The sequence below is a fragment of the Narcine bancroftii genome, chromosome 2 (assembly GCF_036971445.1).
Source record: "Narcine bancroftii isolate sNarBan1 chromosome 2, sNarBan1.hap1, whole genome shotgun sequence".
In the NCBI taxonomy this organism is placed as follows: Eukaryota; Metazoa; Chordata; class Chondrichthyes; order Torpediniformes; family Narcinidae; genus Narcine; species Narcine bancroftii.
Genome location: NC_091470.1, coordinates 68,251,112 through 68,827,827, shown reverse-complemented (window position 1 = coordinate 68,827,827; position 576,716 = coordinate 68,251,112). Strand labels below are relative to the sequence as shown.

General features: G+C 41.0%; 5 protein-coding genes, 1 long non-coding RNA gene and 1 other non-coding gene across 28 annotated transcripts; 4 read left to right on the top strand and 3 right to left on the bottom strand.

Moving 5' to 3' along the window:
- Nucleotides 1–141,351: 141,351 nt before the first annotated feature.
- On the bottom strand, nt 141,352–437,801 carry bmp4 (bone morphogenetic protein 4). 6 transcript variants are annotated; one of them, XM_069916995.1, is made up of 8 exons: nt 437,459–437,801; nt 392,156–392,229; nt 319,789–319,905; nt 235,998–236,055; nt 226,235–226,298; nt 143,802–143,921; nt 142,833–143,191; nt 141,352–142,367 (listed from the first exon to the last, which is right to left on the bottom strand). In XM_069916995.1, exons 5-8 carry the CDS (start codon nt 226,294–226,296, stop codon nt 141,529–141,531), a joined length of 1,380 nt encoding a protein of 459 aa, XP_069773096.1. In that variant the 5' UTR covers nt 226,297–226,298; nt 235,998–236,055; nt 319,789–319,905; nt 392,156–392,229; nt 437,459–437,801; the 3' UTR covers nt 141,352–141,528. The 6 variants fall into 6 exon arrangements, with proteins under 6 accessions (XP_069773096.1, XP_069773097.1, XP_069773098.1 ...); XM_069916996.1 differs by lacking the exon at nt 235,998–236,055; XM_069916997.1 differs by lacking the exon at nt 392,156–392,229.
- Nucleotides 387,624–387,726, top strand: LOC138755984 (U6 spliceosomal RNA). Its single transcript, XR_011352678.1, has one exon. It is a non-coding gene; the product is annotated as a U6 spliceosomal RNA (small nuclear RNA).
- LOC138752368 (uncharacterized) lies at nt 410,116–415,097 on the top strand. The gene is made up of 2 exons (XR_011350564.1): nt 410,116–410,204; nt 414,496–415,097. It is a non-coding gene; the product is annotated as an uncharacterized lncRNA (long non-coding RNA).
- A 276-nt stretch (nt 437,802–438,077) lies between the features above and the next one.
- On the top strand, nt 438,078–458,609 carry cdkn3 (cyclin dependent kinase inhibitor 3). Of its 3 annotated transcripts, none has more exons than XM_069916986.1 (8): nt 438,078–438,657; nt 439,689–439,768; nt 449,619–449,674; nt 452,233–452,277; nt 453,638–453,860; nt 454,669–454,700; nt 454,827–454,930; nt 455,232–455,375. In XM_069916986.1, exons 1-8 carry the CDS (start codon nt 438,646–438,648, stop codon nt 455,235–455,237), a joined length of 558 nt encoding a protein of 185 aa, XP_069773087.1. In that variant the 5' UTR covers nt 438,078–438,645; the 3' UTR covers nt 455,238–455,375. The 3 variants fall into 3 exon arrangements, with proteins under 3 accessions (XP_069773087.1, XP_069773086.1, XP_069773085.1); XM_069916984.1 differs by lacking the exon at nt 455,232–455,375 and adding an exon at nt 456,591–458,609 and having other exon boundaries at nt 438,082–438,657; XM_069916985.1 differs by lacking the exons at nt 452,233–452,277; nt 455,232–455,375 and adding an exon at nt 456,591–458,609 and having other exon boundaries at nt 438,079–438,657.
- cnih1 (cornichon family member 1) lies at nt 457,322–501,578 on the bottom strand. 8 transcript variants are annotated; one of them, XM_069916987.1, is made up of 7 exons: nt 501,416–501,568; nt 500,819–500,887; nt 500,583–500,630; nt 479,942–480,054; nt 469,217–469,261; nt 463,225–463,368; nt 457,322–460,144 (listed from the first exon to the last, which is right to left on the bottom strand). In XM_069916987.1, the coding sequence occupies exons 1-7, from the start codon at nt 501,494–501,496 to the stop codon at nt 460,117–460,119; spliced, it is 528 nt and encodes a 175-aa protein (XP_069773088.1). In that variant the 5' UTR covers nt 501,497–501,568; the 3' UTR covers nt 457,322–460,116. The 8 variants fall into 8 exon arrangements, with proteins under 8 accessions (XP_069773088.1, XP_069773092.1, XP_069773089.1 ...); XM_069916990.1 differs by lacking the exons at nt 457,322–460,144; nt 463,225–463,368 and adding exons at nt 466,416–467,322; nt 468,596–468,766 and having other exon boundaries at nt 501,416–501,578; XM_069916991.1 differs by lacking the exon at nt 500,583–500,630 and having other exon boundaries at nt 501,416–501,565.
- Nucleotides 501,579–505,457: 3,879 nt separating this feature from the next.
- Nucleotides 505,458–532,479, bottom strand: gmfb (glia maturation factor, beta). Of its 4 annotated transcripts, none has more exons than XM_069916980.1 (7): nt 532,302–532,466; nt 531,971–532,067; nt 525,878–525,927; nt 525,501–525,550; nt 523,683–523,765; nt 514,161–514,234; nt 505,458–508,693 (listed from the first exon to the last, which is right to left on the bottom strand). In XM_069916980.1, exons 1-7 carry the CDS (start codon nt 532,302–532,304, stop codon nt 508,622–508,624), a joined length of 429 nt encoding a protein of 142 aa, XP_069773081.1. In that variant the 5' UTR covers nt 532,305–532,466; the 3' UTR covers nt 505,458–508,621. The 4 variants fall into 4 exon arrangements, with proteins under 4 accessions (XP_069773081.1, XP_069773083.1, XP_069773084.1 ...); XM_069916982.1 differs by lacking the exon at nt 532,302–532,466 and adding an exon at nt 527,354–527,379 and having other exon boundaries at nt 531,971–532,049; XM_069916983.1 differs by lacking the exons at nt 531,971–532,067; nt 532,302–532,466 and adding exons at nt 527,354–527,379; nt 531,582–531,672.
- A 5,579-nt stretch (nt 532,480–538,058) lies between these two features.
- On the top strand, nt 538,059–558,985 carry cgrrf1 (cell growth regulator with ring finger domain 1). Of its 5 annotated transcripts, XR_011351360.1 has the most exons (7): nt 538,059–538,183; nt 538,272–538,411; nt 550,263–550,440; nt 551,462–551,615; nt 552,934–553,041; nt 554,418–554,619; nt 556,604–558,985. XR_011351360.1 is itself a non-coding variant. In XM_069916979.1 (6 exons), the coding sequence occupies exons 1-6, from the start codon at nt 538,080–538,082 to the stop codon at nt 556,652–556,654; spliced, it is 735 nt and encodes a 244-aa protein (XP_069773080.1). In that variant the 5' UTR covers nt 538,059–538,079; the 3' UTR covers nt 556,655–558,985. The 5 variants fall into 5 exon arrangements, 4 of the variants coding, with proteins under 4 accessions (XP_069773080.1, XP_069773078.1, XP_069773077.1 ...); XM_069916979.1 differs by lacking the exon at nt 554,418–554,619; XM_069916977.1 differs by lacking the exons at nt 554,418–554,619; nt 556,604–558,985 and adding an exon at nt 555,257–556,508 and having other exon boundaries at nt 551,468–551,615.
- The last annotated feature ends 17,731 nt before the right edge of the window (nt 558,986–576,716 follow it).

Sequence of the window (576,716 nt, the reverse complement as noted above, 5' to 3'; positions counted from 1 at the left end):
AGACTAGAGTGTTGTCTTGGGATCACACAGATTGTGCATAGAATTATTTTATAGTGAAAGTCTGTGCAAGATAACTCACCACCTAACATTCTTGGTACTCATCTAGAGTTATAGAATGAGAGATAGACTGCAAAGAATCAGGCCCTACTGCCCATCTAGCAGGAACCATATTCCTTATTGACTTCCTCGTGTTCCGTCACTTGACCTGCATTTCAGAGATGATCATAAATTCCATTAGGGCTGCACTTTAAAACTCCAACCTATCCAGAGAGTGTGAATGCTGCTTCAGAACACTGATGGACTGCTTCTATGAAGTGTTTGACAAGAGAAAGGAACAACATGTGCTGGAGTTACCTGGTGGAAGCCCTCAAAGCCACTGGACACAGAGAAATAGAAAAGGTATTAAGAACAAGTCTTGGCAAAGTGCCAGGAAGCCATGCATATACCTACAAGGTGTGGAACCAAAGCAAACACCATGGCTGCTGGAAATCTAAAATAAAAGGAGTGTCTAAACATATTGTGTATGATCTGTGTAACTTAGCGTGGCCATTGAGTTGTTGAAATGGAAAATGTTGCTTCTCCATTGCAAACCTTTCTCACCACAAGCATTGCAAATAAGATTTTTTTAAAGCACAAAATTCTCTTAAACTCATCATAAATTTAGCAATTGTATAAGAAGTTGAGTCCCACAGCTTGCTTTTTTTAAGCTCGAGCTTGGCTACATCAACTCTATATCCATTGATTACCTGGGAGCTAACATAAATCTTGAAAGCTGCAATTCAAAGCTTCAACAAAATATGCAACAGTTTATAAAGCGTATCATTTGCTTTGCATGATGCAGAATAATAAATCATTAATATGCACACACATACATAATTATTTTGGGTTTTGATCTGGAGTTTAGTTGCAGATTTGGAAGAATATGTCCATAATGCTGTGATATCCATAATATGACAGACAGTTCCTCCTTCAGTAATGAATTTTGTGGCCATATAAATAAACAATATAAAATCTGACAACCAAAAAATGTTGTTCTCAAATAATATTTGTGAATTTAATTTGATCTCCTAAAATCATGAGGTGGTTAAATAAGTAAGAGAACAATGAAAAGAATATTTAATAGTTATTTTAAATAACTATTTATGTAGTGTCCAAGAATAGAAAACACAGTACAGGCCCTTGCACGATCATCAATTCAACATTTAAGTAAAATCCTAATGTTTGGATACATTAAATAATCATCAAATGACTTGTGATCAATTAAAAATTGTGGGTTGAATGTCTAAAATATTTGACATCTCTTATTGCTGTTATAGCATTTATACTTTATGAAAAATATAAATTTTCCTCCTTTAGTGAAATTAATTCTGGAAAAATCAAGGTGCATTCATTTTTAAAAGCAAAAGCAATGTTACTGCCATCACAATACAGTCATGTGTCTAAAAATATTGTAAGCTCCAACTACAAATTCTATTGTCAACAAATATCCATGGCATGGTTAAGTAGAACCTGATTTATAAACTGTGGTGTGGAAATTTCAAAGAGGCTCGATAATTTATCTGAAATATGAACACCATAAATTACATATTGTGCAAAGCTATGATATTGGAAAGTGGGGCTGGCGAAGGAACAAATTGAAGGAGAGTAGAATGGAAAATAGTAACAAATGCAGGTGGAAATGGCCACAAGTGGAATGGATGAGAATAAGAATGTGTCCATTGAGAATATAAGGTTATACGGTATATGAAAAGCATTAAGTTCAGCAAGATTACAAAAAAGAAATGGGTGTTAAAAACAAAAATATCAAAGATCAAGCACTTGGGAAGAGTGATAAGGAAAGTAAGTAAAAGGGGGAGGTTTAAACTAGATTGCAGATCATATCACAGAACAACATCAGAGAAGAATAAAATATCTTATATAAGGGAATTTTACATGTATTATTTGCATAATTTTTGTATTCATTATTATTTTTGGACAGTACGAGTTATGATTTAATTGTTTAATTGTTATAATTATAGAAGTTGATGTCGTGAATGAAATAAGTTATGTAATAATTATGGATATGCTTCTAATTTACAATTGATATGTGATATGTATGTGATATAATTTGATTTATCATTAGTATACCTTGTTTAAAGGTTTTTGTTAAAACCTTTAAAAATATTTTTAAAAGAAAAAAAAAGGCAAATTCTAATAGGAAGACTGACCAATCAGTAAGTACTAAGTAGTAGAAGGTGGGGAAATCCATGGTCAAGTGGCAGTGAGTGGAAGGAGCCACCATGCTGAGAAGCATTTCGGGAGATGAGAAAGGTCAATCTGATTATATATGGAATACAGATAGAGAAACTCAGAGAGTGTGATGTGGAATTGAGTAAAAAAGTGAATAATGTCAGAGAAGAGCAGAGGTGGGATATAAATGTACTAGAGAGAAGTTGAAAGAATATGCTACTGCTTCAATTAGCAACATGATGGGACAGATCATGTCAGACCTTGAGAGGTTTCTGGTGAAGTGGAGGGGGCTCTGAGAAACACTAAAGCTTGAACATCAAGGAAACTAAAAAAAAATTTGAATAGATCAAATAATTTAAAATAAAGATAATTTAAAACTGTACTAACAAGAAATTAATGGCATTAAAATAAAATGAAGTGAATTGTTTGGTGGTCCTGTTCCAAGGAAGGTGATTGTTCTGGCCCACTCCAACCTCATCTATCAGGACTTCACAGAAGTTCAGCAATTTGCCACTGCACTGAACACCCTGTCAAGTGGTGAACTAAAATGGAATGGCCAAATTTCAGTCAGCTGGCTTCCATCCATTTGATCTTTTGGGACAGTTTTTTTCAATTTTGGGCAGGCAACTGGCAGAACTGACTTGTGCTCGCCTTTCACTGCTGCAGAGAGGCCTGGGTCATTTTGAGCTGAGGCCTCAATAAATCCTCAGCAGTAAGCTGCCAGCCCTGGGCCGGCATTAGCAGCTGGCTGAGGGGCACTGCAATAAAGTTTAATTCTGTGCATCTGGAACAATTTTTGCTTAGACTTTTCAAAATGCAAGAGGTGTGATTATTTATGCTTTCATTTCCCAACTGTAAACACTGATATGTAATGTTAATATAAATCCCCAAGGACGAGAAATTGGATAGCACCAGCCTGCCCTGCCCATACTCTTCCTGTGAGCCAAAAGTCTGCTTAACAAACACAGAATTAAATCCAAAAATTGTTAACATTCATTCAACAAGCGATTCTTATTCAATGATTCATTGAAACCTCTGCTCCTCAAGACCTACAGAGGGCAATAAAAAACTTACCCCTGAGCGGCCCACTTCCAGCCTTCTTCTGGTGGGTTACCAATGGAGATGGGGAAGGAAGCCACGTTGCCTTTTAAAACAAAATAACAATGACGTTATTGACCTTTGATCAACATGTGTGTAAAAAAAAAGTACTCCACTGAATTCAAATGGCCATCTCTTCAGCAGAGCAAGCTCAAAGGAAAATCAGCATGATCCAGAGAAGAGAACAGGTCCAGATTTTCACTACAATGTGAATTGGGGCAACACATTCCCATATTTTGGTCCTGAAAAGTCTCACTCTAGTAAAACACATTAACTCATTCTTTTGATTTAATCTATGGCAAGGCTCACATTCCACTGATCAGGAATGTTTAAAGGTATGGATGGCAATATTGCAATGTTCTTATGACTACCACGTGGCATGGTTAGTGTGCGGGTGGCACAACACGACTACTGCACCAGCGCCTGGGGTTCGAATCCCATGCTGTCTGTAAGGAGTTTGTACATTCTCCCAATGGGTTTCCTCCCAGTGCTCCGGTTTCCTCCCACCCTTCAAAAACATGCCAGGGGTCTTGGTCAATTAGGTGTTATTGGGCAGCACAGCTCATGGGCTGAAAGGCCCTGCTACCATGCAGCATGTCTAAATTTAAAATTTTTAAAGTCACAATAACACACCTCAAACAAATAAAATTTGGATTGGCAATAATTTGTTGTCTGGGCATTACAAATGGAAATCAAATTCCTGAATGAAATCTATTTACACATCTGGCTTATATCATAGTATTAGCAAGTGAGAAGCACAAGAACTCCAGAAGCTGGAAAGCTGAAGGAACTCAACTGGTTAGGGCAGCATCTGTGGATACAAATTATCAGTTAATGATTTGGGTCAAAATCCCTTTATCGAGACCAAAGTAGGAAAGCATAATATTAAGTTTATCAAGAGGGGAACAAAACAAAATAGAGAGGGTGATGGGTTTAATAGTGCTTTAGGAGAAATATCGCACAAAATGCAGGAGGAATTCAGCAGGTCAGCAGCATTCATGAAAAGCAAAAGGGCAGTCGACACTTTGAGCCGTAAACTCTTCATCAAGACTGGCAAGAAAGAGGGCAGAAGCCCAAATAAAAGAGTGGGGGAGCTGGCAGGTGACAGCTGAATATGTGTATGTGGGGGGGTGGGGGGAAGAAGGTGGGTGAGGAAAGAAATGGGAGTATGTAAGAAGCTGAGAGTGACAGGAGAAAGTGGCAGAGGACTGAAGAAGATGCACTCTGTTAGGAAAGGACAGTACATCATGGAAAGAAGGAAAAGAGGTAGGGTGCGAGATGTAGGAAAGTGTAGTTGATGGGCAGGACGTGAAGGGAAAAGAGAAGGAGGATAGGGGCCAGAGAGATCAGTGAAAACAAGTGGGGGTAGAAACAAGGGCAGGGGGCGTGGTGGGGGGTGGGTAGAGATTACCAGAATTTGGTCGATGAAAGGGTTAGCAATATGAGGAACTATTGCTGGCTCTTGGACTGTACTTGTTGCAGTACAGAAGGATGAGGGGGAAGTAATAAAGGCATTTTGAATGCTGGAAGTCCTGCACAGAGTAAATGTAGTAAGGATATTTCCCATGGTAGGGGTTCTTGGACAAGAGGGCATAACTTCAGGATAAGAGGGAATCAATTTAAAACAGAGATGTAGAGTAATTTCTTTAATCAGAGGGTCATGAGTCTATGGAAATTGTCGCCATAGGTGGCTTGGGAGACAACATCATTGGGTGAATTTAAGACAAAGATCGACATATTTGATTAGTCAGGGCATCAAGGGTTATGGGGAGAGAGCTGGAGAGTGGGGCTGAGTGGGTGGATGGATCAGTCATGATTAGAATGGTGGAGCAGACTCAGTTGGCCAATCTGCTCCTATATCTTGTGATGCTGTCCAGTTGGAGATTATCAATACTAGGCGTTGTTCTTCTAATTTGTTTGTAACTTCAATTTGGCAGATAAGTAGGCTATCAACAGACATGTCAGTATGGAAAGTGGAATTAAAATGACTGATCTCTGCGAGATCTTGGCTGTTGTGGTGGATGGAACAAAGGTGCTCGATGAAGTAATCCTGCGAGGAATATGATGTGTAGTTCCTCGTGTTTGCATTTAGCTTCACCCTGGCCATCCACCTTGCCCTTAAGTTTTCCTGGACTATTTCTGACACACCTTCCCCTTCCTGGACTTCTCCGTCTTCATCTCAGCAGAGAAACTATCCACAGAAATCAATAACTAATTTATTATTTCCCATGGTTCTCTAGATTATACCTTTCTCTCATCCTGTTTCTTGTAAGAAATGATGTCCCTTTCTCCTAATTTCACCAACTCAGCTATGTCTATTCCTAGGATGAAGCCTTTCCCTCCAGGACATCCAACTTGTCTTGTTTTAATAAATGTGGATTCCCCTCAACTGTCATTGATAAATCCTGTTCCTGTATCTCCTCCATTTCTCATACTTCCACCCTCCTTCAGTCTGCCCCACAGGCAGAACAAGGACAGGGACTCTTTGGTCCTCACTCCCCCGCCCCCACCAGCCTCTGCATGCAATACATTATCTTCTGACACCTTTTCCAACATCAGCATGATCCTATCACCTGCTCTGCATCTTCCCCTCTCCACCCTATCCACTTTTGCAAGGTTCAATCTGTCCAAGACTCCTTGATCCAGTCATACCTCCCCACCTGCCGATTCCTCCCCTTCAGTAACTTCCCATTATAATTGCAGAGAGTGCAAACCCTGTCATTACATCTCCCCATTCACCTCCATCTAGGACCACAAACAGACCTTCCAGGTAAGGCAGAGCTTTACCTGCACATCATCCAACTAAATCTATAGCAGAAAATGTATTTGGTGTGGCCTCCCCTTTCTCAGTGAGGCCAAATGCAAGTTGGGTGACTGTTTTGTTAAACATCTATGCTCTGCCTATGCATCTAGCAGAGACTCTGAGTTGCCAACCTTCGCAATCGCCATCACCATTCCCACACAGACATGTCTGTCCTCTGCCTCATTCATTGCCAGGGTGAGTCCAAACAGAAATTTGAGGAACAACAGATCATGTTCCTCCTGGATAGCCTTAAACCCCTTTGCTAATTTTAGGTAATCTCTACCTCTATCCCATCTCTTCTTTACCCTACTACCATTCTTACATTTTTTTCTCTGACCTTCCTACAGAACCAGTGGTAATTCTTTGTGTCTACCACCCCCACCTTCTGCCCAATGCCCTCCGCAGCTTCTTCACCCTCCTTTTTTTTTTGTTCCTGCCAGTCAGTGTGCAAGGCCGGTTTTGTGCCTTTGCTACAGTAAAAACCGGCACCTATGGGAATTGGTAAGTGCCTGATAAGCTTGCTCTGAAGAATTTGATAGGTGGAAAGATTTGCAATGATATGTCGCAGGGTGGACAACTTTGCATTATCACTTGCAATATGAAGAGCCAGAAGAAGGAGACAAAGTGAAAGCTCCTTTCTGCGTGTCCTGACTATGAAAGGCTCATTTGGTGTTTTAGGAACCACTGTTCCATTTAAAGTTGAAACTATGTTGATGAGCATCATGCAATGTGCTTGGAATAGTCGTCAGGATTGTGCGGCAGTCACTGAATGCACGTCTAATGGTAAAGCTAGTAAAAGTGTTGTATTTGTGAGGATGTAACAATGCAGACATATAAAGAATGAGTCCTGTTGGAGGGTGAGTGATGGGGTTATCGGATATGTCATTGAGGATGCTTTCACTGATGTGAACAAGGCAGGCAGATCTTTGGGATCACCACTGACAACTAAAACCATTCAGTTCCTTTCCTTTCCTTTCTCACCATGTTTCTGGAGGCCTTTCCAGCCCCATGGCAATAAAATGTAGGAGCAGAATTCAGCGCATTGAATCAGCCACAGCATTCAAATCACACTGAGATATAGTTCATCTGAAACCCATACTGCTCCCTACTTCCCATAACCTTTTACCCCTGTACTAATCCTTTAAACCACCACTTTAAATATATCTAATGACTTCACCTTCACAATCACGAGTTCCATAGATTCATCATCCTCTATCTGAAGAAATTTCTCCTTTTTAAGGGGGTATGCTTTTATTCTGAGGCTGTGCCCTCTCAACCTGGACTCTAGCACAACTGAAAACATCTTCTACACATCCACTCCATCAATCCCTTTCAATAGTCAGTATATTTCAATGAGATCCCCTTTCAACCTTCTAAATTCCAGCAAGAACAGGCACAGAGCCATCAAACTCTCCTCATAAGTTAACCTCTCATCCCTGGGATCATTCTCGTAAGCCTCCTTTAAACCCACTCCAACATTAGCATGTCCTTCTTTGGATTTGGTGCCAAAAAAAAGACTGCTCACAGTACTCTCAATGTGGTCTGTCCACTGCTTTATACCTCCTCAGCATTACACCCTTGCTTTTATATTCAAGTCCTCTTAAAATGAATGCTAACATTGCATTTGCCTTCCTTATTGCTGACTCACTCTGCAAGTTACCCTTAAGGAAATCCTGCGCTCAGACTGCCAAATCCGTTTGGACTTCCACTTTCTGAATTCTCTCCCCATTTAGACAATAGTCCAGAGTGATATGTGAAAGTATGCAGACGCTCTGACTGCAGTAAAAACACAAAATTGCTAGAGGAACTCAGCAGATCCATGGGATCCAGTTTCAGGGCTGAGCCCTTCTTCAAAGTATCAGCAAAAAAAGGAGGCAGGCACTTCAATAAAAAGGCTGGGGGAGGAGGAAAGAAAGGGCAGGAGGAGGAACACAGGCAAACAGTGATAATTGGGCATGATAGGAGGTGAGAATTGATCGAGGGAGAGAGGGTTTCTGTGAATGTAGGAGACAGATGGAAAAGCAAAGAGAGAAATAGAGACAGAGTCGAAGGATTGGAAGACAATGAATGTCTCAGAGGTAGACAAAAGGCAGGGAACTATAGGCCAGTTAGTTTAACATCTGTGGTCAAGAAATACTTGAAGCTATCATTAAAGAAGAAGGAGTAGTGAGGCATGTGGAGCAAAATGGGTCAACAGGCAGGTGCAGCATGGATTCAAAAAGGCAGGTCTTGTTTGACAAACTTACCAGAGTTCTTTGAGGATATAACGAGCGCAGTCGATCAAGAGGAGCAGATGGACATTGTTTACTTAGATTCCCAGAAGGCGTTCATTAATATGCTGTATAAAAGTCTTATACATAAGATAAAGATGTACAGAGTAGGGAGTGATGTATGGATTAGCATGAATAGATATTTGGTTAACCAATAGAAAGCAGAGAGTTGGGAAACAGGGGTGTTTTCTGGTTGGCATTCAGTGGTGAGTGGAGGTATCAATGCTGGGCCTACAACTGTTCACAATATACAGAGCCCTCCATAATGTTTGGGATGAAGACACTTTTTCCTTTATTTTCCCCTATGCTCCACAGTTTTAAATTTGTAATCAAATAATTCACATGTAAATAAAGTACATTTTCCAGATTTTATTCAAGGCTAATTGTGTACATTTTGGTTTGACCCTGTAGAAATTACAGCACTTTTATACATAGTCCCTTCATTTCAGGGCACCATAATGTTTGGGATATTTGGCTTCACAGGTGTTTGTGAGTACTCAGGTTTGTTTAATTGCTTCATTGGTGCAGGTATCTAATCACATATGGAGTCGGTAGTTGTCATTTTTCAACATGAGGACTAGAGTTGTGCCAATGAAAGTCAAAGAAGCCAAGATGAGGCTACAGAAGAAGAATAAAACAGTAAGAGACATCACCCAAACCTTAGGATTTCAAAAATCAACAGTTTGGAACTTCATTAAGAAGAAAGAGCGCACTGTTGAGCTCAGTAATCACAAAGGCACTGGCATTCCAAGGAAGACCTCCACAGCTGATGGCAGAAGAATTCACGTCATAATGGAGAAAAAAAATCCCCAAATATATGTCAGACAGCAGAAATATTCTTCAGGAGGCAAGCATGGATATGTCAATGCCTACTGTCTGCAGAAAGGTTACACTGCAAGATGCAAACAATGGCAAAGGTTGTAAGCTTTGGATCTTGGGCAGTTCCTTTACGTCTCCATACTTTGGTTAATCTTGGTCTTAGCTGTCCACAAGACCTTTTTCCAAAATTCTGCAGGCTCTTTTAAATAATTATTGGCAAATTGTAATCTGGCCATCCTCTCTGTGGCTAGCTAGTGGTTTGCATCTTGCAATGTAGCCTCTGTATATATTTTCATGAAGCCTTCTGTGGAGAGTAGTCATTGATATATCCACACCTGCCTTCTGAAGAGTGTTTCTGATCTCTTAGAAATACATTTAGGGATTTTTCTTCATTATCACAAGAATTCTTCTGCCATCAGCTGTGGAGGTCTTCCTTGGAATACCAGTCTCTCTGTGATTACTGAGCTCACCAGTGCACTCTTTCTTCTTAATGATGTTCCAAACTGTTGATATTGGTAATCCTAAGGTTTGGGCGATGTCTCTTTTATTCTTGTTTTTCAACCTCTTAATGGCTTCTTTGACTTTCATTGACATAATTCTTGTCCTCATATTTAAAAATGGCAACTATGGACTCCAAAGGCAATCAAAAGCTTATAAACAAGCCTAACTTTCTTTTTTTGTAGCTGCACCAATGAAGCAACTTGACCTACATGAGTACTCACAAAGACTCACATGTGAACTTTGAAGCCAAAAATCCCAAACATTATAGTGCCCTGAAAAGAGGGAACTATGTATAAAAACTGTTGTAATTTCTACATGCTCAAATCAAAATGTCTACAATAACTTTGAATAAAATTGGGAATGTGCACTTTAACCACGTGAATTGTTTGATTACAAATTTAAAACTATGGAGTACAGGCAAATAAAAGAAAAGAAAGTGTCTTTATCTCAAAGATTATGGTGGGCACTCTACATTAATTATCCAGAAGAGGGGACGGGGTGTAGTGTATCTACATTTATTCCTGACAACAAATTGTGTGGAAAAGTAAATTGTGCCCTGGGTGCAGAGAGTCTGAAGGGAGGTTAAATGAATGGGCAAGGGTCTGGCAGATGGAGTACAATGTTGGTTAATGTGAGGTTATCCACTTTGGAAGAAAAAATGGAAGAGCAGATTATTATTTAAATGGCAAGCGATTGCAGCATGCTGCTATGCAGAAGGATCTGGGAGTGCTAGTCCATGAATCGCAAAAGGTTGGTTTGCAGGTGCAGCAGGCTGTCAAGAAGGCAAATGGAATGGTGACCTTCATTGCTAGAGAGATTGAATTTAGGAGCAGGGAGTTTATGCTGCAACTGTATAAGGTACTGGTGAGGCCACATCTGGAGTACTGTAGGCAGTTCTGGCCTACTTACTTGAGGAAGGATGTACTGGCTAAGAAGTGATGCAGAGGAGGTTCACCAGGTTGATTTCAGAGATGAGGGGGTTAGCCTATGAGGAGAAATTGAGTCATCTGGGACTGTATTCACTGGACTTTAGAAGACTAAGAGGGGATCTTATAGAAACATAAGTATGAAAGGCATAGGTAAGATAGAGGTAGGGGAAACTAGAACTAGGGGATAGCCTCACAATTCAGGGAAGTAGATTTAAGACAGAGATGAGGAGGAACTCATCTTTTCCGAGAGGGTGGTGAATCTATGGAATTTGCTGCTCATTGAAACACTGGAGGTTATCTCAGGAAATATACTTAAGTCATGGTAGGATCATTTTTACATAGTAGGGGTATTAAGGGATATGGGGAAAAGGTAGGTAAGTGGAGATGAGCCTATCATCAGATCAACCATGATCTCATTGAATGGAGAAACAGGCTCGACGTGCCGGATAGCCTACCCTTGCTCCTATTTCTTATGTTCGTATGTTCTTGTGTAGAGGCAAGGAGACATAGGGATGGGGGAAAGGGAGGTGCCTAATAGAAATTGGAGAAGTCAATGTTAATGCCATCTGGTTGGAGGGTACCAAGGTAGACTATGAAGCGTTGTTCTTCCAATTTGCAGGTGGTCTCAGTCTGCCAATGCATGAGGCCTTGGACAGACATATTGGCAGGGGAATGTGATGGGTTACCACTGGGAGATCCCTGCTATTGTGGTGGACAGAGTGAAGGTGTTCAACAAAGCAATCTCCCAGTCTGTGCTTTGTCTCTCCGATGTAGGAAACCACAATGGGAGCACCGGATGTAGTAGATGACCCCTGCAGATTCACAAGTGAAGTGTTGCTTCACTTGGAAGAACTGATTGTGGCATGAAATGGTGGTGAGGATGGAGGTGTAGGTGCAAGTGTAGTGTTTCTTGCAATCTCAGGGATAGGTGTCAAGGGCCAATCGATGGGAAGGGATGAGTGGAGAAGGGAGTAACAGAGGAAGTGGTCCCCAAGGAAGGCAGAAAGGAAAGGGGAAGATATGTCTAGTGGTGGGATCTCATGGTAGGTGGCAAAAATGGTGAACATAGAGGCTGATGGGGTGGTAGGTGAGGACAAGGTGAATCCTGTCCGTGTTGCATATGGGGGCCAAGGAGGCCAGGGCAGATGTGCAGGAAATGGAAGATATGTGGGTGAAGTCCAAGTTAATTGTAGTACAGAGGGAACCTCGTTTTTTGATGAAGGAGGACATCTAAGATGACCTCGCATGGAGTACCTCATCCAGGATGCAGCTGCAATGAAATCCTTACAGGGGTCAGGGTGTGAAGAGGTGTAGTCAAAGTAGCTGTGGGAGTTGGTATGTCCCCCTCCATCCCCAAACTCATCCGCCAGGCAGAACTTGTTCTCACCCTCAATAACCTGACTCATCCAACTTTGTCCAAGTCAAAGGGGCACCCATGAGTACCCACATGAACCTCAGCTATACCTCTCTTTCTATTGGCTATGTGGAGCAATCTATACTACAAGCCTGCACAGGCAAGGATCCTCAAATCTTTCTCTGTTTCATTGATGACTACTTTGGTGCTGTCGCATGCACCCTTGATGAGCTCATTGACTTTATCCACTTTGCTGCCAAATTCCATCCTGATCTCAAATTTACATGGCCCATCTCTTGATCTACCTTCTTGGGTAGATTCTCTATTTCTATTTCTTTAATTTTGGTCTCCCATTATGGCCACATTCTTCACTACAAGTCTGATTCAATTCATTTCTTGAATGCCACTATCCATGACAACCACTCTGGATCTCCATTTAAGAGATGCAGACTAGCTTAAATTGGTCCAGACCAATGAGGCAGCTCCAAGCATTTGAGTGATGTTGCCAGCATGAAATTCACATGTTGTTGTATTGAACTGAACAGGCAATGCTTATTGCAGCTTGCAAACCCTGAGATATACATTAATGATCTAGATGATGGGGTGGTGAATTGGATTAGTAAATATGCAGACGATACTAAGATAGGTGGAATAGTGGATAATGAAGAAGGTTTTCAAGGATTGCAGAGGGATTTGGGCTGCTTAGAAAAGTGGGCTGAAAAATGGCAGATGGAATTTAATGCTGATAAGTGTGAGGTGCTTCATTTTGGTAAGAAGAATCAGAATAGGACATTCGTGGTAAATGGGAGAGCATTGAGGAATACAGAAGAGCAGAAAGATTTAGGAGTAACGGTACATCGTTCCCCTGAAGGTAGAAACTCACGTGAATAGGGTGGTGAAGAAGGCTTTTAGTATGCTGGCCTTTATCAATCATTGCATGGAATATAGGAGTTGGGAGGTGATGTTGAGATTGTATAAGACGTTGGTGCGGCCTAATTTGGAGTTCTGTGTGCAGTTCTGGTCGCCTAATTATAGGAAGGATATAAACAGAGTGGAGAGAGTGCAGAGAAGGTTTACCAGAATGTTACCTGGGTTTAAGCATCTAGAGTATAGGGAGAGATTGGACAGATTAGGTCTTTATTCTTTGGAGCGTAGAAGGTTGAGAGGGGATTTAATAGAAGTATTTAAGATTATGAAAGGGATAGACAGAGTGGATGTGGATAGACTATTTCCGTTAAGAGGAGGAAAGATTAAAACAAGAGGACATGAGTTAAGAATTAAGGGGCAGAGGTTTAGAGGTAACATGAGGGGGAACTTCTTTACTCAGAGAGTGGTAGCCGTGTGGAATGAGCTTCCGGGAGAAATAGTGGCGGCGGAGTCAATTATATTATTTAAGAAAAGGTTGGACAGGTATATGGATGAGAAGAAGATGGAGGGTTATGGGCATTGTGCAGGGAGGTGGGACTAGAAAGGAGTGTTTGGTTCGGTGCGGACTAGAAGGGCCTAATGACCTGTTTCCGTGCTGTAATTGTTATGTTATGTTATATATATGATCAAATCTAGACCAAAATTTGAATTAGAATTTTTAACATAATCCTTGATTGCCATTGTTATTCCATCACTTTTATTGATCAGACTCTCTGCTGAGCTAGGATTTCCACCTCCACTGACAAAGCCCCGATGGCATGATCCCTAATTTCAGACTTGACTTCATTCACAAGTGGGTGAAGGAGTGCACTAGGAATTGAAAACACAAAAATCTGTAGACATCGTGGTTGAAGTAAAAAGCGCACAATGCTGGAGAAACTCAGCAGGTCAAACTGTTTCCTTTACCAAAGGTAAAAATACATAACTGATTTTTCAGGCTTGAGCCCTTCATCAAGGTATGAATGGTAGGAATTGCACCAATCTGAAAGGGAGCTGTTACTGTCAGCATCAGGGGACATCCAATGCACAGCTGGGTTATGAAGAATAAACAATTGCTCTCACTGATGATTTTAGTGCAGGTTTTCGGAATTAATTTTTGGCTGGAGTCATCTCTGTTGTGTAATGGCAGGGTCAAATGGTCATCTCCTGGGTTGGTTTCTTGGCTACAGGAATACTTATCTTTATTTGATATGAACACTATCAATAAAAATTCAGGAAGCATTTCTTTCAACCGGGTTGCCCGCTGGGAAACAGCAGATATGAAGCGCAATGATCTCCTAATGGCAAACTGTCTCTTTCTATCCTAGCTCTGTTGAAAATCCAGTGGTGAAGACTTAAAAAGCCCAGGTTGCTGTTTCAAGTTAAGCAGCTCTTTTCACTTATATTTTATTTTGACATCTAAATCTGACAAGATGTCTTGACTGCCACTGTTTAGCTCCAAAGACTGGTTTTAATGATTATGCTAAAGTACTTAAAACCAAGGGCTAGAACCAAATTTGACAGTCTGATGTATGAATGGAAAGCAAGAAGTAAAACACAAAAGTCTACAGACACTGTGATTGAAGTAAAAATGCAAAGTTGGAGAAACTCAGCATGTCCAACAATGTACTTTATATAGCATGGATAAAGATATATAACCAACGTTTTGGGCTTGAGGCCTTCATCAAGGTATGGAAAAATGTCAGCAGGTGCCTGAACATAATAGTAGGGAGGGAGGGCCACAGTCCCAAAGGCAGGAGGTAAGTAAGGGGAAGAGGGATGGCTCTGTGAATGGAGAGGGAAGGGGGTGAAGAGCAGAAGGAAAGAAGACAAAGGGAAAGGGAAGGGAGGGAGAACGGGGAGTAGGCTAGCAGATACCGGAGAAGTCGATGTTAATGCCATCCGATTGGAGAGTGCCCAGACAGAAAATAAAGTGTCATCGCTCCAATTTATGGGATAATACTTGCCAAGCCAGACATGTCGGCAAGGCAAATATGTAAAAGATTAATTTCAATTCCTTGTAGACATTGGAATACTGGCCTGAAATAATTTTATTTTCATACTGACATTTTGAATCACATATTGTAATGGATATAACACCAGAGAAGTTTGCCTCCCCCTTGTCACCCTCCCCCCCAACATTTTGTTCACTCCTCCTCCTCCCCCACCTCCTCCTCCCCCCCCCACCTCCTCCTCCCACCTTTTTCTTCAGGCGGTTGTCTACATTTTGTCCATACCTTGATGAAGGCTCAAGCCCAAAATGTTGGTTACGTCTCTTTAACTTGCTACATAAAGGACAGTATTAGACCTGCTGAGTTTCTCTAGCATTGTGTTTTTACCAATGTATGGATGGTCTCCTTTTGTGAAGATAACGATGGAAGCTTTAGTATACTCTGAAAATTTCTAAAGCAAATGTTCATTGAACATTTGGGAGTAACTAATTTCAATTTTCAGTCGTCATGTCAGTCACCTTCCACATGCCTATAAACATTTTGTGATTCCCAAATAATGAACAAACTATCAGTCTTTGTTGTTAAGCTTTGTCTTTTACTTTCCCCTTTCATCTTGGCTTGGCTGTATTGGATACTTCTGCTGTGCTAATCAGCAAGTTGATAATAATTCTTCCAGAATTTGAATTGGGTGCATGAAGTATTTCACCCCTGCGACAGTTCACAAATCATTTATATTCCCAAAGTTGGATGAGAAGAAATAAAATGGACTTCAGGATCTCCTGCCATTATTCCACTGGAAGCATGATCTGGGGACAGCTGGCATAACAGTTAAGGCATTCTAGGTGTTAAGAAACCTTAGAATCTTGCACGAAGCAATGATGTGGAACCTTCATTGTTGGACTCCAATTGGAGCTCTTTAACGTGTTTTTTTTGCCAGTTCTTGCAATCGATGCCTGTATCATTCCTAGAACCGCATTCTTGTCTGAAATTTTCAAGACTGACCTCAATCATGTGTTGCACATCATTTTAAATCACTGCACATGCCCAGAGCGTAAGCATACAATTTACGGATCATATTACAACTTCTGAGTACACACAGGGCAAACACAGAGTTCTCAATTATATTAAACAACTCAATAGACTTGGTTGCAAATCCATTGCTTTGTCCATAAAATGTTGTGCAATGCCATAGAATTCCCAAGCTGCTTACTTTGTGTGGATGTAGAGAGGGAAAAATTATATCATGCATGGAATGAGCAAAGATTTACTTTTCACACAGAACTCATCACCAATACATATCCCAGAGTTAAATTTCCCACATCATTACATGATGAGCAGGCATCACATCTGGCTTGGAAAATGCAATGGATTTGGTTGCACTCCTCATAAACCAAAGCTTTTAATTTCAAAAGATTCATTGAGATTGAAGTCATCAAGAATTTACTTCTAGTTTCCATGGTGGAAAATGTTGTAACTACTTTAAGATTTTTCATCTAATATATTTCCTCTTTAAAGAATCCTTTGAAAAATGAAGTTTTCATTTTGGCCTATGAAAAGAGGAGTGCTGAAAGAAAAAAAAAGCACTTGTTGTCATGACTACATGTCCCATTTATACAATGATACACATTAGAACACATTGGAAACAGATTTGTGAAAGATCATTTCATGTAGATTGTTCAAGTTACTGACATTATTTCAGTCAGAAGATCTGTAACTGTTTTGTAAAGGGTTTGTTGATACATGAATTCGGTTATTTTGCTGCTCTGTGCCACTGTGTGATTTCTTTCAAAAGACAGATGATAGTTGGCAAGGAACGCTGACCAAACCTGCAATCTCCCCAGACTCTGGCAATTCTCCCTTACTACTGATGCTGAAGGGTAGGGGTGGGTGGAACAGTGAGAAGGATTTTAAGGAAAACAGTTCAATATTAATTATCTTCATAGGCAGGAAAAGTCAGAACAACTTTCTTCTATTTTTCCTTTTTGTGATATTGCAGACAACATAAAACAACTTTTATGGAAATAAATTAAGCAGGAACTCATTTTAATTTGAAGCTTTATCAGAATTATTTATTTTGAAGTCTAAATTTCAATGGAAAACACCTAAATCTTCCTACAGGTTTAACCTGGCTTGGATTCAAAAGGTGGTGTTTTGAAGCTTTGGTTAAAACAGATGCTGGATAAGTACACAAATAATATATACTTGTATGGACTCTGGAGTCACAGTAGATGCAATTCTGGGCACTAACTGTTGATCACCACACCTCAGTGTCTCCAGATTTAAATACCTGGAAGTACAAATAACTCAAATCTCCAGGATCATTGTTTGCTCGCAGTTTCTCATAGAGATGACACAGGATCTCTTCAGTGAGGAGGCCATTTGGGAGAAAGAAGCCTTAGAACAAGTTGTGTGACTGAATATAGTGCCACGTAACTTTTAGAAACTTAATATTTATCAATATTGGGTTTCATCTCTCAAATGTACTCATTGATGGCACAATTGAAGACACCCACCAATGCACCGATGTTTATACAAAACACAACAATGGAGAATTTAAAGGCAATGTTCACCCTTCAGACATATATCGCAGCTGAGTTATATGAGACATTGAATACACACAAAGACCGGCCAAACCACTCGTTAACAACTGCCACTCTTTTGCTTCCCAGGACAAGATAGCGCATGATAATGCTATGCCATCACATTAGCCCAGCGCTTGGTTCAAAGCTTATCCGTTTCCATTCAGCTGCTCTTGGAGTCCACATCACAGTGTCCGATCATCATTGCAACATCACCAATGTCAGAGCAGCTTTCACAGATCATCTGAAAATTGCTAACTAAACAAGCTCTCCAAAGTAACCACATGAAGACACAAGGTACCATTACTTCGCTATGGTCTTTTCTGTCAGGTAAAAGGCCTCAGCACACTCTCAGCTACTACAGTCTGATACAAAGTAATTGTTGCTAACAGCCTCTTAAGGATAAGCTCAGAATGTTGCAGCTACCTCATTCTTTCCGCCATGCAAATGGGCTTCATAAAAAAAGTTATGACAACATTTGTACTTTGCAAGAATAAGCATTTTAGTAAGCAATTATTCTTTGTGCTGCAGTACCATTCTGATTGGCTTTAACTCTTCCTCACTCCCTTTCCACATCCAGAACCTGAGTAAGATCCCCTGACTAACTGTTACCTTTCTCCTTGTATCCTTGATAAGGTTCCTATTTGGTAAAGCAATAATATACCCACACTGTAAGTGAACCTTACCGAATTTCAAGAGTGAATATTGATAGACCATTGGTGAAGCCTTCAAGGAGTTTCCCAAAATGTATCAAAAGCCCACTTCAGATTAAGTCTATCTCAGAATACCAATGAATTGTGAAAATGGAGCACAACTTCAAGTCATGGTCAAACTTCTTACTAACTATTACCTTGTTCTACTTCAGATTGGCATTCTGCAGAGTGATTAGAGGGCTTGTAACATAATAATATGCAGTGTATTTAACGAGTATTAATAACTAAATTCAATTAATACTAATGACCTTAACTGTCCTTGGGCTAATTGTTTCAAGTAAGAAAATTGAACTTCCTTATCAAAGTGATGTTGAGCATTTGAGGTAGACTAATCAGATGCTGCATCTTAGAATTCCAGCTTGGCTTTACAGGTGAATCTTTGGGGAAAAATCTATAAGCACAACAGGCAATTATTTTGTCTTACAGTTTACGGCCCTGAAAAGAAACAATGTTAGAAGCACTAATTTATACTGTGAAGAAGTGCTTTTGTGAGGCGGGTCGTGGCCGGAATTAACAAGTACCTAAGCACAGATCTGAACCCACTTCAATTCGCCTCTCGTCACAGTCACGCCACAGCAGATGCAATAGCGTTGGCTCTCCACTCAGCTCTGGATCACCTCAAAAACAGCTTGACTACAGCTCAGCCTTCAATACCATTATTCTCTCAGAGCTGGTCAAGAAGCTACAAACACTGGAGCTCTGTACCCACCTCTGCAACTGGATCCTTGACTTTGTCATTGGAAGACCACAGACAGTACAAATTGGAAGCAATGTTTCCTCCTCATGATTATCAGCACAGGCGCACCCCAAGGATGCGTGCTTAGCCCACTGTTCTACTCATTATACACCCACGACTGTGTGGCCAGGCACAATTCCAAAGCTATCAACAAGTTTGCCAATCACACAACAGTTGTTGGCTGAATCATGAATGATATTGAGGAAGTGCACAGGAGGGAGATAGGTCAGCTCGTTGAATGTGTAATGACAACAACCTTGCGGTCAACGTCAGTAAAATCAGAGAGATCATTGTGGACTTCAGGAGGAAGTCAGGGGAACAATACCCAGCCCTCATCGAGGGCTCAGTAGTGGAGAGGGTCAAGAACCTCAAATTCCTGGGTGTCAACATCTCTGAAGATCTGTCCTGGAGCCTTCATTTGATGCAGTCACAAAGAAGGCTCGCCAATGGCTATACTTCATGAGATGTTTAAGGAGATTTGGTATGTCACCAAAGACTCTCGTAAACTTCTACAGGTGTACCATGCAGAGCATTCTGGCTGGTTGCATCACTGCCTGGTATGGAGGCACCAATTCTCACGACAAGAAAGTAACTCCAGAGGTTTGTAACTCGGCCTGCGACATCACAGACACCAGTCTTCACTCCATCAAGGACACCTGCACGAGGCATAATCTTAAAAAAACAGCATTTTTCCTCAAAGACTGCCACCACCCAGGCCATGCCCTCTTCACTCTGCTACCATCAGAAAGGAGGTACAGGAGCCTAAAGGCAAGTAGTCAGTGGCACAGGGACAGCTTCTTCTCTGCTGCCATTAGATACCTGAATGACCAAAGAACCAAAGACGCTGCCTTACTTTTTGTGCATTTTTTTTGTGCATTAGTGTTGTAAAATGGTTCAAATATGAAAGTTTGCCCCGCGGCGCTGCTGCAGAACACAAATTTTGTGTTTAAATTCTGGTTAAACCATAAAGGTATAAATGAATATTTATGCCAGTAAAAAATGTGAGTTAATTTCTTATTTGTCACCTTTATTCTGACTACTAATAAGTAATGCAACATTAGCACAGAAAAAAATGTATATTTGTCAGAATAAAGTATCATTTCTGGACCACCAGCTTAAACACAATTCTGACAAATGGGATAAAAGATTTCTCTGATTCATAGCCAGATAAAGATCAAAAGTGAAATGTATTGGGACAATCCCAGTACCATGGCTGGAACCCCTTTCAAACTCACAATTAATTTGAATTAATTAATTTGGCAAGCTTAGTCTGGGCCCAAGAGGAAGCAGAGTGTGAGAAGGAACAAATGTGCAGTGGAAATTCTCTTTAGAGCTGAGGGTTCAGCCTGCTGTTTGCATATTGGTGGCAGGGGATTTCTGCAAAAGTTTACAAATGTTTCATTCCCCAGAACTGTCATCCTTCATCTTAATGAGTGCATATATTTCAATTCACCACTCCCACTCCTATCCCAGAAAAGGAGGAAATCCAGCTTGTTGCATTGCCAATTATTCAAATTCTCTGTAATATCCAAATATAAACACTTTAATTACCAAAGTGAAGGAATCAATTAACGTTCAGGCAGGGATGGCAGAGTCATTGCACAACCTTCTATTATTTCCTGTGTGAAAAAACAACTGTATTTCTTTGTCCAACATCTGTCACATACCAGCTGTGCACTAAAATTATAACTGTTTAAAGAAATAACATTGGATTAGTTTATACAAGTACGTGGAGCTGCAACTGGCTAATAAATGATCGAAAGAAAAAAAAAATCAATACAAACTGAAAAATGAAGATTTTAGGAAGAAAATTTCTGCACTGAAAAATCCCAAGATTTAAAAGCAGAGTGCAAATGGTTCCAAGCTGTGTTTAACAAATAAAAATCATGAATACACATTATGAAGGCAGATTTGATAAATGTCAGAAATCTTACTCGACCTATGATTGGTATTTCAAGTAAGTTGAAACATGGGCAGTTTGATAAAACATTGCTTTAGGAGAATACTTTTCCAAATGGATAGTGGCAATTGATGAGGCAAATTTTCACTTTGCTATAAAAGCATCCAAGAGAAATGAATCTATTTGGGATAGAAAACCATCAAAAATAACTAGAATCTAGAATATTTCTTCTCCATGATTTTAATTCCTTAAAGATCTTGTAAATCATATGTGTCATCATTCTGTCAGACTCAACAGCAAGAATTGAAAAGTAAATGTCTCCCTCTCCTAAAACATTGGAATATTTTGTTATCATTTAGCTGTTTATGGGTTGTTTCCTTCAAAGATCAATAAAGCAATGTAAAATTCTACAGCAGTTAATCCCAATCAACAAGGAAACTCCAAATTAGCAATTTTCTCAATTTCTATATATGAATTAACTGAAAGTGGTATGACTCAAAAGAATGCAAGACTGTTGAATAGTTCACACTTAAGAAATGACATTGTTGAAGGATTGGTACTTCCTTTAGTTCAACCACAATATGGTTAATCAAATACCAATCAATTACAGATTTTTCAGTTGGTTTTATGTCAAGCAAACCACAAGAAGGAAAAACACAAATTACTTCACGCAAAAAAAGCAAAAAAGGACCTGTGACAAAAAGAAAGTATAATTTTATCTGCCAATTAGTCAGTTGTGACTTGATCTTCTAATTCTTCTCGCTGGGTCTTTAATGATAGATATTAAGAGTTACCACTAATTCTTTCTCAACCAATATTTTCTGACTTTTAGATGTATTATGCTCCCAGGAAACAACTTGGAATGTTTTCCACGTGAAAGCCAAGATTAAAATCCAAGTTGTTTGTTGTTGTAAAAGCCATGACAATGCAATGCATCTTATTCTGATCTTGCTTTAATTCCAATGAAGAGAGTCAAAAGTTAACAAAAAACAGCTGACAACGTGTAAACTCAGAGGTGGACATGATAGTAAAGTAATCTTTAATTTCTGGAACAGAGTTCCATTCTCATTGTTGCCCAGTTGGATTAAATCAATTCAGAAATTTCCAGAACAGACTGGCCAAAAGTTGAACATAATACTGGATATCAGTTTTTTTTTCCCAAAAGGTTTGTTTCCTGAAAAAATGGGAATTATGATAGACAACATCAAGCTGAACACAAAGATAATTTCGGATGTTCTGTGTCATGTAGGAAGTTGGAGAAACATTAAATTAACTTTTATTGACATTAGCAAGTTTAATCACATAATGATGCTGACACATTGTGTGTTAGTTCAACTAATATAAAAATGTCTTGCCACTGATTTTCATTTTCACTCACCATCTGATGCCTCTCGTGTCAGTGTCCAAAAATAGTTGGCCAGCATTGATGGATTCCAGTTGCCCTGACACTGCTTTTCCATGGATGCACCAAGATCAGCAGGGAAGAAATTCATGTGCGAATGCAGAAAATGAATTCTCAATAACATGGTTTTGATTGCTTGACGTAGGCTTAAAATATGACAGGAAATCACAAAAAGGTACGTCATCAGAATTTTTAAAGGTGATTTTCGTGATCAGCAACTCAAAATCCATAAAATACTCCCAAAAGTATTCAGGAAGCAAAATCTGCCTTGTCCACTGCAATCAGTAAAAATAAATCCAGAAGAATGTCCTAAATTGGTGTGGCAATGTAATCTTTAGTTTCAGATCAAGATCCATTCCTGGAACAAGATACTGACTAATCCTTTCTAAATCTCTTGAGTTGTTATAAAAGCAAGTTTTCGGGTACAATTATCTAATTCCCTTCCTTAAAGATTATTATCTTGTATTGGATCATTCTTCATAAAATGAACATGTTGCAATCAGCATTAGTGGAAGTAAGGAGCAGAAATGTAGCACATTTTTCTCCTCCTTTCTGAGGACCTTCCCTTCTGATGATAAACTGACCAACATAGTATCCTAATTAAGAACAAAATATTTGGCCTTTTCATTTAAGTAGTAAAAAGCTTTTATCATTGTGATAGTACAGACCTATCACCAATGTATATAGTTACAGTATCTAGAGTATGTAATGACTGTGCTTACAGCGATTGGCTGAGAGCTTAGCCACGCCTACTGTCTGGACCTTAAAGGGTTGTGTCCCTAGCCAGGTCGGATCATTCCGGACTGGTTAGCCACCTGTGGAGAGCTCCTGTCTTTTGCTAATAAAAGCCTTGGTTTGGATCAACAAGTCTTTCGACGAGCTCTACAATCATTCAATCATCTTAGCCAGAAATTGGATCTCACTGCTGTCAGTTTACAGATCCCCTGTCGATCCATGATTTCACAAGAAGATAGAGCACAAAAGCAGACCATTTGGCATACTGAGTCTGAACCAACAATCCAACCCCTCCCACAATCCCAATCCATTTTATTCTCCCCACATTTCCCATCAACTGTGTACTGGATTCTACCGCCCGTCTGCACATCAGCAACAATTTACAGTGGCCAATGAGCTTACCAGTCTGCACATCTTTTGATGTTAGTGGAGGAAACAGGAACACCTGGAGGAAATTCACAAAGTCACGGAGAGCGTGCAAATTCCATGCTGACAGCACCAGAGGTCAGGATTGGAAGGGTTACTGGAGCAGTAAGGCAGCAGGTTGACTAGCAGGCCACTGTGTGCCCCTATTGCAGGCATTCATGCATGGTAATTACCACGTACACTTCAGGAAACCAGGGCCTTATAACTTTTCTGAGCCCTTTTCAGTAGTATAAGCAGAGCCCTCAGTTGTCCTTCAAGGCACCAACTGAGCCTGTGAAGAAAGGAAAATTTCTCCTTGCTAAATTTGTGATCTGGGGCTGATCACCAATTGCCCACCACCCCTCAATTCTCCCCTTTTACTGGTTGAAGACTCTGCAGAAGCCCGTGTCAGTTCGACCTCCCATGGTCTGCAAGCTGCACTGAGAGCTCGCTGATTCGATCCTGCAGCCAGCTGTTCAAATGCCACAGTTCGGCCACAGGCCCCATTAGTCTACCCAGTGCCAGCTGCATTAAATTGTACTAGGATCCAGTTCCTTAGTCCCCATTGTAACAAACATAAAGGAACATGTTTTTCTTTAATGCCATTTTTTATATAAAAATCAAAAACAGATGCTACACTTTGAACTGCTGACTTCAGAACAACAGATGCTATAAAGCAGGCCGTTTGCATCAGGGTTATGTGGAGGTTTTCATTCTTTGAACGCTGCTTGTGGGTTGAGCCTTTCTCCCATTTAATTTTAGTGCACTAACTGATCTGTACAATGTTATTCAGAGCGCTCCGATTTCTGGTTTGTTAAGCCAATGGATGCATTTTGATAACAGTCCAAAAACACTTGCAATGCTATTAAATGTTCTGATTAGCTGTTACCCAGCACAAAGAATCCAAACCTGGAGATGTTGATCAATGTAAAAGCACAATCCTGGACAAATGCAGCTGGTCAAACAGAGTACTTTATATAGCAAAGGTAAAGATAGAAAACCAATGTTTCAGGCTTGGTCCCTTCATTAGGGTAAGAACATTGATAAATGTTCAAGCATCTTATTAATGATAAATACACTGATCTTTCTCTTTTTCCTTTACATATAATATGCAGTCTTAACAAGTGGCCTTCAAGATGTAGGAAAAAAAGACCCATGATCCTCAAATAGCTAACGGATTGGTCTTTCAATGCCAGTAATAATAATTAACATCAGAATAAAATTCAGACTGTTAATTTTTCTTTAACAGGAGACAAATATGCAAAATATTAATTTCATTTCCTTGTAGAGATTGAAATTCTGGCCTGAATTAATTTTAATTTTATACTGGTATTTTGAATCACATATTATTCAGGTGTCATGGATATAACGCTAGAGAAGTTTTCCTCCCCCGGCACCCCCCACCACCATTTTGCTTGCTCCTCCCCCTACCTCCTCCCCTCCCCTACCATTTTCTTCAGGCAACTGCCTACATTTTGATCGTACTTTGATGAAGATCTCAAGCCCAAAACATTGGTTATGTATCTTTGTTATATAAAGGACACTGTTTGACCTGAGTTTCTCCAGCATCGTGTTTTTACTTCAATCACAGTGTCTGCAGACTTTCATGCTTTATTATTGGAAAGAGAACGTGAGCTTCATGTGGAAGAAATCTTATTCTCTTTGGTGTTTCGCTTTTGTACATCATCCACCACAAACTATTAAATATTTTGTATTATTCATGTATCATTGATTAAATCAATTGCCTGACCAGCAACATTGGGTGTAAATTTAAATGGGGTATTCCTCACCTGCCTTTTTTTTGGTGAAAATAACCCAAGAAAGCCAAAGTAGGAAACACTCTGCCTTTTTTTTGGGATTTCAAGGTTCTATTATGATACTTTATATGACGAGTGACCAGGGTCACCTCTGAGAATATTCAGTACCACAAAGTGTAATCTATTTATTCTGAAGTTAGTACATTTCATCATAATTAAAACTAAATACGTTTCTCATGCTTCCCAAATGTGTCAGAAAGCCACAGATTCCATTTTGAACACTTCTATTAAAGAGACTTTGTAAAAATACCGGTTTACTCCCTGTCATTTTAAAACACCTTGTATTCATGTTGATTTAAAGATTTCATTTAATATATTTATTAACATTATTAACTTTTATATGTGTTATTTTTAATGATATTCTGGACATTGTCAATTTGATGGTATGGCATTGGGAGACACCACGCCTAGAGCAAAATTACAGACAAAGCCAACAAATGCTAAATAAAAGTAGTGAAATGAAATATATATGGTACGGTAGGTGAATGATTACCTCACTGAAATGATGATCTTCAGTGCCACCTGGTTCTGAAATCTTCAATAACCAGTCTATATTGAATGATGAGTCCCATGGGACTTCAGTTGGAATTATAGGCTGTGGTAATGACACTGATTTACCCAGTTTACACACTATTAAAGAATACACTCACTCGTTTCCTTCAGCACAAAGGGAGTTGACTTTCTTTATTCTCTTCAGACACAACATTGCATTCCCCAACACCACTCAGCAAACTCCTCTGATCTTCATCACATGGTTGATCCTGACACTCTCACTCTTCCTCTCGCATCCAAGATCCTGTACGTTTACTGCTTAATGAATCTGCGCATGCACGTTTATTATTCCCACGCTTCACTTCGGTTACGTCATCAGCACCACTCCCGACGCAGGTAAGTACACGACCGTGACTCTGTAATACATGGGTAGAATTGTGTGGTGACTAGACTTTTTTCCCCCAATAGATGTGAATTCAAGGACCAAAATGGGAAATTTAAATTCAAGTTATTAAATAAATATGGAATTTCAAGGAAACTCCACTCTCAGCAACAGTAGTCATGAAGCCAGCAGATCATAAAATCCCATCAAATTTATGAGCATCCTTCAGGAAAACTGTCACCTTCACCCGGTCTGGCCTTTATCCAAATCCACTCATGTGGTTGGTATTTAATTGCCTCCTCAGTTCAGGAGAAATTAGGCATAAACAATAATGTTCACCTCCTATGTATAAATTAGGAATGTCTCTTTACCCACCAGCGCACATCAGGCAGCCCAGTCAAAGCACAAGGAAGTGATTAGAAACGTAGAATCATAGAACATTATAGCACAGAAACTGGCTCCTTCTGCCCTTCTAGTCTTTGCAGACCTGACCTGTTACATCATAGACCAGAAGCAATAGAAATTCACCAAGACAATGGCATCTTCAAAACAATAATATTTATTAATAATTATTAATAATATTTAAACTTTTGTTCACGAGTAATTATGAAGCAGTTGAGACACTGAGTCATTGGACTTCTCAAAACTCACAAATTCTTGTCAAGTTTCTTCAGACAAATGATTTGTCACAACTTCCTCCTTTCTTGCGTAGGGGTTACGAAGCTTGTGAGCTCCACAATGCTTTCAAAGACCCAGGCAAGGGCCAGACGAAATAACTATCAAAATGGTCATGATCCAAATACAAGAATGATCTTGCTTTCTTTACCCAGGTATGGGTCAGTCCAAAGTAGCCATTACAATGGCCACAGCAGATCACTGACCTCTTTTGGCAAGGAGAATCAGCAGAAGTGACCGTCTTTCCTGAAGCCACCTTGATTCTGTCTTCAGATGACTCTCTGATAAACTAAAATGCTGCTTTTGAAGTGTCTAAAATCACATGACTTGCTTGATCACTTTTTGGTCTCAATTTCACAAAAGCTTGATTCATAACAGATGGCCTTTTGTTTGAACAGGTATCTCTTTGGGTAAGCATTCATTGTTTCGGGCTTTCAATTGAGAACAATAACACTGGTTTTATGTCTTTGGACAAAGGTGCCTTTGTGTCTGGGCTTTAAAATGTTATTATGAAATCTGTGAGTGCCTGCAACCCTGTTCCAACCCACAAAGTAACTTTACTAAAAAATAACCATACAAAATAAAGGTTAAAGGGCACATTCCCTGGGTGCCACTGTCCTCGTCTCACCCACCCAATATTGGAATCCCTAACCCAGCAATGAATCTTCATCCCAAGGATGCAAGTGCTGCCGGGGTTCACTTGAATGTCCCGGAGCACCACTCTGGCACCTCAGCAGGCCACTTCGGGCTGGCATCTCATCAAGCCACTTAGTGGTCACTCTGGCACCTCACTTAATATGGGATCAATGGGCAAAATGAATGTCTTCCTTATCCATAATCCCCCATGCAGCTGGAAATGCTCTGCCAGTGCCAGTGCCAGGGAAACCCAGTGAGGTTCCAGCTGCATGAGGTGCTGGAGTGGTGCTCTGGTGAGCTCCAGAAGCACTGCACCAGGGCCAGTGGTGGCACTGACGACCTTCTGAACAATCAAAGGTAAGGCTTTATTTCGCCCTGAAGTGGCAGCAACGTTTATGTTTGAATCCTGCAAAGTGCAAAGGGAGAGATTATGTGCATGTGCATGCAATGTTTATCTTCGCCAGGAGACACCTTGTGTTATCTTGGCATGCAGTGGACTCTCACTAAGCAGGGAAATAGAGCAGTGAGAATTCAAGAGTTCACCCTAACCCCCCACCCCATGCATGTCCTGCTCCCCACTGGAGCCAAGCAGAGTTATTCCAGGATGAGAAAGAAAATTCATGTACAGGCTGCCCTTCTTGGCTCCACAGTCAGGCCAGTTTGGCCCAGCCATTGTTGCAGGAGGGGCAGCATTCAGTGACAACCAGTGCGATGGTAGTTAACAGCAATGCATTTGCAGTTCTCTAGACAGCACGCTCTTGTGCCCGGCACTTGAGTGGCTGCTTGTCATATGCTGTATATTCAACACATTGGTTTCTTGAACAAAGCAAATGTGTCTAATCACGTGGCAAGCACAAAGGCTTTAAACAGAGGTGGGGGGGGGGGGTGGGAAGGTAGAGAGAGTGAGAGAGACTGCTTCTCCCCGTTAAAAACCTTTTACCCATTCCACTTCTAACCCTGTAACAATGAACCCAGCTGAGAATGTGCCCAATACACATACAATTGTGCATGAAAATCTCTCAACTGTCTAATTTATGTGTGAGTTTTTAAAAACAGGGGCACAATTTCAGTGCTTGCCAGAGGTGCTGTTTTACCTAGATATGTCATTGGCTTTTGAGAACAAAATTTTAACTTTAATATACAATTTTTTTTCTTTTAAATACTACATTCTAATGTAATATAACACAGACAAATATAACTGTTCTTCAGCAACATTGCAAATCTAACATTTTGAAAGGCAATCAGCAATTACATTATTCTTGCCTTTAATGAGTTATCATTACATTATATTCTTGCAAAATTAAACTCCAGTTTAACAATCATCTATTTTTATTTTTCATTTTACTCAAAAAACACTAAAGGATTATGGTTAGTATAGACAACAACTGGTCCCTGAGCAGAGCAAATGTAAACATCGAAATGCTGCAAAGACAATACAAGGGACAATAATTCATTCTCTATTATAGAATAATTTTTTTGATGTTCATTGACTTTCTTGGATATGTAAGCCACTGGATAGTCAATATCATCACCATCATTCTTTTGTAATAGAACGGCTCCCACAGCTTCATCACTAGCATCAACTGCTAAAGAAAATGGCCTCTCAAAGTCAAGTGATTTAAGCACAGGCTTGTGACGTAAAATGACTTTCAGTTTATCAAAGGCTTCCAGGCAAATGGTTGTCCAAATAAACTTGTTACCTTTTTCAAAAGGGTAGTCAAAGGAAGAGTGATATCAGCAAAATTTTTACAGAAATTTCTATAATACCATTCCTAAAAATCTCTTAACAGCTTTCTTATCTGTGGGGATACGAAACTCAGAAATTGTCTGAAGTTCCGCTTGGACAGGAGCCATTTTCCCTTGACCAACAATATAACAAAGATAAGTCACAGTTGCATGGCAAAATTCATTTTTAGCTAAATTAACAGTAAAGTTAGCAATACTGAGATCACAACCCTGGAGGTCCTGTCCTTCAACCTAGCACCTAACACCCTGAACTCACCTTGCAGGACCTCCTCACCCCTCCTACCCACATCATTGGCCCCTACATGGACCACAACATCTGGCTGCTCACCCTCCCTCCTGAGAATGGCATGAACACAATCTGTGATATCTTTGACTCTGGCACCAGGGTATACTTGATCTCTTCCACAGAACCTCTTAGCTGTACCCTAACTATGGAATCACCTATCACTCCAACTTGCCTCTTCTCATCTCTTCCTTTCTTAGCCAAGGACCAGAGTCCGTGCCAGGGACCTGATCACCGTGGCTGCAGCTGGATGAATTTCTCTGAGATGAAATTGTCAGGGACAAGGCTGGCTACCCTGACAACCCACATTCTGCAAGAGGAGGTCAGGATGGCAAGTGAATTTACTGTTACTTTTTATCACTATCGAGACAAAATGGTTGGATAAAAATAATCCAGAAAATGTGAAACAAATGAAAACTAATCCTGGAATTACAGAAAATACCTTAGAGGATTGTAAAACATTTAAATAAGTTTTCCTTTTTTGAAGTGCATGTTTAATTAAATGGAAATTGGATCTTTAAAAATATTTGTATGGAACTCTTATATAATCTTGGAAGGCATGACAGTTCGCAGAGAACGTTGTTGCGATCATTTGGAATTATCCTAGCAGGGGTAAGGGGGTGTGGATGCTCAATCCCTGGTGTTGGGAGTGGAATGCTAGAGTAGTGATGTTTGAAGGACTGGTGAGATTGGAGAGATGGTAGCTAAAGAGGAAATTAAACACAAGGATGAGAATTATAATATTGAAGTAACGAGACTGTGAGTTAATTTATGCCAGCAAGGATCCAAGTGACATCTGCTCAGGCCTTGTCATGATATGGGATTCTGGAATGGTGGAAAAGTGTACTATTTTGTAATTCTCTTTAAAATCCATAATTTTGTTTGCCTTGCATTTAAATTATCATTTTTATTTTTCTAGAGCATTTCCCATCACCATTGCCTTCCTGCCCTGAGTCCAGTATAGCAGTGGCTAGTATGGTCATCTACATAAAAGGCCAAATCTGTCCAGAACATCACTGAAACCAAATGCAATATTTGAAAGAGTAATATGCTTTAAGCAGGCAATCCTACAGTTAATAAGGTGTCATAATATTATCAGTCAGTAGGGTCAGAGGGGAGAGGCAAGTAGCCACAAACATCCATTGTGCTATGTTTGTCTTCATGAAAGACCAGACTTCTTGGGAAGGGTTTTCACCTCGAGGTCAAATTTCTCTTTAGAGGGTCATTCTCATCTTCAAAAGAAATACATGGATCTGAGAGAGTGGGAATGCAACTCAATGTGGGCCACAACAAACTATGAACTAAAAAAAACACATGGGGGAGAGAGAGGAAGCAAATAGAATAAAGAAGGTTTTAGGGAGGTGCTCTCTGTCGCAATGGTAAGATTCATGCTTTTACCATGAGCACAATGTTAGATAAATTAGACTTTTAAAAAAAGAGGGAAAGCTAATTATCCAATTATTGTTTACTCTGGAGTAGGATTAGGAGGATCAGTGGATGCAAGTACATACGAGATAAGCATAAAGGAAGTAATCAGATCCACACAACACATCATGATCGAGTTATCTGGTGTTATATTCTAAAGGGGCTTCCAGTTCCATTTGTTTTCTGTACAACAGGGAGGCAGATTATCGCAATGTTTATTTGCATTTTACATTAGTAATCCAGGAATACATGATTTGACTTGTGCACCAGGTCCATTTCTGCACACAGATGAAATAACTTAATATGCAGGTAACCCACATTTTCTATTTAACAGTCACATACAATGCACTTTCTATACAAATCTGCACACTTCATGAGTATGGAAAATACTTATCACAAATTTGAATTAATACTTCAACTTTCTTATTTTAACATGCTTTCTTTTTTGTGGTCAAGTGTCAGATAAGATAACCTTTTATTGTCATTGCTCAAGTACAACAAAATTGAGTGCACATCCTCATGGTATACACATACATCAAACAAATAAGATAATAAAAACAGTAACACAATAAAACAATACAAAAATATTCAATGTTTGGGGATGTTCAGTTCACGTATGGCTCGGGGGTAAAAGCTATTTTTAACTCTTGTTTGTTCATGATTTAATGGACCTACTGGAGGGCAGCAGGTCAAACAGATGATGACTAGGGTGGGAAGGGACTTTCAGGATGTTGGCTGCTCTACTGATGCAGTGAGAGCTGAATAAATCCTCCGAAGAGGACAGTGAGCAGCTGTTAATCTACTGGGCCGAATTGATGACCCTCTAAAGGTCTCTTTTGCTGGCTACTGAGCAGTTGGGAAACCACGTTGGAATGTAGTAGGCTGGCGCACTCTCGATGGAGCAGCGATAGAAGGACACCAGCAGTTTGATTTTCCTGAGAATCCTCAAGCCATGGAGTCAGTGCTGTGCCTTTTTAACTACTGCAATGGTACTGGTAGAGATCTTCAGCCAAGTGCATACCTAGAAACCTGAAAGCAGTGACCCTTTCCGCACTGTCGCCATTGATATATAATGGGTCTGGAAATATACGGTTTCTCTTGAAGTCTATTATAAGTTCTTTTATTTTTGAGAAGCTCAAGACGAAATTGTTCTCTGAACACCATGCTGTCAGTCTTTGGACTTCCTCCCTGCAGCCTGTCTCATCTCCTCTTGAAACAAGTCCAATCACAGTCATGTCATCTGCAAACTTGACGATGATGTTGGTAGAATCCATAGAGGTACAATCATGGGTATAGAGGGCATTGAGGATAGGTTTCAATGCACACCCTTGTTTGTGGGGTGTCAGTACTGAGTATAAGGATAGAGGAGAGGAAAGTGCCAATTTTAACAGACTGGAAGTGGTTTGTTAGAAAGTCCTTAATCCAGAGACAAATAGATTGATAAAATCCTAATTAAGCAAGTTTTGTAACCAGTCTGCCCGGGATGACCATGTTTAAGGTATAGTTGTTCATGTGCAGAAAAAATGCACAAATCAGTCTTGTGACAAAAGTCTGGCAGGTTTCCTTTCTCAATATCCCCATTTCCATCACTTCTTCTTCTTCTAATTAAATTAGTGGAATCACTCTACCTGGAAAGGTCCAAGGATGACATGTAGGGACATATAAGGCAATGAATTCACCTTTAATCCTGGGAATCTGATGACCATGAATAACACAATAATACTCAGAAAAAAAATCCCTTAAATGAATCTTGAATCTTAATGGACAACTTGTTAAGACTACAGAAGTTATGACGAATATCCTATTATTATTGTCAATATAAAATGAATCTGGAACCTAAAATAGCAAATCAACAACTAACCCTTGTGCTGTAGATCAGTCTGTTGAAGAACATTGCTGTCTGTCAGTGCCTCAATTTGCTGACCATTTCATGGTGGGGAGAGCTAGGCATTGGAACAGTCCAATTTTGTTCATTCCTAACAGGTCTCTAAATAATTCATGATATTGAACTCTTTAAAACCCGTAAAACAAGATGGATTAAATTTTTAGACAAAACATAACAAGGCTTTACTTCTCCTTGTTATGCATGTTGAGGGTTTTGTCCAAGTTTTTTGTGGTGGACACTTCAAAATACAGTCATTGTGCTTCAGTTGGTGTTAAAGCAGATAAATCTGATGGTGTACCTAACATGCTGCCTTACAGCTCTGACACTACACAAGGGCCAGAGGGAATTTTGTTAATTGAAGACTGCCTAGTGAATGCCAACATCGCAAAGCAGCTAGAAAGACCAGGAATCTCAGTCTCTGCTATCTGTCCATTGCACACCTGGATGCCAGTCAGATGAGAACTGAAAATGACCACAGAAATGAAGTCTTTAACAGAGACTGGGATCTTAATTCTTTCACATCCTCTGGAGTCCTTCTGAACTTCTGTGAGTATGCCGGTAAACCTCAGACCCAGTCTTCAACCAAGCCTATCTTGGCAATGTTGTTAAGTTTGTTGTTACAGTCTCCCTGGTAACAGGTTAAGAGGGGTACAACACATCATATTTATACTTGCAGAATTCATCACTGGTTCAACTTATGTTTGATTAACAGTTCCCTTTTGAATTTGAGGTGCCAGTTTTCAAAGTCCATGTCCAGTAAATCCTTCCAAAATATTTTTTTTAAAGTGTCTGTTCTCTCTGATCTGAGATTTGATGTTATGAAAAATCACACAGGAGAGGGAGTTCTCATTTATATTCTGTTATTATAATCAACTCAACTATGAAGCAATGCTGGCCTTGGAAAGGGTAGAAGGTGAGCAAGAGTGATGCGGAGGTGATAAAGAAAGAGATGTCAAAAATGTACCCCAGAGTTGTTGTCCAAGATCAACTTCAAATCAAACTTATGGGAAATCCAGAATGTTATGTGCAGTTGTCAAAATTACAATGGTCAATTCTGTTTTTGAGATTATGACAGCTTTGCTTGATCACAAAGATTAATAGAATATCTTACCCGATAAAAAATTCACACCATCTACATAATAAGTGCTTCATATTTAAACTTTACTTGACGTTTCATATGATTTTCTTTTTACAACTTTTGAAACCTGAATGCAAAGTCTTGGAGTCAGAAGGTAGTTTGCAACTTGAAGGTTTGCTGTTCATTAATCCAGGTAGATTGGCAAAAATCTCATCTCAATCGGAGAAGTTTGAGAATGCTGGAAGTTATGAATGCCAGGGCCCTGAGGACACAAAAGTGGCAAAGGTGTAAACATTACTCATCATTGCTATGAAACCGACAACCTGCAGGTCTGTCTTTGCCAAGTGAAACACAGAAATCTCGAGATTCCTGTAACGATAACCTCTCTCTCAGCGACTGATGTTCTTGGGAATTGAAACCCTTTTCAATAATCACTTGAATGTTTTAGGGAATTTCCTTTCTGCAAATACCTCTGAAAACTCAAGCCTTGAAGAATGGCAAATATCATTTTGGTGCCAGAAGACTTAATTACTGATGAACAACTCTCCAACCCTAAACAAATTGTGATTGTCAAATTCCTCAGAGTAATTACTTCAAACATTGATCTTTAAAAAGCTCATTACAATCATTTAAGTTTTGCTTCTAGTCTTAACTCCTAGCGTAATCTGGTGTGAATGTCTTTTTTCCCTAACCTCTGCAAAATGTTTATGAAATTCATTCAAAACAAATTACTGTTTTGGTGTCTGTAACAACACTTTGGAGTGGTGGGCTACTGCTTGATAACAGCACTAATGCTGGATGCCCGATATACCATTCAGCAGATGCCAGATTCAACTTTGGATCAAAAAAAAGTGTGCAGCTCCTGAGCAAAGGAAAATGCCTCATTTTACTGCAGACTGAGGCAAGATGCTAACTGATGCTAAATTGAACAAAACCAAGCCCTAAAATCTAGCCTGTAGTGTGGTTGTCTTACTGATGTGAACCTGTTTTCAAGCACAATTGAATCACATGTGTTAACTGAGCACCAAAACTAATTCCGAACTCTGGAAGAGCTGCAAAAGCATTGAAAAAAAATCAGTGGCTAAGCCATAGGGACCAACAACACTCCCAGTTAATGCCTACTCTGTGTCAAATTAACTGATCTAAACTGGGCCTTTGGGATTTGCAATATAATTGCTCGACATTCGTGCGATGGGGAGGGGGCCATTTGTCAGTTCCCAATCATGTTGTTACAGGAATTAGAGTAGGCAGATGTTGGATTGGGACAGATTCATTCTCAGCTGTGATGAGTGTCGTCTTCTACAGACCCCATCCTAAATAGATAATAAAGAAATTTCTGTTCATACACTCAATCAAGTCAGTAATAGTTAATGGCGCAAGAACAATCAGGGTTCAAGTTATAATCAGAGTTCAAGTTGCAGTAATAAGCCTCCCACTCCAGTTGGCAGGTTGGGGGTGGGGCATAGTTAAGACAGGGGAATAAAATCTGGTTAAAAAATCAATTTTGTCAACAAATATTTAGAATGACAATAATTAGGAAATTGCATATGTGGCAAGTTTGGCTTGGAAGGTAAAGACTTTGAGTACAATTCAGAAGTTATGCCATAAAACCATAGAACATTACAGCACAGAAACAGGCCCCTTCATTACTTCTAGTTAGCGCCGATCAAATTTTTTTTGCCTAGTCCCTCTGATCTGCACCCAGTCCATAGCCCTCCATACTTCTCCCATTCACGTACCTGTCTAAATTCTTCTTAAATGTTAAAATTGACCCCGCATTCACTGCTTCAGCTGTCAACTCATTCCACACACCCACCACTCTCTCTGTGAAGAAGATCCCCCTCAGGCTCTGTAGCACAAATAAAAAGTCTCATGACTGGAGGGAGAACAAACGCTTTTATTAGCTTATAACTGAGGGTAGGGACTCACAGTAGTCTTTGGAAGGGTTCTGGGTTTAGGTGGGAAACCAGGATTACATGTGGACAGATGGGGATGGAGCCGTCTGAAGATCCTGGTGGAGCGCTTTAGTACCGGGGAGCCTTGGACTCCTTGGGTCTCCTGGATAACTTGTGAGGGAGGAGAGGCAGGCTGGGTCTCGGGTTCAATAGTGAAGGGGGATGCACTGTCCTCCTGAACCGGATCCCCCGAGGCCCTGACTGGGGGCAGCGAGAATGAGCTCTGTGACTCACAGGGTATTTGAGGCAATGTGGGTGCCAGGTCCCTGATGGAGATCATGTCCTCCCTGCCATCTGGGTACTCCACATAGGCGTACGTGGGATTGGCATGGAGCAGTGTCACCTTTTCCACCAGGGGTTGATCTTGCTTCTCCTCACGTGCTTCCTGAAAAGGACTGGACCAGGAGTGGTGAGCCAGGTTGGGAGTGTAGTTCCCGATGCCAAACATTTTTCGAAATTGAATAGGAGCTCATGAAAAGTATCCCTCAAAAACCAAGGGTCCCTTTGCCTTTAATCCTGAGAGGAACATACAATCTCTGTAGTCTTAAAATTTCACCTTTGAAACCGAAATATATACAACTTTCCATTTTTCAGATAATCATAGTACCTAATGTTACCAGCTGCATAATCGGGTTCATAGGCGAATAAAAATTCTGGAAGTGAAAGCATTTCTCTTCTATTAAAGACAAATATTTAAAAAATTGTGTGAAAATTTAATTTGAAAGCCCAATCATTTTTTCTGTTTTTATTTTATGGAAATTATTACGTTTTTTCTGAACAAATTCCTAATCATAATAATCTGCTCTGTTTAGTTTTGGGAAATGAGCTTCACTTCACATGACCTCACAATGTCCCCAGTTTTATGTTAAATAGACCAGACAAGCATCTTTAGCTACAATTTATAATTGTTTCCAGTTCCTTTGCAAACATTGCTTTTCCATTTTATTTTATGAAGCAAATGATTAAGTCACAAGTCACTTGAGATCCAATGGAAATTCCTTGACAATCCAAATGCTGACAAGATTCCTTTATTGTCATGCAATAAAACAGGTGTAATATGTCATGACATTGACTTTAGTCTGCTGTAAGGCAGACAAAGACTCGCCATCAACTGAAATGGTCCAGCACCTCTTACAGTCAAGAGAAGCAAAAGAGAGACCCCCCCACCCCGCCAACCGGAACCACTGAGTGTCTGTGAATTTGCCTCCTGTGCTCCCATTGCCTCCGCAGCCACACAGACTTCAGCTTGGACTGAACTCTAGATCCAAACCTCCAACGTAATGAGGAAGCTTCAGCACTCTCACTATCCTCTCGCATCCTGGTTCTGATAACTGATTACCCTCCCCCCCCACCCCCGCCTCCAACCAGTCATGAGCCAGTCTCCAGCCATCCGACAGCTTGTGCGAGTCATTCAACTCCCGTCGCCAGCAGTCCGCAGCCTGCATGACTCCTCACACCAAGTAACCAACACCTCACCGCCTGTGTGTTCTTCACCCACAGAGCCCCTCATTGGTCCATTGCCATGGTCACCATCCTATAGAGTAATCTCCTCTGCTTCTTTTTCTCAAAAAGGGGGGTTTTCTCCCCATTTTTGATGCCCTTCACCAGAGTATGGAAACCCATCGAGGCTGCTGAACACCGGTGGCCTTTTTCTCACGAATTCTACAGGGGTCAGAAGTAAGACACTCAGCAGTAGAGAAGGAGGCCCTAGCCATTGTGGAAGCAGTAAGGCACTGGCGACATTATCTGGCGTGTAAACACTTCACCCTCGTCACGGACCAACAGTCTGTGGCTTTTATGTTCGATAACCAGAACAGGGGGAGAATTAAGAATGATAAAATCCTGCGCTGGCGGATAGAATTGACTACATTTAACTACGTCATTCTATACCACCCCAGGAGACTCAACAAGCCCCCGGACAGGCTGCCAGAGACACTTGGGCCATCCTTAACCACACATCCCAGTTGCAGAACTTGCACAATGAGTTGGGCCACCCGGGGTTCGCTAGACTGTTTCATTTCATTAAAACCCAAAACCTCCCATTTTCGGTAGAGGAAGTGAGGTCAGTGAACAAGAGCTGCCCCATCTGTGTGGAATGCAAACCGCAATTTTACCGGCCAGATAAAGCTACCCTGATAAAAGCTACCAAACCTTTTGAGCACCTTAGCCTCAATTTTAAAGGCCCACTCCCATCCAATAATAGAAATGTCTATTTCCTAAACGTAATAGATGAATATTCCCATTTCCCCTTCGCAATCCCGTGTTCTGATGTATCAGCAGCCACTGTTATAAAATGCCTCCAACCCATCTTCAGCATATTTGGGTACCCGAACTACATAGACACAGACAGGGGTGCTGCATTCATGAGCACAGAAGTACAGCAATACCTGCACGAGAGAGGGATTGTTACCAGCCACGCTACAAGTTACAATCCCAGGGGAATGGACAAGTCGAAAAGGAACATGCCACTATCTGGAAAACTGTCTTCTTGACTTTAAAAGCAAAAGACCTGCCTGTTACTGGATAGCAAGAAGTGTTCCCAGAGGCCCTACACTCTATACGTTCTTTGTTGTGTACTGCCACTAACATGACCCCACATGAACGTATCTTTTCTTTCACAAGGAAAGCCATGCTGCCTAAATGGATGATGACACTGGGACTTGTTCTCCTCCAGAAGCACTGCAGACCCCACAAAGCAGACCCACTGGTGGATCAAGTGGAGTTGAGGCACCCGAACCCTCAGTATGCCTTCGTCACATTCCCAGATGGAAGAGAAGACTCGGTGGCCACCAGGGATCTCGCGCCGGCCAGATGTGGAGAAAACACAGATGTCTACAAATCAACAAGGAGAGTAGCAGCAGTCACTAGAACAGTCGTCCATCGAGTCACCCCAGAGGACTCTACCACCCACCCCAGAAATCAGGACCCTGGGTACTCCCACCCCACAAAATATCACCACCCTAGACGATGGCAGGACTTAATCCCATAAAAGAGGATCCCCAGCCCACACGGCCACATGACCAACCAGTACTTCCCACTCCCACACCTCCTCCAAGAAAGGCCGAAAGGCAGTCCGCACTCCCCACCCCTATACCACTACCGATGAGGTCCAGAAGGCAATGGAAGCCACAAAAAATTTTGGACTTATGAACTTACAAACAAGGGAAGGAGGATGGGGTGGGGGGGGGGGGGGAAATAATTTTTTTAAGATGGGGTAAATGTGGTGATATGTAATTACACCACGAGATCATCAGGGGTCATCCTTGTATATCAGGGGTGACCTTGTCCAGAGCTACAGTCTAGCCTTCCAGGTTTGTCTTGCAGTGAGACAAGACCTCTTAGTGTACATATTAGTTTATTAAAATTGTCTTATACTCACACTGCTGTTGTGATTATTGTCAGACCCCATGGTCACAGGATTTTAAAATAAACCATTGTCAACCCCTTTAACAGAGCATTTAAAGCCTGCACAAAGCCATTGATAGTTGGACTGGGTGGTAGAACCCTGCAGGTCTCCCTGGGTCCACACCTATGGCAGCACCAGCAAATTTGTTTCTCCTACTGACCATCTAAGAGCGCAAACCTACCTTACAAATGAGATAATACTCAACTTATACCTTGGATATATTCAATTTACATCTCACAATATGATCTTCTGAACATAGGCAGCCCAAAGAACTAAAATTTACAACAAATTTCTGCGCTGCTTGGAAATTGCCATTTTATTCAGGTGGCAGTTAGCACAATGCTATTACATTACCAGTGATCCGGGCTCGAATCTTGGACTGTCTGTGAGGAGTTTGTACATTCTCCCTGTGTCTATGTGGATTTCCTCCAGATGCTCCAGTTTCTTCCTACGTTCCAAGGATGTACAGAGCTAATAGGTTCACTGATCACATGGGTATAATTGTGCAGTGAAGGCTCATTACTGCTCTGTATCTCTCAACTAAATTCATTTCTCTGTCCCATTCACACTCAACTTAAGCTTCAATAACAGCTCATACTTTTGATTGTTTACATTCTACCAAGTTCATGCATTAACAGGTTTCATTAACTACCCCATTTTTAACTTGCAAAATCATTCCTTTTGTGAATTAATCTCTCCCACCTCTCACTCCATCATTAACTTTCCCTGTCCATTTCTTGCACCTTCATTCAAACTCTCTTAAATCTATTACATTGCTAACTGGAAAAATTCATTTATCAGAGACATCAACTCTCATTTCTATCCCCACAGACACAGCCAAATTTGTTGCGCACTCCCAGCATTTCTGCTTTTATTTCAAACTTGCAGCATCTGTTGTGATTTATTTTTGCATAAGCTAAATGATAGAGCTTTAAGGGAAAGAGTGGAGGGCGGAAAAGAATACAACGCTGGCCTTTGAAGACAACAGAAAAAAATAGTGATACAGTACTTGTTTTAAAAAGTATTAAATCCTTAGCTTGATTAATAGGGTTGTAAAATTTTTAAAGAAAGAAAATTCTGCTAATGTTTCAAAACCTTGCTTATGCTCTAGATTGACTGTTTTCAGTGCAAGGCAATACATTTTAGAATATAATGTGCTAGAGTAACTCAGCAACTTATACAGTATCCACGGAAAGCAAAAGGCAGTCAATGTCTCTGGCCTCATCATTATCATCAGATAATGCTACATATTTCCATTCCAGTCTGACCCACACAAAGTGGAATAATAGAGAAATTAATGACAAGATAAAAAGAGTTTTTTTATTCACCATAAACTCCAAGCAAAGGGATTTGGAAATGACATAAAACTAATACACTTCTTGGCACGTAGGCTCCAAAGAATGGGGCAACTATTGGGTAGATAAGCTTTCCACACTGTTTTAAAGAACTTCCGTGCACATTAAATGATAATAATCCTCTGAAAAACCAGCACCAAATGAACTCTCATATTGGACTTGTGACTTTTCAAAACAAAAAAATCAAGAATATCCTTTTAAAATCTCTCATTTATTCAAATAATTAAGGTCCATACAATTTTTAATGCAAATAATAATACATATGTACAAGTTAAAAGCATTATTTGGCATTCAAGAGAAGGTATCTTGGAAAAAACTCTACAAGTCAAATTTGGTCTTGAATATTACCTTCACAGATTCCATATGTTATATCAGGTTGCTCACTAATCTGATCTGCAGGGTATTCCTATAACTTCTGTATCTTAAGAGCTTCAGCAGCTGTTGCGTTTTCTATCTCAGTTCCAGCAATTTTTGTGATTTTTCCACTACTAACTGCCCTTATTCATCCATTAACAAGATGACTCGAAAGCAATGTATCTCCTGAACAACCTCAAACTTCACCATACAGATATTTCCCCTTGGTCTCTCCACCCCTTCCCCATCATAGAATCATGGAGCATACATGTTGGCCTATAGGGCCTGTACCCATGCAAAAAGGTACCTTCCTGAGGATGTCCCACTTACCTGCATTTGGTTCAAGTTCCTGGGTATCATCATCTCTGAGAATCTATCCTGAGGCCTCATGTCAATGCAATCACGAAGAAGGCTCGCCAGTGGCTGTACTTCATGAGGAATTTGAGGAGATTTGGTATGTCACCAAACACTCTTGCAAATTTCTACAGGTGAGCATTCTGGCTGGTTGCATCACTGTTTGGTATGGAGGTGCCAAAGCACAGGACAGGAAAAGACTACACAGAGATGTGAACTCAGCTAACACCATCACAGGCATCATTCTCCACTCTATCAAGGACACCAAGGCAGTGTCTTTAGAAATCTGTCTCTATCCTCATGGACCCCCACCACCCAGGCCATGTCCTCTTCACCCTGCTACCATTGGCAAGGAGGTACAGAAGCCCGAGGACAAACACCTAGCATCACAAGGAAAGCTTCTTCCCCTCTGCCATCAGATTTCTGAATGGACAATGAATTCAAGACACTACCCCACTTCCTATTATTTTTGCACTCATTTAATTATTTTTATATGTAATTTTATAGCAATGTTTGCACTGTGACGCTGCCACAAAACAACAAATTTCCTGACATGTTCATGACAATAAATTCTGTTTCTATCCTATCCATGAACCTGTCCAAATGTCTTTTAAACTGTATACTTATTGTACACACCTCTACCAGTTCCTCCGCCAGTTAGTGCCATGTACGCTCGATCCTTCCTTCACCACTGAATTTTTTAAGCTTTTCATTAAAAAATTGTTTAATTTTGTTGGGGGATTGGGGAAAAGATATCTTTTGTGAAGTAATCAACCTAAGTCCTCGCGCGTAATTTTCTTGCTCAATTGCTTAAAGTTGGTTAATATTAATTTTTTTTTCTCCACTTGCATAATTAATTTAAGGAGATGGAGTAGAAGTTTTTGAAGGTAAAACAATTTACTGTTTCTGTTCTTTAACTTTCTTGACATGACATAATAAACTCTCTGGAGTATTATATTTGGAGAGGGAGTTACAAGTTTAAACAATGGCAGATACAATCACGAGATAGGAAAGTGACAGATTTCAATTCAACATGTCAATGTTTTAAGATGGGTTTTTGATTTAATATGCTAAAAAAAAATCAAAATTATAACTTTGAAGTTAAATTAGAGCCAAGGATAAAGTGGTTGAATATTATGTTTTATGGAATGCTACATTGTTAATTTGAGCTGCCAATTTAATAGCAAGATACTTTTTTTTCAAACCAGATTATGTTAATCATTAGATTAAACTTTAGTTCAAATAATAATTAAAAGTTTCAAAGATTACAAAAGAGAAGATCTGGTCTTGCAACACGGGCAGAGTGGATTTACCAAAATGATACTATGACAAATTGGTATCATGAAGAAAGATGACACAAACTTAGGATACAAGTTTGAATGGCATCAACCCAGTTGAGGGGTGAGGCCACTGAAATTTTCAAGATAAAGAAGTAGATCTTGTGCCTTTGTGAAAGCATTTATCTTGGATTTCTGTTTATCTGAAAGTCTCAAAATCCATGTTGAGGTCGGCTTAAATTAGCACTGTACCTCAGGAACTTGCACGCGTTCTCTGGGGACAAACCTCACATAGTTGTTTACTCAAATAAAAAGATCCATTGGAACTAGTCTTCACCAAAACATATCTGGTGATTCGTGGGAGTTTCCTGAGAGCAAGTCACCACATTTCTTACATTGCATCAATAGCTACAATTCTGAAGTACTTAATTGAATGTAAAGTCATATATTGATCCTTCTTTCTGAAGATCAAGGAAAGTCACGCCTGGTCCCCAGTGATGGATTATTCACTATGCCTGAATGAAACACAAAAGTCTGTAGAGTTATGTTTGTAGTAAAAAGACACCAAAAATGCTGGAAGAACTCAGCTGGCCTTTTCAGCATCCATAAAAAGCAAAGATTCATTGGAATGACTTCATCACCAACATCGAAGTACTCGAGCTGGCAGAATCCGCAAGCATCGAATCCACGCTGCTGAAGACCCAACTGCGCTGGGTGGGTCACGTCTCCAGAATGGAGGACCATCGCCTTCCCAAGATTGTGTTATATGGTGAGCTCTCCACTGGCCACCAAGACAGAGGTGCACCAAAGAAGAGGTACAAGGACTGCTTTAAGAAATCTCTTGGTGCCTGCCACATTGACCACTGCCAGTGGGCTGATATCGCCTCAAACCGTGCATCTTGGCGCCTCACAGTTCGGCGGGCTGCAAACTCCTTTGAAGAAGACCCCAGAGCCCACCTCACTGACAAAAGACAAAGGAGGAAAAACCCCAACACCCAACCCCAACCAACCAATTTTCCCTTGCAACCACAGCAACCGTGCCTGCCTGTCCCGCATCGGACTTGTCAGTCACCAACGAGCCTGCAGCAGACGTGGACATACCCCTCCATAAATCTTCGTCCGTGAAGCCAAGCCAAAAAGAAAGAGCAAAGATATATCACTGACATTTTGGGACTGAGCCCTTCTTCAAGGCATAAGCCGATCCTTCCCTGTTTCCTTTCACACAAATATGATAAATTCTTACCTCATCCCTTATCTTATCCAATTAACACCTTTTTATTGGTCTGGATTACTCCCCCACCATTATCTGAATTCTGAGACTTTCTGAGCTTTCCTGCTTCTGGTTCATTCTGCTTATTCCTTGAACAAGGTCTCAGGCCTGACACGTCAGTGATATATCTGTGCTTTTTATGGATACTGAAAAGACCGGCTGGTAAACCTATTAGCATTGAAATATATTGCCATTCATTCATCTTCACTAGAGATGTATGGTCTCTCACCCTTCCCTTCGTAAAGCCCATAATAAACTCCTTGCCTTGCTGATATTAAGCAAGAATGTTGTTCTGACATGACACAAATGGCTTCTTGCTCTCCATTCTATATTCGGACTCATTATTGCCTCTTATTCAGCCAACAGTGGTGTCATCAGTGAATTTATAGATTGTGTTGGAACCAAACCTGATCAAGGCAATTGTGAATGTAGAAGAAATAGAGAAGGGGACTAAGCACACAGCCTTGAAGTATCCATGTTGATGGTCAATGAGGAGCTGATGTTGCCAATATGCTCTGATTGGTGAAAGTAGAGTTGCAAAGGACAAACAGAATCCTAGTTCTCCAAGTTTGATTATTCGTTGGGCTGGTAAACCAATTGGCATTGAAACATATTGCCATCTTTCATCTTCACTGGAACTAGAGACATCTTCTTATGAAGATGATGTTTTGTAACATTAAGGACTCCATACGAATGGAGCATGTCAGTGGTGTATGCTTCCTTTGCAATTAGCCATTGCCCAATAATCTTCCCACTTTCAGGAGCCACACTAGAGCTAGAGGGACCCAGGTTGGCTTTAACTTGTGCCACAAAGTCACCATTGACAAAGAGTTATAGTACAATCAAAAGTGAATGAATATAGGAATCATTTTTCATGAACTTGGATACATGGTTAGTTAGCTGCCTTGAGAGCACTGCAATTGCATCAATAAATAATAATAAAAGATATAGATAGTGTCATCCAGCCACAAGTTCACTAATGTATGCATATATGTTCATGTACAAATCACCTTTCTTCTTCTTCTTTTGGCTTGGCTTCGCGGACGAAGATTTATGGAGGGGGTAAATGTCCACGTCAGCTACAGGCTCAATTGTGGCTGACAAGTCCGATGCGGGACAGGCAGACACAGTTGCAGGGGAAAATTGGTTGGTTGGGGTTGGGTGTTGGGTTTTTCCTCCTTTGTCTTTTGTCAGTGAGGTGGGCTCTGGGGTCTTCTTCAAAGGAGGATGCTGCCCGCCGAACTGTGAGGCACCAAGATGCACGGTTTGAGGCGAGATCAGCCCACTGGCGGTGGTCAATGTGGCAGGCACCAAAAGATTTCTTTAGGCAGTCCTTGTACCTCTTCTTTGGTGCACCTCTGTCACGGTGGCCAGTGGAGAGCTCGCCATATAACACGATCTTGGGAAGGCGATGGTCCTCCATTCTGGAGACGTGACCCACCCACCTTTCTTACCTACAGTTATAACTACAGCTACAATACTCTGACTTGTGGAATCAGTGAAGCAAGTCAGAAGTTGTCAAGTGATTGCCAAGTTAATCAACAAAGCAGGTGTACAAAATTGTTTTTTTTTCTTAACAATGATGAGTGAAGGGTTAATCTAAATTCTGTTCTCCAATTTATGTTGGTGACAATAATGTTCTGGTAGTTCTCGATGGAGTCATTCTGCAGCAGTTTGTTTTGTATTGGCATATGTATCCTCTTAGAATAAATTACAGAGCCTTTCGTATAGAACAAATCTGGCCACAAGATCTTGAAACCATTGTGTTATTTTCAAATTGATACCTTGATAAATACATGATGAAAGTGTTTGAAGCCATAATTTACATCCAGGGACCAATATATTATTAAAGGAAATATATAGAGAACTGATTTGGCCAAGGAAGAAAAAAAACCTCTTCCGAGTGGAGTATCCCCTTTCCTCTCCCTTGAACAGCCGTTCTACTTTCTCCAAACATTGGCACTGGTGAAATAAAAACAGAAAATCCTGGAACCACTCAGGGGGTTGGGCAGCATCCTTGAGAAGAGAAAAGAGAGCCAATACTTCAAGTCAAAGCTCTTCATCAGAACTAGCTGCATCAGTGGATTAGGTTTGGGAACCTTATAACCATATAGCCATATAACCATTTACGGACCTTCTTGAAGATTATTAACAATATTGAACACAGAGTTTGAAAACTGAGATTTTAATATCATAGACAAGAAATTAATATGCTGCATTCTAACTAACATGGCAGATGCCATCCACTCAATCCAAAATTATGCTGATGCGTTTTCCTGTTGCCTGGGTTAATGTCTCATGTAAATTTCTTCTCTCTTCATCCATTTCATGCTCATCCCACATTACTCACTTCAATCCCTAAATTAAGCTATTCACTCTACTTCCAAATAAATTCAGAGAAAAAAAATGTCAAAAACAAATGCAAACTGTCATGGTCGTACCATTTCATATTTGCCTAATTAATTACAGGAATGGACTTTATCTGCACAGCATGCTTGGAAATCTCTGCATGACATCTTTGTAAAATAGAATGTTATAATCCTAATAAAACTAGCATTAGAGCAGCAACAGGAATGCACAAAGTAAATCTAAATAAAATAGCAGTGGTATAAAAGGACTTCCAAGCAAGATCATTTCCATTTCCGGACAAAAGAAATTAGTAAGACCATCAAAGTTGCTCTGGCTTTAGGATCCAAAGTCCTTTCATTCATAAAGAATTTTCCACTTTGTTTATTACTTTGTTATTTCAGAAATGTGGGAGAGAAACAGCAGGAATTATAGAGCCGTTAGCATTAACATCTGCCAATTGGAAATCACCAGAGTCTATAATTAAAGATGGATTGATGAACAGTTTGAGATTTTTTCTGTTCCAGATGGAAAGCCAGAATAGATCTGAAAAGCTTTTTTTTTTAAAAAAAACAGGTACCCAAAATAATGTCCAGGAAATTGGGTATAGATAAAAAGATAGAGTAAAATCCTTCATAAGAGACTGAAAGTTGAAATTCACAGAATTAAAGACGTTATTTATCTGGCAAGGAAACTGTGTACCAGATTGGAGAGCAGGGATAACAGAGGGCACACAGATTGGCAGGGTGGAATTAATGGGGTCAAGAATCTTTGTTGGTGTCATCCACCATATTTTTTAATAAGGTTTGGTATTAAGAAACATGAGGAAAAGTACTTGGAATTAAGTGACAGATTCATAATCTCATAATACGACTGAATTGTGGAACAGATGCTAAGTGGTCCTATTCCAGTTCCCAACACACTATTAACAAGGGTGAATGATCAGATCTACAATGTTCTAGTCGTTACATCTCTTCCCTTTAGTTTTCATAGATCATTCAAAAAGTTGATTCTGTTCCTTAGAGAATAATTGCATATAGGAATCGTGCTTCAGCTGTACAAAGTTGTAGCTCAGCACAAATGGAATCCTGGAAGCAGTTAGGGCATCACAAGTAGGAAGGATTTTTATTTGTTGTTGAGGGATTACAACATGGAATTACCAGAATAGTTCCTGGTCTCCAAGGTTAAACTTCAAAGAGAGATTACAGAAATTGAGGTTGTATTCCTGAGAACTCGGAAGATTGAAGTTTATTTCGTGAGATGTTTCAGCATAAAATAACAGAGAGACCACAGTATGAACTTTGATGTTTGCCCACCAACTAGTGGAAAATGACGGGCTGTTGTGTTTGGGAAGTATCAGGTTTGGTGGGTTCACAGGGAGACGAGTCTGGACACAAGTGTTACAATCAAAGGTAAATTTATTGAACACATGGGTGACAAACGGGAAGATTTCAAACGATACTTAATTACTCTACTACTCAATAACTATATAGACATTCATATCGAACCTAGTGGCTGCCTATCTTCTACATGGTACAAGACAAAAACTATAAAGATGCAAGCAGCAACATCAGGTTCAAGGGACTCTGCTTACCCTACCACACTCTCCTGCATGTGTACAAACTCACAAACAGGGACTTCAGCAGACACTCCCGATCCCTGCATTTTGGGGTATGGCTCAGTTACTAACTCACTTCTAACAAGATGGACTTAAACATACACTCCTGGTTCCCTGTACCATCGGGGGTGTGGCTCTCTGTAAGCACTGATCTATTGCAGTACTGTGGCTCAACTCAGTGTAGTGCACACCCTACCCATTTTTCCTCCAGCAATGTCCACCATGGCGACCTGGCGTGGAACGATCTCCGGGACTTGAACCAAGAGGCAAAGAAAAAGAAATATGTATTGATGTTTTATACTGTTCTGTGCTGAGCATCTGGCCAATGAGTCATTTAAATGAGCCAACGGTAAGGTGTGCACTAATGGGTGGCCAGAGTCCAACCTTGATTAGCAGGTGATGGGACTTGCGTAAAAGTTTCAGACAGGGAGGACATGTGATCCTCTGCAATCCACAATGTTCCAGACAAACAGGGAGGCCACATGTTCATCCACAATCCACATATAACATTCCATCCCTCAGAAATCACATCACTCATCCATCACTACAAACACAATGTATAACTGGTTTCTAAAATGTAAAATATAAGTCACATATTATAACTGTAAAAATGTCTAAAAAGATGCAAATCAAAAGGATAGATAAAAATACAAGTGTCTCCCATATGATGGACAAAGGCATTATCAAACTCAATGAAAACACCTCACCAGCTTCCCTTCCCCCACCTTCCCCACCCCCCCCCCCAACCAAACAGGGTCATTGTGTTCCTGATGGAGCAGGGTGCTGTGGGAACTGCTCCCCAGTGTGAAAGGGGAAGGAAGAGAAAGAAAATTGTAGGTTCACTGACTCACATGCCTGTTTTCTCAAGCTTAGCTGGCAAATGTGTGCACCTTTCCCACCAACGCCCGTGAAGAGGCAGTGCAAGGTCATCTATAATGTGCCAAGATCCTTTCTTGGCTAGTGCATCCCATGCCTTGGTTTCACTTTTGGGCACTCCATCTGCAGAGAGCCCAGATGCCCACTGTCATGCTATCCTGTGGTGAGGCAGGGGACAGGTCGGACTTGGCAGGCATGCATCCAGGGTGTACCTATATTCTCTTGGGAGCGCCCTGTTTTCCTGGGAGTTAATCGACTCGGGCTCTACTGAAAGCTTCATTGACTCACGGACTGTGCAAAAATACAAGCTAAAGACGTAACCTTCTAATTACCGTATATTTCTCACATCTCAATCGCATTCTACGTGTGTTCAACAACATTGTATAGTATACCTGTCGTTTGAAGGGGGTGAATTCTATAATTTTCACATATATACTTGATGAACTGTGTGATCCAGTGTTGATGGGTCTGGACTTCTTGTGTCACCTTAAAAGCGTGAACTTAGAGTATTCTGGTCCCCTCCCCGCATAATGGTTCAGAAAAGTGGGCTCCTAAAATCAGAACCCACATGTAGCCTCTCCACGCTGAATATCGACACCCCTCCTCTCTTCCTGATTCTGTCCCCAGACTACAGGTCCATTGCTACTAAGAGCAGGAGGTACAGCACAGCAGACTGAGAGTTTTAAAAGTCTAAGAAACAATGTTTGTTGGATGAAAGTATCATCGAACCTAGCACCAGCCTGTGGAGAGTGCAAGTGGGAGTGGTAAAGGGGGAAAACAACTCCAGGCTAGTAATTGACTAGAGCCAAACTATTAATCAGTATATACTCCTGGACGCATACCCCCCTCCCTCATTTTTCGGACATGGTGAATGGTATTGTGCAGTATCAGGTCTATTTGACCATCGACCTGAAAGCTGCCTATCACCAGCTACCAATCGATTCCAAGGATCGTCCATATACAGGATTTGAGTCTAAAGGTCGTCTCTTATCAATTCTGGAGGGTCCCTTTCGGTATTACTACCTGGGTTTCTATCTTCCAGAGGCAGATGGACAGAATGGTGGATGAGTATGGGTTGAAGGCTAGCTTCCCCTTCCTCGATAATGTCACCATCTGTGGCCACACCTTGGAAGACCATGATGCCAACCTCCAGAGCTTTCTCCACACAGCACAAGCTCTGAACCTCTCTTATAACTCTGACAAATGCGTGTTCAGGACTAAATGTCTGGCTATCCTTGGTTACGTGGTGGAGAATGCCATCAGTGGCCCCGATGCTGATAGGATGTTCCTCCTATTAGAGCTCCCCATCCCCAGGACCACAAAGGCTTTGAGGAAATGCTTGGGATTTTTCTCATTTTACGCCCAGTGGGTCCTTCAATACGCTGATAAGGTTCGCCCTCTCTTAAAAACCATTGCTTTCCCTCTCTCGATTGAAGCCCAAATGGCTAACTACCTCCGGAACCAACTTGTGAAAGCCGCCATGAACGCAGTGGATGAGAATGTACCTTTCCAAGTGGAAAGTGACGCTTTGGATGTAGCCATGGCCGCTAACCTCAACCAGGCAGGCAGCCCAGTTGCATTTTTTTCATGGACATTTACAAGGCCATGAACTCCAGAGCCCATTGGTGGAAAAGGAGGTTCAAGCCATTGTAGAAGCCATGAGGCACTGGCAACACTACTTGGCTTGTAGGAAATTTACACTCCTCACTGACCAGCGCTTGGTCACATTCATGTTCAGTAACATCAAGGAGGGGTAAAATCAAGAATGACAAAATTGCTAGATGGATGATTGAACTCTCCACCTACAATTGTGACATCGCCTATCAGCCAGGAGCCATTAATGACCCTCCAGATGCCTTATCCAGAGGAAGCTGTGTCTCTGCACACACCGGCCATCTGCGGTCTCTACATAATGAGCTCCGCCATCCAGGGGTGACCCACGTGGCTCATTTTGTCATGGTGCACAATCTGCCCTATTCCACAGAACAGATCAGGAAATGACCAGGTCTTGCCAGGTCTGCATGGAGTGCAAGCCACACTTCTATTGCCCTGCAAAGGCGCACCTGATCAAGTTATCCAGGGCCTTCGAATGGCTCAGCATCGATTTTAAAGGACTTCTCCCCCCCCCCACGAATGGGAAAACCTCCTTCCTCTCTGTTATTGACGAGTACTCCCGCTTCTCGATCGCCAATCCATGTCCAGACACATCCACCTCATTAGTTATAAAGGCCTGAGACTCCATTTTCACTCTGTTTGAGTATCCCAGCTATATTCATAATGACCAGGGCTCATCCTTTATGAGGGACAAGCTATGTCAGTACCTGCTGGTGAAGGGCATCACGTCCAGCAGGACTATTAGCTACAATCCCCGGGGGAATGAGCAGGTTAAAAAGGAGAATGTCATGGTCTGGAAGGTTGTCAAACTGGCCCTGAAGTCATAAGGCCTTCCAGACTCGTGCTGGCAGGATGTCATCCCCATAGTGGTCCATTTCATCCTGTCTCTATTATGTATCATGACCAATGCTACTCCTCACGAGCTTCTATTCACTTTTGAAAGAAGGTCGACATCGGGAACTACCTGGCTCACCATTCCTGGTTCAGTCCTTCTTAAGAAGCACGTGAGGAGAAGCAAGACCGTCCCCCTAGTGGAAAGGGTGAAACTACTCCATGCCAATCCCACGTACTTTTTGCACAGTCCGTGGAGTACCTGGACGGCTGGGAGGACACCGTCTCTGTCAGGGACCTGGCACCCACCAGAACAGAGGGTCCATTGCCTCAGGTGCCCGCCTTAGCACCACCAGGTTCTCCAGACTCCCGGACCATTTAAATCTGTAAATTTGTAAATAATTGTATTTTTTTTTTAACACTTGTTTTTGAACCCATGTTCTCTGACTTCATTCACAGACCCTAAATTCTACAGGAAGACGTGAATGGAGTGAACTGGGATTCACTGGTAGGGTGTTGTGCTAATGGCTGGCCCCTCCTCCCAGCTCCATCCCCCCCCGCCCCATATGCTCACATATAACCCTGGTTTCCCACCGAAACCCAGAACCTTCTGAAGACTACTGTGAAACCCTACCCACAGTTATAAGCTAATAAAAGCATTTGTTCTCCCTCCAAACATGAGAACTTCTATTCACACTACACCCTTCCACATGTATTGTGTGTCCTAGAAGTCCAGGAAGTGACTATGAATGCCCTGGGTATGTGCACGGTTTGCTTCCCTGATGGCCTTAGACACCTTGCAATAGCTAGGGCTACCTTGTCATCCACTCTGAAGGCAGCGTTTTGGTTCCTGAACAGCACACACACCTCCATAGTCATCCATGGTTTCTGATTATAGCGAGTAATGATGGTCTGTGGCACAGTGATGTCATCAGAACACTTGATGTAGCTGGTCACTGATGCTGTATACTCCTCCAAGTTGATGCAATTACTATCGGTTGCTGCTTCCTTGAACTTGTGCCAATCAGTGCGTTCAAAGCAGTCTTGAAATGCATGAAAGGCCACCATTAGCTAAGTTTTAACCCGGTTCAGAACTCGTTTGGAGTGTTTGAAGAGTGGTCTGTATGCTGGGATTAGCATTACAGAGATGTGGTCTGAGTATCCGAGGTGGGGGCAGGGCTCTCCCCGATATGCGTCAGAAATGTTCATATACATGTGATCCAACATGTTCGCCCCTCTCATAGAAAAGTCCACATACTGATAGAATTTAGGTAGCCCTGACTTGAGGTTCGTCTGGTTGAAATCCCCAGTGATAATAATCAGTCTGTCAGGGTGTGAAATCTGCAGTTCGTTTATAGCCCTATTCAGATCCTAGATCGCCTCCTTAGTTTTAGCTCTAGGGTGGGGTGGGGGGTGGGGAAAAGATGTACACTCCAACTATGAGGACCATGGTGAACTCCTGCGGTAGATAAAAATGGTGTACATCTGACAGTCACAAATTCCATCAGTGTTGAGCAGTGACTAGAGACTCGTGGAGAATCCTTACACCACTCCGTTTTGATGTAAACACCCAGGTCACTGCCACGGGCTTTACCACACAGAGCAGCATTTCTGTCAGCTCAAAATAAAGTGAGCCCATCCAGCTGAATGGCGGCGTCTGGGACCTTGCCGCTGAGTCACGTTTCAGTGAAGACCAAAGCACAGCAGTTCCTGTACTCCTGCTACCCAGGCCTCCAGAGTCGGATGTCATCCATTTTGTTCACCAAGGAACAGACATTGGCGAACAGTATAGACAGGAGAGCCGGGCAACAGGGGTTCGCCTTCAGCCTAGCACAAACCCCTGCTTACTTACTGTGCTTCCTCCCCCTTGCGTACCACTTCCTTCTCCTGTGTGATCCGAGGCTTTTAGGCCTGATCCCCGCAGCAGCTCGTGGTCGTGTAGCACATCCTGCAGATCTTCCCCGAGGTGAGAAGATACATTTCTAAATAGCTTTAAATACTGTAAGCTGTAGTGTCGGGTAGCCATGACAATAAAAACTAAAATTGTGTAACTATATAACAGTTTAGTCTTATTCGTTCTGGAAGTTTTTCAGACTGCTTTAGAACTCTGCAGAGTAGGCAACGTTGTAGATTATCTCTGCGGGAATTCCAATTAGCTAACCACTCCAAAGCACTTTCACAGAACCTCCCCTTCTAATCTTTTATTCTGGTCCTGTTCCACGTTTGTTGAAATCTAGCAAAATTATAACATTTTGTCAGATCTGAGCAAGTGATGTGGTGGGAGTGAGCAAATCAATCATAACACTTTCTGTTGTGATTGCCAGAGATGTTGGAGTACAGAATCAACACAAGAGATACAAAGCTATTCAATGACAGTAGAATGCAGACCAGCTAATGTAATTAGCAAAGGGGGAGGCATGTGTGCTGGAGTATATGACAGGATGTTAGTCACTCCTCTCCTTGAAAATGTCAAAAAAACATTGGACACACATGGGTTTGATCTTATTGATGTAATATCCATAAACTGTTTCATTCAATGTGTATAAAAAGCAGTTTTAAGTTCAGCTACATTGGACTGGAGTGTCTGTATGTTAAGATAAATAAATAAATAGATAGATAGATAAAAAGATAGCAAGGGATTTGGTGAAGAATTCTTGGTTTTAATACAATTGTGCAATCTTTACATTCATTTGCTGAATTTCAAGAAGCAAAATTCTCAGCTATTTCTTTATTCCCGTAGAAATTTCTTCTGGCTCGCTATTTATTTTCGTAACTGCCTTTTGGTTACAAAAATGTCTTGCTAATTTACTGTTTTAAATTTCTCATCTTCCTCTCTATCAGTTTTGTTCATTTGCTGCTGTCCATGAAACTCTCCAAACCTCGTGGTACTTGTAGTGCGTGTCGAAAGAACCAAAGGGTTTTATGAACTAAAAGACTGGAGCATATCACAAGTAGGTCGACCAGTCCAGAATGACCTGGACTGGCTAGGAGCAATCCTTTAAGACCTGCCAGTAGGTGTGGCTACATTCTCAGCCAATCACAGTCATTCTACACTACCATCTGTACATATGTACATATACACATTGGTGATAGAATCTGTACCATCACAGTACTGCTCTTCATGCAACATTATCAGCTAATTAAACTGTAATTGTATATTCAAACCTCTTAATTAGCCAAGAATGGATTGCTTGATTTTTCTGAGTGGAATGTCAATTTATTGAGAATTCTGAAACATTTCTTTAAATAATTGCTTACTTATGGATTAGAAAACCATTTTTTTTCTAATTCTCCAATTTACCCTTCATATCAATATAATTGTCTATTTCTAAGTTAGTGTTCAGTTTTTCCAGAGCTTCCCTTACAAGCCATTAGTCATTCAAAACTGCAGGAGTTTCTTCTCAGAGGGTAGTGAAGCTCTGGAATTCTCTACCCCAGAGGACTGTGGAGGCATTTAAAAATGAGAGAAAAACATCCAAAGATCTCGGAATTGAGGATATTGTAGAATTTTCAGAGAAGAAGAGTTGAGATCTGGAGCAGATCATTCTTAGTCCCTTGCTGACTGTGTGACTTGGTATGACAATAACATCATCTGGCTTTCACTTCCTGAAGTCAACAATCAGCTCCTTAGTTTTGGTGACATTGAGTGCAAGGTTGTTATTGGTGCATCACTCATCCAAGTTTTCAATCTCCATCCTGTATTCTGACTCATCCCCCTCCTTTATACAACCCACTACCGTGGTATCATTGGAAAATTTGTAGGTGGTGTTACTGTCGTACCGAGCTACACAGTCATAGGTGTAAAGTGAGTAGAGCAAGGGCCTAAGAACACAGCCCTGTGGTGTTCGGAATTGATGGAGATTGTGGAGAAGTTCTTACCAATCTTCACTGATTGTGGTCCGGAGGTGAGGAAATCCAGGATCCAATTACACAGTGGGGTGTTGAGTCCCAGGTCTTGGATCTTGCTACTCAGCTTTGAGGGGATGATGGTGTTAAATGCCAAACTGTAATCAATAAAGAGGATCCTGATGTATACATCTTTGCTGCCAGATATTCCAGGGGTTTGTGTAGAGCCAGTGAGATGGCATCCACTGTAGACCTGTTTCTACAATAGGCAAACTGGAATGGATCCATGTCACCACTCATGACAGGCACTGAAATGCTTCATCATCAGCTTTGCAAAACACTTCATCACTTTTGATATGCGTTACTGGTTGATAGTCATTAAGACAGGATAGTGCACTCTTCTTAGGAGCCAGTATTATTGACAGCTGTTTGAAACAGGTGGGTACCACATCTTGCTGGAATGTGATTAGTACAGATCCTTAATACTTGGCCAGGTACTCCTTCCGAGCCAGATGCTTTCCTTAGATTCACTCCCCTGAAGGCAGCACACATCAACCTCAGATATGGACAGGATGGAATCATCAGGGGATGTGGGGGAGTGAGGGATGGTTCTTCACTGTTACTGTCGTCAAATCGGCCTTAGAAAGCATCGAGTTCCTCCAGGAGAGAAGCTTTGCCGTCTGCTACTTTACCAGATTTGGTTTTGTAACAGGTGATGGCATTTAGGCCCTGCCACAGCTGTCGGGTGCCCCTTGCTTCTATTTTCATCCTGAATCTCCACTTCACTCGGGAGATAGCTTTCTGCCTGTCATACCTGCTTTTTCTCCCATCAATGCTACTTGACCCACTGAGTTCCTCCATAAGTTTGTGTTTGGCATCAGATTCCAGCATCTGCTGTGGGTTATGATATTACTACGGTTTGAAGTAGCAAAATGATCCCATCTGATATGTACAAGGTTCCAAGAGTGAACCTCATATATATCAGATGGGATCCACCTAACAAACGTTGATTTGGACTAGGAAATGTTTAAAAAAAAGAAAATGTCGGAGTTCAGTCGATTTGCGAGATCATCCACATTGACTGGAGTGGAACTTCCAGTGGAAACTCAAATCAGTAAAGTTTCAAAAATGAGAGTGAAACAAAGTTTTAAATAAATAATAAATTAGAATCATGAATTGAACATTTGCTTGCCTGGCATTTAGTTTACATGTTTAAAGTGGGGGTGGGGAATATTTAAAGGAAGCATGTGGAGCAAGTTTTTTTCTACTACAGAGTGGTGGGAGCTTGCAAATAAGCTGCCAGGATAGTGGAGAAGGCACTTCAAATTTTTTATTTCCACTCACATACCACTTTAAGTAATCCCTATGCCATCGGTGCTCTGTGATTAGTAAAGGATTGCTTAAGGTGGTATGTGAGTGGGAAGGGAAGGTAGGGAATCACTGCTCTAGACCCAATTGTTATGAAAATATTTTGCTTGAAAAAAATTGTCTTTGGCCCATTTTCTTTAGAGTTATGAAACCATGTACCTAACGAATCAATTAGGTATGATTAAAACAGTGGTTTTCAAACTTTTCTTTCCACTCACACACTGCCTTAAGTGATCCCTTACTAATCACAGAGCACCTGTGACATTGAGATTACTTAAGATGGAATGTGAGTGGAAAGAAAACCACTAGTTTAGAGGCTTCTAAATAGACCCATGAATTAGCATGGAATAATTTGGGCATCATGTTCAGTGCAAACAATAGCTAATGGGCCTGTCCCTTCGCTGTACGTTTATGTCTTCATCAAACTCGTTCATCATGTTAAGGAGAAATTTTATTCACTCAAATGGTGAAGTTTTTACAGTAAAGGTCTGTGAAGCCTTGGTCATGGCCGCATTCAAAACAGAGGTTAATAAAGTTAGAGATTTTAAAATCATCACTGATCATAGATCAAAACAGGAAAGTTGAGTTTGAAGTAGATCAGCCTTAAGGGAATAGCAGAGCAAGAGGGCTGAATGGTCTGCTTCTACTCCTATTTCTCAAAAATATTTGCCTGTAACCCGCATTCTGCTCAGTACCTCCTCATTGCAGCCTATGATTAGGAGATGGATGCTGTTGAGGGTCTCCTGATGAAGAGTGAAGTGGCCAGGTCTGGCCTCTGTAAGGTGCTCATACCAGGCAACTGAGTGACACAGACAACAGAAACATTGTAATTTTCTGATCTGCACCACTAAATTTTGTCTTGCATATCACTTCCAAGCAGGTGTTATATCCAACCTTTGAATTCAATTAATGTCTGCTGACCTGAAACTAAAGCCAGATATGTTTACATTTAAGAGGGCTCAGGCACTTGGGTAGATGTTGTTTCATGTTTGAACAGTATTTAACTTCAGAATGAAAATAGATCTGCACTTGATCATAGTGGATTCACATTTGAAAAGCATGTTTGACAAGATTATTGGGATATCAGTGCAGCATCATGGCATTGTAGAATAATTTAAAAATCTACAAGCTTGCATATCTTCTTTTCTTTCTTCTTTGGCTTGGCTTCGCGGACGAAGATTTATGGAGGGGGTAAAAAGTCCACGTCAGCTGCAGGCTCGTTTGTGGCTGACCAGTCCGATGCGGGACAGGCAGACACGATTGCAGCGGTTGCAAGGGAAAATTGGTTGGTTGGGGTTGGGTGTTGGGTTTTTCCTCCTTTGCCTTTTGTCAGTGAGGTGGGCTCTGCGGTCTTCTTCAAAGGAGGCTGCTGCCCGCCAAACTGTGAGGCGCCAAGATGCACGGTTTGAGGCGTTATCAGCCCACTGGCGGTGGTCAATGTGGCAGGCACCAAGAGATTTCTTTAGGCAGTCCTTGTACCTTTTCTTTGGTGCACCTCTGTCACGGTGGCCAGTGGAGAGCTCGCCATATAATACGATCTTGGGAAGGCGATGGTCCTCCATTCTGGAGACGTGACCCATCCAGCGCAGCTGGATCTTCAGCAGCGTGGACTCGATGCTGTCGACCTCTGCCATCTCGAGTACCTCGACGTTAGGGGTGTGAGCGCTCCAATGGATGTTGAGGATGGAGCGGAGACAACGCTGGTGGAAGCGTTCTAGGAGCCGTAGGTGGTGCCGGTAGAGGACCCATGATTCGGAGCCGAACCAGTTTACCTATCTCGGCTGCACCATTTCATCAGATGCAAGGATCGACAATGAGATAGACAACAGACTCGCCAAGGCAAATAGCGCCTTTGGAAGACTACACAAAAGAGTCTGGAAAAACAACCAACTGAAAAACCTCACAAAGATAAGCGTATACAGAGCCGTTGTCATACCCACACTCCTGTCAAGCTTGCATATAAATTTGAATAAAATAGCTTGAGCACCTATCACACTCATTCATTCTGGGGTGGGCCCTCTGCATATCCCTGGAAAACTTTGTCCACTGAACAGACGCCAGCTTACGAAGGCAGATCACAATGCCTAGGTGTGGAGACTGATTGCTGGCAAACCATGTGCATTAGAGGAGGATTGCTACAAGTGGCTGAGAAGTCTGAACATTGCATCCAGCTGGAACTCTGACCTGCTTTATGATTGGTCTCGAGGGCAGTTAAACAAGTTCCCAAGTGTTTTCCAATTCTCTCTTCAAAACACAGCATTCCATTAGCCTTTTGATTATTTTCTGTTATCTGGTCATGACATTTTAATGATCCATGTCCATAAATCTCTTTGGACCTCCACTATGTCCAGCTTGTTACCATTCATATACTGTCTGATATATACTGTTTAGGGCCATGGACTTCCTTGCACCAAAATTGATTTTCTACAGTTTTTATCCTGATTTTAACAGAGTCAAATATGATCATATTCACAAAGAATAACATGTTCAATTTGCCAGAACTAATTCCTACCTTTTCCCTGTGGCAGGGCCATCACACATGCAGGAGTTCACAGACCTTGCAGCTGATGAGTGCTGACACAGTAGTAGTGCTTTCCTTGCACGTCTGTGGCAGCAGACAGGCAGATGGCCGGAGATCCACCTGACCATTCAGTCTTCACCAGAGAACAAAGAGCAGATCTTGGGTTCAAGCACAGCTGCAGCGTCTCGGTGTCAGAGGATGTGGTCTTTGGCTCATTGATAACTTGGGAATGCCTAATGAAGTGGATTTCCAGGTGTACAAAGCACAGTCAAGTGGAATCCTCATGCGTTGGAGACCTCTTGAGTTGATCGGGTATTTTCTTGTGTAAATGATCAGATCCTGGAATCAAATGCTTCCATGTGAATCTTAGCAAAGATGTGTAGATCTAAATGACTAGATGAGCCAGAGTACATATCTTCTCTTGAGCTTTATAACATCTCACTAATTCATGAAAATGCATGCCAGCAGAGCCAAGATGTGGTAAAAGAACTCCTGATTCCCCTCCACAAGCTCCGACTTCAGACCCATTCCCTTTCATGCCCTGCATTCTGCCTCATATTCTGATGTCTGGGGGACCTGCTGTGGCAAGGCTGCCAATGGAATAGTTATTGGCAGGGTCTTCAGTGCTTCTACAAAGTAGGGCTTGTTGACCAGGAGCTTCTCAGCAGTGATCTCTTGAAGCCTCTCCTGAAGCTTTGTTAGAACTGAAATCAATACTATTTATTGTCTGTAATAAAACAGAAATGTAAAACTGTATTACACAAAATTGCTTTTAGTCTGCAGACTAAGATTCACCATTGGCATTGCCCAGCACCCCTTACAGTTAGAGAAAGAGTCACCAAGTGTCCATGCATTTGACTCCAGTGCTCCCATAGCCTCTATAGTCAGACAAGGCTCCAGTTTAGTTCAAACCATCAGCAACCCAAACCCAGATCCAAACCTCCAACACAATGAGGAAGTCTTAAGTGCCCAGGGTCTGTCGTGAGCTCTCCTTGCCCTCAGCATCCTTTCTAATCCTGGTTCCGATACCTGGTTCTCACCAGCGTGTAGCCTCATGCAAATCCTTTGACCTCGAGTCGCCAGCAGCCCTCAGCCTGTGTGGGTTCCTCACCTGCAAGTCACCAACAGGTTGGCGCCTGTGTGTTCCCTTCAGCTGCAGAGCCCCTCACTGGTCTGCCACTGTGGTCACGTCCTTAAGGTCGTCCTCTGTTTCTCCTTCTCAACGGGCACATTCTTCCTGTTACTGGTGTCCTCTGCCCCCTGGAGTCTGCAATCCCTCATGGCCACTCCTTTAACAGGCTGTTTAAAGCCTGTATGGAACTGTCAGCAGTAGGACTGGGTCCCCCGGGGGAGTGCAGAATTTCCACTCCACACTCTCTCCGGGTCAATGACAGCATTGCCACTACAGAAACTCTGGCAGTGCTCATTTTTCGATACATCTTTCCACACGTTGCTTAACCCTTAACGCCTTTCCAGCATTTTCTACATTTATTCAGACTTCTAGCAGCAGCAAATTTTCTGGTGTTTATTTTAAATCTCTCAACTCCGTCAATTCAACAGTATGAACTGACTAACCGCACATTAATCTCTATCTGCCGCTGTTATTTCCACTTAACTAATTTGTCAATGTTACTTTGCAAATTTTTGTTCTTTTATAAACTCCTTTCACTCCAAAGGAATCAGCCATGCTTTGAAAACCATAATAATTTAAGATTAAATGCTCCTAAAGAACGTGTGTAATCAGCCAGGAGGATGTTTAATAAATTCCCTCTCAAAAGGCGGTTAGCCGAGTTGAAGCTTGTGTAATTGTGGGCACATTATTGACTCTGGTTAAAATATTTGCTGAGAGACAGGAGTCAGCAGAATAATTGGAGAGTTTTTCAAACTGAGAGGAGATGACCCATGGGGTCTGGTAAGAATCTGTGTTGTGGCTGTAATTTTTCACTGTGTATATAAATGACTTAATCACCTCCCCAATCCCTGCTGATAACAGAAGAATAACATTGTGAACAGTGGCAAATTAATTTCATTGCTAGCAAATGCAAGCAAGCATCATCAATGTTGGACATTAAACAGAATGGAATCAACTACTTTCTAAAAAAGGTGGCGCTTCAAAGGGACACATTTTAAAGAGATTATTTAAAATGTCATGGATAGGTGCAGAAAATAATCAAGAGAGGTAAAGATTCCTGTCCTTTAACTTCAAATGATTGAACACAGGTTCAGCTTTTCAAAGTCCTGATACATCTACAGTGAAATTCCTGATGTCCAGGACCTATGGGGATTGGCAGATGCCGGACAAGTGTATTTTCCAGTTGCTTGAGACTTATTCTTATGACGTCTAACTAATACACCTGCATTAAGAATAAACAGTTTAAAAAATAAAAATACTATACTGTAATTATACTGAACAAACTTAAACCTTAAAGCGTTTTACTTTATTTTCAATTACATTCTTTGAAAACATTTAACCGTTACTGCACTTCCAGGTACTTCCCCCTCCACGGAGCTGCCTGAAAGGCAAACAATAACATTATAGATAATTATCCCCTCCCCCCACCTCCACCACATTCACAGATAAAGCCTCTTACTGGGCCAACTCTTAATAAGCAGGGATAAGGAGGCATTTTTAGAGAGTCTCCCCAACGGTGAGCGGCATCAACCAGCTCTTCATCTTGGGCAATGCCATTGCTATTTCACACAACTTTATTCAAACAGCTGCTATGAGCAAAGCCCGATGAAGGCCCGATGAAGGCCTATCTTCACCAAATATTTATGTGATACCTCAGAGAACATTTACTTTTACAATTTCAAACTTAAGTATTTTACCTATTATTTTATTCTTATTTATTTTTTTAAATTTTAAATAGATTTCCTTAATTTTTTTGCCATTTGCTTGAGGCTGCCTGTTACTTGAATTCTGGATACCGGGGTTTTACTGTATATCTACAAGTATTTCTGATACCACATTTTAGGAAGGATATGTTGATTATTAAGGGAGTGCTGTGCAGATTACCAAACTAATACCTGGTCTTGAAGGGTTAAATCAGGAGAAAAAGAATTGTAAAAGCTATGACTGCATTGCTTGGAATTTAGGAGGTTAAGGAGAGATTTGATTGAAGTTTTCACAATATTAAGTGTAACTGATCGGTAGATAGAGATAAATTATTTCCGCTGGTTAGATAATCTCTGGGGGATAGAATTTTAAAAATTGGAGCCAGACCTTTCAGGAATAAAGTTGGAAACAGTCTACACTCAGGATGGTAGAAATAATGGAACTCACCTCCACAAACAGTTGATCCATGACCGAGTGCAAATTTAGAAATCTAGGATTGTTTGACTTTTGCAATAGGTAAGGATCTAGAGACTCAAGGAGAGGAGTCAAGTCGTACAAAGACTACACTTCAAGGTGCTCACCGTCACTTTCTCCAAGGCAGTTCTGGGTGGGTCTTGCCTGAGTTGTCCACATCCTATAAAATAATAAAAAATATGGAATTATGTTACAGATGACCAAATGTCAGAAATTGCTTTGGCGGTTTCCTCACTTTCCAATTTTTCCAAGTCTTTTTTGATATGATTTAGCTGCTCGTCGGCAACTTTCTCTGAGCCTCTGAGGGATAAACTGTATTAATTATTGTTCCAAAATAAAAAAATCTGCATGAGGATGCAGATTTATGTATCCTCAACCAATTAAAACCAATGTAGAAACTACAAAATATTTACAATGACCATAAAATACTGAAATTTTGATATTGCTTGAGTAAATGTTTCCACCCCATCACTCGAAACAATAAGCGGCGCAATATTTAGTCATGTCATGCTACCCAAAGTGTAAATGTTTCTACTTTATTTTCTCATGTCATGCATCAACTGCAGTTACAAAAATAAACTTGGTAACTCCTCCCAGGATTGTGGCCTCAGCTCCCCCGAATTATCCTCCAGAATGTGTACAGCCTTGGGGGGGGGGGGGGGGGGCGTAAATGGAAGATCAGCAGGGAAAAAAGGAACAAACCTTTCTCAGCTCATTATAGTCGTTTGTGCTAATGCCCTTACTGAACTGCAAGACTAACAGAGATAAATTCCCTTCAACTCATCAACAGTAAGCTACAAGGTTATATAAAATATTAATTTTGGATACAAAATGCTGCCACTTTAATGTGATGATTTAGTAAATTTAGAACAACTAGTGCCAATTTATCTCCATGTGGAGCAAAATGACTTTGGGTGTGGCTGCTATTAGAAGCAGCTGGACGGGTGAAATGGGCAGAAATGCTATGGCTCTTTTTGCCTATAATATGCTCCAGATGCTATGTTCATTTGTACCTCAAATGCTTCATTGCCCTGTAATACTCTTAGTTTTCAAGTACAACAGCCCCAACAACTATATTTATTTTGTACCAGGTTAATCAGCATTCAACACCTCTCCATGTACACATAGCATAGCCATGAGCTACAATGCAGTATTTTGCACCCCTTTTTCAAACCTGTTGCATAAAAGGTCACTCAGCCCTGCTGATTTCCCCCCTCCCAAAAAAATCACCTGGAAATATGAAATACCAGAAAAATTCAGAAGATAAAATAAATTCCAATTTATAGAAAATATTCAAGAATACACATTAAGAGTGTTGTTCTTAGCAATGAACATGACAGAAAAGTGGTACAATCAAAAGCTAGAAGTATTTCACAAGATACCACAAATGAAACAATTGCAACAAGTGGCTGAAGAGGTCAACCAGACAGTAATCCCAGATTATGTCTCAGCACCGTGGATCTGAAAGCTTGTGATATTTGGGTGGCCCAATATTGTTAGCTGCCCTAAAAGAGAGTTAACACAAAAGAAACAACTCCTTCTGTGTGAACAATTTCTGCAGATAGATCCAGTGGAGGGTCTACTTGTAAACAACAAATAACTTACACACAAGACACCCAAAATTCTTGTTCCAATTTCCAAATAACAATACCCACCATCCCTCTCTTATATCCCTCACTGGCACATTCAAAGATGCAATGCAGAAGCATGGGCAACTCTGAACGATCTAAATTGCAATGTCTTAGATTCTTGGAATGTAAATGTCTGGCATTTAAAGTCTTAAGAACAATATTGCAGCTACATTATTGGTCATAATATGTTGCCAAGTCATATCTAATCATCTCCCATATTTTCACATGCATGCGTCATTAAGCACTAAAACATAAGGAATGCAGAAATATCTGCATTTTGTCTGAACCACTAAATGTACGATTACATATTGTCCTCTTTCAAGGTATTTCAAAGTTCCTCTATTGTCATGTACATAATACTCAAAATTTGTTTGCCTGCAAAGCAAAAAGATGCCACTATCAAGTAGTGAAGGAGACATAGAGATCCTTCAGAAACATTGGGTGTCTGTAGCTCCCACCACCTCCTCCAATGCTTCCTGTGCTTCTGTAACCCCTGTAGCCACATGGCCTTCTGTCTGTTCCAGCTGTTAACTAGAGCTCCAGGCATCCAAGTCACCCTCCTCAGTCCCTGGTTCCAAATTGGTCGTTAATACCCAAGGTCCTTCGGAATCCCTGCTTGTCATTGGCACCCTGACCAATTCTGGACCCAATACCTGGAACCCATGAGCTGCCTGGTGAGCATCTTTGGGCCACAAGCTCGTTGCTGGTCTGCTGCCGTGGTCTCCTACCCTGTACTCCATTCAGATCTACAATCTGTTAAGTCAACTGAGGACAAGCATGGAGAAGGAGCTTCTCCATCAATTTTTCACCAGAAGCGAACATTTTTATCTTCAACTTAAAGTACCATTCCGTGAGAAAAAGGAAAGTGTTCAAAATATTATGCAGTTACGTCCATGTATTTAAAAGCAATGATAATATAGATTTCAAAATAACAGGACAAATTCCATTTTGAGGACTTTCCCCTGATTACATTTAAATTCAGTTCTCTAATCATATTTTAATGATTCTCTTGAAAGGGGCACTTTTTCCAAGATTTGATTTACAGAGACAGTAAGAAGAAACAATATAAATAAACCCAATATGTTTTAAAATTTCATGTTATGCACAGGTCCAGATGAGAATAGTGTTTATGGTGGTCCTAGAGATGTCCAATCATTTACTCTATGTATTTCCACTATTAGAAATGGAGTCTAGTACAGCTTATATTTTCTACATCCTCCTGACTTTCCTCAGAAAATCTTACAAAAGAATGAACTTTGTTTACTGGGAAGGTTTCATTTGTTGTAGATGTAATGGTATTGTTACCTTGCCAAAATTAGGTTGGTGAGCTGACACATTACAAGCAATCACAGTGTGAATTGAGTTCTGATCATGATGTGGTACACTCACACTATAGCCTCAATCAGTTCACCTCCTTCATTTGGAAGTAAACAAATGGCAATTTTGCTGTTTTTTTCCATTTTAGAAAAATATGCATCAATCTCATTAGAATTTACATTTTGTTTTTAGAAAATTAAGAATTTATTAATTTAGTTTTTAATCTTCAGAAGTTAGAATGTGGGGAAATGGCATGCAATATTACATAACATAACAATTTACAGCACGGAAACAGGCCATTAGGCCCTTCTAGTCCGCACCGAACCAAACACCCCTTTCTAGTCCCACCTCCCTGCACAATGCCCATAACCCTCCATCTTCTTCTCATCCATATACCTGTCCAACCTTTTCCTAAATAATACAATTGACTCCGCCGCCACTATTTCTCCCGGAAGATCATTCCACACGGCTACCACTCTCTGAGTAAAGAAGTTCCCCCTCATGTTACCTCTGCCCCTTAATTCTTAACTCATGTCCTCTTGTTTTAATCTTTCCTCCTCTTAACGGAAATAGTCTATCCACATCCACTCTGTCTATCCCTTTCATAATCTTAAATACTTCTATCAAATCCCCTCTCAACCTTCTACGCTCCAAAGAATAAAGACCTAATCTGTCCAATCTCTCCCTATACTCTAGATGCTTAAACCCAGGTAACATTCTGGTAAACCTTCTCTGCACTCTCTCCACTCTGTTTATATCCTTCCTAGAATTAGGCGACCAGAACTGCACACAGAACTCCAAATTAGGCCGCACCAACGTCTTATACAATCTCAACATCACCTCCCAACTCCTATATTCCATGCAATGATTGATAAAGGCCAGCATACTAAAAGCCTTCTTCACCACCCTATTCACGTGAGTTTCTACCTTCAGGGAACGATGTACCGTTACTCCTAAATCTTTCTGCTCTTCTGTATTCCTCAATGCTCTCCCATTTACCACGTATGTCCTATTTTGATTCTTCTTACCAAAATGAAGCACCTCACACTTATCAGCATTTAATTCCATCTGCCATTTTTCAGCCCACTTTTCTAAGCAGCCCAAATCCCTCTGCAATCCTTGAAAACCTTCTTCATTATCCACTATTCCACCTATCTTAGTATCATCTGCATATTTACTAATCCAATTAACCACCCCATCATCTAGATCATTAATGTATATAACGAACAATGTTCACTGAGGAAAGTTATGCCATGGTTTTTGTAGCTGTACATTGATGCATTTCATAATTCTCAATACCAAAATGTCCGTTAAAAATATAATACCTCTCTCCAATTAACCAACATACAGCTTGTAAGCAGCAAATTTTTAATCTTACATTAAAAGAGTTTTAGCAAAAGAAAACCAAGCAAAAGCTGTTCAACTAATTCACAGCAGACAAAAATAAACTTAATCGAAATACAAAAAAAGTCCAAGAAAGATTTTGCAATGCTGTAAAAAGGATTAGCAAAACATTACAGTGACCCCTATTGGCCACATTTTTCAACCTTTAGCCAACAGGAGGGACCGTCGAGTCAGCCTATCATCTCTTTTCCTCATGCATAGTTTCAGGGCATCAGGCTCAAACCAGAGACAAGGTGAAAACTAACCTCTTGCATGAGAAATAAACTGCTGAAGGAATTCAGCAGGTTAAGCAACATCTGTGGAGGGGGTGGGAACGGAATTATCACGATCCAAGCCAAGGCCCTGCATCAGCACTGAGAGTACGAGGGAAGGCATAAAGAGGAGGAGTAGGAATGAAACAGGTGTCAGTAAGTGATAGGTGGGCCAAAGAGGAGTGATGTTGGGAGTCAGAAGCAGGTGGATGATCAGAGAAACCACATCTCCCTCCCCTCTCCCACCTGGTTCCATCTCCTCTGACATTTTTCTCTGCCTGCTTCCTTTCATCACCTACTTGCTTCGACTCACTAACCTTCGCTCCCCCCCTCCACCCACCCAGCTTCATCTGGCCATCATCCTTCACCCCTCCTCACCCACCTACAGGTTCCTGTTGACCTAAAGTGTTGCCATTTCCTCTCTCATTCCCCCATAGATGCTGTTGACCTATCAAGTTCCTCCAACAGTTTGTTTCCAGAATCTGCAGTTTTTTACGTATCCAACCTTTCAATTTTTTTAAAATTTGGATCTCAAGAATTTTTTTTACTGTCCTTAATACTGCTTAATACTCAAGTTTTTAAAATTACAATGTCATAGAACCAAACTAATCCAATTCAGGGTAGTAAGGAGCAAGAAAGTCTGGTTGAAGGGATGCTAACCAGATTCCATTATCAGAATGCCAATAAGGAATAAACCTATTACCAAGTAACTATGGTGTCAAGAGGCCTCAGTAAGATACCAAAGTATATGTATCAAGAGGTAGAGAGAAATTTTAAGAAGTACTTTATTACAATAATTAAATATCCACATGGGTCCCTGCCTTTATAGTAATCCATGCTACATCTAGACAGGCAGGGGTCCTCAACTCTTCCTCTGCTACATCAACAACCACATTGGTGCTCTTTATTCATTTTGTGGTCAACTTTCATCCCGACCTCAAATTCATTTGGTCCATCTCTGGCAACCCTCTCCCCTTTCTCGGTTCCTCTGTCTCCATCTGGGGAGACAAACTCTCCATGGATATTTTCTACAAACCGACCAACTCCCACAATAACCTTGACTACACCTCTTCACATCCTATTCCCTGTAAGGATCTTATTCCTTTCTCGTGACTGCTTCCAGAATGAGATCTTCCATTCCAGAACAACTGAGATGTCCTCCTCTTCAAAAAAAAAACGTGGCTTCCCATCTGCTGCAGTCAACTCAGCCTTTACCCACATCTCCTTTATTTCCCGCACTACAGCCATGGCTCCCTATGTCACTAGATACAAGAAGGACAGGATTCCCCTTGTCCTCAACTACCACCCCACCAGAGTCAGAGGGGGGAGGTGAAGGATCATGGAAGGTCAGAGGGGAGTTTGGGGTGGGGGGAGATGAGAGGGTCTGAGGGCTAGAAGGGTTGGAATAAAGAGGGAGCTCAAAGGAGTAGATGGTGGTGAGTAGGGAGAGATATGAGGGGATAGGGAAAGGTGAGGAGTGATGGTGGTGGGAATGAGGCAGTGGGATCCAGTAGTGGAGGTATCCAAGGCAGCAGTGTTGTGCTGAGGTTGAATAGGGGACTGGCAAAGGAGTTGGTGTGGACAATGCAATAAGATTTGTAAAATCAACAATGCAGTTTTGCTAGATCGCCCATTGCTCATTTTTAAATAGACTGGTGAATAAGATGGAGATTTTTTTAAATTGTAAAAGATTAAAAGAAGACATAATTCATCAGACAATTGTATTGCACCCCAACACATCAACTGAAAAATCTTTCACATTGTTGATGATCAAAGTTCATTGAACTCTACTGGAATAATGTTGCCTTGTCACTAAGCTAAGCTTATCACTAAAATTCAGCTTAATTTCGCAAACCTTTTCTATTATTCAGGGAAGTGTAGCTTTGAACCACTGATGAGCATTTGTTTTCGATTGAAACCAAAAAAAGTGGAACACAATCACTCATACTGAACAGAACCAAGTAGTTCTGGAGCTTGGCAAGAATTAGTGTTGTTGCTAATGTGTTGACAGGTAGAGAGTTGAAACAGCATAACCAAAGCCTCAGAGGGATTCTGTTAAATCTATTATGTCTATAAAAATATTGGATGATTTGCAACATGTACATTTGATGTTATTTCTCTTTTGTTGCTGTATGCTAATTATTACACATGTTTAACCAGCCAGCAAACTGTCTACCTTGTAGCATTTGGCTGTGCTTGTTGGACTGGATTCAATAGTCATTAAACCTGCTTCCTCGCCTCCTCCTTGTGGCTAATACAATCCATTTTGTTACAATAAATGGCAGATCAGTGACTAAATTGAAAAAGTAACATTTTATGAATGTTGCATTCCAAACACGTGCAGGAAATAAAGTGCAAGAAGGCCTCATTCGATTTAAGCACCAGAATTACAAACCACTTAACTGATTTAAGAAGTGTGCCATTGCACTTCGAATTCAATTGTAAGATGTAAATGATGATGACGAGGTCAATAATTATGACAGTAGATGTCTGAAAGTCCGGACTGCTCAGAGTTTGGGTCGGTCTGCATTTTCGGATTTTCCGGATTCAAGGGCAGTACTATTAAAATTCAAATTTAAGGAGGAATAAAAAAGAGATGATCCGGTAAAAATTAGATAATTTGTTCATTTTCAAATACAGCAATGCTTAATTTATCAAAATGAGCAGTTTTAAAGTCAAATAAGGTAGTTGCTTGTTGCTGCTGTGTATCTGTGGCGATATGCACAGAAGCCCATTAAATTTAAAGTTTGAAAGTTTTCTAAAAATCTGGATTCTCAGGTGGTCGAGATTTCTGGACTTTTACTGCATTGCATCAGAGTTATTTCAGAGGATGATTACGAATCGGCCACATTTAATTCATATTTGAATGAAGCTTCGAGTGTTTGGATGAATCCAAAGATATGTATTGTTAAGTCCCTTTTTTTCTGGAGGGAATGGCAAGGGAAGGGTATAATTAAATTGGGAGACCTTTATAATGATGACAGTTTAAACTCTTTTAATCAATTAATCCAATAGTATGATATCTCTAGGTCACAATTCTGGAGATATCTTCAACTGCATCATGTGCTACACACAACTTTTGGTTCTACACAGCAATCTCCACAAGTTGCTACAATATTGTCTACTGTACTGGCTACATATAGTAAAGCCTCATTTTATTACTCAACCTTAACACAAATCTCAGGGCATAAACTTCTGTTGGGTCTTAAAAGACCAAGGGAAAATAGACCCGAGTGTGGTTTTTGAGATGGAAGGTGGGACAAAATTTGTAAAAATATCAAAATAATGTCAAGAGACCTGGGTTTAAGATTCTACTCCATTTTTACTGGACTCTAGCAAGGTTATATAGATTAGGGTTGAAAATACCCTTGAATGATGATGCTGTGAGGTAGATAAAGGGGACTTAGTACATGAGCTTTGGTCTTGTCCCAGAATTCAATAATTTTGGATTATGATACATACACATATTGGTGAAGCTTCAGGTATTCAGATTCCTTTTTGCCACAGATTCTTTGTCTTGGGAGACACACTTGGGTTATTTAGGGATAAATACTCTCAAAATTGGATTCAGACAAGCGTAATGGTAGGAAGACAAATTATACTTGGAGGTTGGAATAATTTGAGGGGAAACCATCATTTCAGGAGTGGGGCCTCAAAAATGGCCAAAGTGGCAATGTTTGAAACCACGCTTTACAAACTGTTGAATAAATTAGACATCGATACATAAAAACGGGACTTCCTGGGTGGGGGGGGGGGGGGTTAGGGTTAGGGTTATGGTTAAGAAAATAGAGGTGGATGATGTGGATGATTAATGAACAGCAGATTTTTTTCTGTCATTAGAGTTTGAAATAGACATACAAGGTTAATATATTGATATTTTTTGCTGCCATGTTTGTTTCTATTTTATGGATAATTTATGTATCGTAACATGATTTGTATAACTTTAACACTGTATCAAGGGCTTGGGGAAACTCTTTTTTAAAGAATTCAATAAAATTTAAATCATAAAAAGAATCGACTACATTGGTGAACTTGGAGAGACGCACAGACCTGAGACAAATTTCCTCTTGGACATTAGTAAATTAGATATTATTTTTAATTATCCCTTTTTTTTAAAAAAAAACACTGACTTTTCAATTTAATATTTATTTAAATATGAGCCTCAAATTTTTCAGTTCCCACATGGAGATCTGAATTCATTTCTGAGCCAATGCTGTAGTATTAAAACTCCAGTAGGTGTTGATGGCTTAACTATCCCACTGCTATTGTCAGTCCTGTTCAGCAAAAGAAGAATTCCTTTAGAATGTATTCATTCATTTACAGGATGTGGATGTCAATGGCAATCCCAGCATTTACTGTCCTTCTCGGAATTGATGTAGCAGTTAAGAGTTCACTCCTTTGGCAAGAATGGAATCAGGCAAACACCAGACTCTTGACAGAAATTCATGAACCAATACTTTTTTTTTCCCCCAAACATTCCAATACCTTTGTGGTCACCACTGCCAACAACGGATTTTACTTCATATCATTTAATTACTTGATTTTAAACGTCCCAGTTGTCACAGTGTGATTCAAACTCACAACCCTGTATCAAATGATCCAGAACGCCTGTTGCTAATCAAGTAAAGCTTATTTTCACCAGATTGTGGTGGTGGAGAGGGAGAGTGGAAGAAATTCACTCAGAATTAATTAATACATAAAAAGGCAACATTTTAAACAATTGACAAACTGAATTCAGAGAAATGGAAATTAAAATACACTAATTTTTCAACATTTACAAAAGAAAATAAAATTGGGTTTGCAAGGAGCTAATTTTCAAATCATCATTTTTTTTGTACAATTCAATCCTAAACAGGGTTAATGGAAGGATTTTCACAAAGTTAGAAAATAAAAAAATCTCCTCTTTCTTCTTACTCTGTTATTCTTACATTGACAATGGATCAGTCAACCAGATGGTAAAATCACTGTCCCTTGTAGTGGCCCGCTAACTGGGACGTGACCTGGTACACAAAATGACCGATGAGTGCGGTGACCACGCAGACCCTCAGGGGCCAATGACCTTCATCCCAGGTGACCACCTGCACGGCGGGAAACAACGACCAACGCTGCTGTTGTCAGCAGCAAGGAGAGAATATAAACAGAGTTGCCAGTGCAACAAGTCAGTCTTCGACTCCTTGTGCGTGTGTGTGTCATTCTTTCCACACTCCACAGCAGCACGCAAACTACATCCTATTCATTTTGCAAAAGTTCATATTACTGAAGAAATTAAAAGCCTTTGAAGAAAGGAATACAAATTCCTCATGCATCTGAAATGATAAGGATATTAACCTTTTTGACAATGAGAAACAAAATTCTTACACAAGATGAAAGTCAGTGGATGTTACTTATTTGGACTTTGAGGGCCTTTGACAAGATGCTCAACAAGGCTGCTAAATAAAAGTGTTGCAGGAAACATACTCGAATGGACAGAAGGTTGGCTGATTGACACAAGGCAGTGGGAATGCAGGGGTCCCTTTGGCTGGCTGCTAGTGACATTCTGTGGGCGTCGATGCTGGGTCTGCTACTTTTCATGTTGTACGTAAACGATTTAGCTGATGGAGTTGATGGCTTTGTGGCCAAGTTTGCGGACGATACGAAGACCAATCAAGAGCCAGGTAGTGTTGAGGAAGCAGAGAGACTGCAGAGGGACTTGAACAGGTTGGGAGAATGAGCAAGAAGTGGCAGATAGAATACAGTGTAGGAAAATGCATGGTCATGCAGCGTCCATAGGAGGCAAAGATACATAACCAACGTTTCAGGCCTGATCCCTTCGTCAAGGCAGGAGCCTGACTGAAAAGGTGAAGAGAGGAGGGAAGGCAGCAGGGGAAGGTTTCCCTCTTTAAAAAAAAAAGGCAGCACTGCCACTGGAAAAGACCCAGGGAGATCGGGGAGCAGAGCCATAGTATTTCCCTGCAGAGTCCAACCTCCTAGGCCTGCCACAAATGGCTCCATACAGACTTTAAATGGCCTTTTAAAGGAGCTAGCAGTGACTCTTTTAAAATCCTGCATCCGCAGGGTCTGCACCTAAGATGGCGACACCTGTGTTCGGCAGAGGACTCAAGGGGTTGCACACTCTGGGGGAGGAGATGGCTAGTGACGGTTACCAGTAATTGGAAGAAATACTCCCCATTGAGAAGGAGAAGCAGAGGAGATGACCCCAAGGACAGCAACCAGGGTGGCTGACCAGTGAGGGATTTTGCGGCTGAGGGATATACCCACAGGCAGCAAGGATCCCACACCAGGCTGGGGGCTGCTGGAGACTGGATCATAAGAACCAGGTATCTGAACTGTGATTCGAGAGGATGACAAGGACTACCGAAGGGCCCTGAGTGCTAGCTTCCTCATCATGAGCTTTGGATCTGGGCTCGGGTTACTAATGGTTTGTACTGAACTGGAGTCTGGTGTGACTGCTGGGGAGTTGGAGGCAAATCGTCGGACACTTGCTGACTCTGGGAGGATTCTCTTTTGCTTCTCTTTCTCTAGGGACACTAGGCAATGGCAATGATGAATCTTTGGCAAATTCGTGCAATATTACATTTTTGCTTTGTTACATGACAATAAATAGGATCTGATCTGATGTGATAGAACCAATCAAGCAAGGTGCTTTGTCCTAGAATATTTTGAATTTCTTCCAAACAAGTGGGGAGTTTGGCTTCACAATCCCGCTTTGTAACCTCTATTTTGTGGATGGTGGTTTTCAAGATGATTGTCACCCAGAATGGCCAAATGCAATCACAATAATTAGCATTTGAGCTTCTGATTTCTGGTGACCTGCAAGATATTGATGGTGGAGGACCAGATCATAGCAATGTCATTGAATATCAAGGTTCACTAGAACCTAGAATTGTGAATTAGTCTCTTTTTTTTTTGCAATATCCAAAATTAAGGGGTTTTAAAAATTGGTCACATGACAAAGAAAGCACTTATGAAAAAAGCTGAACAACAATTTGTTTGATCGTGCATTTAATCTATGAAAAAGCAGAAATTCAGAACAAAAGCAGAAAAGAGGTTTGAAACAAAGATGCAATATGATAATTTTTCTTAGTGAAATGAGAAAATTATATATTTTTTCCATCTGATTAGTAATATAGTCTTTTGCTTGTAAAGAGTTAAACCAGTCAGTTGAAGCCTTTGGTAAACGGACATATTGCAATGAGGAATGATTTAATGAAAAACCTCATAGGGTGGATACTGTGCTCAGTGATGTTGGTTTGGCTAAGCAAAACTAGTCTGTGGCAATGGCAGGGTTTTTATTCAAGTCAGGGTTACAGAGCAAGAACACACCCAATCTTCAAACTCCATTTGGAAAAGCAAGTGTTTTGTTGTTTTGCCATTTTTTTTAGACACACAGTGCTCTAACAGGCCAATTCAGCCCTAAGAATCTGTGCTGCCCAACATACACCTTATTATCCTTCACATTTTTGAAGGCTAGGAGGAAACCAGAACTCCCAGGGAAAACCCACGCAGACATGGGGAGAATACACAAACTCTTTACAGACATGATTCAAACCTAGGTCCAGCCCTGATCGCTGGTGCTGAAAAACCATTGCACTAACCGCTACGCTAACCGAGCTACATTTTTAAATGTTGATGGTTGATTCTACTTTGTTGTTTAGAGACCACGGGGAGGGGGTGGCAAGAGAGAGAGAGCGCAGAGGGGAGAGGTAGAGAGAGTGGAGAGGAGAGGTAGAGAGAGACTGGTATGCACAGAGACAAACAGAGGCTGAGAGAGAAAGAGCGGTGGCGAGCGAGAGAGAGGGAGGGAGAAAGAGGTGGTGAGAGGGGGCACTGAGAGAAAAAGAGGGGCAGTCCATGAAACTGGGATTCACTGGTAGGGTGTTGTGCTGATGGCTGGTCCCGCCTTCCAACTCCACTCTCATCTGCTCACATATAACCCTGGTTTCCCATGTAAACCTAGAACCTTTCTGAAGACTACTGTGAGACCCTACCCTCAGTTATAAGCTAATAAAAGCACATGATCTCCATCCAGCTGTGAGAGCTTTTATTCACGCTACAATTTTATTAGCTTATTCCCTAACAATGGAAGTGTTACCCAAGCCAGGGATGCTACCGATCGACTCTCTGTCTCCCGACATGGCTGAGGAGTTCACGTATTGTCTAGATTGCTTCCAGGCCTACCTGAATGTGACCAGAGATGTCTTCCTCACTGATGAACACAGGAGGTCCGCACTCGTTTCAAGGGTAGAAACTAAAGGGTATGCAGTCATCAGGGACTGCACAACATATGACGGTGTCATCGAGGCATTGAAGGCTCGGTACCTGAACTCAAAATGAGGACCTAGCGAGGCATTGACTCGCTCTATGTCCCCAACAGGCAGGAGATACCATTGATGACTATCTGTTGGGTCTGTGGACGCTTGCCAAGAAGTGCAGGTACGAAGCAGCTACGGGCCGCGTTCATGAGGAAGAACAGATCCAGGACACTCTAGTCGTGGGGGGTCTGCTTGAGGTACGAGGTTGCGACTGCTCGAGTCGGAATAAGAAGGACCTGGCTAACCACGTTTAACTGGCCAAATCATTGGAACAGGCCAAGCTCGAGAACAATGACCTCAAAGTCAGCGAGCTCACTCACCCAGGTGAGCCCTTCCAAGGACCGGATGCTCCCACTACCCCTGCCCTAAGGGCTGCTGCTTCCTGAGCCAGGGAGTGACTTTCCTGTGGCAAGAGCCAGCATCCTCGATCTCATTGCCCAGCAAAAGAGTCAGTGTGTTCCAGCTGTGGCAAGAAAGGGCATTTGCTGAAGCCCAAACGGCTTTTAACTATCTCCAGAACCACATTGCAAAAGCACGCGGTGGATGAGAATGTACCTTTCCAAGTGGAAAGCAATGCTTCAGACATAGCCCTTGCCTGCTACTCTCAACCAGGCAGGCAGGCTGGTTGCATTTTTTTCCACGGACATTACAAGGCCACGAGCTCTGGAGCCCATCGATGAAATAGGAGGCTCAAACAATTGTAGAAACTGTGAGACACTGGAGACACTACCTGCCTGGTTGGAAATTTACGCTCCTCACTGACCAGCACTCAGTCACATTCATGTTCAGTAACGTCAAGGGGGGCAAAATCAAAAATGACAAGATGGCTAGGTGGAGGATCGAGCTCTCCACCTACAATTATGACATTGCCTATCGGCCAGGAGCTCTTAATGACCCTCCAGATGCCTTATTCAGAGGAAGTGGTGCCTCTGCACACACCGGCCAACTGCGGTCTCTACATAATGAGCTCTGCCATCCAGGGGTCCCTCGCATGGCTCATTTTGTCAAGGTGTGCAATCTGCCCTATTCCATGGAAGATGTTAGGGAAATGACCAGGTCTTGCCACGTCTGCACAGAGTACAAGCTGCACTTCTACCATCCCACAAAGATGCACCTCATCAAGTCATCCAGGCCCTTCGAACGGCTCAGTGTCGATTTTAAGGGATTTCTCCCCTCCATGAACAGGAACACCTTCCTCTCACTCATTGATGAGTACTCCTGCTTCCCGATCACTGTTCCATGTCCTGACACGTCTACTTCGTCAATCATAAAGGCCCTAGTTTCCATTTTTGCCCAGCAATATTCATAGCAAATAGGGCTCATCCTTTATGAGTGATGAGCTGCGTCACTACCTGCTGACAAGGGGAATCGCATCCAGCGGGACTACTAGCTACAACCCCCGGGGGCAAGTTGTAAAGAAGAATGCCACAGTCTGGAAGGCTGTCAAACTGGCCCTGATGTCAAAAGGCCTTCCAGACTCATGCTGGCAGGAAGTCCTCCCCATGGCGCTCCACTCCATCTGGTCGCTACTATGTTCCACAACCAACACTTCTCTTCATGAGCTCCTATTCAATTTGGCATTGGGAACTACACTCCCAACCTGGCTCACCACTCCTGGAAGCATGGGAGGAGAAGCAAGTCTGACCCTCCAGTGGAAAGGATGCAACTGCTCCATGCCAATCCCCCATATGCTTACGTGGAGTACCCAGATGACAGGGAGGACACCGTCTCCATCAGGGACCTGGCACCCACAGTAACAGAGCGTCCATTGCCTCAACTGCCCTGCGAGTCACGGATCTCATTCTTGCCACCCCCAGTCAGGGCCTCAAGAAATCTGGTTCAGGAGAAAAGTGTATCCCCCTCCACCGTTGAGCCAGAGACCCAGCCCACCTCCCCTCCCTCACAAAGGGAACAGGAAACCCAAAGAGTCCAAGGCCCCCCAGTGCTAAGGCACTCCACCAGGATCTCCAGAACCCCGACCCCTTAAATCTGTAAATTTGTAAATAATTGTATATTTTTCGAATTTTTTTCTTTTCTGAATCCATGTTCTCGGTCTTCATTCACAGACACTAAATTCTACAGGAAGGGGTGAATGCAGTAAACTGAGATTCACTGCTAGTGTGTTATGCTGATGGCTGACCCCCCTCCAAGCTCTGGCCCCTATCTGCTCACATATAACCCTGGTTTCCCACTGTGACAGAGTACTTATAGGTGATTTGGGAGGAATTGTTAGAGCAGTTTGCACACACACATTTTAAAACACAGAATATTTGCAGGACTTTTGCAGAATGCTTTTTGCAAAAGGCAACAAAGTATCGACAGCAGCTTGCCTGGGAACATGTGATCTTTCCAGACAGTGGAGAATTGTTTTGCTCTCAGAGAGGAAGGGTGTGAAGACAGAGAGAGAGGAGAAATAAATAATTTCCAGAAGGACAAAGCTGGCAAACTTTGGAAGGCTGCCTGGACGAAGGTGAAGGCTGGTGGTGTGAAAGGTGACCTGAAAGAAAGAGGATCATCTGGAGAACCCTGAAGGGGACAAGTTTTGTCGGCAAGATTGATTAAGAAGGAATCAGTTGTGGATGTTCTGGAAAAGGAATCTCTCTCTGAAAACCAGCAAGAACCCTCCTGAGTGGTAACCCTTTTGCCTGTTAAGCACCAAACACTGGTGAACTTTGTTAATGCTAACTTCTGTGCACAGAACAAGAATTGCCTGCAACCAGTGAGATTGGACTGTGATTCAAAGAACTTTTCTAATCTTAAATATACATTACACACACCTTACGGGGGGGTGGGGAATTGAGTAGTTAGGTAGGTTAGTTAAGTAGGTTAAGTAATAAGTTAGTCTAATTCTGTTTTCTTGTTCAATTATAATTAAAAACTATTTTTGTTTAGGTAACCCTGTGTTGTGGTGCATATCTATTTCTGCTGGTTTTTGGCGTACACTGGACTTCGTAACACCACCTAAACCCAGAACCCTTCTGAAGGCAACTTTTGAATCCTACCCTTAGTTATAAGCTAATAAAAGCATTTGTTCTTCCTCCAGTCATGAGAACTTTTATTCGCACTACAGACAGAGAGGGGGGCAGAGAGAGAGGGGGGGCAGAGAGAGAGGGGGGGCAGAGAGAGAGAGGGGGGGCAGAGAGAGAGAGGGGGGGCAGGGAGAGAGAGGGGGGGCAGGGAGAGAGAGGGGGGGCAGGGAGAGAGGGGGGGCAGGGAGAGAGAGGGGGGGCAGGGAGAGAGAGGGGGGGCAGGGAGAGAGAGGGGGGGCAGGGAGAGAGAGCGGGCAGAGAGAGCGGGGGGCACAGAGAGAGCGGGGGGCAGAGAGAGGAGGGGGGCAGAGAGAGGAGGGGGGCAGAGAGAGGAGGGGGGCAGAGAGAGGAGGGGGGCAGAGAGAGGAGGGGGGCAGAGAGAGGGGGGCAGAGAGAGGGGGGTAGAGAGAGAGGGGGACAGAGAGAGAGGGGGCAGGGAGAGAGGGGGCAGGGAGAGAGGGGGCAGGGAGAGAGGGGGCAGAGAGAGGAGGGGGGCAGAGAGAGAGGGGCAGAGAGAGAGGGGCAGAGAGAGAGGGGCAGAGAGAGAGGGGCAGAGAGAGAGGGGGGCAGAGAGAGAGGGGGGCAGAGAGAGAGGGGGGCAGAGAGAGAGGGGGGGCAGAGAGAGAGGGGGGCAGAGAGAGAGGGGGCAGAGAGAGGGGGCAGAGAGAGGGGGCAGAGAGAGAGGGGGCAGAGAGAGAGGGGGCAGAGAGAGAGGGGGCAGAGAGAGAGGGGGCAGAGAGAGAGGGGGCAGAGAGAGAGGGGGCAGAGAGAGAGGGGGCAGAGAGAGAGGGGGCAGAGAGAGAGGGGGCAGAGAGAGAGGGGGCAGAGAGAGAGGGGGCAGAGAGAGAGGGGGGGCAGATCCTTTTATGCAATGAAAAAGCCCAACTGTAAAGGTGGAGATTCTCTGCTCTTACATCGGCAGATTTACCTTCTTGAATGCACCATGGTCAACTCCAAGGCACGGACTGTGATCCCTCTCGGAGAAAGGTAACCCACTGCCTCACATGAATGTAATGCCACTGTTGTGGCTGGTTAGAGGCGGGCTGATGATGTCGCAGTGATGTTGTCAGCCTGAGATGCAGGAGGAGAATGTTATATAGTCTGGATAATGTGAACTATTTTGTTACACTCTTCTCGCTGTAATGACTGTAGTGCACCACTGTGGGGCGTATGTATATGTGTATGTGAGTGTGTGAACAGTTTCCTGAGATGATGGAAGGCATCAGTAAGTAAATTCTCTTTTTATTTGAATCTTGCATCCTTAAGTTCTTTAAGAAGCCTCTCAAGTAACACAGACATAACAGTGGTATAAGAGAACAAGAATAAAGCCATACAATTGATTGTAAGTCACTGAAATATGAAGGGGAAAAAGAGGAAAAACATTATTGAAAAAAAATGACTGGACCAATAGTGGTTCACCCTGTGATGGACGGGGAGCCTGAATACATTGTTGAATCGTTTTAAAAATTCAGCAGAAGTGAAATTTAGCATTCAAAACCTATTTAAAAAATCCAACAGCAGAGGAGAAAGTCAGTTCTATACTTCTCTGGACAGGGGAACGAGGCCCTGATTTATTTAATAGCTGGGAGCTTACAGAGGTGGAGAAAAATTATCCAGAGCAGATATTTGCAAAGTTTGCATCTCACCTTGTGGTGATACGACCACCAGCCTACTGCAGGTCTCTACCTGCAGGTAGACCTCCTAAGGGGCTGACTCCACCTGGCTGGCTGTCAATCAGCCGACCTGAATATAAACCTGAGCCGACCCCACTCCTGAGCCAGTCACACGGGGAGCCACCAAGGCTTGAACTGGTGTTCAGACTTATACTGGAATAAAGCCTGTTGTACCTGTTGACTTTGTGTTTGCTTGCTGCTATCGCAGCACACCACACACCTTGAACCCAGGTCTAATCATAGAATCAAACACTTGGAATTTCAAGGCTTAATGCAAGAGACTGATGAAAATGCTGTAACTTATTCACGAGACTAAAAATTGTTGCAGCAAAATGCAGATTTAAGGATTATAGAGGAAAGATTACTTGATCAATGAATATGGGGGAGTGTCCATTTCGAAGTGCAAAAGTTTCTTATAGAGAAGGACAGCTTGAAGTGGCTATAGTCACAGCCAGAGCCTTCAAAACCACGTGGATGCAAGTTGAATCCCTATCTATGCAGACTTGCCCACAGCAAAGAGAAGGAAGGGTTAATGCTATAAAGAACACAATCAGAAAAATGTAAACCCCAGGTCCTGCAGGAAGAGCAGCAGAAAACACCCTTTTGATGATTGAAACAAATGCCCTGCATACAGTTCTGTAAGTAGGGACTGTGGTAAAGCAAACCACTGGGTGCAGATGTGTAAGTCTGGTATGAAGAAAACAGTAATACCAGTGAAGAAAAAAGACAAGAAGAAGATCCACCACATAAAAGGAAACAACAATGAGGACTCCGACACCCAGATACTGGACATAGAATCCATACATCTTCACGAGATGTCAGGTGAGATGAAAAAAGGAAGCGAGTTGCACACAAGGATCCAAATATAGACAACAATCCAGAAAAAGCCTTCCATATTTAATCTAAAGGTGAAGCTGGATACTGAATCACAAAGCAACGTCCTTCCACTCATTCTCTTCCCCCAGATGTTCCCAGAGAACATAATAAAAGGGTATCCAAAGCCCAGTGCATTGGAAACAGAAAATGTCACATTAATGACGTATGGTGGACCCATGATCAAGCAGCCAGGGAGAGCCAAGATTAATGGCTGCTAATAAGGTAAAGAACATCCTCTGTACATTCTACATTGTAGATGCAGACAGACCAGCAATTCTAGGTCTGGATAGCTGCTGGGTGTTGCAATTGATCCCTGTCAATTATGAGATCCAGATGAAGAAGATATGCCAAAAGGATCAACAGAAACATGCAACAAAAAGAGGAAATAATTTCCACAGAAGTACCTGCCAGGCCACAGCACACAATGGGAGCAGACTTGTTCACCGAGAATCAAGACTGGTATTTAATAGTAGTCTGTTACTACTCTGTTTCCATTTGTGAAGGGTGAAGGACCTGAGAGCGACAGCTATCACCTCAGAAATGAGAGCGCTCCTTGCTGAACAAGGAATACCCGAGTAAGTAATATGTGACAATGGAACACAGTTCGCATCACAAGAATTCAGAAAGCTGGCTGCAGAGTATGGGTTTGTTATCACTGCATCATTCCCATGCTACCCCAAAGGTCATAGGTTCATTGAAAGACAAGTGCAAACTGTGAAACGCACACTAGTTAAGTGTCGCGAAACAAAAGAAGACCCACACCTCGCTCTTCTATCATTACGAGCAACACCTTTAAGGGCTGACATGAAGTTCCCAGCAGAACTTCTAAATGGCAGGGGATATAAAACAACTCTGCCAAACAAAATACACCCTCCAGAAGACCAGGAGGAAACCAGAAGAAGACTGGCTGACACACAAGAAGAAGGACGCCAGCATTATAACAAATATGCACAAACATTGCCAGAACACTTTAGAGGGCAGCATGGGCATATTCAAGAGGTGATATTGAAAACATGGACCCCAGCAAAGGTCATCAGAGAAGCTGAGACACCAGATCATATATTGTCGAGATAGACTCTGGCAATCAGCTGAAGAGGAACAGAATTCACATCCGGCCAACACAAGATGTGATGAAGCAGAAAGCTTTAATACCAGCAAAGCCTGAAACACCAATATCAAGTGAAGTATCAAGTAAAGAGACCACAACTACTAATACCGAAATATCAACATAGCAGTTGTCAGGTGAAGCACAACAAGCTACATCACCTACACATGTACCAGCAACACAGAGCCCAATGGCCACAGCCAAATCCACAAGATGGCGAAGAAACATACTCCTGCTGGTGCAAATATCAATAAGAACCATTTAAAAAGTTATGTAAATAAACTAGTGTACAAGTTCAATTACTTAAGTTGCACTGGAAAGAAAGTGATAAACACTAAATTTTTCTTTATCTTGAGAAGGAGGGATGTTATATAGTCAGGATAATGTGAACTATTTTGTAACTGCATAAGAATGCACCCTTCCCACTGTAGTAACGGTCATGTACCACTGATGGGCATATGTGTGAACAGTTTCCTGAGATGGTGGAAGGCATCAGTAAATAAAGTCTCTTTTGTTATTTGAATCTTGCATCTCTAAGTTATTTGAGAAGCCTCACAAGTAACACAGAGACATAACACAGGGCATTAATGGTTTTACTGAGGGTGCCGAGATACCAAGACTGGCTGAAAACATCACAAGCATCTGTCTTGCCTGCTCTGGGGCTGCCATGATCCACTGTAAGTGAAGCTGGATACTGGATCACAAAGCAACGACCACTCTTTCCATGTTGGTGTGTATGAATGGTATCAACTCGGTGCGTGGCGCTACAGCATAAGTCGCCCCACCTCCATCTGCTCCAAAGGGCATCACATCAATCACCTCATTGCTTTCTGAAAATCTTAAATACCAAAATAACTGTGATTGAAAATGTTTAGGTTTTGAAGGGCAGAGAGAGGGGGGGCAGAGAGAGGAGGGGCAGAGAGAGGGGAGGCAGAGAGAGAGGGTGGGCAGAGAGAGAGGGTGGGCAGAGAGAGAGGGTGGGGGAAAGAGAGAGAGAGCTCACATATAACCGAAAGTAATGGGTCCCTATTTCCCCCCATTAGCAGAAGCCCAAGCAGCATTCACATTCATCAAGGGCGACATCACCAGGCCAGCGATGCATGCTGTGGACGAATCCATCCCATTCCAGATGGAGAGTCCAACTTTACATTGGCTGCCACCCTTAACCAGGTGGGCAGGCCCACGGCATTTTTCTCCCCTATCCTCCAGGGCCCTGAACTCCAGCATTCAGCCATTGAGGAAGAGGCCCAGGCCATAGTGGAAGCAGTGCGCCACTGGAGACACGATCTGTCCGACAATCCGTTCACCCTCCTGACTGACCAAAAGCAGTTGCTTTTATGTTCAATAACAAACAGCATGGAAAAATTAAGAATGACAAGATCCTGAGGTGGAGAATTGAACTACGAGATCTTGTACCAACCCGGGAAGCTCAATGAGCCTCCTGATGCCCTGTCCTGGGGGACATGAACCAACACGGTTGGGCCACCTCCAAGTCCTCCACATCCAAGACCACCCCAGGGGTCACCAGGCTCTACGACTTTGTTAGAGCTCACAACCTCCTTTTGAGGACCTCAGGGAACTGACCCAGAGCTGCCTGGTCCGCACAGAACGCAAATCTCAATTCTACACTGCCCAGGAGCCAACAGCTGAGCCACAGCCAGCACTGTGATGGTCACAACGACAGACAAGACCACCAGACAGGCTGAACCTGGAATGGACATTGATCCTCTTCACCCCATCAGACTCTGTTTTAAAAGAAGGGGTGAATGTGGTGGATCCACTGTATAGCTATTACCACTGTCTATATGAATGTACTGGATGGGCTGGCCTGCCCTGTACCTCTTCCCCTCAAAAACCCCATAAAGGCAGTTACGCCCAAACCCCTGCCTTGGAATTGGACCAGCAACATGTGAAGCATGTTGATGATTTATGGTGATTAGAACCTATTAATCACAACTCTCAGTCTAATGTGGTTAATTGAAAGTCATTCAATAGGCAGAGAGAGGGGCAATGAGGGAGAGAGAGGGGGGGGGCAGCAAGGGAGAGAGAGAGAGAGATCATAGCCAGACGTTGCAGTTTTAGTGACAACCAATCATTCTTGATTGATCTTTACTTTTTAAAAATGCCAACCAGCCTGTGCAGTACATACACGTGCAGTTCAGTGCAGACATCCTGAAAATTCTTCAAGCAATATCCGGTTCATACATTGCACCTTAGCTGAAATTCAAAGAACACAGGATCTGTCTTCGCACATGGTGGTTGGTTACCATTGGCTTAGTGGTTAGCACAATGCTGTCAGGGCACCAGCAATCTGGATTGGGGTTCAAATCCTGCGCTGTCTGGAGGAGATTGTATGTTCTTCCTGTGTCTGCATGGGTTTTCCCCAGGGGCTTCAGTTTCCTCCCACCGTTCAAAATGTACCTGTGGCTGTAGGTTAACTGGATGTAATTGGGCAGTATGGGCTTGTGGTTCGAAATGGCCTGTTACTGTGCTGCATGTCCAAATTTAAAATTTTTTTTTATTTAAATTTTAAATTTAAATTACAAATGAACTCTACTGTAAAATAAAATGGTAAGTGTTAAGTTTTATTGAAGAATAAAGTTTTATTGAATTTGAGATTTGATACTAAGTTATCATTTTTGATGAGAACCATTTGCCTCCAAAAATAAAAGTAATTTTCAGTGTGGTTTAAAAACTTGCTCTTTATATAGTAAAAAACTGTTTTTAATTTCATGTGTATGCCCTTTCTTTAATTTGGTTTCTAAAAAAAATGCACATATTTTTGTTATCATCCATTCTAATTGTCTGTGATAATTCTTCAATCTGATTGGCTGCGCAGCTGATGTCTTCCCAGTTCCAAGATGCTGGATGGATCCAATTAAGTTGACAGTCACAAGAGCAGGGGAAATCTACACTGAGCCTTTTTAAATCTGACTATGTTTCTCCAAGGTCAGCTTCATAACATTTGACTACAAAAATCTGGGCCAATCGTTAAAATTCATTGTCAATTATTCAATTTACACTGGGCTAACACAAAGAATTCATCTGTTATGTGATTCTGCTTTAGATAATACCAAAGGAAACAGGAAGTAAATGTTTACTGGCTCTTTCCAAACACAGGGAAGAGGGAAAACTCCCAGTGCCAGCTGATTTCCATGAAGAACAACAGAATTCACAAATAGTTATGAAGCAGCATTAATCACACATACTGTTCACAGGCCATTGAGTCAGAAACTTCCTTTTGGTGTAGATCTCAATCAGAAAGGTACTTCAAAGCTATAATAATTAAGATTCATTGCAGCTGGCCTTTAAGTAGGGGAAAAAGAGAACAAGCAATAGTATTATCTTGATCAAGTCCATAAAACAGTTTATCTTCACTTTGGTAGGATGGTTCCAGAGGAACATAATAGATAAAAAGCTTTATCGTTTATAGATTGTTCTCCTGGAGCCCACACAGAGAAACCTTATGGATAAAAAAAGTTTACAAGTTTTATGGATGGTGATTATTTAATCTTAAAAACAGAGTTTGCTCTTCAGTAAAGCATTTACACAGGATAGAATCACTCCCAATTGTTTTTGTGATTATTTTCAATACTGTGCCATATTTTATAATTGGGGAAATATTTTTCTTAACTTTAGAACTTACTGGACACTAGAAAGGTGAGGTAATGCAAGTTTGTCTTTAGACATTTCCAATGAGTAATGGATCCATTTAAAAAAAACTTTGATTCAGTTATTGTTGCATGCATTTGAAATGAAAAAGGCATCAATGGATTTTACAAAAGCTGATGAAACCATTTCAATTCACATCAATCACCTCATTGCTTTCTGAAAATCTTAAATACCAAAATAACTGTGATTGAAGGGCAAACGTGATCCAAGTGACCAAATTAGCATACATTACAAATCACTCCCTCATCTTACAGCTCTTGTCATTTAAAGAGAATTTATGTAAAGCTTCACATTTGACATTTATTATTTGTTATCAGAGAACTAAGTGCAAATAACATTCAATTGATGTTAAACAATGGATAGAAAATACACTTACAAAGCAGAGAAAAAAATTCTGAACAATACACTTGTATAAACTTATCACTTTGCTCTGTTGTACAATAAATGTTCTTTGTTCTCAATTTTTGTCTCCAGCAAAATCTGTGAAGGTACCTCTGTTTCTCACAAACAAAAAATGTCATCATGCCTTTGCAGCTACACGATCAGAGCCCACAATAATGTTAGGTTGATGACTTGAAGCATTTCCTCTCCATAGATGCTTTCTATCAGTTAAGGGTGTGTGGCCTTTTCTATTTTTAATAACAGAATATCTAGAAGAGTTGCTCAAGGATGAAGGTAGTTCCAAGTCGTGAAGCTCTTCCCTCATTTCCTATACCCACTTCAATTCACCTATTATCACAATAGGTCAACAGCGAATGACATCTTGCTGCCCCTTCACTCTGCGTCAGAGTACCTGGACCACAAGAATGCTTACATTAGACTGTTATTCATTGACTCAGTGTTCAGCATCAGCATGCCAGCAAAACTTATCAAACAAAGAGATGTGGGACTCTGTTTATCCCTCAATTTCTCTTGGGCACCCCTAAATTGGTGCAGATCAGTAACAGCACCTCCTCCTCACTGATCATCAACAGGGGTACATTAAGGCTGCTTGCTAAACCCCCTGTACAGCCAAGTTTTGCTCAAACACAATCGATATATTTGTTAACGACACCATCATTGTTAACCAGAAATAACCGATTGAGAAGTGCCAGAACAACAATCTTGCTCTCAATATCAACAAGACCGAGGAGCTTATTGTGGATTTTAAGGAGGGGAGGCAGAGTGATCATGCACCTGCCCATAGTGATGAGACTGCAGTGGAGAAGGGTAGGGACTTCAAAATTGTTGGAAGTCCTCACATCAGAGGACCTCTCCTGAAGCTAGCCCAGAGGCAACCATGAAGAAGGCACACCAATGCCTTTACTTTCTAAGAGGTCAGAGGAGATTTGGCATGAAAACTGAATACTCTGTCAAACTTCTACAGGATGCACTGTGGAAAGTATAGATTGGGTGAATTGCAGCCTGGTTTGGTTTAGTAGTTCCAAGAACACAGAAGGCGAAAGAAGGTTGCAAACATCGCCAAGTCCATCACAGGCTTCGACCTCTCATTCATTGAAGACATCTACTTGAGGCACTGCCTTCTTAAGACAGCCTACATCATAAAGGACCCCTATCTCCCTGGTCACAACTCGTCTCACTGCACCCTTCAGGTAGAAAACCTGCAACTCTTGGTTCAAGAACAGTTATTTGGCCCAGGGAGATACAACCACCAAGGATATCTTTCCCTCTTCACCATTTTCTGCTTTCCGCAGAGACCACTCCCTATGCAACTCCCTTGTCCATTCATCCCCCCATCAATTCCCACCAATCTCCCTCCTGGCACTTATCCTTGTAAGCAGAGCAAGTGCTATACCTGCCCTTACACCTCCTCCCTCACCACCATTTGGGGCCCCAGACAGTCCTTCCAGGTGAGTCAACACTTGTAAGTCTGCTGGGTTGGTATACTGCATCTGGTGCTCCCGGTGTGGACTTTTGTAAATTGGCAAGACTCTTGAGCACCTATGCTCTGTCTGCCTGAGGAGATGTGATCTCCTCAGGGACCACACATTTCAATTCTACATCCCATTCCCAGTCTGATATGTCCATCCATGGCTTCCTCTTCTGTTGAGATAAGGCCACACTCAGGTTGGAGGAACAACACCTTATATTCCGTCTTGGTAGCCTCATTGATTTCTCCAATTTTTGTTAACCCCCCCACCCCCTTTCTTTTTTCCCCATCTCACCCCATCTTCCCTCTCTCCTTCTTTTCCCCTCACAATTTCTCCTTACCCCATCTCCATATACCTCCTAATGTCACCTCCCCCTCCTCCTAGGCACTCCACGCATTCCTTCCTTTTATACTTCAATATATCACGGAACCCCCCCCCCACCCTATTCTCTCTATCTAGCCAATCACTAGTCTCCGCACCTCCTTTATCAAATCTCTGAACATTCCTTTCTTTCACCAGTCTTGACGAAGGGTCCTGAGCCGAAACATTGAGTCACTGCTTCTACTAGATGCTGCCTGGCCTACTGTGTCCTTCCTGCATTTGTGTATTTTCATTTTATATATATATATTGTACTGGTGTGTTTGACAATAAACTCAATATCATATTACTCGATTACAATTAAAGGATTAAATACCATCCATTTCTGTGAATTGTTTTAACAATAGCACAAAGCGAATTGGAGTCAGATGCTCACTGTACAGATAACATATGTCAGTCCCACTCTCCAATATTTTCAGTAAGTTCTCCAATCATTCACATAAATGCATACCTTCCGGGAATGTGCAGGGATTGATTCATTCAAGCAAATCAACTGGATGCTTTTTTTCAATTCCAAGCGAATGCAGTTCATTTGAAGAAGCTCTAGGAAGGATCATTTACAGTATATTGAGAACAAAAGGGCTTCATAGTACTTATCAATTCCATTTTCCATTTAGGCACATTTGTGGTTGCAGGGTATTGAGAAATGCATAAAAGATATTGAAATGATCATTGTGCTTCTGTTTGTCATTAACAATGAGGTTGTGAACAGAGGTCTCATGATTAGAAAGTTTGCAATAGAAATTTAACACTGGTAAGTAATTTTTGGGGATCTCACTAGGCCAGAACAGATATCACGAATAGTAGAGCCCTGGAAATTATTGAGAAACCAGGGATCTTCGCGCAAAATATCCAGAAGATCCCTGGCTTCTCAAGCAGACAGAGAGGTAAAGAAAGCAGTTTGCCTTTATTAGCTGGAGGCTAGGGCAGAAGGCAGGGAGATCTCCATACAACTTTATACTTAGAAAGGGTGTGATTACAGAGAAGTTACAGTTACTCGGAAAGATCAGATTGATTGGGGTTATTTTTCTTGAAACAAATGAGGCTGAAGAAGAGGAACCTGATTGAACAAAGGGGGCACAGATAGGGTAGATAGAAAGAAACTTTGTGTTCAAGGCCTGAGAGCATAGATTGAAGAGGTTAAGTAGTAATCTGAGGAAGAATTTTTCATCAGTAGGTGATGCATTCTAGAAGGTGAAGGAGGAAAAAACTCTTCCTCCTTTACCAGATACACTCTTCCAGATTCTAAGAAGCATCTGGGCAGGCATTGAATCAGCAAGGGATAGCAGGTTACAGACCAAGTACCAGTAAATGGGATAAGGCAGGAGGTGGTGGCCAAAAGCTCTCTTCTCTGTGTTGCATCACTATAAAATCTTCAAAATTTATCCTCTACTTCCAAATTTTAGTCCTTCAATATTGTGAAAGGATGTAGGAAAACAATAACCTTCACCAGGTGATTCTTTCCCAAAAAGAATGACCCATCTTCAAAAAAATCTTCATGGAACCTTTTGGCATGTTTGAAAAGCTCATTAGGGCCTGCAAACTGCAAAACTTCATGAGACCGTGGTTCGATGTTCCCTTTAAACTGATCAGAGTTACTGAAAAGTTTATCAAGCTACTGCGTAACAGCTAAAAATTAAAATCGTTTTGGGGTATTAACAAAGAATGACATCCAGTAGTCTGGAAACACTGCCAGTGTGGCACCAAAGCACAGACCATGCTGGATTGGTAGAGAAAAAAATAAACAGGCAGACTATTTTCTAAATGGGGAGAAAATTGAAAAAACCCAGATACAAAGGAACCTGGGAGTCCTTGTGCAGGATAGCCTGAAGGTAAACGTGCAGGTTGAGCCAGTGGTGAAGAAGGCAAATGCAAAGCTGGTATTCATTTCAAGAGGAGTAGAATACAGGAACAGAGATGCGATGTTGAAGCTTCATAGACCACTGGTGAGATCTCACTTGGAGCAATGTGAGCAGTTTTGGGCTCCTCATTTAAGAAAGGATGAGCTGATGTTAGAGAGGATTAAGAAGAGGTTCACAAGGATGATTCCGAATGGAAGGGTTATCAGATGAGGAACATATGACGGCTCTTGGCCTGTTCTCATTGGAATTTAGGAGAATGAAGGGATCTCATTGAAACATTTTGAATGTTGAAAAGCAAAGTAGATGTAGGAATTCTGTCTGGTGTTGGTGCTGCACAATTGCTCAGCAAGAGGAGATGTAAGGCGCTCTGTCTCCAACAGCTTACAGGTCACCCTTGGGCAAGGTTTAGGACCTGTTTAGCCTCCCAATCAGAGTCACGTGAAGCCATGGATTGCAGATGGCGAATGATTTTTACAAGCAGTTTCTACAAGTTGGAATTTATGGTTATAAAACTGAAAACGCTGGGCAGATGAATCTGCGGATCAATGGCCAGGGTTACCCGTCCAGTATGGACATTGCCACTGAAGGCGGCAAAGGGAAAAACACTTCATTATTTTTCCCTTGTATAATCATGAACTCAACGTCAACTACAGTTTCAGCTCAAAGATGGAGCCTTCACTAAAGGAGAAGAAGCAACAACTACAATTTGGAGGGTCAGAGATTGTGACAGATGGAGAGTCATGAATGGCAAAGCAGCTGAATGAATGAAGATGTAACCTTTCTACTAGGTTATTTCTCATGGTGGGTGAGTCTAGGACTAGAGGCACAACTTCAGATTTGAAGGGTGTCCACTTAGAACTAAGATGTGGAGGAATTTCTTTTGCCAGAGGGTGGTAAATCTGTGGAATTTGTTGCCACAGGCAGTTGTGAAGACCAGGTCATTGAGTGTATTTATGACAGAGATTGATAGGTTCCTGATTAGTTATGGTTTGAAGGCTGGGCAGTGGGGTTGAGTGGGAAAAGGGATGAGCTTATAATTAAATATTGTGGCAAGCTCAATGGACTGAATAGCCTATTTCTGCTCCTGTTTCTTTTGGATTTTATACTGAGTGGAATGTGTGCAAACCCAGTCATCTTGCTCAACCATTACAAACATTTCCAAGCCAACATACAACTTTGGCAGTCTCTGTTATGCTGATAAATGCACCTATCATATACAAGCAATGATGTCTTCCAGACAACAAAGAAATGATTGGTTAATTTTTTGATGGTTTTGGTTGAGCGAGAAATATTACTCAAAGAATTTCCAACTGAAAATTAGTGAATTGAAATAAAATGTGAGTATGCTGGCAGGCTTGATTTTTTTTTAAAGAATGTCCTAACTTTGATGATACTGTAGCCGCATGCTACTCGAAAGGCACATACACGTAGTGTAGTCAGGTTAAGCTCTGAGTTTTATTAGGGCTCAGGCCCAACTTTTATACTTGCACTGTTCCCGACATGGCCCCCCCTTGGCTGAAATCACAACATGCATAACAAAAGCAGGTTTCCCGCCACAGGAACTTTCTTGCATAACTGTGCCCTTCTTCCCCGTGCACTGTCCCTGTCTGTTGGCTGCGCAGCAAGACCAGTGCCATTTTAGGGTCGCTGGCCTTTAAGCTACCTTTCCCATTCACCTGTCTGTTCGAATGTTGGGGCCAATGCCAATACATGGGCTGCTGGCCTTTGGTTGCGCTCACCGCCCAGAGCGCCAGCTTGATTGCCACAGCAGCAGGCCATCACAATATTGTATTTTATTTACCCTTCATCCAGATTCTCATTTGCATGAGCTTCCAGTTAAATGTCAGATTTATTATCAGAATACATACATGACATCACATATAACCCTGGGATTGTTTCTCCTGCAGGCCAGGCAGTATTTTTATTTATCAGTCATGCAAAAACCATTATCAATATATGTAATCTTCCAGGCTGTCAAATCCCTCCACTGCTCCTGGTCTTCATTGTCAATGGTTCCCCTAAGATATTTTACCCCTCCATTCTAGCTTCATGCTATCCAGAGAATAATCAATCACTCCACTATTGGTGGTCACACCTTCAGATTCCATGACATCAAGGTTTGGAATTTCTTCTGTAAACTTCTCCTCCTCTTGCTTTGAAAAAATCCTCCTAAACCTATTCCTTTGACCAGAATGTCCGTGATCTGCTTTATTACCTCCTTCAAGTGGCTTGATGTCAAATTACTTTAAGCATTTGGGCACATCTAACAAGATTTTAATCTCCATCAGACAAGCCACTGATTCCTGCACATTCACTCCAGCCAAACCCTACCAGAGAGCTGCCAGCACTTACTGTTGGCTCACAAGAAAGCCCATTCTCAGCAGACAATGGAATAGATGCTGACAAGGAATTAGAGACAGTTGAAATAAGGAGTGATAGAAAGCATAATTACAATTTGGTGGTATCACAGCAGTTTGGTTGGTGGACCAGCAATTAAGAGAACTGGGTGAACAATCCAGAGAATGAAGAGTTCAAATCCCACCACAGATCCCATGAAATTTCAAGTGATAATCTGGAATTCAAAAAACTAATTACTCATCCTGATGACCATCATAGTTCTGAACTGTAAGAAAATGGCTCCAAACTTAATTGGACCGTAACCCCTATCAATGTGGTTGACTTAAAGTCTGCACCTGAGAATGATAGGATGGAGAGCTAGTACCCTTTTCCCAGGCTGACTATAGCAAATACCAGAGGATATCTGTTCAAGATGAGTGGAGGAAAGTTTAGGGGAGATATCAGAGGCCAAGTTTTTTTGTTAAACAGAATGGTGGGCACCTGGAATGTATTGCTGGGGCTGAGGGTGGAAGCTGGTAAGATAGGGAAATTCGTAAGGCACATGGATGCAAAAATAAATAGAAAGTCATGGGTGTGGGTAGGGAAAGATTAGATGGTAGAGGTAAATACACAAAAGGGCTGGAGAAATTCAGCAGGTCTTGTAGCACCCATCAGATTATTGACAAAGGTCTCAAGCAAAAAACATTGGTCATATATCTTTGCCTCTTCTGGATATTGGGTGCCCTGCTGAGTTTCTCTGGCACTTTTGTGTATTTAATACAATCACAGCACCTGCAGACTTTCTTGCTTTACTTAGAGTGTGGTAGAGGAGGTTTATGTAGGTCAGCACAACATCATGGGCCAAAGGGCTTGCACCGTGCTGTTATGTTCTATGTTCTAATGGGATAGGTGATATTAGCAAGCATGGGGCTGGGGGGAAAAATGCAAGGAGAGTGAGTGCTCTAAGGAGGTGGATCAAAGAAATTTGGCAAAACGTCACTGTATTTGCATGCTTCAAGAGGCTTCAATTTCAAATGTCATTAGAGAGAATACACGGCACACCTCTCTACAGAGCCACACCAATCTACAACCACAGAAACTGTGGATAATGAACGCCGTCCCCCCAACCACCATCATCCACTCATTTTCATTAATGAATTTCCACAGATTTTTTTCCCCAGGATTCAAAAAATATGAAAATGTGTGACATTTTGTCTTCAAAATACCACACTGCATATTTACCTGTTGGTCAGAATAGCAGCCATTCGAGTAAAAAATATTCTCAATTTTAACATAAATGATGTGTTAGCAATTTTGAAAATAGGATGTTCCCATTAGTAATCCAAACAAGTCAGAAACAATTAAAGGCATCGACAGGGTGACGTTCCTTTTATCCCTCCTCTATCAACAGGTGGCTTTCTGAAAATTGAGTGAACTACTCATGTGAATTTTTAGTTTCCCATAACATAATGGGAGGCCAAGTCTCTGGAACTAGTCCATTTACCTCATGTCATAACCACAGAAGAGGCAGGCTGATGAATGTTTAGATTTGCATGAGTCAGCTGGGTCCCTGTGTGCATTTTACTAAGGGAAGGTTAGTGATGTGTGCCAGGACTTCCTGCAAGATCAAAGCTTCAAGCAGCTTATAATGAAACAAGATGGTAAAGCCCAAGAATAAAGGAAACAAAGGAAATGTTCAAGAGATAAGGATCTGTCTCTGAAATGACATTCATCTAGTCTAGATCCGGTGCAGAAGTTAAATCTAAAGTTCATGGACAATAATTCAAAGAGATCACATTCAAAGCTTTTGTTAATCTTCATCACACGCTACCCTGCTGTTGCAACCACCATCTTGCATATTTGATGGATGTAAATTATGTTCGATAAAATACAACATTATTTGGTACATGCATCTGCAGAAACACTTTAACCACACTTTGTTTCAATAAATTATCTCCTCAAACACTAAGAACTATTTTTTTTTGTCTAGCATAATATTTAATAAATCAACAAATACCAGAGATAACAGTCACAATTAACACTTAAACTGCAGGGCCCAATATAGCCAATCTGCATCAACCTAAACCATGTTGTAATAAAGATCCTAAACAGATTTGAATACATTAATAAAGAAATCCATTCAAATCATAAAAATCAAATATAATGATGATTTGATAATTCAAACCACAAGTTTGCAAAATGTTTATATAGATAGCAGCACATGTGCGAAATTCAGCCAGCTATAATAAGAAACAAACTCACAGCAAACAATTTATGTCTTACTTAAAGAAATCTCACAGAACTTCTGTTAAAATTGAACAAATTCCTGTACAAGACATTCTCCCTCCTATGTTCCACCCCTAACGAGTTTTAGTACAAGAGCATGTTAACTTACAGAAAGTAAAAGAACTTCCCTAAAATTAAGCATTTTCATAAAACTATAAATGAGATATTAGACTCAAAAAGTGAACCAATATTATTCTGATTTTGGGCAGCCTGTTGTAAGAAGACAAATACGTAAGCCAAAAAAAAAAGGTTGTGAAGAGAAATGGCAAGAATAACCTGATGTGAATTATGAAACAATTTTTTAAAAATAGCTTCTAATGAATATGTGCCAGGTTAAGTTAAAACAAGATGTGTTTGAAAGGAACATGTTTTACCAACAGATAATATTGAAACCAAAATTCAACAACAAATTATACAAAAACAGCGCAATTAGCATCAATGTGTTTAATATAACATAAAGACTAATTTTGTAATTGAAATATATATGATGCACTAATGACATCTGTGGCTTTTTTTAAAAGAATTGCCAGGGATGTTTTCTTTTACCAAGTAGAAATAGATAATCTTGCATTTATGGTGCTCATTTACTTAGTCTTTGGATAATGCAGTAGCATGTTCACACAAGCTTAAGAGATCAAAGGAAGGGATCGATGCCTGCGTATTTTCCATTATAAATGCCATGGAAGGATCAATAGGATAAAGATAAAATTCATGAATGAAGTCACACGGAATGTTGATAATTGACTGATGGAACATTGAATGGAAATAATTTAGGACCACAGTACAAGGAAGAGGAATACACCACTTTATAATGTCAAGTCCAACACCTCAAAAATCACAGATAGTAAAGGAAGTGAAAAGGCACCAAAGCTAACCCTGAAGATATTCACTAAGGACGCATGTGCTATAATAGAAGTTGCAACCTGAATGGCCCATGACCCTACCACAAGTGTGCTATCATCTGATAAAAGAAGTGACATGCAAATTTTCCATGAAAGATGGAAAGGTGTACAACACTTTGGCCACATTAGTTCTTATTGCTTCTTCAGTTGAGTGAAATTGTCAAACAACTTCTATTAACTCCTTGGCTAATGGCCAGACTATAAATATTGGGGAATAGTAACTTGTCTTCCATCTGGGTACTTTCCAGCTGTCAAGACTCAATTTCAAATTTACCAAATCAATTTCCCTACTTATATCAGAGGTAAACATTTCTGGAACAAATCATTCATCTGTGATATTAGTTCAGTTTCTTTACTCTCCATTTAACACAGCTTAACCCTCCAGACATGTTCCACTGCCCCACTTTTTGTAGCACATGACACTTCACTTCTGTATTATCACCTTCTTACAGCTGCATTAACTAATTTGATCAGAGAGCCTTTACAACCTATAACCCTGGCCACACAGATATTCCCTTTGTCCATCTCTCCTATAACTTCTTTGCAGCTTAAAACAAATCAGCTGTTTTCTCCCTTTTCCAGTTCTCCAACCCAAAATATTTAGTTTCTCTTTCCGCAGATGCTGTCTGACCTATTTCTTTTTATTGTGCAGAATTTTTTTCTTTTTGATTTTACAAACAGATTGATTGGGGTCTTTCCTTACAGGAAATATTCTGCACTGCTCCTCAATATTGTGGTATGGTTGAAATCTGCAACTTATTATATCGGAAGAGACACAGAGAAAATATTCCAGCTTCAAACTAATGACACATTTGAGTTAATTTCCCCACTCCACCATTAGAACATTTGGGAGAATATTGACAGAAGGCCTGTGCATACGCAAATAATATTTCCTCTGAACTTCAAGATACAACAATAGAGTGGGAAAAGTCCCAAGGAAACTTTGAACATATATTGCATGGAGAATTAAATCTTACTTTTCATCATTAAATTAGTTTCAGAAAATTCTGGCTCTGATTGGGTTTACACAGTCAAAAATTCTTTTCCATTGCAGCAGCCAGACACCAAGCACATAGCTTATCAGTTACTGCTCCAGATCCACAGAGGTAAGTTCATGGTTTATTTTTAAAAATTGATTCAGTATTACTTACATGATATACTTAGAATAAATAGAGGCACATGATTAAAAAGCACCTAAAAATATTTTGAAGGACAGTAGCAACTTAATTTCTGTAAACCTTTCTTTGCTTAGGAAGAATAACTGGATCATTTTCATTACTGCACAACTGATTCAACTATAATGTTTCACTTATTTCACCTTAATTACCTTATTAAAATAAAGTATCAGATATTTTTCCTGAAGATATTGCCTTTTAAGACACAAAAAAGGGAAAAAACTAAGATAACCATATTACAATGCATTGTTTTTTGAGTTAAGCCACCAAGTTGACTATTGCATGAACAGTACTGTGGTCTACCCATGCATATTAATCATATTAACTACATTAAACAGGGTTTCACAAAATCACACTTCCAGACATAGTTATTTGAAAATGGGATCAATACATTTGTAGAGAAATTATCCCCAGGGGGAAAAAAGTTACAATGATGCAAATGAAAGGTATTGTTGAAAACTTTCACTTTCTTATCCCGTTCATTTCAAGAACAGTTCTTTTCACAAGTTTGAAGAGGTAACCTTTCAGATTTTTACAACGAGTGATCTTAAGCTTGTACTTTTAATGCACCCAAAGAAGTCCTCATATAAAGTAACCTCAAAAACTAAAGAGGCACATTTTACTGTAGTTTAGCCACATACCAAACATTTCTCCTAGCTTTCAATGTCTTGGAGAGAGTAAATGGACAAAAACCCATCAGGTGTCTACATGGCTAGTATTAGAATAGCATCATTTATCCAACTTCATTCCAAATGAATGTCTCACTCCTGTACTGCACTGTTTTTTCCTGTGCTACAAATATTTAATGCTACGTTTAGCAACCTTGGTTCTCTTTCAAACTTGGCTATTATAACAGTCATCTTTTTTTCTTTTAAATTTTATGCTTTGTTACCAAATTTCATTAGCCAGTTATTGGATAGTTCTTTGTTATCCAGCAGTCCCAGTTTGATAATATCTTCAAATTTCATTAACTTACATTATGTGCATGAAAAGGATCATTAATGCATATTAGAAAATTGAAAGCCCACCACCAATTCCCGAGGCAGTCCAATCAACATGTACATCCTACCCTTTTTGACTTCCTTAGCAACCACTTCTTTCTTTCTTTCTTTTCTTCTTTGGTTTGGCTTCGCGGACGAAGATTTATGAAGGGGTAATGACCACGTCAGCTGCAGGCTCGTTTGTGGCTGACAAGTCTGATGCGGGACAGGCAGACACGGTTGCAAGGGAAAATTGGTTGGTTGGGGTTGGGTGTTGGGTTTTTCCTCCTTTGTCTTTTGACAGAGAGGTGGGCTCTGCGGTCTTCTTCAAAGGAGGTTGCTGCCTGCCGAACTGTGAGGCACCAAGATGCACGGTTGGAGGCGAGATCAGCCCACTGGCGGTGGTCAATGTGGCAGGCACCAAGAGATTTCTTTAGGCAGTCCTTGTACCTTTTCTTTGGTGCACTTCTGTCTCGGTGGCCAGTGGAGAGCTCGCCATATAACACGATCTTGGGAAGGCGATGGTCCTCCATTCTGGAGACGTGACCTACCCAGCGCAGTTGGATCTTCAGCAGCGTGGATTCGATGCTGTCGGCCTCTGCCATCTCGAGTACTTCGATGTTGGAGATGAAGTCGCTCCAATGAGCCAATTACTTTTTTTCTCAGTATTTTTAAATAAACTTAATTTACCAATAGTGACTCTTTATATAGCAGCTCATCCACAAAATATATTTCACCCTCAATGACTTTAATTTTTTTTTAAAAAATGGTAGAATCCTGGACCACATATCAGAAAAATGGAAGTAAATTCACCTGCTTTGGGAACAGCCCAGGCACTCAACTTTCTTTTGAAGGGTCGACGTGATGTTATGTTCATATTCTAATGCAATAGTATTTTAATACTGCACAGAAAATGAGGAAAGTTTTCTGCTCTGAGGCTGGCATTCAAGCAGATTGAATATCCACCATTTGTGGACCCAATCTCTTTTCTTTACCATGGTTTAAATGGGAGTGTCCAATCTAAGTCAGGCAATCCATGGGTTTATAAAACCAAAGGTAAAAAAAAATACTCAGTGGAACAGGCAGCAAATATGGAGAGAGATAAATAGATAAAGTTTTGGGTCAATAAACTTTCATTAAAACTAACTAGGTAGTTGCAATGAAGATGTAAATCTGCAGCATTATTAATGAATGTCCTCATTCTAGAATTGTATATTCTGGGGAAAAAAGACTGAGCATTTACTTTATCGATATCATAAAACTTTACAAGGTCATCCCTCAGTCTTCTATGCTCCAAGGAGGAAAGTCCCAGTCTGTCCCTATAGCTCAACCAACTGCCTGGTTAATCTCCCCTGCACCCCTTCCAATTTATTTAGATCCCTCCTATAGCCAGGCAATGAGAACAGCGCACAATACTCCAAGTTTGGTCTCACCATCACCATGTAGAACTGCAGCATGAAGTCCCAACTTTTGTATTCAGTAGCCTGCTCAATGAAGGCAAACATGCCAAACACCTTCATCAGCTTTTCCATCTACTAGTCACTTTCATTGGACAATACACCTGTACCCTTCTCTGTTCTGAAACACTCTCCAGAGCTCTGCCATTTACTGTGCAAGTCCCACACTGGTTTGACTTCTAGTGCAACACCTCACACATATCAAAGTTAAATTCTATTTTACACTCCTTGACCTACCTTCTCAACTCATCTAGATGCAATTGTAGACTTGGATAACCTTCTTCACTGTCCACGATACTACCAATTTTGATTAGTGAGAGATAAAATTGGACCCCTTGTAGATAGCGAGGGTAGGCTGAGTGAGAAGTCTGAGGAAATGGGGGAAATTTTGAATGATTTCTTTGCCTCGGTATTCACTAGGGAAAAAAATGTTGAACCAGTTGAAGTAAAGAAAAATAGTGGGGAGGTCATGAAGCATATAAGGATAACCGAGGAGGTAGTGATGCTGTGTTAAAAAAGATAAAGGTGGATAAATCTCCCGGACCGGACAAAATATTCCCTAGGACACTCAGGGAGGCTAGTGGACAGTTAGTGGGGCCATTAACAGAGATATTTAGGATGTTACTGGCCACGGGGGTGGTGCCAAAGGATTGGAGGGTGGCGCATGTGGTTCTTCTGTTTAAGAAAAGGTCCAAATGCAAACCTGGGAATTATAGGTTTGTAAGTCTGACGTCTGCGGTGGGCAAGTTGATGGAAAGTGTTCTGAGGGATGCTATTTACAAATTTTTGGAGGTACAGGGATTGATAGGGAGTAATCAGCATGGTTTTGTCAGGGGTAGATCATGCTTGACAAACCTGATTGAGTTCTTCGAGGGGGTTACAAAAAGGATTGATGAAGGGAAAGCTGTGGATGTTGTCTATTTGGACTTTAGTAAAGCTTTTGACAAAGTTCCCCACAGGAGGTTAGGAAAAAAGGTGGAGGCATTAGGTATAAATAAAGAGGTAGTGAAATGGATTCAGCAGTGGTTGGATGGGAGGTGTCAGAGAGTAGTGGTAGAAAATTGTTTGTCCAATTGGAGGCCAGTGACTAGTGGAGTTCCTCAGGGTTCGGTCCTGGGTCCACTATTATTTGTTATATATATTAACGATCTGGATGTAGGGGTGGAGAATTGGATAAGCAAGTTTGCGGATGACACAAAGATTGGTGGTGTTGTGGACAGTGAGGTAGATTACTGTAGATTAAAAGGTGATTTAGGAAGGCTGGAGGTGTGGGCTGAGAAATGGCTGATAGAATTTAATACAGATAAATGTGAGGTGCTACATTTTGGAAAGGCAAATTTAAATAGGTCACATACATTGAATGGTAGACAATTGAGGAGTGGAGAGCAACAAAGGGATTTAGGAGTTATGGTAAATAGTACCCTCAAGGCTGATACTCAGGTAGATGGTGTGGTGAAGAAGGCATTTGGAATGTTGACCTTCATAAATCAGAGTATTGAATTCAAGAGTAGGGAGGTTATGATGAAATTGTACAAGGCATTGGTGAGGCCAAATATGGAGTACTGTGTACAGTTTTGGTCACCAAATTATAGGAAAGATATAAACAAAATAGAGAGAGTGCAGAGAAGGTTCACGAGAATGTTGACAGGATTTCAGGGTCTGAGTTACAGTGAAAGGTTGTGCAGACTGGGGCTTTTTTCTCTGGAGCGCAGAAGATTGAGAGGGGACTTGATAGAGGTGTTTAAGATTTTAAAAGGGACAGACAGAGTAAATGTGGATAGGCTTTTTCAATTAAGAAAGGGGGAGATTCAAACTAGAGGGCATGGTTTAAGATTGAAGGGGGAAAATTATAAGGGGAACATGAGGGGAAATTTCTTAACGCAGAGGGTGGTGGGGATGTGGAATGAGCTTCCAGCAGACGTGTCGAGGCGGGATCATTGGTTACATTTAAGGAAAGACTGGATCGTTAAATGGATAGGAGGGGACTAGAGGGGTATGGACCGGGTGATGGTCAGTGGGACAAGGAGGGTGGGGATTTGCTACGGCATGGACTAGTAGGGCCAAACTGGCCTGTTCTGTGCTGTAAGTGGTTATATGGTTATATGTCTTCTGCAAATTTTCTAATTCAGATGGCATTCTAGATGAGCCTTTACTGTATCCCCTCCAATGCTAGTAAAGGTACCAAAACTACATAATTCTCCAGCTCCAGTCTTACCAAGACTCTTTACTCAGGTAATTGAATCCTCTTTTAATAAAAGCTAGCATACCAGTTATCGTCAATCACTTACTGCAAATGCTTGATGGCCTCATGACTTGTGTACAAGCATACATAATTCCCCTTGCACCTCAAACCTCTCCAATCTCTTGCTATTCAACTCTACCTTTCTCCAAGCTGCTAAGTGGATAATTTTTTAAAAAATAATAAAAACACAATGCTGGAGAAACTCACAGGTCCAACAGGATACTTTATATAGCAAAGATAAAGATACATAATCAACCTTTTGAGCTTGAGTCCTTCATCAAGGTATCATCAAAGTGGATAATTTACCAGTTTTCCTCATTGTACTTAATGTGCTACTGTCTTGCCCTCTCACTCAACTTGTCAATATCACCCTGAAACACTTTCCATTCTGCTCCATATTCATTATTCCTTACAGTTTATGATTGACAGCAAATTCAGAAGTCTGACTCAACCTGTAGATTCAGTCTCCTCGCTGGGACTAAGCACCATACACCGAAGTTCCCCACAACCTCAGAACAATCAGCTTATTCACACTCTTACCTTTCTGACTGCCATTTCTCAATCATGCCAGCACATTACAGGCAAAAGGAGTGTTTGGTTTTCTTTTTGATAGTTTACTATTATGTCTTGACATGCAACTAACTTTATGGTTAATTTAAAAATTTGAAAACTTTTCAATCCAGAATGCAAGTTCGTTGCCAGGTATACAATCAACTACCTTAATCTTTTTCCCAGATATGTTTCTCAAAGCCATAAGTTAATTCATTAAAGTTCCTCTGTTGTCCAGAAGGGTGACAAAAAGTGTAACATGGATAAATTAATGAGCTTGCTCAACAGATCGGCATGTGTGCAATTGTACTGGAGTGTCCATATTTAATGATGATATATAAAGATCAATAAGTCGAATATTGACCCTGCTTTTGACCTCAGTAACTAGATTTAAATTATTAAAATTGCACAGTAGATTGGGAGAATCATGGGGCAATGGAGAAGTAGAAACTTAAAATTATCATTAATAAAACGAAGCAAGGTAATAGGAGAAAAATCACCAAGTCCCTGCAAAACTCTTCCTACGTCATTATCACCCTGACCCAAAGGGTTTTCTCACTGCTATTTTCACCAGTCTTCCTGCATGAAGATGTCATAGTTTTTTTTAAACTTTATTTATTCGTTCAAAAAACAAATAATATGACATATACAACAATTAACCATAAACATGAATGTTATTTTTTTATATATACAAAGAGAAAAGAAAAGAAACCCCCCCCCCCTTCAGCCAACTCTCCTAAGGAGAGCCATAAAGAAAAAAAAAGAAAAAATATTAAAGAAAAATTAAATATACATATTAAGATCTAATCAATGTAAATTGAAATGTAAATATTCTGAATATAACGACCATTTATTTAAAAAAAATTGAGATGTCACAGTTAATAAATTATTTTCCATCCAATCTCTGCCCCACACATCTCCAAATCCCAGTAGGAGAACCTCAAACAATGGAGGTGAAAGGCAAACAAAGAACAAAAAAAAGTACACAGTTTATATCTGATTAAAACAAAACAACGGCAAGGGAACTCCCTCATGGCACCACCTAGAACCAAGAAGCTGCTGCTTCAGGATCACCTAGCTTTGGAAGAACTAGAAGAGTAGGTTAGTGACAGTTGAAAATAGGACAGTTGGAATGAAGAAACTGACAAGAAATGAAAGCTAGAGACCTTACCCCTGATACTGATGCACGTTCAATGTTTATGTGCCAATTAGGAGACAATTTCAAGTGCCAACTCACTTGTTGGCATTGTTACCCAATAAGCATTCAATTGAAGTCCCACTCCAGGGACAGGAGCACATACAAAAGAAACCAGGCTGAAACTCCTGTGAAGTACAGAGACCTATATTGTTGTGGATGCCACCTTTTAGATGAGACATTAAACCCATTTGCCCTGCCAATTATTTGTAAAAGACCTTAGTGCATGTTTATAAAAACCAGGAGCAATTTCCCTGGTACCTTAACTCATGTTTACCCCTCAACAATTGTGTTCATTATTGCTTGTTGCACACAAATTGGTGGCTGTGAAAAGGCCCTGTAGAAAAATTCAAATCCCTCTTTCTTTTATAAATAGAGCTGTTCATAAAAGCCCAAGGGCTACTGGAAAAGGGAAGAATGCGAGGCTTGGCTGACTTTCTACCTTATGAGTGGCAGGGCAGGAACATACAAATCAACAGAATTATGGGAGGAGATGGAGAGTTCCAAATACTAGAAGTTTGGCTTTCCCAGCGCAATCATTGAATTGAGTGGATTTTCCTAGATGAAGGTTGTTATTTGATTCTGAAGAAGTTAAACCATTGAAACTCACTGTATCCACAACCTTTCTCCACTGATTGGTGAGTATCCCCATCAATAAGAATGTAGCACTCCAGAATATAAATGAACCCACAGGACATTCAATTTCCAGTTGAGCAGAGATAGCTACTCAAGGCAGAAGAAACAGAAAACTAATGAGTGACCTGGATATTTTCCATGCCCCAAGTGTTGACAGAAATACATGGCTACTGAATGACCCCCTCACAGTTTTCTCACCATTCTAAATATATCTTGCACAATGCATTCTTTGTTACATGTTTATAGATGAAACCTGCAGTAATTTGGCAGCAGTTGAAATTCTTCTTGTCTCCTAATCAGTTCAATCAAACACAGCAATTTAGAAGAAGCTGGGAAATCATTAATGGAGCACACCTGTTTGTTTGAATCATGGAAAGAAAATAAGCCAATTTGTATTCCTTCAACAGGTGATAGTGTTCCAAAAATTACTCATTGGCAAGCTTTTCTGGGTCTAAATGAAAACACACTTGGTTTGATACGGTTAGAATCAGATATTGAAGCCTATAAACAAATTCTTCCAATCATCAGCTTTAGGAATTATTTTGAACGAGCATATTTATCTGACAAAAATCTAACATATTCCACTGCAATGAGTCAGGTCAGGCACATCACCCACTATTTCTCCTTAAATGGTGTAATTACTTGGAAGAGCATAAATAGAAATTGGATTTAGTTTTGAACAATCACCATCTTAAATCAAAAGCCGCAGTCCATGTGCCACAAATATTGTAGATCATTGCAATCTAAAAAGTTCAATGCATTGCCTTTTCCCTAAAGAGAGTAAAGAACACTGTAACCTTCAGCTCAGCACAAAGTTCTGTCAAGTGATCCACATATTGGAATAAAAGGCTTATCAACTGCACTGGATGAAGTCTTCCAAGAGAGTGACAAACAGTTATCATTATCTATTGCATAAAAACTTTGAGAGCATCTGTCATACTTCAAAGAATCAAAAGTATATTTAAAGGTAAGCAGACACTTCATGCTTTTTTCAGCTTGGAGCTGGAGATTTACAAGCATATTTTAATTTGTAACTCGGTTGGCCAAACAGTAATTAAATGTGATTGGGCATCTCTGTGTTTGCTGAGAAGAAAAGCTTTGTAGCCTTAAAGTCATAGGACTATTTAAACATAGCTTCACTTTACCGGCAGAAGTCATGCTGTATCATTTGAAACATACTGGGGGGGGGGGGGGGTGTAGGTTAATTGGGTGTAAAATTGGGCAGTACAGACTCATGGGGCAAAATTCCTTGTATGTCTAAATTTAAATCTTGAACAAAAAAAATAGGGACTCAGCAGGTCAGACAGTATCCATGGAGAGAAATGGTCAGGACCCTTAATCAAATCTCAACCATTGATAGTCCATCTATCTCCATTGATGTTTCCAGACCTGTTAAGACCCTCCAGCTTCTCTTTGTTGCTCAAAATTCCGGTAAGTGCAATCACCTTAAAAGTGAGAATAACTGTGATTGCATCTGGCACCAAGTTATCAATAAAACCACAATCAATGTTGTTCAGGGTAACGCTGGAGTTATCATTATCTTCCTTCATGCTCAATTAGATTTCTGGAGGCAAACGTCTCAATCCCACTGTCAGGACAAGGCAGCATCTGAGGCACAATTTTCTTCAAATATTTCAAGATTTTAAAGTGTTCATCTCTGTTTACAATTCATTAAAAGATGCTCTATTTATTTATTTATTCCTTTTTGGGATCTGGACACCATAGCAAGGCATTGCTCATCCCGAGCTGTCCATGAGATGATGGCACTGAACTGTTTCAATACAATATGATGCAGACAACTTCTAACATGGAATGAGACATTTGCAAGGCCAATAATACATCAATGTCAGACAATATTCAGCATCTAATCACCTCTCCTTGATGAGGAAATAACATTAGCAAGCCTCCTGTCAGCTTCAGAGTAATGACTGGCTGGAATCTCAGAAACATTAACTAATTAAAAGGCACAGTTACTAGTCCAGGCAAACAGTTGACCTCTTAGCCCCCTAAAGCCTCATCAACACCTAGAAAGCAAAAGTCTGATGCAAGAATACTCAAGAACATTATCTGGAATAAAACAGCCAGCTAATTTTCCCCATTTCATTCATTCAGGTGCTTTGCCGTTCGGCGTGGGCAAACATGTCTCTCCATCTGTCATGATTTCTGACCCTTTGAATTGTAGCTGTTGCCTCCCCAGTTCTCCTTCATTGAAGGCTCTAACTTTGAGCTGAGACTATAGACGAATTTGGGTTCATGGTTATACAAGGGAAAAATACTGAAGTGGTTTCCCATTGCCTTCTTCAGTTGCCATGTCCATACTGGATGGGTGACTCTGGCCATTGATCAGCAGATTCATCTGTCCAGTGTTTTTAGTTTTACAACCATAAATTCCAATTTGTAGAATCTACTTGTAAAATCTATTCACCATCTGCAATTCATGACTTCACGTGACCCTGATTGGGAGGCTAAACAGGTACTACACCTGGCCCAAGGGTGACTTGTAGGCTACGGACGGAAGGAGTGCCGTACACCTCCTTTTGCTGAGCAATCACACAGCACCGACACCATAATTTATAGACCACAAAACCATAACTGGGCACAAAGCTTTGGTGTAGGTGATCTGCGAAATGCAGAGTGGCAACTCACCAGGAATTCTATACCAGCACCTCTCCACCAGTGATGTCACCACCTTGAGAAATAATTGGAAATGTGGTTGTCTTCAGGTTACCTTCCAAGTCAGGAGGCACTCCAGTCAGGAAAGAATTAATTTTCCTCTTCCTATGCAGAATCAAAATCACCGGCCAAAGACCATTCTACCACAACTGCTCACCACGACCTTCTCATGGATATACTGGAATGGCAATAAATGTCAATCACATGAAACAATGATATTTCCAAAACAATATTCACTTTGTCACAAACAGTATCTCATCCAGAGGGTCTAGGACATTTTGGCGCTAACAATTAGGAGATGTCACCTTGGGGAGAAGAAAGTGCATTGGTGTTACCAGGGGGAGAGGAAAGTGTTGCTGTCAAGACCTACATTGCCCTTCAAGTCTTGTGTACTGCGGGGAGACTGGAGAGAGGAGATGTCACCAAGGGAGAGGGGAGGGCGGAGATTTAACCATGGGGAGACAGGAGCATGGAGATATCACCATGGGTGAGGGGAATGCGGAGATGTTACTTCATTATATTTAAAATTATATTAAATCAATAATTTTCTATTTGTTATTTTTAATTAAAATATATACTAAATTAAATGCCATGCCCATCACCAAATATGAGCATCAAAATATCCGGTGCCAAACTGTGGGTGCCCAATATCCAAAGCCAACAAAAGTCTTGGTTTTTTTGCCAAAATGTCCACCGCCAAAATATCCGGTGCCAAATTGCGGATGCCAAAATATTCGATTCCACAGCCAGATTGCCATGAACAGTTTGCAGGATGCCTGTTATAATGAGCAATTAATTCATGTAAGAAATGTTGAATTGTATCAAGTTGTTTAAGAGATAGCTTGCCATCATGACCCATTGAATCTACCCTTGTCTTTCACTGGTTCTTCTAATATCCTTCATCATCACCCCGACAAATTTGTATCAAAACTATTTTGCGTTCATGTGTGCTGCTAGGGAGTTGAGCTTATTGATATGTAAAGAAATGGCAATTTTTCCATCAGGAAGAGTTGTTATTCCTTAGGCAAATGGGGTCCATTCACTTCCCTTGAATATCTGTCCATTGGAATAGTGGAAAATTCCTTTATCTTATTTTTTTTTTTGTTTAAAATATCATGAAAATAGATTTGAATTAAAACTCTAGTTCAGGATAGATGATTCATTAATCATACTATGAAGGGAATTCAGTTAGTTCTATTTATTCTATTTTTTGTTGAATGATTCAAAGATATGAAAATTTCAAAATGTTCATGGCTTAATTTTTAAAAAATAATATCGACGACACTGATAAATATATATTACACTATATAAAGAGAACTTTTTAGACCTTATTTTTGCTGTTACTTAAGTGACAATATGATGTGATTTTGGATGTACATCAAACTATACAAGCTTATCACATATTCAGTAGCTCAGAGTCCCAAAGCCTGCTTGATAATTATAAAGAATCTGTTTCAAAAGCATTCCACAATAGTTGAGATTCTTCTGATCAAGACCACTCAAGGTTAATTAACAATCGCCATGTTAATTGAGAGTAATCTTTGGCTTGGCTTCGCGGACGAAGATTTATGGAGGGGGTAAATGTCCACGTCAGCTGCAGGCTCGTTTGTGGCTGACAAGTCCGATGCGGGACAGGCAGATACGGTTGCAGCGGTTGCAGGGGAAAATTGGTTGGTTGGGGTTGGGTGTTGGGTTTTTCCTCCTTTGCCTTTTGTCAGTGAGGTGGGCTCTGCGGTCTTCTTCAAAGGAGGTTGCTGCCCGCCAAACTGTGAGGCGCCAAGATGCACGGTTTGAGGCGATATCAGCCCACTGGCGGTGGACAATGGGTGCCAGATAGCAGGGATTTTATTGTATAATGAATTGTATTTCAGTACAATTTCATACTTTGAGAGTTGAAGGTAACTTTGGTGAGGAGGTGGGGGGGGCGGAGGGGGTGTTGAAGGGTCAGACTTTGTCATGATCAAAAAATCTATTTATTATTTCCATCAATAGTTTCATCACCAAACCATCATTCAAGGAAGAGGTGCTAAACTGATTTATTAAAGCCAATGCATACAACCAAAAAATGATGTACTCTGGATCTCCAAAGTTACTGTAATAATTTCTGCTCAAAAGACAGAGAGTAATGAACTATTCCATCTGCTCTGCTTTAATGAGGGCAAATACTATTTGCAAACCAGAGTTTCTTTCTGCCTCAATCTGTTTCTCTCCATGGTCTCATACTGACCATCTATGAATATCTCGAGATTGAAAAAAGCTACCATACAAAGAGATTATTGCTCTTTTAAAAAATTATATAAATGCAAACTCCATTAAAATGATGATATTATTTATATATTTAAAGGTTATAGATATCAGTATCAACCCTACATTTATGCTCCATCCCTAACCACCCTTGGGCAGCTAAGAGACAGCACACTGGTGGAGTCACATTTCAGCCAAATCAGTTGGAGAAAACAAATTTCCTTTTCCAAATGACAAAAAGCTGCGTCACTGATACCAGAATTCTATTACAGATTAATTTAACTTGTCCAGTTTCACTTTAATGGTACTTGAATTTGTTTCCAGATCAATAGTCCAGACAGTTGGCAGAGTGGTTAGCACAATGTCTTTGCAGCTCGAGCAATTGGGACCGGGGTTCGAATCTCACGCTGAAGCTGAATATAAGGAGTTTGTACGTTCTTCCTGTGTCTGTGTGGGTTTTCCCTGGGGGCTCTGGTTTCCTCCCACCGTTTGAAATGTTCTGGGGGTGTAGGTTGAATGTAATTAGGCTGAAATGGCCTGTTACTGAGCTGTATGTCTAAAAATATTAAATACCCTGGAATTATAGTGAGAGGTATATTGGTGTGGTGATCAGTGAAGGAGATGCTACAGAGGGAGTGGAAATGTTCACAGAGCCTGTGCTTTTGGAGAGGACTACTGTGTGTTAAATAAATGAAGGTGGAGATACAGATTTTAAAAATACAGATGTTCATCTGTTTTAACAAACTTCTTTCTATTGAGAGTAAAAGAATATCCTTGCTTGCTTTTAGTTGATCAACAGAATCTCTGCCAATGCATCAGAGAACCTTTGGACTTAGTTTGTAAAAATATCAGAAATTGGAGCAAAACCACTCAGTCTCTCAGGCTTATCTCAGCATTCAATATGATCATGGAATCAGTGAACCAGTGAGGACTCGAAAGGCCAACATGGCCTGTTTCCGCTCTGTAAATGGTTATATGGTTATATGAGCAGCCCCAGGCCTCATTTCCTCATCTGTGCCAGTTCTCCACAATCCTCCATTCCCTCATCCTTCAAAAATGTACCTACTTCCTCTTTAAATATCTGCAATGATCTGGCCTCCACAATCATTCAATCTTTTCCGCAACAAATCCCTGGTACCCCAGTTTTAGTTAAATGCCCCCTTATCTTGTAAACATCTCTCCTTGTTTGCAATTCTCCAACATGCAAAAACATCTTGTCATCTACCCTTTCATGTTCCCTCAGGATCTTACATGTTCATTTTTCTAAACTGCAAGGAAAATAAACCTATTTTCTTTCACGACTTATTTTAGCACAACATTCTCACCCTAGGAATAAACTTTACGGATCTCTTTTGGACTGTCTCCTTTCTTAAATAAGGGGACCAAAACTATGCACAGTGTCCTCACCACTACCTTGCAAAATTATCGTAATATTTCCCGAATCTAAGCCTTCCAGCCTTCTTGCCAATATGCCATTGGCCTTCTTAACAACAGGCTGCACTTGCATGCTCACTTCTTACGATTTTTGCAGAAGAACATCTGGATATTAGTCTGTCCTAGATTTATCTTACACTTTCTCATGTTAAACTCCACTTGTCAAGTTTTCCCCCATTCAGTCAGTTTTGCTTTATTGCAGCTTTGAAAGAAATCAACAGCAATCAAGCAAATGCAAATCCTCCTTCAAGAAATGAATTTTTACTATATCAGGATCTGGAGTATTTCCACTCGTCAGTTTCAAAATGGGCAATTGTAGACACCTTAGGTACGGATTATATGAAAATAGGTCTGTTTTACCTGCTCTTGCTGCTGTGAAAATGATACCTAGTCCATTCCTTCATAGTTCCACTAGGGAAAGATGAGCAATCTGGTGAATGGCCAGTGTCAAACCCATTTTTGTAGATGTCTAATTTAAGTAATTAGAGGAGTTACTTTAGCATCTAAGAAATGAAAATGTTCTCTCTAATTAAAGATGAAATGATCATGCATCTATGGAACAGGAATTGAGAAGAAACCAGCATTCAACAGTAAACATTTTATTTTTGTGGGGCAGGTAACAGGCAAGATCAGGAACATGCAGTAGATTTAATGCAAGTAAACTTTAGGAAGACCTTTGACAAGGTACCACACAGGAAGTTATGGAATTAAAGGAAATGCAGAAAAATTAAACTTAAAAATGAGTTTGAAAATAGGATAGATTTTAAGGCGGCTTCTTACAGAAATAGGCTCATGCATAAAAGTTGAAAGTCTCAAGGACCCTTAAAAGACTTGTTAAGGATGGTTATTCTTGGAATAATCTCCTTCTCCCTTTCACAGCTTATTTCTATATCATTTTTCAAAACAGTATGCAGGGTTGCTATGGATATAGCTCGAGGTAGAAAGAAGATTCGTACACCAAGTGAGTATAATCAATGCTGGCTTTATTTGGCTGCAGCTCTGCCTTTTATAGGCACCAGCCGTGTCACCACTGGGGCGTGGCTTGAGCAAGGCTGGCTGTTGATTGGTTGTCTCAGATGCGTGGGCCCAGATTGAATCCCCTGCAATCTGCTGGCCAATTCGACCGTTATTCCTGCGGCCTGTGGGAGAAGGCGTCTCATCCTGTGTGCTGTCTGCCCAATTGTCATGTTTGACAATTGTTTGCTATGTTGGCCCATGGAGCGGGCTGCAGGCCACTACATGAACCCCCCCCCCCACCCCAGAACCAGCAATTGGGAAACGTCTTTTAGTGGCCAACCCTACGCTACGGGATCGGGTGAGTAACTGGCTGGTTAGTGTCCAAACAGGCCTGTATCAGCCGGTCAAGCATGAATGTCTCCTCCCTGCAACCAATGTCCAACATGCAGGTGGAACCATTGTGTCTGGAGAAGCAGTATGGCCCTTCATAAGGCTGTTGAAGGAGTGGCTGGTGGGCCCCACATCGGATGAAAACACAGTGACAGTCTGCAAAGTTTTTTGGGACAAAGGTGCTGGCTTGCCCGTGAGCTCTGGGCTTAACTAGAGCCAGTGAGCCAAGATTCTTGCGCAGTCGCGATAATGTAGCCAGCAGGAGTTCCCCCAAGTCCTCGGAAGCATTCACAAATTCTCCCAGGATGACTAAGGGTGCACAATAGACCAACTTGGCAGAGGATGCCACGAGATCCTTTTTCAGGGCGGTGTGGATGCCTAGCAGGACCAAAGGGAGTTCACCTGCCCAGTTCGGTCCAGTGAGTTGAGCCATCAGAGCTGTCTTCAAGAGCATTTGGAACCTCTCCACCAGCCCGTTGGCCTGCAGATGGTATGCTTTGTTGTGTTGGAGTATTTGCTAAGGTGGTCCACAGGCTAGAAGTGAATTGGGCCTCCCCTATCACATGTTGTGTTCAGGGACCCCGAAATGTGCCACCCAGTTGTTCAGTAATGGTCGTGCACGTCTTCGTGGAGATTTCAGGTAACGGCACTGCCTCTAGCCATCTAGTCATCCGGTCGACCATTGCCCTAGATCAATTCTAGCAGAGAGCTGCTGCTCTCAACTGATCAGGGGTCCGAGGGCATGCGAATACCCCCGTGGGTAAAGTGGTACCAGAAACACCTCCACTTATCCCAGAGGGTGTGTATAACTCCTGCTTATAGGGTGCGAATGATGGCATCGCCTGTGTAAATTAATTCCGGTTTCCCGTTACGATCGGTTCCCATGCTTATAAATTCTGTGTGTATGTTCCCACGCTTCCTTATTAATTGTTGTGTTAATAAACTTACATTTGATTGCAAACCCTTGTTTGAACCCACTGAACCTGACACTTTTCTCAACAAAACATTGGGTCATTCAAATGTTACATAGGCAAAAAGGTCAGTATGGACAATAGCAGCTAAAAGGGCCCATTTCTGTGCTGTTCAACTCTGACTCTTTAAATCAGTCTAAACGAGTAAGAGGATAACATCACTCTTGATTTGTTCGGCTAATGATACAAGTGGGGTCTATAAACAATCACGTGGAAGATCACCAAGAGGCAGTGTTTTGTAAAAGTAACAGTTACATGTAAGCCAGGTTTACAGCATGCATTTGTTATAGACATTTCAAAATGATTTGTAATGAACTTTGATCAATTGTCAGGTATAGCGCTAACAGCTTCCTATCAAATGCACTGTTCTTGCACTCTGGTGGCCAGAGATGTTTACTGAAAAAGGCCAGCGGCTGCCACTGTCCGTTAACCAGTTGCTCAAGTACACCTCCGACCGCTGTGCTGGAGGTGTCTACCGTGAGGGCGGTTGGGGCATCTGTCCTTGGATGCACATGGAGGGTGGCTTTGACCAGGGCATCTTTGGTTGTTTGGAAACCTCGGTCGCCTCCTGTGTCCCTTGAATGTCTTTACTGGGCACTGCTATGAGGGGAAATAGAGGGCTCATGATGAAGGCTGCTGCAGGTATGAAGAGATGATAAAAATTTACCATACCTGCGAACTCTTGCAGTCCCTTCACAGTCGGTAGTCTGTGACACTATGACTTTCTTAACTGGAACACTGAACCTCACTAAAAGTTGAAAATCAACTTTCACTTATGCCGTAATTTAGAATGTAAAAAGTGTCTTTTTATTAGAGATTTTTTTTCCCTAAGAGGGATGGGTATAAACTCAGGGTAAATCTTTCTCCACTCTAAGGCTGAGAGAAGCCCTCTTCCTGCTCATCTTTCAAGGTATCACAGCCAAGTCATTGAACTATCAATTGTTGTTTTCTAATGGATCAGCAAAGATACTTATATAATTAAAGCTGAAATGCTTGAAATATACAATAGGTCAGACAACATCTGTGAATAGATTAGTTTCTTAACCTTTGATGGGGATATTAAAAGTGATAGAAACACACCAAAGAGAATATTATCACAATTTATGTCAATTGTATCAGTAAAATCGGTTAAAGTAAATGAAGCCTAATTTACTGACAGGCTGGTGGTCAGCTTCAAAAATGTTCAAGCCTTGTTGCCATTAATAATCCTGCTTCATATAAAATGCTCCGACTCGATGTATATTTCAAGTATATTTGTGCATCTTCAAAAGTATCTTTGCAAAAGATATGAAACACAATCCTTTGAAATACTTCATGGAAAGAAGGTTGCAAATGAGTTTTATCTGAGTCATTAGGTGTTTTTAATTATATAAATATTTTCACGGTTTAAGAAGCCATGGTTTAGGTTTCATCTAAAGCATGACCCTGGACTAGTCCATCATCCAAACATATGGCCCTCTCAATCTGATAGCAGTTATTAGAAGAAGATACTTTGCAAGGAGTCTTTATCTGGACATCACATCAAAGGGTAATACACTGCCTTATGTCAATTATATAGTAATCAGAAGCTTAGAAGGAGATTGTGCCTTTCCCAGGCAGGTGTGTGAAAATAGATAGGTTTGATGTTTCTGCATAAAAGGAATTCACTAGGTAATATTGAATACATTTTGCAAAGGTTTTTTTTTGAGTTGACAAAATGTTGAGAATTAAATCTGATGCTCCCTTAATCATCTTGTAACATGAAATGTAAATGAAAAGTCTCCAATTAATAGCATGCTTCATTAGGTGGAAAAAATTGCCCCATCACACGTTACTCAAAAGTAGAAATTATGGGGCTACCACCATCATTTATTTCCATTCTTTCCATAATTTTATGTCCTTTGATGGTTTGGATTCCCAGAAGAGAAGGAAAAATGTAGGATAGGAGGAGCAGTAGTTGCCCTGAAAGAGGTGACCCTCTCCTACATACGGTATCTATAGATCATGTCAATGATGTATGTTGGATATGCTATGAAGATCACAGTCATAATTACCGGTCCAGCAATGACTGTGGAAAATTGCTCCAGCAATGACTGTGGAAAAAAGTCAACATTTGTTGCAGAGCCTTATTTCAAGTAACCAGAAAAGATTTGTGCAATCTGGGGCCATCTGACTATGTATTGATCAAAGCATTGAGCTTTTTTTTGATAAAGGAGATTCTGGAATCGTTTCAACCAGGTAATATAGCAAAATAATGCTGTCCAGCTTTCTTTTAATGTTGCCATATTCTCCAAAATAAAATTTGCAACGGAGAGTGACAACATGCCATTGCAAATGTCGACTGTTAACAAATTCAGAAAATTTATCCAGACCTAAACATCCTCAATGTGTTTGACAGCATACTACAAATCCTTCAGATATATCAGATTTATCTGAGATAATTTGCAGCTATTCAAATCTCAAGGAAGTTGGTCACAGTTTTTCAATAACAACGTATACCCTTTGGTACCAATAGTAATAATTCCTCAGAGTCCAAGACCACAGTTATGAAGTAGAATAACCAGGCACAAGCTTTTACAAAAGTGGCTGTTGAGAAAGGTGTATTTTCATGGGCTGATCACTAGGGGCTTTGCAATATCCTTAGGATTAAGTATCTTATTATTGCCCTCCACACTTTTGCTAAGATGTTCCAGTGCAAATGATCCAGTAATGACAGAAAAGCATGGAGTACAAGATTAACTTCTGAAGAACGCCAGCCACAAAAAGCATCAGAACTCAACTTATAACTTGAATATTCCCATTTGTTTAATATTGTCTGCCAATTTCATCTCTGCTAATCCACCTTCCTCCCATTTAGATGACAAATCTATCCTTCCATTATATTTCCTATAGCATCGTGTCACATCTAATTTCATGGGCTCCATTTTACAAAACAAGCCAGAACTGTCCATTGGAATAAACAAATGAAAATAAATCCCATTTTCAACAGGTTCCTACTGTATATGAAAGACAAATTAGAGCTTAAGTGATCATTCTTATTTGATAAAAATTAATTCAGAAATGATGATAACCAAGCAATTCTTTCCTGATATATTACTACCTTTGGTTCTCTTAACATACCTTGACTTCTGGTATTTCTCCTGCCTCTATTTGGAGAGTTGGATGTGTGATATTTGCTGAACAGAGAGATCTATGAATACAGATGCATAGTTCCTTGAAAGTGGCATCACAGGGTTATAAAGAGAGGGTCATAAAGAGAGCTTCTGGCACATTCACCTTCATAAATCAAAGGAATTGGGATGTTATGTTGAAGTTGTATAATACATGGGTTAGGTTGAATTTGGAGTATTGTGTGCAGTTTTGGTCACCTAACTACAGGAAAGGTATCAAGAAGATTGAAAGAGCACAGAAAAGAGAAATTTACAGGGATGTTGCTAGGACTTGAGGAGCTATGTTATAGGGAAAGATTGAGTAGGTGGGACTTTATTCCATGGTGTGTCAGAGAATGTGGAGAGTTTTGACAGAGGTGTGTATAAAATTATGAGGGGCAGAAGCAAAGTAAATACAAGCAGGCTTTTTCCATTGAAGTTGGGTGAGATAAGAAATAGGGGACATGGGCTAAAGGTGAAAGGTGAAATGTTTAAGGGGAACATGAAGGGGAGCTTCTTCACTCAAAGTGTGAAATGAGCTGCCAATGGAAGTGGAGGGTTTAATTTTGACATTTAAGAGAAGATTGGATAGGTACATGAATGGAGGGGCATGGCAGGGTATCATCTAGGTGCAAGAATGAGGTGGAATAAACAGTCTGGCAGGAACGACATAGCCAAATGGCCCATTTCTATGCTGTAGTGTTCTACGGTTCCATGGAGGGGATGGGAAATGTGGAAATGGTTACAAGGTAGGGCTAGCTTTGTGCATGAGGTCCAGTTAGTGCAGAATGCAGAAATCATGTTGAGGGCAATGACTCTCTGAATTTCTAGGTGACACCAGACAAAGCTGAAAGTATCATTATTGCCTTTCTTTCAAGGAATGAGATTGACCTTCAACAACGCAACACCAAAATGAAAACAACATTCCATTATTAAAATTTTAGACAACCATCTCCAGCATTGCAGGATTATTCAGTGCTACACTGAAGGGACAGCCTAGGCTGTTGTACCTCAGACTCTGAACAGAACCCTGGACTCCACAACCTTCTGACTACTAACTGAGTCACAGCTAACACATCATGTCAGCTTTTTCTTTCACATGCAAAGATGAAATACGTGCTGTGGAATGCTTCAACCAAAAAACATGGTCAGAAACGCTAATAAATAAATAGATAGATAAATATATATATTTATTAGTCTCTCTTAATTCTAAGTTGTAAACTCATGGCCATCTGGTTGTAAAGCCAGCATCTTTACTATTGGGATACGAGTGAGCAAGGTTCATATAAACTCCAGATCATATTTCCTGTTTCACATTCTTGAACTATTTACACATAACTGCCAAGACCAAAGGTCAGTGGAAATTAAGCCAACTGGTTTGTAGAAGGCACTTGTCATAATGGCACCCATTAAATGTCAAATGGTTTTTTTTTCTGTCTTACTATCATTCAGCTAGCCTCAGATAATCCCAAACCTTCCCAGACTTGAAGTTCTCATTAACCTCATACATGAAACTAATTAAAAATTTTATACTCATTTTGCAACATGTCTCTTCCTTATTTCACATCCCAAAACGACAGCTACCTCTTTCCTGTTCAGAGTTTTATTTTTGTTTGTACTTTTTAAAAAATGTTTTACTTATTACTTAGGGTTTTCAGTGTCAAAGATCACATCATGTTTGTCTTCAAAACCACACAAATAAATGAGAGATGAAGGGTTGAGTTCCCATCTGCCATTTGAATCTAATTTCATTTGTTTGCCAGATCCAAACATCAGATGAAGATGCCAGTGTTTCATTTGATTCACTTTGGAAAAACTCATGGTTTGACTAACAAACTGTGGAAATGGAGTGGGGAAGGCAAATTCAAGCTGTGAATTAATCCAATTCCAAAGTTGCAATTTCTTGACTATGTGACTGTGCTCTGATTTCAGAATTATTGTCAGAGTACATACATGACATCACGTATAACCCTGAGATTCTTTTTTCCTGCGGGTGCAGCAGAATTACCACTAATTGGTGGTGCAAAAAAATAAACTGCATACAGCGTAAACATGTAAACAAATACCAAACACGATTATGATGCAGCCAGCCAGTTTACTTTCCACAGTAGAGACATTGGTGTGCCTTCTTCTCAGTCATGGGGTCCATGAATCAAAGCCAGAACCTGTCCTGAAATAAAAATAGAAACTGCTGGAGAAACTCAGCAAATCAGCCAGGCAGCATTGTGGAAAGTGAAACAGTCAACATTGTTTGGGTCTGTAATAAGCACACAACAGAATGAACAAAAAAGTTGACTGTTTCTCTTTTCACAGTTCTGTCTGATGTAAAAAAAACTATGAAAACTCAAAGCGTCAAGCTGTGTTTGTGGAGGCATAAGGTTGATTTGAAAAATAAACATTATTCACAAATGAAAATGTATATATCATTGCAAAGTCCTTTTACATTCTTTGTATAAAATGCTCTATACATATATTGCCATTTAGTCCATATATTTTGATTCTGTACCCTGTAGTCTTAGCCAATCATTATTAGATGTGGAATCATTCCCAGTCATTTGGCACCTGGGATAACATGCCTGTCATTTGTTTGAGGGGCTTCCCCAAAGACTCAGCCCTGCAATGCCCAGTCATGGAAGGACCCTTGACAGCCTTTGCATTGGCTGGTACAAGCCTCAGTAGGTACTCTTGACACCTGGAATGTGCCAATCAACAGCATTCCCTCACTGACCTCTCACTCTGCTAGAAGACCAACATATGGCACTTCAAGGAAGGTGTGAGGTGGTGGATAGGTGGAACCAGATGGGGAGGGAATGATGGGCAGATGGAACCAGATGTGGAAATGGAGTGGGGAAGGCAAATAAAATGAGAAAAAGACTAGGTGGATGGATAAGTGTGTGAGGGAGATGAACACAGGGAGTTTGGTTGACCTGAAATTGGAAAATTCAACACTCACACTCATACCTCTACCATATTCAATCAAAATATGAGATGCTGTTCTTCCAGTCTGCATTTGGCCTCTCCATAGCAAGAGAGAAGGCTGAGAACCGACACTGGTGTGGGAGTGGAAGATAGAATTAAATCACGTGCATCTGGAAGTGGGAGGTGGTTGTAGCAGACACAGTGCCTTTGGTTTCTCCAGTGTCAAGGAGGTGACTTTGTGAACACTGAATCCAGTGGAATCAAATTGGAAGGTGTGAAAATGAACCTCTGCCTCAATTAGAAAACCTGCCTGACTGGTGAGATTTTTCCAGCATTTTCTGTTTTAGAACATAGAACAATACAGCACAGTACAGGCCCTTCAGCCCTCGATGTTGTACCAACCCATGTATTCCTTCCTTTAAAAAAAGTATGAAATCCTCTCTATCCCATAGCTCTCTATTTTTCTTTCATCCATGTGTCTCTTAAATGCCTCCATCACCATCCCCGGCAAGGCATTCCAGGCACCCACAACTCTGTGTAAACACTATCCCTGATGTCTCCTCTAAACTTCCCTCCATTAACTTTGTACATCTGTCTTCTGGTGTTTGCTCATCCTGCCCTGGGAAACAGGTGCTGGCTGCCTCTCATAATCATGTAGACCTCGGTCAAGTCTCCTCTCATCCTTCTACGCTCCAGAGAAAAATCCCTGCTCTGCTAACCTTGCCTCATAAGACTTGTTTCCCAATCCAGACAACATCCTGGTAAATTTCCTCTGCACCCTCTCCATAGTTTCCACATCCTTCCTATAATGAGGTGACCTGAACACAATACTCTTAGTGTGGTCTTACCAGAGATCTGTAGAGTTGCAACATGGCCTCTCTACTCCTGAATTCAATCCCTCTATTAATGAATCTCAGCATCCCACAGGCCTCCTTAAATATCCTATCAATCTGTGTGGCAACCTTGTGGGCTGTATGGATTTGAATGTCAAAGCCCCTCTGGTCATCTACACTCTTAAATAACTGTCAATTAACCTTGGATTCGGCCTTCTGGTTTGTCCTTCCAAAATGCATTATTTCACACATCTGCCACTTTTCTGCCCAACTCTGCCTCCTGTCTATATCCTCTTGTAACCTTCATCTCCATCCACAACTTCTCCAACCATCTCAAAACTTACTGACTCATCCTTACCCCTCTTCATCCAGGTAATTTATAAAAAATCACAAAGAACAGGGGTCCCAGAGCAGATCCTTGAGGCCCTCCACTAGTCACCAACCTCCAGCAGAATTTTTGTTTCAGATCTTCAGCATCTATACTTTTTTTTTCAAATTTCAGATCCTTTTCTGATTTACTTGACTCAACTCTTCGTGAAAGACATTAGGTATAAACATTTAATATTTTTCGGTCTGTATGGATCTATTAGATACATGGATGGGAGAAGTCTGGAGGGTCATGGCGTGGGAGCAGGTCAGTGGGACTAGCAAAATAGTGGTTGGCACAGACTAGAAGGGCCGAACAACCTATTTTCTGTGCTGTAGTGTTCTATGGTTCTAAGCTTTGATAACAGGAACTTTATTTACTGTTTGTTAGCACTATTATGTTATGAAGCCCTATTATTCTTACAAGAACTGAAAATTAGATGTATGGAAGCATTTCATCATTCACATAAAAGAATGTAAACAGTTTTAAGTGATAACAAACACTTTTCATTTATAAAATGGTGATTAACAGTAACCCAACAATATTTTACATTAATAAAAACAAAATTCATATTTACACATGCAAATGAATGTTTTTAAATGAAAGTGCTTAACATTAAATGCAGTATATTTAAATTCTGGAGCTCATTTTAATAAACATTCAAGTGGTTCTCAAACTTGCGCATAACACCTGGTGAAAACAATAGTTATGCAACTCAAGGCACCTTTCCATTCTTAATCTGATTGGCTCATCACATCATCATGTGCTGCAATACCAGAGAACCTCTCCCCATTCCTTTTCTCAAAATACCTGGGCCGGTGATGGAACACTAATGCATAATGCAACAGCAGTTCAAGTATTCATCATCCTACTTAACAACACCAGTGGGATACCAGAAAATGCACATCACAAAAGGCCCCAAAGCTTTGGGGCCCATTAATTTAGATGACAACACTTTAGAATAAAACTAGCAGCAAATACCTGGAGAAATTATGTATTAACAGAAGTGGTTTGAATGAGGTGCCTGAAAGTGCATTGAAGTTGTAACGTGAGCAGCTGAACGTGAGAAGGTCAATGAAGCAGCTTAAATCTGTTGACATTCATGGCTTAGTGCTATTGTTGAAAAAAGTCCAATTCATGATTTTAAATTAAAAGGCTGTCTTGTCCATGGGGAAATTTGCCTGAAACAGCTGACAAATTTAACAATAAGTGCAATTTTAATGAATAGTTTTCCTTTTATATAAAACTGTGTAACTCATATGCAATGTATCCATACTCCTGACTTGGTTTGATCACAATTGCCTAAGCACTTCTTACAGGCTTACATTAGGCCATTTCAGATAGCCCAAAAGTTGAGATGTAAAGGCAGAGAAACTATGCCAAAACACATAATCACCTACCTTTCTGAATCTGCGGAGGCGGTATCCAAGTCACATATTCCAACCACTCTTCGAGAGGGATAATCTCTGCAGCACAGCCCTCCACCGATCAATCTGAATGTACAGCCGTGCTCAGCGGCTGTTATGGGGCAGGTTGATGATGCTGTCAGCCCGCGACCCATCTCCCAATTTACCCCTCTCCCTCCAAGTCAGGGGCGGCGGGGCAGCGGTAGCTGTCAGCGGGGACCACTGGGGCAGCGGGAACCACCAGGACAGCAGGGGCCATCAGGGGGTGGCCGGGGTGGGCTGCATCAGCCACACCGGGCCACTTCAGCCTTCGGGGCCACTCTCTGTGGCTCAAAACGCGACAGAGCAATGGCCGTCTTCCCTACCCATAATCCCCACACAGCTTAAACTGTTCTGGGAGCCATAGAGCTGTTTCAGCTGTGAGGGGGATTATGGGTAGGGAAGATGGCCATTACTCTGCCGCGTATTGATGAAGGGTGGCTCTACAGCACCAGTTGCCCCACCTCCGTCGGATCTGGAGTGTGCTACGAGGTGCCTCTGGATATGAATGGGATGCTGGAGCAGCCTTTTAGGGCTGCTTTCTGAAAAGTAAGTTTCCATTTTTCCATCCACTCTCAAGGCAGAGGCCCAACGTGAAATGGCCTCGTCAAACTTAAATTCAAATTTACAGTCAGGGAAAGAGAGAGAAGCAAAAAGGTCATTTCATGCCAAGCATGGAGGGAAAACCTAAAACATTCCTTTCATAGAGCAGCCCTAAAAGGCTGATCCAGTGTCGCATTCTTGTCGAGCGGTACCCTGTATCACCTTCTGGAGCCAATGGAGGTGGGGGGACTGGTGCCGTAGCACCACGCTTCATAAATACGCAGCAAAGCAATGGCCATCTTCCCTACCCATAATCCCCCATGCAGCTGGAACCTCTCTGTGTTTCCCAGAACAGTTCTAGCTGTATGGGGGATTATGGATTGGAAAGACAGCCATTTCTCTACTGCATTTTGAGCCACAGAAAACGGCCTCGAAAGCTAAAGTGGCCCAGTGATGCTGTCACAGCCCTCACTGGATGCCTTCTGACGACTCCCACCGACCGGCCGCTCTTGCCCTGATGGCTCCCGCCGGCCCCCGCTACCTTGACGGCTCCCGCCCGCTGCCCCTGCCTTGATGGGATCATGGAGGGAGAGGGGTAAATGGGGTTGCGGTCTGACGGCATCAGCAGCCGAACCCTAACCAGCCACTTGCAGCATTCAAGCCAGGCGACTGAGTGCTGTGCTCCGCCGATTATCCTTCCCCAAGAAGGGTTGGATTCGGCGCCTCGGAGCCGGCCACAGTGCATTCAGAAAGGTACATCTCTAGGCATAAGGGTGGAGAACCTCAGCCTTTACAGTTGAGCATTTTCTTTGCTTGAAAGGGCCCAGTGCTTCCACAGACTCCAGAGCCAAACAGAGTCCAGTCCAAATCACTGGCAACCCGAGCTCCAGATCTGAACCTCCGACACACCTCCTCGCATCCCAGTTTTGATACCCGGTATCCCTCCAGCCAGTTCGGGCCAGTCTTCAGCAACCTGCAGGCCAAAAGCAAGTCTCCCAAGAACCGTCACCAGCAGCCCACAGCTTCCACGGGAAGCAGCCCGCAGCCCGCCGCAAGCAATGGTCCCTCAGCCTCAGAGCCCCCTGTCTGGTGGGCAAAATAGAATTTTTTTATTGGGGGTCATTAGGGTAACTGTGGGGGGGGGGGGGAGCACAATCTGATGTTCGAAAACTCCTTCAGCGGTGGGGAGGGGTGGTGGCGGTGCCTACCTGCTATGAACCACCTCCGTGCGCTGCCATTGTTCTTCCCCCTCCCTCCAATGTAACAGACAAACCAGCAGCTTATGTCGCGTGGAGACTAGTAACACTAGTGCTGTGGGTAGAGGGGGCACAACAACAAATTTGGAGGGGGCACTGCCTGCAGATGGCGCCAGCTGTGATTTAAGTGACACAGCTGTAGTCACTCATGGGACTGACATGAAAGGAAAAAGCATCCAGATTGTTTTTTTTATTACTAAATGCTTTAAAATGTTATCATTCAGCTGTGAGGAATTATGAAATAAATACCAGCATTCTAGACGTGACTTGGAACTCTGTGAAAATGCCTCAATAAATGCAGTAAAGAATTGAAGTCTTTCGTAACTGCAAATTACATATCACAATTACAAATTCTGGAGGCCTCAAATATGAATTGGCAAAAGACAAGGAACTGTAGAGTTGCTGAGATAACAGAGGAATTTTTTCAAGGACTCGTAAAATCTCAGTAGGAAAGTACTTCACATAAGATATCCCAAGTTCCAAAAGTTGGGATACCATATAACAATTACAACATAGAAACAGGCCAACTTGGCCCTTCTAGTCCATGCCAAACACTTTCTCCCATGGAATTTCTCTGTATCTGGAAATAATAGTTGTATGGGAAGTGAATGCAAATGAGATTTCGTGTTTTTTTCTGCTTCCACTGGAGAGAGAGTTCTTCAGTCATTGCACCCAAACCTCAATGTATGGAAGAGTTTTATCTGGGACATCTGGGCACAAATACCACCCTATTACAATAAGTTTTTTAAACAAATTTTGACCATACATTTTCCATCTGCCCACTTTGGAGGGTTGTGACTCTCGGCCATAATGCTCTGCCATATAACTTTTGCCATGGGGATGTTTTGAAGTCATGAAATCTTCCAAAGACTAAAAGAATAAATCCCAAATAGAACAATTTGTTGTCTTTTTGAAGCTGAAGCTGAAGTCTTTTGTAGCCTTATGGTTTTGTTGCCCTGCAGGATCATATATAGAATGAGAATACTTTTCAATTATTTATTTTCATAGGACATTGGCAACAGGTTGGAAGAGGACATCCATCTCGTGGATGTTCGTTGCAAGGCCAAACTTCTGGTACACTTCAAAGAATGAGTTGACAGTGACTTAGGGCTCAGTGGAATTATTTGCATCCTGTATCTACAAATGGCAGCACTGCCGGAGCTGCTGTAACGGCATTGTTGCCGCTGGTGTAGACTCAAGAGAGCAGGTAGTGGATACATAGTACTGCTCCGTGGAATCCTACTGCCTGGTCCTGGTGCCAACAGCTCCATGCAGGCTTTACACAGCCTGTTAAATGAGCTGATGGTGCTTTTTAAAAAAAAAATCCTTCAACTATGGAAATTTAAAAAAAAATTTAGACATACAGAATGGTAACAGGTTCTTTCGGCCCACGATTTAGTGCCGCCCAATTACACCCCATTGACCTACACCCCTGGCATATTTTTGAATGATAGGAAGAAACCAGAGCACCCAGAAGAAGCTCACACAGACATGGGGAGAACATACAAACTCTTTATAGACAGCGTCGGATTCGAACCCTGGTCGCTGGCGCTATGCCCATTTATCCCCAAAACCATGGAGCCTGTGGTGGGCCGTGTACCATGAGGGGTTGCAGACTCCGAGGTAGCAGTGGACTGGTGCAGAAACTGAGAGAACACCTCCCCCCACCCTGTTGAGAAAGAGAAGCAGAGATGTCCATAAAGGACGGTGACCACGGTAGTGGACCAGTGAGGGGCTCAGGACCTAAACAGGCTGTCAGCTATTGGCGACTTATGGTCAAAGGACTCACCCAGGCTGCAGGCTGCTGGCAACTTGCTGGAGTCTGGCTCATGGGAACCAGGAATTGGAACCAGGATTTTAGAGGGCAATAAGGGTTCCCGAAGGGTCTCAGGACCTGAAGGCTTCCTGATCATATTGGAGGTCTGGATCTGGAGCTCAGGTTGCCGATGATTTAAACTGGAGTCTGTGCAACTGCAGAGGCTGTGGAGTTGCCAAAGGCAAATCCATTGTCTTCTTCAGAGTGGCATGCAATGCTCATGGCAACTCTTTATTTGCCTTACAGCAAACAAATGTTGACGTATATCATGTATAATTACATTTTTAATGTATTATTATGTGACAATTACAGGAACCTTTGAACTTATGGCTCCACTACTGAGGGTTGTGTTCCATTGATTTTGGAGAGTAGTCACCACAGGTTGAACAGTTTCCCAATAGCTCATTGGTCTATTCTCAAGGGGAGGTTCATGAAGGTGAAGTGCCACATTGTGGCCAGAAAGATTGAGAAGAGTGTTGGGGCAATGACACATCCACATGAAATTGGTTCTTTGGCAGATCAGTTGATTCGTAATAGACATTCTATTGTGAGCTCAGTCAGAGGAGGACATTACAGGTCATTCAGCGTTATGAACACATAGCCATTGTGGGTAGAGCAGTGAAAGGATAGGGGTAGAGTTGCTGGCTGCTGCATGCATCTTCTGGAAGGTGGGAATGGAGCATTTCCATTTGTCTTTTCTCCCCATTCCCACCTCCTTTCCTATCCCCAGTCCCACCTCGAGCCAGAATCAGAGGTTGAATCGAGCTGAGCAGAGCTGGGAGCATTAAGCAGATTCTCTCACTCACTCAGTGAGTCATTAGGCCCTTTCTCACTGCTGACCCTCCTAGGAAATGGGAAAATTTGTAGGGCCAGCTGACCCTGGGAGTCTTTCACACCACACCATTTCCAGGTAATTCTGCAACTCAGGATTTTAGGGGGGGGGGGGTCCTTCCTCCAACGATGACAGTGCTTTCACACCTCCAAAAGGCGATTGGTAAGTTAACTCAGCCAGGTATGGACACTTGCTCACTCCATGTATCAGAGCTTGGTTAAAATCTACTCATCCTGCCCGGTATGTCATTTCATGCCGTGCAATTCACGCAATTTGACCCGCGATATTGGTGGGTTAACTCAGATGTAATTGGTGGTGTGAAAGGGGCTACTGTAGACCAGCTGGAAGCTACTCTCCTGTGCCTTCTCGCTCTCCCCTCACAGCTGTTACTGCAATTCCACCCATACAATGTTTTTGTTCATTTCTGACATGAAAAGTTCTCAGGAACGGAACCTTGTTCTAACCTGGGGACTTCCTGAACTAAGCTGACAGAGAAAGAAAAAAAAATCAAAGTACATGGATAAAGCTTGCTTTAAGTACAGCATCCCCAATAACTCCAAGTAAATAACCATTCAAAGTGCAGAAGGGGGCGCTCGGGAATGGTACTGGACCTAAAGGGCACATATCTACCCTGCAACTATGTCAGCCACTTCCTGCCCTATCCAAGGGAGAGTTTGTAATTCTAACCTTGCCTGATCATTGCTTGAGAGTCTCAAAACCAAAGTGGAAGTAAATCTTCCATTAAAATCCACAACATGGTTTATGACATTGTTTACAATAAGGGAAATCCAGCTTTTCGATCCAAATACACCTGTAGTCTGAATTTTCTATTTTAGAGAATAAACCGCTGTTTCCTGCCCTCCATTATTGCACTCTTCATTAAAAAGATGCTTTTTAGAATTTAAAGCTACGCTTATTCCAAAAAAAATGCAAATACCATTTGGAGAACGAGGAGTTTTGGACTGCAATTTGCTACTGTTATAGTTATGCTTTTCCTGACCTGCCTTTTATAGTTCATTGAATCCATTTAACTTGGATCTAAATAGGCATTATCTAGTTATTTCAAACTAAAATCATACATATTTCCCTTACGTGGATTAGGATCTCCTGGTAGGCAAGCAACAAAGTAAAATGCAGGCCAAGATTGGAACAGAATTTAAAGAAAGCAAATTTAATACACAAAAGTGTTGGACAAATTCAGCAGGTCACACAGCATCTATAGGAAGCAAAGGTACATAACCAATGTTTCAGGCCTTTGTCAAGGTATGAACAAGATGCAGGCAGGCACCTGAATAAAAGTTGGGGGAAGGAGGAAAGAAGTGGCAGTGAGAGGAAACAGGCCAACAGGTAAAAAGTCATAGATGGATTATGAATGGGAGGGCAAAAGCACAAAAGAGCTGAGAAGTGATCGGGGGAGGGGGGTTAGCTCTCTGAATGGAGAGGGGTGGGGTCATGGGGAGCTGGAGGAAAGGAAACAGGAATAGGGAGAGGGAGAGAGAGAGAGAGAGAGACTGGGGAGGAGCCTAATGGAAACGGGAGAAGTCTATGTTAATGGCATCTAGTTGAAGGGTGCCCAGATGGAATATTAGGTGTTGTTCTTCCAATTTGCAGGCGGCCTCAGCTGGGCAGTGCACGAGACCATTAACAGACATGTTGGTTTGGGAATGGGGTGTGGAATTTAAATGGTGGGCTACTGGAAGGTCCTCATTACTGCAGTGAACAGAGCAAAGTTGCTCAATGACACAATCTCCTAGCCTGTGCCTAGTCTCTCCGATGTAGAGGAGGCCATAACGGGAGTACCAGATGCAGTGAATGACCGCTGCAGATTCACAAGTGGTGTGCTTCATTTGGAAGGACTGTCTGGGGCCCTGAATGGTGGTGAGGAAGGAGGTGGGAGGGGAAAAAATATAGCATTTCCTGCCATCACAGGGGTAGATACTGAGGGGGCAGGTAGTGGGAAGAGATGGAGGGAGCAGTCCCTGCAGAAAGTGGAGCAGTGTGGAGAGGGAAAGATGTGTCTGGAAGTGAGATCACGTTGTAGGTGGCGGAAATTATGGACGATGATATGTAAGATGCAGAGGCTGATGGTAGGTGAGGAAAAGAGGAGTACTATCCAATGGTGTATACCATTATCTAAATTGAATATTAGGACAAATCTGCTTCAGTGTCACTCATAGCTTAATTAAAGTACTTCCATCTAAACAGTGGTAGGTTCCAATCCCATTCTGGAGACTCACGTGCATAATCCAAGCTGATGCAGTACTGTTGTATTTAGAGACTGCAGCACCATCACAGGTGTTGTCTATCAGTGGCGATGTCTGCCTTGTCAAAGAGTATGAAGTTCTGCCAAGTGCCTTAATCAACATTAATAAAAACTGACAATCAGCTCATTACCATTTCATTGCTTGAGGAACCAGTTGCCACAGATCAATTAGCTGCCACTTTCCAATACTGCAATGCTTCAAAAATGTTTAAATGTCTGGAGAGATCTTTGGATTATGATAATGAGTTTATTGTCATATTCATTGTTCAATGTGCATATTTTCCAAAATTCTTACTTGCTGCAGCTGAACAGGTACTTGGTTAAAAAAAATGATAGTACACATTAAAATTAAAAAGAGACAATAAATATTCACCATAGTGAAAGGAAAAAAGATAGCTTTAACAATGGTACAATAATTATCCTGAGATAGTGAAAGATAAGTCTTTCTTTCAATAATAGCTTCATAAGTTTGATTCCTGCTGGAAATACTCAACAAGTTCAGAGCTAACATTTCAGTATAACAGCCTTTCATCACCAGTGGCAAAAAATTAAGTTGCAGAAAGGTTTAAATAAATCTAATGGTGGGGAAAGCAAAGGCAAAGAAAGTGTTTTGGGCACTTGGGAAAGGAGGATTTAAAATAGGGGCTCCAAAGTGGTCGATCGGACTATCCAAGAGATTGAAAAATGCCAGGGGGTTGAAAGGGGATTGTTAAATGCTGGGGGTGGGGGGTGGGGGGTGGGGAGGGTGTGTGTCTATTGAACTTTTGGGTTGAAAGAATTGTGGAGCCCAACGTCCCCGCTCTTGCTGGGAGCGCAAGGTTCCCCACCCCTGCCTGGGAGTCTGGGGCAACCTCTTCAATGCGGACGGCAACGCATCTGAAGTTGAGAATGGAGCCGCTGTCGCCGATGCTGAAGACTTGGACCCAGTCCTAAGCAGTATCCTCCTGACCAGAAGCAAAGGGTTTTTCTTTAACTGTTATTGTAATCCCTTGCTTGCTTAATTTATAGATTTGTTGTAACAAAGTTTGAGTTGTTGCTGGGAGATCCGGACACTATGCATATGGTATAGTTTCCCTCACTAATACATAGAGAAACTGCACGTTTACTTAATTATTATTTATTTCTTTGTACATGCCTGGGGGTCTATGAGGGAACAAAGATCCCATGAAGGGGGGTTGATGGTCAAAAAGGTTTGGGGACCCCTGATTTAAAAGTATCTATTTTTATGGGAATATGACATAGAAAAGTGAAGAAGGAACAAACCAGGGCATCATGGAGGAAACATCCCTTCTGAAATACTTAAAGGGGAGGGGAGAAGATGACAGCAGGACTGTGGGAGAGGTGCCAGAAATGACAAAGAATGATTCTTTGAATGCAGAGGGCAGTTGGGTAGAAGGACGATGGTATCCCTTTCATGGTTCTGACAAGGTGGGGACAGAGGCATATGTAGGGGAGGAGATGGTATTGGGCACCAGAAGTAGCTTGAAAAGAGAAACACTCTAAAAAATATTCCATGTCTATGGCCATTCACAGAAAATGAATGCCTAACCTATTCATCAGCACTGAAACCCATGTTCTTAACTCATAAGCTACAAAAGAACATAGAAAATATAGAGTCCAAAAGGATAGTTACTTTTGTTGTGACGAGGAAATGTCATTCCATTTTAAATCAGCAGATTCTGATGTATTAAAAACCACGAGCAACTTAAAATTGCAGATCTAAACATTCACTCTTGTACCATGGAGAAAAATAGACATTTTGAAGCCAGCTCAGATACTGCACTGAGTACCTATTCCAACAACGAGATATCCTTCTGGATCTATTAACACACTATGCAGCAGGTTGGTATACAACAAGTTTAATTTATAAATGTACTGCATTTTTAAAATAAGTCTATAAATAAACATTTTTAATAAACTGGTTCCAAATGGGCTCAGGTCTGCATATCAAAATTGCAAAAAGTTTATATCATCTACTTTCACACCCACAACAGAAGATAGAACAAGAGAAAACCACTTCCCTCCCTGAGGACCATTTGTTTATTTCTTGCATTCTCTCACATTTAAAAGAAGATTCCCAAAACATTCTTGGGAATTCGCAAATAGGTCTGAAGTCTATTGATGGATGTATGTGAATGGAATAACTTTACAACATTCTAGTGCAATTCTGCAGAGGTCCATTAAAGTGAACCCATTTTCACTCCATTTTATAAAGCTAACTAATTAGCCCATTAGGTGGCAACTAGTCAACAATTGAGGTAGGACAAATACCACAGCTTCGCTTTACAATCTTTGTTCTAGTCTATTGATTGTCTACTGTTCAGAGTTGTGTTCACGCCCATTTTTAAATTAACACCCCATTAAATACTTTCAATTGCTTTCATATTGTTTTGATGCCAGGTTGTTGACAGGTGGATCTCATGCAGCCAGCAACAACCAATAACGAAACATGTTGAATTGTTTAAGACTGTTGCCCTAGTAAACCTGATTTTGGATTTAGTCTGTGCCTGCTACCACTTGTTCTGGGCCCAATAAGTAAATTGCTCTGACAGGAACACAATCCCAGCAGTGATACAATTGAATGGGCATGCACAGTGATTCTCTGTGGTGGTTACATGGTGCTGATTTCATGGAGACAGTACTTTATATCTGTATTAGCCAAACTGTCACATTCATCTGCTTAATGTGCCAGATCTAGATTGGTTGCAGTATTGAGATGCAGATGTTAATCATGAGTAATGTTAGTTTTATTCTTTACAGATTATATCTTCAACATACAAACAGACTTGGGTCTTTATTGTCCAGATAGATCTTTGGTACAAACATCTCCATTTTGGTGTATTACTACATTGCAAATTACAAATTGTAGCCCTACCTTTGATTAGCAGCTTTTGTTTACTCTTTCATTGTAGCAGTACCTGTAGCAAAAGAGATCATTTCAATATAGTCACAGTGGAGGGCAGTGTCCTGGAATCATGGGTAAAGGAGCCCTAATATAAAAACTGCTGTGGCCTGTGCTCAATTAACCAATTTCAGGTTCACAGGATTACGGTGCCTCTTCCCCAGCAAAGAAGCTGGAATGTAGAAATGCTGGAAAGGAAAAGCATCGAGCTCAGCTCACCATCAAAATACATTATTAAGAACTCAGTTGGTTTGGATTTTGTGACCCCATCCACACAGATTACTTTATGTGGATCTACTCAAAAAGTTGTTAATGCAACAAAAATCAACATTCTGCAAAAAAAATCACATTTTTGTATCCAAGTTGTAAAATTTCTACCAATTGCATTTTAAATTAACAAACTGATCATGTAATTGTGGTAATTGAATACAGAGAAATCCTGGAGGATTTCTGCAACAGGTCTTGCAACATCCATAGGAGGTAAAGATATATAACCAATGTTTCAGGCCTGAGCCCTTCTTTGAAGTTTGAGTAAAAAAGCAGACAGGCACCTGAATTAAAAGGTTGGGAAGAAGGAAAGAATGGGCAGGAGATGAGTTTGGGATTAGTACAGAGTGAGTAGAGGGGATGAGATTCGAATGGGTGAGGTGAGTGGTGATGTCAAAACAATTAATGTCACATTGGCAGTTTGAAATATTAAAGTCCAAAGCAGGCAGAAGGCTGGATCGAGGTGTCCAGGAGGAGGAAGGCTTACAGTAGTAGAATAGTTCTGTAATGGGGGAGGGGGGGGGTGGTGGAGAATCCTGATTGTAAAAGTGGGCACAGAGATGGCATCATGGTATGTGCAGAACTCATCTAGGTATGGGTGAAAAGGGGATGAAGAGGAGGTCGCTAAGAAGGACAGAGCATCCTATCTTTGAGAAGACCAGGTAGGGGTTGAAGAGGGGTTCGATAGGATGGAGGGTGTTGGTGGGAGGTGGATGGGATGGATCAGGAGGTGGATGGTAGGAAGGATCCAAGGGAAGGAGGGGAGGATTGGGGAAATGAGGGGGGAGGGGGAAGGTGAGAGGGGCTAGAGGGAGTTAGTGATGGAGGTTCTGTTCTGTGGGCCAGGGTGAAAGTTCCCATCAGAGGCTTGGTTCTGTGGACCACCAGGGCCAGAGTAAAATAAAAACACAATGCTGGAGAAACTCAGCAGGTCAAACAGTGGACATTATATAGCAAAGGTAAAAATACATAACCGACGTTTCAGCTTGTGCCCTTCATCAACGTGAAGGGCTCAAGCTGAAAACATTGGTTATGTATCTTTATGATATAATGTCCATTGTGTGACCTGCTGAGTTTCTCCAGCACTGTGTTTTTACTTCAACCATGGTGTCTGCAGACTTTCGTATTTAACCACAGGGCCAGGGTGAGAGCTTGCGTTGGAGTCTCGGTCCTGTTGGCTGCCAGTTCAAGGTGGAAGATCATGACGGAGGCTTGGTCCTGTAGGCTGGTGGTAATTAGATCTGTATGAGACCTGCTGGCTGAGAACTACTGGGTTTATACATTTACGAAGTTTATAGTCATGTTGTTCAGTTATCGTGGAAAGTAGTGTTTAATTTACTGTAAATATACTTGTTCACTAAGATTACATATACAGAAATAATGACTGAGAATAAACAATGTTGGAAACACTTTACAGATCATTTAATGAAATTCTGGTAGATGTGGCAAACCACCCAGGAACTCAATTTATGTGGAAATATATTCAAGACTTTACATACTGTGTATCAAAAGCAAAATGCACTTCATTCGATTTACTTCAATCTTGTTGTGTTGCTATGTGAAAATCGTGTTGTGGATAAGGGCAACATTTAAAGAAGTGACATTTGCAAAACTTTCTCATTTAATATTTCAGTCATCAAGAGAGTCAATCAGAAATTAGAAGTTCATACCTCCTCATGTTGAAGGAAAATGGGGAATCCCAGCCAGTAACACGAAGAATAATATCCCACCATATGTTTTGCAGATGCAGAAAGGATCATATTTTCTTTGTGTTAACGGTGTGTGTATCCTTGAGATATTGTATGTGAATACAATGTATCAGCAGGATTTCTCTAGTGGCACAGTTAATATAGTCATAACGTAGAAAGGTGAGCTTGTTGAAATGGTGGGAATAGAACTGGAAAGAGGTTTATGTACATTCATTTCAGTAACAACATGACAATCCCCTTTAGGATGGTTCTTCTTTTCACTCCAACTAGGCATTTAAAGTAGCAATAGAAGGAAAGCCACATATGTACAATAATGAAGAGTAAAAGGCTCCACAGTTCATCCAGTCTGACCCACACATTTGTAGACCTTCTCCCTCCCCTGCCTCAATCCCAGTGATGTCCTCAAGAAGACAAAAATACACTAGAGCCAGGTAATAATGAACAGTAGAAATCAGCTTCTACAGGTGCACCGTGGAGAGCATTCTGACTGGTTGCATCACTGTCTGGTACGGAGGTGCCAACACTAAGGACAAGAAGATACTCCAGACAGTTGTTAACTGCAACATCACGAGCACCAGCCTTCACTCCATCAAGGACATCAACATTAGGCGGTGTCTTAAAAAAGCAGCATCTATCCTCAAGGACCCCCAACACCCAGGCCATGCCCTCTTCACTCTGCTACCATCGGAAAAAAGATATAGATTCCTTCATGAACAATAAGTCACAAACACTGCCTTACTTTCACTATTTCTTTTCCTTGCAGTATCTGCCTTTGCTTGGCCTGCAGGAACTTAGCAAGTATTTTGTAAGGTGGTTGATATAAATGTTTGCACTGTGATATGCTGCCAACAAATTTTGTGACAATAAATTCTGATTCTGAAATTTAGAAATGTTTGGGCATCATGAAAAGTGGTGGTGAATGAGTGCTGTGTGTCTAGAGTTTACAGTTAAAACCTGATCAGAAGGAACATCTAGATCAGAAATAGACGCTGGAGTAGGCCAATTGGCACGTCGAGCCAGCATTGTCATTTATCGGATCGTGGCTGATCCTTCTCTTTCAATAACCAATCCCAGCCTTATCCCCATAACCCTTAACTCCCCTGCCTACAAGAGCCTTATCCAACTCTTTCTTAAAACTGCCCCCACTACCTTCTGTGGAATGCATTCCACAGATCTACAACTCTCTGGGTAAAAAAATTTCTCCTCATTTCTGTCCTATGTGCCCTCTAGTCTTAGTCTCTCCCATCATTGGGAACATGTGCTCTGATTTCACCTTGTCAAGCCCTTTGATAATCCTAAATACCTCAATTATGTCTCCCCTCATCCTTCTAAACTTCATTCCATATAATCCCAGTCTTTCTAACCTATCCATGTATGACAATCTGCCATCCCAGGAACTAACCTCGTAAATCTGCACTGCACTCCCTCTATAGCAAGTATGTCCTTTCTTAAATATGGGGACCAGAACTGGATCCAATACTCCAGGTCTCACCAGGGCCCTGTACAACATCAGGAGGGCTTCTCTACTCCTATACTCCAATCCCCTCTTTATGAAAGCCAACATACCGTTTGCCTTCTTCACCGCTTGCTGTACCTGCACGCTAGTTTTCAATGACTGATGAACAAGTATGCCCAGATCCCTTTGCATTACCCCACTCCCTAGCTTAACACCATTTAAATAATACTCTGCTCTCTTGTTTCTGCCTCCAAAATGGACAACCTCGCATTTACTCACATTAAACTTCATCTGCCATTTCTCCATCCACTCCCCTAACCCGTCCAAGTCCCCCTGCAATTTCCTGGGATACAGGGATGATGGATGGACCCAGGATTTAAACCACAGGCCCAGAAATGATTTTGACAGTTTGCTGTTTTTCATCATCTTTTTACAACAAATTTCCACAATTCACAGTTATCTTTTTCATTTTGTTTTAATAGTAGCCATTGAAATTTTAAGGTATTCCATACTCGATTCGGTTATATTAAATTACTTATGTTCTGTATCTGGTAAGAACACAAAATGCTGGTGAAGCTCAGCAGGTCAAACAGTGTCCTTTATGTAGCAAAGGTACGAGTTAATACCTTGATGAAGGGATCAAGCCCAAAACATCAGTATTGCATTTTTTACCGTTGCTACACAAAGGACACTGTTTGACCTGCTGAGCTTCTCCAGCATTTTGTGTTTTTACTTCAACCAGTGTCTACAGATTTTCATGATTTACTTCTGATTTACTAGGTTCTGTATCTGATTAGTTATTGATAATGACATGGGGTGGCTGGGGTGATAGTAACAAGAAATGTTTTGAGAGTATGTGCAAGATTTGATATTGTGAAGTGCTGTTCTCGTTAACACCAAAACTGATTTCCAGTACATTATGGATTAGTTGCAACTAGCCATTGCAATAGATGGATATGAGGATTATGAACAAAATTTGGCATTTGGTGAATTAAACCTATCCAGTCATTCATCATGGTTTATTTTATAGCTAAGCAGCATATTTGGAAATCTTTTGTTGTTGTTTTGAATGAACTCAGTTACTGAGCCAGCATAACCCTCTGGTGTGGGGTATTTCCAAAGGTTCACCATCTGAATGAAGACATTTCTCCTCAACCCAGTCCTAAATAAACCAGCCTTTAGTTTTGGACTCTTGGCTTGATTTCTCAATTACTCACCCAGGAGAAACATCTTGCTTCTGCCTTTCCTTGGCCTGCAGGAACTTAGCAAGTTTTATCGAAGTCATCTCTCTTTCTTCTAGTTCTAGAGATTTATTTTAAATGTAGACATACAACACAGTACCGGGCAGGCCCTTCTGGCCCAAGAGCCCTGTGCTGTCCAATTACACCCAATTGACTTACAACCCAGTATGTTTTGAAAGGTGGGAGGAAACCAGAATACCTGGAGGAAACACCTTACAGATGGTGCCGGATTCAAGCTCCATTTACTGGCGCTGTAACACTGTTGTGCTAACCGCTATGCTAACCATGGTACAGACCCAACCTGGCCGCATTGATCTGGTGAATCTTTGTTGCCCTCCCTCTATTGCAAGGACATTCCATTATCTCACAGAGCACAATCCGTGACTTTGGAAACAGAGTACTCAATCAACTTCTAACTGGTATTCAGGTGGAGGGTGGGAAGGAGGGGAGGGTTTGGGAAATGAGGGGAGAGGGGGAAGATGGAGTTTGGCCTATACATGTACAAAAACTGAACAAAAAATGTTTCCAACTCTTGTTTTCATGCAGACAGAAATGCTACTTAGTAAATTGCCAATGATTGTAAACACAACTACAGGAGCTTAACCCCAGCATTATTCAACAGCAATAAGAGAATGAAGGGAAAATGGCAGGTTAATAAGGTCAATCATTTCATTCCTACAACTGATTTCAAACAGATTTACATATTCCGAAAGAAAGATCAAAAGTCCCTAAAGAAATACAAAAAGAATAATGCCACAATAATCTTCAATATTTCTAGAAACCCAGTCGTGGAGGGTTATACGGTATGGAAATTCTAGGCATTTGTTAGTTAAGTCAGTACATCACTGTGGGCCGAAGGGCTTGTCCTATATTCTATAATGTTATAATTGGACAAACACTACATTAGGACTCAATCTACCAACCAATTTCAGTTGATTCAATAAACAAATATCTGCTTTCTGGGCTCACTGTGGGATGAAAAATGTTTCTAATATTTAATGCATTCTTTGATTTCCAATGGAAAAAAAAGATACTGTTAATATTGAAAAAAAAATCTCATTTGGAATCTTGTCTGGTGAAAAATATGTGTCAGGTAGGGAAAGTTTAAATTGTTGAGTAAATTTAAATAGGCCAGCACAACATCATGGGCTGAAGGACCTGTACTGTACTGTCATGTTCTATGTTCTAATATATGAAGAAAATGTAACCAAATTTAAAATTATGCAACAGAAATTTTTATTTCATCTTTCATTCTACAAAAATGGTAAATGATCATTGCCATGCCAGTTTCCATGTCTTTTTTTTTCATATGAAGAATTTCCACTCATATTTTAAAACAATTTATGTTCAAGTGGGCATTAAGGTATTTGATTGTGAAGGCCTCAGCAAATTCTATTTAAATAAATCGTTTTAGTTTCTTGTTAACCAACATTTTTTTCTTAAAATTTTTTACTTGTATTAGGAATGGGTTTTAAACATCATTAAGTAAATAGGAGAAGCTTTATTGTTTATCCACAGAGGATAAGCAGGCTATTGTGAAATTTTGATCAGCCTTTGTGTATACTTAGAGCTCATCAATATTACACTTTTACAATTTGTTCATAGCAGTGGATAAATGACTTTGTAACATTTTTAAAATAAAATAATTTGTTTTAAACAAGTCTATGAATTATTGATTTGATAGTTTCCCAATTAATGAAGTTTCAAGTTTTCCCTTTCTAACCCAAGTAAATGGTGCTGGGTAAGGCCCCATGGATACTGGCAGTCATCCAATATCTTTCTTAATTTTCCCTCATGATCTAGTCCCAAAGTAAGCATGTTGGCAGATCATATCTGGGAGGGGAGGGGAGGGGGGGAGGGGGGGGGGGAGGGAATTAATAAGCCAAAAAAAATCTACCAAAGGTTAGTAAAAGCATACAAGTGCCTAACCATTTTTCATAATCCAATTCACATGACTGTAACTGACTGTTGTAAACTCAGAATCAATGTCAACTGAAATGGACAAAATCAGATTAGGGCTCAACCTATGACCTCTTGGCTACAATGGTATCACATTGCAGTCTACTGTGAAAAGAAAAGGTTTTCCAATTTTGTTATAATGATTTTTGATGGTTATTATATCAAAAAATATTATTCAACCAATAAAAATTCAACTATCATTACAAGTGTTCCCTGAAAGGTAATACTGACATTTTAAATATTCTTCCCAAATACAATACACAATCCAGCTAAATGAATTTGAAGGAAATGTGAAATATATCTTCTAAATTAACCAACTGTGCTGGGTAGGTCACGTCTCCAGAATGGAGGACCATCGCCTCCCCAAGATCGTGTTATATGGCGAGCTCTCCACTGGCCATCGTGTCAGAGGTGCACCAAAGAAGAGGTACAAGGACTGCCTAAAGAAATCTCTTGGTGCCTGCCACATTGACCACCGCCAGTGGGCTGATATCGCCTCAAACCGTACATCTTGGCGCCTCACAGTTCAGCGGGCAGCAACCTCCTTTGAAGAAGACCGCAGAGCCCACCTCACTGACAAAAGAGGAAAAACCCAACACCCATCCCCAACCAACCAATTTTCCCCTGCAACCGCTGCAACCGTGTCTGCCTGTCCCGCATCAGACTTGTCAGCCACAAACGAGCCTGCAGGTGACGTGGACATTTACCCCTCCATAAATCTTCGTCCGCGAAGCCAAGCCAAAGAAAGAATGAAAGACACATACAGCAGGTCAGTATCCACTTCAATAATTGTTTAACAAGTTATGTAGCAATTTATATTGGTGAATATTAACATGCATTTCAGAAGTAGTGAGATAAATACATAGACTGCAGATGCTGAAATCGAGCAAAGAACTGCTGGAAGATCTCAGCAGGTCACACAAGATCCATGGGGAGAAATGGTCAGTCAACTATTTAAGTCGGAACCCTTTACCAAGACAAAGATAAAATAGGAAACATTGACCAACCATTTCTACCATTAAATGGTGCATGTCCTCCAGCAATTCTTTCTCTGTTTCAAAAGTATTTATATGGGTTTAGGTTTTCCAAATGAGATTTTTTGCAATATTAACAAAGTTAAACAGTTTATGAGTCTTATGCTACACATTCTGTTATAAAACAAGCAAGGTGGCTTTTTAAAAAAAAACAATCTGCAGGTCACCACAAAATGAAAAGGTTAACAAATAAATATGGCTTTAGAATTTCTTTCAAAAGCTCAGATTTCCCACACTGGAGCTGTTGCAAACCAAGCTAAATGTATGTGGATTCTATCTTCTAATGAGAACATGAGGAAATATAACTATACATATTTAACAGTCATTACAACTGTTTATCACAAAACCATGCAGTATTATTCATAGCTGAAACTCCCAACGAGAATAAAAGTTGTGTGATTATAAGCATATGTATGCCATTTCAACTGCAATTCACAGACCTAATCCTTAATGAAAAAGGTAGGCATTGTTAGGTGTGAAAATTAAACAAAGAATTTGCAAATGAAATATCTAATTGATACATCTGAGCAAAAAGGAATCGAGGGAATTACCTACCAGCCTTTACCCTACACAAGATGTTGCTGTCTGCTAATTACTGGAATGTAAATCAATTTTAAGTGATTAAAATAACACCAAGTAAACAATCGAGGTTCGTTTCAAATTAAGACTATTCAATATAAATACAACCATTTTGCTTTTCAGACTACATTCTGCTTGGAATGAGCCAAACTTTCTACATGTTGTAGCTTGTTGAATGCTATCAAATTGGAACAAAGAAACGATTTTGAAACTAAAATGATTTACAAACTGATGATAAGGTCTGGGTGTGCACACTACCATAGAGACAACGCCAACGCGATGAAAAAAAGACTGGTGCGAAGGCCATAGCTGAAATACAGAAGTGTAATGTTACAATCAGTTAATAGCTTCAAACGTTTTCTTATGGCGCTAAGATGTCTAGAGAGGTATGCACATATGTAGGAAAGCCCGAGCTTCATTTCCTGAAGCGTTTTAATGAATGTGTGCTTGCTCTCCTTGTAGCTCAGAGTGTTGGGGTAATGAGCGACCAGACAATTACCATTCCAGATTTTGTAATGGCAGGGCGATGTTATCTGAATGAAGCGTATCAGTTGAAATGTGTGTAATTGCACTGTCAAACAGCTGAAAAGCACTCCCATCAGCTTATTGCCACTTCAAAATGAAATTCTTTCTTTGGCATGGTTATGCCTGATATGCAGGCATCAAAGGGGAGGGCAGCAAGTCCTAGCCTCGGGACATTCTACTTGATGAGATAGTACGAAGGTTGGGCGGAAAGGAGATTTTGGATAATTATTTATTTCTGGACTTTTTGGAAGCATAAACAACCGGCTGAAAGAAGGGGCCAGCTCCCTCAGACCGGACGCTGGAGATTGTGGGAAACTCCGGTGGAGGCTGCGAGTCCGAGAAATTTGAGATTTAAGGAGGGGTTGCTCGCGGGAGAAGTTGGAACAGGACGGGCTTTCAACTCTGCCGCGGCGCACCTTCTGGATGGTGTGTTGAGGATCATGGGCATTGTATAACTATGAAGTGAGCCGCCAAGGGAAAAAAAAGACCACTGCCTAAGAGCATCAAACTACAAGGGCTGCCATAAAACTCTATTTACAATTGAAATGTGTGTCAGGACAGCGCCCAGCAGCCACCCCACCTCCAATATCTACCCCTCCTCATTCGGTTCCACTTTCAGCGAAAATAACTCGTGTATTCTAAACAAAATTGCCACTCGATATGGTGAAGCATTTACTCAAAAAGCAGTAGACCTACAAATTATTTGCACCGCGTTTTGGGTTAAAAATCTAAATAAACAATCCGTCAATCAGAGAGGTTATTGTCCTTGGAAACAGACATACCAGAGCCGTGCATCTACAAACAAAAATGATTAGCTTGTTTACTGACTGTCATTAAATATTTATAATATATTTAAAGCATAAGTAGACCACACACAAACTTTGAAGGTGGAAACCAGAAACATTTAAACACAGCAAAGGCGTCTTCCGCCTCCTGGTATTTTTATGCCACATCAAACCAGATTGCGAGCGGGCACTTCTCTAAACCAAGTCGATGCTTAGCTGTTACCTGAAGAATTTTATCAAAGCATCTACTCAGTTTAAACCCTGGGACAAAAGTTATAATAATCTACAAGCATTAAAATTACATTTTACTCTTTAAAATTTCAGTGGAGGTGATACCGTTAACCTTGATTTAAAAATTAAGTTGTTTCTTTTCATTGAAGAGAACAAAGTCACCTGCATAAGGCGACCCGGTAAGATCGGCTGAACAAGTTTTGCTCAGGGCGAAAAAGAGATTCAAAATATTTCATACATGAAAGTCGATTCCCTTCCCCTCCCTTGGTGTACAGTTTAGGATATTATGTGGAACGAAAACAAATGTTTCCTGAGGGAAGCAATCATCAAATCCTTTTTAACGATTTATCCAAGTTGGCCACATTTGAAAACGAACAGGGTTGACAGTAAATTGCGGAGCATGGATGTCTTGGCCTGAGGCTCTGATCTGCTCTCTCCACCTGCACACTCCAGGGAACGCAGGCTTAGGCAATTCTTGCAGATTTCTTTTGAGTTTTAAGCCTGCTGGATCCCTTTTGGGGCCTAACCAGTTTTCATTTCAACATCTTCCCCCCCCCCAAAAAAAAAGTCAAGCCTACATGCAACCTTGATTAACATCTGCTAACCCTCTCGCTACCTTCCCTCAATTCGTTTGACAATGAATTGCTTGGAGGCAAAACTTCTTACAGTCATTGGATGGGGGAGGGAAAGAAGAAGCAGATGAAAGGCTAAACGTCGTAATACAGTAAGCCCTGGTGACAACTGGGCTGTGACTGAAAGGAGAATTCACCAAAATTTGAGTAAATCGCGGGGAAAACTTCGGTTTTAGGCGCAAGGGGGACGATTTCAAACACGGATGTAATTTATGGAACGACCAAACGTGCTTTTTTGATCGGTTTCGGGGCACTTTTCTCAGGGTCTGAAAAACAACGTTGAAGTGAATGACAATCATGTACGAAAAGAAGAAAGCAGATCAAGTCATTTAGATTTCTTATTTCTCGACGATCTTCAGTTTCAACGGGATCTTTCGGGAAATTCATCATGGGGGGGGGGGGCTAATCGTCCATTTGCACCAATTGTTTTTTAGAAGAACTGGTCCATATTCACCTGTTAATCTCCGTTCACACCTTTTACAAATCAGCATCTTAACAAAATGACGCCCGCTTAAAATTGCTTCCTTTTAGAGAATAAAGAAACAATAACATTCTGTCAAGATTTCTAGCTCTGCATACTGTCTTAATCCCAGAGACAATAGACAATAGGAGCTGGAGTAGGCCATTTGGCCCGTCGAGCCAGCACCGCCATTTTACAGATCACTACCATCAGTACCCCCTTTCCAGCATTATCCCCATAACCCTTAACACTTAATATTTAATTCCATACATTCTAATCAACACTTTAACAGAGACGTGGTACAGAAATTTCTTACGTTTAAAATATGACTCAATTTTATTTTCCTTTTATATGTAGTTATAAATATATTTTGTCAAAATATATGATCATATGGTCAACATTTGCACATAGGTCATAAATAATGTAATGGCGAACGCCTGTTACAAATAGTATCCAGACATATAAAAAGTCAATTATTTTTGTTTTCAACGGCACCCACATCCCTCCACAACCATCTCCTGATAGTTTTTCAAAACAACTTTATCGTATTCGTCCAAGTAGAGCATGGATATTGGACTGAGTTCTGTTGGGACACAGCAAGCCTTGGGGATGTTGGAATTTACAGAGTTTACAAGCGTTTGCACGATAGCGTGATTAGTAGAGTTCAGATGATCTGCCAGTGGAAAGGGGCAGTCTCCGTGACAGTAGAAAGCCTGGTAACCAGGCGGTGCCACTATCCAGTCATTCCAGCCCACGTCGCTAAAATCCACGTAGAGAGAGTGCCTCCTGCAGTGCGATCTGTTCTTCCTGCGTTTCTGGCCTTTGCTACTACGTTTGACCCTCCGGATCAGAGCATGTCCTTTGCCATCGTGACTGAAGGTTACAAGCAAGGGTCTAAACTGAGACCAGCCGCCGTGCCTCCGGTGAAGCGACCTGCTAATCCGCACGTGCATACCTTGCCGGCTTTTTGTTTCGTTCAGGTGAATCACCTCGACGGCCAGCCCGTGGTTGGGTTGTTTTTGCAAGGTCCATCTGAGTACTGCTGGGCTCACGTCAAAGCTCTCCCATCGCGTCCTGTTCTGGTGGACCAGCCTGGTGTCGAGGAGTCTGGTGATGAGGTCGCCCTTCTCGCTGGGGGCTCTCATGATTTCATAAACGTTGATGCGATGGAAGCCTTCGTTCCAGTTCAAAACGGTGTCGATTTGTTCACGATACAGCCTCAGTTCTGCCGACGAGAGCACCTCATTCTCGGGCACCACGCTGATATTAAACACAAAACGAAGTTGGGTGTCTTCCTTTTGCCCTGGTATCAGCTCCAAGTGTTCTGTTCCACAACAGAAATGAAAGACAACCCTTAGAATCCGATTCACCCAGGTAAAGTGCGCATATCCCCGGACTAAACTAACATTTGTAAGCAGACCGAGATCAGGCCAACAAAGAAAGACCCGCTTTGCAAAGTTCGTCCTCGTCAAAAAAAAGCAATGGACAAAAGCGACGAGAACACACACACACGTGTGTATATATCTGTGTAGCACTATAGATATATATATAATAGTACATGGTTAAACCCACCCACACGCACATACATATTTACATTTTAAGATCATATATGCAGTCGAACGATGTATATTGGCAATTAACCTAATCGCCCGTGGTCATAATTCTATACAGAAAGTCACTGAAATAAATTGCCCCTGTAAACACTTCATATCAAACTCCCGCCATGTTCTGCGATCACTCAAACAAAAAAAAATCAGTGTTTTTCGTACAGTGGGTGATGGTCCAGTACCTTCATGGTGAAAGCTCCTCACGGTGTTGGCCCGGCTGGTGGATCTCTCGGGATATTCGAAGCTAATATCATGGGTGACCTCGTCCCCAGACTGGAGTCTGTAGAGATCCAGCATGTACTGGGGAACCACGGCAGATTTACTCGGCTGTGGGCGCCGGTGGAGTCCCAACATATTGAGTAAAGTGGCCTCGAATTCCCGTAGCAGTTCATAGTTTTGCGGAGAGCGACGTCCACCAGCCTGGTTTTGTTCTGCAAACTTTTTCCTTCCTTCCTCTGGTATCAGACTAGCATTACCTCCCAGCAAGACTTGGCATAATAAAATTACCATCAGCATTCGGTTACCAGGAATCATGGTGTCTCTGCAGAGCAAAACAAACGACAACAATAAAAAAAAATGAGAATTAAGGGTGATCTTCAATCCACGCCCCAGAGAGCGAGCGCACGACGCAGAAAAAGAGAGTGAGAGAAGAGGTATAATTACAGGGTCTCTCTCGGTTACAGTTAAATAGCCCATAATCTGGCAGATAGCACCATCCTGTTACTCTTTGTGTTTTCACTATCAGTAATTATCTTAAGGCTGCTTTTTTTTGGGGGGGGGGGAAGCGACACCAAAAAATCCTGCAACGGGCATCTTACCAAACGGCCCATAACTGTTGAGAATGGTGGAGATGGGGTTAAACGTTTCTTTTGTGTAAAAAAAGTTTTACTTTCATTGTGTTCACTTTCAGGTCTTGTTGATTATCTCCCCTCTATTGGCACAACATTTCCTTAATTGCTTTCTGACAACCAAGGCACAAGTGCAAAAAGCCACAGTCTCGCCCAACAGCGAGCGACAGTGAATCCTGTAGGAAATCATCGCAAGTACAAGCTCAGGGAGAAATCGAATAAATAAACACACGCATATTGTTAGTGAACAAACAGATGAAATCCCTCCCAGCCCATTAGAAAAGTACAAAAAGGTCTACTCACTGACAGAAAACAAGGCAGACGAAAACAATCCATGATTCTTGACAGCCGATCTTGGACAAGTTCTTGAAAAGCTCAGGGACTCTGGAGCTGGCCGCTCGGCTACGTGTTGTCGAATCCCTCCTGGAACAGTATTTGAATATCATGAGTAGTCTCCGCTTCCTCTCCGCGACGTCAGCGGGACCCGTCCCCGCTGCCAATCACACGCGCCGACTCCGCCCCCACACGCACAAGTCTCCCCCCCCCAGCTGCCAATCATAAGCGACCGCCTCTCCCCATTCGTGCGTCAGTCAGATACCATCGAAGAACCCGCCCTTCGTCGTGATTTCCACGGTGAACTGTCAATCAACACAAGGCGCAGAGAGGCTGAAGCAGCCCGCACGGGGGACAGCGCTGAGTATTAATAGAGCCCAACAGAATAAGCGCATGGAATTCCAGCAGAGTTGGACCCATCGAAATGCGTCTCAAGATGCACCGCAACGAATCGTATCATTTCATCCCGTGAAAGGTGGTCTATCTTTAACGTGCGCTATTTAAGGTCGATTCTTTCCACAATGGGTAGATTTTTAAAAAATCAGATTTGGTTCGTAAATTGCAGCAAAGAGAACCTTTTGCGATTTCCCCGAAATAGCCTCCGAGGGGCAAAAATCCAAACCATCAACAGCTTCAATAAGAAAACGGTTGTACAACTGTAAACCGACCTTGACTTGATGGGCCGAACGGCCTCCTTTCTCTACGGGAACAATTCGAAGATTCTAACTGACATATATACATGTATATAAAAGATGGAATTCCGATGTTATCGATGCAAGACCCCGCAAGTGTATCACGCGTTGGGTTAGATCGCTATTGACGAAAAGTCGACCAACACCCACCTTCATTAAAGGAAATGTTTCTAAGATGGATGCAGCCGCAAGGAAAGCTTTGCAAATGCCTAAATATTTGGCAGATACAAAAGTATATAACACAACAAACGTCAGCACGTTATTTTTCGGCTTGACCTGAAAATGGTTTTCATCTAAAATAGGCATCTCACCTCATTCATAGGTGGGAGAAACAACTTGGCATTCGTTGCCTAACGTGTCCTAATGAGATCGTGTTGACTTCTGCATATTTTATCGTTCAATTCTAGTGAGTCATGATTTTAATACTGCATTGGACAAAAGATTCGAAAAGCACAAGTTCAACTTTACTTGCAAACACTACAACATTAATCGTACTTAATTGAGTACAGCATTAGCAGTAACCTTTAACTGAATACAGACACTGCTCCTGGCACTAAAATCTAAAATAAGTTAAACCAGATGGAACCTTATTAGAATATCAGTCAATCGATGTTCAAAACTCTAAACACCCAGACAAAATATGTTTGCAAAACTCAAGCTATCAGTATTCCGTAGCGTTTTGCTGAGTGCGGCACGTGTGGCTTCAGTCATAAGAAATCCATATGGAGCTTTCAACAGCCACTGTCATTTTCTATTGATCATACAAAGAACTGCATAACAATCCCAGTCTTACCCACATAGAGTATCAATAATGACGGAATCAATATTAAAAGGAGACTCACCATACATTTAACACATTTGCTCCCAAATCATCTCATTCAGTTGATTTGCCTGACACAAGGACAGCATAGTTTCAAATTCTCTGATGGTGACTGAATCGAGGAAAGTCACGAACTCCTTAACTCCCAGGTTAGTTCCATTTGAGGAAAGGGAGCCTGCAACGATCAGCAGGCAGTTCGACTCCTAAGTGGCCGCCCAGCTCATGCAATTTGTTGGGAAGTGCGCACGTCACTGGACTGCTCTCGCCCGGAGTTCATCAAGCCTCACTTATCCGATCTGTAATATTTCATTTCCTTTCTGCTGAAATGAGGAATAATTGCACATCCAACAAGCCACCTAGACCGTATCTATAAACAAGATGCACACTTTCCTCTTCCCGTGTTCTCAAACGACTCGAGTTCACCTCTTTCAAAAAAAAAATCAGCTTTCTTGCAAATAACTTGTATTTTATTCAGAATCCTCCCGCGTGTGATTTGAGTTCTTCCGGAGCGGCAAAAATAGCCCATGAGCAAAAGAAAGTAGAGTGGAGGATCAAAACTTCAGGGATAGAGGCGATTCATGGCGACAGAAGGAGAATCAGATTAAAACCCTATCAGCCGTGGATGAAGCTCACGGAATATTTAATTTTTAACCGGGTAACCAGAAACGAAAAGACGTTCAGTGAAACTTTGCAAGGGAGTATGTCCTCTCTGTCTGTCCGGCCATTTAGCATTTGGCCACGGCAGGTATGGAACCACAAGGATCAATGCTAAGGAGTGAACACTAACACAGTGAAAGCCTTCCCTTCATTTAAGGTAGATGCAAAATAACGAGAATCGCGTCAGTCTCACCAAGGTTTCTGACCACCAGTTGAAATAGACAGCGGGTCGATGGTCATCCTGGGGACAGGTTAGTGGCGTGGAGAGAGACGATGAAACCGGGACGTGAGGTTTCCACGCTTTAATGGCGCTTTTCGCGATCAATATTCTATTGGATCATGAATACCCTTCAGATGCAGGGTCTCCACCTGAAACGCCGGCAGTTTCTTTCCCCCACCGATGCTCGTCCAGCCGCTGTGGTCCTCCGGCCGTTTGTTTTTGCACCTCTGCAGATTCTTAATTTTTTTTTGCATTCCTGGTTTTTTTTCATCTTTGCGTCTTCTTGTCTTTCTTTGCCTCTACATATTAGAGCAAGGAAGCACAAGGCACGGGGACAACATTCAGGAATCTCCATTGGCAGATTTGGAAGCCAGTTTTAATGATACAATTAGTATATCAGCCAATATCACCAGTATTAACTTTTCATTGTTATTTGCCCTAAGAAGGTGGTGGTGGTGGTGGTGAACTGCTGGTGAAGTTATTGTCATGGAGCAATGGTTCTCAACTTTCTTTTCCACTCACAAACCACCTTGCATCAAGGGGCTGTTTTCCTGAGGTTTGTCTCTATAGCTCTGGCATACTTAGGAAGATGAACCTCATCTAAGGCAAAATAACCAGCTTAGTTATCACCCACTGTGACTCTGACCATTCATTCCCTCCGCACCTGTCCTTACCCATGGCTGCAGAGTGCTCATCAATCGCAGCTGCTCACGGAATCTACTCCAAGTTCCAAACTCACAATCTCTACCACCAAGAAGGACAAGGGCAGAAGGCATATGGAAAGGACACCACCTGCACGTTTCATGATTTGGAAATATATGGCTGGGTATAAATCCTGGAGCTCTGTATCTGCCAGTACTGTGTGAGCTAAAACTGGAAATTCTCCACAGGTCATTTGTTTGACATACCAACACCATTTCTTTCTCCATCAGGTGCTCTGTGGTTAGCAAGGAGATTACTTGAGATGGTACTTGAGTGGAAAAAAAGGTTGAGAACCCCCTGTCATAGAAGCATAATTATTCCTATAGAGCTTGAAAAATGATGGAAATCAGAAACAAAAATGAAAATCAAAGCTGGGAATACAGCAGGTGAAGCAGTACGGTTGGAGAAAGAAATAGTTTTTGTGAGAGGGTCAAACTTTATTCAATTCAACCGAGAAGGCATCGGACCCTGGTTGTTCCACAAATGTGCTGGAGAAACTCAGTCGGTCACATAGCATCCATATAGATGTTGTATGACCTGCTGAGTTTCTTCAGCACATTTGTGCATTGCACTTGACCCCAGCATCTGCAGATTTTCTTGTTTAAGGCCCTGTTTGTTTGCCAAAATATTGCTAACTTTATGGTTGCTTGAGTCTCTATCGCCTAGATTAGACAGTTGTGAGAGCTGCTTCAAATCGGGACTCTCACTAAATAATGAGCACGTAAAATAGTTTGAAGATCTGAATTCTAAATAGCAAATTACTTATTGTTTTCATTGGGGCATAAGGTAAAATATTTGTTTTTCCATGGTATGTAATAATTGAACAGCCCAACTACTGGTTAAAGATGCGGGCATGGAGCTTATCATCATTGCAATCTCAATGATATTGCTTTCTGCTGAAGCAGGGTCTCTATACCCATAGGCAATAGATTGCTTAGTTCCATTCGAAGCATAATTAGTGCATTTACAATTTGAACTGACTTTTGTGATGGATCTCTAGATTTATTATTCTTGAGCTCAATTTTTCTGCAGCTCTTAAGATTTTTTTTTACATAGAAATAAAGGAAAAATTCTGTAAAAAAAATTTGCATACTTACCTCCGGAGTGGTCGTTTACACAGCTCTTTTCCTAAGCACTTTTGCACTGCTTTCCAGCTGTTCACAATTTACATTAATGATCTGGATGAGGGGATTGGATGTGATATCTCCACATTTGCAGATGACACTAAGCTAGGAGGGGTTGTGTGCATGGAAGAGGGGGTCAGGAAGCTCCAGTGTGATTTGGATAAATTGAGGGACTGGGCAAATACATTGCAAATGCACTACAATGTGGATCAATGTGAGGTTATCCATTTTGGAAATACAAACCAGAGGGCAGATTACTATTTGAATGGCAATAGATTAAGAGATGGGAAGTGCAGAGAGACCTAGGGGTACTTGTACACCAGCATGCAGGTACAGCATGCAGGTACAGCAGGTGGTTAAAAAGGCAAATGGTAGGTTGGCCTTCATATCAAGAGGGTTTGAGTATAGGAACAAGGATACCTTACTGCAGCTGTACAGGGCCTTGGTGAGACCCCACCTGGAGTATTAGATAAGGTCACCTTATCTAAGCAAGGATGTTCTTGCAATGGAGGGAGTGTAAAGGCGATTCACCAGGCTGATATCTGGAATGGCAGGAATGACTTATGAGGAAAGATTGCGCAAATTGGGATTGTACTCACTGGAGTTTAGAAGATTGAGAGGGGATCTCATAGAGACCTACTGGACAGAATGGATGCAGATGGGATGTTTCCAATGATGGGAAAATCCAGAACCCGGGGCCATGGTTTGAGGATAATAGGCAAACCATTTAGGACCGAGATGAGGAGGAATTTCTTTACCCAGAGGGTGGTGAATCTGTGGAATTCATTGCCACAGAGGGCAGTAGAGGCAGGTTCATTAAATATATTTAAGAGGGAATTCGATATATTTCTTCAGTATAAGGGTATTAAAGGTTACAGAGAGAAGGCGGGGATGGGGTACTGAACTTTAAGATCAGCCATGATCTCGTTGAATGGCGGAGCAGGCTCGAAGGGTCGAATGACCTACTCCTGCTCCTATCTTCTATGTTTCTATGTTTTGTGGAGTTTGCCGGAGGGTGAACGTCATATTCATTAGCCCAGTTTCTTACAGTGTGCCTGCCACAGCATAGACAAGTTATGAATAATTTTAAGAAGAAAGAGGAGTTGTAGAGAACGTGGAATTCACGTCCATATTGGTAGTTAACTTAAGACAGAAATTGTGCCAAAATTAAATAATAAGTGGATAAGGGGGAAAAAAATGTATACAAGGTAGATAGCACAAGGATTGTTCAGTTGGAATTTTACTATATACAAGATTTACTGAGTCACAAATCCATACTTGTAATTAGAAATCAGCTTTCAAGTCAGGAAAGCAGTTTTAGAGAAGCAAATTAAATAGACAAGTTCAATGATAATCATTCTCCTCTTGTAGTTGATAAAGGTATTGGCTTTGCCGAAATGTTTGGCCCAAACATTGAAGAAATCATCCCAAGAAGATCAGTGGTGAGAACTACTTTTCATACGTTGCTTGTTGACTGATATCACTTCAAAGAGATTTCACTCATGCAACATCGAAATGTCATTGAATTTGATGGGCAACAAGTCACATTAAAGGGGAATTATCACAGACCAGGAAGCAAAAGGTACTATTTTGATGAACTTTTTAAACATTTTGCAGAGAGCTAAATGACAATAAGAACTAACATTTTTAAGATAGAAGCAAAAAGATAAATAAACATTTTAAAATCTATTATATTTTGAAGTACCAGTATGTGTGAGGGGCATGGTAATTATGGATTTGTAAGACAATAAAAAGCCAGTTATATTTTTGCATATATTTTCAGTTTTTACAGTGGGGCCACATTAAAATGATGTCAAATTGACAAGATTTTGAACATTTTCTGATTCTATTGCAAACTTCTGAAAACTAAAAGTTTTTAAATTTTTTGATTTTATGGGGCTTAACCGAAATTTAAGAATTAATTCTTACAGGTCATTATTTTCTGTACTCCACTCTCAAAAGAAATTAATTTTAAATCAGAAATCTGAAAAATCAAATGGAAGCATATATTTTAAACAATTTTCTAGATCTCTCCCATGCTTTTTATGCTGATTTAAACATTTCTATTGAAATAATTTCAATATTTCACTTTGAAACTGTTGATTGCAACCAGCTGTATTTTAATTGCAGCTGTCCTGTTTCATGTAATATGGTTCTGGGCATTACCAGAGAATAAATGCAAATGACCACATGAAATCAGTCAGCAAATTTTCTGTGCGTTTTGTATTTATGTGAAAGTTTGTAGCAAACATTTTGTTTTGGTGCTTGGTACAGGAATGATATTGCATTGTAATAGTTACGTGTTATTTTATTAAAGTTGCAGGTTTTTTTTCAGGGCAACATCCATGCCATCAATTGTACGAATTAGGGGCAAGACATCCAAACGTGTTGAGTACACTTGTCAAGTCTGGGTCAGGTGATCAAACTCACAAGAAATTCTGGATCTGGGCAACAGCATGCCATGCTGTGTCTGCCCAGCAGTACTTTACTCAGGTTGGGAATTTCCTTGATATGATCTGAGGTGCTCTCTGAACTTGATCGCTCCAAGTCTATGAGCTCTTTAGCATAATATTCCAATAACATTTCCAGTCACCCAAAATGTCCAATGCTCATCAGCCATGTCCTCAATGTTAATCAAATGTCTAGAGTGTGACCATGGTTCTACTGTCCAAGTTATTGTTTGCACAATACTGGCTGGTGAAAATGAAAAAAAATTCAGCACAGTTGAATCTTGAAAGAACAACACAATCATCTAGGAGATTATGTTAATTCACTACACCACTGGAAGATTTGAATTGGCACTCTCTGGTTCTCCATTCTTGCATCCATGCAGATGCACATTGCACCATACTTCCAGAAGACTCATCACAGTTCCCCTGCTTTTTCAAATCTTTCCATAATGATCTCATTTGTTCCTGGATCATCATCAAGCCTAAGGGATCTGATTTGGATCTTCTAATCATATACTTTTTTTTCCATTGTCCATCAGAACTTTTCCCTTTTCTTTCTTCCATTCTCCCATCAAAACTTTTCTGCCTGCTGTAAAATGTAATGAAATGTTGGCACGAACATTTATTTGTTCAAGTTTGTTGTCATGTACTGAGGTACAGTGAGAAAGTTCATTTGGCTTGCAATCCAGCTAGTCAGTCCACACATGGTGCAGCAATGAAAACATGCAGAGTTACAGTGTCACAGAGAAGCATCAGTTCGAACAGAGCAAAAGTGATGTTAAGGATTTTTCATGCGATCGGTATTGCAAGATTTAATCAACAGTTAATATCAATCAAATCTTCACCCTCAAGACTACATTAATTTTATTTAATTTAATGTTAATCTTAACATGTTCTTAACATGCTCTTAGCAGAATTGAAAACTTTAAAACTGCTTGAGCTGTGTTGAAGAAAGTCCCAAATAAGCTGTAATAACAAAGAGAACAGCCATTCTGTACAAAAAAACAATGTATGGAAGGCTACACTAAATGTAATTTGAGCATTTCAAGCACAATGCACTGTTTCACATGGAGAATGTCATGAAACTCACAAAGATCTAATGGGGTAAGAGCAAAAATCTATAAATCAAATGTTCGTAAATCAAGGAATTGCTGCATTTAAGTTGATGATTATGGGTCAGATTGAGTATGGGAAAATGTTAAAATACTAAGGCATATATTGGTTTTGGGTTAAACTAAGGACAAGTTATATTCTTTCAATTTTATAAGCAACCAAAGAGATCCCTAGTATAAATGTCTCCACTTAAGAAAAATGAAACAATTACTGCAAACTATCGTACACTCCTCTGTCATCTCATTGTTTCACTCTTTAAATCCAATAGGTGTTATCCTATATCAGCATTATATATCCTCTTTAGAAAATGGTAAGGATTTCTATTTCATGTAGAAGTTTCCCTTCAGCCATTGAACAAAGCAACTTATGCAAAAGTTCAAGGTCACAGACAAACTTTGAAAGCTGCGAACAAGGTTTAAATTTGAGTCAACTCAAACATGATGCGCCCAATAAACAGAAGATGTGAAAAGCCTGAACTTATGAACTAGTTTAGTTTAAACAGAGGAAGTCCTACTCCTCCCACCAAAAACTCCTGATTTCCCCAGGGGACAGGATGTCTGAAGGGCACATTGTATCAGAGCCATCAAACAGCGTGTATAAGATGGACAAGCCCCTATCCAGCAGAACAAGTTTTGTCCCTAATTAGGAAGTTAATTGCAGGTTTTGATATTAGATACAACAGGAATTTAAATGACACACAAAAGAGAGCTACCTACAAAACACCAATTTTGAAAAAAATGATAATGTTCCTGTTCAAGTAAACAAACTGAACCTGCGCAGCCAAATTCAAACCGTACTGCAACGAGGTTTGTAACCAATTGTAAACTGAACTATCAGAATTAGATTTGTGATTTCATTGATTATTTAAAGCAGAATTACTTCAACTACTCTATTTTTTGTCTTCTGTGTCTGTTTCAATTTTATGAGGTCACAGTTAAGTGTTTGCATGGATACTTCCTTCTGAATGTTGTAAAAGTGGTTTCAAAAGGGTCACATATTTCTTTGAGTATTTTCTGAGTTTTAAAAAATCCTTCAATAAATGTTTCTTATCAATAAATAAATAAAAACATGAAATCTCATAATTCTCTGTCACATTCTTGAAACCAAATCACAATTTAAGTTCACAGCATGTATCTCACAGCGTTAAAATATTCGCAAATGTTACTGGAATCACAAAGATTGTATTGAGTAGAAGGTTCTGCTTTTGATTCCTGCACCGAATTATCACCACCAGGTATTATAATTGGCTCTAGTATTCTCAGCTAAAAGGAAATTTTCATTCCTGTTGGCAAAACTCTCCTCTCCATCACGAAAATCTACAAGGAACATTGCCGTTGGAGAGCAGCAGCAATCATCAAGGATCCTCACCACCCAGGACATGCTTTGTTCTTGCCACTGCCATCAGGAAAGAAGTATAGGTGCCAAGACTCGCACCACCAGATTCAACAGACTCCACCATCAGACTCATTTAAGGATTCTTACTTCATACATTATTTATTACTGATTTTTTTTTGCATTGAATAGCCAGTCTTTTTACTTTTCTATCTTCGTTTACATTTCTCTCTTTTGTATACATATCTTTTTTCTTGAGTACAGTTTGCCTGAGAAGTAAAAATTCTGCTTGGTCCACAGGGGAAAAAAATATCAGGGTTGTGTGTAACAATAAATTTGAACTTTGAACATTTTAAATGTCAGGACTTGGTCATTGTTTGGGTAGTTCTATTGCAGGGGTTCCCAACCTTTTTGTTCCTCTATACCCCTTGGGCATTTTTATAGGTTCCCGTGTACCTCTAAATATTAAGGATTAAAAAAAACACGACATCGTGCAATCTGACTGTAGATTACAACACCATGTATTGAACAGTAGTGGTTATTCTCTCAGAACCAATGTGCCCCCTGAAAAGTGCAAATGTACCACTGGGGGTACATGTACCCCAGGTTGGGAACCCCTGTTCTATCGAAAACTCCACTTGGTTGTTATGGACTGTTGGACAAAAAAATGAATGCAGGCAATAATAGCTTGAGTGGCAGGAATGGAGCCAAGGATAATATGAGGAAGGCAGTTGATCAGAGTGGGTGTGGATTCAATTTGGTTTCAAATGCGGAAGAATGGCACATGCCACTCAATTGACCTCCAACCCAGCACATTTTGAAAATGTTGACTGGATGCCGAAGAGGACTGGATATGGATTTAGAGATGAGCCTTTGGAATCCACTTCCTTATGCAATGATGGAGACAGTCTTTGAAGCAGCAGTACGTTAATACTTGATTGGGCAAGGGAGTGAAGATTTACTATTGAACTGCACGTTTCACAAACATTTCTACGACTGATTCCACCTGCATTGAGTTCGCCCATCGTTATTGAATGAAGATCTACCGGGACCAATGCCTGAAGAGGGCGCACAAAATCAGTGAGCCGGTGCGGACTTGAAAGGCCAACATGGCCTGTTTCCGCTCCGTAAAGGGTTATATGGTTATATGGTTATGGATTGATTAATAATGGCACATAAGGGAATAAGAATGTCATTGTAAACTTGTGGATTGAGGGAGTTGGTGCTGGTTAATTACTTAGACCATTCATTTGAAGAACTTTTATCATAGAGTTGGCAACTGATTGGTGAATATTCATTTTTGCATGATACAACAGAGCTTTATCTCAAATATTATTTTCTAGTTTAACTGTACAGAAGAAAGGCTGCAGCAAAGAAGCTAAGAATCTTTTTTTAATGATGGTAGAGATCTGAAATCGGAAATTGTCCAATTCCTGTTATGCTGAGTATAACCTATTTATTTGTGAAGGAAGAATTAGTGAGCAATGGTCATTACATTTGCTGTGTTCAGCCAGTACAAAAGAGGTATGTGCTGCACATCAATTGGGTTTCCATGATTCAAATCTAAAATATCAAAATACTGCAGACACTTATTTATTATGACACCAAAGTCCTCCATCCCACAAGATTCATGCTAGCTCCTCACCGAGTATTCCCATCAATCTCCCTTCATCTTTATTTTTTCTGCATCTTTGCATACATTATCCCCCACGTGCCCTTTAGTTTCTTCTGGCTCTTTTTCCACCCAGGTTGGCATAGGTAGCATAGTGGTTAACGCAACGCTGTGACAGAGCCAGCGTTTGGGATCGGGGTTTGAATCCTATACTGACTGTAAGGAGTTTTTACGTTCTCCCCATGTCTTCGTGGGTTTTCCCCTGGGGCTCCAGTTTCCTCCCACCCTTCAAAACGCAAAATGGGTTGTAGGTCAATTGGGTGTAATTAGGGCTTGTGGGCTGAAAGGGCCTGCTACCATGCAGTATGTCTAAATTTTATAAAAATTAAATAATTATTTTTTAATTAAAAAAATTAGTTACATTAAGGGTGGATAAATGGAACATCACATGCAGAATGCGTAAACTCCGTACATACTGCAACTACGGGCCATAGTGGGAGCTCTGAGGCATTCATTACTGCACCATCCCTGTCATAATCTGTAATACAAGTTGAGAATACAGCAACTACTTATCTGTCAAACAGCATCCATGGAGAGAAAAAGAGGTAAATATTTCCTCTCAATGGCTTTCCAACATAATTTCATGATTCAACAATGTTCGTCAACATAGCAGACTGACCCTTCCACCTGATGCAAGCCTTTTTATTTATTAATTTCTCAATCTGTAGGCATTGCTACCAGATCTAGTATTTATTTTCTATTACTTCTGAGATCAGAAGTACCCTGTAATGTTCTCTCATAACCTGAACTCACTCACTCACTGATCCATCTGGCAGCTCCGTACCTCAGGGTTCAGCCATCCCACTCATTGTTGATGCTACAAAGCAATGGATGGTAGTTTCAACATCCTCCACCCAGAGTATATCCAGTACCCTTAATACCTTCAATGCTTCTCCCAGTGGCTCATCAAGATGAGGAGCACTGAAAAAGGATCTTCACTGAGAATCAAAGGGAACTTTCTTTGCCCTGGTTAACCCAAAACACTCAATTTCACAGAGATTGGAATCAATATTGACAATTCCTATGGCTACTCTCTTTTGTCTGTTTCCTATGGATTCTCTGACCTGTGAACGGGACAGGACTTATCCAAGCATGGTGATGGACTATCATGTGTGGGAAGACTCAATTTATGTTCGGGTATGGGCACAAATCATTGAAATATTTTGTGGCTGATCTATCTAATAATTTGGATACAAATTTTTAATTAAAAAATATTTTACCTTTAGACATACAGCACAGTCACAGGCCTTTTCAGCCCTTGAGTACATGCCACCAATTGACCTCCAACCCAGCACGTTTTGAAAGGTGGGAGGAAACTGGAGCACCTAGAGGAAACCCATGTAGGCACAGGGAGAACATACCAGAGCTGTAGGTTAATTGGGGGTTAATTTGGGTGGCATGGGCTCATGGGCTGAAATGGCCTGTTACCGTGCTGCATGTCAAAATAAAACATAAATAAAACCTCCACCACTTTCTGAAGCAGTGATTCAAGCAATAACCTTCAGGGTGATAAGATCCCACCACCTCTAAATCTACTTCCCCTCACATAAGCCTGCTGAGAAAAACAAAATATCCCATTCTCTCCGGCAAGTTTGTACACCTCTGTCAGGTCACCCCTTAGACTTCTCCACTGCAGAGAACACAAACCCCAGCCTCTCCAGTCTCTCTTCAAAGCTGTAATGTCACATCTTGAAGAATCTCCTCTGCACCTTCTCCAATGCAATCACATTCTTCCTTTTGTGTGGTGATCAAAAACAAACAGTACTTCAGCTATGGCCTAACCAATGTTTAATAATATAGTTTTACCATAATCTCCATGCCTTTGTATTCTATGCCCTGGTTAATGAAGGAAGTATCTCACTTCTATCAGGGGTCCGTGGACATGTGTACCAAGGTATACCGCTATTTCCTAGTGCTTCTCCGGGAAAACCATTCATTTTGTGGATCCTAGCCTGATTAGTCTTCCCAAAATGCAACATTTCACATTTTTCAGGATTAAATTCCACCTGTCATTTCACTGCCCATCTTTCAAAGGTAGCAAGCCCTTCTGGCCCACGAGCCCACATGGCCCCAAGCACCGTTGTGACCAATCAACCTCCCAACCCATAAGTGTTTGGATTGTGGAAGCAACTTGAAGGACCGAGAGGAACCCTACGTGGACACGGAGAGTATGTGCAACTTCTTACAGACGGTGGTCAATGTGAACCCAGGTCACTGGCACTGCAGTAATATTGTGCCAACTTCGCTTTTACCAGTCAACTTTATGTTGTAACCAAGGACTACCCTCCTCACCTTCCACAATACACTAGTGATTGTGTCATCTGTCAGTATTCTACTACATTTCCCTTCAGATGGTCAATATCTATAGTAAGGCTCCCAGCAATAAGCCCTGTAGTTTTCTTTTTCTTCAAATGAGGATTTAACTCTTGCACAGTAAATAAGACACTCATTTAACCATGTCAATTCTATTTCCCTGCACTTCTGCTCCCTCCCCTCCTTTGATTAGAAGAATTTTATCCTGATCCTCACTTTCCACTCCACTAGTCTTCACATTCAATGGTACATCCTGCACAAATTAAGACAACAATATGACAACAACAAAAGACTCATCTTTTTTCTCTCCAATCAAGGCAAGTCTTCATTCTGTGCAGCTCTGATTTAATCTTCCATCTCCATAAATTATCCTTTCCCTTTCAACAGTAAAATGCCATGGCCACAATTTACTTGCACTTCTTTAATTTAATATGCTGGAGCCACAGCTTATTACATGGAAGACCAAATGCAGGTGGGGTGATCACTTTTCAGAATATGTCTTTCAGTCGGCCACTTTCAATTTTCCAGCTCATTCCTATTAGCCTCTCTATCATGAAACAATACTATATCTTTTAATTAAAATGGTTACAACTTCCAGAACTTTACAATAATTTCAAAAGTTTCATATCAACAGCATGTATCAATAACTGGAGTACAGAGATCTTGGAGTACAGAAGGATGAGAGGGAACCTCATAGAGGGATTTTGAATGCAGAGCAGATGCAGCAAGGAGGTTTCCCATTGTAGGGGAATCTAGGACAAGAGGTCACAACTTCAGGATAAAAGGGTGTCAATTTAAAACAGCGATGTGGTAAAATTTTAGTCAGAGGGTCATGAGTCTGTGAAACCTTTTGTGGATGTGATTGACATATTGGGTGTATTTAAGGCAGAGATTGACAGGCATTTGATTTGTCAGGGCATTAATGGTTACAGACAGAAAGCCGGGGACTGAGGTTGAATGGGAGGATGGATTAGTTCATGATTAGAAAGGTGGAGCAGACTTGATGGGCCATTGGGCCTATGTCTGCTCCTATACCTTGTGATCTCTCCACCTTCCTTTGTTTTCTCCAGGTAAATATTCTAAACTTCCTCCAACCTAGTGGTCTTCTTGGGTATAAAATGTAAAGGTATTCTCTTGAAATGTTTTAAGGCACATTATATTCTTGCGCGCCTGAGAGCAAGTGCAAAGGTGCAAAAGATCTTAGTACACTATATGCTCTTTGCCAATTATGCCCTGCTATAATCTCGTACACCAAGCAGCAACTGTAAATTCTCATGGACCACTTCTCCAAGGAATGCAAGGACTTTGGACTTACCATCAGCCTAAAGAAAACAAATGTCCTTGCCCAGAACGTAGTGGAGACACCATTCATTACAATCGACAACAATGATCTATGAGTTCATATAATTGAGGTCAACCATTAAGAACTCTCTCTTCCCCTCATGCTGAAATCAATACATGTATTGGCAGAGCAGCATCGATCCTTGCTCAACTCTCCTCGCAGGTCTGGGAGAATCAGCAACTCTCTACAAAGACCAAGGCAGCTGTGTACAATGCATTCATTATCAGCACCCTCCTGTAAGGTAGCAAGACTTGGACCGCCTACTCAACAGTTTTCACCCGCACAGCCTTCACCACATCCTCAGTACCACCTGGAGAGACAAAGTCCCAAATTCTGAGGTCCTCTCCTGCGCTGGACTTTCCACAATGTTCATGTTTTTAAGACAATGGCCTACGTTCATCACATGATGGTAGACTGCTGAAGGACATCCTCTACGGAGAACTAGCAATAGGCAAGAGGAACATTGGTAGATCTCAGCTTTGCAAGTGCAACATGAAAGCCTTAAAAATCACAAAATGGTGGGAGGATACAGCAGATGAACACAACAAATGGCGAGGTACTCTTCACCAACATCTAGAGCAAGGTAAGAGAATGATCTTGAGTCAGTTTGAGGAGCAGATAGCTAAGTGAGAGCACAGCGGACAGCAGACAACAACTGTGGCAGAGCCTGCTGTTCCAGGATCAGCCTCCATAGCCACAGTCAATGCTGCTAAACAAACCAGTGACTATCAGACACACAACACCCATGGTCGATCATGAGTGACAGAGGGCAAAGTGGTGCTATGGTTTCAAATATCTTCAAATGACTTTACATTAGTTGTTCTCAACCTTTTTCTTTCCACTCACATACCATTTTAAGTATTCTCTATGCCATCAGCGCTCTGTGATTAGCAAGGGATTGCTTAAAGTGGTATATGGGTAGAAAGAAAAAATTTGAAAACCTCTGTTTTAATCGTACCCAATTGACTTGATATGTGCACGGTTTCACAACTCCAAAAGAAATGCGCCAAAGACAATATTTCTCAAGCAAAATATTTCAGTAACAGTTGGGTCTAGAGCAGTGATTCTCAATCTTCCCTTCCCACTCACATACCACCTTAAGCAATCCCTCATTAATCACAGAGCACCGATGGCCTAGGGATTACTTAAAGTGGTACGCGAGTGGAAATAAAAAGGTTGAGAACCACTGTCTACATGTTCCAGGGGCTAGTTTAAATAATGGAAATAAGAATGCACTTATGTGGTGGAGAAATACATTGTGGCTGACAATTGGGATAAAAGTATTTGTTACAGTTCCTCCAGTTTGTAAGTACATGTATATTGATCCACCCAAGTAGTTTTCTTGATTAAAATCTTAACATTTGAGGAATTGGCATTTTTAGTTCAAAGACACCAAAATAATTTTGAATTGCCTCGCTTGATTGAATCATATATACAACTCCTCTGGATAATGAAAAGCATCCTACAGGCCAAGAATAGAAGAATGCTGATTTTTTAAAGATATCCATCAGGAAGAATTTGGTAATCTGCCATGTTCTTTCCATGAAGAATCACCACTGAAACAAGTACATTTAGCAACTAAATAAAATAATTTGTTCCTGTAACTTTGTGCAGAATGACTTACATGAAGCTGTTGTTCATGCTGTGTGTGAAAGAAGGATTTTATTAATTCTTTGTGGTACTTAGAATACTTTTGTCTACCAATTTGATCTCATTGTAATATGAGCCGATGGTTAAATTGAACTTCCTGTGGTCTCTCAGATATTTGCTCTCATGAGATGGCTGCAGATAAACTGTCTCATTCAAGAAACCTTTAACTGTAGATGGAAGTTTGAGATAATCTTCTTTTCTGACTTGATGTAGAAAAATTGACAAAGCCTGTGAAATTTATTGCTTGAGATGAACAGTCTGTGATTAATAGATTTACATTAGAAGTTGTTACATGCTCCAAAAGAAAATGCATCATCAGACCTTGAACTTATCTCTTGGTACGAGAAGACTATATAGACAACATTTGCCAAAATGCAACTAAAGAATGTGACTCTGGAACTAAAGTTTACAGTGGACAGGTGAAGAAGGGGTGTTGTTGAATTTGGACCTTTCATTTAAGTCCCTGTTAAATGTGACCTGTATTTCCCAAGAAAAAACACAAATATGAAAAGATAATATAGTTCATTAGATTGTATTTGTCCATTCCCCCTCCCAGTTAACTTTACGGGAAAAATACATTAATATAAAAATATTGTTTACCATTACATTTTCTTTCAAGACAGGGTTTTCTTTGAACAGAAGGTTTGTATTTTTTCCCCAGAGGTTTTGATGTTTTGTACCCAGTAATCTGTGAGGAGATTGGGATGTGTGTTTGAGGCAAACAGCAATTCCCAGTGCTATGCAATTTATACTTCAAGCAAATGTCTGTTTATAATCACCCTTTGCCATTCTGTTCAATATTTGGCAACTGAGACTGATATAATGGCTTCTTCGAAAATGTTTGATTGACTTTATCAGTAAAAGCTCCAAATTGGAAAAAAGAAAAAGTTGAAGGGGGAAAGAAGAATGACCACATATTCAGTTTCTCCTCAGAGTTGAAACTTTACTGTGTCTGGAAGTTATTGTGAAAAAACATTCTATGGACAGTATTCTATGGACAGATTTATTCACGTGTTTTTCTGGTGGATTCAATATGACACACTCCTTGCCTGATACTTGACAACTTTTCTGCTCAACAAAATATAAATTGTTCAATTTAAAAAGTCTGATGCCATCTAGTGGCCCACATGGAATTGCCAGATCTCAATCTGTAAGTCCTGTAACCATGAATGAATAACTTTGTCATGTGGGGATGTAGTTACGATTCAGGTGTTTGTAATCCAGCATGATTTCCCAGTAAAACATTTTTTAAAATGTATCTTCAAAGCAATCTTAAGATCCCATCTGTAGACTGATGGTTGACAAGAGGTAGCAGAGCTCTGCTCATTGGCTTGTGGTAAACAGAGCCACTTAACGGAATATCATTTAATGCAGAATTCCAAGACAAGCACATTCAGCCTCGTAACTTAAGTCTCTGCTATTGCAGCTTTGCACTAACACCATATTTTACATCAACATCACTGACAAATACTGAGATTACATTTGATCGGTGTACACGGATGCAAGATTAGTTATTTTAGATTATGCCAAAGTAGTCCATGCAGTTTGTGGAGCAAACATCACAGGTCAGGACACAATGTACAATACATCAGGTGTGGTTCTGCTTCAGAAAAATTGAAGAGACTTATGTGAACAGATTTGATTAAACATAGGTGCTGTTCAGCCTAAAATGCAGAACATAGCCAGATGAAACATTTGAATCATATGAATTGTAGTATTGGCCTGTGTCAAAGCCCTCATAGAATACAGTAGAGAAGGCCCCATCCATGCCAGTTTCTCAAACTAGAGCAACTTATTTGTTCCAACCCCTGGCCCTTTCTCTGCAGACTTGGAAAGTTCTCTTCATCGTTACTTACCTAATCTTTCTCTTTCTCTCTTTGGCTTGGCTTCGCGGACGAAGATTTATGGAGGGGGTAAAAAAGTCCACGTCAGCTGCAGGCTCGTTTGTGGCTGACCAGTCCGATGCGGGACAGGCAGACACGATTGCAGCGGTTGCAAGGGAAAATTGGTTGGTTGGGGTTGGGTGTTGGGTTTTTCCTCCTTTGCCTTTTGTCAGTGAGGTGGGCTCTGCGGTCTTCTTCAAAGGAGGCTGCTGCCCGCCAAACTGTGAGGCGCCAAGATGCACGGTTTGAGGCGTTATCAGCCCACTGGCGGTGGTCAATGTGGCAGGCACCAAGAGATTTCTTTAGGCAGTCCTTGTACCTTTTCTTTGGTGCACCTCTGTCACGGTGGCCAGTGGAGAGCTCGCCATATAATACGATCTTGGGAAGGCGATGGTCCTCCATTCTGGAGACGTGACCCATCCAGCGCGGCTGGATCTTCAGCAGCGTGGACTCGATGCTGTCGACCTCTGCCATCTCGAGTACCTCGACGTTAGGGGTGTGAGCGCTCCAATGGATGTTGAGGATGGAGCGGAGACAACGCTGGTGGAAGCGTTCTAGGAGCCGTAGGTGGTGCCGGTAGAGGACCCATGATTCGGAGCCGAACAGGAGTGTGGGTATGACAACGGCTCTGTATACGCTTATCTTTGTGAGGTTTTTCAGTTGGTTGTTTTTCCAGACTCTTTTGTGTAGTCTTCCAAAGGCGCTATTTGCCTTGGCGAGTCTGTTGTCTATCTCATTGTCGATCCTTGCATCTGATGAAATGGTGCAGCCGAGATAGGTAAACTGGTTGCCCGTTTTGAGTTTTGTGTGCCCGATGGAGATGTGGGGGGGCTGGTAGTCATGGTGGGGAGCTGGCTGATGGAGGACCTCAGTTTTCTTCAGGCTGACTTCCAGGCCAAACATTTTGGCAGTTTCCGCAAAGCAGGACGTCAAGCGCTGAAGAGCTGGCTCTGAATGGGCAACTAAAGCGGCATCATCTGCAAAGAGTAGTTCACGGACAAGTTTCTCTTGTGTCTTGGTGTGAGCTTGCAGGCGCCTCAGATTGAAGAGACTGCCATCCGTGCGGTACCGGATGTAAACAGCGTCTTCATTGTTGGGGTCTTTCATGGCTTGGTTCAGCATCATGCTGAAGAAGATTGAAAAGAGGGTTGGTGCGAGAACACAGCCTTGCTTCACGCCATTGTTAATGGAGAAGGGTTCAGAGAGCTCATTGCTGTATCTGACCCGACCTTGTTGGTTTTCGTGCAGTTGGATAATCATGTTGAGGAACTTTGGGGGACATCCGATGCGCTCTAGTATTTGCCAAAGCCCTTTCCTGCTCACGGTGTCGAAGGCTTTGGTGAGGTCAACAAAGGTGATGTAGAGTCCTTTGTTTTGTTCTCTGCACTTTTCTTGGAGCTGTCTGAGGGCAAAGACCATGTCAGTGGTTCCTCTGTTTGCGCGAAAGCCGCACTGTGATTCTGGGAGAATATTCTCAGCGACACTAGGTATTATTCTATTTAGTAGAATCCTAGCGAAGATTTTGCCTGCAATGGAGAGCAACGTGATTCCCCTGTAGTTTGAGCAGTCTGATTTCTCGCCTTTGTTTTTGTACAGGGTGATGATGGTGGCATCACGAAGATCCTGAGGCAGTTTACCTTGGTCCCAACAAAGCTTGAAAAACTCATGCAGTTTGGCATGCAGAGTTTTGCCGCCAGCCTTCCAGACTTCTGGGGGGATTCCATCCATACCTGCTGCTTTGCCACTTTTCAGTTGTTCGATTGCCTTATATGTCTCATCCAGGGTGGGAACCTCATCCAGCTCTAGCCTTAGGGGCTGTTGAGGGAGCTGGAGCAGGGCGGAATCTTGGACTGAGCGGTTGGTACTGAAAAGAGATTGGAAGTGTTCTGACCATCGGTTGAGGATGGAGATCTTGTCGCTGAGGAGGACTTTGCCGTCTGAGCTGCGCAGCGGGCTTTGGACTTGGGGTGAGGGGCCGTACACAGCCTTTAGAGCCTCGTAGAAACCCCTGAAGTCGCCAATGTCCGCGCTGAGCTGTGTTCGTTTGGCGAGGCTAGTCCACCACTCATTTTGGATCTCCCGGAGTTTGCGCTGAAGATGGCTGCATGCGCGACGGAAGGCTTGTTTCTTTTCTGGACAGGACGGCTTACCCTCCTCAGATCTCACACCATCTCTATTCTGATCACTCGGTGCTGCACCAACAGGGGTGGAAGCTTGACTAACACAAGTGATTCAAATTGTTCCAATGTGGGGTATAGCTGACCCTAGCATGAGGCTGATCACTGGTCTCCGAAGACAGGTAATTAGAGCAGTCAACTCTTATCAGAAGATTTTTTAAAAATTACAAATATTGTCAAAACTAAGCACATCAATTAAATCATTTGAATAGATTCCTCCTGCTGGGAGTTTTACTAGGAGCTCACCTCCAAGCTGATTAATGGCAAATGGTCAGCATATGTTTTGTCACAATCTTAATTTACGGCTTGTTGATACTGGAGGAAATGTTCAGAAGTCAGGAAGCAAGATCCTAGTGATAATGTATTCATCTTGAGAAAACATAACCCGTTCTCGCTGCAATTATGTTGATTTTGTTGTTTGAGTTAAACTCCTGGTCAATGGCGCACCCCCATATCCCACCCACCACCAACCTATCCAGAATACTGATGGTAGAAAACTTGACTATGGTGGTCCTTTTGAAGGCCAGATGGAGGTAGTTATGCCTTTTTGTCATAAATAGTCTGATCTAGCACAGTTCAAGCCTAAATGTTCACCTGGCTTTGCTGCCTCGGTTTTGTTTTTGCAAGGTTACGAATCAGGCTGCAAACCTGACCTTGTGATGGAGAGAAGGTAATTGATAAATCAATAAGCTGAGCATGCACTCAGAGTCCAGCCATAATATCCTTAGGCTGTAGTGATTGACTTTCCAGCAACCAAATGGCTTGAGGAATCGTTCCTCAATCCTCCACTAACACTAGTTTTGACAATTTATTTTGGTCATATGTATAATATATTGCTATACTCCTGGCTTTCAGGTTTTATTGTGACCTCTGTGATATGATGTAAAAATTTACCCACAGTATGTTTCTGCAACAAAAATCTAATTGCTGGTCTGGAAAGATATTCAGCACTTATGTATCAGAGCTTAAAGACAATACAAAGATCAAACTGCTGAAGAAACTCAGTGGGTCAAGTAGCATCTGTGGAGGCAGAAGGACAGTCAATGTTTCCCTGCATGTGGACTGAGAGGGCAGAGGGCAAATAGCCAGTATAAAGAGATGAGGAAGGGGTGAGGCAGAGGATGATATGCAATAGGTGGAACCAGGTAAGGAGGGAAATGAAGGACATATGGAATCAGGTAGGGGAGGGGAGGGGTGAGGTTGGGAGACTATTTCCTCAATCAACCAAATCTGTGCAGTTGTGTTGAAGGTGATGGTGAATTTTGTCATCAATGTCTGCCTTTGCCAAAAGGTGATTACTGGAAATGGACATGGTTTTCCAATATTGCATCATGGATGGTAGTGTGCTTTGATGGGGGCAGGTTGACAGAGGACCCTTTTTGTGGATGTTGAGTATAAGGCATAGTAGCAATGTCCACTTGATGGCGGTGGTGTGATATATTTTATATAAATAAAAAAACTCGGGCATTTAAGAGTATATAAAAGACTTCTTTGTTTTTGTACAGGGTGATGATGATGGCATCACAAAGGTCCTGAGGCAGCTTTCCTTGGTCCCAGCAGAGCTTGAAAAACTCATGCAGTTTGGCATGCAGAGTTTTGCCGCCAGCCTTCCAGACCTCTGGGGGGATTCCATCCATACCTGCTGCTTTGCCACTTTTCAATTGTTCAATTGCCTTATATGTCTCTTCCCGGGTGAGGACCTCATCCAGCTCTAGCCTTAAGGGCTGTTGAGGGAGCTGGAGCAGGGCGGATTCTTGGACTGAGTGGTTGGCACTGAAAAGAGATTGGAAGTGTTCTGATCATCAGTTGAGGATGGAGATCTTGTCGCTGAGGAGGACTTTGCCGTCTGAGCTGCGCAGCGGGCTTTGGACTTGGGATGAGAGGCCATACACAGCCTTTAGAGCCTCGTAAAAACCCCTGAAGTCGCCAATGTCCACGCTGAGCTGGGTTCGTTTGGGGAGGCTAGTCCACCACTCATTTTGGATCTCCCGGAGTTTGCGCTGAAGATGGCTGCATGCGCGGCAGAAGGCTCGTTTCTTCTCTGGACAGAACGGCTTTGCAAGGTGAGCCTGGTGGGCAGCTCGCTTCTTTACCAAAGGCAAGAAATCAGACTGCTCAAACTACAGGGGAATCACGCTGCTCTCCATTGCAAGCAAAATCTTCGCTAGGATTCTCCTAAATAGAATAATACCTAGTGTCGCCAAAAATGTTCTCCCAGAATCACAGTGTGGCTTTCGCGCAAACAGAGGAACTACTGACATGGTCTTTGCCCTCAGACAGCTCCAAGAAAAGTGCAGAGAACAAAACAAAGGACTCTACATCACCTTTGCTGACCTAACCAAAGCCTTCGACACCGTGAGCAGGAAAGGGCTTTGGCAAATACTAGAGCGCCTCGGATGCCTCCCAAAGTTCCTCAACATGGTTATCCAACTGCACGAAAACCAACAAGGTCGGGTCAGATACAGCAATGAGCTCTCTGAACCCTTCTCCATTAACAATGGCATGAAGCAAGGCTACGTTCTCGCACCAACCCTCTTTTCAATCTTCTTCAGCATGATGCTGAAACAAGCCATGAAAGACCTCAACAATGAAGACGCTGTTTACATCCGGTACCGCACGGATGGCAGTCTCTTCAATCTGAGGCGCCTGCAAGCTCACACCAAGACACAAGAGCAACTTGTCCGTGAACTACTCTTTGCAGACGATGCCGCTTTAGTTACCCATTCAGAGCCAGCTCTTCAGCGCTTGACGTCCTGTTTTGCAGAAACTGCCAAAATGTTTGGCCTGGAAGTCAGCCTGAAGAAATCTGAGGTCCTCCATCAGCCAGCTCCCCACCATGACTACCAGCCCTCCCACATCTCCATCGGGCACACAAAACTCAAAACGGTCAACCAGCTTACCTATCTCGGCTGCACCATTTCAGCGGATGTAAGGATCGACAACGAGATAGACAACTGACTTGCCAAGGAAAATAGCGCCTTTTGAAGACTACACAAAAGAGTCTGGAAAAACAACCAACTGAAAAACCTCACAAAGATGAGTGTATACAGAGCCGTTGTCATACCCACACTCCTGTTCGGCTCTGAATCATGGGTCCTTTACCGGCATCACCTACGGCTCCTAGAACGCTTCCACCAGCGTTGTCTCCGCTCCATCCTCAACATTCATTGGAGCGACTTCATCTCCAACATCGAAGTACTCGAGATGGCAGAGGCCGACAGCATCGAATCCACGCTGCTGAAGATCAAACTGCGCTGGGTAGGTCATGTCTCCAGAATGGAGGACCATCGCCTTCCCAAGATCGTGCTATATGGCGAGCTCTCCACTAGCCACCGAGACAGAGGTGCACCAAAGAAGAGGTACAAGGACTGCCTAAAGAAAGCTCTTGGTGCCTGCCACATTGACAATCGCCAGTGGGCTGATATCGCCTCAAACCGTGCATCTTGGCGCCTCACAGTTCGGCGGGCAGCAACCACCTTTGAAGAAGACCGCAGAGCCCACCTCACTGTCAAAACGCAAAGGAGGAAAAACCTACACCTAACCCCATCCAACCAATTTTCCCTTGCAACCGCTGCAACCGTGTCTGCCTGTCCCGCATCGGACTTGTCAGCCACAAACGAGCCTGCAGCTGACGTGGACATTACCCCACCATAAATCTTCGACCGCGAAGCCAAGCCAAAGAAGAAAAGACTTCTAAATGATCTATTTGACCCTTTAGCAAGCTTTGTGAGTAGAGAATGGAAAACACCCCATAGCAACTAAAGTCAAACTGTTGCAACATGGATTGGATTGAAGTAACCCCATGGATAGAACCATTGTAGTACAGAAGGTTCTCTGAGTTGATGCTGGATCCATGTGGAGCAACTTATTCAGGACTAATACCTTGCTTTTTTCCCCAGTAGTTCTGCATTTTAACCCCTCAAGAACTAATCAATTGCCCAATTAAAAATTATGAATGACAGTTTCCATCAGGATTACAGATGTGATTTCCAGCTTACAACAATTTCTGCTTAGATTTATGGTCCTGGACCATAAATCTCTCTTTTTACCCGTATGGACTTCTCACCATCTTGTGGACTTCTAACAAAATTCCTCTCAATCTATTATTTCTCCCAGGGTAACAAGCCCAGTTTCCCTAGCCTAATGTTGTTGCTGAACATTTTCATCCCTAAAATAATTATTATCTGCACCCTCTGTGGGACCTTCACATCCTTCCGAAGGTGCAGTAAACAGAAGTTGATGCAGTACTTCATTGTGGCTTAAACCATATCTATAAAGTCTTAACAAAACTTTTTGAACTTTTATGTCTCTGATTATGAAGGCCAGGCTCCCATTAACAATTCACTCACAATTCCGGGCCAATTGTAAAGATTTACAAACACTTAAAATCTTGCTCTTTGAAGTTTCTGCCACAATGATGCAGTTCTGTATCTTCCAGTGAAAAAAATGGCCTTAAATTATCATTTACTCCTGTCGACCCTCACAGCTTTCTACTCATGCAGACCCTCACAGCTTTCTACTCCTGCAGATCCTCACAGCTTTCTACTCCTGCAGATCCTCACAGCTTTCTACTCCTGCAGATCCTCACAGCTTTCTACTCCTGCAGATCCTCACAGCTTTCTACTCATGCAGACCCTCACAGCTTTCTACTCATGCAGATCCTCACAGCTTTCTACACATGCAAATCCTCACAGCTTTCTACTCATGCAGACCCTCACAGCTTTCTACTCATGCAGACCCTCACAGCTTTCTACTCATGCAGATCCTCACAGCTTTCTACTCATGCAGATCCTCACAGCTTTCTACTCATGCAGACCCTCACAGCTTTCTACTCCTGCAGACCCTCACAACTTTCTACTCATGCAGATCCTCACAGCTTTCTACTCATGCAGATCCTCACAGCTTTCTACTCATGCAGATCCTCACATGCAGATCCTCACAGCTTTCTACTCATGCAGATCCTCACAGCTTTCTACTCATGCAGATCCTCACAGCTTTCTACTCCTGCAGATCCTCACAGCTTTCTACTCATGGAGATCCTCACAGCTTTCTACTCATGCAGATCCTCACAGCTTTCTACTCATGCAGATCCTCACAGCTTTCTACTCATGCAGATCCTCACAGCTTTCTACTCATGCAGATCCTCACATGCAGATCCTCAGAGCTTTCTCCTCATGCAGATCCTCACAGCTTTCTACTCATGCAGACCCTCACAGCTTTCTACTCATGCAGACCCTCACAGCTTTCTACTCATGCAGACCCTCACAGCTTTCTACTCCTGCAGACCCTCACAGCTTTCTACTCATGCAGACCCTCACAGCTTTCTACTCATGCAGATCCTCACAGCTTTCTACTCATGCAGACCCTCACAGCTTTCTACTCATGCAGACCCTCACAGCTTTCTACTCATGCAGACCCTCACAGCTTTCTACTCATGCAGACCCTCACAGCTTTCTACTCATGCAGACCCTCACAGCTTTCTACTCATGCAGATCCTCACAGCTTTCTACTCCTGCAGACCCTCACAGCATTCTACTCATGCAGACCCTCACAGCTTTCTGCTCATGCAGACCCTCACAGCTTTCTACTCATGCAGACCCTCACAGCTTTCTACTCATGCAGACCCTCACAGCTTTCTACTCATGCAGATCCTCACAGCTTTCTACTCCTGCAGACCCTCACAGCTTTCTACTCATGCAGACCCTCACAGCTTTCTACTCATGCAGACCCTCACAGCTTTCTACTCATGCAGATCCTCACAGCTTTCTACTCCTGCAGACCCTCACAGCATTCTACTCATGCAGACCCTCACAGCTTTCTACTCATGCAGACCCTTCAGCTTTCTACTCATGCAGACCCTCACAGCTTTCTACTCATGCAGACCCTCACAGCTTTCTACTCATGCAGACCCTCACAGCTTTCTACTCATGCAGACCCTCACAGCTTTCTACTCATGCAGACCCTCACTGCTTTCTACTCATGCAGGCCCTCACAGCTTTCTACTCATGCAGACCCTCACAGCTTTCTACTCATGCAGATCCTCACAGCTTTCTACTCCTGCAGACCCTCACAGCATTCTACTCATGCAGACCCTCACAGCTTTCTACTCATGCAGACCCTTCAGCTTTCTACTCATGCAGACCCTCACAGCTTTCTACTCATGCAGACCCTCACAGCTTTCTACTCATGCAGACCCTCACAGCTTTCTACTCATGCAGACCCTCACAGCTTTCTACTCATGCAGACCCTCACAGCTTTCTACTCATGCAGACCCTCACTGCTTTCTACTCATGCAGACCCTCACAGCTTTCTACTCATGCAGACCCTCACAGCTTTCTACTCCTGCAGACCCTCACAGCTTTCTACTCATGCAGACCCTCACAGCTTTCTACTCATGCAGATCCTCACAGCTTTCTACTCATGCAGACCCTCACAGCTTTCTACTCATGCAGACCCTCACAGCTTTCTACTCATGCAGACCCTCACAGCTTTCTACTCATGCAGACCCTCACAGCTTTCTACTCATGCAGATCCTCACAGCTTTCTACTCATGCAGATCTTCACAGCTTTCTACTCATGCAGATCCTCACAGCTTTCTACTCATGCAGATCCTCACAGCTTTCTACTCATGCAGATCCTCACAGCTTTCTACTCATGCAGACACTCACAGCTTTCTACTCATGCAGACACTCACAGCTTTCTACTCATGCAGACACTCACAGCTTTCTACTCATGCAGACCCTCACAGCTTTCTACTCCTGCAGACCCTCACAGCTTTCTACTCATGCAGACCCTCACAGCTTTCTACTCATGCAGACCCTCACAGCTTTCTACTCATGCAGACCCTCACAGCTTTCTACTCATGCAGACCCTCACAGCTTTCTACTCATGCAGACCCTCACAGCTTTCTACTCATGCAGACCCTCACAGCTTTCTACTCATGCAGACCCTCACAGCTTTCTACTCATGCAGACCCTCACAGCTTTCTACTCATGCAGACCCTCACAGCTTTCTACTCATGCAGACCCTCACAGCTTTCTACTCATGCAGACCCTCACAGCTTTCTACTCATGCAGACCCTCACAGCTTTCTACTCATGCAGACCCTCACAGCTTTCTACTCATGCAGACCCTCACAGCTTTCTACTCATGCAGACCCTCACAGCTTTCTACTCATGCAGACCCTCACAGCTTTCTACTCATGCAGATCCTCACAGCTTTCTACTCATGCAGACCCTCACAGCTTTCTACTCATGCAGACCCTCACAGCTTTCTACTCATGCAGACCCTTCAGCTTTCTACTCATGCAGACCCTCACAGCTTTCTACTCATGCAGACCCTCACAGCTTTCTACTCATGCAGACCCTCACAGCTTTCTACTCATGCAGATCCTCACAGCTTTCTACTCATGCAGACCCTCACAGCTTTCTACTCATGCAGACCCTCACAGCTTTCTACTCATGCAGATCCTCACAGCTTTCTACTCATGCAGACCCTCACAGCTTTCTACTCATGCAGACCCTTCAGCTTTCTACTCATGCAGATCCTCACAGCTTTCTACTCATGCAGACCCTCACAGCTTTCTTCTGGGAGCTGCAATTATCTAAATATCAATTGGTCTAATTCGTCCATCTTTGAAAATCTACAATTCCTCAATAACATTCAAAAGAATTACATGTGATTATCAACTGTCATATAGAAATATTTAAAGTAAATCTCCAAAAACAATAATGTTGCAGATGAAGCAATTTCACTTCAAACATTAGTACTGCAGATAGCCACACATAGTTGCATTATGTCCCATGAGGAAATGGATGATGTTGTCTCACCATCAACATTAAGGTCATGAACATACTGCATTGGAAGAACAAAGTTTCAACCAGTCTTTAATGTTGAATCAACCCTCCACAGAGCAATTAGCTTACATACAGTATTTAAGTGATGCAATGTGTAAGAGAAGATGCTTCAGTTTTTTTGCTCAGTAGTATTTAGTAGCATTACTGCCAGAGTCCAAGAGGCAGGAAACTTACAAATTAATTTGTCAGTGAAAGATTGCCTCCAAAAAGTCAATTACAGCCTGACATAAATGCTTGCATCTGTACAAGGTTGCTGTAACACAGAGAATGGCCAACTTCCCTCGGTTACCACCCACATTGCTCTCTGCTTCTTTTATGCATTTGTAATAATTTCTAGTTCAAAGTTCAAATTTATTGTCAGAGTATATAGAACCCTGAGATTCTTTTTCCTGCGGGCCAAGCAGAATTTCTACTTAGTAGTACTGCAAACTGGACTCAGAAAAAAGATACGTGTACAAAAGAGAGAAATGTAAACAAAGAAAGAAATGTAAACAAACTGACTGTGCAACACAGAAAAAAAATATTCAGGAATAAATACAGTCAAAGTCCTAAAATGGGTTGGTCCAGATTTTTGGATTATCCAGATTCTCGGGAGGTACTTTTAAAATTCACATTTAAGGAGGAATAAAGATTGATATTTATCATTTATTCATTAGCATGCTTCTTTTATCAAATGAGCAGTTTTAAAATATAATAAAGTTAACACATGACAAAAATTTTAACTTTTTTTCTCCAAAAATAGAGCGTGTAATGCTTGAAATTATGTTTAAAAATGAACATTTTAAAATAAAAATTTAGTATATGAACAAATTTCTTTGTGGTAAGATTACCCATATTAAATGTGGTCACTTGTTGCCGCTGTGCACCTCTCACACACACACACACACACACACACACACACACACACACACACACACACACACACACACACACACACACACACACACACACACACAAACCTGTTAAATTTAAAATGTTTGAGAATCTGGATCTCAGGTGATCCAGAGTTTCTGGGACCCAGATTTTTGGACTTTTACTGTAATATGCAAAGTAAGGGTCATTAAATGATTCTCTGATTAAGTTTGTGGTTGAGGAGCCAGTCTTGTATCGTACTATAGGCTACTTGGAGGAACTGTTGTAAATTCTGATCAGTTAAATAATATATATGCAGAACAAGTATTATATCTATAAAAATAAATATTGCTTTGGAGGGAGTACAGAGGCGATTCACCAGGCTGATACCTGGAATGGCAGGAATGACTTATGAGGAAAGATTGCGCAAATTGGGATTGTACTCGCTGGAGTTTAGAAGATTGAGAGGGGATCTCATAGAGACATAAAATTCTGGCAGGACTGGACAGAATGGATGCAGATGGGATGTTTCCAGTGATGGGAAAATCCAGAACCCGGTGCCATGGTTTGAGGATAATAAGCAAACCATTTAGGACCGAGATGAGGAGGAATTTCTTTACCCAGAGGGTGGTGAATCTGTGGAATTCATTGCCACAGAGGGCAGTAGAGGCAGGTTCATTAAATATATTTAAGAGGGAATTAGATCTATTTCTTCAGTATAAGGGTATTAAAGGTTACGGAGAGAAGGCGGGAACAGGGTACTGAACTTTAAGATCAGCCATGATCTCGTTGAATGGCGGAGCAGGCTCGAAGGGTCGAATGACCTACTCCTGCTCCTATCTTCTATGTTTCTATGTACAAATGAAAGTCTAGGATGAATAGTGTGAGCAGTTCCTGCCCTGATTAAATTTTCCACAATGTATCAATTCATACTTAACCAAATTAAATTATTTTGCCACTTTCCCCCTTGACCAGATTCCTGCCTTTTGAAAAGCAGATCACTGATCACTGTACACCACTGGTCACAAATTTCCACTCTGAAAAGCAACCCTCCAATGCTTTGATTCCTTCAACCAAGCCAATTCTGTATCCATTTGGCTTACTCTCCCTGGATCCCATGTGATTTAATCTTCCAGACAAGACACCCCCTTACAAGACCTTATCAAATGCCTTGCTGAACTCTACATAGACAACATTGACCACCCTCAACTCTCCATCTCCTCAAAAACTCAGTCATATTTATGACACAATTTCCCATGCACAAAGCCATACTGACTATCTCTGTACCTTCCTTGCCTTTTTAAAAGCAGAGAGATCTTCTCTCACATGCAATCAATCAACACTTCTCTTTCAGCAATACCAAGTGATTAATTCCACTGTTCACTCTTCCAATTCCCTCTTTTCTGCCTTTGGAACCAACAAAAACATTGAATTCTTATTTTTCAACTCACATAGCAGTGTCCAGCCTCTAAACTCAAACACAGTTCAAGATTCAAGGTTATTATATGGCAGGGGTGGCCAGACTTACTTAATGTAAGGGCCACAAACGATAAAGCTCAGATGTTTCAGAGCCGCAGGACAAGAACAAAATTCACACATATGTTTTTATTGTTACATACACAATTTGTTACAAACATTTTATATTCATTTTAAGAAATGCATATTGAATGCAATAATATTTATTCATGCCTGCAGTTTTTAAACTGTTAATTTGTATTAGTTTCAATAATCACAAAGGCACGAATATATTAAAAAAACGTAAACCAAAAAAATGAGATATTTTAATGAGATTTCCACCTTACAAAGGCAGGTTAAGAGAGATGGGAATGATATCAGCCTTCACTCCATCGAGGACATCTACAAGATGCAGTGTATTAAGAAAGCAGGCTCTATCCTCGAGGACTTTCACCACCCAAGTCATACATCTTCACACTGCTACCATCGTGGAGGACATCCAGGAGCCTGAAGATGAACACCCAGCAGCTCAAGGACAGCTTCTTCCCCTCTGCCATCAGATTTCTGAATGGACAATAAAACACAAACACTACCTTACTTTCTCTTATCTTTGCACTAATTTATTTATTTTAAAAATGTAATTTATTGTAGTGGTCTGCACTCTTGACGCTGCTGCAAAACAACGAACTTCATGACAATAAATTCTGATTCTGATTTTGAAAAACAAATCTAAAGTGTGAACTTTTTATTTATTAAATAGAGCAATCTTCAGACAATTCACCTTAATTAAATCCCAAGGAATGAACTTACATTTAATTTTAAGCTTATAGACATAGAATTGGAATAATTCAAAATGGCAGGAAGCTTGAAAAAAAGAACACGGCAGTTTGGTCAGGTAGCCAAATGGTTGCTGGCATCAAAAGCATTGAGAATCAGTGGCCTCAGCGATAATTGATTTGAACTTTTCCCATGCGGGTCATTGTATTTTGTTGCCTGCACTGGGTCATACTGATGGCTACCTGGCAATTCTGTAGAGAGTCACAAGTTAACTACAGTGGGTGCATTTGCATACTGCATTGCAGGGGCACAGGACACCCAGGAGATGAGATGAAGAAGCAGCTTCACTCCATCCACATCACTGAGTTTAGCATATCAAGTCCTGGTCCCTCAGTTTTAAGTCAGTTACACTGGACAACAAAGAATTTGCTTCCTGAACACATTTGGGTGTATTTAATGAATTTTGGGCTGCTCATCACGAACATCACCTTAAAATTTACCTATCACCAATCATTTTTTAGATAGAACCTATTTTTGTGATTTCCCAACATATTTTAAGTCTACTTCAAGCTTACAAAACCATGAAGTGCAGCGTGTCATTGAAAATTCATTTTCTGCTTTCACACTTGGACGTCTTCCCTGCTGATCTTGGCGCAGTCAGTGACAAACATGTTGGAAAGGCTTTACCAGGACATTGTGACCATGGAAGCAGTATCAGGTCAACTGAAATCTGTCAATGCTGGCCGACTATTGTTGGATACTGACATGAGAGGCATCAGATACGGAGTACAAATGAAAATTAGTGGCAAAATGTTTTTAGTCCAATGAGTCAGCTTCATTATGAAATTAAATGTGCTAAATTCAATAAAAGTCCATTTAATGTTTCTCCAACTTCCCAGATGATACAGCAGATCTGAAATTACTTTGTGTTCAGCTAGACTTTGTCTGTCATAACATCCAACATTTTTTTTCAGGAAGCAAACCTTCTGAAAAAATTTGTTATCATCAGAAGTTGTTCTGTTACTTGAGTTATTTAACATTAATTTATATTGGTGCAGAGGCGTCACGTGATGGAGTAGTGGCCGGACGGTGAACTCCAGCCCTCTCCAGAAAAGTCGGGAAAAACAAGGGAAAACACAAAGGCACAGAAATAAAAGTTAAAGAAACGTGAGTACAAAGGTGGAAAGAAGATGGCGACAAAAAAAGAAAAATCAAAATCAACGGTAAGAAGAGAGGAAGAGAAGACAACAGAGGAAGAAGGAAAAGGCCTTACCTGTCCGAAGAGGCCCGCTGTGGAGAGAGAAGCCCGCTTCCTCAGGTCGGTAGAAATAGAACTATAAAAATGGCTCGCTGAGCCGAGTAAAAGTGCGCAATCGCGCATGAAAAAAAACACACCGACGGGAGGGGGGACCAGCTGGGGAGTCGATCTCCACAGCCGGCAACGACAGCTGCAGAACACCTGCAGCAAGAAGAGAACACAGAAGACAATGGAAACAAGAAAGAAGAGAAGAAAAGGGCAACAAAGAAACAACAGATGGCCAACCCAGAGGAAGAAGAGGAGGAAGAGTACAGTGAAATAGAAGAAGAAGGGAAAGGCAAGATAAAGGATATACTTTCTCTTGTTAGAGGATACATGGAGTCATTTAAAGAATGGCAGACACAGGAATTTAATGATTTAAGAAGAAGAATAAACAACACAGAAGAGAAAATGAACAAAATAGATATGACCTTAACAGAAATGGGAAAGAAAATGGACAAGATGGAAGAGCGGGCAGTAGCAGCAGAAATGGAGGTAAAAGACTTAAAAAAGAAATTAGAGGAATCTAATAAAAAAGCTATAGAGACACAAGAACTGCTAGCTCAAAAAATAGATATAATGGAAAATTATAACAGAAGAAATAACATAAAGATAGTGGGCCTTAAGGAAGATGAAGAAGGCAAGAATATGAGGGAGTTTATAAAAGATTGGATCCCTAAGACCCTAGGATGTCCAGAACTACAGCAAGAAATGGAAATAGAAAGGGCACATAGAACATTGGCCTCTAAACCACAACCACAACAAAAACCAAGATCTATTTTAGTAAAATTCCTAAGATATACTACAAGAGAAAAAGTACTGGAGAAGACAATGGAAAAAGTAAGAGAGGGCAACAAACCACTGGAGTATAAAGGGCAAAAAATCTTGATTTATCCAGATATAAGTTTTGAACTCCTAAAGAAGAGAAAGGAGTTCAATACAGCAAAGGCGATTTTATGGAAGAAAGGGTATAAATTTATACTAAAGCACCCAGCGGTATTGAAAATATTTATTCCAGGACAACAAAACAGACTATTCTCGGATCCAGAAGAAGCACGAAAATTTGCAGAACAATTACAAAAATAGACTGAGGGATGAAGACGGGTAATGAGAGTAAAAATGATCACGATTGATATGTATGTGGGTAAAGAGGTATAAGAGTGAATAGATACAATGTGCATACGTGAATGTATCTGTACTTAGAGGAAAATATAGATAGTATAGACAAGAATTAATAAGGGAAGGTAATGGAATAGAGAGAATAAGGAGGGAATTAAAAGAGTGACCTTTGTTACATATGAAAAGCGAAATCTTTTCTGGGGGGGGCTGGGTGGGAGGGAATAACGGTCACTGCAAAATCAGTTGACGCTTGCGAGTGAATTCGCAAACCCAAATGGAGAGGGGAGATGTGGTTGTCCGACAAGGGATAAAGGACAACTCAGGAGGGGAAGGGGAGATTGGGGATAAAGAAGATATAAATAGGAGAATAAGGAAAATGTTTGATGTTGTAGGAATGTTGTCTTATAAAGAGTTTAAAATAAGAAAACAGAAATGGAAAAGGAGGAAAGGTAATGATGGAAAAACGGAAAGAGAAGATAAACAAAGTATAAAATGGCTACACTGAACTATATGACTTTAAATATTAATGGAATACATAACCAAATTAAAAGGAAGAAACTACTAAATTTACTGAAAAAGGAAAAAAATTGATATAGCATTTATCCAAGAAACACACTTAACTGAATTGGAGCACAAGAAATTAAAGAGAGATTGGGTAGGACATGTAACAGCAGCATCGTATAATTCAAAAGCAAGAGGAGTGGCTATATTAATTAGTAAAAATGTGCCATTTAAAATAGAAGAGGAAATAATAGATCCAGCAGGGAGATATGTTATGATAAAATGTCAGCTCCTAAGTAACATAAAAAACAAAGAATTTGGAATTGATTTGGAGGATGCACAAAAAAGATTTGTTAAGATAGCCCTAGCCGTAGCAAAAAAATGTATTATGTCAACCTGGAAATTGGAAGATAATTTGAAAATACAACAATGGTATATAGAAATGAATAAATGTATTCCATTAGAAAAAATAACATATAGTTTAAGAAATAATATTGAAATATTCAAACAAATATGGGAGCCTTACATTAAATACAATAGCGAAAACCTACCGGGGACAAACATTACCTAAGTTGATGGAAGGAGAAGGAAAGAAAAGAATGGACTCAATAGAATTTCTGGTGTAATTTTGTTGAATGACAACATTGTCTGACGGGTTTAATGCAACCTAGATTATATACCTAAAATGGATGAGGGGGGGGGTGGGGGGGTGGCTTGGGAGGAGTGGGGGGGGAGAAAAAGTCACTGTATATGTGTGAAAAAGAAAAAGTGTATATCATGGCTAATGTGATTTATGGTGTGAAAAATAAAAAATTTAAAAAAAAAATTATATTGGTAAAATGTTATTTTAAGTGAATTTATTATATTTTAAAGATTCGTCTTCCTTCAACTGTTTCTAAATGTCTGATCAATGGAGGTATTTTCAATCAGGAAGGAGGTCTTCTCAAGGTCCAAAACTCTCGAAAGGCCCCAGCATGGCTCACGTGCAGTCTTAATTTCTGCTACCTGTCCCCTAATTGCCATTCATGGAATGAGCCATGCAATAAAGATCAGTATAGGAGCCTGCGCCAGGTTGACTGTGATCCTACACCAGTCTTGACCATATCAGTGTCCCATTTCAGGTTGCCACTTCCTCTCTGCCACCACTGCCCCATCTGTGCTTCCGTCACACCTATTAATGGCTCATTCCTTATTACTAGTGAGATTTCAATAATAGTTAGTTTCCCAGCACAAATGGCTGTCAAAAAATAGCTGGCCACCCACGACAAGATTGGGCACACACCAAGAATCTGCCTATTGTCCAATGAGCAGATAACTGTGGGCATGACTGTTGCTTTATTGCCACCTAAAATTGAGAGCAATAACTTAGTAATGACAGGGTGACAACATCCTTGGGTTTCCTGAAGTGCTCAGCAGATAAACATGGTCATGATGGGAAAACTCTTTCCTCTAATTAGCCATTATTTCCTTTTAAAAAAGTAATCAGGTAAAAGAATAATAACTGTGGGTTTTCCACTTTGCTACTGAAATAAACTGACCGAGTTCTCCAGGGAATGAAGCTCTTTAAAAATCAGAAAAATGTCACAACAATTACATTGGGTCATCTCATGAAATTAACAGAAAGATATGAGAACAAGAGAACCGTGAATGTTTTTTTTCATATAGTCCGTGCCATATGTTCCTTATATTACATTATTTTGCATCATGCAGACAATATCTCTATCTGGATTGGATATTTTCCTCGGATTTACTCTCCTGATCTCAGATGAGGGCAGGAGAGGATCATCAGGGGTCATGGAGGTGTTGAAGGGTGGTTCTTCCCTGTTACTGTGGTCAAATCAAGTTCTTCTGGAAGTGAAGCTTTTCCATCTGTTACTGTTTTGGTTTTGAAGCAGATTATGTCATTTAGGCCCTGCCACAGCTGTTGGCCCTGCATTTAGGCCCTGCCACAGCTGTTGGCCCTGCATTTAGGCCCTGCCACAGCTGTTGGCCCTGCATTTAGGCCCTGCCACAGCTGTTGGCCCTGCATTTAGGCCCTGCCACAGCTGTTGGCACAGCATTTAGGCCCTTCCACAGCTGTTGTATCCTTCGTTGTTTCCATTTTCATCTGGAATCCCCACTTTGCCCAGGAGATGGCTTTTTGTAGGCCTTCACTGTTTCTAAATTAACAAACTACTGGAAATATTATTTTAAATATTACACACACATACATTATGTGTGTGTATATATATATATATATATATATATATAAGACAGGCAGAGAGATACTATGTAGTACCTATTCGTACATATTCATATATTGTATATGTGCTATTTGAGTCTTTCACGGCCTGGCATTAAAATTCTTTTTAAGCTTCGGGAGACATTCTTTGCATCTCCTCAACCTGGTACAAATCCTTTAGGCAAGTTCCCTTTGTAATTAGCTTGAGCTCATACTTTCTCATTAATCTCCGAGTACCATTTGTGCAGGTTGCAGAACTATGTTGCACTATGTCACCAAGATTTCCGGACTAAGCCACATGCAGAGATATTCTGGGGTTCTCAATTTCATGGGTAATGATGATGAACTTTGATCATTTTCCAGTTATTACAATTGCAAAATCTGGATCAAGGAAAGACTGAACAAACTCATTGTGCACTGCATATAATGGAAACACTGCATTTTTTTTGTCTCTTATCCTCATCTGTAATTATAACCAGCTTTCTTTGTGAATGTAAGACAATTGGTGAAAGTTAGTAGGCACTACATTTCCTAATTGGTAGATACCTTCTCTATTATGATTTCCATTTTATGCTATTTTGAAGCATCTTTAATATCAATGTAACTGAAAATATTACACCTGAACATATTTAGTGTTTGAATCTACCTTAGAATTTCAACAAAACAAATGGAAAACAAAATACAGCACATAAAAAGACGAACCTTAAAAGAACACAGTCCTCTTTTCTCTCATCTGAAACCTAATAGTGCAATAACATAGGTTGTGTCAAAGATCTATTATGAGGCAACCATGATGTGGCTTCCATATGATAAAAAAAATAGTAAAAAATGATTTCATAGTGTTTCTTTCATAAGTATTACTTAAAAAAACAAGTAAGATCTGTGACACTGTTTATAAAACATTTCTCATTGAAATATTTGTCATGGAAGGAGACCACTCAGCCATTATGTCCATGTCAGCTTTATGCACGAGCAATCCAGCTTCTCTTAACGATTCCTTCTTCCTGATAATTAACCATTTTTCCCTTTCATTCAGTTCTTCAAAAGATTAATCATGATTTACTTTGCTCTTATCCTCAATGATGCCTAGGACCACATGAGTTTATGACCAGCTGGTAAGCACATTTAGCTGAACATCAGCATTTTTCTTAAATATTCAGTTGGTCTCTTAATTAATAATGGGTTAGATTTTGGGAGCCTTGTAAAGCTTCCCAATCACAGCCCACACTTGCGCTCACCTGACCAGCTACAGAGGGGCAATCTCAATGGCATCTGTCACAGAATCCAGCAGGGTGGTCTTAACATGAGAGTCCTGAAACTCGCAGCCTCCCAACAGCCCTTGTCTGCCAGCAATGCCAGGGTGGGGTTTGCTGGCTGTATAAATTCCATTTATTTAAGATTTTTTTAAACATATTTAATAGTCAAAGACATTTAACAACTATTTCAACAGAAGAATAAAATTAAAAAAAATAAAAACACCTTAAATGTTTATAAATAAATTAAAAGATTAAAGTGAGGTTAAATATTTGAAATACAGTACCATCAAATTGTTTGGACCACTTTTTCGGGCCAAAAAGGGGATGGGGTCAGCTTTTACACAAGTCAAACTTTTGACCTTGTTCAGGCTCGAATGGCCAGGGCGTTAGGTGCTCAGATGGGTGGTTGCTTGGGGGAGGACCTGCAGTTGGGAGTTCAGGTGGGCAGGCAGTTGGGGTGTCAGGTGTTCAGATGGGATGGCAGCTGGAGGAGGATCCGCGGCTGGGAACTTGGATGGGCAGACGACTGGGGCGAGGATCTGCAGTGGGGTGGGGAGTTTGGATGGGCAGGCCGCAGGAGCATTGTGGGTTCAGAAGGGCGGGCAGCCGGAGCAAGGATCCACGGTCAGGAGTTTGGATGGGTGGTCATCCAGGGTGTTGGAAGCTCCACTGGGCGGTTGGGCCAAGTGAGTGTCTGCTGCTGGGGCACATGGAGCTCCATTAGGCAGTCAACTGTGGTGAGGGTCTGCTGTCAGGGCATCGGAGCCAAAAATAGGGGGTCGACCTTTACACAGGTTGACAGCCAATTTTTGGGCCAAATGGGGAAAGGTCAACTATTACATGGTATTGGCGATTATACGAGTATATACGGTACCTACCTTCTACCTTATCAATCTTCTGGCATGCAATTTCCATTGAAATCGCTAGGGTCTCAGGCCTTGCAACAGATTTGACTGAAGGTTTTGAGAGGCGAATTCTCAGTTTAGTTCTGGGAAATTCCAACATGAAGAGCTCTGCTAATTCTACTCCAACAGATTTGACACATTTGAATTTTTTCATTAAATCCCAGACATCTGTTAGTACATGTGCAGACATTCTGTTTAAATAGCTGAGCATCAGCAGTTCCACTTGGAACCATTGATGATACCTCGAGTTATTTGGCCCAACATGTTTGAGGGAGGAGGAAGCATTCAGTCTATTCATGTGAAAGGATCAAACCTATACATGTGAGTGGTTTCTTAATTCTGTGAGATACTTTTGTATTTCATTTACATCTTAATAACTATTTGTAAATGTCAGTAAGTCCCTGAACCTGTTTGATGTATGATCTTTCTTTCTTTGAAGAATTAGAAATACTTTTCTACTCAAGGATAAAGCAGACACCGGGTCACTTTCAGAATAAAGCGGACACCGGGTCACTTTCAGGATAAAGCGGACACCGGGTCAATTTCAAAACAATTCAAGAATGCGTGGAATGTAAACTCATCTTTTGAGCTCTCTAAAGAAGAGAACTTCCACATAGTACCCCCATATTCCACCATAATCTCAGCATTCACTTAGCAAAAATTTTTGAGAAATTAAAATAATGCACAAATAAGTTACGTTTGAGCCATGGTCATTGGTCAATGGAATAACTTGTGACAATAGATCAGATGAATCTTATGATATAAATCTTGGATTAACTATTTAAAAAATGAAAAGCTCTGATCGATGAGACTATAGGGGTTGAGAGGATCATAATTAAAAATCACTCAAATGTAATATAATCTGATTTTTAAAATAAAAAAAAGTAGAACACTGATCTTTCTAATCAAGGGGCTGGAAATATAAATCCAAAATCTGATATAAAAAATAAAAGGTAGGAAATATTTTATCAAAAATTCTGTTATTTTTGACTCAGACATAAAAATGAGGAAGCTTAATACAAAGCCTTGATTAGACCACATCTGTGTACGATGTGCTGTTCAATTTAGAATTCCTTAAATTTGATATTCTGATTGAAGAGCTGGTTCATAAGAATATTACCAGGGCTGTGAAGGGCAGGCTGAATTATTGGCCCATCGAGTCTGCTCCTCTATTCTATCTTCCCCCTCAGCTCCACTCCCTGGCTTTTCCCGCCAGAACCCTTGACGGCCTGACTAATGGAATATCTGACAATCTCTGCCTTAAATACAACCAATGACCTTGGTTCCACAAGTTGCACAGACTCACGACCCTCCAACTCAAGAAATTTTTCTGCATCTCTGTATTAAATTGATGTGCTTTCATCCAGAAGTTACATCATCTTGTCCTAGAATCCCTGACCATGGGAAGCATCCTCGCCACATTTACTTTGTCCAGGCCTTTCAGCATTCAAAATGCCTCTATGAGGACCCTGCTCATCCTTCTGTACTCCAAGAGCTGGCAATCGTTCCTCACATGTTAACCCTTCCATTCCTGGTATCATTGTGGTAAATATTCTCTGAACCTTCTCTAATGCCATCACGTCTTTTCTCAAATAAGGCGCCCAAAGCCGCACACAGATCTACAAGTGAAGGCCTCCCAGTGCTTTAGGGTCTCAACATTACATCCCTGCTCTTATATGCTATTCCTCTGGAAATGAATACAACATTGCATTCTCCTTCTTCAGCACCAACTCAACTTGAAGGTCAACCTTTAGGGTATCCTGCATAAGAACACCCAAGTCCTTTTTCACCTTGGAATTTTGAATTTTCTCCACATCTAAATAATAGCCTGCCTGTCTATTTCTTCTAACAAAGTGCATGGCTATACACCTTCCAACATTATATTTCATCTGCCACCTCTTTTCCCATTTTTTGGATATATCCAAGCCCCTCTGCAGCCTTTTTGTATCCTCAACACCACCTGTCCTACCACCAACTGGTACTCCCTGACTCACTATCGTAATTCGGAACGAAGGATCTCGGAATGGATGTTTAAAAAAAAATAAAATTTACGCAATTTATGTTGCAGTAGACAAAAGTTGAATTTCATGTATGTTACATTCTAAATGTAGTATTATATGACAATAGTGGAACCTTTACCTTTTTATTTGGCAAACTACAACAGGGATACAGGGTATGTAAGCACCAAAATGTGGCTTACTTACCTTGTTAATTGGCGTCTCAGGGTCCGTAGGCTGGGTGCAGTCATCTTGATTCCTGTGTGCATGCATGGTGAGTTTGCATATTGGAGTTCGTTTGACGAATGCACGAGAGTTAAGCACCCTAATGATATTGAATTTGCGCACTTAATTCTAGTGCACTTCAGATTCTTGGATCTCCCCACCATCAACAACGTTGACATGGAACGTTGGAGAGCAGCAGCAATTATCAAGGATCCACACCACTCAGGACATGATCTGTTCTTGCTGCTGCCATCAGGAGGGAGGAACAGGTGCCACAGGACTTGCACCTTCAGGTTCAAGAATAATTGCTACTGCTCAACCATCTGAACAACAGACTCATTCAGAGACCGATTTAAGGACTCATACTTTGCTCATTATTTATTACTGAATATTTATACCTGTATTTGCATAATCAGCTTGCTTACATATCCCTATTTTGTTTACATTTCTTTCTTTGAGTACAGTTTACAGTTACCGGTAATTAGAAATTCTTCCTGGCCCGCAGGAAAAAGAAACTCAGGGTTGTATGTACTGACAATGAATTTGAAGTTTGAAGAGATTATGATATAATTCAATATTACTTTCAATAACAGTGAGCCTCATGGGAGGGTCACAAATTTGCATGATGCATTACAAAGGATGAAGATAAAGCAGAAACCGTCAGTTCTCAGTGTCTGTGGGTGTTTGTTCAAAATCTTCCTTTTACCAGAGGATGCAAAAGCTTGTATAAATGGCAAAAGAAATAATGGGCTGAAATTTGAAGAGTGATTGATTTCAAAATAGAATCAAATCAATTATTTTATGTACATTGAAATAATTTCATTCAGGTGCCTTGCCATTTGGCATGGGCAATCATGTCTCTCCATCCATCATGATTTCTGACCCTCTGAATTGTAGTTGTTGCCTCCCCCGTTCTCCTTCGGTGAAGGCTCCATCTTTGAACTGAGCCCATAGTCGATCTTGAGTTCAGAATTATACATGTTTCCTGTTGCGTTCTTTAGTTGCTGTGTCCATACTGGACGGGTGACCCTGGTCATTGATCAGCAGATTCACCTGCCCAGTGTTTTCAGTTTTACAACCATAAATTCCAACTTGTAGAATCTGCTTGTAAAAACCATTCACCATCTGCAATCCACGGCTTCACGTGACCCTGATTGGGAGGCTAAACAGGTACTACACCTGGCCCAAGGGTGACCTGTAAGCTGTCGGACGGAAGGTACGCCTTACACCTCCTTTTGCTGAGCAATTGTACAGCTCCAACACTGATGCATATTGAAATAAAACACTGAAACTGCTGGGTATATTCAACAGGTCAGATCACTTCTATGGAGAGAGAAATTATTAATATTTCAAATGAATAACACATCAGAATTGTTGAGCAGTTCTGTTAAAAGAGTCAAACAGAAATGGGTAAAATAGATGAATGAAGCTTCAACCAGGTGGACATTTTGGAAGGACAAATGGTAGAGAATGCAACAGTTCTTGCTCTTCAATTTTACATGTATTGCTGGAAATTAGATAAAGGGGAAATGAGAAACAGAAGACAACTCACCACTTAAGGTTATTCGCTATTGATAATACATTATTGTCACAATTTTCAAGCTATATGAAGTAGAACCAATGAGCTAATTGGAACAGGTGAAGCTTTTCCTTTAATGTTTCCATTCTGTTGCTATTCATATGTTCCAGAACCTTTGTTGCACTCAGTTTCCTTCTGTATTTTGCAAGACTTTGTGGCTTATTATATGTTCTATTAAGAATGTAGCTCCAATTTAACTTTCTCTATAAAGGAAAATTAGGTTGTGATAGAAATCTACAATGCACAAAAATGCTGGAGCATTTCAGCAGGTCATGCAAAGTGGATGGAAATTGCATATTTCAAAATGATTACTTTTTCAGCATGTTGCAGTGATTGGGAGATGGTTCATTCTTACAAATGTGCACAAAATCAACTCCGGTATCTTAATCTTCAGCCATCATTGATAGAGGAACTATGCAATCAACTATATCCTAGAAAGGAAAAGTAGCAGTGAAATATTCAAGCAATGTGCAAGCCTTGTTGATTAATATGACATTAAAATTATATTTTATGTTTGTTGTTTAAGATACTAATATACAGTTACTAAGATACTAAGATGCAGTTATATTAATATAAAGTGTACTTTATTGAGGTAATAGATTCCCTGTGTTAATGATTGATTTATTAGTACTAATTGGACCTCATGGGTCCTCTACCGGCATCACCTACGGCTCCTAGAACGATTCCATCAGCGCTGTCTCCGCTCCATCCTCAACATTCATTGGAGTGACTTCATCACCAACATCGAAGTACTCGAGCTGGCAGAGTCCGGAAGCATCGAATCCACACTGCTGAAGACCCAACTGCGCTGGGTGGGTCACGTCTCCAGAATGGAGGACTATCGCCTTCCCAAGATCGTGTTATATGGTGAGCTCTCCACTGGCCACCGAGACAGAGGTGGACCAAAGAAGAGGTACAAGGACTGCTTAAAGAAATCTCTTGGTGCCTGCTACATCGACCACCACCAGTGGGCTGATCCGCCTCCAACCGTGCATCTTGGCGCCTCACAGTTCGGCGGGCAGCAACCTCCTTTGAAGAAGACCGCAGAGCCCACCTCACTGACAAAAGACAAAGGAGGAAAAACCCAACACCCAACCCCAACCAACCAATTTTCCCTTGCAACCGCTGCAACCGTGCCTGCCTGTCCCGCATCGGACTTGTCAGTCACCAACGAGCCTGCAGCAGATGTGGACATACCCCTCCATAAATCTTCGTCCGCGGAGCCAAGCCAAAGAAAAAGAAGAAGAAAGAAAGAAGTACTAATTTGTTCAGGGAAACACCCAGAGCTTCATTGTGAGGTGTGAGTATTTGTTTATGATCAATGTATGGGTTACTTTAATAAGTTTATTACAATATATTATTTCTGTTGGGCAATTTCTGCTCAAATACGCATGGAAGCTTCATTGATTTGGACAAATCTTTGATACAGCTAACTGGCTAAACTCAGATAGAACTGACGAGCTTTGGGTAAGGCATATTATTGCCCTGATTCACGTTCCTACTCTTGTCTGGTTAACTTCTTCTCTTCATCATTCCACTGCTTTCACATTCCTAAATTAGAACCAACAAAGCCTAGCCTGTTCTCAAATTATGAAAGCAGTCTGGTGTGGCATTGTGTGGTACTGGGCAATTCATGAAAATAAACAATATCTTTAGTCATTACAATGAAGACTGATTTTGATCTTGTCTTAGATTCCTTAGGTTTTAAAGCCTTGTATCCCCTACCTGCCTTCCCCACCTTTTGGGGAACAAAATAATGCTAAAGTTGCATGCAGTATGGAGGATTTGCCACTCCATGCAAAACACTCTTTAGGTACCTGAGACAGTAGCTGATTGAATCAGCTGAGAAGTTCATTATTACATTTAAATTAGGATCTTTACATCCACTTATTGCCGGATGCAATATTAACATTGGAACTGTGCTGTTAAGAAGCTAGCAGCAATGTAGTATGGGTCTACAGATCTTCTGTATGACCCCTGCCCCAAAGGACATCACAATGCATATGTGATTTTTATAACAGTTCATCAGTTTTTATGCTTATTTTGTGGGTTAAAAGACCACCATTTTTAAATCAAAGCAAAAGGTTCAACCTTTGAAGCAACTATTGCAAACTCAGGATTCTGACATTTCAGGCTCTTGTGCAATACCCAGTTGAATTTTACACTTAAAACTTGGGACTAGCTTCTCTCTCCAATGGAATTCTGCCCACCCCTTTGATTTCTATCACCTCCGTGTCATCTCCTTTGGTGAGACCCTAGCGCATTTCACAATGGTTTCCTAGACAGATTCCCACCAGGAAAAGATAACTCACCTCGGGAGGGAGGAAAAGGCGGAGCAGGGAACTGAAGAGGCATTGTCAGGGCAGTTACCAGGCAACAGCGTCAAAAATTACACTGATGTTATCACTGAGGTAAACTGTCAATGGAATAGCTCAGTTGAATATTCAGTCAGTTGAAAGAGAAGTGGAGATTCCGGATGAAAATGGACACAAGGGACACTGACAGCTATGGCAGGGTCACAAAACCAAATCCAGTAAAGCAGCAGATGGCAAAGCTTCTCTCTCTCAGAGCAACTCAATGCCTTCTATGCCTGATCTGATGAAAGTAACAGCAAAGAACTACCCCTCCAGACCCCCTGATGATTCCATCTTGTCTGTATCTGAGGATGATGTGTGTACTGCCTTCAGGGCAGCAACCCAGATGGAGTACCTGGCTGCATATTAAAAATCTGTGCTGACCAACTTACCAAAGTATTCACAGATATCTTCAATATTTCACTCCAGCAGGGTGCGGTACCCATCGGTTTCAAACAGGTGTCAATCATACTGGTGCCCAAGAAGAGTGTAGCAACCTGCCTTAATGATTATTGGCCAGTAGCACTTACATCAACAGTGATGAAGTGTTTTGAAAGGCTGGTGTTGAAGCAGATCAGCTGCTGTCTGAACAGTGATATGGATACATTCCAATTCGCCTAGCATGGTAACAGGTGGAGGGCATCTCACTGGCATTACATAAAGCCCTGGAAAACCTGGACAGTGAGGATGAATACATCAGGATGCTCTTTATCGACTACAGTTTGGCATTTAACACCAACATCCTCTCAAAACTGATCAGAAAACTCCAAGACATGGGAGTTAACACCCCGCTGTGTAACTGGATCATGGACTATAATCAGTGAAGAACTTTTCCTCCACAATCTCCATCAATTACAGAGCACCACAGGGCTGTAATCTTAGACCCCTGCTCTACTCACTTTACATCCACGACTGTGTAGCTCAGTATGACAATAACACCATCAACAAATTTGCCAACGATACCACGGTAGTGGGTTGAATAAAGGAGGGGGATGAGTCAGTATACAGAATGGAGATTGAAAATTTGGCTGAATGCTGCACCAACAACAACCTTCCTCAAAGTTACCAAAACTAAGGAGCTAATTGTTGACTTCAGGAAGGGAAAGCCAAAGGTATACAATCCCGTGATCATTGGGGGATCTGGGTTGGAGAGGGTGAGCAAATTTAAGTTCTTGGAGGCACTATCTCAGAGGATCTTTCCTGGCCCCAACACATCAATGGCATAGTGAAGAAAGTATGTCAGCGCCTCTACTTCCTCAGGAGTTTGCGGAGGTTTGGAATTACACCAGGAACCCTGGCAAATTTCTACAGAGATGTGATGGAAAGTGTACTGACCAGTTGCATCATGGTCTGGTATGGAAACACCAATACCTGTGAGAGTAAAGCCCTCTAAAAAGGTAGTGGACACAGCCCAGGACATCACAGTTAAAACCCTTCCAACTGTTGAGTACATCTACAGGGAGTGCTGCCATCAGAGAACATCAGGAATCATCAAGACCCTCCCCACCCAGCACACGTTCTGTTCTCGCTGCTGCCATCAGAAAAGAGGTATAGGTGCCACAAAACTCGCACCACCAGGTGCAGAAACAGCTGCTACCCCTCCACCATCAGACTCCAACAACAAACTCAATACGAGACTCAGTTAAGGACTCCTCTTGTGCACTTTATTGATTTTCTTTTTGTTCTCTCTGTATTGCAGTCAGTTTGTTTACATTCGTTATCTGTTTCTTTGTTTGTTCACATGTTTTACAATGTGTACAGTTTATTTTTTGCACTACCAATAAGTGGCAATTTTGCCTGGCCTGTAGGAAAAATGTATGTGAGTCATGTATGTACTCTGACAATAAATTTGAAATCTGAAAGAAGAGCCAGAAGTAAAAAGTGAACCTTTTCCAATTTTTCTTCAATGCAAGCATTATCATTTTAAACATTGGAAATGATCACTGAACAACATGTATGGCCTTTGATTCTGGGGACAGAAAACTTGCATTTACATATTGTAACGCGACTGGTTGTGCTCAGAGACAAGGGAGGAGCACGAACACGCTTCTAATAGCTTACAATCAATGATCAGTATACACAATAGCCCTCAGGTGAATCTGCGGTAAGGCAGGAAAACCAGGATTAAATGGGGGTAGGTGAATTCCAGTTCACTGTATTCACCCCTTCCTCCAGAATTGAGCCTGTGGGTGAAAAACCGAAACCATTCATTCACAAGCTAATACTTTACAAATATTTACAAGTTAAGCCTGTCAGGGGGTCTGGTAATTCTGGTCAAGCGCCGTGGTACTGGAGAACTTTGGGTTTCTGATCAAGAAGGTGTCCTCTCTGCCGTCAGGGTTTGTCACGTAGGCATACGTTGGGTTGGCATGCAGCAGGTGCATCCTCTCGATCAGGGGGTCTGTCTTGCTCCATCTCACATGCTTTCTCAGCAGGACTAGCCCTGGTGCCATCAGCCGAACTGGGAGAGTAGTCCCAGATGTGGATTTCCTCTCCAATGTAAACATAAGCTTGTGAGGAGTTGTGTTGGTCATCATGCAGAGGAGCGACCTTATGGAGTGGAGAGCTGTGGGTAGGAATTCTTGTCAGCGTAAGTCTGGAAGGCCTTTGGACTGGAGAGCCAATTTCATGGCCTTCCATACAGTCTCATTTTCTTTTACAATTTGCCTGTTCCCCTGGGGATTGTACCTAGTCGTCCTGCTTGAGGCAATGACCCTTACGAGGAGGTATTAGCATAGCATTGATGAACCTCAGTTGCTATGCATATAGCTGGGATACCCGAACAGGGCAAAAATAGAGTGCTTGGCCCTGATGACCATGGTGGTCATGTCTGGGTAGGAGATGGCAAACAGAAAACATGATTACTCATCGATTACGTTGAGAAAGTACACGTTTCTGGGGGTGTGGCAAGATGGCGTAGAGTCTAGACGTGTAATCTCTCTGGCCAGACTTTTGAACCCGTTTTTAACTCTGTTTTCAGGTTTAAATTTTTTTAAACTTAGTTTAAAGTATCAAGGAATTGTTATGGCCATTAATGGTAAAAAGATTAAACCTCAAGTACAGAAGAAACTACATTTTCGGAGTGTTGAAGATTTAGGGCAGGGGTGTCAAACTCAAATTCACAGAGGGCCAAAATTAAAAACTTGGACTAAGTCGAGGGCCGAACTAAATATTTATTGAAAATTTTCAACAACATCTGCATGCTTTCTCTTCTTTCAACATATGTAATGTTAAACTTTAGGATATAACTTTAGGTGGATAATGTTACAGGTCAGGAGTAGGTAGCTCAAGTTCACCCTTTGCTTGACCTGAGGGAAACATATTTGGTCCCTGTGGAGATGTAGTCAGCATTCACAGGCTGTGTCCATTTTGGCCTGCATCAGGACTCAGCATTTCCTGCTCACTCCTCAGGCTCTAGGCCTCTATTCACCCTCGACTCACCATCCCTCTACCTGACCAGTCCTTTTCCCAACCTCTACTCACCCCTCACTCCACTCGCTCTGCCTCTACCCACCCCATCCTATACACGCCCCTCTACTGCCTCTCCCCTCAACCTGTTCCTCCCTCTACCCGTCTCTCACCCTCTAATCATCCCTCCCCTACTCACCCTGCCCCTCCCCTTTTACCTCTTCCCTATCCACCCCTCCTTCTACTCATCCCTCCCTCTAAATGCCCCTCACAACACCATAACTTCCCCTGCCCATTACTCCTCACCTACACCCTCTGCCCACCCCTGCATACCCACCCACTCAGGCCCAGCGCGCTGCCGATCAGCCTTTGCGGACAGCCACCATCTCTCTCTTCACGTGCAGGGCTGAACCAGCCGTCCCTGGGGTCCGCGCGGGTACAAGCGCTGAAGGCCGTGGCGACCGGGAGAAGTGCGCTCGCGCTGTGGAAGGGCCGTCCGGTGCCAGTCGCGCGAGTCTCGCGCTGCCCGGGGGCTGTGCGCAGCCTGCCATGTCCGTCGCGCCCACAGGAAATCACAGGCGCTCGCCAATCCACCGCACCGCTCGACAGGTGGGAGAAGTGACTGGTTGTGCGGGGAGCCTTCCAACTGGCTTGCCAGCTGATGACATCGACAGACTTCTCGTGTTACAATTTCTCGTGTTACAATGGGGAAGGATGTGCAATGAAGGGGGAGGATGGTGGGGGTGACATTACCAAAAAACAGCATCGGCTCTCGCTGCAAGGCGGGCCACCTCTAATACATTTTTGAAATGATCTTGCGGGCCAAATATAATTATATCGTGGGCCAAATTTGGCCCGCGGGCCAGAGCTTGACATGTGTGATTTAGGGCCTAAACAGCCTGCTATAACTTCGGGTTTGCTTTCTTTCAAGCCTAAACTACAGAGATTGCCTGTGGGAGCTGAAAAAATAACTACTACTCACCAGGAGAAGGACATCGCTGGAATTACCCGTTCTCAGAAGGAAGATGCATGTGCCCCCGATGTGGATCCCGATCCTGGCAGCCTGCCGACTTCAACGGAGGGGGCACGCAAGAAAACGACTCCATTGCTTGAAATGCCCCAGGAAATACTCCAATCTGAACATTTTGATCTTCTTTGTGAATTTTTGAAACAACAATGGGCTGTGGGGGGAGAACAGCGTCGGTTCCCTGAGGAAGTCGGACTGCCGAGGAGTCACGTGATGGAGTAGTGGCTGGTCAGGGAATTCCAGCCCTCTCCCGAAAAGTTAAAAAAAACACACAAAGCACAAAGGTACAAGATTAAAATTTATAATAAAGTAAAAATAAAGGTGAGAAGAAAATGGCAGCAAAGAGAGAAAAGTCAAAAACAACGGGAAGAAAAGAGGAAGAAAGAATGTCAGAAGAAGAAGGTGAAGGCCTTACCTGTCCGAAGAGGCCCGCCGCGGAGAGAGAAGCCCGCTCCCGCAGGTCAGTGGAAGTCCCGGGCTCGGGACTACAAAAATGGCTCGCAGAGCCAAGTAAAAGTGCGCAACCGCGCATGAAAAAAAACACTGACGGGAGTGGGGAACAGCTGTGGAGTCGATCTCCACAGCTGAGAGACACCTGCAGCACAGCAGCAGGTGCAGAACACAGACAATAACGACAACAAGAAAGAAGAGGGTAAAAAGAAAACAAGGAAACAACAGATGGTCAATCCAGAGGAAAAAGAAGAAGAACAGAAAGAAGTGGAAGAAGAAGAGAAAGGCAAGACAATGGATGTATCTTTTTTTAAAGAATATATGGAATCAGTGAAAGAATGACAATTACAAGAATTTAATGAGATAAAAAGAAGAATTAAGAATGCAGAAGAAAAAATGAACAAAATGGAAATGACCATGTCAGAGATAGGAAAAAGAGTGGAAAATATGGAAGAACGAGAAATAATTGTAGAAATGGAAGTAGAGGAATTAAAAGAGAAATTAGAAGAATCTAATAAAAAAGTTAAAGAGGCACATGAGCTGTTAGCTCAGAAGATAGATATAATAGAAAACTATAATAGAAGAAATAATATAAAGATAGTGGGCCTTAAGGAAGATGAAGAAGGCAAGAATATGAGAGAATTTATAAAAAATTGGATCCCCAGGGTCCTAGGAAGACCAGAATTACAGGAAGAAATGGAAATAGAGAGGGCACATAGAACATTAGCCCCGAAACCACAACCGCAGCAAAAACCAAGATCCATTTTAGTAAAATTCTTAAGATATACAACAAGAGAAAATATATTGGAGAAAGCAATGAAGAAAGTAAGAGAAGACAAAAAGCCACTGGAATACAAAGGTCAAAAAAATTTTTTCTATCCAGACATAAGTTTTGAACTCCTGAAGAAGAGGAAGGAGTTCAATACAGCAAAAATGATCTTATGGAAAAAAGGATATAAATTTATGTTAAAGTACCCAGCGGTACTTAAAATAGTTATTCCAGGGCAACAAAACAGACTATTCTCGGATCCAGAGGAAGCAAGGAAATTTGCAGAACAACTACAAAACAAGCAGAGAGATGAAGACATGTAATGAGAGTAAAAATGACCACGATCTATATGTATGTGTGTAAAGAGGTATATGTGTGTATATATATATAGTGTGTATACATGAATGTATCCGTATTTAAAGGAAAATATATAGAGTATAGATAAGAATTAATAAGGGAGGGAAAGGGAATAGAGGGAATAAGGAGGGAATTAAAAGAGTGACCTTTGTTACATATGAAAATTGAAATCTTTTCTGGGGGGCTGGGTGGGGAGGAGTTACGGTCACTACAAAATCAGTTGATGTTTGTGAGTGAATTCGCAAATCCAAATGGAGAGGGGAGATGTGGTTGCCCGACAAGGGATAAAGGGCAACTCAGGAGGGGGAGGGGAGAATGGGGTTAAAGAAATTTTAAATAGGAGAATAAGGAAAATGTTTGATGTTTTAGAAATATTGTCTTATAAAGTGTTCAAAACAAAAAAGCAGAAATGGATAAGAAGGAAAGGTGATGATGGAGAAACGGAAAGGGAAGATAAACAAAATATGAAATGGCTACGCTGAACTATATGACTTTAAATATTAATGGAATACATAACCAAATTAAAAGGAAGAAACTGCTAAATTTACTGAAAAAAGAAAAAATTGATATAGCATTTGTGCAAGAAACACATTTAACTGAATTGGAGCACAAGAAATTAAAGAGAGATTGGGTAGGACACGTAACAGCAGCGTCGTATAATTCAAAAGCAAGAAGAGTAGCTATATTAATTAGTAAAAATGTGCCAATTAAAATAGAAGAGGAAATAATAGATCCAGCAGGGAGATATGTAATGATAAAATGTCAGATATATTCGGAGTTTTGGAATCTACTCAATGTATATCCACCTAACGAAGAAGATCAAAAGTTAATGCAAGATATTTTTTTGAAGATAGCAGATACACAAGGGAACATATTAATAGGAGGGGATTTCAACCTGAATTTGGATTCAAATATGGACAAAACTGGGAAAAAAATTAACAGAAAGAACAAAGTAATCAAATTTATAATTAAATCGATGGAAGAAATGCAACTTTTGGATATATGGAGGAAACAACACCCAAATGAAAAGGAATATTCATATTACTCGGGTAGACATAAAACATACTCAAGAATAGACCTATTTTTGTTATCAGCTCGTATGCAAGATAGAGTAAGAAAAACAGAATATAAAGCTAGAATATTATCGGACCATTCACCCTTGATATTGACAATAGAGTTAGAGGACATCCCTCCAAGAATGTATAGATGGAGATTAAACTCCATGCTACTTAAAAGGCAGGATTTTAGAGAATTAATTGAAAGGCAAATTAAAATGTACTTTGAAATAAATACGGAATCAGTGAAAGATAAGTTTATACTATGGGATGCAATGAAAGCGTTCATTAGAGGGCAAATAATAAGTTATGTAACCAAGATGAAGAAGGACTATAATCAGGAAACAGAGCAGTTGGAAAGGGAAATAGTAAATATAGAAAAAGAATTAGCAATGAAGGAAGATACAACTAAAAGAAGAGAAATGGCAAAATAAAATATGAAACACTACAAACTTATAAGGTGGAGAAGAACATAATGAAGACAAAACAGAAATATTATGAATTAGGTGAAAAAACGCACAAAATTCTAGCATGGCAACTTAAGACAGAACAAGCTAAGAAAATGGTATTGGCATCAAGGAAAAAAGACAAACAAATCACATATAATCCAACGGAGATCAAGGAAAACTTTAGAGAATTCTATGAACAATTATACCAAACTGAAAATGAAGGGAAAGAAGGGAAAATAGATGAATTTTTAACCAAAATTGAACTACCAAAATTACAAATAGAGGAACAAAATAAATTAACAGAACCATTTGAAATAGTAGAAATACAAGAGATAATAAAAAAATTACCAAATAATAAAACACCAGGAGAGGATGGATTCCCAATAGAATTCTATAAAACATTTAAAGATTTATTAATTCCTCCCCTCCTGGAAGTAATCAACCAGATTGATAAAACACAAAGCTTGCCAGATTCATGTAAAACAGCAATAATTACAGTAATACTAAAGCAAGGGAAAGATCCACTCGCACCAGCGTCATATAGACCAATATCATTATTTAACACAGATTATAAGATAATAGCTAAACTATTAGCAAACAGATTAGCAGAGTATGTACCTAAAATGGTAAATCTAGACCAAACTGGATTTATTAAAAAAAGACGCACAACAGACAATATTTGTAAATTTATTAACTTAATTCATGCAGTAGAAGGGAGTAAAGCGCCAACAGTAGCAGTTGCTTTAGACGCAGAGAAGGACTTTGACAGAGTAGAATGGAATTATTTATTCAAAGTATTGCAAAAATTCAGTATACCAGAGAAGTATATTAATTGGATTAAAGCATTATATAAGGGGCCATTGGCGAAAGTAACAGTAAATGGATATATATCAAAGCAATTTAACTTAAGCAGGTCAACACGGTAGGGATGCCCACTATCACCCTTATTGTTCGCGTTAGCTATAGAACCACTAGCAGAATTGATAAGAACAGAAAATAATATAAAAGGGATAAAAATAAAAGACAAAGAATATAAAATCAGTTTATTTGCGGATGATGTTATAGTATACTTAACAGAACCAGAACTATCAATAAAAGAATTATATAAGAAATTGAAGGAATATGGAGAAGTGTCGGGTTACAAGATTAACGTAAATAAAAGTGAAGCAATGCCAATGAATAATGCGGATTTCTCAAAATTTAAGAAGGAATCACCATTCAGATGGCAAATGCAAGCAATAAGATACCTAGGTATACAAATAAATAAAAATCTCGGCCATCTATATAAACTCAATTATTATCCACTAATGAAAAAATTACAGGATGATTTAGAGCATTGGAAAGATTTACCATTAACACTAATAGGAAGGATAAACTGTATTAAAATGAACATTTTCCCAAGGATATTATACCTATTTCAGGCATTGCCAATACACTTGACAGAGAAATTCTTCAAGGAGTTAAAGAAAATAATAAGGAAATTTTTATGGAAAGGGGGGAAACCGAGGATAGCACTAGATAAATTAACAGAATGGTATAAACAAGGAGGCTTACAACTGCCAAACTTTAAAAATTATTATAGAGCCGCACAATTAAGATATCTATCAGATTTTTATCAAACAAGGGAAAAGCCAGATTGGACTAGATTAGAATTAGATAAAATAGGGGAAAAGATACCTGAACACATATTATATAAATGGGACGAAAAATTGGTACAACGTAGGAGTTCTCCAGTATTACATCATCTGCTCAATATTTGGAAAAAAATTCATATAGAAAGGAATAAAACAAATTACCAATTACCAAAACTAATATTGATGCAAAATAAGTTACTCCCTTTTACAATAGATAACCTTTCCTTTAGAGAATGGGAGAAAAAAGGGATCAAAAGAATAGAAAATTGTTTTTCAGGAAATAGATTATTATCCTTTGAACAAATGAAAGATAAATATAATATAACTCAAGATACAGTGCTGGCATATTACCAATTGAGATCCTACTTGAAGGACAAATTAGGAAGCAGTCTGAGGTTACCAGAGGGAAGTAACTTTGAATATGTGATTACAGATACAATGATAATCAAAAGATTTATAACAAATATGTATATTAAACTGCAAGATAAGGAGAATGAGGAAACAAATGGTAAAACTAAACAAAAATGGGAACAAGATTTAAATATAAAGATAAAAAAGGAAACATGGGAGAAGTTATGTTCTGGAATGATGAGAAATACAATAAATACAAGGTTACGTATGATACAATATAACTGGATACACAGACTATACATTACACCTCAAAAGTTAAATAAATGGGACCCAACAGTATCTGATAGATGTTTTCGATGTAAAAAAGAAATGGGAACAACAATTCATGCAATCTGGACATGTGAGAAAGTAGAAATATTTTGGGAAGATCTAAACCAAATATTAAATAAAATTACAGAAAACAATATACCAAAAACTCCAGAGATCTTCCTCCTAAGTAACATAAAAATCAAAGAATTTGGAATTGATTTGGATGGTGCACAAAAAAGATTTGTTAAGATAGCTCTAGCCGTAGCAAAAAAATATATTATGTCAACCTGGAAATTGGAAGATAATTTGAAAATACAACAATGGTATATAGAAATGAATAAATGTATTCCATTAGAAAAAATAACATATAGTTTAAGAAATAATATGGAAATATTTGAACAAATATGGGAGCCTTACATGAAACACAATAGAGAAAACCTACCGGGGACATTCACTACCTAAATTAACGAAAGGAGAAGGAAATGAAAAGAATTGACTCAGTGGAATTTCTTGTTTATTTTTATTGAATGACAACATTTTTTGACTGGTTTAATGTATCTTAGATTTTGTACTTTAAATGGATGGGGGGGAGGTAGGGAGGGTGGGATGGGAGGAGGGAGGGGGGAGAAAATGACACTGTATATATTTGAAAAGGAAAATGTATGTATCATGGTCAATGTTTAAATCTAAATAAATAAATAAACAAACAAACAAACAGATAAATAAATAAATAAATAAATAGGGAGAAAAGGGAAGTCGGAGTGCTGTCGCTGGGAGTCCAGACCCGCAGTAAAACTGTTAAACTGCCTGTTGTTGAGATGCAGCAGGAGCTGCAGTTACCTGGTTCTGCCACTACGCAAGAGAAAGTACACGTTTCCGTTGGTGGAGGGAACCCTTGAAATCGACACTGAGTCATTTGAAGGGGCAGGATGCCTTTATCAAGTGTGTTTTGTCAGGGCGGTAGAAGTGCAGCTTGCACTCTGCACAGACCTGACAGGACCTGGTCATTTTCCGATGTGCTCAACGGAGTAGGGCAGGTTTCATGCCTTGACGAAATGAGCCATGCAGGTAATGACCTGGTGGCAAAGCTCATTGCACAGTGACCACAGCTGGCTGGTGTGTGCCGAAGCACTGCTTCCTCTTGACAGGGCATCTGGATGCTCATTGAGAATACCTGGCCTGTATGCTATATCATATGTGGAGTGTTTTATCCTCCACCTAGTGATCTTATCATTCTTTATTTTGCTCCTTTTTTCATTATTAAACATAAATATCTCCGATCGCTAGTCGGTGACCAGCATAAATTTTCTGCGGGCCAGATAATGCCTCCAGTGCCTGATGGCCTCTACAATGGCTTGAGCCTCTTTCTCCACAGATGGGTTCCAAAGCTCGTGGCCTTGTAGAGTGCAGGGGAAAAAAGCAACCAGGCTGCCCACCTGGTTAAAGGTAGTGCCAGAGCTACATCAGAGGCATCGCTTTCCACCTGGAAAGGTGCATTCTCATCCACAGCACGCATGGGGGCCTTTACGATGTAGTTTAGGCCAACAATGGGAAAGAGATGGACTTTGAGGGGGCAGACCTTATCTGTGTAGTGAGGGACCCACTGGGCGGAGTAGGAGAAGCAGCTCAGGCTTTCATGGTCATCAGGATCAGGAGGTCTAACAGGAGGTGTATTTGATCAGGGTCAGGGCCAATGACACCATTCTCCACCACACAGCCCAGGATCGCCAGATGTTTTGTCTGGAGCACATACTTGCTGAAGTTGTATGTGAGATTCAGCACCTTGGCTGTGTGGAGAAATCTCTGGAGATTGGCATCATGGTCTTCCAGAGTGTGTCCACAAATGGTGACATTGTAAAAATAAGGGAATGTGGCCTTCAACCCATACTTGTCAACCATTTTGTCCATCTGTCTCTGGAAGACTGAGACCCCATTGGTAATACCAAAAGGGACCCTCTGGAACTGATAGAGCCTTCAGTCTATCTCAAATGCCGTGTAAGGGTGGAACTTGGAACAGATCAGTAACTGATGGTAAACAGCTTTCAGGTTAAAGGTCGAATAGAGCTGGTAATGCACAATATCTTTTACCATGTCCAAAATTCGAGGGAGGAGTACATGTCCAGGAGTGTGAAACAATTAATTGTTTGGCTGTAGTCAATCACTAGCCTGGACTTTTCTCCCCCTTTCACGACGACCACCTGGGCTCTCCATGGGCTGCTGCTAGGTTCAATTATGTTTTCTTTGAGTAGTCGCTGTATCTCAGCTCTAATAAATTCCTGATCCCCACAATGTATTACCTGCTCTTGGTAGCTATTGGTTTGCAATCGGGAGTCAGGTTCAGAAACAGTAGGAGGGGGGGGGCCTTCCATTCCACACCGTGATTGGAAGGAGTGGGCCAGAGTACTCAATGGTCACACTTTTAAGGTGACCCAAGAAGTCCAGGCCCAACAGCACAGGAGGACACATATCCTTCAATGCATACAATTGGAATTTACAAAATTCCCCCCTTTTACAGTTTGATGTACTATACAATACCTTTGGATCATTGCAGAATGCGAGTGTGAAGCTAGGAAAATACGATAGTCCATTGGGTACACTCTCAAGTTGTATTGTAGAGCTGTCGCAGAGTTTATAAAGCTCTCAGTGGAACCAGTGTCTACTAAGCAATCAGTCAAATTTACCCTCACCTCTATCGTCGAGTTATTAAATTGGTGAGGTATTGCATGATCTAGGACGACCGATGCCAGTGCTCTGGAAATCCCGTTGCTCCCCATGCTGATGTCGAATCTCTCTTCTTGGCTCGCAGGTGGACAAGATGGCATCAACCATGAGGCCTGGCAAGATGACTGCCCTCCATTTTGATCCGAAGGACTAAGTGGTGCCAACCTTGAGATGCGGAAATATGGCCACCGTGGCTTCCTACGGTGCTTCACTTCTAGTGGCAGGTCCCACCACAAGGGGCAGCAAGATGCTGGCGGCAAACAGCATGGAGAGGTGGAGACTGGTCCTTCGGGACTCCGGCACGGGTCGAGCAATGATTCAGGGGTTGCACACATGGTCGCCCTCTTTGGGTTCCCTTTAGCCCACGAGACCTTCATCCAGTTTGCTCTCTTACCGCATTCTGCGCAGAAGGAGTCTGGGGGTGGGGGTGCTGTGCCTATCCACACAAGTAGCATCCCTGGTCGCGCGTGGCTACAGTGGTCGGTGCTGGGGCTACGGGGATCACAGGTGCCCCAATGACCTGGTCCTTTGAAAGGGCACTGCTTTCACCCATGAGGTCATAAGCTCCTAATTGGGCCTGTTCAAGAGCTTTCGCCAACTCCAGGGTGCTGGCCAAGTCTTTCTTCCCCAACTCTAGCAATCGCTGCATCACATACCAAGACCTCACTCCTGCCATGAGGGTGTCCCGAATTTGTTCCTCCTCTCTCACTTGGGCCGTGGCCGCTTCATAGTGGCATTTTCTGGTCAGGGCCCACAGTTCAAGAATAGTCATCAAATAACTCACCTGGATGCTGCTGATGTTGAGAGAGTCAGTGCCTCACCAGCACAATATTCTGGGGCCTCATGTAGCAGGCCTTCAGGCCTTCTATGGCCAAATCATAGGTAGCACAGTCTCTGATGACAGTGTACCTTTTGGGGCTGACTCAAGAGAGAAGTGCCGATCACTGTAGACCATCGGAGTTGAAGAAGTCTTGTGTGGCCGTCAGGGAAGATTGGAAGTACTCCAGCCAATAGGCAAATTCCTCTGGGGCCTCAGGGAACAGAAGGTTAATCTGGACCATGTCTGGCTTCAGCAGGGCTTCCATCCTGTTTCAAAGTTAAACTATTAAAATTGTAATGCGACTGGTTGTACTCAGAGACAAGGGAGGAGTACAAACACGCTTTTAATAGCTTACAGTCAATGGCCAGTAGACATAATAGTCCTCAGGTGAATCTGAGGTAAGGCGAGAAAACCAGGGTTTATATTGGGGTAGGTAAGGGTGGAGCCAGGGGAGGAGCCAGCCATCTGATCAATACATAGACAGAGAATTCCAGTTCACTGCATTTCAACTTCTATACACCTTTCAGAACATTCCTCAGTGCTTTTCAGATAAATACTATTAAAGTATGGATTTTGTGGTAATGTAATAAATAAGGCCGCCATTTTTATCCTCTCACAAATGTTGATTGAAAGATCATTGTTGGCCAAGACATTGGAGATAAATTCCAACCGAGAGCAGCAGGACAATTATGTCCTTTTGAGGGTGCAGTTGGATCGTTGGTTTAACAGCTCAGTTAAAATTGGGGCATACTTTGAATTGTGAATGAATATTTCATTTGCTGAAATTTTCATTTTGGGCCCCCCCCCCCCCGAATAAGGGGTAATCAAGGCAGGAGGGAGGGAAGAATTGGCTCTGACCTTGGAAAGTTGTCTTGACCACTAGCATTAAAGGTTAAGCAGATGATGTGGGTATAAATGTAAAAATAAATTAAACTGAACTGTTAAGAGAACTGAGCAACATAATCACCAAATCTGCAACAACACACGTTTCAGCTTCAGCTGCTCTCAGCAATGGAGAGGAGAAATATTTCTCTCTCTGATTACAATCCACCACTGAAAGTGCAACCATGTGGTGGATGAATGAGATCAGGGTGTGTGCACATTCAAATAAGTTGACTACACTTATAAACTCAGCTTATTAATGGAGTTTCTGAACTGAGATTCCGGAAGGACACTTCATGTTCAGCTAAGCTTTGATATGGTAGTTGTTTCCAGGGAGTCCTTCAGGATTGAGAAATATTTGCTTCCATTCCAGTTTTTTGGGTCCCAAGGTGGCTGAAGAGCACCACGTGGGATCTGCATACTCTCCGTAGATGGGGAAAAAGTTAATTCATGGGGTGGTTGCATTAATGGTGTGGGAAACCATTCACTCCTTCCATTAATGCTGGGCTTCTTTGTACTGTGGATGAAGGGACTCATGGTTCTTAGTACCATTCCAAATGCTCTCTTTATTTTGAATGGTCATGGACCACAGCAGCAGACCAGCTAAAGGCCAAAGGACTCGCACAGGTTGCAGGCAACTCGAGTTTGAAGAACCCACACAGGCTGCAGGAAACTGGTTCATGGGGACCAAGTATCAGAACCGGGATTCAAGAAGGTGAGGAGGGCTCCCAATGAGCCTCGAGTGCTAAAGGCTTCCTGATCGTATTGGAGATTTAGACGTGGAGCTCGGGTGGCCAATGGTTTGAAATGGAGTCTGTGCAGCTGTTGTGGCTGCAAGACCACTGGAGGCAAATCTACAGGCACTCAACATTTCTGAAAGGGCTCTCTTTTCTTTCTCCTGTTATTAGAGGCACCGTACAATGCTCATGACATCTCTTTGCCTTATGGAAAACAATTGTTGAAGTATATCATGGATTATTTTTTATGGATTATTACATAATAATAAAAACGAACCTTGATTTTCCAAAATCCTTGCAAAAATTCCTCTGTATGCCTGGTAATCCTTGACACAATTAAATCTTGAGGGCTGTTTTGGGAATCTGCTTTTGGCCATGCGCAGAGCTAACCACATGCGATTAACACAGGGAATATTGGGCTGGAAAAGAGCAGTGCTGTTGGCTTGCTTATACTGCCTGAGGAGATGGGAGGATTTTGCTGAGACAATGTAGGAGGAAAGGGTTGAGGTAAGATGGAAAATTAGAACAAAATAGGTGGGATATCTTAACTCTAAGATTTGGGTTGCGGTCAGTAGTTAATGCTTGTACAGTAATACGTTCATCAGCCTGGCAGGATATTGCTAGAGAAAGTTATGTGATTGCAATGCAGATTGCATTTCATTCACCCGTATTGTTCAACAGCAGGGGAGTTAAAATGCGGGAAAAACACTTCAGAGCTTGCCAATCACAATAAAAAAAACTTCAGTAATGCCCTTTTTGATTTAGTATAATTTTATCCTGCCAATCTTTATGGTTTCTCCTCTCCTTTTCCCCATGGTGAACGAAAGTGCTCTCTACAACTGATACTGATGTGAGCCCATTCATCAGGTAGCAGGTGTTAAACCAATTGGGAAAACAGATGGACTAAATCTGTGGAAACTTTATAAGCAAACTGACTAAGTGTACATTGCTAAATTGTGGAGTTCGGAACTAAGTTAACCTCAATTCTACCGTCCTTGAAGGTTCAGAAAGATCACTGTGACCACATTACTGAGGCCATGTTAAGTACTTCTCGTTCTCCCAATGTCTCTTCTTTGGCTTGGCTTCGCGGACGAAGATTTATGGAGGGGTATGTCCACGTCTGCTGCAGGCTCGTTGGTGACTGACAAGTCCGACGCGGGACAGGCAGGCACAGTTGCAGCGGTTGCAAGGGAAAATTGGTTGGTTGGGGTTGGGTGTTGGGTTTTTCCTCCTTTGTCTTTTGTCAGTGAGGTGGTCTTCTTCAAAGGAGGTTGCTGCCCGCCGAACTGTGAGGCGCCAAGATCTACGGTTGGAGGTGAGATCAGCCCACTGGCGGGATAAAAGCAGCTGAAATCAAAAATAACCTCCAACTGAGGTCTGTGAATTTTTAAAATGCTTTCCATAAAAAATACTTAAAATGTATTCAATTGTACTTTGCTTCATAAGTTTTGCCTCCTTTCCTCAAATGCTAATTTCCAATAATTTTACTTGTGTCAGTCCAGTCGAACCAGGAATAACTATTTTGATAATGGGGGAAGGTTGATTCCTATCACATCTCCTTTTCTCTCTTTCAGCCCAAGTAACACAATCACAGTCAATACTAAATCCAAAGGATGACGGCCATAGTTTGCAACATGTTGTGAAACCTTTGCATGGGTGGAATGTTATCAGAAGGGGAATTTCATCTAAAATCTCCCAGATCATGATCCAGCACAATGGGTGCAATTGGGCAGCATGGGCTTGTGGACCGAAAGGGCCTGTTACTGTCAAAAAAAAATACAACAAGAATCTATGTAACATAATAGAAGCAGGAATAAACCAGCTTTTCTACTCAGCTCCATTTCTTGCAGTATTCTAATATCCCTTGATTACCTTAATATAAGAATCTATTGATGTTTGAAAGCATCCAATGATTCAAGATTCCTTTTATTGTCATGTAATAATAAAAAATGTACATGAAATTTCCTTTTGCCAGCTGCAAGGCAAAGAGTTGCCATTAGCATGGCCCGGCGCCCCTAACAGTAGCAAAGGAGCGTCCCTTCAGAGATACTGACCATCTGTGGATTCACCTCCAGTGGTCTTGCAATCTCTGCGGCCACACAGACTCCTGTTAAATCCTCGGCATCCCGAGCGCCAGATCCAAACCTCAGATATGATCAGTAAGTCGTCAGTATCCGAGGCTCTTCAAGAACCCCTCTTGCCCTCAGCACCCTCTCAAATCCAATGGCATAGACTGGTTCCCATGAGTCAGTCTTCAACACCCCACAACTTGTAGGCTTCAGTTCTTCAGCCACCGAGCCCCTTGCTGGTCTGCTGCCATGGTCACCGTTCTGTAGGGTTGTCTCCTATGTTTCTCCCTTCTCAATGGGACTGTGTTCTCCCAGTTTCTCGTATTCTGCACTGATCCACTGATCCCTGGAGTCTATAACCCCTCGTGCTCAGCTGCCCAGCACAGGCACTTCCATTTTGGGCACAAACCCTATAGTTGCAGGATTTTCAAAAACACAGTCAGCTCCTTTAACAGACTGTTTAAAGCCTGTATGGAGCCATCAGCTTTGAGCCCAGGCAGTAGGTTTCTGTGGAGCAGGGCTCTGTCTCCACTCCCCACTTTCCCAGGATCGCACCAGTGACAACGCTACTGTTACAGCACTGCTATTTTCTTTCAATGACTGAGTATTCACAGCCCCTGCATAGAAAATTTCGTAATTCACTAGCCTCATCTCAGCGCTAACTGGCCTAGACCTTGTTTAATGACAGTGACCCCTCCTAAACCCTCAAAGGAGGGAAGCATCATCCTTGCATTCACCTTGTTGATCCCTATAAGTACAAGGTTTCAAAGAGGCTGCTTCTCTTTCTAAAGAATACAAAGAATTCTGCTGTGCCTTTCAAGCAACAAACCATCCTTTCCAGGAACCAACCTGGTGAACAGTGGTTACACTCCATCTCTGGAAAGTGTTACCTTTTTCAGTAAGGATACCAAAACTTGAACAAAGTATTCCAGGTGGGATCTCACCAAGATCCTATACAAATCTGGTAAGCTATTCTCAAAACTCCAGCTCTCTGAAACCAATTGGAAAAATGTTCATACACTTCAGAAAGTTGGATGTGATGACATATATTACTGATGTTTCGGGCCTGAGGCCTTCCTTGATGTATCAAATTTTATTTGCTCATGTTACCAAACTCTTAATAGATGTCACGCTGGCAAAAGATGAAATTGAAACTAGAGAACAATATAATCTGCAGGTGCTGGGGTCCAGAGCAAGACACAAGTCTGCTTCAGAAATTCAGGTCCTTTTACTTCCTGCAGATGCTGTGTGACCTGCTGAGTTCCTCCACCATATTTGTATGTTGCACTGAAAACTATTCTCTATTCCCTGCCCTGTGCTTTTGTATTTTCTCTATACTCCGCACTATTTGACTACTGTTGTATGACTAAAAATGTTTATTAACTATTATTTCACTCCTTGTATGAGTTGGATTGCCTGGATATCATGCAAAACAAAGCTGGTGGCCACACTGTGTTACACGTGACAATAAAATAATCCAAGTTAATTCAACCCATCATATCCCTGCAGACCACACCAAAACACCTTTTCTGCTCTATTAGTACATACAGTTGTGGCTATTACAACTTTCTCAGTACAAATTGCTTACCTCACCTGCATATTAGCTTTCACCTGGGTCCCTTTGAATATCAAAATTAAAAAAAAACTATTTGTTGTATACTGCAAAGTTGAGACCAATTTTTTCCCCACATTACATGCATCTGTTATGTTTGCACCCACTCATTCAGCTTGCCTATATCCCCCCCCCCCCCCCACCCAAAATCTTTTTAGATCCATCTTCCTACTGTTTTGTATAATCTGCATTCTTGGAAATTTGACATTTGCACCCCTCACCTCTCGGGCATATAGTACAAGGGTTACCCCAAATCATTTTTTAACCCACTTTTTCACCTTGGAAAATTTGAAGCTTTCATTAGGAAAGAAACCCGTTAAATTTTTACAAAAAGCAACACAATGATTTGAGGGTATTCAATGGGTTTTATTTTTAACACGTTCAGAGAGCTCTGGCCATAACGCTGTTAATGCCATGCTCTGGGATTTGAGCAAGTTTTCCCCCAGCTAAAGCAACATAAATGTTCAGCTGTGATAGGAGTTTGTGAGTTCTCCAAACATAAATTAAGCTGATATCATCACCAGAGGACCATAAAACTGATTTATTATAAATACTGTTCTCATTTGTTTACAGCTTAAATTCTTTGGTTCTAGTCAATTAGCACATTAGCCATCTCTCAAAGTGACAGGTGCTTAAATGCAAGTTACAAAAGCATTCAGGGGCAAAAACGGCAGAGAAGCAGGTCAAAAATCTGTTACCAGGTATAGTGGAGCGGAAATAAAAACATTGATACATTCATTGCTGAAACATTTATACCACATGTGTGCAGTTACTTGCTTGTAGAAGTGTTAAAAAAAAAATCGATCACCAATTTCCTTTGTTGTAAAGGTGGTTCTTGGGTAAAAAATTCTTAGATAAGGCCAGTAAATTGAAGTTGTCGTCTTATGGCTGAAACGTCCAAATACTGGGCACTTAACATTTCTTTCTCCACCCACCTTTCAGCTACCACCACTTCTGCAAAGGCCAGCAGAGGTTGAACTCTGGAGATAAAGATCATTTGGAACTGGTACAAGGAGCTCAATGCTGTTTAAATTAAATTCTTTCAATGGGGTGACAGGAGAACATTTTTTTCCACAAGACAATGGAATTTAGTGAAAATTTAAGGCTGGTCAGCTTCTTCCTGTCATTTTGTTTTGGTGGTTAGATACCACATACTGTACTCTGAATGTAGGGAGTACATTTACACATCTTATTTATTCAGCTGGATCCATCAGGCCTGTGTTTCTGGTCTGGTCCAATATATAAACAGACTCAGTAAGTGGTTGCCTTCACCCACCCCCCCCCTCCCCTACTGAGAATGCCACTTAGAAAAGAGTGTTGTGGAATTAATGGAAAGCCAGAAATTCCACTTCTCGGGCTAGCTCTGATGGGAACCACATTTCCATTCACTAAAAATGTAGAGAAAAAGGTGATGGATACCAAAAGAAGTTGACAGTTATTTGACCTTAGGTCTATTATCTCATTACTGAAGCTATGAATCTAAAACATCTGGGTTAGCATTTCCAAACCTATTCCTTTCAATCAGAAACTAATTATCTGACCAATATAGATTAAATAGTAACCTGCAATCGAAATCACATGAACTTTTCCCTTCAAGTCATAATGAATACAATTTTTCTTTTTAATAGTTCTAATAATGTGACAAGTGAAGCTGAAAAAAATATATATACATGCAGTTAGAAATGCATCCATCACATCATGGGTTGGTACTGAGTTGCACAAAACAGTAAGATTCCATGTAAAATCAGTAGAGTGATAGGTTCTACGTTAACCTTAGTCTTCACTGAGGGGAAGAGGAGCAAATTTGCCTTGCTTTTCTCATTTATCTTGCTGGTAATGTCCAATGTTAGAGTGCTATATTATACCAGTTAAATAGCCAATTATTGGGTACGAGATTGAACATGAAAAGAGGTGGCTTTCAACTAACTTCTCTTCAGGACTGTCCTGAATAATTTCTTTACCTCCACTTAGCATTTGTAGGTCCCCATCAGCAGTATATAATCAGAGAATTGTGCTGTATAAATGTGGTGTGTGGTTAATATTGATCATACGAAATGTGAAAAACAGCCTGCTTCATCAAAGAGGTATAATCAGAAATTAATGAGCTGAGCTACGATACGAGATGTTGGAGGAAATGGCCAAAAGGCTTGGTGAAAAAAGTAACTTTTCTTTTTCAAATATATTTATTGAGTTTAAATAAAAAACCACACACATATAGATTGAAAACATATACTAGAATACAAGTCAAAAAATGTGAACATTTCAAATAAAACAATTTAGTCAAAATTGTGTGGACCCTTTCAAGATATTGAAAAGGAAAATTAGTAAAAAACCCTAATGATCAAACCCCTCCCTCTAAACAAGGAAAACTTGCATATCTAATAAAAATAGGAAATGAAGGGCAGCACTTAGAGACCAGGCAAAGCTGTTCCAGGAGCATACAAACACCCTGATTGGTTAAATTATGGTAATACTCCATGAATGGGCCCCACATCTTATAAAAGTTCACCTTGACATCTTTAACATTATGCCTGAATTCTTCTAAACTTAGGAAAGACACAATGTCCTGTAACCAGTGAGTATGAGTAGGTGGGGGACTGTCTTTCCACTTCATCAGAATTGCCCATCTAGATATCAATGAGGACAACGGTAAAATTCGCTTTGGAGATGAAGTCAGTGATATTTCCTCTTCTTGAGAAAATCCAAATAGAGCAACTAAGGGGCAGGTTCTAATTTCACCTTAAAAATGACTGATAAAGTTTGAAAGTAATTCTTTCAAAAATCTTCTAAACTAGGGCAAGACCAGAACATATCAATGAAGCCTCAAAAATTTTACATTTATCACATAATGGATCAATAGCAGTGAGATAATAACTTTTAAAATAAGTACTCTGTGTACCACCTTCAATTGTAACAAACAATGTTGCACACAAAATGAGGATTCATTCATCAAATTTAGAACAATGTGCCAGTCCTCATCTGGAAGTGACAAATCCAAATCCCAATCACTCTTGATCTTAACTAGGGAAACTGTTCTCAAATCCATCAAATCACTATAAATAATTGATATTGAGCCTCTATGGGAAAACTGCAACTCAAAAGGTGAATCAACAATGTTTGCTTCCAAAATCTGTGGAAAATCAGAAAGCTTGGACTGAACAAAAGGTCTGACTTGTAGATATTTTAAAAAATGACTATTGGGTAATTTAGATTTTGCCCTGTTATTCTAAAGAAGCAAAATTATTTTGAATAAAAAGATCTTTAAAATTATTAATCCACAGTCTACACCACTCTCTGAAACCTGCATCTGATAAAGAAGGTTTAAAAAAGGATGATGAGTTATAATAAAGACTGACTAGAGAAAAACTATTGATTCCAAAAATTTTCTGAATTGTGCTCATATCATCAACCTACGTCTCATTATCAGATTACTTGTTTATTTCGAAAGAGAAAAAGTTAAGAAAAATATAACTTGTAATCAAGGTTTTAAAGGAGGGCATGGGGTTGAGTAGCTTGGATGGAGAATTACTAAGCTCGAAGTCTCAGCTCAGTAATATGAAATTTGGAATCCATCCCATGGATACCTACTAGATCAATGTCAATTTGAATGAGTTTGATTTTGCAATAAAAATTGACATTTGAAAGGGTTTTGTTTAACATGCGAAAGAACATTCATATCATTCTCTAGCTGAGTTATGTTCACTGAAAAACAGAGAAGTTAGGTTACTTCTGTCGATCACCAAAAACATTTGTTGCTCAAGAGTGCTAGCATGTGACCTTCTCCACTAATACATTCCAGGGCAGATTCTGCAATCAATATTTGCACATTTATTACTACTTGTGAGTATAACTCAAGGCAATAAGTGCAGCTTTGAAAGCTCATTTTAACCTGAACTGTTTAAATAATTAGGAATGGTTAAAGACTTCAGGACCAGACAGAGAACATCCAGGAAAGCATCACAAAGCTGCAGAGAATTCCAACAAGTAGGATCTCTGATAGCCTTAAAGCATGTCTTCAAGTGCAGGAAGTGGTAGCCAAGGAAGGAACTGTTCGAAGAAGACAGAAAAGTAGAGCAGTCCCTTGAATAATAAACAGAAGAGAAGAGGAAAAGATGGCTGTTCAAGGAGGAAATACTAAATGTGTTTTTGAGGACATTTGGTGAAGGGGTAATGATGGATAAGAAGAGAACTGTCGACCAGTCCCAGAGAAAAAAAAAATTGAAGCAAATAATGACAAGAGTAAGCAAGAAAGCACACTCATTTTTTCTTTCTTGGGTAGGACGGAACCAACAGTTATTGTCGTGGTTAATGCAACATTATTATGGCGCCAGCAACCAGGTTTGAATCTGGCACTGTCGTAAGGAGTCTGAACATTCTCCAGGTGTCTGCATGGCTTTCCTCTGGGTGCTCCAGTTTCCTCCCACCCTTCAAAACATATGGGGGCTGCAAGTTAATTGGAGTATCTGGGTGTCATAGGCTTGTGGGCCAGAAGAGCTAGTTACCACGGTGCACATCCAAGTTAAATTAAAATTTTTAAAAATATTTGCATTATGAAACTTTTTAGTTTTGAAATTAATAGTTTTACACTGTAATGTGGCTGACAGCTCGCCAATGCTAAATCTTACAAATGGTTCAACATTTACTGACTAGGTATTAAAATAGCTCAATAGAATTGCAGACTTACACGTCAAAAAAGAGGTATTTATATTTTTCCTTTTGTTCACATTTTTTTTAAATGGGAAAACAAGGAAATTTTGGTTTTCTTATGATTAAAAATAGTTCAAGATAAAAGTGTTACTTATGTTATTGTAAAATGTTGTCATTTGTATAAAGTTAAAACAGACACGTTCAAATGAACTTCCACATGAAGTAGTGGGTTAGCAACTGATTTCAGTTGTACAATTGTTGCTTATTTGGCCCTTCTCTGCTGCTCACTAGATTAGAAACAAATTAACTCATAAATTGGAGTATTAGAACAGGATAAATGTGCTGAACCTGTTGTCAGTAGTCGCTGAGTGTGGTGGAAATAAAGGATTTCTGACTATGTGGCATGAATTTCAAGATTCCATTTCTTGTCATATACACGAAACTCATTTCTTTTGTTTGCCCTATAAAGGCACACAAAGAGGTGCGGAAATATGAAGCAGTATCAGTGGGAGCAAAAGAATGGTTGACACTTCATCAAGACTCAGATAAACAAGACTCAATTAAGTGCTTTGGCTTGAAACATTGACCAAGCCTTTTCTCCCACTGATGCTGCTTCACCAGTTGAGTTCAACAACCGAGTGTTTGGTCACAAAAATGCACCACTTGGCTGACTTTGCTATCAAGAAGAAGTTAAAGAGCACTCCATCAGAGATGTGGATCCTACCACCTCCTCTGATGCCTGCTGCCTCCTGCATTCCTGTAACTTCTGCAACCCTCTGAAAGTTCCAGCGGTGATCCCGAGCTCCAGGCACCAAGTCACTCTCCTCGGTCCTGGTTCCGACTAGGATGCTGTAAACACTCAAAGCTTTTCAGGAACTCTGATTGTCATTGACACCCTCGTGAATCCCGGCTTCATGACAGCAACAAGCCAAACTATTCAGGATGGCAAAGCAGTGGAAAAACAGGTCGCAGAGAATTGCTCTGTAAAGGATGGTGTTGCAATAGTTCCTCAATTTTATTAGTTAGTTCATTTGCTTTAATTTTGATTTTAGAAAATACTAATTGTGAAAGTTCCCAATCTTTGCTATTTTAACTGTTTATTTGTAAATATAAGGTAAGGTCCCTCAACCACAATTTTTTTCTCTGAAATCTGTTGTTCATTTGTTAAAGTTGTCAAATATGTACTGGTATACCCAAGGTGACAATTTGTTGTCTGACTTGGAAAATAAATGACATAACACTAGAGTGGATGGAATCAGACACATCCAGAAGTTCAAGACCCTTTCACTGAAATCACACAGGAAATTACTTGGAAAACACTAAATTAACGTAGATTCTCATTATTTTACTCACAGTCAGACCGTGACTACAAATATCGTACTTTAAAGTGACCTCCATGAAGTGGTTAAAAGTTTAGTGATTTTCTTGAAATTATTCGGCAATTAGGAAAAGTTTAATGGGAAAACAAGGCAATTTTGGTTTTATTATGATTAAAAATAGTTCAAGATAAAAGTGTTACTTATGTTACTGTAAAATGTTGTGTCATTTGTACAAAGTTAAAACAGACACATTCAAATGAACTTTCACACAAAGTAGTGGGTTAGCAACTGATTTCAGTTGTACAATTGTGAATAGTTAAACAGACAGCAAATGGTATTCTCCAGGGGAGAAAGTGAAATCAGACACAGTATTAACTTCGGTTCTTCACAACTGCATCTACCTGGATGCAGAGACAACTTACTGCTCATTAAGGGAAGAAAGACCCCAACAGAAAAATAGTGGAATGGAAGTAAAAGGTGAGCAGTTTTAAAGTAGTACAAATTGAAATCCTGTTTCAGACTTCAGATTTTTCCTGATTTAAAAAAAAATTGTTCTTCATCTTGGCTTTCCTGATTCTAGACATGCCCCAAATGTCAACTCCTTTATGGCCAATTAACTATCTTTAAAGTCAGGTCACTATTATTATAGTACTTGGAGCAGCATATCTGGCTGGGCACAGCTAGGTCCCACAAGAGGCATTAAAGTATCGATCAGAATGTATGCTTTGCTGATGGTGTCTGTGATATAACCACTTTGACCAAGATGGAAAGTTCTTTGCTCTTATGAAATCGTAATCTGGGATCTCTTGCATTCATTTCAGAGGGCAGTTGGGGGCCTCAGTTCAACAGCTCATCTGAGTGACAGCCCTCCATTAAATCTGCACTCTGTACTGTATTTCATCCTGAACTTTGTGCTCAATTGATCTTTGCACATGGGAGAACATATTATCAGTACAGTATACCTAAACTCTCCCCCCCCCATTTTAAAAAAGGGTTCATTTGTTCTTGCAATGCAAATTAATATAATTTTTAAAACGGAAAAATAATTGAATTCTAACAAAATCCCACTGGGAAATATTTTAGAAATGAAAAATATAATCTTTCCATCAAATTGCATTATTTTAAGATTTTTTTAAAAATTAGGCATACAGCATGGCAACAGGTCCTTCCAGCCCACGAGCCCGTACTGCCCAATTATACCTAATTAACCTCTGTACATTTTCAAGAGTGAGAGGAAAGCAGAGCCCCTGGAGGAAACCCACGTAGGCACAGATAGAACATACAAACTCTTTACAGATAGTGTGGGATTCGAACCCCTGTCCAGATAACTGGCGCTGTAACAGCATTGAGCTAACCACTACACTAACCATTCTGACCTATTTGATCAAAATTTTTAAATTCTTGACTGTGTGGCTCGGCACAATTCAAATCCATCCACAAATTTTCCAAGGACACTTCGGTCATTGGCAGAATTACAGACAGCCATAAGGAAGCATACAGGAGAGAGATAGATCAGCTAGTTGAGTGGGTCACAACAATGATCTTGCACACAGCGTTAGCAAAACTATGGAAATGATTGTGGATTTAGAAAGGGGAAAAATCAGGAGGACACAAACCAGTCCTCATCAAAGGGTCAGCAGTTGAAAGGGTAAAGAACTTTAAATTCCAGCAAAGCAACATCTCTGAAGATCTGTCCTGGGGCCCTTAAGTCAATGCAACCATGAAGAAGGCTCTCCAGCGGCTTTACTTTGTTGGAAGTTTGAGGAGATTTGGTATGTCATCAAATACTCTTGCAAATTTCTACAGGAGCATCACGAAGTGCATTTTGACTGGTTACATCAGTGTCTGAAATGGAGGTGCTAATGCACAGGACAGGAAAAGGCCACAGAGATTTGTGAACTCAGCTAGTGCCATCTGAAGAAGTAAGATCCTGAACAATGTAATTTAATCAAAACTATAATCTGAGCAATGCAATAATGGTTTGGTGCTTGTTGCTGGACAACCCCTGCCCTGCTAGCTCCACCAGTCTGGAGTTTCCCCATTCAGGTGATGTACAAGATGCCTGAGGAAAAGAGAATATGGTTAAGTGATTGGTTTATATAATGATGCAATTTGGAGATGAATAGTGTGTAGTTTAATGCTGATAGGGTAATGCTTGTCACATGGGAGAAGACTGTTCTTATGATTGGTCAAGTCAGATTGTATCAGGGTATACAAACCGATGTAATTGTATGGGGAGGGGGTGGGGGTGGTGAGTGGTGATGGACCTCCCATCAAGTTTGTATGTAATAAAGGAGTACAGGGGAATCTAAAGTGTACTTATCTTCCATTCCTTTCAGTACTCCTTCTGAAGAAGAGCACCATTCACAACCTGGACGAAGTGGGGGAGAGGGTTCAAAAAATGACCACACATCATGGGCATCAGTTTTCACTCCATTAAGGACATCTACAAGAGCTGCTATCTACACAAAGCAGCCTCTATTCTCAAGGACCCTTACCACCCAAGCCATGCCCTCTTCTCACCATTACCATCAGGAAGGAGGTACAGGAGCCTCAAGATACAAAGGTACAAAAACAGATTCTTTCCCTACACCATCAAATTTCTGAATGGACAATAAACCACAGACACTACTTCATTTTTTTCTCTTTTTGCACTAATTTATTTTTAAAATGCAACTCAGCAATTTTTGCACTTGCAATGCTACCGCAAAACAACGAATTTTGTGACACATGTTCACAACAATATATTCTGATTCTGAAGTTAACATGGTTACAGTTAGAGCCATGGTGCATTGAGCCCAGTTCACACAGATGAAGATAAATTTTGATTAGGATTTAAGAACATTTATAAATCTTGATTCCATTTTCTATTACATGCAGTTATTCAATGGATTACCCATGAAAATGGTTATATTGGCATCTGTTATAATGTCATGTTCATCACAATCACCATTTCCCAATGGACGGCTGTAGACGAGCACCCCCAAGAAGATAATCAAAAGCAGATGAACATACCACCTCTCAGAGGCAACTGGGGATTAGATGAAAACACGTAACCAGAAGAGCCATTCTTCCAGCTCATTTTCCAGGCATAGGATGGATGCATTCCCACATGTTCCCCTATTACATTAATAAGTTTCAGATGAATGCAGAAGGCCACAAATTTTCCTCACAAGTTGACCAAGATAAAGTTGGGTCTTAGATGTCAGGGAAGAAAGCTTTGCACACTTTCTTGAATTAGAGAATAATTATAGAGCCAGCAGTATAACTCATGCTTGCAGTCTTTATAGCAATCTATATGGATACTATTCTCAAATCAGTATATAGTCATATTATGTCAGCAAAAAAGAGATTGAAATAAAGTATTTGCAAACTTGAATTTAATCAGTCACAAAACAAACTAATGTAAATTTTAGTTAAGAATATCAGACAGGAAATATACAAATATAAAGCACAAGGTGAAAAAACCATTATCTAATTATCTTAGTTAATCAAATCATTATGGATTTCTGACACAGCTCCTCAGAAGTGTAATTTTTTATGGAATATTTGTATTTTTTTAAATTTTCCATTGACATTGCACAAGCAACAGCTGCAAAAAGATTTAATATTTGTTATTTGTAAGTCAGTGGAGTCACAATCAATCCTTGTGCAATATCAGTGTAGCATTCATGTTAAAACAATCAAATGAAGTCCATTTTGCTCCACAAAAATAACATTTTCTTTGCATGTGTTTTTTCAACTAGGAAATAATGTTCCACCTACACTCCGTAAACTTAAAATTATACTCTGAGCAATAACTTGGAGCAAAATCTTGGCAAGGTGGTTATATTTTATCTCAATGCAAAGGATCATAAATCTCAAATAATTACTGTTTTGGCACGAGAGTCATGGAGGGGAGAGGGGAGAGGGGAGAGGGGAGAGTCCATGTATACTCAGATGACAGGTTTATTGAGAAAAATCAAGAGAAACATTTTCCCAATTAATTTATACAAGGGCCTGACTGCCTGATCTGGAGGTCAGGGAAAGAATTTTCTAAACCCTGTTATTTCTTTCTTTCTGCAACCATTCATTTGTGGCATACTTTCCCCTTTTGGCTCTCTTCCCTTTTCTCAGTGTCTTAAAACCTGCCAATCCCTTAGGCCTCCTCTTTCTGCCTCTCCACCTCTCCCACCTTCTTTCCAATTGGCTCCTCCCCCTCTCTCATTTTATGTTTGCCATTTTCCATTCCCACTTTAGACTCAATGAAGAGTCAAGACTTAAATCTTCACGAACTAATTCTCTCCTGGCCCGATGTATTCCTCCAGCCTCACAGTTTGCTCTCTGGAAACTCATTTAAAACAGAACCAGATTATTTGTGAATGCCTTGTTATCTCCACAGTTGACAGTTTCTGTGCTGTCCTAGCTATTCTCCTTCTATTTATGCATGATGTATATGTCCTGACACATCTTCACATTCACTTAACTACTAAGTTTGCTCATTAATCTTCATTTGCTCCTTGTTTACAAATTCTTCATAACTGTGACACCTCACATTAACTATTCCAGATATCTGTCACCCCTCACTCTCCCAAAATTTCCACACCTTTACCAGCATTAATGAATAGACCGCCTCACTCATTGGACTGGGCTCAAAATGGACCTGACCAGCGACGTCTGCAGGGAGCTTGCACGTGCTCCCTGGGTCTACTTAGGTTTCCTCTGGTTTACTTCTGCATTTCCACAGGTGGCATCATTTATGTTGCGGTTAGCACATTGCAGCGCCCACAACCCGAGTTAGAATCTGGCACTGTCTGAAAGGAGTTTGTATGTTCTCCCGTTTAGGTGGGTTTCCTCCGGGTGCTCCAGTTTCCTCTCACCCATCAAAACGTTCTGGATTGTAGGTCTATTGGGTGTAATTGGGCAGCATGGGCTCATGGGCCAGAAAGGCCTGTCACTGTGCTTAAAAATAAAAAGTTTTTAATCTCAACGATACGAGTTTCCGGGTTAGTCTCCTAAAGAGTAGATGAATGATAGAATCTGGAGCAGCGTTGTTGGAAATATGAGGAGGATAAAATGAGTGAGGAAAATTATAGTGCAAAATAGATGCTGGATGGTCCATGCAGATTCAAAGTGGCTGTTTATTTGTTTTATGACTTGATGACTCTCCTTTCCACTTTCAGCCAGATTTTAAAAGCTACCTGGCAAGCTTTCCTTTAACTGCTCTCATATGTAGCATAGTGCAATTTTTTTTAAAATTGACCCTTAAATTGTTTCTGTGTGTTAGATAAATAATTTTCTTTTTGACATTTTAATTTTCTAGTCTATTTCCAGCAGGATCACTGGCCATTTAGGGCCAATTTGAAAATCACAGCAGAAGATTATGATGCAAGGTGTAGATCAGAAGTTGCTTCTTGCATTTGCATGTGACTGGAAAGTGATGTCTCCAAAGCCTAGTCGCAAAGTTTTCTCATGGTGACTATATTTCTGGGGAAAACTTTTTTTGGAATCTGTCAAATTGTACTAAACCCAACAGAAATTAAGTCAGTCGCTTGAAGGTCATAGCATATCCTGCCAAGTCAATAGAAGATCCAAGTTTAAATATTGATATTTAAATATTCAGAAACTTTTCAAATAACCAGCACTATTGAAGTTTTATTGGGATAACTGGATGAACAAAATCAGAGTTCATTAAACTCTGACGTAAAGTCCCATCTTCCATTGTCAGATTCAGGATGCTAAAATTCTTTCTTTTTCAATCTTTTTATTATTATTATAATTTATAAACACATACAGTTCAAAGAGATATAAAAAATACATAGTAAGTAATGAATTAATACAGAGATATTAAACAATAATATTACAGAATAAAAATATATCATAAAAAAAATTTTAGATCAGTTTAGGGTGTGAACTATCTCTAAAAAAAAGATATAATTAATAACAATATATGAAAAAAGAGAAAAAAAACCCCAAAAAAGAAGAAAAAACAAATCTGAATTTAAAAAAACTTTAAAAAAAACCTACAGATATAGCTAAACCACGCCGATCACTCCGATCTCATCTTACAGCCCAATTATCATACATAATCATAGAAAGAAATCAGAGCCAGATCAACTCATCACAAATGAAAATATTGAATAAATGGTCGCCAGGTTAACTCAAACTTAGAAGGGGATTCATAGACAGAGTTTCTAATTTTCTCTAAATTTAAACATAGTATAGTTTGGGTAAACCATTGGAAAACAGTGGGAGGATTAACCTCTTTCCAATTCAATAGTATAGATCTTCTAGCCATTAGTGTAAGAAAAGCAATCATACGATCCGCAGGAAGAGATAAATAAGTCAAATCTATCATAGGTAATCCAAAAATTGCAGTAATGGGATGTGGTTGTAAATCAATATTCAAAACAGTAGATATAATGGAAAAAATTTCCTTCCAATAATTCTGTAAAGAGGGACAGGACCAAAACATATGTGTAAGGGAAGCTATTTCCAATTGACATTTATCACATATAGGATCGATATGAGAATAAAAGCGATGGAGTTTATCTTTAGACATATGAGCTCTATGAACAACTTTAAACTGTATTAGTGAATGTTTTGCACATAAAGAAGAAGAGTTTACCAGTCGCAAAATTTTATTCCACTTTTCACTGGAAATATGAAGGTTGAGTTCTCTTTCCCAATCATTATCCCTATCCATGATAGGCCGAATTAATGCTATTAAGATGATGATCTTACCTAAATTTTTATATATATTCCAAGCTATACCTATTTTTGTTCCTAAATCTTTTTTTGATAAGGTCGATTCTAAATTGTCCTCGTATATCTGGCAAAACAAGAATCCTAGATTGGGGAAAAAATATTTACAGAAATCTAAACTAGAGGGAGGGTTGGCATTACCCAACTTTAGAATTTAGAATTCTAGAATTTATTACTGGGCAATTAATATTAGTTACTTAAGGTATTGGTTGAATTATTCAGAATTATCTCTAAATCCCCATTGGGTAAATTTAGAAATTAAACTGATACAAAATTTTTCAATTAGCTCTATTTTGGGAGCTGCTCTCCCTTTTACTCTTACTAAATTATATAAACAAATTGATAATCCAATTAGGAGTTTCTTAGTTTCGACTTTACCCTCTTTTCCCAATCGGGAGACTACGACTGTTTTAGAGGATATACTATATTCAAAATTCCCTCCAAAAGGTGTGATATCTAAATTATATAATATAATTACAAAAATAAATTCTAGGATGCTAAAATTCTAAATGTGGCATAACAAGCATCAAAATACAGCCACCTTTGGTCTGTCCACACCAGTGGCAGAGACCTCCCGGTGGCCATCCATTTCAGTTCTGCGTCCCACTCCCATACTCACATCAGTCCATGGCCTTGTGTATTATCCCACCAAGATCACCTGTAAATTGGAGGAACAACACCTGACTTTCCGTCTGGGCATTCTCCAGCTGATAGCATTATCATCAACTTCTCCAGTTTCTGCTAACCTGCTCTCCTTTCCCCCTCCCTTCCCTTCAGCTCTCCACCTCCTTCCCTCTATTCACAGCCTCTCTCCTCCCCGCTTGCTGTTGTGCTCTCCCTCCCTTCTCCACCTATTACTTCCTGCCTTTGGGACCATGCTCCTCCTCCCACATCTTCCCCCCCCATAACTTTTTAATTCGGACACCTGCCAACATTTTTCCATACCTTGATGAAGGCCTCAAGCCCAAAATGTCAGTTGTGTATCTTCATCTTTGCTATATAAAGTACACTGGTTGACCTGCTGAGTTTCTCCAACATTGTGTTTTATTTCAACCATGGTGTCTGCAGACTTTTGTGTTTTACTTATGACTACTTCCTAAGTCCCTCAGATTGTACATTTATTTCTGTCACATATTATGAAACATGTTTTCATTACACTTATGCTAGTTTTGCAATTATGTATAGTGATTCAGAGTTCATACTCCAGCATGAATTTAGCACAATGGAAATAACGGCCGAAATGTATGGAGAGAGAAGCTGCCATTGTGATCAATCCAACAAAATGGAATGATTTTCAAGAGGACATCCACAGATATGGAATGGGCAAACAAATACCAGATCAAATTCTGTCTGATAAAATGTTAGGCAATACATTTTGGGAGCAAGAATAAAAGGCAACGATTTTAAAGTGAATGTTTGCGCACAAATCACTGAAAGCAACCAGACAAATTCATAACATAATTAATAAAGCACGTTGAATCCAGAGCTTACAAACTGAGGCACAGAGTTCAAACGCTAGGAGGTTATGTTTAACTTATATCAAACAGTGACTTGGCCCCAACTAGGATATTGCATCAAATTTTGACCACAGACAAAAATATTGGCAAGATTTCAGAAAAGGGTTATGAGAATGGTTCTGGTGTTGAACATTTATAGTAAAATGGGGAGACTGGAAAAGCTGATATTGTTGAATTGAACAACAAAGAGAAACACTTGTTATCATGAAAGATTCAGCTACAGTGAAGAGATGGGAATGACTTCCAATGACTGATAACAAGAAGATAAGGTGATTTGCAAAAACAATTAATGTTTAAATATTTGGATGACAATCTCATAAGATGATAGATTTAAATTTAATAGCTGCCTTTATGAAAGAATCAGATAAATATTTGAAGGAGAAAGTTTTACAGGAGTATCAGTAAAGCAGGAGGATTGGGCTTAGCTGGATTGAATGTTGAACGAATGGACTTGGGGGTCGATGCTTTATCGATACCTATTTTTGATTCAGAAAAGGCAATCAACCACTTTAAATTTATATTTCGTAATGTAATTAGACCAATTACTGGAAAGGAATGGTTTACATATTGCAGAGATCTCACCTGTGATCTTGTTTATAAAAAAGAAAGCTTGAGAGAAATTGATCTGATAAGTGTTGAGTACAATATTTCAAACTTTGTGGCATGGATCCTAACTCCCAAAATAACTAATGAATTGGGATAAATTCAGGGTTAAATTGAAGAAAAAAATCTGAAACAAGAATCAAACTTACCCAATTCCAGTTTAAATAGAGGCGAGGAGAAGTGCCAGTGCACAAGAAAGGGTTAATTAATTAAATATTATAACGAGGTCGCTTGATATAATTTTAACAACAGTCCTGATTTCAGTGACAGCCCACACTGTTCCTGGTCTTGGCACATTAAACAGCTGAGAGCAGGTAAGGAGGGTCAAAACTTGTACTTGGGATTATTCCCTTTACATTAGCCATGAACATAATGCTCACAACTCATACATTCGCAGTCAGTCTGCTCCTACCCAAACAACTGTGCAACCTTTGTCAAGCAGTTCCCCTCACCCTGCCCACCCCAAATCCCTAAAATCAGGACATAACTCATCCCTGCAATGCAACCCCAAACACCATCACATGCCATTCCCACTCACCAATCATTTGGAGCCTTCTAGTTTTCATCATTAGCTCTCCTCCTCCGATTATTAAAATTTTTAAACTATATTTATTAAAAGCTATTAACAATACATCTTACCCAAATTAACCCCACTATATGCCTCTTTCATGGCTTGGTTCAGCATCATACTGAAGAAGATTGAAAAGAGGGTTGGTGCGAGAACACAGCCTTGCTTCACGCCATTGTTAATGGAGAAGGGTTCATCCGGTACCGCACGGATGGCAGTCTCTTCAATCTGAGGCGCCTGCAAGCTCACACCAAGACACAAGAGAAACTTGTCCGTGAACTACTCTCTGCAGATGATGCCGCTTTAGTTGCCCATTCAGAGCCAGCTCTTCAGCGCTTGATGTCCTGCTTTGCGGAAACTGCCAAAATGTTTGGCCTGGAAGTCAGCCTGAAGAAAACTGAGGTCCTCCATCAGCCAGCTCCCCACCATGACTACCAGCCCCCCCACATCTCCATCGGGCACACAAAACTCAAAACGGTCAACCAGTTTACCTATCTCGGCTGCACCATTTCATCAGATGCAAGGATCGACAATGAGATAGACAACAGACTCGCCAAGGCAAATAGCGCCTTTGGAAGACTACACAAAAGAGTCTGGAAAAACAACCGACTGAGAAACCTCACAAAGATAAGCGTATACAGAGCCGTTGTCATACCCACACTCCTGTTCGGCTCCGAATCATGGGTCCTCTACCGGCACCACCTACGGCTCCTAGAACGCTTCCACCAGCGTTGTCTCCGCTCGATCCTCAACATGCATTGGAGCGCTTACACCCCTAACGTCGAAGTACTCGAGATGGCAGAGGTCGACAGCATCGAGTCCACGCTGCTGAAGATCCAGCTGCGCTGGATGGGTCACGTCTCCAGAATGGAGGATCATCGCCTTCCCAAGATCGTGTTATATGGCGAGCTCTCCACTGGCCACCGTGACAGAGGTGCACCAAAGAAAAGGTACAAGGACTGCCTAAAGAAATCTCTTGGTGCCTGCCACATTGACCACCGCCAGTGGGCTGATAACGCCTCAAACCGTGCATCTTGGCGCCTCACAGTTTGGCGGGCAGCAACCTCCTTTGAAGAAGACCGCAGAGCCCACCTCACTGACAAAAGGCAAAGGAGGAAAAACCCAACACCCAACCCCAACCAACCAATTTTCCCTTGCAACCGCTGCAATCGTGTCTGCCTGTCCCGCATCGGACTTGTCAGCCACAAATGAGCCTGCAGCTGACGTGGACTTTTTACCCCCTCCATAAATCTTCGTCCGCGAAGCCAAGCCAAAGAAAGAAAGATATGCCTCTAATGGTAAATATACAGAGATTACATAAAAAAAGTGTGTATGTGAAGAAAATCCCAGATCATTACAATCTGTGCCCATTAGTCAAAAACAAACAAAAAAAAAATCACCAAAATCCCAGGTCAGTCCAGTCAAGTCATTCAGTCCCAAACACAGACCACAGAATTCACTCTCAAAGTTCAATGTCCAAAATCAGTTCTTCAACTGATAACAAAAGGACTCCAAATGAATGTTGGAGAGAAATGACTGATGTTTCTTGGCAGTAAACTTACAAATCCTTTGTAGGTTTCTTCACCATGGACTTTCCTTGGTTTTTTTGGGAATATTTTATTTAATTAAATTTCCATACATGCATTAAAATCCAAATCCAACCATCTTCAGCTGCCTCATACATCTCAAATCAATACTACTCTCCTCCTCTGATTGAGACACTCTGTCAATCCATCCCATTGCCACCATTCACAATTACAATCTGAATTAATCCTCTTCCTCAGTCCTCCTGACAAGGAGACCTTCCCTGTCAGCCAGGCTCTCTGCTCCTCACCTGGCCTCTGATCATGACCACCTAACTGAACTATCCAGAAAACACCCACTCCTAATTTGAAGCCCTTCCCAAACATACATACTCATTCCTGCCACAGCTTATTCCTCTGAGGCAATCCTTCCATATGAAAGGCCTCTAGTCTGCAACCGACTTCAATCCAACTTAAGGAAACCTTGAAATTAATATCTGCTCTTGGCAAACCTGTTCTTGATCTTCAAAACCTCACAAAAGGCACCCAGCTCCTCATTCTCTTCACTGAACTCATCGGCGGGACAAGAGCTTGTGTATCAGTCTTGGTTATTATGTATTTATTATTTTTCAATATAGGTTCAGAAAAAGAGGCAGCAGTTTGTCGAATATGGCATCAAGGAGGAGTCCTGATTGAACTGGATTCGATGGGAATTGTCAGGGGGGAGGGGTGCGGGAGGTTGGGCTGGGAAGCCCTCCACTGGTTGGAATCATACCTAGCACAGAAAATTGTGCTGGTTGAAGGCCAATCATCTCAATGACAAAACTGAGGGTAGTGTCCGAGCTCCAACCATCTTCAGCTGCCTCATTAATGACCTTCCTTTAATCAGGAGTAGAAGTATTCATGAATGATTGCACAATGTTCAGCACTGTTCGTGACTCCTCAAATAATGGTCCACATCTGAACTGAGCAAGATTTGGGCAACATCCAAGCTTGGGCTGATAGGTGACAAATAACATTTAGGCCACACAAGTGCCAAGTAATGACTATCTAATCAGATAAAATCCAAGCGATCATCCCTGACGTCCAAAGGGATCATCAATGCTGAAACCCTAACAATAACACTGGATAACAAATATTTTCCAAAAGGTTCACTTCCTGAACATTTTGGAGTGTATTTTATGGATTTTGGGCTGCAAATAACAAAAATTGCATTAAAAATTTCCTATCATATACCATTTTTTTAAAAAGATATTTTTTGCAATTTCCTGTCATATTTCAAGCATATAAAACCATGAAGTGCAACATGTCATTGAAAATTCATTTTCTGCATCCACACTTGGATTTCTTACCTGCTGTTTTTGGTGGACTCAGTGATTAACACGGTGAAAGGTTTCACCAGGACATTGTGTCCATGGAAATTGTCCAGTGACCAGAAATTGAACTGGAGTAGCAATATACACAATGTGATGGCAAGAGCAGATCAGAGGCTAAGAATCTTGTGACAAGTAATTCACATCCTAACTCCCCAATGCTATCCACCACCTGAAGTGTTCAAGTTAGGAGGGCAATGGAATACAATACCCTCAACTTGCATGGCTGTGTGCAGCTTCAACGACACTCAAGAAGCTTGAACCATACAGAACATAGCACCCTCTTGATAGGTAACCCATCCACAACTGTTCACTCCACCATTGGTACTATAGCAGTAGTGGCACCATCTACAGAATGCAAGGTGGCACCTCAAGATTTCCTGTGATAACACCTTCCAAACATAATACCAGCAAGAATGGCAAGGGCAGCATAAGCAAAGGAATACCACCACCTGAAAGTTGCCCTCCAAGCCAGACACATCCTGACAGGGAAATGTACATATCCCTGTCATTGTTGCTCAATCAAGATCCTGGAACTCCCTACCCTAAAGCATTGTGGTTACACCCACACCTCAAACTCAAGAAGGACGCTCTCTCTCCAATCTTTTACAAGGCCAACTATGGACAGACAATTAAATGCTGGCTTGAATTAAAAGACAATTTTAAATATAACTTTAAAAATTGAGATGGAGCAGGTCAATAGCATGGTATTAGTGGTCCACCATTGCTTGACAGGAATGAGCTCTTAACTGTCTGTAAACCTGTACCTACATTTTAATAATGTAGAAGATTTTTTTAACCAGCCTGTACTGCAAACAGAATAGCAAGACAGTCAACTACTGTCAAATGTAAGTAGTTTTCTTGAATCAACATTTTTTCTTATCTTATTGAAGCAGTTGGTAACTATATATTGGCTCACTGTTTCCACATGATTGAAGTTGTATCAGCCCACTTGATCATCTTTCTGGCTGTAAATTGCATGCCTGAAATGATAGAAAATAACAAAGGTACAAGTATGTGCCAGGTTTTCATTAGGTTATCTTACATAATTGTTTCATTGTCTTTAAGCTGCATGAGGGAGCATATCAAAGGCATCAAATTTACCTCTAGGCATTAACTTTTGAAAGATTCACATTAGCTGTCAGTGGCACCATGCCAGTAATTTGACATGTAAAAACACACTGAGGCTGCTTACGTGGGGCAGGATTAAGGCCCAAGTATCTGTCAAACAACACTCTGACATTTCCTTTGTACTCTATTGGAATTTCCTCAGAATTAACGGTTGTTAAAGAGATATCATCAGCTCTAATTTATAAAGTAGTAGGTAGACTACATTCAGACTACCTGTGGCACAGTACCAGATGTCATATTGTCTACAAATATGATTTAGCATTTCCGAATAATAAATGTTGCCTTGTATATGCCAGTTTCTTTTGGTATCATTATTAGCTATATTAACTTTTAAAAGTTTTTAATATAAGCTATCATGTTAAAGTTTAAAATGACAAGCAACATATTTTATGTTAAAACCTTCATTACAACACTAATAATATCAAATTGCCAATAACAATAATAAAGCAAGATTAGCGCTCTTCCAACAGGATAATTTAAGAATTACCTGCACTATAATATTTCTCATTCTATTAGCTCTCGTTTGTAACACATCGTTGTCCCCACTTTCCTGCTTCCACAAGTCAGCAAGCAGCCTTTTTTTAAGACTGATGCAAATCCCACACTTCTGCTCTTCCCACATTTTCAATTGTGTTCATAGTAAAATGAACTTTTCACTTTGTTTCTGAAGAAGTTCACAAGGATAGTTTTTAGAACGTGTATCAAGCACAACCAGATGACATATTCTCTTGTTTTTTCTCTCTCTCTGTTCTCTATCAGCCCAATGAGCATCGTGGGCAGTCACACATTATACGTGAAACCTCAAAGATATGACGCTCCAGGACACTGAGTAATAAATCCCATGGTGTAAGAGAGAACTGGCCCCAAAGATTTAATAAGTACTGATAAAAAATGGTTTAGTGATGAGTAATGGACCCAGTGCTTTAACAAGGAGTGCTTGTCCCAGTGGTCTAATGAGGAGACACGGCCCTAACAATTTAATGAACAGAGATGGCTCAGAAGTTCAACTCAGAGAGCTGGCACTACATTTTCAATGTTCATTTACTTCCCTGAATTGTTAAGCCACACTGTTCCAACATACATTTATTAAAAGACTATGTCTAATCTTCTGCAAGGCATATGTTCAACAATTGGCACAATGTTTTTAAAAAAAAATACAGACTGCAGTCCAGTTTTGGCATTTACAACATCCGCATGTTGGTACTCGAAAGCAGTCTATAAGAAGTTGTTATCCACCAGCAGTTAACATTAAACTATCAGGGACAACAGTAAAATGTTATACAATACTTTGGGGAAGCAGCATGTGGTAATTCCAATCGTCTTGTAATACTTTTCCCCTGTTATAAAATGGGTTTTGGCTTTCTCCCAAACACCATACTATAATGAGGGCTTGCTATGTATGTCAAAGTATTAGAGAATTATCCATCCCTGTTTAGAATGATTGAACATTGGCATTTGGCATTTATCATTGGTGCTGCAACATATACTTCAGCAGTTAGTTAAAGCATTGATGTGAAACACAATTATGAGAATAGTCTGAGAGTTCTACCCTGCCTGCCATTGTTAATTCCACTCTGAATTTTGCCCCTCACTACTTTGAACAGAAGTCTTCAAATCAGAAACTGTTTATGCAAGGTTCAGCTTTCCCAAATTTTTCCCTCAATTTATATTTTTCCCCAAACAAAAGATTGTTAAAAGGGAAACCACCAGTTATTTTATGATCATGCCCTTCAGCTTATAGTCATTTCTGTGAAAGCTTCATGTTAAATACTTCAGTTTTATTTCTTTAACAGATGTAATTGTGCAGGATTTCTTACAAGGGCTATATAGTCCCCTTGTGTACAAGTGTAAATATTGACTTCCGTATGTTTTTGTATCACACAATATTTTCCTGGAAAATTGGCCTTTTATAAGTTGTTTAAACAGGGTCTGCCACTGCTGGCTGAATCAGAATGGCTGTTGCATTCATTGGTCTACAGAGAATCTGTTCTTTTTCCATTGATGTGTCAGCTAGATCGTTCTGCACTATCAATATTCATCGAGGCTGATGTTAGGAGACATCTGTCCTTATAACAATGGAGTTCAACCGATATTTTATCTGATTAATTGATGGCTATTCTGCTTTAAAGTCTTTTATGGTCATAAAAACTTGGCCTCAGTCCAGTTATGGCCTAGAAACTCAGTTCGGCCTGAAAATGGAAGAAAGGAAAACACGTCACATGCCTGAATGGGGAGCAGGCAACATTGTGCTGCTTGATTATTTTTAAATTAGGCAACCAGCTCAACTCATGTCGTTGATTGCCTTCACAGCTGCTAAGATCAATGAAGAACAGATCACAGTCCCTGAGTGCCATGAAACCACCAAGTCATGATTTTAATGCTGAAAGAAGTTCAATGGCTTCAATGTGAAGAATAAAGCTTTCTTAATCTCTGCTATTTCTATAATTTACAGCTTTGCAAATCAAAAGGCTCAATTCTTTCACCCATCCCTGTACGCTCCTAATTTTACTTGATTTACTCTTTCAAAAGAAATGCAGTACTTAAATAAAACATGGGGCAATACAGTTACCATAGTGGATAGCACAATGCTATTACGGTGCCAGTGACTCTGGTTCAAATCCGGTGCTGCCTTCAAGGAGTTTGTATGTTCTGTTTTGGCGTGGGTTTTCTCTGGGCACTCTGATTGTCTCCCACCCTTCAAAAATGTATGGGGGATTATGCTAATTAGTGTTTTGGGGGGCACATGGACTCATGGCCTGGAAGGGCCTGTTAACATACTATACATCTAAATTTAAAACCTTCTTCCCATTGGATAACCCAGATGTGTGTCCATGAGACCAGCCCATGATCCATGAGCAATGTTACAGGGTAGTGAATTTCTGTGATTGGGATCTTAGTAGGTGCTTGATAACAGGCACTGGTTGAGTTCAAGATTCTGATCCCCATCTTAAAGCTCACATTTGGAGACAACCCAAGTCACAAGTGACCACAAAAATGATGATAAAAGTGTAAAAATTTATTAAATAACCTTGATGCTTCTGCAGACAAATAGACTGTTTTACATTAGTACAATGCAAAGGAACGATGTAGGTCAGAGCTTTATTAGAGCTTTGATCCAACTGAAGGCACTGCAGATATGCCAGAAATGAACATTTCAAAATCAGAAATGTTCAGTCATGGTCAGAAAATGTATGAGCAGCAAGTGCTCAATCTATAGACATCCAGTCCTAATGAGTAAGGATCATCTGTGGAAGCATAACTGGGAAAAGCAAATCAGTTTCCATCAGTTCTCGCAAGCATTTCTTCCCTCAGACAACAGACTCGCCAAGGCAAATAGCGCCTTTGGAAGACTACACAAAAGAGTCTGGAAAAACAACCAACTGAAAAACCTCACAAAGATAAGCGTATACAGAGCCGTTGTCATACCCACACTCCTGTTCGGCTCCGAATCATGGGTCCTCTACCGGCACCACCTACGGCTCCTAGAACGCTTCCACCAGCGTTGTCTCCGCTCCATCCTCAACATCCATTGGAGCGCTTACACCCCTAACGTCGAAGTACTCGAGATGGCAGAGGTCGACAGCATCGAGTCCACGCTGCTGAAGATCCAGCTGCGCTGGATGGGTCACGTCTCCAGAATGGAGGACCATCGCCTTCCCAAGATCGTATTATATAGCGAGCTCTCCACTGGCCACCGTGACAGAGGTGCACCAAAGAAAAGGTACAAGGACTGCCTAAAGAAATCTCTTGGTGCCTGCCACATTGACCACCGCCAGTGGGCTGATAACGCCTCAAACCGTGCATCTTGGTGCCTCACAGTTTGGCGGGCAGCAACCTCCTTTGAAGAAGACCGCAGAGCCCACCTCACTGACAAAAGGCAAAGGAGGAAAAACCCAACACCCAACCCCAACCAACCAATTTTCCCTTGCAACCGCTGCAATCGTGTCTGCCTGTCCCGCATCGGACTTGTCAGCCACAAACGAGCCTGCAGCTGACGTGGACTTTTTACCCCCTCCATAAATCTTCGTCCACGAAGCCAAGCCAAAGAAAAGAAGATAATTTCATGGAGCAGATGCTTTAAAAGTACAAACAGAATGCCGCGATATTTCAATGTTTTGAGACTTCTATATTAAAATAGTGTTGACCAAGTCTCATTAATAGATTTTTTTTTAAAGGATCAGCTTCTTATATTTGTTTGTATAGGCCATATCCGGCACATTTTTTTATTTTGTTAATTTCTGAGAGAGAAGTTGATAACTGTAACTCCAGACGTTCTTATTCTTTCTTGATTTGTTTAATTTCAATTGGTTTAATGAAGACACTTCCACAAAGTTGTACACTGCTTCTGATTTACTTCCACTGTCACTCCCTCCCTCAGTAGCTCAGATTTTTGGACTCTCAGTCACTCATAATGCCCCTCCCATACACGATTCTGTGTTCAACTCCAGTCCCATTCTTGGCCCTGCTTCATGTCTACGTCTTCCTCTATCCCCTGCACTCCTTCCAAAAAAGGCCACTGTTTCACAAACTATCCATCATTAAAAGCAAGGAAAATCTGCTCTGAGAGGGCTACACCAATCTCTTTAATACAAGTGGTAGAGCATCATTATGGTTTAGTAAACGATCCCTAAAGGCACAAAAATGCTGAAGGAACTCAGCAGGCCTCAGCATCCATAAGAGGTAAAGATATATTTCCAACATTTCAGGTCTGAGCCCTTCCTCAAGGTGCAAGTCAAAACAAGACACGTGACTATATAAAATCCTGGTGAAAGGGGAAGAATGGCAGGGGAGGTGTGTGGAGGTCAGCTTGAACTCAGTTTAGGGAAGAATAGCATTACAATGGGAATAAGCGTATTGACCACCTCAAAGGTATTGATGGGGTCTACATGGATGGTCAAGGACATTTTCATTGCTTGGATTTTATGTTTTTTTAAAAAAAAACTTCACATTTGGGGGAAGGAGCATAGACATAGAACATACAGCATGGTAACAGGCCCTTTTGCCCAATTACTATATAGTTCCAGTACATTTTTGAAGGGTGGGAGGAAACCAGAGGAAACCCCCACAGACACAAGGAGAATGGACTAACTCTATAGACAGCTCCAGATTCATCAAAGCAAATATAGCTTTTCTCTAAAAGGAACAAGATATATTGTGTTACATTTTGAATTACATGGGATCATAAACAACTATGGAGATGCACTTTTATACAAGCAAGGAAATAAACACTCCACCAGATCCATGATCATTGGGAGACACTGTTTCACAACTAAGTCCACATTCTCATACTATTTCTGGGCCAAGATGCCTCATATGGGTTAATTGTTCCGTGTAATAATATGATCAAATACACAGTAATCTAATTAGCAGGCATTCTCCATTAAAATCAACACAGTATTCGATACAAATCCAAAACATGGACTTTGAACTCCCAATGATTTTCCAGTCACAGAATGAATCACTTTATGGGCTCCATGGAGTTGAAAGGCCTTTTACACACTCAAACACATTCCAGAGTAAATCAAAATAGATTTAATATGGAAATGCCTTTCACAGTGAAAGCCTTCTTCTGTCAAGTCAGTCCAACATCAAATCTTTTTTTCCCCCCTTTTTAACCATACAAATGTAAACATAACAAAATGTTGTCTGATAAGGGATGCAGATTCTGTGCAACTTCTAAGATTTTATAGAAAAATTGATGCCAAAAATGGTGAGGCTTTAAATCTAAACTAATATAAAACAGAGTCTGTTTATATTTTTGATGTTGTAGTGTCAGATTGAGTGTAAATGGGGCTGTTCTGTGGTATGTCAGGCCCTGTTCCCACATTCAACTCTAACTTTTGCTGTAAATTTAATTCAGTTTTTGTACAAAACAGATTTGATAAGATGTGATGGGTATGAGGAAACGAGAGATCAGGTCTTACTTAGCACTATGTAGATGTTTGCACCTCCGAAAACTTATCTAAGTGATAGCTCTTATCGTTACTTCAGCCTTATGAGTGTGCTAGTTCCAGAGAATCAAGTGACTCTCAAAATATTATGTTGATGATAAGCAAACATCGGAAATTAGTTATCAATTCAGAAGTGACAGTTGTATTTAACTCAAGTTCTGCCAAATATTTCAAAGTTGCAATTGGAAAGCAGCTTTGTTTGCAACTGGGAATAAATAATTTAATTATCCCTCCAATGGAAACCAAACAGTGAACCCTTTGTACTTAACAAATTATCATTATCATGCTTGACCATGGTCATCAAAAAAAAAACCCAAAGCAAAGACTTTTGATTTCTTTAAATCTCATTTCTAGTTTTTAAACAATGATTGTGTGTAACAACTTACTATTTTATTCTCACCTATTTAATAGGACCTTGTGTGGACGATGGTGAACACTTGTCTAGTCAAGACTATTGTTGCTTGATTGCACAAGAACAACCCGATGAAACAGCATTCTCTGGCCCTCGGTGCAAATCACACAGACACACAACCAGACAGAACACACATACAGATAAACAATACAAATGTAGGACAAGCATTCATATGTACAATAAGTAAATGTTGTTTCATGAATATGAGAGTCTCAGATGGTTCGTGAGAGCAGTTCCTTCGGTCATTTAGTATTCTCACTGCCCACGGGAAGAAGCCGTTTCTCAGCCTGGTGGTGCTCCTGTACCTCTTTCCTGATGGAAGCAGCTGAAAGATGCTCTGTGCAGGGTGGAAGGGGTCTATACAGCAATGCAGGACTTTTCTAATCTTCAGTGCATTTAAAATTACAAAGCAACTTACTATTTAATTTTGCATTGTTCCCATTAGTAAATATTGTTGCTGTCATGGTATCACATCAAACCTTTTTTTCTGTCAAATTATAGCTTTGGGCTCTGCTTGATTGCCTTGTCATCTGTCAATATTAGTCACAGTTGCTATGCCAAAAGTTCTTTACAAATGCTCTAATATAGAACTACTTTACCTTCAAAAAAATGTTAGGACAGGTGTACACACAGCAAGTTACATTCACTCCCACACAATTAAATATAGCATACATTTTAAGTAATAATCCTTGTGTTACTGGAAACAAACACAAGCTCGTATGCTTACAGCAACACTGAGCCTACAGTTTCCAGACCACTACGCTGTAAAAGGTTGAAACAAAAGGCAATCTCCAGAAAAAGAAGTTTTGACATTTCCTGATGAGACACAGAGTAGCTTCATGTTTAGCATTCCATACACCCTTTGTTAAAAGTTCTATAGACCTTTCAAACTCCCACAAAATGATTTATAACTATCAGCAGAAATGCCTATGGCAGTTATACTTCAGGGAGAAACTTTAGGAGTATTGTGCTTTAGCACACCTGCAGATACAGTATACAGGAAGGTATTGGCCACAAAATGAAAGCTTCTTGGCATAAATATCCTTTCTCTACATCTTTTGAAATGGTTTAGTCTGTAATTGAAGTTGCAGAACGACACAAAAGAGACAATATCCTTAGTGTTGGCCCAGGCAACCTGTAAATATTAAAAATCAAATATATTTTTAGTCTTGTCATCACACACCAGTTTTGTTTTTTGTATTCAAGCAAATGATAAAAGTAGAATATGCTGCCAGGCATCCAAGTTAAATAGCATTTTAAAAAATTAACTGGATGTTCAGAGAACAAATATACATTTTATAAATCAAACACATCTGGGGTTACCCATTAATTCAAATGCAACATCACTGTTCAGACATTAATTCAAACACAACATCCACTATCAGACTCCTCAACGACAAACTCAGAGACTCATTTAAGGACTCTTACTTATGCACTTTAATGTGCAATACAGAGAAAAAAGAAAATCAGTTTGTTTACATTTGTTATCTATTTATAGTTCTTTTAATTGTTTACATGTTTATGGTGTGTACAGTTTATTTTTTACACTACCAATCAGTGATATTCTGCAGTGCCCACAGGAAAAGGAATCTCAGGGTTGTATGGGAATGCCATTTTAGTACTCGGACAATAAATCTGAAATCTGTGAGACACAGGGACTTCTTACAGGTCTCAGGGTTAATTAAAGGCAATTAACAACTGATAAACCAAAGCTGTTTCAAATAACTCTATCTCTATTTTGCTGCAGAAAACATAGGGCATTATTATAATTATTTAAACTCAAAAACAAGCAATATCAGATGAGTCCTTGCCAGATTTTTGTTAATTGCCAATGCAATTTCCCATACTTCTTCCCTTTAGGCAAAGAATGGGAAATTAATTTATTTTGCTAGGCAATTGAATTTATCTTTGTGATCTGGTCAATTTTCCTGTAAGAAAACTGAAACAAGATAATATGTACTTTTGGTAGACTTCAGATCTTGGGCATGCACTAACCAGCTCCCCAGTGTACAATGGAAGCAATGGTTAGAAGGAGTAATGAGGGGAGAGATTTTTGGCAGCAAGTGAAAGAAGAATACAATTTTCCTTTTCTGACAATGGGAAACCACTTCTACCAATTCTACTTCTGGATCATTAGGCCTTTAGTAGCTCTTCCTTCCTGTAGGCATCTCATTGAAACTTCATGATACCTCTACTTTATTCACCCCCTTTAAATATGTTGGAAAAATTTATGAAAACACAGCAGTAGCCCATTTTCTTCCTTTCTAATTGGCAAGATTGCAAGCCTAGATTTAAGTTAGCACATACAAAAAAAAATTGCATTTGCAGATTACCCTGTTCACAATTACTTCCTTTATTTGCTGCTCATATTATCAACACAAGGGTATTTGCCACAATTATATTTTGCTTTGGGGTTGATTACTGCATGTATCACTAAAGAGAATAAGCCATATATTTTTTTAAAATCATATCCTTTTTAAATCAACTTCAACTTCTTTTCCAGAAGAAAATAATATTTCTTGTTTTTCATGATGTGGAGTGACAAAACCAAGAGGTTTGTCCATAAGTAATTGGATATGTACACCTTTTGACTCACCAATACTCAAATAGTCGAGAATTTCCTGAAATTGATATCACTGTCTCTGCCATATTATTAGGCATTGCGCTTGATTGCCTGATGCCTCCAAGTGCTTGAGGACTATGAAAACCAAGTGAAAACCTGGCTTTGTATTCATGCCAGACTGTTGGTGAAATACCTTGCTTGCCAGATTTGATGTGCTCAAAGACCATTCCAAAACTGGAACAGATGTTTTTGGAAAAAACTGAATCAGAGTGAGGTAAAACTTTAAAGGTAAAACTTTACTTTAAAGGTAAAACTTTAAAGGTAAAACTTTACTTTAAAGGTAAAACTTTAAAGGTAAAACTTTACTTAAGAATCTGAATCTTTATACCAGTTTGATGCCCAGAAACAAAAGCCAACATTTTCCTCTGATAGTCTGCCCTTGATGGCCAAATTGATATTTCTTCGTTCTGAAAAGACATTTAAGTTCTGTTGCAGGGGACACTGATACAAGATGTACATTTGGTTGGTTATAACTGTACAGACAAGACTCTGGTCAATAATGCTTCAATTAAAATTTTGTAGGGTTTAAGTGATTGCAAATACCAAGAGGAATGATTTTACTTACTGTTGTGACAATATTTTTCATCCTTGGCTGAATACTTCTTGCACTGGGATAATTTCCACTGCAGGAAAATGTACAGTTGTATTTTGTTATTCTGCAATGCAATGTTTATTTGCTTAATGACAATTTGTTGCATGATATTTAAATCTGCTTGCTGGCATGTAGACCATTCTGAACCTGGGAAGGCATTTGGAGCAATTGCATCAAATTGTGCTCAATGAAATTAAACGATTTTGCCAGATCTAACAGTTTATTCTCCATGGCTCAGTCAGTCTAAATTGCAAACAACAATTATTAACAAATCAAATATCACCTCAGATCTTATTTAATAGCATTGAATGGCAGAGCAGGCTTGACGGGCAGGTTGGCCCAATCCTGCTCTTATTTCTTGCATTCCTATTCCTTACATTAAAACAAAATTGTAGATGCTGGAATCTGAAACAAAGACAGAAATGCTGGAAGAACTCAGCCAATCAAGCAGTATCTGTGGAAAGGGAAACCAGTTTATGTTTGTGTTTTGGGTCAGAGGAGGGGAGCATGGAGGGTTTATAGCTTTCAAAGCCAAGCTGGGAGGAGGAGGAGTGAGGTGTAAGACAAAATATCTTATAAGAATGGTCAAGATAAATCAGGAAACAGATTGGGTGGCATGGTTAGAGTAGCAGTTAGTGTAAATCTCGTGCTGTCTGTAAGGAGTTTGTATGTTCTCTGTGTTTTCTCCCTGGGGGTTTCAGTTTCCTCCAACCATTTGAAATGCACCAGGGTGGGGTGGGGGATGTAGGTTAATTGGATGTAATTGGGCAGTACAGGCTCATGGGCTGAAATGGCCTGTTACAGTACTGTTCGTCTACATTTCAATTGAAAAAGTTATTTTGTAAAAAAAAAATAGGGTGAGAAAGTGACAAACCCTATAAATGGGAAAATAATGAGGGAGTAGTTTTCCTGAAGTTGGAAAGGTTAATGTTTGTTCCAGAAGGTGGCAATGAGCCAGGATGAAGATCTTGTTCCATTAAGACTGTGAAGGAAGCAGCAGCCAAACAGGTCAGAAATAGGAGCGGGACTGATAATGTAAGTGGTATGCACCAGCAAGCTTGGGATCACCCCTGCTGACTGAATTCAAGTGCTCTGTAAAGCAATCACACAAACTGCATTTGGTTTCTCCAAAGGTACAGGAAACTACCTCAAAAATGCCAAATGCAGTTGACTAGATTGGAAGTGCAAGTAAGTCACTGCTTTGTATGTCCCTGAATAGTGGGAAGGAAAGAGGTAAATAGTTAAGTGTTGCATCACCTCCATTTGCAAGCGAAGGGAGTGATGGGCAAGGATGGAAGAGTGGACTGGATAGTCATGAAGTCAGTGGTACCTGAAATACACAGGAAGGAGAAGAGGGAAAGATATGATGGGTAGCAGAATCATTTTAGAGCTGGTGGAAATTGCAAAGGATCCTGAAATGATTGTAAAGTGGTTTAATTCTGAGTGGCGTCAATTATATTAGATTTTGCAGCTTGTCAATGTCAAGGTGTCTAAATGGATCATGTAGATATTTTCTGATATTTGGATATCTTGAAAATATCCTTCTCTTAATCATTTCACTTTGTACAGTTTTGTAAAGCAAACAAATGTCAATCTTATTGATATAATTCCACTGCAGAATCCATGGGGTAAAACCCGAAACAAAGAGTGTAGTGTCCAGGAAAGGATATTGCTTCATATTAATGTAAATCTAAGTAGCAGTCACACAATTATCATTGTGCCTACTTGTTTTTAAGTCATTTACATTTCTTAAATTTGCATTTCTCAATATTGCTCTCTCATTTTAGGGACAGTGAATGAAATTTATGGTCGGCTGAACAATAAGAAATTTATTGTGTGAATGTTCCTTTAAGAGAAGCCTGAACGGTTATTATTCACTAAAAACATGTTCTTATTTTACAGTAAAATTATTATCTATTAAATTGGAACACACGTTATTCACCAACAACAGCTAAAATCCAAAATTTGATGACCATTTTTTTTTCCCCTAAGTACTCAAGAAATTAACATTTGAAAAACTTCTTCAGAACTTTGATTTAAATTGAATTCTATTTCTTACTCTGAAATGCACAGGTCAATTCAACAACTTAACTGCTGGCTTCATATGGGTGGGCCCATGAGCAAAGCAAACCTTTGCCACATTAATTCATCCTCCAGTTTCTGTGAGTCTGACACTCCATTTGTTTGGAAATCAGAGTATTTTGGGTTAACGTGTTAGCTGGGAGCAAATGATAAGCCAAAGAAAACGGTTGAGGCAGATGCAACAGGCAAATGCTTCAGGAAAGAAAATGAGAATGTGGACATTGATTTCCAACTTGTATTTGTAAATTCAGCTGGGATTTTGTGGTTCTTGATCGTCTTAAGAAAATATGCTTTCTGGCTTATCTTGCACTTCTTGTTTTGGTATGGGAGGTTTTGAAGGTTTTCTGTCATGGTGGTCATGCAATGTACATTGTGGGCAATACCACAAATTTCCTGATGGGACATCCATTAATTCCATCAACAAACCAAGGCTGCAGCATGTACCATCTACAGAAATGCAATGCAATCATTTGTTGAGTCTTTTAAAATTGTTTCTCCCAAACCCAATGACCTCTACCATCTAACAGGATAAGAGTTTCCAGGTCACGAGAACACCATCACTGCCTTCATACTCCCTTGCAAATCACATGCCATTCTGACTCAGAAATGTATCACTTTAAAAAAAAATTTATACTGGATCAAAATCCTGCAATTTCCTACTAAACAATACGTTCAATGCAAGGAAGGTGGCAGTTCAAGATGATAGCATATAATTATCACTCACGAGCATAATGAGATGAGCTCTAAATGTTGGCTTCACCATCACTTGAGCAACTACAAGTAAACTTAGTCACTAGCTGCAGGCAACCACTTGGTTTTTTTCTTTGTACAGGTAGTATGAAGAAGAAACTGGCCTTTTCTTACTTCTAATGAAAGGATATTAACCTGAAACATTAATGTAGAAAGAGAATACAAGAGCCAGAATTGGCAATTCACCACCGTGAGCAAGCTCTCCCATTCCGTATAGAACAGCACCCAGGCCTTTCATCTCACAATGCCTATGGCGATCATGATGTCAATCTAAATTCCGTTTCCATAAGGTCTAGATCCCTCTGTTCCCTGCCTGTTTGTTTGTCTAAATGCTTCTTAAAAATTGCTCCCAAATCTGCTTCCACCACTTTTCCACCTTCTGTGTAAAAAGATTTGCTTCTTAAATTACCCTGAAGCATTTCCCCAATCCCTTAAATCTATGCCCTCTGGTATTTGTAGGGTGGCCATTTCCAAATAGGAGGACATACACGGTTAGTGTCAGAACAAGTTTAATGGGTTGCATTAGGGTAACTGTTGGGGGGGGGGGGCACAAACTGACATGCAAAAACTCTCAGCAAGAGGTGGGGGTGCAGGTGCTTTACCTGCCATGAACCTCTGTGCCCCACCATCATACTTCCTCCTCTCTCCCATGGAACACACAAACACTCTTGCTTGTATCATGTGCTGACGCTAGTTCTGTGGGCAGGGGCATCATAACTCATTTGGGGGGGGGGGGGAAATGCCCACCCTTGGCACAAGCCCTGAGGACATGATCATAGGTTACCATAGGTTTCCAAAAAAATTACTTTATAACATTTAAACTGTATTGCAAAAACAAACGCAAACAGATGATCACCTTAGTTATTTATTAAATAAAAATTCTAACATGAAACTTTTTCCCCTATAGAAATCTAGCAAAAACTTAGCTATTTCAACATAAATCAGCGATTTTCTGTAAGAGCCCTTTTTCCTATTCAATGATTTATCATTCTGCATATTACACACAATACATGCATTCATACAGTTTAAATAAAGAACTGAAAGAAATGAATATGGAGCCTCATTCAACCAATGTCGACGAGCTAAATGAAGAGCTGCCAATCACACCAGAACTATGAACCTGGGCTAAACGGTCCCCCGGCTGTGGGCCCCAGTAAACTAACCCACCATGCATACGCTGACTGGCCCTGGTACCAATCCATTGAGCATGCATAAGTGCTGGCTAGTGCATGCGCGCAAGAAGCATGGCCACCCACAACCTTTTGACCCTGGGATGCCACATTTAACCCCCTCCCTTGCTCCTTCTACCCCAACACCCCCAAATGGAGGACAAATTAACATCCGGCTCAAGGTGGCGCTGGACGGAGGACAGACTGCTTAAAAGCCAGACTGTCTGGCCTAAAACCAGACGTCTGGCCACTTTAGGTATTTGGCGTTTTCATCCTGGTGAAAAAACCTCTACCCTAACTATGACTCCACAATTTAAGTTCCTCAACCAGGTCATCCATTAGCCTCCCTCACACTAGAAAACAAAGTTTGCCCAACCTCTTCTTATAACTAATAATCTCTAATCTAGGCAGCATCAGGAAGGACTCCTGCCTTAGTCCATCAGCCAGTGACAATTGCATATATTGTGGCGAAGTGCTTTGAGAGGACAGTTATGGTGCAAATCATCTGCTGCCTCAGGAACAACCTGGACCCACTTCAATTTGCCTACCACCACAACAGGTTGACATATCACTGGCCCTCCAGTCTGCAATGGACCACCTGGAACATAAAAACACCTATGTCAGGCTACCCATCAGTTACTACAGCTCAGTATTCAACACCATCATACCATCTAAACTGATAACCAAACTGAGACTCTGTTCCTCACTTTGCAACTGAATCTTCAATTTCCTCATCAGAAACTCCAATCAGTATTATAGACAACATCACCTCCTCCTCATTCATTGTCAACACAGAGCACCTCAAAGCTATATGCCTAGAACATAAGAACATGGGAAATAGGTGCAGGAATAAGCCATCTGTCCCATTGAAGGTCCCCTGCTTTATATTCATTCCATATCCATAAGTGTAGCCAAGATTGGCCCATAAAATCTATAACTTCACTGATGACACCACCATTGCTGGTTGAATTATAGGCAATGTGCCAAGTCAGAATATATAATGAGATCAAAAATCTGATGTGTGGTACCAGACCAATAATATTGCCTTCAACATAAGCAAAACTAAGGAAGTGGTATGGATTTTAGGGAAGGGGTTCTGAGAAACCACAGAGAGGATTAGTAGCTTCAAATTCCTGTGCATCACATATTGGAGGATCTCTCCTGGCTCCAGCTCACTGGGACAATATTGAAGAAGGCACCACCAGACTTTTTAAGGAGTTTGAGGAGAATTGGCATGCTGTTGAATACTCTTATCAAAGTTCAACAGACTTATTGTAGAAAGTATACAGATTGGTTCCATCAGGGGCTGGTTTGGAATCTTGAATGGCCAGAAATACAGAAGGCTGAAGGACAGAAATACCCGAGTTAATCACATGCCACAAATTCCCCAGCCATTGAAAACATCAACAAGGCACTATCTCAAGAAAGCAGGTAAAATCATAAAGGATCCCAAAACCTTGGCCATGCTCTCTATTCAATCAATTCACTCGATCAATTTTCTCACAGAAGGTACAGAAGTCTGAAATCCAATTCCTCTAGGTTTTTTTTTCTTTTTTTTTCTTTTTTTTTAAAACTTTTGTTGTTCAATTCCTCTAGGTTTAAGAACAGATGGTTTTCAACAACTGCATCAGGCTCTTGAACTTCCATATCCAAACATTACTTCAACACTACTAAAGAAAGATTGGTCTGCATTACTGACCCTTTTTTCCTCATCTTATGTATTGTGTAAGGAACCTTCAGCAAGTAAGATTTTCATTACATCTATATATTTAGCAATGTACATCACAATAAACTTCAAATCAAACCAAAACATCCCAGTGAACCTCTTCCGTACTCTTGCAAAGTCTCCACATCCTTCCTGTAATGTGGTGACCAGAACTGCACACAACATTCCTATGTGGCCGATGCAAACTTTTATACAGCTGGAATACGATTGTAACTAATCCTTTATCTCTCCCTCTCCCTCTCTCTCTCTCTCACTCTCAACACCTTGACTTTCTATGTGCTTCCAAAGACGTGTCTGACCAGCTGAACATTTCCATTATTTTATGATTTTACAATTCCATCACCCTTTTTTTTGAATATTTTATTTAAATTTCATACATGTATTAATATCTAAAAACAGAATTGTTTTTCATTCTAAACAGTGATACCCAGAATTTTATACCTCCCCCAACCCCTCCAACATCCTCCTCCCAAAATAATAACCCCCAAGTACTTTAAAAAAAGAAAGAAAGATATATAGAAAAGGGTAGGTTTGTTTGATTACGATGTGCGGTTAGTAAGGCCCCATGCCCTCTGTTTAGGAAGTCCCAATAACAGTCTATCTACAGAGGACAAATTACAAGCTATCCGCTGTCAGAGAACAAATATACCTCCCCTCGGACCTAGTGTCCTAATTTCAGCAAGGTTCCAGCTATTATCTGGACGTTTATGAAAGAGTCTACCATTTCACAGCATAGTCCATGATCCAGTTAAAAGTGTGTTTAAATATTATACACATCTTGGGAGTCACTATCTCGGAAGATCTTTCCTGGAACCAACACACCAATGGCATCATGAAGAAAGCCTCTACTTCTTCAGGAGTTTGCGGAGGAGCTAGTGGAGTTGTTCAAGTGAACCGGTACGGACTTGAAGGGCTGACATGGCCTGTTTCCGTGCTGTAAAGGGTTATATGGTTATATGATACAAGAAAGTAGGAAGAAAGAAAAATATATCTGGTTACTAAAGTTACACTAAATTTAATCTAATTTTGTCTTAACAATATTGAACATATAAACACCAAGGAGTTGATAAGGGTTTTGAGGTTTAGGGGTCAATTTCATAATGTTGTGCCTGCAGCATGCAAGTATAGGCACCAAATTTTAAAGAAATTATCATACTTATTTCTTAAATTGTATGCAATTTTTTGAAGAGGTAAATAACTATGTATTTGAGCATGCCATCTATCCATTCCCAAATTTGAATCTGATTTCCATGCCACTGCTATGAATTCCAACAGCCTCTTGTGTCATCATTTATTTCAGCACCACTTTCCTGCCCCGTTTAAAAAAAAAATCACATACAGTTCTGACTCAAAAATATCACTTTTTTATTAATACTGGATCAAAATCTTCCAATTTCCTACCAAACAAATCAGTATCTGCACCCTCACAATGACTGCGGCTCAGTTGGCAATAGTAGAGAAATCTGTAGTTAGCCAATCATGGAGGTGTTCTGCTTAGTGTTTCTGAAGACAGTTACACTGGTCAATAATTTTTTTTTAGAAATATTTGTTTCCCACAAGTAAAAATAGGGGTTACGATAGATAACTTCAAGTTGAACACAAAGGTTAAGTTCATATTTGCTGTATCACATAGGACATTGAAGAAATATTAGATCAACTTTTATTGAATTTAGCATGTTTAATTGCATAATGGCCAGCATTGATGCATCTCAGTTGCCCTGATACCACTTTTCCATGGGTTGCAATGTCCTGCTGAACCCTCTCACCATGTTCGAGACTGACTGCACCAGGATCTGCAGGGAAGAAATTCGAGTGCGAATGCAGAAAATTAATTTTCAGTAACATGTTGTACTTCGTGGTTTTGTATGCTTTAAGAAGACTTAAAATGAGGCAGAAAACAAATCACTAAAATAGGTTATATCTAAAAAACGGTCTTTCTCTTTGGCTTGGCTTCGCGGACGAAGATTTATGGAGGGGGTAAAAAAGTCCACGTCAGCTGCAGGCTCGTTGGTGGCTGACGAGTCCGATGCGGGACAGGCAGACACGGTTGCAGCGGAAAATTGGTGGGTTGGGGTTGGGTGTTGGGTTTTTCCTCCTTTGCCTTTTGTCAGTGAGGTGGGCTCTGCGGTCTTCTTCAAAGGAGGTGGCTGCCCGCCGAACTGTGAGGCACCAAGATGCACGGTTTGAGGCGAGATCAGCCCACTGGCGGTGGTCAATAGGGCAGGCACCAGGAGATTTCTTTAGGCAGTCCTTGTACCTTTTCTTTGGTGCACCTCTGTCAAGGTGGCCAGTGGAGATCTTGGGAAGGCGATGGTCCTCCATTCTGGAGACGTGACCCACCCAGCGCAGCTGGATCTTCAGCAGCATGGACTCGATGCTGTCGACCTCTGCCATCTCGAGTACTTCGTCGTTAGGGATGAAAGCGCTCCAATGGATGTTGAGGATGGAGCGGAGACAACGCTGGTGGAAGCGTTCTAGGAGCCGTAGGTGATGCCGGTAGAGGACCCATGATTCGGAGCCGAACAGGAGTGTGGGTATGACAACGGCTCTGTATACGCTTATCTCTGTGAGGTTTTTCAGTTGGTTGCTTTTCCAGACTCTTTTGTGTAGTCTTCCAAAGGCGCTATTTGCCTTGGCGAGTCTGTTGTCTATCTCATTGTCGATCCTTGCATCTGATGAAATGGTGCAGCCGAGATCGTGACAGGAAAAGGTTAAGGTGATTTTCACGACCAGCAACCTTACATCCATAAGTGTTCAGGAAGCCAAATCTTTGTTCGAGTGTAATTAGTAACTAGTTTTGAAAAATAGGGGTGCAGCTATCACAGATCTCTATAACTGAATTGGAAAGGTCAGGAAGTAATCACATGCATACACAGACACACCTGCATGCACACACTCAAACACCACTGACAAATGCAAGTTCACTTCAGGGGTTAAGGGCAGGCGTAAATTCCTGGAGATCTTCTATGTTTATTATGGCAGTCTCGCTGGTGAACCCAGGCTTTGTCCTTGTCCCCTTGATAGCAAGCAACATATTAAAAATCTGTCCTGACTCCTATTATGCCAATATCCTTGCCTAGGGGTGAGCTCTCCCTCATAATATACTTACAATAAACTCTGAGTTTAGGACAGTATCTCATATCCAAGGCATAGGCTTCATTCCCAGTGCATTCTTGTTCAGCTTATGGCAAGAGAATGCCAGAAATACTGGAGACATTTGGCCCACAATGTATAAAGCTGTACAAAAGAAATTAAATACAGAATAAAAAGAGCTCTTTCCTGAGATCACAAAAACAGATAAAGAAGGCCATTCAGCCCTGCTTGGTTCATTCATCCAAAAAAAATCCTTCAATCAGGGTATCCAAATATACATCTCCAGATTTTAAATCCACATTCTAATGCAGAATCCCAATCCAGATGCTAAATCCATACAAGATTAGTTAAGAAAGAAAATATTAGCTCCCTCATATGAGCTCTTTGCTAGAGCAAACAATGTGTTCTAGTATTCGGTCCACCAGCCACATTCTTGTGAAAGTAGTTTAAATCCAACCCACATGATAGGGATGGGATGGAATTGCCCCATATCTGCACTCTATATACATCCTCACTTTGCTTTGCTGCCAGTGGGACACATTAAATTTACCTCTGTATTTTACTTATCCTCACAAGCTACATTTCTCTGAGAAAATACAATGGTCTATTTTACTCCTATTCATATTAACATCCAGGATAACACATACTGCAACGTTGGAAGTACTACCTGTTGGACATTACACTGAAGCCCCACCTCCTCTTCCAGGTACATACAATAGAAAGTGGGGCACTATTTCAAAGAATAGCCCTAAGGCTTTTGATTGCCTTGATGGATGCACCACTAACTGTGAGCTACTGTTGAAATTTATTTATAAATTTTAATTTTAAATTTACACATACAGTACAGTAACAGGCCCTTTCGGCCCACAGCCTGTGCTGCCCCAATTACACCCAATTACCCTACAACTCCATATGCTTTGAACAATGGGAAGAAACTGGAGCTCCCAGAAGAAACCCTCACAGGGATGGGGAGAAATTAGAAACTTCTTACTGACAGTGTGGGATTCGAAGCACAGTCCCAATCGCTGGTGCTGTAATAGTGTTTCACTAACCGCTATGCTAACCACACCATTCTTACTAACTATGCCATCAGGAACAGAATAGGAAATAACCAAGCCAATGAATAATGTACAAAAAGATTTGAATCAAGTTTTTTTAAAAACTATTCATACATGTTCTTAACCAACCTCAAACTCAATTCTTTTTCATTTTAATGAGGCAATTAACCCACTCAGGTTTGTGAAGATGGAAGTCCCTGAGTTTATGTGTTCCAGCTTTAACACAGACCTGCCAGCTCCAGGGACCGAGGCTTGCTGGTCAGATAAAGCAGACTGTTTTTCTGCATCTTGTACCAGTGCAAAATTCAATTTTAACACCTTTCCTTCCAGATTCCACTCTTCTCTCAAATTCACTTGGACCATCTGATGCTGCATGGCCTTTCCTGGATATTTTGGCCTCCATCTCAGGAGGCTACCTCTCCAGTGACATTTAGCATAACTCCACCAACTCCCTCAGCTACCCAGACTGCTGATCTCTTGGATCCCACCTGATCTCTTGCAAGGATGCTATCCTTTCTCCCAGTTTCCTCATCTCTGCAGCATCTACTCTCAAGATGAGGTCTTTCATTCTAGAGCATGTGAAATGTCCTTTTTTCAGGACATGACTTCCCTTCTAGGTGGTTAATGGAGCCCTCTTTTACATTTCCTCCATTTCTCTTCTCAGCCCCCTCTCTGCAAACAGATAGAGTTTCCCTGGTCCTCACATTTCACCCTCCGCATCCAGCACATGATCCTTCATCATTCCTGCCAGCTGGGATCTACATCCTGGAGCTACATCATTGCCTCCCCACCATATTCTACAGGAACCACACTTTCTGAGACTCCCTTGTCAGCTCACCCCTCCCCACTCAGGTTTGCCTGATGGCTGGCAGTTTACCCTGCAACCAACAGGAAGTGCAACATTTGTTCCTTCACCTCCTCTCTCACCACCATCCAGAGAGCTAAACAGGCCTTTGAGATGAGACAAAGATTCATGTACACCTCCAACTTTGGTTCCTGCATGCACTGTTTTGATGTGACTAGTTTGCAGAACACCTGGCACTCTTTTTTACAATCCTGAGCTCCTGTTTGCACACCATTTCAATTCCCCCTCCTATTCCCACACATGCCTGTTCATCTTTTGCCTTTTCCATTGACAGATTGAGACCCAATATATTCCATCTGGATAGTTCACAGTCCAGTGGTACGAACAATGAATTTTTCAGTTTGATGTAACCTTCACCTCCTTCGTTCATCTCTCTTTATCCCTCCTGATCTACCTCTCCCTTATCTGACTCATTATCCTACAACCCACCAGTCAAGGTGTCATTTATTATCCCATGTCTCTCACCTCCTGCTCTCCTCTTTCTACTGGTTATCTTTCCTCTGTACACTTAACACTGAAAGATTGACAATTTCTCCTCCCCCAACAGATGCTGCTGGGCTCACTGAGTTCCTCCAGCAGTTCGTTTTTGCTCCATATTCCACCATCTGCAGCATCTGTTTCTCTCTCATGTTGATGTGTGATTGGCGACTAATTGATAGGCTTTCTGTGTTCTTTGAAAATAGCTTCTGCTTTAGCTGCCTTTCCAACAATTATTGTGTGAGATGATGCTATGTACTTTTTATATTTTTTTTGTGTTATGTGATGCCATGCACTTTTGTTTAAATGTTTTTATTCTTGCCCTTAACTATGAACTATGCGGAGGTTGACTTGCCAGGATAGCATGCAAAGCAAGTTATTTCACAGAATCCAGGTAATTGTGACAAACAATTTAAAAAAGAACTATTCTAAACAAGTGACAATAATGGTGCAACAATTACAGAAAATTTTCAAGCCCAATATTTTACTCATGAATTTTTTGTGGTAAGTTGTTTTTGCAGATGTATCTTAGCATGTGTTTTCATAGCCATCCACCATATGGTGCTATTTATTTTTTCAAAATAATTATTATAAGTTTCTAATAGATTTCACAGTTAGGTAACATGTCCATAAGGGTGCTCCAAGATGAAATAAATTCCAATGAATTGGTGGCAGTGATAAAATATCCACCTGTTTTATTTAAAGAAGATCGAGTACTATTTATTTTGGAGATGCTGAAATCCTGGCAGATGGGGAATATCCTGTTCACGTATTCAGACAACTGGATTCAGCTTCATCTTCCCCTCTTTAAAGTTGTGAATTGGATTTTATAGAACTACAAGATCGGAGTAAATAAATCAGAAGGTTTAAGAACTTATCCTTCAGAATTTACAAAGGAGGACCTCCTTTATCTTTTTTAAAATATACAATGAATGTTGTTTTCCAGCCATTCTGAACCTGGAACCTGCATCAGACTGGCTGTGTGCATTTGTGTAGCAGCGGTGGTCATCTCTCTCCCCCAGTACTCAATTCCGGCCGTCTGGTTGTGAGGTATGAAATAGGCTGCTGACAGTAAGAAGTCCTCCTGAGCAACAGCAGGCCATTTGTCCATGCAGCATCAAACAGGCAGATGATATGATGGTTGTGTGGCCACAGTAGTGTACCAGAGGTTTAGGCCAATAATCAATAGAAATTGAGTTCAATCTGCCACTGTGGCATCATGAAAATTAAGAATGAAATTTGGACTGAGAAATTACTAAAATTCACGTAAATAAAAATTCAGAATCTCAAAAAAATCACTAAGCTGTCAGATCAACAAAGAACCCAAACAAGTTAATTCTGCAACATTGATCCTGGGGAGTGAAGGATGCAGGTTTAATATTCCAAAACATCTGGCATTATTGTTAAGCATCAGAAAGCTCAGAAATGCAATAGGAAAATCTGATGGCCACATGTAACTAAATGAAAAATACAAACCTCCCCATCTCAGATCTAAATCAAACATGTGTTATTCACCAGTGACTGACAGATTCACTGCACCATAAGGTGGTTTCCTGGTAAGTTAAGCCATCTCCAAACTCTTACTGAATCCTGTTCATCCACAAATCTGTTTTTGCTGGCCTATTGTAGCTGGCCAATCCAGCTGTATATTAACTTTAAAATTATTTTCTTGCTTGCAGATTGTTACCTACCCTTCTTATGAGTGCCAAAATTATCTGTGATTCCAGTGCTCCTCAACTTCTGGTTCCTTGTGTAACCCAATTTCCCCCCCCCCCCACTCAATCATTGGCATCAGTGTCTTCAACTGCTTGCAAGCCCTGGAAATCTTTGCTTTTCCTCCTTTCTCACTTTCTCTAAAAGAATGCTTAAAATCTGATGTTCTGTCTTGACCCAAAACATTAACCATACCTTTGAAGCTTGACCTACTGCCAGCAGTTTTTTGTTTGCTCCAAATTCCAGCAATTTGCTCATCTTTCTGAAAATTTACACTAGATTGCTTTCACATTTTGTTGAAAGCATTCTTAAGAGGAGCACATAAATGAAAAGGGAATCACTTCAGGTTTGGCCTCAATGAGGAGGTCCCAGAAAAAGGATGAAAAATCTTCTTCTCATGGTGCATGCATCAAATGGTTCAGCACATTAAATGTCATCCTATATCTGATCAAATGTGTCTGCATTCTGATGAATCAGTGTGAAAGGGAAGCAACACAAACATGTTTAAGAGAACACTTGCTTGTTAAGATGGTGCCAAGTCTCTCAATCTTTCTCAGCTTCATCTACAACGCCTCCTTATGATAGACAAAGAGACAGGACTGTGAATTATTTCCTTCCCCAAAAAGATGGAACCTCTGATTTGAACGCACAGTCTAAACTGACTCAATGGCAAGATTGCTACCACCAGAGTCAAATTGGAACCAGGGCAATAGGGAAATTGAAAAAAAATATCTTGAATGTAGCTGGAGGCTACTGTAAACAGAGCAGATGATCATTGCCAGAAACATAAAAGGGGTTTGAGATATGATCTTTTCTGCAAGCAAATGAAAACTTACCATGAACATTCTCTCAGTTCTAAGATAATGGGACAGAACAGAACAATTATCTGGACTCTTTATCCTCACGAAACCTCAAACAAACAGGGCATCAATAACTAGTTGGCACCTTTTTGACTGAAGCCGTATAATAGTTCTGCCACAATTTATTGGAGATTATATTGAATTTATGAGGAAGTACTGAGTGAAGTGCCATTGATAAAGAAACCTACAGATAATTGATGAAGCTGAACAGTTCAAAGGACAATTACATTATTGTCATTCCCTGAATTGTCAGGGAATATGACCACATTTGCTTTGCCGCAGAGGTTTGTGGGTACTTCAGAATTTTTGAAAGAAAGAACCATTTGGTGGAGCACAAATGAAAAGAAGCAAAGTGCAGTGTTAGGATAACAATGGCAACTTGGTAAATAATTGGCTGTGGCTAGTCATTGCCCCGCTGCACGAGCTATGAGACCTGACTTGCATATGTCATAAACTCTGCCTCGGATCCCCTTTTGCTGAAACCCCTACATATATATCATCCTAGATGCTGTGTCCTTGCCCTACTCTCTGTAAACTTGGTCAACCATAATAACAATAGAAATGACTGGGCATTAAGGTTCCTTAAGTCTACTCCGCTGTTGAATAAAATTATGGCTGATCAACTTCCTCATCCCTTTTACCCTCATTTTTTCTGCAGTCCATAGACCTAACTTCTCTAAACATTGCTTCCCGTATGTATTATGTCCTATTTATCCATCAGAAAGATGGCATGAAAGCAAAGAACTTTTAAGAGTCATTTTGAAGGAGTATAGAGAGGAGATAGGGGTTAGGGAAGAAATTAGTGAGCTTAGGGTCACTGAGGTATAACTGCAGCAGTGGAATGATTAAATGCAGGGATTGTCAAAATGTGTAGGTCATGGATGGAGAATTGAGATATATTTCAATGGTTGGATTTAGAGGGAATTAAGGATACATGGAGGTGTAAATCTAAGATTAAGATTAATAAAACTGAGACATTGCTTAACTGGGATCCAAAGTACAAATGGTATGAGTTTAAGACACTGGCAACAAAGATTTGAATGACTTCAGGTTTAGGGAAGATTGACTACGATTAGTTGGAATAATCTAGCTTGATGGTATCAAAACACAAATGGTGTCATCAATAGCAAACAAGGATAGAAATGAGCAATGCTAAAGAAATGGAAATAAGTGGTCTTAATGATGGCAATTACTTTGGTGAAGGACTAGTTTGAGCTCTGATAAACTTTGGATAACTAGTTCAAATATCAAAAAATGACTGCATCAGCTTATTCTGTGAAATAACAGATATGTTTACTTCATTTCCAGTAAGCATGAAAAGATCTGAAGTTACTTAGATGAAACTAAGGCAGCTGGGATGTTGGCCTTAAATTCAAGAGCAGGGAGGTTCTGCTGAAACTATAAAAAGGTACTGGTGAGGCAGCTCCTGGAGCACTTGAGAAAGGATATACTAGCTTTAGAGGCTTTGCAGACGAGGCTCACCAGGCTGATTCTTGGGGTCAGCTAATGAGGAGAGATTGAGTAGCTTTGGACTATACTCATTGGAGTTTAGAAGGACAAGGAGAGATTTTATAAAAACAAAATTATGAAAGGAATAAATAGGATAGAAGCAGTGAGGTTATTATTATTGGCAGTTGAGATGAACTGGGGACATTGCATCAAGATTCAGGGGAGCAGATTTAAGCCAGAGAAGAGGAGGAACTGCTTCACCCAGAGAATAGTGAATCTGTGGAATTATCTGCCTAGAAAAGCAGAATAAAGATTCTTGTTAAATGTATTTTAAGACACAGATAAAAAAATTTTTTGGAATAGTAGGAGGATTATGGGTTTACAGAACAAGCAGATAAATGGAGCTGAATTCATAGCTAATTCATCCATGATCTTATTGAATGATGAAGCAGGCTTAACAGGCCAGACAGCCTACCCTTGCTCCTATTTCTTATGTTCCAATGTTCTTATGATACTCAAGATGCAATTCACATGTTTGACCTAATGCAAATCCATTGCTGCTATTCCCAAATCGAACCAGTGAGTGTTGTGGTTAATGAATCCAGATAAAGGTGAGGTGATGCATTTTGGAAGGTCAAACTTGAAGTATTCTACCATTAAATAGAGAACATGATTAATGGTGGAATACTTAACAGTGTGGAAGAACAGAGGGTCAAAATCCACAGATCTTTCAAAGTTGCCATCCAGGTTGATGAGATGGTTAAGAAGGCCTATGGTACGCAGGGTTTCATTAGTTGGGGGATTGAGTTCAGGAGTCGTGAGGTAATGTTGCAGCTTTATAAATCTCTAGTGTTAAATTATGGTCGCCTCATTACAGGAAGGAAGTAGAAGCTATGGAGAGGGTGCAGAGGAGACTTACCAGGATGTTGCCTGGATTGAAAAATGTTTTAGGAGGCAAGGTTATCAGAGCTTGGGCTTTTCTCTTTGGCACAAATAAGGATGAGAAGTGACTTAATAGTGGTCTGCAAGATTATAAGAGGCAGACAGCCAGCACCCTTTTCTTTTCCTGGAGTGGAAAAAACAAACACTAGAGGCATCTGTACAAAGTGAAGGGAGCAAAGTTTAGGGGAGACATTTCTTAAATATACAGAGTTGTGGGTGCCTGGGATGCATTGCCAGGGGTGATGGTGAAGGCTGGAAAAATAGGGGTATTTAAAAGACTCTTAGACAGGCATATGGATGAAAAAAAAAAGGGTTATGAGCTAGGAAGGGTTGCTTTTTTATGGTAGGTATATATAGGTCAGCACAATATCATGGGCTAAAGGGTCTGAACTGTGCTGTAATGTTCTATGTTACAAACTGCTGCTATTACCAATAATGATAATGGCAAAAAGAGATATGTAATGCAAAAGATACAGCTACAAAGAACAGAAAGAATTGAGGAATGTCCATGGATTTTGATTGTAGTGCCACGGTGAACCGCCATTGTCAACTTTTGAAGTTAATATGCTGGAGCTCAGTAAAGTTCTTTGACTAGCTTTTCAAGTTGAAGGGACAGTTCAGGAAAAAAAAATAGAATGTGTTGGACAGGTTTACATCTGATTGTTTTCATTCAAGAAAGATGAAGGTGCACTGTGAATGTCTTCCAAATCTGGCATTTTACCAATTTCTTGCAAAGAGCATGTCAAATCTATGTGCATGTTCTCAAGCCATGGTATTGAATCACAGCAAAATCTTTCCAAGGGACACAAGTATAATTCATAATTGTTTTCTGTTTCAAACACAGGAATGTATATTAAACAGTTCTATAATGTCTATTGTCAGAACATAGAACAGACTCTTCAGCTCATGTTATACCAAACTGTATAAACCCACTTCGCATTCTTCTTAACAAACCACAAGATGTATACTGACCTAGAGGTAGATTTTTTTCTCAGTTATCCTGCCCTAAATTGGGCACAAGCACAAGGTAAACAGGCTATTTACTCTAGTTTTCTTGCCTCATCTGGAAGGTGTGTCTTGCCACGAACATTCCTTGAAGAAGGAAACAGCACATACTCTACTGGCTCTTGTAGATTAAAAGCCAAGATTAAATTATTGGTTAAAGCTAAGATGTTATTAATAATCTGCTCCTCGTGCCCATTTTGAATCAGTAACACACCTTCAGGAAGATGTATTGAGGAAAATCTAATTAAAATAAATTTCAGTCAGACCCTGGAGATAACCACATTAGGTAAAATATTAAGCATCTGGATCCCCCTCCTGGGAGTCCTTCACTGTCCCAAGGGCTCAGTCTTTCTTCTTGCCCGAGGTTTCATGCAAGTTTGGCTATAAAATGTATACATCCTGTCATTTTTATTGTCAAAAGCCAATTCAAGACACTGATTAGTACCAAGAAAACAAAATTGAAAGGTGCTTGCACTCGTCTTTTGTAGATGTTCAAACCATTTAGGCTCCAACTCTCAGTGCTTCTTTACAAGTGGTTTGTTTTATGTCACGAAGTGAAACCTAATGAAAAAAAGCACAAACTTCAGGTATACTTGTATCCAGCTGTGCAGGTCCGGCTACAGAAAACGAACTTGCAGTTTGATCCCATGGTACAGCTCAAGATTAAAGAGCAGTTGTAAAATTACTTTGAACAACACTTGTGACAGAGAAAAAAAAAATCATGAACTAACTTTGAAAATGGCACACATATTAAAAAATGGAAAGGAAAATTGAAGATAAAGTTAGAAAATGTGAACAATAAAAGGAAATAAACAAACACTTGTTTATAATTTAAGTCACAGAAATCTTATAAATACAAATATAATTCTGGACATACTTATTCCACAAGACTCCAATAACAAGATGTGTTGTACAGAATGCCTTCAGGAATTTCTTCAATCCCTTTCACAACTTCTGGTAACATAAACATAATATTATCTATATATTAAATATTCTTAACTTCCAAACCACATGTTAAGGCCATAGTGGATACAGTCCCTTGGTCTATTATAATCTGGATTTTAGTTATAAAATGCAAAACATTTTCTCCAATTCTATTTTTGGCACATATGCAAGGACATCAGAAATTAAAACAGAAAATACTGAAAATTCTCTACAGACAGCATCTGTAGAGAGGAAAAGAGTTAATGTCTCAAATTGAAAAGAGTTTATTGCTGCTTGGATTAAACTATTTATTTCTCCATGGATAATGCCTGACCAGTTAGCTATTCCTGACACAAATCTGTTTTTTTCCTATATATTCCATAGTTATAAATAAGCATACTTACATTATAGTTATGTTATAGCTATGAATTGATAGCTAATGTCAACAATTTTCACTGTAGATATCTTAAAGTTAAATGTTGTATTCTTTCATATTTTTTTCCACAGATATAGGTTTTTAATTACAAGTTGCCTTATTTGCTTGAAAGTATTTAAATCTCCAAATGGCAATCAAGAAATTGATATTCCTTGCACCTTTGAACCTGACTTCCATAACAAATATGGAAACATTATCTTGGCGGGAGGATTAGTATTCTGTGTTTCAATTTGGAGCTATGTTTGTACACAGACTGGGATCACTTGGAATCTTTCGCCAATTGGCAAGATCACTCCTCTAGAATGGAGAACAGATTAAAAAATGGATTGAGCATTCACAATGAAGAGCACAGATCGGCTGCATCTGCCTCCAGCCTCATGGCTTGTACTGTACTAATTTACCTCTGTATATTGGGTTACACAATAAATCAATAAATTATATAAAATAAAAATTTAAAAAAAGTTGATATTCCAAGTTTAAACGAGGCAAAATGCCAATCTTCTGTTCACCATCACAAAAGACAATGCATCAAACTAGCACCACCCATCACTGTCAAATTGTTTATGATATTACAATAGAATGTTTCTTTATCAACAGGGGCATTTTTATTTTTCATAAAATTTAACAATACAGTTGACTATCCCATGGTACCTAGTACTGAAGATTGAAGATGCACACACAGATCCCCATTCCTCAGGTAGCTTATTTTAGGAGATTGAAACAGGGTCTAGATTCCATCTAATACTAGAAAGATTCTACACTTATAAGCAAGGCGATTGCTGGGGCATCTGGGCATTACTGCTGAGTGCCTTCATACTGAGCTCCAAAATAACTTTAGCTCGGCTAAAATCTAGATGGTGCAAAATTTCCTCTTTGTAGTATCCTATCTACACCAATCCCATTCTCTGACACTTAGGCTGAAGCATTTTGTGCCTTGTCAATTCCAGGGCTCATCCAGATTGTTCTTAAACGTTGTGAAAGTCTTTAATTCCACCATTCCCTCAGGCAGTGAATTGTTGCTCTATGGATTAAGATAATTCTTCATCGGATCCCCTTGTTGTCTTTTGCCGCCAACTTTAAATTTGTGCCCTTTGGTTTTTGACATCTCTCTTATGGTCCTGTGGATCGACCTCCAATCCATTTCTCTGCAGCGTCCATACCACATGGTGATGTAGCCTTCCCCACTTCAGTCTTCTCAGGAAGTGTAATCAGTGTTGCGCCTTCCTGACAAGTGAGAAGATGTTGAGTGTCCACAATAGGTCGCTAGTTAAGTTAAGGAACTTGGAGCTCTCCACTCTCTCCACTTCAGAGTTGTTGACATGTAGTGGAAAGTAGTCATTCCAGGTCCTCCTGAAGTCCACGATCATTGCCTTTGTCTTAGCCACGATGAGACTCAGGTTGTTACTCTTGCACCATTTCACAAGATTTTCCACCTCTTCTCAGTAGTTTGACTTATCGTTGTTGCTGATGGGGCCAACTACTGTTGTGTCACATGCAAACTTGATGACACCGTTGGAGCTGGACCTGGCAATGCAGTTGTGGATCAGAAGCATGAACAGGAGTGGGCTGAGCACACTGCCCTGTAGACTAAGTCTACCCTTCTATCTCCAAATCACTAATTTTCATGTCAACAACGAACTTCCCAATGATACCTCCTACATTCATCATTAATGTATATAACGGAGGAGTCACGTGATGGAGTAGTGGCCGGACGGTGAACTCCAGCCCTCTCCAGAAAAGTCGGGAAAAACAAGAGAAAACACAAAGGCACAGAAATAAAAGTTACAGAAAAGTGAGTATAAAGGTGGAAAGAAGATGGCGACAAAAAAAGAAAAATCGAAAGCAACGGTAAGAAGAGAGGAAGAGAAGACAAAGGAGGAAAAAGGTGAAGGCCTTACCTGTCCGAAGAGGCCCGCTGCGGAGAGAGAAACCCGCTCCCTCAGGTCGGTAAATAATGGACTACAAAAATGGCTCGCAGAGCCGAGTAAAAGTGCGCAACCGCGCATGCGCGAAGTATCGCGCATGCGCGATGCGAATTAAGAAAAACACACCGACGGGAGGGGGGACCAGCTGGGAAGTCGATCTCCACAGCCGGCAACGACAGCTGCAGAACACCTGCAGCAAGAAGAGACCACAGAAGACAATAGAAACAAGAAAGAAGAGGAGGAAAGGGCAACAAAGAAACAACAGATGGTCAACCCAGAGGAAGAAGAAGAGGAAGAGTATGGTGAAATAGAAGAAGAAAAGAAAGGCAAGGTAAAGGATATACTTGCTCTTATTAAAGGATACATGGAGTCATTTAAAGAATGGCAAACACAGGAATTTAAGGATTTAAGAAAAAGAATAAACAACACAGAAGAGAAAATAAATAAAATGGAGATGACCTTAACAGAAATGGGAAAAAAAATGGACAAGATGGAAGAGCGGGCAGTAGCAGCAGAAATGGAGGTAGAAGACTTAAAAAAGAAATTGGAGAAATCTAATAAAAAAACTAAAGAGACACAAGAACTACTAGCTCAAAAAATAGATAAAATGGAAAACCATAACAGAAGAAATAACATAAAGATAGTGGGCCTTAAGGAAGATGAAGAAGGCAAGAATATGAGGGAGTTTATAAAAGAGTGGATCCCTAAGACCCTAGGATGTCCAGAACGACAGCAAGAATTGGAAATAGAAAGGGCACATAGAGTATTGGCCTCTAAACCACAACCACAACAAAAACCAAGATCTATTGTAGTAAAATTCCTAAGATATACTACAAGAGAAAAGGTACTGGAGAAGACAATGGAAAAAGTAAGAGAGGGCAACAAACCACTGGAGTATAAAGGGCAAAAAATCTTCATTTATCCAGATATAAGTTTTGAACTCCTAAAGAAGAGAAAAGAGTTCAATACAGCAAAGGCGATTTTATGGAAGAAAGGGTATAAATTTATACTAAAGCATCCAGCGGTATTGAAAATATTTATTCCAGGACAACAAAACAGACTATTCTCGGATCCAGAAGAAGCACAAAAATTTGCAGAACAATTACAAAAATAGACTGAGGGAGGAAGACGGGTAATGAGAGTTAAAATGATCACGATTGATATGTATGTGGGTAAAGACAAAAATAGACTGAGGGATGAAGACGGGTAATGAGAGTAAAAATGATCACGATTGATATGTATGCGGGTAAAGAGGTATAAGAGTGAATAGAGACAATGAGCATACATGAATGTATCTGTACTTAGAGGAAAATATAGATAGTATAGACAAGAATTAATAAGGGAAGGTAATGGAATAGAGAGAATAAGGAGGGAATTAAAAGAGTGACCTTGGTGACATATGAAAAGTGAAATCTTTTCTGGGGGAGGCGGGGTGGGGGGAAATAGCGGTCACTGCAAAATCAGTTGACGCTTGCGAGTGGATTCGCAAATCCAAATGGAGAGGGGAGATGTGGTTGTCCGACAAGGGATAAAGGACAACTCAGGAGGTGAAGGGGAGATTGGGGATAAATAAGATAGAAATAGGAGAATAAGGAAAATGTTGGACGTTGTAGGAATGTTGTCTTATAAAGAGTTGAAAATAAGAAAACAGAAATGGAAAAGGAGGAAAGGTAATGATGGAAAAACAGAAAGAGAAGATAAACAAAATATAAAAGGGCTACGCTGAACTATATGTCTTTAAATATTAATGGAATACATAACCAAATTAAAAGGAAGAAACTACCAAATTTAAATGAATAAATGTATTCCATTAGAAAAAATAACATATTGGTTAAGAAATAATATTGAAATATTCGAACAAGTATAGGAGCCTTACATTAAATACAATAGCGAAAACCTACCGGGGACAAACATTACCTAAGTTGATGGAAGGAGAAGGAAAGAAAAGAATGGACTCAGTAGAATTTCTGGTGTAATTTTGTTGAATGACAACATTGTCTGACTGGCTAATGCAACCTAGATTGTATACCTAAAATGGATGAGGGGGGGGTGGGGGGGTGGTTTGGGAGGAAAGGGGGGGGAGAAAAAGTCACTGTATATGTGTGAAAAAGAAATAGTGTATATCATGGCTAATGTGATTTATGGTGTGAAAAATAAAAAAAATTTTAAAAAAAATTTATATAACAAACACAAAATCTCTGATGTAAACCTCTGTTAAGGACTTTTCCCAATAACAAATACAATTCCAAACTATCACTTTTTGCTTCCTATTATCATATATTAAATGGATCTCAATTCCCCCAACAGACATTGCGAAAAGCCTTACAAAAGTATGTCATGATTTCAGAATACATTTTATCTCTTCAAACTAAGCAGTCAAATTGGTCAGTCAGGATCTCATCATACGAAGTCATATGAACCATCTTTGGTCAAAGGTAGACTAATCCTATTCATTCGTATCTATATGACTATCCTACCACTTACATTGGACTCGTAGACCAGCAATTAACTGTTTTATCTCAGCTGCCTAACTTGAAGAATGGTACTACATTTGCTATTCTCCAAATTTTAGGCACCTGACTTTGCCCAATGAAGACTTTAAAAACTCTGCCAGAGCCCCAGTCATCTCACCTTTTGCCTCCTGTAGTAGGCAATGATCCTTCTACTCATGCCTTCAGGTTTTAAATACAATCTGCTGAAGCAACTCAGTGGGTCATGCCAATTCAGTGGAAGGAAAGGAGTGGTAGACATTGGGACAAAATTCTTTATTGTGACCGATTCTCAATACACTATTTTGGCTTAAAACATCAACCATTCTTTTTCTCACATTGATCCTGCTTGACCTGTTGAGTTCCTTCAGCAGATTGTGTTTAGCTCCAGATTCCAGCATTTGCAATCTTCCATGTGTGTCAAGCCCTCAGAATTATACCTTTAAGCCCACCAAGACATTTAATACCTTTATTTTAAGTATAACCGGTTTGAGAATTTCACTACCATTGTCCCTCAGTTCTCCAATAATGCCAATTTTGATGAAGGGTCCTGACTCAAAACTTCATTCATTCTTTTTCTCCCACTGATGGCTATTTGACCCACTGAGGTTTTCCTGCAGATTATTCTTTATTACAATGCCAGTAGGTTCAGTACAGCAAGTTCTCCAAGCTGGTTCGAAAAACTCTCCTTGATCCCCTTTAAAACTTACACCCTCACTAAGCCTCACACCAAGGCAATCGCTGCTTAATATGGAGGAAGCTGAAGTTCCCCTACTGTAGAGTTATATTATTTTTCCATCCCTTTGTGATATACCTATATATCTGCCCCTCCACATTCTGCTGACCATGAAAACCTAAGTTCTACCCATGCAGCTTCATTTTAAGAACGTCGTTACTGCAATCATAGACTAAATTAATTGTGCGCTGCTTCATCGCCCCCTTTTACACCTGAAGATTTGAGGCTTTAAGATGTTGAGTTATAGACTTGCCCATCTTTTAAATGTGTCTCTGCGATAGCAAGTTTTGTGATGGCACCCAACACCCACACTACCAGCATCGTAAATCCATCCATGTCAAATTCTGCAACATGTCAGTGAATGATACAGTACAATGTCTGCCTGCGCATCTCTTTGGAAAGCACTTGCCACCAGCTGCACAATATACAAAATTAATTAAACCACTGACACTTAATTATTTCCCCAAAATACAACAGTATGAAAGCATTTGTTATTTGTAAGTGAATCCAGGCATTCAAGTCCTCTTCCCACCCCCACCCACCACAGTTTATCACACTAACTTTGCTTCTTGTAGAAATTAATATGTAAGGCATTTCAAACAGCTTTCTAATTTCAAGTTTTGAGCTCAAAATCACATCTTACGTGCACTTTTGTGATGAATACTATGTTTTCAAAGAGTGGTTAATTAAATGTGGAGAAACATATTACTATATCACATTTTCCAACAGCAGGTCTCAAAGGAGATTGAGTGCATATTGAAGGAAGCAGCAATTAAGTTGCACAAATAGTGTGCTCACTGAACTGCAACTGACTTTTATCATGTCAAAGACCATCTGAACACAGAAGCAATAAAAAGATTGTTGCCATGACCACCACTGAGAACCGACTGCAATAAAGATGAATTGCTTCCTAAATCAATGTTACGGATGCAATGCATCTTGCAGCTATACAAGATAGTGTTGACATGAATGTTGCATCAAATGAAATATTCCAAAGTCTCTTTAATGGATGCAAAATACATTTTACCCACATATCCTCCATTTCCCACTCTCCATGGCCCCTCTGCCCCAGACATAACAAACACAGAATTCCCCTTGTCCTCACCTACCACCCCACCAGCCTCTGCATCCAATATTTTATCCTTCATAATTTCCACCACCTACAACATGATCCCACTAGTAGACACACCTTCTTCTTTCCTCCTTCCATAGGGATCAGTCCCTCCATGACTCTCTCATCACATGATCCCACTAGTAGACACACCTTCTCCTCTCCTCCTTCCATAGAGATCAGTCCCGTAACTCAGTTCGTAACTCTCTCATCCACTCATCCCTCCCCACCAATCAATCTCCCAGCACCTTTTCCTGTGGACACGGGGTGCCATACTTGCACCCACACCTCCTCCCACACCACAATTTGGGGACAGTTGTTGGGAAAAGTGTCAGGTTCGGTGGGTTCATAGAGAGACAAGTCTGGAGTGTTACAATCACACATAACTGTAATTAATACACAGGAGACAAATAGGGGAGAATGTTAAACAGTACTCGATTACTATTCCCTTATGCAACAATATAGACATTCACCTCAGACTTGGGTTGGAATATGACAATAGTGAACCTATACTTGACACGCTCACACATTACAATCAAGGCCTCTTACACATAACCAGTTCCCTGTACCAACAGGGGTGTGGCTCCCTGCAAGTATTGATCTATTGCAATCCTGTGGCTCAGCTTCAGTGCTGTGCACACCTTACCCGCGATACTTCCAGCAATGCCCACAGTAGTGACCTGGTGTGGAGCGATATCTGGGATTTGGACCATGAGGCAAACAGCAAGAATGTGCAGTGCTTCTAGCCAATAATAACCCTAAGTGATTTAAATTAGCCAATGGCAAGGTGTGCACTAATGGGTGGCCGGAGTCCAACCTTGATTGACAGGTGATGTGACTTCCGAATAAGTTTCAGACAGGGAGGACACGTGACCACCGGCAATCCACACATTCCAGACAGGCAGGGAGGCCATATTTCCTCCACACACAACATTCCACCCCTCAGAAATCACATTACTCTGCAATCACTAGGAAGACAAACGATAATTCTAAGTACATGTTATAACTATAAAAAAAGGAAAATAAAATAAAAAGATGTGTTAAAATAAAAATGTACCAATCAAGCAGATCAATATATACATAAATGCCTTCACTATGCTGGACAAGGCACATAATCAAATTCAACGACGACACCGCACTAGCTCCCCCACCCTGACCAAATAGGTCACTGTATTTCCATTGGAGCAGGGTGCTTGCTGTGGGAGATGCTCCCCAGTGTTGAAGGGGAGGGTAGAGAAAGAAATTTGTCTGGTCACCGACTCGTGTGCTTGGTTTCTCCAGCTTACCATTACTGTCTGTGAGCAGGTTGTACAAGGTCATCCATCAGGTGCCAGAGCCCTCTCTTGGCTAGAGCATCCCGTGCCTTTGCCTCACGCTTCGGCACTCCCTAAGCACAGAGCCCAGATGGCCATTGCCGTGTTATCCCATGGTGAGACGGGGACAGGCCAGCAGACATATATCCAGGTTGTACCCAGGGCACTTTGTTTTCCTGGGCTGCCATCCAACACCAGAATGCCCTTCCTGCTCACATTCTCTTTAAACAGGTGGAGCCCTGTAACAATAGCCAGGAGTCAGGACTGAAAGTTAGGCAATTTGTGATTTTAAATAAACGCTCCTGAAGCTCCCACCCCTCGAGTTTTATTGGTTTCTCTTAATGAGAGGGCTGGGGCAATGCTGCCATTATCAAATAAAGCAAAATATATACATTTTTTTCTAGTTTTTGAACTGTGACACTACTTAAACTGTAACTTTGAAACAGTGAACTGTAACTCCAATTCCTTGAGTGTACTTAAAGACATTATTACTAGAGCTCAGGGTGATTAAAAACAAGAAAAACAAAAGGTTCATTACAAAATCTGCACTCGAAATAACAAAAGATGCGATTGAATATACAATGTTGAGGTTTAGATTTTCATGGCAACAGCTCTTGCCTGTCTTGCTGAGAGTTCTTTGCATAACAAGTGACAAGCGTTTAGTGTTTCTTGCTGGTTGGTGGAACGGTGCTGATGGCTGGAATCAGTGATGGGATCACAACTGTGTGTTTTGTTGAGCATTTTGTAGACCTTCACATTGAGAAGAGGAACAACATGAAGGGAAGCCTTCTTCTGTTGGGGAGGGGGGTAAGGGAGGGTGGTGTTTTGGAGAGCTCAGAGGCCACTTCCAATGGGGGAAGACCAGGGGAGGCTGGACCAGGTCAGAGTGTGTGGCACACAGGAAGGTCCACCCCCATGGGACTTCCCACCCCCCCCCCCCCCCCCCAACAATGCTCTCTCCAGAGAGAGCATACCTGTCTCTGTGAGTCTCCGGCAAGGTGACATCACTGAACTTCACCTCACCCTTACAAACTGGAGTGGGTGCTCCTCGTTCCATGTACCCTGATTTCTCCAGGAGGATAATGGATTTCTGGATTGTTTTCCTGGTCACCAGTCCCATGAGAGGCAAGACCATCCCTTTAAGGTCAGGATGTATGGTGGTGACTAAATAGCCCTCCAAGGCACCAATCACCTGTTCATGCTCCCTGGGAAGTGGTGCTCATGGGCAGGCCCATAGATAGCCATAATGTGCACACTCCCTAACAACCCACACCAACAGGGTGCCACTGCAGCTGACCATGTAGGCCCCATTCTTGGAGGGCAGGGAACCTGGCTCAGACCACAGCCATCACTTGTTCTCATAGGGTAGTGCCATCATCAACCCCTTCTGGCAGCACCCACAAGGCATTGCCAGTCATCTCTTGGTCAATCAGGCCACCCAGGGCACTTACTTCCTGATGAGAAAGGAGGAAATTGGGGGACCCCTCATTTCCAAACTGAAGCAGCAGCATGGCTAGGTGTTCACCTGGCCTCTGGCGATATCAATCCCTTCGCTCGGTTAGCCCCTTAGCAGAGTAGTCTTGAGACTCCATTACCTCAGTGTCCATATACGTGCCCACCTGAGGTCCCCCCACTTTCAGTTACCTTCATTTTGGAGGGCCAGCAGGGTGCCCTTGTGGCAGATCTGGGATTGTGTGGTTGCTGGTCAGGCTTGTAAAGGCTCAGGAATGCAGGAAGGAGGACATGGTTATCACCATTGGACATGATGCCCCTTTGGTGCCTAAATAGGGATATCAGTAACCATAGCACTCCCCCACAACTCTCCCCCCCCCCGGCCTTGGGAAACCCCAGTAACTCCAGGTAGGAGACAACATGGTGCCCTATCTTCTCTCCGAGGGAATCCAACCAGTTGACCCAATCGACTTGCATGTGTGGCTTATCAACCATGCCACCAAATAGCTGAACCCCAGAAAGTCATTGTTGCACCTGGGGATTATATATTCTGACCCCAGGGTCCCTCTCCTATTTGTGGGTCACCTCCAGGTACACAATCATACATGCACACACCAGGATGCCCACACTTGATAGCATGAACTCCCACATCATTTGCACAATTTTCCACTCCCACATGATTAAGATTCTATGTGAGTTGAGCCGAAACTCTGAATCCTGCTCACAGTGTCAACTGTTGCGTTGCAAAGAGTATTGGGTTCAGTGGGTTCACAGGGAGACAAGTCTGGACACAAGTGTTACAATCATACTTAACTTTAATTAACACATGGGAGGCAAACAGGGGAGAATGTTAAATGGTACTCAATTACTATTTCACTTCAGCAATGATATAGACATTCACCTTGGTCCTAGGTTGGACTTCGATGTGCTCATACACTACAATCAATGTCTTTTACACACACCCCTGGCCAACAGGGGTGCAGCTCCTTGCAAGTATTGACCTATCGCAATGCTACAGCTCAACTTCAGTGTAGTGTATACCTTACCTGTGACACTTCTAGCGAGGACTACAATTGCGACCTGACATGGAGCAATGCCCAGGTCTTGGACCACAAGGCAGAGAGCAAGAATGTGCTGTGCATTGGTATTATATATTGTGCTAATTTGTGCTCCTAGCCAATAATGGCCCTACATGATTTGAATTAGCAAACAGCAAGGTGTTCACTAATGAGTGGCCAGAATCCAACCTTGATTGGAAAGTGATGTGACTTCCGAATAGGTTTCAGACACGGAGGGCATATGATCATATGACCATCCACAATACAGACATTCCAGACAGGCAAGGAAGCCACATCTCCTCCTCACACATCAGGGACCTGAACAGTCCTTTCAAATGAAATAACACTTTACTTGTGTACCCACAAGCAGTACCGGTGCCAAACTACTTTGTGCCCTAGCTGGGCTGAGCGCAGGGTGGTGGGTGCTGACCAGACTGAGCATGCTGACTGGGCCAAGCAGTGGGTGCAATACCTGACGTGATGTTTGATGTGTGCTGTACCACTTCCTCCCTCCACCTTATCAGACTAACGCACATGCTTGTAGCATATTATTCAGAACGTCATTCATGATGCAGAGGTGCCGGAGATGTTGGAATCGCTCTTCAACCATGCCCCTCTGAGGTCTGCACCCTGGGTGGCTGCCTAGTTGGCCTAATGGTTGCACCGGTTCTGCCTGCAGGAGTGATCTATTGCATCTGATGCTCCTTTTGTGGCCTTCTCTCCATCGGAGAGACTGGGCACAGGCAGGAAGAATGCTTTGCTGAGCATCTTTGCTCGGTCCAAATCAGTAAAGGGGATCTCCTAGTGGCCAACAATTCAATTCTACATCCCACTCCTATATTCACATGTCTGTCCTTGGCCTCGTGTACTATCCCACCAAGACCACCGTAAATTGAAGGAACAACACTTCATTTTCCATCTGGGCACCCTTCAACTGGATGGTATTATTATCATAGACTTCTTCAGTTTCTGTTAGCCTATTCCCCATTCTCCCTCCCTTCCTCCTTTGTCTTTTTCCCTTAGCTCTCTACCTTTTTCCCCTCTCTATTTACAGAGATATCCCTCCTCCCTTGATTGCTGCTGTGCCCTCCCTCCCTTCTCCACCTATTACCTCCTGCCTTTGGGTCCGTGCACCTCCCCCTACCATTTTGTTCAGGCGCCTGCTGACATTTTCCCATACTTTGATGAACGACTCAAGCCCAAAACATTGGTTATGTATCTTTATCTATGCTATATAAAGGTCACTGTTTGACCTGCTGAGTTTCTCCAGCATTGTGTTTTTACTTCATCCATAGTGTCTGCAGACTTTCGTGCTGTACGTTAGAAATGGATTTGAGACATCTTTCAATTTTGATGAAAAATCCTCAGTTTGAAGCATTGACAATGCTGCTTTTGTCTGGCTGAATTGTTCTTGCATTTTTACTTTTTATTCCAGAACTCCAGCATCTGTAGTTCTTTGACTTTCAACTTGGCATCGATAGAAATGGTTACTGCACACTTGTTGTGGCAACAATGTTCATCATCCCCTAGAGGACATCATATAACCATATAACCATTTACGGAGCGGAAACAGGCCATGTTGGCCTGTTGCATGATATAATCATTGTGCTTAATAGGATAGGGATTAGAATAAATCTGCGAATTACAACTGGGTATCCAGAAGCATGGACCATCCTCAGTAGCAGAAAGGTATTCCATGACAATCTGCAACCTTCTGGTCACTCTGCCTTACTTGCAAGCCAGGAAAACAACACTGCTTCAATGACTAGAGTAAATATAGATGAAAACCTGATGAACCTGCATTCTAAACACCACGGGTGCAGTGCCATTTTTTTTTAGGTGCTAGAGCTCACCAAAAACAGCGACAAGGCACTGCACCCCTGCTGAACACCAACATAGTTCAGTAACAAGAGCTGTGCAATGTCACAACAAATAAATCAGATGAACACTCTTGCAGCTCTTCCACATCTATTGATTAGTCATGGACGATTCAGCAGCTAGCTGGAGCAGGAAATCATGAGGGACATCCTCATTCTCAATTATGGCAGAGGCCAATTAGAATTTTTTAAAACCAAAACAAAACATTTGTTATCTTGATCAGCCAGAAATGATGAAAGAATAATCAATCTCATCTTTGGGAATCTATCTACATGCAATTGGATTTACTCAACGTGATATCAAGGAGCAGCTAAGACTACCTCATAAGAAACAGAAGCAGAAATAAGCCATTCATCATTTCCATGGGGCGGCACAGTCAGCCTAGCAGTTAGCACCATGCTGTTATACCACCAGCGACCCAGGTTCTGTAAGGAGTTTGTGCTTTCTCCTCGTGTCTGCGTGGGTTTCCTCCAACCATTCAAAAACATACCAGGGGTGTTCGGTCAATTGGGTGTAATTGGTCAGCACAGAACTGAGGGCCAAAAGGGCCTGTAACCATGCTGTATGACTCTATATCTCAAGCCTGTTGCACCATTCACAAATAGGTCCACATCATTTTCTTACCTTCTACCTACAGAATTGCAAATGTGAGGTGGTGGGAGATTGACATTCAGATAGTATAAAGGAGGTATTTGAAGAAACACTGATAAAAATGAAGTCATTTGACATTAACAGCAAACACTGATGGTTGAATTGAATTGTTTCTTTTCATATCTAGCAAGGTACAAAACCAGGGTTTTTTTAAAAAAAAGTGTATGTTACCCAGGCAAGTCAACAGATAGTACAAAATAAAGCAAAAGTGCTGAGCATAATGTTAAAGAGAAAATGTTCAGTTAAAACATTACAATTTTACAAATGAGAGGTCTGCAAGTCTGACAACAGCAGGAAAAAAACTGCTTTTGAACCTGGTGATGCACATTATCAAACTCGTGCATCTTCTGTCTGATGGGAGGGGGAGAATGAGAGATATCTCACAATAAAGATGTTTATGGTTGTTGGAGGGCAAATCACCCCTGTCATAGGTCTAACCATGTCCAGGTGTTCCATGAAGTACCTTCCTCCATTGGTCAGAAGTGAGAAAGTTTGCTGAGGATGTCACAATGACTATTTGAAATGCAGTCCCCATATTCATGGGCGAAGTGTCATGAATCATTCATGCCATACAAGTGCTTGGCAATATCCAACTCTAACCGCCTTATCGTGACATTTCATAGCATTATTATTTACTAACCCACCCACTTTTTCCATCCAAGTTATTTAAGTTTATAACAAACAACAACACTGCTCCCTGTGGAGCATCGCAAGTCAAAGGCCTCCAGCCAAAATAATAGCCTTCCACCACTCCCCACCTCTATCTTCTATTAGCTAGAAAATTGTAACCAAACTATCAACTCACTATGGATGCCATGCATCTGCACTTTTTGATTCAGCATACATGGAGGACCTTGTGAATCACCTTACTAAAACTTATTTAGACAACATTCACTACCCTACCCTCCTCAATCATCTTTGCTTTCCACTCAATCAAATTGCTGGAAAATGTCCTGCTCTCAGTCATACTGAGTGTCCCAAATCTGACCCTAACTTTCCAAATGTGTACAATTCCTATCTCTCAAGAATCCTTTTCAGTATTTTCCTGACCACTGACGAGAGGTTTACTGGCCTATTTCCTAAATAATCCTTTCCCCATTCCACCCCCTTTTTGAAGAAACCCATTCTCCAGTCCTAGTCAGAATGCAAAGATCTTTATCAAGGTCCCAGAAATCTCTTCAGTTGACTCTTACAGTCACCAGCAATACATCTCATCAAGTCCACCTTAACACTCCTCAAAAGACCCAACACCACCTCCCTGTCTTGATCTAAAAATACTCTATTCACCACCCCCCCACCCCATCACTATATTCATCCTTCACCTTGGTAAGCACCAATACAAAGTAGTCACCCACTTCCTCTGACTCCAAGAATAAATTCTATCGTTTATCCTTGAGTGGTCTTATCCTTTATCCAGTCATCCTCTTCCTTGCCATCCTGGTCTTTGCCTTGCACTGGAACAATCCAGGTGCTCACCTCAAATTAATTGGTCCTTAAACAATTGCCATATGTCAGTTGTGGGCATGCCCAATAACAGATACTCCCAGTTAACTTCCTCAAGCTCTGTCTAATCATCTCATCATTTTCCCTCCCCCAATTTAGTATTTTTCTTCAAGTCCCAAGCTTATCCTTGTCCATAACTATCTTGCAAATTAAAGAAGAATGAACACTTTCCCAAAATGTTCCTCCACTGAAACTCTGATCACCTGGATGGGATCATTTGCCAATACAAGCTATTTACATGCTGCTTCAAGAAACTCTCCTGGGAACACTTAATAAATTCTGCCCCATCTAAGCCTCTGGCCCGAAGGATAACCCAGTCAATATTGTGGACATTAAATGCTCCCATTACAACAACCCTGTCATTCTTGCAACTTTTCATAATTTGTCAATGCATGGAGACCATTTCAAATTGGTCCATATCACAAAACAGTCTTTGGATTCCAGCCCCAGGGGAATTTCATTACTGACCCAACCAAAGGGCCAGAGCCTACAATTGTCCACCCAGAACACACAGTTGCATTGCTGCCTGCTGTTACTGTAACCGGGGCACAGTGGCAGAACACACGGTTGCATTGCTGCCTGCTGTTACTGTTACCAGGGGCACAGTGGCAGAACACACAGTTGCATTGCTGCCTGCCGTTACTGTGACCACGGGCACAGTGGCAGAACACACAGTTGCATTCCTGCCTGCTATTACTGTGACCAGGGGCACAGTGGTAGAACACACAGTTGCATTGCTGCCTGCCGTTACTGTTATCAGGGGCACAGTGGCAAAACACACAGTTGCAGTGCTGCTTGCTGTTACCAGGGGCACAGTCGTAGAACACACAGTTGCATTGCTGCCTGCTGTTACTGTTACCAGGGGCACAGTGGCAGAACAAACATTTGCATTGCTGCCTGCTGTTACTGTTACCAGGGGAACAGTGGCAGAACACACAGTTGCATTGCTGCCTGCCGTTACTGTTACCAGGGGCACAGTGGCAAAACACACAGTTGCATTGCTGCCTGCTGTTACTATGACCAGGGGCACAGTGGCAGAACACACAGTTGCAGTGCTGCTTGCTGTTACCAGCGGCACAGTGGCAGAACACACAGTTGCATTGCTGCCTGCCGTTACTGTGACCAGGGGCACAGTGGCAGAACACACAGTTGCATTGCTGCCTGCTGTTACTGTGACCAGGGGTACAGTGGCAGAACACACAGTTGCATTGCTGCCTGCTGTTACTGTGACCAGGGGCACAGTGGCAGAACACACGGTTGCATTGCTGCTTGCTGTTACCAGGGGCACAGTCGTAGAACACACAGTTGCATTGCTGCCTGCTGTTACTGTTACCAGGGGCACAGTGGCAGAACAAACATTTGCATTGCTGCCTGCTGTTACTGTTACCAGGGGAACAGTGGCAGAACACACATTTGCATTGCTGCCTGCTATTACTGTTACCAGGGGCACAGTGGCAGAACACACAGTTGCATTGCTGCCTGCTGTTACTGTGACCAGGGGCACTGTGGCAGAACACACGGTTGCATTGCTGCCTGCTGTTACTGTGACCAGGGGCACAGTGGCAGAACACACGGTTGCATTGCTGCCTGCCATCACTGTTACCAGGGGCACAGTGGCAGAACACACAGTTGCATTGCTGCCTGCCGTTACTGTGACCAGGGGCACAGTGGCAGAACACACAGTTGCATTGCTGCCTGCCGTTACTGTTACCAGGGGCACAGTGGCAAAACACACAGTTGCATTGCTGCCTGCTGTTACTGTGACCAGGGCCACAGTGGCAGAACGCACAGTTGCAGTGCTGCTTGCTGTTACCAGGGGCACAGTCGTAGAACACACAGTTGCATTGCTGCCTGCTGTTACTGTTACCAGGGGCACAGTGGCAGAACAAACATTTGCATTGCTGCCTGCTGTTACTGTTACCAGGGGCACAGTGGCAAAACACACAGTTGCATTGCTGCCTGCTGTTACTGTGACCAGGGGCACAGTGGCAGAACACACGGTTGCATTGCTGCCTGCTGTTACTGTGACCAGGGGCACAGTGGCAGAACACACGGTTGCATTGCTGCCTGCCATCACTGTTACCAGGGGCACAGTGGCAGAACACACAGTTGCATTGCTGCCTGCCGTTACTGTGACCAGGGGCACAGTGGCAGAACACACAGTTGCATTGCTGCCTGCCGTTACTGTTACCAGGGGCACAGTGGCAAAACACACAGTTGCATTGCTGCCTGCTGTTACTGTGACCAGGGGCACAGTGGCAAAACACACAGTTGCATTGCTGCCTGCTGTTACTGTGACCAGGGGCACAGTGGCAGAACACACGGTTGCATTGCTGCCTGCTGTTACTGTGACCAGGGGCACAGTGGCAGAACACACGGTTGCATTGCTGCCTGCCATCACTGTTACCAGGGGCACAGTGGCAGAACACACAGTTGCATTGCTGCCTGCCGTTACTGTGACCAGGGGCACAGTGGCAGAACACACAGTTGCATTGCTGCCTGCCGTTACTGTTACCAGGGGCACAGTGGCAAAACACACAGTTGCATTGCTGCCTGCTGTTACTGTGACCAGGGCCACAGTGGCAGAACACACAGTTGCAGTGCTGCTTGCTGTTACCAGGGGCACAGTCGTAGAACACACAGTTGCATTGCTGCCTGCTGTTACTATTACCAGGGGCACAGTGGCAGAACGCACATTTGCATTGCTGCCTGCTGTTACTGTTACCAGGGGCACAGTGGCAGAACACACAGTTGCATTGCTGCCTGCTATTACTGTTACCAGGGGCACAGTGGCAGAACACACAGTTGCATTGCTGCCTGCTGTTACTGTGACCAGGGTCAAAGTGACAGAACACACAGTTGCATTGCTGCCTGCTGTTACTGTGACCAGGGGCACAGTGGCAGAACACACGGTTGCATTGCTGCCTGCCATCACTGTTACCAGGGGCACAGTGGCAGAACACACAGTTGCATTGCTGCCTGCCGTTACTGTGACCAGGGGCACAGTGGCAGAACACACAGTTGCATTGCTGCCTGCCGTTACTGTGACCAGGGGCACAGTGGCAGAACACACAGTTGCATTGCTGCCTGCCGTTACTGTTACCAGGGGCACAGTGGCAGAACACACAGTTGCATTGCTGCCTGCTGTTACTGTTACCAGGGGCACAGTGGCAGAACACACATTTGCATTGCTGCCTGCTATTACTGTTACCAGGGGCACAGTGGCAGAACACACAGTTGCATTGCTGCCTGCTGTTACTGTTACCAGGGGCACAGTGGCAGAACAAACATTTGCATTGCTGCCTGCTGTTACTGTTACCAGGGGCACAGTGGCAGAACACACAGTTGCATTGCTGCCTGCCGTTACTGTTACCAGGGGCACAGTGGCAAAACACACAGTTGCATTGCTGCCTGCTATTACTGTTACCAGGGGCACAGTGGCAGAACACACAGTTGCAGTGCTGCTTGCTGTTACCAGGGGCACAGTGGCAGAACACACAGTTGCATTGCTGCCTGCCGTTACTGTGACCAGGGGCACAGTGGCAGAACACACAGTTGCATTGCTGCCTGCTGTTACTGTGACCAGGGGCACAGTGGCAGAACACACAGTTGCATTGTTGCCTGCTGTTACTGTGACCAGGGGCACAGTGGCAGAACACACGGTTGCATTGCTGCCTGCCATCACTGTTACCAGGGGCACAGTGGCAGAACACACAGCTGCATTGCTGCCTGCCGTTACTGTGACCAGGGGCACAGTGGCAGAACACACAGTTGCATTGCTGCCTGCTATTACTGTTACCAGGGGCACAGTGGCAGAACACACAGTTGCAATGCTGCCTGCTATTACGGTTACCAGGGGCACAGTGGCTGAACACACATTTCCATTGCTGCCTGCCTTTACTGTGACCAGGGGCACAGTGGCAGAACACACAGTTGCATTGCTGCCTGCTATTACTGTTACCAGGGGCACAGTGGCAGAACACACATTTGCATTGCTGCCTGCTATTACTGTTACCAGGGGCACAGTGGCAGAACACACAGTTGCATTGCTGCCTGCTATTACTGTTACCAGGGGCACAGTGGCAGAACACACAGTTGCATTGCTGCCTGCTGTTACTGTGACCAGGGGCACAGTGGCAGAACACACGGTTGCATTGCTGCCTGCTGTTACTGTGACCAGGGGCACAGTGGCAGAACACACGGTTGCATTGCTGCCTGCCATTACTGTTACCAGGGGCACAGTGGCAGAACACACAGTTGTATTGCTGCCTGCCGTTACTGTGACCAGGGGCACAGTGGCAGAACACACAGTTGCATTGCTGCCTGCCGTTACTGTTATCAGGGGCACAGTGGCAAAACACACAGTTGCATTGCTGCCTGCTGTTACTGTGACCAGGGCCACAGTGGCAGAACGCACAGTTGCAGTGCTGCTTGCTGTTATCAGGGGCACAGTCGTAGAACACACAGTTGCATTGCTGCCTGCTGTTACTGTTACCAGGGGCACAGTGGCAGAACAAACATTTGCATTGCTGCCTGCTGTTACTGTTACCAGGGGCACAGTGGCAGAACACACAGTTGCATTGCTGCCTGCTATTACTGTTACCAGGGGCACAGTGGCAGAACACACAGTTGCATTGCTGCCTGCTGTTACTGTGACCAGGGGCACAGTGGCAGAACACACGGTTGCATTGCTGCCTGCCATCACTGTTACCAGGGGCACAGTGGCAGAACACACAGTTGCATTGCTGCCTGCCGTTACTGTGACCAGGGGCACAGTGGCAGAACACACAGTTGCATTGCTGCCTGCCGTTACTGTTACCAGGGGCACAGTGGCAAAACACACAGTTGCATTGCTGCCTGCTGTTACTGTGACCAGGGCCACAGTGGCAGAACACACAGTTGCAGTGCTGCTTGCTGTTACCAGGGGCACAGTCGTAGAACACACAGTTGCATTGCTGCCTGCTGTTACTGTTACCAGGGGCACAGTGGCAGAACGCACATTTGCATTGCTGCCTGCTGTTACTGTTACCAGGGGCACAGTGGCAGAACACACAGTTGCATTGCTGCCTGCCATCACTGTTACCAGGGGCACAGTGGCAAAACACACAGTTGCATTGCTGCCTGCTGTTACTGTTACCAGGGGCACAGTGGCAGAACAAACATTTGCATTGCTGCCTGCTGTTACTGTTACCAGGGGCACAGTGGCAGAACACACAGTTGCATTGCTGCCTGCTATTACTGTTACCAGGGGCACAGTGGCAAAACACACAGTTGCATTGCTGCCTGCTGTTACTGTGACCAGGGGCACAGTGGCAGAACACACGGTTGCATTGCTGCCTGCTGTTACTGTGACCAGGGGCACAGTGGCAGAACACACGGTTGCATTGCTGCCTGCCATCACTGTTACCAGGGGCACAGTGGCAGAACACACAGTTGCATTGCTGCCTGCCGTTACTGTGACCAGGGGCACAGTGGCAGAACACACAGTTGCATTGCTGCCTGCCGTTACTGTTACCAGGGGCACAGTGGCAAAACACACAGTTGCATTGCTGCCTGCTGTTACTGTGACCAGGGCCACAGTGGCAGAACACACAGTTGCAGTGCTGCTTGCTGTTACCAGGGGCACAGTCGTAGAACACACAGTTGCATTGCTGCCTGCTGTTACTGTTACCAGGGGCACAGTGGCAGAACGCACATTTGCATTGCTGCCTGCTGTTACTGTTACCAGGGGCACAGTGGCAGAACACACAGTTGCATTGCTGCCTGCTATTACTGTTACCAGGGGCACAGTGGCAGAACACACAGTTGCATTGCTGCCTGCTGTTACTGTGACCAGGGTCACAGTGACAGAACACACAGTTGCATTGCTGCCTGCTGTTACTGTGACCAGGGGCACAGTGGCAGAACACACGGTTGCATTGCTGCCTGCCATCACTGTTACCAGGGGCACAGTGGCAGAACACACAGTTGCATTGCTGCCTGCCGTTACTGTGACCAGGGGCACAGTGGCAGAACACACAGTTGCATTGCTGCCTGCCGTTACTGTGACCAGGGGCACAGTGGCAGAACACACAGTTGCATTGCTGCCTGCCGTTACTGTTCAGGGGCACAGTGGCAGAACACACAGTTGCATTGCTGCCTGCTGTTACTGTTACCAGGGGCACAGTGGCAGAACACACATTTGCATTGCTGCCTGCTATTACTGTTACCAGGGGCACAGTGGCAGAACACACAGTTGCATTGCTGCCTGCTGTTACTGTTACCAGGGGCACAGTGGCAGAACAAACATTTGCATTGCTGCCTGCTGTTACTGTTACCAGGGGCACAGTGGCAGAACACACAGTTGCATTGCTGCCTGCCGTTACTGTTACCAGGGGCACAGTGGCAAAACACACAGTTGCATTGCTGCCTGCTGTTACTATGACCAGGGGCACAGTGGCAGAACACACAGTTGCAGTGCTGCTTGCTGTTACCAGCGGCACAGTGGCAGAACACACAGTTGCATTGCTGCCTGCCGTTACTGTGACCAGGGGCACAGTGGCAGAACACACAGTTGCATTGCTGCCTGCTGTTACTGTGACCAGGGCCACAGTGGCAGAACACACAGTTGCATTGCTGCCTGCTGTTACTGTGACCAGGGGCACAGTGGCAGAACACACGGTTGCATTGCTGCCTGCCATCACTGTTACCAGGGGCACAGTGGCAGAACACACAGCTGCATTGCTGCCTGCCGTTACTGTGACCAGGGGCACAGTGGCAGAACACACAGTTGCATTGCTGCCTGCTATTACTGTTACCAGGGGCACAGTGGCAGAACACACAGTTGCATTGCTGCCTACTATTACTGTTACCAGGGGCACAGTGGCTGAACACACATTTGCATTGCTGCCTGCCTTTACTGTTACCAGGGGCACAGTGGCAGAACACACAGTTGCATTGCTGCCTGCTATTACTGTTACCAGGGGCACAGTGGCAGAACACACATTTGCATTGCTGCCTGCTATTACTGTTACCAGGGGCACAGTGGCAGAACACGCAGTTGCATTGCTGCCTGCTATTACTGTTACCAGGGGCACAGTGGCAGAACACACAGTTGCATTGCTGCCTGCTGTTACTGTGACCAGGGGCACAGTGGCAGAACACACGGTTGCATTGCTGCCTGCTGTTACTGTGACCAGGGGCACAGTGGCAGAACACACGGTTGCATTGCTGCCTGCCATCACTGTTACCAGGGGCACAGTGGCAGAACACACAGTTGCATTGCTGCCTGCCGTTACTGTGACCAGGGGCACAGTGGCAGAACACACAGTTGCATTGCTGCCTGCCGTTACTGTTACCAGGGGCACAGTGGCAAAACACACAGTTGCATTGCTGCCTGCTGTTACTGTGACCAGGGCCACAGTGGCAGAACGCACAGTTGCAGTGCTGCTTGCTGTTACCAGGGGCACAGTCGTAGAACACACAGTTGCATTGCTGCCTGCTGTTACTGTTACCAGGGGCACAGTGGCAGAACAAACATTTGCATTGCTGCCTGCTGTTACTGTTACCAGGGGCACAGTGGCAGAACACACAGTTGCATTGCTGCCTGCTATTACTGTTACCAGGGGCACAGTGGCAGAACACACAGTTGCATTGCTGCCTGCTGTTACTGTGACCAGGGGCACAGTGGCAGAACACACGGTTGCATTGCTGCCTGCCATCACTGTTACCAGGGGCACAGTGGCAGAACACACAGTTGCATTGCTGCCTGCCGTTACTGTGACCAGGGGCACAGTGGCAGAACACACAGTTGCATTGCTGCCTGCTATTACTGTTACCAGGGGCACAGTGGCAGAACACACAGTTGCATTGCTGCCTGCTGTTACTGTGACCAGGGTCACAGTGACAGAACACACAGTTGCATTGCTGCCTGCTGTTACTGTGACCAGGGGCACAGTGGCAGAACACACGGTTGCATTGCTGCCTGCCATCACTGTTACCAGGGGCACAGTTGCAGAACACACAGTTGCATTGCTGCCTGCCGTTACTGTGACCAGGGGCACAGTGGCAGAACACACAGTTGCATTGCTGCCTGCTATTACTGTTACCAGGGGCACAGTGGCAGAACACACAGTTGCATTGCTGCCTGCTATTAATGTTACCAGGGGCACAGTGGCAGAACACACAGCTGCATTGCTGCCTGCCGTTACTGTGACCAGGGGCACAGTGGCAGAACACACAGTTGCATTGCTGCCTGCTATTACTGTTACCAGGGGCACAGTGGCAGAACACACAGTTGCATTGCTGCCTGCTATTACTGTTACCAGGCGCACAGTGGCTGAACACACATTTGCATTGCTGCCTGCCTTTACTGTTACCAGGGGCACAGTGGCAGAACACACAGTTGCATTGCTGCCTGCTATTACTGTTACCAGGGGCACAGTGGCAGAAGACACATTTGCATTGCTGCCTGCTATTACTGTTACCAGGGGCACAGTGGCAGAACACACAGTTGCATTGCTGCCTGCTATTACTGTTACCAGGGGCACAGTGGCAGAACACACAGTTGCATTGCTGCCTGCTGTTACTGTGACCAGGGGCACAGTGGCAGAACACACGGTTGCATTGCTGCCTGCTGTTACTGTGACCAGGGGCACAGTGGCAGAACACACGGTTGCATTGCTGCCTGCCATCACTGTTACCAGGGGCACAGTGGCAGAACACACAGTTGCATTGCTGCCTGCTGTTACTGTTACCAGGGGCACAGTGGCAGAACAAACATTTGCATTGCTGCCTGCTGTTACTGTTACCAGGGGCACAGTGGCAGAACACACAGTTGCATTGCTGCCTGCTATTACTGTTACCAGGGGCACAGTGGCAGAACACACAGTTGCATTGCTGCCTGCTGTTACTGTGACCAGGGGCACAGTGGCAGAACACACGGTTGCATTGCTGCCTGCCATCACTGTTACCAGGGGCACAGTGGCAGAACACACAGTTGCATTGCTGCCTGCCGTTACTGTGACCAGGGGCACAGTGGCAGAACACACAGTTGCATTGCTGCCTGCTATTACTGTTACCAGGGGCACAGTGGCAGAACACACAGTTGCATTGCTGCCTGCTGTTACTGTGACCAGGGTCACAGTGACAGAACACACAGTTGCATTGCTGCCTGCTGTTACTGTGACCAGGGGCACAGTGGCAGAACACACGGTTGCATTGCTGCCTGCCATCACTGTTACCAGGGGCACAGTTGCAGAACACACAGTTGCATTGCTGCCTGCCGTTACTGTGACCAGGGGCACAGTGGCAGAACACACAGTTGCATTGCTGCCTGCTATTACTGTTACCAGGGGCACAGTGGCAGAACACACAGTTGCATTGCTGCCTGCTATTACTGTTACCAGGGGCACAGTGGCAGAACACACAGCTGCATTGCTGCCTGCCGTTACTGTGACCAGGGGCACAGTGGCAGAACACACAGTTGCATTGCTGCCTGCTATTACTGTTACCAGGGGCACAGTGGCAGAACACACAGTTGCATTGCTGCCTGCTATTACTGTTACCAGGCGCACAGTGGCTGAACACACATTTGCATTGCTGCCTGCCTTTACTGTTACCAGGGGCACAGTGGCAGAACACACAGTTGCATTGCTGCCTGCTATTACTGTTACCAGGGGCACAGTGGCAGAACACACATTTGCATTGCTGCCTGCTATTACTGTTACCAGGGGCACAGTGGCAGAACACACAGTTGCATTGCTGCCTGCTATTACTGTTACCAGGGGCACAGTGGCAGAACACACAGTTGCATTGCTGCCTGCTGTTACTGTGACCAGGGGCACAGTGGCAGAACACACGGTTGCATTGCTGCCTGCTGTTACTGTGACCAGGGGCACAGTGGCAGAACACACGGTTGCATTGCTGCCTGCCATCACTGTTACCAGGGGCACAGTGGCAGAACACACAGTTGCATTGCTGCCTGCCGTTACTGTGACCAGGGGCACAGTGGCAGAACACACAGTTGCATTGCTGCCTGCCGTTACTGTTACCAGGGGCACAGTGGCAAAACACACAGTTGCATTGCTGCCTGCTGTTACTGTGACCAGGGCCACAGTGGCAGAACGCACAGTTGCAGTGCTGCTTGCTGTTACCAGGGGCACAGTCGTAGAACACACAGTTGCATTGCTGCCTGCTGTTACTGTTACCAGGGGCACAGTGGCAGAACAAACATTTGCATTGCTGCCTGCTGTTACTGTTACCAGGGGCACAGTGGCAGAACACACAGTTGCATTGCTGCCTGCTATTACTGTTACCAGGGGCACAGTGGCAGAACACACAGTTGCATTGCTGCCTGCTGTTACTGTGACCAGGGGCACAGTGGCAGAACACACGGTTGCATTGCTGCCTGCCATCACTGTTACCAGGGGCACAGTGGCAGAACACACAGTTGCATTGCTGCCTGCCGTTACTGTGACCAGGGGCACAGTGGCAGAACACACAGTTGCATTGCTGCCTGCCGTTACTGTTACCAGGGGCACAGTGGCAAAACACACAGTTGCATTGCTGCCTGCTGTTACTGTGACAAGGGCCACAGTGGCAGAACACACAGTTGCAGTGCTGCTTGCTGTTACCAGGGGCACAGTCGTAGAACACACAGTTGCATTGCTGCCTGCTGTTACTGTTACCAGGGGCACAGTGGCAGAACGCACATTTGCATTGCTGCCTGCTGTTACTGTTACCAGGGGCACAGTGGCAGAACACACAGTTGCATTGCTGCCTGCTATTACTGTTACCAGGGGCACAGTGGCAGAACACACAGTTGCATTGCTGCCTGCTGTTACTGTGACCAGGGTCACAGTGACAGAACACACAGTTGCATTGCTGCCTGCTGTTACTGTGACCAGGGGCACAGTGGCAGAACACACGGTTGCATTGCTGCCTGCCATCACTGTTACCAGGGGCACAGTTGCAGAACACACAGTTGCATTGCTGCCTGCCGTTACTGTGACCAGGGGCACAGTGGCAGAACACACAGTTGCATTGCTGCCTGCCGTTACTGTGACCAGGGGCACAGTGGCAGAACACACAGTTGCATTGCTGCCTGCCGTTACTGTTACCAGGGGCACAGTGGCAGAACACACAGTTGCATTGCTGCCTGCTGTTACTGTTACCAGGGGCACAGTGGCAGAACACACATTTGCATTGCTGCCTGCTATTACTGTTACCAGGGGCACAGTGGCAGAACACACAGTTGCATTGCTGCCTGCTGTTACTGTTACCAGGGGCACAGTGGCAGAACAAACATTTGCATTGCTGCCTGCTGTTACTGTTACCAGGGGCACAGTGGCAGAACACACAGTTGCATTGCTGCCTGCCGTTACTGTTACCAGGGGCACAGTGGCAAAACACACAGTTGCATTGCTGCCTGCTGTTACTATGACCAGGGGCACAGTGGCAGAACACACAGTTGCAGTGCTGCTTGCTGTTACCAGGGACACATGGCAGAACACACAGTTGCATTGCTGCCTGCCGTTACTGTGACCAGGGGCACAGTGGCAGAACACACAGTTGCATTGCTGCCTGCTGTTACTGTGACCAGGGGCACAGTGGCAGAACACACAGTTGCATTGCTGCCTGCTGTTACTGTGACCAGGGCCACAGTGGCAGAACGCACAGTTGCAGTGCTGCTTGCTGTTATCAGGGGCACAGTCGTAGAACACACAGTTGCATTGCTGCCTGCTGTTACTGTTACCAGGGGCACAGTGGCAGAACAAACATTTGCATTGCTGCCTGCTGTTACTGTTACCAGGGGCACAGTGGCAGAACACACAGTTGCATTGCTGCCTGCTATTACTGTTACCAGGGGCACAGTGGCAGAACACACAGTTGCATTGCTGCCTGCTGTTACTGTGACCAGGGGCACAGTGGCAGAACACACGGTTGCATTGCTGCCTGCCATCACTGTTACCAGGGGCACAGTGGCAGAACACACAGCTGCATTGCTGCCTGCCGTTACTGTGACCAGGGGCACAGTGGCAGAACACACAGTTGCATTGCTGCCTGCTATTACTGTTACCAGGGGCACAGTGGCAGAACACACAGTTGCATTGCTGCCTGCTATTACTGTTACCAGGGGCACAGTGGCAGAACACACAGTTGCATTGCTGCCTGCTGTTACTGTTACCAGGGGCACAGTGGCAGAACACACAGTTTCATTGCTGCCTGCTGTTACTGTTACCAGGGGCACAGTGGCAGAACACACAGTTGCATTGCTGCCTGCCGTTACTGTTACCAGGGGCACAGTGGTAGAACACACAGTTGCATTGCTGCCTGCCGTTACTGTTACCAGGGGCACAGTGGCAGAACAAACAGTTGCATTGCTGCCTGCTGTTACTGTTACCAGGGGCACAGTGGCACAACACACATTTGCATTGCTGCCTGCTATTACTGTTACCAGGGGCACAGTGGCAGAACACTCAGTTGCATTGCTGCCTGCCGTTACTGTGACCAGGGGCACAGTGGCAGAACACACAGTTGAATTGCTGCCTGCTGTTACTGTTACCAGGGGCACAGTGGTAGAACACACAGTTGCATTGCCGCCTGCTTTTACTGTGACCAGGGGCACATGTGCAGAACACACATTTGCATTGCTGCCTGCTATTACTGTTACCAGGGGCACAGTGGCAGAACACACAGTTGCATTGCTGCCTGCTATTACTGTTACCAGGGGCACAGTGGCAGAACACACAGTTGCATTGCTGCCTGCTATTACTGTTACCAGGGGCACAGTGGCAGAACACACAGTTGCATTGCTGCCTGCTGTTACTGTTACCAGGGGCACAGTGGCAGAACACACATTTGCATTGCTGCCTGCTATTACTGTTACCAGGGGCACAGTGGCTGAACACACATTTGCATTGCTGCCTGCCTTTACTGTTACCAGGGGCACAGTGGCAGAACACACAGTTGCATTGCTGCCTGCTATTACTGTTACCAGGGGCACAGTGGCAGAACACACATTTGCATTGCTGCCTGCTATTACTGTTACCAGGGGCACAGTGGCAGAACACACAGTTGCATTGCTGCTTGCTATTACTGTTACCAGGGGCACAGTGGCAGAACACACAGTTGCATTGCTGCCTGCTATTACTGTTACCAGGGGCACAGTGGTAGAACACACAGTTGCATTGCCGCCTGCTTTTACTGTGACCAGGGGCACATGTGCAGAACACACATTTGCATTGCTGCCTGCTATTACTGTTACCAGGGGCACAGTGGCAGAACACACAGTTGCATTGCTGCCTGCTATTACTGTTACCAGGGGCACAGTGGCAGAACACACAGTTGCATTGCTGCCTGCTATTACTGTTACCAGGGGCACAGTGGCAGAACACACAGTTGCATTGCTGCCTGCTGTTACTGTTACCAGGGGCACAGTGGCAGAACACACATTTGCATTGCTGCCTGCTATTACTGTTACCAGGGGCACAGTGGCTGAACACACATTTGCATTGCTGCCTGCCTTTACTGTTACCAGGGGCACAGTGGCAGAACACACAGTTGAATTGCTGCCTGCCGTTACTGTTACCAGGGGCACAGTGGCAGAACACACATTTGCATTGCTGCCTGCTATTATTGTTACCAGGGGCACAGTGGCAGAACACACAGTTGCATTGCTGCCTGCTGTTACTGTTACCAGGGGCACAGTGGCAGAACACACAGTTGCATTGCTGCCTGCTGTTACTGTTACCAGGGGCACAGTGGCAGAACACACATTTGCATTGCTGCCTGCTATTACTGTTACCAGGGGCACAGTGGCTGAACACACATTTGCATTGCTGCCTGCCTTTACTGTTACCAGGGGCACAGTGGCAGAACACACAGTTGCATTGCTGCCTGCTATTACTGTTACCAGGGGCACAGTGGTAGAACACACGGTTGCATTGCTGCCTGCTGTTACTGTTACCAGGGGCACAGTGGCAGAACACACAGTTGCATTGCTGCCTGCTATTACTGTTACCAGGGGCACAGTGGCAGAACACACAGTTGCATTGCTGCCTGCCGTTACTGTTACCAGGGTCACAGTGGCAGAACACACAGTTGCATTGCTGCCTGCTGTTACTGTGACCAGGGGCACAGTGGCAGAACACACAGTTGCATTCCTGCCTGCTATTACTGTTACCAGGGGCACAGTGGCAGAACACACAGTTGCATTGCTGCCTGCTATTACTGTTACCAGGGGCACAGTGGCAGAACACACCGTTACATTGCTGCCTGCTATTACTGTTACCAGGGGCACAGTGGCAGAACACACAGTTGCATTGCTGCCTGCCGTTACTGTTACCAGGGTCACAGTGGCAGAACACACAGTTGCATTGCTGCCTGCTGTTACAGTGACCAGGGGCACAGTGGCAGAACACACAGTTGCATTCCTGCCTGCTATTACTGTTACCAGGGGCACAGTGGCAGAACACACAGTTGCATTGCTGCCTGCTGTTACTGTGACCAGGGGCACAGTGGCAGAACACACAGTTGCATTGCTGCCTGCTGTTACTGTTACCAGAGGCACAGTGGTAGAACACGCAGTTGCATTGCTGCCTGCTATTACTGTTACCAGGGGCACAGTGGCAGAACACACAGTTGCATTGCTGCCTGCTATTACTGTTACCAGGGGCACAGTGGCAGAACACACAGTTGCATTGCTGCCTGCCGTTACTGTGACCAGGGGCACAGTGGCAGAACACACAGTTGCATTGCTGCCTGCTATTACTGTTACCAGGGGCACAGTGGCAGAACACACAGTTGCATTGCTGCCTGCTGTTACTGTGACCAGGGGCACAGTGGCAGAACACACAGTTGCATTGCTGCCTGCTGTTACTGTTACCAGGGGCACAGTGGCAGAACACACAGTTGCATTGCTGCCTGCTACTACTGTTACCAGGGGCACAGTGGCAGAACACACAGTTTCATTGCTGCCTGCTGTTACTGTTACCAGGGGCACAGTGGTAGAACACACACTTGCATTGCTGCCTGCTGTTACTGTTACCAGGGGCACAGTGGCAGAACACACAGTTGCATTGCTGCCTGCTACTACTGTTACCAGGGGCACAGTGGCAGAACACACGGTTGCATTGCTGCCTGTTGTTACTGTTACCAGGGGCACAGTGGCAGAACACACATTTGCATTGCTGCTTGCTGTTACTAGGGGAACAGTGGCAGAACACACGGTTGCATTGCTGCCTGCTATTACTGTTACCAGGGGCACAGTGGCAGAACACACGGTTGCATTGCTGCCTGCTGTTACTGTTAGCAGGGGCACAGTGGCAGAACACACAGTTGCATTGCTGCCTGCTGTTACTGTTACCAGGGGCACAGTGGCAGAACACACAGTTGCATTGCTCCCTGCTGTTACTGTTAGCAGGGGCACAGTGGCAGAACACACAGTTGCATTGCTGCCTGCTGTTACTGTTACCAGGGGCACAGTGGCAGAACACACATTTGCATTGCTGCTTGCTGTTACCAGGGGCACAGTGGCAGAACACACATTTGCATTGCTGCCTGCTATTACTGTTACCAGGGGCACAGTGGCAGAACACACGGTTGCATTGCTGCCTGTTGTTACTGTTACCAGGGGCACAGCGGCAGAACACACGGTTGCATTGCTGCCTGTTGTTACTGTTACCAGGGGCACAGCGGCAGAACACACAGTTGCATTGCTGCCTGCCATTACTGTTACCAGGGGCACAGTGGCAACAAAAATTTTGAATCGGTCTGTTTCCTCAAAAGACAGCAGCAAAACTACTCCTGAATTTGAAGAACTCATGCAGTGTGAGCCTTTCTCTAATCAAGAATGATTACTTTTCTCATTATAAACTGCTGGTTTTATAGCAATTGGCAAGTGACTGCATTACATTATCACATTGCTTGATTGGTTCTTTTTCACATACAAGACGTTAATGGAGCTGAAAGAAAGGAATCCATGGTGCCGTAATGATATCAGAGCTAACATCATTTATGGGAGGGGCAATAATCACATGTAACAGCCTAGAAATTAGTCTGCACCTCCACCATTTAATTCAATGCTATGCAATCAAAAATAAACTTTCCATGGTGTGAAAAGCATCATGTAAAGTTTATTTCCAGGACATTTCATGTCAGGTAGAAATTTGACTGTCATTTCATGGCCTGAGTTGTGCATCGGACTCAATTTCCAAGAGAGGACAATATCAAATCACATTAATCCCATACAAAGCACCACTTGGAGTATTGCCAAGAAATCAGTCTAGCTTACTCTTGGAGTGACCAGTATCTTCATAGCACAACAGCAGCCTGGGATCCAAGTAAATTAAATCTCACCTTTGCCTTCTGCCCTTGTTGCCCTTGTGAATTTCACTGATGATAATGACATTCCTAACCTTATAGAGCGGGGGGGGGGCTTTTTTTTTTAACTCACATTTATTCTCTATGCCATAAGTGCTGTGATTATTAAGGGATTGCTTAAGGTGGTATGTGAGTGGAAAGAAAAAGGTTTGAAACACCACTGTTTTAATTATACCTAATTAACTCATTATGTGCAAGGTTTCATCACTCCAAAGGAAATGGGCTAAAGACAAATTTTTCTCAAGCAAAATATTTCAATAACAATTGGGTCTAGAGCAGTAGTTCTCAACTTTCCCTTTCATTTAAAAAAAAATTCACATACCACCCTAAGCAATTCCTTACCAATCACAGATTAGTATGGCATAGGGAATACTTCAGGTGGAATGTGAATTTTAAAAAAAAGGTTGCCCACCCCTGCTTTAGAGCCCCAAACACCTTTGACCCCAATCATCTGGTTTCCCTCGAACCTAGATAGAGGTTCCAAACTTCTCACTCTAACCCTAAAGCAAATCCCATGTCCCTGATTCAAATCACACCACATGTGATGTGATGATTTAGCAACATCCACCAGTCCTCTCCTCATCACATCCTCATCAAAACTCATTTTCAAACAATACATTTTCATTCCAGGGAAAGTTACCCATCTAATTGGTGGTCTTGGCCCACTGGCATTCCTAACGGTTGTATTGGTCAACCCAATGGAAAGAGCAAACAATGAGCTCCTGGAGGGACCGAGCAAAACATTGGGCACCATATAAGGTACTGCTGTTTTTATCTCTTCTTGATCTACACCTGATCTTAGTTCCCACTCCAACTTTCCACATTCCCAGTGGTCTCTCCCTCTTCCTGACTCTCCTGACCAGTAGCCAGTCACCTTTTGGTACTCCCCAGCTTCTTTTCCCTTTCATATACAGAATATTATGTCATTTTAACTTTAGTTTTAATAAAGTATCATGATCAACACATTGACCATTTCTACCCACAGATACTGCTTGACCCACTGAGCCCTTCCAGCATCTCATTGTTTACTCACGATTTCAGCAACTGCAATTTGTGTACTTCTCTATTGTTTCACAAAGAAAGGAGCCATTATTTTGCTTTGCTGTGACTATTACCATAACTGCACCATAACTGCAATATTTTTTCTGGTATAGTTTTATAATAAGATTTCAGTGCGGAAGGCAACAATACCAAATTATTAGAGCCGATTTTCAAGCTCTGTGTTGGATACTTTCTCTTCACTGTTTCTCATACAAAGACTTTCCTAACCTCCTCAAGAATTGTCGCTTGGTTTTTCAAGGAAACCCTCAGACATCCTGTTCTAAAAAATGTTAACCTCGCCATCCTCACTAAGAATTAACCCATCTCTCACGTTTTTTTTTCACCGATGCCCGTCAATAAGCTGTTACCCCTTGGATCCATCCCTATCACATACACCATTCTTCATCTGAATGGTTTGATTTTTACTTCCTACTCTCTTATAACACTGCATTAGCCAAACAATATTCTCTGGGATTCTGGCTGTGATGCATTGCCAATTATTGACTTCTTCCAGCCTTTACTTCCTTCTATTCAGTTCAAACTAAAGTATAATTTCTGTTTCCAAGCTCGGGAGAACTAATCACACTTTTGTGTATTTCCAGTCTTTTATTATCTGACCTAACTCTTCCATTGCTCTTCTTCCTTTCCTCCATTTTCCATAAACATCAGTTTTTCTTGCTGGCTTCTCCTCTCATATATCTCCCTTTTTTTTGGCATCAGCAATAAATATCATTAATCTCTCTTGACTTCTCCACAGTCTCAGTGTTGTTATTATTCCCACGCTTATTTTCCAAGGTTTTAATACTGCAGCATCAGTGTTCATGACTGACTGAGAGATATGCTGTTGAGGCCGATCTATCTCAGCTCTGTCAAGGAATCCCAACTCTGACCTGAAAAGAGTGCCTTCAAGAAGATCACAGTGACACTTCTATTAGCCACATTGGACATTTTTGTCTAACCACAGTGCACTTTTGGAATCTTTGAAAATTATGTAGAGGACAATGCATTCAAGAGATGCACTCACTGAAAGAACATGGAGTGGGTCCAAACCTTATGATCTTTAAAGCAGCATTTTCATGTTATTTTTCTATTCTTGGAAGTGATGTACTGCATACAAGGCAGGCATTCACGAGACCCTTATTTTGTTTTATGTATCTCCACATGAAATATGCTGCAACTTGAAAAGTTTAGTGGAAAGTGTGCACGAGTGAGGAAGAAATAGATACAAAATGCCAAAAGGAATAGCTCAAGAATGTTAGGAATGTTGCGCCTGCTTCAGAACTCTATTTCTTCACACCTGTGTGCAGAATGCTGTCATATCTGGAGTGGCTCCTATTACAAGAGGGTCAAGCACCGACCAGACCTAATTAAATGAGACAATTTCCATTAACATGCCAGACTCTATGTTAATCCATTAGCACCATAACTCTCTTCCGAAGCTTTAAATTCCAGCTAACCCCAAGGGTCAGCAAACCAAAGAAAGCCAGCCATTGCCCTTCTTCATTCAGTGAATGTCAGCCACTTGAATCTTACAGCTTAATTTCTGGATTATTTCACATTTAAGATTGTTTGCTCCACTATTTACAGAATTAATGACAGAAAGGAAGACAATATGTCAAAAATAAAAGGTTTTCAATGTTTCCAAGCCGAATGAAAAAGGTAAAAACACAGCAAAGCTGGACTTTCAGGCCATTGGTTACATTTCATTATGAAAAGGGGGCATGAAGGCAATACAATTCTATACACCTTTCCAATTTTATTTGTATCTCCTGGCAAAGCTTAATAATCTGATATAGACTTTGAAAATTGGGGCAATGCAGTTTCAAATACTTAATGCAATGTCATTGTAACGAATTCTGTGTGTCTTCTAAGTTTATAAATCTGCCCCATTCTCAATTAATATGAAAAAAAATTTAGTAGCAAACCAATAACCCAAAATTTATCTCCAATTATTCGAACTGAGTCCAAGGGTTAAAACTTTTGTGACTGCAGTCTCAGCAGCACATCAGGGGTATATGAATCCAACATTATTTCAATGGCTTTCTCATGTTATGTCTTTCTTAAATCTAGAAAAAAAATCAGAAGGTGTCAACTACTAAATTTAAAGAAACATGGAAACCATTTGTTGATTACTTTCATGTGATATAACTGCTGTTATTCTATGAATTAACTCTTACAGATTTAATATAATTCTTGCTGTTTTTGTTAACTGGAGGTGTGTTTTAACCTATTCCACAGAACCTCGGGATAGGCCACTCAGTTGTTTTTTGTAAAAATTTTAGTAAATTAGTTAGGGTTTTTCATATATATAGATATATATATATATATATATCTATATATATAGATATATATATCTATATATATTGCATTGGGACAATTTGTTTTATGGGCAGGATGTAGTAGAGAGATGGAAGTCTTTTAAAGATCAGATTTTGAGAGTGCAAAAGCTTTATGTTCCTGTTAGGTTAAGGAGGGGCAAAAGGTTTGAGAGAGCCGTGGTTTTCAAGGAATATTGGAAACTTGGTTCGAAGAAAAAGGGAGGCGTACATTAGATATAAGAAGCATGGAGTTAAGGAGATGTTTGAAAGATACATTGAATGTAAGAGGAATCTTAAGAGAGGAATTAGGAAAGCTAAAAGAAGGTACGAGAAAACTATGGCAAGCAGGGTGAAAACTAATTCAAAAGAGTTCTACAAATATGTTAATGGTAAGAGGAAAGCTAGAGACAAAATTGGTCCCTTAGAAAATCAGAGTGGAAAACTGTGTGTGGAACCTAGAGAAATGGGGGAGATACTGAACAGTTTCTTTTCTTCGGTATTCACTAAGGAGAAGGATATTGGGAGATGTGGGATAAAAAAAGCAAATTGGGTAAATATGGGGAATATAGAGATTACAAAAGGTGTAGTTTTAAGGCTTTTGAAGAATATAAAGGTGGATAAGTCTCCGGGACCAGACGGGATCTTCCCCAGGACATTGAGAGAAGTGAAGGAGGAAATAGCAGAGGCTCTGGCGGTAATTTTTCAAATGTCATTAGATATGGGGATAGTGCCGGAGGATTGGCGCATTGCGCATGTGGTTCCGTTATTTAAAAAGGGTTCAAGGAGGAAGCCTGGCAACTATCGGCCTGTAAGTTTGACGTCTGTGGTAGGTAAATTAATGGAGAAAATTCTTAGAGATAGTACTTATAAACATCTGGAAGGACAGGGTCTGATCAGGAGCACTCAACATGGATTTGTGGGAGGAAGGTCATGTTTGACCAATCTGATTGAATTTTTTGAAGAGGTGACTAGGAATGTGGATGAGGGTAGCGCAGTGGATGTTGTCTATATGGACTTCAGTAAGGCCTTCGATAAGGTACCACATGGAAGGTTAGTTAGGAAGGTGCAGTCTTTAGGTATAAATTTTGAGATAGTCAAATGGATTGAACATTGGCTGAAAGGGAGAGGCCAGAGAGTGGTAGTGGATAATTGTCTGTCAGGTTGGAGGCCGGTGACCAGTGGTGTGCCTCAAGGATCTGTATTGGGCCCATTGTTGTTCGTTATATACATTAATGATCTAGATGATGGGGTGGTGAATTGGATTAGTAAATATGCAGACGATACTAAGATAGGTGGAATAGTGGATAATGAAGAAGGTTTTCAAGGATTGCAGAGGGATTTGGGCTGCTTAGAAAAGTGGGCTGAAAAATGGCAGATGGAATTTAATGCTGATAAGTGTGAGGTGCTTCATTTTGGTAAGAAGAATCAGAATAGGACATATGTGGTAAATGGGAGAGCATTGAGGAATACAGAAGAGCAGAAAGATTTAGGAGTAACGGTACATCGTTCCCTGAAGGTAGAAACTCACGTGAATAGGGTGGTGAAGAAGGCTTTTAGTATGCTGGCCTTTATCAATCATTGCATGGAATATAGGAGTTGGGAGGTGATGTTGAGATTGTATAAGACGTTGGTGCGGCCTAATTTGGAGTTCTGTGTGCAGTTCTGGTCGCCTAATTATAGGAAGGATATAAACAGAGTGGAGAGAGTGCAGAGAAGGTTTACCAGAATGTTGCCTGTGTTTAAGCATCTGGAGTATGGGGAGAGATTGGACAGATTGGGTCTTTATTCTTTGGAGCGTAGAAGGTTGAGAGGGGATTTGATAGAAGTATTTAAGATTATGAAAGGGATAGACAGAATGGATGTGGATAGACTATTTCCGTTAAGAGGAGGAAAGTTTAAAACAAGAGGACATGAGTTAAGAATTAAGGGGCAGAGGTTTAGAGGTAACATGAGGGGGAACTTCTTTACTCAGAGAGTGGAAGCTGTGTGGAATGATCTTCCGGGAGAAATAGTGGCGGCGGAGTCAATTGTATTATTTAAGAAAAGGTTGGACAGGTATATGGATGAGAAGAAGATGGAGGGTTATGGGCATTGTGCAGGGAGGTGGGATTAGAAAGGGGTGTTTGGTTCGGTGCAGACTAGAAGGGCCTAATGGCCTGTTTCCGTGCTGTAATTGTTATGTTATGTTATGTTATAATTATTTCTTTATCTCTGTTTTCTTTGTTAGGAGAATTATTTCTAATATGTCACATTTTCGCTCTTTGGAATTTATATACTTATACTATGTAGACTTCAACAGACCATTTTAATTGTGTTATTTCTAGTTTCCTTATGCTGTGTATATTATGAAATGCTAATAAAATGATTGAAAAAGAAAGGAATGTATGAATCATATTCCTAGTGAGCACACAAGCAAATAAAGATCCAAACATCAAATTGTGCTTGCTGTCCCAAATACCCCTCCAGCATGAGGCCAGCTGATTATGGGCCAGCAGGTATTCTGGCTCCTGATAAAAGCCATTTCATTGATGCCATTGTCTGGGAACCAGAGCACAGCTTACCCGATGTATGCTTATTTTAACAAAGATAAATAGAGCCACATGTTAGCAAGGGGCCAAACTTTGATTTAATAGAGCTGCCTGAGATACCTGCAATCAAGGTCAAGGACATATTTCAAATACTCACCGGACCTATGGACACACAAAATAGTATCAAGAGGAAGCCACTAGATCCATGAGCTTGCTACATCATTAACAAGATCAAAATTGGTCTGAATTTTGTATTCTCACCTACTTTAAGCTCTATGTATATCAAAAGTCCATGTTATCGACATTAAATTGGATCTGTTATGCATCTGCCCACTCACTCAAATAATCTAAATCAAATTGGAGCCTTTTTCCAATCTCCATACAACTGACATATTGCTAGTTCTCTAGTCTTTCTGTCTTAAGTGGGAAACCTCTTATTTTTAAATATTAAGCCCCCAATTCACAGATTTCTTTTCACAAGAATAAACATTCTCTTTACATATACTCTGTCAGGATTCCTCAGCAATCAAATGATTTCACACTCTTCGAAACTCCATTGGATACAAGACTAGCCTGACCAATCTTTCTTCATGGGCCAATCCAACCATTCCAGACATGAATTTAGCCAGCCTTCTCTCAAACTCTTCCAACAGATTATGGAGACAATTTTGCATACAAAAGACCAATACAGTCAACCCCTTCATTAAGACCATTCAGGTTATTGACATTCACCATTGCAGAATTCAAAAGTCACAACTAAAATTTTGAGATACCAAATAAATTTCATTCCCACAGAACTTATGTGAAGGAAGGCAAATAAATCCACACAATTTTATTTTAACTCAAGTTTCTTGATGCTCTTGCAGCTGATACCTTTTACTCTCCTTTGCTTCTCTATCCCTGACTATAAAGGGTGCTGGGCAATTTCTGCTGATGGGGTATCTTTGTCTGCCTATAGTAAACCAAAGGAAATTTTGTGTAATATTACATTTTCTGTTTTCTTACAATGTCTTCCAAAATGTTTAGGACAAAGACACTTTTTCCCCCCTTTATTTGCCTCTATGCTCCAGTTTTAAATTTGTAATCAAACAGTTCACAGGAAATTAAAGTGTACATTCCAAATTTTATTCAAGGTTATCTGTATATATTTTGGTCTCATGATGTAGCAATTGCAGCACTTTTTATACATGGTCCCCTCATTTCAGGGCACCATAATATTTGGGACATTTGGATTCACAGGTGTTTGTGAGTACTCAGGAATGTTTAGTTGCTTCATTGGTGCAGGTATAAGAGAGCGAGGCTTGGTTCATCTTTGGAGTCTGTAGTTATCACTTTTCAACATGAGGACCAGAGTTGTCCCAATGCAAGTCAAAGAAGCCATTATGAGGCTGAAAAACAAGAATAAAACAGTAAGAGACATCACCTGAACCTTAGGATTACCAAAATCATTAAGATTTTGGAACATCATTAAGAGGAAAGAGCGTACTGGTGAACTCAGTAATCGCAAAGGGACTGGTATTCCAAGGAAAACCTCCACTGCTGGTGACAGAAGAATTCTCATCATAAAGAAGATAAAAATCCCCAAATGTATGTCCGACAGATTAGAAACACTCTTCAGGAGAGAGGTGTGGACATGTCAATGGTTACTGTCTGCAGAACACTGCATGAACAGAAATACAGAGGCTGCACTGCAAGATACAAACCACTAGTTAGCCACAGAAATAGGATGACCTGATTACAGTTGGCCAAAAAGTATTTAAAAGAGCCTGCAAAATTCTGGAAAAAGGGCTTGTGGACAGATGAGACCAAGATTAACCTATATCAGAGTGATGGCAAGAGCAAAGTGTGGAGGCGTAAAGGAACTGCCCAAGATCCAAAGCATACCACCTTTGCCATTGTTTGCATCTTGTCTAGCTCTCTTATACTTAAACCAATGAAGTAATTAAACAGACCTGAGTACACTCAAACATCTGTGAAGCCAAATGCCCCAAACATTATGGTGCCCTGAAATGAGGGGACAATGTATAAAAAGTGCTGTCATTTCTACATGGTCAAACCAAAATGTATAGAAATGACCTTGAATAAAATCTGGAATGTGCACTTTAATCACATGTAAAATGCTTGATTACAAATTTAAAACTGTGGAGCATAGGAATAAATGAAGGGAAAAGATGTGTATTTGTCCCAAATATTATGAAGGGCACTGTTCATGACATTAAAAGCATCTTGAATGACACATCTGTACGTTAAGGGAAATCACAATGTGAACGGTGCAAAGAAGCACAATCATTCCGCCCCCCACCACCACCCATGCAGCAATAGTCACCTGTATGTACAATATTTTTTGCAGAAGGCATAGCCTCACTTTACACAACTGATCAATTTTACCCCATTTTGCCAAATATGAAACCCAGTTTCTATGTTCACAACCTTTCAGAAAATGCTATTAAGCCTACTTCTTCATGTGCCTGTGGGAAACCAAAACAATGCAGTACTTGGGTGAACCAGGTTACTAGATATGACAGAACATTTTCTTCAAAGTATAAGAGAACTAATCGGGAACATTCAGCTTGGTTAAATTTTAGGTCAGTAAATGACAATGCCTGAGAAAAATGTCAGCTTATCTGAGAAAAGAAAAATGCAAAATGGTTTACTTTCTGAACTCAAGCAAGCTAAAATTGATCAAAGTAAACAGACATCAAAAAGCTTTTGTAAGTTAAAAGTGGTTCTCTATTGCCTGGATTGCCTCATTAACTGCTGATAGAGGTACCAGCTGAGCCTTCTGGGATACCTAACACCCAAAGACAGTAACAAAATGAACTCTGGGTTATTTCAACTTGTAGGCTCGTATTCACGCTCAGCTTTAAACACTTTCTTGACCTCAACCCTTTTTATACATCCATGCTATTAACCATTTGAAGGAATGATAGATGTGCCTCTCTGAAGACCTGCCAAAAGCTAGTCATCACCAGTGTAGGAGATCAATAAAAACTTTGCAGGAAAATGTTAAGCTATCAATTGCAGGCATCATCCCTTGGGTTTTCCTTTCCCTTCCTTCTTTCTTTCTTTAGCTAAGTGAATAGAATAAGATGGAGATCTCCCTCCTGTCCTAGGAAACGGTATCATTATCCCAGTAGGGAAACCTGTCTGAAACTGAGAGGCCTGTCTACCAGAAGTGAAATTATGTTTCTTTGACTAGGACCAGAAGGATCTCAGTTTCGTGTAATATTACGGCTCTCACAGACAGGCTGCAGGCCCTGCTCCTAAAAGAGCCCATCTGGCACAGACAGAGAATCCCAATAATTACAAGCTGATGATGGACATGGAAAAAAAAGAACCACTGAGTTAGCTTTCAAGAACTACAGGCTGGGGCTGTTGGAAAATTACAGACCAAAGCCCTTTCTAGTTCAGTCATTTCAGTGTTCATAATCAGACATTTAAAACACACTGGAAAAAAATGCTTACATTTTATAAGCCAAGTTTTGTGGCAGAATTTATTTAGTTATTGTTATCTCAGGTAACCATTTTTATTTGGTACTTGTTCTGTTAAATTCTGTACTGTTTTTCTGTACTCCAGATTTGCAATTGTGGATAGAACAACAGTAAAACCGAAAACACACTTTTGCATACCTGCATACACTGACTTCATTAGAGCTTTCCCAGGACAAAACAAAACATACCTTGGTGAACAATCAAAAACAGATACCCAATGTGTTGTGGCAATGTTTTACTGGAGATGTTACTTTAGCTTAAAATATGTGGTATTTTACAGAAAAAAAGTCAATGTGATCAAGGACATCGTGCTGCTTTTTTTAATAGATGGATAACATAGACTAACAGAAATAAGACTGTCCTTTTAACTTTACAGTCAATAAAATTTATGTCTGTCTGGTATACTGTGATTTCTTGCAATTAATTTTATATTACCCATCTCTGTGGTACATAAACAACAATCTAGTCTTTTTTCCTAAATGGCAAGTACAAAGCTGCCTTGCTCAAGTCATGAGCTGCATTCACCATGAGCAAATCAACATAATGATAAACCCCAATTGGACTTAACCTGAATATGAAATGTACATTGGATAGAATCATAGCCTATCGCAATACTAAGTATATATCCATGAACCCACCAACACATTCAGAAAAGGAAGAAATTCACCTGCTGCACTCTAAAAGTAAGAAAATTGCAACAAAGAACAGATGTATTTAGAGACCATAAGATCCTAATTAAAAAGAATTGAGTCTGCTTTTCATGAGTTTATGTTCAGATAAACTGAATTCATGTTTATTCTCAAGTTACTTAGCTATCCATCATATGCATATGTCCTCCACAGATGTTGAAATGCCCTATTGACATCTGAGGAATACCTCCACTGTAAACCAATATTATTCCATCAGACTTTTTTTCCTTAGTATTCTTTTCTCCTGTCCTGAAAGTGATGAAGGCCCTCAGATGGATTTTGCTTCCATGGGTATGCGCAGCCTTTAACTCTCTCAGACAAGTAACGAATAAGGTTATGAACATTGACTGCAGGAGTAGAAGGTCCATTTAATCTTTCTGGCACCACTGCAAACCTCAATCTTGTTTCACTTTATTTTGCACATCAGGATATCAATCAGAAGCAGAAAAGTGGTGACATTTCTCTACATTCTAATATTCCCACTGCAGCGTAGGCTGAGATCAGCTCAGTCAACAAAGACTCAACACTCCAGCCTGGAGCCTTGTCTACTGGATATCAGAAGTCTGCACTGGGGTAGAATGCAGCTCGTTCATGCCATTCCTAATGTTCAGATGAGTTACATTCATTGTTCCTGTAAATCGGAACTGTCGAGCTCTGTACCAATTCTCCAATTCATTCTGCAATTGATTGAAACACGGAATTGCAAGCAGAACCCCACAAAACTTACCCTCAGGCCCTCACTGGTTTGTCTGGTTCAGTGTCACACACCAAATGATACAATTACTCCCTGAGCCATGCAAGGTGAACATTGTAAATATGTTCCTATAAACTGCAGTCATAAAAGTGAAGAAACTCCACCACCAAGAAATATATTTCATCATCTTGTGAGTCCATTACAGTTACAGTACAAATCCAGACCTGAAGTAACACTGCTTTGGGTTTTCCTTTGATCTGTTTGTCTGCAACAGTAAATAACAACTTAACTTCCAACAGATACCAAAGGACCCAAAGCAAACCAAAAAAAAACAGAGAAACATCTATATGGAAGTGAGCCTATTGTTTACTAATGTTAAATGCAAACAAAGTAACTTAATTCGATGAACTCTTACTGGCAGAGTTAACCTTTTTTAAACTATATCAATTTTAATTGCCATTGAAAGATACAACCCAGAAAGTACTCAAATACAAACAAATCAGCAAAACAGCTCTATGAACAGTACTATTCTGTAAATAATGGTTTAAACTAAACTGTAATCCAAGTAGCTGTCAGTCTCTTGCATAATATGTTTGAATAAATGCAATGATTTTTCAACTAATGCAGGATTCAATGAAAATATCATTAAATTCAAGCATCTCCAATTTTGTTGTCAGAACTTTTACTGCAATTTGATTAATTCAGAAGAATTATCAAGTACTCTTTCATGGTCCTGATGTATTAGATCATATATTACAGGAGAGAAATATTCATGCAATGTTCTCGATTTGCACCATCATTAATTATAAGCGCTTGATGACAATCTGATGGAATTAAAATTTCATCATTAAACTGTTTCTGAAAGCTTATTTTACCAATGAAGTGGTTAACAGACCGGCAGTCGAATTAAAGATATGTAATAACATAAATGACAAAGCAAAGATATTTAAATAGATAAGAACATTTTCAAGAGAAAAAAAAATCTTGCCACCAGATTGCCAGTGTCACAGGACCAATCTTTGCTTTAAGTAATATTATTTTCATAGGACTCCAACACAGTTAAGAAATAACATAATTCCATTATGTTTCTCAAATAAAATAAGAATTAGACACCCTAAATACTCAAAAGGAGCAATAAAATTAAAAGGCCATTTCATTAAAAACAGACATCTGAGCATCTTCAGCTTTTTCATTAATGAATTTCCACCTTTTGCAGCAGGAATATTCAGTAATGATTGCACAATGTTCAATTCTATTATCAACTCTTCAGAAAATGAACTAGAACTAAACAACTCGCAGGTTGATGAATGAGAAGTAACACCTACTCCACACCATACATTTAATGCAATTTGTACTATGATACCACCACAAAACACTGAATTTCACAACTTGCCCATGACAATAAATTCTGATTCTAATTGAACCCCACACCATCAACATCCTGAGGGTCATCAGTGAAGAAAAACTCAACTGGATGAACTATGTGAATGCTGTGGCCACAGGAGCAGGATACGAGATTGGGAATCCTACAATGAATGAGTTTCCTCGAAACTCCAGAAGACCTTTCCACTTTCCACCATCCATGTCTCATTAGCGTGATGGAATATACTTCATCTGCCTGGACTGGTGCACTTCAAACAATTTTTGAATCCATCAAAGACAGAGCAGCCAGCTTGATCGCCACCTTATTTATTACCCCAAACATTCCTTCCTACCACCAATTTATTATCCTAAACATTCCTTCCCTCCACCACTAGGGCACTACGGATGTAGTATTTCCCATCTATAAAATGCACTGCAGCCGAAGCATCTCCCAAATGCATTTGTTCTCCAGCCAAAAGTAAGCTGGAAGGTTATTATCTGCAAGTGCTATTGAAATTATTCACTTACATAAGAAGTGTCCAAATCCTGGAACACCATACCTCCTTTAAGCACCATGGGAGTCCATTCATCAAAGGTCTGTGGTGATTCATTATTTCAGGTCACCATTCCTTTCTGAAAGGAGGTTGGGAAATAGATCTTAGCCTTCCCAGCAAAATCCACATCCCATATATACACAATATGCAACTATACATGTTATTGAACATTATATTTATTGAAAGGCAATTTGAAATTGAAGCTCAAATAAAGTCAATCAAAACAAATTTGCCATAAGAAGCTTTACATTTGCAAATCATCAAAACTGAAATAGTTGCTTCACCAAATAACTTAGATCAGAGAAGCTGTCAAGATCTTTGACTTAACTGGGCCAGTTTTCCCTATATATTGATCATCATTGAATGAAAAAAAACCCCAGAAAACTCTTGCCCTTTATCCTCAAAATCAAACTCTGAAAAGAACATTTCATAAATTAACCTAAGTTTCCCTTCAGCAAAACCTACCAGAAACTATAGTGAATGAGAAGCTATTCCATCTTTTCAGTCAAAATAATCAAAGAAATCTCCTACCTGTTGAACAATCTGAATAAGGGCAATTTGACTGGCCTGTAATGCTCAATCTCATTCCACCCCCCTCCTCCCCCGCTGCAGTAGGCACAATCCTCTCAAGTCTCACTGCAATTTCTCAATATTTCTGAAACCTTTGCCATGCGACAGAAACAATTGTTGGCCTCTAGGCCTTATCTGATAACAAATAAATTTGCATCCATTTTACGATAGATCAATAAAACCAAAATGGTTCCTCTCTCTGTGCATACTATCGTTTATGAAGTTTTTGAATAATCACCTGAAAGAAAAATGGACTTAAATCACAGCAGCAGAAAATTAAAGGTTTCTGAATTTCCATGAAGACTTACAACTGTAGCATTTGTTCATAATACATCTCTTTGAAGTTCAATGACTGTTTTTTTTATGTTGCTTCTGTTCTCCAAGAGTGAGCTTCCACAAACAACGTCAAAGTAAAGGGAGTTCATCTGTCTTTATTAGAAGTGGACAGTGAACAATCAGATGATCTATTTGCTCATTACATTCATGCATTTAGGACACCATGGTGCAGATATTGGATTTAATGCACCTATTTAATATATTGACTTCTGCAAGTTGCCAAAAACAAACATTCCTCTTCTTACTTTTGTAACAAAGGAGCTAACAAGTAATTTAGTGCATTGCAGCCACAGTGCAATTCAGAGCTGAGAAGGCAGCTTCAGAAATGAATAAAAAGGTTAAATTATAAAGCATCGCTAGGGAGCCTGGATAAATCGGGAACCTAACCAGAAATGATCCTGTTCTCTGCACTCTTCCACTACCATCACCAGCTTACATAGCCTTGAAGCTACTTCAGTCACAAGTGTTTCTGTGCCCCTTCATGAAAAATCAGTTAGCATGTGAATGACACAGGGGACTGCAAGTCATATTTGGGGTCAGCACAAGATGGAGCAGAATGCCATGGATGGGGAGAAAATAGAGTAGAATAGGCTGCTGATACTGGGACACTTGTTTAGTGCATGGCAAACATTGAATTCTATTCCATCACTGCATATTTTAGGTTGAAGGAGGGGTCTTACCATTACAGCACTAGCTTACAACATCATATAATTAAAGACTGGGTGTTCATAATATATTCCTCGCTGCTTGACAACTCCTCTATTTAAGAATGGGTGCAGTACTAGTAAACATTGGCAAGTCATAATTTTGTAAGAGATTGAAGTATGCCTTTTCGCTCTGTGCCATGCAACCACTTAATGAATAACCCAGTTCACCATTACATGAGTGTATTTTATAGAAGTTGCCTGCTTTATATTCTGGTCCATTAAAGAATTCCAGTCCAGTCCGATTATGATGCGTACAAACAATGCTGAAATACAAGTGTACATTTTATGCTGCATTCCTACATGTCGCATTAACTTAATAAGATCCAAAAGTAAGCGACCAGCACAGATAGGACAAGTCCAGGAAATACAGAACCAAAGTTGTTTGCAGCACAGAAGGTAAACATCTGGTCAGTTTAAACTGCGCCAACACTTTGCACGAGAATTCCAAAACTAATCTGACTCCACCATTCCCTTCTTGTATTTTCAAACATTTTCTGATTTTTCCTAAAACAATATTAGAGCCTTGCTCAACATTTTAATGCTTGATTTCAAATATTCAAGGCCTTGCCCCTCACTTGCAGCCTCCCCCAGCCCCATTACCCTCCAAGATATCTGCATTCATCCAATTCCACCCTTTTGATTATCCCTGACTTGGATCACGTCACCGTTGCTCACATGTCAGCTTTTGTGATTTCCTCTTGAAACCTCTGAAAATCTCTCTCTTCTATTGGAATATTGCTTAAAACATTTGAACAGAGATTGGCTCATTTATCTCGTTTATTTTATTTGAAAGATGACTTGTTTAAGTAACTTTGAATGTTTTGATAACTTAAACACACTATTCTTGGCATGTTGTGAAATATACTTTATACTATTATAGTTGATATATCCTATAAACCTGTTTGACTTCAGCAAGTAAGAATTTTAGTGCAACTGTACACTGTCCTTATGATTATGACAATAAACTCCCATCATCACCAAATTGATCATGGATTTTGTTGTTATTTTCAGTCATCCTGTTGAACAAAAATTTCATTGTTACAACAATCTGGAGATTTTAACTTCTCTAGTTATGACAATTCAAAAGTGCTTAGGTTCTCATCCCCTATTCCCCAAAACAATGGAGATATTTTTCCCCATTAAGTTTAACACAATCTTGACAAATGTTAATACATCCTCTGCACCAGTGGGAATAAATCTACTAATCCCACATTCCTGCCATACTCAAAACACAAAGGTAATCATTTGCTAAGTCTGGTCTGTAGAAAATAAAAAAGATATGAGAACTAATCATTGATACACTGGATACTGATATTCCCACATCAACTTACACTCAAATAGATTAATAGGGTTAAGCTGAGGAAACATCTGCCTTGCCTGATATTCTAACGTGCACAAACCAGAAAAAAAGATCCATTAGGGTTAGGGGCTAGAAGGAATGTATCCAAACATACATTTAAAATTAAGCAAATTGAGTGTTGAGGAGAGATTGGACAAACTTGCATTGCCTTCTTTCGCCTGCATGAGACTAAAGGGAGACCTGGTAGCGATGCACAAAATCATGAGAGGTGTTGATAGAGTGGACAATCTCACATACATGGGAGGACATGCATTTAAAGTGAGGGAATTGTAAAAAGAACAATACATAAAACGGTTGATGTAGCGGTCAGTGCAACACCTTTACCGTGCTAGCGATCAGGACCGGCCCCGGGTTTGAATCCCACACTGTCTGTAAAGTGTTTGCACATTCTCCCTCGTGTCTGCATGGGCTTCAAAAACGTACCGGGGTATCGGCTAATGGGGTGTCAATTGGGCAGCACAGACTCATAGGGCTGAACTGACCTGTAACAGTGCTGTATGTCTACATTTTAAAAAAAATTAAATCAACCAAACATTTGATAATCTTCTTGATCTAACATCTAATAGGTTTGTGAAAATCTGAACAAGTAATAAAAAAGGGAGCAACGTCAGCTCAAACTCATGTTACACAAAAGATAACTGAAAGAGGGATTTATTTTTAATGTTGAATTGAAATATGTGGTGACAAGGCCTCAGTATAGTTCCAAAAGAGATACATTTACAAGCCTGGTAATGGGGAGACTTGCTTTGTCTCCTGAGATATATATTGTCCTGATGTTCACCAATAGGACCTCAGTTTTTCCCATCTATATACATGTACAATCATCTTCCTTGCTATCTGAGATATTTTACAGCAGTATTCTTATTACTGAATAATCCAAACTATTCCCAAAGGCAAGATATAATACCAAATACAGGTGGCTGGCCCTTCCAGCCTTTGCAAACAGAGGTCTAGTTAGTTCCCTTCAGACCAATAATCTGGTGATTTTATTTTTTAAAGAAGGAACAACTTTATGTTAGTATTGTTAAAGGAGAAATATATCTATAAATAATACCTGCAAACCTGAGGACCAAGCTTTGGTGTGGAAATTAAATGAGCAAAAAGGCTAACAAAGTGTCTTTCAAGTAAACTGGTTCTCATTTGAAGTGTTCTGAGTCCAGGCAAGTTATGCATGTGTCATGCATTCTCATTGGGATTGATCAGATAAAGTGCAATTTGTGTAAGTGTGTATTGCATACACACACTCAAGAAATCTATGCCCTTAACTACTGGCATGCACACAGTGATTGTTACATTTGCTGATAGCTTCCCTCAGCTCTTTTGATCTTATGGTCTCTGCTCAGGAAATTGCATTCTATTTACCATTGCTTTCAGATAAATTAAGCAGAGAGGGGGCTGTGCATTGTCACCAGGTTTGTTCTTTTTACTTAAGATGACAAGCCATCCAACTCTATGAACCAGACCTAACTCTGCAAATTGTGAGCATTTTCCTTAAATAACAGAGCTCTTGAAATTCTTTTTATTTGCAAGGACACGCATTTCAAAGTTTGCCTGGCCTTTTCCTCCCCAGCGCCCCCTCTAAGCCCCCAGCTGAATTCAAGTAATGAGTGGCCATGGAACTCATTGTCCTTTATCTTGCTGGGGTACGTGCACCTTTTGAACTGCCATCTGCAAGTGTGCTGATGTACTAACTTGTTAACTATGCCATACTGTGAAGGAAATGGCATGATTTAGATCAAGTGTTCAGGATGGCTGTTCATAAGAAACACTTGAGCCAAGCTGTTGCAGTTCAGGATGTGCCCTAGGGAGAGAGGCTTCGTTTTGGGTCACGCTCTTGTCTTGTATGAGGGCAAGCACTGAGTAAAGAAATCACGGTTTTGTGCCAGAGCTGTGAAAGAAAAAACATTAAGAACCCAGAGAAGTGAAGCTGCCAAATTAACTTCTCACCTTTTCAATCACACTCCAGAGGGTAGACGCCTGAAATTTATGCTTCTGAAATAAGATCAGTTTACATTAAGGAAGACGTTACTCCACTTTTATAGATTATAACTAGCCTTGGCTTCACTCAATCAATCCAAACTTTACAGCTCATTAATACTTACTTTGTTACCTGCATTATTTTGGCATAATAATATAATGACTTTCGTGCTCAGCAAAAGTCTGGAACCATTTTTAGAAAAACCATTAAAATTCTAATGTTACATAAAACACAGCTAAATTAAGAGTGAGTATTGAAACCATTCCAAGAAAATAAAGAAACTACAATCTATCTTGGGTTATATCCAGAACAAGAGCTACAAATTCATTCAAAATTCAAAATATGACATAAACTGTGCTTATTTAATTAAAATGAAAGTAGTTATTAAACTTTTTGGTCTTTTAAATATACTGGTGAGTGTGAACATTCAATGTGTTTGTCTGGTGAATATATAAGCAGATTATTACAGCTATTCTCTCAAACAAATTCGCTTTCCCGCACACTCTAAATCTGTTTAGTCATATTTAATGGTGTCAATTATTGGAACAGGCTCAGGCTATGAATTTCTTACTAATGGCTTTAATAACATTAGTAAATGAAAACCAGATGACCCTAGGTTGGCTTACTTTGAAAAGACATATGAGTATTTCTGTTTTTAATTTATATCCTTTTCTACATCTGGAATTCCTTATAATTAAAACTAAAAGCTCAACTACTATTTCCACCTCTCAAATGTTGAAAAGATGAATACAGTAATAGGTTTCTAAACAATCAGAATGTACAAACATTGGCTTTTATTTACTGTGTAGCAAAGCAGAAGATCCAGGCTAATTTTTCTGATCAATTTGAGATAAAATCACAAATGAATGCTCGAGAGAATGAAATGTTACGCTCCAATATTTACAAAGTTACTTTTGCACTTAATCTAAAGTTGAAGTTCCCTTCTTTAAAACGATAATATTAAACAAATAAAAGATTAGCTATATTTTTGCACATGTGATTCAATTACGTTTTCTTCCATGTAAGTTGTTCCATGAGTGGAGTCAGCTTTGGTGAAGAGTGCAGGGGTTTCACTAAATTTAACACTGCACAATTAGTTCACAAAATGTGAATTCAATCATTTAAAAAATATTTTTCTTCATTTCCTCCAAGAAACAAGCTCAACACTAACTCTCTAAAAGTTCTAGCATCCTAATCTCCAGGCTACTCATCATATGACTCCGTGCAGCAGTAAGCATGAGCGATCAAGGCTGATGCTACACCATTGCTCTTGATCTGCTAACACGTGATCTTTTTAACTATGTTTTGCAATGTGCATTGAAAACCATTTGCATCCATCAAAAGCAGCCTGTATTAGAGTAGAATAGAACACAATGTTGATGGCAACAATCCAAAAGGTATCTGTACAGCTGTTCATTAAAAGATCTCGAAGTGGCCTTTATTACCACATTTATTATTCATTCAGATGATATGAAGAAGTCTGTACTCTGAAAAAAGGACATCAAGGAAAATATTGTATTCGGCTGATGTTTTTGCAAATTGTATCTTTCTCTAATCTTTTATGTCCTGATTGATACCTCGTGTGGAATTATTCACAAACCTAAAACCATCTTGTAATCCCTAATCTCACTCTATTGTCTATATTTTTACATCAGGGATAAATTAGCTTTCCATCTGGTTTAAGATAAACTTCCATGATAAGAAGTTTTGTTTCATTTTCCATGCTTCATGACTCAAAGCATCAGATAACATTTGTATTTTGATGTATATACAGGGGATTGTTTTGTGCTGAGGGTTTAATTTGGTATCATTTTTTTAAATGTAGTCAATTACAGTGAAGTAACCATGGTTTGATCAATGTTTAAATTGACCAGGGTTTAAAGTTATTCATGTTTAAACTGAAAGCATTTATTTTCCACCTGCCTGTGCTTGTTGTCTGGCAAGATTCAATTCATTATTATTCATAAACTCTTAATGCATATAAAACCCTTTACAAGGCTAAGTGGAATGATAGAAAATTGAAACTTAAATCCAAAAGTATTTGAAGCATTCAATTGTCACAAAGTTATAAAATACTTTGGTAGGTATATTGAAAGATCATCATGACTTACAAATTGGAAAGCATTGCTATTAAACCATATGAGTGGTATGGTAATGACACTGACCTGAGAAATGTTCCAACCACAGTAATTCAAATCTAAATCAAAGATTAAATAATGGTTTAGTAAGACTGAAAGTTGTTACTGGGGACAAGAGGAGTCAATATTTCAACATTCACATTCTTAATGGGGGCACGGTTAGTGGAGCGGTAAGCACAACGCTGTTTCAGGGCCAGGGTTCTCTGCGTGGGTTTCCTCCAGGTGCTCCAGTTTCCTGCCATCCGCCAAAAATGTACCAGGGTTTTGTAGGTCAATTGGATGCAATTGGGCAGCATGGGCTCATGGGCCGAAAGGTCCTGTTACTGTTTTAAAATTTAATTTAAAATTTAAAAAATATATAATGCTGTTCAAATTATGCCTGGCATTTAAAAATACAGCCCTTCAAATTATTGTAATGAACTGCCTTGAGTTCAGGTGGGATTTTATTTGATACTGCCTCTGCAAAGCAATCTATTTTAAATATTAACTGTCTTTATAAATGCAAATTGTTGATGCATCAATCTGAAAGCATCAAAAGGTCAAGTGCAGGTTGAATTATTTTAATGAAATACAAAGACATCACTTCAATGGTACCTTATGATAAAATATGGCAAAGAACTCAGCACAATTGCTCTTGAAATATGATATTATGTATTGTGCAGATAGAATGCTATGTCAGACAATATCATCACTCTTGCTTGCTTACACAATTCATAAGTTTCACCCCAAACAGAGCAGGTTCAAAATCTTAAATGCAGAAAGTCAGTTCAATAAAGCACATTTAGCATTTTATTGCTGCATTTAACATGGTAGTGAGCTGTTCAGGAAATTTGCAGAGGTGATCCTTTGTCTAGTGTTGAGAAAATATCTCGAGGTGAAAAGGAGTACATTGGATTTGCTTCATTCTGGAGAAACAATATTGCATTTTGGTAACCTAAAATTGCATATTATCACTTAACTAAATTAAAAGAAACACTTAATTTAAAAAAATGGCAGCGCTGCTGGAACTTCTGTGACAGCAGCGCTGCCACTGGTGTAGACACAGGAGAGCAGGGATTGGAGGAACAGCAGAGCTCCACAGAGTCCTACTGCCTGGTATTGTTGCCAACGGCTCCATGAGGGCTTGAAACAGCCTGTTAAAGGAATTGACGGTGCTTTATTTTAAAATCATGCAACCACAGAGATCTATGCTTAAGATGGCGGCGTCTATGCTGGGCAGCATACTATGAGAGTTTGCAGCTCTGAGTGAGCGGAGGACTGGTGCAGGGCACCAGAAACGAGTAGAACTCCACCCCCCACAACCCAACCCACCATTGAAAGGAAGAAGCATGGGAGATGACACTACAGGAATGTGACTGTGGCAGCAGACCAGCAAGGGACTCGGGAGTGGAAGGACTCACACAGGCTGCGGGTTCTGGCAATGTGGTCAAAGGACTCACACAGGCTGTGGGCTGCCGAAGACTGGCTCATGGGAACCAGGTATCTGGACCAGGATCCGAGAGAGTGCTGAGGGCAAAAATGGGCTCTCAAAGGGCCTGACGGCTTCATGATTGTATCGGAGATTTGGACTGGGAGCTCGGGCTGCCGATGGTTTGAACAGGAGTCTATGTGGCTACAGAGTCTGAGGGAGCACTGGAGGTGAATCCACACACACTCAATGCCTCTAAAGAGATTCTTTATTCTTCTCTTTCTCCTATTGTTAGGGCCATTGAGGAATGCTCAAAGTGACTCTTTGCCTTACGGAAATTTATGTACTATTTTTGTAAATGTATGTATATATTTTATGTAGTATTACCGCGAACCTTGGAAGAATTACTTGAGCTCTCTTATCTCTTCATGGTTACTCATGAACAGTGGAAGAATCACAGAATAACATGTCACAATAACACAGTGACACCCCAAGGTTCTATACATAGTCCCTATGCTATTCTTTTACACTCATGACTGCAAAGCCAAGTTTAGATCCAACTCAATCTATAAATTCACTGACGACACCTCCATTATAGACTGAATAATGAGATGTAATATCTCAAAGTAACAACATAAACAAGATCAAGAAGCTTATTGTGAATTTTAAGAAGGGGAGAACGAGAGACTATACACCTGTATGCATTGATGGGATGGCAGCAGTAAAGGTTAGAACCTTCAAATTATTGGGAGTCCACACAGCAGAGGACCTCAGCTGGAGCCAACACTTTGAGGCACCCTTGAAGAAGGCACACCAACACCTTGAATACTCTATCAATGTGTACTGTGGAAAGCATATTGACTGGATGCATCACATCCTGGTTTGGTGATTCAAATGCCCAGGAAGGCAGGAGGATGCACAAAGGACCAATCATAACCAAGTCCATCACGGGTTCTGACCTCACATCCATTGAAGACATCTCTGTTAGGTGGTGCCTTCAGCACCACAAAAGATCCCCATCACTCATGTCACAACCTCGTCTGGCTACTACCTTTGGGAAGAAGGTACAGAAGCCTGAAGTTTTTTTTCTCAAACAGCTATCCGGCTCTTGAAACTCCTCTTAACCACAAATGACTCCAGAACCACAAAAAGACCTTTCTGCACTGTTGCACTATTATACTTACTAACATTTTTCTCCTTGCACTAAATCTTACTGGTGAACATTTATTATCTGTCACTTTCTTATATTTTTGATTCTTTTCATTCTGGGGCAATTTAATGTATAATATTGTGGCTTTTACAAAACTACCTGTTTGGCTGCAGCAAGTAAGAATTTTGGTGTATGTATGCATCGTACGTGTATGACAATAAACTGATCATCATTATCATATTCTACATCTTCCAGGTCAATAACCACCTGCTCTCTCTTCTCTTATCTTTCCCAGTCCTTCTAAAATGCAATAAACACTTGTCCCAGATGACAAAAAAGTCCAGTCCTTTATTTAACAAGTTCCTCCTCGTTACTGCATTCTTAACTGAGTTGTTGGTCTCAATTGAAGCTGTTTTAGATATTTTGGTTCCTCACTAAAGAAGTCAAAAAGGGAAAGATATGAAAGAATTTGCATTTTATTGCATATTTTCAGATATCTTGCAAAAGCCCAAAGCTCTGCACAATTTGACTTGCTGCACTTTTACCACAGTGTGTTTGATTTACAAAAGGTCACATTTATGGAAAAAATTTGATTAAGCAAAAGTTTGTAAATCGCAAGGGTTGTATGAAATGCAATCTTTGGAAGGAGAGAGGCATACTATTCTTTACAGGGAAGATTAGATTCATAAGTCAAGGAAATGTACCCTAAAGTATCAATGACTTTATAGTGAAAAGCTGTGGACTATCATAAATATAGAAATCTCTGCCCAATCTCCTTGCTAACTATTGTTAAGTGGATAAATCCAACTTCCTCAATGGGTTGGAGGGTAACTATTCTGAGCATATAGACTAAGATTGCTCTTTGGTTTGTGATACACCAACCAATTTAGTCAGGGCATCAGTTAGCTCCAGGATTAATGAGTTAGGAAAAAGAAGATAAGCAGCCATTATTCTCAAGTTATTTCTCTGGAACAAGATCAGGTTCAGTTGTTGTATTTTCGTACCCTTCACTACTGCAGTTCCCACATGAAGAAGGGCTATTTGGTACCAGAGAACTCTCAACATCCATAGAAACATATCCAAGTACAAGTCAGCGGCTTTAGTAAAAATATCTTAATAGGGAAGACACCACAGAAATACAGAAGCTACATTTATGTATTAATCTTCCAATGATCAACTGGAGGCATTGTATGTGTTAATGAAGGAGAGTCATTGATAAACTATGAAAACAAACTTTCAGAAGTTCAACAGAGAGGAGAAGCATAGGGCAGGTGTCATAATTATAGTGTGCAACAGAACCAAAAGGCAACAAATGAGGAAGCAAAATTCAGACTATGTGTGAAATAAGCTGCTAAATTATTTCAACTTATCTCACTCAAGGACCCAAGACAAATTTCTACCTCAATAGCTTCTTATAGGACATCACAAAATTTCACACGTTGTTGCATTATAGCCTTTAAATGCTTAAAAAAATTAAAGTAGAAAACCTAACATGATTTATAAAAAGCACAGTGGATAGAACTAGATAGGGGCCAAGATCACCTGACCATAACAGAAGTAGGCCATTCAGCTCTTCAAGGATGATACAATTTTTGTCTTCAACTTTCAAGCACGATCCCCATAACCCTCGATTCTTCACTGATTAAAAAAATCACCAAAGCTTTGAACTCAGCTTCCAGAAGGCTACAAGATCATTAAGATTCATCTAGTTTTAAAGGAAACAGGTTAGATATTTCAATTAAGAAACATTTTTTTATTTAAGCCTACCTGTGATTTAAGCAAAATGTGCAGCAATATTTGGAACCTTTATGAGAAATTGCATAATCACAATTCACCTGAGAAATTACCTGAAAAATTCACCTGTCAATCATTCACTCTGAAACACAGGATGATCCTCTAAAAGATGCACTCATTTAATTACATTTATACCAGAGTATGAAAAAAAATGTGCTAAAAAAGAAAGTTTGTTTTGTAAATAGATGTCCTTAAGCAATTAATTCCCATCTGCAGCAAGCTATTTCACTTCTAAACAACTTACTTTATCAGGCCCAGTGCACCCTAGTGATCTAAAGTGACCTTGCACCTCTGGTCCTGTAGTCTGCATTATAAATCACCCCTAATGATCCAAAGTTCACACAACAAAAGCCTTAGAATGCGTTAATAGCCTGTTTTCAAATTGTAAGGAGTATCACCTTTCCAGTTTGTGACATTTGGGTTCATCCCAATGAAATCTTTTAACAGGTTAATCAATTTAAAGTTATAAACATTGCCTTGACATTAAGTATATATGGATAAATACATACAGTATTTGTGTGTGCATGGTGATACAGGTATGTAAATTTAATTGACAGTGCTAATGGGTACACCATTTCCAATGTTTATCATGGCATTGAAGCAGTCTCAAATACAACAATAACTTCCTTATGGTTGTACTATAGTAATTTTTGTGAAACAATGTATCTGCCTGGCATGAATGAAAATTATATGTCAGTAAAATAGATCAATAGGCAGGCAGACAGACAGGTATTATGCTGGTGGAGGAGGAAGGAAAAACATTGTATTCCTGGCAAAACTACTCATTCCTATTGCCTTTGAATGAAGTGGCAGTAGGAGCTGTATCTGAAAGCTGTTAAAAGCCAGCAATATAGCACAGTCTCGAGAGTCTTAAGGCTGGCTACCTGCCTCAAAAAGTATGAGCATTTTTGCTTGTATTTTATATTGGAGGTCCAGTTTGAATTAATCTAGGCCACAAATCATTCACAAGAATGATTACTGGAATGAAGGGATTAGCATATGAAAAAAGTTTGACTGTACTCTTCGGAGTTCAGAAAAATGATGGTTATCACATAGAAGCACTTTAAATGTTGAAAAGCCTGGACGGAATAGATGTGAAAAAGTTGTTTCCCATGGTAGAGAAGTCTACGACAAGAGGGCCCAACTTCAGGATTCAAGGGTGTCCATTTAAAACAGAAATGCAGAGGAATTTCTTTAGCCAGAGGATGGTGAATCTCTGGAATTTGCTACCAGCGGCAGTGTGGAATTGAGTGTATTAAGGCAAAGATTGATAGGTATCTGACTAATAGGGTATCAAAGGTTACGGGGAGAATTGAGCTGAGTGGAAGAATGGATCAGCTCATGATGGAGTGGCACAGAGAACTTGATGGGCCAAATGGCCAACTTCTGCTCCTATATCTTATGGTCGTGGCAAATAGAGGTAGCCTGCCAGACCCATTGTTTCAACCTGCCCCACAGAGCTCATCTCCTCATACCTCAACATTCGGTCACTCCTCAAGCTCTCCACCTCTTTGAAAAAATCAATGCCAGTTCTCCGATCCCCACCACCTTCTATTCACCATGGACATACAATCCCTTTACATATCCAGTCCCCCATCAGGAAGGCCTCAGGACCCTCCCCTTCTTTCCTGAATGCAGAGCCATTCAGTTTATTTCTACTAACACTCTCCTCCATTTGGTAGAATTGTCCTTACACTAAACTTCTCCTGACCTGAAATGTTGACTGACCATTTCTACCCATGGATGCTGTCTGACCCACTGAGTTCCTTCAGCACCGATGTTACTCAAGATGTCAACATTTCCAGTTTTTCTTGTTACTCTCGCAGCTTCTGTGTGGCATCTGCGTCAGTTTCTTTCCTGTTATGGTCCTGTGAAACAACTTTGGGTTTCTAAAGGTTCTTTGCATCATCTCGCTTTTGGTTCATCTGTTCGCAGAATATGGACAAGCATTTATTGCTAGTCCACTCAAATACCCAGCTATCCTCCTCTGCATCAACAACTGCATTGGTGGGGGAGTCACATGATGGAGTAGTGGCCAGAAAAGAAGGAAAAAAGTGAAGAAAAACCAAAGCCCCAGACACACAAATCACAGCAAATAAAAAATAAAGGTATGGAGAAAATGGCACCAAAGAAAGAAAAGCCAAAAACAATGGGAATAAAAGAAGAAAGAAAGATGCTGGAAGAGAAAGGTGAAGGCCTTACCTGCATGAAAAAGCAGGGACCCGCCGTGGAAAGAGGAGCCCACTCCCCGAGGTTAGTGGAGACCCCACAGGGACGTGACCCACTAACCGCAGGACTGCAAAAATGGCTCACGGAGCCAAACAGGGGTGCGCAACTGTGCATGCGCGAGGAATCACGCATGCACGATGCACACGACAAGGACAACACCGACGGGAGGGGGGACCAGCTGTGGAGTGAATGGGAGGGATGAGAATGAAAAAAGGAAACTAGAGACACAACAGATAACCAACCCAGAAGAAGAGGACCAACATCAAGACACCATAGAAAAAAAATACCCAACAAACTGAGACAAGCAGCTCAACAAGAAAGTCAGAAGAGACACAGATACAAGGAAGAGAAATAGAAGACACAAACCCAAGAGCAGACACAGAAGAAGAAGAAGGAGAACACCAAGCTCTGCACAGAGGAATAGGAGGTAAAATGAATGGACAGTACATAGATAAAAAACATTTTCAAGAACAAATGAAAGCATTAAAAGAATGGCTGACATTAGAATTTAGTAAAATGAAAAGAAAAATGAAAAGTACAGAAGAAAAAGTGAGTAGAATACAGCTAGTCATAACAGATGTAGGGAAAAGATTAGAAAATGTTGAAGAACATGTAATGGCGGTAGATATGGAAGTGAACGACTTAAAAAGAAAATTGGAAGAAAGTGATAAAAAAGTTAAAGAAACACAGGAGTTGTTAGCTCAGAATCTGTGGAATTCATTGCCACAGAGAGCAATAGAGGCAGGTTCATTGAATATATTTAAGAGGGAATTAGATATATTTCTTCAGTATAAGGGAATTAGGGGGTTCGGAGAGAAGGCGGGGACAGGGTACTGAACTTTAAGATCAGCCATGATCTCATTGAACGGTGGAGCAGGCTCGAAGGGCCAAATGACCTACTCCTGCTCCTATCTTCTATGTTTCTATGGATATAATGGAAAACTATAGTAGGCGAAACAATATAAAGATAGTGGGCCTTAAGGAAGATGAAGAAGGCAAAGATATGAAAGAATTTATAAAAGAATGGATCCCAAAGGTCCTGGGAATGCCAGAAATGCAGGAAGGAATGGAAATAGAAAGGGCACACAAAACATTAGCCCCGAAACCACAGTCACAACAAAAACCAAGATCCGTTTTAGTAAAATTTCTGAGATACATGACAAGAGAAAATAAATTGGAGAAGGCAATGAATAAAATGAGAGAAGACAAAAAAAACCACTGGAATACAAAGGTCAAAAAATTTTTTCTACCCAGACATAAGTTTTGAGCTCCTGAAGAAGAGGAAGGAGTTTAACACAGCAAAATCAATCCTATGGAAGAAAGACTATAAATTTATGTTAAGATATCCAGCGGTGCTTAAAATAGTTATCCCGGGGCAGCAAAACAGACTGTTCTCGGATCCGGAGAGAGTACAAGAATTTGTACAATGCCTGCAAGACAGAAAGAGAGATGAAAAGATGTAACAAAAACAAAGAACGACGACAAACTACCTATAAAAATGTAAAAATAATGTATAAGTAAGAACTAAAGAAGGGAAAGAAAAGGGAAGTGAGGGAGAGGGGAAAAAGAGAAGAAAAGAGGGTGAGCTTTGTTTAAATGTGAAGATAAAAGTTTTCTGGAGGGGGTTGGGTGGGAGAGAATAACAGTCACTGCGAAATCAGTTGACATTTGCGAACGGGTTCACAGTCCGAATGTAGAGGGGGGTTGCGGTTGCCCAGCAAGCGACAAGGGGCGACTTAGAGGGGGGGGGGGACACTTAGGGTTATGAGAATTTTAGATGTGGGAATGGTTGAAATATTTTATGTTTTAGAAGTGTTGTTCAAAAAATGAAAACTGAGAAATGGAAATGGGGAAAAGGGGAAAGGTGGTGGTGAGGAAGCGGAAATGAGATGTAAACAAATTATGAAATGGCCATGTTGAATGATATGACTATAAATATTAATGGAATACATAACCAAATCAAAAGGAAGAAGCTGTTAAATTTACTGAAGAAAGAAAAAATTGATATAGCATTCGTGCAGGAAACGCATCTAACTGAAGTGGAACACAAGAAATTAAGGAGAGACTGGTCAGGGCACGTAACGGCAGCATCATATAACTCAAAAGCCAGAGGAGTAGCTATATAAATCAATAAAAATGTACCAATCAAAATAGAGGAGGAAATAATAGATCCAGCAGGGAGGTATGCAATGATAAAATGTCAGATGTATTCAGAATTCTGGAATTTGCTCAATATATATGCACCTAATGATGAGGATCAAAAGTTTATGCAAGATATCTTTTTGAAGATTGTAGATACACATGGGAATATATTGATAGGAGGGGACTTTAACCTTAATTTGGATTCAAAGATGGATAAAACTGGACAAAAGACTAGCAGAAAGAACAAAGTAGCCAAATTTATGGTTAAATCAATGCAGGAAATGCAACTTTTGGATATATGGAGGAGACAACACCCAAAGGAGAAGGAATACTTATATTATTCGAGTAGACATAAAACATACTCAAGGATTGACTTGTTCCTGTTGTCAGCCCATATCCAAGGGAGAGTTAGGAAAATGGAATATAAAGCTAGATTGTTATCGGATCATTCACCCCTGTTATTAGCAATAGAGCTGGAGGACATCCCACCGAGAACGTATAGATGGAGATTAAACTCCATGCTACTTAAAAGAAAGGATTTTAGAGAATTCATTGAGCGACAAATTAAAATGTACTTTGAAATAAATACGGAATCAGTGAAAGATAAATTTATCTTTCATGGGATGCAATGAAAGCGTTTATCAGAGGGCAAATAATAAGTTATGTAACTAAGATGAAGAAGGACTACAATCGGGAAATAGAACAGCTGGAAAGGGAAATAGTAAGTACAGAAAAAGAACTAGCAACAAGGGAAGATACAACAAAAGGAAGAGAATTAGCGGACAAAAAAATAAAATACGAAACACTACAAACGTAAAAGGTGGAGAAGAACATAATGAAGACAAAGCAGAAGTATTATGAGCTAGGAGAAAAAATGCACAAAATACTAGCTTGGCAGCTTAAAACAGAACAAGCTAAAAGAACGGTATTGGCATCAAGGAAAAAGGACAAACAAATTACATATAACCCAACAGAGATCAATGAAAACTTCAAGGAATTCTACAAGCAATTATATCAAACTGAGAATGAAGGGAAAGAAGACAAAATAGATGAGTTTCTAGCTAAAATTGAACTACCAAAATTGCAAGAGGAGCAAAACAAATTGATAAAACCATTTGAAATAGAGGAAATACAGGATATATTAAAAAAGCTACCAAACAATAAAACACAGAGAAAGCCTTTGACATGGTAGAATGGAATTATTTATTCAAAGTACTACAGAGGTTCAACCTACGAGAGAAATATATTAATTGGATTAAAGCATTATATAAGGGACCATTGGCGAAGGTGACAGTAAATGGATATATATCAAACCAATTTAAATTAAGCAGGTCAACTAGGCAGGGATGTCCAATATCTTCCCTCACTGTTCACTTTAGCTATAAAACCCTTGGCAGAATTGAAAAGAACAGAAAATAAAATAAAAGGGATAAAAATAAAAGAGAAGGAATATAAAATCAGTCTCTTTGCAGATGACATCATAGTATACTTAACAGAACCAGAATTATCAATAAAAGAATTACATAAGAAATTGAAGAAATATTGGGGTATAAGATCAATGCAAACAAAAGTGAAGCGATGCCAATGAATAATGCGGATTTCACAAAGTTTAAGAAACAATCACCATTTAAATGGCAAACACATGCAATCCGATACCTATGTATACAACTAGATAATAATCTAGGCCATCTATACAAATTAAATTATCAGCCATTAATGAAGAAATTACAAGATGACTTAGAATATTGGAAAGATTTACCACTAACATTGATAGAAAGGGTAAATTCCATTAAAATGAATATCTTCCCAAGGATACAATACCTATTTCAATCGTTACCAATTCCCTTAACAGAGAAATTCTTCAAGGAGCTAAAGAAAATAATAAGGAAATTCTCATGGAAAGGGGGAACCCAAAGATAGCGCTAGATAAATTAACAGAATGGTACAAACAAGGGGGCTTACAACTACCAAACTTTAAGAATTATTATAGAGCAGCACAATTAAGATATCTATCAGATTTTTATCAAACAAAGGAAAAACCAGATTGGACCAGGTTAGAGCTAGATAAAATAGGGGAGAAGGTACCAGAACATATACTTTATAAATGGAATGAAAAACTGGTGCAACATAGAAGTTCACCAGTACTGCACCATCTGCCATCTGCTTAACATTTGGAAGAAGATTCACATAGAAATGAAAAAAACAAATTACCAACTACCAAAATTACTATTGATGCAAAATCAATTAATCCCTTTCACAACAGATAACCTTTCCTTTAGAGAATGGGAGAGAAAAGGGATCAAAAGAATAGAAAATTGTTTTTTGGGAAATAATTTATTATCTTTTGAACAAATGAAGTACAAATATGGTATAACTCATGGTACAATGTTTGCATACCAGCAGCTGAAAACCTACTTAAAGGATAAATTGGGAAGCAGGCTGAGGTTACCAGAAGGAAGCAGCTTTGAATATGTGATTACAGACACAATGATAATTAAAAGATTTATAACAAACATGTACATCAAGCTGCAAGAGAAAGAGAACGATGAAATAAGCTGTAAACCCAAACAAAAGTTGGAACAAGATCTAAACATAAAGATAAAATATGAAAAATGGGAAAAGTTATGCTCCAGAACTATGAGAAATACAATAAACACGGTTACACAGATACAATATAATTGGTTACACAGGCTATATATCACGCCCCAAAAGTTAAATAAATGGGACCCAACAGTATCAGATAGATGTTTTCGCTGTAAGAAGGAAACAGGAACAACAGTACATGCAATTTGGGCATGTGAGAAAGTGGAAAAGTTTTGGGAAGATCTAAATCAGGTATTAAATAAAATCACAAAAAGCAACATACCAAAAAATCCAGAGATCTTTCTTTTAAGTAATATAAGAAGTAAAGAACTAGGCCTTAAATTGGATGAAGCACAAAAAAGATTTATTATGATAGCCTTAGCTGTAGCAAAAAAATGTATAATGTCAACCTGGAAATCAGAAGAGAGCCTGAGAGTACAGCAATGGTACATAGAAATGAATAAATGTATTCCACTGGAAAAAATAAAATATAATTTAAAAAATAAAGTCACAGTATTCGAACAAATTTTGGAATCATACGTGAGAGGGCCAACCGCGGACCTCCACCCTTTAAAATGATAGAATGAGAGGAAGACGAAATGAACTGACCCAGTGTGTAAAAGTAGATGACAAAATTTTCTTGTTTATTTTCATTGTGTGATAACATTGTTTAATGGGTTTAATGTATTGTATATGTTGAACGTTTAGTGGGTGGGGAGGGGAGTGGGAAGGAGGGAGGGGGGAAAGGGGAAAAAAATGACACTGTATATTCAAGAGGGAAATATTTGTGTGTATTTTGTTTAATATGGTTCATAGTGTGAAAAATTTAAAAATTACAAAAAATAAATATTTTTAAAAAACTGCAAAAACAGGAGGTGCTACCTCCTGTACCTGTGCAGAACTTGAAAATTTCATTAACTTCATTGCCAACTTCTACCCTGTCCTTAAAGTTACCTGGACTGTTTCTGATGACTCTCTCCCCTTCCTTGATCTCTATGTCACTAGATCAGGGGACAAACTATCCATATTCTCTAAAATAGACAGTGCGTGCTTACTATCAGATTCCAGTGGAATGTTCAGATATTGCCAAGATGGCGGTGCCAATTCCTTTCAGGACATTCGAGTTTCTCTGACTGCCGTTCGGGTTTACAGAATGTAGCTCAAACATTTCAGCGAATGGATCACAACCTCTCTGGTTTCAATTTTGTTTACTTACATTGATGACATTGGTGAGTGTCCATGGGCAGGAACACTAGGACAATCTTCCAACACTATTTCAGTGTCTCTATCAGTTTGGCATCGTTATCGTTCTGTCCAATTACATTTTTGGGGCCACTAAGCTTATGTTTTAAGGGCACAAGGTTAAAATCGTTGACGTCTTGCTATAGGAAGCGAATGCACAGGAGTGGGGAGGAGCAAATGGATCTGGGAGTACTTGTTCACCGGTCACTGAAAACTAGCATGCAGGTTCAGAAAGCTGTGAAGAAGGCTAATAGCATGTTGGCTTTCATAAAGAGGGGATTGGAGTATAGGAACAGAGACGCCCTTCTGCAGTTGTACAGGGCCCTGGTGAGACCCCACCTGGAGTATTGCGTCCAGTTCTGGTCTCCAATTTTGAGGAAGGACATACTAGCTATAGAGGGTGTGCAGCGCAGATTTACAAGGTTACTTCCAGGGATGGCGGGGCTGACATATGCTGAAAGGCTAGAAAAACTGGACTTGTATCCGATGGAGTTTGGAAGGATGAGGGGGGACATGATTGAGGTATACAAAATTATCAGGGGGATAGACAGGGTGAAGTCGGATTACTTGTTCCCAATGAAGGGGGAGACGAGGACTAGAGGGCATAGTTTAAGAATACAGGGTAGGCCCTTTAGGATGGAGATGAGAAAACATTTTTTTACCCAGAGAAGTGTGAATCTGTGGAATGCTCTGCCACAGAGGGTGGTAGAGGCAGATTCGCTGATTATGTTCAAAAGAGAGTTAGATAAGACTCTAGTGGGCAAAGGAATTAAGGGTTATGGGGATAAGGCTGGAAAGGGGTACTGATGGTAGTGATCAGCCATGATCTGTAAAATGGCGGTGCTGGCTCGACGGGCCAAAGGGCCTACTCCAGCTCCTATTGTCTATTGTCTATAAATACAAGTCTCCACCAATTACCTTTAGCCAGTTGCAGCAGTTTCTAGGTATGGTTAATTTCTACTGCCAGTTACCGTTATGTTTGGCCAGTTGCGGCAGTTTCTAGGTATGGTTAATTTCTACCACCAGATACCATTACATTTGGGCAGTTGCGGCAGTTTCTAGGTATGGTTATTTTCTACCTCCAGTTACCATTATGTTTGGCCAGTTACAGCAGTTTCTAGGTATGGTTAATTTCTACCCCCAGTTACCACTGTTTGGCCAGTTGCAGCGGTTTCTAGGTATAGTTAATTTCTACTGTCAGATACTGTTACGTTTTCCCAGTTGCGGCAGTTTCTAGGTATGGTTAATTTCTTCCACCAGTTACCATTACATTTGGCCAGTTGCCATGGTTTCAAGGTATGGTTAATTTCTACTGCCAATTACCGTTACGTTTGGCCAGTTGTGGCAGATTCTAGGTATGGTTAATTTCTACTGCCAATTTACCGTTATGTTTGGCCAGTTGCGGCAGTTTCTAGGTATTGTTAATTTCTACCACCAGTTACCATTATGTTTGCCCAGTTGCAGTGGTTTCTAGGTATGGTTAATTTCTACCGCCAGTTACCATTATATTTGCCCAGTTGCGGTGGTTTCTAGGTATGGTTAATTTCTACCGCCAGTTACCATTACGCTTGCCCAGTTGCAGTGATTTCTAGGTATGGTTAATTTCCTAAAGCAGCTTCACGCCTGAGGTGAAAACTGCCCTGGCAGAAACTACGATGCTGGTGCATCAGAATCCCATTGCCGTCCTCTCTCTCTCTCTCCATGGACACCTCTGAGAATGCCGTGGAGCTGTTTTAGAACAAAAAAATTGGTTGGAACTTGTAGCAGCTTGCATTGTTTTCAGCCACAACTTTCAGTCATGGGTTCCTGGCCATCTACCTCACAGTGCGCCATTTCTGTTTCTGGTTGGAAGGATGAATTTTTATCATTTATATGTACTGCATGTACAAGCACATACCACTATTCACTATTTCATTCTGCAATTTTCATCAGTCATACGGCACATCGAAGGGAAGGCAAATTCAGTGGTCAACACCCTGTCCATATGAGACATTGATGCCTTACATATGACAGCGGCCATTGATTTTATGAAAATAGCTCAATCACTGCACAATGCTCCTGATCTCATTTGATACCAACTGATCAACATAAGTCTGCACCTAAAAGATGTAGGCCTAGACAATTCTGGTGAGACATTAATGTGTGACTTTTCTACAGGTTGACCAAGGCCTTTTTATGGCCCTCCATAACATGACCACCCAGGCATAAAAGCATCGATAAGGTTGATTATGGATCGCTTTACTTGGCCTCATGCCAAGTGGATATTAGAGTATGGACAAGGGTATGTTTGCCATGTCAGTGTTCAAAAATCTTGTGACATAAGAAGTCCAGGCTTGGGGATTCTTCTGTTTCAGATGCTCATTTCCCCCATGTGTACTTGGATTTGATCAGTCCGCTCCCTCCATCAAGAGGATTCACTTACCTTCTCATGTGTGAGGACTGAGCTACCAGATGGCAGGAGGCCATTCCTATCACCAATATCTCTGCAGAGACTGTGGCTTGGGCTTTTGATGATCACTTAGTTCCTTCTTTTGGTGTCCTGTGAAAGTAAGCCCACGCTGTAATAAAACAAACAGCAGAACACAGCAGAACCAATTAAGCGTGATAGCAGTTTCTTTATTTAATCTTGATAACTCTAGCAGGAGTGAGGAATACAAAGAAAGATTTCAGTAACTCATTCTCTACACCGAGCACTAACTCAAGGCATACAGTGTTCAGCCCACTTTTATACACCTTTGGGCAGGGTTCTGTGTGAGACTCTACAGGTTTTACACGAGTTTCACACAGCTGGCAATGCTTGTTTTTACTGTGGTGTCTGCAGACAAGCTGGCAAAAACAGGATTACCTTATTTCTTTATCTATTTGGTCTCTCTATAGCACAGGGAAGGTCATGTTACAAGGCAGTCACATTCCCACTTATGTTGCAAGACAACCATATTCTCATCCCAACTCATTAACCCTTTTTTAAGCATACTCGTTAAATATATTCTTCCACAGTCCCAGTCGCTATTACCACAGATTGAGGGGTTCAGTTTGAGTTGACGTTTTGCTTCTAGCTCTAACTGATTTGTTGGGTACCACACACATTTGTACTACAGCCTACCATCAACAATCTAATGGCCTCATGGAGCAATTCCACCAACAGTTGAAGGGTGCATTAATGGCACGGGGCAGTGTGCCTCTTTGGAGTGAGTGTTTGTCCATGATTCTCCTTGGCATGCACACAGCTATAAAAGAGGACCTTGGCTGTTCAGCTGCTGAGTTGGTGAATGGAACCACACTAACTTCACCTGGTGAATTTGTGGAGACATGTATGGGGACTCTGCTATAGGAACCATCAAATTATGTGCACTGTCTTCGGGAGAATATGAGGGCATTAAGACCAACTCCTACCCGATGTTAGCCAACCACAATTTATGTATTTGTGCGCCATGATGCAATTTGTCAGTAGATGATGGCCCCTGTGAAGTCATGGAACAACATCTTAAGTATTTTATGATCCTGCGGAATGATAATGCTGACTCTTTTTCCATCTGTTATTTAAAGCCTGCGAATATCAATGTCCCATTTGTGTTGGCCCTGCCAATGTGGGAGAGACATTTGAATCCCTGCCTGTTAGATTCTCCGATCCCTGCCTGGCTATACTGGACTAATCATTTTGTAGCGGGGTAGATCTAGTCAGTCACTTCCTCACATGACTCGGAGGCTGAGGCAGGGGGAACTGTCGAAGTCGCACACCTACCTGGCCTGTGAGTATTCGTTTGGAGTGATACACGGGAGGCGGCATGCATATGCAATCCAGCCACCATTGATAACATGCATGCGCGGTCAGCGCGAGGAGTTGTGATGACGCTCATGTGAATAAGTCAAGTGGTAGGCAAGGAGAGTGGCACATTGGAAGAGCGAAATAAAGGAAGGCAGACACCCATTTTATGGATGATAAAATTTGTGAGTGTTTGCTTTATTTTTGGGTATAATATTTAAATCACACTCCTACAACTTCTTGTTGTAACTGCAGATTGTTGAATACTTGTTGCTATATCTTTTCCTCACCTCCATCGAGAGCCACAGACAGACCATCCAGGTGATGCAGGTCTTTACATGCACATCATCCTATCTAATCGACTGCAATTGGTGTACTCAGAGAGGCCTCCTCCATGTTGGTGAGACCAAATGCAAATTTGGTGGCAGCTTTCCCAAACATTTACACTGTGTTTACTTTTAAAATTTTAAATTATTTTTATTTTAAATTTAGACACAGCACGGCAAAAGGTTCTTTTGGCCCAATGACACCCAATTGATCTAAAACTTTGAACGGGGGGAGGAAACCAGAGAACCCGGTGGACACGGGGAGAATGTACAAACTCTTTACAGATAGTGTGGGATTTGAACCCCAGGCCCAGTTGTTGGCGCTGTAGCCACCTCCATAGTAAGTTTAAACTTGACCTTCCTGCAGCCAAACATTTTAACTCTCCAACCATTCTGATGCAGATATATCTGACCTTGGCTTCATCTGTCGACAGGATGAGGCCAAACATAAACTTGATGAATACATCATGTTCCTCCTGGTCAGCTTTAACCTAACCACAGAAACATTGATATTTTTCAAATTTAGGTAGGCGCACCACCATTTCGTTCCACTGTTTCCATTCCATCCTTATCCTTTCTTTTTTCTCTCTCTAACTTTTATTCCCTCTCCCCTTCCTAGTGGTCTCTCCTTCTACCTGTCTCTCCACTTCTCACACCTTATGCCCTACACCATATTACCTCTGGCTCCCTCTTGCATGTTCTTTCTCCCTTTATGTTTGTAAATCTACCTTTTTATCTTAGACCTAATTTAATTTAATGTCTGCACCACCCAAATACACCCATGTGACCAATTAACTTACCAGTCCTGTACGTCTTTGGAATGGGGGTGAACACCGGAAGACCCAGAGGAAACTCACGCAGAACACGAGAAGAACGTGACTCCTTACAGACAGCGCTGGGTTCAAATCTGAGTCATTGGCGCTGTAATAGCGCTGTGCTAACCACAACACCAACCATGCCACCCACTGATAAAGGGTCTCAACCTGAATATTGACTGTTCCTTTCTACCCATGGATGCTGGATGACCCACTGAGTTCTTCCAGCAGTTCATTGTTTTTTAAGATTCCAACGTCTGCATCCTTTGTACTGAAGAAGGTGGTGGTGATGAGCAGCCCCTTCTTGAATCGATGCAATCTGTCTGGTGAAGGTTCTCCACGGTGGTGTTGGGTAGACAGCAACGTTGGAAGAACTACAATATATTTCCAAGTCATGATGCTGTATGACCTGAGGGAATCTTGCTGACAGTGGCATTCGAATCCTTGTCCTTCTTGGTGCCACTTAAGTAGTTTTATCACATTGCTGCAGTACAATTTGCAGCTGATAAAAGCTGCAGCATTTATTTTCATATTTATTCATACATGGAATTAAGGTATAGACAACATGATTGATGATGAAGCAGCTAAAGACACTACTCTGAAGATTCTTACAGTAATGTTGCTGTTCCACGTTGTCCCTTTCATATGTACACATTGTATTGGAATACTACCATTTCCACAAGTGTCAAGACTATTATCATTCGCCATGCACATTCAATAAGGTGATTTTAAGAACAGCCAAATCACGTAAAACTCCCACATAGTACCCTGGTCTTACATTATGCAGATTTGGCGTGTCTTGAGGTTATGGTTTGGAAATAAGACACACACTACAGGGAGTGCAGATGACACTGATTTAATGAACTGGCTGCTCTCTTTTATATAGTCAGGTGGACTCTGGCTGCCATGTGACCGATGGGCCTGACTCATATTTCCTTCAGGCTCTGATTGGTGTCCTCACGACCCGCCTTCGGCGATTGGCTGGATTGGCCCACTTTGCTGCAGTGTCATCGATGGGTGTACTTTGTGCTGCCCCAGATGCCGACTGGTCCTTTCGTGATCTGTTGCCAGCGATTGGCGGGCAGATCCCGTTTTGCACAGGCCTACGGGACAGGCTGCTGACGTCTCATACAGCCCGCTCGATTGCCGTGTTTGAATGGCGTCTTCTGTGTCGGCCTGTGGCGACGGCCACGGGCCGCTACACAGAAACCATCTGCAGAAACTTTAGCAACTTTAAAATGTCAACAGCAAAAAGCTCTCAAGCAAGCAAATTTAAAAAGGAATGAAATGCAATAATGGTCTGTGAATTACTTAAGATACCTCAGACTGGTATGATCTTTTGTGGTTATCACGTACACTGTTCATAACTGACTCAATTGGGAGGGAAAATATGTTTACAGGTGCTGTTAAATTCTGTCATTTTACATTTCTTCCAACTGACTTCTTAAGAATTTCTACCCGACTTATCGCTTGCCTACTACTGATATACTTCATACCAAAGAGGATAGTAAACAAACATTAGCAATTTAATTGCAAAGATATCAGTGACACAGTAGAGCAACTGGAGAGAGCTGTTCCCTCACAAAGCTGGGTTTAATCCTCACCATGGGAGCTGCCAATGTGGAGTTTGTGCATTCTCCTTGTGACTGCATAGTCCAAAAACATGTGGATTGGCACATCAATTGGTCAATTAAATTGCTCCTAGTGCATGAGTGCATGGTAGAAACTGGAGGGAGAATTTAAAAATGGGATTAATGTTGGATTAATGTAAATGGGCAGATGAATTATTTCCACAGTCAATGGTTGAAAAGGTCACAAAATAAATGTTATGGATTGATGTTAATGGTTTTCTGGACACGGATGTATCGGATCCTTTTATTAGTTCAGTAAGGGGTAATAGAAATGCTGCAGGAAGAATCTACGATTAAAAATTCATCATGGGGGATCAGAGGTGGAGAGGATGAGCAAATGTAGGTTCTTGGGATTCACCATCTCGGCAGATCTTTCCTGAGACCAACACACCAATGGCATCATGAAGAAAGCCTCTACTTCCTCAGGAGTTTGTGGAGGAGCTAGTGGAGTTGTTCAAGTGAACCGGTACGGACTTGAAGGGCCGACATGGCCTGTTTCCGTGCTGTAAACGGTTATATGGTTAAGGTTGATGTGAAATACAGAAGTCTCCAGACACTGTGATTGTAGTAAAAACACGGAGATGCTGCAGGAATTCAGCTGGTCTCGCAGCGTCCATAGAAGGTGAATATATAGTACCAATGTTTTGGGCCTGAGCCCTTTTTCACGCTATAAGGTAAAAGCAGGAAAGCATCTTAATGAAAGACTTGAAGGTTGATGGACTGGAGGGTCGGTTTCATGCTGGATTCTCCAAGCCTTCCTTGACTCAGCAGCATATGGGTGATTATTCATCTTCATATTTTTCTTCCCATTCTAAGACTGTTTGATTAGAAAGCTGCTGAATTGTACTTGCTATATTTTAAAATAGATAACTATAACTTCCCCATGTTATAAGTAGCAAAGATAATTTCCAAATAGGTGTTTTTTTTTAGCAAAATGCTGCTGCTGTTCCTTTCATTAGAAAATAAGTAATGGGTAAAATATTGCAACCTGGAGCAGATTCTAATGGGTAAAGGGTCCAAACTGAAACATTGATTGATATTTTTACCAGTGGATGTTGTCTGATCTGCTGAGTTCCTCCAGCTTTTCATTGTTTGCTCAATATTCCAATATTTGCAGTTTTTGGGTTTTTCTAGATCCTAATCATTATTGGTTTGTAGTGGACAATAATTATTAGGCAGTTATCTTTTTTCCTGTTGAAAATAAATCTCAAGGGGAAACGTTAAGCCTTCAGAAGAAACAGTATTAAGCTTCATTTTTCAAAACTGAATAATATAATACAGTATAGGATACAGAACTCTATAGCACAGTTCAGGCCCTTCAGCCCTCGACATTGTGCTGACCTATATATTCCTACCAAAAATAAAACTAAATCTTTCTAACCTCATAACCCTCTACCTTTCTTTCATCCACGTGCCTATCCAAGAGTCTCTTAAATGCCTCTAATGTTTCAGCCTCCACCACCAGGCATTCCAGGCACCCACAACTCTCTGTGTAAAAAATTTGCTCCTGATGTCTTGCCTAAACTTTCCTCCCTTCACTTTGTATAGAAAGCCTCTGGTGTTTGCTATTCCCGTCCTGGGAAAGAAGTGCTGGCCGCCTACCTTATCTATGCCTCTCAGGATCTTATAAACTTCTATCGAGTAGCAATGGATCCTACTTGTACTTTTTGGCTATTAAATCAGTGTGATTTTGTTGAATATCATGTAAGTAGGTCACTATGTAATATCACTCCCATATCTAGCCCTTTCAGATTGTAAATATTTGGAACTTGATTCTATGAGCTTCTGAGAAGATTACATTGTGGAAACAAAATAACATGCAATGTAAAATTACAGGTAAGAAGTTTAAATTTACACAGAAGTTTCAGCTTGTTGTCATCAATCCTCAAGTTACAAGAACCCACAATAAAACGTACGATTTTAACATAAATACAAAAACAGATGAGGTGATCAGCATGTTTTCAGGTATGCACTAATAGCAAGGAACCAGTGTGGATCAAAATTCAGCACTTCTTTTGGAATCTAGGGATCATCTTTAGAAAATGTTTTCTGAAATCTCAGTAACTCATTCAAATGACTTGATTTCGCTATCACAGAAACACATGTTTCTAAGTCCTAGAAGACATTTACAGCATCACTGAGATATTCACAATGCACTTTTGATTCAAATTAAACACACGTATATTGGATGAGTTCAGCTGAAGGTCGAAATAGATTTTTCTGGGTTTTGAAGATGAGACTTTTTGGGGGCCATTAGATTATTGAATCTATAACATTGCAAGATATTCTGTATGCAATTCAAGATTAATTTTTCTATGTTTACAAATCACCTATATTGACATAAACTTAGGAAACATCTGGTGCAATGAGAAAGACTGATGGATGATTTGTTTGGTGAAGAACTGAACCAAATGGACTAGTTATCATGTTTAATTCATCCTCTGTGCTTGGTTATTATATATGAATCCAGAGGCTGTGGTCGAGAGGAGAAGCATCCGTCTTTGTACCTATGAATAGGGAAGAGGAATGGGGAGGATGCTGACTTAGGTAAATCCCCAATGTTTAAAAAACAAGGACATCAACAAAAAGACTCGTTCATTTGGCCTCCTTGTCCTTGCATCCTGCACTGAGGATTGAGCTAATTTGCCAAAGGCACTTCTACACTCTCATGAGGGGTCTAGGCAAGCAGCACGCAGATAAAAACCTATGACCTTTGTGTGTCACTCTCACTTATTTATCATATCCCTGTTACCTCTTCAATCAAGATTAGTTTGAGGTCAAAGAGCTGTGATTCCCATCGCTAGAAGGAAGGGAATCTGTCTTTGCACATTTAGTTGTAAGTGGAGACTCAATGACATGAGAACCATAAAAATCTAGGTCTCCCATGTTGATGGATCTTTGTAGGTCAGATGCTTTCTATTAGAGCATCCAGGCTGCCACTGATGTGCTCTGCCGAAATGTGATATGGTCAGGAGACCAGGCTCTGAACTTTGACTAATGGAAGTTGCTGACTCCCTAATGGGTTGTCATTCTAAAGCCTAGTCAGTATTGGCAAATTATTTGGCAAAAGGGGCATCACACCTGACCTGTGGGAATTACTTTAACCTGATTATGAGCAGGCAACTGGCTGAGATTCCCTCTCTGAGATTGGAGATGAAGTGAGAACTGAATATTGAATTTTCCTGATCTGCATGACTTAGGAACATCTAAAATGGCTCACTTACACATAGAATAACCATTAAAAGTATTACAAATATAAATATTCTGGAGCTCTCCTTCAGCTTCAGTTAATTTCAAACGCCATATTAAAGAACAAACTAGTGAAATTATAAACACTGTATTAGCTTTTTAAAGTTAATAGACTCTAAAGAGCAATCTTTCAATGGGTAGCACAATTTTTATGAAAATGTTATCAACGTGATAGTTTTGCAGAGACTACTTCTTTTTCCAAAGGCGACTCGCATTAAAAAAAATTCCAGCTCCCTGAATATCTGAAGTTGATGCACACAATAGCCTATATTGGTAAATCAGGAATCAAAAATCTTGCAAAAAAAACATTAATTAGATTCTAATACATCACTGGTTCAGTGTAGGTTGCTCTTGAACATTGTTGAAAGATTCCTTACAAATACTATCATTAGGAGTGGTAAAAATAAATTTGTTCCCATCTCTGTGAAGATTACTGAATCTTACTGGCTTCTATATCAGAAAGCACCAAGACTTGTTTGATGAATACAATTACAGAATCAATGTGCAAACCAGGTCAAGCCAGGCTGTGTCATTTTTCCAATTCTCTTCTTGGCCTTCCCCACTGAATTGTTGCACCTCACTGCCAACAACCTTCCTACAGGAGAAGAGTTAATCTGCAGGACAAAAAGGAAACTTTTGAACCCTCTTCACTTCCACTCCAAACTTCAAATGTGGTCTAAATATTACAGTGTGCAGTCAAAAAATGCAAACTCAAGTCATCGTTGCTCCAATTCATCATTAATTACTTGATTGTAGCATGTGAAAGAATGAGTTTTACATTGAACAGCTAGAGCAGTAATCCCTATGCCATCGGTGCTCTGTGATTAGTAAGGGATTACTTAAGGTGGGATATGAGTGGGAAGGGATCCATTGCTCTAGACCCAATTGTTACTGAAATATTTTGCTTGAGAAAAATTGTCATTGGCTCATTTCCTTTAGAGTTATGAAACCATGCACATAGCGGGTCAATTAGGTACGATTAAAACAGTAGTTTTCAAACTTTTTCTTTCCCTGATTAATCACAGAGCACTGATGGCATAGGGATTATTTAAAGTGGCATGTGAGTGGAAAGAAAAAGGTTGAGAACCACTGAGCTAGAAGCAAAGGTCCCTTACAAAATAGTGACAGCCTGGAAAACAAAAAAAAATCTTTCATCTCTCAGGAGCCAACTCTCAGCAAAGTCAGACATTAATGTTGAATTCACCACTTCCTCTTGTGTGCGAACTTGGCCTTTCACTAGCTGTAGAATAGAGGTCTGAAGAACACAAACCAGGTATTGTGCTCATTTTCTACTCAGAAGCAACGTTTCTTGCCCTCCTGTGTGCTTCAGAGTACTTTAGAGCACTTTAGAAATACTGCCAATGCCATTTCAATAAAATCTTCCAAATCCACCAACATGACATTTCTCCCAAGTTAATATCCCCAAGATGAAGGGTTAGAAGTGAAAGGCAAAAAGTCTGCAGATGCTATGATTGTAGTCAAAGTACAGAAGTGCTGGAGGAACTCAGTCGGTCTCACAGCAACCATAGGAGGTAAAGATATATCATTCCCTCCTACGGATGCTGCAAGACCGTCTGAGTTCATCCAGCAAATCACACTCAAACTACTCCAAAGGCAATTTGTTTGTAAATCTGACACTAAACTCTCTAACACAGTTTTCCAGGCAGACAGAAAAAAAATTGTTCAAAATAGTACCAAATTCTCCTTCTCAGCATTGCAAGCATTAGTATTAGTCCTAATTGTTCACAAACTTCATCAGCAACATGGTTGAGTGGACCAAAAGTAATATTTCAAAGTTTTGTTAATGACACAAATCAAGGTTAGACTGTGAGTGGTATGATAATGCAAAGAGGCTGTAAGAATATTTCTTTGGCTTGGCTTCGCGGATGAAGATTTATGGAGGGGGTAAATGTCCACATCAGCTGCAGACTCGATTGTGGCTGACAAGTCCGATGCGGGACAGGCAGACACAGTTGCAGTGGTTGCAGGGGAAAATTGGTTGGTTGGGGTTGGGTGTTGGGTTTTTCCTCCTTTGTCTTTTTTCAGTGAGGTGGGCTCTGCGGTCTTCTTCAAAGGATGTTGCTGCCCGCCAAACTGTGAGGTGCCAAGATGCACGGTTTGAGGCGATATCAGCCCACTGGTGGTGGTCAATGTGGCAAGCACCAAGAGATTTCTTTAGGCAGTCCTTGTACCTCTTCTTTGGTGCACCTCTGTCACGGTGGCCAGTGGAGAGCTCGCCATATAACACGATCTTGGGAAGGCGATGGTCCTCCATTCTGGAGATGTGACCAACCCAGCGCAGCTGGATCTTCAGCAGCGTGGACTCGATGCTGTCGGCCTCTGCCATCTTGAGTACTTCGATGTTAGTGATGAAGTCGCTTCAATGAATGTTGAGGATGGAGCGGAGACAACGCTGGTGGAAGCGTTCTAGGAGCCGTAGGTGATGCCGGTAGAGGACCCATGATTCGGAGCCGAACAGGAGTGTGGGTATGACAATGGCTCTGTATATGCTTATCTTTGTGAGGTTTTTCAGTTGGTTGTTTTTCCAGACTCTTTTGTGTAGTCTTCCAAAGGCGCTATTTGCCTTGGCGAGTCTGTTGTCTATCTCGTTGTCGATCCTTGCATCTGATGAAATGGTGCAGCCGAGATAGGTAAACTGGTTGACCGTTTTGAGTTTTGTGTGCCCGATGGAGATGTGGGGGGGCTGGTAGTTATGGTGGGGAGCTGGCTGATGGAGGACCTCCATTTTCTTCAGGTTGACTTCCAGGCCAAATATTTTGGCAGTTTCCGCAAAACAGGACGTCAAGCGCTGAAGAGCTTGCTCTGAATGGGCAACTAAAGCGGCATCGTCTGCAAAGGGTAGTTCACGGACAAGTTGCTCTTGTGTCTTGGTGTGAGCTTGCAGGCGCCTCAGATTGAAGAGACTGCCATCCGTGCGGTACCGGATGTAAACAGCATCTTCATTGTTGAGGTCTTTCATGGCTTGGTTCAGCATCATGCTGAAGAAGATTGAAAAGATGGTTGGTGTGAGAACACAGCCTTGCTTCACGCCATTGTTAATGGAGAAAGGTTCAGAGAGCTCATTGCTGTATCTGAGGGAGAGGTCCGGGCACAGAGAAAGCAGCGGCGGCCCCGGTCCGGGCAGAGGGTAGGCGGCGGCGGCCCCAATCCGGGCAGGAGTAAGGGGAGGCCCCGGCCTCGGTCGAGTGAGGCAGGCGGAGGCCCCGGTCCGGGCAGAGAGTTGGAGGCGGCGGCCCCAGTCCGGGCAGTATGGATCGACCTAGGAGGGGAGGCAGGCCCCTCCAGCCCGGGTAAGAAAACTGCATAGGAGAAGGCCACTCTGATATAAAACCTACGACCCAAGGACCTCACTGCCACGTCCCAGCTTGTTTGGCCACGGCACACGAACCATGGGTGTAAAGGTGGGGCCAGTACTGCGCGCACTGCACTCCACCTAAAAGCTCCTTTGCGCAGGCCCGAGGACAGATCCACGTCCTCCCCCTCCACGTCCTCCCCCTCAAAAGATGCTCACAAACTCAAGCTAGCATGCTGGAACATCTGAACCATGCTAGATAAGGCTGACAGCCACCGACCTGAACGTCGGTCTGCCCTCATTGCACATGAACTCCTCAGACTTGACATCGACATAGCCGCTCTCAGTGAAGTCCGCCTGGCAGATGTAAGCAGCCTCCAAGAATGCGGCGCAGGCTACACACTCTACTGGTCTGGCAAGCCTTTGGATGAACGACGCCTATCTGGTGTAGGCTTCATGGTCAAGAACTCCATTGCCTCCAAACTCGAAAACCTCCTGACAGGCCACTCGGACCGGATCATGTCCATGCGACTCCCCCTTCAAAACAAGCGTCGCATCACCCTCATCAGTGTCTATGCTCCAACCCTCCAGGCAGAACCAGCAGAAAAGGACAAGTTCTACACTGACCTGCGCAACCTCATTCAACGCACCCCTACAGCCGACAAGGTTGTCATCCTTGGCGACTTCAACGCTCGCGTCGGCAAAGACTCAGAAACCTGGCCAGGAATCCTGGGCAAGCATGGTGTCGGCAAGTGCAACGACAATGGGTGCCTCCTGTTGGAGCTCTGCGCAGAACAGCGGCTTGTCATTACAAACACCCTTTTTCAGGAGAGGGACAGCCTGAAGACGACCTGGATGCATCCCCGATCCAAACACTGGCACCTCCTGGACTACGTCCTGGTGCGAGAAAGAGACAAACAAGATGTGCTCCACACCAGGGTCATGCCCAGCGCGGAATGGCACACTGACCACCGGCTGGTTCGCTGCAAGCTCAACCTTCACTTCAAGCCAAAGCCCAGGAACAGTAAAGCCCCCAGAAAGAGGTTCAATGCTGGAAACCTGCAGTCAGACAAAGTGAGAGGAAACTTCCAGGCAAACCTCAAAGCAAAGCTCGACGATGCAATCCGCCTCACGGACTCGTCCCCTGAAACCCTCTAGGATCAGCTGAAGACTACCATACTGCAATCCACTGAAGAGGTACTGGGCTTCTGCTCCAGGAAAAACAAGGACTGGTTTGACGATAACAGCCAGGAAATCCAGGAGCTGCTGGCAAAGAAGCGAGCTGCCCACCAGGCTCACCTTACAAAGCCGTCCTGTCCAGAGAAGAAACAAGCCTTCCGTCGCGCATGCAGCCATCTTCAGCGCAAACTCCGGGAGATCCAAAATGAGTGGTGGACTAGCCTCGCCAAGCGAACCCAGCTCAGCGCGGACATTGGCGACTTCAGGGGTTTCTACAAGGCTCTAAAGGCTGGTACGGCCCCTCACCCCAAGTCCAAAGCCCGCTGCGCAGCTCAGACGGCAAAGTCCTCCTCAGCGACAAGATCTCCATCCTCAACCGATGGTCAGAACACATAAGTATATATGGGCAGGCTAAATGAGAGGAAAGTGCAAGATAAATACATAGCAAAAAAAGAGGAAATATTCAAATGGAAATATCCAAAGTCACAACTTTGGCTGACAAAGGAAGTCAAAGCTAATGTGCAAGCAAAAGAGAGTGCATCCAAGGAAGTAAAAATTATTGGAAAGATAGAGGATTGGGAGGCTTTTAAAAATATACAGAAGGTGACTAAAATAAAACTCATAAGGAGGGAAATTATGAAGTATGAAAGTAGGCTAGCAAATAATATCAAAGAGGATACAAAAAGCTTCTTCAAGGATATAAAGAGTAAAAGAGAGGTGTGAGGAGATATAGACCCACTAGAAAATGATGCTGGAGAAATAATAATGTGAGACAAGGAGATGACAGAGGAACTAAATTAATAGTTTACATCAATCCTCACTATGGAAGTGACATATGGCAGTGTGCCAGATGTCAAAGGTTTTCAGGGAAGTAAGCGCAGTTGAAACCTGAATGGTAAAAGGGTGGATAAGTCTCCCGGACTTGATAGATTGCAACCTCGGGATGTGAAAGAGGTAGCGGTAGAGATTGTGGAGGTATTGGTAATGATCTTTCAGGAATGAAAAGATTTTGGCATGGTCCTAGAGGTCTGTAAAATCACAAATGTTCTATTCAAGAACGGAGTGGACAGAAGAAAGAAAATTATAGGCTGGTTAGCCTGACGTCAGTGGTTGGAAAGATGTTAGAGTCGAAGATGTTAGATCATGGAATACTTGGAGGTACATGACAGGATAGGCCAAAGGCAGCATAGTTTCCCTAAGGGAAAATCTTGCTTGACAAACCTATTGGAATTCTTTGAGGAAGTGATAAGCAGGCTGGATAAGGGAGATATAGTGGATGTTGTGTATTTGGATTTTCAGAAGGCATTAGACAAGGTGCCACACATGAGGCTACTTAACAAGATAAGAGCACATGATAAAACAGGAAACGAACTAGCGTGGGTTGAGCATTGGCTGATTGGCAGGAAGCAGAGGGCTAAAATATAGGGATCATATTCTGCCAGTTGCTAGTGGTCAGTGATGGAGCTGCTTCTTTTTATGTTGTATATTAATGACCTGGATTATGGATTGAATGCTTTATGGCCAGGTTTGCAAATGATGCAAAGGTAAATGGAGGAGCAGAGGAAACATGGAGGCTGTGGAAGGGTGGAGTCAGTTTAGGGGAATGGGCAAGAAGTGGAAAATGAAATATAATGTCAGAAAATGTACGATCATGCACTTTGGTAGAAAAAAAAGTTCAGACTATTTTTTAAATGGGGAGAAAGTTGAAAATACCTCAATGCAAATGGACCAGGGAGTCCTCATCCAGGATAACCTAAAGGTAAACTTGCAGGTTGAGATGGAGGTGAAGATGGCAAATGCAATGATGGCTTTATTTCTAAGAGGAACAAAATATAAAAGCAGGGATGTGATGTTGAGGAGTTATAAGGCACTGGTGAGACCTCACTTGGAGTATTGAGCAGATTAGGCGTCCTCTTTTAAGATGTATTGACATTTAATAGAGTTCAAAGGAAGTTCACTAGGATGATTCCAGGAATTAATGGGTTAACACATGAGGAGCGTTTGACAGCTCTTGGCCTGTATTTGTGGTAATTTAGGAAAATGATGAGCATCTCATTGAACCATTTTGAATTTTAAAAGATGTGGATAAAGTAAATGTGGAAAGGTTGCTTACCATAGTGGGAGAGTCTAGGACAAGAGGGCACAACTTCAGGATAAAAAGGATGTCCACTTAGAACAGAGATGTCTTGAAATTTCTTCAGCCAAGTAAATCTGTGGAATTTGTTGCCTTAGGCAGTTGTTGGTTGTATTTAAGACAGAGATTGACTGGTTCTTGATTAGGTAGGGTTACCAAAGGTTATGGGGAGAAGGCCAGGCAATGGGGCTGAGTGGGGAAAATGGATCAGCTCATGATTAAATGGCAGGGCAGACTTGATGGGCTGAACAGCCAATTTCTGCTCCTGTGTCTCATGGTCTTAGTACAGAGAATTAGTCCTTAATTGTTACAAAATAATATGTTCCAGCTCTTTTCTATGTTACAAGTTTAAAGCTATGTTATTTTATATCATTAAGCAAATACTGCAAGTACTGAAATCTGAAATGAAATTGCATTTACTGAAAATACTTATTAGATGGTGCAGGATCCATGGAGAGTGAAATGGAGTTAGCATCTCAAGCATTAACATTTCATCTGAGCTCGTTGGCTAGCACAACGTCTTTACAGCGCCAGCGATCAGGACCAGACCTCAGTTCAAATCTCGCAGTGGCTGTAAGGAGTTTATACGCTCTCCCAGAGACCATGTGCATTTTCTCTGGGGGCTCCAGTTTCCTCCCACCCTTCAAAAACATACCTGGTTAATGGAGTGTAAATTGGGCGGCATGGACTCGTAGTGACAGTGCCAATTTTTTTTTTAATTAAGAGCTGGCTCCAAAACTTTGAGATCCATTCTCTCCCGTGTATGTTGTGCACACTTCGCCATTTCCCTAGTTAGACTCACATCATGTATATCTGCCAGTGTCTGGTCCAGCTGCAACTGGTGTGGATTCTGTACTGGGGTAAAACTCCACATGTGCCAAGCAATTTTTATCTAACTGGCAATTATTCCTTACTAAGTGCTGATTGCAGACGAATGAACCATAAAACTTACCAGAACCTTTTCCAAACATTTGTTCGTTTCACATATGTTTTCAGTGCTGATTAGTGGATAACATTTAGGAACTAAATCCCTGACCAGTTATCCCATTGTAAACCAAGTTCAATTACAAAACTCTTACCTCACACTAGCTGAAATGAGATTATTTTGCACAGACAATATTTTTTATCGGGACTCTCTGATCTGTATCATTCCATCTTCTCAAAATCAGCAGATTTAAGTATGAATGTTTTATTTTTATAAATATTTTCTAGCCAGCTACTACAAAACTTGTTATACCAGACCATATCGAGAACGTAGACTTGATTAGTTGCCTTCTTTTTATCACTACCTACAAATCTTTATCCAAAATAAGTTAATCTGTGCCTTTTATTTAGGTATTGGATTTCCATGTTATGTGGTTGTACTGAATTGAGCTGCCAAATGATGTCTCACAATTCTTGGTTGTCCAATTTTTGACCACAAGAATTGTCCTTTCTCCGTTCTTCTGATAATAATGATAATGAGTTTATTGTCATACATATAAGAACAATGTACATATGCACTAAAATTATTTCTTACTGCAGCCAAACAGGCATTTTCTGTCAAAAAAAGCATACATTAAATTACAGAAAGAAAATAGATTAGAGATAAAATATTGATGGATAATAAATATTCACATTTGTAGTTAGCACCAGAAAAAGTTCAGTAAATGAAGTAGTGTAATAGAACAGACAAGTCTTTTTGTGGAGCTGGAGTAGTTTATGAATAGAGTAGTAAGTTCAAGATCCTGATAACTATTGGAAAAAGAAATGTTCTTGAACATAGATATGCTGGTCTTCAAGCTTCTGTACCTTCTTCTCAGAGGTAGCAGTGAGAAGAGGTCGTGACCAGGTGATGGGGGTCCTTTATGTTATTGGATGCTCCTTGAGTCAATGCTTCACATAAATGGATGAGAGTTTAGAGATGGTAATGGACACCTTCTGCATCCTTCTGCATTCCCGGGCACATGAATCACCAAACCAGGCTGTGATGCATCTAATCAGTATACTTTGCACAGTATACCTTCAGAAATTTGATAGAATATTTGAGAACATGCCAAATCTTATTAAACGCCTTAGAAAGTAGAAGTGATGGTGTACCTTCTTCATGGTTACATCAATGTGCTGGTTTGAAGACATGTCCTCTGTAATGTGAACTTCCAAGAACTTCAAGGTTCAAGATTCTAACCCTCTCCACTGTTGTTCCATCAATGCAGATAGGTACATATAACATGATCCCTCAGTCTCCCCTTTTTAAAATCCACAATAAAATTTTTGGTTTTATCAACATTAAGAGCAAAGACTTCACCATTCCTACCAAAGGTTCCAAGGCAAGATGTGTTAATGGGCTGCTAAATTTGACCAAAGAACCCATGGTTCTTGTTCCCTTCCAACCAAACACAATCACTGTCTCACAGTTTTAGAAGCAAAGGTACCAACAAGGTTGCAGCTTGTGTTCCTGTTACCCATCAGCATTACTTTCAAGTCATGTGCTGAGTATGTTTATTCGTTGCTGTGGCAGGAACACAAAAGGTGCTCATCACAATGAAGATTTCTGGTGTCTCACGCAAAATCCCACATTGGGCAATGCAGACTGTCCCCTGGTTAGGATTGGTATGATGGTAGCTTGGGGGATATTGTGTGCTCTTCATAAATGGCTCTGCATGTTCAATCTCAGATAATCAAATGGTTCCTTCTCCATTTTGAGCAGACACAGGTCAGACTCAGTGAAGTCACAATTTTCAAGGAAAGTTTGTGAAAATTTTTGAATTACGTCCTCAATTCAATATTGAGATTTTGTTCGAATAGTCTGGTGTTGGGCATGTGAGTGATGTGGTCTGCTTTGCCTCAAGAGCTTGGGAATTACTATTGTCCAGTAATCATGATGTAGATTTGAGATCCTTATCTTTGAATACTTATCATGGAGGGGTTGGGCAGCAGTTGTTGGGACCAGGGTTGGAGGGCAGCAGAAGGTGTTCCATGGCCAGAGGTCAGAGAGCAGTTGTTAGGACATGAGAGATGGGAAGTAGTAATGGCTGGGGCCACTGGGTAACAATGGTGGTGGATGATTTGCATATGGTCAGGGAGCAATTTCTGTGCTTTCTCCAACCAGCTGAAAACCACATGCCAGATTGTTGGGATTCATTAACATTGGTTGCCTGGAAGATTCATTATTAGTAGACTTTCTGGGTCTCAACAGATCCATGGAGCTTTATAAATGGTTTACAGCCAGCTGTGCAAAACCTGTGCTATTCAAGCAATATATGAAATACCCAGTGTTCCAATTTGATTAAGTTGGCTTCAAAAATGGGGTTTAAACCAAAGAAAAGGATTTGGTGTTTTAACTGTGGAATCATGATGAAAATCAATACCAAATTCAAAACAAGTGGAAGTATCTCATGAAAAACTGCAAGAGTTTCATAATTGTCAATGCTGTATTACAGATAACAAAAGGTGGCACATGTATTTAGTGTTAAAACAGGGAAGACAAAAACAAACAGCATGGCAACCTTGCTTCAATTGTATTAGCTATAAATACAAAGGAAGAGAGGCTTATCAACTTACAGCCCAAAAGGGTTGTAGTGATAACTGTGGAGCATATGATTCCAGGTAAATAAGTAAAATGAAGTTACCATGAGACATCTTTACAAAACAAATATCTTTCCAAAACAATTGTCTAAACTACATAAAATGTGTTACATTTTTTCTAAATGATCTGTAACAAAAAAATTGTATTAAATCATCCCTAGTAGAAAATTTATAGGCATATAACTAATCAGCTTGCAACAATTTAATTTAACACCAATGTCTGAAGCATCCATGATTTAGCAATTGTTAAAAGTCACAAATATTCAATTCTCTTTAATGTAAGACCAAACACAATACAAGGAATGTTAATGCCTTCCAGGATTCCAGAATCAATGAAGAATATAGAAACATAGAAAATAGGTGCAGGAATAGGCCATTTGGCCCTTCAAGCCAACACCGCCATTTAATATGATCATGGCTGATCAGTACTCAGTTCCTGCCTTCTCCCCATACCCCCTGATCCCCTTAGCAACAAGGGCCAAATCTAACCTACTCTTAAATATTGATAATATTGCTACTTACTGTAGCAAAGAATTCCACAGATCCACCACTCTCTGAGAGAAGACATTTTTCCTCATCTCAGTCCTAAAAAACAATGGAAAGAAACTAATAAGTTTAGCCAATGAGCAATAGATGGCATGGGTGTCATCCACAGTAGTCCATCTGAAATTCAATTCAAGTTCCCAAAGAGCAGAGGTAATATGAGTCTTGATTAAGGCTTTCGGCCTGAAATGTGAACAATTCTTTTTCCCCTACTTGTTGTGCACAACCTGCTGAATTCCTTTTTTTTTGCTTTTTGTTGCATATCCCAGCATCTGCAATCTCTTGTGTCTCCAGTGATAACAATGTCTGATTTACTCTTACTAAAGGGAGCAACAGTAGGTACATTCTCTGCTTTCCTAAAAATCATTCTGCATTCACAATTCTCAAATATGTGTCTCCAGGAAAATTGAATGTTCAGACCTTTGGTTTTGATTTAATTTATTAACTATTTGCTGACTTCTGAGGCTCTGTACCAAAGCTTCAAACAGTAGACCTAAAAGAGTACTTCAGAGCAGGTTCAGTCACTGGAATCAGATTTTCAGTCTCCATCCTGTATTCTGACTCTGTGGTGATACCACTGTATTACCATTGGTTACTATTTTTATGTGTATGGCTGGCCCGCCTCCATGCTAACTGTAACAGTGACTCCTCCCCTTGGAATCCCCTAATAAAGGCTGTTGGACCCGCCCCAGTATGAGCTCTGGATTCAGGCCAAGTAACATGACTGTACATACAGTTTTAAGCAATTAAAAGCCTGTCGTTCTGGCACCTTCTAGACTTTGAAGTTATTGATAGTCATAATTTCCAGATATTCAGTTCACAACCATGGATTTATCAGAGAATTTATAGATGACATTGGAATGAAACTTGGCTACACAGACATAAATTTAGCAGGGCACTCAGCACACAGCCTTCAGGAGCCTCTGTGTGATGGCCAGTGAGGAGGAGATTAAATTGCAGATCTGTGCTGATTGGGGCCTGCCAATGAGGAAATTGAAGATCCAATTTCAGAGAGATGAACAGAGTCCCGAATCTCTTAGTTTGATCATAAGTTTTGGAGGTACGATGGAGGTGTTGAATGCAGCGCTGTAGTCAATAAACAACAGATTGATGTGAGTGTTCTTGTTGTCCAGGTGATCGAACACAGAGTGGAGGATCAACAAGATGGCATCTGTCGTTGACCTATTGTGACTGTAGATGAAGTGCAGTGGGTTCAGGTTCCTCCTTTTGCTTTAATACTTCATTTAAAATAAAACCACTTAAAACATTTATAATATTTCAAACTTAATCCAAATACATGTGGTGTTTTATTTTAAAAAATATAAAGAAATAAAAAAGAAAGAAAAACCTCCTATTAATTCCCCCCAATCCCTAGAAACTAAAAAAAAGCGAAGAAAAAGGAAAAGGACTAGAAAACCACCACAGGAGTACTTCACTTTCTGATACTTATAAACATATAAATATTTATGGAAACCTATAGGAGAAAGGGTATGTTTGAGATTTATTTAAATTTTAATATCAACAATTTGTAAATATGGGTTCTATATTTTACAAAATATATGATATTTATCTCTTAAATTGTAAGTAATTTTCTCCGAACTTCTGGATGCCATCTATCCATTCCCAAATCAATATCCGACTTCTGAGTTATAGCAGTACATTTTCTAGCTCTTGCCAAAGCAATTTCAACAAATTTTACTTGATATTCAATTTTAATTTAGGTTTAATCCTTCTAACACCTCCCAGTAAAATAACATTGGATCCTGTGGGGATCAAACTCCAGTTATTCGTTATAATAAATTACCCATTTCAAGTCAAAAAGGTTTAATTGTGGAACACTGCCAAGTCGAATGCAAAAATGTACTAACTTCTTGTCCATATCTAAAACATAAATCTGAATAAGTTTAGTTCATATTAAGTAACTTTTGTGGTGTTAAATATAACTGATGAATAAAATTATATTGAACTAACCAATATCTCAGATTTATTGGACTTCTCATACTCTTTCAACATATCTGAATCCATCTACATTAATCTATTTGCTTATTTAAATCTACCTCCCATTTATGTCTTGATTTATGAACTCCCTCTTTTGGAGCCTTCTATTGTAATAATTTATACATCTCCGAAATAAATTTCTTTACATCACTAGTACATAATAATAATTCAACTTCTGTCTCCACTGGTAATACTAAATCTTGACCAAAAATTTCACAGAAACATCTTTTAATTTGATAATAACAATATTTTGTATTTTCCAATATCTTAAACTTTTTCTTCATTCTACTAAAAGTAATAAATTTCCCGGCTTCAATACAATCTTTAATTTTCTTAATACCACAGTTTTGCCAAATTTTTAAAAATTATTTTCCATAGAAAATGGAATAAGTTTATTTTGAAATACAGGTGTTTTTCCAGACATTTAACCTCTTCCTCCAATCTCTTTATCAATTTTATTCCAAAGTTCAATTAAATGTTTCAGCATGGGTGTTTCTCTATTTGCTACTAACAATCTTGCATTCCATTTGTAAATAAAACATTGTGAATCTTTTTCTTCTATTTTATCAAGTTCTATATTCACCCATGCTGGAATATTATTTAAATCATACATTACATTGATAAATCTCAACTGACCTGCTTTATAAAATTGGGAGGGGGGAGGGGAAGGGCAGGAATTCAGGTTCTTCCTGAGATAGATGTTGATTTGCTCCATAACAAACTTTTCAAAGCACTTTATCACAATAGGACATAGGTGCCATTCACCAATAATCATTGAGGCAAGTCACCTTCCCTGTCTTGAATGCCCTTGAAGCAGGTGGGAATCTCAGACCATTGCAGCAAGTGGTTGAAAATGTCTGCAAAAACTCCAGCCTATTGTTCCACACAGGTTTTAAGTATGCAGGCAGAAACATTGTCCAGGTTGGATGCTTTCCGAGGATTCACCTTCCTGAGGGTTTTTTCACATCAGCCTCATAAATGGGGAGCACAGGGGACTATGGGGCTGCACAAGGGGGCATCTTTATTCTCCCTTTTGAAGCAAGCACAGAAGGCACTGAGCTTGTCTGGAAGCAATGTATCACAATTAATGATCCTACCTTGTTTCATCTTGAAGGATGTGATAGCATGCAAGTCTTTCCACAGCTGTCAAAAGTCCATTTAAAACTCTAGCTTGGTCTGGAATTATCTTTTTGCATTGGTAAGGAAGGAACTTCCAGAGATTGTACTTGTTCTTTCTGTATATTTCTGAGTTGCCTGACCTGAAAACCACAGATCTAGTCTTGAATAGTTTGGAAATCTCTTAGTTCGTTCATAGCTTCTGCTTAAGATCCACCCAGTGTTTTAGGAGGAACACACATCCACGCATTTCTTGATAAAGTCAGTGACGACTGTGGTATATATATTCAGATTCAGCCCTGAGCCATTGAACAAGGCCAAGTCTACTGACTTCAATCATGAAGCCGGCTTTCGGCCTCCCCAGATCATCTTTCTACAGTGTTCTCTACCAGGGCTTATTCTGGACTTTTGGATGGGAAAGCTGAGACCCCATGCACCTGTCTGCATTGATAAGGCAGATTTGGAAATGGTTCGTACCTTCAAGTTCCTGGGAGTCAATATATTAGAGGACCTCTCCTGAAGCAACACATCGACACAACTGTGAAGAAGCTGCAACTATGCCTTTACTTTTTATAAGAAGTCTGAGGAGCTTTGGCATATAATCAAATACTCTATTGGTTCACTGTGTAAAGTATACCTACTGTTTGCATCACAGCCTGGTTTGGTAATTCAAGTGCTTAGGAAGCACCAAACATAGCCAAGTCCATCAGGAGCTCTGATCTCCCATCCAGTGAAGATATCTATGCGAGGCAATGCCTCAAGAAGGCAAATAACATCATAAAGGACCCTTGTCACCCCATTCACAACCGCTTCTTGTTGCTACCATTGGAAAGAAGGTACCGAAGCCTGAAGTCCCACACCTCTAGGTTCAAGAACAAATATTTCCCTCACCTTCCTACCCTAATCATAAACTACTCCAGAAGGACCTGTCTGCATTATTAAAATGTCACTTTTTTTCTTGCACAATGTGTATTTGTGAATATTTATTACTTCTTTCAATACTTAATGTATACTATTGGAGTTGACTTTTTTTAAACAAAAGTATCTGCTTGGTTGCAGCATTAAAAAAATCAGTGCAAATGTACATTGTATTTATGAGTATGACAATAAACTGATTATCATTATCAAATGGCCTAAACCATCTTCTTATGCTATGGCCCCTGATTCTGGACTACCTACCATCAAAAATATTTTCTTGCATTTAGTCAGAATTTTAGTCCATTTTCATTTTTCTAAATTGTAATAAATATACATGTAATCAGCATAATCCTCCTTCATACCTCAGTTCTGCCATCCCACTAGCTAGTCTATGAATATTTGCTCACTTTTGTCATCGCAAGAATACCCATCCTAGAATCAGGAGATAACACTGCCTACTGTGGTCAAGGTCTCTCTGAAATTCAATAAAATTGTAGTAAGCAATCTCTGCTCTTTTTGTCAAATCCTCTCGGCCTGAAGGACAAAGTACAAGCATCCCTTACTCTCATTTCAATGGAGTAAAAAACTTAAATCTCATGAGCAAGTCTATTTGCATATAATTGAGTAATAGTGTAGCTAAATTAATATTTTGTAAATTCTTTCACAAGTGCTTCATCTCCTTGCAAAACCTTATAAATTAATAACAAAGTGGGAAGAAGATATCTTCTTTGGCATCATTCCATTTTAGTCGAATCAATAAACATATAATCCTTAAGAAAAGTACAAAAATTGCACTCTTGAACAAACCACGAACTGCTGGAGGAACTCAGTGGGGGGGGGTGTCAGACAGCAACCATGGATAAAAATGGTCTGTCAATGTTTTGAGTTGGGTCCCCTTATTGAGACTAAAGTAAAAAGAGAGTGATATTTCATACATGAAGTGAGAAAGAAGCTTCTTTGGCTTGGCTTCGCGGACGAAGATTTATGGAGGGGTATGTCCACGTCTGCTGCAGGCTCGTTGGTGACTGACAACTCCGATGCGGGACAGGCAGGCATGGTTGCAGCGGTTGCAAGGAAAATTGGTTGGTTGGGGTTGGGTGTTGGGTTTTTCCTCCTTTGTCTTTTGTCAGTGAAGTGGGCTCTGCGGTCTTCTTCAAAGGAGGTTGCTGCCCGCCGAACTGTGAGGCGCCAAGATGCACGGTTTGAGGCGATATCAGCTCCCTTGCGGTGGTCAATGTGACAGGCACCAAGAGATTTCTTTAAGCAGTCCTTGTACTTCTTCTTTGGTGCACCTCTGTCTCAGTGGCCAGTGGAGAGCTCGCCATAGAACACGATCTTGGGAAGGCGATGGTCCTCCATTCTGGAGACGTGACCCACCCAGCGCAGTTGGGTCTTCAGCAGCATGGATTCGATGCTTGCGGACTTTGCCAGCTCGAGTACTTCGATGTTGGTGATGAAGTCATTTATTGAGACTAAAGTTAAAAAAAAAGTGATATTTCATACATGAAGTGAGAAAGAAGCTAGGAAGGGGCTAAAAGGAGTTTGGGGATTGGGTGGGAGGTGGAGAGTTGGGAAGAGAGAATTTTATGTGAAAAAATTCAAACCCTTATATTTATGATGTATCCTGCAAATATGTTTTTAATGGTTATACGAATTTTGTTCACGAATCTGCTTAAACGTTCATTTTTTGCAGTGTAATGGGTTTGAATTTTATAATTCTCCCTTCCTATCTCTTCAAAGTTCCCACCTTCCATCCAAAATTGAAAGCCTACAAAACCTCGACAAAACCGTGTGTGGGCCAGTGGTTGAACGAGGGCCACACTGATTCCATCATCAATTAAATAAATAGATAGATAAATAGATAGATAGATAGATAAATAGATGGATAGATAGATAAATAAATGGAATGAATACAGTGATGCATTTCAGGTCAGGGAAGGCTTCTTCAAATCTGGAAATGCACCAAAAATCATGAGTTAGTCATTAAAATGACACAATGAAAAAAACATAAAAGTCAAAAAGGCCTTTGATTCAGATTCCTCTAAGCTGTGTTTTGAACTATGAGCATGTGAGCTAAATCCCATTTCCAAGTGAACAAAATTTGATTTGTGCTAAATGAGTTTTGCTTGCAGCCGGAGCTGGATGAAGGAACATCGCAGTACCCCACATCTGGCTTTTTGAGTGGCTCATGGGAGCAGGGAGAGGAAGGAGCGGGGAGGGGGGAGCGGGTCGGGTAATGGGAGAGAGAGAGTAGCTCAGGGGAGTGGGGAGAGGAGGCGGTTCAGAGAAGCAGGGAGAGGGACGGCTCGGAAGCGGGGAGAGTGATTTAGGGGAGTGGGGAGAGGGGGAAGCTCAGGAGAGAGAGTGGCTCAGTGGAGCAAGGAGAGAGAGCATCTCAGGGGAACAATGAGAGAGAGCAGCTCAGGGGAATGGGGAGAAGGAACGGCTCAGGAGAGCGGGGAGAGAAGGGTGGGTGGCAGCGGCGGCTTAAGGAAGGGGAGGGTCGCTCCAGAAGTTTCACCCCATTGGCCACCTAGCTCCATATTAATCGGTGGCTGAGTGGCCTTGGACCGACCAAGAGCGGGACAACTGTCGCTGATGCACAGCTTATCTCAGGCCTAACTTGAGGGTGAAGTGTGTTCCTGGGAGCGCCAGGGTGAGTTATTTTTTTCGGGGATAGAAAGTGATGGGGTTGATGATCAATTCCTGGTTATAACGATGCGGAGAGACTTCAGTGAACATTCTGCAGTCATTTCACCACCCGGTTCACGACCCTGAAGGAACGGGTGGCATTTATATAAACATAAAGTATTTCCTTTGCTGAGGGATGTTTAATCCACGTCCACAGTCCACGGGGCCACCAATGACCAAGGCTGACAGTTTAGTGTGGCGAATGGTGAATGTTGGAGTGGCTGAGGGGATTGGGCTAACGCATTGGGTTGCGGGCCAGATAAATTTGGATCCAGCCTGCGGAGCCATTGGTTGCCCACCCCTGGTCTATTTGACCAGGACATACATGAAGAGCCAAAAAGCCTGTTTTCATGCTACAAATTACTGATAATCAATATCACTTTATATTCTCTATCAGTGGCCCTATAAACAAACAAACGTTTATATACAGTATAAACTACTGTATCTACGTTTAACTGTTGACTTGGCCGACTGTACCTGTGACTTTTCCCACAAACTCCTGAATAAAGGTGATTGTCCCACAGTCCCCTGCTCAGATTGGGACAGTCAACTGGGCATGCCTCCAATCTTTTGCTAATAAAAGCCTATCAGTTTTATATAACTCTAGTCTTTTGAAGTTATTGATGGTGCATCACACAGTAAAGTCCCCATTATCCGGTATTCAATCAACTGGAAACTCAAACAAAAACCAAAAAAGGATTGAGGAAATAAATAAATGAATAAAATTTCAAATAAATCAGACTTCATTGGATGTGCAATGATTGGGCAATGCCCCTCAATGTACACACATTCTTTTCGCTGTCACCACTTGCATGGAGATGAGTCAGGTTGTCAGTGCAAGGAAGGTGGTAGAGTGCGCCAAGGGGCTTGACTGGGACACTTGCATGGAAGTGAGTCGGGTGGCACTGAGGGTCTGACCAGGACACCAGGATGAAGAGCTAGTCGATGCCGCTCACTCTCCCAATGGGATTCCCTATCCCTGCCTAGTAGGAGTCTTTATTTTTAATAGTATTATGTATATTAATAAGACTTTATCTGTAAACTTGGGGGGGGGGAAGGAATTAATTATGAGGGTGGTCCTATTAATGTAGTGATTAACGCAACACTATTACAGAGCCAGCCACCCAGATTTGAATTTAAATTTTGTAAGTTACAGGAATTACTTGATTAAAGTGAACTTTACATAATTAAGACTACAATACTGATTTTTTTTTTCAAATTACTTTACATTTTGCACTGTATTTTGTCTTTTAAATTATTTATTTTTAATGCAGGTGTATTAGTTAGGCATTGGAAGAGCGAGTCTCAGTCAACTGGGAAAATCATAATTCCGACATCAGCGATCCCTGTAGGTGCTGGATACCGTGGATTTTACCGTACATAGAATATCTTTGTGTTTTTAATTGTAAATGAAACATTTATTACATGGCCTGTAATAATTGTTTTGGTCATGGCAAACTGTTTGGAAATTCACTGGTGCTCATGGTCTAATCTTACAAGAATATTGAGTTTGCCCTACTTTAGGAGGAGCCTTTACCTTGTGTGGTTCAGAGCAATTATCAAAGCTTATGGGAAGAGAGAAGCCTGGAGAGAGAAGAATGTAGATCGGAAGGTGAGCAGGGTAAACAAGATTGGGTGCTGTTGATAGGTGATAGTTGGGCCTGCAACTACAGATCACTGTTGGTGAGGTAGGGGAATGCAATCAGCAGCAATGGGAGGAAAGGTCCTGGTGACTGAATTGGTCAGGGAGGCCAGTATTAGGTGATTGTTACTGGTGGAGAGGGTGGGTAGTCATTACCTGAAAATGGGTTGAATCTGGCAAGATCAATCTGTCATTTGCAGTCAGGTATATGGTATGAGGTCAAAGTTTGGAGTGAAGCTGATGTTGGGGGCTGGGGGGTGATGGGGGAGGGACCGTAGTAAATGTGTTCATTGTATGGAGCATGAAGCTCAAAGGAAAAAAGGGTCTATTTAAATCAGTTACCAATATCAGGCAATGTCCTTATTCAGAAAAGTCCCTAAAGTGTCATGCTACTTCTTTTAAACTGTCAACTCATTCAGCAATATAGTTGAGGAATGTATATAGACCAATTTCACAAATGGGATCTGGCAAATACACAACTGTGTTTGCCTTCACTGGCAATAAAAGAGAGAAGAATAGAGGCTGTCAATCCAGTGAACACTTCAAAGGTACGAAAGAGACCACAAACCAGACATTACAGTGGTAAAAGCAATGTTCCCATTGTACAAAAAACACCCTTTTAATCAGGGTGCCTGTTACATTGAAGATATACTATTTTCACAACTCAAGCATGTATAAAAGGATGTTTTTGAAACTTGTCTAATAACAGTACTGATGTATTGTCATCACCAAAACTAACAGTTTAAATACGACCTTAACTTTTTTTGGTTCCAAGTAACTGCATCAGATGGATAACACACTTTCAAATGTATGTCAAAATAAAGTTCAATGCACTCACTGAAATAAACATTCAGTCAGCTTCTGACGGGTTATGTCAACTGGAAGAGCATGATCCATAAACACAAGCAAAAAGCTAACAGGTGTAATCAGAGACAATATCACACAAAGGAAAAGTACAATGTGCTATAACAAACCACACCTTGTATTCCCTTGTGAAAATACTTAAAATATTTGAATATAATTGTAGGGACTAATCAACATTATGTTTTTAACCCAAACTTTTAAACTATACATTGGATGATATTCTCTTCACAGCTTGTTATACCAAATCATGCAATAAACAAAAGTTATGACCAAACTAAAGGATTTAGATTTAGATTTAGACACACAGTACACCAACAGGTCCTTCTAGCCCGTAACCCACAAATACATCAATTAACCTGCAATCCCCATCCATTTCTTTGAAGGGCTGGAGGAAACCGGAGCAACTGGAAGAAACCCATGCAGACTTGGGGAGAGCATACAAACTCCTTACAGACATTCCCAGATTTGAACCTAAGTCACTGGTGCTGCAAGACTGTTGTGCTAACCGCTGCCCTGTTCTGGGACTCTGTCTGTTCCTCTGCAGTTGGATCCTCATTGACAGACCCCAATCAGTGTTGATGAGCAACATCACCTCCTCCTCACTAACCATCGCCACAGGGTACCCCCAAGGCTGCGTGCTTAGTCCCCTATTCTATTCCCGTATTGGAATTTAGCTGGTGCACGTGTGAGAGTTAGGTGCCCTGACGATATTGAACTTGTGCCCTTAACTCTTGTACATGCACCAACCTAACTCCAATATACAAACCCACTGTGCCTGCGCCAACCGAAGACTTACGGTTGTGTTCAAGAATCAAGTTGGCTGCGCCTAACCTATGGACCCGGGACATCTACTAACAACGTAAGTATGCACATTTTGGTCCTTACATACCCTATATCCCTGTTATAGTTTGTCAAATACAATTCAACTGTGTAAATTTTATAGTTTTTCTCATATATATTTTTAAAAATTCAGTCGTATGTGTGGATGGATACAAGTCGCAAAGGTTGCAAGTATCTTCTTCTTGTTCTTTCTTTGGCTTGGCTTCACGGACGAAGATTTATGGAGGGGTAATGACCACGTCAGCTGCAGGCTCGTTTGTGGCTGACAAGTCCGATGCGGGACAGGCAGACACGGTTGCAGCGGTTGCAAGGAAAAATTGGTTGGTTGGGGTTGGGTGTTGGGTTTTTCCTCCTTTGTCTTTTGTCAGTGAGGTGGGCTCTGCGGTCTTCTTCAAAGGAGGTTGCTGCCCGCTGAACTGTGAGGCGCCAAGATGCACGGTTTGAGGTGATATCAGCCCACTGGCGGTGGTCAATGTGCCAGGCACCAAGAGATTTCTTTAGGCAGTCCTTGTACCTCTTCTTTGGTGCACCTCTGTCACGGTGGCCAATGGAGAGCTCGCCATATAACACGATCTTGGGATTATAATGCTTAACTAATACACCTACATTAAGAATAAACAGTTTAAGTTTTTGGGAACCATTATCTCAGAAGATCTTTCCTGGAGCCAACACACTAAAGGCATCATGAAGAAACCACATCAGCACCTCTAATTCCACAGGAGTTTGCAGAGGATTGGAAACCCTGGCAAATTTCTACAGATGTGCAGTGGAAAGTGTGCTGACCAGCTGCATCACGGTCTGGTATGGGAACACCAATAGTTCTGAGTGTAAAGCCTATCCTAGGACATCACAGTCAAACCTCTTTCCACCATCGAGAACATCTACAGGGAACACTGCTGTCAGAGAACAGCAGAAATCATCAAGGATCTACTCCACCCAGCACACACTCTGTTCGCAGTGGTACCATCAGGAAAGAGGCATAGGTGTTACAAGCCTCACACCACCAGATTCAAGAACAGCTGCTACCCCTCCATCATCAGTCTCCTCAATAACAAACTCAACAAACTGTTATTCTACCCCCCCCCCCCTTCATGGTGACATTATCCCGCTGTCTGTGAGAGCCGCCTTCTATGCGAGAGACCCACATCTTCTGTGTGACTCCTCGTCTCTGCAATTATCTGCTTCTCAGTGTTGGGCTCCCTCAGAGTGTTCCACTTCCGCTCCCTGGGTTGGACTCCCTCTCTCTTTGTAAATCTCCCCTCTCTCTCTGTCACTTTCTCTCTCTCTCTGTAACTCGTCCTCTCTGTGACACGTCCCTCTCTACTATGATATTCTCCCCCTCTCACTGCTGTCTGTCTTGGGGTTAGTTATTTTGTTTTCATTATAACTAATTTTCTCCTTTTTGACTTTTTTAAAATTGTGTCATTTTAATGACTAACTCATGATTTTTTGGTGCATTTCCAGATTTGAAAATGCCTTCCCTGACCTGAAATGCATCATCGTATTCATTCCATCTATTTATTCATTCATTTTATTTATCTGTTTATCTGTTTATTTATTTGTTTGTTTGTCTGGTTCTTTGTTTATTTATCTATCTATTTGTTTGTTTATTTATTTCATTTATGGTAGCATCAGTGTGGCCCGCCATTTGACCACTAACACACCATCTGGCCCATGCATGGTAAAAGGTTGCCCGGCCCTATACTATACTCCATCATCGTGGCTATCTCTCCAGGTCGAGGATGATGGACATTGCTCTGTTATCTATTTATGGCCTCTCAAGTGGCTTATGAGTCCAATCTTGGCTTTGAAAGATCTTCCGCATTCAGTCCAGGAAGTTCCAAGTCAGGCTTTGGTCGTTGCTGCCTCTCTTTCCATTTATTTCTCTTTTCTTCTCATTCTGTACATCTGTAGACTTCGAAAGTTGCCGTTCCTTCTCAGCTGATGGCTTGCCAGCATTTCCTGCCCTTGGCATTGGTTTCCCAATTTTTGATGTCGATGTTACATTTCTTCATGTTGGATTTTAAGACGTCTTTGAATCTCTTCTGTTGTTCACCTCTTTTATGCTTGCCTTCTTTAAGGCGGGAGTAGAAGATTTGTTTTGGCAGATGTTCATCTTTCATCAGAACAACATGACCGCTCCATCTCAGTTGGTTCTTAATGACAGGCTTCAATGCTGTTGTTTTTGCTTCATTTAGCACACTGACATTAGTTCTTCTATCTTCCCAGCTGATATTTAAGATTTTTCAAAGACAGCATTGATGGAACTGTTCAAGTGCCTTCAGATGTCATCGGTATGTTGTCCAGGTTTCCAATGCACCACTGCTTTATACATTACCATTTGATGTCTCTTCGAATGTCATGATCATAAAAGACTCTTATTCGGAGACGTCTAAAATCTTTTCCAGTGCACTTAAGATGATGTTGGATCTTGTCATTAAGGTCGACATTGAAAGGTGACTTCAAAATATGGAAAATGGTCCACATTTTCCAGGGTTGTTTTGCCAAGTCAAATTGATGGTTCTACCTGATTTGTCTCAGTTGGTGATGGTTAGTAGATGATTTCAGTCTATACTAATCTTAGCATACTATACTTGTATTGTACTATATTTAGACTAAACAAAATTCACTTGCTTGACTATGTAAACCTTAAGGAATTTTACTTTATTTTCTGTCACATTTTTTGAACACATTCAACTGTTGCTGCATCTGAAGGTTCCTCCCCCCCCCCCCCCAACCACGGAACCTCCGAAAGACATACAATAACATTATAGATAATTAACCCTCCCCTTCCCAAGTTTACAGATAAACCCTTTGACTGAGGTGAATTAAGCAGGGATAATGAGACACTTTCTGAGAGTCACCCCTGCGGTGAGCGGCATCAACCAGCTCTCCATCCTGGGTAAATGCCATTGGCTTTCACACAACTTTATTCAAACAGCTGCTATGAGAAAAGCACGACCAAGGCTCTCTGCTGGCTAAATATTTGCTCCCGTCTTCACCAAAGGTTTAGGTGTTACTTCGGTTTGCATCTAAACTGAAGGGAAGGTTTGCTGGTGCTTCATCAGTTGGTTTAAACTAGATTTGCAGGGGGATGGGAACCAGAGTACCAGACCAGACAGAGTGGTGAAGGGAAAAGATTATGTGAACATTACATTCACTGTTAGAGGTCAACAGGTTGTACATGGTGGAAATTTTCTAAACTACATCTATTTCAATGCAAGGAGTATTGTAGGAAAGGCAAATGAGTTTAGAGCGTGGATTGGCATGTGGAATTATGACTTTGTGGCCATTAGTGAAACTTGGTTGCAGGAGGGGCAGGACTGGCAGCTCAATGTTCCGGACTTCCATTGCTTTGGATGCGACAGAACATGAAGCAGGGAAGAATAAAAGGGGGAGGAGTAGCATTTCTCGTCAGGGAAAATATCACAGCAATGCTCAAATAGGATAGACCAGAGGGCTTGTCTACTGAAGCTATATGGGTGGAGCTGAGGGACAGGAAAGGTATGACCACACTCATGGACTTGTATTATAGACCGCCCAATAGTCAACAAGAATCAGAGAAGCAAATCTATAGACATAGTTGCAGGAAACTATGGGGACTTTAATTTTCCACATATTTCCATGCTATAAAAGAGCTTGGAGTTTGTCAAATATGTTCAGGGAAGTTTTCTAAATCAATATAGAGAGGTACCAACTAGAGAGAATGCAATACTGGATTTTGCTTTAGGGAACGAGACAGAACAAGTAAAAAAAGTATGCATAGGGAAACATTATGGGTGCAGTGATCATAACACCATTTGTTTCAAGTTAATGTTGGAGAAGGGTGGGTCAGGGCCTCTGGTTAAGAATCTAAATTGGAAATGAGAAAGAATCTAGAATGTATGGATTGGGATAAGTTTTTTTTCTTGAAATACGTGCGAGGAAATTCGAGGATCTTCAAAGGTGAAATTTTGAGAGTACGGTGTATGTATATTCCTGTCAGGATCAAAGGCAAAGTTAAGAGGCATAGGGAACTTAGTTTCTGAGGGATATCGGGGATCTGGTTTTGAAGAAGAGGGAGGTGTTGACTAAACCTGGTTCTAAATAGAGGAAACGAGGCACTTGAGGTGTATAAAATTGCAAGAAAAACCTCAAGAAAGAAATTAGGAAGGTAAAAGAAAAGACATGAGGTTGTTTTGGCAGACAATGTGAAGAAAAATACTAATGGTTTCTACAAGTATATTAAGAGCAAAAGACTAGTAAGGGATAAAATTGGTCCCCTTGAAAATCAGAATGGACGGTTTTGATTGGAGCCAAAAGAGATGGGTGAGATCTTAAATTGTTTTTTTTTCCATTAGTATGCACTCTGGAAACAGGCACAGAATCATGGGAAGTAAGGAAAATAAGCAGTGAGGTCATGAAACCCATACAGATTGAAGAAGAGGAAGTGCTTGCTGTCTTAAAGCAAATAAAGGTGGATAAATCCCCAGGGCCTGACAAAATATTCCCTTGGACCTTGAGGGAGGCTAGTGTAGAAATTTCAGGGGCTCTAATAGAAATATTTAAAATGCCCTTAGCCACGGGTATGGTGCCAGAGGATTGGAGGGTAGCTCACGTTGTTCCATTGTTTAAAAAAGGCTCCAAAGGTAACCCTGGAAATTATAGGCTGGTGAGCCTTACATCAGTAGTACATAAATTATTGGAAGGTGTTCTGAGAGATCAGATATATAATTGTTTGGATAGTCAAGATGGCTTTGTCATGGTGGATTGTGTTTAACAAATTTGTAGAGTTTTTTAAGGAGGTTACCAGGAAAGATGACAAAGGAAAGGTTAAGGATGTTGTCTACATGGACTTTAGTGAGGCCTTTGACAAGGTACCACATGGGAGGTTGGTTAGGAAGGTCAGACACTAGGTGTTCATGGTGAAGTAGTGAAATGGATTTGACAATGGCTCGATGGGAGAAGCCAGAGAGTAGTGTTGGATGATTGCTCTCAGACTGGGATCCGTTCTTGAACCATAGTTGTTTGTCATCTATATCAGTGATCTGGATGATAATGTAGTAAATTGGATCAGCAAGTTTGCAGAAGTCACTAAGGTTGTAGGCATTGTGGACAGCAAAGATGGTTTTCAAAGCTTGCAGGTGTATATGGACCAGCTGGAAAAATGGGCTGAAAAATGGCAGATGGAATTTAATGCAGACAAGTGTGAGGTGTTACATTTTGGAAGAACAAGCCAAGAAAGGACATGCACACTGAATGGTTGGGCACTGAGAAGTGCAGTAGAACAGATACATAATTCCCTGAAAGTGGCATCACAGGTGGATAGGGTTGTAAAGAGAACTTTTGGCGTATTGGCCTTCGTAATCAAAGTACTGAGTATAGGAGTTGGGATGTTACGGTAAAGACATTGGTGAGGGCAAATTTGGAGGAATGTGTGCAGTTATGGTCACCTAACTACAGGAAAGATATCAATAAGATAGGAAAAGTGCAGAGAATATTTACTAGGATGTTGCCCAGACTTCAGAAGCCAAGATACAGGGAAAGGTTAAACAGGTTAGGACTTTATTCCCTGGAGCGTAGAAGAATGAAGAGAGATTTGATAGAGATATTTAAAATTATGAGGGGGATAGACAGAGTAAGTGGTTTTTTTTACCACTGAGGGCACGTGAGAAACAAACCAGAGGACATGGGTTAAGAGTGAAAGGGAAAAGTTTAGCAGGAACATGAGGGGGAACTTCTTCACAGAGAGGGTGGTAGGAGTGGGAAGGAGCTGCCAGTTGAGGTGGTGAATGCGGGCTCAATTTTAACATTTCAGAAGAATTTTGACAGATACATGGATGGGAGGGTAAGGAGGGCTATGGACTGGGTGCGGGTCAGTGGGACTAGGCCAAAAAAATGGTTCAGCATAGACTAGAAGGGCCAAAGAGGCTTGTTTCTGTGTGTAGTGTTCTATGGTTCTGAAAGCATTTACTTTTAATGTCATTATCATTATCAATGTCTGAAGCTGAGCTCTTGATCTGTGATTAATAAACTAATTGCAAGACGGGATGTTCAGAAGAGGCTGGAATCAATAGTCAGGAGCCTGAAACAATAATCCACGAGAATGGTTTTAAATGCTGCCTGGCCAGCATAAGAATTTTCTTCAACTTGAAAGAAAGAGATGCTATCAGCAAAAATTATCATGAAGCTGTCAAACTGCCATTCTCTAATTAGACCACTAATGTCCTGGATGGTTGATTTACATCAATTAGGCAAAGAAACCTATTGTTCTCATCTGATCTGGCAATGTGTGATTTGAGTCCCACATTAACAGTGTTAACTTTTAACTCCCCTCTGAAGTGGCCCAGCAAGCTACACTGGTGGTTTGTAAAACAGGTTCATCTCACCATCTCTTCCAAGCAACTGAACACCAATCTTGCTTCTGATTCCCTTAGCCTGAAACCAAATATTTACAAACTGCTTTTAATGCTACCTCCACCCCTATCATTTCCATTTATCTCCTACCCCCAGCCCACCCACCAACCAAACAAATGATAGAATAATCCACCCAAGAACCAAGTGTGTCGGTCAAGATAAACAGATAGACTGGCACACCCTGTTGCTGGGCATTTAATTATAACGACTTTCTCAACCGCTAAAGGGATATGTGTATTATATATTATATACAATACACCTATTGTATATATTATATCTTCTTCTTTGGCTTGGCTTCGCGGACGAAGATTTATGGAGGGGGTAAAAGTCCACGTCAGCTGCAGGCTCGTTTGTGGCTGACAAGTCCGATGCGGGATAGGCAGACACGGTTGCAGCGGCTGCAGGGGAAAATTGGTTGGTTGGGGTTGGGTGTTGGGTTTTTCCACCTTTGCCTTTTGTCAGTGAGGTGGGCTCTGCGGTCTTCTTCAAAGGAGGTTGCTGCCCGCCAAACTGTGAGGCGCCAAGATGCACGGTTTGAGGCGTTATCAGCCCACTGGCGGTGGTCAATGTGGCAGGCACCAAGAGATTTCTTTAGGCAGTCCTTGTACCTTTCCTTTGGTGCACCTCTGTCACGGTGGCCAGTGGAGAGCTCGCCATATAACACGATCTTGGGAAGGCGATGGTCCTCCATTCTGGAGACGTGACCCATCCAGCGCAGCAGGATCTTCAGCAGCGTGGACTCGATGCTGTCGACCTCTATCATCTCGAGTACTTCGACGTTAGGGATGAAAGCACTCCAATGGATGTTGAGGATGGAGCGGAGACAACGCTGGTGGAAGCGTTCTAGGAGCCGTAGGTGATGCCGGTAGAGGACCCATGATTCGGAGCCGAACAGGAGTGTGGGTGTGACAACGGCTCTGTATACGCTTATCTTTGTGAGGTTTTTCAGTTGGTTGTTTTTCCAGACTCTTTTGTGTAGTCTTCCAAAGGCGCTATTTGCCTTGGCGAGTCTGTTGTCTATCTCATTGTCGATCCTTGCATCTGATGAAATGGTGCAGCCGAGATAGGTAAACTGGTTGACCGTTTTGAGTTTTGTGTGCCCGATGGAGATGTGGGGGGGGCTGGTAGTCATGGTGGGGAGCTGGCTGATGGAGGACCTCAGTTTTCTTCAGGCTGACTTCCAGGCCAAACATTTTGGCAGTTTCCACAAAGCAGGACGTCAAGCGCTGAAGAGCTGGCTCTGAATGGGCAACTAAAGCGGCATCGTCTGCAAAGAGTAGTTCACGGACAAGTTTCTCTTGTGTCTTGGTGTGAGCTTGCAGGCGCCTCAGATTGAAGAGACTGCCATCCGTGCGGTACCGGATGTAAACAGCGTCTTCATTGTTGGGGTCTTTCATGGCTTGGTTCAGCATCATGCTGAAGAAGATTGAAAAGAGGGTTGGTGCGAGAACACAGCCTTGCTTCACGCCATTGTTAATGGAGAAGGGTTCAGAGAGCTCATTGCTGTATCTGACCCGACCTTGTTGGTTTTCGTGCAGTTGGATAATCATGTTGAGGAACTTTGGGGGACATCCGATGCGCTCTAGTATTTGCCAAAGCCCTTTCCTGCTCACGGTGTCGAAGGCTTTGTGTATATCAGTACTCAGCCAGATTCAAGTCCACCCGAATTGTGCTGCCGTATGCATCCCCACCCCCTTCCAGTCGCGCTGCCGTCTCCCCCCCCCCCCACTTCACACACCCAACTCACACTGCAGGCTGCAGGTCCCCCCCCGCCCTCCCGACTCACACTGCCGGTCTCTTTCCCGCCTGACTCTCTCCCCACTTGCCAGCTTTTTGAGCTTTCGGGATTTTAGATGTCCGGATAAAGGATTGTGTACCTATGTATGCATACATCCTATGCTCAAGGACTGATGGTTCTGTTAATACTGAGAAGGGGATACTGATAAATTGGAATGAATGAATGGAGTTTATTGTCATATAACCATATAACAATTACAGCACAGAAACAGGCCATCTTGGTCCTTCTCGTCCATGCCAAACACTTTCTCCCACCTATCCCCACTGACTGACACTCAACCCATAACCCTCCATTCATATACATAAGTACAATGTACAGATTGTCTGAAAGTCTTAATTGTTACAGCTTCCTAGTTATGTAAAACAAACATGCAATAAGTGTGACTAAGGCACAACAAAGAGAAAAAAGATCATTTAAAAGTAAGAGAAAATAAAATAAATAAGAAATAATAAACATTCACGCTTGACAGCAAAGAATGTGTCTGTCAATAATACGTACAGAGCTTTGGTGGTCTAGTAGTAGTATTATGGTAAGGGTGATAAGGGGAGATTCAAGTTGTTAGTTGTTGGAGAAAAAGTGCTCCTCAACCTGAAGGCACAAGACTTCAGGCTACTGTACATTCTTCCTGAAAGAAGCAACATGAAGTGATCATGGCCAGATTGAGGGGATCTTTGATGATGTCAGCTAACTTCATCACACATGTCTTCAATGGCTGGGAGGTTGGTATCCTTGATGGTTTTAGCTGTGTAAATTTCAAAAAAAAACTACTGATGCTAGAAATCTGAAATAAAAACAGAATTTCTGGAAATGCTAGGTCAGGAAGCATCTGTAGAAAGAGAAAGAGTCAACACTTTGGCTCTGTGAACCTTGGATGAGTGAACTGGTGGGACAGAAAAATGGCAGACAGAATTTAACATTGATAGCTATGAGGTGATACATGTTGGTAGATCCTAATGAGGCTTCGACCTGCACAGTGAATGGTTGGGCTCAATGGAATATTAAATAATAGAAGGATCTTGGTTTACAGATTCAAGAATCCTTGAGGGTGGCAAAAAAAAAAACAGAAAAGTGATGAAGGCTTACCAAACATTTATCTTCAATAACCAGGGCAAGGAATATATGGAATAAATTTATAAAACATTGGTTATGTTACAACCAGAGTACTGTGTACAATTCTGGTTGATGCACATTAGCATGCACATTGCTGGGGTGTCCTAAACCAGAAGGCAGAGGGGAGCTGAGGAAAGTTTTTCACCTAGAGTTTAGAATCTGGAACCTACTATCTGAGGTAGAACCAGAGACCTTCAAAGCATTTAAAACAATCACCAAGGCATAGAAGGCTATGAACCATGTACTAATTAAAGGGATTTGTATACATGGGTACCCGATAGTCATCATGAACATAGTGGCTGAACAGCCTGCTTCTGTGATGTATGAATCTATGGCTCTTGGAAATATTTTAATTTTGTTACAGGAGGGCATGTGGCGATCTATCTAGAATTCCAAGTAAACTCCAGTTTGCAAAAAATTGATTTACAAGGAAACCAAAGCAACTGAAGATTCTGATGTTGTAGTTTAAATTATAGAGGAGGCATGGGACAGATGGATCAGAGAAGGGGAAATAGCTCAATGGGGACAGTTAGTCAAAGCAAGGCACATCAGCAGGTGGAAAATGCTGATCTGTAGGACATAACCAGCAGGTCAGATTTTGCTCAGAGAGAGAAGAAAATTGAGTCATAATCAGTATGAACCATCTATGGAGAGAGAAATAAAGTTAATGTTTAAGGTTGATAACTTTCATGAGAACAAATGCATTCAAGTGTCGATCCTTCCAAAGCTTTGTTGGACAGGCAGTTATTTAGATCCAGGAAGGAAACACAAAAAATATATTTCGAATTAAAAACACAATACTGGAGAAACTCAGCAGGTCAAACAGTGTCCTTTTTATAGCAAAGATAAAAAAAATATGCAACCAAAGTTTCGGGCTTGAACTCTTCATCAAGGTATGAACAAAATGTAGCCAGGCGGCCGAACAAAATGATGATGGGGGAGCAGGGGTGGGGGGGGGGGGAGAGCACAGTCCCACAGACAGAAGGTAATGGGTGGATAAGGGAGAGTGGGCACACCAACAAATGTGAGGGAGGGATGGCTCTCTGAATGGAGAGGGAAGGCAATGAAAAGCTGGAGGAAAGAAGATAGAGGGTTCATTCAGGGATGGAGAAGAGAGGGAGAACAGGGAATGGGCTAGCAGAAACTGGAGGTTAATATTAATGCCATCTAGTTTGAGAGTGCCCAAATGGAAAATTAAGTGTTCACCTCCAATTTACAGGTGATTTGGCTTTTACCGTACCTGAGACATGTCCACATGGGAGTAGGGCGCAGAATTGAAATGGTTGGCCATTGGGAGATCCCTGTCACTGATGCATACAGAGCTAAGGTGTTCAATGAAGTGATCTTGCAGTCTGTGTCCAGTATCTCCATTGTAGAGAAGGCCACACCAGGAGCACCAGATGCAGTGGATGACTCCCATGGATACACAAATGAAGTGATGCTTCATTTAGAAGAGTTGTTTTGGGCCCTGTATAGTGGTGAGGGAGGAAGTATAGGTACAAGCATGGCAATTTCTGTGGCCGCAAGCAAAGATGCCGAGGGTACAATTAAAAGGAAGGGATGACTGAGGGGATGAAGGAAAGATGGAAGGTGGAGCGGGGAGGGGAGGGAAAAATTTATTTAGTGGTGGAATCATGTTGCAGATGATGGAAATTATGAAGGATAATGTGGTAGGTGACGACACGGGGATCCTGTTTTTGTTGTGTCTGGGGGCAGAGCGGGCCAGGGCAGATGAGCAGGAAATGGTGGAGATGCAGGTAAGGGCTGAGTTGATGGTAGTGGAGGGGAAGCCACATGTTTGGAAGAAGGAAGACATTTCAGAAGATCTGGACTGGAAAACCTCATCTTGAGAACAGAATCCACATATTAATTGCAAGGAACTGGATGAGAAGAAGTGTAATTGAGGGAGTTAGTGGGTTTATAAAAAATATCTATTTGCCTTGGTGAGTCTGTTGTCTATCTCGTTGTCGACCTTGCATCCGATGAAATGGTGCAGCCGAGATAGGTAAACTGGTTGACCGTTTTGAGTTTTGTGTGCCCGATGGAGATGTGGGGGGGCTGGTAGTCATGGTGGGGAGCTGGCTGATGGAGGACCTCAGTTTTCTTCAGGCTGACTTCCAGGCCAAACATTTTGGCAGTTTCCGCAAAACAGGACGTCAAGCGCTGAAGAGCTGGCTCTGAATGGGCAACTAATGTGGCATCGTCTGCAAAGAGTAGTTCACGGACAAGTTGCTCTTGTGTCTCGGTGTGAGATTGCAGGCGCTTCAGATTGAAGAGACTGCCATCCGTGCGGTATCGGATGTAAACAGCGTCTTCATTGTTGAGGTCTTTCATGGCTTGTTTCAGCATCATACTGAAGAAGATTGAAAAGAGGGTTGGTGCGACTACACAAAAGAGTCTGGAAAAACAACCAACTGAAAAACCTCACAAAGATTAGCATATACAGAGCCATTGTCATACCCACACTCCTGTTCGGCTCCGAATCATGGGTCCTCTACCGGCATCACCTACGGCTCCTAGAACGCTTCCACCAGCGTTGTCTCCGCTCCATCCTCAACATTCATTGGAGCGACTTCATCCCTAACATCGAAGTACTCGAGATGGCAGAGGCCGACAGCATCGAATCCACGCTGCTGAAGATCCAACTGCGCTGGGTAGGTCACGTCTCCAGAATGGAGGACCATCGCCTTCCCAAGATCATGTTATATGGCGAGCTCTCCACTGGCCACCGTGACAGAGATGCACCAAAAAAGAGGTATAAGGACTGTCTAAAGAAATCTTTTAGTGCCTGCCACATTGACCACCGCCAGTGGGCTGATATCGCCTCAAACCGTGCATCTTGGCGCCTCACAGTTCGGTGGGCAGCAACCTCCTTGAAGAAGACCGCAGAGCCCACCTCACTGACAAAAGACAAAGGAGGAAAAACCCAACACCCAACCCCAACCAACCAATTTTCCCCTGCGACCGCTGCAACCGTGTCTGCCTGTCCCGCATCGGACTTGTCAGCCACAAACGAGCCTGCAGCTGACGTGGACATTACCCCTCCATAAATCTTTGTCCGCGAAGCCAAGCCAAAGAAAAGAAAAAATGTATGTAGAAAGCTTGTCTCCAAAGAGATCAAGAAAAGGGAGAGTCTCACTGGAGATGGACCAAGTGAATTTGAGGTTGGGGTGAAACTTAACAGCAAAGTGTATAAAGTTGACAAGCTCATCACGTATGTGAGGTAACACTGATGTAGTCATCAATATAGCAGAGGAAGAGTTGAGGGACCTTGCCCGTGAGGCTTGCAGCATGGATTGCTCCACAAAGCCACCAACAGGCAGGCATAGCTGGGGGGTCATGCAGGTACCCATGGCTACTGCTTTGATTGGAGAAAGTGGGATGATTGAAAGGAGAAGTTATTAAGATTGAGAACATGTTCTGCCTGGCAAAAGAGGGTGATGGTGGAAAGTGACTGGCTAGGTCTCGTCAAGAAAGTAACAAGGGGCTTTGAGAGCTTCTCTATAGGGGATGGATGTATAAAGAAATTGGAATTGGAAGTCATGGATGAGATGGAGGGCATGTGAGGTATCGCGGATGTAGGTGGGGTTGGATTGAACTAGGGGAGAAAAAATGGAGTTGAGGTAAGATGATACTAGTTCAGAGGGGCAGGAGCATGTGGAAACAATGGGTCTTCCTAGATAATTGCGTTTGAGTATCTTGGGTAGGAGGTTGAACTGGGCAGTACGGGATGAGGCAGGAGGCCATGGGAGGGAGATGACCAGAGGAGATGTTTAGAGACAGGTGGTTTGATGTTCTTGGGTGGGGTCCTATTGAAGTGGTAAGTAGGAGGAAGTTTCTGACAACTGTCGTGTAGCGTCAGCAAGGTGAAAGTCAGTGCGCCAGACCACAACAGCACCACCCTTGCCTGTGCCCCTCCATTCCATCCTTGGCAAGACCATGTCTTCAACCTGGATGTCTTGGGTCCCTGGTCATCAGAGCCAAGATGCAGTGGGTGGGTCATGGCATCAGAATGGATGACCATTATATGCTCGCCAGCTGTTCTATGGTGAACTGGAGACCTCAAGGTCATCCATGCAAGTGCTATAAAGACACTGTGAAGGAAACCCTACTGAGACATCCAGCCAAGAGAACTAGAAGCTGTGGCCGCTGACTGATTCCATTAGCGAGCCCTATGCTATGAAGCCTACACCAGTTTCGAAGACTAGCGCTGCCAAAAACTGATGGAAAACTGTGAAAGGCATCACAAAGCAGCAGCCACGGTTACTACAACAACGGACTTCCAGTGGCCCCATTGTGCTAGACTCCGCGCTTCCAGACTGGGACTGCAGAGTTACCTTCGTGTCCAAAGATGAACTGCACCACAACATGTCTTCTTCGAATCTAAGGTCTACCAATACTACCATATATTTCCAAGTCAGTTTTCCTCCATTATGACTCATCTCAATGCAGAGAAAAATGGTTTAGCGACATTTTGGCTAATATTTATTTGCCAATCTTATGTTTTCTTCATTCCAAAATGACTTTGATGGATATAAAGTCCTTCACTGAGTGAACCTGAGACTATGAAAGGCCTTAAAGGGAAAGGTTAATGAGCTTCCTTGTCAAAATGTCGAATATGTTTAATTAAGTTACATCATCCCAATTAACCCAAATGGTTTCTGTTGCTTTAGATACTATTTCTTTATTATTCAATTAAAATATATAATTACCAAAGCAGAATATATGTTAAGAAATTTCAACCACTTTTAAAATAAAATTAACAAAACTTGCAAGGAATTTCCTTTTCTAGCTCAATAAACAAATCAGTTTCCAAAAAATGTTTGCAGAATAACTTGTTAACACAGGAAACAAGTATGTCTTGGCAGTTAACTGTACATGATACCATTTTAACTTCTTTCCTTCCTACATTTAAATTAATTATTCAATTTACTGGATGATATAAAAATGTGGGTAAATATTACAAGGAGAACCTCATTCCAGTTCAGAAATGGCACAGTTCTGTCTTTTCTGCTGTTTTAGTGGATTTTATCCTTAATTAAAACAGGGTGAGTTGAAAAGCTGTTACTGTGTAAGTTGGTTTTTGTTTGCATCCCTTTAATAAGATAACCAACAAAATCTGTTGAAAAGCACATATAGCTAAAGTTTCTGCCTGGGGCAGCACAGTAGTACAATCCAGACCCTACCTCCTGTCACAGATTAAAGTATCAACGCTCCTTGTCACTCATCTGATGTTTCAACAAACTGATTTTCCTCAGTTCCGGTGCTAAGTGGAAGTGCCACGTGGATGCAAAACATATCTGAAAGATGAAAACTGATATTATTCTGCACATCTCATCTGAACAATTTGTCTGGGTAGCTCCCCATTAACCATGGAGTCTTTAAATAGTGGTAAATTTAGTAATAAGATGGAAAACAGGAAATTGTGCCTACAAATTGTAGTTCACATTTTTTTGTTGCACAGAAAGGGTGTTACATGTGATTTCGGCATGCCCAATCACGAGTCATGAAATTGGCTAATAAATAGTTAAAAAATGAAACGGGTGGCTATCACAGTTTTCTTTCAAAATTCCATGCACAGTTTCCAATTATAGCTTCCTGCAGAAGTCACAGATCCACCACATTGACATTGTGAAGCAACGGAAAGAGGTTTAAAAAAACCTTTTTCAAAGGCAGGCAGGCACAACAAAGTCACTACAGCAAAGCTTAACATGGAGACAGTCAAAATGTGGGGGGAGGGGAGAGATATGTCTTCAGTGTGACTGGAAACCCCCACCCAACACTCCTTGATTGTCTGCACAATTCAAGTCTCAAGCCATGAGCAGCCCCACACTGTGAAGCACAGGCTCTTCAACCATATATATCTGTTCAGTGAATTATGTAAAAAGAATGGCCAGCAATAGCAATAGGTGGATGGATAAAAACTAAATCAGACTGGATGCAGAAAGCGATACAAAGTAGAATAATGTGATCTCCTTAGTTACATTTCCCTGCGATCTGGTGTGGGGAATGATCTCTGTTCTTCTCTGAGTTATAAGCACAGGTCACGACTCTCACTCTTACCAGCCAATTTCTCTCAGTTAACGTGGAAATGGGCACAGCACACCCTGTGACACTGTTAACTATGGAACTGACACCAGGTAAATGTCAATAATACCAAGGGCATTCAGGCTGACAAATGCCTGCCCAATTACCTGACAGAAAACAAATTGATCTAAAAATGATCAACACTAGAATCTAAAGGGGATGACACGTGCACGGAAAACAGAGGAAATAAGTCCAATTTCTAGGTAAGGGTGTTTTACATTTAAGAAAGCTCTGAATATAAAATACTCTTCAAATAAAATAATTTTTGTCAGCAAATAAATTAACGTATAAATTAGATACTTCGATTCTGAAGAGGTGGGTGGTCTGTCCAGATTGTTCCAAGCATATCAGTCCACAGATAAAAACAAACCAGAAATGACCTATTGTTCAAGACTTGAAAGCGTAAAGCTTAACATATGTGCAAATTAAATTATATACTGTATATAAGTTTTCACAAGCTACTGAACCTCTTGGTTTCCTATATTGTTATTGGCTCTGCTTAGAAAGCCAATTCATTTCTGGATTTCCTGTTTAATCATGAAAAGCCTGTTCTCATTGTTTACATCATTCAAGCAAGACTGTTCTTATTAGAAACAAATGGCTTAACCTTTGAACTGTTGGCACTAACCTTACTTAATTCAAGTTAATATTTTAAAGTGAATTAAAATTTCTTTCAGCTTCACTTAATTGCAATAAACATTCAAATTTTTGTTTACAGGTTCAATTAAAATATTTAAAATGTTCTGCTAAGAAACATGCTCAGTTTTGACTTAACTAAGGAGTTTGAAATGCTGGATATCCTGTGAAGTATATATGCCCAAATGAAATGGTAAACAACAGTCATTAGAACCTTTATACCACGAACAGTAATCTTAAAATCCCTGAAAGCCACTTCCTGCAGTGGACTCCTCTGACATTAACCAGCTCCCACTGTCTGGAAATAACCACTTGAGGAACCATCACTTCCTTTACTTATCAACTTCTGAAGAAACAAACCTACATGAAGAAAAATTACTTAAATGCCTGATCTTGCTCATTACACTTAAATTGTGTGCATTGCTGTTTACACTTCACACAAACAATGGCACTTCTATTGTGTAATGCATAGTTTTAGGGCTGCAGGATTTCATGGTAGCATTCATGCTCTCAACTTCAATGTATTCAGGAGACATTGTGTGTACAAAGCAGACAGCAAAGGGGTCTGCTCACTTTGAGGCATTCCAACTAGTGACAATTGACTTTCTCAAGTGTACTTCAAGGTTGGAAAACATGGTTTCAAATTCATGTACCTGCACCTCCAAATATATTTAAAATATTTTTTTCTCCAGTTTCAATTCTGCTTCACAGATTATTCCATGGTTGCTTGATCTTTAACCAAGTGACACTATCTTTTGCGTAAACCTAATAGCAGGAATTGCCAAACCATTCAATTGTGGGAGGGAATTGTAGCCAAGCCTGCTCTTGTCCTCATTTGCACACATCTTCCAGTTTAGGTTACTAATTAGAAATCAGAAACAGGAAGCAAGCTCATTTGCTTCTCCAATGTAAACCAGACGACACTGTGAGCACTGACTGTAATGCACTAAACTAGACAAAAACTATAAATGAATTGCTGCTACACCTGGAGGGGCCCTTTGGCAAGCATGGAGACGAGGCAAAATGTATGGGAGAGGAGATGAGTCTTCAGCATGTGGTAAACCAAACCCACCACTCCTTGACTGTCTGCCCAGTTAAAGTCCCAAGCCAGGAGCAGCCCCACACTGTGAAGCACGGGTTCCGCAAACATAGATCTGTTCAATGAATCATGTAAAAAAAAAATATGGAAGCATGGAAGAAACAATTCCCTCGGAATACTGAAAAGGGAAAGTTGTGTTTGGTAATGAAATTTTGTTGAAGATGGTCGAAATAATGGAGACTGATGCAATGAATGTAGAAGGCGGTTGGGATGGAAGGAAAGAACAAGGAGATCCCTGTCCCCACTTTGACTGGAATGAGAGGTGGTGAGTACAGTTGTGCAAGAAATGCAATATGGATGAATCCCTGTCAACGATAGTTGAGAAAAAAACCTTGCTTAAGTTATTTTTGATTCTCACTTTGCCAATTCTGATGAAACGACCCCGAGTTGAAGCATCGCCTCTCTTTCTCTGCACTCGCTACCTGACCACCTGGATAACTCTTCACTCTCCTGCAGAAGATATAACCACAAGTAAATGGAGCATCCAGTCAGATTTAAAACAAATAAAATACTATATCCAAATTGCTAACTTGCTTGTTCTCTCCATGTCAAGTTATGGAGTTAGGTGGAAAGCAGGCATCACTACAAATGAGAATCAGACTTCAAAAAAGCTGTTGAACTGCAAGTTATCAGCAGTAATCAGTTTTGAAAATAAAAATTCAGCTTTATAAGTAAACAAATAGTCTACAGAATACAGGCTTCTGTCCACAGTAGGAAGTGCCTCTCAGGAGTTTTCAAACTGACATGTCTTCATATGCATCAGCCAAATATAAGTCAAGTTTATTGTCATCTGATTGCACGAGTATCACCTGATGAAATAGCGTTCTCCAGTCCTCAGTGCAAAACATGCAGACACACAACCAGAATAACACACATACAGAAAAACATATAAGCAGGACAAGTATTCATATACAAAAAAAAATATTGTTTCATGAATATGAGAATCTCATATGGTTAGGAGGAGCAGGTCCTTTGGTTGTTCAGCATTCTCACTGCCCGTTCCTCAACCTAATGGTGCTGGCTCTGATAATCTTGTATCTCTTTCCTGATGGGAGCAGCTGAAAGATGCTGTGCGAGCCCTCTTCAGACAATGATCTTGGTGAATCACGTCAATGGGAGGGTGGGAGACTCCAGTGATCCTCTTTGCCACTCTTATGGCTCTGCAGATTGACCTCTGATCCATTTGTCTACTGTGATGCAGCCGGCCAGGACACTCTCAATAGTTTTCCTGCAGAAGTTTGACATAATGGTGGCAAATAGCCTTGCCTGCTTCAGTCTTTTCAGGAAGTGCAGTTGTGGTTGATAAGTGTTCTTTGTCCACAATAGGTCATTAGTTCAGAGAACTGTCTCCAAGTAACTTGCTGCTCTCCACTTTCTCCACTACAATTTGTTGATGTGTAGTGGAAGGTGGTCAATCCTGAAGTCCTTCTCTTTTGTCTTGTCCACGTTGAGACTCAGGTTGTTACTCACACACCATACCATGAGATTTTCCACCTTTTTGGTGTATTGCAACTCATCGCTGTTGCCATGGAGCCATATTAGTTAGTTTACAACAAACCAGGAATTAGACATCTTGTGCTTAATGATTTTGCATCATTGTGACAGAGATCAAGAAAGTGTCCAGACCAGATTGAATATTTTATTACTTAGCACATTGAAGATGGTCATAGGTGTATTTGCTCTCTCTATCAATATTGGGATATTTCTGTACCCAGAGAGTCGCCTCTCACAACATTAATTTTGGATTTCTCGGCTTTCTGTCTTCAGAAGTTTTTGGACCATCTATCTCAGTGGTTCTCAACCTTTTTCGTTCCACTCACATGCCACTTTAAGTATTCCCTATGCCATTGGAGCTCTGTGATTAGTAAAAAATTGCTTAAGGTGGGTGGGAAGGGAAGGTTGAGAATCACTACTCTAGACCCAATTGTTTCTGAAATATTTTGCTTGAGAAAAATTGCCATTGGCCCATTTCCTTTGGAGTTATGAAACCGTGAACATAACAAGTCAATTAGATACAATTAAAACAGTGGTTTCAAACTTTTTCTTTCCACCCACATACTTTTGAATATTTTTGAACATTCATATGCTGCTCCAAAGATCACATCTCTTTTCCGGTCACTTAAAAGTCTTACCAGGACTGGTCATTGTTATTGATCGCCGATTCTTCTGGGTCCAAGCCCTTTCAATTTGCAGCTTTGCATTTAACTTATTTAGCCCCAGTATTTGTGGGATCAATGTTTCAAAGAAACTCACCGGGTTTTTTCCCTCGATTCCTTCTCTCAACCCAATGATTCTTCACACTGTGACATCTGCTGAAATTTTCCATATGGTCGATCTTGTCCATCAGTCCTTTCTTTACTCTGTCTCAAATTTTTGCTTTCTCTTCCAGTGCCTTCAGCCTGTCTTTTGTTTTGTCCAGCTCAGCCTCTGAATGAGTCATCCGTTCACTCAAGTCTTCTGCAACTTCTTTAATTTCCATTAAGTTCTCTGATATATCGCTCATTGCAGATTCCATACTCATAAAACAACTGCATAAAGTTTACATCATGTTCAGGATGGTGGCTATATCTTGGGCTGACCCCCCAGCTCTGCTGGCTTCAGCCATTCCCAAGGCCCCTGATGAGTCACTCCTCATCAGGCTTCCACTCGATGTTGCTGGCTGAGCTGTCATTTGCTTTATCCATTTTTCATGATAAAATTTTAGTTTTTGAGCTTTTAAACCATCTTTTTAATACTTTTTGTGGCGAGCTCTTTCACAGTACTTCTGTTCAGCTCATTACCATGGCCCTGCACCCCCGCCTCACGGAGGTCCTCGTCTTCAACCTAGCATCTAAATCCCTGAACTCTCCTTGCAGAACCTCTTCATCCTTCCTACCTTTGTCATTGGTCCCGACATGGACCACAACATCTGGCCGATCATTCTCCCACCTAAGAATGTCATGAACTCAATCTGAGATATTCCGGACCCTGGCACCAGGGAGACAACACTATCCAGATTCACAATCTCCTTCACAGAACCTCTCATCTGTCTTCCTAACTATGGAATCCCCTATCACTACAACTCTCCTCTTTTCCCCCTTCCCTTCTTAGCCACAGCACCAGACTCCATGACAGAGACCTGATCACCATGGCTTGTACCCAGTAGGTCATCCCCCGCGACACCATGCTGCTGAAGACCCAACTGCGCTGGGTGGGTCACGTCTCCAGAATCGAGGACCATCGCCTTCCCAAGATCGTGTTATATGGCGAGCTCTCCACTGGCCACCGAGACAGAGGTGCACGAAAGAAGAGGTACAAGGACTGCCTAAAGAAATCTCTTGGTGCCTGCCACATTGACCGCCAGTGGGCTGATATCGCCTCCAACCGTGCATCTTGGCGCTTCACAGTTCGGCGGGCAGCAACCTCCTTTGAAGAAGACTGCAGAGCCCACCTCACTGACAAAAGACAAAGGAGGAAAAACCCAACACCCAACACCAACCAACCAATTTTCCCTTGCAACCGCTGCAACCGTGCCTGCCTGTCCCGCATTGGAGTTGTCAGTCACCAACGAGCCTGCAGCAGACGTGGACATACCCCTCCATAAATCTTTGTCTGCGAAGCCAAGCTAAAGAAAGAATACTTGTTTTCCGGGGGGAAGCCCACTGGGGCCCTGCTCTCCCTGCCTGTCATCTCCCCTCTTCTATTTGTAACCCATCTACCCTCTTCCTGACTTCTAGGTGAAATAGTGTCCAGGTAACTCCTGTTTATCACATCTTTGCTTCCTGAATCCTCCGGAGTTTATCCAAGTCCGCTCCAAAGCCTTAACATGGCTTGCCAGGAGCATTGGCTGGATGCACTTCTCGCATTTGTAGTCATCGAGAAAACTACCAGCTTCTCTAACTTTGCACATCTGGAATACAGTACAAGATCTGACAGCAGACGGCAGAAAGAACATGACTTCATTGGGGAGGATGCAGAGGAGATTCATCTGGATGTTTGCCAGTATGAAGAGTTTCAGTTATGAGGAAAGATGTGAAATGGTGGATTTCTTTTTCTAGGAGTGGAGGAGACCAAGGAGGGACATGAATGAAGTGAACAAAATCACGAAATGCAGATAATACGAAATGTCTCCACACTGGAGGTGTCCAAAGCCAGAGGACACAGGTTTACAATGAAAGGTGGTGGTTAGAGGAGATCTGAAGAAGAATTTTTCTCCGAGAGTAGTAAGAGACTGTAATGCACTGCTAGAGAGCACGTTAACAGCAGAGACTTATGGCATTTAAGAATTATCTAGATAAGCATTTGAATTACCAATTGAATTGAAATGCAATCTTACAAAACAAGGCTGCACCAAGTGAGTTACATTATCACCCCCTACCAGCTCAATGATGTTTGCAGACTAAAGCAGCAAGGGATCTATTCCTTCAGGAAAGAACATCAGAAATATTAAAGAAAGTTCATGGAAACCAAGAGGGAATTCAAGATGATATCTTCAGACTAATTATGATACAATCTTGCCCTTATTGTGATCAACTCACATTAGGTAATTTTAGTTTTAATCATCATTTCTCTCACCTTGATATACACTTCCTAAACATCATGGTAAATGTTCAATCTTTCATTTCATCCAGAGTCTTGCATGCTACCAATTAGAATGTTTGGCCAAATTTCCAAATGCACATAGATCCACATCAGAAGAACCAAAGATGAAAACTTTGTGCTATATGAATTCTTATTACAAGTAACAGATAATGTTATGATATTGTATTTCTTCATCAACTAATGATCTACACTTCTACAGAGATTACTGAGTCGCAGAGAGTGTGCTTAAAATTTGCTTCTTTTTTCATTTCTACGTCTCAGGCTGATAAGCTTATTTGTGATGACCTTTCCCATAAAAATGACATTAGCTGGGGGAGTGTTAGCCATTAGAATCAGAATCAGAATTTATTGTCACGAACAGGACACAAAGTTTGTTGTTTTGCGGAAACATCACAGTGCAAACATTCATATAAATCGCCATACAAAAATATAAAAATACACAGTTCACGAAAAGTCAAAGCAAGGCAATCTTTGGTTCATTGATTATTCAGGAATCTGATGGCAGTGGGGAAGAAGCTGTCCTTGTGCCGCTGGGTGCTCATCTTTAGGCTCCTGTTCCTTTTCCCCGATGGTAGCAGAGTGAAGAGGGCACGGCCTGAGTGGTGGGGGTCCTTGAGGATAGAGGCTGCTTTCTTCAGACATCGCTTCTTTTAGATGGCCTTAATGGAGTGGTCTGGTATCTGTGGTGTTGCTGACTGACTCAACAACCCTCTGGAGTTTTTTTCTTGTCCTTAGAATTAGCACCTCTGTACCAGACAGTGATACAACCAGCCAGTTGCTCGCCATGGTACACCTGTAGAAGTTATGGAGCATCTTCGGAGACATACAAAATTTCCTCAAACACTGCACAAAAAAGTATAGCTACTGGCAAGCTTTCTTTGTGATTGCATCAACATGGAGGCTCCAAGACAGATCCTCAGAGACGTTGACACCCAGGAATTGGAAGTTCTTGACCCATTCCACGAGTGAGCCCTCAGTGGGGACTGGATCATGTTCTCCTGTCTTCCTCCTGAAGTCCACAATCATCTCCTTGGTTTTGCTAATGTTGAGTCCAAGATTGTTGGTGTGGCACCACTCAACGTGCTGATCTATCTCCCTCCTGTACATTTCCTTATTGCCATTTGTGATTCTTTTGAGAACCATGGAAGACAGCATTGGAATTGTGCCTGGTCACATAGTCATGGGTGTATAGTGAGTAGAGCAGTGGGCTAAGCACGCATCCTTGATGATTGATAGCCAGTGAGAAGGAGACACAATTTTTAATTCTTACTGACTGTGGTCTTCCAATGAGGAAGTCAAAGATCCAATTGCAAAGGTGGAGTGCAGAGGCCTAGACTTTGGAATTTCTTGACAGCACTGAGAGATTGAATGCTGTGCAGCCTTAAGTATGAGTTGCTGGTTTTGAGATGATCCAGAGCTGAGTGGAGAGCCAGTGATATTGCATCTGCAGTGGACCGATTGTTACGAGAGGCAAATGCTGTGGGCCCAAATCTCTGATTAGTTTTGTGACCTGCCATAATACAAAATTTAATTTTTTTTTTTACTGCTTCCTCACAAGTTCATGGGAAGATTATTATTGGCCAATTAATTTTGTCAAGAAGCTTTATTTTTAAAATTAAAAAAGAGTCTATGAGAGAGATTGATCATTTAGAAAGAGAAATACTAGTTTTGGAAAAGGATCTTCAAAAATGGGATTTTGAAGATAAGCATAGGCAATTAATTAATAAAATACATCAGTATAACACATTACAAACATACAGAACAAAGAAAGAAAATACAAGAACAAAAAAAAAGATATTATGAATCAGGTGAAAGATCACATAAAACACTAACTTGGCAATTGAAAACAGAGCGGGTCTCAGGAACAATTTATGTTATTGCTTATAAGCCTCAAGAAGTAAATAAATCCTTTAAAAATTTTTATTCAAAAATGTATAGTTCGGAACTTTTAAAAGACAAAAATAAAAGATAGATATTTATCACAGATAATTTTGCCTAGATTAATTTTGGAAGAGCAAATTGAATTGTGTTGTGCCTTTACTCAGTTAGAGGTAAGGGAAGCTATGAGATCATTACAGAATAATAAATCTCCAGGAGAGGATGGATTGCCATCTAAATTTTATAAAGAATTTAATGATTTATTCATTCCTATTTTTATGGAAGTATACCCATACTCTCCCAGAATAATTTTCAACTGCAATAATTACAGTGATACCTAAAAAAGTTAGAGACCCTTTAAAGCCTTCATCTTATAGACCTCTCTTTTTCTTTGGCTTGGCTTCGTGGATGAAGATTTATGGAGGGGTATGTCCACGTCTGCTGCAGGCTCGTTGGTGACAGACACGGTTGCAGCGGCTGCAGGGGAAAATTGGTTGGTTGGGGTTGGGTGTTGGGTGTTGGGTTTTTCCTCCTTTGTCTTTTGTCAGTGAGGTGGGCTCTGTGATCTTCTTCAAAGAAGGTTGCTGCCCGCCGAACTGAGGTGCCAAGATGCATGGTTGGAGGCGATATCAGCCCACTGGTGGTAGTCAATGTGGCAGGCACCAAGAGATTTCTTTAAGTAGTCCTTGTACCTCTTCTTTGGTCCACCTCTGTCTCGGTGGCCAGTGGAGAGCTCACCATATAATACGATCTTGGGAAGGCGATGGTCCTCCATTCTGGAGACGTGATGCACCCAGCGCAGTTGGGTCTTCAGCAGCATGGATTCGATGCTTGCGGACTCTGCCAGCTCGAGAACTTTGATGTTGGTGATGAAATCATTCCAATGAATGTTGAGGATGGAGCAGAGACAGCGCTGATGGAAGCGTTCTAGAAGCCATAGGTGATGCCGGTAAAGGACCCATGATTCGGAGCTGAACAGGAGCGTGGGTATGACAACGGCTCTGTACGTGCTGATCTTTGTGTGTTTCTTCAGGAGGTTGTTTTTCCAGACTCTTTTGTGTAGTCTTCCAAAGGCACTATTTGCCTTGGCGAGTCTGTTGTCTATCTCTTTGTCGATCCTTGCATCAGATGAAATGGTGCAGCCGAGGTAGGTAAACTGGTTGACCGTTTTGAGTTCTGTGTGCCCGATAGAGATGTGGGGGGGCTGGTAGTCATGGTGGGGAGCTGGCTGATGGAGAACCTCAGTTTTCTTCAGGCTGACTTCCAGGCCAAACATTTTGGCAGTTTCCGCAAAACAGGACATCATGCGCTGGAGTGCTGGCTCTGAATGGGCAACTAGAGCGGCATCATCTGCAAAGAGTAGTTCAGGGACAAGTTGCTCTTGTGTCTTGGTGTGAGCTTGCAGGCGCCTCAGATTGAAGAGACTGCCATCCGTGCGGTACCGGATGTAAACACCGTCTTCATTGTTGAGGTCTTTATTGGCTTGTTTCAGCATCATGCTGAAGAAGATAGTAAAGAGGGCTGGTGCGAGAATGCAGCCTTGCTTCACGCCTTTGTCAATGGAGAAGGATTCAGAGAGCTCATTGCTGTATCTGACCCGACCTTGTTGGTTTTCGTGCAGTTGGATAACCATGTTGAGGAACTTGGGGGGGCATCCGAGGCGCTCTAGTATTTGCCAAAGCCCTTTCCTGCTCACGGTGTCAAAGGCTTTGGTGAGGTCAACAAAGGTGATGTAGAGTCCTTTGTTTTGTTCTCTGCACTTTTCTTGGAGCTGTCTGAGGGCAAAAACCATGTCAGTAGTTCCTCTGCTTGCGCGAAAGCCACACTGTGATTCTGGGAGGACATTTTCGGCGACACTAGGTATTAGTCTATTAAGGAGAATCCTAGCGAAGATTTTGCCTGCAATGGAGAGCAGCGTGATTCCCCTGTAGTTTGAGCAGCCTGATATCTTGCCTTTGTTTTTGTACAGGGTGATGATGATGGCATCACGAAGGTCCTGAGGCAGCTTTCCTTGGTCCCAGCAGAGCATGAGAAACTCATGCAGTTTGGTATGCAGAGCTTTGCCACCAGCCTTCCAGACCTCTGGGGGGATTCCATCCATACCTGCTGCTTTGCCACTTTTCAGTTGTTCAATTGCCTTATATGTCTCTTCCCAGGTAAGGACCTCATCCAGCTCTAGCCTCAAGGGTTGTTGAGGGAGCTGGAACAGGGCGGATTCTTGGACTGAGCGGTTGGCACTGAAAAGGGATTGGAAGTGTCTGACCATCAATTTAGGATGGAGATCTTGTCGCTGAGGAGGACTTCACCATCTGAGCTGCGCAGAGGGCTTTGGACTTGGGGTGAGGGGCCGTACACAGCCTTTAGTGTCTCATAAAAACCCCTGAAGTCACCATTGTCAGCGCTAAGCTGGGTTCGTTTGACAAGGCTAGTTCACCACTCATTTTGGATCTCCCGGAGTTTGCGCTGAAAGTGGGTACATGCGAGACGAAAGGCTAGTTTTTTCTCTAGCCAGGAAGGCTTTGCAAGGTGAGCCTGGTGGGCAGATCGCTTCTTTGCCAGCAGCTCCTGCATTTCCTGGTTGTTTTCGTCAAACCAGTCCTTGTTTATCCTGGAGGAGAAGCCCAGTACCTCTTCAGTGGATTGCAGTATGGCCGTTTTCAGCTGATCCCAGAGGGTTTCAGGAGACGTGTTCGTGAGACAGTTTGCATCCTTGAGCTTTGCTTGGAGGTTTTCGTGGAAGTTTCCTCTCACTACGTCTGACTGCAAGTTTCCAACATTGAACCTCTTTCTGGGGGCTCCACTGTTCTTGAACTTTGGCTTGAAGTGAAGGTTGAGCTTGCAGCGAACAAGCTGGTGGTCAGTGTGGCATTCCACGCTGGGCTTGACCCTGGTGTTGAGCACATCTCGTTTGTCTCTTCCTCGCACCAGAACATAGTCCATGAGGTACCAGTGTTTGGTTCGGGGATGCATCCAGGTAGTCTTCAGGCTGTTGTTAGTAATGACAAGCTGCTGTTCTGCGCAGAGTTCCAACAGGAGGCGCCTGTTGTCATTGCACTTGCCAACACCATGCTTGCCAAGGATTTCTGGCCAGGTGTCTGAGTCTTTGCCGACACGAGCGTTGAAGTCGCCAAGGATGACTACCTTCTCGGCTGTAGGGGTGCATTGGATGAGGTTGCGCAGATCAGTGAGGAACTTGTCCTTTTCTGCTGGTTCCGCCTGAAGGGTTGGAGCATACACACTGATGAGAGTGATACGTCGCTTGTTTTGAAGTGGAAGTCGCATGGACATGATCCGGTCAGAGTGGTCAGGTTTTCGAGTTTGGAGGCAATGGAGTTCTTGACCATGAAGCCAACACCAGATAGGCGTCGTTCAGCCTGAGGCTTGCCAGACCAGTTGAGTGTGAAGCCCGCACCGTGTTCTTGGAGGCTGCCTACATCTGCAAGGGTGACTTTCCTGAGAGCGGCTATGTCGTTGTCGAGTCTGAGGAGTTCATGTGTGATGAGGGTAGACTGACGTTCAGGTCGGTGGCTGTCAGCCTTGTCTAGCATAGTTCTGATGTTCCAACATGCTAGCTTGAGTTGTGTGCATCTTTTGAGGGGGAGGACGTGGACCTGTCCTCGGGCCTGCTCAAAGGAAGCGAGTGCCTGTGGATTTTATTCAACGATTACTGTTGCTGCTGCTGCCGGAGGCCCGAGGTCCTGTTGCTACCGCCGCCAGAGGCCCGAGGTCCTGTTGCTGCCGCCGCCGGAGGCCCGAGGTCCTGTTGCAGCCGCCGCCGGAGGCCCGAGGTCCTGTTGCTGCCGCCGCCGGAGGCCCGAGGTCCTGTTGCTGCCGCCGCCGGAGGCCCGAGGTCCTGTTGCTGCCGCCGCCGGAGGCCCGAGGTCCTGTTGCTGCCGCCGCCGGAGGCCAGGCAAACCCCGGCAGCCTGCACAGCCCGACTGTTGGCAGCCGAGCCCTGGGCCAGGAGCAATCAATGAGAACAAGCACAATACTATGTCTACATAACACGACCAGTCTCTTTCCACTCTAGTCTAAACACTAACAACTGTGAACTCCATTGCAGAGTTCTCTCCAGTCTTAAAAAATTTTCTACTAGAACTTTTCTTTCTGATCCTTAACCAATGCTGCATCCCCTTTACTCGGCCGCAGCAGGAGTAAATGCACGCAGGCCGATTCCAGGGGGCACCACTCCATAACTGGGGACAGCAGTCGTAGATCTCCAGAAATGGTTCAACCTAAAAGGGGAGGTAGGCCTCTTCAGCCCGGTTAGGCAACCTGCATAGGAGAAGGTCATTCCGATATAAAACCTACGACCCAAGGACCTCGCTGCCACGTCCCAGCTTGCTTGGCCACGGCACACAAACCATGGGTGTAAAGGGTGGGGCCAGTACTGTGCACACTGAACTCCACCTAAAAGCTCCTAAAAACTCCTTATAGACCTATTTCATTATTAAATGTAGATTATAAGAATGTTGCAAAAATTTTGGCAAATAAAATGATTAAACTGCTACCAAAGTTAATAAATATGGATTAGACAGGTCTTGTAAAAAAGAGACAGTTGTCTGATAATATGGCGAGATTATTTAATAGAATACATTTAGCACAAAAGAGGAGATTTAAGTGTTGCAGTGGCTCTAGATGCAAAAAAAAAGCATTCCGAAGACTGAAATGGGACTTTAAGGTGTTGGAAAAATTTGGATTTGGATTAACCTTTGTAAACTAGATTAGGGCATTATATCGTAATCTTAAAGCTAAAGTAGTGATTAACAGACAAATATCTGCACTGTTTCAGTTGACAAGGTCAAGAAGACAAGGATGTCCCTTATCTTCATCTTTGTTTATTTTAGCTATAAAACCAGTTGTAGAAACAATTCAGAGTGATTTGGAAATTAAAGGATTTAGGATTGGTCAATAAAAGCATAAAATTAGTTTTAATATATTTGACTGAACCTGAGACCTCTTATCAAAAACTATATGTTAAATTAAAAGAATATGGAAAATTTTTGGGTTATAAAATAAATTAGAATAAAAGTGAAATTATGTCATTAATGGATGGAGACTATAATCAATGCCAAAGGGATACCCAGTTTAAATGGCCAAAGATGGTATCAAATATTTTGGGATTTGTACAGATAATAATCTAAAGAATTTATATAAATTGAATTATTTATAATTACTTAAAAAGGTTGAGGAAGATTTTTAAAATGGATCAATTTACCTATAACTTTAGTGAGAAAGGTTATTTGTATTAAGATGAATATATTTCCAAGTATAAAATATCTTTTTCAAACATTACCTATTTTAATATCTCAAAAATTTTTTCAAGAATTGAAGAAATATGTAAGGAAATTCCTCAAGAAGTGTAAAAAGTCAAGAGTTTATACAGAAAAGTTAACATGAAGATACGAATTGGGAGACTTATGGCTTCCTAATTTCAAAAACTATTATCGTGCATTTAGGGAATTTTTTGGAACAAATTACAGATGTTGTATTTTTGCAAAATCCAGATTTATTTTTAATCAGGAAATATTGAAGGAACAAGACCAAAATTAAATCTGTCAACATATCAATTAGAATTTATTAAAGTTGCATTAGCGGTGGCAAGGAAATGTATCTCAGTTACTTGGAAATCAGATATACATTTGGGTATGCAAGATGGATTGCAGAAATTTAAAGTTGCATTCCTTTGGAAAAAATTACATATAATTTGAGAAATAAATATGCTATGTTTTTACCAATTTGGTGCCCGTATTCTCAAATATTAGGTTTACATTTGTAATATTGTCCTTCCTGTGCGAGAATTGTATTAAAGAACTCTGTTTAATTATGTGTGTGTCAGACGGTATCGCTCTGTGCAATCCTAAAAGTTTTTATTTCTTTCTTTCACTTTACATAACTATATTGTATCTTTTAAATTAATTATTTTGAGGGTTGGTGGGGGTTTGGGGTAAGATTTCTTTGGGGACAATATGTACCATCATGTATGTACTATCGAGTTTGTTTTCTTTTTGCAATTTGTATTATTTTAATTTTTGACTGCTACATGTATGAAGAAAATGTTAAATAAAATATTTTTAAAAAATGAAAACAGATCTAAGCTATGAAAGATTTTTGAACATGTGGACCTTTGCCATAGTTAGGGCATTTATTTTAGATGTTCTCCATGCTTGAGGCAAAATAAAACTGAATTTTTAGAGAGATTCTCCTTTTCATTATTTATTGCTTCATAATAAAACTGCAAAGCCTCTGTAGAAATGAATTTATATTCCACAATAACAAATGAGAAAAATTATGAAAATCCCCATGGAAATTAATAATGCAAATATTTAAAAGTAAATTATATCAGGATTTATGGGAAAAAGAAAAGGATTTTTTGTGCACCTACAAATTCTGGAGTTACCTTAGTGATCATAATTTAAGGAGTTTATTGAGAGGAATATAAATCAGGCTCCATAGTACAGATTATGACCATTCCTGTTGCCAAAAATCTATCTGGATATCATGGGAATGGATTAAATCTAACGTTTTACATTTATTTGACTTACACAATTCACAGATCTAATCACAATTGTTCTTATTTGGATGCACCATTAAATCTAGTTCCCATGATTTATGATGGCCAATCTGAACATTCAGAAACCGATGTGCACATTATCTAAGTTGGCATTATCTAAAGATCTCCCACCCATTGAAGACCTCCATGTGAGGTGATGATCCAAGAAAGCTTCCAACGACATGAAGAACCCCCATCAACCTGGTCACAACCTTTTCTCACTGAAACCTTCGGGAAGAAGGCTTAGAAAACTGAAATCCAGCACCTCTAGGTCAAGCACAGCTTTTTTCCCAATGTTTATTCAAGTCCTGATTTCGCTTTACTAAATTAATCATATCTCACAACACAAAATGGTCTTTTGCATTGTTGCTTTTGTAATGTTACTTTTTTGCCCTGCGATAACTGAAAATCTATTATCAACCCTGATTTTCTCATACGTCTATTTAATTTAACTTAACATACACTATAGTAGTTATTCTTCAACGAAGTACCTGTTTGGCTGCAGCAAGTACTGATCCAGTGATTATCAAGGGATCAACAATTCCTCTGCAAGAAAACGGGTAAGCTTCAAAATTCTATTCATAATACATTATACAATTGACAGAATATCACCGTAGGCAGTCTGAATATGACCACAGCCAATAACAACTTGACCCAAGCCCAAGAAACTGACAAACATCAATGGATCCTGTCAGGTTCAAGTTGAATTGTCAGGGTCTACTTCTATGACTTGCAATAATGCTGCTAACATCTACATCCAGTTTCATATCAGTGAACTCACTTATGACCTGCCCTTTCTTTGTCAGATTTAATTTATTTTCCAGCTTGGCATGTAAATATCATGAGTTTCCCCTATTTAAATCCATAATGGCAACAAAACATCATTCCCCCCCCCCCCAAAAAATAAAAAGATTAATCCCTTCAAGCGAGTTTGAACAAGATAGCAAATTATGTGAACACTTTACCAATATTGCCCAGGAATGGGCAATAATGGGCAATATCTACTGACACAGCAGGCTATGCATATGCAGTCTCGTGAAGTAAGTGTTTTGTTCTCATGGATCATGTCATCACAAGCAAATTTATTAGTTTAACTCCTTCACATTTAATATAGCTAGAAAATACTCTCATTTTCTTACTGGGAAACATATTCTACTAATTCAAGGGATACAAGACCCTTAGATCTTTAATCACTTCAGATAAGTAATGATCTTACACTCACTGAAGCTGAAACTCCACAGGGGTCTTGTCATAACTCTAGTCAGAGTCCAGTCAAACCTTCATGACATTTCACCCCTATTTACGCAATTAACTACAAGATATAATTTCTTTGCCAGAATACTGTTTCAGTCACAGATAATCTTCCAATACGTTGTCCAAATTGCCAATCTTTCTCTGAGAGTCTTTGACAAAGTAGACAACAAATATAGTAATTAATATTAGAGCACAGTCATGGCTTAGCCTGGTCCCTAAAACTGCAGATAAATTGGTCATTGAAAATTGAGCAGAAGCAGGACTCCTCTATATTTATAATTTCCTCTTTTCCTACATCCTGGGCATCCAGGTAACTGTCCAATTATAAATCCTGAGATTTCTCAACCCTGTGTTAGATTCTGGGAGAGCTGGAATTTGAAATTATAAAGAGGTTGGCATTGATATGGTGCTCCAAAGAACCCAATTCTGTGCTTCATGATTCTATTACTTACCAGTGAGATAAAAAAAATTAAATCAAGAAACAACACCAAATGTGGGAAATAATGGAAAATTTGAGGAGTGAGGGGCTAGACCAGTAATTACCCAGCAGCTTCTATCCAGTTATCGAAGTACATGGCAGGCCACGCTGCTGAAGACACAACTGTGCTGGGTGGGTCATGTCTCCAGAATGAAGGACCATCGCCTTCCCAAGATCGTGTTATATGGCGAGCTCTCCACTGGCCACCGAGACAGAGGTGCACCAAAGAAGAGGTACAAGGACTGCCTAAAGAAATCTCTTGGTGCCTGCCACATCGACCATCGCCAGTGGGCTGATTTCGCCTCCAACCGTGCATCTTGGCGCCTCACAGTTCGGCGGGCAGCAACCTCCTTTGAAGAAGATCACAGAGCCCACCTCACTGACAAAAGACAAAGGAGGAAAAACCCAACACCCAACCCCAACCAACCAATTTTCCCTTGCAATCGCTGCAACCGTGCCTGCCTGTCCCGCATTGGAGTTGTCAGTCACCAACGAGCCTGCAGCAGACGTGGACATACCCCTCCATAAATCTTCGTCCGCGAAGCCAAGCCAAAGAAGAAGAAGAAGAAGAATGGAGTGTTAGATGATATTAACAAGCTATTTTCTTCATCTGATCGTCAAGTCATTCTATTTACAACTCTTACGGCATGAAGAGCGATGCATGGTTTTTTTTTCAGTTCGTAATGTTTTATAGATTCAGCATGAACTATAGTGTAGTGCTGGACACAGCCAAGAAAGACTCAGCAACCACATTTTTTTTGAAGACTTTATTTAAAATTTTATAACATGAATACAATAGAGAATTACATTTAAAGAAAAATAGAAAATTTTTAAGAAAAATAGAAAAGACTCAGCAACCACATTGAAAGTCGTTAATACCTTTAATTTTATGTCAAAACATCCCAGGTTGTTTTTCAGTAGGGGATTAGAGTTCTTTTCTTTGGTTTCTTTCTTTTCTTTTTGTTATTCCAAAATCTTTGTATGAAGAAAGGGTATAATGATATTGTTTTATTTTTGAAAATGTATTTACATTCTTCATATTTGGTGACCTTGTGTTCTCTATACAATGTGTTCTTGTTCTATAAAACTCAAATTGAAAGAGAAAACCTCAGGTGCTTGAGGTACTGCCACGGTAAATAGCAGTGCAATCAGGTTTGCTACCAGATCCAATGGCTTGCAGGTTCAGCATTTATCTTTGTTTGAGCAACCTCCACTCATGGTCAACATTTCCAGTCCAATTTACAGCATAAGGAGTTTCACACTTTCCATTTCTCTGCTGATATGGACTGATAAACACTTTGCACACTCTGGTGTTTCTTACACTCCTGGTACCATGAAATGTTTCTTTTATTGTAATAAAGAAACTTGTTTTTTTTTATAAAAACAACTATACTTTATTAGCTAAAGTACACACAAGACTATGTGTAGGCATCCATCTTAAATCCAACTGAAGCTTCAATAACTAGTCTCCAACTCTCTCTAGTGGTCAGGAGGATCACTAGCACTCTATCATTACACCAATCACCTGCCCATTCAAATTTCCGACCGCCGTCCCATCCAAAGCCCCAATTGCCCACTCACCTGAACTCCCAATGCCCAAGCCACCCACCCAACTGATCTCCCGATGACCCAGTACCCACCCATCTGAGCTCATGACTGTGGATCCTTGCCCCAGTCGACTGCCTACCCATCCGAACTCCCAACGCCCTGACTGCCCACCCATCCAAATTCCCGTTCGTGGATGCTCGCCCCGACAACCCACCCATCCAAATTTCCGACTGCAGATCCTCACCCTGACTGCCCGCCCATCTGAACTCCCAATGGCCCGACCAACTGAGTTCCTGACCACAGATCCTTGCCCCGATTACCTGCCCATTGAACTCCCAATGCCTAGGCCACCACCCATCTAATTTCCCAATGCCCCAACCACAGGCTTACCACCCAGTCCTAGCCATCCGAGTTCCTGATGCCTTGAACGATGCAGGTACTTATTGAGGTCAAACGTTTGACCCATGGAAAAGCGATCCCCATTTTTTCTACCCAAACAAGTGGTCCAAAAAATTTGACAATTACACAAGTATATACAGTATGCAGAATCTTGACCAGAACGGTGGCCAATTTCTCCTCCCACCCTCCCAAAATGGCCCATAGATGCTGTTTAACCCACTGAGTTCCTGCAGACACCTAGTAGTTTTTTCTTAACCCTGATGTAAGCTTGTTTATAGGGAATTCCAACTGTTCAATATGAAGTCACAGAATCATAGCATTAAGTCTCCCTGCTGCAATCTGTGTATAAAGCAATGTTCTGTGAGTTAGCTCGCAGCCTTATTCATAATGATAAAGATGATAATCAGTTTACGGAAATACACACAAGTACAATGTACATCTGCACCAAAATTTTACTTGCTGCAGGCAATAGTATTTCTGGAAAAAAATACTATTTAGTGCAAAAAAAAGTTCAGAGTAGTGCAACAATACAGACAGGTCTTTTTGTGGTGTTGGCGTAGCTGATGGTCTGGGTAGTAAAGGGAGGTTGAAGAGCCTGTTAGCTTTTAGAAAAACACTGTTCTTGAATATGGAAGTGGTGGACTTCAGGCTTCTGTATCTTCTTCCCAAATACTGTAGCAAGAAGAGGTTTGTGGCCAGTGAGATGGGGATCATTTCTGATGTCGCTGTCTTCTGGAGGCAGCATCTCACCTCGATGTCTTTGTGAAGAAATCACATCAGTGCCCCTGCTCCCTCAGGGGTTTGAGGAGGTTTGGTATGATGCCAGAAACCCTGGCAAATTTCAACAGATGTGTGGTGGAAAGTGTGCTGACTGGCTTCATGCCGGTCTGGTATGGGAATACCAATACCCCTGAACGTAAAGCCCTCTAAAAGGTAGTGGACACAGCCCAGGACATCACAGGCAAAACCTTCCCCACAAATGAGTACATCTACAGGGAGCGCTGCCATTGGAGGGCAGCAGTAATCATCAAAGACCCACACCACCCAGCACATGCTCTGTTCTCGCTACTATCTCTTTCCTGAAGAGGTATAGGTGTCACAAGCCTCACACCACCAGGTTCAGAAACAGCTGCTACCCCTGCACCATTAGAGTCCTCAATGACAAACTCAATCAGAGACCCATTTAAGGACTCTGACGTGCACTTTATTGATTTTCTTTTTGTTCTCTCTGTATTGCACACAGTTTGTTCACATTCATTATCTGTTTACAGTTCTTCTATTTGTTTATATGTTTACACTGTGTACAGTTTATTTTTGCACTACCAATTAGTGGTAATTCAGCCATGCCCACAGGAAAAAGTAATCTCAGGGTTGTATGAGATGTCATGTACGTACTCTGACAATAAATCTAAAATCATTGGGAAATCGGTGCCTGTGATGGACTTGGTTCTGTTTGCGACTTTCTGCTGCCTTCTTCATTCCTGGGTATTTGAATGACCAAACCAGGCCATGATGCAATCAACCTGTATACGTTCCACAGTGCTTTTGTAGAAATTTGACAGAGTATTTGACAATACGCCAAATCTCCTCAGACTACTTAGAAAGTAAAGCCATTGGTTTGTCTTCTTCATGGTTGCCTCGATGTGTTGGCATCAGGAGAGATCCACCTTTTTGTGAACTCTCAGGATTTTAATGTTCACTACTTGGCTATGATTCTCATCTATTTGTTACAGTGAAATGCTAAAAAAATTCAACTTTGACCCACCATTTTGCAATAGTAACTTTCTTCTTATCTACTGAAACACCTACTGAAATCTGAGATTGATATCACTCTGGTATTTCCTGCCACACAGCTAAAATGTTTTTACTGCAAGAAAGGCACCTCGTAATATGAATAAACACACTTTTTAATACCAAGAAAAACAACTTCCCACACAATACTTTCCCTTAAGGACTTCAAAACATGATACAGAAAGTGGAATTGATGTGCACCTTTCAATGGTTATACTATTTTCTTTCATGCCAAAAAGATGAACAAGTTTTAAAAGCTCTGTCAGCGTGCTATTTCTTGCAATCTTGCTCCTTACCCAGTGTCAAGGCATTCCTACAGGCAGCCTTCATCCAAACCTGGAACTCACCATAAATAGCTAAAGTATTTCTTTGCAAATTCTCAAACAATTTCTCTCACACAAAGTTGGTGAGAATTATATTTGATAAATGGAGTTACTGTCACCTTAGGATCAAGAAGTGCTCCCTTGGATGAGAGTGTAGGAATCAGAGAGCATAAGTGGGAGGAAAGTCAGGAGCCATAACTGCTGCAAATTGAGACAAATGTGGGTAATGATCAAATGAGAGGTGGAAGCAAGAGATAAGATTACAAGCTCCATGTGCACCAATTTTTTTTTAAAAATAACAAATTTCAGGAAAACAGAAAAGGGTCCCAGAATAGACATAGCTGGTTTTATTGGTGATGGTAACACACCTCAGCTTCCATTTTTTCTCTTGCATAGAAAGATGACCAAGAAGAGAAAAATGAGAGAACAAAGTGCTTTCAAGCCAGCAGAGATAAGTTACCACCCAACCTCCGTTCATCCCTCAATCATTGCTCTATTATCTGTTAAAAAACACTCCAACATATTATCATTTTTTTGGTTACAAGAAATCAAAGTTGTTCAGTTCAGTCATTCCTGAGGCACACACAAAGTCCAGCTGAAGTTCCAACTGCCACACTTAAAACATGATCATAATTGAGTGTTTTATGGCATCACAAATGAAAAATAATAAACTTGTACATTAATTACTGGCAGATGTTCACGCACAATCCAGTGATATATGACATCATGGATAACTAACCCAAAATCGTGCGGCTATTGTAGTTTTAAATCTCTGTTCTCTTACCATTTCATTTTAACATCTCAAGATGAATAGCATTTTGTACAAAATGAAGTACATCCTTCAATCGCAGTTGACTCAAGAAAAATGTTGGTCCAATCAGATTCACTCTAGATCCTAATGTTAACCTGTTATTCCTCCAAAGTCATGGCTTAATAACAGAGTGCACCACAGAGTACATTAAGAACATAGTTCACCCTTTATTACACAAATGCCTTAATTTTGATAAATGAGTTCTTGATTAGTATACTGCCTTGAAAACATTTAATTTTTTCCTTAATAAGTTTCCAGTTTACAATTTAAAGTTTGGAGTTACTTTATCAAAAGTAAAATAAATGATTAGAGAAATTTCAATACAAATACGAAATCTATGTATAGGAATTCATATTACCTTCACCAACAGGTAATACAGTATTTGGAGACTTGAACAATGACTTAAAAATACTTAAATATAAGCATTCTGTTCAGCACCATTCCATCTCTTGTTGTGCAATAAAGGGTTTGCTGACTGAAATTTCAGTGTTCGTAAAATTTTAACCTGTCTTTCTCCTTTCAGATACCAATGGGTATTATCACCATTTTCCATTGTTGTGTTATTCATCATTTTTTTCTTTTGATCTAATGAATTAGTGTAGCAGTTAGCGAAATGCTGTTACAGTGCTAGCAACCAGGGTTCGAATCTGGCACTGTCTGTAAGGAGTTTGCACGTTCTCTTCATATCTGCATGGGTTTACTCCAGGTACTCCGGTTTCCTCCCACTGAGCAAAACGTACAGGGTTGGAGGTCAATTGAGTGCAATTAGGTGGCATGGCTCATGGGCCGAAAGGGCCTGTTACCGTGCTGTATGTCCAGAAAAAAAAATTCATGACTTCACCTTTTCAAAATATTTTTTTTTAATTATCATTTGAAATTCAACATTGTACGTGGATCAAGGTAGCACATTTGAAATTGCAAAAGGTTACAAGATGCTTCACAGGAACAACATCAAATGAAATAACAGATTAATAAACAAAAGTTTGAGCAAAAAAGTAGGTTTCAAAAGGAAAGAGGAATAGAGGTGGAAAGTTTAGAAAGGAAATTCCAGATCTAGTGGCCTTGGCTTGGTGATCATTGGTGGAAGAGTGACTGTCAGGGATACTTCAATTCAATCATTTGACAACAATGGCAGTAACAAAGAGCGCTCACATTCTTGTTGTCAAAGAAGAATTCACCAGTGGTGCAAGAGGAAGGTGCAGGTTGAAATTTCAGATTGATCCAATGGTAGCTCTGGGCACACTCAACAAATTAGACCATAAAACAGAGGCAGAAATAGGTCATTCAGCCCATTGAGTCAGCCCCAATTTGCCTTTTATGTATAATCTATATTTATGGTTTGATGTCATCCTTTTAAAAAAATCTCAATGTAGATTTCACTGCAGTTTATTTTTTCAGAATGAACATACATGTAGAGTACCTTGTATCCAAAACACTTGGGACCAGGCGTTTTTTAGTTTTGGAGTTTTTTCAGATTTTAGAACTATGGAACTAAACAGCACAGCAGAATCAGCAGAAAACCTGTATCAGTTGTTAAACAGCAACAACAGACAACGGCAGGATTTTTCAGCGCCAACTTGACGCCACAAGTGGAAAATTCACATGAAATAATGTTTAGTACTTACCAAAAAAACCTCTGTTTACAAACCCAGCCCCCCACACTCCCCACCGCAGCCATCGGTCCCAACATCTTCCCACTGCCGCCCCTGGTCCCAACACCTCCCCACCGTCTCTGCCAGTCCCTGATATCTCCCCACCACCTCTGCCAGTCCTTGACATCTCCCCACCGCTGCCACCCGACTGCCACCACCAGTCCCAACAACTCCCCACCGCTGCTGGTCCCCGACACCTCCCCACTGCCACCACTGGTCCCGACACCTTCCCACCACTGGTCCCTGACTATGGTTCCCACTCCTGCCCAGGAGCCTGAGGTGACTTCTTTGATGCGGATGGCACCACACCCAACATTGAGAATGGAATCGCCATCGCTGACTCTGGCTGCAGCCGGTGCTAAAGACTTGGACCCAGCTCCATTTGGCATCTTCCTGGCCAAAAACAATGATTTTGTTTTGTACCTCAGAGCTCTGTGGTTACTAAACTGGCACCAACAGAGCATCAGAACCCCACATGGACAAGTCAGGTGGTGAATTGTTTTCAACGTGTCATCATGTTGACACTAAAAAAAAAATCCTTTTTTTTGTATCTTTTTGGTTTTTGGAACTTTGGATACGGGGTACGCGACCTGTATAATCTATTCATATATGGAGTATGGCATAATTGATTTAACATAGAATGGAAACCACTATGTTTACCAGACAGCTGTGACAGGGCCAAAATGACACAACCACTACAAAACCAAACCTGGTGCAGGAGGAGAAAGCAAAGCTTCACCTCCAGATAAACTCAATACCTTCTATGCCCAATTTGACCATGAGAGCAAGGAAGAACCACTGTGTACCCCCATGTCCCCTGATGATCCTCGACCAACAGCATCCGAAGATGATGTGCAGGCTACCTTCAGGAGATTGAATCCAAGGAGAGCATCTGGTCTGGAAGGAGAACCTGGCCAAGTACTGAAAATCTATGCTGGCCAACTTGCCATTATATTCATGCAGATCTTCAACATATCACTCCGGAAGCGTGTGGTAGCACCTGTTTCAAACAGGCCTCAATTGTACTGGTGCCCAAGAAGAGTGTGGTCACCTGCCCAAATGATTACCAACCAGTGGCATTCACACCCACAGTGATGAAATGTTTTGAGAGGCTGGTGTTGAAGCATATCAACTCCTGTCTGAGTAGTGACATTGATTAATTCCAATTTGCCTACTGCAGCATCAGGTCAACAGCAGATGCTATCTCACTGGCTCTACAGAAAGCCATGGAAAATATTGACAGCAAAGATGCTACATCAGGATGCTCTTTATCGGTACTCACTTCGGCAGCACATATACTAAAATTGGAACGATACAGAGAAGATTAGCATGGCCCCTGCGCAAAAAAAAGAATAAAAAAATAAGGATGCTCTTTATCGACTACATTTCAGCATTTAACACCATCATCCCCTCAAAACTGATCAGCAAACTCCAAGAACCGGGCTTCAATATCTCCATGTGTAATTGGACCTTGGGTTTTCCTCACCTCCAGATCCCAAAAAGCGAGGAACATCTCCTCCACAATCTCCATCAGTCCCAGAGCCCAAAGGACAGCATTCTTAGCCCCCTGCTCTACTCGCCTTACACCTATGACTGTGTGGCTTGATACAACAACAACACCATCTACAAATTTGTTGGCGATACCACGGTAGTGGGTTGTATAAAAGGGGCGATGAGTCAGCATACAAGGAGGGAGATTGAAAACGACTGAAATGTCACCAAAACCAAGGAGCTGTTTGTGGACTTTAGGAAGTGAAAACCAGAGGTGTACAATCCAGTGATTATTAGTGGATCAGAGGTAGAGAGGGTGAGCAAATTTAAATTCATAGGTGTCACTATCTCAGATGACCTTTACTGGACCCATCACACTAATGTCACCATGAAGAAAGCACATCAGCACCTCTACTTCCTCAGGAGTTTGGTATCACTTTGGAAACCTTGGCAAACTTCTGGAGATGTGCAGTGGAAAGTGTGTTGACCAGCTGCATCAGGTTTGGTATAGGGGCACCAATACCCCTGAGCAGAAATCCCTGCAAAAGGTAGTTGTCACAGCCCAGTACATCACAGGCAAAACTCTCTCTATCATTGAGAAAATCTACATGAAACATGCCCGTCAGAGTGTAGCAGCATTCATCAAGGATCTTCACCACCCAGAACATGCTCTGTTCTCACTGCTGCCATCAAGATAGAGGTATGGGAGCCACAAGATTCATACCTCCAGGATCAGGAACAGTAGCTACCCCTCCACCATCAGATTCCTAATCAACAACATCAATCAGAGACTCATTGAAGGACTCTTACTTAGCACATTATTTATTACTGAATATTTATTTATTTCTGTACTGCATTATCAGTTTGTTTATATTTCTCTTTTATATATGCATTTTTTCTTGAATACAGTTTTGCACTACCAATAAGTAGAAATTCTGCCTGGTCCACAGGAAAAGAAATCTCAGGGTTGTATGTGATGTCATGTATGTACTCTTGACAATAAATCTGAATTTTGAACTTTAATGATTTTTCATCTTCTAAAGCTACTATAAATCTTCGCCATATTGGTTCACATCCATTCTTGGAAAATTTCCCACCATAATGACAATAACATAGTGTCTGACCTTGGAATACATTTTTGTACCCGATGAATAAGGTGACCTGGTATTGACTGGTGGCACTAATGTCAAGAGTGATGAAGTGCTTTGAGAGGTCAATTATAGATGGCAGTCTCTTCAATCTGAGGCGCATGCAAGCTCACACCAAGACACAAGAGGAACTTGTAGTTGCCCATTCACAGCAAGCTCTCCAGCGCATGATGTCCTGTTTTGCGGAAACTGCCAAAATGTTTGGCCTGGAAGTCAGCCTGAAGAAAACTGAGGTTCTCCATCAGCCAGCTCCCCACCATGACTACCAGTCCCCCCACATCTCCATCGGGCACACAGAACTCAAAACGGTCAACCAGTTTACCTACCTCGGCTGCACCATTTCATCGGATGCAAGGATCGACAAAGAGATAGACAACAGACTCGCCAAGGCAAATAGCGCCTTTGGAAGACTACACAAAAGAGTCCGGAAAAACAACCACCTGAAAAAACACACAAAGATCAGCGTGTACAGAGCCATTGTCATACCCACGCTCCTGTTCAGTTCCGAATCATGGGTCCTCTACCGGCATCACCTACGGCTCCTAGAACGCTTCCATCAGCGTTGTCTCCGCTCCATCCTCAACATTCATTGGAATGACTTCATCACCAACATCGAAGTACTCAAGCTGGCAGAGTCCGCAAGCATCGAATCCACGCTGCTGAAGACCCAACTGCGCTGGGTGGGTCTCGTCTCCAGAATGAAGGACCATCGCCTGCCCAAGATCGCGTTTTATGGTGAGCTCTCCACTGGCCACCGAGACAGAGGTGCACCAAAGAAGAGGTACAAGGACTGCTTAAAGAAATCTCTTGGTGCCTGCCACATTGACCACTGCCAGTGGGCTGATATCGCCTCCAACCGTGCATCTTGGCAGCTCACGGTTCGGCGGGCAGCAACCTCTTTTGAAGAAGACCGCAGAGCCCACCTCACTGACAAAAGACAAAGGAGGAAAAACCCAACACCCAACCCCAACCAACCAATTTTCCCTTGCAACCGCTGCAACCATGCCTGCCTGTCCCGCATCAGACTTGTCAGTCACCAACGAGCCTACAGCAGACGTAGACATACCCCTCCATAAATCTTTGTCTGCGAAGCCAAGCCAAAGAAAAGAAAGAAAGAAGAAGATAGAGCAGATCAACTCTTATCTCTGTAATGACCTGGACCCACTTCAATTTATTTATTGTCACAACAGAACAATGGCTGATGCCATCTTGCTGACCCTCCACACTGTGTTAGATCATCTGGACTACAAGGTGTTAGGCTGTTGTTCCTTGACCTCAATTTGGTGCTCAACACCATCAACCACAAACGCAAAATGAAAATAAGGGAGCTGGATTCTCTTCAACCCTCTCCAACTGGGTTCTTGACTTCCTCATCAGCAAACCCTGAGCACTGTGGATTGGCAAGACCAACTGACAGAGGTCTTCATGGATATCTTCAATATCCCACTGTAGCAGTCCATCATTCCTGCAGGTTTCAACCAGCCACCATCTTCCCAGTACCCAAGAGAATAACAATTACAGGACTCAGTGACTACTGCGCTGTGGCACTGACCTCCACCATTATTTAATTTTAAATTTAGTTTAATTTAATTTAGACATACAGCATGGTAACAGCCCTTACGGCCAGCACACGAGCCTGTGCCTCCTAATTATACCCAATTGACTTACATTTTGAAGGGTGGGAGGAAACTAGAGCCCCCAAGGAAAACTCACACAGACACAGGGAGAACGTACGAACTTCCTACAGATAACGTGGGATTCGAACCCTGGTCCCAATCGCTGGCACTGTAACGGCGTTACACTAACTGTGCTGCCCTGAAATGCTTCAAGCACCTGGTGATGGAATGCTTCAAAACACACCTCCCAGAGACGCTGGAGCCATTTTTAATTTGCCTTCAGATGAAATCGTTCCACTGACGATACCAAAGCCTTGTCCTTTCACTCTGATCAGACCTATTTGGAGAATGACGCCTCATGCTGTTTATCAACTTCAGCTCGGTGTTTAATATGATCATTCCCCAGAGGATGGTGGAGAAACTGCCCTCTCTCACCTCTCTCACAGCTCTCTCTGTAACTGTATCCTGGATTTCCTAACAGAAAGACCACAGTCTATCCGGTTCAGTGGAACATCAAGCATGATCACGCTAAGCACTGGTGCACCTCTGGACTGTGTGCTCAGACTTATCCTGTTCACAACTGTATTGCCAGATTCAGCTCCAACCATGTCAGCACGTTTACAGATGGCACAACAGTCGTTGCCCTCATCAGCAACAACAAGAGAAGAGGTGAAAAACAACCTTAGTCTCAATGAGGACAAGACGAAGGAGATAATAGTGGACTTCAGGAATGACCGCCCTCCACTACACATCTATAAATCTATAGTGGAGCAATAGTTCCTTGGAGTCCACTTAACTAGTGACCTATCGTGGACACACAACATCTCCTCACTTGTCAGCAAGCAGCAAAAGCGACTGCACTTCCTGAGAACCACCATCCTGTCAACTTTCTACAGGAGCACCATCAAGAGCATCCTGGCCAGTTGCATCAAAGTGTGGTACAGTTGCTCGAGAGAAATGGATTAGAGGCCAATTTACAGAACCATAAGAGTGGCAGAGAGGATCACTGGAGTCTCCCTTTTCCCCCCTGCCTCCTCCCCCCCCCCCCATCGACATGATCTACCAGGATCGTTGTCTCTGAAGAGAGCTCACAAAATCATTGAATACTCCTATCACCTTGTAACTTCAGTTTCTCCCATCAGGTAGGACATGCAGGACTTTCAGAGCCAGAACCACCAGGATGAAGCTGAGAAGCAGCTTCATCCCATGGGCAGTGAAAATGCTGAACGATCAAAGGAACTGCTCACACTAACCATCCGAGCCCCTCATATTTATTAAGCAATATTTATTTGTATATACAGCATGATACTTGTCCTGCATATGTATTGTTTGTCTGTGAGTTATGTCTGGTAGTGTGTCGACATGTTTTGTACCAAGGACTGGAATCAGATGACAATAAACTTGACTTGATTATTATGTCTGACATGACAACATGGAATCTGCATATCTTATCAACAAAAAGTAAGAGCATTTCAAGTTATTTAATTCCCACCCAATCAACTTATTCCCATTCATCCACAAAGTGAGGTACATATTATCAAGTGAACTTACTTGGCAATAACCTGCTCTCCAATGCTGGGTTTGGGTTTCATCACCGCCATTTAGTTCCAGACTTCATCATAGCTCTAGTAAAAACATGGACAAAAGAATTGAATTCCAGCTGCAAGGTGAAAGTTATTGCCCGTGGGATTAAGGTGGTACTTGATTGAGTGCAGTATCAAGAAACCATGATAAAAATAAATATATTGAGAATTTATGGGGACATGTTTTCAATGGCTGGGATTATGCTTTGCCAAGGGGAAATGATTATGGTTGTTGGAAGTAAATCATATCTCCTTAGGCTATCACTGCAGGACTTCCTCAGTTGTGCCTTAAGTCAAACCATCTTCAACACATTTATCAATGATGTGCAATCTATTATAAGGTCAGCTGCGAATATGTCTGTTAATGTTCACAAGATATTAATTTGTAGTTGGACTACAGGTTATGAAGTAAGCCACTTCTGCTTGTAATAAAACTTGGATGACGTTTCTAAACAAGCTGATAAGTAGCAAATATTATTGACCTCATGGGAACACCATTACCTTTAAGATCCTTTTTATCATCCTGACATTTAATGCCATGTTTTTAATATCACCGTCAAAGTCCTGCAACTTACTATCCAACATGACTATAGTAGGTATGTTCAACAGTAGGATTGCTGCAGTTCAAGAACATAGCTCAGCCATGGCCTTGTTAGTGATGCTCAGAATCCCATAATTGAGCAGAAGGAAAATAACTAGAGAAACACAGGACTGCAGATGCTGCAATCAATGATCAAACAATGAAGTTGTGGTACTCAGTGACCAAAGCCATTGACTGACCATTTCTCACCATGGACGCTGACTGACCTGCTGAGTCTCTCCAACCTTGCATCATTTGCTCATAAAAAAACATTTGCTCAGATAAACATTTTGCATATTAATTAGAAACTGATTTGAAATGCCCTTATCCAATTAGTGACGTTTGTCTTTCTTTTTAAGATATTTTTTATTGGTATTTAAAGTCTACACAATTGAATGAAACAATTATATATGCTACAAAATTATTAAGAATGTGCTCTGGATTTCTTAATTATGATCATATTTGTAACTTTTTTTCTAATGAAATAAAAGGAAGAAAAAAAAATTCAAAACCCCTTCCTCTAAGCAAGGTTGAAAATTGACATGTATGAATCAATTAACACCTTCCTGGAGAGGGACAACACAGCACCAAGACTCCTGAACAGCACTAAATCTTAAGATTATGATCATAGTCCATTAAATGAGCCTCGTGTCTTTTGGAATTTAATACGGGAATGAAGAAATGTTTTCCTTTGGTTGCCCCATTAATTACATGCCCTCTCCATGTCTATGAAAACAGAATGTACAGGGTCGAGTCTTTTTTGATCCTGAGATGAGTTTTGCACCTTTCATCTATGGTATCTACGAAATTCCTTATTTTCACTTCCTCCTCTCTGTTTCTGATACTGATCTTTCCTGCCAACATTTCACCCATGCATTGCCTTGACTATTCCAATGCACATCTGGCTGCCTTCCATTGTTCTGCCCCTTCCAAAACTGAAAATTGGGTGCTCAAATCGAATTTTGTCGAGTGGGATGAACACGTCAGCAGGTGATAGATGAATGCTCTAGGTACTGCTGAGTTTCTCCAACACTAAAAGGTGATAGGTGAATACAAGTTGGAGGGGGGAAGAAATGGGAGGGGAAAGCTATAAAGTGATTGGAGGAAGAGGGCAGAGGAAAATGCACTCTGATGGGAGTAAAGAGCAGAAAGGGTAGGAACTGTAAAGGGTAAAGTTTCCATTACTGTCATGTAATACTACATTTAGAATGTAACATACATGAAATTCTTTAATTTTTGTCAGAGAGTCGCCACTTTGTCCATCTCCCCTCACAGAAACCTAGAGCCCCGGTATTCCAAGGCCTCCAAGTATTGGAGTCTCCCCTCCAAGTATTGATCAGGCCTGAGCCTGCTTAGCTTCCAAGATCAGACAATCTCAGGTGAATTCAGCCTATTAGGCTACTGTAATATCAGAATGTCTCCCATTCAGCCTTTTGATCATGCCTAGAGTTCTCCATCACTGTTCACTGTGCCTCACACCTCTAAGCTCTGGAATTTTCTTGCTAAATTTCTTCAGCTTTCTGCCCTCATTATGATGTTCCTTTAAAACTACCTCTTTGATTAAACCTTTGGTCATCTGCTCTAAAATGTTGCCCTGTGTCAAACCTTGTCTGTTTATAAGCCAATGTAGGCCATCCTTCATTTTGCTATGCTAAGGAACTTGTATCACAAAATGTTATTGTTGTTTTCGGATCACCAGCATAAGGACTCATTCAACCCAGAGAGATTTCACAGGACTTGCTTAAGACATTAACAATTCAAAAGAAGAGTGCAAGGCATCTGTATGGTTTAGAGATTTCATGGGAGGAGTCTACATTAATTCAATGAATCATTATAACATCTGTTATAATGCTAAGGAATAACAGTCAATGAAATGCGACTATGTGTTGATTTGGTTGATTTAACACTGAAGTTAGCAGGAGGTAAGAAGGGAAATCCTGAGATTATCCTTAATAGCTAGCTAGTGACCCCTGGTGGAAAGACTGGATGTGACAGAATCAGCCTCATCGCTGAAGCTTTCCACCATCAATGGCACCCATATTTCTCAACAAGTGCAATAAGAATAGACACACCGCTTGATTGTGAGAGGGCCACAGTCAGAGTCGGCATCAGAACAAATCTAATCGGGGGCCATTAGGGTAACCGCAGAGGGGGGGGGGGCGAGGGCACAAACTGCCTTTTGTGTGGTAGTCGCATGTAGTGTGTGTCCATTCGGTTGGTGGGGGCATGGCCCGCAGATGCCACCCCATGAAGCTAACCCTGGCCACGGTCACCCAAGAAACAATCGTTCAGCACAAATCAGCAACTTCAGGATGGAAAATGTAGAAAAAATACAGTACATTTATGGTCCGTTCACGCTCAGTCCTGTGTTTTAATTCAGGTTTTCTCTCATTGCTAAGCGGGCTGATGAAAAGCATGCGGATAATGTCAAATTCTGAAAAATCAGATAACCCACTTTTCTGTTTGTTTCAGGACTGGTCAGTTCTACTGTCCACCATCTACCTCTAATATTAGTTAAGTTTTTCTCTCTTCACTAGTACTTGCATAGCCCAATCTGCGGAGCATTTTAAGTTACAGCTTTTACTGTGTTTTATCTGTCTTCAATTCACAGATAATGAATATCCTTTTGTTTTATATTCTCTCTCTCTCTCTCTCACTCTCTCTCTCTAGTTGTCCTCACTGATCTATCAACCAGGTGATTTACAACTTCTCTCTGTGGCAACCATGTTCTCTTCATATCAGGAGTATTTCCTTTACCTGTATATTCATCCCCCAACCCTTTTTGTAACGTAGAACCAACTTCTCTCTTTCCCAGTTCTGTCAACAAATCTTTGACCTGAAATATTAAATGTTTCTCTTTCCACCAATGATGTCTAATCTGCCTAATGTTTACAGCTTTTTCCTTTTCTGTTTTCATTTGCAAAAAAACCTAGATGAGGGCATCCTACCTCTCGACTACAGTCCACCATAATTTAATTTGGCCCACAGTGACGTTTAATCAGGCCCAGGGTGCTGCTGCAGATCCCTAGCAGTTCTTGGATATATCAAGAAAGACCAGCAAGGTTAGAAGACTGGCATCTTGCAACTGGCCTGACAGTCATTAAAATTATGGCCAATCTTTTACTTCAGTGTCACTTTGACCCAATGAACAACTTTATCCCCTACTCTATTTCCTCTAAATAGCCTTCGATGCTTTTTCCCCAAAAGGTTTTTCATTGCATGATATACTCTCCTGTCAGGCCTCAGTCCTCAGAAGATCATCCAAAATTCTATTTTACACACCAAACTCTCACCACAGCGTACTTGTCCATCAGTCACATTTACTCATCCACCTTGCTTCAGGGCATACTTGCCGGTTGCTGACAATTTAGTGGAGAACTGGTGGTCAAGGTCCTTTTCAAAGGTTAGGCTGTATCTGATCTACTGTGCAACACAGAATGGAAGTGGGAGATGAGCAGGCAGTCAGAAAGCAGTGCATCTGATCATGAAAGTTGACACTGGAGCCAAGGGCTCATGTCACAAAGAACATTCAACCTACGGAGGAAGTCAAAGAAGGTCATACCATGCTCCATGTCCACAAGCCTAGTGGCATATAGGGGCAGCAAAATTAGAACCAACGGCACAGTGCGACTGCGGTGCTATGTTCAAAGGCAGCTGCACATAATAACTTTTTTCATAGTCCAAGAAGACGTCCTGCCTTTGCTGGGCCTGAACGCAAGCATGGACATTGGTCTTGTTTCGTTCAGCAGAGAGGTACACCAGATAAGTCTGGCTGAAGATTATCTGACGCACAGAATCTTTTCGGAGTACAATAACCTTTTTATGAAAGAACTGGGAAAACTGCCAGCTCAACCCAGAAGTGAGGCCCGTGGTTCATCCGGCACAACGTATACCGATAGCAATGAAGGACAGGGTTAAGGCCGAGCTGAACAGGGTGCAGTACCTGGGCGTGATTACCCCAATCTTCAAGCCCACCGAGTTAGTGTCCTCCATGGTGGCTGCTAAGAAAAAAGGCTGACAGGAGACCCAGATCTGCATTGACCTGACAGACCTCAATACAGCTTTAAAACGACCACATCATCCAATGCATACTGTGGAGGAAGTTGCCGTGCAGACGCAACCCTTTTTTTTGGTTTTGGACGCAAAGAATTCCTTCTGGCAAATCAAACTTGATTACATGTCATCACTGCTGATCATATTCAGCACAAGTTTCAGCTGATAGATTCCTGCGAATGCCATTTGGAATCAATTCAGCCAGCAAAGTATTTCAAAGATCAATTTGTGGGGTATTCCTGTGCCGTCATTGTTGATGGTACTTATAGGTGGCAAAGACTTGGAAGAACACGACACAAATTAAAAAAAGGTACTTGACAAAGCCCAGAAGGTTAATCAAGCTCAACCCCTGTAAGTGCAGGTTTCGGCTGAACCAGATCAGTTATGTTGGCCATGTTTTCACAGGAGAAGGCCTGAAGGCGGACTCTTCAAAGACTACAGCAATTAATGAAATGCCGGTATTGATAGATGTAACAGTGCTACAATGTTTCCTGGGCATGGTCAACTACCTAAGCAAGTTCATTCCGAACACCAGTGATCTTACCGCCCCACTAAGGCAGTTGACGCATAAAAACATGGTTTGGTCCTGGCAGGAGCAACAACAAAACGCATTCCATGCATTAAAAAGGCATTTGTCATGCCCACCTATTCTATCGTACTATGACGTATGAAGACCAGTCATGCTAACCTGTGATGCATCACAGTACGGTCTGGGTGCAGCATGCCTGCAGATGGGAAACCAGTGGCCTAAACATCCAGGCCACTCACCACCATGGAAACCAGATACACCCAAATAGAGGAGTTATTGGCAGTAGTTCTGGCCTGCTCAAAATTTAACAACTGCATTTATGGTAGACCAGTGACCATAGAAATTGACCACTTACTTCTGGGCACAATTCTGAAAAAGCCAATCCATGCAGCCCCTGCACAATTACAGAGAAGGATGCTCAAGCTTCAGAAATACAACGTGACGATAGTTTACAAGTGCGGAAAAGAAATCCACTTAGCCAATCCGCTATCTCGTGCTCCCAGGAAATGCACGATCCAGCAAGCTGACGAAGAGGACAAGTTTGATATAATGACAGTAATGTCCATCTCCTCCTCCGGGTGGATGACCTAAGAGCTCACGACTGAAGAAATGACTTTGAGAACCCTGAGCACTTTTATCAAGGGCAGCTGGCCCGACAAGCAGCGCAGCCACCACCTGAAATGCAATCCTTCTTCCCATTCTGGGACGAATTACTCATCGATGATGGAATCATAATGAAAGGCCTGAGAGCTGTAGTTCCAAGTTCACTGCAAAACATTTATGTCATCATCCTGCACAGAAGCAACCAAATGCAGGGCTAGAGACATAGGTTTTGGCCAGGGATGACTGAGAACATAGACCAGGAGGTACAAGCTTGCTTAGTGTGCAACAGTACCAGCCTGCACCAACAGAGAGAGCCACTGAAGCTTCACGTGGGTCCGGACCTCCCCTGGTCAACCGTGGCAGCAGACATCTTCGATTGTCAATTCATACCCTGGATGGTTTGAGATAGACCTTTTTCCCAACGTCACTTTATCGGCAGTCATTATCAAGTTAAAAAGACACTTTTCAGTTCATGCCCCCCGACACTCTGCTATCGGACAATGGCATCCAGTTCACCAGTGAGAAATTCAGACACTTTGCAACAACATGTGATTTTAACCACATCACTAGCAGCCCGGAATACCCACAATCAAATGAATTGGTTGAAAGAGCTGCGAGGAGCGCAAAGCAACTCATGGAAAAGTCCCACAGGGAAAATATGGATGTGTTCCTGAACCTGCTGAACCTAAGGAACATCCCCGGTGATGCCATATTGGGTTCTCCAGCACAACGACTCATCTCCAGGCAGACACGACGACTCTGCCTGTGGCAAGGAGACTCTTGGAGCCTCAGCTAAAGAACCCACAGGAAATTAAATCCCTACTGCTGAACAGGAGGCTAATGCAGAAAAGGTGCTATGACAGAAACAGCCGGCCACTCGTGCCATTAGCAGCAGGGCAAGTTATAAGGATGCAGACTCCACAGGGCTATGACCGTATGGGCGTAGTTGAAAGGAGCTGCTAGGAGCCCAGGTCATACCTGGTGAAATCAGAAGGAAGGGTGCATTGGAGAAATCATCGACACATCCTACCTGTAAGGGAGCCACCCCCATCCCAAACCAATCCTGATGAGACTATAAACCAGGATCTGGAACATGAAACCGGGGTAGGCTGAGCTCCCTCAGTAACAACCCATGAATCAAATGGCTGCAACCCTGAGACCACGGATGGCACACCCTTTCAAGCTGAAGCACCCTAAGCAACACCCCAAGCATCCACTCCCACCAATGGCTACTACATAACATGCTTCGGGCGCACTTGTAAGCCCAATCCGAAATATCGGGATTAAACTGGGCTGTCAGATCACTGCTGAACTATAATTATTGTAAGGTATGATACCTACATGGATTGTGGTATATGAAGGGGATTGCCCAGGAAAGGGAATGTAGACAGCCACTTCATTTGGCTTTCTGCACCCGCTGCAGCCACTGTACTCGCACATGCGCAAGTCCCCACGAAGCACACTGGTTTAAAAAAAGGAGACGGAGCTTGGCTGGTGGTGGACACCATTTCCAGGGGCTCCTGTTACACATTGTATTGCTGAATTTAACAGTAAAGCATTCGTCAGAGGTTGTCACTTTGTGTTGTCTGGTTATTCGATGCTTCAACAAACAGAAAGAAAAGGTTGAGAACTGGTGCTTTATAAATTACCAGCTGCTGTAAATTAGTGACACTAAAAAACCTTAATGATTCTATATAATAGACTCAGTCTCAATGTCCAGATGAGATCTAAAGAAACTCTGCAGTGACTTCAGTGGAGTGCATTATGTCATGTGCCACCAGGACTACTTGATCCCTTTTGATTTTATATTTCAAAACTAAACTTTGTTCATTAAAATATGCATAGATTAAAAACAATGCACAGCTATTTTACATTCGTAATGTTGTTCAGTTTTTGCATTGATAGCGTGATTGGTTCCAAATATTTGCCGCATTCTGAGCACGTTCTGCATACTGAGTAGTACTGTTACCTATGTGGCCTGCATTGAGCCACACAAAATGTCTCCTGCTTGAGAGACTTTTACACAAGGCTGAACCCCTGAATGTCTGGTGGCAGAAAGTCCTTTAACTGCAGTCCATTCCATGCAGGGCATGACATTTGTATTCAGACAGGCTTCAGCTGAGCCTCCTAGTAACTGTCCTCAGTTCCTCTAAAGTTAGGAAGAGGAAAAAGAATCACTATTACTCCTGAATCTTCTTTGACCATGTAGAAATTACAGCATCTTTTCTATATAGTCCTCTCATTTCAGGGCACCATAATATTTGGGACATAGCAATGGTATTTATATTAAAGTAGTCATGTTTAGTACTTTGTGGCATATCCCTTGCAAGCAATGACTACTTATAGTCTTTGAGTCATAGACTTCACCAGCTGTTGAGTATCTTCTCTGGTGATGCTCCACCAGGTCTCTGCTGCAGCCATCTTTTGCTCCCTCTTGTTTTGGGGGCTTGTCTCTTAAGTTTTCTCTTCAGCATATGGAAGGCGTGCTCAATTGGATTTAGATTGGGTGACTGACTTGGCCATTCAAGAATTTTCCAATTTTTAGCTTTGAAAAATTCCTTTGTTGCTTTAGCAGAATGTTTGGAATCATTGTCTTGCTGTAGGTTGAAGCGCCGTTCAATGAGTTTGGAGGCATTTGCTTGAACTTGAGCAGATGTTTCTATACACCTCAGAATTCATTTTTTTACTGCCATCAGCAGTTACATCATTAGTGAAGATAGGTGTGCCAGTACCTGTGGCATCCATACATCCCCTGGCTATAACACCCCACCACCATGTTTCACAGATAAGGTGGGAATGCTTTGGATCTTGGACGCCTCCACACTTTACTCTTGCCATCACTCTGATACAGGTTAATCTTGGTCTCGTCTGCCCACAAGACCTTTCTCCAGAATCCTGCAGGCTCTTTTAAATACTTCTTGGCAAACTGTAATCTGACCATCCTGTTTCTACAGCTAACTGGTGGTTTTCATCTTGCAGTGTAGTATTTCTTTTCATGAAGTCTTCCACGGACAGCAGTCATTGACATACCTACACCTGCCTCCTGAAGAGTGTTTCTGATCTGTTGGACATATGATTGGGGATTATTCTTCATTATGATGAGAGTTGGTCCAGCATCAACAGTGGAGGTTTTCCTTGGAACACCAATCATTTTGCGATTACTGAGCTCATCTGTATGCTCTTTCTTCTTAATAATGTTCCAAACCCTTGATTTTGGTTTCCTAAGGTTTGGGTGATGTCTCTTACTGTTTTATTCTTGTTATTTGACTCATAATGGCTTCTTTGACTTTCATTGGTACAACTCTGGTCCTCATGTTGAAAAATGGTAACTACAGACTCTAAAAATGATCAAAAGCTTAGCGCAATTAAGCAATTAAACATACTTGAGTGCTCACAAAAACCTGTGAAGCCAAATGTCCCAAACATTATGGTGCCCTGAAATGAGGGGACTATGTATAAAAAGTGCTGTCATTTCTACATGGTCAGTCCAAAATGGATACAAATAACCTTGAATAAAATCCAGAATGTGCACTTTAATTAAGTGAATTGTTTGATTACAAATTTAAAACTATGGAATATAGGGGTATATAAAGGAAAAAAGTATCTTTGTCCCAAATATTAAGGAGGGCACTGTACATAGATGAGGATGTGATTGAGCACAGCTGTGAAGCCCAGCGTAACTTAATAGTCTGCAGGTGAAGAATGGTTTTTCAGGTAATGTTTAGGAGGCAAATCAACACCATGAAACTACAGCACTAAAAATCCCTTCCCTCAACAAAGTATGTAAAATGATTACATTAGTGGTATTATGCCTGTTCAAGTGAATTTTATGACCTTCTAACGAGAATTCCTTCTGATAATCACTCCCATTCACCCATTATGCTCTCAATCACCACATGAATCTACTGATTTTTTTTCTTTCTATTAATTGCTGGGGACTGATGACAGGAAGTTTGTTTCAGTGGTGCCCATTTCATCAGGCCACCAAGGTATTTTGTTCAGTGAATAAAGCACCCAACTTCACAATGATAAAGATGCAAAGTGATTGGTGTAATTGTTTCAATTACCCAACCAGCCTTGAGCTATAAAAAAAACAGGATTTCAAATGCAATATCACACTATGGCACAAATTTTATGCACATGTTTTAATCTTTTTAATTAATTACACTTCTCAACACATGGGTGAATTGCAAGGTAATACTGCTCACAGTTACAAATTGACTATTGATTTAATTTTGGTGTTCTCACATCATCATATTTAAGGCCAGCAGGCTCCACCTCGTGGTGGGTTATTTCAATGGTGAGTGAAGCACAAAAGTCTGCAGACACTGTGATTGTATAAAAACACAAATGCTGGAGGAACTCAGTAGGTCTCGCAGCATTCAGAGGAGGGAAAGGTGTTAAAGAGGCCAGGAGAAAGGGAAGGTGAGAATTGACGGGGGGGCACTCTGTGAATGTAAAAAAAATGAGGGGTGAGGGAAGAGAGAAGGCCATTTCATGTCCTCTTGGAGGCCAGCTACAAGAGCGGATGTAAAACTTAAAACTTACCTTTCAGGCAGCAGCCCTAAAAGGCTGCTCCAGCGTCCCATTCATATTGAGAGGCTCCTCTGGAGCCGAGGCAACTGGTGCCGTAGCACCACCCGTCATAAATGCATGACAGAGCAATGGCCGACTTCCCCACCCATAATCCCCCACACAGCTGGAACTGTTGTGGAAATCATAGAGCGGTTCCAGCTGCGTGAAGGATTATGGGTGGGGAAGACGGCCATTGCTTGGCTGCGTTTTGAGCTGCAGAGAGCAGCCCCGAAAGGCCGAAGCGGCCCGGTGAGGTTGCCATCAGCTCCTGAAGGATCCCGATGCCCTGACTGCTCCCGCCCGCCGCCCCTGCCTTGAGGGGGTGAGTGGGGAGAGGGGGTCATGAAGGGAGAGGGGGTCATGAAGGGAGAGGGGGTCATGAAGGGAGAGGGGGTCATGAAGGGAGAGGGGGTCATGAAGGGAGAGGGGGTCATGAAGGGAGAGGGGGTCATGAAGGGAGAGGGGGTCATGAAGGGAGAGGGGGTCATGAAGGGAGAGGGGGTCATGAAGGGAGAGGGGGTGAGTGGGGAGAGGGGGTGAGTGGGGAGAGGGGGTGAGTGGGGAGAGGGGGTGAGTGGGGAGAGGGGGTGAGTGGGGAGAGGCGGGTCGTGAAGGGAGAGGGGGGTCGTGAAGGGAGAGGGGGGTCGTGAAGGGAGGGGGGGGTCGTGAAGGGAGGGGGGGGTCGTGAAGGGAGGGGGGGGTCGTGAAGGGAGGGGGGGTCGTGAAGGGAGGGGGGGGTCGTGAAGGGAGGGGGGGGTCGTGAAGGGAGGGGGGGTCGTGAAGGGAGGGGGGGTCGTGAAGGGAGGGGGGGTCGTGAAGGGAGGGGGGGGTCGTGAAGGGAGGGGGGGGTCGTGAAGGGAGGGTGGGTCGTGAAGGGAGGGTGGGTCGTGAAGGGAGGGTGGGTCGTGAAGGGAGGGTGGGTCGTGAAGGGGGGGGGGGTCGTGAAGGGAGGGGGGGTCGTGAAGGGAGGGGGGGGTCGTGAAGGGAGGGGGGGGGTCGTGAAGGGAGGGGGGGGTCGTGAAGGGAGGGGGGGTCGTGAAGGGAGGGGGGGGTCGTGAAGGGAGGGGGGGTCGTGAAGGGAGAGGGGGTCGTGAAGGGAGGGGGGGGTCGTGAAGGGAGGGGGGGGTCGTGAAGGGAGGGGGGGTCGTGAAGGGAGGGGGGGGGTCGTGAAGGGAGGGGGGGGTCGTGAAGGGAGGGGGGGTCGTGAAGGGAGGGGGGGTCGTGAAGGGAGGGGGGGGTCGTGAAGGGAGGGGGGGGTCGTGAAGGGAGGGGGGGGTCGTGAAGGGAGGGGGGGGTCGTGAAGGGAGGGGGGGGTCGTGAAGGGAGGGGGGGGTCGTGAAGGGAGGGGGGGGTCGTGAAGGGAGGGGGGGTCGTGAAGGGAGAGGGGAGTCGTGAAGGGAGAGGGGAGTCGTGAAGGGAGAGGGGAGTCGTGAAGGGAGAGGGGAGTCGTGAAGGGAGAGGGGAGTCGTGAAGGGAGAGGGGAGTCGTGAAGGGAGAGGGGAGTCGTGAAGGGAGAGGGGAGTCGTGAAGGGAGAGGGGAGTCGTGAAGGGAGAGGGGAGTCGTGAAGGGAGAGGGGAGTCGTGAAGGGAGAGGGGAGTCGTGAAGGGAGAGGGGAGTCGTGAAGTGAGAGGGGAGTCGTGAAGGGAGAGGGGAGTCGTGAAGGGAGAGGGGAGTCGTGAAGGGAGAGGGGAGTCGTGAAGGGAGAGGGGAGTCGTGAAGGGAGAGGGGAGTCGTGAAGGGAGAGGGGAGTCGTGAAGGGAGAGGGGAGTCGTGAAGGGAGAGGGGAGTCGTGAAGGGAGAGGGGAGTCGTGAAGGGAGAGGGGAGTCGTGAAGGGAGAGGGGAGTCGTGAAGGGAGAGGGGAGTCGTGAAGGGAGAGGGGAGTCGTGAAGGGAGAGGGGAGTCGTGAAGGGAGAGGGGAGTCGTGAAGGGAGAGGGGAGTCGTGAAGGGAGAGGGGAGTCATGAAGGGAGAGGGGGTCACGGGCTGATGGCATCATCAGCCTACCCCTAATCGGCCGCTTGCAGCTACTGTATATTCATGTGGGGTGGTGGAGCCTGCGCTCCGCCAATGATCTTTCCCCAAGAGGGTTTGCAGTTGGCGCCACGGCACTTTCAGAAAGGTACGTCTTTAGGTGTAAGGGCGAAGAACCTCCACCTTTACACGTGTGTTTCCCCTGGTTGAAAGTGCCTAGAGAGGCACAGAATTTACTGGACAGGGAAAGGTGGGGGAGCGGGGCTAACAGAAACCGGAGAAGTCGGTGTCAATGCCATCTAGTTGGAGGGTGTCCAGTAGGAATATGAGGTGTTGTTGTAGATGGACTCTCTCTAGCAGTTCATGACACCATGTCAGCAAGGGAATGAGGCGAGGAATTGAAAAGGGTGGCCACAGGATGATCCTCGTTATTGCAGCAGAGCTGAGATGCTCAGCGAAGAGATCTCCCAGTCTGCGTCCAGTCTCTCAGATGTAAAAGAGATGGCAATGAGAGCACCTGATGCACTGGATGGCCCCTACAGATTCACATATGAAGTGTTGCTTCTCTTGGAAGGACAGCTTGGGGTCCCGAATAGTGGTGTGGGCACAAGGTAAAGGTTCCATTATTGTCACGTAATACTACATTTAGAATGTAATATATATGAAATTCTTTAACTTTCGTCTACCATAAGAAAGATAGAGTCCTCACTTTGTCCAGCACCCCTCAGGTGCCAAAGAGACGATTGGTGGGAAGGGAGGAGTGGATGAAGGAGTCTTGGAGGATGTGGTCCCTGCTGAAGACAATGCTCCCATTGTGGCCTTCTCGACACTGGAGATCACTTCGCTGAGTGCCTTTGCTCTCACTGCATTAATGGCCAAGTACTTCAATTATGCCCCCCACTCCAGTGCTGAAATGTCCATCCCCTTGAGCACAACCAAACCAAGGCGACTTTGGAGGAGCAACACCTAATATTCCATTTGGAAACTCTCCAACTGGACAGCACTACCATCGACTTCTCCGGTTTTTGCCAGACCACTCCTCGTTCTCCTGCATCCCTCAGTTTCCTTTCCTCCAGCTCTCCCCCTCCCTTTTCCTTTCCATTCACAGAGCTACCCACCCACACCTGCTTTCTCTTGTGTCCTCCCTCCCTCCGTCCTGCCTGTGGGCCTGTGTCTTCCCCCACTGTTTTATTCAGGCACCTGCATGCATTTTCCTCATATAGGGCTCAAGCCCAAAATGTTGGTTATGTATCTTCCTCTTTGCTATATAAAGTACACTGTTTGACCTGCTGAGTTTCTCCACCGTTGTGTTTCACTTAAAGGCCCATTACTATATTAGTAAAACAAGCCAGAGCTGCAACAAACATAGCATTACCCGAAATTATTCTTTCTTTGCCAAACAAAGTAAAAATTGGATTATTGGGGAGAAATTAACTGTACTTTATCATTGACCAAATAAGAACATCTCTACTTCATGTTGAAAGATAGGGATATTGTATGCCTGACAAATGACTGTGGTGGAGAGGAGACAGTCACTCACCTCTTTGCAGAATGGAGATTTGTGAAAAAGGATGCAAGGGTCCTTGTCATGGTTCATCCCCAGCGGCAGCATGACAGAGGTCTCTGATCTACAGGCTATTCCCAGGGCTGCACACAGAATCAGACATTCAGGACTGCTTGAATCCCATTAACTTGGTGAAAAACTTTGGTCTGCCCAAAGCCTGTTGGTCTTTCAGCGCATGGAGATGTTGGTGCGTGAACGCTGTTGATTGGCACTTTCCAGGCTATAGGAGTATGTGCTGAGCGATGCACTGAGACTTGGTGCATCCAACACAAGGGCACTGGGTGGGAGGAACACAGTCTAGATTCCTTCCATTACCAAGCATTGAGGGGCTGAAACCAAGGGGAAGTCCAGCAAACAGAGGGGGGAGAAAAGAAAAGATGCCACAGTGGTGGTAATTGTGTAAATAGGAATGAATGTGAATATGGATATGAAACTAAGGGTTAAATCTTTTTCCTTTTGTAAATATTTTTGGTTAAAAATAAAGTTTTCAGTTTATGTTGTCACCTGCTCCTAAGTCATAAACTATGGGTTCAAGTCCTACTCCAGTGATCAAGAAGTGTATGTATTGTCTTGGTATAGTTCATAAAACACACATCTGGATTTTCAGGTGTACCACGGAGTTGAGCATAAACTTCTTATCCAGAATTGATTTGCAAAAGGTAGACTTTGTCTCACAATCCTATTTGAGGAGATCACTGACATGGTAGATAGGGAAGTATTTATGATTATTATAGACCATATGACGAGTACAGCACATATACATGCCATTCAGCCCATAGTGTGCTGACTAGGATGTCAAAATAACCAAATCTCATCTGCCTGTTCATGTCCATACCATCCATTCCCAAGTCTATACATGTATCTATTGAAACAATTCTTCACCATCACCATAATTTCTACTTCTAATTCCCCCATCCCCCACCAGCCCCCAGTTGTGAATTCCAGACATCTAACACTCTCTGTGTAAAAAGTATTTGCCAATCATATCTCCTTTAAACATTTCCCATCTCACCTTAAGGTTATGACCCTTGTATTTGATATTTCCACCTTAGGGATTTTGAGCAACAAGTCCTCCGCTCCCTCTCATTATTTTATAAATTTCTATCGGGTCTTCCTCAGCCTCTGACGCTCCAGAGAAAACAATCAGAGTTTGTCCAAACTCTCCTTCTAGCTAATACTCTCTCATCCAGGCAACATCCTGGTGAACTTCTGTAATCACTCCAAATCCTCCCTGTAATTCAGTGACCAGAACATGACACAGTACTCCTACTGTGGCTTACTCAAAATTTTATACAGCTTTAATACTCAGCGCCCTGACTGATGAAGGCCACCATATCATATGCCTTCTTTACCATCCTATCTACCTGTATTACCACTTTCAGGGATCCATGAAATTGCACGCCAAGATTCTACTGTGCATCAATAAAACAAATGGTCCTGCCATTGGTGAATATAACAACCTTGAACTCAGTACTAGCAAAACCAAGGAGCTAATTGTGGACTTCAGGAGAACATGAATGAGTCCTCTTCAAGGAGTCAGCAGTGGAGAGGGGCAAATTCCTGGGTGTCAATATCTCTGAAGATCTGTCGTGGGGCCTCCACGTCGATGCCATCACGAAAAAGACTTCATGAGGAATTTAAGGACATTTGGTTTGTCACCAAAGACACTTGAAAATTTATACAGGTGTATCGTGGAGAACATTCTGGCTGGTTGTATCATTGTCTGATGTGGAGGTGCCAATGCACAGGACAGTTAATTCGGCCAGCGCCATCAGAGGCATCTACAAGAGGAAGTGTCTTAAGAAATCAGCTTCTATCCTCAAGGATCCCTATCACCCAGTTCACACTGCTACCATCATGAAGGAGAAACAGGAATCTGAAGACGAGCTTTCAGCGGCACAAGGACAAATTCTTCCCCTCTGCCGTCAGATTTCTGATTGGACATGAACCGCAGACACTACCTCACTCTCTCCTATTTTCTTGCATTTTTTATTATTTTTGAAATGTAATTTATAGCAAATATTCTGCACTGTGAAAGCTGCTGAAAAACAACAAATTTTGTGGCATGTTCATGATAATAAATTCTGATTTTTCTTCAATGCAAGGGATTTATTTAGTACCTCACCCATTTCTTGTTTCCAAACATAAATTCCATCCTTTGCTCTAAATGGTCCTACGTCTCCCTAACTACATTCTTGTAGTTCATGAATGGATAAAGTGACCGGATTTTCTTTAAGGACATTCCGTGGCCCTTTTTGGCCATTTTTAAAGTTCTTTCACGCTTTTTCTATATTCTTTTGAGACCCTCTCTGATTTCAGTGTTATAAACCTTATTCAGGCTTCCTTTTCCTTCTTGACTAAATGTATAACATCTTTTGCAATCCAAGGTTCACAAAACTTGCTGTCCCTTTGCTGGAACATGCTGGTCCTGAATTCTGAGTGGCTGGTCTTTAAACAATTCCCATTATCAGTCTTGCCCAATAACAGCCACTTCCAATCTACTCTTCCCAGCTGCTGGTTAATAAAATTGTAATTTGCCTTTCTCAATTTAGTATTTTACCCTTCAAGGTCCAGACTTCTTCTTACCCGTAATTATTTTAAAACTTAAGGAGATACATTCACTGTTCCCAAAATGCTGTCCCACTGAAACCCCCATCACCTGGCTAGACTCATTTCTTACTACAAAGCCTAGTATGGCCCCTTTCCTGGTTGAATAACCTACATGCTATTTCTGGATACATCTAACAAGTTTTACCCATCTCACCCCTTTTGCAATAAGGAAGTCCCAATCAATATTGGGAAAACTAAACATCCACCAGAACAACCTTGTGCCCTTACATCTTTCCATAATTTCTCTACATATTTTATCCTCTATCTCCTGCTCACTATTAGATGTCCACAGTATAATCCCACCATAGTGATAGAACCTTCCTTATTTCTGAGCTCCACCTCAATGGATGAGCCCACCAGAATGTCCTCTTTGAGTGCAACTCTGACAGTCTCCCTGAACAATAATGCAATTCCCCCACCTCTATTATATGATTCTTCATCACATCTGAATCTTCAAAACCATGGAACCTTGAGCTGCCAGTCCTGTACCTCTTTCAACCAAGTCTCTGTAATGGCCACATCACAGTTCCATTCATAAACCCAGGCTCGAAGATCATTTGCCTTACCCACAACACTCCTTGCATCAAAATAAACACTCTTCACCCCAACAATCCCACTGTATTAATTAACCAGGACCTGCTAGCTTCTAGTTAAACATCTGTGAAAGTGAAGTACAAGGTAACCTGTGTTGTTTTGGATGGGATCTGTTGAATTCAGGAAGGAATGACAAATTGGAACCTTCACAGATTGGTTCATTGTACTACTCCTTTTCCCCAAATCAATCAATGACTTGTATGAATGAATGAAAAGTTGTACGTCCAATTTTAGTATTGGCATTAGGTGACTAGGCAACATGGTAAAATGAAAAATTTTGAAAACTTCCTCATTCAAGCATTTAAAATTTTGGAGAAATTACTTTATGTAAAATTGCCCATTATATCTGAGAAAGACATGCTGAATATTTTATTAATGGGAGAATAATAAAATGAGGACTTCTATGACGAGAAGCGCAGAAGAATCTACTTCATCAAAGAAGGACAAGGGAGGTGCTGAAGCTGCGCAATGACCTGCAGCCACAATCATCTGTTCACATAGCTCAGTCATTATTTTGAGATAACAAACTTTTTCAATTTTTATATAGTAAAGTTATTTCAGGAAGCTGGAAGAAATCTGTCAGGCTGCAATATGCATTCATCAGGTGACTTCATAAAGAGCTGAAAAATTCTTCACTTTTGATTAAAAAAGAGAAGCCAACCTTCATCCAGGTGAGACAGAGCACATCATCCAATCCAATCTACTACATTCAGCGTACTTGCTATGGCCTTTTCAACATCAGTGAGACCAAACCCAGATTGAGTGGCTGCTTCGTCCAACCATTTTGATACCCAAACAATTCATACAGTGACATGTCTATCCTTGACCTCATCCATTGTCAGGGTGAGACCAAAAGTAAAGTTGAGGAGCAACACATCATATTCCTCCTGGACAGCCTTAAACCTAACAGCACGAACATCAATGATTCTAAGATTAGGTAACCCCTGTCCCCACCCAATTCCACAATTTCCCTACACTGACCTTTTTTCCCTACGCTGACCTCTCTCTCTATTTAAAACTCTTCCTCCCCCACCTCCTTGTAATGGTTTCTCCTTCTACCGGTCTCTTCACTGTCCCTCCACTTCCCACACCTGCTGTCATACTCTATCACTCCTGGTCCCTTCCCTCAAGCTTCTTTCCCCATTTATTTATGTGTTTTTACTTATTTTATCTCAGTCTTGATAACGGGTTCAGATCTAAAATTTTGATTGACCATTTCTACCTGCAGATGCTGACTGACCTGTTGAGTTCCTCCAGCAATTCTTTGTCTGATATAGAAACCCAGCAATTCAGTTTAATGAGTTGCTGCTCCAGCCGAGCTTCAGGTGTAATCAATATTACCTGTGAGCTTCTTCATAAACATCTTCAGTGCAAAGGTCTTCTACTCCTGAATAAGCAGATAATACTGGACAACAAAGATTTTGTTCCTGAAAAGACTGTACAAAAGGTTTTATTTGACGTAAAACTCCACAGAGTCAGCTGTGAGAGGGTGCTGCTGTGAGCTCTGAGAGTGACTTCGAAGGGTCGGCTCAGGCTTATATCCCGGAGGGTGATTGACACCTGACCAGGTGGGGCTTGGTCCATTCAGGTTGGCTGATTGACAGCTGGCCAAGTATTGTCTTGTCCCCATGCTCTTCTGCCGGTACAGAGGTTGCCCCCTGCAGTAGGCCAGTGGTGTACCACCACATTCACCCACTTCCTTAAAATTGACCCAGTAAAGGGGGAGGGGGGAAGTTGCAGTAAAATCCCCAACATATACACAATATTTACAGATTAAGATGGTCCAGAGGCCGTCAGAGTCTCTGCGACCGTCGCGGCACTTGCTCTTGGTCACTGGTTGGTGAGGGTTTGGGAGGGCTGGGGGCAGGGGCCGGAGCAGCTGGCATGGTGTGCAGCATAGAGAGGTGGCCAGGGAGACCGGGGTCGAGTCGTGTGCCTCGCATCAGATGTGGAGGGAGGTGGGTTTGTCCCCCATGGTTGTAGCAAGTCCTTGGTGCCCAAAGAGGTCTTGAGTGCCCCATAGCTGTTCGGAGTCAGGGGTGTGTGTCAGGCCGTTGGGGTCCTGGGCTGGAGGATGCGGTGTTGCAGTGGGTGCTCCTGCCAGTACCAGGTCCCTGGTTGAGAGGGTGTCCTCCCTGCCGCTGACGAACCTAACGTAGGCATAGTTGCGGTTCGCGTGTAGGAGGAATACCTGCTCGACCAGGGGTTGAGCCTTGTGCGCCTGCACGTGTCTACACAGGAGCATCGGTCCTGGGGACGTGAGCCATGCCGGGAGGGACGTATCCGTCGCTGATCTCCTGTCCATTGATTTTAATGTCCATCGTGGAGCGCCCAAGATCATGAGGAACATTCCTGGTCAGGGTGGTGGCTGCTAGGACCATCTCAGGGTCCGAGTCATCATTTCCCGATGGTGGAGGCGAAGTGTGGTCATCGCAGTCTACTGCAGACATCATGAGAGGTGAATGTCGACCGGTGGTGCTCTCCGTAGTCGTGGGATGCGGAGTGCGGCAGTTGGCTGCATCCAGAGGTGTGAGGTGCATCAGTAGGGAGGCCTGGTCAGCGCCCGTGTTGACCATGTTGTAATCGCTGGAAGCCTGGGGGGCCTCGGTGACAGCGGCATCCGCGTCGGTCTGGCCCAAGATGGCGGCGCTGCATGGGAGGGTGAGGCATGGCCGGCCTTCTTCTCCAGCTTCGCTCAGTGCATCAGGGGAAGTAACGTCACTCTGCTGGCTGTCAAGTCACGGCCGGCGGACGTGACATCATTCCGTAGACCAGAAGTGGCGTCGTTGTAGTCTTCAGCAGGAGGCGCTGGTGAGAACAAGGCTGGAAGTTGGGTCGCCGGGGCTGGGGAGGCCAGAAGTGTTTGCAGGGGCAATGGCACTGGGTGAGTAATGGTGGCGCCTGGCCATCACACATGGCAGCATCCCAGGGGGTAACGAGGTGATCGTAGAGGACCACTGAGCTGCCGGCGGACTTCGAAAGGCATACTTTTGCGTAGTGGCCTTTCTTGCCACATCGCGAACAGAACTGGTTTCTTGCCGGACAGTTTTGGCGTGCTCGTCGATCTGACCCACACCTGGACTATGGCCACAGTACTTACACGGGCGCGGGGGGCCTGGGGCATTGATGCGTTCATCTACCAGTGGTCCCTGAGTCACGGCTGCTGTCTGGGCTGCCCACACAGAGGCTTGGGGAAGTCGGGAGTCGAAGGCTTCAGCATGGAGGGCTGCAGATCCCAAGGAGCGGACTACCTCTAAAGTTCAAGCCAGGGAGTAGATACCATCTTCTAGTGATGGCGGGCGGCTCTCAAACACAGACCTCGAATGCAGGCGTCCCTGACCAATCTTTTGACTTCCTTTTCATTCACCCCAGGCTCTGCCAGGCATGGACAAGCGAGCTCACGCAGGGCTCCCAGGTAGGCTTCGGCTGTCTCACCTAGCTGCTGAGCCCAAATACTCAGGAGGTGTCTGGCGGAGGCCACGATAGTTGGGGGCTTGTACATGGCCTCCAGGGTAGCCATCACTTCCGGGTACAGTCTTTGAGGGCCTGGAAGGCATGGGGACCCAACTTTGAGTGGAGCACCTCGAGTTTCTTCTGATCCGAGTTCACCACGTTGGAGTGTGCCTGGATGACTGCCTCAACTGCGTGCCTCCAGATTTCGAAGCGTACTTGGGCTTCTGGGTGGTGAGGGTTGATCTCCAGGCTCCCGACGGTTAGGAGCTTTTCCATAGCAGGTCTAATTTTTAACTGAATAAATTGTGCTGCAGAGGTAAGCAGACACAAAACTCAAGGAAGACTGTACAACCGGCTTTATTCGACATAAAACTCCACAGAGCCAGCTGTGAGAGGGTGCTGCTGTGAGCTCTGAGAGTGACTTCGAAGGGCCGGCTCAGGTTTGTATCCCAGAGGGTGATTGACACCCGACCAGGTGGGGCTTGGTCCATTCAATTCGGCTGATTGACAGCCGGCCAGGTGTTGTCCCCATGATCTTCTGCAGATACAGAGGTTTCCCCCTGCAGTAGGCCAGTGGTGTACCACCACACATGGTGAAAGATTTCACCAGGACATTGTGACCATGCTGGCTGACTATTGTTGGACACTGACAAGAGAGGCATCAGATCAATGGCAAAACATTTTTAGTTCATGTTGGAGGAATGTCCTGTTGCTCCATCATTTTGTCAGCATCGATATGCAATTCAGTATGCTAAGATCAATAAAAGTTAACTTATTGTTATCTATGCGATACAGCAACTCTGAAATTATCTGTGTTTAGCTTGAAGTTGTCTGTCATAATTCCCATCCTTTAGAAAAAAATTGTTGTCCAGTGTAATCTGTAACAACATTCAAATTATCTTTCAAATACACAAAAGATATGATGAAAATTGTTATAATACATTTGTCCTTTAAAATCCAATGCAAGCATTTCACCTCCTTTAATTTTGTTTAATTATAATGATACAGCATTGTAAAAGGCCCTTTCCGGCTCATGAAGCCTCTGCCGTTAAATTACACCCAATTAACCGACCAACCCTGTACATTTTAGAGGGTAGAAGAAACCAGGGCACCGGGATAAAATCCATGTAGGTCAAGGGGAGAATATACAGACTCCTTACACACAGCGCTGGATTCAAACCTGGGTCACTACAGTAACTGTGCCTCCTTCTCCTCCACACTCATAGTCACGATTTGACAAAATCTGTCAGCATCAATAACGTAGGACAGTATCTGTATGAATTTAACCTTACAGTTACTGTGCAAACATACTCTGTTTATTCACTCAATGTATAAAATGACCAGAAGCCAATATTAAACACCCATTCTTTGGATATCTTTCCTTCCTCTATTCAAACTCTTCACTTGGGTAGAAAGCTGAGGTCCAGTCTTGCCTGAGGTTCCTCAAATTTTGCAAAAGGATGTAGGGATTGTCAATGGACTACTTGAGGAAAGGTGCTGCAGGCTCAGTTCTTGGAATCTGTTTCTGATTAGTCCAATATCCCTCCTACATTCCAGAGATGTTCAGTGGAAAGCAGGAAGGCAGAGGACTGCTTAAGAGGTACATCTAATCTTTTCTTGTTTGTTACTGGTTGATCCTTTCAGGTTTCTGTTCACCATGACAGCCTTTTTTTTTTTTGCCTCTTTTCTCTGCTCCCTCATGGATTTTTGAATTGGGGAAACATATTGTTTCAACAAGATTTCAACTTGCCTCACAAGTATTTTGTTTTCCTCAGGTAGAAAAGCCTGTCATTGTGATTGAAAGCAAAGAGGGAACAGGAGCCAGGGGAAGCAACTGGTAGTAAAGGATACATGATGGTCCTGAAAAGAAGACCCTAATCCTTGCATATATTATTTTGGCAATCTTATCCAACAGGACATTCCTCCAGTATGCCACACTAAGACAAGAGGCTAGAGGTCAGGCATGTGCTACTATTCCAAGGGGAACCAACTTTCAGCCTCAACCATCCCACTGGGTCTTAGGCATGTGTTTCCAACGATCAGTGGTATTGGTAGTCTTTCACTTTTCAATGCAAACCTGGAATCTGTGAAACTTCCTTGTTCTGCCAAACCTGATCCATCAAGAAGGAAATGCAGACTTCCACCTGAACAACAGAATATCAGTCATCTGCTTGATGCAGACAAGAATATGGATCCTGCCTGATAATATCCATTATGTCCTGGTTCAACATCCGTGGAAAAAAGCTTAACAGCCACAATGTCCTTGTCTTCCATATCTAATGGGTTTGCATAGGGTGTAGAAGAAGAGACGGCTCATGGAATTGTTTTCCAGCATTTTTTTTGCTCTCCTTCAGAAGACAAAATAATTCAACCATCATTGTCTTCTGGATTTTCATTTTTAAACACCTTTGCTCCCTTAGCAAAGTAACAGCAGTATGCATCCCATTCATCCTTTCCCTCAACTACACACATATACTTTATTTTAACATTTCAATAAGTACTCAACTCTGTGTACGCGATATTAGGTGAGACCTTTTAAGATTCGCCCAGGAAAACATTTTTCACTTTAAATTATTTTCAGACTATTTAAAAAGAACTATATTTACAAGGAGAAAACAGTGGCACCTGGTGGGCAAGTTAAAATTTACATAGAAAAATTAACTTTCTAGAATCATATAGGAAATTCTGTACCTTTAGAAGACAAAATAATACAACCATCATTGCCTTCTGGGTTTTCTTCCTTTTCCCCTTTGTACCTATGCAAAATTTACACTCAGCAAAGCTACATTGATCACATGGTAATGGAGTCAAAATACCAGTAAGATAAAAAACATCCATAAAACTTACATTAATGGTTGAAACAATATAAAACTAACTGTAGAGCACAATAATATTAGTAATGAACAATATACATTAAGACTGATGACATAACCAAATCATTTTCCAAGGAAAATATTTAAAATAGCTCAGTAGCAATCTTCTCCCCCACTTACCCTTCGCAAGGTAACAGCAGTGTGAGAGACAGAAAGGGAGTGGCTTAGGAGGTACATGATAGATGCGCAATGCCGAACTCATTCCCATCGGAAACGTAATTAAAATGACAGTAAATACAAGTAAATAACTGAGATAAATTTCACAATATAGAATTGAAAATAGAAATTATTAAAACCCATACACATAGCCAGTACTGTGTATGGACTGACTTGGAACTTCTCTTGTGCCAGAGTATTCAGGTGAAACGCTGATGTTTAATCTATTGGTCCTCAGTCAGGAAGAAATAAAATATCCAACAGAGAAAAAAACAGCACAGGAACAGGCTCTTCGACCCATGTGACTGTGCTGAACACAATGTCCTGTTTGATCTTCTGCCTCTGTTTGATTAAATTTAAATTCCTAGGAGTGACTATTTCAGAGGACCTTCCCTGGAGCCAACACGTGAATGTCATCATGAAGAAAGCACATCAGCATTTCTGCTTCCTCAGGAGTTTGTGGGAGTTCAGTATGAAATCAGAAAGCTTGGCAAACTTTTACAGGCATGCAATTGAAAGTGGGTTGATCAGCTGCATCACCGTCTTGTATGGGGGTTACCAATATCTCTGAGCTGAAAGCCCAGCAAAATGTAGTGATTCATCCCAGTACATTGTGGGCAAAACTCTCCCCATCATTGAGAAAATCTACATGGAACACTGCCGCCAGAGAGCAGTAGCATCATCAAGGATCCACACCACCCAGCACATGCTCTGTTCTCATGGTTGCCATCAGAAAAGAGGTGTAGATGCCACAAGTCACCATATAACCATAACCATATAACCATTTACGGAGCGGAAACAGGCCATGTTGGCCTTTCGAGTCCGCACCGGTTCACTCATTTTGTGCGCCCTCTTCAGGCATTGGTGTCGGTAGATCTTCATTCCATAACGATGCCTTGTGCAAAATCACACACCACCAGGTTCAGAAACAGTTGCTTCCCACCCACCATCAGACTTATAAATGACAGACTCAGTCAGAGACTCATTTAAAGTCTTTTACTTTGCTCATTATCTATTATTGAATATTTATTTTCTATATTTGCAGTTTGTTTCTTTACATTTCTCTCTTTTGTCTATGTTCCTTCTTCTTGAATTTACAATACTGATAACTGCCTGACCTGCAGAAAAGAGAATCTCAGGGTTGAATGTGATAAATCTGAATTTCAACTTTTTCAGAATCAGAATCAGATTTTATTGTCATAAACATGCCATGAAATTTGTTCTTTTGCAACAGTGTCACTGTGCAAAGGGGAAGACGCAGTCCTTGTGCCACTGGGTGCTCATCCTCAGACTCCTTTGTCCCCTTCCTGATAGTAGCAGTGTGAAGAGGGCATGGCCTGGGTGGTTGGGGTCCTTGAGGCTGCTTTCTTAAGACACCGCCTCTTATAGATGTCCTCGATGGAGTGAAGGCTGGTGACTGTGATGTCCCAGGCTAAGTTAACAACCCTCTGGAGTCTTTTCCTGTCCTCTGCATTGGCACCTCCATACCAGACAGTGATGCAACCAGACAAAATGCTCTCCATGGTACACCTGTAGAAATTTTTGAGCATCTTTAGTGACATACCAAATCTCCTCAAACTCCTCATGAAGTTTAACTCCTGGCGAGCATTCGTTGTGACTCCATCGACGTTGAAGCCCCAGGACAGATCTTTAGAGATGTTGACACCCAGAAATTTGAAGTTGCTGACCCCTCGATGAGAACTGATTTGTGTTCTCCTGATTTCCTCCTGAAGTCCACAGTCAGCTCCTTGGTTTTACTAACATTGAATCCAAGGTTGTTGCACTTTGATAGATACATAAATATGAAGGGGATGGAGTGATCTATCTAGAAACCTCTTAAGTGTTGCTATTGTATGTTCATCCATCACTTGTCCTGGCAACTCATTCTACGTACCTATTGCCCCCTGAGGACTCGACTCAAGGTTTATGGGCCCCTTCCCTGTGAAGTTTTTGTTTCTTCTGTACTTCTATACTACTGACCACTTTTTAAAAAAAATTATGTTATGTGAGGTGAAAAGAAAACAAGGCTTTTACCTGAATGTGTTGTGTACTGTGTACCCCCTCCCCCCCCCACCCCACATTGTGCATTCCTGCTCCCAGAAGTTCTCTATATACTTTTTTTTATTTGGAATAGCCATGTGGAAAGTATGGCATTTTCTCCCTTAATTTACTAATAATTCTCTTATCAGTGATTTGTCTTTCAACTATTATATTTACAGCACAGAAGGAGCCCACTTTAGTAATGATGTTAAAAATTCTAACTGTTTTATTTCAGCAATGACAGTGTGAATAGAAATAGAATGAGGTGGAGGATTAAATAGAATGAGGTGAAGGGGTGGAGTAAGGGGCAGGGTTTTAAGTTTCTGGATAACTGGGACCTTTTTTGGGGGAGATGTGACCTGTACAGTAAGGACGGGTTACACTTAAATCCCAGGGGGACCAGAATCCTGGCAGAGGTATTTGCTAGGGCTACTCAGGATCCTTTAAACTAGAATGGTTGGGGGGAGGGAACAAAATAGTACAGAGCAGTAAGGAGAAGGTTAGAATGCAAACAATGAAAGTTTGTAGTAAGTATTTGAATATGGATGGGCAGGTGATAGAGAAGGGAAATGCTCTGGAAGAAGATGAAGGGCAATTGGCAGGAAAAGTAAATAATGTTGTTCTTAAAGATGAGGGAAAACAGGGATTAAAAAATGGGAAATCCCTGAAATTCATATATTTTAATGCCAGGAGTATTGTAAAAAAGGTGGATGAGCTGAAGGTGTGGATTGATACTTGGAAGTATGATGTGGTAGCGATTAGTGAGACATGGTTGTAGGAGGGATGTGATTGGCAACTGAATATCCCTGGGTTTCGTTGTTTTAGGTGTGATAGAGTCGGAGGGGCAAGAGGAGGTGGGGTTGCATTGCTTGTCAGGGAAAATATTACAGCGGTGCCTAGGAAGGATAGATTAGAGGGCACATCCATGGAGGCTATTTGGGTGGAACTGAGGAGTAGGAAAGGAGAGGTTACACTTGTAGGGGTGTATTATAGACCACCCGGAGGGGACCGAGACCTAGAGGAGCAAATCTGTAGGGAGATAGTAGATATTTGTGATAAGCACAGGGTTGTAATTATGGGAAATTTTAATTTTCCACATATAGATTGTGAAACACATTCTGTGAAAGGGCTGGATGGGTTAGAGTTTGTGAAATGTGTGCAAGATAGTTTTTTACAACAATATGTAGAGGTGCCGACCAGAGAAGGAGCAGTGTTAGATCTACTGTTGGCAAATGGGATGGGTCAAGTGACGGAGGTTAGTGTTGGCGAGCACTTCAGGCCCAGTGATCATAATGCCATCAGCTTCAATGTCATTATGGAAAGAGAGAAGTCAGGGCCAAGGGTTGAGGTTTTTGATTGGGGAAAAGCTAAATTTGAGGAGATGCGAAAGGACTTGCAGCGTGTGCATTGGGACAATTTGTTTTATGGGCGGGATGTAGTAGAGAGATGGAAGTCTTTTAAAGATCAGATTTTGAGAGTGCAAAAGCTTTATGTTCCTGTTAGGTTAAAAGGAGGGGCAAAAGGTTTGAGAGAGCCGTGGTTTTCAAGGAATATTGGAAACTTGGTTCGAAGAAAAAGGGAGGCGTACATTAGATATAAGAAGCATGGAGTTAAGGAGATGTTTGAAAGATACATTGAATGTAAGAGGAATCTTAAGAGAGGAATTAGGAAAGCTAAAAGAAGGTACGAGAAAACTATGGCAAGCAGGGTGAAAACTAATCCAAAAGAGTTCTACAAATATGTTAATGGTAAGAGGAAAGCTAGAGACAAAATTGGTCCCTTAGAAAATCAGAGTGGAAAACTGTGTGTGGAACCTAGAGAAATGGGGGAGATATTGAACAGTTTCTTTTCTTCGGTATTCACTAAAGAGAAGGATATTGGGAGATGTGGGATAAAAAAAGCAAATTGGGTAAATATGGGGAATATAGAGATTACAAAAGGTGTAGTTTTAAGGCTTTTGAAGAATATAAAGGTGGATAAGTCTCCGGGACCAGACGGGATCTTCCCCAGGACATTGAGAGAAGTGAAGGAGGAAATAGCAGATGCTCTGGCGGTAATTTTTCAAATGTCATTAGATATGGGGATAGTGCCGGAGGATTGGCGCATTGCGCATGTGGTTCCGTTATTTAAAAAGGGTTCAAGGAGGAAGCCTGGCAACTATCGGCCTGTAAGTTTGACGTCTGTGGTAGGTAAATTAATGGAGAAAATTCTTAGAGATAGTACTTATAAACATCTGGATAGACAGGGTCTGATCAGGAGCACTCAACATGGATTTGTGGGAGGAAGGTCATGTTTGACCAATCTGATTGAATTTTTTGAAGAGGTGACTAGGAATGTGGATGAGGGTAGCACAGTGGATGTTGTCTATATGGACTTCAGTAAGGCCTTCGATAAGGTACCACATGGAAGGTTAGTTAGGAAGGTGCAGTCTTTAGGTATAAATTTTGAGATAGTCAAATGGATTGAACATTGGCTGAAAGGGAGAGGCCAGAGAGTGGTAGTGGATAATTGTCTGTCAGGTTGGAGGCCGGTGACCAGTGGTGTGCCTCAAGGATCTGTATTGGGCCCATTGTTGTTCGTTATATACATTAATGATCTAGATGATGGGGTGGTGAATTGGATTAGTAAATATGCAGACGATACTAAGATAGGTGGAATAGTGGATAATGAAGAAGGTTTTCAAGGATTGCAGAGGGATTTGGGCTGCTTAGAAAAGTGGGCTGAAAAATGGCAGATGGAATTTAATGCTGATAAGTGTGAGGTGCTTCATTTTGGTAAGAAGAATCAGAATAGGACATATGTGGTAAATGGGAGAGCATTGAGGAATACAGAAGAGCAGAAAGATTTAGGAGTGACGGTACATCGTTCCCTGAAGGTAGAAACTCACGTGAATAGGGTGGTGAAGAAGGCTTTTAGTATGCTGGCCTTTATCAATCATTGCATGGAATATAGGAGTTGGGAGGTGATGTTGAGATTGTATAAGACGTTGGTGCGGCCTAATTTGGAGTTCTGTGTGCAGTTCTGGTCGCCTAATTATAGGAAGGATATAAACAGAGTGGAGAGAGTGCAGAGAATGTTTACCAGAATGTTGCCTGGGTTTAAGCATCTGGAGTATGGGGAGAGATTGGACAGATTGGGTCTTTATTCTTTGGAGCGTAGAAGGTTGAGAGGGGATTTGATAGAAGTATTTAAGATTATGAAAGGGATAGACAGAATGGATGTGGATAGACTATTTCCGTTAAGAGGAGGAAAGTTTAAAACAAGAGGACATGAGTTAAGAATTAAGGGACAGAGGTTTAGAGGTAACATGAGGGGGAACTTCTTTACTCAGAGAGTGGTAGCTGTGTGGAATGATCTTCCGGGAGAAATAGTGGCGGCGGAGTCAATTGTATTATTTAAGAAAAGGTTGGACAGGTATATGGATGAGAAGAAGATGGAGGGTTATGGGCATTGTGCAGGGAGGTGGGATTAGAAAGGGGTGTTTGGTTCGGTGCGGACTAGAAGGGCCTAATGGCCTGTTTCCGTGCTGTAATTGTTATGTTATGTTATGTTAATAGTAAATTATTCAACCTAAAATTCATCAAGTAAGTCAACAAAGCCTATTATTCTACCTTAATATACAATATATTTTCTAATATTTAACCTGCTGCAATTTAGGGTGATGTTGCTTCAACTAAAAATAAACTTTCAACCAACTATACAGGTCTGTGGCAAATTTCATTTCATCCTTAAGTTAAAATTTCCTGTTGTTTTGTTATGTCTGGCTTGAACAAAGTGACAGAATTGATTATTTTGGAATGAAAAGAGAAGTTTAAAATACATTGGCTCCCAACTTAATTAAACACAAATGTGAAGAGAAAACCACCCTAACAGCATGTGTATGAATAAAAAGATTTTATTTAAAACATTTTGTGATGAGAGTTTTTATATGTGTATGTGAATGTTCAATTTTTTTTCAATAAAATGCAGTAAAAACTTTTCAGTAAAAGTCTCTGGTTAAAATCTAAGACCTGTTTTATTTTTTAATGTGTATATTCTTAAAAGTTAATTTAAATTTTAAATTTAAATTGAATTTAAGTTTTAAAATGTAGACATACAGCATGGTGACAGGCCATTTCAGCCCACAAGCCTGTTCTGCCCAATTGAGCTACAACCCCCAGTACGGGCTTCTTTTTGAATGGTGGGAGCAAACTGGAGCACCCAGAGGAAACCCATGTGAATGTAGGAAGAACGTACAAACTTTTACAGCAAGGGATTTGAACTCTGGTCCCAATTGCTGGTGCTAAAGCAGCATTGAGCTAACCACTACACCACTGTGCCACCCCAATTTATAATTTGAAATTGAAATAAAATAATCTTAAATTAACAAAAAACTCAAGAAAACCTAGTACACATCGACTTCAAGTAAATTTAGAAAAGTAGAATGAATCTATAGTTTTTGAGCACATGTTCAATAATGATAATTGTAAGGTTTGGAGATAAATTTTACTCCGGTAAATACAGTGCTCTGAGTTGAAGTAGTTATTCATTTCTATTTTTCTGGAGAAACTCAGCAAGTCACAGTGTCATTTATATTTCAAAGTTAAAGGTGCATAACTGACATTTTGGACTTGAGCCCTTCATCAAGTTGGCGTGGCAATTAGCACAAAGTCTTCACAGTGGCAGTGATCAGGATCGGAGTTCGAATCCCATGCTGTCTGTAAGGAGTTTGTAGATTCTCCCCGTGGTCTGCGCGGGTTTTCCCTGAGGACTCCAGTTTCCTCCCACTGTTTGAAATATACCTGGGGTGTAGGTTAATCGGGTGCAATTTTGGTGGTATGGGCTCAAGGGCCGAAAAGGCCTGTTACCGTGCTATATTTCTAAAATTTTTTAAAAATAATTTTAAGAATACTTCTGCCAAATATCCCCTCAGATTTTCTTTCAAGAGGAAAGGGGAAAGGGAGCCAATTTTCTTATCAAGCAAATAACCTCGCAACTATGATATCCTCATGCATAGTTTTCTTCTTTGGCTTGGCTTCGCGGACGAAGATTTATGGAGGGGGTAAAAGCCCACGTCAGCTGCAGGGTCGTTTGTGGCTGACAAGTCCGATGCGGGACAGGCAGACACGGTTGCAGCGGCTGCAGGGGAAAATTGGTTGGTTGGGGTTGGGTGTTGGGTTTTTCCTCCTTTGCCTTTTGTCAGTGAGGTGGGCTCTGCGGTCTTCTTCAAAGGAGGTTGCTGCCCGCCAAACTGTGAGGCGCCAAGATGCACGGTTTTAATATCCTTTTTAATTCCTCCATACCCCTTTCAAGAGAGATAGATGTAGTCAGCAAACAAGAGGTTATATCTGGTGAGAAGATTGGCTTCTTTTTCTCTTGAAAGAAAATCTGAAGAAGTCTGACAGAAGTCTTTAAAATTATTTTTTAAGATTTTAGATATACAGCATGATAACAGGCCATTTTGGCCTATGAGCCCTGTCTTTAGCCAGGTCTATCTCATGAAAACCCTGCCCAATCACCACCAGCATGTAACCTGCTGTACCAGAGGTCCCAGAACACTTGATCACTGCTACACCAAGATAAGGAAGGCCATCATTCTTTCCCGAGACCACACTTTGGCAAGTCTCCTTCTGCCTGCACACAGATAGAACCTTAAAAGAGAATCTCCAGAGATCAGTACAGCGAGAAGGTGCTTGCAGGAGGCTGAAGAATGTTTACAGGACTGCCTCAAGTCAGTGAATTGGCTGATGTTCAAAATATCATCAGAAGAGTTGAATGATTACACCAGAGTTGTTACAGAGTTTAATCGGAATAGCTGTTGGTGAGTGTACCCCTAAACGTTTCCCTAACTAGAAACCCTGGATGAACAATGAAATCTGAAATCTCCTGAGAGCCAGATCACAAGCATTTAAGCCCAGAGATCCAGATCACTGCACAAGGAGCAAGTACAACTCCTTGTGGAGATTCCGGATGAAAATGGAAACAATAAAGGTTATCAGACAGGTGTGGCAGGGCCTAAATGACATAATCTGCTGCAAAGCCAAATCCTGTGCAGTAGGAGAAAGCAAAGCTTCACTCCTAGATGCTCAATGGCTTCTACACCTGATTTGACCACCAGAACAAGGAAGAGCCACTGCATACCCTCATATCCCCTGATGATCCTCTACTACTAGTATCCAAGGATGACACGCGGGCTGCCTTCAGGAAAGTGAATCCAAGGTCAGGACAGAGTACCCGGCTGAATAATTAAAACCTGTGCTGACCCACTTGCCAACATCTCCACATCAACATCATCTCACTTCAGCAGGCGTAGGACCCACCTGTTTCAAACAGGCCTCAATCATACCAAGCTGTAGTGGAGGGTGGTCGACCCTGGTCCTCTGAGGTCCACATCAACTCCTTTCTCTTGTTAAGACTCAGGTGGTTATTCTTGCACCATTTCATAAGATTTTTTTAAATTTTCTCTGTAGTGCGACTCATTGGTGTTGCTGAGGAGACCAACTACCGTTGTGCCATCTGAAAACTTGTTGACTGTGGAGCTGGATCTAGCATTGCAGTCATGGATCAGATTGTGAACAGGTGCAGACTGAGCACCCACCCCTGTATAATTCAATGACTCCCTGATTTTATTATTCTTTAAAGTTATGGCAGAGAACATCTGTATTGCTATTTTGTTGATCGACTGAATAATGCAATCTGAATTTCTTCCCAGGGTGATTAGTATTTGGAAGTTTTACAGCTCTTGCATATGTCCATTTGTTTTTTTTTAAATCATTACTAAATAAAAATGTATTTGTGTGTGGTGGATCTGAAACAATGGAAGTCACTACTTTTTATTCAATGTGACAGATCTTTAACATCAATTTGATCTCCGCTTAGAGAGCAGCTGTTTTAGAGTTATGTTTATAAGTCCCTATTTTAGTTCCCTCTGAAGATATAACCCTATTGGAATAGAAACATGAGTTATCACAATTTATCGAGTTTGAGTGACTCATAAGGAATTTTATTATCATCAACTGAACTACACTAAACAACTCATAAATTCTATTTAAAAGTGTCAAGTTTTGCAGAAAATATGCAACTGACCTCTGTCAAGACATTGAATTGAAAGATTGCACAAGATTAATATGGTTGGATGAACTAAATAACATTATGTAACAAATCCAAAAGAAATCCAATCTTCTCAACATCAGTGTCAGTAAATGAATGGTACAATTATAGATTCTGTTACAGCATCGTGTAGAAACCAGTGTTTCCCAAATAATCTGATTAGTCAGTGTGATTGAACTGGTACATCAGGATACGTTACGAGAAATGTCTGCTACTATCTCCACCTCTCTTTGTTTGGCTGCATACAGCTCCCCAGCCTGCAGATCTTTGCAAGATTAAGGAAGCAGATTCCAGTACATCTAACAGGATCTGAGCAATCTGTCAACAACTGGAGCAGCTACTGGCAATAAAGGAATTGACCACACACACACTCTGAGCGCCAGAGCCAAACCTGAGTCTTACAACTTGGTCGTGATCAGTGGTACCACTTGTTCAACACCCGCCCTCACAGTCAGCCTCTCCAAAATGAGCCCTGGGCAACTCATTTTTTGGGGAAGTGCCAACTGACGACAAGGATTTGCATCAGATTCTTCAATTTCCTTCGATGAGGAATTGAAGGATTTAATCAGATTGGTTTCACATACCTGGCGTTATGTCTGATCGTAATAATCAAAATGACCTTGATGCAGCTATCAGAAAAGAGCAATAAATGCCACAGGACTCATACCACCAGGTTCAGGAACAGCTGCTACCCATCAACCCATCATCTACCCAACTGCAAACTCAATCAGAGGCTCATTTAAGGACTTTTACTTTGCACATTATTTATTACTAAATATTTCTTTCTTTTTGTGTTGCCTCATCAGTTTGTTTACATTTCTCTCTTTGTTTACATTTCTCTCTTGACCTTTCTTCTTGAGTATAGTTTACAGTTAACTATAAGTAGAAATTCTGCCTGCCAAGCAGGGAAAAGAATCTCGGGGTTATACGTGATGTCATGTCCATGCTCTGACATTAAATTTGAACTTTGAAATAACCATAGCTTCCAAGTTCAGATTTGATCATTCCCCACATAATTATTATTACATTGTTTCCCAGTACAAATTAGTTATAAGATGAACTATTTTGAAATACAATTCACAGAATCCTGCATTTTGCCCAGAATGATTCTGCTAATTACTCACTGCAAAGTGAAAAGGACAATGTAAATAAAAGTAGAATTCTAGTTTTCAAACCAAACTAGTTTAGTTTCATATTTCTTTCTCGAGCAGAAACCATTGATGCAAAAGTCAGACAGTGCTGCCCTTAAATAGGTATAGTTTAAAGGAGATTGTAAAAAATGTGCAAAGAAAGATTCCCAAAGAGTGTCTCAACCCTTTTCAATGTGCAACCTATTAATGCAGAGCATAACTCAGAACCACAGGGGAGCATTTGTATTTATCTATCTGCTAAAATAATTATCCTCAATGATTAGACATCCTGTAAGCAGAAAAAAAAATCATGTCTGTCATGATAATGAATATGTATGAGATGTACCGGAAGTCACGTGGTATGAGAGGAAGATAAGAGCACAAGCAGGAGAACAAAGGAAACTGGAAAATAAAGACACTGAGAAGTTTACCTGATAAAACTTGTGTTTGATGTTTTATTAACTTCACATTTCGGGCCACAAATGTGACATTGGCGACGAGGATGAAAGAAGCTTGAAGAAAATTAAAGACTAAAGAAGATTACAGAGATTACAGATCAAGGTGATAAGAATTTTCTCTTTGACTCAGTACTTTTGGGGCTGGAATATTTCCTCATGGCTGGGGCAGACGGTGACTTTCTAACACATAGTGGAATTGTTCATTTTGACCCAACGGGTGATGCAAGCACTGTAAGTGTGAAGTGGAAGGCATGGCTGGAAGAATTTGAATCCTACGCCGACAGTCGTGGCCTATTTCTAGATACCGGTACGGTTGAACAAAAAGCACAGAGGAGGGGGTTACTTATTTTCACGGCGGGACCTGCAGTTCGGGAAACATTTAAGACACTTTTGAATACTGGAAGAAAGGATGAGTACCGGAAAGCGGTAGATGCATTAAATGCACACTATGTAGTGACACCGAATGCTACATTTCAACGCCATTTGTTTCGGAGAACGAGACAAGAAGATGGCCAGACAATTGCTCAGTACGTGACAAGACTACGCCAGCTAGCTGTTGGATGCAATTACATGCCAGCTGATTTGGACAACCAATTATTGGATCAAGTTGTACAGCACTGCAGATCAGATAAACTCAGAAGACGTCTACTGGAAAGAGGGAGTGAGTTGGAACTCACCGATACTTTAGCCATTGCTGCTGCATTAGAGGCTGTTGAAGGGCAATTTCATACCATGACCCTGAAAGACAACTCAAGCCAGCAAATTAAGAGGCTCTCACATCGCCATAACCAGACAAGATATACGTCGACACAGGACGTGGAGTGTTATCGATGTGGAAACCGAGGTCACTTTGGAAAAGACCCATATTGCCCGGCCAAAGGCAAAGTTTGCAGAAAGTGTGGAGGTAAGGACCACTTTGCAAAGAAGTGCAAAAGCAAGTCCAATGCAGACCTGAAGAGGAAGAGTACAACTTCCAAAGGCAAAGCCTGGGGGAAAGGAAAGTATCCTGGAAAGAAAGATACCATTCGCCAGATAGACGGTGACGATGATGATACCCAGGAGGGACAGAGTTGTTACCAATTTACGTTGAATGAAGTACATCATGAGAAGGTCCCAGTGATCATTGGTGGAGTGACAGTGCAGGTCATTGAAGACTCAGGCAGTGACAGTAATGTGATTGATCGACATTTATGGGAGAAGTTGAAAAGGAAAAAGATCATCTGTACCTCAAAGAAGTGTTCCAAGAAACTGTATCCATATACAGCAACCAAGCCATTGCAGACCATTGGATGTTTTACTGCAACTGTTGAAGCTGGAGATAAGTACACCGAAGCAGAGTTTATGGTCATAGAAGAGAGGGGAGAACCATTGCTGAGTAGAAGCACAGCGCAAGACATGGCAATACTTCATATTGGAGCTTGTATCAATTCAATTCAGTCATACGAGGATATGAAGCAAGAATTCCCCGCAGTCTTCCAAGGAGTAGGAAAGCTGAAAGGTCGACAATTGAAGCTAGCGGTAGATGAAACGGTAAAACCCAAGGCACAACCAATGCGCCGAACTCCGTTTGGACTTCGTGGGAAAGTCAAAGCCAAAATTAAAGAATTGATCGAACAAGACATTATAGAACCGGTGGAACATTCGACACAATGGGTCAGTCCCGTAGTGATTGTGCCCAAACCAAAGGGTGACATAAGACTATGTGTTGACATGAGAATGGCCAATGAAGCTATAATTAGAGAACGACACCCTATACCAACAGTGGAGGAAATACTTCAAGAACTAACTACCAGCAAGGTATTCTCAAAAATTGATCTGAAATGGGGCTATCATCAATTAGAGCTGGATCCAGGTTCCCGAGATGTAACAACATTTGTGACTCACTGTGGATTGTATCGTTACAAGAGACTATCATTTGGAATTAATGCAGCTTTGGAGATCTACCAGTATGAAATCCATCGAGTGATTCAAGGCATTCCTGGAGTTGCCAACATTTCTGACGACATCATAGTCCATGCACCAACGAAGGAAGAGCATGACAAACGATTGAGGCATGTACTATCTAGACTACAGGAGGAAGGCCTTACCGTGAATGGAAACAAGTGCCAGTTCAGTGTGTCAGAAATGGACTTCATGGGACACAGACTTACACGGGAAGGACTAAACCTTGCAGAGGCCAAGGTGATACTATTGCAGAGGCACGTGCACCTCAGAACGCAACAGAGGTGAGGAGTTTCCTGGGATTGGTCAATTTTTGTGCAAAGTTCATTCCTAATTTCGCTACAGTGGCAGAACCACTAAGGAAACTAACCAGGAAAGGTGTACCTTTTCATTTTGGATCTGAGCAGAAGAAAGCGTTCACAGCGCTGAAGCAAAGCCTGACAGATGCAAAAACTCTTGGATATTATGATCCGGCGGCATCAACCAAAGTCATAGCGGATGCCAGCCCGGTTGGTTTAGGAGCCGTGTTAGTCCAGATGCATGATGGAGGACCAAGAATCATTGCCTATGCCAGCAGATCGTTATCAGATGTGGAAAGAAGATACTCTCAGACAGAGAAAGAAGCACTCAGACTTGTATGGGCCTGTGAGAGATTCCATGCATATTTATACGGCATTGAATTTGAACTCATCACAGATCATAAGCCATTAGAGGTGATCTATGCACCTAGATCCAAACCATGTGCCAGAATAGAGAGATGGGTAATCAGACTACAACCCTACAAATATAAAGTAATCCACATTGCAGGGAAAGCAAACATTGCAGATCCGTTGTCCAGATTGGTGAAGGATGGTGGTCCACAATCCAAGTCAGAATTGGGAACAGAAACAGAGAGCTTTGTACACTTCGTAGCTATTGAGGCGACACCGAAAGCTGTGACTATGAAGGAAGTCGAGAGAGAATCCGAACGTGATCCAGAACTCATGGAAGTAAGAGAATGCATACAGAGTGGACAATGGGACAAGTGTACTCACAAGGCTTACATTCCCATTAGAGACAAACTTTGTTGCATCGGACAGTGTGTATTAAGAGGTTGCAGATTGGTGATACTGCAAAGATTGAGACCGAAGATCGTATCCTTAGCGCATGAAGGACACCTAGGTATTGTTGGTACCAAGCAAAACCTCAGGACCAAGGTATGGTGGCCAGGTTGTGATAAAGACGCAGAGAAATTTGTTAAAACTTGTCACGGACGTCAAATCACAAGTAGGAGTAATCCGCCAGAACCGATCCGGAGTACGCAACTCCCGACAGGACCATGGATCGACATAGCTGTTTATTTTCTTGGACCTTTACCGACGGGTGAATCAATTATGGTAGTGATAGATTACTGCAGCAGATACTATGAGTACGTGGTGTTGAAGTCCACAACCACTGAAAAAACAATACAAGCATTAGCAGAAATATTCGCAAGATATGGATTACCTGTTACATTATACTCTGACAATGGTCCACAATTCATTTCAGAGACATTTGCGGAATACATGAGGACCACAGGTATCCACCATCATAAAGTAACTCCGAAATGGCCGCAAGCCAACGGAGAAGTAGAGAGACAAAATCAGTCCATTGAAAAACGATTGAGGATTGCACACGCAGAAGGACAAAATTGGCGAGAAGCATTGCTATCTTATGTGGCTGTCTATCGAGCAACGCCTCATGCAACCACTGGAAAAAGTCCTGCAGAAGCATTTTTTGGGAGAAAAATCCGCACAAAAATGCCAGAAATAAAGGAAATCCGAGACGACCAGGAGATGAGGGACCACGATGCTGAAAAGAAAGGTGCAGCAAAGCTGTACACAGATTCGAAACGTGGAGCCAAGTACTCAGACATCATGCCAGGAGATAATGTTCTAGTGAGGCATGAAACTGGTGGTAAGCTAGACACACCTTATTACCATCAACCCTATACTGTCGTATCCAGAAGTGGCAGTATGGTGACAGTCAAGTCTCCGACTGGAGTCCTGTATAAGAGAAATGTATCAGGTGTAAAAAGGTACCAGTCCAGAGATACATCGAGCGAAGAGGTTGAAAGGCCAATACGAGATGCTGAAACTGAGAGACCTGATGATGTTCCAGAGGCAGTTACCAGCACTCCTGATGAAGTGACCAGAGCGCCAGAAACACCTGAAGCCGTGGCGAGCAATATTTCCGACGCTGAGAGTGAACGCTGAAATGATCACCCCCTTCTTATTTCTAAGATCCATCCATATTGCCTCACTGAATAATCCCCAAGAATATCTTCACTCAATACTCCCATAATGTTCTTCCTAATCAAAAATGCAGCACCTTCATCTCTATCTGGACCCTGGTCTATAGGCACCCTGCGAGTTCTGCCCCTCTTCCCTTCCCACCCCTGAGGCACTCCTTGCTGTAATCGCAAAAAGTGCAAATCTTGTCCCTATATCCCCTCCTTCACATTCTCCAGGCTCAAAAACAGCCCTTCCAGGTGTGGCAGAGCTTTATATGCACCTAGTGTGGTCTTCATGCTTCTTCAAAAACCTTCACTCTGTTTGTGGGTCTACACTTGAGCTTTCTGAAGCCAACTATTTTGACTCTCACAACCATTCCTTCTGTCCTTGGCTCATCCATTGTCAGGGTGAGGCCAAAAGTAAATGAGGAACAACATATCATAGACCTCCAGGACAAAACACTGATTTTTCTCATTTTGGATAAACTCCACTCCCATCTACTGTTTCCATCTCTTATTTACTTATTTCTGTTTTTTTTTACTTTTGTTCCCCCCTCCCTCAATAGTTTTTTCCTCTACCAGTCTCTTCACCTCCCACACCTTCTGTCCTATACATTATTACTTTTGCACACTCCCCAATCCTATTTCCCTTTGTATGTGCCATTTTTCCCATTTTATCTTAGTCCTGTTACAGGGTTCAGACATTGACTGAGTATTTCAACCCATGGATGCTATCTGATCCGCTGAGTTCCTCCACTAATTCTTTGTCTGCTCCGCATTAAGAAAACAGTTGGCAAATCACAGACTACCAAGATCTCACAAAAAAAATTAATAATAAAACTCTGGGCAATGAAGATTACAGCTCACTTATCAGCTCACTTTGCTTGGATAGGCGCCATGATATGAAAGCATTTCTAACCCTGTCATTACCTTTGGTAAGCTTACCTAAAGCAATTTGTACAATAAGCTTCTAAACCTGAACACAACAGTACCATTAAGGCTTGTGCTTCACTGCTTTTCCACTGTTTTTCCATATGGCTGTGAAAGGTGGGTTCCTGTATTCCAAACGGAAGCAGAGATTAAAGAATTTCAATTTTCATTTGCCTTCAAAAAATCCTTGGCTTCAATTTTTGACCAAGAGCCATCAACAACAAAAGAACTGGCTTACATTTTATACAGACAATCCTTGAATGCGTATACGATTCACAAGGTCTCTGCTGAAGGCAATGGTACATCACCAGCAAAATCACACACAGTGCAAGTACAAAGTTAAGGAAAAAACATTTAGCCATTCCATCACCAATTTGAAGAACCATACCTACAGCAGGTAATTCTACAGGAGCCAAGTCAAGACAAGGTCAGGCACCAAAGAAAACTACCTGATTGCCAAGACTGAATGCTGTAGCTGAGCCAAGCAGTAACACATGTCCAAAGTGCTAGCAAGTGGACCTAAAATGACTGTGGCCTCTTCTCAAATCCATAATATACAATATCTGCCTTTGCTTAAAAACGTAACCTCATTCCAAAGATCAAACTGACATTTTCTGACGTGATCTGCCTCCAGTTTTCTCATTAGTCACAGACAAGGTGGTATTACTCCTTGTACAAGATTACAGAGGCAATCCCACCAATTCAGCATTGTTAATTGTTGGGAACTCATGGAACAATAATATCTTCATAACACCTCCAATTCCCACTGACCATTCGGGGGCATACGCCACCAAAGATTTGGGACCCTTTATTTTGTTCTCTTGTGCCCCACTCTCTCCTCCCCCACTTTCCTCCCCGCCCCCACCCCCTCAAAAGTATTCCTGATTTCCCTGTGGCGCAGGAAAAGATAACCTGATCTTATTCCCAATTCTTTAAGCAAAGCTCAGTCAGGCAGATCTTTCTCCAGCCCTCCAACTACACCCCACCACCTGACAGCCTTATTGATTCCAGGCCCTGATCTTTCACCTCCAACCCTCTTTACTCCCAAAACAGCCAGCATACTTTCAACAATAAACATGTCACATCCATTCAGTAGTTTCCATGACCTTGTCAGCACATTCAAGTAACTTGTAGATTGGGTTAATTGAAGAAATAAAAAACAAGGGATTGCAAGGATAATTCAATAGTATCATACTAATTTAGATGTCACAGCACAACCACCAGTTTATGGACAATAAATGATTACTAATGCATGCTGGCAAAGCCAACACTACACACATTTGAAGAACCCTTACAAATTCCCACTGTACATGTTGGCCAGAATTTTTCCAGAGCCTATTTAATATTGTTTTGATTTCCCATGGATGAACTGGTTGCCCTGCTTCCATCCACATGATAAGTTGAGGCTTTTTTGAGATGTTAAGGTGATGATTTATTTTCCACAGCAGTAGCATGTTAGTATCTCCAGGATCTTTTACTCCTGAGCAGACTTTACATGTTGGTAGCTGCATCTGGACCATCTCACTTAAATCTCTTGATCTCAGGGAAAATGGTACATCTAACTGACCCATTTACTTGGGCCAAAGCCTGACTAGGATATACATACAATTTTAATTCCTGCAATCTTCTATTTTCCTGTTGAAGCTGCATATCCCATTTTCTTGAGACACCCTTCTATACAATACATATTCAGAAAAGTCCCTTGAATAACTTATGACTCAGGGGATGGAACTTTAGACTAAAAAGTGCCTTGATCCAAATTCTTAATTTTCAAAACCATTTCTCTAATTCTATTAACTAATTCTATTAACTACATTATAACAAAATTTAGCTCATCTGGAATCAACAATGTTACATTTTGGTGGCTTTGATGACCTCCAAGCACATTTAGTAGGGAAATAGTCTCAGTTAGTCAATTATTTTTTTGCTTACACAACCAACTCCTAGACTAATGTCAGAATGGGTGGCCTCTTCTGCAGAGGAAAGAATGGTTTGTGAGTGCCATATGCAATAATTCTTTGTAGAAACTTTTATAATTAAGCAAAATTTGTGCTTTTCTAGTATACAATTTATTGATATTGTAAAATACTCAATCTAATTTTATTTGGATATTTTAATAGCTTCATGAAAAATTCAACTTTTACAGCACAGCACATTAATTGAGCAAAGTGCATATCAACCAACTTTCTTATTAATGGAGTAAAAGACACCATGAAACAATAAATTCATAAAGCAGTGAGTGAGCACTGATAAATCACATAGAGAAAATCAATGAAATAAAACAGCACCCGACAAAAATGAATTATTGCTCTTATTAGCCTTTACTTGTTAGCCTTTCCCTGCCACAGCCCATTCCAGCAATAGACATCAACTTTTGAATCTACTTTTGAAAGTACTCTGAAAACATACAATTTTTTAAATTGATTTTTAAGTTAGGTTGGAACAAATTTAAACTTTAACAGTCAAGCATATAAGTGTTTACAAACATTTCTTTAGGGAAAGGAGGAGGTCTGGATTGGGGTCAATTGTTACTGGGAGTCATATGGTACAAAGGAAGCAGTCACTAGGGTCACATGTCACAAGCTAGGTAGCAATGTGGCTCAAGGTTAAATACTATGCCATCAAGGAAAGTGGAGAAGGGTAGGTTGAGGCTCAGGTCAGCCCCTACATCAGCAGGAAACAAACAGGCACATTGAGGCCAGCTAGAAAAGGGACAGACAGATACAAAGAGCACCTCATTAGACTGAGATTCTCTGTTGTCTTACTTAACAAGTTAAAAAGGTTGGGAAAAATGAAATTAAACATATACTGTAGTTAATACTCCAGCTTCTAGTTTAAAAAAAATCAAAGCAGAAGACAGAACAAGGCAACCTGTGGTATATGTCAGACAGTCCAGTCGGAAGCCTGCAGCCATAGTTTGGTGCTGCAGCACCACCTAGAGCAATTTTGGAGTGACTGTCTGGCAAATATTCCAAGACTTCTTTTAGTTATGAAATGTTCATAATATTTGTGCTGTTTTCTCCCCATTAAAAATCACTGACTGACAGAGAAACAAAGGTGGCTGGCATCCATCCAGCCACGTAATTGGGCATGAAGTTTTAATGAAAATGAAGGGGAAATAATGCATTTTAATAAATCCATAAAAGCTGGAAAGGCAAAACAGGGCTGGCATTTTGTATAGACCCAAAGTTATAAAATATCTCAGGTAGACACTTTTTAATCAGAGACATTGGAGGTGGCCCTCCAAAACCTGGACAACTGCTCAGCCACCTTGTGGCCGTCACAGGTGCCGCCATCTTGGGACAGGGGATCGTCTCGCACCACGAATGACTGGTCGCAGATATCATCGCACTCTTTTATTGACCTGACTTCTGCAGGCAGCGCAAACATGCAAGGAAACACTGCCCTGCCAAGGATATGGTATGTTCTAGGTGCAGGAAGCGAGGACATTACACAAAAGTCTGCCAGTCTAAACTGCCCACGAAACCTAGCAGTGCCGCACGTGGACAGCACGATCAGTGCCATCTTCTCTGCAGACTAGCGATGTCATGTGCGAGCCATGGGGGCCGCTATCTTGGACCATGCCTTCTTCTCAGGCCTGCAGTACCACAAGGAAACAGCGAAGGTGGCCATCTTGGGACCAAGCACCCGAGGCACTTGGACCCTCCTCGGATTCGGACAACGAGTCTACACTGGCCTCCATCATCCTGGACCAAGGCAGACCACATGAACTCACCAGATCCATGATCCATGGGGAGGGTTCACCAATTCTTCTATCTTCATTGCAGAGGTCATGGACATAACGAGGCTAGCATGTCTCACTAATTTATTAAGGGTGGACATGTGAAAGACACTCACCAAGTCTCCTTGAACTCAATGAGGTAAACATTGGAGGAATCTCTGCTTCCACATGTTCTCTTGAGTAGGGTCCACCCCAGCTAGTCTGCACCATCTTCTATCTGTGATAGCTTCCTATCTCCTAGGCTGTTGTCAGCTAGCAATTTGGCACTACAAGCCTCCTGAGAGAGCTAAGTACACTCTAGAATAGCAGGGTTAAGGATGTGGTTCAGAAGATTATCATTGGATTAACCAGAACATCCTCCACTTCACAGGCATTCTGCTCTTGAAGATGAGCCACAAGTAAAACTGAATTTCATCTTCTGACGTCGCCATTGTGGTGATATGTCACCAGGGGTCATCCCGGTGACCTTGTATATAAAGCAGTCCAGAGCTACAGTCTAGCCTTCCAGGTTTGTCTTGCAGAGAGACAAGACCTCTTAGTGTACATATTAGTTTATTAAAGCTGTCTTATACTCGCACTGCTGGTGTGGTTATTGTCAGTACAATTTAATAAACTAATATGATAGCTACTAGGATGGAAGCTGCTTCTGCTCCAATCCGCATTCCCAACCACCTGGAGACTCTTCCTGAGGAATACGGTGTAGAAATTGAAAGTTGTTTTACATAGAATAAATATTTGGAAGGAATGAGAAATGAGGCAAAGGAGAAGGTAAAAGAGCAAGCATTGATTGAGAAAGTTTAATGTTGCTTAAGTTATAGGAGTGAACTGGTTTTGTGGGAGGAATGTCTCATTAAATTACTGAGGGGAGGGTAGAAGAGAGCATAATTCTTGGCTCTCAGTAATGATGGATGATGGATAATAATTTGCTGATTGTCGAAGCTGGTGGTATGGAAGATGAGGGTTGGGAGAGCTCACGGGGTGGGGTGAGTGGGAGCATGAGTGCAAGAATTGAAACACACAGCCAAGGGCCTTGGAAGGAGGGGAACCCTTGGTTTGAGAACAAGAAGTCTGAAGGATTAAAACATCGATGAGAATGGAAGAAGGGTAGGAAAAATTGTCATCAAGGTAACCGTGGGTTTTGCTCTAAATCGATTTACTTTCTTCTTCTTTGGCTTGGCTTCGCGGACGAAGATTTATGGAGGGGGTAAATGTCCACGTCAGCTGCAGGCTCGTTTGTGGCTGACAAGTCCGATGCGGGACAGGCAGACACGGTTGCAGCGGTTGCAGGGGAAAATTTGTTGGTTGGGGTTGGATGTTGGGTTTTTCCTCCTTTGCCTTTTGTCAGTGAGGTGGGCTCTGCGGTCTTCTTCAAAGGAGGTTGCTGCCCGCCAAACTGTGAGGCGCCAAGATGCACGGTTTGAGGCGATATCAGCCCACTGGCGGTGGTCAATGTGGCAGGCACCAAGAGATTTCTTTAGGCAGTCCTTGTACCTTTTCTTTGGTGCACCTCTGTCACGGTGGCCAGTGGAGAGGTCGCCATATAACACGATCTTGGGAAGGCGATGGTCCTCCATTCTGGAGACGTGACCCACCCAGCGCAGCTGGATTTACTTTAAGTTTCTTTCATATGTACTTGATATTTCCTAATGTTTGAAAAGATGATAATTTTTGATTGGCCTCATCAGGTGGATAGTTTTGAAGCATTATTTAACAGCAGTTCTGGGGAATCAGGTCAATGATCATTTTCATGCCACAGACTTACCTAGTTAAAAATCACAAATAGGGTTTACATATGCAAGATATTACCAGAGCTACAATTCAATATAACTAAAATACCTAGTAGATTACAAAAGCAATAACCCATAAATATTGGAAAGCTGAAGTAAAATGTTAATTCTGTTTTCCCTTCATCAAATCCTGCCTGACCTGCTAAGCATTTCTTGGATTCCCCGATTTCGTTTAAAAATGGCTTTATTTGATGCACTGGCTTGTTAAAATCAGTTTTTATTTTGTCACTTACAGAGAAAATAATGTGCATCAATGAACAAAGAATCATACAGCACGCCAGTTCATGTAACAATGAATGATGTCGGCGTTTAATAAAATAATTAAAGTGGTCCCCACTCACTTGTGCATTGCCTGGCCCCGAAAACGTCCTTCTTCAAAAATATATCCAATTCTCTTTGAAAATTACTGTTGAACTTGCTTCTCACGTCGTTTTCGGCCTCAACGTCATTTCAGTTCATAATGTCGTAAACCACAAATGTTGAAGCCCAGAGGATGTGATTCAGTCTGTTAATGTGGCCAAATATAACTATATTTTCCTCAAACTTTGAGCAGAACGTTTGTTTCATTTAAATTACTTTCATTTTCTGTTCCCTTTCATATTCATTGTAAAATGTTTTGATATATACAGTAAAATATGCCTGTGTCTGTACACATATAGACGTTGGACACTATTAAATAGGTTACACACGCATGAAGACTTAATCCAATATTTACAGACCAGCTCACACTGAGAACAAAAGATCTGCAACATGTAAACACCAAATTAACCAATGAGAACGAGGATCTGTACAAAGATTAACCAATCAGATTCATCGCATTCGAGACTTCTCCCAAACACTCGAATTGACCAATAGAAAAGCTCACAGGATATCACCTGGCTACAAAGTTCACAAATGACCAATCAGAAGTGGGAAGTAAGTAGCACCTCAAACCCAGTGATTGGCTGTCGCGCCCAAATAGATTTTTTTTTGAAATCAAACGTATTTGAAGGGAACGCATAGTTGAGTGGGAATCAAAGTAGGCACCCGGGCTAAAGATAGAGGTGACGGTGGGGGTAAAAATATAGTATAGGTAACAGATACAGGAGAGGATAACAGGAGGACGTGCAGAGAGGGAACAGACCGAGACTACAGGCACCAGACAGGTGACAGGAAGGCTTTGACAAAGCAGCAGGTAGACCGCAGGGGATAGAAATCTAGGACCACAGGGGAGGGGGGAACAGAGAATTGGGGAAGGGAAGATGCAGGAGTGAGAGAGAATTGACTGGGAAACGGCAGGAGAAAACGAATAGCCGAAAAGAGGAGGGGAAGAAAAAAAACCAAGGAGAGAGCAGAGGTGGGAAAAAGCAGGAGAAATCGAAGGAGGAAGAATGCAAGGAGAGGGTCGAGAAAAACGGCAGGGATAAGACGGCAAGCAGCTGGATAGCCAGGATTAACGATCCCGCAGAAGCAGAGAACTTCATCGAAGACAAGGCGTGAGAATTTAGAATCGCCAGGATGTTTATTTAAGAGACCAGCAGCCTGCGCTATGGTGAATCTGGTGAGTTCAGTTACTGACTTGAAAACTTCATATAAATCAGTGGATAATTAATACAGATGTAGAACAACAACTGGCGGGCTTTTGCTTTTGCTTCTGACACTTTCATTCTCCATCAATGTCATCACGCAGGTGTTCCAATGCTCTGTTTGCTCAAACCCCACGAGAAGAGGGGGAAATGGGCATCAGATGCAATGGAAGACACAGCCGTGCGAGGAGACACATTAGAAGTAAATACAAGGATTGTATTGAAAACAGATCTGCATCTGTGTATAAATAGGACAAATATTTGACCTTAATCATACACCTCAACACCCCCTTTGCCCCCTTCCTAGTTACTCAAGTTCTCCCTATCTTGAGTGGTAAATTAAGGATCTCTCGTGAAGCTGAAGAGTCTCAAGTGGTGGGCAATCCTTGTAAACTTTTGACAGTTCAAAGTCTTTTTAAACTTTCAAAATGATGATTAGAAATATTTAGAAGTGGTTGGATTAGACTTAATTTTCGAACGTTTAATAATAATGAAGTAATTTAAATATGATGTTAATAATAAATATGCATTTAAATTAAGAAAAATAAATAAATAATGTCCATGCCCTGTGTTTAAATTCTGGAGAACAGAAACCGAACATCTTGACAAAATAGTGCCCAATATAATCATGAATAGTGGGAACTTTTGCATGTGGCAGTCTGTGGAGACCCATCTGCTTCTTTTAAAAAAATAGATTTACTCACACTGGTTAATGAATGTACCAGCAGTTTATATTTCAATACTTACAATGTCTCCTTTCAGAACACTTTATTACTTCAGAGTTTCTCTGTATTCGCAAATGAATATAGGAAAGCAAGAGTTTTCTTTTTGTTTTCAACATTCAACACAGCCCCTGATTATTCTGATTCAGGAGATCTTGTTCTGCCTATGACAGTACTTGTTGGTAAAAGTGACTAGGGTAGCAATATATTTTTGATGGTTATGTTTTTCTTATTGTGGCTATACTTGTTGACTTCAAGAAAATCATTTGTTTATTTTTTTAAAGGCTCTTACAATGAGGGCAAGTGAATTTGATTCTTCAGATGAAGAATTTGAAGAACACCAATCGCCACTCCAAGTATATTGGTAAGTAACTCCAGCAAATAAACTGAATGTTTTGCCAATGTAGATGTTTTGCTAGATTTATAAATGAATGTAGACTTGGTTCAGTCAGGAAAAATATTATAATTTGAGAAGCTTGCAATAGTTTTTGTTTCCATGACCTTTATTGCTCTATCATAGCCCTCTTGTATTGTATCACTTTTTAATGGTTGAAGATGACATAAAATGCAATTTTTATAAATCTAACAATACTTTCACCAACTTACTTAACTCTCAAGACTACTAATATCGCTGCCAAAGGAGGGAGATTGCAACGTGGAAACAACAATTGTGGTATACTCAGTAACATTAGAGAGTGTTGAAGACCGACTGATAATAAGTAATTCTGAAGTTAATAATGAAATTTTTCATCACTAGTCTCTTCAAATAATTTATAGAGGAAATCTAGGACAAATATGAACCATTTAGCTCAATCAGTCTATGCTGGCAATTATGACACATTCAACTGTCTTTCGGGCATCCTCAACTAAATCCCATTTTGGTACTCTTGCATACCTTTTTTCACTTCTCTTCTATGAACGCAAGGCACAAAAAGAATTTGAGATTTGTGTTCAAATAGTAAATCGGAGAGGGAAAGCTGGAGAGCCTGAGAGGCAAGAGCTGTGAGTGAAAAGTTTGTTTTGTTTAAAAACTGAATTATGAATTGTGCCCACAGTTCATGTAGGCTGAGGGGAGGTTACTGGACCTCCCAACGCCAAACCATGGACCCTCCCTTTGACCTACACCAGATCTCCCGACACCTGTCAAATGTGCTTGTGCCATAGGCTGAGGGAAGGGTTCCGCATTGGTGTCAGGAGCTCCAGTGTAGCCAAGGCTGTTGTTTCAACAAGTTTTCAGACCGCTATAATCATGCCTGTGCCAAAGCGCTCGACTGCCATAAGTCTAAATGACTACCATCGTGTTGCACTCACTCCCATCATTGCAAAATATTTGAGAGGTTGGCTTTATCTCATCTGAAATCTTGTTTGCCTGCCACTATGGATCAACATCAATTCGCCTACCATGCTAATAGGTCGACAGAGGATGCCATTTCAACAGTGCTACACTCTACCATGACTCACCCTGGATAGACCAAACTCTTCAGTAAGATTATTATTTATTGATTATAGTTCAGCTTTCTGCACTGTTATATCATCAAAATCATACTATTTGTTCGTATGGTATCAGCTCATTCTTTTGTAATTGGATTCTGCATTTCCTTACTAACAGACCCAAGTCTGTAAAGATAGTCAATATTTTCTCCTCCAGTATCACTTGAACACCAGAATGCCCAGGGCTGCGTGCTGAGACCCCTTTTGTATTCCATCTTTACCTCCGACTGCATTCCTATGTACAACTCAAATTTAATTATAAAGTTCGCAGATGACACCACTGTGGTAGGCCTGATCACAGGGAATGATGAAACAGCCTATAGGGGTAAGGTTCAGCTCTTAGCCCTGTGGTGTGCTGAGAATAATTTGTTACTCAATACCCACAAAAGAGATCTTTTGGCTTTGGCTTACCAGGCTTCAGTGAAAGCAGGCAAGGAGAAAAGGTAAGCTGAATTATTTGCCTTCGTATTCAGAGTCATGCCAGTAGGATTAGTGCTCTGTACTGGGTGTCAGATGTGGGAACAATGGGTGACCTCCACCCTCCCAAATGGCCACATCTGCACCAGGTGTACCGAGATGCAGTTACTAAGGGAGCGAATTAGGGATATGGAGTTGCAGATTGATGACCTGCAGCTTGTAAGGGAGAGTGAGGAGTTAATCGACTCAACTTTCAGGGCGATAAATACTCCAGAACCCGTGTCAGGTAAGTGGGAAACCGTCAGGGGGGGGGGAAAAGAAAAAAGTGAGAAAAATGGAGAGCACACCAGCAACAATTATGTTGTGTTGGATTCTGTTGAGGGAGATGACCGGACAGAAGATGGCCACGGGCACCAGGTCAATGGCAATGAGCCTGGCAGAGTGGTGCAAAAGAAAAGGAAAAGGAGAAATGCAGTAGTTATTGGGGACTTCATTGTCAGGGGTACAGACAGGAGGTTCTGTGAGCCAGATAAGTATACCCGCATGCGGTGCTGCTTCCCTGGTGCAAGGGTACGAGATATCACAAATCGGGTCCAAAATATTCTGAGAGGAGAGGGAGCGCAGCCTGATGTCTTGGTACATGTGGGTACAAACGACATTGACAAGAAAAGGGAGGAGGTAATGAAAAGGGATTACAGTGAGCTGGGACGAAATCTGAAAGACAGGAACGCTAGGGTGGTGATCTCAGGATTACTACCTGTTCCAAATCAAAATGACGAAAAGAATGTAAGGATAAGGAAAATGAACGTGTGGCTGAGGTGCTGGTGTACAAGGCAAGGATTTGGCTTCTTGGATCATTGGGATCTCTTTTGGGGAAGGTATGATGTTTACAAGAGGGACGGGTTGCACCTAAATCCAAAAGGTGTCAACATTTTGGCAAGTATGTTTGGTACAGCAGTGGGGCAAGGTTTAAACTAATTTGGCAGGGGAATGGGAACCAGAGTGATAGGGTAAAGGGTAGGGAAGATAAAGTAATGGCCAGGAAAAGTAAAATAGGAAAAGTAATGTTGGGAGGAGAAAGTAAAAAATCAGATGGTGCAGTGAGTTTTTGGGTCAATGATAGTGTTAAGAAAATTACAAAGAAAAATAGTGGGCAGAAAAATCAAAAGAAAAGGTTACAGAAGTCACTAGATATTAAAAGGTCAAAGAGCATAAGGGCACTTTATCTGAATGCCCGCAGTATTAGAAATAAGGTTAGTGAACTTGAGGCGCAAATCGGTATCCATGCCTATGATTTGGTAGCCATCACGGAAACATGGCTACAAGGTGACCCTAAATGGGAATTAAACTTTCAAGGGTATCAGGTGGTGCAAAGAGATAGACAGGATGGTAAGGGAGGTGGAGTTGCACTCTTAATCAAAGATGAGCTCCAGGCAGTAGTGAGGAATGATATAAGATCTAAAGAGCATAATGTTGGGTCCTTTTGGGTAGAGATAAAGAATAACAAAGGGAAAAAATTATTGGTGGGTTTTATCTATTACCCACCAAATAACAATAGTTTAATGGCACGGGAAATAAATAGAGAGATAAGTGAGGCATGTAATAATGATACGGCAGTAGTCATGGGGGCCTTTAACTTCCACATAGATTGGGAAAATCAAGTTGGTCGTGGGAGTCTGGAAGAGGACTTCATAGAATGCATCCGCGATAGCTTTCTTGAGCAGCATGTTAAGGAACCCACAAGAGAAAATGCTCTCCTGGATTCTAGTGTTGTGCAATGAGATAGGTAGAGTAAATGATGTAATAGTCAGAGACCATCTGGGAAATAGTGATCATAGTATGATTGAATTTCTCATTCAGATGGAAGGGGAAATAGTTAGATCTAAAACTAATATATTATGCTTAAACAGGGGTGACTACCATAGGATGAGGGAGGAATTGGGCAGAGTGGACTGGGAGCACAGGCTAATTGATGAAACAGTTGAGGAACAGTGGAAGATTTTCAAATAAATATTTTGTAATGCTCAAGAAAAATATATTCCGGTCAGGAAAAAGGGCAGCAAGAGAGGGAAAAACCAACCGTCGTTAACAAAGGAAATAAAGGAGAGTATAAAATTGAAGGCGCAGGTATACAAAGCTGCAAAGAGCAGTGGGAAACTGGAAGATTTGAAAAACTTTAAGAGACTACAAGGGGTTACAAAGTGGGTAATAAGACATGGGAAAAAGGATTATGAAAGTAAATTGGCACAAAATATAAAAACAGAAAGCAAATAATTTTAGACATATGAGCTCTAAGAACAACTTTAAACTGTATTAGTGAATGTTTTGCACATAGAGAAGAAGAGTTTACCAGTCACAGAATTTTATTCCAATTTTCATTAGAAATATGAAGGTTGAGTTCTCTTTCCCAATCATTTTTAAACTTTTCAAAAGTCCCAGAATTTATTTTTGTAATTATATTATATAATTTAGAAATCACACCTTTTGGAGGGAATTTTGAATATAGTATATCCTCTAAAACAGTCGTAGTCTCCCGATTGGGAAAAGAGGGTAAAGTCGAAACTAAGAAACTCCTAATCTGCAAATATCGAAAGAAATGAAATCGAGGTAAATCATATTTCATGGATAATTGTTCAAATGACATGAAAGAGTTATCCAAGAATAAATCCGAAAAGCATGTTATACCTTTAACTTTCCAGAGTAAATAAGTTGTTCATAGAGCTCATATGTCTAAAGATAAACTCCATCGCTTTTATTCTCATATCGATCCTATATGTGATAAATGTCAATTGGAAATAGCTTCCCTTACACATATGTTTTGGTCCTGTCCCTCTTTACAGAATTATTGGAAGGAAATTTTTTCCATTATATCTACTGTTTTGAATATTGATTTACAACCACATCCCATTACTGCAATTTTTGGATTACCTATGATAGATTTGACTTATTTATCTCTTCCTGCGGATCGTATGATTGCTTTTCTTACACTAATGGCTAGAAGATCTATACTATTAAATTGGAAAGAGGTAAATCCTCCCACTGTTTTCCAATGGTTTACCCAAACCATACTATGTTTAAATTTAGAGAAAATTAGAAACTCTGTCTATGAATCCCCTTCTAAGTTTGAGTTAACCTGGCGACCATTTATTCAATATTTTCATTTGTGGTGAGTTGATCTGGCTCTGTTTTCTTTCTATGATTATGTATGATAATTGGGCTGTAAGATGAGATCGGAGTGATCGGCGTGGTTTAGCTATATCTGTAGGTTTTTTTTTTAAGTTTTTTTTAAAGTTTTTTTTTAATTCAGATTTGTTTTTTCTTCTTTTTTGGGTTTTTTTTTCTCTTTTTTCATATATTGTTATTAATTATATCTTTTTTTTTAGAGATAGTTCACACCCTAAACTGATCAAAAAATGTTTTTATGATATATTTTTATTCTGTAATATTATTGTTTAATATCTCTGTATTAATTCATTACTTACTATGTATTTTTTTTATATCTCTTTGAACTGTATGTGTTTATAAATTATAATAATAATAAAAAGATTGAAAAAGAAAAAGAAAGCAAAAAATTTTATAAATATATAAAACGGAAGAGGGTGGCCAGAGTTAACATAGGACCCTTGGAGGATGAGAAAGGAAAACTGGTAGCAAAAAATGAGGAAATGGCCGAGGCATTAAACAAATATTTTGTGTCAGTCTTCACGGTGGAAGACACGTCCAGCATGCCCAAGTGCGGAGTTAAGGATGCGAATGTTGGGGAGGGCCTTGGTAAAATAATTGTTACAAAGGAAGTAGTGATGGAGAAACTAATGGGACTAAAGCCAGACAAATCACCTGGTTCTGATGATGTGCATCCAAGGGTTCAGAAGTTATAGTTGATGCATTGGTGGTCAAATACCAAAATTCCTTGGATTCTGGGCAGGTCCCGGCAGACTGGAAGACAGCAAATGTCACACCACTTTTTAAGAAGGGATGTAGGCAGAAGACTGGAAATTATCGGCCAATTAGCTTGACGTCTGTAGTTGGAAAAATGCTTGAAGCCGTCATTAAAGATGAAATAGTGAAACTTTTGGAACGTAAGGGTTCAATCAGGCAGACGCAGCAAGGTTTTAGAAAGGGAAGATCTTGTTTTGCAAACTTGTTAGGATTCTTTGAGGATATAATGGGTGCGGTGGATAATAGAGGGGAACAGGTTGATGTATATTTGGATTTCCAGAAAGCGTTTGATAAGGTGCCGCACAAGAGACTTATCAGTAAGTTACAGGAAAGTGGAGTCTGGGGAAGTATATTGGCCTGGATTGAAAATTGGTTGTCTGACAGGAGGCAGAGAGTCGGGATAAGTGGGAGTTTTTCAGGTTGGCAGAGAGTGGTAAGTGGGGTGCCGCAGGGGTCAGTGTTAGGCCCACAACTGTTCATCATTTACATTGATGACTTGGAGGAGGGGACAAAATGTGGTGTAGCCAAGTTTGCAGATGACACTAAATTGAGTGGAAGAGCAAATTGTAATGAGGATGTGGAGAGTCTGCAGAGGGATATAGTTAAGCTGGATGAGTGGGCAAAGGTCTGGCAGATGGAGTACAATGTTAGTAAGTGTGAGGTTATCCACTTTGGCAAGAAAAATAAAAGAGCTGAATATTATTTAAAGGGTGAAAAACTACAGCATGCTGTAGTGCAGAGGGACTTGGGAGTGCTTGTGCATGAATCACAACAAGTTAAATTGCAGGTGCAGCAGGTCATTAAGAAGGCAAATGGAATGTTGGCCTTCATCGCAAGAAGAATTGAATTCAGGAGTAGGGAGGTAATGTTGCAACTGTATAAGGTACTGGTGAGACCGCACCTGGAGTACTGTGTCCAGTTCTGTCTCCATATTTGAGGAAGGATATACTGGCTTTGGAGACGGTCCAGAGGAGGTTTACTAGGTTGATCCCTGGGATGAAGGGGTTGACTTATGATGAAAGATTAAATCGTCTAGGATTGTATTCACTTAAGTTCAGAAGAATGAGAGGAGATCTTATAGAAACATATAGGATTATGAAGGGTATGGATAGGATAGATGTAGGAAGGTTTTTTGAGCTGGCTGGGGAAACTAAAATGAGAGGACACAGTCTCAAGATTCGGGGGAGTAGATTTAGGACAGAGATGAAGAAAAATAGTTTTTCCCAGAGAATAGTGAATGTTTGGAATTCTCTAACCAGGGAAGTGGTTGAGGCTGCCTCATTAAACATATTTAAAATTCGGTTAGATAAATTTTTACATGATAGAGGAATTAGGGGATATGGGGAGAAGGCAGGTAGGTGGAGTTAGGTCATAAATTAGTCAGCCATGATCGTATTGAATGGCAGAGCAGGCTCGATGGGTCATTTTTGGCCTACTCCTGTTCCTACTTCCTATGTTCCTATGATTGTGGATTTTAGATGAGGGGGGGAAGCCACACATAGCTCCCAATTTACATCAATTGAGTAGTAGTGGAGAGGTTACAGAACTTCAAATTCCTGGAGATCCATAATCTCATTTGGTCTTTGAATTCATCAATGTTGATCAAAAAGGCACAACATCTTTATTTTTTGAGATGTATGAGGAAGGTACACCTCCACCCTAGAATACCTAGATTTCTATAGATGTACTATTGAAAACTATAGAAGTACTATTGAGAACTATAGGGGACGACGTTTGGACAGGGCGAGGAATATTAAAGACACAACACATCCTAAGCATGAACTATATACTCTCCTACCATTGGGCAAACATTGTAGAAGCCTTCGCTCGAGAACTACCAGACTTAAGAGCTTTTTTTCATGAAGCCGTGATAACGTTAAATATCATTTCATGGTGTTGAGCAGTGCTGCACTTATATTTCAGAATCAGTATTTTTTTTAACATTTTAGAATATTGCAGTCTTAAATATGGTCTATTGTGTGTGTTTATTAAATTGTATTCTATTTTATATTCAAGTTGATGCTAATCATGTTTCATTGGCTGATGTACCAGCATAATGACAATAAAATGTATCACATCACTGAGGCGAGGTTTTGGAGTCCGCTATCAAGAGCTCTAGTCACTGAAGCTCCCGATGCCTGACTCCAAACCCTCCCCTTGGCCTACCACACATGCACCGCAGTGGACACAGCACCATTTTTAAGTGCTCTCACTCCCCCAACATCAAAACCTGGCAACTCCACTGCTTTCCAGTTGTATTTAAGTTGTAGATTTAGGGTTTAAAAAAAACTGTTCATAAGAAAATAGAGTAGGCCATTTGGCTCATCGAGCCTGCTCCGACATTTTATAAGATCATGGATAGTCTAGCCTTGGACATAGATTCACCTACCTGTCTTTTCCCCATACCCTTTAATTCCACTACTTTGCAAAAACCTATTGGCATTTTAAATGTATTCAATGAAAAAGGCTCCACTGCTTCTCTGAACAGGGAATTCCATACAGTACCACCACTCTGTGGGGAAAAAGCAGTTCCTCCTCATCTCTGTCCTAATCCTACTTCCTCAAATCTTGAGGTTATGCCCTCTAGTTGCAGTCTCACTGATCAGTGGAAAAAAACTTTCCAATCTCTATCCCATCTATCTCTTTCATCATTTTATATTTCTATAAGATAGCCTGGTCCTTCTGATTCAACTAAGTATAATTCCAGGCAACTCACTCCTTCCTTATAGGCTAACTCATTCACCTCAAATCAATCTTCCTCTGTGCTGCATCCAAATTCAGTAATTTAGGAGACCTGATCCATCCATGTTATTACCCTCAACTCCATGCATCCTTATGGATTAGTTTATGCACCACCTTATTTGAATGCCTTCTGGAAATCCAGTACACAATATCCACCTGTTCCCCTCTATCCATTGCGCTTGTATGTCCTCAAAGAGCACCAGTAAATTTTTCCAACAGGGCCTGAATCCAGATGTTCCACTCTTTCTTTCTTGATGATAGCTTCCAACATTTTCATGACTGCATCCTTTTTTTTAAAACAGTGGTGTGACTTTCGCTGCCTTCCTCTCTCCTGGGACATGCCCAGATTCCAAAGAATTTTGGGAAATTGTCATCAATGCCTCTACTATTACTACTTCCATTTTTTTTGCTACCCTCTGCATCAGGACCAGTGAACTTGTTTGCCTTTAGACCCACGATAGCAATTGCATTGAGATTCTTGCCTCCCATCTGCCTTTGGCATGTTGGAAGTGTTCTCCACCATGAAGACTGACACAAAATAGTTGTTCAATACCTCAGACATTTCATCATTACTCAACATTAATTTTCCTTTATCATCTTCCAAGGAACTTGCATTCACTCTAGTTACCCTTTTCCTCTTTATACAATTATAAAAACTTTTACTTTGTGCTAGTTTACTTTCATAATCCATCTTTGTTTTCTATATTGCTTGCTTGGTAATTCTCTCTTGCTTTTTAAAGTTTGCCCAATCTTCCAGTTTCCCACTACTCATAGTGACTTTATATAGATGAGCATTTAGTTTGATGCATTCCTTTATTTCCTTAGTTTTCCAAGGCTGGCCCTTCCCACTCTTGCTGTGCATGCATGATCTTAACTGGAATATATTGTTGCTGTGAAGAATCTCTTTGAAAGTCTTCCACTGTTCTTCAACTATCCCCCCCATGTAACTAACCTGTGCTCCCAGACTCTGCTAGCCAATGCATTCTTTTATAGTCTCTCCTGTTTAGGTTTTAAATGGAACTATTTCACCCTCCATTTATATGAGAAATCTAATTGTACTGCAAGGATCCCTGCCAACAAGATCAATATCTTTGCCTGCCTCATTGCACGTGACCAGGTTCAGTAACATGCTGTTCAAGAAGGCTACCACAGAGAAGAAAGAGCCCGAATAGTGCACAAAAAAATAATTTACATAGTCCATTTTTATTTTGTGATTCAATATTGTGTTTTCTGTTATGATAATTATTAATTTACAGACTTAAAATTTAAAAAATTACTTTCATCCTAATAAAGTGTGACTAAGCTTTCAGAAAATGAGAGCATCATACGCAAAGCATTCAGGAGGTTATACCAGCCTAATTGTAACTATCCCTAGATTCCCTGGGTTTTGCTCTTGTAAAGTAACTTCTGATAGTCAGGCAAGTCTGGAAAAATTTATTTTTATCCATCTCCAATTTTAACTTCATAAGCATATGAAATAATTCAGAGGCAGTTTCCTCTGTTGACAATAATCCACTGTCTTGTAATGACTATGCAGAATAGGATTAATTTTGCAAGTGCAAGTTTTGTTCAAGTAGTCAACTTTCCAAAATGTAAATAGAATGTTTTTGTTACCTATTTAATAGGCTGGGATTATCCGTGGTGGACTACCACCAGTTCCTTGGAATCTGTGCCCTGCCAGGTAACCTACTTATCTGCTTTTTCTTGAATATTGTGGGTTTTAAATTCCTTTTCAGATACTCATGATATAGAGCCTTGGAGTATACAGCACAGCAACAAGCCCTTCAACCCATCGCATTCACACTGGCCTTTTTACCCATAACTCTGAATTCAATCTGCCCACATTTGGTGCATATCCCTCTATCAAAGTTGAGCCTGTCTAAATGTCTCTGAAATGCAGAGATTTTTATCTGATTCTGCCATCACCTCCAGCAGAATGTTCCAGGTGTCAACTATTCTCTGTATATTTGAAAGAAAACTTTCCCTTAAGACACTCTTTAGAATTCCTTGATTTCACCTCTAACTTATGCCCTCTTGTTTTTGATAGCATGATGTGGAGAACATATTTTGACCATCTACCCTGTAATAGTTCTCTATGGCTTCTGATAGCCTCATCTCAACCACCAAGGAAAACAACCCTTATCTATCCAATTTCTCCCCAGAATTAAAGCTCTCCAGTCAAGGCAATATCTTGGTGAATCTCCTCTGTACTCTCTCCAGCCTGACTTAAATATCAGAAGGGGATGATAATATCATCTCACAAATTTGCATTTTTTAAGCAATGCCCAATAGAATTGACAAAGGCAGGATGGTAGATGTTGTCTTCATACACTTTAGCTAAGTCTTACAAGGTCTCATTTGGGATGTTCAGAGTTCAAATTTATGAATAGACTACATACATATATCCCTGAGATTCTTTTTCCAGTGGGCCAGGAAAAAATTCTACTTATTGGTCGTACAAAAAAAATGTACTCAAGGTGCATAGACAAATGAGAGAAATATAAACAAGTGCAAACTGTACAATACAGAAAATAAATTCAATAATAAATAATGTGCAAAGAGATGGTAAATAAGTCTCTGATTGAGTTTGTTGTTGATGAGTCTGATGGTGGAGGGGTAGCAAGAGTTTCTAAACCTGTTAGTTATTGTCTTGTGGCAACTATACCTTTTTCTTGATGGCAGCAGTGAGAACAGAGCACGTCCTGGGTGGTGTGGATCCTTAATTGCTGCTGCTCTCCAATGGCATCTTTCCATGTAAATTTTTTCAATGGTGGGAAAGTCCTGGGCTATGTCCACAACTTTTTGTAGACTTTCTGTTCAGAGGTATTGGTGCCCCATACAAGGCTGTAATGCAGCCAGTCAGCACACTTTCCACTACACATTTATTGAAGTTTGCCAAGGTTTTTGATGCCACACCAAACCTCAGCAATTTCCTGAGAAAGTAGAGGTGCTGACATACTTTCTTCACAATAACATTCGTGTGTAGGGTCCAAGAAAATTCTTCCAAAATAATGATGCCCAGGAATTTAAATTTATGCATGCTTCCCACCTCTGATCCCGATCACTGAATCATACTCCTCTGGTTTGCCCTTTCTGAAGTCTACAACCAGCTCCTGGGTTTTGGTGATAGAGTACAAAGTTGTTGTTGGTACTGGTCTGATAGATTAGATCACATGGGATCCAAGGTGAGCAAGCCCATTAGATAAGACATTGGCGTGATCAGAGTTAGGTGGTAGAGAAGAATGAACTTTCAGATCAGAGGCCTCTGAACAGTGGTGTGCTATGAAGATTGGTGTTTGATCCACTGTTTGTCATACAGGATGTTAATGGTGATTATAATCAAGTTAACATGGCTAGTAAATTTGTTGATGATACCAAAATTTGGCAGCATAGTGGACAGTAGGAATGTTGTCTAGGATTACAAACAGATCTAGATCAACTGGAGAAGTGAGCAAAGGACTAGCAGATGGAATCCAGTTCTGAAATTTGAGGTGTTGCATTTTGGTGAGTTAAGCCAGGCAGGACTTGCACAATAAATGGCAGGCCCATGGAGAGTGTAGTACATGTAGAGCTCTGTACCTGCACCTTCAGGAGACCCGGTGGGACAGGAACATTGTTCCCTGAAAATGGCAACACATATAGAATATGGTGATGATGAAAGTGTTTGGCATGCTTCGCTTCATTGGTCAGTTATGTTAAAGAGCCCCTGCCTTCCCTCCACAACCTTAGTGGGCCACCAACCTGCACTCTGTACTATTTGTTACAAAGCTGTCCTTTTAATTTTAAAACTGATTGCAATATACATTGCATTAGTTTTATGAAGACTGCTTCTCATTGATACCTTCTATTCACATAACTCCATAATCCAAAACCCCTGAAAAGCACGATACTCCAGTGCAAGCTGACCAATCAATGAAAGCAAGAGTGCTATATGCTTTCCTCACTGCCCTTTCTATCTGTTCCAATTTCAGAGAATATACTTCCACCCCAAGTTTCTTTTGTTAAGCACCACTCACCAGGATTCTTCCATTCACTGCGCAAGTCCTGCTCTGCTTTAACTTCCCAAATTGCATCACCTTGCATCTGCCCTAATTAAAATCCCTATGTACTTTCCGGTAGGTCTGTAACCTTAGACAACCTTCACTGTCCACTGCATCACTAATGTTGGTGTCATGTGCTAACTTGGTAATTATGCCACCATGTTCTCACTCAAATTATTGATATATTTAATTTAAACAGGTTGTAAATTTAAAGATGTCAGAAGAAACCTTGAGAAAGATTTAGGTAATGCATGTTTTATTTCCACTCCCTTGACATCATCCTGGATTTTCTGTAACACAAAACTGAGTAATTTGTACATCAGGAAAAAAATTGTATTTTTCCCTCCACAAATTCTGAAAGAGCAAATTGTATTCCACACTAAAATGTTTCAGTACTGATTTGTGAATCCATATAGGTTGAATTTCTATTATATATACAATACAATGGCTGCTTGCATGTGTTGCCAATCTCTGTATTAGATAATGCAGAACTAATTCACATTACACTGCCCTTCTCCTTTCTTACCAACATAGTAAGATTATTTAAGATATTTATGCATAAATCACAAATGTCTGAATGGTTTTTTTAAAAAAAACAGATCCTCCCATTGCACAAAGGTGAAATAAACTCATTAGCATAAATATCTTCACAATTTAGCACACAAATGTGAAATAGGGATAATGACTCACTCCTTCAAGCCAACCATTCATTTTGTATTACTGCCCACACATAACCTTTCAACCACTATTTAGCAATCTGTCATAAAAAAAATTAAAGATATCTTCAAATGATAGATGCAGAATTCCAGATTCATGACACTCAAAAACTTCTGGCTTAAGTGGGTGATCCTTATTTATTAAAATGTTCCTCGTTCTGGATTCTCTCTCAAGAGCAAATATCCCTCTCCACTTGCAATGTTAGGTTCTGTTGGGACCTTAACCATTTCAATAAAGTTCCCTTGCAATCAACTCTAGCAGATAAAGGCTAGTTGTCCAACATTTTCTTGTCAGACAACCCAATCATTCCAGTAGTTAGTAAACTTTCTTGGAACTGCCTCAAAGATAGTAATACCCTTCCTTAAAAAAGACCAAGATCATGTATGGTATTCCATAAGAAATACAATAAGATTGTATTTCAAACTTATCCTCTCTACTCTGGTTCAGTTCTCTTAGCAAAAAATCATTAACATGGTTACATTTGTTGTAACTCCAAACATTTGGAAACTCAAGATTGTCTCCATCATAGTGCTCTTACATTTTTCAATTTAGATGTGTTTATTTTTCTGCTAAAATGGACAAATCTAACATTTCCACCATTTCCAAAATTTTTTTCTACCTGCATTCCTTTGCAGCTTCATACTTTCCCAATGAGCTTCATTGTTTATCAAATTTATCAACCAATTCATTTTACATTTGCAAAAATTGTTAGAAGTTCCAAGCACTGAATCTTATTCCCCACATCTTACCAACCCAAGACTCAGCTATACCTTGTTTCCTGTTCGCCAGCCAATCTTTCAAGCACATTATATTCCATGAGTTTTTTTTCTACATCAACCTTTAATGCAATGAAGTTGATAACATCCATCTCCTTCAATTATTGACAGAGGACCTCAAGAGCTATGATGTACAAAATGTGTTTGTGCTCTGCACCAAAGGAGAGATGGTGAAGTATAGGGTTCCAACCTTATTAGAATCATATCAGCAGAAAGGATTCACAGTGTATCATTATCCTTTTCCTGATGGAAGCATTCCAGATATTGCAAGCTGTTGGAAAATTCTGGAAGAGTTGAGAATCTGCTTGGAAAATGACAAGACAACCCTTATCCAGTAGGTGGCATTTCAGTCTTGCAAACTTGTATAGTGAATTGTAAGATAGTGTACATTCCAGTGATAGATGTCACAACCATTAGTTTTCAGCAACAAATCAGTTCTACGATTGAGAAGTTTTACTTTTTTAAAAACATGCATTGTCCAAGGAGATATTAAAACAGCTGAGCAAAGATTTAGTTAAGGAAATGGATTTTAAGGAGTGCTTTGAAGGAGGAGCATTGGATGAAAGGAGGAAATTATTTCTATAATATTACAGCATGCAACCATTTTCATAGACCCAAAAACTTGGATAATGAACTTTGCTAGTATTAGCGCCAAGATAATAAGTATTCTGATTAAACTTTGACCATTGTAACATATTGGCTTGCAAACAATTCTCGATAATCTGTATACTATAGATGTAGGGACTAAAAATAGGAAAAACAAATCACAAATGAAGCCTTTGAGGGAAAATAACAAATTTGCAGAATCTTTTGTATCGAAACTGGAATAATTTCCTATCTTTACCTTCAAGCTTTCAAAAATGCAAGTTATGGATATGATGCGAGTTCAGTAAAATACAATATATGACATTGTTTTAACAATGCCATGGTCATTTTAAATTAGAAACTTGTAGCAAGGATCACATTCCTATCCAAAAGTAATAATAATTGCATATTAATCTGTAGTTTTGTTATTAGATTTATCCATGTCAGGGCTACAAGTGAAATTGTAGATGTTCTTATTTTTTGTCATTGTAACCAAGATTACATGACTTTTGGCATAGAGCCATCTTTCTGCAATGCTCTCTGCATTAATTTTGCAGATGTTATGGAGGCCTGGGATGCTCATGTCTAAGTAAGTGCGCACTTTCTGTTTGTATCCTTGTTTTACCAATTATCCCCTCCTTAAAAAACAAATTGAGAAATTTGTTTTAATCTGATTAATAACAAATATGTATCCTTCCTAAATTACATTTCCTAGTTGCAGCATGTCTCCTACTTCAACTGTCTGATACCATGCAGCCAGAAGAAGCAATTGCCCATGTACGTGAGCTAAGAGGAACAGGAGCAATTCAAACTATAAAGGTAAAGTTAAATACAAACTCAAACTGCTTGTTGCCCTTTTCCTTTGATGCTTTTCCTATTACTATTCCTACATTATTGAAATTGGCTTAATTGATTTTCCAGGCCAGGAAAAAAAAACAATATGCATTGCAGGGCTTTGACCTACACTTCCATGTTGTTTAAAATTCTTTTTGTCCTTGCATTTTGAGAATGCCAGATGTTGGAACAGATATTGGGAACCTTCAGAAAGCTAATAAGAGACCCAAAGCTAGTTTAATCACCTGTCACAAAAATAATTCACGTTTCATTCTGCTCCGATTAGGATTGAATCTTATTGCTTAACAAAAAAGGAGTCCTGCAGCACCCCCACCTCCCAACTGCAGGACTGGCTTTGGAAGAAGCTACATGCAAAACAAACAATATGGAAATTTAACTTTTCTCAATAAAGTTTTTATTACATTTGGACAAAACATTTGAATACTTTGATTCAACCTATCTCTGGGAAGTAGAACAGGGTATCAAGGCAGAGATTAAAGTTGAGATGAAACAAAAAAGTCTGTGGACACTGATTGTAGTTAATACACAAATCCTGGAGATGGCCAAGTACTCAGATGTCCAAGGCATCCTGGAACTACTGAAAGCAGCAAAGACTCTGGTATGATTGGTGATGGTTTTGCAGGCTATCCCCTGGATCCATATCATTAGTGTTTAGAAGAACAAGTGTGAGCATTGAAGCACAGATCTTAAAAAAGGATACAGTGAGGCTATGCACTCTGGAGAGCCAAGGAGAAGGGACCACAGTTTGTCTAGCTATTTAAAACCAATGTGAGACATTGAAGTTGTAAACTTTGTATCCATAGACCCAAAAGCGATGGAATACATTTTCAAAATATATTCAAAATTGAGATAAAGGTTTTTAGATACAGGTGAGTGAGTCATGCTCATCAAGCTGACAAGTGGAGACTTAGAGTTATGATCTTAATAAGTGGTAAAGTAGGCTCAGCAACAAAGGCATGCTGCTTTTACTTGTTAAATTATAATTTTTTAGGCCTCATAACCACCACCACCTCCTGCCTTTAATATTGCAACTGCCTTTGCCAATTGTATTGCTACTCACTTATTTTCCTTCTCAAGCTACATGCCATTAGGCTACATTTTTACATCAAACATACACATTTAACCACAAGCCTAACCAAAACAGAATTTATCTTTGAATTTATAACCCTTGAGGAAACTTTCTGCATTTAAGAGGCAATGAAGCTAACCAAGAATGAGTGAGCATTTCTCCCTGGGATCAAAAGGGAAAAAGACTCAAGGCATTCACTTAATACAATAATCTTACAGAACTGCAATGTTATGCAGTGAGAATGTAGGAGGTGAAATCCAATTTCACTACAGAGTGTTCCTTGGAAAAGCCCTGCAGAGATCCAGCAACTTTATTTCAGAAGCCAGTGCTGCAGAGCAGGGCTACCTCCATGCTATAACACTGCAGTATAGCACAAGAAGGCATCCATTTTCTGATAGCTTGGTGTCAGGAAACAAATTGTGAGATACTTTAAAAACTTGAATCCAGGCTTGTATGAGAATTAAATAGAAAGGGATTAGATCGTGTGTATTTTGGATTACTAGATTTTATTAAAGAAAACTACAAAAATGAATCCGTTTCTTGTTTGTTTGACAGCAATACAACTATTTGCATGATTTTCGGGATAATGTGGCAAAGTACTTGGCAGCAAAGGAAGACTCAGCGTGCCGATCAGTGTCAAGATAAAAAAAAAATCAGAAATATCTATGTATATTCTAATCATTTGTAAATTCTATACACCCAACTTAACAATAATGATGTTCAAACAACTGAAATTTTTTATTCAAATTGATTATCCAAATTCATTAGTGCAAAGAATTTATTGTCAGAAACCAAATGGTTTGAATTCTATTCCATTAGAATGTTATTCATTGCCTATTTTGGAAGTTCACTGGTGTGAATTGGGCCATTCTGAAATCTTGATTCAAATTACTGTTTGTACATTATAGTACTTGAACCCTTATTTTTTTTTATAAAGACATGGAAGATAATTAGTTGTTGGTATTGGATATCTCCAATATTGAAGTTTAATACAGACAGAGTTTAATTATATCTAGAGCAAATACACAAAGGCAGAAAATAATGTATATTTTCTTTGCCCCCCCACAATCAGTAATTAATTATTAGAAACAACATGCAACTTTTCAACATTTCCACTGCTTTGCCAAGAACATTCTGAAATTTGAAAGGAAAATTGGGCCCTTGAAATGGAATGCCCAAATGCAACATTGAAGCACTGGCCAATGTTTTTGTATGAACTGGTTTGAAACCCAATAGAAAATTTTTCTGCTACCAAACATTTATCAATCAGCTAGATAATCCTGATATGTAATGATTACTGGATATTTTATTTCAAAAATGATTTCATTAGCCAAATAAACCCCAGCTTTATACATTTTCAGCACAGGCGTGAACATAGGCCAGAAATTAGGTACACTGCTCAAGCATCTTAAAGCATCTTCCAACATTCGATACATTGCAGTTTACTTGTAGAGATTCCCTCCATCATCAACATTTCCAAGGTGTAGTAAATACCACCTTCAAATTGTGCAGCATGGGAACCCATTTGAATCAGTTCTTAATTAAGACCACCCAATCTTGCATCTTCCGTCTCGAAAGATATTATCAAATCTCTTCCATTACTATTTCAAGATTTCCAGTTTATAATGCAGCATTATACTAAATTCATGCCACCCAGTTAGTTGATGTCTTGCTAAAAGAAGCAGATTTTCTCCTAAAACAGCTCAATTTCAAGCACCTCTTAATTCTCCCATTAATTCTCTTAGTTTGAAGATGAGCATCCTTTCCAGTAAATTTTCTCTGCACATGAAGGTTTTGGCAGCCTTTCTAAAAAGCCAAAAAATTATGCACTATTCTAATCGGTAATTTGTAAAAGTTCAGTCGACGTACCACTAGATACACTCACTGCAGCACCTCACCATGGCTTCTGAAGCAGCACCTCCCAAATTTGCTATCTAACCCACCAAGAATGCCAGGGCAGATTTGCTATGGGGACATCATCTCCAAGCATGTAATCCTTGCTTAGACAAGAGTTGAGAAAATATTAACATTCAAATAATGCAATCCATGGCAACATTATGGAAGCCAATCTTGATTATTTTCGATCTGCAACCACAATTTAAGCACACAGACCATGCTCACTGGCAGGGCTATGTACTGGAACACTGAAGAACTGGCAACTAGAAAGTGCTCTTTTGCACGCTGAAAATATTTATCAAAGTTGTAAAAATATGGTATTTTACTGTCAAATATGAAGCCACCAATTCATACAGCATGATTGCATAATCAGGAATAATAATCAGATCCCCTATTTTAAAAGTTGATGAATATTTCTCAACATTACTAACAGAACAAACATTGGTTAATAATAGCATCAACATCATAGCACTAAAAGAACCAATTTATATTGGAACCTCTTCTACAACATAAAAGAATTTTATTGCAATATATACATAAAGTTGCTGGAATGATAAATCCAAATGTACAGCATCATATTTTGATATCTGTTAAGCAAATGAAATGCTGACACACAGTAATGATTTCAATGTGTCTAGGAGTAGATGGTGACAGCAATAAAAATAATTGTACTTGTGACATATTATTTGCCAATATATTAATAAGAATCTTCACTTTATCCTGTTGTCTTGTGCTCCTCCCCCCCCCCTGCACTTTCTTCCCTCCTCCCCCAGACCTTTTATCCAGATGCCTGTCTGCTTTTTGCTCATACCTTAAAAGGGCTCAGGCCCAAAACATTGGTTATACATCTTTATCTTCTATGGATGCTGCGAGACTGGCTTAGTTCTCCCAGCATTTTTGGTGTTTAACTAAAAAGATTCATCATTCTTGTTACAAGTTCATTTATATTGCAAAAATGTTCACAATTTTGTTCACGACAGAGAAATTAGTGATGTTCAAAACAATAGTTCAAATTAACTGTGAATTCTAGATGCTTTGAAGGAAACTTATAAAATTAGAGTTCACTATTATCCAATTCTCATCATATAAAATATACTGTACTCTGACACACTGAAAATGGTTGGTAAACAGTCTTCAATCAGTTTCTCCAATTGCAAGCATTTTTCAGGACATTAAATTGTTATGTAGACCATCATTAAACTTGAGGCATTTCTAATATTGCACAAAACACTTTAGCTCTTTGTATATTGTCTAAATTAAGAATAGTATTGTTTTTAATTCACCTGAACATAATTTTTACATTATTCAAAGCTTTTATTTGCAGGACTTTGGACTGAAATATAACAGCTGTAGTGCTCAACACATGGTGACAGTAAACCTCTGTTACAAACCAGATTTGTAGGTCTATCCCAAAACAAAAAAAATCAGAAAAAAAAGACAAGACTCAAATTTATTATGTCCTACATACATAAACAACATACACAGCTCAGTATTTTGCCACTGTTAAAACAGCTCAACACCATTTTGAAAAAAAAATTACTTAATAATGATACTTTACAGAATTTTCAAATTAAAGTTTTAACATGAATGGATCCTTTCTCATGCAAAATGACTATTGTTGGTTATACATGACATTGCTCCTGCAAGTACAATATCAATTTATTTTAAAATAAATTCTGTCCACAGTATGAGCAAAAAAAGTTTAAATTCACTAAAATATAAATGGTATGCTCAGAGATTTAACTATTCAAACAAAATATTTGGATATCCAACTCATTGTTATCTCAACTGGTCATGTTTTTCAAATATTGTGGCCCAGTTATATAATTCTGTATTACATAATATACTCAGGTTATTTCTAAATTACATTGCTTAAGAATGCAGATTCAATTTTATGTTGAAAATGTAAACTTGCAATAAATGATTTTCGCACACATTCAAACATAATTCAGACTCGTAGGCCAAGGCAAATTAAAGAAATCCCATACAGGCAAAAAAATATATAAACTCCAGAGGCAAATGTCCTTGATAAGTGAAGGAAAGCATTTAATTTGTATATGTGAAAGCACGCCACCTCTGGTAAGTTACAAGTTACATTGATGAATTCAAGTTCCTGGAAAACCACCATCATCCTTTTTTTCCCCTTCGAGGAGTGCACAACTTCATTGGATTTTAGAAATGCTACTTAAGAACTCACCAGCACATAGATCATTCTGCAAAACAAAATTTAAAAATCAATACCAAAAAATGTCAAATTTAAATAAGATCTCATTTAAAAATAGTAACGAAAGTCTATTTTGTGGACACCTGTTCTGATGCAATTGTGTTGCTCTCAATTTAACCTGTACTTGTACAATCTCTTCAGTCATTAATTTCCTCCTTTCTGGAAACATATCGATGCTTACAGAAATAATAATCAACATTACAAATCAAAAACGTGCTAGAGAAATTAAGCAGGGCACACAGCTTTCATAGGGAGTAACCAATATTTTGGGCCTGTACCCCCTCAAAACATTCAAACCAATCATTTACTACATCATCTTGTACCAAATTATCAGTTTTGAAAAGAATTGAACCACAGAACAATTACAGCACAGCAACAGGTCACCTCAGCCCCTCATGTCTGTGCCGAACCATGTTTTTCCTAGTCCCATTTATATGTATGCAGCCCATAGCCCTCTAAACTTCTCCCATCCACATACCTGTCTATATTCTTCTTAAATGTTAAAACTGTGCCACTTCAGCTGGAAACTCGATCCACACTCCCACCACTCTCTGTGTGAAGTTCCCCCTAAACCTTTCCCCTTTCACCCTTAACCCATGTCTTCTAGTTTGTATCTCACCTATCCTCAGTGGAAAAAGCCTATCAACATTTACTCTGTCTATCCCCCTCATAATTTTAAATCTTTCCTCATTCTTCTATGCTCCAGAGAATAAAGTCCTAACCTGTTTAACCTTTCCTTGTATCTCAATTCCTGAAGTCCAGACAAAATCCTAATAAATCTCTGCACTCGTTCTATCTTATTGATATCTTTCCTGTAGTTAGGTGACCAAAACTGCACACAATACTCCAAATTTGGCCTCACCCATGTCTTATACAACTTTAACTTCTCAACTCCTGTTCTCAATACCTTGGTTTATGATGGCCAATATGCCAAAAGCTCTCTTTACAACCCTATCCACCTGTGGCGCCACTTTCAGGGAATTGTGTATCTGTTTTCCCAGATCCCCATATTCTACCGAAGTCATCAGTGCCCTACCATTTACCATGCAAGTCTTTTCTTAGTTTGCCCTTCCAAAATGCAACACCTCACACTTATCTGCATTAAACTCCATCTGCCATTTTTCAGCCTATTTTACTAGCTGGTCCAGATTTCTCTGAAAGCTTTGAAAACATTCTTCACTGTCCACAACATCTCCAATCTTGGTGTCATCTGCAAACTTGCTGATCCAATTTACCACATTATCATCCAGATCAGTGATATAGAAGACAAACAACAATGGTCCCAGTACTGATCGCAGAGGCACACCACTAGTCACAGGCCTCCAATCTTCCACCACTACTCTCTGGCTTCTCTCGTCCAGCCATTGTCGAATCCCATTCACTACTTCACCTTGAGTTCCTTGTGTCTGAACCTTGCGGGGCCTCGTCAAAGGCCTTTCTTAAGTCCATGTAGGCGACATCCACAGTCTTTCCTTTGTCAACTTTCCTGGTAACCTCTTCAAAAAAACTAAGATTGGTTAAACATGACCTACCACACACAAAGCCATGTTGACTATCCCTAGTCAGTCCTTGGCTATACAAATAATTGTATATCTGATCTCTTAGAACACCTTCCAATAATTTACCTACCAGTGATGCAAAGCCTATAATTTCCAGGATTACTTTTGGAGCCTTTTTTAAACAATGGGACAACATGAGCTACCCTCCAATCCTCTGGCACCACACCTGGTGCTAAGAACATTTTAAGTATTTCTGCCCGAGCCCCTGCAATTTCTACACTAGCCTCCCTCAAGAGCTGAGAGAATATCTTGTCAGGCCCTGGAGATGTAGCCTTATTAGATGAGCCCTCTGGTCTGTCCTGCCTGAGCATAGATGTGATAATTTCCCTGACAAGCAATGCCACTCCTCCCCCTTTTATCTCCCCCATTCTATCACAATGGAAGCCCGGAACATTGAACTGTCAGTTCGACCCCTTCTGCACCATTTCACTGATGGCCACAATGTCGTAATTCTATGTGCCAATCCATGCTCTAACCTTGTATGCCTTTCCAACAATACTACCTGCATTGAAACGGACACAGCTGAAAGCACACCTGTTGACTTCTAAGAGTGCATCCAATTTTAACAATCTTTCATCTCCTCCATTATTCTATCTGCTTTGGCACTCTGGTTTCCCTCCCGCTGCAAATCTAGTTTAAACCCACCAGAGCAGCACTACCAAACCTGCCCACAAGGGCATTAATTCCCTTCCAGTTCAGAACCAAAAGGTTTTGTTGGAACACGTCCCACCTTACCTGGGAAGAGAGCCCAATGATCCAGAAACCTGAAGCCCTCCCTCCTGCACCATGTCTTTGTTAAACTGTATTATCCTCCTATTTTCTCACCTCACCAGCACATGGCATGGGTTGCAATCCCGAGATCACTACTCTGGAGGACCTGTCCTTCAACCTAGCACCTAACTCCCTGAACTCTCCTTGCAGGACCTCCTCATCCTTCCTACCCACATTATTGGTCCCTACATGGGCCATGACATCTGGCTGCTCACCCTCCCTACTGAGAATGCCGTGAACACAATCTGAGTTATCTCGGTCCCTGGCATCAGGGAGGCAACATACCAACTGGGATAGTCCATCTCCTCCACAGAACCTCAATGTTAACTTACAACACCTACTTAACAATAACCTCTTTACTGATGCTCACATTATATGCATCTAGATTTCACACTTGACCCAAAAGCTAAATGTCAAAAAGAAAAAAAACAATTCCCTGAAGTATTTTGCAACTTAAGAATTATTTTCTTTTTGTCTTAAAAAATTTAAAAAAAATAAATAAATAAAATCGGTAAGATTTCAAAATTCAAGCTTAACATTAAATCATTATTTTTCATTTCTTCTATTTGCAATGACAGTTTTAGTGCTGAAATTTCTCAATGGAAAATTAGCTTCCCCAATGATGGTGAAAAACATACTTGAAATCATTTTAAATCATGCAAAGCGTTCTGGTGGTGCAGAAGGTACAGAAAATGGGTAAGACATATTCAAAATTTAATTAACTTTTACAATAACTTACCCATAAAGGTAATAAAAAAATGACAACAAGTAAAATGCTAGTTTACACCATCCTTCCTTCTGACAGTATGCTAGTATATCAGCATTCATAATAGTGGTTGGATCATATAAGCCTGGGACACTCATCACTGGTCTGGTCATGTATCTGCAAAGAGTATTTTTGATTAAAAATGAAGCATTGTGTACTAACACAAGAATCTCATTTTCCATGATTAAATATAAAACTGATAAACATTCAGATAAAATAATGAAGCACTATTTAAAAAAAGTTTAAAACTTAAGAGATGCAGCATGTCAACAGGTCTTTCTGGCCCACAAGCCCACACTGCCATGTGACCAATTTCCTACTAATCCACGTGTCTTTGAATTGTGGGAGGAAACCAAAGCATCCGGAAGAAACTGACAAGGTCACTGGGAGAACATACAAATTCCTTACAGAGAGTGCTGAATTCGAACCCAGGTCACCGGAACTATAATATTGTTGGGCTAACTATGCCATCCCTACCATTTATAAGATTTACATGATATAACCACAATCGGTTAGCATTTATTCTCTATCAACTTCTTTCTGGCTTTCTTCATCTAAATCCAATAACTTAATTATTCCCTTTTTCTTTACATGTTTGTCCTGCCCATCTTTAAAAACATCAACACTATTTGCTTCAACCACTTTGTGCTGGTAGTCCTCCAGTCCGTTACTTCTGAACTCCCTATTGGATTTCGTGGTAATTTATGACAGTCTCTAATTATGCTCTTCCCCACTATTAGAAATATTTTCTCATTAAATCTTGTCAAAACCTATAATTTTAAAAATTACTATTAATCAAACTCACACTTTCTGAAGGAAAAATTATTATCCTTTCCTGATATACAAATCTTTGTATTATTTTCATCTTTCTTTTTACTTTCTCTGGCACCTCTACATTGTCTTCATACTACAGCAACCAAAGCAATATTTTGTATTCCAAATGTGGCTAACCCAGGTTGTACACAGGTGTGGAATAAAACTTTCTTATTTAAATTCTATTATTTAAAAATGAATCTTAATACTCAATTCACTTAAAAAAAAATGGAGTGGTCTTACTAACCTGCTGTGTTCATTCAGTACATTGTACAATCCATTTGTTCAAAAACAAAAAATAACTTTCGAGAAATTGCATCAACTTACACATTTTCAATAAATGTCTACTTCATCTTCTTCAGCAAGGAATGAAAACATTTTTACTGAAAGAAAAAGTGTTTCCACAAAGTTGTAACCATTCATGGTACAGTACGTTTCCAATTATCCGAAAACCATTTAACCGAAAATCTCAGTTATCTGAAAATTTTTTTTGGCAGCAACATGACGGCATAAATTGGGGAAAAAAAATTTCACCCGATGTGCTCGTGTGAGGCTCTGACACACTGTTAGTGCCAACTTGGTAATAACAGAGCTCAGAAACAGAAGCTGGCTCAGATAAGCGGGCTAGAATATTGAGTCATCAGTGAGCAACTGGTCAGGCAGTACATGGGGAGATTGTCCACGTTTCAGGTAACTGCCTCCCCTCTCTCTTTCAATTTCTTCTTTACCCTGCACTGCACTTGGTTCTCCACTGACCCTGCATCATCAAGGAGAGCAGGCTCTTGGGCAGGAGCAGGGACCTCGAGCTCCCAGAAAGGATTGGCTTGGCGACAGTGGTGAAGAGGTGTTGGGGATCGGCAATGGTGGCAGGAGCGGTGACCTTGGGGTCTCGGGCAGGAGCGGCAGTAGGGAGGTGTGGTGGATAAACAATGGCAGTGGGGATGCGTCGGGGATCGGCAACAGCTGATGCAAGTATTCTGATGTTGAAACTCGACTGCTTATAGCCATTTCTTGGTATTCGGAAAATCCAGGTAACTGAAAAACATCCGGTTCTAAGCATTTTGGATAATCGGAAATGTACTGTATAAGCCAACCTAACAAGAAGATTTGGTGCAAGCAAAAATAAAGAAAGCAGAGAGTTACTTCAATTAAAATGTTTAAAATAATAAAAGGGACCAGTAGATACATTCGCAGTTTCTTTAAGTTGAAATTTTAGGAGGAATATGTTATAATTAAAATCAAATAATTTACATCTGACTCAGAAATACTCTTCGATCACACATTATACCAGGTAGAATGTGGAGAGTTATTCCTTCCATGTTATAATTAAAACCAAATAATTTACATCTGACTCAGAAATACTCTTCGATCACACATTCTACCAGGTAGAATGTGGAGAGTTATTCCTTCCATCAGGCTATAGGTGGTAGATGAATAATACAAAATCAAAATTGAATATATTGTTTAATGAGGCAAAAGAATCAAGGGAAAACAATAAAAGCACTAAAATGATACCGAAAAATATACCAGTTGTGATCAAACTGAATGATAGAATAGAATCAAGAAAATAAAAAATTCATACAATTATGTTATTTGCATTGGGATTAAAAGCTACGACTTTATTCATGATATCCAAGATTTCAAGATGCACATTCAAAGAAATGAAGGACAAATTGTGAACTCATAATAAGCTTGGAATTTCAAGTAATTGATCACTAATAACACCAGAAATTTTTTTTCAAAAGGGTTGCTTCCTGAAAAAACATTAGGAATTATGATAGACAACTTCAAGCTAAACACAAGGATAATTTCAGATGTGCTGTATCACACAAGTTGGAGAAACATTAACTTTTATTGAATTTATCATGTTTAATTGCATAATGATGCTGACAGTTCAACTGACCAAAAAATGTTTTGCCACTGATTTTCATTTGTACTCAGCATCTGAGGCCTCCCATGTCAGTGTCCAACAATAGAAAGCCAGCTTTGATGGATTCCAGTTACTTTGATACTGCTTTTCCATGGTCGCAATGTCCTGGTGAAATATTTCACCATTTTCATCATTGAATGCACCAAGATTAGGAGAGATGTTGTCCAAGTGTGAATACAGTAAATGAATTTTCAACGACATGTTGCACTTCATGCTTTTGTCAGCTTAAAGTAGACTTAAAATATGACAGAAAATCACAAAAATAGGTGCTATCTAAACAACAGTACATGAAAGGAAATTTTTAAGGTGATTTTCGTGATCATCAGCCCAAAGTCCATGAAGTATACCCAAAAGTGTTCAGGAAGTACAATCTTCATTGTCCAGTGTTGTTAAGGAATAAGTTAATAAAATATATCTAAAAATGGTAAAATTGTGAGGTTTAGTTGTTGGGTCACATTTCACAAACATCTCATTTACTCTGCAAGAGTTATGCAAAAGGTGGACTTTGTCTCTACAGTTGTTTTGCAAAAACAAGTGCTTGTGAGAGTTTCACAAGTACATGTTAATGGACCAGCATGTTTGAACAGTGTCCAGGCTCAAAAACTTAGAAGTTTTTTGCTTTTAAACTGGGGCTACAGTTTTAAATGTCTGGCTGAAATTTGCTGCCCTAAGAGGGGCCACGTGATTTTGCAAACAGAGAAAACATCCATTGTCTGTCAGAGTATTCTTCAACAGTTTGTGGTGAAGGCTTCAACTTTGGAGACCTGCTACAAGACCCCATTTCAAGACAGGTTTTGAGTAACGAGTTTAGCCTATTCTAAATCGCTGTAGTCAATTACAGAGATTGTGGTTGGTTATTGTATTTCTCCTAGAATAGGGGAAAAATAACTCCTTATGGTAACTTGGAAGAGGTTCTTCTGGAAAATCCCAAGAGGGGGAAAGTTTCTTCGGTAAGACACTTCAGTTGCTAATTGAAGGAAATCAGTTTGTGTGTCCAATGAACATCTCTCTGAAACCAACAAGATTTTCCTAAGTGGTAACAACTTAAGTTAAAGCACCAGAGCCTAGTGAACATAATATCTGTCCAATATGGAAGATTGCCCGATACCAGTGAACTTGGAGAAGTGAAAAGTGAATGATTGAACTTTCCTGAACACAAACATTATATAAATGTACGTTTAGAATAAGAAGGGGATTAAGTTAATAGTAAAGTATTGACCTTATTATTATGTATTAAGAAAATAAAACCAGTTTTGTTTAAGTAGCCATTGTCTTGTAAATTTCTATTGATACTGGTTTTTGAGTCCTTTCACATTCCTTCCACCATGCTGTAACATTAAGGATAGAGAATTATTTTGATACAGGTAGAAAATAAAATGAAAATAATGGACTGCTACAGTTTAAATTCTCTCACAGTTTTAAAACCAAATAAATTCTGACTTCAATATGATCACCTCTTATTTATCTTTGCTCTGTTCAGCATTGTCTCAATCTATTCAACCATTACAAGCAGCAATCTGCTGCATCTCAACACTCTCTCCAATTCAATTACATTGCGCACCCTTTCGAACAAAACAGAACATAGTCGTCCAGATGCAACCTTATCAGAATTTTGCAAAGTTACATCAAAACTTCCTGACTTTTGTACTCCATTTTCTTTCCAATAAATGCTAACATTCACTTGCCTTCCTAATTATTTGCTGAAACTGCATGTACAACAAAATTACAATGATCTACCATCCAACTTTGACAGAGAGTTTAAGTTGTACAGCATGGAAAAAGGCATTTAGGTCCCACTAATCCACACCAACCAAGTTGCAAATCTAAGCTAGTCTGATATCCCTCTAACCAATTCCTGTTCATATAGCTGCCTAAGTGTCTTTTAGATATCATAATTATATCCCCTCAACAACTTTCTCTGGCATCTTGTTCATTAAACTTATCACCCTCAGTACTTGCCTATCCAGCCTTTCCCTACAAACTCAAGCCCTCAAATATATTTTTCACTCTTTCAAATATCCTCCTTCCTATAGCAAAGCAACCTGAATATACCTCTGTACATAAAATTACAACTCATGTATTCAGTGCCCTGACCAATGAAAGCAGTGTGTCAAATGCCTTCTCCATCTCCCTGTGACCTTTCAGGGAATTATTTCTGTAAGACCCAAAGACACAAGAACAGAAACTGGCTATTCAATCTTTGGAAGTGCAGTCGCTAGTGCAACTTTCTGACAAGTGAGGAGATGTTGTGCGTCCAAGATAAGTCCCTTAAGTTGATGCCAAGAAACATGGTGTTCTCCACTCTCTCGATGACTGAGTTATTAATGTGTAGTAGAGAGTGGTCGTTTCTGGTCCTCCTTCATCTTGTCCACATTGAGACTTAGGTTGTTATTCTCACACTGAATCATGAGATTTTCCACCTTTGCTCTGGAGTGTGACTTGTCATTGTGGTGATGAGGTCAACAACTGTTGTGTCATCTGAAAACTTGATGACTGTTGGAGCTGGATCTGACAATGCAGTCATGGGTCAGTGGTGTGAACAGGAGCTGGCTAAGCACTTCATTTGTGGAATCAGCTGTTTTCATTTGCTTTCATACATACCTCTTTTTTTAATTACAAAGGTGGTGGCATGGTTGGCGTAGTAGTTAGCACAATGCCTTTACAGCACCAGCGATCGGGAAGGGAATTTGAATCCCCATGCTGTCTGTAAGGAGTTTGTATGTTCTCCCCAAATCTGTGTGGGTTTTCCCAATGGGCTCTGGTTTCCTCCCACTGTTCAAAACATACAAGGGTTGGGGGTTAATTGGGTGTAAATTGGGTGGCACGGACTCATGGGCCAAAATGACTTACCATGTACATCTAGAACAGTACAAAATAGGAACACTCCTTTTTGCCCATGTTGTTTGCCCAAATTAAAAGGCATGGGGAAAATACTTATTTTAAAAGCAGAGTGTGGTAGGTTCCTAGAACGAGCTGTTAAGTAGTGATAAAAGCAGAAATGATAATAGCATACAATCAGCTTCTAGATAAACACATAAAGGGGGACATCACATGATGCAGTAGGGATAGGACGTAGAAGCCTGACCCTCCTGGTGAACAAGTAAAAGAAAAAGTGCAGACTACAGATTGCTTTAAACTATTAAACTTTAAAAAAAATACATTTGAACACTTCTACAACATATTCAAGATGCCTCCAAGAAGAAAAAGTAGCTGCTGCCTTACCTGGAGACCGACACGATGAGAACTCCAAGAAAGATCTGAGGGCTGCTGCAATTTAAAAGCAGGGAGTTAGCATCCAAGCTACTCCCTGGGTAAGTGAACGGTGAAGGGACTTCTACCAACGTTGCTCCCCTGCAATGGGGAGATGACATCGGAGAAGAACCCAGAACCACACCGTGCATGCACGAACAACCCGGGCCTTCCAAAATACCATCAGAGGAGGAAGAAGAAGAGTCAAGCTCCAAATGGACCAGCAGTGAAGAGAGTGAAGAGGATGGAGAGGAAGAGGAAGCCCAGCTACTAGAAGAGGAGGTATTCAAAGAAACTAAAACTTTTAAAAGTAAAAGGATATAGCCAGCATCGATTTATTAATTAAATAATTTCATAAAATGAGAAAAGTGAGAGAAGAAATAAAGAGAGTTTTGGATGTTGTTAATAAACTTTTAAAATTTGATAAACTGGATGGGAAATTAAGAAAGTACAGGATGAAATGCAACATATGGATGACAGAGTTACTAGAGTGGAAGATTCCAATACTGCTCCAGTTATGGAAAACCAGAAACCTCAGCAAAAGATGGATATATTGAAACGTTTCAGTAGAAGGAATATCAAAATAGTGAGTCTTAAAGGAGTGGAGAAGCAAAATACAAATGATTTTTTTTTTGCAAAATGGATCCCTGAAGTACTGGGTCAAGTGAGTTTCGAGCACCTCAGAGATTAAAAGAGCACACCGATACCGCTTCCAAAATCAGAATCCACATTGTGTACTCATTAAGTTTCTTCGGTATCAAGACAGAGAGAAGATTCTGACACTACCAGCAGAAGGGGCAAAAGCGAGGAAAGGTTCACTTGAATATTCTTTATTTTAGTTTAATTTTATTTATACATCGCATTTAAAACAACTCATGTTGACCAAAGTCCTGTATAGATCATAAATTACAATCTCAACTTAAGCAGCTATAAAATGGGTACCCGAGCTGCAGTATATCTAGAATGTGTCAACAATCAACAATCATTTAAAAACGCTTGCGAGTAAAAATAAAATTTCAGCTTGGATTTAAAAGAGTTAAAAGAAGGGGCTGATTTTATGGATAGAGAAATATTGTTCCACAGTTTGGGGGCAGCTATCACAGAGGCATGATCTCCCAAGTTTTCAATTTGAGCGTGGAACAACCAAGACCCCTAATTTAGCCAATCGGAGGAGTCTTGAAGCTGGGGGTAAAGTTTTATTTTACCCCAATACAAGTGCTGATTTATTGAAAAGATGAAGAGAATTTAACCCAGTTAAGAAGATTCTTTGGGAAAAGGAATACAGATTTGTACTGTGCCACCTGGCAACTTTGAAAATTTTCTTGTCTGGAGGCAAAAACAAGTTTTCCCCTTTAGCTTTGCACAAGCAGAAGAAATTGTGCAAAATCTTCCAAATATTCAGAAGGAATGAAGAATTAGAAGTATAATGGTTACTGATATGTTTTGATGTATTAACATTGTTTAGAAGTATATAATGAGTCGTTAGTTTAAACACTGTATACTTTTTTCCTCTTGTGGCTTTTTGAATGTTTTTTTTCTTTTTTTGTATATATTTTCTTTCTTTGGCTTGGCTTCGCGGACGAAGATTTATGGAGGGGGTAAAAGTCCACGTCAGCTGCAGGCTCGTTTGTGGCTGACAAGTCCGATGCGGGACAGGCAGACACGGTTGCAGCGGCTGCAGGGGAAAATTGGTTGGTTGGGGTTGGGTGTTGGGTTTTTCCTCCTTTGCCTTTTGTCAGTGAGGTGGGCTCTGCGGTCTTCTTCAAAGGAGGTTGCTGCCCGCCAAACTGTGAGGCGCCAAGATGCACGGTTTGAGGCGATATCAGCCTACTGGCGGTGGTCAATGTGGCAGGCACCAAGAGATTTCTTTAGGCAGTCCTTGTACCTTTTCTTTGGTGCACCTCTGTCACGGTGGCCAGTGGAGAGCTCGCCATATAACACGATCTTGGGAAGGCGATGGTCCTCCATTCTGGAGACGTGACCCACCCAGCGCAGCTGGATCTTCAGCAGCGTGGACTCGATGCTGTCGACCTCTGCCATCTCGAGTACTTCGACGTTAGGGATGAAAGCGCTCCAATGGATGTTGAGGATGGAGCGGAGACAACGCTGGTGGAAGCGTTCTAGGAGCCGTAGGTGATGCCGGTAGAGGACCCATGATTCAGAGCCGAACAGGAGTGTGGGTATGACAACGGCTCTGTATACGCTTATCTTTGTAAGGTTTTTCAGTTGGTTGTTTTTCCAGACTCTTTTGTGTAGTCTTCCAAAGGCGCTATTTGCCTTGGCGAGTCTGTTGTCTATCTCATTGTCGATCCTTGCATCTGATGAAATGGTGCAGCCGAGATAGGTAAACTGGTTGACCGTTTTGTGTTTTGTGTGCCCGATGGAAGTCATGGTGGGGAGCTGGCTGATGGAGGACCTCAGTTTTCTTCAGGCTGACTTCCAGGCCAAACATTTTGGCAGTTTCCGCAAAGCAGGACGTCAAGCACTGAAGAGCTGGCTCTGAATGGGCAACTAAAGCGGCATCGTCTGCAAAGAGTAGTTCACGGATGTTTGATTAAAATACCAGGGGGTTGGAGGAGGAGATGAGTCACTAACTCTTATTGATTCATGTGGGTTAATGTGACTTCAGTTGCAACCCATAAAATAGAGGGAGTTATTGTTGGGATTTTTTTAATCAACACTTATTGAGGGGGAGGGTGGCTTCCTTCTTGTTTATATTTAGTTATATATCTGTTACTAATTGTGCAGATACATTGGATATTTAATAGGAACATTGGGGGATGAGGAGCCACAAGCAGGGCAGAGGAAGGAGTGGACTATTAAGATGAGCAACAGTGAAATTTATGAAGTTTAATCTTAATGAGTTAAACGAGTCGGTGAAAGGGAAGAGTATTGGCACATATTAAGAAAATGGGAGCAGTCTTAGCTTTTCTGCAAGAAACTCACTTAACTGAGAAAGAACATCTGAAGTTAAAAAGAGACTGGGTTGGGTGCATGGCAGCTTAATCATTTAATTCTAAATCAAGAGGTGTGGCATTTTGGTGAGGAAAAATCTTCCAATTAAAATGCAATCCCGCCAGGAGCTACATGATGGTATATATTCAAAATTGTGGACTCCTCTAAATCTTGATGCACCAAATGTAGATGATGAAAAATTTATACAGAAAACTTTTTTAGACCCAATTTTAGATAGAACTACTAAAGGAACGTCTCTGTACAAAAAAATTTCAAAGTAGCAGGATAACACAACACAAATCTGTAACCTTTATCAGACAAAACTTTCTTAACTGATTAAATTCTCTCCTTTTCTTTAATAAAGTTTGGCTCAAATCTGGATAAAGGAAAATCTTATCCCCTTCATAGTTCAAACTTCTATATTCCTTAGCCCTTTTCATCACCAAACCTAGAAGCCTTTATCTTGGTAGTTCAAAAATCTAACCAGGAGAGATTGGAGTCTCTCGCTCGGGCCTGGCTTTGGTCTCAAAGCTGTATGAGCTCTTTCGATTAAAATCTTGTCTTCAAAGTGTTCCTCTCCAAATATCTTTAAAAAACAAATCACATTTTCTCCTTCTTTGCCTTTGGATAATCCCACTATTTTAACATTATTTCTTCTGCTATAATGGGTGGGTAGAATAGATTTTGGTTTTAAAGTCAACATGTGATAATGGTTTATATGATGATATTGTACAATGAATTTTGAATATATACAAATATGGATGAATGTATGACTTCAAAAATAACATTTTCCAAAAAAAGCAATAAAGTAACAGGAGAAGAAGAAGTGGCTTAAACCTTGTCTACAGCAACAATGAAGAAAACAAGAGGTCAGTTAGTGAAAAAATTAACTTTTAAACGTGCAGAAAGTGCAGAAGAATTGAGGCTAACCTTCCAGAAAGATCCACAGGAATCGATTGGAGAGGCCCCAAAGCAGCAGAGGATCCTACAGACAAAGTTGAGTATTGCACTGGTGCCTTCCATGCGTTCGGGGATGCAAGATGGTGCGGTAAGTCCCTCCATGGAGTAAGGGGGTGTGAGTGCAAGACCTGGCGTGCACCTGACGAGGCCAAGGAACGCGAGAGCAAGCATCCCAACCAAGAATGCGAGCACTTGTGCGTGGCCGGCGGCACTGCTGTGACTAGCGCAGCATTGGAGGACATTTGTCTCCGCACGTCAGGCGAACTGGGCATACGCAAGTCCTTGCGCATGTGCATTACCCTCGACCGGGTCAGGGCTGCGGGTGCGATCAGCCTCCACCAGGCCAACGATGTCAGCTCAGGGTGAGGGGGTCCAAACCCGCAGGCAGGTTGCCCCAGGCTGAAATACAAGTGAAATGGAAGATTTAAACTTTGTTTCTTACTTTTGGAGTCTTTGCTTCTGCAAGGCTGAGAACTTGCCTGTTTTTTTTAGAATTAGTAGACACATCTGGTTTACACTATGAGGTCCAGGATGCATATTTAGTAGACACATCTAAATTACACCATGGGGCCCAGGATGCAGTTGAATAGAAAGACATTATCTAATTTACACTTATGAGGCCCAGAGCAGTTTTCTTTTATTGGTCGCAGACTTTCAGGAGACTCTGAAGATAATTAAACCATTTGTTCAAAGAGATAAGATCTGAAGTAAACAACTTTTGGGTAATATAAGCCATGGTCCCACTGCTGAAGGGAGAGACTCTCCAAGAGGTGGCAACATCTCTCAGCAAGAAGAACTTCAAGAGTCCAGCTAACATCCCGGTCGAGGGAGGTAGAGAAGCTGCTACCGGCGCCCCGACAACCTACTACAAGTGTGCAGTCGTTGCCTCGCTTCAGCAGTTGGGACCAGTCCAGGCATTGATAAGTATAATTGGGAAGGGCTTGCATATTGTAGTGTGAATTTAGATTTAGTAATAAAGACGTATAAACTGAACTGCTCTTGGTGTGTGTGTCTATTTTCTTTCGGTAGCTCGAACACTGTGACCAATCTAAAACGAACAAAGTGAGAGGTACAAGTTTACCCAAGACAACGAGCAAGAGAAGAGGAAGAAGCGAATATTATGGAAGCAGCAATAATTATGGAAGGTAGGCCACAAAGGTTTAAAACATTTCCAGAAATGTTGGGTGAAGCGTCCTTCCCAGATGGATTGGAATTAGATCGAGCACATAGAGCAATAAGGAAAAAACCTTACCCAGGTCAACCTCTATGGGCAATTCTTCTTCATTGCCTGTGGTATCAAGATTGAGAGATGTGTCTTGTGGTACAAAAAGCTCATCAAAATCAGAGTGCTTTGATGATTCAAGGCAATAGTGTTTTATTTTTAAATGCTGATTTGAGTCAAGATATTATTAGGATATGCAAGGAATTCAATCCTGCGAAAGCGGTTCTGTGGAAGAAGGGGTATATATTTGCTTTTAGATATTTGCCTGTCTTGAAGGTATTTTATGGAAATTTTCAAGCTCAATTTTTTGAAAATATAGTGATGCTTTAACCTTTGCCAATTCCTTGCCAGATAATCAGACAAGTTTTGAGTTGCAGAAGAAGTCAAAGTTGTAGGTCTATCTGAAGAAAAATGGGAATGGAAACAGGAAGGCGGCACCGGAAACTCAGCGATGATTGATTTAAAGGGAGATGACCAAGCTGATTGTGGAATGGAATCTGTGGGCTGAATGTCACTATTTTATATACTTTTTTCTGTGGAGATCGGTTGGGGGGGGTGGGGGGGGGATGACTCTGAAACTTCTGAAGTCATCTCCCACTAGTAGTATTGACCACACCCATGTGGGTGGGGGGGGGACCACTAAGGTGTTTTTTGGGGGGGGTTTTTTAGGGTTTTTACATTTTTTTTAGGTTAGTGAGTTTAACTTTTTGTTTAAGTTTAGTTTGTAGTGTAGCAAGGAGCTTTTTAACTGTTTTTGACTGTGTTGGGTGTAATTTGAATTTTGCAACTTTTAATGTTAAAGGGCTTAACCACCCAATTAAAAAGAAGCAAGTATTGGATTACATTAAAAAGGTGAAGGTTGATATTGATTTTCTACAAGAGACTCATTTGACTGAGAAAGAACATTTAAAGTTGAAGCGTGACTGAGTAGGTCACGTTATTGCATTGCCCTTTAATTCTAAGGCTAGAAGGGAAGCTATTTAATACATAAAAAGTACCCTTTATGTTGGAATCGTTCTCTGCCAATGCTGGTAGAGTATTGATGGGTAATTGTAACATTTTTTCAGAGCTTGGACTTTGGTGAATGTGTATGCGCCAAATGAAGAATTCATAACTGAAACGTTTTTGAATTTGAATCAAGCAAATGAGAATATTTTAGTAGGTGGAGAATTTAATTATTGTTTGGATCCATTATTGGACAAATCTCCAAAAACTGTCAAGAAAACTAAAATGACTAAAAGAATAGCTGTACTAATGAAAGATTTGAATTTGGTAGAAATTTGGAGACGATTAAATTCAACTGAGAAAGATTTTTCACTTCATTCTGCATGACATAATTCTTTTTCTAGGATTGACCTATTTTTGGTATTGGCACAATTACAAGGTAGAATTACTCATGCTGAATACAAGAGTAGAATTTTGTCTGATCATTCTTTATTATTAATTTCTTGTACTGGTCCTGAGCTGGTAGAAACTGCTTATCGTTGGAGATTTAATGAGATGTTATTAAAAAACCTGAATTCCTTGAATATATCAGGGATCACATTACATTTTTTTTGCAAACAAATGAAGGTTCAGTACGAAGTAATTTTATTTTATGAGATGCTTTAAAAGCGTAAATAAGGTGTCAGATAATTAGTTACTCAATGAGAGTTAAGAAACATTTATTTGGCAGAGGTTAGAATCTGGAAAATGAGATAGAGGTGTTAGAGAAGAAATTTCAAAGGAATTCAACGGAGGATTATAAGGCACAGTTATCTAGATTGAAATTACGTTACAATACTTTGCAAACTTATGAATTTGAGAAAATTATCCAAAGATCGAAGCTATGAGTTAGGAGAGAGGGCCCATAAAGTTTTGGCTTGGCAGTTAAAGACTGAACAGAATTCAAGGACAATAAGTGCCAGTTTTTAAAAAAATCCAAAGATTTATTGATTCCTATTTTTATGGAAATGCCGGATCAAGCATCAAGAACCCACACTCTCCAGGAATAATTTTCAAAAGCAATAACCGTGATAGACAAAAAAAGACAGCAATCCTTCAAAACCTTTATATAGACCTATTTCATTATTGAATGCAGATTACAAAATCATTGCTAAAATACTAGCAAATAGGATGACTACATTTTTACCAAAATTAATAAATATAGACCAGACACGCTTTATCAAAAAGAGACAATTGGCAGATAATGTAGCTAGACTATTTAGTATTATACTAAAAAAGAAAAGATTTAAGTGTTGGCTATGGCCTTATATGCAGAAAAAGCTTTTGATCAATTGGAACAGACTTTTCAATTTAAGGTTCTGGATAAATTTGGATTTGGTTAAACTTTTATAAATTGGATTAAGGCCTGATACAACAGGGGTGGCCAAACCGCAGTTCGCGAACCACATGCAGCTCTTTGACCTTTAATATGTGGCTCATTACCCGTCTCCCCCCCTCGCCCGCCCGACTCGCGCTGCCGGCCTCTCCCCCTCGCCCGCCCGACTCGCGCTGCCGGCCTCTCCCCCTCGCCTGCCCGACTCGCGCTGCCGGCCTCTCCCCCTCGCCCGCCCGTCTCGCGCTGCCGGCCTCTCCCCCTCGCCCGCCCGTCTCGCGCTGCCGGCCTCTCCCCCTCGCCCGCCCGTCTCGCGCTGCCGGCCTCTCCCCCTCGCCCGCCCGTCTCGCGCTGCCGGCCTCTCCCCCTTGCCCGCCCAACTCGCACTGCCGGTCACTCCCCCTTTAATAGCCTGATATTTGTAGCATTGTATTTTAGTCATAAAAATATGATTATAAGACTAATTTTGTAACGGTTTGGCTGGGAGTCGAAGGAGGAGCTTGGAGAGAGTTGGGCTGTGAATCAGAGGAGGAGGAGCTTCTGAAAGTGAGGAGAAAGTAAGCTATTAAAGTCGGGGGCTTACCGGGGCTTGGGCCTACTTGGTTCGGCTGTGAGTTGGAGGAGGAGGAGGAGGAGCTGGCTGAAAGTGAGTCCGAGGAGGAGGAGGAGCTGGCTGAAAGTGAGTCCGAGGAGGAGGAGGAGCTGGCTGAAAGTGAGTCCGAGGAGGAGGAGGAGCTGGCTGAAAGTGAGTCCGAGGAGGAGGAGGAGCTGGCTGAAAGTGAGTCCGAGGAGGAGGAGGAGCTGGCTGAAAGTGAGTCCGAGGAGGAGGAGGAGCTGGCTGAAAGTGAGTCCGAGGAGGAGGAGGAGCTGGCTGAAAGTGAGTCCGAGGAGGAGGAGGAGCTGGCTGAAAGTGAGTCCGAGGAGGAGGAGGAGCTGGCTGAAAGTGAGTCCGAGGAGGAGGAGGAGCTGGCTGAAAGTGAGTCCGAGGAGGAGGAGGAGCTGGCTGAAAGTGAGTCCGAGGAGGAGGAGGAGCTGGCTGAAAGTGAGTCCGAGGAGGAGGAGGAGCTGGCTGAAAGTGAGTCCGAGGAGGAGGAGGAGCTGGCTGAAAGTGAGTCCGAGGAGGAGGAGGAGCTGGCTGAAAGTGAGTCCGAGGAGGAGGAGGAGCTGGCTGAAAGTGAGTCCGAGGAGGAGGAGGAGCTGGCTGAAAGTGAGTCCGAGGAGGAGGAGGAGCTGGCTGAAAGTGAGTCCGAGGAGGAGGAGGAGCTGGCTGAAAGTGAGTCCGAGGAGGAGGAGGAGCTGGCTGAAAGTGAGTCCGAGGAGGAGGAGGAGCTGGCTGAAAGTGAGTCCGAGGAGGAGGAGGAGCTGGCTGAAAGTGAGTCCGAGGAGGAGGAGGAGCTGGCTGAAAGTGAGTCCGAGGAGGAGGAGGAGCTGGCTGAAAGTGAGTCCGAGGAGGAGGAGGAGCTGGCTGAAAGTGAGTCCGAGGAGGAGGAGGAGCTGGCTGAAAGTGAGTCCGAGGAGGAGGAGGAGCTGGCTGAAAGTGAGTCCGAGGAGGAGGAGCTGGCTGAAAGTGAGGAGGTAAGCTATTAAAGTCGGGGGCTTACCGGGGCTTGGGCCTACTTGGTTCAGCAGGGAGTCGGAGGAGGAGCTTGGAGAGAGTTGGGCTGTGAGTCCGAGGAGGAGGAGGAGGAGCTTGCTGAAAGTGACAGGGTTAATTGGTCAAGGGGCCAATAAAAGGAGTGAAAGGAGGAGGGAGCGGCCAGCGAGGAGGGCTCAGTGAGTGAGTGGAGCAGTGAAGAAGTGAGACTTCCTGGCTTTGGCTTATCAGGCTTCGGCGAAAGCAGGCAAGGAGAAAAGGTAAGCTGAGTTATTTGCCTTCGTATTCAGAGTCATGCCAATTTTTTTTACATCAGCTATATTCAACACCACAAAAATTGAATAGCATTAAATCAGATACATCAGATCAATGCTTTAGATGCTGTGAAGAGATAGGTACTTTTTTTTTGCATTCAACTTGGTCACATCTTAAGGTAAACCTTTCTGGGCGGATTTACAAAACTTGTTAGAACAAGTTACAGGTATACTATTTCCATTAAACGCAGGTTTATTTCCATTGCAAAATATAGAACAAGACCCAAACTAAAATTGTGAACATATCAAATGAAATTTATTAAAATAGCATTGGCAATAGTGAGGACACATCTTGCAGTGATTTGGAAATTAGACATGCATAGATATGGGAAGATGGAATGCAGAGATACAAAGCTGTATCCCTTTAGAGAAAATTACATATAATTTGAGAAATAAATTCCCTATATTTTTGCAAATTTAGAACACGGGTATATAAACTTTGGGTATAAATATGGAGAAATGTTCTTCCAACTTCAAGTCCTGTGTTAACTTTCTTCCTTAAAATCAAAATGTTCACACAAAATCTTTTGAATTCCAGTGTTTTTTTTTGTTGGGGGGAGGGGGGGGGAAAAATACTCCAGCCAATCTATATTATTTATTTATCTTTTCCTTTTTATACTATAATTCTTTGCGTGCATTTTTTAAGAAGGGGAGTGGGAGTGAGGGAAGGGGAGGGTGATAACCCTTGTGTAATGAAAAAAATTCTTCAGTTCGAATACTTAATTTATTATATAATGATTTATTAATTACATGCATGGAAAAAAATTTTAATAATATTATCAAAAAAGATAAATATGCAGAGGATGGAAGGAGGTGGAAAATGTGCAAACGGCAGAGCTCTACTTTAACTAGTCCAGTTAAAGTAGACACCTGGATTGAAGGGCTATTCCTGTACATGACATGACCTACACAAAGCCATGCTAACTGTCATTAATCTATCCATGCCTTTCTAAATATGCAGAAATCCTATCTCTAACTATCCTCTACAATCCCCAACTATCACTAGGTGCACCATCATAATCACAGCCAATTTAACAGTGGACTAAAATGTCAAGTGGAATCAAAATTTTGATGGATTAAACTTTTTATTCTAATATTTACTGCACCTTTAAATGATCCAAATTGTTTTCTTGATATGTGCTGATAAAATTATGAGATCAACTGCTGGGCTAAAGAAAATATTGCACATGGAAGGAAATTGTAAAATGAAGTTTAATAAAAGCTGCAAACAAGTTTACAAACAAGTGATATGTAATTAGCATGGGTAATTCAATTATTGACTCAATACAAAACAAAAATTAGATTAGATGAAAAGTGCAAGACAATGGTAACTTACCTCCAAATATGATAGCCCAGCAATGGCATATTGAGACCAAGTGTAAGCCATTCTGATGCACAGAGAAACATGACACAGAAGAAGGCATGGATGAGGTACTCGGGAAGTACCAGCTGAAAAGAAAATCTTAAAATAAGTATGCTATGTTATATTTGGTTTCAGTTTTAAAACCGGAGCCAATAGCATGAAAGTAATAAACTTTTTCAGAATGGTTCATTTTGAATATAAACAATTATTAAAAGTGTTACATCTGGTACTCAGCAACACAGCAAATTAAAATTCTGCTCTTATCTCTGTGAAGCAGAGTTAATTCAGCTGGTTGATAATTTTTTTTGCTGGCTTTTAAGAGTTCCTCGATTCAATTCCTAGCAGATGCAAATCCATAATATTAGTCACAAACCAGTACTAATCATCACCAAGTGAACAGTTTCAAAACCACAGGGAAGTCGAAAGAAAATTGAGAATATCTATCCCATGCTAAAAGGGCAATTTCCTTGAACCATTTAAAGTAGAGTATATCCAATTATGCTAAAAACAAACCACAGAGAATAAAAAGGGAAATAAAATCATGCCTTTCAACTTAAAGTTTAAACACAATTCAAATTTTCACAAGCAGCCCTGTCAAAGGCTGTAAATTTAATGGGGGAAACATGGTAGAGCAACAGAAGCAGCACATGGAACAAAATGATTCTATCATACCACATTCAGCTTGTACAAATGCTTTCTAGCATATACATAAACAGGAGTTTGGAGTAAAACATGACATGGAACACAGAAGTTAGAGGGGAATAGAAATGATTAAATTGCGTCCGTTTTTTCAAACTCTTGTCCGTGATGAACTTTCATTCCTTTTCTTGCATTCTTGTCTATTTCCATTTTTATATATTTAACTATCTTTAACACCATCTACAAATTTGCTGACATGATCGCAGTCTTTTGTTGCCTGAAAATGAGTGATGAGTCAGCATACAGGAGGGAGGTTGAATGGTGTACTAACAGGCTCACCCTTAGTGTTACCAAAACCAAGGAGCCAAGAGTGAATTTCAGGAATGGAAAACCAAAGGTATACGATCCAATGATCATTGTGGGGAGGGGGAGAGCATGAGAGGGTGGGGGGTCATTATCTCAGAAGACCTTTTCTGGACCCAACACGAATATCATCATGAAGAAAGCAAACTCCTCAGGAGTTTGCAGAGGTTTGGTACAATATCCAAAACCTCGGGAAACATGCAGATGTGTACTAGAAAGTCTGCTAACCAGCTACAGCATGGCCTGGTATAGGGGCACCAACATATCACAGTAGAAAACCCTGAAAAAGGGAGTGAACACAGCCAAATGCATCACAGGCAAAACTCCCCCCACCATCAAGAACTACTACATCAGAATGCTGCTGTCAGAGAGAAACAACAAATCATCAAGGAGCCATACTAACCAGGACATGCTCTGTTCTCGCACCTGCCATCAGGAAGGTGCAAAAACTCATACCATCAGGTTCAGGAACAGTTACTGCCCTTCCACCATCAGATTGCTAAACAACATTCACCCAGAGACACATTCAAGAACTTACTTATTACTGAATTTTTTTTTATATATACTGCAGTTTGTTTACATTTCTCTCTTTTGTTCAAAAATCTTTTCTTGAGTGTAGTCTTTTGTTCTACCGATAAGTAGAAATTCTGCCTGGCCCGCAGGAAAAAGAATCCAAGGATTGTCTGTGACATCAGGTATGTACTAAGGCAATAAATCTGAACTTTGAACTTTAACCAGTCTCAATAAAGGCTCAAAATGGCGACCATTCTTTTTCTCCCACTGATGCTCTTGACCCGCGGAGTTTCTCTCGCAGATTGTGTTTCAATTTGTATTCATCAAATCAGGAAGGAATGAGAGGCAGACAAAAGCAAAAGGCAGAGGAGTGAACAGTAAGTAAAGTGCAGCACAGGTATGAAGGGGCAAACACTAAGAAAGTGTTCTTTTTTTAAAGCACAAAATAAAAAAAATAATGCCAGATGATGAAATTCAATACTGCTGAAAGTCTGGAGTAATAGAGGTAAGGGATGAAGTTAAAACATTAAAACACATTTTTTTAAAAATAATGAGACGCATAAGCGTAGAACTTTCATCAATGAATGAAGGAAAGAGAAGGGGAGGCACATTTGAGGAAGAAATCTTGCATTCAGCAGAAACAGGTGCGTAATACTATAACTGTCTTCACAAGAGGTAAATCATTAAGGAGAATACAGTATGAAATACAGACTTTTGTAAATATTGATGGCAGAAATATTAAGAGATATAGCATTGTTGAAAGTAGATAAATTTCAAGTCCTAAGTGAAGTGGTATACAAGCGACTGTGGCAGCCTGGAAAACAAAATGACCAAGAGCAACAATTTTTCTGACCTAAATAAATGTGCAGCAAAGTACCTGAGGTCACTTTAAAAAAAAATAAATGTACATGATTATTTAGACTTGGACGTACAGACTATTTCCAAATCTGCAGATAAAACTCTATTGGAAACAGAATAATCAATGAATGTGCGAGACTTCAAGGGTCTATGTAGAGGCTGGTGTAAGGGGACAATAATTGGTAGATGCAATTAGTAAGTGTTTCATTATGATAGGAGGAATGAGAAAATACAACCTAAAGACAATCATGAAAGAGCAGAGTGGGGTGCAAGGTGGAGAAGAAGGATATGTGAGTAGTTCATTTAAATTGGCAAGACAAGTTGAAAAAGTGGATTAAAAAGCATTGAGAAACAAAGGTTTTAGAAACAGGCACAGGGTACAAAAAAAACCAAGAAAGTCTGCTACAATTGGAGCATTATGTCCAATTCTGGTCGCCACACTTCAGGAAAGATGAAAATACTCTGGAAGATGGTCACCAAAATAATTTTAGGGTTAGAAACATTAGCAAAGTCGATAGAATGGAGCAGGAGAGCAATTCTCAGAACAGAGGAGGCTGTGAGAATGTCTGATAAAGATATTTGAAATCCTGCAGGGTATATACACAAACATAAACTCTTCCATTGATAAGGCCAATAATTAGTGATTATATAACAAAAAAGAACATTAGATGGCTCTCTAAATCTGATTCACCATTCAACAAGGTCAAAGCTGATCCATTCTTGTTCTCAATAGCACTTTCTCTATGCCCCCACAGCTTAAATGTCTATCAATTTCTCCCATGAATTTTCTCTGCCACAGTCCTCTGGGGTAGAAAATCGATAATTCCTTATTCTGAAATTATGCGTTTTTTCTAAATATCCCCACTAAAGAAAACTTCCTTTCAGCATTCACCCTCTCCATCATTCAAAATCTTAATGTTTCAATTAGATTTTAATACTCCAATGAGTAAAGGCCCAAAATCACTAACGACCTTCCTCAAAATTTCCCTACTTTTATATTCCATAACTTTTACAAAAAATAGCCAGATTTCAATTGGCCTGAAATATTTTTTAAAATGTGCAGGTGGCTGGAATCTTTTTTTAAATAACTTTTTATTTTTGCACTCTGAGTCATATCAATAACAACATCCACAAATGATCAACAATATTTTACATAGTGACATTTTTGCTTTTCCCCACTTCCTCTCTCCCCTTCCCCACCCCTCATCAAAAATCAATAAATGATAAAACACAAAAAAAAATAACCAAAGAAAAAGTTGTATCATCCACTTTCACATATTTAAATCTTATTGTGCTCATAATTATGTTGTTTTACAAGATGGAGGTTTGTGGTCGACATTCTCCGACATATTTTATGTATGGGTTCCCAAATTTGTTCAAATAATGTACACTTGTCTTTCAGATTGTATGTAATTTTTTCTAATGGAATACACTTGTTTATTTCTGTAAACCACTGTTGTATTTTAAGGTTTGTTTCCAATTTCCAGGTTGTCATAATACATTCTTTGGCTACTGCTACTGCTATCATAATAAATTTTAGTCCTAATTTTTTTTGTTTTTTATATTTAACAGAATTTTTTTTGATCTTTTGGTATATTATTTTTTGTGATTTTGTTTAATATTAGGTTTAGATCTTCCCAGAAAGTTTTTACTTTTGAGCATGTCCAAATTCCATGTAATGTTGATCCAATCTCTTGTTTACCCGATGCTGTTGGGTACCACTTTTAATTTCTGAGGGGTAATATAGAATCTATGAGGCCAGTTATATTGTATCATACGTAATCTAGTATTTATCGTGTTCCTCATTGTTCCTATACATAACTTCTCCCATGTTTCATTCTTTATCTCTGTGTTTAAATCTTTTTCCCAACTTTGTTTCTGTTTATACTTTATTTCATCTTCTTTATATTGCAATTTGATGTACATGTTTGTAATAACATTTTTAATTATCATTGTGTCTGTGATTAAATATTCATAGTTGCTACTTTCTGGTAATCTCAAGCTATTTCCCAATATATTTTTTAAATAAGTTTTCAAGGTGCTGGAATCTTGAGCAAAATAAAGCTGAAGGGCCTCAACAGATCAGATAGCATGCTCACAGAGAAATGGACAGTAAATAGTTAGGTTTAAAACCCATTTTTAAGACCAAGGTGGGAAGAAGAGATAGGAAACTTCAAAAGGAGGGAGGGGTAACCTAGGGAGGGGCTAAGAAACATCAGGATACTAGGAGGTGAAATGGAGACCAAAGTGGGATGGGGATGTGAAATAGGAACAGGTATTTGCTTTCAGTATAAAACACAAGTTATAATGTTAGTTATTTTTATAGGTGTGTAGGCGAAACACACAGAGGACAGATTAAAAGGACAAATAAAAACAGTGAAACCAATGTGAGAGTTGCATGAAATTGAAGAATACAATTGCCAAGCCACTGGATTTTGAGCTACCCAGGGGAATGTGATATGCTGTTTAAGTTTATGTTGGCCACACCTTGGTATAAGGTTGAGGACATACAAGTCTGTGGGAATAGTGAGAAGAATTAAAATGGTTGGCAACCATTGGTCCCTGCAGGCAGGGTGCAGGTGTTTGGCAAAGCAGTTACCCACTCTGCATTTGGTCTCACGGATGTAGGGGAGGCCACAATGTGGTTGGAGGAGGTGCATACAAAACTCTGCTTCACTTGCAAGATGTCTTTGGCCTACTGTTTTTGGAGTGAGAGGAGAGATGGAGGACAAGACCCACACTTTCGCGGCAGCAGGAAATGCCTCAAAGTAGATGAGGAGAGAAGAGCCAACTAAGGAGTCACAGAGGGAGTGGTCCCTACAAAATGCAGGAAGGGCTGGGAAGGTGAAGATATGGTTGTTTATGACATCATAGAGTAGTTGGAAATTTCACTGCAAAATCCACATACTAACTTTGTGTTTCATGTACTTTTGTACTGCAACATTTTGTAGCATCAATCCATTTAATCATTTTTTTTGTTTCACTCTTTTTTCCAAAGTGGATAACCTAATTTTTCCCCATACCTGCCACTGTTTGTCCATTCAAATATCCAAATTCCTTTGTCAGCTGTGTCCCCCTCCAAAATTTCTGATTTAGTTTTGAATCTTCAGTAAATTTGGCTACAGTACACATGGTCCTTTCTTTCAAGATTATAGCCTAGGCCTCAGGAGGGAATTAAAAGAGTGACCTTTGTGACATATGAAAAGTGAAATCTTTTCTGGGGGAGGCGGGGTGGGGGGAAATAGCGGTCACTGCAAAATCAGTTGACGCTTGCGAGTGGATTCGCAAATCCAAATGGAGAGGGGAGATGTGGTTGTCCGACAAGGGATAAAGGACAACTCAGGAGGTGAAGGGGAGATTGGGGATAAATAAGATAGAAATAGGAGAATAAGGAAAATGTTGGATGTTGTAGGAATGTTGTCTTATAAAGAGTTGAAAATAAGAAAACAGAAATGGAAAAGGAGGAAAGGTAATGATGGAAAAACGGAAAGAGAAGATAAACAAAATATAAAAGGGCTACGCTGAACTATATGTCTTTAAATATTAATGGAATACATAACCAAATTAAAAGGAAGAAACTACTAAATTTAAATGAATAAATGTATTCCATTAGAAAAAATAACATATAGGTTAAAAAATAATATTGAAATATTCAAACAAGTATAGGAGCCTTACATTAAATACAATAGTGAAAACCTACCGGGGACAAACATTACCTAAGTTGATGGAAGGAGAAGGAAAGAAAAGAATGGATTCAGTAGAATTTCTGGTGTAATTTTGTTGAATGACAACATTGTCTGACTGGCTTAATGCAACCTAGATTGTATATCTAAAATGGATGAGAGGGGGGGGTGGGGGGGTGGTTTGGGAGGAAAGGGGGGGGGGGGAGAGAAAAAGTCACTGTATATGTGTGAAAAAGAAATAGTGTATATCATGGCTAATGTGATTTATGGTGTGAAAAAAAAAAATTATAGCCTAGGCCTCAATGATGCCCTATGCATCCCAGTAGTTATTGACTGCCAATTTTAAAAAATTCCATTCATCTCAACTGGAATCTGTTAGTTAACTATGCCAGAGAAGTGCCATAATCTTGTGCAGTTGTGCAACAATCTTTTGAGGCTCCTTGTCAAATGGCTTCTGAAAAACCAGTTACAGAGTGAAGGTAATTGGTAAAATAACTTTTTTAAATGCTTATAAATTATAATTAGAATAAATTACATGAAAACATAATTAAAAAGATTCTAGAAAACAATGAAAAAATTGTAACTTGCCTTATTCTTGGTTCCACTCTTTCACAGCTGTAAAATATCCTTTAAAATGAATGTGTTTGCTAATCCTTCATCAATCAGGTTTAATCTGGCACAGAATCTAGGAGCTAATACCCCAGTATAAATGCTCAGGAAATCTAAGCTACTTCATATTTCTCAATGACTAGGCTCCACACCAAGTCCAGCAGCAAAGCAGATTGACATATTTGCCAGCCAGAATCTGTTTGCAAATTCAGGATTTGTGTTTGAAGGCCAACAGTTTAGCATGCAATTGCCAGCAATCAATCAGCATTATGTGGCCTATCATTTGCAATATTTCACTATAACTTCATGCTAATATTTAATAAGGGAAAGTATAGGCATCATATCTCAGTCATGTGAGAGCAACAATTGTAGTTTTATCACACCTTCAGAGGTGTGGTGATAATAGTATACTTTATGTCTACACCAATTTTAGCTACACTGACTGCAGAGAATAGTAAAACACTCATGATGGTTCCAAATTTAACAAAAAGTAGATGTTAATCATTGACAGGTGTTTCTGTTGCAATTTGCAGTGGGATCTTGCACACCTTCATGCAATATACGGATGCAGCGAGCATGTTCACTAGGCCAAGGACATCATGCAATGATGGAGTTGATATCTGGAGAATATATTTCTTGCTGAAACTGATGGGGCTGTAGAAGCCACTACCTAAAAGGATGGTAGATGAAACCTGTCACATTTTAAAGAGAACTCGTACATGCAATTGAACTGTCAGAAGGTAGGTATCAAACAATAGAAAGTTACCACAGACTTAGTGACCTGCATGGCCTCCTCCATTTGAAAAAAAATTCTATCTTTCTCAGTATTTTGCATGATTAATTATTCACATTATTGGAATGACAAAGCTCTTCTGGTACATTTTAATTTCATTTTACTAAGACTTGATGAATTAGCAAGCACTCAACAGAACCCGCAAATCAATGATTTTTCTTAAAAATCGCCGAGTTCTAGGTGACAGTAACAAATCTAGGATGTCAAGCAGAAACTCTGTGAACAGCATAAGCCAGCATTGCCAAAAACAAAATGTGAATGGGCAAAATGTCATCAAAAATACACATAGCAATCACTGACATATTAATTGTACATATCTCTAAACTGTGTTAAATATAAATTCATGGCTACCATTTATCATCAGAAAATTAAATACTTCTGAAATTCATAACATCAATCCTACAGATTGGCATATTTCTTTGAAAGTAGTAGGTCAAGTTCATTGCTTTTCCATCTATATTTTAACCTAAACAAGAGTGGCAGATAATGATTATCTTTTCTTAAACACTAAAAAAATCATATCTTCTCTTCAGTGGCTCTTACGTAAAATTCAAATCTACATGAAGAATTACCATTGAAAGGCTCTGCGTGAAAGACATCTTAAGCACCCAGGTCAATGCTGGTCAATCATTCTTATTTGAGATAATTACTTCAAAGACAGGAAAAAACAGAAATAACCATGAAGTTCAGTGGAAGAATCACAAGACAGGATTACTGCTGTTTTAGCCTTTTAAAAAAATACCTGTGGGCTTTGCCTTTTTTTGATGACAGAAGACTATAGTGTTGACAGAGCATATTCCAGTGAAGCTACGTGGGTAGAACTTAGAAACAAAAGAATTATTATTTTAATGCAACTGCATTTTAGACCTCACAATTGTCAACAGGAATTGAAGGAATAGGTATGTTGGGATATTGCAGATGGAAGCAAGATCAGTAGTGTTACTGAAAGATTGTAATTTCCCCAATATTAACAATATTCCCCAATAGTGCAAAGGACTTAGACAGGATAGAATTTCGTAAGAGTATCCAAGCAAGTTTCTTCAATCAATACATGAGGACACAAAATTGAGCAAGTGACTGAAGTGTCAGTGGGGGTGTACTTTGGGACCAGTGAATATAACACTACCAGTTTTAAAAGTGATGAGAAAAATAGTATTAAAAAGTCCTAAATTAGAGCTAAACCAATTTTGCAGGCATTAGCAGAGGTGAGGGTTTTTCTATGTAAAGGGATAGCCAGTAAGAGGGAGCCTTTTAAAAGTGAAATAGCTAGCATTCAGGATAGCAGGTTCCTGTCAGGGTGATGGGCAAGGATGGCAAGTTTAGAAAATCCTGGTTAATGAGCAATATGGAGGGTAAGATCAGGAAAAAAGGAATATGCAAAATTTAACGTCCAGATCCAGTATATCAAGGAAATATGTATATCAATTAAAAGGGCATAAAGGGGATATGAAATGGATCCAGAAGACAGAATAAAGGCAAGAGGTTTTACAGGTATATTAAGTTAAATAGTGGCGATGGAGAGAATATGTCCTATTAAAGAACAATGTGGCCATTTTTACAAGGCCACACAAGATTTGGGCAAGATATTAAATTAACATTTCTCATTAGTCTTTACTGTGGAGGAAGCTATGGAACCTAAAGTATTTAAGCTGTGATGTACTGGACTATGAACAGAGGTGTTGGTGGCCTTGGAGTGAATAAAGGTGGACAAATTACCAGAACCTGATTGAGTGTATCAAGTGTTGGAAGCTAGGGCTGAAATGCCAGAGGCTCTTGCTGAGATATTTACTTAATCTTTGGTGCTGAAAGACTGAAGGCTGAATAATATTGTGCTATCGTTTAAAAAGAACAGCAAGGGCAAGCCAGGAAACTACAAGCCAGTTATGCTAATGTTAGTGGGAAAAATAGAGGGGACTTTGAAGGATAGGATCTACTCAAAGACTGATTTATGCATGAGAGACTACCTCATGAATCAAAGAGTTTTTTTTAAAGTGAAGTTGACTGAGGGGATTGGGGAAGGCAGGATGGGGAACCTTGTACAAATAAACTTCAGCAAGGTCCCACTTGGCAGGCTAGATCACATGAGATCAAAGGAAAGCAGGCCAATTGGATTCAAAATTGGTTCAATGGAAGGATTTCAGGGTAGTAGTGAAAGGTTGTTCTTTTCATTGATGTAGTGGTGTGCTTCAGGGGTCAATGTTTGTTATATTAACAATTTGGATGGCAATATTATGAACCTGACGAGCAAATATGCAGATGCACTAAATTTTGGTGGCATAGAAGACATTGAGGAAGGATATCCAGGTTTATGATCATATCTGGATCAGTTGGGCAAGCCAAGAAGAGGCAAATGCATTTTTAACACTGACAAATGCAAGCTTTGGTCAGCCAAATCATGATCATTCTCGCATAGTAAATGGCAGGTCCCTCGGAGTATTGTACAATAGAGGGGATGAGAATGGTGACTCAGGTGGTGAAAAAAATAATTTGGCACATTTGCCTTCATTGGGGAGGATATTGAGTACAAAACTTGTGACATCATGATACAGTGAAACAAAGTGTTGGTGAGAGCACACTTGTAGGAGTCTAGTTCCAGTGGCCCACGACAGAAAGGATATCAATAAGTTGGAGAAAGCGCAGAGAAAATTCATTGCTATGTTGCCAGGATTAGAAGTAATAGGGAAAGGTTGGACAGCCTAGATCTTTATTCCCTAGAGCATGACGCTGAGGGGTGACCTTATGGAGGTTGACAAAATCAAGAGGAACATGAATAAAAGTGAATTAATTGTTCCAGGGTAGATTATTCTAGAACAAGAGGGCATAGTTTAAGGGGAGAGAGATTCAAGAGGGACTCAAGTAGCATCTTTTTCCACTTGGGACAACTGCCAGAGCCAAGGTTTAGAATATGAACCAAATGCAGGTAAGTTGCACAAGCCTAGAATGCCAACTTGGTCAACATGATTGCAATGTTATGAACATTAAAACAAAAAATGTTTTAATATTTTCTTGAAGTGTTAACTTCTATCACATGTACAACCCACTTGTTATTCATCACTTCACGGAATGTGTAAAAGGTTTTCTTTCTTTCTAGTTTGTAATACAAGAATTCTTTAAAGTGACGGACACCTCGGCCAGCTTGTTAACATCATAGTTTCTAGATGCCAAGACCATCTTTAAACTTTCAATTGCATAGCCAATATCATTAGATAAGAAGCTCATGCACAGACACCAACAGATTTTTATGGGCAATTTTCTTCTTACTGAATGGCATGCATTATTGATTCATGGTCAGCAACAAAACCATATTCAAAGGGAGAAGAGAAAAAAAATAAAGCTGAATTGGAAAAACATCTGAAAATCAACAGCAAAAATGATGCAACATCATGTCATTAATTGGGCATTTTACACATTACTTCAGGAGAAGATCCTGAAACTGCCAGAGTAGGCTGCATTGTTCACAGCCTTTTCTCCCAATATTGAGAATAAAAATAATGAATTTAAGCCTCTTGCAAACTAGGCCTTCTCTAAAATCCGGTGCTATATTGCAGATGTGGATAGTGTTTCATTGCATAAGGGCTATGTTGCTAAGCATGAATATGCTTTTGCAATCAATCTGACCCCAAATTCTGATCTTGTATTGGTCACAACTGAAAATGACTATTTCAGATAGGGCATTATATTTTTTCTTTTACATTTACTATATGTTCTAATCATTAGTTACCACACAATATTTTAAAAGTTAATACAAACTTTCTTCATTAAGCTATGAAAGTTCTTTTAACCTAAATAGTTGTTTAAAACGAATCAATAATCAAAGGACTTCAGTGAGCATTTTGAATTCAAAGGAAAATTATAACAAAAAGGGCCAAGATTTCACCATAGATATCAGAAAAAGTTTGAAGAAAGGCTTTCTAGGAGTCACCAGCAAGCATTTTCAAAATGCAAAGACAGGATAACTTGCCCATCTGTGGATTCTCTAAACTCTTGTTATAACCCAGAATTGATTAGCTCTGGCACTCGAACACATAAAGGTAGGCCAGATTTATGTGAAACTGCAAACAATTAGCCCAGATTTGTTCGGTAAATTGATTTTTAAAAACTGCCTAGCTTTTTTTTTTAAACTGACACCCACTTTTAAGCTACGATGTTTTCCAAACCAAGTTTCGCTGACAAACTTAAAACTCACAAAGGGTACAACTTCAGATAGCACTAAATTCTATTTAGAAAGGCTCTCTAGCGCAATATAATGCGAATAATAGTGATATATAGTAATGTCCACAAATTGAAATGAAAAAATTGATCATTTGAGCAGAACAAATGCAAGTTGAACACTTTCTTCTTTGGCTTGGCTTTGCGGACGAAGATTTATGGAGGGGTAAATGTCCACGTCAGCTGCAGGCTCGTTTGTGGCTGACAAGTCTGATGCGGGACAGGCAGACACGGTTGCAGCGGTTGCAGGGGAAAATTGGTTGGTTGGGGTTGGGTGTTGGGTTTTTCCTCCTTTGCCTTTTGTCAGTGAGGTGGGCTCTGCGGTCTTCTTCAAAGGAGGTTGCTGCCCGCCGAACTGTGAGGCGCCAAGATGCACGGTTTGAGGCGATACCAGCCCACTGGCGGTGGTCAATGTGGCAAGCACCAAGAGATTTCTTTAGGCAGTCCTTGTACCTCTTCTTTGGTGCACCTCTGACACGATGGTCAGTGGAGAGCTCGCCATATAACACAATCTTGGGGAGGCGATGGTCCTCCATTCTGGAGACGTGACCTACCTAGCGCAGTTTGATCTTCAACAGCGTGGATTCGATGCTGTCGGCCTCTGCCATCTTGAGTACTTCGATGTTAGGGATGAAGTCGCTCCAAAGAATGTTGAGGATGGAGCGGAGACAACGCTGGTGGAAGTGTTCTAGGAGCCGTAGGTGATGCCGGTAGAGGACCTATGATTCGGAGCCGAACAGGAGTGTGGGTATGACAACGGCTCTGTATATGCTAATCTTTGTGAGGTTTTTCAGTTGGTTGTTTTTCCAGACTCTTTTGTGTAGTCTTCCAAAGGCGCTATTTGCCTTGGCGAGTCTGTTGTCTATCTCGTTGTCGATCCTTGCATCCGATGAAATGGTGCAGCCGAGATAGGTAAACTGGTTGACCGTTTTGAGTTTTGTGTGCCCTTGAACTACAGCTGTGATTAAAGGGTACAAGAAAAACTGAAGTTCAAAAAAAGCTATAACTATACAGGTTCCTTTCTGGAGACCTGTTTGTAAGCTAATTTCTTCATCAGAAATTCAGTTTTCTATTGCTACCCATACCTTATTACTCTACATACACTGGGTAAAATTCCTTAATTTAACTGATTATTTGTAGTGACCTGCGGCCTACTCCACTGCGCAACACAAGTAGCGATGTCCGAACACAACGATCGAACAGACAGAACGGGCCCTAACAGCCTTCTTCCATAGGACACAGTGCCAACGGAGGAAACTGACCAATCAGCGGATCGTAAAGCCACCAATTGGCGTTCAGCAGAGCATTGGCCATGCCTGCTGAAACATAGCAGCAAGCCTCAGCCAGCCTATAAAAGGCAGAGCAAATGACCCAATAAATCGCTACTGTTTGTACACTCAAGGGTGCGCATCTCCTCTAGAGTTCTAACCCAGAGCTACAACCTCAGCTACACACTACATTTGTGACCCCAACAGGTCCAAATGGAAATTTGGACCAGAAGATGGATGAGCAACCTTCAATCAACGCGACTTTGATGAAGCTTTTGTCCTTCTGCACGTCGCATCCATGGGTGAGGTTCCAACAGGCGAGGCACAATTTGCCATTTCACATCACCGCTGACACCACGCGTTACTAAATTGTGAGCTCGTTCGAGCAAGAGACAGCAGTCAGGCTCATCGATTACCTCCAGCACCCTCCAGAGCAAGGGACGAATGTGGCCCTCAACGAGCTATTAAACCACACTTTCAGGCTCTTGAAGAGCGAATTCGTGGCCCAATTGTTGCACATGGACGACTTGGGGAACAGAGCCCCTTCCACCCTCATGAGCAACATGCTTGCTTTAACTGATGGGCACACTCCTTGCCAGCTCTTTGAGCAGATTTTTCTGGAGCGACCGCCGGTGGACATCTGGCTGCTTATCACAGAGGAGGACTTCAGCAACCCCAGAAAGGTAGCTGCCCAAGCAGACGTACTCTGGGCAGCAAAAAGGGACTCATGTGGAACATTGGAGCAAGTGACCACACTCCAGCTACGAATGACAAAAGAGCCAACCAATTGGCCAGCGGGTCCCACTGGTGAGCAATACTGGTGGGGTTCCAATGCCTGTCGATGCCGTTCCCCCACACATTCTAGGTAAACGCCAGAGCCAACCATCGTTGATGGTTGCAGCGGCCGGCCTACAAGACTGCATAGTTGGGCCACCGGTTCCTGGTCGACACAGAGGCTGAGGTCAGTGTCCTTCCCCCTTCCAAGTCCAATACCAGCAACAGAAGTGTGCGTTGGGGCCTGAGGGCAGCCAACAACTCCGACTTTAGGCACTCCGCTTCGGGAACAACTGGTTCACCTGGAAATTCATACTAGCGACAGCCACTTCTGGGGGCAGATTTCCTCCCTACTCCCTACTGGTGGATGTCAAGGGGCATAGATTAATGCATGTCAAAACTTTTTAGGCCCTCTCCCTTGAGGGAACCAAGCTGACCCCCCCCCCCACCCCCCCTCACACATACACTCAGTATTCAACACCGACAATGAGTTCGCTCGGATAGTGACCAGATTCACTTCCATAACAATGACTCACTTTACCTCGACAGAACCTAAGCATGGGGTGCAGCAACGTATTTTCAGAGGGCCCACCTTTTCACGGCAGAGCGCGCTACCTACCCCCCCTCCTGAAAAACTTAACCTTGCAAAGGAGGAGATTCAAAAAAATGAAAGAGCTCAGCATCGTGCAGCGCTCCAATAGCCCCCGGGCCTCCCCACTCCACATGGTGCCAAAGGCGGCCAGGGGTGGGGTTGGAGATCTTGCGGGGATGACCGCTGTGTCAACGAGGCCACTATGCCGGACGGATATCCAGTGCCTCACACCCAGGACTTCACCACCAACCTGCAAGGGGCACGGATCTTCTCAAAGGTGGCCTCAACAGGGGCTATCACCAGATCCCAGTCCACCCAGAGGACATTGCCAAAACTGCAATCATCACCCCTTTCGGACTGTTCCAAGTTTATCAGAATGCCTTTCGGACTGAAAAGCGCTGCTCAAACCTTCCAAAGACTGATGGATGCAGTGGGCTGGGACCTCAAGTTTACATTCATATTCTTGGCTGATATTCTGATAGTCAGCCGCAGCCATGCCGAATGTGCGGCCCACATAAGGTAATTGTGCACCCAACTGAGCACATTTGGTTTGACAACCAACCCAGCCAAGTACCAATTCAGGCGAGGAAATCTATTTCCTGGGGCACAGAATAAATAAAGATGGGGCCAGGCATCTGCCCGAAAAGGTGGAGGCAATCTGGTCTTTTGCAAAGTCAACTTCAGTAAAAGGCATTCAAGAGTTCACTGGTATGGTTAACTTATCGCTGCTTCAAACCGGCAGCAGCCCACATCATGTGACCTTTATTCTCCCTTATGGCAGGTCAAGAGAAAAATTGAATGTACTCAGGAAGTATCAAAGGCTTTCCAGAAAACCAAAGATGCCCTGGCCAATGCCATTCACCTAATACATCCAAGGACAGACACTCCAACCGTCCTCACGGTGGACGCCGCCAACACTGCAGTCAGGGGAATATTTGAACAGCTGGTCGAAGAACAATGGCAGCCTCTAGTTTTCTTCAGCAGGCACCTCCAACCACCTGAGCTCAAGTAGTGTCTTTGATCGAGAGCTCCTAGCGTTATACCTGGCAGTCCGACACCAGGTACTTCCTGGAAGACAGACAGTTCCTGATGTTTAAGGACCACAAGTCGCTCACTTTCGCTTTCAGTAAAGTATCAGACCCACAGTCGGCTAGGCATCAAACACATTGCCAGGAAAACAAACATGATAGCCAACACACTATCACAACCATTCACGCTGGCAGTACAAGCCCCTGTCCCAGGAATCGACTAAGCAACCCTGGCAAAGGCACAACAATCAGACCCCGACATCCCCACATACAGGACTGCAATAACCTGTCTCCAGCTAGAGAATGTATGCATCGGCCCAGGGGAACAGACACTTCTGTGCAACACCTCCTCCGGAAGACCTCGACCCATGGTGCCGGCACAAACCACAACCTGGCACACTCAACCATCAGAACCACGGTAAAGATGGTGGCCAACAGATACGTATGGCACAATCTCCGTTTAGAGGCCAGTCAGTGGGCCAGGACCTGCATACAGTGCCAGACATCAAAAGTGCAGATGCACATCAAATCACACCCCTTACCCCGTACAAAATCTTTCAAGCTGGCCCAATGACGGTTCAGCGACGTGCACATTGACATTGTGGGCCCCTACCAATATCAAGAGGAGCACGATACCTCTTGATGATGATGGACCGCCTGACTAGATGGCCAGAAGCAGTTACCCTGGCAGAAACTTCCATGGAAGCATGCCCCAGAGCCCTACTGAACACCTGGGTAGCATGGTTTGGGGTTCCAGAGCATCTGACCTCCGAGGGGTTCAGTTCACCTCAGGCCTTTGGGCAGCTTTAGCTAACATCCTGAGAACACAACTCCACAATACCACGCTCAGACCAATAGGTTGGTAGAAAGGTTCCATTGGCACCTCAAGGCAGCCTTTATGACCTGGTTCACAGGCCCTATCTGGGCCGTCGAACTCCCATGGGTCCTCCTGGATATTCACACCATTCCGAAAGAGGATTTTGATGTATCAGCAGCGGATAGTCTACAGCAAACCCCTGGTGAATTCCTGGCCAAAAGCATGGATTACCCGCCAGGAGCAGCCCTGACACTTCCAAAGCATGTGGCCAGCCTAAAACCTTCATCCCTAAAGACCTAAAGGACTGTAGACACGTCTTTGTGAGATGAGGGGCTCACCGAGCGCCACTTCAACAGCCTTACAAAGGACCCTACCAGGTGCTCAAGCACAATGGGACCACCTGTGTGCTAGACGTCGGAGGCAGGGAGGAAACATTCATGATCGACTGCCTCAAACCAGTACATTTGGACTCTACCTAACCAGTCACCCATATGGCCCCACAACGCAGAGGCAGGTATCCCAAGGATAGAGTTGACACATAGATTGCTGGTTCGGGGCGGGGGGGGGTGGGTTGTCGTGTAGCAGCCCAAGGCCCAACACAAATAGCAATGTCTGAACACAACAATCGAGTAGGCAGCACAGGCCTAGACAGCCTTCTTCCATAGGCCACAATGGCAACGGAGGAAACGGACCAATCAACAATCAGCGGAGCGTAGGCCACTCCTGCTCAGCCAGTCTATAAAAGGCAGAGCAATAAATCCGTACTGTTTGTACTCTCGAGTGTGCATGTCTCCCCTAGAGCTCCAATCCAGAGCTATAACCATAGCCATACGCTACATATTCATCTTAACACTAATTAAACTCATGGAATTTCTCCCTTTTTCAGTTATTAATACTGTGAAACATTTTATTATTACTTGCTTGAAAAATGCTTTGAAAGTGCATAGGTTTTAAAGTCATTCTGTAAATCTGGTCATTTGTAATCCAGGCAATCCCTGTTCTTCAGAAATGATTGCTAAAAACATATTCAACACTGCTCAAAGATGTACCAGTGTGCAACAATTGAGCTATTTGTTCAATTAGCAAATAAGGTAAAATAGTAATTTTAACCATTAAGTGGTGTCTGGTTAAGTGGCCAAAGGGCTATTATCCCCACGTGCCCCATTACTTAAAAATCAACATTTTTCATTAAAAATCATTAAAATCCCATGAGGTTGTGATAATTACAACAAATTTAGAAATAATTTAAAATAAATTTCAAGTCTACATTAATAAGTTAGATGTTATCTGGACAAGTTTATCAAGTATATTCACAGTTATTTTGGATGAGGGAATGGAGAACCAAATAGGTTGAAGAAAATAATTAATTAATCAGAATTCCAGAAGGAAACCAAACTACCGTATATTTCAGCATACAAGTCGACTGGCATATGTCAACCATCCCACCCACCCATTTTCATCCTAATTTTAAGGGTTTTATAGTATATCCTGCATACAAGTCGACTCCAATTTTTCAGGCTGTACAGGCCTCCCAGGAACAACTGATTTTAAAAAATATATAATCACCCCAATTGCAAGTAACAAAGCTGTAAACTAAATTTTTTTTTTTTTAAAAACCTCAGTCAACCAGACAGCAGTAGCAACAGCCCATGGAGCTGGAACGCTGACACAATGCTCCCGGTGGGAGCAGGAACCTCAGCCGACCAGGCATGAGTGGCCAGGAGGTGCTTCCAGCATCAATTTATATGCCGAATTGATGTCAATCTGGTTTTTTTCTCCCCCAGTGAATTTAAGTCTCAAAGGTTTATTCGGTGTACAAGCCAACTCCTTCCCCCTCCCCCCCCCCACTTTTTGAGATATTTTTTAGGGTTTCACAACTCGTGCAGCAAAATATACAGGGTATGTTGCCATGCAAAAAAAAAATTCATCAACATATTCAATGATGAATCAATAAGATCCAGATGACAGCTTTCATAGAATCAATATGCTGCTGAGTTTTTCCAGCACTTTTTGTGTACTGCACTAGACACTAGCATTGGCAGTCTTTCTTGATTAACTCAAGATGCCCACCAAATGCAGAATAGTAATCAAATAGAATGCTAAATTATATTATTAGAACAGTTAGAGAAAGTCATACTTTAGGTTTAAACAGGTCCACTTCCCACACATACAATTTCCAACTCTGGCTACAAAGCCACAATAGGTGAAGTTTTGCTCAAAACAAGACTTGTCATGCATTCACTTCCTGCTCGAGTCTTATGAATCAATGCTCACAAACCTTTCAGAGGTCTATGGGATCCACTTTTCTGAAGACTATCCTTCTGTGCAACACAAGTGGCAAATTGACAATAGATTGTGACAGCTAATTGCTACCAAAACCATCCTTCACTGTTTTAATTTCCCAAGATGTTCAGTCATTTAAAAATAAACCAAATATATTTGGATTAAAATAAACTCAGTTTAAATACTTTAAAATAACACAGATTAATTAAAAATATAAATCAAATGCAAAATACCTAAATCTAGCCTTAATAACTCCTTTCAAATTCTGTGTGAACATCAACCATGGCTAGCATAAAATTCAAATCCAGATGCAAAATCTTCCAGCTCCTTGACTACAATGTAAAGTAGACTTAATGATGGGTACAACAATGCAGCAAAAGGTCAAATTGATTGGCATCAGACAAAAGCAGCTTCAACTTCTGTGTTACAATGCTCAGATGTTTAAAAACCAAGATGTACTCAACAAGAAACAAAGGAAAAGGCAGTGGGCCCTGTGTAAGTGAGCTCAATCCAAATCAGTGTGTGGAGACAGTGTAGATTCAGGTTCAAAATTCACCAAGATTAATCTTGCATTTTGAACAAAGACGAGGTACACACACCTTTCCACACATTTATAGGATCATTTTCCGACTAGATATGAAAGGTGTTAAACAATGAAGAGGAAGTGTATCAGATAAAACCCCAGTACAAATCCAATTATCCAAAATTGAGATTCTCTGAAATCCTCATTTATCCAAAATTATTTTTGGAGCCGAACTGACCTCACAGGTTGAAATAAAAATTCAACGTGAAATTAGAATAACAATTGCCCTTGTTTCAGATAATTCCCTCCCCTCTTTCTTCCATTTCTTCTTTACCTATCACTTTTGACTTAGCTCTCCAACTCTCCCTCTCTTGTCCCAGCATCATCAAGGAGAGTGGCCTCTTAGGCAGAAGCATTCCCTCCTCTCTATTCCTATCCCCTTCCTTTCATCCACAGCACACCAGAACTCCTAACCGGTGTGCATGTGCAGTAAGCTTAGGGGAGTATTCGGAGTTAGGACTCTGGTGTTAGGAGTTCGGTGACTGGGGAGGAGCCTGCCGACTTGCCAGGGAGTGTTCCACCTGCCTGGGAAGCCTCCCCAGGGACCAGTGGCAGGAGTGGGGATGTGTCGGGGATTAGCAGCAGCGGTTGGGAGGTCCCAGTAATTGGCGGCAACGTTGCGGCCAGCATTTTTTTTGGTGAAAATTAAACATTATTTTAATGTTTATAAAGCCTTCCCTTGTTGTTTGTTTGTTGTTTAAACATATACAAGTGATTTGCTGTTACTACTGTGCTGTTTTAAAAAAAATGACCAGTTATCCAAAAAATGTTTATCAGACATATGCCTGGTCCCGACAATTTTGGTTAATTCGAGTTGTACTGTACCTTTGAAATGCAAGAAGACCAGAAAACATTGCTTCAGCTACAAAAAAGTATTGGACATGCAAGGATCCACCAGATAACATAGGACTAAGGGCATGTGGAAAACCCAGAAAAAATGCAAGTAATGCAACAAATGAGGAGGGAAATAATCTTCTTTCTGTGAATAGGAAAAAAAATGTCAAATGGGTCTATCGCCCATAATGTTAATGGTCATGTAAATGATACAGCCAAGAACAAATTAAAAGATTAAGATGTTGTTAGATCATTGACTAAAATAACGTACACATTTGACAGTTCTAAACTGTCATTAACTAAGGCATTAACTAATGTCCAAGTATCTTCTCATTCCTCAGAATATTATTGAGTATTTATTAGCAATAATTAAATGCTTCACCATATGCACAAGAATGGGTTATGTTTGATGATGGTAGGCCATTTACAATAGTCTTTCAGTTAAATGGCCTTCAGTTAAACAATTGTTCATTTTTAATACTTCTTGATTTTTTAACTAAATGCTATCATACTTATTTCATTATACAATATATATGTATTGCATTTGTCAATTTTCAAATGTATTCAGGTTCCAGATGTTTCACTCATCTCTGTTCAATTGGTCCTGGTGGAATTTTAATTGTAACATTCAATGCACTACAGTTTTTCTTAAAAATAGACTTTTAAATTTACTTGTGACAAATTGTCAATTACAACCTGAAAGACATTCACATATGACCCCTGAAAAAAATAAAAATGAAAGGCATTTAACTAGAAATTAGTACAAACCTTTAATGCCATTTTGACTCTCTTAATCTTTTTGACCTTTACAACTGTCTTTGTGCCGAAAAAAATGACAAAAGCAGATTGAAAGAGTGTTAGTATGACAGTTGATAAAATCACCATAGATTAGCAACAGTCAGAATACAAAGGTTAAATCAGTATGACTCAAGATTCAAAGAAAAATTGTTTAGCAGGATAAAAGAATATTTGTAAGTATTCAAAACCATCCCTTATTAACTTACAGGATTGAGTGTATTACATTGGTCTATAGGATTCTTGTAGTCAGTCTTCAATTCGTCAAATGCTATAATCTGGAAAAGAGCATGGACAGCGTGATATAATTTACTATTAATTACAACTACACTTTCACAGACCTTGAAGAAATTGAAATCACAAAAAAAAAAACCAAAAGCAAATCAAACTTAAATCTACACTGCAAACTGCTTCTCCAGCCAGGGCTTTTAAAGGAAAATATTGACTACTTCACCACTGGATGCACTGAGTAAAGCTACAATAATTATATATCTATAAGTCATCGAATAAATGAGAATATTGACAAAGTCCTAAACTAAACCAGGTCATAAAAGTTGGATTCTTTAAAGAAGCGCCGCCGATATATTTTCCCGAATAATTTACTGAGAAAGTAGAGAATTATTGTTTTAGCTCCAAACCATCCCTCCAGGCTTGGTAACTGGAGCAAATTATCGAGGCCAACCCGTCCCCGACAGAACCACCCCGCCCACAGCCATCAGTGAAATAAAAACGGTTGCAACCCATTACACTCCCCCCTCCCCCCCAAAAAAAAAACCGGTACAAGCTCAACATAATCTGATACTCACATGCCAAATGGCAAAAAAAATTAGAGCGGCAGTAAGGAGAAGAGCCAACATATAACAAAAGGCCGCAAATGTAAATGCCATCTTTGAGGCCTGACGGCGGCGTCAGCCGAGCGGGCGCAGTGATTCGGATGGACGTCGACGCCGCCGGGTCACGTGACACGCGCCGTGCCTCCCGAGGGCGTGTGGGGGGCGGAACCTGGTCTCGAGCCGTTCAGCCTGCTTCAAGCACAGGAATTCGCCTCTCGAAGTCTAAGGTGCAATGAACAAGCCTGTGTATGGAATCAAAATGCTCCATTCGGTTACGTTTATTCTTGAAAACATTGAACAGATCAAGGAGTGAAACACCAACGTCTGCAGGTACCGTGATTGAAGTAAAAATAATGCTGGAGAAACTCAGCAGGGAAGGGTATTGTACTTTATGTATGACCTGTTGAGTTTCTCCACCATTGTGTTTTTACAACAGATCCTCGAGTACCTTGAAAGTGGGGTCACAGGTAGAGAGGGTTGTCGAGGCTAAGGATCAGAATTTATTGTCATGAACAAGTTCGGAAATTCGGTGTTTTCGGCAACTTCATGGTGCAAATGTTCATTTATAACCATCTTATGGCATTACTATTTTTTAAAATAAGTAAAAACAAAAGTACACAAAAAGCAAGGCAGTGTCGATAGTTCATTGATTATTCAGGAATCTGGGGTGGTAGTGGGGAAGAAGCTGTCCTTGTGCCGATGAGTGCTCATCTTTCAGCTCCTGTTTCTTTTCCCTGATGGTAGCAGAGTGAAAAGGGCATATCTTGGGTGGGGGTCCATGAGGATAGAGCCTTATTTTTTAAGATACCACCTCATGTAGCTATCCTCGATAGAGTGAAGAATGGTGCCTGTGATGTCGCAGGCCAAGTTAACAACGCTCTGAAGTTTATTCTTGTCCTGAGAGTTGGCACCTCCATACCAGACAGTGATGCAACCAGCCAAAATGCTCTCCACCTGTAGAGATTTATGAAAGTCTTCGATGGTATATCAAATCTCAGACACCACACAAAGTATAGCTGCTGGCGAGCCTTCTTTGTGATTGCATCGACATGGAGGCTCCAGGACAGATCCTCGGAGATGTTGATACCCAGGAATTTGAAGTTCATGACCCTCTCCACTACTGAAGCCTCAATGAGGACTGGGTCATTGTCCTGGGTAAACTTGTACCTCTCACTTTGTTCGTTTTAGATTGGACACAGTGTTTGAGCTACCGAAAGAAAAACAGAGACACACGCCAAGAGCTCTTTAGTTTATACAAATCTTTATTACTAAATCTAAAAAGCTGATTTCAAACTACAATATGCAAGCCCTTCCTAATTATACTTATCAACGCCTGGACTGGTCCCAACTGCCGAAGCGAAGCAACGACCGCACACTTGTAGTAGGTTGTTGGGGCGCCGGTAGCAGCTTCTCCACCTCCCCCGACCGGGACTTTGGTTGGACTCTAGAAGTTCTTCATCTTGCTGAGAGATATTTCCACCCCTCAGAGTCTCAAACTTCAGCAGCGGGACCATGGCTTATATTACCCAAAAATTGTTTACTCAAGCACCTATTCCCTGCGCAAAAAAAAATAACCGAGCATGCCAAGGCTTCTATCAAATACCACAACTTTCTAGCTTATCACTTTGAATACAATGATTTACTTAGCTGCAAGGTCTCACCTGACAGTCTGCGACCAACAATCCCATCAATCTCAAAATTCAGCAACCGGCTAACAAGCAGGAAGATTAAATGTTCTTGGTACCCGATGTCTCTTTGTCAGATAACTGCATCTCTGGGCCCCCATGGTGGAATTTAGCTTATATCTGCTAATTCTTACATTATTCTCAAAGTAGGTTACTGATACTCAGCCTTGCATAAGCAAAAACATATAAATCTCCTTAGCTTTGCTGATGTTGAGCACAAGGTTGTTGTTATACCATTCAACAAGCTGATCTCTCCCTCCTGTACGCTTCCTCATTGCCGTTTGTGATTCTGCCAATAACTATTGCATCATCGGCAAACTTGCAGGTGGCATTGGAATTATGCCTGGCCACACAGTCATGTGTAGAACATTGGGCTAAGCACACATCTTTGGGGTGCACCTATGTTGATAGTGAGGAGACGTTTTGAATTCATACTGACTGCAGTCTTCTGATGAGAAAGTAAAGGATCTAGTTGCAGAGTGGGGTACAGCAGCCCAGAGTTTGTAGCTTCTTGACCAAAACTGAGGGAATAATGGCAATGAAGGCTGAGCTGTAGTCATGAAGACCAGCCATGTGTGTGAATTGCTGTTCAACTCTAGCCTTCAACAATCACAGGATTAAATACAGAGTAATACAATATCTTCTTAAGACCACATTTGGAATATTGTGTTCAGTTTTGGTCTCTGTGCTATAGGAAGGATATTGCCAAGCTGGAAAGGGTGCAGAAATTTACAAGGATGTTGCCAGGACTATCAGGCCTGATCTATCGGGAGTAGTTGAGCAGACTGATTTATTCCTTGGATAAAGTTTCAGGTTTGATGAAGGACTCAAGCCCAAAACATTATGCTATTTAAAGGACAGTTTGACCTGCTGAGTTTCTCTAGCATTGTGCTTTTACTAGGTTTAGAGGGAATATACGCCAGGTGTGGGCAGGATTAGTGTGGGTGGGATTGGGATATTTTGATCAGCATGAGCACTGAAAAGCCTGTTTCCATTGTGTCCATAACCACTGGAAGCCAACATAAAAGCAATTTTTAAAATTGTTTTCTTGTATATTTGCTCTTCCCAGTTAGAATTAGAAACTACAGTCTATTATGTTTATTTCCTGCCCAATTCTCCAGCTGTTTTCCTCATCTGTTCCTGACAAATTTAGCCTTCAAGTGCCCAACAAAGTTCTTTTAAATCATGTGGTTCAAAAGTATTTGAAAAAATTCTCCCCAAACTTAATTTCAGGCTTACTAATCTGCTCCATATTAACCTTCTGAACAGCCTTACTAACCTGCTCCACATTAACCCTCTGAACAGGCTTATTATACTGAAATTTGCTTTTGTGAATCAAGGCATATTCATCTAACCTAGCTGTTTGTTGCCACGTCTCCACATCTTTCTCATCTAGGTATAATTTAATGTCATTTGGAACACCTTTTAATTTCCTCAATTATTTTGTCAAAATCAAATCCTTTTGAGATGCACTAACAGTCAAAACATACAGATTTTCCTAAAGCAAACTCCATATACGATTGGTTTCACATTTACACCAAACTCCTACATTTTTGTCTGTATGCTTCTGGAACCAACTCATAAGCTTTTAATACTGCTTGTTTAACAGTATCATAATTTGCCACTTGCTCTGTAGTCAAACTAGAATATGCAATTTGTGCTTTTCCCTTCAATACACATTGGAGCATTAGAGGCCATTTTTCTTTTGGCCATCTTGAGCTCTCAGCAACTTTTGCAAAAAGTTGAAAGTATGTATCTATATCTCTCATCAAAAGGAGGAACTAGATTTTCCTCCCAAAAACTACTCACATAACCCCTTAGAACAAACTGCACCAGAATCAATTTCTGCCTGGACATGTTGCTTTAAAAGACAATTTTTTTCCACAACATCAGTCCAATTAACACCTACTTGCGAAGTCTCCATAGGCATTCTTCCAAGATTCTGTAAAGTCACTGTGGACATGAAGTCTCTGCTTATGCACAGTCCTTGCATTTCAAATGAGATGTCTTTTGATATGATAATGTCAGTTTGTGAAGTGACCTGCACTAAACCCCCCCACAATTTATCTTTTTTTTTAAACACACAACCCCGTAATAGTAAGTTTTGTAATTTTCTCTGCAAAACTAAGTTTTTCATGGTTTACAATTATACAAAGGCAACTTTGTTACTTGTTTCACATTTTCTTTATTCTCTTTCCCCCAATGAGAGAATCTTATTAGATGCATATCTAATAGATACATTTTTAATTCTTGAAAACTACCATGTTAATATTTAGTCATCCAAACACATTACTTGTCAAAAGCACAGGAAGGAGTAAATAAATCCACACTTTATGTGCACGAGGCCCTTTATTTTTGTACCCAAAGGGTTCCAGGAAAATAAAAAAATGCATTACACAAAATGCAGTTCAAAAACAATTAACTTTGACACTGCAATTTTGATAATTCAACATCCTGAAGTGTTACATCATTTTAAAATAAATCATTCACATGAGCAGTATACCAATCTGTAAAGGTTTTTCAATGATACAAAGGATTTATCATTCTATTATGTAGCTCAAGACCCAATAAACTTGCATTCAATGCAGCAATATAGCAAAGCACCCCAAGGCACTTTATGGCTTCAAATAAGGAAAAGAAAATAACACATTATAATTTAGTACTGATGGTCAAAGTTAACTACAAGAGAGGTACATTTTGAGTTTAAGAAAGGAATTACATTACACCAATGTTTCTGTGTTTCCAGGAATTAAAAACTATAGAAGCACATATATGGAATTAGGAAGGACATTTTAGAAATAAACATCAAGACCAGAGCATTTTGAAAATAAATAATATTGTATTGCCAGACTGGCAGCTGATAAGAGGACAGGTGTGATGGGCAAATGGAACTTTGTGCAAATTGGGATATGGCCAGAACTCTTCACTTACTTGTTGTTATAATGACAAAATCTGGATGTAATAAAACACATGAAGGGGCATCTAATACAATGAAACAAAAACAATGAAGAATTGCTTGGAGAACTAATTTTACTTTACTATAAAAGGCCATTATGGTATACTACATTCCCTATTTAATAGCTTTTTAGCAATTTTTAAGAAAGCTTGAGCAGTTATGCTTTCCATCTTCAGGTGGTACAAATTAAGCATGCAACAATGAAATTCATCAGTTGTATCAAAAAGCATCTTAAAATTCTTGTGCAAAAAACATAAAAGCAATGCTGATGCTAAAAACAACCAGATTTAGACGAGTCCTCAAGTAAGCTACACATTTTTCAACCCAATGTATTTTGCAATGCTTCTTAAGAAAAAAATGAAATTGTGTAAAGACTATTGCCAAGATTGTCGTGTGATCATTTCTGCAAGTCTCCTGATAGCTTTTAACCATTTAAAAAATGAAATTTTATTTGTAGCTTCCAAGAATGCCTTAGCATGTAATAATTGTTATTGTATTACACCATCCACACATGCCTAGCCAACTCAAGAACTGAATTAACTTTATAGTGTAAGTGTCAAATAGAATTTAGGATTTTTGTACAAAAACAAAGCCCATGTAACAAATTTCAACCTATTAAAATTAAGATGCAATTAGAATTCTGAAACTTGAACCCAAGAGATTAACTCAAGACTCAGCATCCCATTGTACCTCCAAGTGGTTGTCTTCAAACACAAGAATCAGAATGTAAAGTTTAAATGAAATTTAATAAAATTTTTTAAATATAAAATAGGATTAGAGAAAAAAAATTATCAATGATATTAAACAAACTAAATAATCCACCATGAAAACATTAATTCATGCCTAAAAGCATATTATCTAATTCACAATTTGAATAAACTTAACAGTTTCAAATAAGCTAACTAAAATTAAAGACTTGTTCTAATGAGATTTTTTTTAATTTTTAATTTTAGCAGGAAATAAACTCCCTAAAGCAGTTACCACTTGCTCTTCTTGGACTTCAGGAAGTTTTGTGGGTTGAGTTTGCAGAGTTGAATGGGACTGGTTTGCTGGGAGATTTGCCATGCATCTCTTCAAGGTGGCCAGTCAGAAACAGCATGGTCAGCTTGCAGTACATTTAATGCTTTGCTAGCAGTAAAATGAGTACGAGTTTTGTTTTGTTGCTATCTCACTCAACATTTTCCATATCACGAGACATTTACTGAGGGATCATTTTAGAGGGTTAAATTGGTTGTGTTCAACAATTTTGTGATTGCCAAGATAACTGCTAAGTTGAAAAACTCATGAAGACATTAAGAACTACAACTATGGAATGGAGTTCATGATGATAAAATAAGTGTGCAAGCCCAAACAATGCCAAAAAATAAGGGTTTAATCCACACTCTGTGGTCCAGCAATTCCCATGGTCTGGTACATTTGAATTTGCCGCTGTTAATACAAACTCCTTACAGACAGCATGGAACTCTAACCCCTGTCCCATTCACTAGCACTGTAAAAGCATTACGCTAACAACTTTGATGTTTACATAGGAGGTTTCCTTAGGGGTCAATTTCTGTAGCTTGCAATAGTCAGATCCCAACGTTGCCAGATTAAAGAGGTAAAACCACTAATACAATTAACCAATTTTAAATGCTTACATCTCAGACTTTTCAATCACGCTCAAATTTTGAAGTGAACTCATGCAAAAATCTATTCATAATAAACAAATCAAGACCAATGATCTGAAAGGAATATGGCCTGCTTTCAACACCAATGATTCATGAAGGAAAAATTATGAAATTTGCTTGAATTGTGCTTGAACCAGACAAAATTATAATACAGGTACAGAATACCTTATCCAAAGCCCTTGGGACCTGACAAGTTTTGCAATTTTTCAGATAATAGATTAAGTAATGGCAGTATGTTAAGTAACCGCTGATTTCAGATCCGGGCAAAACAGAGACACACTCCAACTAGAAGTGTCTCTGGACAGAATGGGGGTTGCAGCGGCGGCGCTGGACAGGGAGGGTTTGTGGCGGCACTTGATGAGGGGGAAGTCCAGACGTTGGGCCATCGATGACAAATCTGGCATCTCTATACGGAGAATTGGTGGCGCTGGACTCTTTTCACTGGCACCTATAAAGAAAGGATTGCCTAGGGTTCTACTAATAACTGACATGGGATATTCAAGAACTAGTTGAGTGCAGGTCACATCAGGTCATGTTTGGCGCCAAACACGAGCTTTGGTGTGCAAACGACATCCATGGAAAAAATATTCCATTTTTCTGTTTTTAGAATTTTGGATAAAAGATTTCGTACCTGCACTAACCTAATGGAGATTCTGGTCTTTTCTTATTTTACTGGATTATACCAGGAAGAGAAAATGGTTAAGTGCTTGACAAGTTCATTTTCTTGGAAAACTGCATTCAAGATTTTCACAGTGTTTAAATCCAATACAGCATGGAACACAAAGTATAAAAATCATTTAGTTTTCCAGTTTATATGTATACTTGAAATTCAAGCTTGTGATTAATTTTCATAAAGTGAAATACAATACTGCTAACGGAAAAATTCAAGTTTTTGGCAAAGCCACTCTTCAGTAAAGTCTTCTGTATTTCTAATTTCAAACACCTGAAAGAAAAATAAAAGTTGCAATCAAATTTTCAAAAGTTTGTTTTGTGAAGCAATTCAACAAGGATTTTCAATCTGAACCTGATATTAAAGGATTTAAAGTTAATCAAGAGGAATGTAAAATTAATTTATTTACTGACATTTTGATCTATTTGACAGAACAATAGGTTTGTTATGTAAATTACTCAAGACTGGAGGATATGGGAAAATATTGGGTCACAAAGTAAATTGGATTAAGAGTAAATTTATGCCCCTTATTATAAAGGATTACACGCAGTGCCAACAAAATACCCAATTTAAATGGCCAATTAATGGAATAAAATATTTAGGGATACAGGTATAAATTAAATAATTTATATATTGAATTTCTTACCTTTACTTAAGAAAATTGGAAAAGATTTGAACAAGTGAAAGAAGCTGCCAATTCGGTTAACTGTGTTAGAATGAATATTTCTAAGAGTACAATACTTATTTCAAACATTACCAATAATATCATGTTTTTTTTTTCCAAGAATTAAATATACAAGAAGCTTTGGAAGGGTAAGATGTCGAGAGTTTCTTTAGATAAACTGACATGGAAGTTTAAGTTGGGAGGTTTACAGTTACCAAATTTTAACAACTATTATAAAGCAGCTCAAATGAGGTTTCTTGCTTCATTTTTTGAGGGAGAAAAGCCAGCATGGATTAAAATAGAAATTGATAATTTCTATTGATAATTAAAATAGAATATTGTTAAACTTTAGTTGTAAATGGAAATCAAAATTAATATCTGAGGAGATACCTTTGTTGAAACATTTGATTAATATTTAGAATAAGGTAAACAGTGAAATTGGAACCGGGGGTGGGGTTATCCTGCCTAAAATGCCTTTGATACAAAATCGACTTATTCCATTCTCAATAGATAATCAATTTTTAAACATTTGGTCTTGGAAAGGAATTAGATGTATAGAAGATTGCTATGAAGGAAGAAATTTAATGTCATTTAAACAATTAAAAAATTAACATGGGATACAAAATAATACTTTTTGTTATTATCAGTTAAGGGCTTATTTAAGAAAGAAACTGGGTCCAACAATGTTATTACCAAACAGGGAATACATCGGTCCAGAAAGTGATAGGAGAAAGATTTAAATATCAATATTGGTGAATAAAATTGGTCAGTTATGCCGAGATAGTAGGACAAACACTATAATTGTTAGATACAGATTAGTTCAATATAAACTTTTAAAACATCAATTATATTTCACACCACAGAAGTTAAATAGATTGAAATCAGACTCATCAGACCAGGAGATACTTCTTAAAAAAAAACATTCTACTGGCCCTGCCCTAAAGTGAGGCCCGTTTGGATAAATTTGGCAATTTTTTTTAAAAAAAAAGAACAGGTTACAGGAATTAAATTCCCATAAAAGTCAGTTATTGTTATTAGGTAATATTGAAGGGAAGTCCAAAATTGAAATTATCTATATATCAAAAATAATTTGTAGATTGCCTTGACAGTAGCAAGAAAATACATAGCAACATGGAAATCGGACACCCATTTAGGTCTGGAGCATTGGAACGAAGAAATGCAGAGCTGTATTCCTCTTGAGAAGATTTCTTATAATCTGAGAAATAAATATGATGTATTTTTGAAAATTTGGCAACCATATTTACAAATTGCAGGAATTAATTTATAGATGTTTTCCCTAAATATAAAAACCTCCAACTTCCTTAGAAGTATTAAAAGATATAAATGGTCAGAGCCGTGTGGTGAGGGGTCTCCTCTGGCAACCACGTTTATATTCCTACTTTTCCTTATTTTGTTAAGGGGAGGGGGGTTGGGGTTTTATACCATCATGCATAATGCACTTCATATTAATATTTAATTGTTGTATTTTGTATTTCACCATTATTATATGTATGGAAACATTTTAAAATAAAATAAAAAAACAAGGATTAATCAGCAGAAATATTTGCTTAGCAGCAATTTTTTTTGCAATTCACTAACAAATTGACAAGATTTTAAATTAGATTTTAAAAATGCTCTCAAGTTGTGCTCTCCTTTCAACATCAATACTAAACAACATTCCCTGTATCTAAGGGAGCAGGAGTGGAAGACAAGGAAGTATGATCTGTGCCCCTTCATTATTGAGTGTTCTTTATTGAAATACATATTAATGTTAAATTTTCAGACTCACAGGAATAAAAGTTAGCAGACAATACAAATTTAAATTTATTATCATCTGATTGTACAAAAAAATTGCAGCATTGCCTTGGACCTGGGGAGAGTGGGGAGCAGAGAAATGGCACTACTCACGGGGTCCAATCACCCAGTTCTACTGCAGGCTACACTGTATAGGCTTTAAACAGATTGTTAAAGGAGTAAACGGTTTTATTTTTAAAATCCTGCGACCACAGGGTCTAGCCCCAAGAGGGTGGCACCTGTGTTTGCCTGCAGCTCAAGGAGTTGCAGACTCCAGGGGAGCAGCAGACTGGCACAGGGCACCAGTAACAGGGAGGTGGTGGGAGTGCTAGAGCCAAATCCACAGACACTTGGTGACTCTGGAGGACTCTCTTTGCTTCTCTTTCTCATATTGAAAGGGGCTCCAGGAAATGCTAATTGAGAATCTGACAATTTTGTACATTACATGTCCATAGGATTTGATATATATCCCAACGAAAATAGTGCATCTCTCAACCATATTGTGGACACACACTATGCAGGAAGAAGCTGTTTCTCAGCCTGGCAGTCTGTCCTGTACCTCTTCCTTGAAGGTAGCATCTCAAATATTTTGCAGACTGGATGATAAGTGTCCTCTTTAAGCACCACTCCCTGTAGATATCATTGATAGATGGAAGACTCCAGTGACAGTAGTTTTAAAATCACCCTCTGATCTGATGCTTTGTAGCTACAATACCACACTTTAATTCAGCCATCCAGGACACTATATTGGGCACCTGAAGAACAAAAGTTTGGATGGTGGATTTCCCTTCTCCACTGTACCTTCCTGACTAATGAGGTATTGTGGGTCCTAGAGTTGAGAATACAAAGTTCTGAAGGATGACTTCTCTATGATGGAGCCATTGCTGTGTTGTGGGGAGTGGTCCTCTGTCTTCCTAAAGTTCAAGTTCATAATCATTCAATTGTACAAGTACAACTCAACGAAAATACATTCTCCAGTTCTTGGTGCACCAAGGAATTTGGTGCTCTTTATTCTCTCCACTATTGAGATATTAATGTGTAGTGGAGGGTGGTGGTTCCTGGTCCTCCTGATGTCCACGATCATCTCCTTGGTCTTGTCCATGATGAGACTCAGGGGTTACTTTCACACAATATCACGAGATTTTCCACCTCTTTTCTGTAGTGTGACTCATCATTGTAGCTGATGAGGCCAACTACTGTTGCATCATCTGCAAACTTGATTGTTGGAGCTGGATCTGGTGTTGCAGCTGTGGGTTAGTAGTGTGAACAGGAGCAGACTGAGCACACATTTTTAAGGTGCTCGACATTCTGCTGCTGACCAGGACAGACTGTGGTCTTTCCAAAAGGACAGTGGTTCACAGTGGTTCAACCTTTTTTCTCCCCATTCACGTACCACCTTAGTAATCCCTTATTAACCACAGAACACCTATGGTATAGGAAGAATATCACTGTGTTAGAAAGTCCAGAATCTAATTACAGAGAGGTATTGAGAGGAAAGTTTGTCCACCAGCCTCTGGGGAATGATTGTACTAAGCGCTGAGCTGGTCAACAAACAGCAGACTGGTGTACGAGGCATTATTCTCCAGGTGGGTTACGACGGAGTGACGGGACAAAGCTATAGCATCATCAGTGGAACTGTTTCATCCACATGCAAATTGAAATGGATGCAGCATCTCCGAGAGGTGAGCTTTGATGTGTTTCATCAGCAGACACAGGAAGCATTTCATATTGATCAGTGCCACAGGGTAGTAGTCATTGAGGCCTGTTACTGCCTCCATCTTTGGAACCAGGATGATGGTGGTAGTCTTGAAACATGCAGGGATGATGGACTGCTGCAGTGATGTGTAGAGGATGTCTGCAAATACCTCCATCAGTTGGTCTGTGCAGTCCTTCAGTACCTAACCAGGTCTGTTGTCGGGTCCCACGGCCTTGTGTGGGTTCACCTTGGTTTACAATCATCTTTTTTTTCTTGTCCATGTTGAGACTCGGGTTGTTGCTCTTGCACCACTGACAAGCCTTTCAATTTCCGATGAGGCCAACTACCATCGGGTCATCACAAACTTGATGATTCGATTGAAGCTGAACGTGGCAGTAAGTTTGTGAGTTAGCAATGTTAATAGTAGCGGGCTGAGCACACAGTGCTGCAAACCCAAACAGGCTGTAGTTTTATTTTCCCCAATTAAAATCACCAGAAGACATCTATGCAAAGTGAAGGGAGGAAAGTTTAGAGGTGACATCAGGGGTAAGTTTTAAAAAAAAAAAAATACAGAGTTGTGGGTGCTTTGAATGTATTGCCAAGGATGGTACCAGAAGGTGGAACAATAGGGGCATTTAGAGACTTTTAGACAGGTACGTGAATGAAAGAAAAATAGATTATGAGATAGGAAGGATTTATTTAAAAAAATAAAGGTCAGCACAACATTGTGGACTGAAGAGCCTGTACTGTGCTTCTATGTTCCAAGTTCAGCATGTAGTTGCAGAGTGGTTACAAATCGCAGAGATGACAGTTTATCCACCAGTCTCTGATGTACAATTGTGTTGAATGGCAAGCTGAAGTCAATGAGCAAAAGCCTGGCACAAGAAGCATAGTTCTCTCGGTAGGTCAGGATGGAGTGAAGGCCAAGGGTTATTGCATTGTTTGGTTTGCCAAAATGAAAACTGGAATTGGTACTTTGTCACTCCTAGGTGTGCTTTGATGCTGAATGCATTAACATATTTAATACATGAAATCATGTACAACTGGAACAAGTAAAATAAAATCTGGACTTCAGGAACATTAACTTGTCTAAATTTCCCTTGGCTGACTTTTTTTTGACATCACAATTAGAATAGCAGATTCAAAAAGTACCATAAAGCAATTAACATCCAAGACAGGAATTCATCAGGTGTGATGCTGTTGGCTCCATTTCCAGAATGATCACAGAAATACTGGCCCATGTCTCACTCTAATGGGCTTCATTTTGAAATACTTTCCTTTTACCATGAGTGCAGATAAACAACAGATACTGCCAATTATTTGAGATCTTTGAGAGTATCTTCCGCTCTTGTGATTGCTTGGAATTTCACATCAGAACTATATAATCTCTTTTCAACTTAAATAAAGAGAGCTTCTAAAGAACAAGAGACTGGACTTTTATTTTTTCTAAAAATAAGAGTAATTATTTTGCAGCTGGTGATCTTACCATATACAAAAAATGAAATTTAAGTTTAAAAAAAAATGAATATAACAAATAGAAATAGTAAATAAAAGTGAATATATACATTTTAAGTTAAAATGCTCACCTTAGTAAATTCTGCTACATCCACCAATCCAATTTTGCTACCAGCATACATCATCTGCTGTTCAGGCTTGCATCCTAAAATTAAAACAAAATATAGTTTTGACTAAAAAGTACTAATCTTAAAATCAGAGCAACTGTTGTTCTGCATCAGCTTACAAATTGAATTTTTCACACTTTTAATCAAGGATGAAGAACTTGCACGTCATAGAAAATTCTGTGTAGATTTTCACAATTACATGGTCAATTGCTTCACTACCACTTCACCCACTGAAAACAGATCCATGAACCAAATTACTGTTATGCAAATCATGGATATGAAAGAACACCAAATAACATCACTAGATACATCATATGTCATTAGGCATTTAACAGATATTGTAAATAAGCATCTCAAATCTTCAATTTCCTTTGAGATCATGTTTTTACAAATTAGAGGTCTTAATCTTGTGCAACCATGCAAGTAAAATACACAGATTCTTTATTTTGTAATTGGTCCTCAATTTTAAATAGCTACACATCACTATTCCTCAAGGTGTTCAATCCATCAATAGACTCAAATTATGATTCATATCTTCTGCGATTTTACATTCAACAAATCAGCAAGTGTATCGATCAACATTTCAAATGATTGAATTTCAATCAAGGCTTTTACTTGTGTAACAAATCTCTGCAAGAAAGTGAAAATCCTCATTAGGCAGAGACAGAAGAAATAACGGGGAACAATAAACAGGCTAGGATATTAAACCACACCATTTATTCTTTACAAAAGACAACCCAAAGCAGAGACCAGAGAGCACCATCATTTGAAAATTTGTCTCCAAATCATAGATCTTTAAAATATCACTGCTCCTTTACTGTTATTGGACACTTTACTGGTACTCCTTTTTTAAATTTTTTTTATATTTCACACTATGAACCATACTAACCAAAATACACACAAACATTTCCCTCTTGAATATCCTTGACAGCACCTTCACCTCAATGACTTAAATCTGCTTACCACATTAAGAGCAAGTTAGGATTGACTACAAAAGATAACTGTAGCAATATCTGGTCTTGAGGAATAAATTAACAGGAACAGCTCAGAAAAAAAATCTTATGGTCAGGGTTAACATTGTTTTATGAAAAGTAAATTATATAGCCAAATCTAAAGCTTGAGGTTTGGCTTAAATAAAGACAAAGGAAATTATTGCATTTCCATTCTTAAAAGGCTTTAAGTAACATGAAACACAAGTAATTGTTATATATAGTCATGTTAATTACAGGCATCAAAAAGCCAAATTTATGGACACTTAATTCAGGGATCGGGATGTTTTTAACAGTAGCTTCCATCAAATACCGCAAGCAGTGAAAAAAAAGAGAATTAATGTGGTCTCTCAAAATAAAGCGTGTTTTGCCAGTCCCAAGATTGGTTCACACTAATCACATCTGACAAGTGTGCAGCTTCTTTCCCCATATCTCAGTGTTCAGCAAGTTAGGATTGACTACAAAAGATAACTGTAGCAATATCTGTTCAGCTCAGGCCAAAAATGATGGGAATATATCTTTACCTTCTATGGACATTAGGAGACTAGCTGAGTTCATACAGCATTTCTGTTTTTTAGCCACACTGTTCACCCTGCCCAACACCAATTCTCACAAGCAACCCCTCCACACCAAGCAAAAGGACAATTCATTGCTGGTATAGCCAAGGAAGATGTAAAGTATCTCAACAAATTTTGCCAAAGGGACAGCTGCTTGAAAAAAAAATGCTGTAAAATTCAGAAGATTGAAAACAAACAGAAGATTGAAAACAAAGAACAATTATCAATGTGGGAAAAGTGTCTGTTCATGGCTTGGAGGTCTAACCTTGAACATAAACTTGAGTAATTTTCCAGGACTGAATTTCAAGTCAGAATAAAGACATCAAGATGGACAGGGGGCGGGGGTGGAGGAGTCACGTGATGGAGTAATGGCCAGTAGGAGAATACCAGGCCTCTCCAGCAAAGGAAAAAAGTGAAGAAAAAGCAAAGCCCCAGACACACAAATCACAACAAATGTGGAGAAAATGGCACCAAAGAAAGAAAAGCCAAAAACAACAGGAAGAAAAGAAGCCATAAGAGAGAGGTGAAGGCCTTACCTGCACGAAAAAGGGACCCGCCGTGGAAAGAGGAGCCCATTTCGAGGTCAGTGGAAACCACGCAGGATCGTGACCCACCGAACGAAGGACTGCAAAGATGGCTCACAGAGCCAGAGGTGCGCAACCACGCACGACAAAGACAACACTGACGGGAAGGGGGAACAGCTGTGGAGTTTCACTCCACAGCACAAACAGCTGAGAAAGACTCAACAGCAGGGCTCCCAACGGGAAGATACAGAAAATAATGGGAACGGGAGGGATGAGAATGAAAAAAAGGAAACCAGAGACAACAGATAACCAGCCCAGAAAAAGAGGACCAACATCAAGACACCATAAAAAAAACCAACAAACTGAGACAAACAGCCCAACAAGAAAGTCAGAAGAGACACAGATACAAGGAAAAGAAGTAGAAGACACAAACCCTAGAGCAGACACAAAAGAAGGAGAACATCAAGCTGTGCCCAGAGGAATAGAAGATAAAGGGAATGGACAGTACAGAGATTTTAAAAAATTTTCAAGAATATATGGAAGCATTAAAAGAATGGCTGACATGAGAATTTAGTGAAATAAAAAGAATGAAAAGTGCGGAAGAAAAAGTGAGTAGATTAGAGCTGGTCATAACAGTAATAGGGAAAAGAGTAGACAATGTGGAAGAACGAGAAACAGCCGTAGAAATGGAAGTGGACGACTTAAAAAGAAAATTGGTAGAAACTGATAAAAAAAGTTAAAGAAACACAGGAGTTGTTAGCTCAGAAGATGGATATAATGGAAAACTATATTAGGAGAAACAATATAAAGATAATGGGACTTAAGGATGATGAAGAAGGCAAAGCTATGAAAGAATTTATAAAAGAATGGATCCCAAAGGTCCTGGGAATGCCAGAAATGCAGGAAGGAATGGAAATAGAAAGGGCACACAGAACATTAGCCCCAAAACCACAGCCACAACAAAAACCAAGATCCATTTTGGTAAAATTCCTGCGATACATGACAAAAATATATTGGAGAAGGCAATGAAAAAAGAGAGAAGACAAAAAGCCACTGGAATACAAAGGTCAAAAAAAATTTTTCTACCCAGACATAAGTTTTGAGCTCCTGAAGAAGAGGAAGGAGTTTAACGCAGCAAAATCGATCCTATGGAAGAAAGGCTATAAATTTACATTAAGATATCCAGTGGTGCTTAAAATAGTTATCCCGGGACAGCAAAGCAGACTGTTCTCGGAACCGGAGAAAGCACGAGAATTTGCAGAACGCCTGCAAGACAGAAAGAGATGAAGAGATGTAACAAGAACAAGAATGACGACAAACTTCAGTTAAAGAAGAAAAATAATGTACATGTAAGAACTAAGGAGGGGAAGAAAAAGGAAGAAAGGAAGGAATTAAGAGGGTGAGCTTTGTTAGATGTAAAGATAAAAGTCTTTTCTGGAGGGGGCTGGGTGGGAGAGAATCACAGTCACTGCAAATCAGTTGACGCTTGCGAGCGGGTTCGCAATCAAAATGGAAAGGGGAGTTGTGGTTGCCCGGCAAGGTACAAGGGGCAACTCAGAGAAGAGGGGGACATTTTGGGTTAAGAGAATTTTAGATGTCGGAATAGTGGAAATATTTTGTTTTAGAAGTGTTGTCGTACAGTGCGTTAAAAAAAAAACCAAAACAACCAGAAATGGATATGGGGAAAAGTTGGTGATGAGGAAGTGCAAATGAGATGTAAACAAAGTATGAAATGGCCATGTTGAACTATATGACTATAAATATTAATGGAATACATAACCAAATCAAAAGGAAGAAGCTGTTAAATTTACTGAAGAAAGAAAAAATTGATATAGCATTCGTGCAGGAAACGCATCTAACTGAAGTGGAACACAAGAAATTAAGGAGAGACTGGGTTGATCACTTAACGGCGGCAAAAGCCAGAGGAGTAGCTATATTAATCAATAAAAATGTACCAATCAAAATAGAGGATGAAATAATAGATCCAGCAGGGAGGATTGTAATGATAAAGTGTCAGATATATTCAGAATTTTGGAATTTGGTCAATGTATATGCACCTAATGAAGAGAATCAAAAATTTATGCAAGATATATTTTTGAAGATCGCAGATATGCAGGGGAATATACTGATAGGAGGGGACTTTAACCTTAATTTGGACTCAAAGATGGATAAAACTGGAAAAAAGACTAGCAGAAAGAACAAACTAACCAAATTTATGGTTAAATCGATGCAGGAAATGCAACTTTTGGATATATGGAGACGACAATTCCCAAAGGAGAAGGAATACTCATATTATTCGGGTAGACATAAGACATACTCAAGGATAGACCAGTTTCTGTTGACAGCCCACATCCAAGGGAGAGTTAGAAAAACGGAATTTAAAGCTAGATTGTTATCAGATCACTCACCCCTGTTATTAGCAATAGAGCAGGAGGACATCCCACCGAGAACGTATAGATGGAGATTAAACTCCATGCTACGTAAAAGATAGGACTTTTAGAAAATTCATTGAGCGACAAATTAAAATGTACTTTTAAATATGGAATCAATGAAAGATCAATTGATACTATGGGATGCAATGAAAGCGTTTATCAGAGGACAGATAATAAGTTATGTATCTGAGATGAAGGACTACAATCGGGAAATAGAACAGCTGGAAAGGGAAATAGCAAGTACAGAAAAAGAATTATCAATAAAGGAAGATACAACTAAAAGAGAATTCGTAGACAAAAAAATAAATTACGAAACACTACAAACGTACAAGGTGAAGAACATAACAGAAGTATTATGAGCTAGGAGAAAAAAAACGCACAAAATACTAGTTTGGCAGCTTAAAACAGAACAAGCTAAAAGAACGGTATTGGCATCAAGCAAAAAGGACAAACAAATTACATATAACCCAACAGAGATCAATGAAAACTTCAAGGAATTCTATGAGCAATTATATCGAACTGAGAATGAAGGGAAAGAAGACAAAATAGATGAGTTTCTAGCTAAAATTGAACTACTGAAATCGCAAGAAGAGCAAAACAAATTAATAAAAACATTTGAAATAGAGGAAATACAGGATATATTAAAAAAAACTACCGAACAATAAAACGCTGGAAGAGGACGGACTCCCAATAGAATTCTATAAAACATTTAAAGACATATTAATTCCTCCTCACCTGGAAGTAATGAACCAGATTCATGCAAAAGAGCAATAATTACAGTAATACCAAAGATGGGGAAAGATCCACTAACACCAGCATCTTATAGACCAATATCTCTACTCAACACAGATTATAAGATAATAGCTAAACTATTAGCAAACAGATTGGCCGACTGTATACCAAAAATTGTAAAACTAGATCAAACTGGATTTATTAAGAAAAGATGAACAACGGACAATATCTGTTAAGTTCATTAACTTAATCCATGCAGTACAAGGAAACAAGACGCCAACATTGGTGGTTGCCTTAGACGCAGAGAAAGCCTTTTTAGTACTTTGAATAAATAATTCCGTTCTATACTCTGTCAGAGGTTCAACCTACCAGAGAAATATATTAATTAGATTAAAGCATTATATAAGGGACCATTGGCGAAGGTGAGAGTAAATGGATATATATCAAACCAATTTAAATTAAGCAGGTCAACAAGGCAGGGATGTCCACCATCTCCCTCACTGTTTGCGTTAGCTATAGAACCATTGGCAGAACTGATAAGAACAGAAAATAAGATGGATAAATATAAAAGAGAAGGAATATAAAATCAGTCTATTTGCAGATGAAGTCATAGTATACTTCACAGAACCAGAATTATCAATAAAAAAATTACATAAGAAATTGAAGGAATATGGAGAAGTATCGGGGTACAAGATCAACTCAAATAAAAGTGAAGAGATGCCAATGAATAATGTGGATTTCACAAAGTTTAAGAAAGAATCACCATTTAAATGGCAAACACAAGCAATCCGATACCTAGGTATTCAACTAGATAATTTAATTTGTATAGATGGCCTAGATTATTATCAGCCATTAATGAAGAAATTATAAGATGACTTAGAACATTGGAAAGATTTACCACTAACACTGATAGGAAGGGTAAATTGCATTAAAATGAATATCTTCCCAAGGATACAATACCTATTCCAATCGTTGCCAATTCACCCAACAGAGAAATTCTTCAAGGAGCTAAAGAAAATAATAAGGAAATTCTTATGTAAAGGGGGGGAAAAACAGAGGATAGCACTAGATAAATTAACAGAATGGTACAAACAAGGGGGCTTACAGCTACCAAACTTTAAGAATTATTATAGAGCAGCACAATTGAGATACCCATCAGATTTTTATCAAACAAGGAAAAAAACAGATTGGACCAGATTAGAGCTAGATAAAATAGGGGAGAAGGTACCTGAACATATACAAATGGGATGAAAACTGGTGCAACATGGGAATTAACCAGTACTGCACCATCTGCTCAACATTTGGAAGAAGATTCACGTAGAAAAGAAAAAAACAAATTATCAACTACCAAAATTAATATTGACGCAAAATCAACTAATCCCCTTCACAATAACCTTTCCTCTAGAGAATGGGAGAGAAAAGGGATCAAAAGAATAGAAAATTGTTTTTTGGGAAATAATTTATTATCTTTTGAACAAATGAAGTACAAATATGGTATAACTCATGGTACAATGTTTGCATACCAGCAGCTGAAAACCTACTTAAAGGATAAATTGGGAAGCAGGCTGAGGTTACCAGAAGGAAGCAGCTTTGAATATGTGATTACAGACACAATGATAATTAAAAGATTTATAACAAACATGTACATCAAACTGCAAGAGAAAGAGAACGAGGAAATAAGCTGTAAACCCAAAAGTGGGAACAAGATCTAAACAAAGATTAAAGAATGAAACATGGGAAAAGCTATGCTTTGGAACTATGAGAAATACAATAAACACGAGGTTACGCATGATACAATATAATTGGTTACACAGGCTATACACCATGCCCCAAAAGTTAAATAAATGGGACCAAACAGTATCAGATAGATGTTTTCGCTGTAAGAAGGAAACAGGCACAACAGTACATGCAATTTGGGCATGTGAGAAAGTGGAAAAGTTTTGGGAAGATCTAAATCAGGTATTAAATAAAATCACAAAAAGCAACATACTAAAAAATCCAGAGATCTTTCTTCTAAGTAATACAAGAACTAGGCCTCAAATTGGATGAAGCACAAAAAAGATTTATTATGATAGCCTTAGCTGTAGCAAAAAAATGTATTATGTCAACCTGGAAATCAGAAGATAGCCTGAGAATACAGCAATGGTACATAGAAATGAATAAATGTATTCCATTGGAAAAAAATAACATATAATTTAAGAAATAACATCACAGTATTCGAACAAATTTGGGAACTGTACATGGAACACAACAGAGAAGTCCTTCCGCAGACCTCCACCACCTAAAATGACAGAAAGAGAAGACAAAATGAACTGACCCAGTATGTAAAAGTAGAAGGCACAAATGTCTTGTTTATTTTCATTGTGTGAGGACATTGTTTAATGGGTTTAATGCATCATATATGTTGAACGTTGAGTGGGTGAGGAGGGGGTGGGAAGGGGAAAAAAATCACACTATATTCAAGAGGGAAATGTTTATGTGTTTTTTGGTCAATATTGTGTGAAAAATTTTAAAAAGATGGACAAGGGGGATGGGGAAGGGGAAGATAGTACTAATCAGAAAAAGGAGTCAAGAGTTCAGAACTTCAGACTACGATCCCCATTGGCAAATAGATTTCACATCGGTTTCAAGTCCAAGCACGAGTCTTGTGATTTAGTGCAAATGATAAATTAGAACAGCAAATCAACAATGATGTTATTGGAAATTACTATACAAGTTAAGCAATTTGAATGCTAGAAAAGATCAAGGAATATTAAATCTTGGTTTAAAGTCTTGTTTGGCATGTCAGATTACACCCTACAGAGGTAAGAGGGTCAATACTAGATATGCAACAGGTTCCTGACATTACAGTATGGTAGGCAGGAGCTCATGCTGCCTCATTGTATATGAAAAAGCAGCCTTACTGACAATGATCCTCTTCCCCATTCTACTAGCACTCTCATTCCTGGGAACAGAAATTAAAGTACTAGCATTCAGTAGAAGTCACTGGAAACAATATGGATCCATGTCAACCCATGGACACCAGAGTTTATACAATATGCCCAGCAGGCCAAGGGGTAATGCATTCACCACGACTGGTGCAAATAAACTGAGAATTGGTGCAAATAAACTGAGAATTGGTGCAAATAAACTGAGAATTGGTGCAAATAAACTGAGAATTGGTGCAAATAAACTGAGAATTGGTGCAAATAAACTGAGAATTGGAATAAATTAATTACTTTTAGGATGGTAGTTCTAATTAAAGCAATAATTCTCCCAGTAGAAAAGTATTTATCACTAAAATTTCATAAAAATATATGGATTTCATAGTTTAGAAAGCAAAGTACTATGTATTAGTGCAATATACAAAAGTGCTTGAGAAATTCAGTAGGTCACAGAGGACCATAGAAAGTAAAAGGCAGAGATCACTGCATCAGCAATTTAAAAAAATCTATGTGGAAATTCTTAGTGCCAAAGAGTCAGTGAAGAAATAAGTATCGGTAATCAAGAAGGAACATGGTAGATGTTTTAATGTGGAAATATGTTAAGTATTCATTTTGGGAGACTGGTTTTCTTTAGGCTAGAGAAGAATGACATTTAGAAGATCTTGGGGTACTTCTACCTGAATAATAATGTTATCATTTAAGTTGAGCACACTATTAGAGAATTAAACAGCATGTTAGACTTCATTGTAAATAGATTTGTAGACACGAGTACCAAAGTATTCTGATTTTCCAGACTCAGTAATAATACATTGAGTTCTCTGTACAGTTATGACCCCTTTGCCCATGAAAGATGTAGAACTTAATTTCATACACTGCAGAACTCCCATTCTAGATCCAAGCATCTTCATTACAGGGGAAGGGGGAAACAAAGTGAGACTTGGAAACTACTTCATCTTAAATACAGTAATTATTTTACTTGCAGTTGCCTAGAATACAAAGCTCTATCAATTTTAAATATGAAAGCAATTCAGCATATCCAAAATTGTCTTGCATAACTTCATCTTTTATAAGCTCAGGCATGATAAAGGGACATTCTAATTCTATGTTTTTAGATGTTTTCTTTAAGCATTACATCAGAATATATGAATCTTTGGAAGTAATATTTTGCTCTACTCAAAAAATACAATTTTTTAAATCTTAAAAAAACTAGTGTGGAAATATTTTAAGACAAAACAAGCAGGAAATAAATCAAATTGAGACAAAAATAATGTAATGATCAGTTGGCATAAAGATAAATTTAAAGAAATCTTTAGAAGCTGACGACTTACCACAAGGACTGAAGAATATAAAGCATAATGGATAGGAAATCCTGCCATCATTGTGTTTATATCTGTAGCTATAAACTACAAATGTATCAAGTTAAGAAAAAAAAAAATCACAATTCAAAGAACTGATCATCTACGAAGATAAAATATTACAAAATGTGAGATATTCAACTTGCCCTTCTATTCAAAGATGAGTCTTGATGACCCATAATTACTTTGGATTTACATTAGAAAATAATCATATGGAAAGTGATTATACAACAAATACATTGGGAACATAAATCTACCCAAAGTTGAAAATTTAAAAAACCACATACTTGCTACTGATTCAGTTAAGCAATCATTTCATATGAGTTAATTGAAATCCAAATAAAAAATATTTAAATAACAATTTCAAAGATTTCATTCCAACCACATAAAATATTGTATTTATTCCTTCCCCCTTTATTTTAGACCAATATATAGCTAAAGAGATAAATAACTGAGCAAGTTCTTTTGAAATATGGCCATGTCACACTACCAGAGGTCCTGGATGTTAATGAGGAACAACCATGACTGGAAACCAATTGAACTGTTCTAATGTTGATCAACTAATAACAAAAAAGATAGATGGATCCTTCTTCTGATTCACCTCCAAAAGGAATTTTTATGCTTTTTGAAAATTGTAAAATCCTTTGAATTTTTGACAAATATATTTAAGGGTGAAAAATCATTTTAGTGGCATCTCTTAATACAGTCACCTGCAAGCAGCAGCAAAGAAGAATTCAGGAAGGAGATAGATCAGCTTGTTGAATGGTGTAACAACAATCTTGTGCTCAACATTAGCAAAGTCAAGGAGATGATTGTGGACTTCAGAAGGGAGTCAGAACACAAACCAGTCCTCATCGAGGGCTCAATTGTGGAGAGGATCAAGAACCTCAAATTTCTGAGTGTCAACATCTCCAAGGATCTGTCCTGGAGCCTCCATGTCAATGCAAAAATGAAGGCTCACCAGCGGCTATACTTCGTGAGAAGTTTTAGGAGATTCACGATGTCACCAAAGACTATAAAAACCTTTACAAGGGTACCATGGAGGGCATTTTGGCTGGATGCACCGCTGTCTGGTATAGAGGTGCCAACCCTCAGGACAAGAAAAAAAGCTTCAGAGGGTTGTTAATTCATCCTGAGACATCATGGAAATCAGAATTCACTACATTAAGGACATCTACAAGAGGCTGTGTTTTACGAAAGATGCCTCTCTATCCTCAAAGATCCCCACCATCTTGGGCTTATTACCTTCACTCTTCAACCATTGGGAAAAAGGTACGGGATTCTGAAGTCGAGCACACAGTGGGATTTATATAAATATTTGCACTGTGACGCTGCTGCAAAATAACAAATTTTGTGTCACATTCATGATGATAAATTCTGAAAGCAATGATAAAAAATAATCATTGCTAAGGAAAGAACTTGCAGAAGCTCTCGTGAAAAGTTGTACACCTGAGTTTTCATATTGGCACATTCTAGTTTTAGAACTCACTGAATCAAAAATTTCACAACAATTTCAAATTTTGAACATTGCTCTTTTTCTAGCATTAATTTCTCCAGGTATATCCTTTCTGGCCTGTACCACCATCAGTCTCAGTCTTCATTCAAAGACATTTCTTTTGGTCCTTTCCACCTCCCCCTTTCTCTTAAACTTTAGTTTTATTTCACGTATGCATTTCCCCATTTTGCTGAAAGATCACATTGAAAGATTAACCACAAATGTTGCTTGCTTGATGTGATTTTACAAAATTTCTTTTTTATTTCCAGCGTCCATGGTATTTTGTAAAAGGATATCTAGGTTGATATTCAGGTAGTTCATTACGGAGGTCTTCTGGAGAAATGTCCTAAGTTATTAGACAGTAAATAAGTTAAAATAAATATGCCAGACTTGCAATGTTATTCAACTGCAATATGCACTTAATAGATTGTACACAGACATTTAAAATTTTTCCCTCCTCTCATCTCAAGATAGATTATTTCAGACTCAAATGCAGCCTTGATTGTAATACCCATCTTTCTTTCACTTGCTTTCATCAGATAAATTCACAAAAACCAGTCTTTTTAATGAAAGTAATCAATAGGTATCAAACAAGAACTTTTTGCAGTTCCCATCTCTAAATCCCTGTTACAGTTAGTTAGAATTTAAAACAACCCATTGAAAAGATGCTAACCTCAAATTCTTCATCCAGAATCACCATATGTTGCTCTTGATCAATCTTCACTGTGACAAAATGCATCACGTTAGAAGTGTTTTCCTTGATAACAAATGTTCAGTACAAGCACAATGAAAATGAAATCTATTCTTCCAGCAGGTTTACTCTGTGTTATTTTGCAGTCTTGTGATAAACAAGTACTACTTTGGTTACAAAAAAGCAGAATTTATTTAATTACAGATGAATTATGTGTGACTGGGAAAGTGATGGTGATAATCATGCAAGATAGTCCTGCACCAACCTCCAGTGCAAAGGATGACCTGGATTTGCTGCCTTCAGGCAAGCATCAGAAGATTCTCCTAATATTTATTGAGGAGCCTGAGTAAGCCTGCAGCTTCATGGCTACTAGAACTCAAGGAGTGAACAGCAACTAGCAACTCAGGAGAAGCCCAAGTGTGGACTAATAGTGGCCTCTTTATATATATATATATAAATATATTTATATATATATAAATAATATATACATATATAAATAAATATATATATATATATATAAATAATATATATATTATATATATATATTATATATATTATATATATATATTAAATATATTATATATATATATTAAATATATTATATATATATATTAAATATATTATATATATATTTATATTATATATATATTATATATATATATTATATATATTATATATATATAATATATATATATTATATATATATATTATATATATATATTATTAAATATATATATTATATATATATTATATATATATATTATATATATATTATATATATATTATATATATATTATATATATATATTATATATATATATATAATGCTAGAACCTAGAACGCTTCCACCAGCGTTGTCTCCGCTCCATCCTCAACATCCATTGGAGCGCTTACACCCCTAACGTCGAAGTACTCGAGATGGCAGAGGTCGACAGCATCGAATCCACGCTGCTGAAGATCCAGCTGCGCTGGATGGGTCACGTCTCCAGAATGGAGACCATCGCCTTCCCAAGATCGTGTTATATGGCGAGCTCTCCACTGGCCACTGTGACAGAGGTGCACCAAAGAAAAGGTACAAGGACTGCCTAAAGAAATCTCTTGGTGCCTGCCCCATTGACCACCGCCAGTGGGCTGATAACGCCTCAAACCGTGCATCTTGGCGCCTCAGTTTGGCGGGCAGCAACCTCCTTTGAAGAAGACCGCAGAGCCCACCTCACTGACAAAAGGCAAAGGAGGAAAAACCCAACACCCAACCCCAACCAACAAATTTTCCCTTGCAACCGCTGCAATCGTGTCTGCCTGTCCCGCATCGGACTTGTCAGCCACAAACGAGCCTGCAGCTGACGTGGACTTTTTACCCCCTCCATAAATCTTCGTCCGCGAAGCCAAGCCAAAGAAAAGAATATAAATAAATAAATAAATAAATAGATAAAAGGTGTGAACCAAAAAAAAATCTTGCCTGATTTCATTGCTTGGACCAGATCTCTAATTTAATGAGATATCAATTTTATTCCATGAAAGACAAAATAGAAATGTTTAACTGCATGCATACAATCCACAAAGACAAGGAATTTCACTGTACTTATTAAGCTGCTCTGGAGTTTACATTCACATTATGTACTGGTCACCATTCCTAAAGTACATTCAGTGGTTTAAAAACAAAACTCCATCAGGAAACATCAAGCAAAGCCATTGATATTATACAGGAATATGCTCTTAAACAATGCATGCACTAACCAGTCTACAGGACCATCTAGTTAAAAGTTTGCAAAGTTTGTAGTGGAATGCACAAAGTGCTGGAAAACTCAGCAGATCGTGCACAGTCCATAAGATGCAAAGATGCATAATCCTTGTTCAGAAGCACTTCAGCATTTCGGCTCTCCCACCCACATCTATCTCTGGTCTGTTGGCTTGTGCTCCTCTCCTCTCTTCCCCCCCCCCCCCCCCCACCCCCATTTTTTTTTCCAATTCAGGCATCTTCCTGTTCTTTGCTCAACCCTAAAATGTCAGTTTTAAATCTTTGCTTCCTAGGGATACTGCCCGATCTGGTGGGCTTCTCCAGCACTTTTGTGTATTGCCTTGAGTTTTTCCAAAGGGTCATCAGGAAAGTTGAAGGCTATGGATATTGTTGTCTATGTGGCTTTGACAAGGTCCCACATGGGAGGAGAATTTGGTAAGGTTCAGTTGCTCTGTATTCAAGGTGAGGTGGTAAAGTGGATTCAACGCTGGTTTTATGGGAGAAGACAAAAAGTGGTACTTTTGGAGGTTTATGACTGTGCCTTAAGGATCAGTGCAGCGTCCTTTATTGTTCATCTTCTATATCAATGATTTGAATTACTGTGGTTAACTGAATCAGCATGTTTACAGATGATACAAAGACTGGAGCTGCAGTGGACAATGAGAAAGGCTTTCAAAGCTTGCAGAAGGATCTGGACCAGCTGTAAAAATGGGCTGCAAAATGGCAGATGGAATTTAATGCAGACAAGTGTGAAGTGTTGTATTTTGAAAGGACATACCAAGATAGGACATGTAATCAATTCATTATGAATATCCTACTCAAGTACCTAACTATTTTTCAACCTGTACCTGCATGTTTCCAAAACATTTTTTTGATTTGCTTGATTCAATTATCTCTTCTTTCATTTGAAAACACCCCCATTTTAAAACTTTTCTTCAAAACCCCAGCTAATATTAGATTTTTTTTTGATTCATCCTGAGGATAGACAGGATGTTGCAAGTTGGATTAATCTAGAAATTAAATCTACCAAGAAGCATTCTTATTTCGATAGTTGGAGTGCCACTACCTTTTTCTGCTTCTAAATTGAATGATAATTTTGTTGTTAAACATACGTTGAGAATTTGGTTTCTATTTAGAAAACATTTTGGAAAGCATGGATTTCTGCTAGTCAGTCCCCTTTTGGCCAATTCTTTAAAAACCTTCGGTACAAGATTTTGGTTTTCATGAACAGCCAAAGTCAAGTATCCAATCTTTTTATGATTTTTCTATTGACCAAAATTTGGCTTCTTTTAAACAATTAAGTTTAAATATCTAAGCATCATTTAAAAAAAAAATTATAGATGAGGAGCTTCTTGGATTCCTTGGTATTGAGACTCCCTCAAGATCTAGAATTAAATGATAGATAAGATTTATAATTATAATTTTAAACCCAATCATAAAAAGTTGACAAGTTCTTTGAGTCATTTTTGTTATCTAATGGTAATTCCCTGGACAATACAAAGAAATTATAGGAGCAAGATTTTCAACAATTATTTTCTGAGGCTACATGGGATTCTATTTTGAAATTGGTAAATTCATCTTCTCGATGTGCCCGACACTCATTATTACAATTTAAAGTAGTAGATCGAGCTTACTTCTCCAAAGTTCAATTGGCTAAATTCTATTTTAATATTCCTTCAAAATGGGACAGATGCAAGATTGAAAAAGATATATTGGTTCATATGTTTTAGTAAATTTCTTGTCTTTCCATTTATTGGGAAAGTATTTTTTGAACCTTATAGCTTTTTCCAAAGGATAATCAATTTTTGAATATCTGGTTTTGTAAGGGGATTGTAAATGTTGAAGATTGTTATGAAAGGAGTCAATTAATGTCATTTGAGAAAATGAGGAACAAGTATGTTATGCCACAAAATACTTTTTTGTTATTTTAAATAAGAGCATGTTTGAGGGATAAGCTTGGAACAACTGTTTTTATTCTAGTTTTACTGAAGTAGAACTTCTTATTAGGAGAGGAATGGTTTACAAAAATTACTTGTATGATATATTCATTTTTACAAGCAGGAACTCCCAAAAAAGGACTTCATAGATCAAGACAGACGAGAAACAGATTTAAATATTACAATTGATGAACAAATATGGGAAGATTTATGAAAGGATTGTATGACTAATACTATTAATGTAAGATATAGACTAGTCCAAAATATATTTTTTTTTACATCAGCGAGATCTTACATCACAGAAGTTGAACAGATTGAAATCAGATTTATCTGATCAATATTTTAGGTGTGATGAAGATGTAGGACCTTTCATACATTCAACTTGCCCTTTTGGGCAGATTTATGGAATTTTTTGGAACAAGTTACAGGGATTGTTTTTCCACCAAGTCCTGATTTATTTTTATTAGGAAATACTGAAGGTACAAGACCCAAATTAAAATTATCAATTTATTTATTGAAATTTGTTAAATTAGCATTAGTGAGGAAAAGCTTTTTTTTTGCAGTTACTTTTAAGTGTGATACCTCTTCGGGTATGTCACGATGGCACGCAGAAATTCAAATTGTATCCCTTTGGAAAAATTTAAATACAAGAGGAACAAGTATCCTACGTTTTTGCAAATTTGGCATCCGAACACCTTATTAATAGGATTACATTTGGAATGATATCCTTCCTATACCTCTAGATCTGTGCGATTCTCCTCTGAGTATTTATGAAAAACGTGGAGCTATGTGCTGTATGACACTCGTCTATGCAATCCAACACCTTTTTTTTTTAAAAAAAATACTATAGTATACATATATTATTTTGCTGAGGGGAGGGTGGAGTTGGGAGGGAGGGGGTTTTTGGGATGGGATAAAAACCATCATACATGCAACTTTAATTTGTTTCATTTGATCTGTACTACTATATTAATTATGATTATTAAATGTATGTAAACATTTTAAATAAAATATTCAAAAAAGAATTTTAAGTTCACATTTTTTGTATCTGGCATGTGTTTTTAGGCACTTCAAGGGTCATCTTATACAATCAAAAATATACAGTATATACCATTTCATGGTTTAATGCCAAACTAGTTGAGCACTTTGGTATTTTTTAAACTGGACTGAAAATTATAAAGAGAAACTCCAACACTGATAGCTTATGAAAAACTCATTGGCAAGAATAATACAAAATTGTCACAAATAAATGTTAAATTGTTAAGATTAATTTTGAAAAGTGCACCAGATTTTATTGCATTGCTCGAGAAAGGGAAAATAGAAACTTAACTTTTATAATAGCTTGCAAAGATTTATTTCAATGTGCAGGGAGTAATTAATTACAGAATGACCCAAGTGCAAAATTAGAAGAGCACATTCTCATAAGTTCAATGACAAGGTTGACATCAGCAAACAGCAGTGTGCCCATCAATGTACATGTGGGAAAAGGGATGTGCATCAACTTGAATACATGTTCAAGAGAGATGCAATTAAATTTAAACATGGACCAGATCAAGGACATAGCAAATGAAGAATGCAAAACACAATTGAGCAGGAAACTTTTTAAAATGCATGTGACTTCAAAACAGAATGTAATCCATTGCAATCAAAAAGAAAACGTTTTTTTTTAAATTAACTTTTAAGAATGGAATGGAAGCAATAGGTAGAAACAAGTTTTTAAAAAAAATCTAGTTCCATACAAAAATAACATGGAATCCACAATATGAACAAAACTGAAGTCCAACACCATCTAATTCAAGATGACCCAAACGTAATTTAAGTACAAGAGACTTATTTCACCAGAAAAATAACAAGATTGAAAAAAAATCAAGAAAATTATGCATAGGTTTCCCATTAAACTTTGTATTGAGCATCTGCCACTGTTTTGCAACAATTGACAATATTTTATTTTCACTTTCTTCAACATCTCATAATACTGCTCCCCCCCCCCCCAGTCACCCTGTTTTACTCACATTTATGACCTTCTCAATTATAATCAAAGACGATTCGATAACGGTCATTATACTTTCCTGGTTTCTCTTCAGTTGCTCCATTCCATCACTAGACCCAAAGAGCAACTCTTTCCTTGAACATCGTATTCCACCCCCCCTCCCCACCCTAGTTTCATCCCGACTTGATCTCTTCTGGCCAAAGACGACATTCTCCCTGGATTATAATTTTTTTTCTGTAATTCTTTATTTATCGCACCATGAACCACATCAACCCACTGGATTATAAATTCAATGATACCCTGTGGGGAACTTTAATCTCCAAGATTGGATTTGGGTGTGGCATAGCCCGATTTTGGAAATGCAAGGTAGTGAATCCGAACAGAATTAATGGTGTCACGTGGTTCACTCACTGATGAGGGCTGCATTCGTGGTCTCTTTGCGAAAACGAAATTTTTTCAGCTTTTCCACGAGTTGCTCGTCGACCTGGCACAAATTCATCGGGCAACTCTGAAACGGAGGAATGGGAAAAAGAATGGCGAAAAGCAGCACGGTGGAAAAGGGAGGCATTTCTTAAGAATGGGCCCTATTTTAATTGCCCGGACAATGCTGACACCGTGACACAACAGGACAATCACATCGGTGGGAACCTCGGCCCTGAAAGCGCTGGTCTCCCCAGTGGCCGGGCCAAGACCCCCCGCCCGCCCCGTCACACGCGAGTCCCAAACAGATTCTCCTTCCTACCATTTTTTTTTGGTCAGATTCCTCCCCGTCTTTCTCGCTCCCGGTTGTCGCTTCTTTCTCTGGGTGGGTGAATGGGGGACACCACGTGATCCCGACCGGAACCAATCAACTGCCAGGCACGCCGTTCCTCCAATGACATCATCGGGCAGGAGCTCGCGATCTGGGAGGGACTGTGCAGGAACCTTTCTCTGCAGTTCAGGATTTATTGTCATGAGCACGTCACGGGATTAGCTATTTTGCTGCAGAATCACTCACACACAGCTACCTTACAAAATTAATTATATTGCCAGAAAGAGACAAAGTCAGGTCTTGTCCATGCCTCTTTCACACTGCCAACCCTCCTCGGAAGGGGGAAAACTTACCGGGCCTTTCCCACTGCATCATGATTTCCCTTTAAATCAGCAACCTGAGCATTTTGAGGAGTTCCCATCTCCAGTGGTGACATTGCGAGAGCAGGTTTTGTTTTCACACCGCCAGAAGGTGATTAGTGAATTAACTCGGCCGGGGTCTGACACTTGCCCCCCCACCCACTACTATTTAACAGGAATTTAACTCGCCCTGCCAGGTTTGTACATTTCACACCGCACAATTCCCAGGAACGGACTCACTAAATTAGCCGGTTAACCCACACGGAATCGGCGGTGTGAAAGAGGGTTCATTGTTCACTCAGGAATTCGATGGCAGAGGGGAAGAAGCTGTCCTTGTGCCGCTGAGTACTTGTCTTCAGGCTTCTGTTTCTCTGTCTGTAAGAGGCACTTCAAGCAGTTTCTGCCGATGGCAAATCGGTCTGACTTACAGCAGACTAAAGTGAATTTAGTGTAATATTGCACTATTATTATTACATGACGCGCTCTAGTATTTGAATACTAGAGCGCATCGGATGTCCCCCAAAGTTCCTCAACATGATTATCCAACTGCACGAAAACCAACAAGGTCGGGTCAGATACAGCAATGAGCTCTCTGAACCCTTCTCCATTAACAATGGCGTGAAGCAAGGCTGTGTTCTCGCACCAACCCTCTTTTCAATCTTCTTCAGCATGATGCTGAACCAAGCCATGAAAGACCCCAACAATGAAGACGCTGTTTACATCCGGTACCGCACGGATGGCAGTCTCTTCAATCTGAGGCGCCTGCAAGCTCACACCAAGACACAAGAGAAACTTGTCCGTGAACTACTCTTTGCAGACGATGCCGCTTTAGTTGCCCATTCAGAGCCAGCTCTTCAGCGCTTGACGTCCTGCTTTGCGGAAACTGCCAAAATGTTTGGCCTGGAAGTCAGCCTGAAGAAAACTGAGGTCCTCCATCAGCCAGCTCCCCACCATGACTACCAGCCCCCCCACATCTCCATCGGGCACACAAAACTCAAAACGGTCAACCAGTTTACCTATCTCGGCTGCACCATTTCATCAGATGCAAGGATCGACAATGAGATAGACAACAGACTCGCCAAGGCAAATAGCGCCTTTGGAAGACTACACAAAAGAGTCTGGAAAAACAACCAACTGAAAAACCTCACAAAGATAAGCGTATACAGAGCCGTTGTCATACCCACACTCCTGTTCGGCTCCGAATCATGGGTCCTCTACCGGCACCACCTACGGCTCCTAGAACGCTTCCACCAGCGTTGTCTCCGCTCCATCCTCAACATCATTGGAGCGCTTACACCCCTAACGTCGAAGTACTCGAGATGGCAGAGGTCGACAGCATCGAGTCCACGCTGCTGAAGATCCAGCTGTGCTGGATGGGTCACGTCTCCAGAATGGAGGACCATCGCCTTCCCAAGATCGTGTTATATGGCGAGCTCTCCACTGGCCACCGTGACAGAGGTGCACCAAAGAAAAGGTACAAGGACTGCCTAAAGAAATCTCTTGGTGCCTGCCACATTGGCCACCGCCAGTGGGCTGATAACGCCTCAAACCGTGCATCTTGGCGCCTCACAGTTTGGCGGGCAGCAACCTCCTTTGAAGAAGACCGCAGAGCCCACCTCACTGACAAAAGGCAAAGGAGGAAAAACCCAACACCCAACCCCAACCAACCAATTTTCCCTTGCAACCGCTGCAATCGTGTCTGCCTGTCCCGCATCGGACTTGTCAGCCAGAAACGAGCCTGCAGCTGACGTGGACTTTTTTACCCCCTCCATAAATCTTTGTCCGCGAAGCCAAGCCAAAGAAGATTATTACATGACAATAAAGGAATCCTGAATCTTTTTACCAATTGAAGTGAAGAGGACATGGCCTGGGTAGTGGAGGTCTTTGAGGATAGAAGCTGTTTTCTTAAGACATCACCTCTTGTAGATGTCCTCAATGGAGTGAAGACAGGTGCCCATGATGTCGCAAGCTGAGTTAACAACCCTCTGGAGCTTTTTCTTGTCCTGAGCATTGGCATCTCCAGACCAGACAGTGAAGCAACCAGTCAGAAAGCTCTCCATGGTACACCTGAGTTTTTGAGCATCACTGGTGACATTGTGAATTTCAAACTTCTCACAAAATACAGCAGTTGGTAAGCCTTATTCCTGTTTTCACACAGCCAATGGAGTGATCTCCTGACTCTTTACCAGAAAGAGCGATGGAAGAAAAATCTTCTGTACTGGATGTTTTTTTTCCCACACGGGTCATGCAAAGCTATGATTATTTATGTGCATAAGTATTAAATGATGAATGATATCTTGCTGTTCTTTAAAATTAACTACTTCTCAACATCAAGTGGAATGTAATAAAATGAGAATTCATATCTCTGTGAAACATTTACATTCATGATAGAATTACTGCAATATGAAGAAGACAGTTTGTCAAGATGATCTCGATATTCATCTGAGCTTTCTTGCATGGAGACATTTTTAAAAATTAAACATTTTTTCACTTTAAAAATATTTTTATTGGTTAAGTATTCATGGTTCAGACCTAAGAATAAATCGAACAATCATATATATTAGGAAACTAAAAATACCTTGGAATTTAAATTGGAATAAGAGTGGCATAAATGGGTGGAAAACATCAGACCTTGAAAAAGTTTAGAATTTGTATCAATGACTTGAATTTAGAAACTGAATACACAACAATTAAATTTACACAATACCAAGTCAGGGACGCACAAGATAACAATGAAGCAAAATAAAGTCTAAGAATTTCACAAATAACATGCCAACCATTGAAGTACTGTACAAAAGGGAGAACTGGATCACACTGAATTTAATCAGTAATTTAATCATCAAACTCCAATAATTTTGTGATTATCTTATTTTATACATGTGAACTCCGATGAAATGGTGCAGCCGAGATAGGTAAACTGGTTGACCGTTTTGAGTTTTGTGTCCCCGATGGAGATGTGGGGGGGCTGGTAGTCACAGCCATTGTCATACCCACACTCCTGTTCGGCTCCGAATCATGGGTCCTCTACCGGCATCACCTATGGCTCCTAGAACGCTTCCACCAGCGTTGTCTCCGCTCCATCTTCAACATTCATTGGAGCGACTTCATCTCCAACATCGAATTACTCGAAATGGCAGAGGCCGACAGCATCGAATCCATACTGCTGAAGATCAAACTGCGCTGGGTAGGTCACATCTCCAGAATGGAGGACCATCGCCTTCCCAAGATCGTGTTCTATGGCGAGCTCTCCACTGGTCACCGTGACAGAGGTGCACCAAAGAAGAGGTACAAGGACTGCCTAAAGATATCTCTTGGTGCCTGCCACATTGACCACCGCCAGTGGGCTGATATCGCCTCAAACCGTGCATCTTGGCGCCTCACAGTTCGGCGGGCAGCAACCTCCTTTGAAGAAGACTGCAGAGCCCACCTCACTGACAAAAGACAAAGGAGGAAAAACCCAACACCCAACCCCAACCAACCAATTTTCCCTTGCAACTGCTGCAACCATGTCTGCCTGTCCCGCATTGGACTTGTCAGCCACAAACGAGCCTGCAGCTGACGTGGACATTACCCCTCCATAAATCTTCATCCGCGAAGCCAAGCCAAAGAGAAAGAGAGACATGTGAACTACAAAAAGAAAATTATTACTGAATAAAAAAATACTTTTATTTACAGACTATTGCAATATAAATTTAAGTATACAAACCGGATTGAAAAGATGGTTGAATTTGAAATAAAAATGGAAAATGTCGCATATGTTCAACAATCTGTCAGTAACTTGTCTTAATAACTATTTCTCAGATAGAATGGAAGGATCCTGTTGTATGAAAGTAGTAAAGGTGAAGAAAAGGAACGTTAGAGATGAACTGAATAGTGCTCTTCAAGTAAAAGAGCATCCCCATGGAAAAGAGAAAGTGAATCAGTCTAAAAAGAGATAAAGTACCAGAATTTATCAAATTCTTTTGGAGGGTAATTCCTGACAAATGACCTGACCAAATGAAGTTCAATGAAGAAACACTGCACAAAGACAGTTATATGAAACAGGTTCAGAATACACTATAATATTTCCGAGGGTCCTCTTTTTATTACCTCATTCAAAAGTGAGAATGGGTGTATTTGATTAAAGTTCTTTTGAGTCTCTTTCTGCGGATGTTTCAGGACTTCCAGCTTTTATTTATATCAATGTTATACTTTCACGCAACATCAGTCAAGATTATTGGTCCCTCATGGGTGGGCTAACTAAGAATACTTGGAGCTGACCTTGAAATTTGACAGTCTTTTTGCTAGTGATTCTGCTTTCAGTTTGAAGGAAAAATAATTAAAGACTCGACAGAAGCTTCTGAACTTCCAAACCCTCTAGGGCAGTGTCTGATCTGCAGGTGGAATCTGAAACATAAATATAACTACAGTATGGAGAAAGACTGAGTAGACTGAGACTTTATTCACTGGAGCGTAGAAGGGTTGAGAGGGGATTTGATAGAGACATTTAAAATTATGAAGGGAATAGATAGAGTAGATGTGAATAAGCTCTTTCCCCTGAGGGTAGGGGAAGATTGGAAGAAGGGGTCATAAGTTAAGGGTTAGGGTTAGGGTTAGGGTAATGTAACTTAATGTAATATAAGAGGATGCTTCTTCATTCAGAGAGTGGTGGCTGAATGAGATGAACTTCCAGAAGAGGTAGTTGCAGCAGGGTTAGTTCTGTCATTTAAAAGGAGGTTAGATGAGAACATGGATGTGAGGGGGTTGGAGGGTTATGGGCATAGGTGGAACTAGTGGAGTTTCATGTAAATCGGTGCAGACTAGAAGGGCTGATATGGCCTGTTTCTGTACTATAAATTGTTATATGGTTTTATCTTTGTATATTGTTAGTTGGTGCTATAGAGATTTTTAGTGGATGGTTTTTAGTCATGTAGTCACAGAATTAATGTCAAACTCCAAACTGTTTAAAACAAGCAATATCAGGAATCTTTTTAAGAGACTTGTAAAGTTAAACAAGAAAGTCTGCAGATGCTGGGAATTGAGTGTAATACACAAATATGCTGCAGAACGTGAGCAGGTCAGCGGCATCTTTAGGAAGTCAAGGTTTTGGGCCTGGACACATCATCTGGTATGAACCGAATAAAGAGAAGTTGGACAGGTCCGTGGATGGGAGAGGTCTGGGGCGGGGGGGGGCTATGGACAGTGGGACTAGGCAGAAGAAATGGACTCGAAGGGCCGGAGTGGCCTGTTTCGGTGCTGTAATATTCTATGGACCTAACTGTTCCCAATGAAATGAATGAAATAATACAAGAGCTGGTGGGGATTGACTATTTCGAAATGAAGCGGTGTGCGTGAATGACGCGGGCGGATGTTTTGTGCCGCGGCACTTTCCGTAGCTGCTGTCTCCCATCTGGCGGTTGCTGGGAGGCCAATGGCTGCAGTGTTTTTGGTCATGTTGTACGAGTACTCGCCGCTTTTTTACATAACACTCATTTTCCTCTGCTTCTTTGTGACGACGGCTGTCATATTCGGATGGTAGGTGTCGGAATTACTTTTTCTTTGTGGTTTAAGGGCTCCGGTTCTCCACTGCTTATAATGACAGCAAAGTTTATTTCCGAATCAGGTTTGTGTGGGACATTCCGGTGATCATTCGGAATTCGGAGGAAACGGAGTCCGGCCCCGGGGTGCAGCGGAGGCGAATGGTGCAAGTGAAAAACCCTTTCGCCCTGGAGATTATGTATCCCCTCACAGCGTCCGTTACAGGTAACGAACTGTGGCTGCAGCAATTAGGAGACCGTTCCTGTTCCCACAACCGGGCACGAACCAAATATCTACCTAATGTAGAAAAATATTCCAACAGAAAAGCAGTCAAAAAGTAATCAAAAGCTTAATCAGACTTTTAATCATGAAGCTTCTTCGGAGTCGAGAAGCTGTTGCTCATTTATTTAAACCGGGGCATAAATTTGCAGTTTAAAAAAAAAAGCAAATAAACGAGTGCAGAGTTATTGAGGCTGAACGACTTGGCCTGAAGGGCCTGTTCTGTCCTCTATAACGATGACTCTGAGATGGATTTACTGATCTTTGTTGATGACTTTAGTTAGGTTTTTGGTTTTTATAATTGAATCCTAGTCAGCGGTTGGTTGCTCTCTCAACTACTACTTGAATGGTTTATCATTATTGTATTTGTTTCATTGTGGTCATTTTCGATCTGTGGATTTTTTTTTGTGGCTTGGAATGTTGTCCTTCCTGTCATTCCATAATTTAGCTGGAAATTTTGTCAGCTTTAAAATGTAGATTTGAGTTTGAAAAGGGGAAGGTTGTGGCAGGGACCCCTGTACACAATTGCAGTTGATGGATCAGACTTCATGAGAGTGAAGATGTGGAATGCAAATTATTCCTGCTAGAGGCAGAAATGCCTGCTTGTTTCAAGAAGGCCACTATCATTGTGGTGCAGAAGAAAGGTGTGATAACAGGTTTAAGTGGCTATGACCTCCATCATCGTGAACTGCTTTGAGAGGATAATTATGGCTCAGCCTCTCATTAACCCATTCCAATTTCAACTACCACTTCAACAGGTCCATCTTTCTAGCCTTGCTCTAGGATATCTGGATAACGACATTCAACTATTCATTAATAACAGTTTTGCCTTCAATACCGTAGTGCCAAATAATCCTATACCCAAACTCCCAAATCTTGGGCTCAGCCCTGCCTCTGCAATTATATTCACATCTGCAATCAGAGAGGATGAGTGACAGCAACTTCTCCACAATCACCCTTAACACTGATGCTCCACAGCACTATATATTCAACCCCATATTATACTCTCTATACACCCAAAACATTGTTCCAATTCCATCTATAAATCACAGATGACACCATCATTGTTGGTCTAATCTCAAACAACAAGTTAGTATATAGAAAGAAGATAATGAGTCTTGGTGCCAAAGCAACAACCTCCCCCTCAATGTCAACAAGACAAAGGAGCTGGTAAAGACTACCAGAAGAGGGTTCACTCTGTTGCCAGCATAAACTGTGTTGAGGTACAGATAGCATAAAGTTCTTTGGAGTAAACATCAACCTGGCTGGGACCAACCACATCAATATGATGGCCAAGACAAGCAGCAGCACCTCTACTTTCTCAGAAGCCTTAGAACATTTGGTATGTCACTTGTGTCCTTCAACAGCTTCTACAGATGCATCATGAAAATTATCCTGTCAGGATGCCTCACTGCTTGGTGTGGAAACTTCACCACCCAAAACTACAAGAAACTACAGAGAGTTCTGAATGCAACTTAGATAATATAAAATCTCCCTTTCCTCCAACGACTCCCTCTACACATCCCGCTGCTTTGTAAAAGTTGCCAACGTATTAAAAGATTCATCCCACCTAGCCGCACTCTCTCCACCATCCTGCCATTGGGAAGATAACTCGTGAATGTGAGATCATGCCACACCAGATTTTTTGCCTGCCATTATCAGACACCTGAACAAACTTCCTAGTGGTAAAATAATGTTGCCTTTGGTCTGTTTCACTTGATCTAATTCATCTACATCCTGTATTGTTCTGAATGTATGGATGCACTAGCTTGATTGCTCACAAAACAAACTTTTTCACTGTACAATGGTGCACATGACTGTAAACTTGAGTTTGAGGTTTGAGTCTTATTTTGATATGTCATCTTATCTATGTTTTGAGACTGTCCTCTTGGTAAAATATGATGCCAGCTTGTGATACTGAGCCTATACCTTCCTGCAAACTTAATACATTCTAGTGAAATTCATTTTTCCATTTTATCACATGGGAAACCCTTAATCTGAAAACTAGATTCAAACTCCTGTGTTTATGACTGTTGCTTTAATCTTTTTATTATTCATATTTTTAAAAAATTGATGGGACTTGGCTCACAACTATGAAGTACCACTATAAGTTGCATGTAAACAAATTGGTTCCATGCCTTGATGAAAGTGGAATGTTGATGGCCATAATCTATTTGCATTTGTGTATTTTTATACTTCTGCTTGATTGTTTTCTCTCTTTCTGTCAAAAGTGTATGCATATAGAGCTAAGTTCAGCTTGCATTTCTCAGTGGCTCCTGAGTAATTCTCTTTGAAATTTAAAAGGGTATGATGATTCTAGATTTAGCTGGTAGATAACCTTCTATCTCTGACCATAACAACTCGTTGCTGGATGCACTTGTTTTGTCAGTTTGGACCACCATGATTTTGTTGAGGAACCACATAATTTTTTTTTCTAAGTCCCCTCTCTAATCTTGGTTCAGCTTTGGTGTCTTATTTACAGGGTAATGTAACTTCATGTCTGTCTTTTACCTTGTGCCTCAACTGTGATGACAGATGATACCATTTATTTCCTGCTTTGCATAAAGAGTGAAATCTTAATACTGACTGCGCAAATAATATTTGAACTGTATAATATTAAGTTGAACTGTGTAGTTTTGCTTGACAGTGACCTCCATAATATTTTGGGCAAGGGCACTTTTATCCTTTATTTGTCTCGGACCTTGGGATCATAATATAGTTGGAATTGAACAAATCACATGTGATAAAGTGCATGTTCCAGATTTTATTCAAGGTTATGTGTATACATTTTGTTTTGACCATGTAGAAATCACACCACTTTTTATACTTAGTCCCTTTATTTCAAGGCTCGGTAATGTTTGGGACTGTGATTACTCAGGTATGTTTAATTGCTTCATTGCTGCATGTGAATCTTGCTTTGAAGCTTTTGATCACCTTTGTAGCTGCCATTTTCAGCATGAGGACCAGAGTTGTGGCAATGAAAGTCAAAGAAGTCATTATGAGGCTGATAAATAAGAATAAAACGGAAAAAGACATCGCCCAAACCATAGGATAATCAAAATCAACAGACTGGAACATCATTAAGAAAGAGTGTACTGGTGAGCTCAATGATCACAAAGGGACTGATATTCCAAGGAAGACCTCCACAGCTGATGATGTAAAGAATACTCATTATAATGAAGAAAAATCTCCAAACGCCTGTCTGACAGATCAGTAACAAACTACAGGAGGCAGGTGCGGACGTGTCAATGACTACTGTCTGCAGAAAATTTCATGAACAGAAATACGGAGGCCACACTGCAAGATCCAAACCATGAATTCGCCACAGAAACAGGATGGCCAGATTATATAGTTTGCCAAGAATTATTTACAACAGCCTGCAGAATTCTGGAAAAAAAGTCTTGTGGACAGCTGAGATCAAGATTAACCTGTATCAGAGTAAGAGCAAAGTGTGGAGACGTAAAGGCATTGCCCAAGATCCAAAGTATACACTTCATTTGTGAAACATGGTGATGGAGGTCTTATGGCCTGGGCATGTATGGCTGCCACAGGTACTAGTGCACTTAACTTTATTATGATGTAACTTTATTATGATGTAACTGCTGATGGCAGGAACAAAATTAATTCTGATAGAAATATATCTGCTCCAGTTTGAGCAAATGCCTCCAAACTCATTGACAATGATCCCAAACATATTGCTTAAGCAACAAGGGAGTTTTTCAAAGTTTAAAAACTGGAAATTTCTTGAATCGCCAAGTCAGTCACCTGATCTAAAATCCAATGAAGCAGATAATATAATGAAGAGAAAACTTAAGGGGACAAGCCCCTGAAATGAACAGGAGCTGTAGATAGCTGCAGTAGGGGCCTGGCTGATATACTCAGCATCTCGTGATGTCCGTGAATCACAGACTTTAAGCAGTAATTACATGCAAGGGATATTCAACAAAGTACGAAACATGACTAACATACACACATGGTCAAACCAAAAAACCATGAATAAAATCTGAAATGTGTATTTTAATCATATGTATAATGTTTGATTACAAATTTAAAACTGTGGAGCACAGGGGAAATTAAAAAAAAAAAGTCTTTGTGCCAAACATTATGGAGGACACGGTAGTGCCTGACCACTTTATGTTGTGCTTTTGCTTCTCCAGGAGTAGCAAAATAATTTTGCTTTGCATTCAAAAGGACTGTTTGTTTTCTAAGTTGGCAGTTTACTTCAGATAAAATGTTATTGGCTTGCTGTCACTTACTAGAAGTAGCTACCTGAGGAATCAGATTTTTTTTTACTCTGAAGTTTAAGAGCTTGTGGCCTTGTATTAGTTCTCTTGGGTTTATCTTCTATGTGAGAAATGATTCGTATTTAGGATTAGCCCTAGTCTTCAATCCTTTAATTTAAATGATTTGCTCTGGCTTTTTCTTGATTTAATTCTTCTTGGTGTGTATACTGTTTTTGGTGATGGGGAGGGGAAACTGATTTTCCTTTTTCAACAGCATTTTACTTTGAGCCACACCTTTCTGGTCCTTTGCATCTTATCACATATTGGTAGAGGGCTTTGTTATCTGTGCCATGGCATCGAGATATTGTCTGCTATGCCTAATGCTCCTTTACATCCTTTAAGTCTAACCTACTTCCTGCTGGAATTTTTCATAGATTTTTGAGGTCAGAAGGTAGATGATAAAACTTAAATTATCCAAATTATGTTAACTGTTGACAGCAATAAAGAACTTTCATCAAGCTTCATATTCAATAATCTGATTCTGGAAGTGGATATAAGAATGAGTCTGATAAAGTTGGTATGATTTTGAGGAGTTTATTTGGATCCTTATACAAGTTTTCCTCCATCAACAGTGGAGTTCACTGAATTAGTAGGGTTAACATTTAGCTCTTGCCCATTTCTGCCAGTACTATTTTTACTCCATCTCATCGACAGCTTTGTCAAACTCTGCAACTGAGTTGGTATTTAAAAAAAAAATCAAGTTTAATTATCAACAAATTGAACAAGTACAGCCTGAAGAAACAGCATTCCCTGGTCCTTGGTGTAAAACATGCAAACGCACAACTGACCTAACACACACATGGAGAAGTAATATGTATGCAGGACAAATATACGCATTTTTAAAAAAAAGTGAATAAATATTGTTTTGTGGCAGCCCTCTCAGGGTGCCTCACAAAATTGAAGGATGAACGCGACGATCCAGTAGGTTGCACAAGGCCCACATTGTTGCCTTCCAATTGGCCACAACTAAAGGAACCTAACTGGCCTACAAAGAAAAATGGATCGCAAATGCATCAATCAGCGTTGAGGGGGCTTTGACTATGCCTCTCATCTTGAGAATAAAAGCAGGGCTGTAAGCCCAATAAAGCTCAGTGTTAACTACACTTGACTGGGGTTTGTGGTGTTCTTTCTGGGAACAGCGTGTTCTTTCTGAGCTAACCTGCATGCAGCTATAACCTCTCCTGTGCTATAGGCTCTGCAGAGCCATAGCTTGTTGCAGCCAGCTACAGTTTAATAAATGGTAGTCTCTCGGATGGTTACTTTGAGTAGTTCATTAGTAGTTATTAGCATCCTCACAGCATGTTGGAAGAAGCTTTTTCTCAGCCTAGTGGTGCTGGCTATGATATTCCTGGGAGGCTGATAGACTCTACTGCACATCAAGGCAAAAGTCCGCCCTATACAGCCTGTGTACTCAGCAGAGACAGCTCCTTTGCCTTGTGCACCACCCGTAGCTGCAAAACAAGGAGGGACGAGCGTACCAACCGGAACTGAGAGTGGTGTTTTCACCACTGCCGGTGGGGGAAAAATGCCCGCAGATGTGCCCCTGTGTATCTACCATGGCTCCAATGCCAAGCCTGAAAATTCATTGGGAAACGACAAAGCCAGCCGCTAGTAATGGCCTTGGTGGCTGGCATGAGCACCGACCTCCTCTATCTCCACAACGAAGTTCATGAGTGCAAATTTCTTGTAGACACAAGCACCAAATTCAGTTTGGTCCCACCCACATACTTCGAAAAGATGCATAAGCGGCAGGGACCCACCCTTTAAGCTGTGAATGGAACTTCCATTCCAGCTTTGGCACGCAACTCGTCACGATTAAAATAAGGGAGGTGGCGTTCCATTGGGATTTCATTTAGGCTGCACAACTGAAGCCTATCTTGGGTGCAGATTTCCTCTGGGCCCATAACCTGTTCGTTGACGTTGAGTGAAGGCAGACAAGCCCCAGGAACTCCATTGCAACAGCCGTATGATGGCCCTTTCCATGTGATCAAAAGGGATGGGGTTGTGTACACTTCAGACACTGGGGGACATTCTGAACTGTTTACCATGGACCGATTCACATGAGCACATTTGAACCAATCCGCCCTTATTCACTGCCCACAGGTCAGGAGACAAGGGCATCCACCAAAGGTGTGCACAGCAGGTTCATTTCCTTCAGGCAACGATTCTGGGAGGATGGTGTATGGGCCGAGTAGCGGTGTAACGTAGCAGGTCAAATCGCTGCTTGTGCAGCTGGCCGAATGGCCGCACAATGCCGTGGGCCAAATCGCAGCACACAGGGCGGTTAGGGACTTACCCATAAGATGGCGAGGGGCTCCTGTCATCTCAACTTAAAACCTCGCGCTCTTTGTGTGTGTCGCAGGGACGCGATGACACCATTTCCGATCCTGGGTGAATAAACCTTCTTACTGACTAACTACTGTGCCTGGTGCATTGATTTAGTGGTGTTGCTGCAGTAGATACCACATGCTGCAATTTTTAAAGTTAACAGAAGCTAAGAATTTAATTGGTAAGCATTCTCTGGAACAAATTCTTCATCCCTTTCTTGTTTATGGCTTCCCGAACTGTTTTAATGCAAGCTAAGGTGCAGCACCTCATGGAGTTGTACAGGGTGAATCAAGCCCTTCTGCCCAATAAGCTCATGCCTGCCAAGTTGCCTACCTGAGCTCCTCCTATTTGCCCATGTTTGACCCATACCTCTAAATGAGTGATTTTTTTTTTTCAAACTGCCCTCCCCACCCCAAACTCACATTCCACCCACCTTGAGCAATCCCTGTGCCATAAGTGCTCTGTGTGGGAAGGGAAGGTTGAGAAATACTACTCTAGACCCAATTGTTACCGAAATATTTTGCTTGAGAAAAATTGTCATTAGTCCATTTCCTTTGGAGTTATGAAACTGCGCACATAACGAGTCAATTTGGTACAATTAAACCAGTGGGTTTTCAAACTTATTCATTCCACTTACATACCACCTTAAGCAATTCCTTATTAATCACAGAGCACTTATGGCATAGGGATTGCTTAAGGTGGAATGTGAGTTTGGGGGGACAGTTTGAAAACCTCTGCTCTAAATCTTTCCTATCCAGCTTCTGTATGGACATGTGGCAGCCTTTTGGATTCTATCTGTCAGATTACAGATGCTTCAATATTCCAATTTCAGAATTGCTACAATTCTGTGTGCACTTTCCAACTAGAAAGCTTTAACTTTCAAATCCATCATTCATGAGTTCCATTTAATCTTGGAAATGGGTATGTTAGCTTTCAATGTTATTAATTATCATTGTTATTTCGCTAATCCATGCATGTTTATCATGTTTATAATCCATCAGCAGGTGAACAGGATCCAACTAGGTGATGCATTAATTCCTCAGCTAATAGGTGGATCAATGAAGGAAGGAAGGATCATGTGGGTTGGGGCAGAGGGATGGGGGTGGTGGGGGGAGGGAGATGAGAACCAATCTGGTGTTCTAGTTGTATCAGCATCTGGATAAGCAGAACAATTGTAGAGGAGGAAAATCCAGATGCATGCCTTTTCAATTCCCTTTCCCATTCCTGTACCAGTCGGTCCATCCTTTGCACTCTCCACTGTTAGAGTGAGGCCCAGTGCAAACCAGAGGAACAGCCCTTCATATTTCACCTGTAGAATCTACAGTAAAATGAATTTTCCCATTTCAGGTAACGAGTTCCTTCTCTTTAGTCAGTCTTTTCTGTTCTTTTCCCCCGTTCTTCCTGTCCACCCATTCTCATTCCCCTTCTAACCACACATGACCAACAGGAACTCTCCTTTTCATTTCCATTGGTGCCATCTTTCCCTCTGCTCTTCCCAAATAGTTTCCATTTAATCACCCTCTTATCAGATTCTAGTACTGATAGTATTTGTTTCCACTTATCACCCACAAACCTTGCACTGTGTAACTGTTCTCCTTGACCTGTTCCTTTTTTTAAAAATAACTTTACTCTTTCCTCCCCCCCCCCCCCCCCCCCCCCCATCCCCCACACTTTGAATGACACCTGGCAATTGACTACTTCTGGCTCTCAACTCCTCCTGTCAACTCCCCATCTGTCCATCATATTTTCACCCATGCATAGTTCACCAATCCTGTCCTGGCCCCCATCCTCATTACACTGGCCTCTCTGCACACTCTGTCATGAAGGGTTTTGACCCTAAACGTGGAAATTCTTTTTCTCCCACTGATGCTGCTCAATCCACTGAGTTCCTCCAGCAGGTTATTTTTGCTCCAAATTCCAATATCTACAATCTCTTGTGTCTCCAGGAGGAAAGTCCTGCAGTTCTTCGACAGTCCTATTTTATGGCAAGGTTCCTGAGTTTCTTCCACAGTGATCATCAAACTAGTCATCCGTTCTTTGGAGATCCAGACAGTGTTACATGTGATGCTTTCACTTCCTGCAAGGTACGAGGCTGAGCTGTCTTCAATATCACCAACAATTTAGACCTGCATGTGCCAGCCTTGTTTTGGTGTTGTACACAGCACCAACAAGCATGTTTTTTAATATTTAATGGTACGGAGGCTAGCATCAACACCTTACATATTTGTTCAGTGGGACTGTTTTTTATTAATCTTGCTATCTTTTGAAAATAGACATTTTTTGATAGCTGATCTGTGGACAATTTTCACCACTTGCTTTTATGTAATGGAAACTGTAGTATGTACAATTTTATAATTTCCAATTATAAAATTATAATAAACTGTCTTGATGAAGGGTTACAACCTGAAGAGGCAACAATTATTTTTTTCTCCCATTAATGCTGTTTCACCCACCAAATACTTACAGTTCTGCAGTCTCTTGTCTCCAGATCTGTTAATGTTTAGTTCCTGGCAAAATTGTCTCAACCTTTACACATAAAGTGCTTAAACCGTGAGCAGAGATATTTATTCAAGTCTGATATGTAGGCTTGTTCTTTCATTCTAGCAGTGCAAGCTGATGTAACATTTCATGCTTATCAACCTTATTTCCAGTTCTGACAAAATGTCTGACCTTAAACATTAACCCTATTTCTCCTCTTTCTTTACATGTTGCTTAAAACCTGTTGAGTGCTTCCAACATTTTCTTTTTGTTTGTCAGCATCTGCATTTTGTTTTAGCTTATCAAGGTCAACTGATTTAGCTATGTGTGCAACCCCAAGTTCAGCAAACCCCTTGGTCAAGTCACATTGAGCATGGATTTTAATATTTATCTCCAAATTTTTGGATATAATCATGTTGTCATCTCTGAAATACTCCTTTAAGTTGTTCACTGGTTCACCTATTCTAATTTCTATTGTTTTCATTTTTTGCATAATTGTAAGTGTAAAATGCACGACATTCAATGCCATTATTCAGAATGAACGAAGGCACAGTTGCCTTATTAAAAATGGCCACACACCAAAATTCTTAATCTAGAAATGCCTAAATATATTGATGTTAGAAAGGAAAGTAAACCAGGAGGAAGGTACAGTGTAAGAAAAAGATGTTGGAAAAGGAGGGGGAAAATGATACATGAAAGTATAATGCAAGGTTATCTTCGTAGGAAACAAATTTAGTATGCAGGTACAGTTTAAGTACTTGAAAAGGATTCCAGCTCTAGAAAGGATGTACTTTGGCGGTAATGGAGCAAGTGTTCACTTGATTGATCCAACAGATGAAGAGTTTGACTTGCCTGGGTGGGGTGAGAAGCTCATTGAAACAAAAAGTCTGAGGGTTGGTGGTGTGATGGTTGAATATTATTTAATAAGACATGAAATGAGGGTTTACTTTCCAACAAACACCTAAATTTAAAAAAAAATAAGTAATAATAAAGGTAGTTAAAGAGCTTATTTGTTTTTAAACCCATTACTGACTGGAAGAGTGAACTAAATTTCTGCCTTGAGATTTCCATTTTTACTGGTAATTTACTTCCTATGGATGATGTGTGACCTGCTGAGGTTCTCCAGCACTTTTTTGTGCAACAATCACAGCGTCTCAACTTTCCTATTTAACTCCAGAAGCCATTATTGGGTTTCTGACCTTGTTTCTGTAAATTGGTACAATTTCCTTGTTCTCCTGTATTTCCCCATCTGCTCAATTTCACTTTCTATTTTTACCATTGCTACGGTTTTTGAAATAGCTGTTAGTGCATATGATAAATAGTGATGTCTCAAAGAGAGTCCAGGTTACAGAAGAGACATTGGAGATATTAAAACACTTTAAGATGGGTACATCTCAGGGGCTTGATAGTGGGAAACAGTGTAGTGGTGGAGGGGGTTACACAGATTGGAGGCATGTGACCAGTGTGTGCCATAGGAATTGGTGCTGAGTCCACTGTTTGTCAACAAAGATGTTGATACAAATGACAACTGAGCTAGTATGGTTAATAAGTTGGTGCTATCTAACTATCTATCTCTCTTTATCTAAGATTACAACAGGATCTAAATGACTGAGAAAGTGGGCAAAGGAATGACAGATGGAATTTGACTCTGACACGCATGAGGTGTTGTATTTTGTAAGCCAGACAGGGCTTACACGCTGAATGGTAGGATGCTAGAAAATGGTGTGTAACCAAGAGAAGTGGGTTACAGGACACAGTTCCATAAAAGTGGTGTTGTAGGTAGACAGGGTAGTGAAGAAATTGTTTGGCGTCCTTGCCTTCATTGGTTAGAGCATTAAATACAAGTGCAGGGATGTGTTTTAATAGTACAAGAGGTGGGTGAGACTACACGTGTAGTTTTGTGTGCAATTTTGGTCATCCAGCTATTGAAAAGATATTGTTAGGCTAGAAAGGGTGAAAGAATATAACATAGGCTTGAATTATAAAGTAGGGTTTTAAAGGCTGGGATTTTTTTCCCTGAAGCATGGGAAGCTGAAGGGGGACATTACAGTGGTTTGTAAAATCACGAAGAACACAGGCAAGTTAAATAAACTTGGCCTTTAATTCCCAGAGAAGGTGAATATAAAACTAGAAGAAATAGGTTTCAGGTGAGGGGGGGAAAGATTTAAAAGGAAGATCTGAGGGGTACCTTCACACAGAGGATTGTGGAAACATGGAAAGTCTGTCATAGGCAGTAATAGAAGCAGGTACAATCATAACATTTAAAAGATGTTTGGAAAGTGCACAGAAGCAAACCTTTGGTAGAATATAGGATGAACAGACAAATGGGACCAGCTTGGTGTCATTGACAAGCTGAAGGACCTGTTTCTGTGCTGTAGAACTCTGAGTCTTATTTCGCTACACGTGTTATTCAAAATTGCTATTGGATTCCACGTTAATTTTTGTCCATTCTTCTTCCTGTTTCTGTTCCCTAACTTTAAAACCTTCCTTGTTTTCCTTAAATCATTCTTGCTGACTCCTTATTAAAACAATGAAAATGTACTTGTGCAGTATTCTAATTTTTTTTTAAAGTTGTATTCTAGTAATTTAAAAAAAAATTGTTCTCTTTTCAAGTAGAACATTCAAAGATGTTATTTTCAACTGAATAGAATATTTTGAACTGGGTTTTTTATTTTGATTCCTAAATACAAATCTGCTTTGCATTGCAGGTGGAATAACCCTCAAATCTCACTGCATAGAGAAATGTACTTTGACTATCTATTGGGGATGCAGTGTTCATAAACTCCATGAAGGATTACAGAAACATCTTTACTGCTTCAGAATAAAGATGCCACAGAAACTGGAAGAAGCAATTGACAAAGAATATCTCCATCGAGATGAATTTCCGTATCTTTTTATTACTGATAAACAAGTCAAAGTTCTGCTATATATCTATCACAGTTTTGAATTTTAGCAGTTTTAGAATACATAAGCTAATCATAGCATAGTAGGTCAATGAGGAAAAAAAGTGCATTGAATTGAAAGGTATTTACCTGGCTCAAGTATTAGTTCAATTTGGGTGAAAATTAAAGCAATGAAAAGGGATATTTTCTGGCATATCCAAGCCAAGAGCTTGTTATATGGCACTTGCCTCCCTTAACAAATGACAGTGGCTCTTGGCTGAGGTGCATTGATATTTTGCATGGAATTTAAAACTGTTTCCTCACAATAATATGTGGCCCAAGGATGCTTTTTAATAAGAAAATCAATGATTTCTAATACTGAATTGTGAATAGTTTTCTACCCCCCACACCATCAAGAACATCTACATGGAATGTTGCCGTCTGAGAGTAGCAGTAATCGTCAAGGATCCACAGTACCCAGGATATGCTCTGTTCTCGCTGCTTCCTTCAGGAAAGAGGTATAGGTGCCACAGGACTCGTATTCCAGGTTTTCCTCAACCATCAGACTCCTGAACAATGGGACTCATTTAAGGACTCCTACTTTGCTCATTATTTATTAATGCATATTTTCTGCATTTGCATGGTCAGTTTGTGTACCTTTCTTTCTTGAGTATGGTGTACAGTTACCAATAATTAGAAATTATGCCTGGCCTGTAGGAAAAAGAATCTCAGGGTTGTATGAGATGTCATATATGTACTCTGTCTTGACAATACATTTGAACTTTTAATTTTTTTTGGTGAGATGGATCATTAGTGGATTGTTTTGTGGATTTTGAGGAATTACTGTTTGCACCTTGTGCAATACTCTGACCCAAGTTTTAAATATTTTCCAACTTTATTTAGAAAGTGCTGAGAACTAAAACTAGTAATTTGAGACTTTTGTAATGTCATAATTAAGGAAGTAGCATCTTATTTATATATACAACACAATTTTAGGATACTGTTTTACTTTCTTTAACACTTAGGCCTAGAGTTGAGAAAGAAAGCGATGATGAAAAATTCTCACTGCTTCCTGAATGTTTAGCGATTAAAGATTTTGGAAATCTTCCTCGAGCACGATATCCATTAGTAGCGTTGTTAACACTAACAGAAGAAGAAAATCGGGACATTTATGAAATTGTAAGTGGATCTTTTTGACAGGTAGAAAACTTTTCTTTAAACAGAATAGCATTTTGAATTGTGTCGCTTAAAAGGTTATTTTCAGTTGACACAGTTATCACAAACAGAATGCCAGCCTGCAGATAAATGAAATGCATGCTCCTCTAGGTCAGACAGCCTAGAACCAAGTTAACATGTAGGGTTGCTGTGAGACATTAATTTTATTTCTCTGTGTCTCTCTCTCTCTCTCTCTCTCTCTCTCTCTCTCTCTCTCTCTCTCTCTCTCTCTCTCTCTCTCTGCCTCACTCTTCAGAGGCTGCTGGATCTTGGTCATTATTTTCTGTTGCTTCTTCTATTTAGCCTTTGCAGTATACTTTGTCTTCTGGACACTTTCTAGAATTTGGTTCTACTATTGCATTACTCCAAGATGCTTTGCTGTGATGGTTAATTTAAAATCCTATCGCAAATGTTCAGTTAGAGCAGTGGTTTTCAAACTGCTCCCCTAAACTCACATTCCACCTTAAGCAATCCGTATGCCATTTTCTTTCTGTGATTAGTAAGGGATTGCTTAAAGTGGTAGGAAGGGAAGGTTGAGAACCACTGCTCTAGACCCAATTGTTACAGAAATATTTGCTTGAGAAAAATTGTCATTAGCCTATTTCCTTTGGAACTGTGCACATAATGAGCCAATTAGGTACGATTAAAACAGTGGTTTTCAAACTTTTTCTTTACATCCACATACCACTTTAAGCAATCCCTTACTAATCACAGAGCACTTATGGCATAGGGATTGCTTAAGGTGGAATATGAGTTTAGGGGGCAGTTTGAAAATCACTGCGTTAGAGGAAACAAAAGAGCATAGTCTAAAGTTGCAGTCATTGTACTTGTAAGCTTTGCAAGAGGAGTTACAGGGTACTTTTCCTTCATTATCCGTCATAGATTCAGTCAATTGTGCTCTCCTGTGGTCTCGGAGGGTTTCATTTTTTTTTTGGAAGGTATATCTGGGTTGGCAAATGCTGTAATGTTCTAAGGTTTAAAATGTAAATTTAGACACACAGCATGGTAACAGGCCTTTTTGGCCCTGTGCCTGTGCTGACAACCCCAGTACATTTTTGAACAGTGGGAGGAAACTAATGTAGACACAGGAAGAATGTATGAGTAGTTTATAGACAGCACTGGATTCGAATCCAGGACGCTGGCACCGTAACAGCGTTGTGCTAGCAGTGCCGCCCCTGTTCTCCAGAAATGGTTTGATTTAAAACTGGGGGATGAAATGAAACTTTTTTTCCCATTGCTATTTCTAAGCATAATCACTGAATGCTTACAATTGTATCACTAGATTTCAATGGTAACAATAATCCATGTTCCTGATGAGAAATACAAACTTGCATGTCGAATCTTGTACCAGTATCTACTGACTGCCCAGGGTCAGATATATGACCTTAAGGTAAGATTTTCTTTCTATTAGCTATTTCACCTGTTGTGACAAGTGGAATTGCAAAGGATTTTTAAAAAATTGCATTCTCTGTACACAGTAGAAAATGGTAAACTGAAATTAAGGCATCAGATAAAATAGCAAAAAATGGTAGAATTCTTTATTCCAAAATATTCCGATTGAGTCAGGAAAAGTGAATAAATGTTAGAAGCACATAGTGCTGGGCTATTGGAATGACAGCACAACACTGAAGGTGATTTCTGATCACTTTCATAATGAAACTGGCAGTAATGATGAGTTTGGTGACTTATGTTTCAAAGACCTGGGGTCCTAAGAGACTAACTTTTACTGCTGCTACAAACAAAATAAATATAAACCAAGAAGTTGTTGAGCTGGAGATCTCCGCCTTTAGCTTTTGAGCCACTTGCTAATGCACTCAAATGGTTCCAAAAATATTTCAGAAAAATATGAATTATCAGTGCATTAAGGTAAATTAAGCAAATGTTGTGTAAAGGATCAGTGGCCTGATTTGACCTCCAAAAAAATAAACAAATCAATAAGAATTAATAACCATTTCAAAGATGTGACCTATCCTTGCCTTCAATTATTCCAAATTCCTGTTAACTTTTAAATTTTCCACCTATTTTCCTTCTTCTGCCCATCTTTTCCTGCTCATCTGTCTTTTCCTTCCAAAAAAAAGATATTTGTGCTGCTTTGTTTTTCAATGAAGGGCATGAATAATGTTGTATGTGTCTTTATGTACCAAAATCTCTGTTCACAATGTAATCTAACTGCTAACCAAGTCTTGTCTTCTTTCTTGATTTTTTTTCATAACTTTCTTGCTATGAATATTTTTAAGTATCTCTGTATGCTACCCTCCCAATTATGCACCTTGTCAGTTTTTATTCCTGCTTCTGAATTACTTCCCCAAAAGATTATTATGATTTTGGTGATAATATATATGTTAAATAAGTTATTAGGCACAATAAACAACAATGCACTTTATTATCCTAGCTTGTTGCCTTGACTTTTTCCAGATATGGAGATCTGGACAAATTCATTCGTTGTGCTTCAGGCATGGATGAGCCAGATTTGGCCTGAACAGTGATTTAGATGTTGTACAATATATCCTTTGGCCTTTCTCCTGGAAAAAAAAACAAAAGAACCATTGCTGACTTGATAGTTGTCACAAACTTTAAAAGCGTTAAGTTTGCCTTTTACTAGTTAAATGGATTTGGGGAAAAAAAGTCATTTACTTAAAGCATTTAAGTAAAATGACTTGAGCATTCAGATTTAACAGGGACACTGAATCACTATTTTTATGCCAATCTATGCTGATTCAATCTAAACCTCTCTTTCCCCCAAATGCAACTAATGTTTTGCTGCAGGGCTCAATGGGAAATTTGGTAACAGTGTGGATAATTAATAGAAGCATGAAATAAAGACATGATGGAAACTCAGCAGGTCAAGCAGTATCTGTAAAGAGAAATAGTTAATATTCACATCTGGGAGAAATAAAGAAAAAACAAGTTTGCTTTCAGTAACAGAATGTCATGGAGGAACAAGAAGAATAAAGAGAATATCTCGGAGGTAAAATAAAATAGCTTAATGAGATAGTTAGAGTAGCAGGTAGGATCAAGTTGTATTACTTTGTTAAGAGCAAGAGTGTGGAACATGTCCACCAGGCTAGACTTTTGGTAAGATAAGAAAAATAGAGCCAAATGATAATATGTGGAAATGGCCAGTTCTGATGCAGACAGTACGAATGAATCCATTATAATTTGATATAGAGTCAGATGACAGAAGATGTATTGTTCCTTAAGTGTCTCTGGACCTAATTGTAAGGGTCAGATCAAGATGAGATGGGGAAATAGTGGTAGATATTTGGATGCTCAGGATCACTAAATATAAATGCTCCACAAATCAGTTACACAATGTGCATTTGATTTCTCAAAATTAGGGAAGATTACATTATGAACATTGAATGCAGTGAACTGGATGAGAAGTATAAGTGAATTGAAGCTTCAGTTTTAAAAGGTGTTTGGATCCCTCGTTGGAAGTGAGAATGGTTTAGCTCAGGGTGGTGTTGCGGAGCAGACTCGATGGGCGGAATGGCCAACTTTTGTCCTTTATCTTATGAAAGATTAATTTGCTCTGGCTATATTAATTGCTATATTATTTGCCTAATAATATCCTTGGTTTTAATGATCCAATGTTTCTTGCCCAGAAACTTTTTGTATCCGCTGATGATAACAGCTTGCGTGCAGAGATGCCATCAGAACCCGACGGCATGGACAAAAAACTTCTGGAAAAATTTGGCACTGTAGAAGAAGAATTTGACTTGCGGAAAGAAAGCAGCAAAGATTGTGTTGTTTGCCAGAATGCTCCTGTGAACTGGGTTCTACTGCCTTGTCGACATGCATGTTTGTGTGACTGTTGTGTGACTTACTTCAAACAATGCCCCATGTGTAGAGTCTTTGTGAGTGAATCTTTTGCTCTTATAAGTTCTGGAATACAAACTGAGGGCAAAGTTGATAAACCAATAGAAGAAGATATCTGGGAAGATGAAGATGAGAGAAATGTTCGTGATGGTATAAATGCAAGGTTTGATTTTTGAAGGACAAAACAAAACAAGATCAATTCTGTTTTTGCTATACTGAATGTGCAATCTACAGATGACGATGAAGGATTTGAGTAAAATGTGTTGTAAAATAATGCAAAGGTATGAGAGATTTTGTTGGCTTTTAAGTTTGCAACAATTTATGTTGACAGCAAAATCCCTCCTTTAAAAATAAGTCTAAAGTGAAGATAATAGTACAGTACTCATTTTTGTATTTCCAGATTATTCTGGTCACATGGTGTATTTTTGCGGCATTGGTTCATGGGCTGGATGTGCCTGTTACCGTGCTAGATCAATTTAATTTAAATGTAAATATTGAAAGCTGACTTGGAAGGAAGTGCTCCATTTACAACTAGTGATGCTGTTCTGTGTGTACAAATTAACTTTTTATAAAGAAATTTCTGTATATTTTAAGAACAATGATGACCTTGTAGATTATTATCAATTTTGGTTAGTATTGATGTCAAAAAATGAAGATTCTTACATTTTTTTCAAAATCAAGATTAAAAAAATAAAATAAAATAATGCTGATATATAGTTCAAAATCTTGGAAGGCATAGATTTCTTGTACAAGCTGATTTTTCCCCCCAACCACAAGAATTTTTGTCGAAAAATCAAAAGTCCAAATTTGAAATACACCATCTCCTGGAAACTTCAAGTCACCCATTAAAAAAAAACTTGTTAGAAGCCCCAACCTACTTGATTTTAATGGACAAAATTTGTAGGAGCCTCATGTGTTTCAACAGATGGCACCTCTTAATTGTATTGTGAAATTGTATTATGAAAGAACTAAAATTCTTCATTGTGTGATTAATGTATGAATCTCTTGCATTAAATATTTAAATGTTGGCTTTAACAATCTGCAATTAGCTTGGCTATGTTTATCAAGCCTTTAGGCTGATTTAAGTTGCTCTCAATGTCATTAAGTCCAAGGAATTTATTGTGTATTTTCAGAAGGGGAGACAGAGGGACCACTTATCTGTCCGCACTGATGGACGGAGGTGAAGAGAGTGAGTATTGTAAAGTTCCTGGGATTCCATATATTGGAGGACCTCTCCTGGTGGCAACTGTGAGGAGGCAGACCAACATAGCTACTTTCAAAGAAGTCTGAGGAGACTTGGCATACCGTTGAATAATCTTACAAACTTCTACAAGTGCACTGACTAGTTTCCTCATGCCTGGTTTGGTAGTTTGAGTGCCCAGGAGCATGGAAGGTAACAAATATAGCCCGGTCCATTACAACCTAAAATCATCCATTCACTGTGTGAGGTGCTGTCTTGAGAGCAGCCAACATCATAAATGACGATCATCATCTTGGTCACATTCTCTTCTTTGCAGCTTACTTTACTGGGGGAAGAAAGTACAGAAGCTTGAAGTCCAGCAACTCTCGGTGCACAAGTAATTTTTCCAACAGGTATCTGGCTCTGAACCACACATTACTACCTTAATCATAAACTACAAAAAGACCTGTCTGCACTATTGAAATGTTATTTTTTCTCTTGAACTTCTGTAACTGAATATTTATTATCTATCTTTTTAATTATCTTTCTGTGTTGGCTGCAATAAGTAAGAATTTCAGTGCATATGTAGATTTTACTGGTGTGTAAGAAAATAAACTCATCATTATCAAAGCAGGAAATCAATTGAAACAGATAGCTGTGGTGTTGCTTTCATGCCTTTACATTTTAACAGATGAAACAAGGCAATATCATCAATAGCGATACAGCTGTTCTAGATGAGTTCAATGCCTTTGATGCTCTCTTTGAAGGAGAAAAATTATTAAGGACCCTCACATGTCCCTCCAGCCTCTGGTTCCTCTTTGCTATCAATGGCCAAAAAGAGCAAGGTGACGCGCTTCAATGATGTTTGGCTCGTAGAAATGATGTCGACATGAAGAAGTATTTTGATAGGTGATGGAGCTAAGGAGCTGGACCCAATTCATTTAGTCTATTGTCACAAGAGGTCAACAGGTGATGCCATTTTGCTGGCTCAACATGCCTTGTTAGATCACCAAGTCCACAGAAACACCTACATCAGACTGTTGTTCATGGACTACAGCTTGGCATTCAACACTATCATACCGACAAAACTCATCACTGAGCTAAAAGGCCGAGGAATGACATCCAACCTGATGCAACTGAATCCTTGACTTCCTCATTGGAAATTCCCAATCAATGTGGATTGGCAAAATCACCTTTTCTCTGTCATTCTACATAGGAACCCCAAGTCTGCATGTTCAGTCTTATATGTATTCCCATGACTGTGTAGTTCAGCTCCTACAAATTTGCTGATGACATCACTGTTGTTGACTGAATATCTACAAATGATGAGTCAGAATACAGGATAGATATTGAGAATCAGGTTACAAATCTGACATGTAACAGTATCCAGACCAAGGAGCTTATTGTTGATTTTAGAAAAGAGAGGCTGAGGGAATTACACACCGGTGTGCATCGATGGGAAAAAGGTGGAAAGAGTCAAAGCCTCAAGTTTTCGTGTCCATATTTCAGATGATCTTTCCTGGAGACAGCACATAAAAGCAACAGTGAAGAAGACACAACAAAACTTCTGAGGAGATTTGGCATGTCATCAGATACTTTATCAAACTTCTTTGGGTGCACTGTGGAAAGTATATTGGCTTCTTGCATCACAGCCTGTTTTGTCAATTCAACCGTCCAGGAATGCAGAAGGTAGCAAACATAACCAGGTCTATCACAGGTGCTGATCACCCATCCATTGCAAACATCTGACGTGAGACACTGCCTCAAGAAGGCAGCTAACATCACAAAGGAGCTCATCATCCTGGTCACACTTTTAGGGCAGAAAGTGCAGAAGCCTGAAATACCACTATATCTTGGGTCAAATGAAACACAAAAATCCACAGACACTGCTGGAGGAACTCAGCATCCATAGGAGGTAAAGATATAACTGACATTTCAACCTGAGCCCTTTTTCAAGGTACAAGTAAAAAGCAGGGAGGTGTCTGAATTAAAAGGCTGGGGAGAAGCCTTGAAGAAAGACTCGGGTCTGAAACTTCGGTAATGTCTCTCCTATGGATGCTGCAATATCTGCTGAGTATCTCCAGCATTTGTATTTTTATTTCTTGATTCAAGGACTCTTTCTTTTTAACACCTATTAGACTCTTGGTACACGAATCATAAACTGCTCTGATAGCAAACAGACAGTATGCACTCTATTGCAAGTCACCGTTTTGCATATAACTGATTTTTTTTATTACCTAGTGTATTATTGTTTCATTTAATTTAATTCAATGTGTTTACTATTCTAGCTTTTCTTTACAAGTACTGCCTGTTCAGCTGTAATAAGAAAAAAAATTGGTGGATTTATATGTTGTACAATGTGTATGACAAACTCATTATCATTATCAACATCTATAGCTTAATTTCTAGAAATCTTTTTTCTATGCTAGGCATGTTTGCTTTTGTTTTATGACAAAACTCGAACATTATTAAATCTCTTGGTAGCTTTGAATTTATTTGATCAGTTAAATTGAATATCCACATTGTTTGCTCATTATTTTGCCACAACTTCAGGAACATAGTTTTCTGTGCAATCCCATAGATGACGTAAACTTCCATTTTCAGACCCCACATGAGATTTGCATACATTAACTAGGTTGATACTCCAGTGCAGCCATGAAGGAATGTTAACATGATCAGAGGATGAAAAATCAAGTCTCTATCTGTGATCTTGAGTGGACCAAAAGGTTCTGTGACACCATGTAATGGTGTTCTTGCAAATATTTATTCCTCAACCAAATTTGAGAATTATCATATTGTGGAACCTTACTGTGGACAATTGCTTGCCAGGAGTTTGCATAAGAGCCAATATCCACAACTTAAGTTCTTGATTGGCGACAAACAACATAAGGAGCTTGTTGAAGTTGTGTAAGATACTTTTGCAATTCAGCAGTATCTTTCCTGTCTGTATGTCATTTCATATTTGATGTGTTGAAGATGATGCTTGGGATCTGTTTCAGTTGTAATTCTGCCATTTACTCATGCATAAAAAAAGGCCTTGAGTGTGAGAGAAGATTTGAATGACATAATTAATAACATTTGTTCTCTCTCATCTCTTAATTTGTTCCATGATTTGCCAAAGCAACATACTGTGCTGTTTTGCAAATACAAACTTGATTGTTATGAATATTTTCAGTCTTTAAATCTATGATTATATCTGCAGCAATGTTGCAATACTCCTTCGGTGCTCTTTAAAATTCCTTTGAATTTTTCACGAAGACTAAATTGGTAAATTAAAGTTTTCTACCATCCTAATCTGTCTGACGTACATGGTCGCTGGGGAAATATTCTCCACCTTTTTTCATGATTAGGAAGGCTAATTTCATGCTATTTAAATTGTAATACTTAAAGCTTCCATTCAAGATTAGACTCGTACAGTGTTCGGATATTTTACTTGCTATTATTTCAGTGTTGCCTGCCAAATTGGGTTATTGCCATTTGTACAGAAATAATTCACTTACAAGCATGATTTTGTGTGTAATTTTATAGAATGCAGCAACTGTTTGATTTGCATTTCCATAAAGTTTTGCACTACAGAAACAGATCTAGCTGATTTGCCCGTATTTGGCCCGTATTCCTCTAAACCTTTCCTATCCATGTACCTGTCCAAATATCTTTCAAATGTTATAGTTCTGCCTACCTCCACCATCCATCTCAGCTAAAGTTAAATATAAATCAAACTAATTGCATTTCTGATGAAGCTTTAGTCCTGATACTGAACTGTAGCCCACAGATACTGCTTGACCTGCTGAGTTCCTCCAGCAGTTTGTTTTGCTCCAAATTTCAGCATCTGTGGTCTTTTGTGCCTCTAGGCTGAGATTTGTTTCCTTTAACCACTGATCACAAAATTCTCATTGTTCTCTTCCATGAAAGCCGAGCACTGGACATTGAAATTTTAATGGTTGATGTAACATTTTATTCCCTTTTAATTTTTTAGTGAGATCTAGGTGTTAATTTTCCTAAACTGCCCTCAAGAAGGTGGTTATCTTCCACATTGATTTACTTCATTATTCTGAATTTGGTGGTGCAATACATTTGGGAAAAGATTTCTAGCCATTAGGAAAAAAATGGATATCTATTTCCAAGTCGTTATGGTTTTCAACTTTTTTGGGTGGGAGAAATGTGCAATTGATATCAGTGTTTCCATGCACCTGAGCCCTTTGTCTTTGTTTTCAGAGTTGGCTACGTGAATAACTTCACATTTTGTAGATGCTCCTCACTGCATTCTGGGTGGCAGATCAAGTGGATTTTTAAAGTGGTGGAGTACTGATATAGCAGATTAACGTCTTCTGGTGTCATATTTGAGTTTTCATTCAGTAAGTGCAGAGTATTCTGTCACAGTGAGTAATAAGCTTGTAGATGATGGCAAACATTGGGATGTCTGGAGGTGAATGTCTGGTCTGCTGTATTGCCATTGTATCTGTGTTGCAGGTCCATTTGATCTGCTGATCAGTGGTGATGCCGTGATATCAAGGTTGGGAAATTCTATGAAGGCAAAGCTATTAAATATTACAGGTAGTGGATTTATTGGAGATGCTACTTGCCTGGGACTTGTGTGGTACAAATATTTCTTTGTTTACTAGCCCATGCTTGAGTATGTTCAAGCATGGATGCCTTGCTGAGAAGTTGTGAATGAAATTAAACATTTGTGCAATCATCAATCAATGAGCCCACTTATGACCTTGGAATGAAAGAGAGGTAATTGAAGCAGGGAAAGAAAGAGTCCTGCCTTGAGGATTTTGTATTAGGAAGTGCCTTTGTTAAATGATAGTGGCTAAAATTTAATTTCCACAAATTGATGTACTCCCCAATTATCAAAATTTGCTTAGTTACTTATGAAGTTCATCTGTGAGAAGTGCATTCAGCTGGAACTCCTGACAAGCCAAGTTAAAGGAATTGGAGCTAGAGTCAGATGAACTCAGATCATTTAGGAGGTAGAGGGGGTGATAGGAGTTTCTTCTTTTCTTTGGCTTGGCTTTGCGGACGAAGATTTATGCAGGGGTAATGTCCACGTCAGCTGCAGGCTCGTTTGTGGCTGACAAGTCCCATGCGGGACAGGCAGACACGGTTGCAGCAGTTGCAAAGGAAAATTGGTGGGTTGGGTGTTGGGTTTTTCCTCCTTTGTCTTTTGACAGTGAGGTGGGCTCTGTGGTCTTCTTCAAAGGAGGTTGCTGCCCGCCGAACTGTGAGGCGCCAAGATGCACGGTTTGAGGCGATATCAGCCCACTGGCAGTGGTCAATGTGGCAGGCACCAAGAGCTTTCTTTAGGCAGTCCTTGTACCTCTTCTTTGGTGCACCTCTGTCTCGGTGGCTAGTGGAGAGCTCACCATAGAACACGATCTTGGGAAGGCGATGGTCCTGGAGACATGACCTACCCAGCGCAGTTTGATCTTCAGCAGCGTGAATTCGATGCTGTCGGCTTCTGCCATCTCGAGTACTTCGATGTTGGAGATGAAGTCGCTCCAATGGATGTTGAGGATGGAGCAGAGACAACGCTGGTGGAAGCGTTCTAGGAGCCGTAGGTGGTGCCGGTAGAGGACCCATGATTCGGAGCCGAACAGGAGTGTGGGTATGACAACGGCTCTGTATACGCTAATCTTTGTGAGGTTTTTCAGTTGGTTGTTTTTCCAGACTCTTTTGTGTAGTCTTCCAAAGGCGCTATTTGCCTTGGTGAGTCTGTTGTCTATCTCGTTGTCGATCCTTGCATCTGATGAAATGATGCAGCTGAGATAGGTAAACTTGTTGACTGTTTTGAGTTTTGTGTGCCCGATGGAGATGTGGGGGGGGGGGGGGGGTGGCTGATGGAGAGGTCCTCCATCAGGCTGACTTCCAGGCCAAACATTTTGGCAGTTTCTGCAAAACAGGACGTCAAACGCTGAAGAGCTGGCTCTGAATGGGCAACTAAAGCGGCATCGTCTGCAAAGAGTAGTTCACGGACAAGTTGCTCTTGTGTCTTGGTGTGAGCTTGCAGGCGCCTAAGATTGAAGAGACTGCCATCCATGCGGTACCGGATGTAAACAGCGTCTTAATTGTTGAGGTCTTTCATGGCTTGTTTCAGCATCATGCTGAAGAAGATAGTAAAGAGGGTTGGTGCGAGGACGCAGCGTTGCTTCACGCCGTTGTCAATGGAGTAGGGTTCAGAGAGCTCATTGCTGTATCTGACCCGACCTTGTTGGTTTTCGTACAGTTGGATAACCATGCTGAGGAACTTGGGGGGGCATCTGAGGCACTGTAGTATTTGCCAAAGCCCTTTCCTGCTCACGGTGTCGAAGGCTTTGGTGAGGTCATCAAAGGTGATGTAGAGTCCTTTGTTTTGTTCTCTGCACTTTTCTTGGAGCTGTCTGAGGGCAAAGACCATGTCAGTAGTTCCTCTGTTTGCGCGAAAGCCGCACTGTGATTCTGGGAGAAAATTTTCGGCGACACTCTTGCAATGGAGAGCAGCGTGATTCCCCTGTAGTTTGAGCAGTCTGATTTCTCGCCTTTGTTTTGTACAGGGTGATGATGATGGCATCACGAAGGTCCTGAGGCAGCTTTCCTTGGTCCCAGCAGAGCTTGAAAAACTCATGCAGTTTGGCATGCAGAGTTTTGCCGCCAACCTACCAGACCTCTGGGGGGAATTCCATCCATACCTGCTACTTTGCCACTTTTCAGTTGTTCAATTGCCTTGTATGTCTCTTCCCGGGTGAGGACCTCATCCAGCTCTAACCTTAAGGGCTGTTGAGGGAGCTGGAGCAGGGCGAATTCTTGGACTGAGCGGTTGGAGTTACAGGGACACTATCTCATCCACGAGGCAGGAGGAGGATAGATGTATGACGGTCAGGAGAGAGAAAGGGAACAGGCAGGCAGTGCAGGGAATCCATTCATTGGCCATTCCCCTCAATAAACAAGTATACCATTTTAGAAACTGGTGAGGGGTGGGGGGCGGGGGGGGAGGGGACAACAGTGATCAGGTCTCTGGCATGGAGTTTGGTCCTTGTAGATGACACTTTCCTTATTCTAATATATCCTAATTTCAAAGTATCAACTTCAAAAAGCATGAGCTATTCCGAATTTTGATCTCTTTAATCCAATAAATCAAACTCTGTGGCTGTTACTTTAAGTAGCTTTAATTTGTTGATAAAATGGATAAACATTTGCATAGCTTCTCATTAAGACCTTCATATCGATGAATAACAAAGTGTTTACTGTATGATAGATATAAAATGTATAAAAAGAGCTTTTAAAAAGACAAAAATTTCTTGTGCTCATGCTTCCTTCACATGCCGTATGATGAGCAAGTTGTTGGACTGGTGGATATTATGACATATTACACCATAGTCACTACGGCAACACTACAAACAATAGTATCTTAAAGAGGTGGGCACAAAATTAACTAAGAGTCAAAAAGCACAAGGTTTTAACCTTTACAGTCCTGTGGCTAAGAAGGGAAGGGAGGAGAAGAGGCGAGCTCTAGTGACAAGGAATTCCATAGTTGGGGGAACAGATAAGAGGTTCAATGGAAGAGATTGAGTATCCCAGATGGTGTATTGCCTCTCTGAGATATCTCCGATCAAGTTCCCGGTTTTCTTCGGAGGGAGGGTAAGCAGCCAAATTTCGTGGTCCATAATGATGTGGGTAGGAGAGATGAGGAGGCCCTACAAAGAGAGTTCAGGGAATTTGTGCTATGTTGAAGGGAAGGACCCTTGTAATCTCTGGATTGCTACCCATGTCATGTGCTAGTGACACTAAAAATAGGAGGATAATGCAGTTTAACATGTGGCTAAAAATGTGGTTCAGGAGGGAGGGCTTTGGGGTTCTAGATCATGAGGCTCCCTTCAAGGGAAGATGAGACCTGTTCCGCCGGGATGGTTTGCATCCAAACTGGAAGAAGAATGTTTGCAGGAATGTTTGCCAGTGCTGCTCCAGTGGGTTTGAACTAGATTTGCAGAGGGGATGGGTACCAAATAGCAGAGCAGATTGGGGAATGCAGGAGGGAAAAGATGATGTGAAGATTACTTGTAATATTAGAAGTCAACAGGTTGTATGTGGTGTAAATATTGTCAGGTGCTTCTATTTTAATTCAAGAAATATTGTAAGAAAGGCAGATGAGCTTAGAGCATGGATTGGCACATGGAATTGTGTCGTGGCCAGTAGTGAAATTTGTTTACAGGGATGTAAGACTGGCAGCCCAATGTTCCAGACTTCCGTTGCTTTCGATGTGACAGAATGAAGGAGATGAAAGAGGGAGAAGTGGCATTGCTTGTCAGGGAAAATATCACAGCTGTTCTCAGGCAAGACAGACCAGAGGCTTTGTCTTCTGAGGCTATATGAGTGGAGCTGAGGGACAGGAAATGTATGACTGCACTCATGAGGTTGTATAATGGACTGCCCAATAGTCAATGAGAATTGGAGGATCAAATCAGTAGAGAGATTGCAGATGGCTGCAGGAAACCTAAGGATATGATAGTTGGGGATTTTAATTGACTGGGACTTCCATATTGTAAAAGGATTGGATGGCTTGGAGTTTGTCAAACGTGTTCAGGAAAGTTTTCTAAATCAATATATAGAGGTACCAACTAGAGAGAGTGCAATACTGGATCTCCTTTTGGGAAATGAGACAGGACAGGTGACAGAAGTATGTGCAGGCAGGGAGCATTTTGAGTCCAGTGATCATAATGCTATGAGTTTTGAGTTAATTATGGAGAAGGATTGGTCTCGGCTTCGGGTTGAGATTCTAAATTGTGTGGATCTAGAATGTGTGGATTGGGATAAGTTGTTTTCAGGGAAGGATTTGTAAGGTAAGTGGAGGGACCTCAAGGTGAAATTTTGAGAGGGCAGAGTTTGTATGTTCCTATCAGGATTAAAGGTAAGTTTAGTAGTCATAGGGAATGATGGTTTTCGAGGGATAGTTCAAATCTGTTTTGGAAGAAGGGAGGTGTATAGCGGGTATAGGCAACATGGAGCAAATGAGGTACTTGAGGAGTATAAAAAATGCAAGAAAAACCTCAAAAGAAATCAGCAAGGCAAAAAACAAAAGACATGAGGTTGCTTTGGCAAACAATGTAAAGAAAAATACTAAGGGTTTCTACAGGTATATTAAGAGCAAAAGGATAGTAAAGGACAAAATTGGTCCCCTTGAACATCAGCTGGTCAGCTTTGTATGGAGCCAAAAGAGGAGGGGGAGATCTTAATTTAAAAAAAAATCAGTATTCACTCAGGAAACAGACACAAAGTCATGGGAAGTAAGAAAAAAAAACAAGCAGTGAGGTCATGAAACCTACACAGGTTAAAGAGGAGGAAGTGCTTGCTGTCTTAAAGCAAATAAGAGTGGATAAATCCCTATGGCCTGCTAAGATATTCCCTCGGTCCTTAAGGTAGGCTATTGTAGAAATTGTGGGGGCTCTTGCAGAAATATTTAAAATGTCCTTTGCCATGGGTGTGGTGCTGAAGGACTGGAGGGTAGCTCATGTTTTGTTTAAAGAAGGCTTCAAATGTAACTGGAAATTATAGACCAATGAGCCTCACGTCAGTGGTAGGTAAATTACTGGAAGATGTTCTAAGAGATCGGATATACAATTATTTGGATAGGGATATTCAACATGGCTTTGAGAGTGGTAGGTCGTGTTTAACCAATCGATAGTTTTCAAAGAGGTTACCAGGAAAGTTGACGAAGGAAAGGCTGTAGATGTTGTCTACATGGATTTTAGTAAGGCCTTTGACCTGTGAGGTTAATCAGAAAGGTTCAGACCCTAAGTATTCAGGGTGAAGTAGTGAATTGGATTCAACGATGGCTGGACGAGAGAAGCCAGAGAGTAGAGGAGGATGATTGCTTCTCAGACTAGTGGCCTGTGACTCGTGGTGTGGCTCAGGGATTGGTGCTGAGACCATTATTGTTTGTCATCTATATTAACGATCTGGATGATAGTATGGTAAATTGGATCAGCAAGTTTACAGGTTATACTAAGATTGAAGTTTCATGGACAGCAAAAAAGGTTTTCAAAGCCAGCTGGAAAAATGGGCTGAAAAATTGCACATAAAATTTAATGCAGAAAAGTGTCAGGTGTTAATTCCCTGAAAGTAATGTCACAGGTGGATAGGGTTGTGAAGAGAGCTTTTGGCATATTGGCTTTCATAAATCAAGGAATTGAGTATAGGAGCTAGGATGTTATGTTAAAGTTGTATAAGGCCAAAGTTGGAGAATTTTGTGCAGTTTTGGTCACCTAACTACAGGAAAGATATCAATAAGATAGAAAGAGTACAGAGAATATTTATTAGGATATACGATTATATGTTGCCTGGACTTCAGGAACTGAGTTACAGGGAAAGGTTAAACAGATTATGACTTTATTCCCTGGAGTGTAGAAGAATGAGGGGAGATTTCAAAGGTATTTAAAATTATGAGGGGGATAGACAGAGTAATGTAGATGGGCTTTTACCACTGAGGGTAGGTGAGATACAAACCAGAGGACATAGGTTAAGAGTTATATGGGAAAAGTTTAGGGGGAGTGTGAGGGGGAACTTCTTCACACAGAGTGGTGAGAGTGTGGAATGAGCTGCCAGCTGAGGTGGTGAATGCAGGCTCAATTTTAACTTGGATGGGAGAGGTATGGAGCACTGTACTGGGTCCAGGTCGATGGGACTAGGAAAAAAAATGGTTTGGCACAGAATGGAAGGGCCGAAGGGGGCTGTTTCTGTGCTGTAGTGTTCTATGGTTCTCAGTGGAGGGAGAAATAATTAAATCTGCTTTTGTCCATGATTTGAACATTTTTTTTGCATTAGTGGGTAACATTTACTGTATTAGTATGGTTTAGGACCTAGCTAAGTGTGTTGCCAAACTATGCTTCAGAACTCTTGATCTTTCACTTCCATTTTAAATCTTAGGGTAGGTTAAATTGAATTTTTTAATTATTTGGATAAAAACAAAAATAGCAGAAAGTGGAACCTTTAGTAACTTTTGAATTTTGAAGTCCCCTGTTCCCCCCCCCTCCCCCCCCCACCACATACATCCGCTCCCCACACTGCCTAGTGGTCTCTTTCCCTTACTGTTTCACCACTTTTCCCATCACTTTCTGCCCAGCACATTATCATCTCTATCAGGCCCAAGTGTCTGTGCAAAAGATGATGCCCAAATCAAAATGAAACACTTCTACTTTATAGTTATCCCTCTATTCCCTTCACATTCATGTCTATCTAGAAACCTTTAAATGCTACTGTTATATCTACTCTTACTAATATTTCCTGACAGTGTATTCCAGGCATCCGGTACCGCACGGATGGCAGACTCTTCAATCTGAGGCGCCTGCAAGCTCACACCAAGACACAAGAGAAACTTGTCCGTGAACTACTCTTTGCAGATGATGCCGCTTTAGTTGCCCATTCAGAGCCAGCTCTTCAGCGCTTGACGTCCTGCTTTGCGGAAACTGCCAAAATGTTTGGCCTGGAAGTCAGCCTGAAGAAAACTGAGGTCCTCCATCAGCCAGCTTCCCACCATGACAACCAGCCCCCCCACATCTCCATCGGGCACACAAAACTCAAAACGGTCAACCAGTTTACCTATCTCGGCTGCACCATTTCATCAGATGCAAGGATCGACAATGAGATAGACAACAGACTCGCCAAGGCAAATAGCGCCTTTGGAAGACTACACAAAAGAGTCTGGAAAAACAACCAACTGAAAAACCTCACAAAGATAAGCGTATACAGAGCCGTTGTCATACCCACACTCCTGTTCGGCTCCGAATCATGGGTCCTCTACCGGCACCACCTACGGCTCCTAGAACGCTTCCACCAGCGTTGTCTCTGCTCCATCCTCAACATCCATTGGAGCGCTTACACCCCTAACGTCGAAGTACTCGAGATGGCAGAAGCCGACAGCATCGAATTCACGCTGCTGAAGATCAAACTGCGCTGGGTAGGTCATGTCTCCAGGACCATCGCCTTCCCAAGATCGTGTTCTATGGTGAGCTCTCCACTAGCCACCGAGACAGAGGTGCACCAAAGAAGAGGTACAAGGACTGCCTAAAGAAAGCTCTTGGTGCCTGCCACATTGACCACCGCCAGTGGGCTGATAACGCCTCAAACCGTGCATCTTGGCGCCTCACAGTTTGGCGGGCAGCAACCTCCTTTGAAGAAGACCGCAGAGCCCACCTCACTGACAAAAGGCAAAGGAGGAAAAACCCAACACCCAACCCCAACTAACCAATTTTCCCTTGCAACCGCTGCAATCGTGTCTGCCTGTCCCGCATCGGACTTGTCAGCCACAAACGAGCCTGCAGCTGACGTGGACTTTTTACCCCCTCCATAAATCTTCGTCCGCGAAGCCAAGCCAAAGAAGATTCCAGGCATCCACCACTATTTAAGCAAAAAAAAAAAAAATTGACAACACACATCTCCTTCAAACTTTCTTCTCCTTGCCTGAAATGCATGTCCTCTCATGTGGGCTGCTTTAACCCTGGGGAAAAGATTCTGACTGCCTACACTATTAATGCTTCTCATGTTTCGTGAAACTTTAATTAGATTGCCCCTCAGCCTCCTCTGCTCAAGACTAACCAAACCATGTTTGTCCGACCTCATTATAGCTCGTACCCTCCCTAACCAGGTGAAAGCCTCTACGTCCTTCCTGTGATGGGACAACCAGAACTACACAGTGTTCCAAGTGCAGCCTAACTGAGTTTTGTCCAGCTGCAGCACCACTTAATTTTTTTTGTACTCAATTCCCTGCCCAATGAGGCAAAGTGTATCTTTACCACCTATTCTACTTAGGTGGTGACTTTCAATGTGCTGTGGAGTTAGAGCCCAGATCTTTTCTGCACATCAATGACTTTGAGATTTCTGTTATTATCTATGGGCATTGCCCTTGTATTTGACCTCCTAAAGTGTTACACCTTATACTTGTCTGGATTAAACGCAATCTGCCATTTCTCTAATCAGCCTACCATGAGTGACCTTGTCAAAAGCTTTACTAATTTGGACTTTGCAAAGTGTTTATTTACACAGTGATCATATTTTAATATCTCTTAACCCAACTTTGTGCCATTCTTAAACCCTCCTATAGTCTTGGCAAAATAATTACTTAAAGTAATTAGGAAATTACTTGGGAATTCATCAGGAAAATGAGTAATATTTGAAACAAACTTTATAGACTCCCAAGTAGTTTTATTTTTTTCCCCAGCCATGACTTGAGTTAAACCAGCTTTCAATCCTGTCCTTCTGAACATCTTAGAGCTGAGTTCACATGTTACATCAAGATTGCTCATTTCAATCTCAAAGAGAAACCTTGCCTATGCCTTTTACTCAGTTTAGCTGTGGCTGCAACCTTCTTCTGTGTAACAACCCTCTTAATTTTGTTAGGACTCAAGAGACTTTGTTAGCACTAACAAAAGAACAGCAATGGCAAAAATTGTTAAACTATAATAACATGACATTTCTTACTTATCTTTAACTTAAACCTTAACTTTAGTTCTAAATTTAACCCCACTAAGTGCTAGTGTGTGTTAAAGTTCCAAACTCTTAAAAAAATTAAAAAAAAAACTTCAGCATCATTTTGGTCTTGCTTGAAGGTCATAAATTTTTCATTTCAGAAATAATTATAAATTGCTTTTAAATATTATCTTCAGGCCTCTTCAAACTCAATTCTTTTGATGAGCTGTCCTTATTTAAAACCTACTTGGGTTGTATCTCCTGTGAATAGGATAATATAAGTCCTGTCTTTCCAGGAGTTCAAATTTTCTTCTTCAGTTTTCTTCTTAAGTTTCATGGAGTTTTCTTCCACGATGAGGCTGCACTCTTTATTTTCAAAAGAATGGATGGAAAGTAGGCTTCCCTTTTGAAATCCACTTATTTTCTGTATTCCCCTTTTATTAGGAGTATCACATAACAGCACCTATTCCGATGACTGTAATTCAACCCTGCCTTTGACAAGGTTTCAACTCTTGTGTGTCAGTCACAGGGTCTTGACTTCTGAAACTGATTCGAAATGTATGAATTTGATAATATATTTCTCCAAATCTCTCATGTCACGTGGTATGTGACATCATTTCTATCTTTGAAGTTCATTATGTCTTTTCACACAGATGTGTTAAAAGCATCTAAGTCCAGTTATGCTGCCATGATGGTTGTCCAGATGGACACAAAATGGCTGTGCGTTTACACAGGTGTTTCTGAGGTAACACATTTCTTTCAGTATCTCAAAAGCCATCATATATCCTTTCATCTTTGGCTTTCCAAACTGGCTTCTGTGGTCAAGTGTTTAAAATACAAATGCATTTGTTGATGCTAACAGCTCCAAAGAACCATGTGTGTTTAAAATGCCAAAGTGTTATCTTTGTGCCCCTGTAACCACCCAAAACTAACTTATTAAACTGTATCTAGATAAAATGTAGTTTTAACATTAACACAGATCAATTAAATGTGTATTAAACGCAGAGGGTTAGTAGATTAATTGGGTGACATGGGTTTCATGGGCCAAAATTGGCTTCTGTGTAAATTTAGGACAGCATGGTTAGCATTGCAGTTAGTGCAATGCTATTGCAGTGCCAGTGACCTGGGTTCAACTCTGCTGCTGTCTGTGAGGAGTTTGTACATTATCCCTGTGCCCATGTGGGTTATGCTGGGTGCTCTGGTTTCAATCCATGTTCCAAAGATGTACATCCTTAGTAGATTGATTTATCACATGGGTGTAACTGGTCTGTGCAGGCTTAAGCTAGAAGGGCCTGATACCATGCTCTATCTTTAAATTTAAAAAAATTCCATGTTCCACTAACCACCCTATCACTTTGAAAATATTTGATTATTCACAGCTATTGCTTGCAATCTATGCTGCAGCGTATCACAATAGTCCATTTGGTCAGTGTTAGTTTCTGAATATCACCAATTTAAGATTATCTTTGTGTTCAACCCTTTTAAGGCTTTGCCTTTTCTGTGTCTGCTTAATTTCTTCCCGCAACCACCACTCTGCTTTTCTGAAATTTGGGTAAAACCTCCCTATCATTTACCTCCATTATTCATTATCTTGGCTTTCAAGAATTCTAAAACTCAGAACACTCCAACACCATCAGCCTCAAGAAAATTCTTAAATCTGATTTATTCTTTCTTGTTCAATCCTTTCAATAATTTTTGAGAAAATAATAATATCAAATACATATACATATGATACAAAGTTCAGGTAAAAGTAAATTAAAATTACAGATAGTAAACAATGGTACACAAGATGCATATGATCCATGTTGTCAATTTTTTTAAAAAGGGAAATGAAATAACCTATTTCATTTCTAACCCCAACCTATTATCTGAATGATTACAACTACTAATTTCAATATTAATGTTCAAAAAAATGAAGAAAAAAAAGAACCCCAAAGAAATTTTTTTTATTCGTTTTTAGTAGTTGAGCACCTAATTTTTTCTAGAAATGGGATTAAATCTGACTTATTGAAAGGTTTTATTGTACCTGCTGATTTATTATTTTGTATTTTGTCCTTTATTTATTAAGGCAAGAGCAAAATACCACAATGCTGAAAATACAAAGTCAGAAAGTGCTAGAAATCTTTAGCCAGTCAGACAACATCTGTGGAAAGAGAAACTGAGTTAATGTTCTGGGTTTATTGCTATGTGTCACAGAAGGGAAATTTAGAATGAAAAATTGCTTTGATTTGCAGAGAAAGGAAGGTAGGCTAAGGATTGAAGGGTGCCTACTTAGAATAGAGATGCAGAGGAATTTGTTCAGCCAGAGGGTGATGAATCTATGGAATTTGTTGCCATAGTTATGGAGCCAGGTCATTCGATGTATTTAAAGTTCTTGATTAACCAGGGCCTTAAAGGTTATAACGAGAAGGCCATGCAGTAGGGGTGTGGGTAATATGGATCAGTTCACGATTAAATGGCGGGGCAGGCTCGATGGGCTGAATTGCATATTTCTGCTACTATGTTTTATAGTCTTATGATTAAAGACTAGGACTTTTAAATGACAGGTTATTTTTCTGTTTCAAAAGTGTTGTAACTTGGATATTTTTGTTTTGATTCTCAATATTGTAATTTGTTCCCTAAGACTACATATGCATTAAAACTACCTGTAAAATTGTCCATTCTGATTAGGATTGAAATGGTAAACATGAAAATGGTATACATGAAAATGGTATACATGAGTTCACTCAATGATTTGGATTATATATGTACAATCTGATCAAGCTGTGTTCAGATAGTAGTCCAAATTTAATTTTTGAAAACTTGTGAACAAGACCATTTAATGAAACATAACATAAGCTGTTTGAATAGTTTAAAAAAGAGCTTTGGTTGCTCACTCATTCAAGTATATTCAAGTGTGAAACTCCAGCAAGTCAGAATAATAAAATGGTCAAGATATACAGGGTCAACCAAAATCATATTGAATGGCACAGTGGTATTGAGGAGTTGCAAAGCTGCCTTATGCCTCTTTGTTTTGAAGCTGTGAAGGCATTGTTGAGTTTGGTTCAACTTTGAGAATGCTAGCAGAAAGATCATAGAATTTTAGCTATGAGGAAAGGAAGACTCGGTCTTGTTTCACTGGAGGCAAATGGCATCTTCAAATCTACAACATTATATAATGGGCCTCCACATGGTGAATAACCATACAAGTGGTATCAATAATTAGTGGTATTAATTTAAGACAACAGCTACAAGGAATAGACGGACTTTGAATAATTTGCATTTCTGTTTGGAGGAGATTGTTTCTTACTCCGAAAGAATGGTTGAGCCAGGTTCTTGGTCCATAACCAGAGAGTAATTTATGGGCCTTTATGCTGAGAGCAATGCAGTTTGACCTGGAAAAAGGCTCAGCTATGTAGTTCTTATTGACAGTTACTACTGTCAAAAATTTCTACAATTCTAAGATTGCCCTTTCTCTACATCAAGTAATTGTAACTTTGTTATTGTTGACAAAGTGTATTGCAGAAAACTTTTTGTAATCAAATTGAATTTAGAAAAAAAAGGTTGGGACACAGCACTGTGATTTTTGCAAAAAAATTATGAAAAAATTCTGATAATTAAATGATTAAAATAACCATCATGGACTAATAATTGCTTTACTATATGGGTGAAAGTTGCCATGAAAATGATGGTTAATTTTTTTTTCTTTGGCTTGGCTTCGCGGACGAAGATTTATGGAGGGGGTAAAAAGTCCACGTCAGCTGCAGACTCGTTTGTGGCTGACAAGTCCGATGCGGGACAGGCAGACACGATTGCAGCGGTTGCAGGGGAAAATTGGTTGGTTGGGGATGGGTGTTGGGTTTTTCCTCCTTTGCCTTTTGTCAGTGAGGTAGGCTCTGCGGTCTTCTTCAAAGGAGGTTGCTGCCCGCCAAACTGTGAGGCGCCAAGATGCACGGTTTGAGGCGATATCAGCCCACTGGCGGTGGTCAATGTGGCAGGCACCAAGAGATTTCTTTAGGCAGTCCTTGTACCTTTTCTTTGGTGCACCTCTGTCACGGTGGCCAGTGGAGAGCTCGCCATATAACACGATCTTGGGAAGGCGATGGTCCTCCATTCTGGAGACGTGACCCATCCAGCGCAGCTGGATCTTCAGCAGCGTGGACTCGATGCTGTCGACCTCTGCCATCTCGAGTACTTCGACGTTAGGGATGTAAGCGCTCCAATGGATGTTGAGGATGGAGCGGAGACAACGCTGGTGGAAGCGTTCTAGGAGCCGTAGGTGGTGTCGGTAGAGGACCCATGATTCGGAGCCGAACAGGAGTGTGGGTATGACAACGGCTCTGTATACGCTTATCTTTGTGAGGTTTTTCAGTTGGTTGTTTTTCCAGACTCTTTTGTGTAGTCTTCCAAAGGCGCTATTTGCCTTGGCGAGTCTGTTGTCTATCTCATTGTCGATCCTTGCATCTGATGAAATGGTGCAGCCGAGATAGGTAAACTGGTTGACCGTTTTGAGTTTTGTGTGCCCGATGGAGATGTGGGGGGGCTGGTAATCATGGTGGGGAGCTGGCTGATGGAGGACCTCAGTTTTCTTCAGGCTGACTTCCAGACCAAACATTTTGGCAGTTTCCGCAAAGCAGGACGTCAAGCGCTGAAGAGCTGGCTCTGAATGGGTTAATGGTATATAAGTAAAAACACAAAATGCTGGAGAAGCTCAGTAGGTCAAAGGTGAAGATACATAACTGATGTCTCAGGCTTGACCCCTTCATCAAAGTATGAGAAAATGCTGGCAGGTGTCCAAACAAGAGTGGGGCAGGGGTGGGGGGTGGCAAAGGCAGGAGATGATGAGTGGAGATAAGAGGGATGGGACATCAGCAATGAGGGGAGGAGGGCTGGGTGGGTGGAAGAACTGGAAAGACAAGAAAGGGGAAGGGGGAAAGAAAAGGTGAGCAGGTTTAATGGAAAGCAGTAAAGTCAATGTTAATACCATCTGGCTAGAGAGTGCCAAGGTTTTCCTCCAATCTACAGGTGGTCTGAGTGGAATTGTGCCAAGACCATAGACAGATGTGAGCATGGGAATGTGACTTGGCCACTGGGAGGTTGCTGTGGTTGTGAAGAGAGGAGGTGCTGAGCGAAGCGATCTCCCAATTTGCAACCAGTCTCTCTGATGTAGAGAAGGCCACAAAAGGTGCATCAGATGCAGTAAATAAGTCTTCTGGATGTACAAATGAAGTGTTACTTCACGAAAGGCCTGTTTGGGGCCCCGGACCCTGGTGAGGGAGAAGGTGTGGGTGTGACTGGGCATAGGGGAAGGTGCCAGGGTGCAATGGGTGGAGAGGGATCATGGAGGGAGCGGACCCTGACCCTCTAGGAGGGGAGCAGAGGGAAAAAATGTGTCTGGTGGTGGGATCCTGTAGTAAGTGCCAGAAATTCTGGCAGATAATGTGTTGGATGCGGAGGCTGGTGGGGTGGTAGGTGAGGATGAGGGGGATTCTATGTTGCATCTGGGACAAGATGAATGGCAAATAAAGGAGATGCAGGTGAGTGCTGAATTGATTGTGGTGGAGGGGAAGACATGTTTGTGGAAGGCAGACATTTCAGAAGATCTGGACTGGAAGACCTGATCTTGGGAGCAGATGCAGCAGAAATGGAGAAATTTAGAGAAGGGGATGGAATCCTTGCAGGGGACAGTGTGAGGAAGTGTAGTCCAGGTAGTTGTGGGAGTTGGAGGGTTTGTAGTATTTGTCAGTGGAAAGCTTGTCTCCCAAGATGGAGTCAGAGCAATCCAGGAAGGGGAGAATGTTATTGGAGATGGACCAGGTGAGTTTGAGACCAGGGTGGAAGTTAACTGTGAAGTGGATGAAGTTGACAAGTTTATCGTTGGGGCATGAGGGAGCCCTGATTTAGTCATTGATATTCTGGAGGAAGAGTTGAGGAGTCTTGCCTGTGTAGGCTTGCAGCATGGATTGCTCCACAAAGCCCACAACAGGCAGGCGTAGCTGAGACCCATGTGGGTACCCATGGCTACTCCTTTGATTTGGAGGAAGTGAGACGAGTCAAGGTTGTTCTGCCAGGCAGAGGAGGATAGTGTGTAGAGCGTGACTGGTTGGATTTTTAGTCTAGGAAGAAGCAAAGTACTTTTAGACCTATGTGGGGGATAGAGGTCTCAAGGGGTTGGACATCCATCATGAAGATGAGGAAGTCCAGTTCAGGGAATCTAAAGTCATTGAGGACATGTAGGTGGGGAGGGATTGTACCAAGGGAGAAAAGATAGTCAAGATAAGATGAAACTAGTTCGGTGGGGCAGAAACAGGAAGAAACAATGGGTCTTGTGTAGAAGGTAGAAACGGGCAGTGCGGGGGGGGGGGGGGGGTGTGAGAGAATGAGGTTGATGGCTGTGGAAGGGAGATGATGGTGTTGGAGACGGTGGTTTGATGTATGTGGGTGGGTTCCTTTGGGAGGAGCTGATAGGAGGAGGGGTCCAAGAGCTGTCGACTGACCTTGGCAAAGCAGAGGTCCGTGCGCAAGACCACAATGGTCTGCAAGTTAATGGGTTGTAAAGTTCTTAATTTAAAAAAATAAAGCAAGGAATTTCACAATGACTTAATTCAAGGAACGAGGCTCCAGCCTTGATTGATTAAATTAAGAATGGT

What these genes read in the sequence shown, in the direction of transcription:
- cdkn3 (XM_069916984.1), top strand. An exon ending in TGGAATCTGTGCCCTGCCAG is followed by an intron (nt 449,675 to 452,232) that starts GTAACCTACTTA and finishes TAATTTAAACAG; the next exon opens with GTTGTAAATTTAAAGATGTC. An exon ending in CCTGGGATGCTCATGTCTAA is followed by an intron (nt 454,701 to 454,826) that starts GTAAGTGCGCAC and finishes TACATTTCCTAG; the next exon opens with TTGCAGCATGTCTCCTACTT.
- gmfb (XM_069916980.1), bottom strand. An exon ending in TTCTGGATGAAGAATTTGAG is followed by an intron (nt 525,551 to 525,877) that starts GTTAGCATCTTT and finishes CTAATAACTTAG; the next exon opens with GACATTTCTCCAGAAGACCT. An exon ending in ATGTAGCAGAATTTACTAAG is followed by an intron (nt 508,694 to 514,160) that starts GTGAGCATTTTA and finishes TTTTTCTTTCAG; the next exon opens with GTGTTTGAAATTAGAAATAC.
- bmp4 (XM_069916995.1), bottom strand. Translation starts at nt 226,296, where the DNA reads ATGCAATTTACAGCCAGAAAGATGATCAAGTGGGCTGATACAACTTCA. An exon ending in ACTTCAATCATGTGGAAACA is followed by an intron (nt 143,922 to 226,234) that starts GTGAGCCAATAT and finishes ATACTGTTCCAG; the next exon opens with GAGGGATTCGACAACACGTA. An exon ending in GTCTGCCTTGTTTTCTGTCA is followed by an intron (nt 143,192 to 143,801) that starts GTGAGTAGACCT and finishes TTTGCTCTGCAG; the next exon opens with AGACACCATGATTCCTGGTA.
- cnih1 (XM_069916987.1), bottom strand. Translation starts at nt 501,496, where the DNA reads ATGGCATTTACATTTGCGGCCTTTTGTTATATGTTGGCTCTTCTCCTT. An exon ending in TTTTTTTTGCCATTTGGCAT is followed by an intron (nt 500,888 to 501,415) that starts GTGAGTATCAGA and finishes GCTCTTTTCCAG; the next exon opens with ATTATAGCATTTGACGAATT. An exon ending in CTGGGCTATCATATTTGGAG is followed by an intron (nt 469,262 to 479,941) that starts GTAAGTTACCAT and finishes TTTAAATTGCAG; the next exon opens with CAGCCCTCAGATCTTTCTTG.
- cgrrf1 (XM_069916976.1), top strand. Translation starts at nt 538,080, where the DNA reads ATGGCTGCAGTGTTTTTGGTCATGTTGTACGAGTACTCGCCGCTTTTT. An exon ending in ACGGCTGTCATATTCGGATG is followed by an intron (nt 538,184 to 538,271) that starts GTAGGTGTCGGA and finishes TTTCCGAATCAG; the next exon opens with GTTTGTGTGGGACATTCCGG. An exon ending in CCTCACAGCGTCCGTTACAG is followed by an intron (nt 538,412 to 550,262) that starts GTAACGAACTGT and finishes TTTGCATTGCAG; the next exon opens with GTGGAATAACCCTCAAATCT.